At 41.9% G+C, this 573,041-nt stretch overlaps 25 protein-coding genes and 1 long non-coding RNA gene across 53 annotated transcripts; 15 read left to right on the top strand and 11 right to left on the bottom strand.

Moving 5' to 3' along the window:
* Positions 1 to 20,348: 20,348 nt before the first annotated feature.
* Positions 20,349 to 24,145, top strand: rtn4rl1b (reticulon 4 receptor-like 1b; the record flags this gene model as incomplete). Its single annotated transcript, XM_071527120.1, has 2 exons — positions 20,349 to 20,800; positions 21,268 to 24,145. Coding segments are annotated over 2 exons (1,349 nt in total), but the record flags the coding sequence as incomplete, so codon positions are not given.
* A 31,098-nt stretch (positions 24,146 to 55,243) lies between these two features.
* rpa1 (replication protein A1) lies at positions 55,244 to 91,708 on the bottom strand. Of its 4 annotated transcripts, none has more exons than XM_071527136.1 (18): positions 91,580 to 91,708; positions 91,140 to 91,187; positions 89,689 to 89,767; positions 88,159 to 88,267; positions 87,435 to 87,523; positions 87,156 to 87,227; positions 86,466 to 86,468; positions 85,715 to 85,829; positions 84,263 to 84,365; positions 84,086 to 84,154; positions 83,565 to 83,757; positions 79,258 to 79,394; positions 75,026 to 75,174; positions 66,968 to 67,103; positions 63,476 to 63,652; positions 62,366 to 62,473; positions 61,843 to 61,929; positions 55,244 to 56,039 (listed from the first exon to the last, which is right to left on the bottom strand). In XM_071527136.1, exons 1-18 carry the CDS (start codon positions 91,607 to 91,609, stop codon positions 55,935 to 55,937), a joined length of 1,809 nt encoding a protein of 602 aa, XP_071383237.1. In that variant the 5' UTR covers positions 91,610 to 91,708; the 3' UTR covers positions 55,244 to 55,934. The 4 variants fall into 4 exon arrangements, with proteins under 4 accessions (XP_071383237.1, XP_071383236.1, XP_071383234.1 ...); XM_071527135.1 differs by lacking the exon at positions 86,466 to 86,468 and adding an exon at positions 86,400 to 86,418 and having other exon boundaries at positions 85,715 to 85,810; positions 87,147 to 87,227; XM_071527133.1 differs by lacking the exon at positions 86,466 to 86,468.
* Positions 91,709 to 93,223: 1,515 nt separating this feature from the next.
* serpinf2b (serpin peptidase inhibitor, clade F (alpha-2 antiplasmin, pigment epithelium derived factor), member 2b) lies at positions 93,224 to 96,032 on the bottom strand. Its single transcript, XM_071527155.1, has 8 exons — positions 95,979 to 96,032; positions 95,800 to 95,874; positions 95,360 to 95,642; positions 95,042 to 95,185; positions 94,532 to 94,720; positions 94,154 to 94,296; positions 93,786 to 93,990; positions 93,224 to 93,576 (listed from the first exon to the last, which is right to left on the bottom strand). The coding sequence occupies exons 1-8, from the start codon at positions 96,030 to 96,032 to the stop codon at positions 93,224 to 93,226; spliced, it is 1,446 nt and encodes a 481-aa protein (XP_071383256.1).
* A 1,615-nt stretch (positions 96,033 to 97,647) lies between these two features.
* On the bottom strand, positions 97,648 to 111,538 carry wdr81 (WD repeat domain 81). Of its 2 annotated transcripts, none has more exons than XM_071527152.1 (12): positions 111,393 to 111,538; positions 110,090 to 110,594; positions 105,842 to 109,437; positions 105,646 to 105,753; positions 105,266 to 105,465; positions 104,899 to 105,080; positions 104,205 to 104,370; positions 103,666 to 103,831; positions 102,684 to 103,529; positions 102,367 to 102,512; positions 102,021 to 102,203; positions 97,648 to 99,596 (listed from the first exon to the last, which is right to left on the bottom strand). In XM_071527152.1, the coding sequence occupies exons 2-12, from the start codon at positions 110,449 to 110,451 to the stop codon at positions 99,270 to 99,272; spliced, it is 6,282 nt and encodes a 2,093-aa protein (XP_071383253.1). In that variant the 5' UTR covers positions 110,452 to 110,594; positions 111,393 to 111,538; the 3' UTR covers positions 97,648 to 99,269. The 2 variants fall into 2 exon arrangements, with proteins under 2 accessions (XP_071383253.1, XP_071383254.1); XM_071527153.1 differs by lacking the exon at positions 111,393 to 111,538 and adding an exon at positions 111,179 to 111,189 and having other exon boundaries at positions 110,090 to 110,452.
* Positions 111,539 to 120,853: 9,315 nt separating this feature from the next.
* Positions 120,854 to 127,744, top strand: slc13a5b (solute carrier family 13 member 5b). 4 transcript variants are annotated; one of them, XM_071527115.1, is made up of 12 exons: positions 120,854 to 120,981; positions 122,259 to 122,387; positions 122,495 to 122,631; positions 122,856 to 123,079; positions 123,247 to 123,421; positions 123,516 to 123,638; positions 123,773 to 123,985; positions 124,156 to 124,262; positions 124,384 to 124,505; positions 125,068 to 125,229; positions 126,310 to 126,447; positions 126,628 to 127,744. In XM_071527115.1, the coding sequence occupies exons 1-12, from the start codon at positions 120,883 to 120,885 to the stop codon at positions 126,751 to 126,753; spliced, it is 1,755 nt and encodes a 584-aa protein (XP_071383216.1). In that variant the 5' UTR covers positions 120,854 to 120,882; the 3' UTR covers positions 126,754 to 127,744. The 4 variants fall into 4 exon arrangements, with proteins under 4 accessions (XP_071383216.1, XP_071383218.1, XP_071383217.1 ...); XM_071527117.1 differs by having other exon boundaries at positions 122,856 to 123,067; positions 124,156 to 124,250; XM_071527116.1 differs by having other exon boundaries at positions 122,856 to 123,037; positions 123,193 to 123,421; positions 124,156 to 124,250.
* A 7,024-nt stretch (positions 127,745 to 134,768) lies between these two features.
* Positions 134,769 to 146,003, top strand: slc47a3 (solute carrier family 47 member 3). Its single transcript, XM_071527139.1, has 17 exons — positions 134,769 to 134,895; positions 135,155 to 135,256; positions 135,360 to 135,428; positions 135,562 to 135,710; positions 135,806 to 135,848; positions 135,989 to 136,033; positions 136,841 to 136,938; positions 137,020 to 137,117; positions 142,683 to 142,796; positions 142,881 to 142,948; positions 143,071 to 143,179; positions 143,441 to 143,516; positions 143,983 to 144,052; positions 144,178 to 144,310; positions 144,843 to 144,937; positions 145,023 to 145,065; positions 145,795 to 146,003. Exons 1-17 carry the CDS (start codon positions 134,833 to 134,835, stop codon positions 146,001 to 146,003), a joined length of 1,584 nt encoding a protein of 527 aa, XP_071383240.1. The 5' UTR covers positions 134,769 to 134,832.
* Positions 146,004 to 147,035: 1,032 nt separating this feature from the next.
* On the bottom strand, positions 147,036 to 152,117 carry slc47a4 (solute carrier family 47 member 4). The gene is made up of 17 exons (XM_071527142.1): positions 152,010 to 152,117; positions 151,621 to 151,722; positions 151,280 to 151,348; positions 151,036 to 151,184; positions 150,541 to 150,583; positions 150,283 to 150,327; positions 149,977 to 150,074; positions 149,776 to 149,873; positions 149,548 to 149,661; positions 149,313 to 149,380; positions 148,757 to 148,865; positions 148,595 to 148,670; positions 148,413 to 148,482; positions 148,110 to 148,242; positions 147,871 to 147,968; positions 147,569 to 147,676; positions 147,036 to 147,323 (listed from the first exon to the last, which is right to left on the bottom strand). The coding sequence occupies exons 1-17, from the start codon at positions 152,115 to 152,117 to the stop codon at positions 147,036 to 147,038; spliced, it is 1,776 nt and encodes a 591-aa protein (XP_071383243.1).
* A 14,489-nt stretch (positions 152,118 to 166,606) lies between these two features.
* Positions 166,607 to 236,853, bottom strand: pitpnm3 (PITPNM family member 3). The gene is made up of 22 exons (XM_071527140.1): positions 236,776 to 236,853; positions 232,333 to 232,491; positions 231,963 to 232,157; positions 231,749 to 231,860; positions 216,592 to 216,687; positions 208,053 to 208,163; positions 196,167 to 196,237; positions 195,749 to 195,969; positions 187,251 to 187,440; positions 185,009 to 185,131; positions 184,182 to 184,369; positions 181,787 to 181,944; positions 181,242 to 181,412; positions 176,553 to 176,753; positions 176,002 to 176,150; positions 173,005 to 173,121; positions 169,471 to 169,587; positions 169,211 to 169,359; positions 168,158 to 168,307; positions 167,549 to 167,732; positions 167,142 to 167,270; positions 166,607 to 166,927 (listed from the first exon to the last, which is right to left on the bottom strand). Exons 1-22 carry the CDS (start codon positions 236,851 to 236,853, stop codon positions 166,607 to 166,609), a joined length of 3,390 nt encoding a protein of 1,129 aa, XP_071383241.1.
* A 227-nt stretch (positions 236,854 to 237,080) lies between these two features.
* Positions 237,081 to 255,562, bottom strand: kiaa0753 (KIAA0753 ortholog). Its single transcript, XM_071527151.1, has 18 exons — positions 255,186 to 255,562; positions 254,597 to 254,890; positions 254,187 to 254,451; positions 253,853 to 253,962; positions 253,687 to 253,749; positions 253,362 to 253,583; positions 252,807 to 252,993; positions 251,745 to 251,926; positions 250,910 to 251,037; positions 250,008 to 250,163; positions 249,322 to 249,411; positions 248,337 to 248,424; positions 247,953 to 248,024; positions 247,611 to 247,781; positions 247,265 to 247,346; positions 246,800 to 246,920; positions 240,547 to 240,780; positions 237,081 to 238,186 (listed from the first exon to the last, which is right to left on the bottom strand). The coding sequence occupies exons 1-18, from the start codon at positions 255,321 to 255,323 to the stop codon at positions 238,033 to 238,035; spliced, it is 2,757 nt and encodes a 918-aa protein (XP_071383252.1). The 5' UTR covers positions 255,324 to 255,562; the 3' UTR covers positions 237,081 to 238,032.
* Positions 255,563 to 255,921: 359 nt separating this feature from the next.
* txndc17 (thioredoxin domain containing 17) lies at positions 255,922 to 258,583 on the top strand. The gene is made up of 4 exons (XM_071527147.1): positions 255,922 to 256,208; positions 256,401 to 256,482; positions 257,607 to 257,682; positions 258,006 to 258,583. Exons 1-4 carry the CDS (start codon positions 256,064 to 256,066, stop codon positions 258,072 to 258,074), a joined length of 372 nt encoding a protein of 123 aa, XP_071383248.1. The 5' UTR covers positions 255,922 to 256,063; the 3' UTR covers positions 258,075 to 258,583.
* A 523-nt stretch (positions 258,584 to 259,106) lies between these two features.
* Positions 259,107 to 309,872, top strand: nxn (nucleoredoxin). Of its 2 annotated transcripts, XM_071527148.1 has the most exons (8): positions 259,107 to 259,544; positions 297,488 to 297,605; positions 299,541 to 299,674; positions 301,600 to 301,700; positions 302,499 to 302,605; positions 303,522 to 303,701; positions 304,334 to 304,458; positions 308,777 to 309,872. In XM_071527148.1, exons 1-8 carry the CDS (start codon positions 259,236 to 259,238, stop codon positions 308,957 to 308,959), a joined length of 1,257 nt encoding a protein of 418 aa, XP_071383249.1. In that variant the 5' UTR covers positions 259,107 to 259,235; the 3' UTR covers positions 308,960 to 309,872. The 2 variants fall into 2 exon arrangements, with proteins under 2 accessions (XP_071383249.1, XP_071383250.1); XM_071527149.1 differs by lacking the exon at positions 303,522 to 303,701.
* Positions 309,873 to 310,042: 170 nt separating this feature from the next.
* On the bottom strand, positions 310,043 to 312,687 carry mrm3a (mitochondrial rRNA methyltransferase 3a). 2 transcript variants are annotated; one of them, XM_071527107.1, is made up of 5 exons: positions 312,421 to 312,687; positions 312,290 to 312,381; positions 311,512 to 311,756; positions 311,265 to 311,426; positions 310,043 to 311,144 (listed from the first exon to the last, which is right to left on the bottom strand). In XM_071527107.1, exons 1-5 carry the CDS (start codon positions 312,679 to 312,681, stop codon positions 310,546 to 310,548), a joined length of 1,359 nt encoding a protein of 452 aa, XP_071383208.1. In that variant the 5' UTR covers positions 312,682 to 312,687; the 3' UTR covers positions 310,043 to 310,545. The 2 variants fall into 2 exon arrangements, with proteins under 2 accessions (XP_071383208.1, XP_071383207.1); XM_071527106.1 differs by having other exon boundaries at positions 312,290 to 312,687.
* A 534-nt stretch (positions 312,688 to 313,221) lies between these two features.
* On the top strand, positions 313,222 to 316,368 carry glod4 (glyoxalase domain containing 4). Of its 7 annotated transcripts, none has more exons than XM_071527110.1 (9): positions 313,222 to 313,347; positions 313,577 to 313,626; positions 313,719 to 313,839; positions 313,952 to 314,096; positions 314,904 to 315,040; positions 315,206 to 315,292; positions 315,389 to 315,502; positions 315,626 to 315,667; positions 315,766 to 316,368. In XM_071527110.1, exons 1-9 carry the CDS (start codon positions 313,258 to 313,260, stop codon positions 315,829 to 315,831), a joined length of 852 nt encoding a protein of 283 aa, XP_071383211.1. In that variant the 5' UTR covers positions 313,222 to 313,257; the 3' UTR covers positions 315,832 to 316,368. The 7 variants fall into 7 exon arrangements, with proteins under 7 accessions (XP_071383211.1, XP_071383212.1, XP_071383210.1 ...); XM_071527111.1 differs by having other exon boundaries at positions 315,389 to 315,445; positions 315,581 to 315,667; XM_071527109.1 differs by having other exon boundaries at positions 315,428 to 315,502; positions 315,581 to 315,667.
* A 261-nt stretch (positions 316,369 to 316,629) lies between these two features.
* On the top strand, positions 316,630 to 337,006 carry LOC139650446 (bridge-like lipid transfer protein family member 2). 2 transcript variants are annotated; one of them, XM_071527103.1, is made up of 40 exons: positions 316,630 to 316,720; positions 317,353 to 317,498; positions 317,779 to 317,905; positions 318,428 to 318,477; positions 318,650 to 318,791; positions 318,874 to 318,992; positions 319,104 to 319,164; positions 319,635 to 319,818; positions 320,874 to 320,997; positions 321,130 to 321,254; positions 321,368 to 321,435; positions 321,570 to 321,706; positions 322,248 to 322,366; positions 322,813 to 323,006; positions 323,369 to 323,666; positions 324,150 to 324,355; positions 324,470 to 325,520; positions 325,709 to 325,900; positions 326,070 to 326,272; positions 326,554 to 326,672; positions 326,771 to 326,994; positions 327,557 to 327,747; positions 327,968 to 328,067; positions 328,221 to 328,420; positions 328,566 to 328,863; positions 328,970 to 329,127; positions 329,284 to 329,490; positions 330,061 to 330,160; positions 330,515 to 330,697; positions 331,064 to 331,185; positions 331,334 to 331,489; positions 331,907 to 332,028; positions 332,145 to 332,325; positions 332,820 to 332,906; positions 333,562 to 333,672; positions 333,760 to 333,895; positions 334,258 to 334,382; positions 334,476 to 334,577; positions 335,015 to 335,149; positions 335,518 to 337,006. In XM_071527103.1, exons 2-40 carry the CDS (start codon positions 317,425 to 317,427, stop codon positions 335,701 to 335,703), a joined length of 6,717 nt encoding a protein of 2,238 aa, XP_071383204.1. In that variant the 5' UTR covers positions 316,630 to 316,720; positions 317,353 to 317,424; the 3' UTR covers positions 335,704 to 337,006. The 2 variants fall into 2 exon arrangements, with proteins under 2 accessions (XP_071383204.1, XP_071383206.1); XM_071527105.1 differs by having other exon boundaries at positions 316,645 to 316,720; positions 317,356 to 317,498.
* A 1,419-nt stretch (positions 337,007 to 338,425) lies between these two features.
* On the top strand, positions 338,426 to 341,564 carry LOC139650463 (ribosomal protein S6 kinase-related protein-like). Its single transcript, XM_071527141.1, has 11 exons — positions 338,426 to 338,644; positions 338,796 to 338,879; positions 338,992 to 339,060; positions 339,268 to 339,337; positions 339,956 to 340,063; positions 340,245 to 340,285; positions 340,383 to 340,410; positions 340,537 to 340,626; positions 340,848 to 340,936; positions 341,051 to 341,161; positions 341,265 to 341,564. Exons 1-11 carry the CDS (start codon positions 338,426 to 338,428, stop codon positions 341,562 to 341,564), a joined length of 1,209 nt encoding a protein of 402 aa, XP_071383242.1.
* A 4,045-nt stretch (positions 341,565 to 345,609) lies between these two features.
* On the top strand, positions 345,610 to 347,852 carry aldoca (aldolase C, fructose-bisphosphate, a). Its single transcript, XM_071527121.1, has 8 exons — positions 345,610 to 345,721; positions 345,926 to 346,137; positions 346,408 to 346,462; positions 346,567 to 346,727; positions 346,828 to 346,911; positions 347,154 to 347,328; positions 347,432 to 347,631; positions 347,763 to 347,852. The coding sequence occupies exons 1-8, from the start codon at positions 345,610 to 345,612 to the stop codon at positions 347,850 to 347,852; spliced, it is 1,089 nt and encodes a 362-aa protein (XP_071383222.1).
* Positions 347,853 to 350,344: 2,492 nt separating this feature from the next.
* Positions 350,345 to 354,268, top strand: srsf1a (serine and arginine rich splicing factor 1a). Of its 3 annotated transcripts, XR_011695644.1 has the most exons (5): positions 350,345 to 350,781; positions 351,444 to 351,625; positions 352,377 to 352,549; positions 352,729 to 353,479; positions 353,903 to 354,268. XR_011695644.1 is itself a non-coding variant. In XM_071527128.1 (4 exons), exons 1-4 carry the CDS (start codon positions 350,591 to 350,593, stop codon positions 352,924 to 352,926), a joined length of 744 nt encoding a protein of 247 aa, XP_071383229.1. In that variant the 5' UTR covers positions 350,345 to 350,590; the 3' UTR covers positions 352,927 to 354,268. The 3 variants fall into 3 exon arrangements, 2 of the variants coding, with proteins under 2 accessions (XP_071383229.1, XP_071383230.1); XM_071527128.1 differs by having other exon boundaries at positions 352,729 to 354,268; XM_071527129.1 differs by lacking the exon at positions 352,729 to 353,479.
* A 647-nt stretch (positions 354,269 to 354,915) lies between these two features.
* Positions 354,916 to 358,308, top strand: dynll2a (dynein, light chain, LC8-type 2a). 2 transcript variants are annotated; one of them, XM_071527131.1, is made up of 3 exons: positions 354,916 to 355,061; positions 355,599 to 355,772; positions 356,227 to 358,308. In XM_071527131.1, exons 2-3 carry the CDS (start codon positions 355,641 to 355,643, stop codon positions 356,362 to 356,364), a joined length of 270 nt encoding a protein of 89 aa, XP_071383232.1. In that variant the 5' UTR covers positions 354,916 to 355,061; positions 355,599 to 355,640; the 3' UTR covers positions 356,365 to 358,308. The 2 variants fall into 2 exon arrangements, with proteins under 2 accessions (XP_071383232.1, XP_071383231.1); XM_071527130.1 differs by having other exon boundaries at positions 355,633 to 355,772.
* A 21,703-nt stretch (positions 358,309 to 380,011) lies between these two features.
* On the top strand, positions 380,012 to 392,768 carry hnf1ba (HNF1 homeobox Ba). Its single transcript, XM_071527150.1, has 10 exons — positions 380,012 to 380,388; positions 382,620 to 382,819; positions 383,231 to 383,501; positions 383,695 to 383,918; positions 388,296 to 388,450; positions 389,697 to 389,823; positions 389,965 to 390,147; positions 390,423 to 390,541; positions 391,010 to 391,054; positions 392,748 to 392,768. Exons 1-10 carry the CDS (start codon positions 380,012 to 380,014, stop codon positions 392,766 to 392,768), a joined length of 1,722 nt encoding a protein of 573 aa, XP_071383251.1.
* Positions 392,769 to 405,950: 13,182 nt separating this feature from the next.
* On the top strand, positions 405,951 to 442,561 carry synrg (synergin, gamma). 6 transcript variants are annotated; one of them, XM_071527122.1, is made up of 24 exons: positions 405,951 to 405,985; positions 410,959 to 410,999; positions 412,322 to 412,458; positions 413,122 to 413,249; positions 413,607 to 413,712; positions 413,826 to 413,937; positions 414,719 to 415,027; positions 416,044 to 416,322; positions 417,667 to 417,747; positions 417,949 to 418,145; positions 418,893 to 419,144; positions 419,231 to 419,370; positions 420,831 to 420,949; positions 422,682 to 422,744; positions 425,434 to 426,417; positions 431,099 to 431,650; positions 432,755 to 432,918; positions 433,106 to 433,159; positions 433,775 to 433,871; positions 434,529 to 434,677; positions 435,553 to 435,663; positions 435,783 to 435,821; positions 438,267 to 438,299; positions 441,241 to 442,561. In XM_071527122.1, exons 1-24 carry the CDS (start codon positions 405,951 to 405,953, stop codon positions 441,370 to 441,372), a joined length of 4,314 nt encoding a protein of 1,437 aa, XP_071383223.1. In that variant the 3' UTR covers positions 441,373 to 442,561. The 6 variants fall into 6 exon arrangements, with proteins under 6 accessions (XP_071383223.1, XP_071383224.1, XP_071383225.1 ...); XM_071527123.1 differs by having other exon boundaries at positions 417,670 to 417,747; XM_071527124.1 differs by lacking the exon at positions 438,267 to 438,299.
* Positions 442,562 to 446,769: 4,208 nt separating this feature from the next.
* On the bottom strand, positions 446,770 to 453,140 carry dusp14 (dual specificity phosphatase 14). Its single transcript, XM_071527154.1, has 2 exons — positions 453,022 to 453,140; positions 446,770 to 447,518 (listed from the first exon to the last, which is right to left on the bottom strand). Exon 2 carries the CDS (start codon positions 447,403 to 447,405, stop codon positions 446,770 to 446,772), a length of 636 nt encoding a protein of 211 aa, XP_071383255.1. The 5' UTR covers positions 447,406 to 447,518; positions 453,022 to 453,140.
* A 9,346-nt stretch (positions 453,141 to 462,486) lies between these two features.
* Positions 462,487 to 472,911, bottom strand: tada2a (transcriptional adaptor 2A). Of its 3 annotated transcripts, none has more exons than XM_071527145.1 (15): positions 472,840 to 472,911; positions 472,089 to 472,195; positions 471,936 to 471,995; positions 471,737 to 471,828; positions 470,984 to 471,141; positions 470,007 to 470,095; positions 469,548 to 469,620; positions 469,346 to 469,409; positions 467,965 to 468,008; positions 465,529 to 465,639; positions 464,977 to 465,048; positions 464,027 to 464,159; positions 463,512 to 463,555; positions 463,050 to 463,123; positions 462,487 to 462,929 (listed from the first exon to the last, which is right to left on the bottom strand). In XM_071527145.1, exons 1-15 carry the CDS (start codon positions 472,862 to 472,864, stop codon positions 462,744 to 462,746), a joined length of 1,332 nt encoding a protein of 443 aa, XP_071383246.1. In that variant the 5' UTR covers positions 472,865 to 472,911; the 3' UTR covers positions 462,487 to 462,743. The 3 variants fall into 3 exon arrangements, with proteins under 3 accessions (XP_071383246.1, XP_071383244.1, XP_071383247.1); XM_071527143.1 differs by having other exon boundaries at positions 463,050 to 463,129; XM_071527146.1 differs by lacking the exon at positions 464,977 to 465,048.
* Positions 472,912 to 509,297: 36,386 nt separating this feature from the next.
* Positions 509,298 to 543,423, bottom strand: traf4a (tnf receptor-associated factor 4a). The gene is made up of 7 exons (XM_071527137.1): positions 542,868 to 543,423; positions 519,788 to 519,839; positions 515,415 to 515,519; positions 514,953 to 515,114; positions 514,093 to 514,254; positions 512,720 to 512,875; positions 509,298 to 511,830 (listed from the first exon to the last, which is right to left on the bottom strand). Exons 1-7 carry the CDS (start codon positions 543,008 to 543,010, stop codon positions 511,198 to 511,200), a joined length of 1,413 nt encoding a protein of 470 aa, XP_071383238.1. The 5' UTR covers positions 543,011 to 543,423; the 3' UTR covers positions 509,298 to 511,197.
* A 2,597-nt stretch (positions 543,424 to 546,020) lies between these two features.
* Positions 546,021 to 557,099, bottom strand: nek8 (NIMA-related kinase 8). The gene is made up of 15 exons (XM_071527157.1): positions 557,053 to 557,099; positions 555,850 to 556,055; positions 554,870 to 555,102; positions 554,623 to 554,754; positions 553,946 to 554,154; positions 553,698 to 553,777; positions 553,422 to 553,606; positions 552,488 to 552,635; positions 551,869 to 551,945; positions 551,106 to 551,223; positions 550,803 to 550,953; positions 549,694 to 549,857; positions 548,668 to 548,820; positions 548,124 to 548,282; positions 546,021 to 546,133 (listed from the first exon to the last, which is right to left on the bottom strand). Exons 1-15 carry the CDS (start codon positions 557,097 to 557,099, stop codon positions 546,105 to 546,107), a joined length of 2,091 nt encoding a protein of 696 aa, XP_071383258.1. The 3' UTR covers positions 546,021 to 546,104.
* Positions 557,100 to 561,818: 4,719 nt separating this feature from the next.
* tlcd1 (TLC domain containing 1) lies at positions 561,819 to 568,737 on the top strand. Its single transcript, XM_071527138.1, has 4 exons — positions 561,819 to 562,428; positions 563,552 to 563,634; positions 565,525 to 565,607; positions 566,692 to 568,737. Exons 1-4 carry the CDS (start codon positions 562,223 to 562,225, stop codon positions 567,094 to 567,096), a joined length of 777 nt encoding a protein of 258 aa, XP_071383239.1. The 5' UTR covers positions 561,819 to 562,222; the 3' UTR covers positions 567,097 to 568,737.
* Positions 568,738 to 571,375: 2,638 nt separating this feature from the next.
* On the top strand, positions 571,376 to 573,041 carry LOC139650445 (uncharacterized). Of its 2 annotated transcripts, none has more exons than XR_011695642.1 (4): positions 571,376 to 571,513; positions 572,093 to 572,171; positions 572,807 to 572,888; positions 572,986 to 573,041. It is a non-coding gene; the product is annotated as an uncharacterized lncRNA (long non-coding RNA). The 2 variants fall into 2 exon arrangements; XR_011695643.1 differs by having other exon boundaries at positions 572,810 to 572,888.

Here is a 573,041-nt window from a genome sequence, read left to right on the forward strand (position 1 = left end):
CCTGAAGCTGTGGCCTGTGATCAAAGCACAGCATAAAGGAACCGAGTGGCCAATCGAGCTGAATAGAGAGAAGTCAGGAGAGTTGACCCGAGGTAATGTGTGGGGGCGGAGTGAAAGATCCCCCATATCTGCAATTAAAGAGATAAAATGACAATTGATGACAATTAATTACACATTTATTGCTATCCAAGACATTTACTTTTGAAACAGAAACATGACCTAACATACAAATAATACTGTAAACAAGAATTTGTTCTTAATAGGATAAAGGTTAGGTAAATAGAAATATGAAAGCCTCACTAGCGAAGTTTGCAACCAAGATTAAAATGACAATTGATGACAAAACTCATTTTAGCGCACATTTATTATTATTCAAGACCTTAGAGGATACTTTATGAATGTTTATGTAAAAATCTAGCCACAAACAATAAACTTCCTTTTCTTGTCGCTTTCCCTGCAACTTCAGGTGATTCTCTGCAGACTCTCTGTGTAGCTCTAGTTTGACCCTCCAAGAAGAACAAGAAGCGTTTTTTTTCCATGGAACAACCAAACGGTGCAGTGTTCAGGCACTTTAGTTCAGCTCCCATAATGGATGCGTGTATTTTCACCACTATGAACGCCTCACAGCCTCGGTTACGTGTGGAATAGAAGTAGCTGAAAACAACCCCGCTTGTGTTTTTGACATTTCATCAAATTGTGAAATCCCACAGGAGCGGCAGTAAAAATGTTGCAGGAAAATGTGAGTGGTCATCATCAATCAATCAATGCATAACGCGATTGGTTTGTTTAGCTTGCTACTGAAAGGGTTGCAGCACTGAAGTGCAATAGACTGTCAGAAGAAAAGAACGAGTGGAGTGGAGAGAGAATGAGTACAACAAAAGAAAGGCCTTTGAGCAGGAGGCGTATAAATGTTAAGAACCGCAGGCACCGCTGTTTCCAGTGTGGGTCGGTCAAAACATGATGATGCTACTGCGGGGAAGCTAGTCCCCAGCACAGACTTACAGCCACATTTTCACAGTGGGGCAAACGGGGCTACCTGCTTATTCAAGTGAAACTTTTTTTTTTTTTTTTTGCTAAACAAATTTCATGTGGTGCTTTTTATGTTCACAGAGGTGACTTACCAGCTCAGCTCTGATGTCAAGAGAACAAATGTTGATCAGTCCAAATGTGAGACTAAGCTACTAACATTGAGTGCAGCATAAACCCCACATGGCCCTACTATGAATAACAGATGAGATTGTTAGGTTAATTGCGCGACATGGGGGGAGTTATACCATATGTGATTAGAGGGGAAGCAATATGACCATAAACTATAGTTTGTGTAACTGATGTATAGAGAGAACTATAGTGTATGCTCTTTTCCCATAAGGTGGAAATAATGGCAGTGTTGCTCCCTGTGAGGCAGAGGAACAGGAACAGTCCAGCACCAGCTCAGTGGAAATGACAGGTGCAGGGCAAACAGTTTAAAATGAGCATGTTATATACATGAGGCTAGCCGCTATAGGGCCCCACTTGGCCCCAATGTGCGACAGTTATATTTATTGTATGAGTCAAATAATTTTGTGTATAAAGATAAAGTGAGTGAATCACTACTTTATAGTTTTAGGTGCTGAAAAAGAAGTTGTGCTCTTTCTTTTTCCTGTGCAACAGTCCTAGTGAGTGCATATATTTCACTGTTGCTGCATGAGTTGTGGTGACTATGCCTACATGTCTTGTAGGAATACTTATCCTATATGGAATATAATTTTTGCAGAAAGTGAAGCAACTTCTCAGCCAACATGAATGTGATTATGGTTTGCTGCACTGTCTGTGACTAAGGTTGCGAATTTTGGAGAGAAGTCAATAGCATGATTTGTGCGTGTGTGTTTTTTGAAATAAGCAAATATCAAACGATATTTGTTTGTAGACTTGAATTGAATAGTATTGATGGGTATATGAATTGATAGAATAACATCATCTTCAAATGCTCATGTAGCATATTGATCTTTTATGTACTGCATGCGCCAAGCAGCAGGCATAAACACTATGCAGGACAGTTAGTATGAACAGTGCTTGCTGTTAGTGTGTTTGTGTATGTACTTTTCAGATTTGTGCCTGTTGCCATGAATGAGAATGAGGTCGTGAGAAGCCTGACGGGTCTCTCAGGGTGCTACATATTGAATCAAGGTTGAGGTCAATTCACTTTCAATTCAACCAACTCAGGAAGTCGTTTGTTTTTTTTCAAATCCAAAGACTGGAAAACTGATGTTGTTTAAAATGGTTTGTAAATCCTATCTTTAATGAAATACTAAAATGAATAATTGATTGATAAGATAGGATAAGATAAGATAAATAAGATAAACATAAACACAAAGCACACTTCAATGTCAATATAAAAAGGATTTATGAAATGAGATGGCGCACTAACTAAACACACAGAATCAAATGGTAGTGTAATATTTAAAAGGGATAAATTAACAACACCCTAACCTGAACTCCTACCAACCACATGCATAATCTATTCTGCACAAACACCATGGGTAAACAGAAAGCCAGAATAGAGTGTTACTCTGAGACGATGCAGTTGGCAGAGAGGAAGCAAATGATGTAGCGGAGCAAACAGCTGTCGCTGAAGAGGGAGACGTGGGACGGATGGCAGCGTCGTCATCCGCTGGTTTCTCGGGCGGGAAGTCACGCGCCTTGGCAGAGAATCCGGTTCGAGCAGAGCAGGAGGCAGTCGTGAGGGTAAACAAGATGGACTCGGTTTACCCAGGCGGAGTTCGGCGGCTCGGTTACCAACGGCGGAGCGCACGGGCCACACCCACTTGGGGAGGTGGGAGCGTGACATTTTGATGGAGCTGTCTGAGCGCAGAGGGGGAAGAACTTTTACTTTTCCTTTGCAGGCTGTAGCAGTAGATATACTGGTTGGAGCTTACAAGTTTGTTTTTGAGGCTTTTGTTTGTAGCGCAGACAAGCGTGATCAGCCTTGATTGGCATTGAATTCATTTGATCAAAGATAATTCTGAAGATTATACCTTCATATAAAAGAGGAGGAGTGGTTGGTGAAGGAGTGTTATTGTACTTATCTGCTACTTACTTCTGCTGCTCTTTCTTAGGTGGGTGTTACAAAAAACAAAAAAACAGCTATTGGCAATGTACCTTGCATCTCTTGTTGTTTGGTGGTGTATTTTTCTCATTCCTGTGGATAAGTGATCAAACGTAGATGTGACATTGAGATATTTTCAGAACAGCTACAACAGGAGAAAAGTTTCAGCCATCTAGCGTCAATCAGGTCAGGACTCACTATTCTGCACCGATGTTCAACAATCATACAGGGAGAAATCCATGGTAGAACAGGCAGAGATGGCGATTTCTCCAATGACTGTAGCCTCGACAGAGCAGAATACAACACCACAAGCAATGTTGTGTTTTGAGCAAGGCACGTGACTCGCTTTTTCTCAACTGGAAAAATGTGCTCTTACTATTGCTATCGCTAGTACTATTGTTCTCTCCACCTACATGCATAACCCACAGCTGAATGGAACAAGTTATCTTGGGGTTGTCGGAAGGCATTCTTGGAAATGTAGAGTAGATGAGGAAAGTGTGTTCAACAAATGGTAAATTACAACACTTCATCACAGAGTAATGCCTGGAATGCATTGAACATCATAGATTGATAACAGCATCCTTTACAGAAAAGATTTCCAGTACAAAATGGGATAATTGGTCCACAAATCATAATGAAACACTTATTTGGACTAATCTTGAAATTACCAATCCAAAGACACCAAGCATGACCATCCTGCCCGTAAAAAAAAAAAATAGTACTAGAAAACTAGTAAAATATAGCCTACTAAAATAACATGCAAGCTGTAGCCTATAGTACATACTTAAAAATGTAACATGTTGTAACATGTGGCATCATCTGGAATAAATAACACACAAATACAATTGCATGTAATAAAATCCCTTTTTCATACATATTCAAGTTTTTTGTTTGAGAGGCAGAGAGAGAGAGATCATGAAATTGTGTTGGCATGGGGAATGGGAGAAGAGATAAGAGCCAGGCTTTTAGGCTCCTCTCGTGCAAAAGAATCTGGTTTCTTTGCTTCAATCAACATCCATTGATGGAAGTTTGGCTAATGTTACGTGGGGAAGAGTGCTTTTAGTTAGACAGTCACTCACTGGAGTGTGACGTGTTAATTTCCTGAGGGAGATGTCCATTGAGGTGTGGTCCAGGGGATCTGGTCAACTCGCTGCACAGTATTCAGATTGTGTAAACATATAAACACATGCAGCCAACAATTACAGCATATGTAAGTAGACTGCACAAGTGGGAAGTATGGAAAAGAGTATGAATTATTTACATATGCATTTATTACACTTCGTACATTTACTTGAAGCTGCTACTTACAGTTTCTTACAGTTGTTATTTATAGATTATACTAAAAGTCTTGACTGCTTACTTGATGAATTACAAATCTGAAATGTATGCTATGTACATATATGAAGAATTTAAACATAATGTCACAAAATCTAAAAAAAAAAAAAAAATCAATATGTTTATGTAAAAATATACATAGAAAAATATAAAAAATGAAAAAGTGGAGCCATTATGAAAAGTACCATTAGTATTATATGCAGTATGCAACAATATGTGAGTTTACAGTAATAAACATGATGGGCAAATGTGCATTGTATTTACATTAACAAGTCTATAGTAGGCCATGCATATGTATAGATGTGTCGTGGTGTATAGATATGTGTTGTAAAAAACATGAAATCTTATCAAATGTATTCACTGTACAGATGCTGATGGCATATATGCTAATGTGCTGTTAGCTATGCACATCACTAGCTATCCCCTTTATAAAAGCACCAGCACAGAGGTACCATATGTACAGGAAAGTGGCAGTGTGCAAAAACACATTATTGCCTGTTCACAGTATCACTATATTATCAGAAGATGGAGGGAGGGAGCATACAGTAAGTCCAGGTACAGTGTCACATGTGCCGACTCGTGCCGAGGATGAGCAGAGATACTGTATGTCTAAAGGAAACAAAAAAACACAGTGCAAAAAATGGCTTTATGTGCATAGATTAGTCCAGAGCCATGGACTGCACTGAAATTGAAAGTGTTGAATTGAAAGTGAATTGACCTCAAGGCTGCACTGCACATCTGGAAGTGTTCAAAAAAGTAGAGTTTAGTTTAGTTTGCCAACCCTACCCACAAACAGCTTGCTTGTGAGTCCACGTCTACAAAATGGTCCATAACAGATTCTATTTCAGAAGCTGCGGGGAGCTGAAAAGAGGTCCCATTGCTTTTACAGCATTTAATATGAATGTGTTCATCAGTCTTACGCTCATCATTGCTGATGTCTGTGGGGTAGGTGGACTATAAAAATCTGAAATGGCTCTAAACTCTATGCAGTGCGTCACTCTCCATCCCTCAACACATCAGCTGCATTCCTCTGACTCCACGGCGCCAGCTCAGTTATTTCTGTAAGAGAAATATGCTTCCAATTTCTGTTTTGTCATTTCTAACTGGAGCAATCCACTGAGCGAATTCCCATCAGAGTACAAAAGTACATGTCAGAGAGAGAGAGAGGGAGAGAGAAAGAGAGAGATGATACAAAAAATCTCCCACACTTAACAGGAAATTCTTCTTCTTGACTGAGAAGCATTTGCTGCACAATTTTTTCACCATCACCATTTCTCAAACTCCCCTAGTGTCATTAGTCTCTGAAAAAGAAAAAAAAGGTTCATTTTCTCTTTCCCTCTAAGTACAGGGTGCACTGCATTATCTCTCCACAGATTTACACTTTCAAACACGTAGGCTGTCATTGGTAGGCAGGAAGAGAAGTGCAGCCTGGGGATAATAATGCCAAAGTGCTGAATGTAATGAACGTACTGCCATTTGTCACTCACTCTCTCACTCAGTCATTCGGGAGCTGACTGTGTGTGCAAGCTATAATCACAGAATTAGCATGCTGATTTTAACAGTATCTGCTCCATGGCACCATGCTGCATAGATTTGATCTTTAGTGAAGCCCAAAATTGACGCATGTCTACTTTCACATTGTCATTCCTCGCCATGATTATTTTATCATCACTCACTGCCACACCTGGAGTGCTGGATAGTAATAATGGAGAAACAAGTGCTGTACTTGTGCTTTTTAGGTGCTTGGGGGTGTGTATAAGCATGATTGGAGTGAGTGAAACTAAGCTGACTTTAAAAACGCCATCTGTTAACACCAAAGTGCTGTGGTAGCTAAGAGAAACTAAGACAAAATATGGCATTTTATGTGCTGACTTACCCACTGCAGTCAGAAAATCAACAAGCTACTTCCTGGTATAGAGTGTTAAGTCCCGCCCACCGCCAAACCAGGACCTCGGAAGACAGATAGACAATGATGATTTACCATAGTAGACTGATATGTGAAAGATATTGTTTTGGGAGTGAGGTTGTGTCATTGTTTGCTCATAAGAAGACACATTTATCTTCATCATCCATGTAGAGCTGGTTGATGCTTGTTTGACTCCTACCGTACTGCCTGGTGTACAACGGCACGCTGTATTTACCTTATGCAGGGATCTTGGGGCTCTTCACCCCCTAGTCAGTGCATACCATAATTCCCCTAAGCGCTGCACATGGCAAAAAACATGACGCACGAACAAAGGAATGAACAAACAAACAAACAAATGAAGGGAACGACCGAACACACAGGGCCCGGATCCTATAGAGGTGCTCAGCAGTGCTTCAACAGCACTGAAGGGTCTGATCTCAAGATGGTGGAAGGAACAGCACAGGAATGTAAAGTACAAAGAAAATGAAATGAATACGTGTCATATCGAGATAGCTTAAAGGCGGGGGCAAAGGTAAGAGCAGAGAGGGAAGCAACATTACCCTGTTTTTAATGGATCTCATTCTCTTACAGACAGTGAGTCATCTGGCTGTGCTTCTCTATATATAAAGCAGGCGGGCAGGTATAGAGGGATTCAGGCAGAACTACCGTTTCACTGACCACTAGATCAGACCTAAGTGACTTTAAGTGTGGTGTGATTGTAGTTCCGGGCTTCAGAAACCAATACTGTCCAGGTCTTGTCATGCACAATGGGTTCTGTGGTTTGCTGTGACAAAAAGATACGGTCAGCTTGTTGATGGAAGAGGTCAATGTGGACTGGAGACAAACAAGCAAATAACTGGACAGTGTAACAGCATCTCAGCACACTGAATTCATTGGTACTTGTCACAGATGGGCTAGCAGCAGACGACCACCTAGTGCTAGATAGATGTGTCTAATAAACTGGTTACTGAGTGTCTACTGAAGCAGAGAGAGAAGGATCATATTATTTTCTCTGTGTAAGTAAGATTCATTACATTTATTGGAATGATGATAGTGTAGTATAATAGATTTCAAGGGACAAGGAATGGAGATTAATATTTAGTAGAAATCAAGTATTACATGTTAAGATTGATAGACATTAATATAATTCACATTAAGTAAATTATTATCATTTTGACTGTACAGATTATTACACACTGTAGTGGTGTTCAGAGAAGAAGCTGCTTCTGCAAAATGCAGAGGAGTATTTGCATAGACTGCTTATTTACTCACAGTTTCACTTCCTTACCTCAACCACCATTGTGAGATTGAGCACTTAGGGGGATGTAATGTGGGTGTTGGAAATCAGTTTAGAGCATTACAGCAGGTGTATTTCAGTTTTATGTTTTATGTTTATGTTTATGTTTTATGTTTAAGCCTCAATTTTTAAGACCAAAAGCAAATCCCGGCCGTATTTTTATTCAACATAGAACCCACCATTGGCATTATACTGTAAACCGTAAAACAGTGATAGTCCTGTTAGATTATCACACCATGAAATTTTCACATTCTTCCACCTCTGATTATCTCTAATATGATAATATTCACTGTTTCTCTGTATCCGCAAGATAACTTCATACTGTATATTAATCACGGACCCACCATCACTTTAGGCAAACTGCACACAGAAGAATAAAGGTGTGAACTGGAACCGAAAATGGTTCTTCGGAGTGATGCCATTGAAGAACCATTTCAGAACAAGGTTCTTTAAGGAATCATTTCTGCACTCCTTTCCTTAGACGCCTGCATAGTGTTTTTGTTTATCTGCCCTTGTATAGCTTCATTTGCAATTGCACAATATATCCTATGGAGGGGTTTGGTTATTTTCCATTTTTATGTCATCACCCACCATCCAATAACTAAGAACTATGATTCTTTGGGATAATAAAAGGTTCTTGAAAGGTTCTTTGAGGAACCAGGAATGGTTCTACTATGGCATCACTCCGAGGAACCATTTTCAGTTCCAATTTGTTCCTTTATTGTTCTGTGTGTACAGAGTCCCCAGCCCCACTGCTTATTATTTTGCTCTGATTTGCCTGTGCTCCTCATACATACTACTAATTTTTTTTTTTACAGACATTTTTTCTATCAGTTGTTTTTACTTACTTTATACCTGATGTATTTGCTTACATTTTTAACACTGTTTTTGATTCATGTCAAGGCATCCTTATTGTTCATCTGATTGATTTTTACTTTGTCTTTGTTCTTGTTGTCTGTAAAGCACATTTTACCTATCCTTTTGAAAAGTGCCGCACAAATAAAGTTTGTTATTATTACAACAGCATGAGAGCTCAACAAAAAGAATCACTTTGGCAAACCTGGTGTGTTTGAGTTTGGGCTTTGCCATCACAGCCTCCCATGGTTGACTGGGGCCCAGTTTAACCTCTAAAGTAGCCCTGCCAACAATGCTGCCTGAGGGGAGAGTAGGATAGGTGGGTGGGAGAGGGCGATAGGGTGGGGAAGTAGCATTTGTGGTGGTAAGGGCATAGAGGTGTGAAGATAATAGCCCCAATGGGGAGATATGCAAGGCAGGGGCACTTTACAAGGCTGGGTCAGTCTGGTGTGAAGGAGTCCTGCATTGCACACACAGAAACTGAAGGCATAATCTTCAACTTATTCCTTTTTCACTTCTGGTGGCTTTGGATCTCTCTCTCTCTCTTTCTCTCTCTCTCTCACTCTCTCTCTGGCTCTCTCTCGCTCTCTCTCTCTTTGAAATACCACACTCACAATTTCTTGTGTAAACAAACTCCTCACTGGCTCTCTCTGTCCTTGACTTTGCTTCTCGTTATCCGTCTTCAAGGAGAGGGGAGAGTGGCTGGAGGGAATCATGTTTCATCATCTAGCCATATGAGCTGAGATGGAGCCTAACATCTCCTTTTGCAAATGCTTAGTCTGAATATCATTGTTGTATATGAGTTGGTGCACTCTTCAGTGGATGGCTCTCTTATGGTCGTGTGTTGAAAAGTTCAAGGGACCAAGTCATTACATGCAGTGAAAATTAGTCTCAGGCCATCACTGTGGAGGAAAAAAAACATAAACCACTTATCTGTGGAACGTCTGCAGCAAGGCACTTGGATTTATAAGGAGAGAGGGGATTGGGAGCACTCACTAGTGAGTGGTAGTTGCATGCAAACAAGCAGCTGAGAGGGAGGAGAAAGCACTCACAAAGCTGAGTAGTTTGTGTGGTTCACCTCGAGAGGGTTCAGGTTTACAATGGAGGGGAGGAAAGCAAAATGGAAACTTCAAATGGCAGAGCTGAAGCAAAGCTGCACCCCTCACTCAATGACGAAACACTAGCATGTCTCAGGAAAAGATTGTCAAGTGATTTGTCATGATCCTCAGATTCTCCTTTATGGATAAAAAAAGAGGCATCTGGGCAAAGTAATAAGAATAAGAAATTCATTATTGGATAAGGCGTTTGAAGGCTTGGTGATGGAACACTTTGAAGTCAGTCTGTGGTTTGGTGTAGTGCTTTCCAGTGACTCAGTGAATCCCATAAGCTGCTATACTATCTCCAACGGCCAGACTGGGTTCTCTTTAATCACAACTAGGCAGTGACTGTGTTTTATCCAGTGAAGCCTCCTGCTTTGCAGCTTTGGAAAACAACAACAGAGTCAAGTGAACAGCGGGATGTGACATGAGGGAGGAGAGGAGTAAAAGAGGGGGAGAGAGAGACGGGTCGTGGAGGAGGGACAGGTTTATGAATGAGCAAGCGGGACGTTAACTGTATTCTCCCATACAAATGTAGGAAACAATTAGTGTGAACAATGACGAACCTTTGTTTGCAATGTAATCAGAAGTGATCTCAGGATGGAGGCTGGTAAATCTCTTGGGGGAGAGTAGAGTCAATAACCAGGCGCAGGTATAGCATGTGTGCATGTGCTATAGATGGAGACACAACAGTGACTCAAGGGCAGCTCTAATACACTGCAGAGAATTGGGTGAATGAAATGATGATAAGTTATCATCCTGAGCTGGAGCTGGACTATATGAAACCCAAGACAGACGGAATGAAGACAGAACAGTGGGGCAAAAGAGTGGAAAGACCAAGATGGAATCCAATCGGGGGCAAAACAGATATAGAATTGATTTGACGAGTATTGAAGGTACAATAGTGCATGGCCAAGAGAACAGCCTGTGTGTGTGTGTGTGTTTTTTTTTTCTCCCATCGTGGAAAAAGTGAAATGCTGAGTGTGTGAGTTGGGAGAGAGTGTTGGCGGCCTTCATGGTGATAAGCCCTGTAGAGGCCCAGTACAGTTAATGAATTGACATTACACCAGGATCAATGGTGAAGCTCTCAGGGCCTGAAAAACTACACTTAATGAAAAGGGATTACTCTCTTAAGATCAAGGTCTTTCGCCCCACTCCCTCCTCCTTTTCCTCTGTTCTCTCTATTCTGCTTCTTTCCGCACTCCCTCCACCCTGTCTGACTAACACACACACACACACACACACACACACACATATGCATACACTTTAAGAATTTCACATGCTCGACAGCAGCTGCACAGAATGTCATTTGTTGTATGGTAATTGGATCAGATCACCCTATGTAAACAACTACATTTATGTCTATGCACACTTGGCTAATTTGTGGGAATTTGAGCCTGCAGTATGATATGTTTTAGATGTGTGCTGTACATGTACATACGTGTGTGTGAGCATGAGCGGCACACATGTGTTGAAGTGTGTGTGGGTAGATGTGTGTTAAACGGTACATGCACACACTCGGTGCGCACCGATGCCTGTGTGTGCTTGTGTCATGGGCTCTTCATGTGATCCTTCCACCAGTTTGTCTGTCAGCTCTAACTAGCCCTTTCCCACCCAGTAAGTCCTCTTCTTCCCTTGGTCAGCCCGCTGTCTCTTCAGCTAATGAGCAACAATGCGTTGCTGTTCGCTCACACACTTTTCTGCTTGATTTCACATTTCTCCTTGCTTCTCTGAAGCCATTAGTTGAGACTGTTGAAACTCTGTGTATGCGTGTGCCTTTACGTACATGGAGCACCAAACTCACCTGCAATGAATAATTGATCTGTTGAATCTAGGGCGCATGAGGTTTGTATGCAAGGAGGCAGCTGCTGCAGCAGGCAGGTTCCTTACAGTTTCTTTTAGGGGAATCATGTAAAGGGTACCAGGGGGGTGGAGACAAGTGAGCTGGAAAATGCCACCTTTCAGCACAGGTATAAGGCGGCTGCACTGACCTGATGGGCCCAAAACATAGCAATGCAAGTTCTAAATCATTCATCAAAAAAGCTTTTACTGACCCGTACTTCAGTGTGTGTGTGTGTGTGTGTGTGTGCGCGCGTGTGTGTGTGTGTTTGTTCACCCAAAGCTATTGAAGGTCTTATATTCACATGTCAACATGATGTAATTTTAATTAGCAACTTCCAGAAGTTGAAAAGTCAGGATTGAGACTGAATAACAGTGATGCAGAGTTAGTCGATGGTGGGAAAAGGAAGTCTAAGATCCAACAGAGCGCTCAACAACACAATTTCCTCTTTTTACCTCGCGGTAGCCAAGCTGCAACGCAGTAAGAATTCAGGGACTAAGGTCAATTAAAAATGTGTGTGGTGTGTAACGTGAAATTATTCATGTTAACACATGGATATTGTGAAGTCATGTAGTAAACTGCTCTGAGGCCATTTGCAATAGGCTTAGTGTTCAAGCTGACTGGAAATGAAGGAAGTTGAGATAAAAATGCAGAGCACACTGGGGCAAATCGTGGGAACATCAGCATCTGATTAGACTGATTTGAATGGTTTATATATAGATTATTATATGTTTTTCTATTGATCCTGGAAGGAGAAATAAATCACTTTTGCTTGCGCCTCTGCACTGGCGCCCTCGCTCACCCTCGTCTAAATAATGTGATAATTTATTGATCCTCATGGGGGAAAGTCTGTATTTGTTTGTCCCCTTCCACAGTGAGGTCAAAGCACAGGGTCAGCACCCCTGAATCCAGTAGCTAATTAAATAGTAGCTCAATGACAATTTGGTGGTAGTTCAACTAAATTCAAATTTGGAAAGTGTTTTAAGTAGTTGATTCGTTTTTTTGGTCATTTTGAGGCATAGTTAAATAATGCAGCTACCAACTATTTTAGCTACAAAAGTAGGGAATTGTATTTTTAGTCCTTTGTTGTTGTTGTTTTTTTTTATTTTATTTCATTTTGTCCTTAAATTGTCAAGGTTTTACAAGCCAAATGTTACAAAGACATTTTTAAGTTTTTAAGTTTTAAAGCTGGAAAAGAAAGTTAACATTCCTTCCACCTTTTTGTGTGAAGAACCCAAATTGGATTGTTTGGTTTGGGTTTAGGTCCAGACTGTAATCTCTGGCAGACAGGAGACTGAGTGAATATGTATATGGAGATAGACTTTACAAAAGAAAGTTAACATTCCTCACACTTCTTCCTGCGATGGATAGGCAGATAGGCTTATCTGGTTTGAGTTTACGCCAGGACTCCAGTTTCTGGAAGGCACCTGTTGGAGTTTCGGCATTAAAAACACAGTGAACATCCTTTGCACTTCATTTCAAATTAAATGCAGTTCTTGTTAACAGCCTATTTTCTTTTTGGTTATTTTGAGTTTGTATTATAGTGTAAGCCATTGCAGATGTCAAAATGGTCATTTATACAAAGTAGTTTGAACTACTTCTTCTATGTAAATTTAGTTATGTATATTTCTCTTGACCATAGCTTCCCTCACTTTTTCCACTGTTGAGTAACAGGTTCAATTGTAAAACTCTGCTTTCAAAGTAGCTTCCCCAAAACTCTGTGCCACCCTGCTGCCTCCTGTTAATGCTATATGGAAAATACGGGCAACCATAACACATTTAATAATTCTTTGTTAAATCACCTTGAATCAAGTTACAAAAATGATTGGTTTATGCTAGACGAGGGTGACTTTCTTGATTTGAAACATGATGTAGTTGCCCTTTCATTCAGCATTAAAGCAGAATTTCACTGATGTGTATGTAGCGATTATGAGAGAGATCCACCATGCATTTCAGTTCCACCTGGATCTTAGTCTATTCTCAGGCCAAGGACCCATCTGCATATCATGTGAAAAAAGATTAGGAATTAATCTGTAAGCAGGTTAAGTAAGGTGTTGAAATCAATTTGAGGAGTTATTCATGGGCAGACGGGAGATGTGACAAAGCCTCATGTTGTCAGTGGGGAGGGCAGCTGTGCCACCAGCACAAGACTGCAACACCAGCACTCCTCTCGCACTAAAGGCTCCCGTGCTTCATCAGACCCTCTGAGAGCTGTAGACCATCAACCATGAAAGATAATTATTAGCCTCTACGCCACTGAAAGCAATGGGAATACTATTATACATGCCCTGTATCACTTTAAATGAAATATATGAACTACATATGGATGCACTTTGGATGATTTATATAGGTTTGGCGGAACCATTAGTTTAGTTTGGCCAGTGCAGCGCAATACCGCCACAGGGAATGCAATATATTTGAGTCATTTGGCTTTGTGCTGTCATGATGAATGAATGTAGTTGGTGGCTGATAGTCTTGCCCCCAACAGCGGTATCTTGGCTAGTGCGCGTGTGTACATGCACGCATGCGTTCATGTATGATAGAGTGTGTGTGTGTGTGTATGTGAGTGTGCGCGCATGCTGTATGGCATCTATCAATGTTCCTCAGCAGAACGCTATGGAGGTGTGAAGCGTAAAAGCCCAGCGGGTACAAATGGCTTTGTGAATGTAAGCAAATAGAATTAGTACCTGCTAGACATCCATTAAGGCTGTAAATTAAAATGTAGGTATTAAACATCTGTGGATAGCTCAGCCATCAGCCATCAGCCATCCGCCTCTGCTTCGCCTCGCCTCTCAGCGCCTTCAAAAAATTAGCTTTATTCACCCGCACATTCTCCACAAATCTTCCCCTTTATTCTGTACATGCTCCATATGGCGCTGCTTGTTTGGAGAAGTTATTTTTAGGCCGCTCTGATTCCTCAACCTGAAAAACACTGCTGTCACTCGCGTCGTATCTGCCTTTTCTCTCTCTAACTTCCCTCTCATTTGCTCGATTTTTGTGTGTTTGTGTATTCTCAATGAGATCCTCGTCTGGCCTCAGTTGCAGGTGTCTGAGCTCTGCAGTCCAGGTGACGGAGACCTCTGTCATAATTTGCCACACTCTGTTATCCCTCCGTCTCTCCTGGCTTTTTTCCCACCATATCCTGTTCAATTTATTATTCTTTTTTGAGCCCGTCTCTCAGTTTGTTCACTGCAAATTGGGAATCTAAAGAGATTTATTGGCACGGTCGCCTCATTGACCAGACACTGCTGCTCACAATATCAAACAGCCATAAAATAAAAAAAAGCACTTAACAGACATAAATATCAATAATGTAGGGAACATGCTGGTCCATTTGGCCCTGACTGAGCTTGGCACTCAACTCTATGCCAACCTGCTGTGTGATTGGGCTCCAATTCTCACCTCTCCTCTTTACTGTAACAGCCCTGCTGCCTTGGTAGGGATGCAACCAGAAAGATGAAGGATAGTTCAGTCCCTGGAAGTCAAGCCAAACAAAGAGAAAAATGATCAGAATCAGAATCACTTCAATAAATATGAGAATTGGTGATAACAGAACCAAAGAGTGTTAGGGAACCTTTTAACACTATCATGCACTACACTGAATGTACAAAATACTATTTTAATGAAGGGAATCCAGGTAAAAGCCATTATCCATTATTGATTCCCCTTATTAAATCTATACCAATCACAAATGAGGAGATGTAGATGAATAGCAGATGAGTTAGAGAAGGGTTTTTGAACTTTGAGACAATTGAGATGTGGATTGTGCAAAAGGGGCTGCAACTCAATATAAGGAATATATCCTTAATAATTTGTACATTCAATCTATATACTAATTACACTATGAGTTCAGTGTGACCTAATTTTCCTGCTGTGTGCTAGCATGAGATAAGAGATGAGACCAGTTATGCTACTCCCCAACACACACACACACACACACACACACACAACCTCACACTTGCTGATGCCTGTGCGCCAGGAGAATATCACAGCGACGTACTGTATTTCTGAATGTTAGACACCTTTCTCAGAGATCTCAGAGTTGTCATAGTTCTCTCCTATTTCCTTTTCATTCACTAGAGGGATAGTCAGGCAACCTTTTGAGGCAATGCAGATAGGCAATATCGCCTGCAGCAGGGATGGGGAATGGCAAATGAGACTAAATCTATACAGATAACATTCAGCAGTAGGCTGTAGAGAACAAATATGCAGTGGAGAAAAAAAATGCTGCTGGTCATAGCTGTTGGCAAGGTTGGCCATCTTTGAGTTCACAATTCAGTCAGTAAATAGTGGCTATTATTGATGCATTTGTGTGAACAAGTCAACAAAGACACATTGCCTTAAGAACAGTTCTGAGCAACTGCCGGGGTGAAAATATTGGTTTTGTTGCATAAGTGTTGGGTTTATTCCCAAGGCTTTTGTTTCAACCTTGTTATAATAAAAAAAACCAAAAATGATCCAATTATTGACCCAAACCTCAGAACCTGATGTAATTTTCATCTCAATGTTCTCATTGTTGTTTGGTATTTTGATGTGAATGTTGCAAAACCAAGTCTTATAAACCAATATAAACAGGAAATGATTTAATGAAAAACCTGTAATTTATAGTCACTTCCTATTGTTAGTTATTGAACAAGCAGTAGTAATTACATATTATTACCGTGGTCTGATGCCGCTCTTGAGTACGTCACAGTCTTTTTCATGAAGAGATGCCAGGAGAATGAACAATGTAATTTCCTGGCCAAACCTCATCGAGCTCTGCAGGGTGGTAATCATAATGCACACATTTCCTTAGCCAGTTTTCAAGGCATGCTCCCCAGAAGAATGAGCCCATTCAATCAATAGTCTAATTTATTGCTTTGTCATTATTAACCACTGTATATGAGCATGACTGTAAACACCTTTTGAGTGGGGAGTCAGCCGAGGCATTATTTACGACCAGCCAATAGCAGCAGCGAAAACACCAGGGTGCTTATCAGGGTCCTTGGAGAGACACAGGAAATTGAGTTTGTCCAGTCTAATGGTGGGCAGAGTCATGCAGCTCTACAGATGGACTGTTTCCCTCCCATTAGCAGAGATGTGTTATTCATGAGGGCAAATCTAGTGTGAACTATGTTTCATTGATATTCTACACAGTCGCCTCTCATTGTCTGTCAGGGGACCCTAAGCCATTCTATTTTATTCATTTATTTATCGATTTCCTCCTTTTTTTGCCCCAAAAGGAAGAAAGGCACTTGGTAACCGTAGGGTCACGGGGTCAAACGTCAGACCCATTGCAGGCTGTTTAATCATTCTCCATGTAAAGAGCTATCAACAGCAGCTGTCATCAGCAGCCAGGGAGGAAGAGGGGCCCTGGGAAGCCGGGGAGGCGAGGGAGACTTGGAGGTGAGAGACTTGTGATGAGGGTATTTATACTCAGCTCAGACTCGTACCAGAAATAGCTGCGCTTCTTCGTTTCCAAAAACACATTATCTCTCTTTCAGAGCCTGTCCTTTATTCTGCCAAATTCCAATAGGCACTATTGGCATATATATGCTGTGTCGTGTCCAAAGCTATTTATATAATACAATTTGAGCTGAATGGCTCATTGTGTGAGTGCACAATGCAGTTATGACACACATTAATTTTGTACATTTTCATTTAATGACAACAGTCCCACACAATACATGTTTTACACTGTGCTGTTGAAAACCAGTCTATTCAAAGCTCTGTAAGCAAGTGTCATTCAGCCTTTTATTCACTGACATGATCTGCCTCATTAATTCCTAAACATGACACATGTGTTGATGCTTGAGAATGCATGTGTTTCTGTGCAAGCCCACACAAAGCCTATACGTTATGTATTTCCTTTATTGTGTGGTGTGTGTGTGTGCGTGTGTGTGTATGTTTAGTATGTCTGTATGTTAGCAATGCGTCGCTTTGTTGGTACATGATGAGATCAGTGAGCTGGCAGGTGTGAGGTTCTCCAGTGGCAGTGCAGGTTATGCCAGCTGCATGAGAGATAGCAGCCAAGCCTCGAGTGTGGCTGCAAACAGGGAAAGGGTGGAGCTGCCTCTCTCTCGTCATCCTGACTGCATTCAGAAGAGAGCGTACGAGATATTTACAGCCCCTGAGGAGCATCCACATCAACAGTCCCCATATACTCAAACCTCATCAGGGCTAATGCTGAAAGAATTTGTCAAAAGGGAAGGAAAGGAGGGAACAATCTAATGCTACTCTGTCTTGTTCAGCCTTTTTTTTCTCTTTGTGCTTTTTCCTCAAATAGAGATAGTAGGTAAGGTAAAAGCAGCCATTTGTGGGAGACGGATTAAGCAGGGTAAAGAATCAATTACTGTGTCCTGACAAGCTGAGGAGAGAGAGGAGGGGAGGGGCATCCTTATGTGTCCAACATGATTAGCAGATCGCTGATTCAAATTGTCTCACTATCTAAGCAGCATCTACATTCTCATTCTCCCACTTTCCCCATCACACTGCGTCTCCCAGCCGCTCTGATCATTTTCCTGTTTGTAATTCTATTTAAGACATGCATGAAGTAAAGTGTTAATGGAGATAGTTCAAGGCCTCAAAAAAACATAGTTATCGAAGTGAGACAAAGATCAGGTGTACGAATAATGGAATCTCTTGGATGCATTCCCGCAATTGATTGAAAAAAGTATCAAATGGCATGCAAAAGCAGACGGCTACATATTACAGATGCCATACTGGGTGAAATGTATCTTATGTTGTGTGTTGTTGATGTTATATAAAAGATGCTTCTCCTGCGTGGGTCTATAGTGCAATGAAAATTTACGTGAACTGATATTCATTGAAAATACGTCAGTGAAATGACTACAGAGCTGTATCTCAAGTACCTGGCGGCTGCTGGCTCCTAATGTAAATGTTCCACAAACAGAGGACTGAAGATGTACTGTGTCTTTTCTTGCTTATTTGTTTGATAAATCCAGCAAACCTTTATTTCCCAAGAGCAATGCAAAACGTTTTCACTTATTTACTCAGAGAGCAAATGCCATGCTCGATATATCTCCATGAAAATGCAGACTAGAGAGAGAGATAGAGAGAGAGATGGAAACAGAGATAGAGAGAGACAGATGTAGAGTGAGAAAAGTGGAAGTTTCCTGTTTTAGCCTTGGCTGTGTGACAGTTCCAGATATAGCTGTAGTTTGCTGAGTGAGGGATGTAGGCTATGTCCTGGTACAGATGACCCACCAAATGAGTCAAGGCCAAACAAAACAAAGGCCTAGTCCTCTCATGGCTTTCCAGGGTCCCAAACACAACATGGTACATTGTCACCTACATACAAGCACGTGTACACACACACAGACACACAGAAACACAGACACACACAAATATATTATTGCTGTCATTCAACCTTTTGACAAGTGTTCAACTGTGAAGAATCATCTCATTTATGGGGCACATTTGTTCGGTGATTCGGGAGGATGCATGCATTTGCATTGTTGCCCAGTGGCAGAGCTTATCAAACAGGATTAGAGCCGCACCCGGGAGAGCACACTCCCGCTCAGGTGACACACAGCACAGTACTCCAGCACTGCAACGAGACAGAGAGAATTACTGCTAAAGGTCAGTGGAGTCAGACACTGAATGTCACAGCTTAGCCACAGTTTGGGGAGAAAATATATTCAGATAAATACGCCTGTCTTTTGGTAGAGAGTAATTCTCCCGCTCCTGAATTCCAGCGTAAAAGCCCCAGGATTACAGGGTGAGTTAAAAGGCAACAGAGGCATATCGATTAGAAGCAGTGAATCACACCACCACTATGCCTTGAATAATAAATTGAGTAGAAGACAGCCAGGGGTTGTCAGAGGGGACTTTCATGATGGGATGTGAGTTCTGCTCATTCTAGATGAGACTGTGGATAAGTCACAACTCCCCGACTCAAGGATCTGGGGAATCATGTCACCAATCACAGAGAGGCTGAGCGCCTCAGAGAAGCTTACTACAAGTTTAAATGAGCATTCCACGGCCCATTTAACATCACAAACGGGCTGATCATGGCTTCCACTTGCTGCAAAGGCAGTGCCAACGGACTCAGGGGAAGTTCGTAATAGCACATCTCACTAAGGTGGTAAAATATTGGAAAACGGTGATGTCTGAAATCGCTATATATGGGTAGAACCAGGCAAGATTGTTGCACGAGGTATCCAATCAGCCACACTGAGAAATCTTGTGACTCACTGGAGCAGGTGTTATTGTTTGCTCTCTTCAATAGACTCTTCAGCTCAGTTTTCCTAAAAGGGAAACACACTCAGCCACCAGGGGATTTAGACGCTAAACAATGATAGAGGAGTAAAGCAATGTCCATATTTGTACCACAGTGTAGCACAAGTTAAGTCCCTCAGAGGGACATAAAATGTCACTTTAATTAAAAAAAAAAAGATCTATGTCCCAGCAACAGGTGGCCCCGTTGGCACACACATGGCACAAGTCATTTATCAGAGCAGAAGTGCTTTGTGTGAAATGAATATGTCAATCTGTCTCTAATCCCTCTTATTGTAGCTCTCACTGTTTAGCCTTGTACTGTCTCAATATTTCCTATCTTCTCTGCCATTGTGTGGCCCTCCTCTTTGTCTCATTTTTGCACAAGTTGATTCTGCTTAAAATGTTTCTTCCCCCCCAACCAATTTTTCTGGACTCCCTCAAAACATATATTGTCAATTTTCATACATCTTCCTCCCTTTCAAGTTCCGAATTGCACATCAAAGTATTAAGGCTAAATTTCAATTCAAAATCAAATCCACACTGCAAATGTACCTCCACTAATTCATTTTCCTCTTTCTTTTTTCTCTTTGTGTGTCTGTGTGATTTCTTTGTCTGCATTTCTCTCTCCCTCTCTCTCTCTCTCTCTCTCTCTCTCTCTCTCTGTGTGTGTGTGTGTGTGTGTGTGTGTGTGTGTGCCTGCACTCCCGCTGCAGGCTGTGGGCTGGAGTTCCTGCTGGTTCTCTGTGGGCTCGAGCTCTCCTGGTCCTGCCCTCGTCATTGTATCTGCTATACTGCACCCAGCACCGTCTCCTGCCAAGCCCACAACTTCCTGTCGGTCCCCGAAGGCATTCCCCCTGACAGCGAGCGCATCTTTCTGCAGAACAACAAGATCCACCGCCTGCTTCGGGGCCACTTCAGCTCCACCACGGTCACTCTCTGGATCTACTCCAATAACATCACATACATTGAGCCCTCCACCTTCCACGGCTTCACCCTGCTGGAAGAGCTGGATTTGGGAGACAACCGCCACCTGCGCTCCTTGGCTGCAGACACCTTCCACGGTCTGGGGCGGCTCCATGCACTGCATCTGTACCGCTGTGGACTCAGTGCGCTGCCTAATAATATCTTCCAAGGCCTCAGAAACTTGCAGTATCTCTACTTGCAGGTACAAGGGGATTTCCTGACTGATTATATTTTGCTAAAGCGAAAAACACCACATATAGTTGTAACTGCACACTCAAGGCCCAGGACTATGGATTCAATGCAAAAAAGGATCTTTATTGAAGACGGTTTTCTACATGGAAACCATCTGTGGAACTCATGTCTTCAATAAAGATCCATTTTTGTATTGAATCCATAGTCCTGGGTCTTGAGTGTGTGGTTGCAACTGTATATATATATGGAGTTTTCCGCTTTAGCTTTGATGACCTCCTTGCGGTATCCAGCACCTCTTGACCTATAGTATACGCTGTGCACCAAGACTTATCTTTTTTATTTTGATTATATTTGCCTGTGGTTAATTATACCACCAGTAGTCTCCTCATAGAATGCTGCATCAGAAAATTTGATAAGATGTATGCATGATTGCATAAGATGTAATCCTGTGATTGATTACTCTCTGTATCTCCTCAGGATAATCATCTGAAGTTCCTGCAGGACGACACCTTTGCGGACCTCCACAACCTGAGCCACCTGTTCCTGCATGGAAACCGTCTGTGGAGCCTTCACCAGAACACCTTCCGAGGCCTGAGGGCCTTGGACCGTCTGCTTCTGCACCAAAACCAGATCCAGTGGGTTGACCGCCTGGCCTTCCATGACCTGAGACGCCTCACCACCCTCTACCTGTTCAACAACTCCCTGATAGAGCTGTCCGGACAGTGCCTGGACACGCTGCCTGCCCTGGAATACCTACGCCTCAACGACAACCCCTGGTCCTGTGACTGCAAGGCCCTGTCGCTATGGGAATGGTTGAAACGTTTCCGAGGTTCCACGTCTTCGGTGGGTTGCCAGGCACCGGCTGATTTGGTTGGGAAGGACCTCAAGCAGCTGCGCAAGGAAGACTTCCCCAACTGTTCCCCAACAGTACCCAATTCTGAGTCCAGAGCCCAGAGTAAGACCAACAACTTATCTGGCACAGTGAACCCATCTATAAATGGTGGCGTAGCGGTGGGGTCTGGGGGTCAGACCCGTATAGTGCACCCCTCGAGGCCCGGTCGCTCTCGGAACTGCACAAAGCCTCGTAATAGGGCAAGTAAGGGAAAGGTGGACAATGAGGTTCACTCAAAAGAGGTCATGGCAGACAAGGAGGATTCCTCCCCAGATTTCACAGATGGGGGCAAATATGACCACACATCCCCAGATGGCACCATCACACGGAGGAAGCACAAGTGCACTCCCCGGACCACTGTTCGCCCCCCTAGTGGGGTTCAGCAAGCCAACAATAGGGCAACCTTACCCCAGTCCTTACTATATCTCTATGCCCTCTTGGCGGCCTTGGTAACAATAAACATTGACTACATTCTCCGTTGACCTGCAGAGGGATAAATAAATGCTAATCAACAAAAATGCAGCCCTCAGACCCTCTCTTGCTCCTGCACTACAAGGCCTGTGTGTCTTTTATGTGTGTGTGTGTGAGTGTGATTATGTGTGTAAAATGTTGTGTAGGGAGCTTTACTGTTTAGACTCTGAAATAGACATCCAAGCATCAAACATCTAAAACAGAAAGACTCACAGTACTGTTGGTGGGACTAAGAGTCACGGAAAGACAAAAGGGAAATGCAGACCAAGCTTGCACTGCCACTAATGCCAGTATTATTTCATCTTCAGTTGTCTTGGTATCTCTTTTTTTTTTTTAAGTTCTGTCTATCTGTCTAAGCTTGGATAACCAAACTTTGGAGAGAGAGAAAGAGTGAGAGAAAGGCAGAGAGGAGAGAGAGAGAGGAGAGACAGAGAGAGAGGGAAAAGGTAAGTAAAACTCAAGTAATCTAGTTATTAGCTATGAGACGGATAAGCTCAAACTGTAAGTGTTCCATTCAGCTTTAATTTTCAGTTCACAGTTTGTAAATTTTCATCAAGCGGGTGGAAATGGAAAAAGATGCCCTGTTCAGCCCCCAATGTCTGCCCTATCTTACTCTCATGTTACTTTGCCAAATGTATTTTTCTATTGCGTTCTTTGCCAACAACAGGGCCAAACAATTGGGTGGAAGTATTTCTCATAAACAAGGAGATAAACTGTAAGCAGGGCAATAAATCATCATCCAATATCAGACCTAGGAATGTGCTATGCTCAGTACTAGCAGAATGGAAATCTATAGCCACAGCTCTTGTAAGGGCGTAAACAGAGCAACCAGTTAGCTCATATACTGTATGATGCAGTAACAATTGTAACAACTACTCTTTTACTACATATTTCAATGCTGGCTTTTTTCCAGCTACTGTACCAATCTTCTGCCTACTTAGTATTTTCTCATTGATATAGCATTTAACCCTGCTTCCATCTTCATCATTTCCCCCTGTGCAACTGAATATTAAGCTGCTAATTGTCTGTTTGGAAGTGACAAGGACTGACATGCGCTATTTTCATTTGCTTGGAAAACAATGTGTGTCTCTGGGAGAACAAGCTGTGAATATTGAAGAGTCTGTCTATATCTTGTGTCAAATGTTGTTCATTTGATTTTGCTAAGACACAAAAGGACCTAGAGATGGATCCCTGCTGCAGTGCAAACAGTGGGGGCCGGAGCCTTAGAAGTTAAGGGTCAAATGGGGCTTTCTCAATTTCCCAGTGAGGTTGTGCAATGCTGAACTGATGTGGGCGTCCCTCCTCATTGAGAACGTGAGGAACATATTTTTTTCTTAATCACTTAACTTCAAAGGAATACAACAGACGAACAAGACTGAAGAAAAAAATGTGTGTGTACCTTAAATGACTTATGTGATTAATAAAAGATAAAAAAAAAATAAAAAAAACAAACCAACAAACATTTTGAACTGAGCATGGCAAAACAGGGAACATGCAGAAAGAATTACGATTACGCCTCTTTATTAACTGATGTTGCTGTCAATGGATGTGGGGATCCAAGAGCAAGACAATCGCTTCTGAAGTAACAAGGGGATGCAGTACAATACAGATAGACAGACGGACTATTACGGGACATCTTGCTGTACTTCTGGAGCTTTTGTGCCTCCCTTAAATCTAATGATAAGATGGTGTTTGTATCAATGATGTGAACTGTACTATTACCAACGGAAATAAGAGGACTTACTGCAGTGCTGATATTAATCATTTACTGTATTACTATGAGAAAAACAGTATCAGTGACATCAATGATGATAACAGGGTTTTCTGCTCCTCCTACCGGGAGGAGTCTTTCAATTTTTGATTTTCTGATTGATTTGTTTGTTTACATATTTTTTCATGATATACTTTCAGAACCTTTATTTGCTAAACAATGCACAATTCCTCACCTCCCTATTTCTTGTTCTACTGTATGCCTCTTCATCTCCTTTCTTCGCCATAATTCAATTGTTCAATAAGTTATCATCAAAGAACAACAGTACAAAAATGTTTATAAAGATATTAAAATCTATATCTTCTTATGTCGACCATTGCCATTTGAGTCTGTTTATTCTTGCTTTCGGGGTTTTGCAGGAGTTTGGTGCTAGGTCTGGAGGAAGTAAAAGGTATGCTCTTTCCCCCCTCTCTCTTGTCTTTCGCTTTATAATTAATTTAAACCAGAAATTGATTCTGTCAGCAAGTTTATCTTTTTCCACCCTGTTTTCCCCTCCATCTTTGCTCTACTTTGCAATCTGTCTCCCCTGATCAGACCCTGTTGGCTAAACCAGCTGCTTTCTACAACCAGAGGTACTCTACTCTTCTCTACCGCAACTAGGATTTATATACAGCATGCAATGTAAATATCACTGAAATTTTGGTTACAGAGTGGAATACAACAAATTTTGGTTACAGAGTGGAATACAACAAGCACATTTTATTGACAAACACTGGAAATATGGGGGATAAACATGAATGAGTTACTGACCAATAGAAATGAAAAAAAATACGATAATACAATTCAAAGACTACATGCAGACTGTGGCACGATATACTGCAGTTCAATAAATCATTTAAAAGCACTAAGGGTATTAATGAAAGTGTCACACAGAATCTGTAGATATTCCAGGCTATTATTATTATTAATGGACCTTTTGAACATAAATTCTATTTCCTCTTCTCTATATTCCCCTCACCATGATGGAAATTGATCCACAAGTAAGTGTGCAATTTATTTATTTTTTCTTTCACATTCTGCTAAATGAAAAATGAACAAAGAAGAGGTGGTTATATGCATGGATGAGGATGCTCTGTAATTATATTTGAATTGATGAGCAGCTCTGGCATCTGGTATTGGACACTCATCTGCACCCCCACCCTCCACGCCTCGCCTTAACCCCCATCTCACCACCTCCTCCTCCTCTGCACTTAATTCTCTGCCTCTCTCCACATAACTCACCGAAATCCCTCTCTCAGGTTCCAGCAGTGCAAGTGCGCAAGATGAACAGCCATTCCACCTAAAATCCATCGTTCTTACAACACGGAATGGAGGGTATTTGTCAGACATACTAACAGCAAGTGTGTTTTGGTAAACACTTGAAACCTGTACAAACCTCATAGGTGTATTTCATTTTAAAACTTTCATATTTTATCTTTCATATTTCATAAGTGCCCCATTAACAAACAGTGAACTTGAAAAAAAGAGCACAATGCTACTATAAAGACAGCAAATAAAGATGGCACTGTATAAAAATGAGCTCCATGTATTTGAGTGTCCTCAGTGCACTGTCCCTTGAGTCAGACATCTCACTCTTGGAACCGTCTGTCAGAAACAGTGAAAATGCACCAATTATAATAAAGCTAGGCCCAATTTACCACAATAAATTTGTTGAAATGCTAAAATCACAGCCATTATGTTGTATTATGCTTGCATGTAATGATGCACAATGACTGCTTTGGCACACTGGCAGATTTTGGCCAGAAAGTGTATTTTGAAAGTGTTGCCAATTTTCTGGCTTTGATGATGATGTATACAATTTAATACTGTCGCCATCACGTCTTACCATTTGACAAATTTTCTTTTAGTTGTAAAGCCAATAAATGCCTCCAAATAATTTTTTTCTGGTTTCAAAGTCCATCTCATCCATAATGATCAACTTCAAAGTCGGCAAAGCTCAGGGTGATTTACTATTCTCTATTTTCATGTCTGGATGAGTTGAATGAGATGTTAAATGATAAACAGGGAAAATATGGGGCATTCCGGCATCCATTTGTAGCTAATTGCGGGAGCTGATGGGGTGTGGATACTGTATTAAGCTTGTTCACATGCAGACAAATCCATCACTGTAATTTAGAAAAAGGAAACATGCACTTACTGGTGATGTACACGGTATTTCATAAATCTGAGAGTAAATGTGCTCATGAATCTTTCTGTCTTTTTGCATATTGAGCAGTGGTAAATCTATGAGGTTTCATACTTTTATATTTTTATACTGAACTTTATATTTTATAGCCTACTGACAGTAGGCCATATGAAAGGTAATCATGAGTTGTTGTTTTTTTTAAAGATTTCAAAACTGGATTCTTGAAAGAATTTTCATTCTGAATAAATTTTATAGTGACTGTTTACATTCTGTTCAGGACAACTTCTATTGTCTTGAATTGACCATGTTTGAATAAAGTAGGTGCAGTTTAGAAACACTGGAATAACCATTACAAAGAGCTTATTTTCCATCTGCAAACACTACCCTTTGAGAATCTGTTTATGTCCCCAAAACTGACTCCCTCATACTGAGAAAACACCAGATTGGCACTTTAAATGTCATATATTGACCTCGAAGTTCTAGCGACACCCACATAATGGCCCTGTGGACTTGTTTTGAGCAAATGATGAAATGAGTCCAGTGAGCGGCTAGAGCCGATATTATTCTGTCTATTATTCTATAAGGGCATAACTTCCAATATGAAGTGCACTCTCCAGCAGCCATCCTCATATAAACCTGTACACAGTGCAAAAAGTGACTGACCTGGACTCATTTTGTCCCCCGAGGCCACCCTTTGAAAATGTGAAGGGCACTTTTAAGGGCACCCTTATTTTGAAATAAACAGTGGCCTTTAGGGTAAAATTAATGTGTAGATTTCATCTCTCACACTGATCCAGATGTGATCCTGTTGTCCTTTACTTGAAATTATCAGATGTCCCTTTGGAAATGTGTGATGGGCTGCCATTATTTATCTAAAGTAACAGCTGCATTGCAAATTTTACAGACTCATTAGGAATGAAACAGGCAATTAAAGAGTTTACTGCGATATCACTTTACATTATAGCCCACATCAGTAAGGTAATCACTGTTAACATTAAGTGTCAAGCTCAACAAGCTATTCCAGTGCCAGAGACATAACACCGATTAATTAAACAAGGTAATGACAATATATTGTTGGCCTAATGAAGCTGGACCAAATACAGGCAATAAAATGAAAAATGACGCTCAAAACTTGTGGTAACCGGGCAGCTTTGTCTTGTTGGTGGAGAGTTTTACATAGAATTGTTTGATTTTTCCCAACTTTGAGGTAAATTAGTATCTCACTCACAGATACTCTCATCTGACTTGACCCACTTGTTTGGAAAGCACTTCAAAGGCAAGAACCTAATTGTAATTGTCTCATTGCAGTGGAATCCAGGAGTGAGCAGCATACATTCTGAACCTAGTTCTGCTTGAAGAATCCTCTGTGTAAAACAGGTAGGGCACCGAACACATCGTTAGAAGCTTGAGCCAAAATACTGCTGCATTATTAAAAGATGGGATGAGGTAAAATGAGTTCTAAAATATGGGTTGTTGTATCATTAAGAAAATGAGAGAACCAAAGGGAGAGGGAGTGAGCGGCTACAGTAAGTGAGTAGTTAAAGGGAGGGGAACTGGCTTTGATTCGTGGGGGAGGGAATGACATAGAAAGGGAACACAATTATAGATATAAGATATCACAATAACACAACAAGGCGATGGGCAATGGAGAAGGACAGAAGGGAAGAGTGAGAAAAACAAGGAAATAACACCATATTGACCTATTTGTAAGAAACAGACAGAAATAATTCAACTTGTTAAGAGGTATGTGCCGGTTCACACACTCATTCCTATAAATACACGACGTAGAAACAAACATATTGCAGATACATGGCACCACAAAGCCCTTATTACACATTACCCCAACACGCTAAGGGCCTCCCAATATAGCATCAAGCATGTGAGATTTCGCATCTCTTATTCATGCAGGAGAGAGGCGGTTGGTTGATTCATCCTAAAGCATAAGAGTGCTGTGGGCAGGCTGCAGCGTTCTCTGCCAGAAACACCCAAAAATATAGCCTATGACAATCTGTGCCCGTTTCTTAGCTTTTAATTGACTCACTGTCACTGCTGTGTGGCTTTAATTAAAACCAAGCAATTAGAAAATTGAAAAAGAGATGAAGAAAGTGGGGGAGCTGGGAGTGGGGATGGGGGGGGGGCACACTGGGGGACATGATAATTAACAGAAAGAAACGCCACAAAATGCCACAACACTTACACCTAGCATGACTTCTCGTTCCCTCTCCTCCTCAAAGTCCCACTCTCCCCACTCAATCACAAAGCTAATATCACCTCTTTCTCCATAAACCCCTTTCTTATTTCAGCTCTTTTATTTTGTCTATTTATTTAGCTTAAAATCCCCTAAGAGCAGTGGTGTACTCCAATTCTCCATACCAGCCAGACTGCATACTAAACTGAGAGGACTTGAGCAGCCCAAGGCCACACCACCACCTGCATGGATTAGAGGCTCACTAATCCTCTGTTGTTTGACCTCAAGTCAGACGGAATACGCAGGAAAATTATTGAAAGTCAGCATGGCATGTTTTTCTATAACAATGCATCTAGGTTAAATGATTCTTTTTCTGTGGAGTTGGGGGAGGGAGGGCCGGCTTATAGCACAGCCCCGATAGTGAACGTCATTACTTTTCATGAATCAAATTTCCCCTTGATGTGTTTAAAGCGGCAATTGCTTACAGTAAGTGTACCTTGCTGCTCGGGGCTGCCGCCGATGGGATTCACCGGGAAACTTTATTACGGCTTTTTCAAGACAACAGCACTTCTCTTTTACTCACTTTGAGCGCACAGCCCCATTGAAGCAGTCTCTTGTCTGCTTTTGTTCTGATCAATGCCTGCAATTAACACACGCGATCAACTGGAAAGGCCTGAAAAACAGAGAAGTCGTCCTTTGAGTGGGAAGCCGCGGAGCCCATCACTCCTGGAGGGGTCCACGCTCCAGACAAGAGGCTAATGACACACACAGCACTTTCTCCCCCCCGATTAATCACTCCTTTGGTGGATCTGACAGACGGCAAACTCCTCTCCACAGCACCATTTTCTTCTATTCACTTTAGGGCCGGTGGTGGTGTGCGTGATTTGTGTGTGTGTGTGTGTGTGTGTGTATGTGTGTGTGTTCGGTAATTTTACTGAATGTGTGCAAGTGTAGATATTACAGAGTCATAGTTGCAGCGTGGAGAGGAAAAAAATTGCATGATTCACCAGCTGAAAATTTTGAAAAGGAGAAAAGGATGAAAGTCAGTGTGAAGAATGTAAAATATTTCTTGAAAATTCACAGCGTGTGTGCAAAGACTATTAATCACACCTTTGAAATGTTTATTATATCACTGAGGGTCAATTTGAAGAGTTTGGAAAACGAGATAACCAGCCTTTAAAAACGTGTTCCTATCAGAAAATGATTGATAATGCAAACGATAGTAGGATGAGTAAGGATAGTGATAACAAGGATAGTGGGCAACTGTTCGTGTTTGACAAAGTTATAACATTTCTATAGACTGGATAATAATTAAATAGATAATTATATATATTTATATAATTTAGAGCAACCCAGTCTAGATGATGAATTTAACAAAATGTTTTCTTTCAAAATGGATATATGAACAGTTGGGAAAGAACTGTTCACACATGTTGACATTGAGATAAAAAAAGAAAAAAAAAGAAATGTGATTTTGGTATCTTAACAGACACTTATTTTCTTCAAAAGCCTAAAAACCCTACTCAACCGCATAGGCTTTCACAAGCTCACAAGTTTGCATCAGCCTGTCTTTTAAATTATGTGCATAAATGTTGTAGGGCTGCGATAATCCTACAGATCACAAGAGGTCAAAAAAGAAAGGGAGATATACAGATGACACATCTTCAAACGGATCCAATGACCTCTCTACTCTTATAGAGATAAAAGAGACTCTCTCGGAAAACCAAATCTCTGCTTCTGGAAGAGTTTAAGTCATAAACTTCCATTTGTCTAAATTCTAAGGTAAAAAACATCCACTTATGCTACACAGGCAGCCATGGAGACGAATAAAAGCTGTGGTCTCTACTTTATCCTTTCGGTGAAATATTTGAGCTCTGTCACTCATAGAGGTGTCCATGAAAAAAAAAAAATGAGGCACCAGTGGCAGCTGGCAAATAGAAAGCACCATCCTGTTGGCTCATATTATTTTAGTGCATAGGCCTAGTTAGTCATACCCTAAATCAATAGAAAAGACAACTTAGGGCTTGTTGACCTACAGATGATCACAGAAGATCAGTCACTAATTGGCTCACTAGTCTGTATATAAGAAAATGGAAGTTTGGAACTTTTTGTAAAATCATTTAAACACCATTTTAGAGGCAAGCATTGGCAGAGAAGCGCTAGGACCAGTCATTCATTGAAGACAACTGAAATGAGAACTTACCAAGGAACACCATGACCCAGTTATGTGAAGGATATGGCCAGTGCATATTGAGGATATCGGTAGATTACAATGCCTCAATATGCATTGGCCATGCCCTCTATCAAGGAAAAATTGAAGGGTTTTGTTCCAAAAAGCTATATATCCATTTTGGAAAAACTTTGCCAACTGAAACTCATCAGGCAATATTTCAAAATCATGACTTATTCTGCCTGTGCTTACCTTTCATGCCAGCAGCCAAAATGGGAGAGTGGGTGTCATTGTTTTTTAAGTGGTGGATATCTCATTTTGGAACAAACCTCTTCAGTTAGAAATGACAATCCAGATATTAACAGGCACAATAAAATGCAGTTAACCTTAACCTTATTTTACCATCTGAATACTTTCATACAGCAGTAAACATAGGGATGCACAAATTAATATCATCTTAGCTTTAATTTTAGCAAAACCACATTGTTCCTGCAGTAAAGTGGAGCATGTTACAAACATTCAAATGTTTAAATCCCTCCAGAGGAATTGATGCAGCCCTCCAGATTCCAGATTATCATCCTATAAAGCCTCAAATATATACATTTGCTCTGCTTGAGCATTGCAATACAAGGAAAAGGACATTTTAATTAGCTTTTATAACCTATAGTGTATTTTCGATAGTGCTTGTACAAATTTGTTTCCCTTTTTAACGTGAGTGACACTCTGTTCAGATCTATTGACAAACTGTTATTCTGACTTTCTTCCCACTGGGTACAAAGAGAATGAAATATGCTGATGCTACCAATGATTTTCCCACTCACCTTGAGGCTAGACAGTGACAGAACCCCCCAAACCCACTTAATCCTCTCTGCCTCTCTTTAAGTAGAGAGGAATGGACTGCTCTACTTACCAAGCAGTCAGGATGCTCCGCTGTGGTTTAGCACCATAGCGTTTGAAATGCAATGAGGGGTGTCAGTTGCAGCCGATGGGCCTGATCACTGGGCCAACAGTGTCTAATTATCATGTCATACTCTCTCCACGCACTTCAATACCATGTTGGCAACACTCCCAAAATCAATACTTTGAAGCAGTATGCTGATTATCAATTACAATAACACTGTGTTTAATAATCAAAGAGGGGTTTGTTTCTTTATCTCTGTCTTTACAAACAACGTGAAAACAACATTGCTATTCACACGCTGTTGCGAAGATTACAAACGAATACAACATCAACACTAACGAATACAACATAGATAAACAAATTAAACAACCTCTTGTGTATCAGCATGCTAAGTTTCATCTTCAACATATTAATAGAGGAAGTGCAGGGAGCGTGAACCTCTCCTTCAGAAGAGGCTTTCCCGCTGCTCTTCCTAGATTGCAGTGTCACTTAAAGTTTTGCTACTCCAACAAAGAAGACACTAGAACTGTGTTCCCCCACATCCACGCTCTCCCACTCAGTGGGAAGCTGCAGGCCCTCTGAGGTTGAGTTCAAGCTTCTCTCACTCCCTCTCTCTCTGCTTCTGCCCTGCGGCGCAGGCTCCGCTCACATCAAAACACCCACATTGACACGCAGCGCAGCACATTACAATAATACTGACACAAACATGCAGTTAAATACATGTATTTTACATGTGGTGTTCCTCACCCCTTTCTCTGTGAGACACACACACTACCACACATGGGTGTATACACTGTGCCAGTATGGCATCCAAGTAGGTTTGTCTCGCCCACGCACAAGAACCAGAATCCAAAGAAACTGTTTATAGAAAACAAACGCAGCTGACAAACTCAAACAGAATCTGTTTTTAAAGGCTAATAGCAATTTGGTCACATAGATCTGCACATAAGGATACAGGGGGGGAATTGGAAACAGAAAAAAAAGCATCATTGATTTTTCTTATTGAGCTAGTTGAAGGTTATAAGCATCAAATGTCTTTAAACTGATATTTTACATTGGGAATAAAGTTTGAAGTTTTTGATATCTATATCCCAATGTGGGTTCATCTTCAGGCGGCCACTAATATTGGGTATCATGGTTACCCATACTGATGTGATGTGATGTCTCCAGGTTTTGCCTCTGCTGTTATAAAAACTCTGCTGCTGATTGATTCACAAACTAAAGCAGGTTGACCAAATTATACATATTTTTTCTCTGTTCTTTGAAGCAATTTCATTATGCTTCAGAAATCCTTTTTATTTATTTTATTACTGTATTACTTTGTTTAGTGTCATTAAAGAGATATGCTGAGAAAACAGAGGAGATGAAAACACTTTCCAGGGGCAACTAAAGTCAAAAGTTGACTGAGCATGCAGTAAAAACAAAATGTTGTATCAAAGTGAAATATTGCTTTATGATACTTTTTTTAGTTTCTTTCACTTTTTTTTTTATTTAAGCATGCCCCCATCTAAACAAAGATAACAAGGAATATGAAAAACAAAAATATCCAAAGATATTACTCTGTGATCCACTGCAGTTCCAATAACAATTTATCTGCGGAGAGTACTTTAGCACCATAAGGCTGGTGTTTCACATTTTTTGAGCAGAGGGAAGGAAAACGATGCTAAACCCAGAAAAGACGTCAGTTCGCTCCCACTATCTCAGGCATGGCTGCTTCCCGCATTAGGGGCCAGATCTGCATTGATTTTGTGACAAGTGTATCAGGCTCTGCCCTAATTGGATATGTGCATTTGCAGTCCTCCAAGCTAATTGCACGAGGCTATGGCAGCTCAAGACATACTGCTGGGACCGGCATGATACTCTTACAATTTCTCCTTGGTTTTTACGTCCACCAAAATCTGCAGCTTAACACTGAATAACAGCTCCAGGTCGGAGGCATAGAACAGGTTCTGTTTTCTCAGGATCTCCCTTGTGGTTTAACTCTGGTGTGACAACATTGTAATGTCAATATCGTCTTGGGAGGCAAGTGTTTTGGTCAATACTTGATGTGTGAAGTCAGAAAAACAACCTTGTTTGTTAGTGTATGGAGAGGTTGCAACAGGTGATAGTGAGCCAACTGATGTAACAGCATTGATCTGTAGGTAAGCTTTTCATCCCACTTTGCAGAATGTATACATGCACAGATACTGATATATAGTAGTAGAAAATACACAATATTCATATATATTCACATATTCCCCCTCCGCCTCTCTCCGTAACTCTTACTTCTAATTTAATTCCTTGGACCTCTCTGTTACATAACCATTCAACGGTGAAAGAAAGATTCTTGCAGCATTAAGGCCCTGAATCTTGCACTCATTATTGTTTGCTTGTAATGTTGGAGATCTGGGAAAATGAAGCTTATTCTACTGTTTCACTCATGTATCTCTGAGAGAGTGTCAGCCAAGAGTGTCAACTAAATGCCTCAATTGTAAATGCAAGAGGGAGAGATCCAGTGACCCCGCTTGTCTGACTTAATCTTAAAGTAATCCAAATATGAAGTCTCTTCTGTCAAGTGTGTCTCTATTTGGACTGTATCCTCTCCTTGTGCAGTCAAACCCCAACTGACCTTGCCCATCATGTTTCCCTTGACTTTTGGAGAGTACAGCTGGTCTGCACAGCTGCGGCCCAGCATGTGGGGGAGATCCTTGTGCTCCCTAATGTCCATTATCTAATGCTGTAAGTGATGTCAGTGCGGGCAATGGATATCGACAAAGCCCAGGATTCCTGACACATGGCATGTCATGGGACTCCTCCACTACCTTTTAATTATTTTACTTAACCTTTATTTAACTAGGTGAGTCCCCTTAAGATATAAAAAAAACCTGTTTTACAAGAGGCCATCTGAATGCACCATGTTTTTAGTGCTGAACTCCAGATAATGTGGCTGTCAGTTTCCTTTGCTTATTTCACTTGATTCCACCATCATGTTTTAGAGGAATACTGAAAGGCATAAGGTTTGGCCCACAAGGAAGAGTTGTTAAGAATGAGTTGTGACTCTGAGCTATGAATTGCAATAAAGAAAGGCGAGTTGGCATGGAAGATAGTGTGCAAGGCAGGCGGCATTACCTGGCTTGGAGGAAAAGGTGTAACCAGGGTCAGGGCAAGTCTGAGTGACAGATGTGATAAATGGAAATATAGATGGAAAGATTACAGACAGATAAAGAGCACAGGGAAAATGAAAAATGGTAAAGATTTTTTTTTTCATTTTAATCTAATAGCAAAGAATAGCCTGCCATCTCTTGTAATAACGTTTGCGGAGCATGCTATAAAAATGTAAAAATGTACCGACGGTGTCCTTTGCCATCTCCCCAGAGGGTTCGAGCGGGAGATGCGAGCTCCCACGTCACGTCCCCCACAGCAGTGACAGCAAACGGTGAGGCGGCGTTGCGAGTGCCACTCCGTCACGGGGGACTAGTGGTACCGCCACTCATGTCAGCGTGCCGGTTCTCTTTGCCGCTAAAAATAAGATGTTAAACTCTTCGAAAACCTGCCTCCCATCTCATTCGGTTTACAAAGTCCTCTCAACAGGGAGACTCTGAGAGATTCCGTCTAGCCCGCCAGCCTCGCTACAACACTTCTCTATCCCATAAACACTAGGGAGGGAACTGTCAGAGAAATAAAAAAATAAAAAAAACAGCTCTGTAACACATTGAAATTATTACTTCTGTAGAGCTACACATCAGTCAGTGTGGAAGGTGGTGTGCAGAATTGAATGTCTTTTCATGAAGCAAGGTTTCTGATCAAAGATGTAGCATGTTTTGGGATGGCTGTGATGCCATGAATTTCTAACCCCAAACCAAAACCCCACAGAGATTGCTGTGAATACCAGCGGTGTGTAAAAACAGCTTCAGCTCTCTTCAGTTGGTAACAGTTCAGTTACAACACTTTCAGGCCCACTTAGGGGCTTTAAGGTTAAGGGTAAACTGGGTTTCATCTGTTTACCAAACTTTTATAACTAATATAAATGCAAAAATCTGTAAAACTGCACTAAGAATGCCCCTGTGCGGTTCAAAAAAACAAATACCTCTTTTCTCCCAAAGTTTTTGCACTCCTTTCTATCAACATTATAAAGGGAGAACAGTGTAGCAAAAATGGAAACCACCTTTGCTTCCTCTCTGTCCTTCTTCTCATGTGTCCTCCGTAGCCCCATCACAGTCAATTAAATTCAAGCTTGTCAGATCAAACAGACTTACTCTGCCTCTCTCTCACACACATAACAACCCCCCACAAGGACGCGAGGAAGAGAGGCGATGCCTTTAATTCATGGTGAGGAGAAGAAAGCTGACATTTGAGGACAGGCGCTGGTTCAGCCCAGAGATCCTGTGACGCACATACACACTGTCCAGTGCACTCAGTTAGGAACATGCTCGGTGAAAGCCTTTGATCTGCCTTTATAAGCCCAGAACACAGCTCTGCATTCATTCTTCTAACTCATACATACACACACCTACATACACCAACCTAGGTGTCCACACACATCCAGGAATGGCAATACACTGATATTGCCAATGTTTAAAGTCTCACATTTTCCTGCATGCTTGCTTCACTACTGCTGTGCTGTTGCTCCACCTCTGAGAGCAATTGTTCGGAAAATTGACATTTGGTTCCCTTTTCAGCCGTCGAAAGGTGCAAAGAATTGTCCAGCAAGTACTTTAAAAGATTTGAATTTGAGTTATAATATGCCTGCTCTGCTCCACCAACAGCATGTGAGAAAGGATGGATGCTGTGGCTGTTGCAATACTACTGGAGGAGAGACAGAAGATGGGTGCCTTTTTTGATGCTGCCACTGTAAGACATGGATATTCTACTTGTTTTAATAATGCAATATGCATCTCTCAATAGAGATTGTTTGGAACAGTAGTCACAACAAACAAGACCAGCAATCATAGCTACATAGAAAAAATAGTGTTTTTCAGTGCTTCTCCAAGATTTGACAACAGCCTTCAGGTAACATTTGGAAAGAAAATGTGGAAAGATTGTATTTTATATTATTATTACTACTACTACTACTACGACTAATAATAATAATAATATATGTAATAATAATTTATCTATGAAGCACTTGTGAAGTTACATAGTACTTTACAAGGTAAATAAAAAGTTTAGCAAAAACAAAAATATGAAAAAATGTTAAAAGGTAAATACACAGTAAAATTAAACTAACAATGACAGTAAAAGCAAGCCAAGTAAAAGTGCATTTTAACAGTGTTTTAAAGTTAGCTAGCAGGTAGTTCCAATGGCTATATCCCAGTGCATTAACCAATGGAAAAGTACTGTGAGTATACAATGAATCTCCATCACATATAATTGTACTTACAAGGGATTAATCAACAATGTAAAAACAAAGTGTAAAAATAACATATCACCTCATATATTACAACCTATCAGCGTAGCATCCAATAAGTCACAACACAACATAATCTAGCTAAAAATATAATGGAAAACATTGGCACATACATCATTTTCAATTATTACTAACTGTACACTATTAAACTTAGGTTTCCTTTGGTTGATACACAAGGTAATCCACAGGAATAAGGCCATTATGAAATGCTATTGTGTCAGTTGTTCAAATTTGTTTATTAGGGAAAAAACCCCTTGAGATGTTCCATCTCGTTTTCAAGGGGGTCCCGAACACAAAAGCAAATACAAGTACACAAAAACAAACTAAAGACAAAGAATAGTGGAAGAACACAAAGATAAAACAAAGACAATAAGAAAAAAGTGTTATTGTAATGACCATAATCAACAGGAATGAGTTATGGTGAGACAGTAAAATGCCATAAAATTGCTATAACTTTCCATCTTTCCTGACCTGCTTTCTAAAGCCTCATTTTAACACGCCTCAAAATAAACCATAACTGTAATCAGATGACATGAAATTCATAAGCTATGTATCGCAGCCATGTGTGTTTTAATTTGCCTGAGAATTCTCATAGACAATATTAATAATGGAAAACCATAAAAGTAAACATGTTTAGTCTGTTATCACTGGATATTACAGAACATATGCTCCGCTTTACAATTACTAAATTATGTATGGAAAAGCTTTAGTGGTTTAAGCGTAAAAAACATGAATATTGAAATATATATAGATTATGTAAATAAATGTTTAGTTTTGTTGGAATATTATTAAAATCTGTGGACAAAATAAAACTGCTGAATACGCCACTGATTAAAATGCGGCAGCTAATGTGGATATACTGTATAATTTTGCAAAAATAAAATACTAAAAAAATCATAACCCTCCTGCTGTGGCAGCAGCATTTCCCTGTGGGGGCATGTCAGATTTGTGATTAGAAATGGCATGGCTCTATTTCCTTGTTTTTACTCATATCATATGTGTGTCGCTGTGAAAAACCAATTCAATAATGAAAACCCCATGATCAAATCCCTAAGCTGTCAGTCAAACAGAGGCACACAGACTCATTTACTCACTCACACACATACACATACACACACACACACGCACACACACACGCACACGCGCACACACACACACACATACACACACATCTGTGCTCTGGCAATAACATTCAAAAAAGAGGGAAGTTTGTTTTCTCTTTTTTGAACGTGTACTTGATGCACTTTGTTGTGCTACAGGATTCGGTTTTGAACTGTTGTATATAAATGACTCTGACTAGAAATGACCAGAGCATAGATCAGCCTGTTCATGAGCAGTAAATATCAATACTGGACTGAAGACAGTCAAGGCCATTTTTGATGAGGGTGATTTTTTAAAACTCAGAGGAATATAAATGAGGACAGAGGTGAAATGAAAAACTTCCAACTTCCTTAATTGCTGTACATAATGGTTCATCTGTTATCTTGACAAGGCTGGCATGAAAACAGTGACCAGTGAGAAGTTTAGTAAGAATATGATTGTTTATTGTAAAATGTTCCTGCCAAACAACTGCTACAGCTGAGGTCATGAAAACAAACACTTTTGGTAAGATATCATCTGTTATTTTATGTTATCAAAATTCTGTGACTAATATTCAATCAAGTGCAGCAGCACGTTTCAGTCCCTTCTCCTGGCTTTATTAAATTATCAAATTAATTAATGTTGCATCATTTTTAAGAGGTAAACAGAGAAACAATAGACAGCTTTAAGAAGCTTCATCATTGTGTTTACAAAATAATTTTCTCTAACATGAGGTGAATAAAGAATGCCTGAAGGACAAAACCAAAGGAATACACCAAAGGAATACTTTTTTGAAAGTTAAGCTTTGATTTAGCAACATTGTTCATAAGAATACGAATAAGAATAAGAATGCATAGGAATACAGAAAGATAGTTGCATAATATTACAGCGTTCTACTTTTTAAATTTACGATCAAGCCCTCTTTTTGATGAAAAAAAAATGGGGCTTATTTTTGGAAACATATGGGAATATTTTTTTATATGTAATTCAAAAAATCTTGAAAACTTCGCCTGAGAAACACAGACAATGTAGGCTACAAAAAAAATAAGTTTCTCACAGCACCTGCATACTGTATCTAAAGTGTTTGAATCATTCTGGATGTGGGATCATCTTCATTCCCTCCCCCCACCCCATACATCATGGGACATGGGGTTCCTGACACAATGACACACTAGGGGGGCGTGAGGGGACACACCTCGCTTTTAAACCATAATCACACCACTACTGACAGAGATCAGGTCAAATGTCTTTCTGCATCCTCACACAGTGCTAAGCATTTTGTCAGCACGTGTCAGCAATACTCCCATTCAACATGACAGAGGCCTCCGACCCAGAGGTGAGAGGTCCTGCTTCTGCCACTCATAATTCCAAATTATTCCTCCTCTGTCTCCTCTGTAAAGTTTATGGGTTCTGGGAAATAATATGCGTTAACCACGAGACCGATTCTAATCAGGGAGCGCTCTGACTGCCCACCACTTGAAATGATGGGACGGCGCTAAAAAAAAAGACAAGAGCTGCAGGTGTACGGAACAAACCGTCGCTGTCCGATGAAACCCTGGTATATCTTAAATGTCAGCTTTTCAGGAACTAAGAAAAACAGTTTGTAGCTTGATGACAAAGCATTTTTGAGACTATCCAATGGATTTTGAAAGGGTTTCGTGATCCTAAGATGTCTGAGAATTTTCTCAACCCATACAGGATCATGTAAAGCAGTGATGTGCCACGGAGGGCCGAGAGTCTGCAAGTTTTCCTTCCAACCAATCACTATCCCAGCTGATTTCACTGATTAACACACCTTGAAGCGGAGAAGGTGAAACTAATCAGTGAAATTACCTGGTGTGGTGATTGGCCGGAAGGAAAACCTGCAGAGCCTCCGTGGCTCATGATTGGACACCACTGATGTAAAGCTTAAGCTGAAGTGAAAACATGAAAATCACCGAAATTGGAGTTACAAGGTTTTCGCACGGAAGCGGCGATGTTAGGTTGTGTCTAATTCCCAGCAGAATTTCCTGATTATCATTTGTCTGTCAGAAGAGGAGAGGCTATGTAAACAGCGAGTGAAGAGCTCTCCTGCATTCCCACAGTGTAAAAGTGAGAGTGGCCTGTTCACCTCATGGGCCTTTCAGGAGAACGTTATCAACATGATGACAGTTTACACTTCCGAGGCCCCCACCCCCCCTTCCCCTCATCTACCTATTTCATGGACTCTTGACTTCAGAAAAACAAGGATTAACATTTTTCCTATCAAGGCGGGAATTGAAATGAAACTAAAGAAAGGAAAATAAATTCTCTGTTAAGTTTTTCTATAGAGGCAGAAAAGAAAGGAGTGATTGATGTTTTCAAATGGGAACTGTTTAAATCCTACTGTTCACCATTTCAGCCGATTTATTTGTCCATGTTTTAATATTGGGGAGTGCTTACTTCGTGGTTCCCTTTGACTGCAATGCAATTCAAAAGTGCAACTATGTGCATTGGCAAAAGTCTTCAGTTTTTGTGTACACTGTAATTCCATAAATGCAAAACGTTGGCCTCAATACTTGCAACATGGTTACTTAGGTTTGTTTACAAAGGAAGCGGCATTAGTATGTGCAGTAAAGTCTGTCTTGGGATCAGCTACTACTCGTAAACACTGGCAAGGTGGAAATGGGTCTTGAATGCGCCCAATTCGTTTTTCAGAAACAAATTGCAAAATATTTTATTTTACATTTGAATGCAGTGGTGTTTCTCATAATGATAGATAATTTACAGCATGCAGATGAGTAGACCTTGCTGCCACTGGAGATCTGCAAAATAGAGAATACTAATGCTATTGTTTAGGTAATCTGAGGTTTCAATGATTTGTTCTCTAGGCTTATGTTAAAAAATTGATTTGAAATAACATATTATTAATTATTGGCAACAGCCACCAGAAGAAAATGCTAAGTAATCTCAAGAGTTAAAAACCCCTACAGCAGTCCGGTATGACTTTGGTTGTGTTTGCTCAGTTTCTCTCACCAGAGGAACCGTGCATTAGACTAATGAGAAGGTAGCCATTTCCCCTCAGACACTCCTAAGGGCCAGACAGTCAACACACTACACATGTACATTTCATGTCTAATGTTGTTAATGCACCCTCTTCCAAAAGCACATGAACACACTCACAGTTTCACACACACACACACACACACACACACACACACACACACAATACCACAGCCACTTAAGAATGCCATCAGGAAATCAATAGTCGCAATAATTAAGGAGCCAGCTTTGGCAGGCCTTTTCTAATCCTGAATATAAAGGTCTTTGGTTAATGAGAGAGCATTTACAGCAGCAACATAGATGCAGCCAATCCAATCCAGGCGACCAGTGGCTGCCAATACACACAGTTTGGCCCCCAGTCGGCCATTGATCAGCGGGGCCGGTCAAGGTCGCTGTGTGTGCGCTCCATCATTAACTGGGGCTGCTTTCCCTATTGCCTCCTCCGCAATCACAGGCCCAGCGTAGAAGAGGAAGGCGATGAGGAATGGCACCCTGCTAATGCAACACAATTAGTATTCCTGAGCACATTGTGGGAGTGCTGAGTTCAGTGATGACAGCAACTCAAATGCCACAAGTGTTTTCACGCTTAGCTGTGAGAATGTGAAGACATCAACAAATGTGTGCGTGTGTGCAGTGGTAGGTGGGGGGCTTATGTGTTGGAGGATAAAACGCTCAAAGGGTTTTCTTTTGTGTTAATGCAGCGTTTAAAAGAAACTTTCATCACTGCCCTGTGATTATCTGTGGTGAGCAATCACTGTCAGGTCTTGTCTTGCCCTCATCATTCAACCTTGCACATCTCTCCCACTTTGTACAGTCAAAATGGCCTCCGCTCGCTTGCTGTCTTGGCCTGCACATCTCTTCATTCACAGCTAACGACCCATACTACATCTTAACCCAATTGCTCTATTTCTACTTAGTAGCCCATAGTGCATTGAAAAGCCGTTTCAAGCCATAATCAATTTTAGCCAAATCAGTAACTCCTGGTAGAAGAGAGAACATGTTGACTGTGCTCCCATTGAGTTGTCAGTCAGACAGTTTTCCCTCTCAGTCTGCTGTCTGGCTCAGCTCGATTGTCTGGTGCTTGTTGCTGCCCAGTCACCAAATACACACACACACACAAAAACACAATTATGTAAATGAAGTGTTCTGCTATACCAGTATTTCAAGGAAAATTTCTCCCTCCATGTTGATTTTAATTACATACCACCTTGAACACTGTTTGCTTTTTATTAACTGTAAACTCTCACTTTACAGCTCCGCTGCACACAAGATAAGACACTCTTTTCTAGAATCAACAATTCTTGCAAACTCATGTAAAAATGATTTAATCGTGTCTACACATGTTGACATTTGTTGTTAGGACCACATTACCATAGTGAATTCAAAATATATTTGTTTTTCGCTCTCATGGAGCAACATGGCCTTGCAGCTGGAGGTTTAGCTTCTACTTAATTCTTCATCTCATTTGTTTCTGTTACTCCAACTGGCAGACTGGGAGAAAGAACTGAAGATAATTGAAATTGTGTCATTAAACATTTTTGATATTTGCAGGAAGGGTGTTTGTTTATCGTATTTACCACTGCAGCATTCCAGTGACAGATAATGTGGGTTTTGGCCAGTGTGATTTATGAGTAGAAATGGAAGCTGGGAGTGTCTCACAGAAATAATTGCCTTTGCCTGTATATGCATAAAGCTTCTAGGAATAGAAGAACTGATCTAAAACTCCTTTTCTCAGATACTGTATGTATACAGCCTCTGATGTTTTTCAGGAAACCAGGACATATCCATAAATTTAACAACATGATGAAAGTCTAAAATATAGCAATAATAACTGAGAGGGTGTTTCTCACTGTGATAATGGGTACAATGGTGGAACAACAGTTCCGAGGTGTATTATGGCTTTTACACAACAATTACGAATGAATGTCTGTCTTATTTTTCAAAGTAGTATACCGTACATTCATGAGAATCATCGGGCACAACACATGAAAGATGGCCAGCTAGCTCCCTGGTTACCACAAGAGTTGGCATACCAACCAATATAAAGCACAACTTGCCATGTTTTATGGGAATCATCAGCACAGTTGGAACGCATCTTTGCCCAATGAAGCTAATTGAATAAGTGATAATAAATTGTTCTCAGCTCCACACTCCTCAAGCTCTTTTTAGCTGTTTTCTCTGACTCCAGAAGGAGTGGAGGTGTGGTTTAGTGAAAGAGTGAAATCCCCGAAGGCTCAGAAGACTATCATTAAGGATTAGACAGGCTGACGGATGTGTCAATATTTGTAAGGCCGTTCTCAAAGCCGTGTGGGGTTCCCCTTCATCCTGAAAGAAGCAATATCAGTCTCAACAGACAAGTCAGAATGGCAGCTGTTCACCACTGAAAGAAATTGATTTGTCAGATTTGATTTTGTGTATTTTTTTCTCCTGATGTCAGGTTCCCTTAAAGAAAGGGTTCAGGATTTTTCGAATGTAAACCCCCATGTCAGTTAAGGGGTTGTTGTCAGTAAAGGCTGTGAAAGTGGAACGCCATAAATAGTCCTTGGCCATGGCCCACTCGAGGGTCCAGTTTGAATGAACTGTAATTTTTGTCACTTTTCTCCATAGGGTAACGGCTCCAGCTTGCGTACGCAGTGACTCACCCTCTGAGGAAGGATGCAGTGTGGCTTGGGTTCAGCAGGACATCTGGTGCTTGATTTCCTCCACCAGGGAGTTTTTCTGAGGGTCAGCAGCTGTTCCCTTATTTCCTGGTGGATCTTCCATTTTCAAATTCTCCCTCCAATCCTTAAGGTTGTGTAAAGTAAGGCCAGGTTGTCACCGTACCTGTCACTGCATTTCTCTCTGAACTGCTCCAGCCTTCAGACCCACGATCAGCTGGTCTAGTGCAGTAGTTTAGTTGTGCTGATCCCTCTGGTTCCTGCTCTCACCATCTACACAAAGCTCATGCAGATGAAGAATGAAACCCCCCCACAGGAAAATAAAGGTGCCAACTGGAACTGAAAATGATTCTTCAGAGTGATGCTATAGAAGAACCATTTCTGGTTCCAGTAAGAACCTTTCAGACCAAGGTGTCTGCACTCCTTTGCTTAGACACCTCATTGTGTTTGTGTATAATTGTCCTTGAATGGGCTCATTTGCAATTGCACAATATAGATAGGCTAATAGGCAGTTAACCACCCACTGCCGGACCATGGAGGGGTGTGGTTATTTTCCAATTTATGCCATCACCCACCATGAATATAAAGAACCATCAACTAAATAGCCACTCTATTTAGTGGATGGTTCTTTATATTCCTCATATGGTTCTTTTGAGGGTTTTCTTTAGAGGGTGATGGTTCTTCGTGGAACCACACAGCCTTTTAAAGAACCAGTTAAGAACCACTGTTTTTTTTGTGTTCACTCTTCCTCCTGTTGCCTGCACTTAAAGAACTGGACACGTAGCTATACAAAGCACACAGCCTTGCCATAAAGTTTCTTCAAATGAGCCAAAAATATCCTGAATAGTATGTCTCTGTGCTAGCTCTAAAAGTAAAACTGCCTTTCATGCATCCCCCTTCAAATCTCCAACAATAAAATCCGTTCTCTGCTGCTCACCAAGCCCTGACCTCAGCATTGCCTCGATGTGCCAGTGACAATTCCCAAATTTCATAAAGTCTGAAAGGGCATAAAGTCGGACTGCTCTGCCCAGAGGCACTATAGTTTTCTTCATCATTCATGTTTGTGTTGTGTGGTTGGTGGTCTTGCCTGCATAAACCATATTGTATACGTCCCCAAACTTTCCTTAAATTCCTTATATACAATAAATGAATTCCCTATCCTTTCATCTTATATGATTATCTATTGACCTGACAGGTACAACTCCAAATCTGAAAGCTAAAGTGTTTTTCTCCTCCTCTGGGTTTTTCTATTTGTACCAGAAATCCTGATCCTTTTCTCCATTGTTCAATCTCCTGCACTTTACTGTTTATTCATAGCAGATAAAAACAACTTTATTGAATCCTCAATGGTTTATGCACTGCTCTTGGTGTCACCGCATCCTTGGCTGCTCCTCTGTCGTGTTTCTTTATCAGGCTAACTCAGGGTGTAAAACACAGCTGGGGACAATAGCAGGCCCTCTGCCTTTATACGCAGTGTAAAGCCCAGTCATAAGGGGTTGCTGTTGATGCCCGAACTCACAGGCATGAAAGGAGGGATTTAGATGTTGACCTAACCATTGCTCTGCCTGGCTTTGAAGCCTGTGAGTGAGGCCTGATATCACACCATCCCACCAGCTTGTTCTCTGTAAAGCTTCCAGCACAGCTTCAAGTACAAGACATATCTTCGGGGTCAAATGTGACATATTTGCCTCATGTTCGTCTGGTCTCGTCACATTCCCTGCACGGTTCAGCGGTGCAGCTGCTGATGGGATAAACAGTCCAAAAGCTGTCCAGACATAGACCATTAAATTCCTCCCTGCGGCACCCTCGCCACGAAAACTTCAAACACCCAGCCAGGAAACACACAGGTCACTACTCGGCCAAATCAGGACTTCAATTAGTCCAAAACAATGGGTGCGAGTGCGGGCTACTAGTGGCTTAAGGAGACAGCCCCACCCACACAGTGGTGTTATCTCTCCCACAACAGACACGCATGCACTGCCTGGAGCTCCTCAGAAGACACACATTTGGCATTGGATGCTCTTGTTTAATTATAGCTCTTCAGAGTAACGCTGCACATTACCTTAATTTTCCCTCATTAATGTTTGTCATAAAGCATCCCTCAGCTTTTCCCTCCACCCCTATCCTCGGTTTGTTGATTTTATTAGGCAAACACGAGGCACAATGGTTTGTAAGTAATGATGTGAAATGATAGCTGCAGGGTATCTGCTGAATAAAAGCCATGGAGTTGGCAGGGCAGAAGCTGAGGCACCTAGACAGCTGGGTAGCAGGTCTGGAGGAGCACAGCATCTTCTCCCTTCCAAAATGGTAATATGAGAGTAATTTAGAGAAGAGGGGAGATAATAATTTAAAGGCCCGAACCAGAAAAAGAGAACTTAGAGTTACTTGGTGTTGCCGAGATTGCCTCACTACTGGCTCTGTTTATTTATTTTGTTGGGTTGAAGACATTATTGAACTCTCAAACTGACGGGCTGACAAAAGAGCTGACAGTACAGTATATGACACAAAGATGTTTCTTGAAACTGTAAATGGTTTATTGGAGTTATAGTGGGATCTGACAGTTTCCAATAGATTTTCCATGAAGCCCTACTTTTCATGAGCCTCTTTGAACAGGCCCATAATTATTATACAATTCTGGTGTAACACTTTAATAACTACTAATACATATGCATACATATGCTGAGTAATAATCTGAAGACAAAACATTTTTTGGAAGTATTTTAAATTGGAGTGTGATGTTATGAAATGGCAGAATGCATTTGAAAAACTGGGGGGGGAAAAAAGCAATTGTGCAAATAGTTTCTGGAGGATATTTTTTACTCAACTTCATTCCTCAGCAGCTATGCTTTTCCTATCCCATTGCATTCATATGAATGACTAAAGGGTTTCTCCAGATTCAGCCTTGTCTTCAAGGGTCTGTAAAAAGATGTCAAAATATCATCTCCAGCAGGCCTTGTGCAAAGCTGCCAGTGCAGGCACTCTGTCAGCTAGTCAGACAGTGCAGTCGCTCTGCCTGACTCCTCGTTTTTTTCATCTCATTCTAGAAACAGGAGAAGGTTGCACTGACAGTGAGTAAATAAGCCAATTGCTCCTCAGTTGGGTAGGGCGGCAGCTCAGAGTGTTTGTGTAGATGGAAGGGTGTGTAGATGCAGGAAAAATTACTCTGTCACCACTGTGCATCACCCAGAGCTCCAGGAGGGCTGGACTGCTGAGAGGCCGCAAGGCCCGGGGCTTCGGCTCCCCACTATGTTAAAGTGAAACCAGGGGGGTGACTTCCCCGGGCCTGGCCTACTTGACATGAAGAGAAAATCTGCGTCCTGGGGAGAAACAGAAGAGCGAGCAAATTTTGTTTTTCCAGCAAGACCTTGGCACGTAAATCAAACAAATATGTTTGAATGCATGAGTTCCAGTTCGACACCCATTACACTGGGGAGGGAGTGCACAGGCACAGACTGAAGACATCAAATCAGTGGAAATGAAAAAACACAGGCAAAAGACAGCAAATGTTGAACAGTTGTACTGCTCTCTGTCTCCAAAGCAACATTAAACAGTTTTTCAGTACTAAGGTAACACACAGAATAACAATGTAAAAAGGAAAAAAGGGAAAATGCTAAAAGTGAATCTCCACACAAAGAGGTGCTATAAATTTAGAAACAGAGTGGAGGGAGTGAAAAGGAGACAGGGAGGAAGGGACGATGGGAGGGAGAGAGTCTGAACTGATGTGGAACAGCCTTTCTTCAGCTGTCCTACGGGCACGTGCACAAACACACACATATACACACACACAACAGATCACGCAGTCAGGCCTGAAGGGAACCCCACCAGCATCTCTAGACAATTAAAGACCCAACGCATGAAGGAGTCAAGAAGGGAGAGATGAGGGAGGGAAGGAGGGAGAGAAAGCCACAGAAGCAGAAGGAGCAGGCCCCCGTTACATAACCAAAATGCCTGTCCAAACCCCACACCACAGGGACCATTTAAAATGTCTCTGTATACAGTCAGAGGTTGGAAAGGGGAGCATAGCAGAGTGGTGTAAAATCTGAGGTGGACAGACAGGATGGGTGGGAGGCAGGCAGGAGTGATAGGGGCATGAATGGGAACTTAACTGAACTCTATAACGCCACACTTACAATATCTGTGCAATTTAATGGCAGCATCGCAATAAATTTACTCCAGGGGGCACGGCTGGCTGTTTCTGATGCTCTCTGAGTCCAATCAGAGAAATAGAAGTGTTTTCGGAGGGAGAAAAGAGGTTGTACGTTCAATATTTTGAGTGTGGCGATGGGTTTTGACAGACTCACACCATGTCTCCTTACACTGTCTAATCACTTGTTATCTTGACACTTCAATGAACTCTGAGGAGATACCACTCCTCAGTATTCATTGATGAGCGGCCCTTATTCAAAGCAATGGGTCATCCAATTAAAGAGAACCTAGACAAGGTCATCTGCACCTGTACATACAGAATGAAGACCAGCGGATCTCAAAGGATGGGGTGTCAGTTTCTTTGTCAGGTTTACAAAAGAGCAACATGAAACTTCAAAGATATTTTGAAATTGGAAACCATACTAGGAATAGTAATTTCAGTGACGTGCTGAACCTTTGATGTTCCCTTTGTTTTATTTTTTCCTCTACAATGTAATGGGCATATGAAAAAAATCACCCAGCACTATTCAAAAGGCCCCTGTGGTGCTGATTCTGGTCCTTGATAACTGACAGAGACAGGACAAGTCCCTGCCATTCTCTTTCTCAGTGCATATGGAAATGTACAGGCCAAACAAAAGAAATGTGCAAAATTGCCCACACACGCACACATGATCATGCCTGCATGCGCACACACACAAACACGGACAAAAACGGATAGCTTTAGGGTTATCTTTCAGAAATGCAGAGAGAACGGGCTACGTTGAGCCTGCAGGTAAGAAGAGCCATCCCTTGTGTTGAAGCAACCAAACCCAAAATTAATCATGTGATCACAGATTGAGGAAGAATAATTAATTTCCTTGAATCTGTGATAGAGGAGAGAACATGGAGAAAGTGGTAACAGAGCCAGGTCAAAAAATTGGATTTTTACTATGTCAGATGATTTCATCATGGTAAAGATGTTGTGATTCTTGTATCCAAATTGAAGTAGATACATTTTAGGCTTTGTTATATATTAGTTTAGGGCTTTATAAAGTGCAGTAAGAGGTCATAAACTTAGCATAACTGTGGGCCTAATTAGTTGTGTGAAGCAGTTTTGCCAAAATGGCAGTTGTGGGATAAAATGTGCCACCAGCCCTGGGGCGAGTGGAGCCAATGCTCAGCTTACCAAAATCTAATTACATCTTCATTCTATTAAAATGTTGTTGATTTAAACACATATAAGTGCTCAAGAGGTATTTTGTAATATTGCAGAGCAGATATTATTATACCACAAGACTACAAATGCAAGAGAAGCAAACTGCCGTCTCCTTGGAGGATCTTAACAGAGCAGTCAATGAAGTCAATTCAATCAGTGGGAAGGGAACAGAAGATAGACTGAATAACTACACTAAAAAGACATATTGAGAAAATCGACAAAGGAGATGTACCAAGTGCAGGCTATGACAGACAGACAGACAGACTGCACAAAAACTGTGTTGACAGTTATGTTGAGCCAAATTGTGCATTGTTGTCCTCTTGAAAATCAGAGAAAATATCACCCCGTTATGATGAATTAAACATAAGTTATGCTGGTTGAATGCAATAGAAGAAAAAAAACATCCTCAGAGGAGACAGAAAGGAGAGAGTCTGCCCCTGCATGCTGGAAAGAACCTTGTGAACCTGCACTCTTTCAAAACCAAAGACCTTCGTTTTTACTTGAGCATTTTCTTAAATGAACACATTGGTATTTGTACATTATGTTTGTTTGTTTGTATGTGTGTATGTATATGTGTTTTTATGTGTATGTATGCATGGATGCTTCTGTTTATTTGCACATTTTTGCTGTTTTATTCTGTTTTATGTAAAGAACTTTGAACTGCTTTTGTATGAGATGGTGTTATACAAATAAATTTGAATTGAATTGAATTGAATTGAAAGGACTGAAAAGGACAAAAATAAAGTAATATTTTACCCGACTTACTCCTACTTTGTGGTTAGTTGAGCCAAATGTTTAATCGTTCTTATAAAAACTGTATTAGCTACATAATTTCCATGGATGCCCAACAACCTGAAGCACACATAGCAATTACTGTTTGAAATGAATTAACATTTATTTTGTTTGTAGTAGCACAAATTGAAAAAAGTGGCTCATCTTACCCCATACTTCTCTACTATAGCAATGTCTGGGACAAACTAGACTAAGAGGCAGATTATTGCATCTTAGCTCTGAGTAAACATTTAGCCCTATTGCACAGCATCTCCAAGACTGCATTCTGCTTTGCACAGTACCACACACATACAGTAAGCCCCTCGTATACACACCCTTGAGATAAAGGTGATTGATGTTATTGAATTCTATTACAGGCAGGCAACATGAAAAAAAAAAGCACAAAGTCAGCCAAGAGAGGAGTACCTGGTTTAGCGTCTTGGTTTAGGACACTAAGAGACTGATACAGTAGGTTTGTGCCATTAAAAATGCTTCCTCCTTTCCTGCACTACCTCCTCTTTTCCTCCTCTACCTCCTGCTTTCCTTCACTACCTCCTCATTTCTGGAAACTGATGTTTGTCCCACCATCTTGACGACAAAACAAAACAAGCTGCTTCATTGTCTCCTTAGTAGCAGAAGCAGTAGAAACACAGGAATATCCTTTCAGGACGTATCTTCACAGACCACGCCCCCAACCACATACAAGCTGCTCCATCCAACTCAATTTTAAGATGACATCAGCAACAGTAACCGACAAGACAGCCAGAATTATTTGCTTGCAAGAATATCAAAGGCTAATGATGATAGGCTTGCAGATTGTGGCATAACCATTTTTGATTATTACATTTCAAGGCTTTATATTTACTTGAAAACATTTATGGAAACTATAGCCTGTACGCTTAAACTGGAAGTTTATGACAGGGCCACTTCATCTGCAATTGATGCAGACTTTTGTGATGATGAAAGGAATCAACTGTCCCAATTCTGTGCACTTATGCTCCTCCTCTCATTTAATTCCTCCCTTCCTTTCCTCACCTCCTACGAGTTGCTTCCTGGTAGGAGACGAATGGTACTGAGGGAGGAGAGGAAATAAGCCGTAGGGAAGACAAACGGGATGCAGCCGATGACAACTCCAGGGATCAAACCTGTGACATTCCCATTACAGGAGGCTTCTACAACCACTCATCCATCCTGCCAACCTAAAAATATCCAACCATTACACCTTGTCCACTTCATCTGCTGTTACCTGGGCTGTTTGGTGATTTGGGGAAAATTGCAGTGACTAAAGTGAAAGTACTAAAAGTATATATAATCTTTGGAATAGAGATTGCCACCACATATTTACCAAGAAAATTGTACAAACCAACTCCATCCTCAATGTGACATTTTGCTAAGGTAGAAACAAAAGACAGAACTGAAGAAGATTCATTGAAATTGAATCAAAGAAAAGTGTGTTTTTCAGGACCTCTAGTCTTGACAATGACAAGGAGACACAGCAGAGAAAATAACAACACAAACTCACTACATGGCCTTATAATCTGAGAAGAGCAAACAGAACTCTATCTACACCCGAATCCAATTAAAGTGGAAACAGGATAGGGCCAGAGACACATTTGTATCTACAGATTCAATCTGTACTGCTTTTCAGAAGCAACAATGGATTATTACTTTATTTGATTACAACAATTATTGCAACGATCAGCTTTCCACCTGCCAGACGTTTGATTGTCAGTGCAATTTTCTGCACCCATTTGAAGACAGAGCAGAGATCCTGCCAGAAGCCCTTTCCCTCTCTCTTGCCAGCATAGCTCTTGGGTAGCCCGGCCAGAAAAAGGCTGTGCTGCAGCCACATGACTGGTGTTTGGTCAACAGGTCCCTAGACTAGGTTTGGCTGATGTGCACGCATTCACACACACACACACACACACACACACACACACACACACACAGACATGCCTCCACTCATTCACACACATAAGCAAATACACTCCCCCTGGCCCAGGAAAGGCACGAGGCCCATGAATCTTGAGAGATACACGCACTGCTCACTCCCATCCATTACAGCAGCACCCCAGAGGTCCTTCTCTTGCCCATTTGTCTCCACGGTGTCAGAGCCGTGGGCTTTCCTAGTCGGCACAGCGCACTCCTTCAGATCAGCACAGCATACGGTCTCTACATGCTGGAGCTCTACAGGCCCACAGGAGAAACACCAGCACTACCAGCGAACAACCAGGAGGCTGAGGAAGGGCATAGCTAAGCCACGCTCGGCTGCCTATGACCACTATAACTCATAATCATCCGCAGACACACTCCCTTAAAAAGTCGCTGCAGTCTATGATTGAATTATCAACGTCCAGGGGGTTGAGTGATTGGGGGAGTCAGCGCCCCATGTTGAAGACTAGACTGATGATCAGATTATTTTGATTGAGGTCTTTGACCTCACCGATCAAATTCCACGTTCAGCTAGCAGCAAAATGGACTGCAAGAACACATATTGATTTTCTTTAATGGCGCCATTACAGTTTCCATGAATATATGTAATTGACACCACAGAGGATTAACTGCTTCATTCCCAGGATGATTGGGTGTGTGCTCACAACACCCTCAAAGAAGACCATATCAACAATGAAAACTTCCTCATGCCGTCATGCAGGTACGCACACATGCACACACACCTTTGCTTATGGGCTTTCTGGGAGACAATTAACATATTCATAGAAACAGCAGGTGCCAACCATATTTAAGATTATTTATCTGGGGAATAGCATGAAGGGGAATATTGAATATCTTTTTGAATAAGAATATTTCTAATTTTTTTCATGCTGTCCCTTTTTTCCTTTGTGTCCCCCATGCCTGCTTCCTATATGACACTCTCCCTGTATAGAAACCCTTATTCTGTCAGCTCCCTTGCTATACAGACTTCTGAGTTTCTGTAGCTTTAATGACCCTACTCCCAGCCTCTAAATGTTAAAAACATCTTTGTGTCTTTCCGAGGAATGCTATCTTTAAAACTCAGCCTGGTCACAGAAGGCACAATGGCGCTTGCCTTGCCTTGGAGATAATTTGAATGCTCTGCCATAGCAGAGGCAGTGGTGTCTGGGGTCTTAATCAGGTTGATAATCCTTTACTCTGTGCATTCCTAGTCCTGCAACTAGTGTAGAATCCATGCCGCATGGTTGCAAGCTGGTATGGCAATGGTATTTTCTAACACATCACATTTTCATGAGAATCACATTCACAAATTTCAGATCTGATTTTTAGTCTAATACAAAGGCACAGCCCCTTTCAAATGTGTAATTAACCCACCGAGCACCACAAATGCCAAAATCTGATATCAATCTGGCTGAACAAACACCATGTGATTGAATAGATTTATTTATGTGCCATGTATAAGTCAATAAAAATTAGCTGTTGTTGGTGAATGCAAGTGGAACCTGTTGTTCAATCATTTTGAAACGCAACCACATTAATACCTCTATTTGGAGAAAATACCCCAAATCATGCTCAGTGAAAAATGCAGCCAATCATGGCAGTTTGAGTGTTTGGCCCATCAGTTATACTAACACAAAGGTGGATGCATACAACATGGCTGTATAAACCCAATAGAGGGCTGCCTGAACCACTATGAAGCTTTTCATGGCTGCCAAGTAATAGTACTATACAGCTATATGACAGCTTTGAAGAATAATAACCCATGTTTTGGTTGGCCACTGTTGCACTAATACTAAATGAGTAGGAGAATGCCTATACCCCCGCCCCCCCCAAAAAAAAAGAAAAAAAAAGAAGGAGACTAAATCATGGCAGTGTGAGTGTTTGGCCGATCAATTATGCTAGCACAAAAATGGATGCTCAAACTGTACATGACTGCAGCGGCTCTATAGAGGGATGACTGCATCACTATCAAACTTGTAATGACTGTCAAAAGCTGAAATGCATGGTTGGGCTCTCTGGGCCATAGCCATACATCAGAAAACTAATAAGTGCCACGTTAAAAGTTGGGAGAAAATCTAATGGATGGCCTTGCATCTGCCAATATGAGCTATATTTGCAAAAACATGTTTGTATGTGTCACTTATCCACCCTTTACATCCTTTTTGATGTATAATTTACACTGCCCACAACTATGTATGATTAGTGTCAATCTTGCCTTACAGTATGACCAATATAACATATACAGACATTTCAAGGTTCAAATGTACTGTATTTTAATTTCTTGACTTGTAGATACTCCTTTCTAATTTTAAAACATACATTTCATGGCAGTTGCCCCTTTGATTCCCACTGATTGACAACATCTGACAGCCCTATTGAATCTTCTGCAATGTTCTTGCTCGGTCCCACAAACTAAGATAAGCCATTTGGTTGAAACTTTTATCCAAAGTGCCTTGAAATGCCATGAGTGTACACATTTTAAGCTTAGGTGGCAATGGGAGGGAAGCAAACCCGTTACCCTAGCAGAGTTAATGCCATCCCACAAATTATATTCTAATCTTGTATTCTGACAGTTTTGTTTTTGTGCAGCTGCAGATTTTTATAGACATGCTACTGCTAATAAAACAGCAAGTGCAAACTATTCCTGAGCAACATAATGTAATTCAGAGCAGTTAGTCAGCCAATCTCATTCTAACAGTGCAAAATCAATTATAAATGCATTACAATCTAATTTTCAACCTAACTAGGACCATGTAATAGGCATAATCTAAATTAGACAGAACACAGGTGTGAGAGTTAGATTATCACCAAGTGACTTCACTTTACTTGAGGCTTGAAGAACAGCATCATCTTCACCGTTTCAAATTAATGCTTACAGGATGCCAGATGTAAATAAGGGCAGAAAATAACATGCTAGACTTGACTCCCAACGGAAACATCCAGATTTACCCTGGCAGAAGTACCACCCTCTTTTTTTCCCCCTCAGCAGCTCTGTGTGCATCACTGAATAAAATGTTTCAATTCAGCCACAATTGCAGAGCCAACAGGTCGTTTCCATGGTTGCTGTGTGATTGACAGGCAGGGAGTCTGAAACAGGAATGGGCTGGGGCTTTCATAAATAGAACTGTTCACCTTTGACACTTCCTACCACAATATCTCACATTATAAAAAAAAAAGGTATAGGAACCTTTAGGAAAGTCATAGGGGGAAGTAATGGTTAAAATAAGTAGACCGTGTCAGCATTGAGATATAGTGAGGTGATCGCAGACAAACTCGATCGATATTTTCAAGCACAGATGAAAAAAAAATAAAAAGTTAGCTTTTCTTCACCATTTTAAGACAGCTTTAATCCATCTCGGCACACAACGGGCAACAGATGCAGTGTTCAGCAGAAACGAGATGGTTATCAGAAGAAAAATGGGGAGGCACAGCCTCACTGATGTTCTGCTTTAATACAACATGAAAGTCAAGTTTACAGGGGGAATCTGTGGCACATCTGAGCCAGACCTCAGGAGATGGGGAGTATTGTGGGACAGTTGCTGAATAAATCCTCTAAACATAGTGCAACTAAGAAATCCAGGGTTACTATAAGATGTAGTCTACATCCTCCACTTACCTTTAATAGGCAGATGTCAGGGTCTGGTGCTGTATGAGATAGCTGTGTCACTTAGTTAAACACACAATCACATTATTGATATATTCAGTATTAGCAACAGAACAAAGCACTCACTGTAAAACAGGCAGAAATGCTTTTGATTACAACAACTTTATTTTCAACATTAATTGTTCCACAAAAGGCAGAGCTAAAAAAAAAAAAGTTAGAGGTATAGAAAATATGGATAACACCTTGTATCTACATAAATACAGTGCAGTACATTTCCCATTAGGTCTGCCTCTGTGCATGTGTGTGTGTGTGCATGTGTTGTGAGAGAGGAGTGAAAAAAAAGTGGGAGAGTAGAATAAACGGTCTTATCAGGAATGTGCAGGTCCAGCCCAGCCATTCTGACTGTGTGTCAGAGTGAAAAGAGTGCTAGCTACGGTGCTGGTCCTCTGATTAAAGCAGACGACACCCCTGCATGACCACAATACATGCAATGACAACTGGCTGACTTAAGACAGACACAGTGATGATTTATTTTCTGGTTTAACTGACCCACTCCCTGCTTAATTCCCCAACAGCTGAAAAAAAACCTTGTCTGTTTTATCCATCAACAAAAAAGCCAGCAGTTTCCAAAGAGCTGCCCCACCAATCACAATTTCACAAAGGAAGGTCAAAACTGCTCCATTAGTGCTGTGAGGCTTCAGATTACAGGTCACTTATAAGGATGTAAAAGAAAAACACTTCATAAGCAAAAGTTGGAAACTAATTTAGAGCTATTACTTGGTTGTGCAGAAACAAAGGAAAACTTGCAAAAGCAAAACCAAAACACTTGACAGACTACTGGGCAGCCAGTTTCCTGATGTTCATCATCAACCTCTTGCTGTACTCCTTATAGTCAACGGGCTTCACATCCATCACTGTAGCCTTGATCCTGGATTCATCCTATCAAAGGAGAACAAGAAGAAAACCCAGTTATATGATGTACATTCAGTTCCATCAGTGTTCTCCTAATGTAACACAGAGTCCAAGGACGAGACACAGTAACTGCAGGTTCAAGGTCCATCAGTACTGAGGTTTACTGCCAGAGTAACAAATAACACAAGCAGAAAAGGATGCATCAATGTTCGCTTTACATTCATTTAGCTGCGGTGGGCTCCCTGAGATGGAAAATTTCCCCTACAGCTAGAAAAATGTAAACACAATGGAAATTCATCATCAGGCCTTATTGCTCAGCCTGCCACAAAAAACAATTACAGCACAAAATTCTGTCCATATATCATGATGTAAAAATCCAAACAAGAGCCATTCTTAACCTGCAACACTGTTGGACATGACCATAAAATGGGACTTAAAAATATATATATATAGACACGCGTTTCAAAAATAGGTATACAATTTTCATAAAAATAATAATAAACACAGCTGTATAATTTTTTGTAAATTTTAACTTATTTTGTTATTTTTTATTTATTTATTTTATTTAGTAATTCAAGATTGGACACTCTGGAAATAGGTGTACCTGGAAACAAATACTCACCATTTAAATACAGTGAGTATTAATAATGTGTATAAAAATGGATACCTACTTTAGAAACACTTGATTGTAGAGCTATACATGTCGTGGCTGGTATAGCTTTAAATAATAATCTACTGGAAACTGATGTATCTTCCCTTCCCCAAAGACAAGGTGGGGTTAATGCGAGTCATTTGGGCATTGCGTTGGCATTCAAATGAATGTTTCACAAAGAACAGAGGCAGCTTTTAATGCCATAACCACCTCCGCAGCTGTCTAGACAGGAGAAGGTCATTTCTACCAGGGCCATCATTCTCTGCATTTAAACAGAGGTTACACTCACTTTGTCTCCATTAATCGCTCTGCTCCTGGAGTAGGTGAAATGTAAATCATCTTCCTTTGCACTGGCGCTCGGATTCTTTACAAGACCCACACTGTCCTTAGTCCTTACTCTAAGAGAATAAAACCCCTCCAGCAGCCCGTATGCAAGGCAAAAGATGAAATTTTGAATCAACAGCCTTGTCATCAAACTCTTCAGAATCCCTCTGGCTGAGGTAATGGGGGTATGCTAAATATGCTAATGAACAAAGCGGGGAAAAAACAAATCTGTGCGAATCAATTGCCCATAGAAAGCCATATAGGCTTAGCCTACATGGCGGTGTGTGTATGCATGTGTGTCTAAAACGAAACAGTCTGATTTGCTCTACCAATGCCTCCTGGGCAGGGCATGGTGTCAGTGAGTTTGTGGTGGAAGGGAAAGAGGGATGAGGAGCTGAGGGCTCTCCTGCAGTCTAGTGCTGCCTGAGCCGAGGGCAGCTGTGAAACAAGCGCACACGTTAAAGATCTGAAGACGGTGGGGGTGGGATCCCAACACATACATAGATATGTTCATGTGCACGCACTCACACCTAGAGCGAGTCTGTCTGTGTGAGCTAGCAGTGCTTCTACAGCAGCAGTGCTGCAACTTAGTCCCGCAGCACTGATTTGCATCTGGCTGACACTGTGAGAAGGAGCTGCCGTTTGCTCCGAGCCTGGCTCCCTCAGGTTCCGGACAAGATGGAGGAGGAAAAGGAGAAAAAGGACGAGGGGGGATGCTTGTAGCTATACAGCTCCTCTCACATGGCTTGGAAAAGCAGTGAAAAGGAATCTGTGCATCTGCCCTGTGGTTACTCTTCACTCCATTAGCTTCAGCTGAAAAAACCTACTTATGCAGTATGGGATGTTAGTATGCATTCAACATATCAGGCTTCTCTAAACGTGGGCAAATAGACTGCTTGATAATATTTAAAACAGGCTCTAACAGCTTACTCGTGCATGTATGCTTAGCTTGCTATGCACATTTGCAGGCACTGGACCTCACAGCTCACTCATGAAATAGTGTGCTAACAATTTTTACTAGAACACACAAACAGAAAAACTTGGGAGCAGCATGAATCTAAATGCAAAACGCTGCTGAAAAGGTCATTTTAAGGCCTGGAACTGGAAACCGGGGTCTAGCTCTTCAAGAGTCAAACTTTCATTTAAATCTAGTGCAGAGTCTGTGCTTGATTCATGCAGAAATGGTTCCCACTTTGAAAATGAATTGAACTCTGACCAAACAAACTGACCAATTGGCACTTTGCCAAGCCTAAAGCAAATGCTAAAAATAAATACCTAATTGAATGAATTTGTCATATAATTTGACAAAGGTCCAACATGTTTAGGTCCAACATGCTAGAGTCTTGCCTTCTCCTTCCTGGACTGGACTTGGAGGCCAGTGCAACAGAAAGACAACATATTGCATTGTTCACAACTTAAACCAAAATGAGGTTTACCATTTGTCAACACAGCAAGAAGATAAACCCGCTGGTGTTAACTATAACAGTCTGTTGCAATGCAAAAGTTTGAAAAATCCAACATAATCACTCTCCAACCGTGCCGTTGTCCACTAGGTGGCATTGTGTTACCACTCCGTCAAATATGTCTCCCATAGGAATGAATGACTTTAGCAGATCCTAACCCAACGGAACAACAAATTGTGAACGAGGTATAATAAAGAGCCAAGCAAGCAGCAGCCCTGTGTGTGTGTGTGTGTGTTGCCCGAGTCTGCTATCCACACTGCCAGTGGAGTTTGAGAGCTCAGCTAACTGTGGTTGCAGCCACTGAGTGGGTGAGTAAAACAAGACTCTGTGTGATCTGCAACCAGCCAATGTTACATAGCCAAGTTGTGTGTTGTTCCAGCCTTACACAACCTGCACTAGCCCCTAGAGCCATCACTGCAGGTGAGTGTACACATAAGCACAGAGAGAAAAACACACAAATCCATTCCACTGTGACCTTTTCTCTAATAGTTTTAAACTTCCCAGCAACACTTGCATCCAGAGATAGCAGAGGAAACTAACAATTCCCTACATGAAAAGAGCAGAGCATTTTATCTTCTATGCAGCCTCTCTAAAACAGAGCAGCAGAGATGAAGGGTACAGAAAATTGTCACTCATTCACCAGCGTCTAATGAGTCCCTCACAGAAGCTCTCTTACAGCTTCACTTTAGTCTCTGAAACTCCATTTGCTGCATGCACACAAGCCTCTACAACCAGTGGTTCGCAACTCCAGTCCTTGGGACCCCGAGTACTGTTGGTTTTTATTTCATCATTAGTTTTCTGACTAATAGGGACTGATTTAGACATGGTACACCAGGTGAATGCAATTACCTACCTGCGCTTTAAACTGTGACTCATATCATCATGTTTTTCTTACATTTCCTTTTCTTTTACATTTCTTACATACATTTTTTAGAACTTTAAAAATTGTTTAGAGAATAGTGATTTTGTAAAGATATCAGTGTGCAGGATTTTCAGAGTTTTAGTATGATGAATGGTTTTATTATTGTATTTGATTCATGGACAAAAGATTACCCAGACCTCTAACGCACCTGTTTAGAAATCCATTTTGGACGCCCCTCTCTCTTAAACAATTAATTGCAGAAGTTCAAATTGCGATTTAGATGTTTTTGTCGATTAATTATTCAATTCTAACTGAAAACCAGCAGTACTCAGAGTACTAAGGACCAGTTGAGAACAGTGTGGACAGTCTCCACACTCACACCCTTGCCCTGCACTGCACTGCAGCTCCAGAACACAGTGTGACAGAGTTCATCAAGCGATTAGTGTTGGTCACAGCTTGCCAGAAAGGCAGGATTTATGTGGGCAAAATGAGAAAAATCAGCCAGTCATTTGCTATGCAAATCCACCACATTTCTTTTTGAAACTGGGCCTGCAATGGTTGGGATTGGGGCAGAGTTACAATGAAAAGCCTCACATGGCTTTATGTTCAATGTCCCCTTTTTCTCCAATGTCATCCTTTTGAGACACTTAAAATCAGTTAAAATGTCTAGACGAGGCCTACAGGGGAGAGCAAGACCTTAACAGCACAACAATAAATATTACAGCCACGAGCAGACATTCCTGATTTCAAGCCAGTTAAAAGATTCAAGGCTGTGTCACTGTATGGGAATATTTAAAAGATTTTGTTTTATAGTGATAAATACATCCATCCCAAGGTACTTGACAGATGCAACACAATGACCTGCATATATCCATCACTGTATTAATATGTGACCTGCTAAATGCTAGAACGCATCTGCCTCTGCATCGGTAAATTAGATTAAGTGAGATGAATTTTGGTTCTCATGGCAGCTCATGTTTATCTTAAAAATGGCTTTATACACATTTATTGAAGTATATTGATCTTTGGACAGAGTTTAATCATGATTGGGGAAACTTTTATGCAGTTTTGACTTATTTAGACTTTATTCTTACAAATGGTTAATAGCAGTCCTCAAGAGTATTCATTTTGCTTATTAAGAACTTGGATCTAATTTGAGGCGTTTGTGTGTTTCAGGCATGATGTGAAGTCGAATAAGAACTGCAGTATTACATGTTTATTAAAAGAAACTAATGCAAATGTTCAATAAACCTTATTCTTAATTAATAATAATTACATAACAGTAATCGTTATTCTTCCACACATCCCTTCCAGTACATGAGTGGTTGCTTTTGGTGTACACATTAATATCTAGATTAACTAGTATGCAGCCACAGGTGTGCATTTATTGTACAACAATATGAATGTCACTTAGGCACTGCAGCCTAAGACTGCAACTATTCATTTTTATAATAGTCTTTTATGGGGTGAGAAAATCTCAACCCACTCAAATCCTATATATATGTCTTTGATGGTCTACCTTCAGAACATCAGGTATAGGCAGGGTGACCTTTAAATCTGCTGACAGTGACTTAATGTCTTAATTACATTATAGGGGATAACTGCATTATACACCTCATGTGAAATGCTTGACTGAATTAAAAACGCAGGGTATAATTTCCCCAAGCGTTCTGATAAACCTTGTTAGAGAGCCCCTGTCAAAGCTTCAATCTCACTTTGATACAACAGGATTGATGGGCGTCATTAAGTTTTCCCTCTCCATATATAGGGCCTATTGTGTCCCACGTCAAGCCTCAACAACATTATCCACTTGACAGCATATCAGAGCAGCCGACAATAGTTGGCTTGTAGTGCGAGGAAGGAGGAAAAAAAACATGTTTGAACAAGGGGTTGCAGGTGCGTTTGTTGAAGGAATATGGGGTTTGGAGGCAGCAGCCAATACATCCTTGTAGCAGCGCCATAGGCACTTAGGATGCCGAGCTGAATGTGACAGACACAGTGGCCTCTACTGTGTGTTGATGGCGGATGCGGCCCCTGGCTTGGCTCCAGACTTCCTGCTCAGAGTCCCAGCCCAATCAATTCTTTTATGCTCTTCCCTCAAAACAAACCTCTATCTGTGTGGCCTGCAGGAAATAGTGACCGCGACGAATCTGTGTGCGCACCCTTCACAAAGCCACTGAAAATGAGCAGCATTCTAAGGCAAACACTCATTTTTTCGGGGTTTTTTTTTTTTTTAGATTGCTCTGTCAATCAAAATGAAAGCAAGGTAGTTTTGTTAAAAAGAATGAATGAGAAAACTATCAAACAGGAAAAGCACAAACACCTAAACATAAACACTGTTCCAATTTATCTAGTTAAATGAATGACGGTAGTTCAGGGGATTGAGGCTGCATCTTTTTTTTTTCTTTTATCTCTCACAGGCATATTTTTTCTATTTAATAGGGACACTATCTCTCTAGAACGCATGCCATAATGACCACAAACCCATAGGCATTTTACTGGAATAATTACCATTCCTGCTCTACTTACGTTGTACGTTTCTAGCTTCACTCTGTTGCGGAACACAAAAGTATTGAAGTTGGCTTGCTGAAAGACCTCGTCAAAGGCAAGTTCATTCTGAAAAGGGAGAAAAATTGGATTTGAATTAGACTCAGTTTTAACACAACAAGCTATACACATTTCCATTTAATCACATTTTAGTCTAATTAGAGTTTGAAGTGCAAAATGAAGCAGGTGTCCTCCAATTCATTTGTTTTTTGCTTTAATTAAAACACTGAATAAATGGCTCCTATGATTACTTTATATGTTCTATGTAATTGCGCCTAAAGGAAAGACAGCACAATGGGCTTATTTAACACAGGCTTTGTATGCATGTGTTTGTCTATGCGAGTGTGTGTGTGTGTGTGTGTGTGTGTGTGTGTGTGTGTGTGTGTGTGTGTGTGTGTCCAAATGTGCGTGTCTGCATGTTTGGCAGTAACAGAGCCTGAGGTTCAGCTGTTGCCCTGGTCATTTCCTGAGGCCAGACTTTAAATTCAGGCAGAGGGAATCTCACCGACTCCTTGAGCTGCCCCAGGTAAGCAGCGTTCTGGCCCAGAATGGCCTCTGCACTCTCCTGGAAGCATGTCACCCACTGGTTGTCCCCATAATCTGCAATGTTAGCCTGATAGAGACAACAGAGAGAATACAAGTGAATAGGAAGAAAAGCCAAATGCTTCCGGAAGTATAGATTACATTTTTGGATAAGGGAGTCTTGACGTGTTTGCCTGATACAGTAGTTGCTGAATGGTCAAATATGTTGTTGACTGAATGTATACTTTTGCTCATGGAAAAAAAATCATTACATCCTCCAATTAGCTTATATCCTGTTGGCAAGCACAGACATCAAACACAGAGAGGCATGGTGCACTTGTGATGCATACAGTGCAAGCAAATGCACAGCTTATGTTACAGCTTGTGAAGAATAGCAATATGCTGACTGATGAGTGATACAAAACAAAAGCAAAGCCGCTTATTTCAGATGTCTGGCTGCAATTGCTCTCTTGCTGACTAAATGAGTTTTAGTATTTAATGCTGTTATTTTTGAAATAATTTTTGGCTGCCGACAAGCTGAGAAAAAAGGGCTTGTATTTGTGTTCATCCCTGCACATTCTGTAAGATGACTAACAGCACAGTAAGGAAACACAGAGCAATTAACTCAACATAATTCTGATTTAAAACGCAAGACAAATGTGAAAACAATCTAAAATTAGCCTGGGTTACTCAGCGCTAGCAGCAAGAGCGAAATTGGCTTCAAAATAAATGTCATTAAACAGGACTATGAAGAGCAGATGGGGACACCATCGAACTACAGGGAATGGGCCATAAGGGGAGCGAATGGCTGGAGTCCTGGGAGAGAGAGAGAGAAACGAGGGAAGGAGAGAAGAATATGGACACTGAGCCAGGAGGAGAGTAGAAAGACAGGGTAATGAGAAGCACTACATAAGTCACCCGGAGGATGACACCCATAGCCTCAGCAGAGGCGTCTGCTGAGGACTGAGCAGACAGAACAGGGGTGTGTGTGTGAATCTGCATACATGCTTGTGTGTGTGTGCGCGCGTCTGTGTAGCACAGTTGAAAAAGAGCCAGACAGAAAGTTTAAGGCACCCAGTGCTGAGCCACTCACAGAAAGGATGAGCCGGTACTTGAAGTTGGGAAACTCTTTGTCGCACTTTTCACAGCGGAACATGCCATTCTGCTGGTCGACCACCTTTTTATTGCAGTCCTGGCTGGGGCAGGCCTGGTAGAGGCAGTTTTCCTTGCGCAGGTACACTATGGTAGCAATGCAGCTGAAGTAGTCGGCCTAAAAAAGGAAATAAATCACACAAACAAAAGCTCAGTAACAAATAACACAATACTATGGGAGTGTATTTCTGTTATTCTTGGGTGTACTGGTAGACGTAGTCAGCTCTTCAATGTAATGAGCTTTGTGCTTTGTGTGTTAAATGATGGGGAGGACGCAACAAGGAATAAGAATAGCATTAAATTAACATAAAGAAGACATCTGAGAGGGCATATACTGGAATATGCAAACAATCAAAAAGCAGCATTTATGCAGCAGATGCACAAGTTACAGTCCCAACCACAATCCTCATGGCTCTGTCACAAAATGCAAACTAGTGAGGTAGTCTCATCATTTTTAATGGGGAATATGCAAAGTTCAGAACCCTGATGCACATAAACAGCCTTTTGGAAATCATTCCTAGCTGGCATGAGAAACACCCAAGCAACTGACATGAATTTCACAGCGGCTGTGAAATAGATGAATACAAAAAGGGGCTTTGGATGTGCTGTGATTAAGAGATGCAAAAGTGTCAACAAGGTTGGAGATGAGTCACATCACCTCTCCTCCTCAGGCAGGGTTTCTTCCCCACCATCATCACGCTTCGCAGGCACTGATGCACACAACAGATAGATGTCACACCCTAACAGCTGATTGTTTTGGACGGTCTCACCCTCCTCCCACTAGCCTCAACATTGGCTGTGGGAACAGAGAGGAGACTAGACCCCTGCACGCTGAGAAGAGGGCTAAAGGCACCTGTTCAGGGTCAATGAGCAGGGCAATGGGCTGCCACCTTGGAGCCACAGCAAAACAGCAGAATACATCAACCAATCATCCATGCCACCATGTAAATCTAATTATGTTAACACTGCAGAATCGCTGAAGGCCAAATGCATCTGAAATTTTGAGTTTATACGGACAGAAAAAAAGAAAAAGAGAAAAAGAGATAATTTGCTGATTCATAAAGCATCCTTGCACAAATAGGACCTACAAAGGGATAAAAAAAAAAAAGTTGTAGTAGTTGTAGTAATCTGGCCATCCTGATTCATCTTCATCGACAAGAATAGCCTCATTTGAAAATCGGGGGACAATAAAGGCACATCTTGCCGGGCGGTAAATTGAGAATTCTGCAAGCCAAAGTTCCTTTTCTCTACTGTCTGATGTAACAGCCTGAGACAGTCTTACGGTCACGTCTAAGGAAACAAACAGGCAAATAATTAAATAAATCTCAAAATGGAACATTTCCCTACAGTATATTGAAAATCAATTTTCTTCTTCCCCCTCCTTCCTTCTCTCTCTCTGTCTCTACATGCTGACTGCTGACCATCGAGTTAGTATGCTAAACGCATTCGACCCCAATTAACTTCCAGAACGGGACAATTGATATTCTATGTCACTTTGGATAAATAAAAAGCCCTTAGAGTGTGGTAAATGACAGTGGCCAAATAAAAGAAAATCATCCTGTTCCAACACAAGAAGCCGCTGGCTAAGCCTTTTTTAATGACTGCTTTGATTTACCAAAACAATCCGGACATCAACCTCTGCAGCTTTTCCAAAAGAGAACTAATTAATCAAGTAAACACCTCTTCAATTAGTGTGTAACTCAGTAAGAGTGCCACAGTGGGAAGAGGACAGAAGAACTTGTTTCCCAGCCTCTGTCATAGGCCTTTACACATGCAGTGTCAAGCCAACAGGAGGAGGGTGACCACTCGCTGTCAGAGAGGGCAAGGGAACAATGTGGAAATTTGAGATTGTGACACAAAGACTTTGTGACAGGGACAATTAATTGCAGCAGACTTTGGTGGGGGGGGCCTTGAGAGGCCTGACCCCATGCCCCTGTGTGTCGGGTGTCTCTAAGGGGTTGAGGACAGCCTGAGCTCAGCTGCTTTGTCAGTCCCGGCCCTCATCACACTCCATGCTGAGGTGGAGCACGAGCCTCCATCGCCCAGGGTCAAACCTTTCCTCCTCAACAGCAGGGAGCTAATGCCAGGAGAAAGCTCTTTACCTGACAGCGGGCTAATGGTTACAGTCAGGACTTGGAAGGGGGGGGGGGGGGGAGTGAAAGGGACTGGTTAAGCTGCATTGTATGATAGAATAGCTACAGTGGCTGGACTAAGAGAGGCATTAGGAGGAGCGATGAGACAGCTAGACTATCTGTGACTGGGGATGCTGCAGCTGTGTGGCCAGAGCAGAGAATTAAGAGGGCAGCAGAGGTAGGCCAGGGTCGTTCACAGCCTGGGGCAACAGACAAATACAGTTACACCACTGATTGAAAAACCTGAAATTCCTCAATATCCTTCACACTAAGACACCGGTAGGAGTTTTGCTCCAGATTAGAGACCACTGTTGCTCTTGTTTTATCTATGTACTTTTGCACTCTCTTTTGTTTTCTAAGGGATGAGATGCCTTCACATTCCTCTTTATTGTCTGCATTTCTAAATATCCAACATGTTCCAACCCCAATCTCTGACACTTGACTTTAACTTCCATCACTGTGTAAGTATTTCCCTCATCTCTCTTGGTGCCCCATCACAATCCCTTGCGTTTCTTTCAGCCAAATCAAACAGATCTATCCATTGTCCTTGTCTTAATGCCATATTTTCATAATACTGTGATGATTATTAATGTGCACAGCATGTTAAATTATGTTAAATTACACAATTCAAAATCCCTACACAGGTCCACATTATCCTCTCTAGATAATTTATACACTTCTCAGAGCACCATTTCCTTCAAAAAATAAATAATAAAAAACGGGGGGAAATTACAACACATATTACTATACTTATCGGAGGGCAATCATTTCATTACAGAGGGCAAAGAATGGAGTCTGTGTTATGATCCTAATCAATATCGGAGATAAATGTGACTTTCACCCAAAATATATATCTAGGCTGTGAGAGGACACACACAATGCAGGTGATTAATGAGCAGCAGCAGATCACAAATGTAGTGAGGACCGCTTTTAAACACAAGTTCCAGGATCCCTGGTGGCACAGTCATTTAATATGAGTCACAATGATGATGAAGATTCATCACTGTGACTGTCAGCTAAAAGAATCTTTGGGAAGTGGAGCTACAAGTGACAAGGTTACCCCGCAGCGAGACTATATAGATCTGTAATGTGCACTGTGTGTTTGATAACAAATGCAGTTCGTCTGTAAGCACTTTCAAAGTTGTTGCTTGGGATTCAACACTGGTCTTTCAGTTTGTCCTTGAATATCTTCAAAGGATCATCCTTGAATAACAATATGTCTGTGGCTATCATATCTTGAATGTTTGATGTGTATGTCAAGGTAAAACTGTCTGTATAGGTGAATGTGCGCGTGTGTGTACCTTGTCTCCATGTCCCAGGTGCTCGGTCTTGACGTCACCCAGAGTCTTCCAGTTGGTGTTTCCTCCGACACCCCCACCGCTACCTCTCACCTCAGTCAGAGACTGTCCATCCATGGCATGACCCTCCTTGTCATACCTACATGTACACACAAAGAAACACAGAGCAGTCAGTACAGGTTTGACCTAATCAATCACCAAATGCCAATTTTTTTTTGGTCTGCAGGATTATTCATTCAAACACATTAGAACCAAAGGAGCAAACACAATGTGTTGCTGTTCACTTGGTTGTCGAGAGGCTGCAGGCTGTCAAATTAACAGTTAGCTTTAAAAAAATCTTGTTCTAGGCAGTGTAACCATTTGTGTTTGTCAAAGCAGGGATGGCTCAGCTGAGAGCAGGGCAGGCTGAGAGGCTTGTGAAATGAATCAACAGCGGAGGGACAGATGAGCTCGCCAGGGTCAGGGTTGTTACGGTGAAATCAGAAACCCATTTTCTCCCAATGCTCCCGGTAATTCACAGAAGACAATAGGAAGAAGAGGAGGGAAGGTAGGAAAGAAGAAGAAAGACGGGTGGAGGTAAAATGGAATTGGAAAAAAACCCACTCAGTTTAAAATGGTCCCAGAGATCAATAGAGCTTACTAATCTGTTGGCCACAAGGCAGAGTGGCGCGCAATGGGGAGGTCGGGTTGTAAATACAGGGAGAGCATGCCTTGCTCCTGGAGGCATGACTAATTGAAAATATCCCCATTAACGGTTCAGTCTGTGGCCTCAGCAACACGCGGGCTGCCAATTTCCCACTCCTACTGACAAATGTGAGCAATTCTTTCCGGTGGCACCTATTCCCTCACCAGTATACCTGCACTGCTTTGTTTTAATTGTGCCTGCATGCAGTCAGGAAATTGAACAAAAAATTCAAGACGAATCAAATCAGCCCAAATGGAAATACTATTTTCTGTCTCAGCTTAACATCTTTCCCAAGACAGATGTTCTACCAAGGGGAAAAAAAAGTAGGGTAGTGACAATGTAGCTGAACTGATTAAAAATCCATCACACTTCAAGATACAGACTGCACAGTGGTTCCACAGCATTACCAATGTATATGTAGCAGAACCAGGTCTCCACAACTCAAAATGGACCCTTGAGTAACATTCTTTCCCAGGAACAAAAATGACTCTTCACCTTTAAAGCTACTAAAGTGTCACCTTGACGCTGACCAAGACTAAGGGGGGATCTCCTCCACCAATCAGACAACGCTTCTGAAATTTACAAGTTTTATCTACAAGCCACATCAGACTGCAGACCAGGATCTCCCTCACACACGCACAGACTCACACAAATTAAAATAAGAAGATTTCTTTTTATCTGGACCAGAAGACTGAGTTCTACTGAATTGATGTTGGACAATTAGTCGCATTAGTTAATTAAATTTTGTATCATGTTACCAAAAGGATCAGGAATTACTTTACGAGTGTAATTTGATATCTTGATCAAAGTTTCATATTTCCATACCTTTACTAAATTTGATATTTTCGACTCTACACGCTACATATAGAACAAGACTTCTCCGGGCATCTGATTCAACAGATACCCCAAAGACACAGTAAAACGGTCACCAAGATACGACTGGGACGGCATCCAGGCTAAAAGCTGCTGCTGCGTCGTCAACACACAAAGAGTGAGGAGCACAGGAAACAGAAATGGCAGGGTAGACAGTGATCTTGATGAAGGAGACAAAAGGAGGACAAATTGGAGCTGGCAGAAAGTGTGCAACGGTGGACTGACAGGCAGGCAGGCAGATCCCAGCTTACAGCAGTATGGCTTTAGTGAGACTAACCAACTGTAGGAACACCAAAACAGACAGCAAGAGGCGGGGGGGAATATATGCATGTGCATGGCACAAACATGTCACATGTCAGTGTGTCAACCAACACGGATAGGACAGGAGCAGAGACATGACAGAGGGAGTTAAAAAGGAGCATGAAAGGATGACGGGAAACCCTCAGTAAGCAGTGTTCTCAGCCCCGAGCTAAGACTCTAATGCTGGGACTGAGAGTGGCAAACACACGACAAACACGATTACTCCATGTTGTGTGTGACATGGTGTTAGCCACTTCATCTGTCATGACCGACATGTGGTCAAGCATTGAGCTACAAGGAGTTTAAAAGAAGCCAACAAAATAGCTCATTTAAATATAAACACAGATGAGCACATTATTGTACTCCTATTCATTACTGTATTCTCATTTTGGCAGAATCACAGGAAAGGGTTTTTCACAAAAGACAGATTAAGCAGACTGAAAGAGGAAAACTACTATTGTAAGAGAAAGCCTCAGTAACATTATAGAATTAAAAAGGGAGGTAAAACTAAAATCCAACTTTGAAATGTCATTCCTATGCCCTCTGACAGTTTAATGCATCAGTAAAAACTCACCACTGTCTCACAATAGCTGATATAAGAGTTTGTCCTGTTATTTTGTATTCAGCATCACACCAATATGGGTAAAGGATGTTATAGCAGATAAGCTATTGTTCAAAACATACATCAAAGGGAGAAAGTTTTACGTCAGTCTTGGAGATAATGTGTCTGAGAAACATGACATCTGTTTTGGGGTTGCACAAGGGAGCTGCCTTGGTCCATTATTATTTTCACTATACATGCTGCCACTTGGTGACGTCATTAGAGAGCACAATGTATGTTTCCATAGTTATGCGGATGACATGCAACTGTACATCTCTGCTGAACCAAATGATGCTGCAGCTATAAACTCCATTACTACCTGTCTTTTGGCAATAAATAAATGGATGAGCAAAAATGTTTTAAAGCTAAACGAGGACAAAACTGAAATCCTACTAGTCAGCCCAAAAAACAAAAAGGGAAATGCTGTTTAATAATCTAGGAACATTGACTCCCTAGATTAAATCTGAGGTTACAAGTCTTGGTGTTATCCTAGTTTCAGATCTAAGCTTCAAGTCCCACATTAACAAGTGGACAAAAACATAATTTTTCCACCTGAGAAACATAGCTAAAGTACGACCATTTATAAATCAAAAAGATGCCGAAAAACTGATTCATGCCTTTATTTCAAGCCAACTCGATTACTGTAACGCACTTTTTTTTCCTTTTTTTTTTTACTGGTCTCCCGAAAAAAAAACACTGAGAGACTTCAGCTCATTCAAAACTCTGCAGCTCGGCTATTAAGCAGAACCAAGAGGAGAGAGCACATTAGTCCAGTTTTAGAAGCTCTACACTGGCTTCCTGTAACATTTAGCATTGATTTTAAGGTCCTCCTCCTTATATACAAAGCCCTTAATGGGCTAGGACCAAGCTACATTGCTAACTATAATATATATATATATATAATTTAACCCTAACCCTGTGTAAAATGAGTACATTAGATATTTTTTCAACCATCCAGGTAATGGGATCCTTTATTGATATTATCCTATATATTAACAATATAACAATATTAGCCTATATATTAACAATATAAGAGAATACAAGAATAAAAAGACACTCAACCAACCAACCCCCTCCCCCGTTGAAAACCTTACAGTTGTTGTATGTTTGTATATTTTTTGCTCTTTTAATGCTGTGTGGTTTACTACAGCCTCATGTAACCTTACACATAATACCAACAATGATAATAATAATAATAATAATAATAATAATAATAATATTCAAGAAAAAAGAGCTCTGGTATCGGAATCAGATATCGGCAGATATCCAAATTCAGGTATCGGAATCGGATCTGAAAAAAAGTGGATCGGTGCATCTCTAATATCTAGCACAATATGCTGTGTATAAACAGCAAAATAACCACCAATGCACATTTAAGCGTTGGATTTGTGTAGGTACAACCGAAGTTGGAAGATGGTATATTAGGTAGCCAGGTGATGGGAGAGAGCAAAACATCCAAACTCAAAAACATAAGCAAAAATACTGATATTCACATTTACCTGTGTGAGTGATATTATGGGTCAAGTTGAATACCATTTCTCTTCTAGACTTACATGCTACAATTCCTCTCATATGGAACAGCAATGGTGTTTGCACGCTGAATCTGTGGTTGTTCACAACCACAATCCATATTCAAATGATCATATACACAGTCAATTTGACTAGGACCACATTTTTATTTACATCAATGGCCTGGGATTGCAACTGTACTGGGGGTTAAGTGGGACAGAAGGGCAGTCCATACCAGTGGCAGCTGAAAGAGGGCAGGGTGCCTCCTGTTAACTTAACACAGCAAGATCTTCCCAGCCTGTTCGAGGCCTCCGATACCAAATTCAGTTTGAGATATCCCAAGTCTTCAAGATTGACCAAGCAAATAGGAAAATAGGGGGAAAACAGAAGTAATTCAGCTACTAATTATAATTATATTTGAATAATAAGGCAACATGTTCATTAGGCTACTCAGTCTAACCTTGTTTGCTTCTGCATTGACATAATTACAGCCCCCAAACTATATGCTGTGACCGCTAGTAGTGAAAATGGTTGGCCTGGAGTCATTCCAGTGAGCTAGTGTCAGCTTGGACATGTGTGACTAAATGAGTAATGGTGAAAGGCTGAGGTTGACAATGTCAAGAACAGAGAAGAAATATGACAAAGTGCAGCCAACACAGGAGTGACTGTCTAGTCTCAGAGTCTGGGCAAGTGCAGCAGGACCATCTCCAAATGTGTTGTTGCCACCTAATGGACAACTGCTAGTGTGCAGTTAGAAGGGTGAAAGAGTAGGCTAAATGTTGAGGACTGCTCATTTCACATTCATAATTTTCAAGAAGAGGAACATAGACAAAATGGCACTCTGTGCAAAGTAGTCTCAAAAAGAGGGGTAGGGAATCATACAGCTTAAAACAATAAATTAGGAATCCCAGAAACCAAGCTCAAGATAATTGGTGTGTAGTGCAGCATTCTTGTTTGAGGAAATTAAAGCCATTTCCATCTCCGCAAGATTAATTAGTGTGACATTAAAAGGATAGTACTCAGCTTTCCATACAAGCACACTGGGATCTGCTGAGTGGCACCACTGATACTCTGAGTTTGAGTCAACAGCTCACCAAGGATAGCCTATTCATTTGAGGAAGTCCCAAAGGTCTGCACCAAAACACAATCAAATTAAGACGCCCCCACAAGTGTAAAACAATGATGTTTCAGCATCCTTGAATCTATAGTAAAAGTGTGTCTTTGTTCAACGACGGAAGAAAAGCTTTGGGTTCTTCGAGCAAGATAAAACATAAACATGAAAGGCTCTATTCAGTTGAATTGATTTGCTTCCTTGTTCTGTTTTCCACAAATCTCATTTTGGCTTAGAGAGCAGTCATTAAAGGGCACACTGTTGCCATCCTGAGACCCGGGCTTATTGCCATAGGAACAAAAAACTCATTATGTATTCAACAGCCACTACTCGTAACATGAAAACATGCTAGGGATGGGACGATATGCGTATCTCAAGATACGCTTCGATACACGATATGGGGTTCATGGTGCAATACAACCACGATACAATGTAACAAAGTTAAATGACAACAAAGTTTGACTATGCAGAATTACCTTTATTTCTAAGCCAAAAATCTTTCTAGGAATGGCATTGGCTTGCTAGAATGTAAACAATTTAAAAATGTCATTACAAAGTGCAAATAATATAATTTCTATGGAGAGCTTGTGAAATAGTAATGGGCAAGCTGTCTCATTTGTGATTACCACAGCAAAATAATTTTTCTGTCCCCAATATGTATCGTCACATTTTTGTATTGCAATGAAAATTCTATATATTGTCCCATCCCTAAAACATGCACCAACAACATACTTCCCATCACCATATCATTTCTGTAATGTAGTCCGAAATAAAGACAAATAAAGGTTATTCTCTCCATCCTTGTGGTTGGATATGCTGCATAGTGATATTGTCTTCAACATGGTTCTCTCTCAGATTGAGAGATTAATGAGTCAAGTCTGGCTTCCTGCCATCTGTGACTTCCAAACTATTTATCAGTGGATGCCTGTGAACCTGCAGAAACCCATTGTCCAAGAAGGACCTGCATGGGCCAGCCCTTCTGCAGTGGATAAACCAACACAAGGCTTTAAGGATCATTATCTGTGGCTGTCCAAGTGAGAAGTGACTGGAGAAGTGGGGAACAACCTCCTGTCATAAAGTAGAGAAGCAGACAGGAAGTGGAAGAAGCCTTTGTTGAAATAGGGAGGTGGAGTGATTCAGCACTTAAAAGAATGGTATTCAGTTAAATAAGCCCACTCAAGATTGGCCTTGATAGTCAAGAACTTTCTACCACTACGCAAATACAAAATAAGAAAACACCATCTAATTTTAACAGCAAACATGCATTGTTTAAAAGTTCCCATATTTTTGGGACAATGGTCGGCACTTTAAAAGTCAAATGGCATTATGAGCAAGAAAACAAGTCCAAATGACAGCAAAGTAATTCACAGAAAAGCTATGGGCAGGAGCTAAAACTATCGTCAGGAAATCACCATGGCCAAGACATCCAGTGAAGTGGCAAATATGAGCATATTTTGTTGACTTGCCTCTCTCCCACCCGCCGAGTAGTCACATTTCACTGCTCTGATTATGCAGATCAGGTCCTCTGATCAACTCAGAATAAGCCAACTTTTTCCAAAGCAGAAGGAAAGAAGGCAACAGACATACCAGAAAATAAATTGGAATTGTTATTTGTGCTCACTTAACTGTCTGCCTTTCATCTTATTTCCCTGCACAGAGAGGACATTGGTATTAGGAGGTAAATAAATGAAACCCCTTGGATGGAATCGATTGGATCTCCACTCTGAAACACAGACATTGGCCTTCATGTCAGAGAGGAGGGCCAGTCCTGGCCTGTTGAAGTTGGATCTATAAGAAGGACAGATCAATCAGTATGCCACAGAGCTGAAGTGAAGGTTAAGTAGGAGCAATGGCAGCCCCCCTCAGACCATGTGAAGATTGCCTCATCCATCAATCATTTCTATGCCAACCTTTACTACTTTTTACAGCCATCTGACAATGTGTCCTCATTATCCAACCCTGACGTCACGCATTGACAAGTCTTTGTTGTAAAATGGAACAAAACAACTGAAAATATGCCTCGTTTCCCTACCTCTGACGCAAAGGAAAGCATACATGTTTATTTCTAGTCATGGTATGCACAGGGGTGGGGCAATGATTTAGGCAATGATGAATCGCAGAACTGGCAAGAGAGCCCAAAGAAAAGATGAAAGCTTGACTCATAACTGCTTTTCTATTCCTTTGCAAGAAAAGCCAGTAGAAAGTCTTCAAGGAATTGAGGCATATGCCTGTTTAATTGTGACAGTGTCTACCATCTTATAACTACATTTGGCTCTGGTATTAATAAATTCAACTATAGTGCAATAGCTATTCTTACATGCACACAAAATAACTACTGTATATGATTTATTCCTCCTTTTTCCAAGATAAGACAACTTGGCTAATTTCCACATATTCCTGTGTGTTTTCAAGTGAAAATAAACATGAAAGAAACTTAATGTACACACCATCCAAACACATACATACCCACCAATACATCAAATGCTACATCCACGTAATCAAAGAAAATGAGTCTGGATGTCAGTTATGTTGAGAGCACCTCTGTCATTTCATCTGGAGACGCTATTAAGGCAGTAAAAAACACATTTTCCACAGATTAAGAATGATTTCCATTCATATGTAATGCTTCACTGAAGCACCCCCCACATCGCTGCTAATAGAGGAAAACTAATCTTGATAATGAGAGCCGGAGCATGCACCCTCGCAACTTGGGAAATGGAAATTTACCATTTTAATCCTTTGACTTCTCAAGTCTTCAATCTCAATAGTAACGCATGCATGCCAGAGGTTAGCTTCCAGTCATTCAAAAAAAAAATTACAAAAAATTGCTGCTTAATAAATCATGAAAAATGCCTTCTACCTTATCATGTTGAGCATGTTGCACACCTACTGTAAAAGCACTTTGGCAAATACGTATACATTGCTAGGACAACATAAGCCATTTGCTGCATTGCATTATCTATGATCCTCAGGCTCACTTACCAGCCCCTCAGTTTATATGCCTCGGGGATGTCTGGGTTGATCATCAGAGTGCTGCTGAAGGATGCAGAGAGGGACCTGCCTCCAAAGTCTGATAGCTTGGCCGCCTTGATGGCAACAATGGGCTGTCCAGAGCCATCAAAATTTTCTGCCTACAAACAGAAAAAAGTAGAAATGGTTAAAAGGGACAAAGAAGCATTAAAATATTTTCGATTTTCATTTGTTTTGAAAACCTTTTTTTTTCTCTCAAGTCATGTTTTAGTATTCTGAAGGTTATGAAAAAAGGAAAAATGTAATTGTTAGTTGTGTATATAGAGCACCTGGATCCAACATTGAAATATTTAGGGATAGTATGGAGGGAATGTTTGCTAAGACAAATCAGAAGGTTATGTTCATTTGTGGAGATTTAAATATAGACCTGTTAGATCCTAATAAGCACAAAATGACTGATGAGTTTATTGATGCAATGTATAGTATGAGTTTATATCCAATGATCAAGACCAAGCAGAATAACATCACACTGTGCCACTCTAATAGATAATATATTTACAAATATTATGGAAGACAATATAGTGAGCGGGCTACTAATGAATGACATCAGTGACCATTTGCCAGTTTTTGTGATCTATGACTGTGATTATGGGAAGGATAAGGATGCCAATAAATTTAAATACAGGCGGAGGAATCCATGAGTGCATTTAGAGATGAATTACTAACACAAAACTGGAAAAGAGTATATGAAGAAGATGATACTGACAAAGCCTATGAAACATTTCTAAAAATATTCAAATCATTATATGACAAAAACTGTCCAATAAAACAATACAACAGAAAGCAAAATTATACAGATAGGCCGTGGATCACAAAAGGACTACAAAATGCCTGCAAAAAAAAAAAAACCCTATATAGAGAATTCATAAAATGTAGAACTATAGATGCAGAAAATAAATATAAAAAATATAAAAAATAAGTTAACTAATATTATGAGGATATGCAAGAAGGAATATTATAATAAAATATTAGAGAATAATAAAAACAACATCAAGGGGATATGGAGTGTATTAAATAGCATTATTAGAAATGGATCAACAAACACAAGTTACCCTCAGTATTTTATTGACAATGATAAGACTATAAACAATATGAATGATGTGGTTAATGGGTTTAACAATTTTTTTGCAAATGTGGGACCGAAATTGGCAGAAGAAATCAATGACCCACATCCAGAAGAGAGGGGGGCTGTTGATGTTTATGGGGATAAAAATCTAAGCTCAATTTTTCTAAGAGCAGTAGAAGAACAGGAAATTATCGATATTGTTAGTAAGTGTAAGAATAAAACGTCTACTAACTGGAATTCAATTAATATGACACTAGTCAAGAAAGTCATTGACGGCATTGTAAAACCACTAACTTACATTTGTAACTTGTCCTTCAAAACGGGTACATTTCCAGGTAAAATGAAAATTGCTAAAGTTATCCCATTATATAAAGCTGGGGATAGACATCACTTTACTAATTACAGGCCTGTGTCCTTACTTTCCCAGTTCTCTAAGGTATTGGAAAAACTCTTCATTGAAAGGTTAGACAATTTTATTGACAAGCATAAATTGTTGACTGACAGTCAATATGGATTCAGAACAAACAAACCAACATCTATGGCACTAATTGAGTTAATAGAAGAAATAACTAGTTGTATAGACAAAAAGAAGTATGCAGTGGGAGTATTTATAGATTTAAAAAAGGCGTTTGATACCATTGATCATGGTATATTACTCAATAAAATGGAAAGGTATGGGTAGGGGTTGTGCTGAACTGGATGAAAAGCTATATAGGAAACGGGCAACAATTTGTACAGATAGGTGACTACAAATCAACATGTATGGATATTACTTGTGGAATCCCACAGGGGTCAGTATTAGGCCCGAAATTGTTTATTTTGTACATAAATGACATATGCAGGGTATCAAAGATACTGAAATGTGTTTTATTTGCGGACGATACTAATATTTTTTGTTCTGGGAGAATTTGCAGCAGCTTTTGGAGGTGGTTACGACAGAAATGAGTAAATTAAAACGGTGGTTTGACACAAACAAGTTATTAAATTTGAACCAAACCAAACCAAAACCAAATGTAAAATAAACACACACGCACAAGTGATGATAGATAATGTTAATATAGAAAGAGTATATGAAAATACATTTCTGGGTGTGATATTAGACCACAAAATCTGCTGGAAACCTCATATAAAATATGTGCGAGAAAAGTTGGCCTTGTTTTTCCCACAACTGCAACGCTCCTTGCCATTCTGGATCATAAAGCGTACACTCTGTATTGTTCACTTGCATTACCGTATCTGAATTACTGTGCGGAGGTGTGGGGTAACATCTACAAAAGCACCAAAGCATGTACAAAGCAAGAAATAATTTACTTCCTGGCAACATACAAAAAATGTTCTTAGACAGAGAGGGGGGGTATAACTTAAAACTGAAAAAACGTTGTGTTCGTATCAATTAATTTGTATTTCAATTTGTGGGGTGACTTTGTGGAATGGTCTTGATGTAGAACTCAAGCAGAGTAAAAAATATCAAACAGTTTAAGAAGATGTACAAAAAAAAACAATTTTCGCGAGGTACAGGGATGAGGATGGGGCCTTGTTTGTCTCAAGAATGTGATGCTCGCTGATGATGACGTTGTTTTTTTTATTATTTTTCCTTTGTTTTCTCTCTGTGAGTGTTGGGACATGCCGGATGGGCACCTACAAGTTGATTATGTATAAATAGGATGAACATAGAGTATGTATGTATAAAGACGATGAACATAGAGGTTGATTATGTATGTATAAAGAGGAGGAACATAGAAGTAATTATTTAAGTTGTGTATGATGGACACTGGGGTGGATAGTTGGACTATAAACATTAAGTTCATTGATTAAGTTTAGAAAAGGGGTAGGACCAAATAAGTATTTTACATCTTCCTACTCCATTTATTATATTCTTGTTTTGTTTTCTTACACACACACACACACACACATATATATATATATATATATATATATACATACACACACACACATATATATACACACACATATATATATATATATATATTTAATTTTTTTTTGACATGTTTGAAATAAATCTATTCTATTCTAAGGTCAGAGCTAAAACAAAATGCATCTTAAATTACTGTACTCAAGAATTACCTAATGACATTAATAATAATTATCAGTGATTTAATTAGATGTGGGTCTCATTCATAGATGGTCTACTAGTTGGCTCTTATTTTTGCTTCTAACAAAAGGCTAAAACGGTGAAAACGATTCTTGATATTAGTTCAGTTAAGGGTAGGTTTACATTTTGCTTTTTAAAGTATTGAATGTTTTAAGTTTTATTTTTAGTTTGCCAAATGGTTTATTTTTTTTCATGTGTACATTAAGTTAACTATAATAACCTGGAGATACATAATGTGAAAAAACACAACAAAAAAAATTGACAAGGGGGAGGGGTGGGTGAGGGGGCAGTTCAGAGCCGTCAGAGAGAGGGAAAAATATTTCTAGCACTTTGCTGTTTGGCATTGCAATTGTTCTTTATAAACTATACATCTTGTGTACCTCAGCAAGTCCCTCCGGAGAAGGGGTATCTGTCGAACAAACAAAGAAGGAACACTGTGCTTCTTGTCAGGAGGAAAGAAATAGTGGCAAACTAAGCACAGCCCCTCTGAGCCATAGGTAAAATCAACTGCAGGAACACAGTTCCTTCATCACTCCATGACAGGATATTAAGTCAGTGACTTCAACCACATCAGCTTCCATTAAACACAAGGCACACAGGCCGAATAGGGATCTCAAAATGCAGGCAAATACGCTCTCACAACATTTTTTCAATTAAAGAAGGGAGGGGGAGAAGGGAGGAGCCTGCAGGAACCTATGAGGACATACAACTTGTCTCTTGGCAAATATGTTGTTGGAAATGTATGTGGACTAGCTTCAGTTTAGCTTCATCCAATCATTGTAATTGGGTATTTCTAACAAATTGCTATATCATTAAACAACATTAAACATTTCCAAGAATTCCCTCTACTCAAAGACAATTGTTTACAGTTACAGTAAGCATGACACGTATTACGATGTCGTAAGGACAGTGTTCATTCTGACCTCCCCTACAACAGCTCCAGACACAACCCTTCCGCCCCATTCCATTACATGCTTTGGCCTCCATCTAATCCCCATCACTCACCTCCTCTCCCCACAGTGTGACGGTCACCATCTTCCCAGACATGTCCATCAGATTGAGCGTCCTCTTGGACACTTCGCGGCTGGACTTGGTGGTGAGGCGGGTCACCTCATCCACACTCTTGCACACTCCAATCACATCTGCAAAGGAAAACATGAATCATCGTTACATGTTAGCACAGCTCACTAGGCCCATTTGTCTCTACGTAGCCCGACGGATTTGCCGTTTACACTCTAGAGTCATCTATCCAGTGATGTACAGTGCGTCCTTGACCAGACCTTGGCAAACTATGGTCTAAATTTCCCAGACAAACACACATTCCCACATATACATATCATAAATATTGATTGTGTGACTGACACCCACAGGTCACTCAAGGTCCCATGGTTTTCCAGCACAAATTGGCTCTGGGGAAATCAGTGACTCATTTTTCATTTCAAGTCAGGTGTGAGGTCACTGGCCTGCATCTCCCAGGCACATGCATTCGTAATGCAGGCTCTAAAAAGGGAGATAATCCATAAAAATAAATTATGTTTCTACGAATGCATTCAATCCAGCAAACCTAATTTGTTGACCAGAACCTTTTATTCGCAATGTGAGTGGTATCAGCAACATTACTGTTATATATCTACAGTATACTCTCAGCCAACCCCTCACCCCATTGAAGCTTTGTTTTTCATTCATTTAACCATGACTAGGAAAACCTCACCATAATGGCTGATGCTTGCTGGTACATGAGAGAAATTACTCAAACAGGAGTACAAGCTGCTGTCTCCATTACCAGAGTTACAGGCAGGCTCCTCATTATTACTTCTTCATTTTACCTGTGACAGCACTTTCTCTTTTGCTCATTGGCTCCAGCATAGGGCCCAAAGTCTATCTGCGCTACAGGCTATTACTGTCATCAGTATTATTAATACCACTTTTATCTCTCTGCTCTTATAATTACCTCAACCTCCCAGCGCAACCGTCTCTACACTGCTACATACTCTATCCTGCGCTTATGATAGCTTATTAGGGGCTCGGGAGCACCTCAGCAAGCGCCTGGGCTCTGTGTTGGTTGGTTGGTTCGTGCGTAACACTCTTTGCAATGCACAGTGCTAAGGGGAATTACGATATGCACTCTTTAGGACGTCCAGAGCACAAGACCTGCATAGGGGAAATACAGTGTGCGCTCGTACACCAGGCAGTACAGCAGAACTCATACAAGCATGAGCATCGAACTGCAGTGGCTATTGTCAATGCATGTGAATTAAGGTATACCATCTACTAGCCCTGCAGGTACAAAGATGAATGACAAATCTAAATCAAAACAAAGACAAAACCTGCCTCCAGCAGGGTTTTTCCTGCATTGTAAAATCTTGGGCAGGCCGCCTAAACATAATTTTGAGCCGGAAACATGTGAAAACTGAATTCAAATCAGCTTGAAAATTGCATTTGAATAAATGCCCATTTAAGAGAGACACAAAAGTGGACTGTGATGCGATAAACTTGTCCAAAACTTTAGGGCGCAATTCATTCTATCAGTAGTGACGAGAGAGTAAGCCGGTTGGAGCCACAGGTGGCTGGTGGAGTGAGCCAAAGTGAACTGTGAATAAAATGATGACTTCTTTCATTTGCAGAAAGATGCAGTGAATGACAGCAAAAAGCCAAGGTAATGTTTGACTTCTGCACTTAATGTTAGTAACACGCTCCGGTCAGAGATCTTTCTAGCCGGTAGACCCTCCAGTGTCTGACACACAACTACAGCTACACCATCAGCTTGGCTCTTCAGACTCACAAGGTCATGATCTTATTTTGTACATTCAGTGTATATAGGACAGCTGAATTTTTTATGATGCATTTGTTTCCAAAATCAAAAAGGGAAAAAAAAACATTTTGGGGAAAACAGATTTTGTACATGTCTAATTTATCATAGCATGACGACACCTGATTCAATATAAAAATTTATTAATCATAACAATAACAAATTGGGATTATCCTGTGATAATATAAGGAGTACTTGGACATTTTTAGGGTAATGGCAATCATCTTTCATGTAATAAAAGAGATCCCAGCCACATATAAACATCCCTGTTGGGAACAAATTAAGTGATGAATTAATACTGACAATTTTATGTGTCTGTTCTTGTCCTCTTAGCCATGGAAATATGAATAAAATTGGATTTAAAAAGATAAGGAGTGCCTCAACTAGGACAGTGTTATGTCAGTCTATGCCAACAACGGGTGTCTATAAAAGCATCAAATTGGAATGGAAGGAGTATGGGGGTTAAGTTGGAGGTGATGACAAAGCCAGACCAGGCGCACTGAGGCACCACCTAAGCCTCTTTTTGAGCCAGGGAAAGCCCTGCTCCAACCCCCTTTCCAAACAGCACTGCATTCACACTCTCACTGAGCATAACAAATGCAATCAATTCTCAAACGGTTGAACACGGACAACACAAGTCAGTTAGGAGTCATATATTTATGATAGGACCTGCAGAAATTACTCATGGGCATGTGGCATGACTTCTATAATAACGGAACAAGAAACATGGTGTTAAGTGCAACACAGCTAAAAGTGAAACAATAATGGCTGGGGATCAGCGTGGGTTACACTCTAGGGCTTGTGAACGCCTTGTTCACACAGGACGAGTAGCGGCCAAGTACCGCGATTTCGCGCACGAGTTGCTGTTGGGTTGTTCACACAGGAAGCGCATTTCTCCGTGTTAGGGTTTTGTTCCAATTCCAATTTTGTTCCAACATTGTGTTCCAATAGCCACCAAAGCTTCATCTGTTCACTGCTGTCCTTGTAGAAACAATGCTGACAGCTCACTGTACTTTTCCACATCAGGGATGAAATTTATATCTTCCATCTTCTTCACTTTCTCCCTTTCTTCACAAACTCCCTCATATCAAAGCTGTCACATTTATTTGTTTTCTCAGCAAGAGTCGTGACTTGTGATCAGGCAATAATTAGGAAAGCCTAGGGGACCTAGATATATCTCTCCCCCTCCCTCTCTATCTCTTTAAATAATGACATATAGGCCTAAATAAATTAAGTAGCCTATAAATAAACAAACCTAAGCATGTATCCTTGTTTACTTTTGTGGTAATTCAATAACAGACGCAATTTTCAAAAGGCAAGTGATAATTCAAAACCAGATAGATCATCATCCTACAATGTTTTGCATTTAAAACTTCCAGCAGTGCAGATGGATTCATCAACAACAGTGAAGACCCTGGTAAGTTGATCATTTGATATATTTGTGCTTCTGTGGTGATATAATGGAGATATGACCATCTATAGTGTTTTCTATGTTGTTTTCCTGTGAAATGCGCGCCGTGGCACGCAGAATAAATAGACCAGACACCGAAACTGCCGCTCCAGATCGCTTCGGGGCCGTTCCGCGTCCTGTGTGAACGCGCCATAATAATTTTGCTGTGGCAGATGAAAACAGACGACATTGGCCAATTATTCTTGTGCATTAGTAAGGCTTTTACCAAAAGACCAGACGATCATCATTAATGGAGCTGATGGCCGATAATGTTATCTCTCCCCTATGCACTGTTAGATAACTGCATTCTGTGTATATATTTAGAGAACAGAATAAAACATGAAACCACACTAAACCAAAGTCCTTGATTCATCATTTCTCAACGAATCAGTCAGCTACATTGAGCCACAATTAGCATATCAGACAAACAGCTTAACAAACCAACTGGACTTTGCCTTTATCAGGCTCTGTCCTGCACAGCTCTGCACGGCCTGGTTCTGATTAATGGAAATGGTATTAGATTTAGTTAGTAGGGCTAGACTAGTTTCCCCAATAGCAGTAGTCCAGTCGGTGCCGTTTGTTTGTTTGTTTGTCTGTTAGCAGGATTATGGAAAAACTACTGGCCTGATTTTCATGAAACTTCGTGGAAGGGTGTAGCATGAGCCAAGGAAGAACCCATAAAATTTTGGAGCGGATCTGGATCCGACTCATGAACAAGCAATAATAGCACGAACCTTGGCGGAGGTCTGCGCTCTCCGAGTGCCCTTCTAGTTTACAAATGTGTTGCAGTTTCTGTCACCCTCTAATGGTCGTAAAATCGCTCAGTGTAGCTTTAAAGTGAAAATCTAGACTGCCTCCCTCTCTTAGTGACAGGCACCTTGGCGTTAACAGGAGGAGCTTTTAAAGTTAGCGTAGATTCAATCAATCCAATCATGCATACCCCCCACCTCCACCTGAGCACCTGTAAAGCACCAGCGCACTCGTTATTATACACGTTTGTTATCAATAATTAAGATTAATGTTGGTCCCATGGCTGGCCAAACTGCTCCTCACCCACAATGGCGTCCTTGTCTCTGTTCTCCAGGTCACCAATGGAGATGAAGTCACACTGCACCATGGGAACGTCGCTGCTGTCATCGCAGGGGATAATGGAGGACTCCCCGTTGAGTGTCATCTCGTAGTCGTTCTTCACAGATGTGTACTGCTTGTTGGCGATCTTCAGGGAACCCTTGGAGATGTAGAACACCTGGGCCATGCAGACAGATGAACCACATGTTAAACAGAGATCTGGGAAGTATTTCACCTGACTGAATGGCGCAAACAAGATACGACTTCATACAGTCAGGGGGGACGGGGGGAATCAACAAAGGCTGGCGGATGATCATAAGCTGCTTATTGTGTGGGTACAGTGCAGCGGGATGACTCATTCGTAGTCTCTGCGGTTTCAATTCACAAAGTACTGGCAGCTGTTTATAGAACAGTCAGTGGCCAAATCCGTCTTAGACAGCAAAGTAAAAGACAGTACTGGCAGATAATTAGAACATTTTGAGTCATTATCAGGAGGCAGGTCTCACCTTGCCAGTCTCGATAAGGCCGTAGAACTTGTCCACCTCCTGGTTGAAACCAGTCACTCTTATCTCTCCCTGCATTAAAAACACAGCCATTAGATCAACCAAAGCACAGGCAGAAAAGATTTTGTTAAGATAGAACATTTACAATATTTGGAAAAATAACAGGACCATAAAACTCACACTCTCATCCACAATCTCCATGGAGAAGAGTTTGCCTTCACCACGAGAGTTGCTCCATGTGCGAATGCTGCTCTTGTTGGTGACACGGGCACGGACAGTCCACCTGTAGGGGGGAGATGAGTTTGATACCAGTATATTTCTGACCATGAATGAATCACCATCAAAGTGGATACTTTTGTAACATCATGATTTCTGCCATACTGATAATATTTTGGATATGGCAAATTCTTAACTTCCCCTTCCAAAAATGCCCAAAAACCCTTGTAAAACACAACTACTTAAGCAGGTATCGATTTACCTGCCAATCAAACTTTTCATCTGCAGAGAAAATCTTCAGCTCGTCTTTCTCACAATGATAATATTTTGGGCCAGTCCATTTGACTGACAGCTGTGACAGTCACACACTGCACAGATTAGAGTTTTTTTCTCTCTCCCTGTCACTCTCACCCTCCACTAAGTTCTTTGAAAATATATATATATAAAAAAAACTAACTTTCCTTTCAAAAGTGTTCTTCAGGCTATCACTGGGTATGTCAAATCACTGTTTAAATACTGATGTGCAGCATAGTAAAAACAATAATGGTGACAGTGTCGTAGTTGTATGGCTATGGCACTATTGGAACAACTCATAAAGCAACATGCAGTAGACCTGCTATCAGGTATCATCTGAAATGGTAAGGGTATTATACTAGACCAATCAACCTTCATCCGAAAGGGAAAGAAAAAGAAACAAAGTGCATGGTGCTATTGGACATTGATAAATTGCTACAGCATAATACCTCGAAGGCCTAACTGCCACTTTGGGTGGCTCAAGTTTAGACTCCTTGCCTTCCTGAGCTAACTGCATCCAATTTGCATATTAACATGCTGTAAAAGTATTATTAGGTTAAAGGGCCTAAAAACAGATTCACCTTAGGTCTGTGAGCAGCTTTTTCTGTTTTGTTTTCCTTTTCACTACCAGAGGTGAAACTCTATTTCATTGCAATGTTTACCCTGTGTAGGCTGTGTATATGACAAATAAACAGACTTGAACTTGAACTATTGTATTATTCTTTACCTCAAAGTGTGCGGTACAAACACGACATGTTAGCTGTAGCCTTCCAAGTCTGGTAAGAATTCCTGCCTCACATGGTCTGTAACTAATAGTTTTCATATGCAACACTTAACCTGGTTGTCTTGCACTGAGGCATTACAGATCTGAATAGACACAACGGTATTCATTGAGGGACTGATCTTCCTACTGTACCTTATGTTTAATTTCCATATTATAAAAACTCAATACAAATGCCTAAATTGTAGCATACGTTGTTTACATTTTGCTGGTGCTTTGGAGTTACTTTTTTTTTATTCTAAATGTATACTGTGATATGTTATTGTCCCAAATATGGAAAATATACTGTGATATGAATTGTAGACCATCTTGTCCACCTCTGTTGATCAAAAGACACTCACTTTGACTGGTAGGGGTTGAGGCTGGCAATGGGCACAACTTTAGAGGAACCCCCAGGAGTACTGGGCATAGCAGATGGAGCCTTCTTCCCAAAGTCTCTATTGAAACCTCTGTTCACTGGTAGAGGAATGAAGGGAAAAATCAATGATCCATGAAGAGCAGTGATGGAGAGGAGTCAAGTGACAGGCACATGCATTATTCATCAGAGACGAATTACAAAAATCCAATTTCTTTGGATTGCAACTGCTTGATCACTCTAATTATCTCACTTCATGAGGAAAGTTTCATCACAGAAAAACCTAATGAACCTAACTGGTATATTTACCAGTTGATTTGGAAAACTAGCAAAAGGAAAGTGAGTAGAAAGGAAACAAAAATCCTGTCAAACCAAGTTGTGGAGATGTGTGATCCGACATTTCGGTGAACGGGATGATTCACATTTCACAGAATCAGGGCAGAGTGTGAAATGCTGTAACAAACTGGAGCTGCTCTTCCCCCTGGAGAGCGGTGCTGCCTGACTTTGAGATTTTCCGTTTGAACAAGCGTTGCACATTTGATTTGTGTGCGTCTCACGCGGCGGATTAGAGTTCAAAGTGTCCACTTAAGTCCTCCCACTTTGCCAACCACTGCACTTCTGGTAATTAAGCCCCCAGATCAAGCAGCGCACACACAGAAATGAACAATGACTGTGCTGATGAGGAGGGTGCTCGCCACAACCTCAATTCCCACACGGCAGATTAGAGGGATGAATACCTGCTATGACACACGCTAGAGGACAGCAAAAGCCTTCTGACAGCCGGATTGCACATCTCTCCTGGTCCAACTTATTTGCTACGCTATGATCCATTGCTTATCTTTGTCATGAACTGCCAGTGTTTCAAAAATAAATCTGTTTGTTCATGGGATTAATATAAAAAAATCTCTCCTGGTGTCAAATGTCAATTTAAGGTAATGGCTGTTCACCACATTGTTCTTATAGGGTTTCTACCATACAAATAAAGAAATCCACAATGTTTGACATGCACATCTGTCTCTAAATGGCATAAAACAAAGTCCTATGCATGCAGCTGGCTAACCAACAAAACAGATTCATGGTTGATACAGTTTATGATATCAAATATATAAAAAAGGGAAGGCCAGCAGCATTGTGAGGGTCAACCCAGAGGAAAAAAGTTGTTGAGAAGGAGCTGAAAAGGCAAATGTTTTTCAACTGTGCCGTCAGAATTACTTGCGTCTCATATCCTGCAAATCTCTGGGTCACCAAAAAATATGTTAGCAATGGAGAAATGCTGCCATCTGGTGGTTAGCCTTGCACAAGCCTCGTGCATTGGATTTTAACACTGGCAACACCAAATACATACTCATGCACAAAAAAAGAAGAAAGAAGAAAAAGAATCCTGCCCATTTTATTTTACATTATAGTAAAAAAAAAACTGTATTTACCATCATTTCCATTTTGCGGCTGCAGGGGGCGGACTGGAGGTTTTGGGGCTGACTGAGGGCCTTTACTCTGACCTGCAGGCAAGATTTGACATTGGAATTAGCACTCTGCACCACTGTGGCACAGAAACAACAAGAAAAAAAAAGGATAATGTGGTTTTGAAGATCAGTCTCACCTTAGAAACAAACAAACTTACTGAGCACTGCTTCTAATTATGCATGCATTAAATAATTACATCTCATAGCATTGTGAGATTGGTTCACTGTGTTTTGAAGCATCACCTTCAGTGTAAGGAGTGGGTTCTCCAATCCTCCCATCGACGTCTTCAGCAGGCTTGACAACGTCCATGTCCAGAATGACAACCACCCGTCTGTAACAAGACATGGCCATGAACAGCAGGAAAAAAAAAAAGAAAGAAGAGATGTGACGGGCATGTTAATTACTTCCTCCTGTGGGCATTTATGTGTAGCTGTCCCCAAGTGTTGCCAACACAATGTGTGTGCATATCTATGATTATTTTCTGCTTTAGATCAAGAATCAAGTCCCGAAAAGTTGTTTTTTACAGTCTTCCCATGATATTTTGACAGTTTAGATTGATGATGTCATCAACAGACAAATCCTGAAGTTGTTCCACTGACAATTAATGGGAGATCAACTTGGTAGACAAGGTGATAGCACCCAGGATGCTTTTTCAAGTATACAGGCACATTTTATGGGTAGCACTACTACATGAAATAAAGCTCATAGATGTAAAGCTCAAATATATTAAATGAATCCAAAAGAGTTAGTCTCCAGTTATTTGACAGTTGAGCAACTCCAGGTCTTGACTCCGGATTAAATCAAAGATTACAACCTTGGTTCTCTGGGTTTTAGCTTTGGAAGAGTTGCTTATGTTCACATATATCATCTGAACCATCCAAGATAGTAGGAAGAATGCACATTCTTTTCTTAGGGTCAATTGATTGTGCCAGTCAGACCGATAAGAAAAACAGAAACGCTCCATACCGTCCATCCTTCAGTACATTGGTCACATTCCTCTTAAGCTGACAGATGCAGTTTGGGGCCAGTTTGTTATCCTCAGCCATGGGGTTCAGCTGGGTGGAGAGCATGAAGGCTGCAACGAGGTAGAAAGGTGACAAGGGAGTTGAGAGTCATGCAGGAGAAGCTCCAGTTCATTCAACAAGGGGGCTCTTGAGGATACCCCCTCTTATAGCCACCCATAGTCTTTATGTCCCTTCTTCACTGTCCATGCTGCTGACAATTTAACCACAAAGGCTTCTCCAAAAGCAGAGGGAAACCCTGCATATTAGTGGATACAATTAAACCACCAGCTATTTTTAGTAGTTATTTAAAAACAAACCAAAGACATTTTGTTTATGAGATAATATCTGTTAGGGAAATCCAAGATCTAACATTGCCCTAAATGATAATTTTGCTGTTTGAGTGTTGAAGCTAATCTTGGTTCATAAACAATAATAAAACAAGCAAATAGTAAACATGTTGTCCCCCACCAGTGATGTAGTTCCACCCTTGGGTCAGTCAGTGATTGCTGAGTGTACTTGAAATATGAGTGAAATTGTATAAGCATTTTCGTATGGGACAATGAAAGGACAGATTGACCATATATTTCTGTTGCCTACTCTCCTCAGAATTAGGCTTACAAGTTATATCTTGAAATGTAGTAACTGTAATTGAGTGTTATGAATAATATAAATGCTAAATGATAAGTGATATATGGTATTGCACAGTAGGTAAGAGGTAATATGATATAAGTAGTCAACACTGACGGCACAGTGGTAGTGCAGTGATGAGTGCAATAACAGTACAACAGTCCAACAACTGTACAATAACTACAGTGTCTTGTGGTTAGAGGTTTGCCCAAAAATTCTCGATTGACTCTCACTTCAACACATCAACCCAGTCTGATGTCTCCAAGTGTGTAGCGTGTGTAGACTATTATGTTACCTATGATAACTTTAACTGTATTGCTTTACCACTGAGTCCCCATTCATTGTCAATGCCGCCCCCTAGCAGCACAAAGTCAACATTACAGTGTGTCTAACTAACGAACGAACAAACTAACGGACGGAGACCGATCCATAGTCCCCCCTTTGGTGGGGACTATGCAGATGTTAACCACAGCAGAAAATTGTAATCTTGGCTTATAGTTTATCTCACTGTTGTCATGCAACAACCTGTTTTGGATATAAGGTTGTCTGCTAAGGATATAAGGTTGCTTTTCTATTCAAGTGATGGTAAGGTTAGAGATGCAAGCTTATGACTGAAGAAATCCTAGTTTGAATCCCCAGATTGCATTGGAGAATCTGGGTAAGTAAGGTGAAAGGAGCTGCTCAGTGGCTAACAGTGGCCATTAGTAGAAGAGTGGCATAGTTGTACTGGGCAACTCCCATGTGTTAATGTATGTAATTATATTAATCTGAAGAAGGGTGTTGCCGTAAAGTGTCTGTGTACTCTACAAAACTTGCCCTGGGTAAATAAAAGTTAATAAAAAAAATATATAAAATGTATACTTACAGGACATAGTGTGCAGCCCATCGCTCATCATTAGCCGAAAGCGGGTTGGACCGTTTCCCCCATCAATCTTGCGAATGTTCTGAGGTACAAAAGATACACAAGTCCAACAGCAGCTCAATAAAATCAAAGCATAAAAGTTTGTCTCACTAAAATACACTGTATGTTTACTTGATCATGCCGACATGACAGCATTCATTTTATTGAGTATATGTAACAAATCATTTAAGTAGGTTTCCTAAATAAAAAAAAAATAATGATCAGGCACATGCAAAGTCATTCCCTCCCTTGTGTCCTTGTCTACTGTCTTTTGTAAATGAATCTCTGCACAGCTCCTTTTAAAACACCACTCTATTTTATAACAAGCCCATTAATCTAACTCATACTGTAAGCTACATCATATATCAGAGTAGGACTGTCATGACTCTACAAAACTAAGGACAATTGATCAATTCATGTGCTTATCTTAGATAAAACGATAATAGTAGTTTGGCGCCTGTAAACTTTTCCTAAACATATTGCATCCCTCGATATTCACAAACCTCAAACTCCTCCGGATCAAATCAGATAAGTGAAACAAAACTATGGACAAATTGATAGTCAACCCCGAAATATTGATTAAAAGTGACTGCAGCAACATTGGGCAGATATATTGGTTTGCAGATATATCAGGCAGATCTTGGCTTGTTATTAAATATCAGATATCGGCCAGTCAGTGTTGTCCACTACGGATATGATGGAGGTTCCTCCCTGACTACAGCTAGATACAAAACATTAATTCATTGAATTGTTCAATTAGGTTTTTTGTAAATGAACTCTTCATTTAAAAAGGTCTCATGTTTCCGAGAGTTTCCCCTGCCATTGAATAGGTGTGGTGGGTCACCCTGCCTTATGGAGCTGAGAAGCTTAAGCATTTAATTGGTCTGGGTATGAATGAAGAGTTTTATGTCCCATCGTGGTCTTAATGCTGTTTCAGAGGCTTTTCCACACTGACAGCAATACAGTTCTGTGGCAATCACTAAATGCTCCTAGCGTTTTGGCATGAAAAAAGTCAAATTTGATGATTTTGAACATCGGCACAAAATACTTGCTATCAGACTCTTCAATCTAAAAATATAATAATCAATATTGGCCTTATCGGTTGAACCACACTGTTATTTCTGTTACATTTTATTATGTAAATCTGTTTTCCTTAACAATCATTGTTTGCTGAATGCAAAGCTTCCTAGAGCTAGTCACAGTAGATGTGACTGATCAAATCTGTGAGAAGACAAAGATGCAGCTCATGGAAGAGGATTTCTGTATGTGGTATGGTCTGTATGTGCTGGTGTCACTTTGTTTTACCACTTTACAAACCTGGGATATATCTTAGCATAGCCATAGGCCTACCCTGTATTACCAGCGTCGCTGTTACAGGTTATGAAAGTAAAAAAGCATTAGCACCATATACTCACCACCAACTGAAGCACTGGGTCACTGACGCTATTACCATTTGATAGAGCCTGTAAACAAAAAAGTCGAGCTATGTAATTTGTGTCAAGTACACTATTTGGCACAAGGTTAAAAAAAAAAATGGTACAGTATTGTATCTGGCAACAATGCAGTTAGCTACTCCATTTCAGAGACACAGTTTCCATTGTGCCTGACAAAGTAAAAACTATGATACGTTAGCAAGTTACGTTAGAAAGCCATTTTGCTTTATACAACAATGGAAGATGGTATTCAAAAAACAAAATAGTCGTTAGTTCGCTAGCAAACCATAACTGCTACCCCAGCTGAACAAAGACCATAGTTTGGTCTGTCACAGCACCATGTCATGGTTATCTCCTTCAATATTTTCCTGCTGTAAACTCATGTTGTAGATGATAAAATATGATGCAAAGCCGATTCTTACCTCTATCGCTCCTTCTGAAAGTGTCGTCATGTCTGCGCGGAGTTTATTCAACTGTAAAGAGAACAATTTAGTGTGATATTAGACAGCCAACTGTATGTGTGTACCGCTGACAGCAATCCCTGAATTGTCTCTGTGGCGCCAACTGCTCGCACGAACGCGCGAATGTTCATAGTTTACTACTCCAGTTTCCGTTTCCGTTCACAGATCTGACATCAGTTTGAAGCCCACCATCACATTCTAAGGAAACCACGGTTAAACTGACCCGAGACCAGCCGTATTTATCAGCGCCATACGTATACGTGACGCATCACGCTGATCCGATGTGTACGACACGTACGACGGTGCGTCCAAGACCTACTTGTGGAAACTGGGAAATTTCAGGTACCACCTTTTAGACAAAAACAAAACTTTTGCAGGCCATGTTGTTGAACAACGTGATTACTATATTATACTGAAGTTAATATTGTGTTCCTCATGCTAATTTACTTTAAAGGATCACGTTAGAAATACGTCTCTGACTTTAATGGGTCATCTTTGACAATGTGTTACAGGCATTTACATTTGACGAAGTAAACTAAACTTAACTTACTTAGTAATTGTTTACAGCTGATAATCATTGAAAACAAATCATATCTACAAAAAGAAATGTGACAGCAAACCCTATTCCCCTTTTACAATGCAGTCAAACATTATGGCAACACTAAATGAGAAGTAGGCTACTTTCATCCTATGGTCCGTGTACCCCTATGTTCTACCACCCATTTGACCAAAGCCAGATAGCCTAATTAACGGACGACTTTTGGCTCAGCCTCTCATGATTATGCCAAATACGATGGGTGCATTCAAGCACCTACCAGGATGCATCTAGGAGTAGACTAAAGGAGAAGGGTGCTGGGGTAGAAACTTTATTTTTTACAGTCTATGGGTAGGACCTCCCAATAGTGGTTAGCTACTTGCCAAAGTGATTGGTAGAGTAGACAATATTTCAGCCACAACCACAATTTGCTAGCATTTGGCTGCTGGCTAATGTAATGACTGTTAAATTTCCACCCTGACTGGGACATGCCCTATTGTCCTCACCTTGGGTTGGAAACTTCCCTGTTCCCAGTTGTCCTGAACGCATCAACATGCACAGAGCAGCCTATTTGTTTGATTCAAGATGTGATACAGGAAAACACATAAACTTGATGTCTTTCACAATTGAATTGTATCATCTGAATTTATTATCCTGTTACATAACATCATTAAAAAATGCAACAAAATACACATTGATGCTCTATAGAGTGCCATGAAATTATACCGAGCTGTTCCTTTCTTTGGTTTGGCCATACATTTTGAAAAAAGTTTGTAGTGTTATCAAATAATTCTAATTTTATTGTTGTAAAAATAAATGCTACAGTGGCTATAGACCATTTTTAATATTTAACTGCAGCAAAAACATTTTCTAAGGAATACATGAATTTTACAGGGGATTCTGGGCTCCTCATTGTGTTTACTTTATAATGAAACAGGGGGAAATTGCATCTGTTTGGACACACATTGTGATCCAGCTAACTGTATACTGTACGTTAAATCTGTACAGTCATGAAGCCATCTGAGTTCCTTGTCTGGGTTTCCTTGGGACAGCTGTGTAGATAATAGTTCCTACTTAGGTGGGCCACCAAAGGAGCCTACATAATTCTTGTCGATTGGGAATCCCACTTTATCTTTGCTTCCTGGATCTCCTCTCTGCAAGATAGGCGCTCCCGGATTAGGGTTGTTGATGACACCCATGAAGATTGGTACTTGGGTCATATCATCCATAAGGGCAAGGAGGAAGGGTTGGTTGAGATAGAAAATGGGGTTGGACGCCCGTGAGATGACCACAGTGGTCGCTGCAGCAGCCTCTGCACCCTCCTCATTTATCTCCATGCTGGACTTATGCATCACACTGGAAACCAGCAGGGGGCCGTCTGCTATCCCAGCCAGGTTGGGGTGAGTAAACATCTCTCCTAGGCCTAACATAGGAAAGGACGGGTTGAAGTCGAGGGATAAAGTTAATATTACCTTATTTCAATAGCATACATGAATAACTTCATGTAATTTGACATGTTGTAAAAATCCATTTTTGCGCCTGTCATTTTCCTCATTCCTCATATTTTCACCAGGTCTAACAGTATTTATTATTACTGTCAATTATTATTTATAGACAGTAGAGCAGTCTTACCCAATTTGGTAAAAACGTCCTGTAGCTCTTGAGAATACTCCAGTTTGAATTTGGGGACTTTAACCTGTACGGCCCTTTCTTTGGGCAGACGATCATAAAGGTCTGAGATATTCAGCTTTGCAGCAAGTGATGACACATTGACCTTTCCAGACAAGGGCATGACAACTAGCAAGCTCATGGACTTCTGGAATGGGAAGCTCGCTACCTGCACAGGCAGAACAAAAAGGAAGTAGTGTAAAGCTTTTTCATTATTATGGATAACAGAGGAGAAAAATAGGTTCCATTCAGATGAGGGAGGATGATAAGAGAGAGATATGTGTTAGGGGCAATGATGAGGTGATGAAGAAAAGACAGAGTGATGACTTTACCTGAGCTTCCAGTTCATTATCAATAAATAAACTCAAGGGATGTTTGGCATCTTCCATAATTTCAGTGTCAACCATGTGCTTGTCATCAATGTAGAACACACCTCTAGAGGTGAAGCGTGGGTCAAATCGAGCTTTCCATTCTCCTGTTGCAAACAAGGACAATGGATCTCAGTTTTATCTCAGGAGACAGAATCAGCAGCACAATACAAATATAAAGTAGGTTATCAACGCAAAAAAAAAAAACTAGCAGCAACACAGCAGGAAATAACCAGCTATCATTTTTTTCTTCTCTGTAAATTAACATTTCTTAGCAAACATAATGCTATGCACCACTTCAAAAGATGTTGTGTGTTTTGTGATATTTCAGCTCTTATTTACCTTTGAAATGGACAGCATTAATGAGCATGAGGAGCAGATTGGGTGGTAAAGAAGATAGGAAGTCAGTCATTTTTCCATTAGTTGCCTTCTCTACCCAATCATTTATCTGTTGCAGGCTTTCCAAGGCCACTGGCTCTGAGTCATACAACTGCTGGGATTCATGGACAAAGTCTTCCTTTGGCTCAAACCCTACAACACACATCAAAGACTCTCTCAGACTATATTTTTCTTAAACCTGCTCTGTAGAGCAACACTTTTCACTCACCCACTCGCTTTCTTAGCAACATTAGGTAATAGGTAATGTAATGTAACTATAAGAAACTGCAACAAGAAAAACATCAAAAGGTATAAGAAACTGCAACAAGACAATCAGAAAATGGTGCTATGTGCTATGTAGAATAATGTATAATGTAGTATCATTTTAGCATAATTCCAGACACGTTGTTTCATTAAGGCCTTGGCTTTGAATTAACTCCCCAGACATAACGCCTTGTTCATCGAGGCAGTAACCTTGGCTCAGGAAGATGCGTGTGGCAATCTGCATGTCATTGTTTCTGAGCTGCACCAAAACATTATGCAGGGACTGGTGGTAGCAAGGCAACGTGTTTGTATGGAGATGATGCATCAGAAGCTCCTCTGTCTCATTTGCTGCCCCTGAAATGAAGAGAAGTGAAACAAACAGTTGAGACGATTTACAGAGCAACATGCAAACCTTTATATATACTGCAAACTAGGACAACCAGTTGCTCGCACACATTTATCAAATGTGGTACAAAACACAAAGTACAATTTGGCATGTAAAACCAGCAAAGTGAGGTCCATACATACCCAGAGCCAGCTGGGAGAGCGCTAATGATATGCTGAGAGGAGATATGATCACATTGGGCTGCTCTGGCGTTGTCTCCAGGTTCTGCAGGAGCTGCATGCCCAGCTTCTGGATGGCAGCAGCTATGGCCTCCCTGGACTGCGGGCTTCGGCCGACGGACAGACAATCCCCGTCTTGCTCTTCCTCTGATGAGCCCCCGTTGGGCCCAATGGTCATGGTTGTTGTGATTGGGGGATCTTGTGTGGTACTTACATCTGTTGGTTCAGGTGTACTTTCGTTTATGTTCTGAGGGCAAGAATATGAGAAAATGTTGAGTAAAAGGGCTTATGAACCGCATGTGTTCCTCATTCTGTTATCTGTGAATTGGGACGGTCAGAACACTGCTGTCACAAAACAAGGACAGTGAGGAAAAACATTCAAACTCTCCTGCTTTGCCTCTAACCTCAATGGGGTGGCTGGGCATCAAAGGAATAAGAGGCACCAAGGGGATTGCCTCATCATCTGCCACCTCTGCACTCTGCTAAAAAGAAACACAGTATAAAATATTACATTTCCGTTACATAATCAGCATAAATTATAATATAATGTAATGATGGTTTATGATTAATTTCAGTGATTTACAGTGACTCCTTCTCTGCAGAGACAGATCAACAGGAGTGTCAGACGAAGGTCCATGTCTTTACAGTGTAGCTGGAACAGAGAGAAATTATGTTGGCCAAATCAATGTGTGGCACACTCACTTCTATGTAATAATAAACATAACTTGTTCAAATCTTGTTGAAACCCCTCTAGCGTTGTTAAATAAACCAATATCACTCTGTAGAGTGAATCATATTTTCAATACTCCCAGTCATGGTTACATCCCAACATAAAAAAAACATAAAATCACATCATAAAACAAAAAACATTCTCACCTTAGATTAGTATCTTTGTTTGCTGTATTGTCTGCAGGTCTCAAATACCTTCCCTCTGCTTAGTGTCTCTCTCTTTGAAAGGAACCAGAATCATCTGGCAGTACACCTGAAACATGGGAGCCACACAAAAGATGTACCTTCCTTCAGGACTACTCCAGTGAAACTGCAAAGCGTGTGCACTCATTTTGGACCACAGCCCAATATTCAGAATATATATATATTTTAAATAATTTGTATAGGCTACACAGACGTGTTTGACAAAGCATACACAAAAACGCTCTGGTCTTGGCAGTGATTCTATTTGAATATGAGTGCATATGGCAATGTGTCAAAAAATAAAATAAAAAAAAAAGTCCTATATTCACTTCCCCATAGATGTCCAAAGATGAGAAAATGCATTATCTCAAAAGTAGTAATTGATATAGCCCCCTTCATAAACCTTACATGAGCACAATGAATCACAAATAAGAATATCTGAATGTGTAAAATGTTTACTTACTTACTAGCATATCCCATCAAGACTTCAAATTAATTAAATTACAACAGTGTGCCAATAAGTTAATAAAACATATTTCATCTTACCTTGAATTTAAATTAGATAAAAGTCCTGCTATCTTGTCTAAAAAAAGAGAGACTAAGTGAACGTGAATGGCAGTATTCCCCGAGTGTAACGGATTGGCAGTTGCTCAGCAAACAGTTAAATATCAACTTCCATTGATTGGGGCCTCATTTAAGTCACTATTTGTTTGTAAATGTAGCTACTGAGACTGATCCAGGGTCAAACATTGAAGCCTGACAATTGGCTATGCAATATCTCAAGGGACAGAGGATAATATCATGACACATTAAATCTTTGTGAGGGAACATGATGACAGCTTGATTGCAAAATTGGAATGACTACACTTGGTCAATCCAATTTTGTGTGGGCAAACAAATACGGCGTGTTGACAATGGAGTTACAGATTCAATGTTGGTGAAATAATAGAAAACATTTCCCAGAAACTCTTGGCTAGGCTATGGATAAATTGCCAACTTGAAGAACTGTCAATTGATTTATCTCTTACCAGGTTACAATGTGTCAGCACTAATTGCTTAAGACGATGAAACAAGGTGGGGGGAAATCACTCAGCTGATTTGGTCATAATAATCACTACTCATCAGAAGCGTATCTTTTAGATCACATGACAGCAGCTGACAGAGACCCGTCTGCAAACACAACAGGGGACTTTGTCCAATTAGAGGTCTAATGACTCGTCCTTAGCCAACATCTGAAGGCAAGGTTGGGAGTCACAAACCTCGGTGACTCACACAACAGCTGGAACACACAAAAATAATGTGGAAGTCATTTTATTAATCCAGTTAATAAATAAGCGTTTTCATGTATTTTTCCTCATTAAAATGTTCCAAAAGATACTGGATCAATCGTAGCTGATTATCAATATGCAACAACTAATTCTGTTTTGAAAACAAAGTTGACTAATTAATGACTAAGAGCTTTCACTCCAAGTTTACAAAAAGCACATAAAATGTTAAAAAGAGCATTTTGAGCTTTGGGCGAATAATTCAAAGCCGTTATTTCTGAAAAGTAAGCAAACTGCATTTAGAACATGGCAATAATAAAATCATACATGGATAGCTTTGTTTGTTGGATGTTATCAGGCATTGAAAACTTGGCAACAGATGCCATGGTGTGGCAATATCATTTAGGAAAAATTTTATCACTAATACAAATTGGGCTGGGTTCAAGAAACAAAAATCTTTCAGTACGCATTTGCAATACACAATGAGAAGCTAGTTAAATCACAAATTCAAATCATTTTTGAGTAATTCATGACTCAAGTTGCCATTTTCTGAACATATAATTATTAATATGCAATTACATAGAAATGTCACAGTACAAAAATCTGTTGCATCTTGGCATTGACTGTTCCTATGCTAGGTTGTGTCGTCAGTAATTAGGAAGTGGTAAGTCCAATAACTGGCACACCCAGTCAAAGTGGCATCTGTTTCTCATGACTTGTGATATACTCCCAGGTTAATGTTGCTACAGGTTCGCTGACTGCCAAACCAAGAACTCCTAAACATGGTTTAGACTATTTCAAAGCAACTTCAAGTAATTTATTAGTGGTTAAAAAACATTCAGTCTTAAAATCTGCGTGAGAATCTAAATGTTAGAATTCAGGCCATATTTGTGCAGTAGATTAAAGGCTGTGCATCTGTAATTGACTTTTGTATGCGACGTCAATTGAAGCATGTCCACTCTGAGAAGATGCACCAAGACTGTCAACGAAAACAGCGACTGTAGTTTTATTTTTCATGATGTATAAACAATCTGTGAAATAATTCTCATCAAAAACAGAGTAATGCGAACAGAAATAAATGGTTTGATCTACAAATACTGCATAGTTCAATCAGTGCATTGGATGCATGTGTGTTCTAATGTCAACGGGAAATGGAAGGTGAAGTGAATGTATTTTTGGTGTTGGTATGCATCTATTTGGAAAGTGTAAACACTACATTAGAACCATGTTTGGTTCCACCTTCCTGAGCAGTTCTTCTGATTCATTCTTTTGAAAAGAATAACTGACCTCGTCAAGAAAAGAATAATTGACCTTGTCGAGATAAGAATTTTCCATTATATACTATCTATACATCTATAGGCAAAATGCTTTAAAAAAAAAAAATGTGATTTGCTGTACAATGATGAATCTCAATAGCGTGGTACAACTTTCCTGTCCACCAATTTGGTCAGTGCCTACAGCCAAAGCGGCAATAGTCGGTAGACATGAAGCTCATACAACTACTGGACTAGTGCTGCCTCGTTCAAAAAGCAGTTTAGAGGAATTGGCAGCTTGTCCCATCGGTACAATTGGCCTCAGTCCCAGAAGGAGGAGGGGCAGAGAGGGGACTCAGGCACCTGGCGTCAGCCTTCACGAAGAGGACACTTTTAAGGTCAGTGGTAAGAGTGTTTAGCGTAGCTGAGAGCCATTGCTTTAGCCTAAGCTAATAACCGGATGGCACCGTTCTCAGAGCCCAGGAGCAAAAGCCTCTTGGTGGGCAGGACTGCCAGGCTGGTGAGAGTGCCACGGAAGTTCTCCGAGCTCAGCTTGGTGCTGCTAATGGGGCTGAGGGAGATATCTGCCATGGAGTACACTCCTATCTTGTTAGCCACTGTTCCGGTCACAATCTCTGAACCATAGAGGTCAAAGGCATGGATGGGGTCAGAGTGTGATTTGTACTGGCGAAGAGGCTTATGTTCCAGATCTTTCCACACACTCAGTGTGTAGTCTGTGGAGGAGCTGATGACCATGTTTCCCTCTGCAGCCTGAAAAGAAAAACAGAAAGGAAGTCACAGAGGTCATAATGAGTCATAACGAGGCAAACATACACCTACACACTTACCTCAAGCTGGGAGTGAGCTCACTTATTTATTTGATATTCTTAAGGCCAAAATCATTTTAAAATTAGATAAGATAATGAACAGAGTTTATCAGGTTTTTCCCACCTACATATTAGAACAACCACTACTCGACAGGCATAAGAATTGAGTATAGAGGCAATGGGAACTCTGGGTCATATGTATGTGCCAATGAGAACCACTAAGGTCTTTCTAATGAGTAACTTATGTGCATATTTGCCTAAACTTGTGCCTTTAAAACCAGAGATACAATCCTTGACCCCACAATTTGGGGTTAAATAAAGTTTGCTCAGCCCTTGCGCTCTGTTGACTACAAATTTGCTGGGTACAACTTTCACCATCCTCCTGCTCTGAATACTTATATCTGCTCCACTGCCTTTTTGGAATGTCAAAATAAAACCACTTGGCTAATCTTCTTCTTCAACATTTGTGTATCACATGACTGCAGAAAGTTTGAGCCCCACCTTCCCCAAAAATGGAGGACTGGCTTGAGTATGTCTAGCAGACCAAAAATACAGTAAAGTGAAAAGGGCTCTTATGTAACAGTCTTGTTTGTGTGAGATTAGGCTGTGCTCAGAGACAAGGTAAAACTGATTTTACTAAACAGGTCAATTTTTTACATATAGATCAAAGTCTGATTTTATATGTCTATTTATAGATCCCATTGATAATCTCATCTGCATATATCTAAATTGATAAATTGAAAATAAACATATTTAAGTAAATGTTAAACGCACATTAAAGGGCAAAAGATCCTGCTTCCTGACAATGGCACGACTCATTGCATTTTCTGAATGGGCTGCCATCATTTCCATCAGGATTGGGCAACGTGGGGTTTGAACTCTATCAGTTAATCATAGCTTGCCCACCATTTGATCATGATTTTGAAAAGAGAAAAAAAGAAAAGAATTGATGAACATGTGTACTTAGATTTAGCTAATCATACAATCACACATAGTCTCCTATGGTTACAAGCTTGACTGACATAAATTTAGATAAACTCCTGTCCTAGTCTGCTAAGCAGCTCTCCCTCCCCTTTTGTGGTTGGCTGGCCTCCATAATGTCACATGGGTGAAGGCTTAAGTTTGGAACGCTGCATGAGCTAAGTAACTTCCTCATCCAAGTGAAAGACAATTTGTGAGCAAACCAGACATGGAAAGACACAATTTAAGCAGATATAAGCTAAAATGAATCCCATACTGTACATTTACCAATACACAGGATTTTATGTTGCAATTCTTTGTGGGTTAGGGTTACGGTTAGTTGAGTGTGGGAGTGCCAGGTCACCGGGGTTATCAAGTGGGCCCTTCCATCACAGATGTTTCGTTGAATTAGGCTCACGACTCATGAACAGTGTTTAAGTCGGCTACACCACTCTGTACCTACACTTAGGCATATCCCTAGTTCCCAACATTACTTTTTAACTTGTTATTGATCTCATTAATAACAGTCAAGCTGACACTGCTGATATATGGTGGTTGATTTTGGCAAGTTTGATTTGAGGGCCTTTAATTAGCACACGACCAGTGACACCAATTAGTGAATGAACATAGGTCTAGTCTTTTCTGTCAATGTGACTTCAATATTGACAAATTTGGTCGTTACAGGGTGTAGAAACAAACGTTCAGAGTCAAAAAACTTGAATTATCCTTTGTGCATCAGACCGTAACCATCAACCTACAAAATAATTCTGATTCCTACTTCCAATACCCCATTATGTGATATAATAAATGTAAGGCATATACTGAGCACTCCTTTGTATGGATGAAATTTACAGCAGACGTATGATATTTACAAAAAATTGGTGTGTGTGTATACGTGTGTGTGCAGTACTTCTATGCAGAGTCAAATTATTTTGGCAATTCACAGCTGTTTTCTTTTTTTATAAATAAACATACTGATCAGTTAGAGACTGTTGTGCAACCAACATATTGATTTTAAAACTGAATGTAACTACTATTTGATTTTTACAATATTCTGAAAGCAGTCATCTATTGATATTCTCTGCGAGTAAGCAATGGAAATTCTGCCTTCAGATTTTGTCATAAATCTCATAACTACCACAAACCCTACCCCAAAACAACCAGAATCTCTACTTCAAATTAATATTTTCATATGAAATTGACTCATTCAATATCTGCATAATTCTGGTTATCATACTATGCTTTTCATGTAATCTATTTGACTGTCACTGGTAGATCACCTCACAATAGTCAAAGAAAGAGTAGATTATCAAGCATCCCTGATTTAAAGACACTAAGATGTTAGCCAGAGGCAACCCCACTATGGCAAAATACAAACATATGAACACGAAACTGAGCTGAGGCAAACCTTCATTTGGAGGATATCTCCCTCGTGAGCAGGCCAGCCCTTCAAAACAAGGCCTGTGCGTGCGTCTAGCAGAACAATGAAGCCAGATGAGAAGCCTGCAGCCACTGTGCGCCCTCCAGGACTCACTGCCAGGTAGCGGATCAGCCCAGCACTCACATTGTTGTATGCCAGACGAAACTCATGCTGGGGACACAGGGGAAGATGTGTCACTTTGAAACCTGAAATGACTCTAGAGTGCGTGAGTGTAGAAAATGCAATCACAATTTTAACGACACATTAACAATTGATAATTGATGGATGTTTTATGGCCAAGGTCTCAAGTGAGATTCCTTAAGAGTCTCAATACCTGCAGTCCTGGTTTGCGGGGATCAATGAAGCGGAGAACAGAATCTGCGCTGCCAAAGACAACACTGCAGTGTGGAGCTGGCATGGTGGTGACAGCTGTGATGGGGTTCTTCCCATCCAGGGCTTCATACGAGCGGATCTGCTTCCCTAGGCACAACAGAAGACAGAATATAATTATACGAGAAAGTAGACTAAAGCACTTTTGTTCCACCCATTTGTAATCTAATGTACTTTTACTAATAAAATTAACAATATTATACGCTCTGGATGCATAGTCCTAATCATGAGTGGAAATGCATTGTTCTTGACATCTCTCACCTGTATACTGGTCCCATAGGTGCACAGTGCCATCACAGCTGACCACCTCCTGTGAAGCCTCTAGCTGCCCCACATAGAACACTGACTTTCGATGGTCGGTATACGTCAGCCTGGGCTCCATCTCCCGTGTTCCATCACCGTTGTTATAGAGGGGCCAAAGCCTCACGGTCTTGTCTTTACTGCCAGAAAGGAAGTAGTCCTCTCCTGCCAACGGTGCCAGACACTTGGTGGTGCCCGAGTGACCCAGGAAGCTCTGCAACCGGATCTGGTGGAAGTGGAAATGTGGATCCTGCTGGTTGAGGCCAATCTCGTATTGCCAGTAGGCCAGCCAGTTGCCCTGCAGGGAGCGGCCGCTGCGAGGGAGCTCCTGCTTCAGGGCGCTGTCCTCTGGAGTGGGGCCCGTCACCCAGGAGGAGGAAAAGGAAGAGAATGTGGCGCCGATGGATTGAGTGGTGAAGGTGGAGGCGGTGGTGATGATGGGGGCGGCATGGCTGGGGTGGGAGCGCCCCCAGGAGTCGACAGAGCCCAGGTTGGGGCTGCCACCATAATCGGTGTCCCGGGACACTTGGATACGGTTTCCTACCAAGTGGCTGCCGAAGGTGCCTGACTCAGGGAGTGAGTCGGATCCCAGAGGGGTAGAAGTAGTGGAGGGTGCAGGGAAGGGGCTGCGGCCCACACGTCTGCCTACGCCAGAAGACAAGCCCATGGAGGAGGGAGGTAGCTCCACCCTGGAGGCTGCTGTGGGGTTAGCCTCCGGACTCCCAGGGCTCACATTCTCATGGTAGGACTGGGCCAACCGCCAGACCAGCTCGTGGTTGGGCACCAGTTTACGAATTGCTGTGTCACCTACAGAAGCCACAACACAACACTGGTGTGAACCACTGGAGTGTAAAAATATATCTGACTTAAGTAGAAAATATAATGTATGTCCTCCTGCCTATTAGGGCATACTGTATTTGACACAAGATGGGGTGTTTCTTACCTATGAGGCAGTAGAAAGGGATGTAGGAGGCATAGGCCATCTCAGTGTTAAATACAGTCTGCAGCTCCTCCAAAACCCCCAACTCATATGTCACATTCGACTCGTCAGGTGTGCAAACGTCCACCACAGTGACTTCTCCCACAACCCTGCGGGGAGCGCTCTCCAGCTGCAGTTTAAGAGAACTAGTCATTGCATCTGTACATTTCAGAGTCCTGTGTAAATTAGCCAATATTCTACAACACAAAGAACCTGTCAGTGCCAATTCCAATCTTGAAGGAAAATTGGTATGTTGAAACTATATGGAGAAACATCTAGGGAAATAGACACTTGCATATCCACTCACACATACTGTATGTGTGTGGACTTCCTCAGTCAGTCTCTCTCTCTGTCTCTTTCTCGAGTTTGTGTTGTGTGTTCCGTCTCTTGTTTTTACTATCTCTAATTTTATCTGCTTTTGTGTCCCTTGTTTTCTGTAAAGCACTTTGTATGAATAAACTTGACTTGACACTCTTTATGTGTGGTGTGCAGTGAGTGAATACCTGGGGCTGCAGACAGTGCAGCAGAGAGAAGATGGTGAAGAACCGACGCAGAGTGTCAGCCATATGCTGCTGTACCATCTCCCTGCCGATGCGCAAACAGATGAGAGCCATCAGGCTGAGTGTCTTGAGACAGACAGCAGAGCGTGTCTGCACCCCGCTGGGGAACCTGAGTACAGCAGAACACGTACAATGAAGCACAGGATGAGTGACGGATTCAATATAGCACCTTTTCCCATTACGCCCCATCTATTTCAATCCAAACATAAAAAAGAAATTACATTTCACTTGAGCACAAATTATATGTACACTATGAAGAGTATGTGCAGTTTAAACAAAACAATTTGTTCCCACCCATATTGGCCAATACCTTTATGCATTTTTGTAAGAATCTTGCAAAATGGGTTCAGCTTTTCAAACATGCCTATCTTCAGATAATAAACTGTTTCTTAAACAAAATATCATGTTAGTTTTGTTCTGTTGCCAATTTGAGAGTTGTATTAAGTGACACACTCCTAGAAAAAAAGGTCACAAAAATGCCTATTCCACAAAAAGGCCAAATACTGACAGTAAAAATATCGTACCAATCCCAATATTGCTTTTTAAAACTGATACCAACAGTCTGCCAGAGCATCCCTAATCATGAATTGTGCCACCACATGTTTGTGTCATTGTGTGCTTGTGTGTGTGTATTTACCCCATACGAGGGGAGGTGAGCAGGTCCAGTAGGGGCAGGAGCACATCCTGGTTAATCTTCATCAGCATGTCCATGAGAGTGGTGTCAGAGAGAAAGACAATAATCTTTTGGGTAAGCACCACAGCCCCAAGTAGACTTGCCTCCTTACGGGTGTTAAGACGTTGCGAAGAAGGTGGAGACACCTGGAAAACATATACAATACATTTGTAGAATAGAAGAACATTTGCTAATATTCCTGAATAAATCAATAATTAATCGTAATTACTGCAAATTTAGAGATCACAGTGAACAAATAAAAAGTGAACAAAAAAAAAAATCAACATCAATAAGTCATAGGGGTTTTTATATGTTGTTGATATTTTTTTACCAGGTAGCCTATGTAGGGCAGGTACTGGTAGGTGAGTACAGGCTCCCCGTAAAGGTGAGCTATGTAGATGAGACAGTCCAACACGGGCCCTGCTGTCTGGTCTCCAACCACAGGCTTCTTCTCATACACACTGCCCATCCCCACGCTCTCCAGACTGCTCTCCTCAGGTGCAGGGGTCACAAACTGGTGCTTTTCAGGGCCTATAGGCAGAGAAAGAGAGAAGGGAAGGGGTGAAAGAAAACATAAGCAGTGATATATGAAACTATATGTAAATACACAAATCCCCAGAGCATGATTTGGTTATACATCTAACATGTCGGAATGCTATGTAAATGTATAATGGGGGTAATAATATTGTTTAATGTCATCCAACTACGCACCAACATAGCAAGTTGTAAGCAATCGTAGCAGATTTCTGGCCACATATCGAGAAGTCACCGTTGGTCCAAGCTTTGCTGATAGCCATCTAACGGTCTTGCAGACTGTGTCTGTGTGTAAAAATATCACAAACAACATTAAACGGCAGCAAATAAAACAAACAGTGCCTTACATAATCAACCTCCCTCACTCACTCACCAAGAAGAATCTTTTGCTCTTTCTCCTCAGAGTCTTCTGCTGGATCATGTTCCTCATCCTCTTCTTCTCCCACAATGCCTTTCTCAGTCTCTTCCAGTGCCATCCCATTCACAAACTCTCCCTCCAGAGTGGCCACTGTGGCCCCTGAATCCTCTGTGCAACCAGAGAGAGTGAGCTCCAGGCTTGGGACATTGGGGTCATCTGTCCCCTCTTTACCCTCATTGTTCTCAGTCATCTCCTCTTCCTCCAGCTCTCCTCCCTCCTCTCCCTCACTGGCCTGCTTCAGGTCCTGGCTGCTGTCAGCTGATTTGAGACTGGCTCGATCCCGCGTTGAATCTCCATCCCCTAGTGAGAGTTCACTCGCGCTGCTCTTGTCACTGAGTTTCCCCACACTTAGTGACTCCTGGTCTTGATCCTTGGCTGCAGAATTCTGGCTCTGCTGTTTCCCAGCTGCCACCCCTGCTCCACTGTTGACATAGAACCCATTTTGAAAGTCCTCTGCCTCAGAGAGAAACACCTGGTCACTGAGACTGATGCCAGACGAGTAGTCTACGAGCCCCGTGTCTCCCACCACCCCGACTCCTCCACTGCCTCCAGTGCTACCTCCCACTTTCCCACTAACAGACCCAGATGACGGCCGTCCATCGCTACACTGGAAGTCCTCTTCCTCTTCCTCTCCAAGGTTACATGTCCCACCCCTCAGCCCTTTACATGCTTCCCCGCCAGAGCCTGAGATGCAACTCTCAAAGCCAGTAATGACCTGCAGCACATGGGGGAGGAGGTTGGACAGAAAGGCCTGCAGGCCAAGCCTCACAATCAACTGCAGAATGAAGCAGTCAGTGTAGAGATAGAAACGTCCTCGCAGGCAGTGAGGGTTTTCATAAACGCTGACCAGGGGCTTCAATAAGTACTTGCTGGCATTCCTGGGACCCAGTACTCTGGAGATGGGTTCAAAAAGGTACCAGGCAGCATAGACAGCAGTGGACTCCTCAAGCATGAGGGCTAGAACGAAGGGCAAGAGGATCTCAAGACCCTCAGCTGTGATGTTGCCCCGCAACAGCGTCTCAAGCTGCTGCCACAGGTGAAAGACCACATCTCTTCCTTGAAGGCTACAAGTAGTCTCCATCTTGGCTTGGTAGGAGAAGATAAAATGATGAAGTGCTGGGAAATAGGTGGGAAAAGGAATGGGGGTGACGATTGGGCTCAATAATTGGCAGGGGTTTGGGGGAGGGAGACCCTCATAGATAGGGTCATATTTGAAAAGGCGTGGACGAGGGCAATCTGGTTCTTCTGCACATGTATCTGCTCTTCTGGAGTGCTTATGTATTAGCAGCAGCGTCTCAAGAGCGTGATGCAAAGACAGTGGCACATCACGGAGGTTGGCAGAGCATAGCTTTATAATAGCTTGGAAACGCTCTCTGAGAGGGGTGCCTGGTTTCCATCCTCTCAGTTTAGAGGAGTAAAATATCTCAGCGATGACAACACCAAGCGCTTGCATGTCCCTTTGGTAGAGCTCTGCAAGAGAGGTTAGAGACTCTACAATCATCCTCCCTCCTCTCCTCTCTTCACTAGACTCTGCAGGATGCCGTACTTCAGCATGCAGACTCTTCACCAGGAAGTTGTTCAGTTTCTCCAGCTCTTCCAGAGGCTGTAATGGGTTGAAGCCTTCAGGGAGGATGATCTTTATTTCCTCTGTACTGGTGGCAGTCACATGCCCCTCCCCATGTTTTTTGTTTATTGGCCCCCCTCTCTGTAACATAGCACTGCGTAAGCCAGGGCCCAGGTTGCATGTGACACTGCCAGTACCCTCACCAGGGAATGAACTTGGGGACTGGGAAACAATAAGTGCTGTATGGTCTCCTCCCATCTTCCCTCCCACTGTACTGATGGTTGGCAATGGCACAGAACAGGAGGCAGAGGTGGATGAGCCAGTGGAAGCTAATGAGTCCAGAGCTTCCATACCTTGTTCAAGCTCTTCATCTCTGTCTACCATGGTCCAGCCACTGGATTCACACCCTGTGGACTCTGGCACCATTCCATCCACAGTGTCAGCAATGGTGTCAAATGGAGGGATTTGTAGAGAAGGCACATTAAGAGCGGCAAGGCCTAGGAGAGGAGGTTCTGGTGGGGCATACTGGTAAGGAGCAAGGCGGGGCGGGTGGGGCTGGTCAAACAGCTGAACCACACCATAGCTAGTAAGATGGGTGTGGTTGTCCACAAGGTGCAGGCACACATTCTTGGCCTTGACAGCTTCTTTACCCGACAGCTTATAGCCAAATGTGAGGTCTATCCAGTGATGCAAGTGCTGGGACACCTCTCTGCTCTCCAGAAGGCGCCTATGAATCTCGACAAACTCCTCACAAGAGTTGCACCATGAAGGCACATCCAGGTCTGGCATGTCAGGGTGGATTGAGCGGAATATGGAAGGATCTGTGTAGAACTCTGGAATGCACTCATCCGGGGTCCAGCTCTGCATGCGCTCCATACTGGCTGGGTATTCATTAGGCTCCCACTGAGACCTCACGTGGCTGCATAACACTGACTTGGGCGTCTGCCGGGCTTTGTAGACATAGTAGGTAATATCTGAGAGTACATCTGAGATGTGATGAGGTACGTGGAGGTGGTCAGACTGCCCAGATCCACCAGCACCTACAGAGCCACCCAGGTCTCCGCCTACACCACCTCCCCCTCCCCCGTTAGCCCCTGCAGCTGCCAAAGCCTCTTTGGTCATCTCATAAGTGAAGTCCAGCTGCTTATCCCCTTTGTTGAGCCTGAATTTGGACCTCCTGAGGTCCCGGAATCGTCCAAATGGCACAGTGAAGTCCACCACCCAGGGCAGCACTGGGTGGTAGTTAGGGTCTCCTTCTCGCCTTCCCGCTAACCTGTTCAGTTCCATCAAGTAGCGGAAGTTGCTGACTCGACCATGGACCCAGTCCAGGACCAAGTTCTTGAGCTCATCAAAACAGTCTCTGCAAAGGTTCTTGTTGTCACTGTTCACACATGCACTGTCCCTTGGCAGGATGCTTTTTGGCACTTGTCTGCCAGTAACATAGCCTCCCGCCTCCCTTTCTGTCCCCAGTTCCTCATAATGGACTAGGTTGAGTCTGAGGCGGCTGCAGAGCTGCTCATCTACTGCTATGTCCTGCAGGGAGAGCTCTCCACAAGACAGCCCTGCTGCATGACATGCTTGCAAGGCTATTAGTAACTGGTACAGAATGAACAACACTTTGGCATGGCTGTTGGCAAGCTTGGCTGGGCTGTAGGAGACAATATCGTGGAGTGAATACTGAGTATAGGGTAGAACCACGTAGAGCATCTCAGCTGACTCCAGAAGACACTCTGCAGGGAGAACATTAGGACACACATGGTCTGACTGGGATTTGGAAAAGGAAGAGGAACTGGTTGGGAAAGAGTTTTCTTTCTCCTTTTCTCTAGCTGGAGAAAGGGATGGTGAGACTCTGTCAGATGAGATGAATGTAGAATTGAAGAGCTTCTGCAGTGCTTGACGCACAGCATCTATAGCTGCAACCTGCATCTGCTCAGTGGCCCCAGAATATGGCTGCACAAGGTTGTGATGAGCTTCATGCCATAAGTTCCTGAAAGAGAAAAACAGATAAATCACTATCTGAACTAGGTGTCTTACCCAATCATTGCATCTGATTGATTTTTTTATTCAAACGTTATGCTCACCTGCAAACAAGATATTAAAAGGGACATCTACCCATAGACTTAAGTTTTTTACAAAGCTCTTAGGCAGTTCAGTCTAGATAGGTGAATATGGAAATCTTCCCAAAAGCAACACACAAGACAGCCAAGACTCTCCTGATGATGTCTTTAAGAAACACATTATTAAGCTACCCCATCTGACAGAGAATGGGAAATCAACTTTGTGACCATAGTGATGAGGGATTTTTACAGGGATAAAAACATACATTAAAAGACTAGACAGAGGCAGGCTCCAATTCATTTTCAGTTAAGCCCCAGGTATCCTATTAACATCACAGATAAAAGCTTTCATTTTTTTTAATTTAAAAAGCTCTAGCTTTTTTATAGCTTTGGATGAGTTATTCGTGTTCACAAATAATGACTGAACAGTCAGTAGTCATAGGAATGACAGTTTCTCTTTGAAGGGAGATTTTTACTTTATGAAGCTGTTGCCCAGATACAAAGTAATTAGCAAAGCCACATTTCACAGAGAGAGCAAGTGAGAAAGAGTTCATTGATTGAACAGATAAGCATGTACAGTACCTGACATTGCGCTGCGAGACACACTGCATGGTTTTGATGAAAGAATCCTGTGACATGGCTTCCATTTCTTGATAGCATGGGTCTCTGGCCAATCTGTAGCTCAGCTTACTTTTCCTCAGACCCTGAATGCACACTCGTGTCCAGCCAGGAGGCAGCTTTGCCTGGGAACATTGAAGGTATGTGCGAATTTCTGCTTCACAGATGCTGTCGAAGCGGGCACAACGCATGACCCTCCTCTCCCTAAGGCCCATCACCCAGCGGGTAGGAACAAGGGCTACAAGCTCCTGGGAACGGGGACCTGGGCCTAGCTGCCGTCGGTCAACCCCCAAGTCCTTTTCTACTGCAAGCATCAGCCAATCCATGGTGAGTCTCCAATGCCTTCTAAGAGTCACACACTGTCCAGCTGCGTTCGACTGTCTCCCACAGAGGATGACTTTCACACCTCCATGGAGATAGAAATCGATGACACCAAGGGCAGGCTTAGTATCTTTTTCTGCCTGTACTTCTGAGGAAATAATTGAAAAATATAAATAAATAATTAGACAATAAACTCTTTGTCGATGTGTTTTAACAATGCTACAACTATGCAAAATCAAAATTGAAGGCAATTCAGAGATTCATCATTTTCCACAGTACAAAACTTAGGTTGCTGCGATGAAGGAGCAATATGGTGTTATTGAATACACATGACTACTCATCATCCCTCTCTGACTCAAATGTTGAAGGCTGTGCTCAGCTCACATGACTGAACTGCCTCTTTTCCTGTCAGGATATCTACTCTCATAATGTAGTGCCATATGCTCCTAGAAAAAAGCCATCAAGTATATATTTCATTTACTGAAGCTAACTTTTTCAGATAGTAACGTTATCCTACAAGTCATCAAAATGTCAGTCTGGCTGATCGTTTTATAATAGTTTAACATCAGAATGAATTTAGCTTGAGTCGACATGCATTCCTAGAAATAACTGCAACTTATAGTAAGCTTCAAACAAATAAGGTAGAGTTAATGTTATTCACTGTAACGTTAACAATACGGTGATAGTGAGTTGGGGGCTTTAAGAGGCTTTCAGAGGCTTTTGGCTCACTATTCGGGAAGTAGCCTAACTCACGTCAACTTAACGCTAGCTAAACCATTAAGCTAAGGTTTCCTACGCTTCAGCAAGCAAAAATACATCAGGTTACACCACTAACACAATAATCACCATGCACGGCTATACAAATCCACCTTAACCTTACTGTAATCACAGAATAATAACCGTCAACAACAGCGTTTAATATTTAACGTTACGTTGTTTAGCTCACCTCTCACCACTTGTAGCAGTTGTGACAGCTAACGTTAAGCTAACGGTGCACAGCCGATTTCATGCATCATGAGTTTGTAATATATTAACTTTCTAAAGTGAGAACCTGCTGCGGAACAACATGTACTTGCTCCATTTTGGTGGGTTACAGGCTTGTCAGCAAAGAGACGGCAGTCAGCCAGCAGATGATGTTTTGTTCTGAGCTAGTCGGAGCCATGTTGTAGAAACGGGAACTCACGTGACACACCACCAGCCCCATCTCATGTGATAACTGGCTGCTGCCCTGCTGCCGAGAGGAAAAGCAGAGCAGGGGGTCTCAAAGCCTCACAACTATTCATTTCAAGAGCCCCCAAATGAATAGGCATTAGACCACAGACCTCCATTTAATCTGATTTTGACCATTGGAACTCGATCCAAGAAGATTTTATCTGGTTACTTGTGATTTAGTACAGAACTAAACTGAATAGGCTACTGCTGTAGGTGGAGTGACAACCACAGTGAGGAGAGAGAGAGAGATATATGATCAAAATAGTCATTCTTTATACATTCTCTCATTGTGCTAATTGTCTGGTGAATTAAATAATAATACAATTAAACTTTTCCATATTTTGCTGGGGAAACACTTGATCCCCACACACTTCGCAAATTCGAGCAGTGTGGTTTTACCCAATTTTCTCCCTTACGTTATATATAAATAAAGCACACTTCTTATTATTATTATTGTTATTAGCTATTTTTAGCAGGCGTTTGCATACACTGAAACTGATATTTCCTGGTTCTTGACCCTGAATGACTGGGATGTAGTAAGAATAATCTCCACACGGTGGCATCATGTCTCTGTTAATTAGACTGCTTATTTAGCATGCTTGTGCAAGAAGCAACCTCTCTCAAGTTGCAGGCAACTAATTTATTTTTTCTCTCCCTTTGATCTGGTTTAATTTTATTGTTTCTTTTGCTTTATTTCTATAAAAAAGCTTAACCCTTAAGCCCCCTTTATCCCGCAGAAAACACAACTATTGAAGTTAATAGAAGTGCATTGACCACTGCTGCATGTGTTGTCCATGCACGAAGCAATTAAGTACCATGGCTTGATTTTGATTGAACATCTGACTATTAAACATGGCATATGTGTGCTTACTGATTCAGTTAGTAGAGGAGTTACCATTGGATTACCATGTGCAGTGACAGGGTTGACATTTTGTTAGAAAACATAGTGTAAAACTATGTATTCATTAAAATGTGTGAATACATATTGTAGATATAAGTCATATGAGTCAAACAGGGCAAAAGATATAAGCAAATATGATGTTAATCATTAATTGTACAGAATATGGCAGTCACATGACATTTTAGTCATATGCGCAGTTTGAATTGTGACAACATACTTACCTGACAATATACTTAACTGATTTACCTGTGAAAATAAAGTAACATACTTACTACTTGATTTACCTGTGGGAACAAAATGAGTAATATGCTTAGTTGATTTACCTATGAAAAGAAAATGAGTAATATACTTACCTGATTTGCCTGTGAAAAGAAAATGAGTAATATACTTACCTGATTTGCCTGTGAAAAGAAAATGAGTAATATAGGCCTACTTGCTGTTGTCAAACCTGTTACTTAGATATATTTTGATAATGTCATAACCTGACCAAATGGGATGCAAATATTAGTTTCCATGGGAAGAGGAGGCCAATTATATACTCAAAAAATGGGGGGAAGTTCTTTCAATAATGGCATTTCTTTTAAAAGGAAAGCAACACTGTATGGTGCTCAAAACAAATGTGATGACATTACATTATGTTTAAGTGTATAGGTGTATATTTTTCTGCAAGTCATACATATCCTCTTTGTGATAGAATGTTAAAAAGAATAGCAAAGTAATACTGTTCAGTAACAGGCTGTTTGTATATAAATTCACACCAAATCTGGCTATTTGCAGTGATTTCTTACACATAAATGTGAATTCCTTCTTATAATGGACTTGTAAATATGCCCTACCATAGACTCACTAAAAGAATATTCAATTGAGAAAGTTATTACCTTATTTTCAATGTCTGGTTCAGAAGTTATTGATTGAAATAGAGTACAGTGTGATATACAATATGTTAAACTATATATAAACTATATATATATATATATTGTAATATAAGAATAGGCTATATTGTATTATATAGAACAGCTACAGTATATGTTAGAGAAGTATGTCTCATAAAACTTGTCTAGAAAGCAAAGATCTCTCTGTTCACAATTAGCTGTCTACAGAAAGATTAAGGTTCAGTGGTGCACCACATGAGAGAAGCTGCCTGCTGTCTTATCTGGGAGAAACTGAATTTCATTTATATTCTATCATCTGAGTTGAGAAGCATGCTTTATAGAAAAATTATTTCTATTCTGATCATTTCTTTTGGTTAGATGATTGATGATATAAAGGACTATGACTCATGAAGATATGCTCCAGAAAAGGTGGAATCTGTGTGGCAAACTAAATCTGGAAAGCCTGTGCAAAACAGCAAAACATGTACTTTGTGTGACAAAGTCAGGTGACTTTGTTTTGTAATAGGTTTGCTATGCACGCATATTGCAACATCATGTTTGGATGTCTTGTAAGTCCATGTGGGCTGGGCACCTTGAGTGCATGGCACGGAAATCAAATCAAAACTACTGGGTCGAGTTGGTGGACAACTACTGCACAACTTATTGATATAGTGTGAGAATATGAGCAATTATTGATGAAGCACAACAAATGGGCCGTCCAGATTGTGACAAATGTTGCATGCCTTCCAAAGAGGCAAATGTGAATACAGGCATGAATGTTGAAATCCCATACTGGGTTGTAGGCTCACAATTACAGGGACACAAATTAAAAGTTGTTCTCATCTCAGCATACCACCAAAGGCAACATAATTACTGCTAGTGCATTTCACAGAACAGATACAGCCAAAGAACATGACATTCCTTGGCTCAGCATATCATGTTCTACTCTTAGTTCTACTCTTACTCTGCTTTTAGAATGCACAGGCTGGCCCTGTCTGCGCCTGGCCCAAGCACGTTTTTGGTTGGGGCCTCCCTCACTTGAAATCACAGGAAAATCTCTCAAATATGTACAGAATTCACTGTATATAGCCTAAACTTACATACACCTCTCTTGATGGGTTTTTTGCATATAAATTGCTCAGTTTGTCTAGGGCACCAGCGGCTCTCTTTCAGAGTTTTGGTCATGGTCCAGTTGTATCACAAAGTGATACTTGGTGGTGGAAAGTCAGATTCCATATTTTAAATTTTGCTGATTTTCATGTATGATGGTTACATGGATCTCTATATGCAGAGAAAATTCAAAAACGGTTGTGCTCATGAAACGCTTTTAAAACCCCACCGGATAAACTCAAAACTACATGGTGGTTGTATTGAAGAAATCACCAATTTCTTTTGTTTGACTTCCTCACTTCCTTCACTCCTGCAGCACTGCTCTCTCCCTGTCATTCCTTTTGTCATGGGCTGGCAGTCAGGTCACTACTCTGTGCATTGAGTACTGGTAAGCCAATTTCATTAAGCTCTTGATTGTTTAGTTCTGTTTCTGTTATGGCCATATCTTCCTTAGTTCAAGTTATCCAATACCACCTTAGTTAAAGTTGTCCAAAAATATTACCATATCCTTAAATATGGACATTTCAATACAAGAGTGACTTGATTTTGATTTATTGTATTCATTTACATTGTCTGTTAAATGTTTTGGTCTCTTTTCTTTGTCTGCTTTTCCAAATAACTACCACTACCAAATCATCTGCTTCATCAGCCCATATGTGTCTGTTTGGTTTTTCCTATTGCATGTTAAATTATTCACCATTTACTGGACTTATCTGAGCTTCCTCATTCATATACCAGCATTCTAACCGATGCCCCCTGATGGTCACCAGCCATGCCTAATTCCTATTTACAGTAATAGTGGCCACACTACAAACAAGGCTGTTTTCTTAGTTCCTGAACAGTTTACATTTTGGCCATTATTGCTATCATTTTGTGCAAAAAAAGTATTCATGTACATTTGTTAAATGTGTTGATCTTTTTTCTTTGTCTGCTTTTCCAGATAACTACCACTCCAAATCATCTGCTTCATCAGCCCATGTGTGTCTGTTTGGTTTTTCCTGTTGTGTGTTAAATAAATCACCATTTACTGGACTTCATCTGAGCTTCCTCATTCATGTACTGAAATTCTAACCAATGCCCCCTGATGATAGTCACCAGCTATTCCTATTTAATATGGTCCTTCGAGCCAGAACCTGACTATTTTCATGGATCCACCAACTCAATTGCAACCCCCAGATGAGACCCTTCAATGCTCTGGTCAGTACAGTTCGACCTCCTCCTCCTCATCTGGAAGATTATGAAGTGCAATATCATGGAGCTAGAGCTGCTGCATATCAAACGGTGTGCACACACATGTAACAGACACACATGAGCTTGAAGGTAATACAGTAGAGCTAGAAGAGGAACATGATGAGCATGAGAGGAAAATATAACTATTTGATGCTAAACAGCAAATTCCCATTCAAGCACCTTCTGTTCCCTCCAGTGAATCAAATCCTGAAAGAACTGCTAGTGACAATGAAAGGTTTTCAGCATTCCATGGAAAGATTCCCAACCTCAACTCCTCGCTCCTACAGCAGTAAATTATCCTCTTGTAGACATTCATCCAGATCCAGGACATCCAGCACTGAGCAAAACCCCTTCTTTGTGTAATTCACCAACAGTTTTCCAAACAGAACAGCAAGACATCAAAGTTCCTGCTGTTGGACCTCCACATCAGTTATTGTCCTATCCACCAGAGGTCAACCGCCATCCTGTGGCTGTGTCGCTATTTGATGCTGCAGTCCCTTCATCAAGCCTACCCAGGCCAATTCCTTCTCAGACAGAGGGATGCTGTCTTCCAGTCTTTGTTGTACAATTAGAGGGCCGGCCACCACAGCTTTTCTTTCAGTCACTGAATCTGAATCTTCCATTGGCCCTCAATCATTAGTTCCTCCAGTCTTTCAGCAGTTGCCTTTCCCCCCTCAAATGTCTCAGTTTTCATTACCTTCTGTTCACCAAGATTTGCATTCATCTCAGGCAATGCCTCTTCATCAGAAACCTTTGTCACCCCCAGCTGGTAGAAGGCATGTGTATAAAGTAGACGGTCCTTCTTTCCCGAACCTCACCAGGGAAGATGAAATGCAGTACAGGATGCTGTGGATAGCGCTCAATTATCTCCTCGACCCTAATGAAACAGCACTTCAAATATCATGTCCTCCTTGATCACCTTAAAGTGGACCAAGCTAGGCAATTAGCTCTGGCCTTTTCTTATGCTCCTGATCCATTCGCCCAAGCCACCAAGGCTCTTGAGGAACATTATGAACAGCCAAGACAATTGGCATTGAAGGAGCTAATAACCATTATGGATCTATCACCTATTCGGCCAGGTGATAGTCATGCTCTTGATAACTTTGCCCTTCATGTGCAAGCCCTTGTAGGACTACGTACTTAGCATCATGGAAGCTCAAGGACAGGCAGAACTTTGTTGTGGCTCTCATGTTGAGCGTCTCCTTGAAAAGCTGCCCACAGAACATTTCAGTCGCTTTAAACGTCATGTCAGCAGAAACCACCAAGGTGTCATGAACTATGATCTGCTTGTATTCTCAACTTGGCTACAAACAGAGGCTCGATGCCAACCTAGAAAGGAAACTACCATACCATCTTTCAATCGACTTCCACCAAAGTCCCTTCCTGCCATGACCACCGTTCTTCATGGAGCAAACAAACCCAACGACCCCACAGAAACTTCAAAGCTTAATCCAAGGTGTGCATACTGCAGCCCAATCAACCATCAAATTAGCAAATGCCCTGAGTTTACTGACATGACAAAGGATCAAAGAGTGACCTGGATTAAGGAGAGAAAACGTTGCTGGCGCTGTGCTCGAAATCAAGCTGCTAAGTGTGATCTAAAGAAATTCTGTGCCACCTGCAAAGGAAGACATCTACAGATATTATGAGGTGAATCAAAGGTCCAGCAACAACTACCTTGTTATCTTGACTGACCGAGTAGCTGCAATGGTGTACTCCTCGAAGTTGTAAAAGTTCTACTCCACAGGAATCGACTGCCTCAGACCATACAATGTCAAGATTGGCCGCACTTTCAATCACTTTCCATTCAATCCCCCACAAGCACCCCACTTCGGTGGAGCCGGGGAACAGGAAATACGCTCAGTGAAGAATGCTCTGAAGAGGACCACTGGTGCAAAAATGGTCACTGAGGAGGTTCTGAGAACTGTGTTAATTGAAATAGAAGGCATCCTTAATTTGAAACCACACGGTTATGTATCATCTGACGTTGCAGACATTGATCCAGTTACTGCTCCTCGTGGGACGTGATCATAATGCATCACTCCCCCTAGTGTCCTACCAGACTCTGAGCTCCTGAGCTGTCGGCACTGGCACCATACCCAAATACTAACGGATCATTTCTGGAAACTTTTCACAAAACTTACCACTACTCCAAGCGAGGAACAAGTGGCAAAGGGACAAACAGGATCTTCAGGCAAATTCTATAGTGATGATTGTAGACCCTCAGCTACCAAGATGCCTTTGGTCTGTTGGTAAAGTCCCTTGCATCCTACCAAGCAAAGATGGCCGAATCCAAACAGCTGAAGTCACCATCAAGGAGAAATCCTATATCAGGCCTGTTGCACATCAAGTTTATTTATTTATATAGCCCTTTGTCACAAGCATGTCTCAGAGGACTTTACAGAGAGTGTGTCTAGCTAGGTCTAACTAAACACAATCAATGGTGAACAAAGTTATGTAAGACAAACATAGCAAAAAAAAAGAAAAAAAAACACAGGTAGGCAAGAGCAGATTTAGCAAGACAAAACAAACTACCTATTCTACATAGCCTAACCTACCCGGCACCCCAGCCTTAGACCCTAAATGCACACAAGTAAAAACTCCCAAGAAAAACCTTAGTAGGAAAACTTGGAAGAAACCTTGGGCGGGCTGAGGCAAATAGGGATCCCCCCCCCGGGACAGCTTATCATGCAATAGGTGCTGGGCAAAACATTGACAGATCTGGTCCCACTTCAAGCCCTCCCAGATGACCAACCTGTTTGACACTTTACTTGTATTTCTCACTAGAAATCCAGGGGTGCCTGTATTGAAGACATCACCAATTTCTTTTGTTTGACTTCCTTCACTCCTCTACATACATTTAGTGCCCTTAATATTTCATCAGCACTCTGCCACCAATTGTTAGCCTGATTGTGCTTACCTGCTTTCTCCCTCTCATTCCCTTTGTCATGGGGTGGCAGTCAGTTCACTTCTCTGTGCATGAGTACTGGTAAGTCGATTCAATTTGCTCTTGATTGTTTAGTTCAGTTTCTGTTATGTCCATATCTTCCTTCCGTTCAAGTTATCCAAGTACCACCTTAGATAAAGTTATCCAAAAATATTACCTTATCCTTAAATATGTACATTTCATTTCAAGAGTGACTTGATTTTGATTTATTGTATTCATGTACATTGTTAAATGTTTTGATCTCTTTTCTTTTTCTTTGTCTGCTTTTCCAGATAACCACCACTCCAAATCATCTGCTTCATCAGCCCATGTGTGTCTGTTTTTTAATCACCATTTACTGGACTTCATCTGAGCTTCCTCATTCATATATCAGCATTCTAACCAATGCCCCCTCTCATTCCTAATAGTGGTCATGCTACACACAAGGCTGTTTTCTTAGTTCCTGAACAGTTTACATTTTGGGCAGATGAGGTACCTGACACCGATGATATGATTTGTATTGCTATCATTTTGCGCAAAAAAAGCTAAACTTATCAGAACTATTGTGTCTAAGGACTCTTGAGTGACTAAGTGGCATTAGCGTGTCAAGGTGAGGCCTTGATGGGTCCAACAAAAAAAGTGCCGGTATTATTGTCACAGTAATATTTCAATCTGAAAAGTGTATTGGATGCACTTTGGAGGTATTGGGGTTTTTGAGGTACAGTAAGTTGGTTTCAATTCAAAGTTTCTGCTGAGGAAATGTTTCCAGGGGAAAATGAAAGGTCACTGCTAGCCCCTGAAGTTTGTCAAAAAACTCAATAGTGTTATACTATACTATCCGCATAACTTTGCCTACACAAAATTAGGGAATATTATCACATTGTCAAAATACCTTAAAGTTAAGTTATGTTGTGAGTGTTGAGTTAACATCTTTATTCACTGGATTAATTTGATCATATAGTATGAAACATGTCTACAGTCACCTCATTTGGGTATGGCTAAAACTTCATGTTCAAAATATGGCCTACAGCTCTAATCAGTTTTAGGTACTGACATATAGGTGTAACTTGCGACAGTAAATGAGCTTTGGGTGATATTTTCACCTCACTGTTAACAGCGATGTGAGGTTGGGTAAATTAGTGAAGAAGCCAAGTCAAAAACAGACACCTGTAAGGATAATACTGTATTCAAAGCTAGGGCAACATAAGCCTTTCTTAAAAAAAAAAAAAACAACAACAACAACAACAAAAAACAGTTATGTGAGAATGTTGAAATGTATCCACAACATTGTCTTATCATAACATGAACATTATTTACTTGTACTATAGCAATTTTCTAAAACTAAACTCATGATTAGTTATAGGTTAGCCCACTGTCCATTTTTAGTCTCTTCAACATTAGTAGGCTATATTTCTTCCAAGCTTGTTTCTCCCAAATCTTATGCACAAATTTGTTTACATCCTTGTTGGTGAGCATTTCTCCTTTGCCAATAATTTCTGAAACTGCAATATTTTTTGAGAAAGTGGTGCCCTCTAGATTTTTGTCCATGTTCAAAAGAGTGTGTCCACGCCCCTGTCAGCCAGAGCGCTCCCATCCCCCTAATTTGCTGAGGTCAGCCCTGAATTTAATTATCTCCCAAACATAATAATCTATCCCCATTTGTAAACCTATTTAGGAAAGCGTTTCATTTTAGCCGTCTATGTCTCTCTGTCTCTCTGTGCCAACGAGTAGCCTACTGTAATACAAGATTCACAAAACATTTGTACAACTGTAAAACTATAAACTATTTTAGAGGAATATTATAGTGCTACTACCATAGGAAAAAGTAGGAGGGGTGGTGCTTCATACTTATATTTATTTGATGATCAGGTTTGTTGATAGTTGTAATCATTTGGAAGAGGTTTTTTTTTCTTTGGAAAGTATCAGTCAAAGAATTTTAATGTTGTATGCAAACTAAGTGGAAGGCTCCAATACAGAGTTTTAAGCTGAACTCACTCACTCACTCACTCACTCACTCTCTCTCTCTCTCTCTCTCTCTCTCTCTCTCTCTCTTCATTGTGATTCGCCTTTCTCTCCTCTTTTATTTCCTGTGGGACTCTCCCCTTTCTCCCCCCGCCTCACTGCACGTAAAAAGGCGATCCATGGTGCGAAAAAGTTCCTTTTCTCCGTTTCCCTTCAGTTTACGATGGCATTTATCAAACGTCTTGGCTATCTCAAGAATGAGATTATTCTCTTCTCTACTCCATTTCTACTTCTTCCACTGCCTTTGGTGATTGGGACAACGGTATGTAAATGATTTAGATGAAACTTCTGATTTAAATGAAACCTCAGATTTAGATGAAACTCAATGGAATGAATGAGGAAATTGCGTAATTTTTGCTAAATTTGGCGTGAATCAATAGAACTGATTGATAGTAATCTGTATTTTCTTTGTTTCAACAGGTTATTCATTGTAGGACTGCTTTTTCTTTAACTATGACAAAAAATAACAAAACACACGTTAGGCTACTTACGGAGAAATTACATTTCGTATGCTTGCATAAGACATGGATTAATTAAATGCATCCACAATTTCAGTGTATCATAAGAACACCGTTTTGCCAAAATGCCGTTAAAATGAGTGGGCCTGGTTTGCACCGGTTCTGTTTGGGCAGCCCTTGCACCTGTTGATGCGACTCCCCATCTCGCGCGCAGTGCACTTGAAGCAAAACGCATGGGAACTGTCCAGTGTTGCCTGAGGCTGCTGCACCCCAGTCCTGTTATTTTAACTCCTTGCTGTTAACATGAAGGGTCATGTCCAGCGTGGGAACACAGAGGCAAAAAACCTCTCCACGTTTCCACTGCTACATGTGAGATAGACACACACAGGCTGGAAGCATGTTATGATAAGCATAGCCATGCTCCCCACGTCATTGATCCACTTTCACGCACAGCAGGAGCTAGCATGTAGAAACGACTGTGCCTGGAAATGACCTGTATGAAACTTTAGGGGTGTCAGTAGAAGTCAGAAGTATGGTCTAGGTCAGTGGTTCTCAATGTGGGGTCTGGGGACCACCAGCGATCCTTGAGGAGGCTCCAGGGGGTCCCCACCAAATGTGATGTGAATTGATGGTGAAGTGTTAAACTTTACCATTATTTAATGAATGTAGAAGGATGACTATTTTGACTGTAGTTTCACTGGTATCTCTCTACCTACAATACAGATATTCATGAAATTCTGGACAAAATCATATCTAACAATACAAATATTCTCAGATTTGGTGCCAAGAGACAAAAGCTGCTTGTGCACAAAGTGCACAAACAGCTAGACCAGTGATTCTCAAGGCGACTAAAAACAACCGCACGTTGATCTTTACCCCATGAGACTTATCTTTGCCCTGTCTGCTATTACCTCTCATTAAAAATTATGTAATAGATCCCAGATGCTGGTCTGCATTTCACACATTATATGACACCTTTGCAAACAAGATCTCATTCTTGACCTCTGTGTGTGTGTGTGTGTGTGTGTGTGTGTGTGTGTTTTGCCTGTGTGTGTGCATGTTTCTGCATGCCTACACACAGGAGGCAGCATGTGCCTATGTGATAATCCTGATGGCCGTGTACTGGTGCACAGAGGCCCTGCCGCTGGCTGTGACGGCCCTGCTCCCAGCCATCCTCTTCCCCCTGTTCGGCATCATGCAGTCCAAAGATGTAAGTAAATCAATTATACTAATAAAAATGACTGCAGTGACACGTTGATTTTGCTCAGCGAGGATGGAGCAATGCATATCTTAAGTTCGGTGGCCTTGCTGTTTCAGGTGTGTATGCAGTACCTGAAGGACACCAACATGCTGTTTGTGGGGGGGCTGATGGTTGCAGTGGCTGTGGAGCACTGGAACCTGCACAAGCGCATCGCTTTGAGGGTGCTGCTCTTTGTTGGTGTGCGTCCAGCGCTGTGAGTGCAAATTCTCTGTTATGTTTGTCACTTGTAAGACCATTATACTTCAGAGTGATATCTAATCAGCCATGATACCCGCTATAGATAAGGAACATAATCAGGTTTGTTGTTGCCATCATAAAAGTGAAAGTCTCTTTCTCTTCCTGTCATTGATTAAAACATTCAAGGTCCCCTCTTCTAATCCAATGCTGCTAACAATATTTTTTTTATCTTCCTCTCAGTCTGATGCTGGGTTTCATGGGCGTGACAGCCTTCTTGTCCATGTGGATCAGCAACACAGCCACCACAGCCATGATGGTGCCTATTGTCCAAGCTGTGCTGGAGCAGCTCAACAACTACAATGAGGTGGAGATTCCTCCGATCCTCAGCTCAGAGGAGCAGGTCCAGCCGGGAGAGGCCGACAGCAAACAGCCTGGACAGACGGGCAAGCAGAGTGACGGACAAGGTGAGCAGATGGGTCAAAGATGGTGACGCTGAAGAGCGAGTACAATGAAAATGGATTGATCTCTTTGATCGAGAGAGAACCTTTAGGAAGATGTTTTATGCACAGACTACTAGACATTTTGTACAGCTTGTTTCTAATAACGCCTTTTATCCCAATCGACTGCCCAGTGGTGGTGACTTTCTTAGACGCCACAGTGGAGGCTGCCAGGCGAAAGGAAGCAGCAGAAAGGAGAAAGATGTGTAAAGGCATGACTCTGTGTGTTTGTTATGCTGCCAGCATTGGAGGCACTGCCACACTCACAGGAACAGGTCCCAATCTGGTGCTCAAGGGCCAGATGAACCAGTGAGTATTTTTTCAATGCACTTGTTGGCACCTTTTGATATTTTCAATCTTATTCATTAAAATACTTTATTCCCTATCTTGTGTTTCCCCTTAGACTCTTTCCACAAAATGGAGATGTCATTAATTTTGCCTCCTGGTTCGGCTTTGCTTTCCCTAACATGATCCTCATGCTCACGCTGGCCTGGCTCTGGCTGCAATTTGTCTTCATGGGATTCAAGTGAGTTTAGTGATGATTCAAATCTAATTACACTGACAGAGGCTTGAATCAACATCAAAAAACTTTCTACCACATCAAGTGTGCGATAGAATGTAGAGGTGACACAAAGATTTTTTCCCGTGTGATCCCTCTAGCTTTAAGAAGACGTGGGGCTGTGGGGCTGTGAAGACGGAGAAGGACATCGCTGCCTATAATGTGATCCGGGAGCAGCATCGTCAGCTGGGTCCCATGTCCTTCGGGGAGCTGAGCGTCCTGGGTCTCTTCACTCTGCTGGTGGTGCTGTGGTTCACCAGGGACCCTGGCTTTGTCGCCGGCTGGGCGACAGAAATCTTCAACTCCAAAGCAGAGTTTGTATACCTATTTCTTAATTCCTAACTGTTTTATACACCTAATTTTCACTCTCACATAAATATAGCTGATGGCACCAATAGACAGAAAACAAATCTGTGATTTATTTGCTTTGAGGAGACTTTAGAAGTAATGGGTTTGTTCATTCCTTCCTCCCTCCACCTCTCAGATACGTCACTGATGCCACAGTGGCAGTGTTCATTGCGGTCCTTCTCTTTGTTCTGCCCTCTAAAGCCCCACGCTTCTGTTCATGGAGGACTCATAGTTTTGACACAGGTGAGCCGTCTTTCTGGACAAAATACACATAGAGTGTGTGACATATAGTTATATCTGAGTTTTTTAGAGGTGCAGGCTGCACAATGATATAACACTGACATTGAATTTTTTTTAACTTTAGCGCCCCATCAAACTGCTGGCCCCACTCCAGCCCTGCTCACCTGGAAAGTGGCCCAGAAGAAGTTACCATGGAGCATAGTGCTTCTTCTCGGGGGAGGATTTGCTCTGGCCAAGGGCAGTGAAGTAAGTGGCGGTGACAGTCATAATGTTTGTTGGGATAAGTCTGGTGAAGTAGCATTTAGCGCTTACGCACACAAGCGATGGAAGAGCCCGCCTGCTGACCTGAAATGCACTGACAATATGCTCATTCAAGAATAAACTCAAGGCCTTTTTTTTAGAATTGCTTAGACATGCTATGGTAAGAATGATAATGTCTGTGTGTGTTGTACTATGGGGTGGGAGTGTGGTGGCGGCTGGTTGGGAGTGTAGCTTTTCTATATAATTTACGAGGGTTGGGGTGGTAGTAAATGAGTTGGATGGGGGATTGAAATTTTTGTGTATATTTTCACGCATATGTCTTTCGAATGTAATCTGAATTTTCTACTTTTGTTTTATTTCTTCTGCCTCTTTGTTCTGTGAAAGCACATTGAGCTGCAAATAAACTTGAATGAGTGAGAGTTAACTCCCAATGGTTGACCGAATGTTAACTCTAAGCTGTGTCAGTTATAGCTGCACGGATGAAGACTGTACACATTTCCAAAAAGAGTACAACACTTATACGTCTATGTTATACATATCTCTGCAGGAATCGGGACTCTCAAAATGGATGGGAGACCAAATGACTCCCCTGCAAACCATCCCTCCCTGGGCAATTGCTATCATTCTGTGCCTGCTGATTGCTACCTTCACAGAGTGCACCAGCAATGTGGCCACTGCTACTCTCTTCTTACCTGTCCTCGCCTCAATGGTAAGGATTCTCACAGAGAAAGTTAAAAGCGACAGTTTTAAGCCGGCTCTTAGACTGCGGGAGACCGACATTTGTATTTGGGTGAAGTGCTTCCCAGTGTTGGTCCTTTTGAATTGATTCCCCAATTGGAGTCCAGCACTGAAACTACTCCCAGTGCGAGCCGGCCTACATTCCCTTGTTTGGTTGCCCCTCTAGTTAGTCATTTGGCCTGAATGCGTTTGGTCCCTTTCCCCGGGCCCCTCCTCCCATTAGCAACCTGCCAAACGCACCAATTCAGCTCAGTGTCTTGTAATGGTGCCCACCCCACTGCAGCTGAAGAATGCTCTTACTGTGCCCAGTAGTCAGGCACTCAAGAGAACGGCAGAGCTGGACTGAGGCAGAAAGTGCCAAGCAGGGGTATTCAGAGAGATATTTATTGAGGACAAAGCAAGTGAGTGCACAAGGGTGTCTGTGTGAAAATGGGATAGAGAGAGAGGACGGGAGGAAGAAAGGAGCATTTGACCAATTACAGGCAGCTGAAAATGGGGAGATGACACTTGTGGCAGTCATGGCTTATGGCATGTCACTTCATGTTTCAGTCTGTCAAGTGAATCTTTACCATCTGATTTAAAAAAAAATATATCAGACAAGACAAAAAACTGTCTGGTGAACTGATATACAGCTCTACAGGATAAATAAGAGTAATTATAAAGTTGAAGTATTGCACTCTTCATTTATTCTGAGTGCAAGAAACGACTGTTCACTTGTCAGCTACTGTGCTGTGGGATATGTAATTCTGAAGCAAACTGCACAGTGTAATGTGTTTTGCATCGTGATAGTATGCCATTATCGCTACATATGCAGTACTTTTCCATTTTAGTTACCCATGAGTCAGCCCCGAGCATACAAGAATTACATCTTAATTACACCCACCTAATGAGCATTTTCACCCAGCACAGAATTGCACACATTTCAGTCTGAGTTATGAGTCAGTGATTACTGTGCAGAAAAACAGCCAGATGGTGGAGTGGAGAGTGTTGTCATCAAGATTGCGCTCATCCCAGTCTCAGACTGTTGACGCTTTCTGTGTGTGTATTCCAGGCCCAGTCCATTGGAATGAATCCTCTCTACGTCATGGTGCCTTGCACTCTGAGTGCCTCATTCGCCTTCATGCTGCCTGTTGCTACGCCACCAAATGCCATCGTCTTCTCCTATGGCTACCTCAAGGTTGCTGACATGGTGAGTTTGACCGTGGTTTGTTGTGTTCATTCAGTAAAGTATAGTCTGATCATGCATAGCTGTCGCTTGTAGGCCATTATTATTACACAGGTGTAAGATTGCTGCATTCATGTGTTCATATACATTTGAAAATGTGTCCTGAAACTGATAAGATCACTGTATACTTTTCCTCTCCATCAGGCCAAGACAGGAATTGTCATGAACATTATTGGTATCCTTTGCATTACACTGGCCATCAACAGCTGGGGCAAGGCCATGTTTCACCTGGACTCCTTCCCCACATGGGCTAATGTCACTGGGGTGTGAGTCTGGTCGGGGTTTGGCCATGGGAGATGTTCCAAACACACCCTGCCCTCCCCAGTCACAGGTGCCAGACAAAGAGCTCTGGTCAGAGAGACAGCACAGGATGACAAGGTGGACTGTGTCCAGGTGTCGTTGGGATACAAGCCCGTCTAGGCTTGTTTTCATTGATACTTGAGTCTTGCTTGTGAAAGTAAATGGTGATGAATGTGAGTGGGAATGAAAGAAGTGGTTGAAGAGTGGAATTAAAGTCTTGTTGAATTTACATTGCACTGTAATGGAGTTACACATTAAATAAGACACTGTGTGCCCTTAAGACAATATTCACCTCCTTTAAATGAAAATCTACTGTACCATTCTCAAGTAGCCAATGCTAGAAACACTGCTGTTCAAGTCAAGTCTTGGTTATCCATCAAAGGAAATTTGGTTTGCAGCAAAAGTGAAAACATTAATGGCATCAGTAACTTATATACTGTACATAGCGATCAACATGCAGAGCTCTTGATGAGGTAAAAGAGAATGCAGGTTTTCCACAAAGTCACATGTAACCATGTTGCCACATTCTAATAGCAATAAACCACATAGTAATATAGTAAACAAACATTGTACAAACTTGTCGCTCAAATCTCAACCCTAGATCCAAAGATGGATAACGTAGATAAAAAGGCTCAGTTGGCTTAGCCAGTTGGGGATTTATAGATCTCATGATAATTTTTTACAATATAGCAAGGAAATGAGGAAAAGTAAACATGTACTTTTGCCCTCTCACATCCTTAACCAACCATAGCCATATGTTGACTTACACATTAGGATATATGGTATTTTGTTACGTCCAACATCACTTGGACTTTGAATAGTGTATCATCACTGCAAAACCATGAAACCCTTATGTACCTTACACAAACATTGATTTATTGTATTTGTAAACACAATCTAAAAATGTAGGTCAATATGTGCTGACAGTTTGAAACTTCTAACTGCAATGTAATGAATTATAGCTGATTTTGAAATAAAGTTGTATTTAAGAATCAATGTATCATTACTTTTTTTTTTTTTTGTCAATTGTATGACTTATGCACATGTGAACTGGAACAGAAACAGGCAAAATGATGAATCAAGTCTCCTGGCTTCTTATATGTCCAATGGGTTGAAATAATAATGTTGTAAGCATTGCAATATCAATTCACCAGCTTAATAAATTGTGACAAACTAATCATGTCAAGCAAATAAGAGCCAAGAGCCAAGTAAAAGAAATGTTTTAAGACATACTGAGCATTTTTCATTCTTATTATATTGCCTCTGTATACAGTGATTTACCACCCTATAAAGATACATTTATGGCTCTGCTAACATGCATTACATAACTTTACATAAGTTTCATAATCAGTCCATAATTTCTGTTTGTTCTGGCTGAGGAATGTAAACAAATTACTAAGAATTATGTCCAACTTCTAAGGAGAATCCCACATCATACTTTTTTTTTCTTTTCCCCAGTTTCCCCATGGTGAATCCACAACACATTTCATTTTGGTGCCAGAGCAGCTGACTGTTATATGGAGCCAAGAACACAATAGTCGTTTTTGGCTAGCAAAGGCCTCCGACAAACAGTGCCACTAACCCGTTGCCTTTCCCTGCGTGACTTATGGCCTTTACTGAACATGTGTACAGTGGAGTTATTGTCTGCACGCTTTTAGAACTCTCTTTATTGGTTCAAGTCATGCACGCACTGTGTTTGAACTCCATACATTCAAACACTTGCTTTAATTGTAAGTTACCTATTTTAAGGTTTTAATAGATTCCACTGATCTGTCCAGTACAGGCTTTTAAACTGTGATGAGGCTTTAATAAAGCAGGTGGAAAAGAAACTTTAAAAACAGCATTGTCATCCCATACTGTAGTCCAAAACCAGCTGATCACACCTTCATCACCAGTCTACTCTTTCTCAACTTCATGTGACTATTATCTGCATTTGAAAGTGCAATCGTTTTGTTCGGCGTCTTGCTCAGTGACCTCCTGTCTCGTGCATAGGCTGATATAATCCTGTAAACACAGTGTGGAAAGCCGTGTAATCCTTGGGTGAATGGCCACACCTAGGCAAGGGCTCTATGTCATTGTCCTTTTGCCGAGGGATTGCATGAACCAAGGGTCAGGACAGACTTGTAATGTCTTGTGTTGTCTCACACCATAAACAATATCAGCTCTTAACACAAAGAATATATTTCACAACTCTCCATTTAGAGACTGCAGAGCACTTTATTACAACCGACACATTTGCTATCCATTCATATTTCGACCCGCTGAGAATCTACCACCATCATGAGAATTATGTCTCACAGACGAGATGTAAGATTCACAGACGCAGTAGATATTTCCACAGAGTAAACCGTAAGACACCATATGGCAGCAGACAGCACTAAACCATTCAGCAAAGTTGGTGGTGCTGTGCGAAAGAAGAGAAAGATGTTACACTCTGGCAAAGGTAGTGGAGAGAAAGAAGAGCACGAAAGGAACAGATCACATCAAAGGTCTGACCTTGACCTCAGTTCTGTTAAAATGGACAATTAAAATGTTAGACGGTTCAAGAGTGGTTAACAAGCGGTTGGGTGTATAGAGCAGTTCAGATCACTATGATCTAAGGTCCCACTGAGGGAAAAACGCTTATGTAATTACAGTGCCTTTCTCTCCCTTTGCTGCCTCTCAGCCACCCACTCATTATCCAATTGAAACACGTCCTCATGTATCATAGCCTCCATTATTGGCTATATATACATTTAAGAGTTCAGTAGGAAATGGAACCTAGAAGCTATTCTTTTTGCTTGGGCTTCATGAGACTGACGGCGCACACAAGACCTCTGGTGAACTCAGAAACACATTTCGATTCCACTCATTATAAACTAGGCCTTCTGTCTGCAGAATGAGCGAGTAAATGACTTCCAGACAAATATCCCTATCATTTGGGATTGGACAAAATCTGCTTACATGCACACAGAGGACATCACAAGGGTCTGGGTTGAAATGAAAAGCACATTTTGTGTCCAGTCCACCTGTTGCATCCGATTCAAATACAGAGAATGTTTTGTGGATGAGAATGCTTTTTAAGCTACCATAGGCCATCCACCTCCTCTGTATCAGTTACTCATGAGGACAATATATAGCCTGTTTGATACAATCAACCCTTCCTGGCACTCAAAGGATTTTGTGTAGAAATGGTTTCAGTTCGCCATTCGAGTCTCCAATTAAGTTACTGACCTGTCTCTGGCCAACAGTTAAAAGACAGAGGGCCTTTCTTTGCACCCTTTTAGGCCAAGGTACGTTGAGACTGACCAGGCCAAACTCATATTGTCCTTACAACAGTCATTTCCTTGCTAGGATGAATAGTCATAACATTTTTATCACCTAAAAGTCACCAAAAATATTTTCTCTTTTAACTCACATTACAAAATTGTATCATATATAGTACACAGATTAATATTTCATATATGTTATTGTAATGTTCTAGGACAAGCCAAGAAATATTTGTGAAAATGAACTAATACTTGACTAATATCTGAACCTGTGATTTCATCAAGATCTAAAATGTAGAGCTACTCCTACTCCTAGACAGTGACTTGGGAAAGACGGTAAAGATGACTCTTAAAGATGACAACACAAAGGATGATTTCCTGAGAATAATATAGAGTTTCTGGTTCAGATGATGACATCACATTACATTACAGGTTGAACTTTAGTCTTTTAGTTTCAGGCTTTGGGAGAAAGTTGTTTTAATTGAGTGTATTCCTTTTTAAGTTTACTAAACATATCTTTTACCGTTCATATACAGGCAGGTGATTTTCAAAATTGAACAATAAAGTTCAATTGAAAATAAAGTGTTATAATTGTGTTTTAACATGTCATTGGGTCATCGCAAGCCACCAGAGCAGCTCCAGTGGACCATGAAGTAGATTGGAATAGAGTCTATAGTATCAGGAACTCTACTGGAAGGATACAACACCATTCTTCCTCAAGAAACTCTGATGATGATGGCGGTGGAATGCCGGTCCAGAACCTCCCATAAGTGTTCAATTGGGTGGAGATTTGGTGGTTGGCACAACGATGGTACTGGTATATGATGATTGATATAATTTTCATGCTTATCATGCCATTCGGTGACTAGCCATGCCCTGCGGACAGGGACATTACCGACCTGGAACATTTCACTCCCATCAGGACACCGCAGGATGAACGTGATGAAACACTTTGTTTTTACTGATGTTTACTTCTAAAGGATTCAGTAGATCTGACCCATGCCAGCCCAGGAGACGCACCAAGCTGCCAGAACCCTTCACCTTAGGAAACAAGTACTGTAGACCTCTTTTGCATGCACCACACATGTACTGAAGAACAGGGTAAAGGATGACTCATCTGACCATATGACTTTTTTTCCACAGCTGAGTAGACCACTGCATGTGTTCTTTGCACTGCTTCACTCGCAAAGGGGCATTTTTAGGTGTAATAAGGGGTTTAAGCGCTGCAACCCAACCATTGTATCCCTCTCTGTGAAGACTGTTTTCTCGATGAAAGACTGTTTTTGAAGAAACTGCCCGGTCCCGCCTTAGATTACCGTTTTACAGTAAGCTGATTCAGAGTTGCTTGTCTGTTTTTCCCTGGATCTCGAGCCAAGGCACAGACATCAATGTCAAGCAGTATACTTCCCTCCACAGTTGTCCCTAGTTGATAAAGTCTTTCCCTCAGACTTCAATGCCACCATCACCTTAATCACTGTTCCACATGAACCATGAACAAACTCTCACTGAGGCTCTTGCCAAATGTACCCCAAGAATAAGCTCTCTCTAAAAATCAGAGATTTTTCATGTTAGTAGGGAAATAGCTCCATCTGCTGGTATAATGCAGCAAGAAGAGACAATCTCTTCAATGTATTACTGAATGAATGACCTGCTTGGACCTGCTTGGAAGGAACAACATGTGGAAAACAGCATTGTGCAGCATAAAACGAACAAACAGAATCATATTTGCAGTACTTAACATAACAGGGACCTTTCAAATAAATAAATAACTAAATAGACAGATACATAATAAATGAATGATAAATGAATAGATATGGTATAGACAGACAGACAGACAGACATAAATAAGTAAACAAGCAAGCCAGCAAGTGATTAAATAAACATTACTACTACTACTACTACAACTACTGCTACTGAAGATGGGCACTGCTGGTTATTTATTTTAGTGTCATAATTGCTTGCAGGGATCAGTTACATCAGGTGATCAGTGAATTTACAGGTGAAGTCCTTTGGGAGCCTAAGCAAATTACTGGCCATGTCCTATATACGTGTAATTGGATTAAAGAACAAATTATTTAACACCCTGAGGTTCAGTTTTCTTTGCACCTTGACCAACAACTATTCAAAGTCTATGTAGCCTACATAATCACTGAACTGGAGAGCCACCTTGTGACAGCATCACTCCCTTAGACTATTAAATACCATCATCAAAAGATAAAGGCACTCCTTTATGCAAATACATTATCAGTTGGTATGCTGTCCATTCACAACTATCAAATGATGGTTGATTCTCTCCAGAGTGAAATCAAAGCAGGAAAATGTTTATTCAAAAGGCAGTCAGCCATGTTGCTCACAGAATTCCAAGTGTAACTTAAAATTTTGACACTAAAACTGTGGGAAAATAAAGTATGACCCCATCTCTCATGAATTACTGGACTACATATATTGTATGTGACTGATCTATCATTAAGTGACACATTTTGATTTGAGCCAGCAGTGTCAACAGTGAAAATGTGCATCGAGTCACACTTTCATTGTTGAGACTTGTTTATATGAATATTCATGTCTGAATCTTTCAAACTAATGTGATGTGAATGTAGAAAATCCACAGATTAGCAAAACAAACTTAGAATACTTAAATACCTGAAACTTAAATATTGTACTAATTTAGAAAATGAGAAACTGAAAATACTGGTACAACACATCCATGTTCTTAAACTGGAAAACAAACAAACAGTCAATAGATAGATAGATAGATAGATAGATAGATAGATAGATAGATAGATAGATAGATAATTCACCGATTAACTGATTGACTGACAGATTATTATTATTCAACTGATTTAATTATTATTAAAATAGTATTAAAAATTACTATCGTCATTTTATTTTAGGGGTTATTGATTACAGATTTTGTGAATATTTCATTCAATCCACTTTGCATTGTTGTTTCTATTTTACTAAGAGATATAGGAAATTGACTTGATAAACTTTGTATTGAGCATGATACAATATTCTTTCATAAATTAGAGGCTCAAAGATCATCAGTGGCCTAATTATTTCAAATATGTTGCAATCACTTGTTTATTATGCAGCTGATGTAAGAGCCACGCAATATTTCAGGCCTTTCTGACACTGACCATTATGGACACAGAGAGAAAAAAAAAGATTATCAGATTATAAAGCAGTGGTTCCCAAACTGAGGTCTGGGGGGGTCTAATACTTTAATTTCACTATTATTTCATCAGCTATTATCCACAGAGGTTTCCCTTTCTCTACTGGTATCTCCTCACCTACAGCATACATAAAAGAAACAACTCTTCTCAAATATGTTTCCTTTCCTTGGGAGAAAACGAGGTTCTGTGATCTGAAGCCTATCTATGTGGAGAATCCTTGGCATGAAAAAGTTTGGGAGCCCCTTGTGAAGTTTGAGTCAACAAACACTACCAACGAGGAAGATCTAACACTAATTCTGGATTGAGTGGTTAATGGTTAATGGGCTTGTTGTCCTGGAAGTTAGGCTACACTATTATCGCACTTTGTTTCTGAAATAACTAAAAATCCCACTTTTCAGCAATTTGTGGCTAAAATCCGTAATCTCCCACTAAAGCTTGACCTTTGCCTTATTGCTGTAATAGCTGAGTCATAGATGAGTCATACAGCACGTAGTGATGGCAGATCAGTGAACGACTCGTTCTTGGTGAATGACTCTTGACAAGAAACTGGGTGTCAGAACTCACTCTGCCAAACGAGTTGTTCGTTCATGGCTCCGCAGCACCACAATCAAGAATTCAAGAAATGAGTCTCATTCGCGAATGAGGCAAGCTGTGAGCGGTTGAGGAAATTGAGCTGTGAGGCGCAGCAGAGGCAAACAGGCTCTTCTTCTTGACTCGCAACTAATTCACACTTTGCATTCCTCCACCTAAGTAAATAATTTTGCTCATTCTACAAATTTAAGCCATGTTAGAGAACCAGTGCAGTCATTCAACTAGTGTGTTCAACTACTCATATACTTTGTTTGCATATTTTTGAAAATAAACACCTTTTGTTTTGCTCATTATTCAACTGCTGAAATGTTTCTTTGACATCTAAATGTTGAGCTGGAGCACAAATGGAGATTCAAAAATGTAAAAGTCTCTGGCAGATGTACAGCATGGGATCTTATTCATACTCACTTTTCATTTGTCCTAGACTATTTTTTTTAGTTTAGTTATTTGTAGCATTTCCTACTTTTGTAATGTTATATAGATCAGCGATTTTACGCACGGTTCTTGTTGATTGAGTCTACATGGTTCTCATTGATTGAAAGACATTCAATTTGTTAATTTTCATGACATGGGGTAGACATTACATCGTTCACAACTCTCCTGAGTGTATACATGGAGGGTACGAGAATCATGTGGAGCCAACCCACTCTTTCGACTCGTTCGTGGTTCACCGAACATCTTCCCTCTCTCTCCTGCACATAACGGCCAACTGAAACCAAAATAATCAGCTGAGCAAATCTTCTCACTGAGTGACTCATAAAGAACCGAATCTCATAAAAGAGCCGAACTTCACATCACTAAAAAGGAAGTAACTCTGTGACGTTCAAGTGACCTCACTCTGCTCCTATGAAAACACATTTACAGTAACTTTCACCCCACATGCTGAGGGAGTTCCTCGAAAGAATAACAGGTCCAGAACAGAACCATCCAGTAGTCAATACTAAATCATGGAAACCAGGGCAAATAGCAGGAATGAAGGCTCACCTTCTTCTTCATGGAGTATTTGTAATTCTTGGGTAATAAGGCGTATTCGCATGCACATCCCCGTTGGCTTCAAGGCAGAAATAATACAGTTGGTTAAACTGGCCGGGCCAGTGGTAAGTAGCCTCTACTTTACTGTGTTGCTGTCATTCTTTTCCACCATGTGTGTTTAGGGTGGACAACAGCAGCTGAGACCAATGATCAGAATGAACTCAAATGGATTTTTTCATTATAAATTGCCATGAATGTGGACTACAATTCACAGTTAACCTAACCATTTAGTGTACAGGCTCACTGCTGTGGCAAAAATAATAACCACTCACCAATATTGGTGTCTCAAGCTGATTTTCATTCATTTTTTTCTTTTCTCATCAGTTCATGGCCCAGTTCATGGTGTTTGCAGTGAGTTTAGTCAGCACTATTTTCTGTGGCCATCTGGGGAGGACAGAGTTGGCAGGAGTGACTCTGGCCATAGCAGTAAGTATTGTTCTTACAATAACACTGACATCTTAACAATAGTTATAGTGGAGTAAACTAACAGTAGAAAATAACCCATTTCATGTTTGCTTTGTTTCCTCAGGTTATTAATGTTACAGGTATATCTATTGGATCTGGTTTATCATCAGCATGTGATACTCTAATATCTCAGGTAGGAGTATAAGCCCACTCATCTGAAATGGCATCTGATATACTGTATTTATTAATCAATTCTTATCTATCCAGCACTGATACGTTTTCAGAAAGCTCAACAAGCCTCATGTAAAAACCCTCTCTGGTTGTAGACCTTTGGGAGCCGTAACCTCCTGAGAGTTGGGGTTATTCTGCAGAGGGCGATCCTCATTCTGATGCTGGCGTGTTTCCCCTGCTGGGCCATCCTCATAAACACAGAGCCCATCCTGCTGGCTGTCAAACAGAGTCCAGAAGTGGCCAGGTCAGCCATTTCTGTTTCCTGCCCTACCACTGCTTTAGCCCACTTTGTAGAAAGAGTGTTATTCATGTTGATTCTGACGGAGAATCTCTCTTTAGGTTGTCTCAGCTGTATGTGAAGATCTTTATGCCGGCACTCCCTGTAAGTATGTCTATGACGGAAACAATAATAAAGGAAACTGGGCTGAAGGTATCACAACACTATTCTAGAGATGGATTCTTTTTGATTGACTCCTGTCTGAATGCTCCCAGGTCAAAGACTGACTGATGTTGTCTTTACAGGCTACATTCATTTATTCACTGGAAACAAGATATCTACAAAACCAGGTAAGTATAGTCAGTTGTGTCTAAAAGGGCAATTTTACTAACATTCAGCTTTCACATTTCACAATTCTTATGCCTTCTTATGCCATTAACTACGGTCTTATAGCCAAAAACAAGATCAACTCTATGTGAACTGGATGTTTTCTAAGCTGAATTTCCTTTTTCTGTTTCATTGTATGTTAGATGAGGAACTAAGACTGCTTTTATTTGAGACAATGCAAAACAAGAAGCCTGTTGTTGTTCTGGTTAGGAGATGAGGTTAAGCCCCAGTTTCATTGGGAAAACATGGAAACTGAGAATGGAGAAGCTGTTTATTTGAATGTATGACTTTGATTTGTATGTTTTGATTATTATTTGTTTATGGTTCTTGTTTGTTTGGTGGAACTCAATGCCTCTATGTCTTGTGAGCCCATACGGGCTGGGCACCATGTGGTGCACAACACATTAATACATATCTATCTATCTATCTATCTATGTATTGATTGAGTGATTTCATGCCAATATACAGCTCTGTAAAGATTACAAAAGATGGAAAAGGTGACTGTGCCATTATCTAGGTGGCAGGAAGGCCCACTTTCTGGCTCTGAATTGGTAGCATTGACACACATTTGGATAAAAAGAAGTAAAAATTCAGGAGGACTAGCCAGTCTTCTATTCATTTGACGATGATGCAGCTCCAGGTTGTACATTGGTATGACATTAGAGATTAGATGTTCCCTGATTTCTATCTTTGGGAGCGCATTGCGCACATAAAGATGCTTATTGAATTGTTCTAGGTCATAAAAATAATATGTGGTATTCTCCTTTTAGGGCATCATATGGCCGCAGGTTATCACAGGAGCTGTGGTGAATGTCCTTAACGCTCTCATCAACTACATCTTCCTCTATGCATTAAATCTGGGAGTAGCGTGAGTATCACTTACTGGACTGCACACAATTACCCCAGTTTCATTACTGCTGATAGCAAAAAAATGAAATACTCTTTACAGAGGCTCTGCTGTTGCCAACACTATCTCCCAGTTCTCCCTGGCTGCAATTCTCTATTCTTATATCATGTGGAAAGGTCTTCATAAGGCCACCTGGGGAGGTGAGTAGGACCCATTTTCAACAGAGCATGATAATTCTGCATACACTTAGAGGCTCCAATGGTTTCCCTCGGCATGACGACTCCAGTGTAGCACTATAATGGGTATTATTATTAGAGTATGAAATCATATTTGAAATCCCAAGGGCAGAAAACGACATTACGGTTCACCCTCACACCGCTTTGAAACTATACAGTCTTGAATTATAATTGAGCCTTGTCTTAGTAGAGTGGAGAGTGGACTACTGTGACACTCTGCCTTCTCTCCCACCCAAACTGACATTGAATCAACTTCAAGTTCTGTGTACAGACCTAGAAAAGCAAGTGAGCTCACCCACTGAGTGAGAACACCCATTTTTCTCTACATCTGTCTCTGTTAATTAAACTTTTAAAATTCTTGTATTAGTTCTCAAATCAACTCATGGCCTTGCACCTGAATATCTGTCTGAGCCTCTGATAATAATCTCCTTACAGTCCCCAGTCTTCCTTATTGACAGTCCTTTCATGCTTTATTTTTTTAATTTCATTTTTTTCCTCACCATTATAGATAGCTTTCTAATGCTTTTCCCATCAGTCTGAAAGCAGCTGTGGCAAGACCAGCGTTAGATAAACAGCAGAAATGTAAACAAAGCCATATGCTGTTGTCTGTTACCGTAGTTACTTCCTTCGCGTGCCTTTGTTTATTCACAAGAACCCTGAAAAGATTGTCGCATCATTAATCAAAATAATAATGATAATAATAATCATAATAATAATAATAACCTTTATTTGTATAGCACCTTTCATACACAACATGCAGCACAAAGTGCTTTACATCAATAAAAGGCAGATAAAAGACAGATAAAAAGATAAAATTCCTATAAAAGAACAAGCAAAATGTATTGCATTAAAAGAATCAAATCAAGTAAAATAGAAAGATATTTTTACCCCCTTAAAGGAAACACAGAATCAAGCGGCGTTAGTTCTTGGTATTGAGTAGTCACTCTCACATTGGTGACAATGTCAACCAGTATACAATTAAGTGTGCCTTACCTCTCCAAAGATAATCACAACTTAAAAGACTTTTTGCCGGCCTGGTGACACTGTCAACCAGTATACGATTACTGTAAGTGTGCCTTACCTCTTCAAAGATAATCACAACTTAAAAGACCTTTTGTCGGCCTCACCGAACAAAAATATGTATAGCGCTATAACTTTTCGGAGAGTCCATCCAGTCCAGAGTTTCGGAGAACTCCATCAATTCTTCCTTTCAAAAGGAAATCAATTTAGATGAGATCATGAAGGATTCTTAGAAGGAGCATAGATTCTTTCTGGTGGTCTTACCCCGCCGCATAGGCAGGCCCCACAGCCCTTATAGGACTTGTCAAATGTTCCTTTAGAACAATACACAGATCAACTAAGCAATTACAATTATAAACTTCAAGAAATCCTTCAATTCTCAATATAGGTTTGTGGATCCCATCAGAGCGGAGAAACTACTCGCAAGAGTTCCTCTCAACTCCTGTTGGGATCCTGTTCATGACGCCGTCCGTAAACAGTTAAAATGAAGGCTATTTAAAAGCTAAGCTGAAAAGATACGTTTTTAGCAGCTGTTTGAAAATGCTTACAGAGCCCGCCTCTCTAATATTCTTTGGCAGGGTGTTCCACAGTTTAGGAGCATAGTTAAAAAAGGCTGCACCCCCAATCTTCTTTTGAGTGGAGTTGTGTATGTCTAACAAACCAGCAGTAGAAGACCTGAGGGCTCTTGATGGAATGTAGAACAGCAGGGATTCTGCAATGTAAGCCATTAAGAGCTTTGTATACAAGTACAAGAATTTTAAAATCAATTCTAAAGGACACTGGGAGACGGTGCAATGTAGCTAAAACCGGAGTGATATGCTCTAGCTTCCTTGTTTTTGTTAAAAGTCTAGCTGCAGAGTTTTGGATAAGCTGAAGCCTGTCAATAGACTTTGTAGGGAGGCTGGTAAAAAGGGCGTTGCTGTAGTCCAGTCTATTTGTAACAAACACGTGAGTTAGCTTTTCAGCATCTTTCTGAGTTAGGAAGGGCTGCACCTTGGCAATATTTCTAAGATGAAAGAATGCTGTTCTGGTCACCTTGTTTATATGGGAATTAAAACTTCGATCAGAATCTAAGATAACACCCAGGCTTGTTACTTCTGATTTGATCGAGGGATTCAGGTTCCCAAGTCTTGTGGAGAGTTCTTCTCTTTTGGCTTTGGGGCTGACCAAAAGTATTTCTGTCTTATCTTCATTCAGTTTTAAGAAATTTGTGTTCATCCAATCATTGATAGCCAATAGACAAGTAGTGAGGGAGCTTAAGGCATCTGCATGATTTGGCTCTACAGAAATGTATAGTTGTGTATCATCAGCATAGCTATGGAAGTTGACATTATGTTATCTGATAATATCACCTAATGGAAGAATGTATCGTGAGAAAAGCAGGGGACCAAGACAGCTTCCTTGTGCAACACCAGAAGTTAGATCATGTTTCTCTGATACATGATCTCCAAGACAGATGAAAAATTTCCTCCCTGTAATGTAAGTTCCGAACCAGTTTAGGACACATTCAGAGAGACCAACCCAGTTCTCGAGACGATCTATGAGAATACTGTGGTCGTGTCAGATGCTGCACTCAAGTCCAAAAGAACCAGAACTGAGACCCTGTTGGCATTAGTGCTAAGTCTCAAATCATTGACTATTTTGGTGAGGGCAGTTTCTGTGCTGTGAAACCTGACCAAAAAAGCATCAACCATTTCATGGGGGCAGTTTCTGTGCTGTGAAACCTGACCAAAAAAGCATCAACCATTTCATGTACTGAGCAGTTTAGATGACATGAGTCCAGTTCTCTTACGAGCTCAGAGAACTCAAGTTCTGCTGTTGCATCTAGGAACCGCTTTTGAGCAACAATTTCTTTCATGTTCCTGGTTACAATCAAATGAGCATCAAAGAATACACAGTAGTGGTCATAAACAGAGACATTAGACACTGATACATTGTCAATCATTAACCCTTTCGTCACAACCAGGTGGAGTGTGTTACCATGTTGGTGTGTAGCCTCAGTGACATGTTGAGTTAGTTCTAAACTGTCCAGTAGGTTGATGAATTCCATAGCCTTCGAATCAGACATATTATTTATGTGAATGTTTAGATCACCATTCAAAATTATTCTATCATATCTGGTGATAATAAGTGATGCCAATTCAGAGAATTCTGGGAGAAAAAATGGTAGTTGCCTAGGTGGCCGATAGAGTGTTAAAATAAATACTGGAGCTTCAGTCTTGAGGAAAAATGCCAGATATTCAAAAGACGAAAACTCTCCTGGGTCAACCTTTGTACAGTTAAACTGATCTGAGTAGATTGCAGCTATTCCACCCCCTCGTCTGCCCTGTCTAACTGACTGATAGAAGTTGTAATTTGGAGGACATGCTTCAATAAGTGTAGCATTGCTATTTTCATCTAATCAAGTTTCCGTTAAAAAGATGAAATCAAGTTTAAAATTAACAATAAGATCATTAATTATTATTTGTTTGTTAGTGACCTAACATATAGTAAAGCTAATTTTGAAGTTTTGACAGGGCCTGAACCCGATTTTGAATTGTCAGGTTGTTTCACTCTTATCAAATTTGATAAGTTTGCAGCATGGAGAGGGTACGTCTTGCTTATTCTACCAGCTACACTGTAGCAGGGACCCCAAGGCCATCAGTTGTTTGCTTCTCCGGTGTTGATATCAGCACGCTGGTGTGACACAGTGCGCTTGGCGCCTCGAGGATGGATGAAGGGGGCAGGGAGGGGGAGGACGTCTGGGAGTTGAAGAAGGGGGGCATGGGCGAGGGGGACGAGGGGGGAGAATTGATGAACGGGACTTTGGGGGTGGTGGAGCCTGAGGGCTGGCTAGAACAGTGCGGGGAAGAGGTCGAGGCGTGAGTTTAAGTCCGGCATTCACCAGTTCTTCCATCTTATCTGTGAATCCTAACAGAGGGCAGGTGGGGGGGAGGGAGGGGGAGGGGGGAGGTTAGGGTGATCTGGAGGAACAGAGAGCTCCAAGCTGAGGCTGGGACTGGGGCTGCAGTGAGAGTGACTGGTCATCTATGGGTTGCTGTTGAAGTTGGGACTGAAGTGTGTCAGAGTTGAGTGCCTCCGTGAGGGGGGCAGACGGGTGATGAAGGGAGTAGAGGAGATTGTCCGTTAGTAGTTTCACTCCGGACCCGTTTAGATGGCGGCCATCTGCTCTGAAAAGGTCTCTACGCCCCCAGAACAGGTTAAAGTTATCAATGAAGTTCAGTCCTTTTAAATTGCAGGACAGCCATGTATTTAATCCAAGTAGCCTGCTAAACTTATTGATTCCTCTGTCAGCTGTAATGGCCCACTGATAAAGGACTGAATCTCTGGTTTGCCAAGTCTGTTAAAAAGTTCAATGAAATCCAGCTTCAGCAGTTCCGACTGCTCTTTTTTTCATTTGTCCCCACATGTACAATGATTTGATTCATTTCTGGGTGGTCAGACAATACTTGGGGGATTTTTTCACTGATGTCACATGGAAAACAACATGTTTTGATCATCTTACTGCTTATGTTTCTGATAGCGGCATCTCCAACAATGAGAATGTCCGGCAACGGTGTCTGATCCACTGGACTGGACTTTAACCCTTTATCTGTGCGCACCTTAGCCCGTCGCCGTTCTTCCTTGTGCAAATGATCAATAGTCGTCACCATTTCTGATTCACACAGATTCAATAGTGGTTCAAATCTATTTTCCAGCCATAGTGTCGGGAATGACTGCAGTCTCTTATTTGCATTAGTCTGCTGTCTATTTGTGTGTTTATTTTTGGGCTTTGCGTCGAGCGTATACCAGTGGGTAGTAGACCCAGTCTGTTCAGATAGTTTCTTTGGTACTGGTTCAGGTTTACCAAGTTTTGGGAAGGTTATGTAATCATTCAATGCTGGCACTTCATTAGCTGAGCCTGAGTTCTAGGCTGTTTTAACTCACCGACTGAAGACATTGGATGTGCGTCATGCAGTTCTCTGTCATTTTCCAGTGCAAAAATTCTGGTTTCTAGCAGAGCAATCTTCTGTAGCAGTTTATGGCAGTCCAGAGTGTGAGGAGGCATTGTGTATTCCCGAATGGTGAAAAAGTTTTAAAAATAGGTGATCACAACCTCTGATCACTTTAATCCTGTAGAATTAGTAGTTAACAGGAACTCCCACTCATATTTTTGTGCATTGCAGCCGGAAAAACAGGAAAATATTGCCGAAAAATAGATAAGCAGGCAGGAGCAAAGCAGAGAGCGTCTGTAGTGCTGGAGGGGCGGAAGCGAAAATGGGACAGATATAGGGCCTATCGCTTGACAGCTGTCAGTGTGAAACCAAACATAACAGCAGTTTCTACCCACAGTGTCGAAACAGATTTTCAAAGGAAACCAGTCAGAAATAATATAAAAAATAAAAATAATTTTGTGCCATAGATAGATAGACAGACTGACTGACTGACTGACTGATTAGTTGTTTGATTTATTTATTGATTGATTGATTAATTGATTGATTGATTGATTGATCGATCGATCCTACACAGGCTGGTCTAAAGAGTGCCTGCAAGAATGGGGCACTTTCATCCACTTGGCCATTCCCAGCATGATCATGCTGTGTGTTGAGTGGTGGACGTATGAAATTGGAGGTTTTCTGGCAGGTAAGGTAGTCACCTTGTGTTTTTTAAAGGATGTGTTTGTATGAATTAGTGCTCTGATATCTAATAGCTGTTTTTTATCGACAGGTCTAATAAGTGAGGTGGAACTTGGAGCTCAGTCAGTTGTATACGAACTGGCAAATGTGGCATACATGGTGAATTCTTTCATGTGGAAGTGGAACAATATATTTCTACAATGAATTCCTATTATATGAAATGAACCATCTGTTTATGTATGCAGTGTACTTGTAGGTTAATGTAGGGTTCTTGTTATTAGTTCCCTCTAGGTTTCAGTGTGGCAGGCAGTGTAAGAGTTGGTAACGCCTTGGGAGCTGGAGACACAGAGCAGGCCAAGCTGTCTGCTAAACTGGCAATGTTCTGCGCAGGTTGGTACAGGCATCAATAACAGCAGAAGACTGTGGTTGAACTGGGAAGCTGCCAGGTGGTAATGTATGCAACTGTGTGAAAGTGAGGCAACATTCCCGATATAAATAAAGGGAAAGCCCTGAGCTACTTTCATTTCACTCCTTTGACATTAATTAAATGTTAAAATAAAAGAAGTACAAATCCTTCAGGTGAGCACATTTTGAATTATGTGTAATATGACTAGTGAATAATTTTGCTTCTCCATTACCTCTTGTGCACAGGATCAGTCTCTGTATGCTTGGCAATTGTCATTGGGAGCCTGAAGGACCATATCTCTTACATCTTTACATATGATGAGTGAGTAACATCTTAGCTGTGTACTTTTTGAGTGCAGCACCCTTATGGAACTGGTATATTGCAATCTCCACTACCACTGATGTGAAAAACGAAGTAGTTTCCCAGGTTGTTTTGTGTTACGTACAGAGGCACTGTCATGTCTATAAAAGATAATAAAGATCACTTTAATGACCTTTCACCAATGTGTGAGTCACTGTATACTTATAAAACAGTGAACTTTGCTTACATATTCCTTGACATATTAACTTGAGGTAAATGCAGTACAGATGTAGTGTGCGCCATCTGTAATTCCAGTTGAGTTCAATGCCATATTATTCCCCCTTTAAAATAGCCAATTCCCCTGTTGAGTACTGGCTGAATTTTATTACACAAAAATCTAATATTCTTGTTGTCTTACCACCTCTATTACACAGTGTCATACTGTTTGTAAATGTTGAGCTGAATTTCTCTTCTTCCCTCCCAACAGACAAATCAGAGAAAGGGTTGCTGATGTTATGGCTTTCTATGCTCCTTTCCTCCTCCTAGATGCTTTATCAGTAAGTAGCTCTGCCATTGCATCCCAACGATGTAGCTGTAGATTACTGCATTTGAAATTCAATTCAATTTAAAGCACCTTTCAGCCCAGTCTAACCATATCTTTATTCTGTTTGTCTGATTGTAGGCTGCCTCGGGGAGCATTATAAGAGGGGCAGGGAAACAGAAAGTTGGGGCCGTCTGCAACATTGTGGGATATTATGGTATTGGCTTTCCTATTGGAGCGTCTCTGATGTTTGCAGCCAAATTAGGAATCAAGGGTAAGATCTATAGTAGAGGTGTTTTCATTTTTCTGTTTTCAGTTTTGTGCCACATTGTTGTCTCATTGTTAAACCATTTTTTTTGTGAGATCCAGCACTGCATCACCATCACTAGATAGACCCTTTTCACAAACATGGCTGATGTACTTCAGCAGGGTATAGATCGGTTCTCACCATTGGCAGCAATGTTAAGAAGCAAACTTGCTGTCACCTCTGACTCTGTCTGTGATCACTTATTTTGTCTTTCAACATAGTGTATAATACAATACAGGTGTTGTCATTGACATATATTTCTGTATATCTTGTCAGATGTCTGTATGAATATAAAAAAGTGATTTGATGGAGGATCACAAAATGCTAACAGCCCAGAAAATTAGCCTAGGTTAGCCAGTTAGCATTTTGTGCTAGCCATGTTTGTGAAAAGGCTCTATTGCTGCTCTTTTAGCAAGACATCAAATGACCCGAGTCATTTCTCTTCTCTACTTTGACATGACATTTTGAAAGAGACAGACTACACTCTTCTTTTCTCCAGGTCTGTGGACAGGATTATTTATCTGCGTGTTCCTGCAGTGCTCCTTCCTAACCTTCTACCTAGTCAGAATGAACTGGAAGCAAGCCACAATAGAGGTTAGTATTCAGAGGTAAAGCTCCCTCTCTAAATGCCTTTAGGCTACTCCTTTATAAAAAAGTTAATATGATTTTTTTCTCTCAGGCTCAGATCAGAGCTGGAGTGCATGGGAGTTCTACAAACACGAGTAAGAGAGACTCTACTACAACTAAAGCATATTCCTCATTCAAAGGTGCTATGTGTAGCATTTTAACATCAACAAATCATTACCACATTCATTTTGAGACATTAATATAATTACTGCAAACAAACAAGACCATCAATGAGAAAATTGGCAGCCTCTACTGGCCTCTACATTGTATTTTACATTGTGTGCCACCAGGTCAGAAATTGGCTGCATTGCTTTATGGCACAAAACAGGAAGAGAGCGCTGTTCTTCCAGTGTGAACGGAGCTAAAGCTTTCAGATTTTCTCACAATGGCAGATGGAGGAAGGCGTGAAAGGCAAATGGATAAAACCACTACCAATGTTTATCCTCTTCAGTAAAGTGAAGAGAAAACATTTGACCTATGAAGCAAAGATCCTCTTTGCGGCAGGAGGAAAAGGGATTTATGGTAAATGCGGTATTAATTTTGAAAAGCACTAGCACAAAACCACTGGCATGGGATGAATCAACCAGGGTCTCATTTGTTTGAGAGAATTATACCAAGATATTGCAATTCATTTGACAATTGATATATTGATATTGATAAAAAATACTACACATGACACCTTTTAAAGTCTACAAAAGCTCTGTATCATATTTTCCATAATTTAGAGTATGAAGTTAAAGTAGAAATTTTAACTTAGGGCTACTAATTTCTTCATATATTATATAATTTTAGAGTTACATTTGTCCTGATATCCTGTTGTCCAGGGGCCCAGCCAGAGGATGCAGGGCTTTCTGAGGGCGACACAGATGTGAAGGGCCTGGCTGACACTGAGGAGACACCAGTGGTGGAAACAGCGGCGTTTCTCTCCCACAGGGCGCTGGTGCTGCGGAGGGGCCTGACCTTGGCTGGCATGCTTTTCATCCTGGCTGTTGGAATCATCACCAACCTATTGATCACTAACTTGATTACATGAGAAGAGATGCGGTACATCTTAGGAAAGTCTATTGTTGTCAGTGGAGTAACTCTGTGCCAGCAGCACAGGCTGTGATGCAGAGGACTGCGGTGTAGCGAGCCACAGCAGGCGAGCAGAAACACGGCTCTGCTGCAGCTCCCTTTCATCTGAGGGAAGAGAGAACCATGCAGGCAAGAAAACCAACAACACTTGCAGTACTGAGAACAAATATTTATTAGTAAAACCAACACGTTTCGCCATGTGGCTTTCATCAGGGTTGGCAAAACAATTAATCTAAAAGCCAATATAAATACATAAGACACCATGAAATCAACCAATAGAATAAGAAACAAGAGAAATAACAACCAATAGATTACACATAAGTTCATTGAGCCATACAGAAAAATCAGAGGTCAGCTAGAAGGCACAGGGGGAAACAACATTTTATAAAATTAAAAAACATTTTTTTTTAAATGAAAAAATACTATTGGAACTCTGTAAAATCCTCATTCATACCCTCTGGAAATACATTTTACAGATAAAATATCCAGAATGCCCTCCTCCTTTTTCAATGTTGTCAATATTACCACCTCTTTGGTTGGTTTTGTTAAAATGTCTGCCAATTGGTTTAGTTTCATGATTTCTTTCTGTAATTAGTTGTTTTAGGGGGCGAGATGTTTCACCAGTGTATAAGCCTTACCACATGGACACTGAATCATGAATATTACATTTTTTGCATGTTATGAAACTCTTAATATTTATATTGTGTCCATTCACAGGGTGATTGAATGAATTTAGAGAGAAACTTGAAAGTAAAAGAGTCTGTGATAAAACATCTTCTACCCTGAATGACTCCCTCAACAAAGCAAAAGAAAAATCTTACTGTGAAACCATTCATTCACTGCAATTTTAAGCGAATCTGCCACAGTTTTCTTGCTGAGCCACATTCAAAAGAATTAGTCTTAACTAAAGAGAAAATCTGAAAATCTGACATTGAATAGAAACGTTGATTTTGTGATTATCTTGGGATCTTAATTACCCCAACTCTTCTTCTCAGACCAGCAGAGTAGACTGAATTTGATCAGGAGGGTGGGTAGTATTGATCCAGCCCATAGTCAAGTTGCCCTCTGAAGGCAGGATCTCAGGCAGGGGGACGAGGAAGTGGACACTGGTCCCCACAGCCAGAAGAGCAACTGCAGCAAATGCAGTGAGGCCTCGCCGCAGGATCAGCTGGGTGGTGGAGAGACGGCCGTGCTCCGACTGCTGCACCACATGTCCACTCTCTGCCCCAGTGTTCCCTTCTTGGCTGTCTGTACTCACAGAGATGTAGCCATCCACTGACTGGGAGGGATGACAGTAACATATTCTGTATTACTTAATTGCAAATGGTTTTATTTTGTCCAGAGAAAACGTGCTGCTCAACTTTAAAGGATGGCGATGGCATTGGACAGATACAATTTGGTATATCTGACTTTGGTGCATTATGGAAGAACTACATAGAAAAACTGTATATTGTGCCTGTGAAACAGTCTATGAAAAGCAATTTAGGTCCATTGTTGTTAGTGTAGGTATAGCAGGTGACTTACACTCCCAGTGGTTGCTCTCTGGTCAGCAGTATCATTCCCCACAGCGTCAGACAGGACAGCTGTCCTCAGTGATGCCACATCTGTGTTTTTTCGAGCTCGTTTCACAGCCTGTGAACAAGCAGATACAAAAACTCAACTGACAATTTCTGCTTTTTCAGATTCTTCCCTTACGGAATAGCTGCTGAATGCCACAGATGTGTCCCAGCAAGTGAAGTTGTAGAAATCTAAATCTGTCTAAATGCTGTCAGCATATCTCAACAGCTGAGGCATGATCGTGATTGTGAGATTAGCCAGTAGCATACCTCCTCTGTTATTGTCTCCCAGTTAAGCTTGAAGATTATGACTATGATGTAGAAGGTAGATTGTAAAGAGACACAGATGAGCAGGCCCAGCCAAAAACCTGTGGAGAAAAAGACAGATTTGTCTGTCATTCTTCAAGGGCACAGCAGGCTTCACTTGTAATAACCAGCTCTTTTTATACAGCATTTTGTCTTGAACCTCTATGACAATGACAACAAAACATTGACTTTTTGGTGTGTACCTAAAATTCTCAGTTTGGCCACAAACATGAAAGTAATGCTCAGTGTAAGTCCAATAAAATAGTAGCCAATGAAATTAGACACAGCTGCTATCTTCTGTTTGCCCGAGCCCAGGAAGATGCCTGTGCACACACACTGGGATGGAGAGAGAGAAATCTCTGATTATTATGTGCTCACAGTCAGACAATCCATTGGCTACCATTCGATAACATCTGAATAACTTAACATTTGATATTTGACATGCTTTTGGTAGCATAACGCAAACATGTATTTGCTCTGCACACAAGAAAAATTCCAAGACTCACCACAAGAGCATCGAATAACTGAACGGCAGCGTAGACACTCATCAACTGAGAGACCAGGTCTACGATCTTCCTGGAGTGATGGAGTTTTATAATTTAGATCCAATTTATGCTTTCCAGTCTTTGCATGTTGTAATTTATAATGTGTAGTAATCCAGTAATCACATGGTACTGACAAGACTCACTGTTCAGAGGTAAAGAGGAAGCCAATCACTGTTTTAGCAGAGCTGAGCACAACACCTTGAGTGATCGCCATGACACCTGAAGCAAAAAATGGTGAAGACATCAGATATTGCATGTTGATATATTGATATAAGCTACAATGACAGAGCATGGTTGTAACTGACCTGCGAGAGCGAGGGACACCTTGCTGGTAAGGATTGCCCCTGCAGTGTCTCCTGCCCCCAGAGCGTTACCCACACGCACACAGGTCGCACCTTGGATACCAAGGGGGAACTGGGGATTCATAATATCGGGAAAATATGACCAAAACAACAAGATACAGCAATCAGAAATACTCAGTGAACGTTGTCATAGCATACAAAAGAGCTTGCAACCCATCTGCTACACGCCACTATTCAGAGTCTAAACTGCAACTATGTTTTGTTAAAGTTATTCTTTTTTTGTTTTCTTTTTTTTTCTTTTTGGCATTTTATGCTTTATTGGACAGATATAGTGAGAGAGAGACAGGAAGGTATGGGAGAGAGAGCGAGGAGAGGACATGCAGCAAAGGACCGCAGGCCGGATTCGAACCCAGGTCGCTGTTAAGATATTCTTCAACTAATCTGACTTTGGTGACTTAAGGACAACAGTAGTGTATATACTGTAGTTGAGCTTAATCATGTTTGAGGGGAGTGAATCAGTTTTAAAATAAAGTTTTGACTATCCAAAAACATACAGTACCATGTAGTTTATGTATGCCAGCATTATCACAGAATGTTGGGCTGCCAGGTCATATTCACTCAGCACTCCTGATCAAGGGAGACACAGTTTAATTCATGGTCATTAAAGTGTGTATCACATGCAGTCATCTGATCTGATAGAAACAAAGAGCTTCGAGTTAGGCTTAAGATAATTTGGTATGTGCGTCATTGCCTTTCAGAATGGGCTCAGTGTAAGTCTCTAACATTTATATTACCTGCAAAGACGCTCCCAAACTCATACAACCACCACTCAAAACATATCATTAGTGTACTGGGAAGGGCCAGTTTCATGAAGGAGCCCCACTCTTGCAGTGATGCTAGAGACCAGCCTGCAGGGGGAGAAAGAATCTTATTTATTTAGTCAGAGAAAGATGGAGGATGAACAAAGTCCATGTGATCATAAGGAAAACCATAGAAATCTCTACTGAATAACTGTTCCTTACCGCCCCATGTTTTTACATGCAGCTTCTTCCACCAAATGTAAGCAAACAGAAAAGCACTGTTGTAAAACTGAGACAGGGTATTGGCTGCTGCAGATCCACTGAAAGACAGGTGCATGCACGCACGGACATTGAAATTAGTGTGAGAAATAGCACATTTTCATGCAGAATAGAAAATCTTATATCGTGTGTGAGTACACCTACTTAACTCCCAGATCCAGCCAGTGAATTAGGATGTAGTTTGTCGCCAGGTTAGCTATGTTTGCCATGGCAGTGGTGTACAACTGAGGCCGTATTATGCCCTAAGTACAGAAAAAACAGACGACATGATCACAACCACTGATACCGTCCTCCTTACAAAACCTGAGGGCAATTACAGTACATTCAGCATATTATTTTGATTCTCTGAAATGAGATATAGAATGTAGAATGTAGATGTATGGAATGTAGATATGATACAGAATGGGATGAATGAAGACAATTGGATGTGAGTACAGGATCGTAGTATACCTGGTTCTGCAGATAAGACACCTGAAGGTGATTCATGAATAATACCTGAAAGACAGAGATAGTCAACAAGACGAGGAGGGAAGGTTTAATGAGTTTGAAGTGGTGTGATCCCTCCTTTCACCAGCTGAAACTGGAACCAACTGAGTCAAGTACCAATTGAGCATTCAGGTTTGAGGGGAAGTAGTTTCTCTGCATATGCATCACTGAAAATGTAGCAAATTTGCACACAAAAAAAGTGAGAGGAAAGCAATAACTCACTGGCACTGCAGGTAGGTAGGCTGTAATATACAGTTGAGCTATTCTGAAATAAAAATAAAATCTGTATTCAAAAGGCAGACAAACACTGTTCCATTTAAGTAAGGTAATATACACTGTTCACTGTAACACCTTCAGTGCAATCTCACGTACTTCCATCACCACTCAGAAACTCAGTTGTCTGAAGAAAATGGCCTTTTCAGGAGAAATGATCTACTTAAGTGGTTATTGTATATAGACATTTACAAATAATGATATACCTCATTTGGTCAGTAAATTGGCAATAAAAATGTTTGCTCCTGCTTGTGCTGAATCTTTTCAGGGAATGTGTAGGGGCCAGATTTGATTTGAATGCAGAGGATGTTTTATTTCAGCTGACAGGATGAGGTCTGAGGTGTTCCAACTAATCAGCATGCAAACTAGCCCATTATCCTTATCCAATGGCAGAGGCACTGAGTTGTATGTCACTGGTAATTGAAGTATACTGCTGTTAGTTACCTGACCACCGCAGGATCCTGGCCCAGGCAGAGCAGGATGGCCTGGGCATTGATGAGCAGACCCCAGCAGGGCAGGCAGAACAGCAGCAGGATTAGGATGCTCCGCTGAAGGATCACTCCCACTCGCAGCAAGTTCCTACCACCAAATGTCTGAACAGCGAGTAGAGCAGAGTAATGAGCAGTTGGCATCGGGGGGTCTGTTAAAAGATTGTAATGTGTCATCGGATCAAAAGAGTTTTACAAACCTGAGACACCAAAGTATCACATGCCAGTGCCAGACCAAATCCTGTTGCCACAGTGGTGATATTTAGGGCCTGTAAGGAACGTGAAACACACTGAAAGGAGCCTGGACTGTGATGTAAGCAATATTGCTAAAATATAATGACTCATCATAACAGTAACTGTACTACATTTCCCAAGTGATTGTGATAGCATTATAAAAGCTATCCAGGGACAGTGAGTCTGCAGTTGTAATATTTCATTTTTCCTCTACCAGCTCCCTTCTCCAGTGATATCTCTACCTGTCATTTTCTTGTGTTAGCCTCCACCACTGTGAGGAGCATACAGGCAATAGAAGATCACTTACACCATTAGCTAATCCATAGCCAGCCATCACTTCATTTCCCAGACGACCACAGAACATCGTAACGACAAATGGAAGCAGGTAAGTTAGGATTCGAGTGAGCAGCTAGAAAGACAAACAGCGGTACAGTTGGTACATATAAACTTGCAGTTTTCACGGCACTCGGACTGTGACTTGTCAGATGAGCCATCACACTATCATCACTCATTGCACGCTGCCAAGTCACAGGCCACACTTTCTGCTTGCTTTCCTGACATCTTAACCTTTTCTTGCACAAAGAAACACTTTCATCTGTCTTCCATTGTATAATTCCACTTATGAGCAAGGGTAACCTGCATCCACACGACCCTAAATAAACCCAGCAGGGTAGGTAAAACAGCTCCGGTCCTTACCAGAGGTCCTGTCATGCTGAGGATGTGGTACAGCTCCTCTCTGTATGCCAGGGGAACCCTTTGGCGCACCCAGGAGCAGCAGAAGAGCTTGGCACTGGATTCCTCCATGTTTCTGGGACCAGATGCCACTGCAGGCCTTGATTTTTTCCACTGAAGTGTCTGTCCTCTCTGTAATTATTTGTAATTATTTCCGTAGCTCTCCGGGAGCGGTATTCACCTCTGCTGCGTTTCAACACCTCGAAAGGTTACTAATTAATTCCCCCCAGTTTAGCTTCACAAAATACATTTCACAAGGTTTGATACTCCAAAGTGTGAGCAAAAAGATGTTGAACATCCCCATAAAAACAAGACCATTATGTGACATGTAACATGATACAGATATTGTCTCAATACTGTGTATTTATAAATTGCTGTTTTGTCAGCTGTTGCTCGGTGGGTAGTGAGGCTGTTAATAAATTACACATGTGGAGTGGAATGTGTGTGAAGGCTTTACTTTTTCATCACTATAAGTAAAACATAGTAGGTTATTTTCTCAGTATAAACAACAGGTTGTTGAGTGAATGATTACTAGTAAGACAAATAGATACCTGTGGGAAACATACTAAATAATCATGAGCTACCCTGTTCCTACCTCTGTGTTGTCTGATATGATATGTGAACAGACAGAAGGCGGGAAGTCATGATTATTCATGAGCATTCATTGCATCTTAATGGCTGCACAGGTTTCCTTTGAAGAAATGCAATCAGTTCAATCAGTCTCCATCGATTCAAGCAGATGTGTTCATTAAAGTGCAAGGGAATATATCGGCATCAAACATTAACATGTCATATGGTCTGCTGTCCTGGTGGAGAGCAGCAAAGGTTAACCAGTCAGCGCTCTGGCATCGCTCCATATGAGATGCAGCCTGTGCTGCTATCAGGCAAAAACCCCATTCACCTGGCCATCTGTGGCAGAGTGATACATTAGCAAACATTAATGCAGGCAGACTACATGTTTCATGGATGGAAAACATATTTCACCTGTGGTGCCTCAGCGGTCAGAGTGTGAATTTGTGCAGAATTTAAATTGCACACTCAGATTACTGCTTTAAAGATTTTTGATGGGCTTTACAGTCTATCTTGTCACGAAGGATATCACAATATGCAATGGAGTTGGAGATGATTTTTGTGTTAAGGTTGTAGTTATTATGTGTTTGGGAAATTCAGCTCTCCTGTCAGACAGACAGATGTTGTTTTGGTGTGTGTGTGTGTGTGTGTGTGTGTGTGTGTGTGTGTGGTGCATCCTTGTTTTCCACTGGAGGGAGCAGGAGTACAATACACAAACATCAAAGTGCTTCCAAAAACTCGAGGTGTCCCAACCTGTGGGAATTTTCTATCTTTTTCACTGACATAGCCATGAGGAAAATGATGGGATGTTTAATTCATAGATAGATAATGTGTGCAGAGTAAGAAACTCACTTTTTTGAGGGCATTTCTTGCCACCTTAATCTGATTTTTAAGGACATTTTGGTCCTTTTCAGGGGCAATTTTATTGAATTCTACAATAATACATGTACATTGCAAACTGGAAAATAAACACTCAGATTTGTTGCAATTGCTGGAAACCGGTGACTTCCAGAAGACTCTCTGTCCTCAACCAGTCCATTTTCCACCCATCCATTGTTTTTTTTGTTTTTTTACTTTCAAGGGCGTTTTTGCCCTGAGCCCCCATTAATTTCTGAGCCTGTTGTGTATGTATTTATGTATGTTGTATAAACCCCCAACCATGACCCTATTTAACGTAGTTTGGATGTTCTCCTCCTCTGGGTGCTCCGGGTTTCCTCCCACATTCCAAAGACATGCAAGTCAGGTGGAATGACTTTAAATTGCCCAAAGATATGAATGTGAGTGTTAGTGATTGTCTGTCTATCTGTGTTATCACTGTGATGGACTGGCAACCTGTCCATGGTTTCTCCCTGCCTTTCGCCCAATGCATGCTGGGATAGGCTCCAGCCCCCCGCGACCCTGAAAAAGATAAAGGTAGAGAAAAATCTATGAATAAATGTATGAATGTATGGTTGTTTGCATGTCTCTGTAAGAAAAATGTTTGTGCCATGCTTATGTAAAGGATCAATGCTATAAAATGAGTGTGTAAGATTGTAGCAATCTCTCCTGTGGGAGAATGCAATAAAATGTTATTGTGAGTACATAAAATTGGATGAGGACATCATACACTTGTCCCTGGGGTTTTCTTTTCATACTGTATGTATAAACAACTTGGAAGGCTAATTTTGTTCAGTGGACAGCCACCAGAAGGGAATAGCAGAAGTGAAAAAGGTTTGGAAACTCCCTGTTTGAACTGAACTAGTTTTAACAGGTCAGCTGAAACAATATTGAATTTATTGATGAGAAGAATAGCCTTTATTCATATTTGATGTATTGAAAACAGAGAGGCGAGCGCAGTCAGTTTTTTCAGTTTGTGTTCAGGCTGCATGCACTCTTCTAGGCCTTCGGTCTCAGTTTGAGAGGCAGCGAGTCTTCTTCACTGTGACGACCTAAGACGCTCTAGGCTTTAGGGCGGCTAAATCAATCTGGCTGTTGGACTGGCTGCCACGGATACCATGTGCTGCATCACCAGTGATTCGTATCTGTCACTTGTTATTTTCCCCTCACACTGTTCTCGTCTTTGTGTTTGCCGACTCCATCGGACGGCACCTCATATCTCTGCTTCCCAATCTCTGCTTCTCTCCCTCTAATCTCTCTGCGGCTCCCCCTTCTTGCCCGCTCTCTCCCCCTTGTCTCTATCTCCTTGCCTCCTTTTTTCTCTCTCTCTCTCCATTGTCTCTGTCTATCACTTTTTATTGTGTATACTCTCCTCTCTCTCTTTCCTGTTTCATCTTGATATGACATTATTGTTCCCTGACGCTCTCTAGGTTGCAGGCCCTTGGGGTGAAAATGAACTCACTCTTGAGAGCCCTCTGCGCTCTTCCCTGTCTGGCCTGCGTGTGTCAGACAGCAGGTAAATTAAAGAATAGCACTCCTCCATGTATCGCTACTCCTCTACCATGAAAACGAGCCTCCTCAGCAAAAACGACCGCAGCGTAATGCCAAGTGTAATTTAAAAGCCATGCATAATTCTTGATAGGCAATTATGTCCAACCATAAAAGTATAGTATCTTGAAAGGGTTTTCTACACAAAGCAAGGCTGCGCACATGAAAAATAGAAGGAATAAGGGCCTTAATAATAATAATAATAATAACTTTATTTGTATAGCGCTTTTCTAAAAACAATGTTTACAAAGTGCTTTACATACAATAAAACCCAAAAGCAGCAATAATAGAAAATAGGAATAAAAGGTAATATATGAGGTAAACAGGTACAACTAAAAACACACAAACAAACAGAGATACAATTAAAAACAGATCGAACTTTACATAAAAGTGTGTGCCAAAACACAAGAAAGCAATAAAATGGAGATACAGATACAAGTAGGCTACACTACTGTTCAACAGTCCGGAACCACCAAGAAGTCTCCATGCCCCCGAAAGAGACCGATACTCCAATCCACCAGGGCACCACCAAACTGATCAGAAATACAGCCAAGACACTGACAATGCCACAAACCAATACCTCCACTCCAAACGACTGCTCCACTCCAAAACCCCCCGCCCATCAAAGCATACCCCATGCGCAGCAGCGACAGCCCCGCAGACCCCAGGCATGAGAGACGAGTGTGAAAGTGCGAAACCGCCAAGAAACCGAAGACCGCCACACAAAGGCGCACACCCTAGCATGAAATCCCCAGCCTCCCGGCAACCCCACGCACGGAAACAGCCCCCATCCCCCAAAACAACAACCAACTGCCGAGTCAGGAGAGACGAGCACTGCCTCCGACAGACCGACCAGCAAAACCGCCCGATCCAAACCCCATCGAGCCCCCGCGGGAAACTGCCCGAATGCAAGGCCCTCGAGAAACGCCCCACAAGCCAATCGCACCCATGGCAAGCGCCACAGGAAGCACGTGGCAAAACCCCAACCGAGAATCCCAAAAGCCCGACAGAACGCCCAAGGCCAGCAAAGACGTCACCGCCGCAAACGGAGGACTCCTGATGAACAGAAAGTCCAAAGAACAGAACAGCCACCCGAAAACAGAGGCAGCAGTCCGCAACACCATCAATGCCCCGGCTGCACTCCCCGACCGGTTCAATGCCACCACAGCGAACAAAAGCACCAGCCTCCTCCAGGAAACACAAAGACCCCTCAGCGATTCCAAACTCCCGAATGGCAGTGCATAGGGAGTGATTCACATAAAAGCCTGTTTATATAAGTGTGTTTTTAGAAGAGATTTTAAAGATGAAACTGATTTAGCTAGCCTAATTTCCTCAGGCAGGTCATTCCAAAGTCTAGGTGCCCTAATAAAGAAAACGCAGTCACCTTTAGTCTTGAGCCTAGACTGTGGAACAACCAAAAGGGCCTTGCCTGAGGATCGAAGGCTGCGTTCCGGCTCATAAAGAGTTAAAAGGTCAGCAACATAGCTAGAGGCTAGACCTTTCTGTGCTTTAAATGTAATCAGTAAAATCTTAAAATCAATTCTAAATCTTACTTACTGCCAGTGCAGATGTGCTAAGACTGGGGTAATATGGTCTCTAGTGCCAGTTAAAATTCTAGCTGCAGCATTTTCAACAAGCTGGAGACGTGAGATTGATTTTTGACTGAGGCAGGTATAGAGAGAGTTGCAATAGTCTAGACGAGATGAAATAAAAGCATGAATTACCTTCTCTAAGTCAGCATGAGATAAAAATGACTTGATTATTGATACATTTCTTAGTTGAAGGAAGCAGAACTGCACGACTCTCTTTACCTGCTCCTCGAAAGTCAGGTCACTGTCAAAAATCACTCAGAAGTTTCTGGCCACAGGCTTTATATTAGATGATAAGTCACCAAGATCATGTAAAATAAGATTTCTTGCGTTGGGCTGCCCGAATAAGACTATTTCAGTTTTGCTTTCATTTAACTGAAGAAAGTTTTGTGACATCCAACACTTAATGTCCCTGAGACAGTTTCTGAGAGTATTAAAGCAGTTGGGATCATTATGTCTTAAGGGTAGATATAACTGTGGGTCGTCAGCATAGCTGTGAAAGGCTTACGAATTATATGACCAAGTGGAAGCATGTAGAAGAGGATGGGACCAAAAACTGACGATGACTTGCCTATTGTGACAGAGAATTATTAGCTAAATAAGATTTAAGCCAACTCAGTGCTAAGTCTGAGATACCTACCCACTGTTCAAGGCGCTCAATTAAAATAGCATGATCTACGGTGTCAAAAGCTGCACTCAGGTCTAGAAGGATTAAGACTGAGCCTTCTCCTGCATCTGCTGTGAGGAGGAGGTCATTAGCTACTTTGACTAGGGGCTGTTTCTGTGTTGTGTAATGCTCTAAAACCTGACTGGAATTTTTCAAAAATATTATTATGGCTCAGATAAGATATTAATTGGGTAAAAACAATTATTTCTAAAACTTTTGATAAAAAAAAATGCAGTTTAGAGATGGATCTAAAATGAGTAAGATCAGATGCATCAAGGCTGGGCTTTTTAAAAAGAGGCTGAACTACTGCATGCTTAAAACTAGAAGGAAAAGTTCCTGTGGCCAGAGAACTGTTGACAAAAGACAGAACACTAGGACCTACTGTGTCAAAGACATCTTAAGGTGAAACCAACAAAACATATCCAAAACAATTACATGATTTATACGAACCATGTTGCTTTTCAGATCACATGGTGAAATCTGATGGAATGAATTACACGTCAGAGTCAGTACTTTACAGCGCTTCTTCTGCCAGTAGTACACCAGGACACCAGGTAATTATATAAAATTGCTGAAAAACCAAAAGATACCCCTCCTTTAAAAAATAAAATACTAATCCATCAAGACATTTGATTAAAAAAGAAGTTTACAGGATAGCTCACTGTTGCACAATAGCACAGTTTGTGGTTTCCACACATACTACTCCATACTGGAATATTTCCCTATCCATCGCTTTCAAGTTCCCTCAGATGTCTGGCATAGAAAAAGTGACGTTGTGCTGTCATGTCCTCTCTATGCTGTGACAGCAACATGGAAGGAGGACAGAAAACCATGCTCCAAGACGGCCAGCGGTAAACTGTACACTGTGGAAGGAAGGCAGGAGGACCTGAGTCAACATTGCCAGTCTTAAGGGAAGTCCATCTGGGTACAGTGATGACACAGTCACTCCAGCTTGCAGAGAAGACAAAGTCATTCCAGCACTTTGCTAAAGGTTAGAGCCTAGTATAAAGGAAAAGTGGATATCCAGATCCACTAGAAGCATTTTCATTCTTTTCCGTTTCACTTTTTTTATGCAGCATGGACTATAGCTACTTATATAGGCATCACTGAACAAAGTTATTCAAGATATTCAAAGTTATTCAGTTCAAATTAAAATGTTTTATGCATTCTAAACTCAACTCAACTCAAAGTTAAAAGTTAATTTATGGGCTCATCTGGGCTGATCATTATTTGAGCAACAATATCAAACTCCACAAGATGCAGCAGCTGTGGTTTAGGTATTGCACACAGCTGCACTGCCTGTGGCTCCCAGGTGGCCAAAGTTCAAAGAGGTAGCCACACAGACCTTTTGTTTTTTCAACAGTGTATAATGTGTATAATATATTCCAATGATGGTACATATTTGAATGAATGATACTATTTAGTAGGCAAATATTTTCAGTCTGTTCCCACTCAATAATCCACTCTCTGATTTTGTCTTTCACAGTACTGCAAGTAATTAGATACTTCTTACTTGCTTATACTTCTTGTGTTAATGGACTACTATGTTTGGCAGCAGTGGAGTCAAAGCCAAGGCTTAATAATTCTCTTTTTTTCAGACAGTTTAATCATAAGAGGCTTGTATTCAACCCTATCAGTAAAACCACATCTTCACAAAACTTGGTTTGTCATACTTTTTAAAATACCAAAGTAGGGGAAAATAACTCAAATAATCTGGTGAAAACAACCTGAAGATAGCATCTTGCAAATTACAGGATGATATCCTGAATGCAAAGAGCAGAAAAGTTAAATATTGATGACATTGGTCAACGGTGGTCATGAAAGCTGTGAGCTCTGATCAGATGCTATCAAGGGAAGCGGGCCGTCACATCTGATGCCACTGTGAGAAGCGGGGGATCATCTGATATGTAACTCATGCATCTGACCTTCTCTTCCTGGGACCTTTAAGGATTATTGCTTCTTGCTATGTAATCTACAGATTGTTCTAAGAAAGTGGGTTTCAAACTTCTTCTTGTGAGCCAAAACTGAATTTAGAGACTGTGATGCAAGCTAATGTGACAGGATTTAATCTGCATTTAAGCTACAAACCTTCCAGCGTGCGCTTTTTCCTCCAGAATAATTTTGGGTCCTATTTTTAATCTTGCCGAAGTTCACCCTTTGGTCATCCCAGACTTTGAAATTTACCTTGCACAATCAGTGGGTCAATTTTTTTTGCTGAATTTGGCATGACTGTTACCACAGGGCTAACCCCCCCTTTCCAATTTCACCTGGGCCATAGACGACTCTAACGTCAAATAGCAATCTGGACAATCTTGAAAAAGATTAGCCATATTTACACTCAAATCCAATCTCATGACAAATGTAAAGCCTCCAGCAGCTAAACCAGAGATATTGTAAAAAATAAACCTTGAAAAATCCATTGGTAAAAGGCAATCATCATGTAAATAAGGATTAATTCACAAAGTATGACTGACAGGTGCCAAGATAGTTGGACTTCTACTGCACATGAATCTAAAACTAATATATATATGAAACCAGATAGGACCTGCACAGTACTATGAGTGTTTCCCATGCTAGTCTGCCTCAGGGAAAAAAACTTTATCTCTGCGTCCTTGCTGACTCTAGGAATGTGCTTCAGCAGAGAGTGTGTGCAGCGTAATCTACTGTATCTGAAGCTCTTCCTCCCTCCCTCCCTCCCTCGTTCCCTATCTCTGTCTCTGGGCTGCTCTGGACTGTTGATCTATTCAGATTTTAATGCCTTCCTCATCCCCACAGTGGTGTCCAGAAGTCACCTGCCAGATCACAAGACAAATTAAGCCCCAGTCTGCTGTTTTGGAATAACAATTAGGCTGATTCAGGGGTGCTGCTGTCGATGAGAGCTGGAGGTCATGCTGGGTGTTAAGTTGCTGCCAGGTAATTCTGACTTGCTGGTACTGCAGAGCATACAGACTACTGCATGAACTCAAGTAGCCTACACAAGAATAACAGTATCTATCTAGCAGACAGTATCTATCTGACAGTATCAAACTATTGATATTACCTCAGTACCCCAGAATCCCTTCTGACAAAATCCCTTCTTCATAGGATTTGCACTAGAACTGGTCAGACTACTCTGTTTAATGTATTTTTTATCTCCTTGCTGTTGCTTGCTAAATTGATGTGTGATTTCGTTTTGTGAATGCGAAGCACTAAAAGCTACTACTACTACTATCTAATGCAAGTCTTCCATTACGTTTTACGCTATTGCTCAGGCCAAATGACAATAAAGCAGCATCGACTTTCAACAGTATCCTAGATTCTATATGTATTAGGTAAAATTGGTTCAACACAAAGAAGGCAATCTGGTTTGTGACAATAGAGTATTCAGTGATTCTCAGAATATCGTCAGTAGCACAGTATAGCTATGTTAGACTTGCACGCATGATCACACCTGCACCAAACTAGAAAAACCTAGTCTGTGTAAAGACATTATCTGATACCCAAGTATAAAAATGATAACATCTCCAACAGGAGCATTCGTTGACTGACAAGTGACGCCCATCCCTCTCGAACAAGGTTTAGATCTTGTGACCTGGAAAGGAGCCTCAGACATGCTTTGTTAAGAGTGTTGTCATTCCAATCCACTCTCTCCTGCTGGGGGTCGGATTTGAGAGTGATTTCATGGTTGAATAATTATTTACTGTATGTCATCAGCCATCGTGGTAAACAGCCTTGTCACCAAAGAATCAGAGTGCAGTTGATCAACAGGAATGTACTGGAGGGCATGAATCAAATCAGAGCCTAATGCATCCATCTAGCTTGGAATAGCCCCCTATAAATAACTCCACTGGTAATTCCTCCATGGAATTGGGGTTGTAACGCTGGCAACGCGAATGTAACAATATCTTGGGGAAGCCTGTTAAATGGCCCTGCAGTGATCCAAAAACCTTAGTCTGTAAACTCTAAAAACCTATTTGTTCTGGCACAAGAGACCATTTGGCGAAGTGCTCGATATTTTGTTTGCCTTTGCCATTAACATGAGTGGCAAAGAGTATATGAGTCTTAAGGGAAAATTGCCTGGATTCCAGATATTGATCGGCTGGAGTAACTTGTGAGAAAACAAATAACTGGAGAAAGAAAGAAAGAACTACAAAAAGAAAGTATTTTTTTCTCACAGCCTCACCTTGTACAAATCCCCCTTAGATTTCAATGACAAATGAGAATAATAACATGGAGGATAGGGACACACAAATTAGGAGGAGCGTGATCCAGAACTGGTTGTCAGGTTTTAATCCCTTAAACCACACAGTTTTCATGATGGCTGGCTTTAAATATCAATCAGATAGAATCATGAAGCTTGCACCAGGAGAAACCATTAGGCCCCTCCTATGGCAGGGAGGCAATTTCTTGAAATACCATGAAATACCATGCTTGAAATTGGTTAGCTAGATGGCTTACTGAATTGGGCATTTTCTACCAATTCTGCAGCCTGGGTTGTAGCACTGAGCAATGAATGGGTGATGTGTTCGATTTTCAGCAATCAGCGTTGGTGTGTTAGTCATTTAATGCTTAAGCAGTGGTTGCAGCTCTGTTCTTTGTTGTTGTGTTGGGCAGTGGATGGGGATTCCTAACAGGCCTAAAGCTGTGGCTGCTTCAATGCTGCTCTGTAACAGACAGATCTTCCAAATATTTGAATCTGTCAGTGCTAAGTCAAAACCAGGTGAATTAGGAGTCAGTAGGTTTAGTAAAGGTGTCATGGTGAATTACCCCTTGAGGGATGAATAAAGTAATTTGAATTGAACTGAACTGAATTGAACTGAAAACTGAAAATTGGGGCAAGGTTTCCAGGTTTCACTTTACAATCCAGTAAGCCTTACAAAATCTAAATAATAGGATGTAACAGTCAAGTCTGATTAGCTGTGTAAAAAGCTGAACTTGAAGGGACTAAGCTCATCACTGCTGGTTCAGCTTCTATCTTTGGAAGTGAGGAATAAGGCTGAATAAGACAATCGTGAGTCTTCTTTAACTGTGAAATCTTTTTATTTATGCAATAATGAAAGATGGACCAAGTCCAATAACACAATAACATGTCATCTTTAACATGTTCTTCACCACAAGAAATCTGTACAAAACAATATTTTTTGATATTTAATTAAAATGATATCTTTGCAGCAGTGAAACCAGGTGTTTTTCCTCAGTAGTCAAAAGGCCAGTGTCAAATGCTAATAAGAGCAAAAAATAAACTATCAACAATTCCCTAAAAACTGTCACACCATGTAAGTTAATTAACCAAAATTTACACTATAAGTCATAATATCTGTTAATAAATGGCAAATTAGAGCAATATCCAACAGTTAAGTAATGATTTGTAAATACTAATCATTTGACATTAGCTAGTGTTGAGTATTCTATGGAATGGAAGTCATAAGGGAAACCTCAACATGTTTTCAAATTTCTTAACCTTTATTTATCTAGCAAAGGTTTGCTGACCATACCTGCTCTTTATCAACAACACACTGCCTCACATACAGTTAGATACAGTCAAAGTATTCAGAATCTTAATATTGAAAACTGAGCTATTTAACATGAAAATAAGTATTGTTGTTGATTTGAAACATGTGGGGGTTGACCTTATGTTCATAAATAATTACCACTTGTTTACAAATAACTAGTCTAGCATTAGTAACATGAACATAACAATTGATAATCATTACTTAACAACAAAAATTAACTGTGTGTAACAATCTGTATTGAACCATTAGATCATGATTTGCCATTTACTAACGCTGTTATTAAAGAAATGCTGCCTTACTTAAATATTTCATCCTTATAACACCATGACAGAAATATCACTATGCATCATACAGACTGATGAAGTCACCTTGATAATCATGTGCATACATTGATGGGAATGCTCATTTCATTGCTTGGATGACAATGGCATGTTTTTGTACCAACTTTAACATATCTAAATGCAAAACAAAATCAAGTTTAGTACTTCAGTATAGTCTCTACAATATTATTCCTATACAATTACCAAGTAACGCTATTTTGTGCACTGATATTATAGGGGTGGCAATACAGGGAACCATACATTTACTTACTATTATTCAAATAGCTACTATACCTTAATGGGACCACCAACGGTGTATGGAAGGTGAAAGAAAAAGAGTGAAATATTCCTCCCTCTAGGCCTGCACACCTGCAGTGAGCGGGAGGATTCCTCTCCACTGTGCAGGTTTTCAGTTTAACCTAGAGGCCCTAACAACTCATAAGGCCTTTTTCTTTCATAGCAGTTATAAAAACCACACCAATGCAATCCTCTGACACACTGCTTCGACCCAAACCTATAAAAATACACATTCAGTTTTGAAAAACTGGCAGTACTGCGCTTCAGTGAGAACATGCAGGTATGTTAACACTGGGCTAACAATGGCCTCCACTCTGGCTTCTGATTCCTCAATACAGAGGCTTTACTTCTCATGTTCTGGGTTGTCTTGATATTTACATTAAATACAGCTCCAAAACAAATACCTAGATGCTAACACACACGCACACACGTGCGCACACACACGCACACACACACACACACACAGAAATATTGAAAATGCATGTTGAAACAAGATATCAACTAGATAAAATGCACTTTGTCATGAAGGTAAAACTCATATACTCAATACTTTGGTCGAGCAAATAAGATAATGTCTTTTTTTATATCTCTACACAACATCAAATACAGTTTAAGGCAAAATTAACCAGTCAACAGGTCTAACAACAAAGGTTCAAAAACATACATTGAAAATATTTCTATTTACAATATTTCCTCATAGAAAAATATGTTTGACTTGCACAGAGCTTTAACATAGCAACAGTAAGACTGGAATCAGTCTCGAGTACACAGGAGAGCATAAGATTTCATCACAAATCTATTGGTTCCAATACAGTTGTAGTAAATGGATGCAAGGGCATTCTGGTGGCATTTCAACTGGCATGGGGTCTATTGTACAATACCCTGCTATTACTGGAGCTATTGCAACTCTCTAGCAATTGATCACTAAACTATTGATGCCTATAACAATAAATAAACTGTCACTTTCAATGTTTTATACAGCTAAACAGCAAGTTCTGATCACTCTTTACAACCGCGTGGATCTATCTACATCACAACTCTGTAAACATTTTCTTTTTTTTGGTCAACTCAACATTGTCTTAAAACAGCTTTACAAATTAATTGTCCTTTTGTCTGATCCTCCAATAGTTACAGTATTAATTAGGCAGCAACAGTGCACGATCTGCAGCAAAAAAACACTACAAATACAATAAAATACAAATACAACTCTGGTTTTGAAAGCGAGTACCACAGCCAAATTGAGAACCGCTGCAGTGTACTTCGATAGTGCAAGAGCAACCTCAGGGGTCGAGCTGTGCACGCCACGGTGGCTCGGTGGCAGAGCACCCAGTCTGAGGCGGCTGTCGAAAGGCATGTTCTGCCTGACTGGTTGAGAGGAGGGAGGGAGCGAGGGAGCGAGCAAGCGAGCCAGCGAGCAAAGGAGAGACATAAAACAGTAAGACTGAAACAGAGGCAGGGGGCCGGGGTTCGGTCGGGTCGAGTTCACGTCTACAGCTTGAACCCAAAGGCCGCAGTGCTTCTCTCCGTCCAGGGGCCCACGCAGGGATGATGCATGTTGGGTATTTACAGCGGAGGCGGAGGGTTTGCTGAAGGAGTCGGCGTGACTGCCTGTCAGCACAGCGGTCTGCATGGGGCCGAAGTGCAGTGTAGCATCTGATGATCTATTGCTTGGGCCGGGACATTCCTACATAAGACTCAGCAGGTCTCCATCCACAGGAACCACACTGTAGCCACATGTGTCATCTTATGGAGCATATGTGTGTGTGTGTGTGTGTGTGCTTGTATATGTATATGTGTGTATATGTACCGCCATATAATTGATTGAGGTACATTCTTCAGATTATAGTACACGCAGTTGTTGTACTTGGATGGCTTCGCACTTGCCATATCAGACGGAATTTGAGCTTGACACTGACATTCGGAGAAATCGCTGCTATTTCAAGCAACAGCTTAAAATTTCAGGCACGAAGACTAAGTGACATTATCCACTGAGCAATTCACCAAAAAAAGGGACCAAACAGGTGGCAAAGTGTAGAGGGCCAAGCAGGAGGTAAAGCATTGCTGCAAGGGACACCAGCAGAGGATCCAATGTACATGTAGGTAGAAACGACACTGTCAAACGAAAGAGACAAAATTAGTTCAGTGTTTTACATTAAATTCCAAACCGAGGGAAAGTTAACACAGTGATTGGTGTTTGTGTGTTCTGGATCAGCGTATTCACTCCTACAGGATCTCAGAGCAACGCAGCTCCAATCTTCTTAATTGCACAGACAATAATTCTAAATCTAGAAATGAATGGATTTCAAGCACGGGAGGACATTGCAGTTGTAGCTCATCAGTACTTGCATAATCATAATCATGGGCAAATTTACACTCGGTCCTCCTAGGAGCTGTTCCTAATAATAGCTTCTCTTACTCAGGTTGCCACATGAATATTTATATGAGAGTATTCAGACTGATCTCAACTCCCCCTCTCTCTTTCTGTCTCTCTTTCTCTCCTTCACTCTCACTGGGCCTTTCCGTCCTCTCTCCGCCTGACCCCTCAATCCTTTCTTTCTTTCTCTTTTGTCCTCCTAGACTGTGAAGTGTCTGTAAAAATAATAATAATTCCTCTGCCGCCAAAGGTGTAAAGACCATAATGTATCAGTCACTCCAAAGAACATAATCCAATCGAGGTGAACATTTATTGACCATGCCGGAACACAACAGTAGCAACAAAAAAAATCAATCTGTGTTTGAGTCTGTGTTTTGTGAAGCCTCAAGCTCTCAAAGGATCAGCAGACAACATAGTGAAGTAAAAGCTGACAGGCTCTATTATTCAGCAACAGCGATCTATTCATGTTACATAATTATCAGTATGCTTAAGTCGCAAATTATCCTGAAGTGGGACAGAATATAACTTGAGAACTGTGGCATTTTTCAGCACTTTGAGGCACTTCTCTAATGTCTGATCATATCTTATAAGCTGTTTGAGTAAGTGGTAGAAAACCTGCACACTGTCAAATTGGGAGGTAAAGAGGTTTGCTTTGCAAGACATTGGTCCATTCTATTCCATAGTGCAAAAGGTGACAGGTGTGATGCAGCCAAAGTTTCGGCATCCTCATCTTGAGAGAGAGATCTTACCTTGGCCCTGGACACTGAGACCCCTTTTGTTCTCCTCCTCTTCTGTCCTCCCGCCATCCCTCCATCTCTTTTTTTGACGTCAGGGAGTGGTGTCTCCACGGTGCATGGAGGCCCGCCCCCATGTGCCTTGTCCGCCTCCCCCTCCTCCTCCGTGGTCCTTGTCTGACTCCGGCTGGCTCTGGGCGCGTTCAGGCTTGGGGTTGGGGGTGCAGGGCGGGTCAGGCTGCTGGACTGACATGGTCCTGCGCAGGTGGGTGCGCTTGCACAGGAAGTCAGGCTTTGCCGAGAGACCGAACGAGCCCTTCCTAAGGACCATACGCACTGAAGAGGATTTCTTAGGTCTGGCTCTGTGGCCAAACTGAAGGGAGGAGAGGTGCGATGCATAGCCCTCGCTCAGGAACTAGACAGACCACACAGAAAGGGTTAGAATCTCAGAAAGAAAAACATGTAGATTAAACTAAGTAAGAAAAGCCAAGGGGATAGAGAAGAAGAACGACAAGAGAGGACAAAAACCTCCCACTGAAATAGGCAGACAGAAACATTGTCAAGAGCTATTAAAGGGATAACTGACAGACAAAGAAAGGGATAAGACAGCCAAATAAAAGTTGAACTACCTGGCACTGGTTTTGGTACTTCTTGGAAGGCCTGCCGACAATATAAATCTGGGAAGGGCTGAGGCCCAGCATGTTGTAAACAGAGATGTCCTTCATGGAGCCATAGGCAGAGTTGATCTTAATATGACACTGGTGAGAGAGGAAATAAGCAGGTGGAGATGTGTGTGGCATTTTGATGCAGCACAACCGAAGGCTACACTGCTGTGGGCCTGCAAAGTCAAAGTCAGGGTACATTATTATGCATGTTATGTGTTTATGTGTGTTTGTGTTTGAAGGAAAGAAAGGAAATGAGTAACGAAGAGGAGAGAAAGATCACTGTGGGAGGGAGAAGCAGCTTAGTAAGACAGAGTAACTGTCCAGCTATTGTCAGAATGGACTGTCTCTCTGGTAAGCGCCCAGTAACGTACCTCCTGCACGAGGTTCCTGAGAAAGATGGTCTTTTGGCGCAGGGGATCATGCACCAGGCCTTCAGAGAAGAATATCATCCCATGGGGGAAGTTGTGTTGAGAGAGCCAGGACACCACACGCTGCTTCTGCATATCAGGGCGGCCTGTGATGTAGATGATCAGATACCCCAGGTCCTGCCAATGCCTGCATGCAAATACACAACATCTAACAGACTGCTATTCACTGACAGCTACGAAAGTGATATTTTGATCAGTACAGACAACTTGTAGAAGTGTCACTTTAAGGGAATTGGTAATTTAGTTACATTTAGCTAATCATAACACTCTGACAAGTGCCATTATCACAGACAGGGCAGGTTCAAACACCCAAACATGCACACAAGCATAAACACACAGAGAATAGTGTTGCTCCTCAGTGATGAATTTTTATCTGTCTGATCTGTCCTACTCTTTCAAGAGGTGAATTTCCTTCTGCCAGGCTGTAAATGAGAACTTATCCCAAGGTGATCTGCCTGGTTGAGTTAGATAAAGCTTAGATTAAAAAAAAAAAAATGAACACATAAAAACCCACCCACCCACCCACACACACACTAATACAGAGACAGTTACCTGACAACATCTACAGCTCCAGGACGGACCTTGGGGTCACTGCCCATGATGGACACACTGGCAGCAAAAGAGCCATCTATGCTGAAGACCACACACTCCATGCCCCGTGGCAGCACAGTCAGGTAGGCCTCTGCACTCGTCTGATCCCCCCTTAGGATACAGAGGGTGGGAGATGGACAAAAGAGAGACAGAACAAGAGCAAGTAAGAGCATAAGAAATGAGAGATTGCTATTGCTACACATTGGTTACTCCAAACAACCCAAGGCCGTCCTTTAGAGCGCACACACCAACACAGGTATGGAGAACCGAGATAGAGGGCTTAATTCAATAATTCTGTCTTTTCTCCGTATTGCCACACATCAAGTTGTTTTTCTTTACTACATTTGATAAAGCAACATTCTGTGAAGGGCATGCTCCCACTGAGCACTAGACGTCATGCTTTAGCTCTCATACAGCCCAGGATCTTTTTGGCAATGTATAACCCAGTTTTAGACCAAGCAGTAAATACATTATTACATATTTAAACAATGCATAAACAGCTGTAAATATCAAAAATATGCACCGGAGAAGTATTTTTGTCATTTACCCCATAAGACATAGTCTAAGATGCAGACGTCTACTAAACTTTCACTTTTAAACCCTATGTTCCCTCATTGTAGCCTAGATGTCTGTAACCATTTATCATTTAAAGTCCCCATGAAAGAAACTCCCATTACTTTTACTTCCTGGAAAACATTGTATCTTTAATGGTGTCCTCATGCTGCACCAGTAGGCGTAAATATAAATTTCAACCAATAAAACCATCACAGATTTTTGAACAGTCCCGTCCCTCCACCCCTCCCATCAAATCAAACTGCCTTTCTCTCCCTGACTGATATTCCATTGGTTTAGACTTTTGAATGATCCCTCACTGCATCATGTCCTGCCCCAACATCCTGTTTCAACGGGAAATACATCAAATAAAGGAAGTAAAGATGCCGTTTCATAAACCAACATACAATTGCCCAGTGGGCTACATGGATGCTGCCAGAGGAACCATGACTTGATGCTTACTTGACCATCATTTTAATGGGATAAACTCCCAGGGCGAGCTTCTTGCTCTTGGGTATGGTATAAGTGACTCTGCCGCTGCTGTTGGTCACCTCCGTGTCAAAGTGCACCCAGCGGCCAGACTGAGGCTGTGTCATCAGCAGGACGTCCACCTGAGAGGGGCAGGTCAGGAAAACAATAGTGCTTAATGTAGGTCTTTGATACACACGGTTATACTGTGATGTTTACATGGGTACAATAAGCAATCATGCTGGTGCTGAAACCTTTTCTCCAGTCAGGGTGACCATGTCCAGGGGGCCGTACATGAAGCGGCCGACCAGAGTCTGTGGTCCCTCCTCCGTGGCGATGACATCATTCACCCGGTGGTTGGCAGTGACGTTCTACGTGGCAAGAAGGAGCATAAAAAAACAATAAAATCACTGCCTGTATTTCTCCTCTCTTTAGAAGCCATAAAGACACATTATGCCACAAGAGAAATGACTGCTGACGTTTTCACTGCTTTGATGCAATTCATTTCCAATTTTCAGTGCCTAGCTTTTCATAAGCCGGTATGCACTGCAGGACCTCGCCAAAAGAGGGTGTCAACTCTCTATTAAGCTTCCTTGTTGTTTGGTTCTCCTTACCTCATCCTTCAGTGAGCAGGGTGAGTACCTCCAAGTAAGCCAGAAGAAAAAAACCTAAATCCCTAAATCTCTTTTTTGCTGAGATTGTAGCAATTTAATGGGATATTATGAGCGGCCTAATCTATGACTCTCTGACTGTGTAACAGTCGATGCAAAGTAGGACCTTATTTTGGTCATGGGCCACCATGCCAGACATTTGAAGGACTACCTACCATCTTCTGTGACATTTCTATATCCTTTATCCAGGAAGTTTTGCTCAGCACTCATGCTCTTTTTCAGCAACACCCAGCTGCTTCACATTGCACACCTTGACATCTGGGTGCTTCCCAATAGAGGGCTTTCAGGTGAAGTAACACACACTTCAGCAGCATTGTGGAGTTCCTCAGCTCTTGGGCAACAGCTGTGAACGGCACGTTGTGTTTCTAACCTTATGACTTGGCATCTCAACAGCACTGAGATGTGGGATGTGGTTAATTCCTGATTTTGACTGGGAACTGATCATTTTACCACCAATAAATCTGATCAATTTAGATAATGTTAGCTCCTTATCTAGCTAACCATAACATCTGAGGCTTGTCTCACAGAGCGGGGTTTAGTGGGTGAGCGAGCTAACTTTGGGCTTAACCCTGGCTTTCTGGTCTCACGAAGGTGGCTCACTTTATAGCGGGGTTGATTATCATGGTAACTGAGGCTGCATGGTTAACCTGCTCCAGAGCCAAAGAGGTTTTACGTTCAGGCTATCAGATCCAAACATAAAAAGCCCGCCTCCTCACCAATCAACTCTCTGGAAAAATGTAATCACTACTAACATAACATAACCTTTGTTGCAACAACTTCATCTCCAAAACCTGATATGAACCAAATGAATGTGACACATAATAAAAAGAACTGTACAGGTGGGACACAGTTGAATTAACAGATAGTAAGGATGACTGTTCACAGGGCAACAATTCTTTGTAATCCACAATGATTTATTATATCAGAGATATTATATTTATTAGATCAGAGATATGATAAATGTTTGTAGTGTTTCCAGGTCATTTGCCCACACTAGCTATAAAAGAGGGCTTCTAACAAATAGCAGGAAGCTTACATTAGCTGACAGAGACTACACAGAGCATCCTAAAAATACTCCTGGTCTTTTGCTGGTCTTAGCTAGGCAGAGATGGTCTGATGCTGGTTAAGATGTAAGTGAGAACACTGATGCTGGTAGGCCAGTGCAGACCAGCATAAAAGTGGCCAAAATATATATTAAGTTTGTCATCTGCTAAACCAGCATTTATGGTCAGAGCATAACCAGCGTAAACTGGCCACCAGCATAACCAGCTTGGCTGGACTAGGCTTTTTGGCTAATGTTAACTATGACTCTATCATGGACAAATTTGAGCGTTTAATATTAGTTAACGTTTCCTCCACATGCTTGTGCAGGTTTGATTATGGAGAGCTGACAAGATACTTTGTAATGTATGTAGCGTACATCTAATTTTACACCCTTGTTTATTGAATTGATTTCGTAAGAATAGAAGCCATGATGTCATTTTGTTTACCTGAAAATCTACACTTTATTGATAAGATTATCTGAGTGCTCACTGAAAGATAACAGAACAAATATTGCTATGTGTTAATGTGATCAGCCACTAGAGTATTTTACATTGTTTGATGACTGATTTAAAGGATTTGCCATCTAATGAAGAAGTTAAACATTTCCAGCTGCTATACTATTTACATATTGATTACATTTATCAATAATTAATCATTTGCCAGCACTAGGTCTTACCTACTTATCCAATGACAACTCAGCGTGCAGAGTAAGCTCACACACACACACACACACACACACACACACACACACACACACACACACACACACAGTACACAAACGGAGCATCACAGTCTGCTGCATTGTGAAAGGAAAGCCGCCAGACAGTGTTCAATATCTAGTTACATTTCCCTGATACAGTTCACTGGTATAATTCTCTGTGCAGTCATATGTGAAAATAGCATAACAACATACCAGTATCACCATCCACAGACACACACACACATACACACACACACACACACACATGCACACACCCACAGACAGACACAATGTGGAGAGGAGATTAGTTGGAGAGTCAGACTCCTGCCCTGGGTAAAGGAAACCCTAAAACCCTAACCCAGTGACAAAGACCCTTACTAGCAGAGGAAAATCAGAAATAGATGCCGAGCCTTTCTGAATAGTATCACTCTCCAGTGGATGAGCTGGCAGTACCCAGATTGAATCAGCATGCAGCATCGGGGGACTAGCTGTAAATCTACATATCCTATTCAGGCCAGGGCTACTCTTCACAGCTCCTCATCTTCAAGCACTCACATCAGGAACATATCACATCGTTGAGGTGAGGCATGAACATGATTACATTAAAATGAAACTCCAGGTACACTGATTCAAATATAGATATGTTCCCATGGTACACCAGATACACAGTTCTATATATAGTTCTTTGAAAAGCAAGCAGCCACTAAATTCTTGTGTTTAGAAAATGGCAGATAAAAGGCGGCCTGGGTGAATAGCATCATGACCTTGATGGATCTAGTCTGCAGAGCTCAGCAGCTGTATCAGGTAATTGTGTGGGTCTGCTTCAGTGCTCCAAGGCAAAAGTGTGGGTGTATTTTAAGAAATACTGGCCTCAGTCCACACACACACACACACCACAATGTTAAAGCATTGCAAACTCACCAGTTAATGGTAACTGTATTTTTAGTTTGAATGAGAGCCATTGTAGCAGAAGAAGCTGTGAGAAAAAGATTTTTACTGCAAGTAGAGTGTGTGTGTGTGTGTGTGTGTGTGTGTGTGTGTGTGTGTGTGTGTGTGTGTGTGTGTGTGTGTGCATGTGTGTGTGTATTTCTGAGAATAAGAGAAGCAAATATACACTATTGAATATCTAGTTCAATAGTGCTTTGTTAAAATATTTATGAATTTGTCCACATCAGTTTGAATATGAACTTATGAAATTCATTTAATAGGCCATAAATTCACTTTGCAGTTACATAGCATTAGTTACTTTGTCTATGTATAGAGCAAACTGGGATGTTAGCATATCTATACCCCATTGACCACCAGGTAACTTAGAATCCTCCAGACTGACGTGTCCTTTATCTTCCATGAATAAGAAATTATGGTTTTATTACCCTTAGTTTGACATGTGTCCTTCTGCGGAGCCATTTTTCTCGTGGGCTGGAAGGAGAGAAGGGAGCCGAGTCCAAGCTGTCGGCTTCCTGGGTCTTCACACAGTCACATCGCATAAGCTGTCATAAACACATATGTATGTGCAAGCACACACACACAAACACACAGTCAGCCTTTGAATCCAAATTCTTCCATTATCCTGACAGTTTCTTCCATCTATAGTCACTCTACTCTACACTTGAACTATTTGCTGCACATAGACGGAGTGGCGTACACTATCAGAAAAAACGATGACCTGGAAGGTTCAAAATCTCAAGCCCTGACATATTTCCAAATGAAATCAGATCTGCAATTATGTTCAGGCATTGTCAATCACACTTGTTATGGAGAGCTCATTCACCGAGAGGAATGCTGATACCGATTAAGGGCTAGGGGATGATATGGAGTGGGCTCGATGAAAATTACAGCTCACTACTTGAAAGAAGCTATGCATGTAATTTCTGACCCAATCAATGGGCAGCTTGGAACTACGGGGGCTCCATGTTTGAAAACATTGGAAGAGGAAAGGTCCGGGGAAATCAGCCTCCAACCATCATTAGTAAGATTCGCTTCAAAGCTGAACTATTCATGAAAGAACTTTAATTGATTCAACTTGATTTATAACAAAGTCATTAACAGTAAATATCTATTACAGTGGGCTTTTGCTGTGCGGCCCAAAGTCCATGGTTATCCATTTTTATGACTGGTGCCATTGACTAGAGAAACCCACTGATCCCAGATAATGATAGCCAGGTTTATTAGCTTCCTAGTGGCATTGATAACACTTCTGATTTTCTATATGCTCTCTCTATTCACCTCACGTTTCTCACACAGACGACATGCTGCAGCAGCCAGCAGCGGTGTGACAAAGGCCGTTCTCCTCACAGCTCTGGGGGCTCTGCTCTCTAATGATCAAGTTAAAAGACTGCCAGTGTTTCGAATGGCTTTTAATAGGACATGACGTGATACGCTGTTTTTTTTTTTTTTTGTGCTGCTCTTTCTTTGTGTTTGAGGATTCAATGAACAGGAGGCTGGTCCTCCTCCCCATCACAGGCACACAGACAGACAAACAGTGCATGTGAATGTAATCACTATAACAACAGACTATACTGCAGTCCTGTGTAGCTCAGTGGGAAGATAATGGTACTAACACTTCCAGGGTTGAAGGCATGACTCCCACTTGGCCCATCCGTGCTAAAAATGTATCCAATCATGGCACTTTGGATCAAAGGTGTGTACTTGACTCTCGGGAAACGAACTGAGACTTGACTTAGACCCGTATGTCATTATGAGTCAAGACTTTTGACTCGAGGTAAGATGGCTTGAGATGACTTGCAAGTCATATTTATGTTAAAAATGTGTAGGTGGATCTCTATATTTATTCTTTATAAAGCATCCAAGCATGTAGTTACTGGAGGTCTGGAGGTCTGGAGGTCTGGAGGTCAGAAACTGTAAGACCCACAGCAACCAAGCTTGGCAGATAGTTTTGAAATCTCAGCCGCTACTCAGGCAAAAAAAAAAAAAAAATACACTGATTGGCCAGATGGTGGTGCTATAACAACCAACTTTACACAATGGCTAATAACTTCTGAACCTTGGACTTAGAAGTGAAATTCTTTTTTCCAAAGAATCCTTGGATCAAGCCAAGTCAGGTGTACATGATGAAGTCAATTTGGATTTTCTGTCATTTTATGTTTTATGACTTGTTTTAAATGTTTTAAAACTTTTTCTGCTTCTTCTTTTTCAATTTTTTACTTTTTGCCTCCAAAATTTGTACATTCACTATTATGGACATAATCACTGCTTGTACCTATATTTGTTTATTATAATTAGCTCTATACACAGCTACAAGCCACTGAGGAGTGTTGATGACATTACATGCTCACTCCCTGATTCTTGGTGATAACACACTCTATTGTGTGTCCAGAAGGAGTGGAGCTACCGCTAGCCAGCATCATTTTTCTATGCTGTGTTGTGTGTGAAGCAAGAGGATGCAGCTCTTGTCACAAAGTAATGTTGTTTGGTTCAAGGAAATGTCAAGAGTGTAGCAGTATAAAAACGGTGTGCGTCATGCATCACAGATTCACATTCCACAACCTCGGGCTTTGTGTGGCACCTGAAAGGTCACTCAGGACAAAGCATCCGCTACATGGCATATGTTAAAGGAATACATCAACTTTGTGGGAAATTGGCCCATTGGTCAACTTACCCTTTATGTGACGAGGCGATTGGAAGATATAGGCTTTTTTGTAAAATATCTGCAGAATGTCCTGATTTGTTTTCTATGTCTGATGAATGTAGACTTCAGTACTTGTTTACAGACAAAGTGTTTCACCTAGCTCAGTTTGTGTTAAATGCCTACCAACAGCGTAGGGGGGTGCTTTATGTTTGATGTGTTAGAGGCACAGTCTGTGCCTCAGATGTGTCTAAGTTATGTTTTATAGCTGTAATGTTTAAGAAGCAGGACTGTGCTCATATTTGGTTTGACATTGTTTGACATGTATGGAGGTGTATTGTATTTGTTCTTTCGCGCTCACTATGTTATTGCTCTTTTTGTTATGTTTGTAGTGTCTTGTAAGCCCATGCAGGCTGGGCACCTTTTGGTGCATGACACTTTGATAAATAAATTATATACTTACTTACTTACTGGAAGAAAAAACACAAACACCAACTCTGGATTACGAAAAGCTCTATCTTCTTACATTAGACCATACTAATTGCCTATGGGCACTTAATGTTATGTGCACAGGACAGAAATATCTACCAGATGTGAGATAATTTTGGTGGTACTCCTATGGTAACATGTAGATAGTAAGTTCACCAACAAGCCAATCTCCCAAAAAGTCGGTGTAGTCCTTTAATGGTATTAATACATTTAGATGTACTTATACCACTCCTTGATAGTAGTTGGGGAAAAAGGGCAATGAGGATATAGAGGATAGATAATACGGCTTGCCTACCTGCCGGAGAATAAAAGCTGCTACATCAGTGGACTCCCAGTAGGAGGCATGGAAAAGGTGAGGAAGAGCCACTGTGGGGAAGGAGGTCAGCACATCAGGGCAGTACAGTGCAAAGTCCAGCCGTTTGGAGCCCCACCAGCTACCTGAGACTGAAACACACACAGATACACACACACACACACACACACACACACGGGGTAATCCGAGGTCAACATAGGAGCTGTGAGACCTCATGAACTTGGATCTATTTACTAGTGATAACTCAAAAAACAAGACAAGAAAATGTAGCCAGCCATATTCTCTCTCTCTCTCTCTCTCTCTCGCTCGCTCTCTCTATCGATCCATCTCATCTATCTATCTATCTATCTATCTCTCTCTCTCTCTCTCTCTCTCTGTCTCTCTCGCATGACAGGAAAGAGACCCATGTTGCCAAAGCAATACAGTGGTTCAATTGTAGTAACACTGCAAACATTAACCAATCTCTCTCTCTCTCCCTCTCCCATCACCCTCAACCCCCCCACCCCGCCCCCGCCCCCATCCCTCCCACTCACCGTTAGCAATGGTGCTGCCCAGCCGGCCCATTGAGCACAGCGATGTTTCACTTTCCACACTGGTCACACTGGCCCTGCGACCTCCTTCTTCTCCTCCTCCTCCTCCATCAGTCTCTGTCTCGGAGGAGGGTTGCGACACTGGACCCGCAGGAGTTTGCTCACTTTCCAAAAACACATCTGGTTGGTTATGAATACTGTCCGCTGGAGAGGGTGAGAGGAGGATGGGGTGGGAGAGGGATGGAGAGAAGTAGAAGAGAAGGACAAATGGAGGGGGAGGATGAAGGGAAATGCTTTGATTGCATGACAGTTGACCGGCCACATCATTTAAATCAATGCTTTTAGTTTCCCTAATAAGATAGCACCATGCTGTGTATTGACTTGCTTTGTGTTTATCAAGGAAAACCAAAGACTAGAGTACTGAGTAGGAGTACAAGGACAGACGAGAGGCTTTCAATGTTATTTGTGGCATGAATCACATTATATTGGCATTGTAAGTTCCAAAAAAAGCATCTCGCTCTTTGGCCCTGTTGACAATTTAAATCATTAATTAGGCTGGGTTCTTCTTTCCCAGGGGCACATTTGTGCACAGAAGCTCTCACGTGTTTGCTTTGCGATAATACTGCATAATAAGAAAATTAGGATTTGCCCTGGCGACTCAGTTTCACCAGACATCATGGATCTACTTGCTAGTCTCCAAGACGCAGTAGAGGCAGATTCCATCAATAATTCAATTGTTGGGGAGACAAGTGTCAATTCAATAGCACATTTATCTTAAACCCTACTTAAGATCCCGGGGACAATAAGAGCTTCAGACAGAATATAATACAACTTCCATTTAGCAGTAATATCTAACATAGCTGAACAATAGGACGCTGAACAACATAGCTATAAGGCTCGGTCTCTATCAGCTGTCTCTTCTGTCTGAGAGCACACGGTTTTCTTCCACAAACTACTATAACACTCCAGTGTTTTTTCAACCCGACCTGTGCTCATTTTCCCTCTGTTACCTGGGCTTATGTGTTGCTAGGGATGTGTTAGGACACTGGGTGAAGCTTGACTCATGTCTGAATGAGCTTGTCTTGCAGTGTTGTGCTACATGGTGTTCTAGAGATGTTGACTGTAGCGAGGTGCTAAACGAATCTAAGAACATCCACATTGTGCCGATCAATTTTCCTGCAGCAGCGATGTTATCATTAGGCTTTGAAGAAGAAGCACAAGCAACTGTCATCAACAGGAACAATTCTGTTCAGGGAGAAGGGCTGATGAGACAGAGATCAGGTTAAAGGGAAAGAAGACACAGTATTTACCTGTTCTATACCAATGTTAAATCCCTACAGTGCCATAGACCCATATGCTGCCAATGACGGACACCAAAATACTAACCAAGGATAATTTCTTCTGTCATTACATCAGCAACCATTTGACATTGCCCGTTTTTTATCCTTCTGAAAGAGGATTCTAAATTGAATCTCTCCTCATTATACTGAGCTGCTGCATTGACAATGCTCCATTAAGCACAGTGTGCGTGTGTGTGCGTGTGTGTCTGCTGAGTGCATGTCTGTTACTGCAGAAATGTAAGGTTTGCAATCCATATATTGTATGCATGTCACAAACAAGCCAAGACACGATGGGCGGATGTCCCCACGTCCATGCCATGTCCTTCACTTGCTCCCATTTAACATCAACCCAGTGGATTCATGAGTATCCACAAGGAGCTTACAAAGGACTGGCTTGTGATGTTATGGAGTGGATATACATGGTGAAATGGGGAGCTGGTACAGCGATCAGCATGGTTGAAGGGAGCTGAGATGTAATATGAGAGCAAGTGTTCCTCCCTCCGAATGTTAAACAGGATGCATCGTGTCTGGGCCAGTCGTGGGTAAGAGAGGATCCTGCTATTGCACTAGCTACATCTCCGGGAGGAAAAGCTTGTGCTGATTGTTTGCTCTGACATGATTTTCTGTGTTTACATGACTTGTGCTCAGACTAAATAGAAACATTAGCATTATAGAGCTCACTTCCACTCTGGACGATGTGTGAGCCTGCCTGCCTGCATACAGTATGTGTAAATGTATCAAATTATTCCCAAGGCCAGCCAATTTACTTCATTAAGCAATTTGTTTTTGGCAGATTAACCCATTCTCAGCTTCTGGAGTGACCTTTTTGCTGCCGATTTAAATAAAACAAACCATCATCAGACCCACCCGGGTGTTGCCTGTTTGAATCCCCAGGCCGGCGAAGGATTGGTATCCGCAACAGAATACTGATTAAAGGCCACTCACTCAGGCGTGAGGGAGAATCAGGTGTGGTTAATACAGTCACAGCTTGGACTGTTATGATGAGGATGAAATGTCACACATACGAGATGTTGCACACAATCTTAATACAAACAAAATATAACTGTTTGTAACTGAAGCCAGGAACATACAGTAATATTTCTGCAATTAGATTTCCTTCAATCTGATATCTTTAATGAGCCCTGCCCCACTCCTTTCAGAGGAGCCTTATCCTCTTTCAGTCTCTGAAACGTTAGCAGGGCTCTGTCTTTCATTCACAGCACAATGAATGGAGAGCGAGAGAGAGAGAGAGAGAGAGAGAGAGAGAGAGAGCGAGAGAGAGAGCGAGAGAGAGAGAGGAAAGAGAGAGAATGAGGGAAAGTGAGAGATAGATTTCTCTGGTAGAGAGGAGAGAAAAGAGCCACTGACTGTGACGCATTTTCTGCTCTGACACACACACACACACACACACACACACACACACACACAGAGCTTTAAATGCTGTGTGCAGAGAGAGAGGAGCATCAAAAAACTGCAAGCGTGAGCAGGGAAGGTGGGGCTAGACGGTGACAAAGAAAAATAAAAAGAGGGAAAAAAGGGAGAGGGCGTGAAGCTCTATGTGTTCGTGTGTGTTTGACTATGTGAGTGAGTGAGAGAGAAAGAAAGAGCAAGAGAAATCAAGACTATACAGCTGTAAAAATCTGAAGTTGATGCAATTAGATCGACCAGTCCCATTAGAGGTCACTCCTAGGTGGCACATATAGTATACCTGTATGGAAACAGAGGGAGAGGATTTAAGCAGGGGGTTGGGGAGAGTGAACCAACTGATAAGAATAGTAAAATAAAGGACGAGGAGGGAATTCATAAGGTGAGGGAGAATGAGCGTGCTGTGGCCTTGAAATGTCTTTTTTATAATGACACAAAAAGCGACTTTTAACTCAAGCCTGCTCCACTCTCTCCTATAGGAAAGTGGAGGCAGGCAAAATAGGCTACCATCTTCACATTAATGCCGCAGTGGCCATGTGATCGTTACTGATATAAATTACTATAATTCCACGCACAGTTGTTCTCTTGGATGATCACATTTCCCATTGGAACAGAGCTGGAATCAATAGGAAGAGGGCTCATTCCCTCTATATTAATACCATTCATCATAATAAAAGCTAGACTGTTGATGGGTATCGATGTTGAAATCATACCCATAGGAGTCTGATTTGATTGCCTCTCCATGCCTTCATAACAACTAATTACCATATTACAGAGCTGGAAATGAGCAACATGTGCGGGTGTTTCTTGTGTGTGTGTCTGTATGTCTGTCTGCCTGTGTGTTTGTGTTTACCTGTCTGTGTTTTTTTAATTTAACCCATAATTTTACAGCCTCTAAGCTTGATCAATGGAGTAGGGATTTAGACCCATAATTAAAACCCAGTAAAGCTGCAAGTGTACACTGTGTGTCTGTTTTTACACCATCACTTTTATCAGCACCACTGGCAGAACATGATTGAATTAATTAATCACAGCTTGGGTATTCAGTCTGCAGGACGAAAACATTAATTATTTATCATTATCATGTCACAGATTATTTTTTGTACATAGGTCTCATATAAGCAAAACACAAATATACACAAACACAAACAAACAAATAAGCTAACCGAGGCTGGTTTAAACAAGCCTGCTTCTGGATGTGTTATATACTTGGAATTGTACTCATTTGTAATGATTGTCTTGAGTAAGATCGTTTTCATTTCTGATGCTTTGCACAAAACCTTATCTTCTCATCTAGGTTCATGCTTGCAGGCTGTTAGCGCGAGTGATCAGTCCTTGTCCTACTTTCTCTCAGTGAGGTAGGAGGATAGAGAGGCAGAGAAACCAGGCGATGCGTCATAACTGCTGTTTAGAGTGAGTCTCTGTGTCCCAAAAGGAGGCTAAAAACATGCTTCAAATAAATCAGCAGCTCATTACGGACTCAGTCTCCACAACCAAGCCCTCCAGGGGGATTACAGCAGTGCTGTGCCATATCTAGCAGACTAATATCTCACACACTGTGCCTGATCCTCAGAGAGAGGTGACAGGCTAAAGGTACTGCACCACAAGACGATGAAGTGTAATTACTTTAAACTTAAGGCTTCGGGGGTTGGATTTAGCAGTGCATCTGCAGGGCTAGCTCAAACAGATGGGAGAGCCTCTGCTATGTGTACATGTGTGCCGCTGAAATTTAACATCACTAAATCATAGAATAGCCCTCTCGCTGTGATTCAGTCCCACTACTTAGAATTCCTCAAAGGTTTCACGCCAGCTTTGAAATGCATAATCCAAAAGATTATCAGTATAAATATTCATTAGGAACAGAAGCTGTTCTTGTATCTCCCACTACTGTTAAATTGATTTTCCAATGGCAAATGGCCCTTCTCACCTATGAGTGTAGAGCGTCCATCCCCTAGAGGGTAGCGCTGGTAGCGTGGCACGGCAAATGGGGGCAGCTTGTGGAAGAGGGGCTGCAGCAGCGGCTCCAGCCTGGAGGCAGAGGGGTCCGAGGGGTAGAACAGGTTGAAAATCTGAGAGCAGGCCGGATGAAGCTGGCTCACTGAGGGTCAGAAAGCACAATGGGTGGTAGCAGCCATTAGAAAAGACAGTGGGATTTTGGCACAGAATGTAGACTGCGTTGACCTGTACATGATTGTGGAAGCTTTCTGGGAATGTAAAAGATGAGAAATTATTTGCAGGCAGTGGGAAACACTGTAGAGCAGGCTGCTACACTGTTAAGTCAATACAACTATGTCATATTGTACTTATGAGTCAATATGGGTCACAGCTACAGGAGATCTGCACTGTCAAAATGACATTATACTCCTGTTGTGCGTGTGTGTGTGTGTGTGTGTGTGTGTATGCGTGTGCATGGCAGGGTGCATGTTCTCATATGCATCACATGTGTCTTCGAGTCCTGCTGCTGCTCCTTACCCTGGACAGCAGGCAGTACAGTGCGTCTCATGGCCAGTACGAGCCCCAGCGGACAGCCCAGCAGGAAGCAGTCTGACACCTCAAAGTCAAATCGGCCTGGGTTCAACACCAGACTGGTGCTACTGCCGCCGCGCACCTCTACACTCTCTTTCATCAAACTGGGGAATAGAAATGGAAATAGAGTGTGAGAAGTTATCACGTTGACAGGATGGATTTCTTGAAATGATGATGATGGATTTCTTGAAATGAAAAGCAAGAGTAACCTGAAATTCATAAATGTCAAAAGTGTGCAAGCTGAATTTGGGGAGGCAAATGTGTAGGCTCAATAATGTCTCTGCTTTGTCTTCAATAATTCAATCATAGGCTGGCTTGTTTTAGCATACTGGGGTCTTTTGTCGGCACCGGGCCTTTATGACTCAGCCTGAAGAGCTCTTCAGTCACCCTGTCTGAGCTTCACAGGAAGCATCAGGATTATGGCGGTCTGAACAGCCCAGCTGGCCTCAACTGTAACCCCTCCTCTACGAGATCTCTCTGCCCTCTAGCCAGCCAACGCCAACATTTCCCCATTAAGTGCTGCATGGGGAAAAAGGATTACAGTCTGCAGCCACCTTAAGAAGCCAAATCAATAGGGCTTTGATTGCCTTATACTTCCATTTCCTTTTTTTCTTGCTGCCTATCTTCTCTCTCTCTCTTCATGTGTCTACTCCTTCACTTCTTCCCTCCATCAATCCATCAGCTTCATAAGGCGCTGAGGAAAAAGAGATTTTTCTTATTAGCAGACAGTGGGGTTGCAGGATGGCCTAGTAGTTAGCGAGGTTGTCCCACATCTGAAGGACCTGGGTTTGTTCCCTCGCATGGCCATACCCATCAAAGTATCCTTGAGCATGATTTTTAACCCATACCTGCTCCAGGGGCGCTGCAACCTGACTAACACTGTGCCCCAACCAGAGGGTGAAAAAATAATGTCCCCTTTGGAGGACAAATTAAATTAATTAATAAAAACAAGGGAGAGTAATATGAGAGGAACGGGGTGGGACAAGGGAAAGAAAAAGAGAAAAACAAAAGAGACATGGCAGCAAAATAGAGGTCCACTGCTTGCTAAGTGTCTCTCCTTGTTTTTCATTGGATCAGCGCTATCACCGCTGGTCTCATGCACAATTCCCTGCCAGGGCCAAAGCAGAGCAGGGTCTAAGTGTAAACATCAGAAATGGAGTGAACATGAGGTAGACAGCTACCCCAGAGGCCATTGTGATGAGTTGAATGATGTCTGAGAAAAGGAGATTTGGTTAGACTTGGTGACTGGGGATGTCCACTGGGAAGGGCAGGGGTGAAGAGCAAATCCAGCAGCAGGAATTGTCCTTCACATAGCCAAGCTCTGATTCAATCAAGAGTGTAACTAGCAAAGGAAAAAGGTGAGAGGTGCATTGCTATGGACACAATGTGGTGTAACTGTGAATTGATGGGGTCTTATCTTCAGTAAGGGAATTACTCATGGGTGATGTAGTTGTGATGGTGTAAGCCTGGTGGACCATGTGATTTGGAATGGAAGCACTGGTTGCTTGAAGTGAGTTAACATGGCAGCCAACCCCCTCCAACCAACGCCTCCCAGCTACATTCACCTGCAGTGCTCAGTCTCCCACGCAAACTAGCTGGCACAGGCACAAACAGGCTATTTATAGTCCAGTACAGGCAGGCAGGCAGGCAGACAGGCAGGCAGGCAGGCAGGGCAGCCTAGCTGCAAATATTGATAAATAGCAGGGGGGATCAGAGTGACATATTCCAGGAAAACCTGGACAAGGGCCAGTGTGCAACATCTGGGTCGTCCTATCAAACCCTAATGCACTCATCATTGATGGACTGTAGAAACGTCATGTTTACGTCATAAGATTTATTGTATCATGGCAAGCAACTGTGGAGTTCCTTTACAATCTGGGAAATGTTGTTGAATTTTTTGTAAGCAAGACATATAACCCCCATCTGCTCCAATGTCATTTCAGAATAACCAACAGTACTAGTCTGTGGCTGTACTTGGTAGATTACATGTTTGATTGTACATATGTGAAGTATGTGTATAACCTGCCCTCCTCTTGCAACTATTCCCTAAGCCATTGCGTGTGTGCGTGTGTGTGTGTATGTGTGTGTGTATGTTCTTGTATTTCTGTGGTTTTGAGGACTAACAGATGAGGAAAACCTGAAAAGTAGTCTGTGTTTGGTTTACCTTTAAGAGTTAGAATTACGATTATGTTTAGTTTACGGTTAGGGTTAAGCCATTTAGTGGAGAGGGTTAGGGTTAGGAATTAATGTAGTCACTGAAGGGCTTCACAAGTATAGTAATACAAACATGTATGTCTATATGTGTGTGTGTGCATGGGTATGTTCATGCGTACTGTTCTACCTGGAAAAGAAGCTGTGCTGGCCTGTGGACGAAGTGTCTCCATCGTACGAGTCGCTCTGCTTGCGGCTGAGCAGCTGCCCCTCCGGGCCGGGGCCCTCGTTGGGGGCAGAGATATCGATGTTGCTCTTACTCAGCCTCTTGCTGGAACTCAGGCCTGGGCTGCCCTCCCCTAGCAGGCCTGGGTTATCCTGAGTAGGAGGATGAGAGTGTGGAACATACAGCTTCATACACTCACCCACAGCACTGGCTGTACCAGGCAATCACACACAGTCAGATAGAAGTTAATATTTTTCTCAGGCCAACAGGTGAATGTGGGAGAAATACTGTGGCTGCGCTAACAAGAGTGATTCTATTAGATATGAGCCAACTGAGCTGATTTATGTTTCAGTGAGGATGAGGCGAGGTTAGGGACGGTGGAGAGGAGGATGGCATAGGGAAGTAGGGGAGAGGGACTGATAGACAGAGAGCGGGGATCATGCGGTGCTTAATGGGGTAAACGGACACAAAATTACAAACTAGCTCACACGAGTGCAGTGCCACGTCTTGGGATGGCATGTCAATACTGTACATTGACACGCTTGTACTGAGTACTACAGCAACATAGGTCATATTTTCCTGCAAGAGGACGACTTGAACTTTCACGGCATAATTTTACATTAATTAATAATTAATTCCACTGATGAAGATGAGGTATAACACAAGCATGTAATCTTGATGCATCAGCTGTGAAATTGTGTTTAGCCATCTGTTCATCTTCCCCCAAACCTGTATAGCCTGTATATAGTATATTGCATCATTATGTTATCAGTGTGATCTTGGGCTCCTACCTTCAGGCTCTCAGTACTGTTGTTCCTGCTGCTGTTGTTGGGGCTACCAGGCCTCTGGTGGTTGCTGAAGCACAGCGCGTCGAAGCACAGCACGCCCCCCACACAGTCGCCCATCAGGCATACCTGCTCGAAAACATACGCACGCACGCACGCAAACACACACATACACACACACACACACACACACACACACACACACACATGCGCTCGATCAATGTAAGCCTCAACAGCAGGCAGATTGGAGAGGCCTATGAATGTCAATAAGAAACTGAGAAAAGCACATATTTTACTAGGATAGGAAGGCGCCACACTCTCAATGTCTAAAAATAGATCTCTATTGCTCTATTAGTTAAAATCATGACGTCCATCCATTTCTATCCATAATAGCAGAAAACAAGTCAATAACAGATATTGTCTACTTGTAATTACCTATGATTATTGTAATCACCTGTGGGGTTGTTTACTCCAATCACTTTGATTTTATAATGCTCTCTTTTTCTATCGTTGATTGTCTGATGAAGGTCATCTAGTCACTCTAGACTGAAATATCATGGTTTTAACTAATAAATTGAGATCTATTTTTGGACATCGAAAAAGTGTCGTAGGATGCATTTTCACACCTCTTGTCTTGTTCCTACAGCATGGATTTTCATTTCACTGAAAGCAACATATTTTTTCATTAATTTGTTGGACATGCTGCCATTGTACTTGTTGTCCTGGCTTTTTAATTAAGTTATGAATACTCAATGTGGAGTCAGGGCCGGTTTTAGCCTGCTACATTAGGGTGTGCTTGTAGAAATAATAGGTGGGCAACTTGGGCGTTAGGTAGCCCAGAGGTTAGAGAAGCAGACTAGTAGTCCGAAGGTTGCCGGTTCAAATCCCTGGCTAGATGGCACAAAAATCTGGCAAAATGACAGCTGGCAACCAGAGGGTTGTCAGAGTCAAGATCAGATGCAAGCTCCTGCCATTGTGCCCTCAGGCCTCTCCAGTTTATGGCTGTGTGTTTGTGTATGGGGTGTTTGGATTGGTTAAATGCAGAAGATTAATTTCCCCATGGGGATTAATAAAGTAGTATTCTATTCTAATTTATAAAGAACAATTTGAAGCAGGGAAATTGGGAGGTAGTGAAGCAGCATTTCTAAGTTTGCTGCTACCCTATGATTTGAGTCAGTGGAGGGCAGATTGATTTACCCTAAAATCCTTCATCCAGATTTTAACATAATCAACTCCATATAGTTCTTTTCATTGGATGAGCTTAGTTCTCAAATAAAATTAAAACCTAATCCAGTGAGACTTCTCACCATAGCCAATATTTACAAAAATAGAAGGTAGTCTTATTCAAACTCAAACTGAAAAGTGACAAAGAAAACAAACTATGAGCTTTCGCTAGCAGCACAGCATTCATGAATTGGGTAAACTTTCTAGAAAAGTCACCGTAATTATATCTTTAAAAGGGTAATAGTATGGTATCTGTTAGAGTGTGGAACAACGGTAATCACCGATTGGTGGGGAACTATTCTCTGCTGCTGGGGGTGGGACTTTGGGTAGGGGTCTGGCAGACATAGATCATTCTCCTCAGTTTGTCCTTCTCCCTTCATCGAATAAATTTGAGTTGATGCAAATGGCCTGCTGATGGAAATTCGCTAGTAGTTAAATCTAGTGCAAAGCATCTCCTAGAAACGGTACTGGTATTTTTTCTGTGCTATTTTTCCATTGGCTGAACAAAAAAAAGAATTCTTAACTTTTGATTGGGTGGACAAGACGCACGTTTAGGCCCTGCCCATAGCTACCGCAGGCCTTGTGTGAAGTTGTGTTTGAGAGCACAGAGTTAATGCCGTTAAGTTCTATTTAATTGTGCAGCATCTCTGTATGTGACTTTACCTAATTAGAAGACACAGGTTGTTATCAGGAACCAGTTTGTTTCCAGGTGCGATAGAGTTAAATGTGTCTGCTGACAGAGAGTTGCAGTCCTCTGGAGACCTGAGCTCCCACAGTTTCCACAGATTACGCAGCGCACTCTAACTCAATCTTTACTTCCTTTGACAATCATTGACTTCCATTAAAGTGACTGCAACCCATTACTGGATTGTGTATGTGAGATTAGAGAGTAGGAGATCTCCTCTCTCCTCCTCTCCTCTCCTCTCTTGAACTCGTTCCTTATGACTCATGCCCTGTGCGTCAGCGGGCCCTGCAGGAGCTTAGATACAGAAGGATGGGAGACACATTATGGAGTCGGACATACCTGACCCGTGAATCCTTGGCCATCCTTTGACTGCAGGAAGCTATGGTAGACCTGGTTAGCCCGGGCGATGACAGTCGCCACCGCATCCTGGTAGCGTGGTGAGACGATGGCTAGGAGGGGGAGGGCAGCCAGCGGCAGGTGGTCCACACTGCTGGACACACAGCTCTCATCATAACTGTATGGGTTCAGACTGCGCCGGGTGACAACAGGAAGGAAGGAAGGAAAAAGCATGATTAAAGGATCAAAATAGCCAGCAAATAAAATTGTGCCTAATCACTGCATGTGTGTTGTTGTTGGTATGGCCCTGTGTTAAGTATTTTCTCAGACCTTTGCACAGAGACAGTCATCAGTTTCTAATGCACAGAAATGGCAAAATAAATGGAGGTTAGAGAAAGTTCACAAAGTGGGTGCCTCCAAAAATCAAAGACTCCTCCAAGAAATGGGGTAAAGTTATATACATATATAAATATATATATATATACATACTGTATATATACATATATATGTATAAATATATGTGTGTGTGTGTGTGTGTAAATATATACTGTATATACACACATATATATATATATATATATATGTACTGTATATTCATTGATAAGCCTCCCCTTGGCTGTCCTATATTTATTAACTTGGCAATCTGTTCACAATGTACTCCATCTGATTTAAGAATGGTACAGTGTGTGTGTATGTGTATGTAGTATTTGTGTATGTATGTGTATTTATATGGCCATGTTTGTGTGCGTCATAGTAAGTGACAGTGCACACAGCAGACCAAGCGAGACCCTTTATTTGACAGCGTGGGGAAACAGTGAGGGATTGTGTTGCCCCGTACGCTCTCCTTGAGCAGCGGTGCCAACCCTGTCACCATCTATCAGATGCTCAGATTACAGGAAGTGGCCAGCTCCGCCATGCCAAGGCTGAAATATGGCACCAGCCATGGACTCCTCGCCACACTCACCACACACCACACAGAAGGACAGAACCTCTTAGCACAGTGTAACCCTGAAATCAAGCAGTGTGTTCTGGAGTGGCATGTTGGTTGGTAATATTTTCATCTCTAGTAAGTAAACATGAATAATAACAGTCAATATAAACAAACTAGCAATTACTCAAAATGACCAGCAATCCAATCAGAATGATATGAACCGAGTTTAGTTAGAGCCAAACAAGTGTCATTACAAAACTTAACCACTACACAAGTGAGGGATTTATCAGCAGATAGGAGTTTTGCTTATTGAAACATCTTCTCAGGGCAGAAACTGTTACGATTGGTTCAATCAGGCGACCAATCAAAAAAGAGAGGAGGCCAATTTGAAATGTCAAGTGGGACTGTGATGGACAGTTTTTGAGAAGATGTTTCAATAAGCAAAACTCCTATCTGCAATTTATCATGGGTTGTGAACCTTGTGGCTACATTACAAATATTATTGGTCAATGGTCAAATAAACAAATGATGTCCCTGAGTCAACATCATGCATGATGTCCCAGGGTCAACACACCTACATGATGTCCCTGGGTCAACATAAGGCACGATGTCTCTGGGTCCACATTAGGCACGATGTCTCTGGGTCAACACACTTACATGATGTCTCTGGGTCAACACAGAAGTATGAAATCCATGCTTGCTAGCAAGCTAAGTGGTAAGCAAGCTAAGATATCCAGACCAGTTCCATAACTTTGCAGCTTTGCAACATTAAAAAATATTGTGAAGCAACTGTTCCACGCAGGTTCAAAGTAAGTAACGTAGCAATGGCTATAGCCAAGTTAGGTAGCAAGCATGCTAGTAACTTTAATGTGTCATTAAAACCACCAATGCATTATACTAATCACGCCAACAAAAAGCATCTAAATCTTTACCTTACCTCTAGCACAGAGTTGAACAAGTCAAAAGTGATTTTAAAAAATGCTGAAGATGAGGGCGCAAAAAACCCCATAACAAAACGGTACACAAGTAGTGACGTCATATGATGAAGTTTGGGATTGGCTGAGCAGATTTAAGGCAAGCACCACCCTTCAGGACGTGTGGAAAAAAACATCATTAGAAGTGGAGGCTGGCATCAATCATGGCCAATCAGATCAGCTCCTCTCACTCCCTTTAAAAGCAGTGTGCTCTCTGCCATGGTGCACTGACAGTTTCGTAATGGATGAGGAGAGTCCAGACCAGCTGCGCCAAAAAAGCTCCTCGAGGAAGTCGATGTCCTTGTCCGGGACGTGCAGAGTCACAAGGAACGAATATAGGGTACCCCAAATATGCAACCAAGGGTAGATGATGTCCCTTTTTAAGCTGAATTCACATTTCTGGAGCTACTGAAATCCCTGTCATCATGCTTCCCGTGATGATAATGTGCATCAACAGTTTTATATTGGAAAACAATGATTCACACAAAAGCCACATGTGCAGATACATACATACAACGTTGTAGTAAAATCTATAAAATGCCTTTCCATTATTTTGTTGGTTGCCAGTACTTTGTTTTACTTAAGTGATTAAAAAGGTTGCATCCAGTTAGTCATCTACATTTACATGCACACAATAATGCAACTATTGCCAATACAATGAGTAACTTTCTGTTCACATTTTAGTGTAAAAAAGAATTTGCGTGTGCCTTGGCAACTGAGTGCTATGGAGACTGTGTTTTATTTTGGAGGTCAGAGAGAGTCCAATTAAACTGTTTACTTGATTGCATAAACTGACAACTCCCCACAATAATCCTGTTTACATGACTGAAGTACTTTCAATTATCCAGATAATATTTTGGAAATCGGAGGATAGAGGAAAAAAGTAACTTGTTTCCTGTTACACCATTATCAAATTTTACCAAAACAGTTACAACCATGATTCTGTACTACCGCATAATGTTTTCACAGCTGAAGGCCTATCTCTGTTGCAATTACAAAATGGCATGCTTCACATGCTAGTTTTGGGAAACCTGTTGGATAGAAGAGGTCCTTTATCCATACGCCACAAAGCCGTGAAATGCTGGAATGCGTGTTTGAGTGTTTTTTTCCCCCATTACTTTCATTGCAGCTTCAAAACCCATCAGAATCCACCTAAACAAATAAAGAAATACAAAATAGAGGAACCCTGGTAAGCAAAAATAGTCAATATTAAGATCCTGGTTTCAAGGATTGAAAACACTGTCACAGTTGAGAGGACACTTGATCTGCTCCGGCACAAAATTAGGGCCCCAGGGCAGAAGAAAAACATTTAATTATTATTATTACTTCTCATTAGAAATAAAAGCTCTATGAACATTTGTGTTCTTATTTTTATTACAATATTGTGTTACCGGCATTGCGCTTTGCATTATGCCTAACAACGCCTCTCAGCTGTTCTATAATCTCTGTAAAGCATGGTCTCTCATGGGTTATAGCCTAAACAGTTCCATCTGTAGCAGCTTCACTCACAGTAGTCTCCCCATAGGACTAGTTGCTATTAATGAGCGAGGGTGAAGGGAGGCACTCCCCAGGGCTATGGCTATGATGTCTAGCTGTCAGTAGTTGTGCGTAGCGAGCATCTAAAGCCTCTCGAGATGCTGTTTGCATCTGCAGTGTAGATTTTTGAGAGGGACTCAGATTTTTCCATGCAGATTTGCAAGAAAACAGAGAGAAGAAAACTGGAATCGTCTGGAATGTGCTGTATGTCATTAAACTGCACTGCACATAGTTATTAGCATAACAACTGTGTCACTCTTTCTACAGAAGCTGCTGAGGAATATTCAACTCTGGCAACGGTACAGCAAAGGCAACACAAAAGACTGGTATGCAACTATAATACAAAATACCACCAGGTTGTCTCACAGTTTAAACCACTGACAATGATTTGTTTACAAGGTGGGTGTTTATTGAGGATTGGAGCCGAAATGAGCAGTCCCAACATGCCAGCAGAGCATGAGTGAGGGCTCGGCCCTAGCTGTATAGCACTCGACTGGCCCCACTCTTGTTAGATTCTTGTTAACAACTGCTGCTCACACTCACCCACACACACACAGACACACAGACACACAATTACACACTCGCTCACAGAGAAGGCAAAAAATGCTCCAATTTATATTCCAAACACACAGTCCTGCTTCAGAACTGAGTTCACAAGTTACAGGACAACAAAAGAGGTTCAACACCTGCAACAGCTCAACACCTATCACCTGAATCTTAATTATTTATTTGAGTTGTGTAATTACTCACTTAATTATGCAAGCACTTGTTATTGTTATAATGGAACAGCATTGTTTCACATTCAAAAGGGCTCAGACAAATAATGTGTTTGTGTGCATGTGCACGCGTGTGTTTGTGCATGTGTGTGTGTGCGTGTGTGTGACTGTGCGTGCGTGCACATATGCAAAACTTTATTTTGCAATTAATTTGCTGAGGCAGTTTGTAGATCTAATTTCCTAGAGGAGTGCAGGTTGTTTTATGTTTAGAATCAATGGTCTTAATGAAGGTGAGACAACCATTAACATCTTTGTCTATACAAACATGTACAAAAGCTGCTAAGTCAAACCGTCTAAATCCCATCTGCATTTAATGGCTATAATTAATCTTAATAATCCAAACTAATTTCCCCTGAAGTGCTGAAGTGATCAATAAAATGGCGGGGGCCATAACAGGCATATACAGTTCTGTTTGAGCGAGACGGGAAAGTTAAGTGGTGCATTTGCCATCAGACACAGATGGTGCTCTACAACCTGGATCTTATAAGCTCAGTCTTTAGAGTCCCAGTTAAAAGCACATTTTCCAGCCAAAATATCATATAATAGACTATACTATGAGCAATAAGGTTCACATGGCAACATCAATAAATCAGCACTCACTGAGATGGGGAGAGCGGATACAGTAAATACGCTCCTTGGGAGGCTGAGGCTTTTGGCCCTCACCAGAGGCACATCAACAAAGCCCCGCATGGAAGGAGAGTGTGTTTCACATCACTATGACAAGAGTCTGCCCCTGTTATATGAGTCATTTACACACAAGCATCACACACAGCAACTTACCCCATTCACGTCCCTCTGCTCTCATTAGTTAAATGTTTGTGCAAGTTAGACTAACAGTTGAAGATATACTGAGGTATCGTTTAAGTGCAAGTCTTCAAAGACTCACTTGCGTAATGGAAAGGGCCTCACTTGCTTTGCTGTGGGCTGCAATGCACCGTAGAACTTACAGACACATTAGAGAGATACAGGAATATAATCAGGATCTCCCCCACCTCTGAACCAAGTGAGCATTACAATGTATTGCTTTGCCTCTGATCACTGTGTTACTTTTATCTAGAAACACACAAGAATCAGAGAAACAACATCGTTTGACGACGCCAAGCGGCAGGTTAATTAGCCTATACTATAGAGCGAGATGTACAGAAATCTTCTTCAAGGTTTCATGGTAATGTGATGATGATGATGATGATGATGATGAAGAGATCCATTAACAACAGCCTCTGCATTTATTATCTGTGGCAGCAGGGAGAATATAAGGCTGATTGAGCCGATTAAACCTCAAATCAGCCCCATCTAACGCAGCATAACCTTGAGATAGACTCCCTATTATTCTGCCCCACCACCCCCTTGCCTCTCACCATTAATGTCAAACAAAAAGCTAAGATTCCTCAGATTCCTGCTTAATTGCTCTCCCCATTTCTTAATGGCTGGCTTAGCACTGGGCACCGTTCGCACAGTTAATATGCACGGCACTGGCCCACCTTGCAGACTTCTTAATTAGGGAGAAGCCCCGGAAAAAAATAGCACCACGTCCCTAGCTACCGATGGCCGGCATAATGAGTCTCTATCTCCCTGAACTGAGGTCACTTGCTGCGCACACGGACAAGTAGGCTTTCTCCTCCTCCTCCTCCTTCCCCTGATAGAATACTGATTCTGTACACTGACATTGAATCCTACTGGGAGATAGAAAGACACTTTCACTTTACTTCTCTCTTTCTCTCCTGCTGTTGAGATTAAGTTTTTAATAGTTGAAATGTTTAAAATGATTTCTTATCCCTCAAACTGTGATAGAGGCAGTGTCGTGGATGCGAGAGAAAACCAATTTTCTGAGCTTTTTCGTTGTCGATTGTTAATTGGATGTGCTATGGTGAGAATCCAGACTGTGTAATTCGCATATTCTTTTCCAACTGTGTGGGGTGTGTGTGTGTGTGTGTGTGTGTGTGTGTGTGTGTGTTTGTGTTGTCTTGACACCCAGCGCCTCGCCGGCACTGCCAGGTAGCTTCATTAGCAGGCGGAGCTAATAATGAGTGCTCAGAGCCCCTCGGAGCACCGCAGGCCTTCCAGACACACTGCAACAAGGAAGACGCACGCTGAAAAACATGCTCATTCTCTATGGAGACATCCTACACCGGGAATTATCGAGCTCTGATTCCAAAGAGGCTTGTTTATGTGAAAGTTTTTCTTTGAGGCGCTAAGAGGTTCTGCCACCTTCACTCCTTGGTGCGATTTTCAACCAAGCTGTTAAATCCCGGCATGACAGCAAATTACCCACACTGCAGCAATCCCTTCCCGTGTGGCTGCCTATTCCTCTGATGTTTATGTTGGCACGCAAATAAATGAGGCTGAGTACACCCACAAGTCCAGCACTGTCATTAGAGCAAACACCATTAAATGACAAAAGTGCAATTGAGGAAGTGTTGTGTTTGTTTGGTGTGTGGGTGTATGAGTGCATACTGACTGCACATATTGTGAGAGCATGTTGAGGACTTGGAGCCATCTGGGCATAAGTAGGCTTTGACTAATTTCACAGGAGAGTCAAAATACAAATTTCCTTCTCGTTAGTAAACATTTTGGTGATTAGTTAAATTTTGGTCAAAATATCAACAACATTCTTTTGGTACTAGATAGATCTCACCCATCGATGAGGGCTGGCGCTCTTATTTTATCAAAATGCCGCCTACCTTTCTCAGGCTCTAAGCCTTCATTGCTTGTGTATGTATTTGTGTTTGTGCGTGTGTGTGTGTGTATGCCCACATGCATACAAGGATAGGCAATTGAGAAATGTGGCAATAACGCAGTCCCGCTGGATTCCCAGGGGATGATGTTCTTTTTAATATTTCATCCATGGATATGCTGAAGGCAATCGGACGTCAAGCTGCTCAGCAGCTACAGCCTTCAAATCACTTTACACTGTTCTTGCCTCCAGTCAATACCTTCCTCTTACTAGTGTCAATCACAGGACCAGACAGAAGCCTTGACTTCTGCCAAACACATTCTTTCAGCCATGCTGATTAGTGACAATTCAGACAAAAACATTCTCAGCGTATAAATGGAGAACAGCTAAAACTATGTGACACTGTCAAAAACTAACTATGGTGACAACTGGGAAATGTGACATTAAATTTGAAATGAAAATATTAGTTATGCTTGAGTGGCTCCCTGTACAGCCAGCAGCATAGCCGGAAAGAGCAAACACATGCAAAGACATGCTTTCACCTCACCTAACCTCTATCTCAAAATTTTCTTCTTGCCAAGGTCTTCATTACTTAACAGAGTACAGAAAGTAAGACCTGGGAGTTATGAGGAACGCAAAAGAGTGAAATTTAGCAAAGTGTCACTGAAGTCTCCTGGGACTTATTTGCTGTCATGGAAACTATTCTACATAATCTATCAAAACAGAAGAAACATCCACTGACAGTTACTTAGCACTCAGTTACTCCCACTGCATCCACAATTATTTTCCACTCACAGAAATTGATAAACAAATGAGACCTGAATAGTAAGTAATCGAATCGTAGCTAATTAGACAAACAGATCATACTGAGCCATCACACACAGTCCCTCAGATCAATAGAAAGAGTAATGCCATTTGCAGTCATTACTCTGTCATTCTGATCCTCTGTCCACTAAGGAGCTGCCTCCAGGACTTAAGGGGAGAATTAACAATTAAAAACAACAGCAGTCAGAAAGGTTAGGAGTTTAATATTCCACATGGCCACATGCTTGCAGGGGCTGAGAAATGTCATCAGCATACTAATTAACATTGCACTGTCTGTTTAGGGTTCCTTGGTCAATATATTTTCCTGATTAACCTTCACCACCTCTGCCAAGATGGCATCTCTGCCTCTGTGCTGACTCCTGGAGGCGCGCTTGGTGAATTAGAAATCTGCATTCATTCGGGGCAATCCGCTTCTCCATCTGACTCTTTACAATGGCAAACACATTTAAATGGTGGGCTGTAATGCATGTAGTCAGATTAAATAACCACCTAAAAATTGCTTGTTGGTGAATTCATCCTCATAAAAATGCCGCCAAATGTAGCCCGTTCACTGCAGCTTTAAAGTAATCAGGGCTCTCCACCGAACCAGTAAGAATGCAGCTCAGTAAATATGAGCTGAAAGGCCGAATAAAAGCGCAACAGCAACAGAACATCAATGTCTACAGTAACATAAAAAGTCAGCAACAACACACGCACACACGTAAAGTGAAGGGAGCACAGTGATAACAGCAGGTTCAAAGGAAAACGTGATCAGTGAGGCTCCCTGCTTTGGCGCTGCCACTCACTTGGACACCAGGGAGAAGGCTTCAGCGCACACGGCGGGGCACGGCACCAGCTTGATCATCACGTGTTCGGCGGCGGCCTGGAAATGCGCCCGCGTCACCTTCTCCAGCACGGACGCCAGGGTGGAGACGTCCCCGGCCTTTGTGCTGGGGTCTCCGCCCGCCGTGTCCAAGATGTTTCCTCCGTGCACCACGAGCAGCAACACGTGGGTCTTACATTTCTTCTGCGAAGGGTTGGAGGCAGAGAATACAGATAAGGCAAGGGGGTTCAAATAGAGGAGAAGAATAGAGAGAAGAACGGCAAGACTTTGGCAAGGAGGTGTGGAGTGGCATTGGTGCATGACAGGCTAAATAACTGGGTAATTGTACTTGTCCTTGGCAGACGGTGAATACACTGAGAGGCTGCTCATTGTGATCGTACCTCGGTGTCCTCCAGCCCTTCAATGCTGCTCTGAGGGGCACAGCGTGGGCCACCCAGGTGGTACAGACCCTCTGCATAGGGAGTGGGGAGATAAAAAGGTACAAATAGAGACAGGCAGAGAAAAGAAAGACACAGAAAGGGTTATTGCAGGAGCCACTTCACCCAGATGCGCTGATAACAGAAGCAGAAATGGATATTGATTGGAGAAGCTAGCCAATTTCAATATTACTCTAGCCTCTTCTTTACTCCTCATCCCTGCTCCATGCTGGGCGATGGGTCTGTGTGTCCTTAGGCTCAAATGTCATAACCGTAAGATTCACAAGTAAATACTGACAGTGCAGAGCAGGTAGCATGGTTGTATCTTTATCTCTGCAGCAACTACTATATCCAGCTCATATAATTAGATTTTGGCTTGTCAGATTCGGGCAAAACAATGCACTTCTTCACAGGGCGAGAAGATTAAAGGATGGAGACACATATTTTCTTCCAACTGTGCTGACTGGAAGCGTCTCTCCCTGCGTAGTGCAGCATATCACGCAGGAACCTGGCCAAACTCATTACCCTCCCCGGAAGCCTCTGCACGCTGTGTCATCTTATTCTTGAGCCTCTCTCTCTCTCTTCTCTCTCTCTCTCTTCCTATTTATCTATCTGGGCTCAAGCCTTGGCTCTGTGCTTCGCTCGCTAGTTGTTTATCCGGCCTCCTCAACTGGGACTGACTGTCATGGGAGGCTCTCACAGGCTGTCAGCTCCCTTCTCCTCTGTTCCCAGCCTGCCTGCCTGACTGCCTGCCTGTCTGCCTGTCTGTCTGCCTGTCTGTCTGCCTGCCTGTCTGCCTGCCTGCCTACAGCCCAGCCTGCCACACGCTCTCAGGCCGCCTCCTGCCTGCCGAGAACTCCAGGTCAGCACACACAAGGGACACAGCACACTGAACTATTTTGGTCACAAAGTAACAGAAAATCAATGGAGGGAGGTTTTATTTTTTCTGAAAGTGGGAGGTAGGACTGAAGAGTTCCTCTAAAAAAAAAAACCCTGTAAAGTATTTTATTGTACAAACACTGGGATGGGAAAGCATCGTGGGATTTGACAGCAGAAAAAATCGTCCTTGTATAATGAGAAGCTGACTGTATTTCATGCTAGGATTAGACCAATATGGGTTTTTCAAGGCTGACATTCTTTGATTGAAGCTGCTGATAGACAATATTTGATACTGAATATATTTAAATGTGAACATTTTCATGCCAAAATAAACAAATACAAGAATTTGAGTTTCCCACAGTATTTTATTGTTGGCAGAGTGGAAAGCCGTCTGACACATTTTAGATGGGTAAGTAGCACCTTAAGACAAGGTGAAGCCGATATTCAATATCTTTAAATCGAGAAAGAATTAGTTTCCCTGAGTATTTGTATCGTTGACAGAGTGGAAAAGCCCCTGAAACACCATATGACACTAACTCTCCACTGAAACCCAGACAAATTAAATTATTTTAGATGTGTTATAGCAGCGCCTTAAGGCAGGGTGAGGCAAGTTTCATTACAGGATTCACAGACTGCTACTCATGAGGCTGGTTGAGTAAAATATGATTCCTCTGTGCTCTAGTCTTACCCTATTTCATCCAGCCTTAACATAGAGGCATTAACTATAATTTAAATAAAATCCAACCTTGCTGAATACGTCCACAGAGATGTCGAGTTTGATGTTTAATTTGCCATCAAATGAGAAAATGAGCATTCATTTTGGTGCAAAAATAAATCCCATATAAGAACATGAAGGTAACTTGTCTTTCTTGCCCATTGCTAGATGGTACTGCATTTCTCATATGTGATTGTGTCCCATGAAGTGTCCACATAGTGCCTCTGGTGTTCTGGTGTCATTTGAACACCCACTGAACATCTTCAGAATGAGTATAAACTCTGGTGTCTCCTATAAAAGAAGCATGCAGGCTTTAAACACAGTATTTTGTAGTTTTTGCAACATTTTTACTTTACTCAAAGCAAAACACTGAACAGTATCTGACCATTTATACTTCAGCAGGTTTGATGGTTTTTCAGTAATGACATTTTTGTGCCCAGAGACAGTTAAGTAGTTCAGTCATCTGTCTCTGAAGCCACATGTGTCCCTGCTGGTCTGGGATCAGGTCCTGCTAGAGCTTCCTCTCCTGTCCATCCTGCTGCTTTGCTACTTTCTCTCTGTCTAAATAACAAATAATATGCTCGGGGTGAGTGGTCACGCTCCTTAAAAAAAATACTTTTTGTACATTTAACTGCACAAAAATACAACATGTACATTGTGTGAAATAATTTAGCAGTTTTGAAGTTTCCTCTTTATTAGCATACACCTGCCATTAAAAACACTAATAACCTGACTTGCAGAGTGCTTTAGGATAAACCCATATTTAAAAATATCCATAATGCGTATTTTATTAGAGAGAGTTTGAGGATGAACTATTACTCCATGCTTTCATCACCTCTAAGAACTGTGAGTAACTGCTGAAGTTTCTCAGTCTGATCCCACTGTTGGCAGACAGGAAATACAACAAGAACAGATTGTAATCCCATTGTGCATTTGTGGTGCTGATGTATAACCCTGATTAATTAGCAGTTTATTTGAATATGATCTCAGCTCTCTGGCTCTGTAGTTGATCAGCTGCTTTCACCTCTTCTGTAGAGAATACAGTAATGTTAGCCTACCTGGCTTGCTATAGCTTATAACTTATACTACATACATATAATGTGTTTTATTTTAAAATACCAGCGTATGTGCTGTCTTATGATCATGAAAATATTTAGCAATATGTATATCACCATATGACAAATTATGCAAATTATGGAATGTTAGAACTGTTAATGTAATAACTTCCCAATAAACCATTAACATAATAATGATTTGCAGTTGATAGTGTAATAATCCTGTCATCATAAAATGTCCCATTAATGTAAAAGTTTTCCTGTTAATGTTAGAATCATAACCATAATGATTATTGTGGGGTTCAATTTGAAAAAAAAATTTATGACTGAACTGCTAATCAAATAGTCAAACTTCAGGGGAAAACTTTGCATGTCATCCCCGTCTCTCTTTCCTGTATCTCTCTAATAATGTTATAATTAACAGGAAAAAAGTTATTAGGTCAATGGTAGGTAACCTATCACAGAAATATTACACTATTATTACACATTTTTATTGGGTTAATGGTTTATTATGGTAATGTGAAGACATTACATTAGTGGTTGTAATATGAGCTGTGTGCAAATTCACAGCAAAGATTGGAAGAGAACAAGATAGATAACTTTTCCTTCGTTCTTTTAATTAGATGCTGCTCAATAAAGAACAGACATGATTTGTTGAAAATTGAGCGCTGCACACTGTGATAGAATTTGATATTAAATGACTAATTTGAATATTAGAAAGGCATACTGCTTGAACTTTCCCTTTTCTTTTGAGTTGGGTGTTAAGATAGTGCTTAGCACGTTTCTGTCAATAAACATGTTCAAAGTTCAAGGATCATGGTTCAAGGTTGATTTTATCATCAGGGGAGTTCTGTTGATTAAGTGCCATAAAACAGGACATACAAATAAAGTAATATAATACAGTCGATAAGACCTAATACAGTATTTAGCCACCCACTCAAAAGGCACTCACACACTCGTAAAAGCACAGCTGCTTCACCCAACACAAAATGTCTGAAGACCTGCATCTCATACATGGCACCGCACTACAAAATGCATTGGCTATCATTCTTGAAGAAACAGCCGTGTTCAAGGGATTGCAGTAAAGGCAGTGGAAATAAGCGACCTGCATTCATCTCATCATTCGTGAAAGCGACTATAAGCAAGTCATTTGTCTGATACTGGAGCAACATTAGTGCCTCTCTGTTGGCGTGGCTCAGCGGTATAAAGCAGCCTCCTGTGGTTCTGAGGCCAATTTGTTCCCTGCAGAAAGACAGGTTTGTGCTGCTGCAGGAGGGATTCAGGCTCTCCTCTGCCTGTCTTCTTCTTTTCTATGTTTTCATTTCTTGTGCTTCCACTCAGGGGTGCGAGTCCCGCTGCCAGTCAATAAGTGCATTATGAAGCTCAGTGGTATTTAGTGACACTGGCTGCCTCTCTCTCTCTGTCTCTCTGTCCCTATCTCTCTCTCTCTCTCTCTCTCTCTCTCTCTCTCTCTCTCTAAACAAAAGACTTAACCTAGAAAGTACTTTGTGGAGAGCTGAGGAAGCCGGAGTTCAGCAGCACCATGACATGTTCCCAGTGGCCTCAAGCCCAGTCCGGCACCCTATCACCGCTACTACAAACAGTGCATCAGCACATCTCTTATCATACTGCAGTCTAAAGAGTATGGGTACAAGATATTTCTGAACCTATCTATGAAAGAGAGAGAACAGAGAGAGAGAGAGAAAATGGAGAAATAAGCCAGAAATAAGTTTGTGAAGATGAAAGGGATAAGAAAAACGCAGAGGGAAGAGTGCCGAATGAGGAAGGATGAACTATTGATCTATTGATCCATGTTCAGATCCCTCTGTGTCATTCTGTCCAGGCAACTACGATTTAGAATGTCATTTTTCCATAAATTCAATATAATATTTTGTTACAGGGTGCACTCTTTCTGTCTCTGTCTTTCTCTCTCTCTCTCTTCTCCTCCCTGCAGAGTTTTCTGTCTGTTTATCACCCCCTGTCTCTTTTTACTCTCTGGTCTCCGCAACTTCTATCACCGTCGCAGATTCATCAGCTCAGATCAAGCAGATGGGAGAAAAGACAAGAGCAGGAGGATGAGAGAGAGGGAGAGAGAGAGAGAGGCAAAAAGACTGCATTCATCATCGGGAAGAATGGCTTCCAGACTACAGTTTTATGTCTTCAGTGGGAGTATGGAAATGGTAAAATGCCCTCAAAGTTTCCTGCCCACTGAAGTGTGAGTCAACTCATTAGAGAGCTATCACTGTGATCTGTGTGTCTGGAAAACAGCCAACTTCTATTGCATATTACTTTCGCCTCTAAGTCTTTGCATAACAGGTTTAGCTTCATTTGGCAAGGCATGCAACAGTTTCATAACACATGAAACTCTTGGAAATTCATAATGCAGGACATTGACTTAATGAAGGTTAGCGCCTCGATATATATGTCAATGTTAATTAAGCAGATATCAAACAAATGTGGCTAATTCAAACAGACAATTAAAGGAAACTGTTAAGGATACTTAAAGTAGCAATGAAGTGGCATTTTGACAGCATCTTGCTTCCATAATCTGACATATTTCTGGTTGAAGCAAGATGTTTAGGTGGGTCATAATGTGGGAAGGGACTGTTCACCAATGGGACAGCAGTATCCGTTAGGGAGAGAGAGGCGGTGTTATATGACAGGAGAGGCAGAGGGGTTATTGTTCAAAAGTCTGTGATGGTATTATTGGTTGGAATTTTAGGCCATTTTTAGGCCATAAAGGGACGACTAAAAATGCAGTTTTCCAGGAAGGAAAAGGGGTTAATGGGGTTTTGATAGAAAAATACAGGAAAATAATTTTGTTGTACATTTTTTGGCATGTATTGTTAAGTACAGGTGTATTTACTGACATGGAAAATTAGCTAAAAAGGTGAACAAGTCATTTTTAATTTCTCGGTGACTCTGTGACTTCAAGCCTGTGCCGTTAAGTAGCAGCAGGTTAGGTCGCTCGTTTAGAGGAATGTTTCTTCTGACTGGGTGAGCAGCCCCCTCTGACCCCTGGCACGGAGGAGGCATGCTAACATGCTCAGCCATCTGTTCGCTGGTACTGGCATCATGATCGGCTGTGTAGCCCCGCTGTGAAAAGACCCCAGGAGACTCCACCAGCCCCACAGCATGCAAAACCCTCCGACCGCCTGCACACACACACACACACACACACACACACAGAGATGCAGGACATGAACCACCTCAGTCAACGACACACATACATACAGACACACACATACACCGTCTGTCCCTAACCATTCCAGCTGCTCCCTGCCTATATGTTGTGGCTGCTGTACTTACTGTGCAGAAACCTAAACCTTGCCTGGTTTCCAGCCCCCATGAATCACAGTCTTTAGCACTTTTTGAATTTGCATGGCGATTCATAAGTGTCTGGACGCAAGCCTATCCATGACCATGACTGATTCACTGACGTAATTTCTCGCCCCAACCGATTGGTAGGTGTTAGTTGTCACTGGTCAAAATCTTTGACCAATCACAGTAGCAAAGCACATAAGCACACATCTGGAAACGCCTCAGAGCGACAACAATCATGGCGACGTTCACTTCCAAGCTTTTTAACATGCTGATTGTTCCTGTTTTAATTAATTAAAGGACTGACGAAATCGCTAAATCTAGCTTGCTATCATCCAATTCCTTTGCCGGCGCTGCCATTGTGGTAGTTGTTGTCGGGCTCTGTAACGCTTGTCATAACTCGGTTTGTCCCGCCTACATCGACCATCCAATCAGGTATGTTGGACAGTATCTGTCCGAAATAACGGCTTGTAGCCAGACCCCTATGAATCACCATGCAAATTCAAAAAGTGCTAAAGACTGCGGTTCACGGGGGCTGGACACCAGGTAAGCTATACCCCCCCCCCAACACGGCAGAGGCAACGCAGCAGAGGCTCATTGCAAGTGTTGCACTGACTCGCCTCAGTAGTTACATGCCACATCTGCAGCACATAAGCACCAACAACACTTCGTCAACATTTATAACAGGTCAAAGAAGGTGTTAACCATCAGCAGAAATCTATCTGGCGTTGAAAGGCATATGGGGTTTATTTCTTTTCATTTCATATCGTCCTCCTCCTCCTCCTAGCCCCCTCCTCCTCCTCCTCCTTCCCCCCCGGAGCTGCAGGCAGCGACAGTGTTGTTTGGGTGTGATTATCTGTTCTCAATGTGCGATCACAACACATTTCTTACTTCGCATCCTGTCAGACAACCATGTGCACACACGTGTACACAAACACACACACACATACATAAACATACACATACACATTAATACGAAGACACACACATGCAGATACATGCAGACAGACGGACCGCCAGATAGACATGCAGACACACCCACACATACACACACAGAGGAGAGAGGAGCTCTATCAGCAGAGGCACCATTTCAGCTAAAGGGCTGTAAAATTAGAGATGTATGAGGCACGTTGATACCCCGACATCAAGGGCTGAGTCCTTACAGTCAGTCACTTGTTATCATTATCTCCCCTCTCCCTCTTTTTGTTTGCCATCCTTTATTATTCCAGAGAGAACCTGCTTTTGTCTCTGCTGCTTTCAAGCTTTGGGCAATTTTGTTTTAAAGAGGGAAACAGTAGTGGAAAAAATGAAGAAAAAATGTAATTTAATGGGAATTAAAGTGTGAGGGGAGATTGTGCCTACGAGCAGTGTGTGTTAAAAATGACTTGACCAGGGGGAGGTGGTGGGTAGAATATAGATGAGACTCAAATTTATGTTTTCTCTCTGCATGCATCCCTGAATAGCTCTACAGGAAGCAAGCAGCAGACAGAACTGGGGAGCTACAGACAAAATGGCAAACAACCCTTCAGTACATCTCTCTCTGGGTCACTTTGTGTGGCATTATATTTTCATCACATATTATGCTGCTGCAAATTGGCCTGTTTTCAGTCATGTGGCATAGCTTATCACTTAGTCATCTTAACCAAACTGTCTCCTGCTTCGACAAAGTCATTTTAGCTAATGGTATCAGAGCTTGGCAGCACGTACCAAGACGGCAGCCAAGACACTGTCACTAGTCACTAGTTTTTGTTTATCATGGACTCCATAATTTTCAAAAAGATCAGTTATGTAACGCGGCTATTTTCAGGTCCAACGATATTACGCAGAATCAGTCAGTGAATGAAGTGGAAAAAACATTGCGATGAAAAGAGCACAGCATAAATATACTGATAAGACTGTTTGCATAGTGAACAGATGGAGAGCCCTAAAGACATTGGACCGGTGGCTGGTGTTAGATCACAGGACTGATAGGACGTCACCGGGCAGAATGTGGTAGAGGAACTAGCAGACTAGAGTGGAAAATAAGGGGCAGTGGTGCTCCAGGCATGCCTCTCTGCCGCAGAGGTTTCCATCGCTGTTGGTCTCTTCTATTGGGAGGTGAAGTGTTTACGGTCGCCGGAGGCTTGTGGTGTTATGAATGTGGGAACAGAGAGGGAAAGAATGAGACCATGACGAGGTGATGAGATGAGGAAAGGAGTGCAGGAGAGGTGAGAGCAGGGGGAGATGGATGGTTAGAGACGCTGAGGAGAGCAAAAGAGGGAATGAAGGAATAATGGAGAGCAAAGCGACAGAGAGGCTGTAAACCCATAGAGGGTTCTGAGGAAAACACAAACAGATGGAGATCAAAGGGTAGTGGATCTCTCTCTTCTATTGCCGTACCTGATAATACTAAACAGGCTCTGACTAAGAGTGGTCAAGCGGAGCCTTTGAGGTTTCCTGATGATCACAGATCTAAACTGCAGATAGCTTGCCCAGGGAAACCACTACTCCTACCAGCACAACACCACAATCTGCTCCAGTGAACACAATCCAACAAGCCATTCTTGTCCCTGCCTTCACTGCTGGCTCATCAGCATGATAAGCCATTGACAGTAATTCAAGAGTAATGAGGTGAGTGCAAATGGGCAGCTGTAGCTAGTGTGGTTCTTAGAGATAGGCTTAACAGTTTCCAGAGATGACCCATTAAAGGCCACGCTATACTTGCTGTGGAAACACATTTCGGCAGGTTCATATAGACAAAAAGACACAGTTGCCCAGCTAACAAAGTACCGCAATGGCTTCAGATTCTGCAGTGTGTGCAGGTTTGCTCTCAGTGCGAAACTGTCTTTACATCTTTATGACCGATCAAACTTTCTAACTCCTCATATTTCCTCAGCCGCCTTTGTCGCTGGTGTTGTTGTTGTTCTCTGAGTTTTTGTCGCTGCTATTTCCCTAAGTTACAATTACCTTTTTAATCTTCATGTGCCACCGCTGGTATGGGGTGTAAATAAACCAACACTACAAAGCCGCAGCGAGTGTACACACATTTGTATGCAGCGCCATGTTTGACTGTGTTTCTTTTTCGGGCAAGTTTGACTTTGTTGTTAGTGCGCCTTAAGAATAGTGAGAGAGCGAGAGAGAGAGAGAGAGAGAGGGAGTGAGAGAGAGAGAGAGAGAGAGAGAGAGAGACAATGCTATAGAGCAATGCTATACCTTAACAAGTACCTGTGTACATACACATACATCTACACACACACACATATGCTTGCAAACACACGCACACGCCCACGCCCACTAACACACACTCACTCACTCACTCACACACACACACACACACACACAAACTCATAAAAAACAATTATCTTCAAAACAATTAGATAAATAGCAACTACTCCTCTGGAGCGACGCAGCAGTCCGGGAGGCCTTATTCTGCCTCGGAGGGTTTCTGCTGCCTCCAGTGCAACATGATATCACACAGCTGAATACATGGCCGCATAATGGATTTTGTGAAACACAATATTATGTGTTATTATTCCAGTGTGTTTGCACACATGCTTTGCTGTTTCAGTCGTGTGGTGTGATTGAAATGGAGAACACCTGCTGCATGAGATACACTTTCACACTGACTACATTACAGTAGGCAGATCTAATCTGTGCTGTCACTTCTATTTCAAAAAGGACATTGGCTAGCGGCAGCACTCACCTCTAATATTTTCATACTTTATTTAGACAGTGGGAAAATAGCAACCACTCGACTGCAGTATCTTTTGGCACCGTGCTAAGATGTCTGAGGCCAGTATCTCTACAGCTTCAGACTGCTATATTGACACCAAGTGCATCTCACACTGCCGCTTAATGCAACGTATCCCTGAGTGAGCATCTCCTTTCATCTCCACAGGAGGGGACCAGTAACCACTACGCTTCCCCAGAACCGCAGTGATTAAAGGCATCCACTTCAATTTGTCAAACTACAGAGATGACCTTTACAAGAGCCAGTCCATTCATCAGTAAACAAAGCCAAAAACAAGTGGCCCATATTTGCCTGGTAACCTACATGCAGTGAAGCTGAGCCGACTATGAAAAGATATCATTAACTTTGTATTTGGCCGATGGAAACTCTGATTGTTTCTTTATTGTTGCTTCAGTCCTGCTTAAGCCACCTGGTTTTTGTTAGAAGTAGTCTTGTCTAAGAGTGAAGCAGGATTTCCCCTTGGTTGGTGAGTTAAACAAGAAAAACTGAGATGATATCCATAACACTTAGCAAAACAACCGAGTGAGAATAAAATGGGTTGTGCTTCTCATTAAATAATAATGATGACAACAACAACAAACAGTAAGAATAGGAAGAAGAGGAATGAGAAGAATGTCAAAAACAATGTCAACAAAGTCCTATTAAAACAACCAAAAATAATATAGTATATAGCATCTTTACCATATCTTTATAGCCTATCTGGTATGTTGACAAGTATTACTGCCACTTAACTAAAAAGAAGTGTGACAAAAAAGAGGGTTGTAATAAATGAAAATAGTGGCAATTTACTACTGACAATTTGATAGCACATTCTCTTAAATGAACCCCCTGCTGTGGGATTTCTATATTCTATCAAAACCACTGATCTGCATAAATCACCAAGTTCACAGAAGCAGCAATTCTGTACCAATTTTATGATCTTCAAAGGTACAAACTGAACTTTCTGGCTTACTGTAGCTGAAAGATATAATTCATTGTGCTGTTAAATCTCAGAGGGATTTGTGATTCAGTCAGTGTGGATTTTGCTAAATGAATCTAATCAAGTAACTCACATGAAGAATTCATCAGGAGATTCATTTGATTTAAAGATTAGGTTAAGGATTTGAAAACTTTTTATACTTTGATTTTGATACTTACTTAAATGTAAATAACACTTCTACAGCCATATATCTATCTATTAAATTTCTACAGACATAAATCTATCTATTAAGTTTCAATGTGGCAAATAATGCCACCGACAATAAACAAAAGAGGAGAAGGATGGAGAAGTTCCTGCATTCATTGGATTATGTGAGAAGCTTATTCTCGAGGCAAGGATCAAGAAAAATTCTTTCAATCTGGGGCAGAGGCTGAGTTGCCGCCTTAATCCTCAGGGCCTTCAAATCAGAGCAATGAGGCAGAGTAGACATAAAATGAAACATAAATAAAAGAAAGAGTGGAAATCTCCAAAATCAAAGGTAACTTCATTGAGGAACAAAGAGAATGCATCCATATTCACTTCTTCTTCTTCATGACTCATTGCCTTGCTTCCCTTACAGGAATGGATCAGATAAGAACAAAGTGCCAAGAAATCAATAAAGGAAGCTAAGCATCCACACATATCTGTGCTCAGCCAATCTGTAGCCTTGTTCAAATGGTCATGCTTCGTTTGAAGTTAGCCTTAAATAGGAACACATAGCTGTATGAAGTTCTAGCTACAGTCTATCTACTATTATATTCATTTTGTGAAAACCACTGGCATAATGTGGCTCTATCTATCTATCTATCTATCTATCTATCTATCTATCTATCTATCTATCTATCTATCTATCTATCTATCTATCTATCTATCTATCTATCTATCTATCTATCTATCTATCTATCTATCTATCTATCTATCTATCTATCTATCTATCCATCCATCCATCCATCCATCCATCCATCCATCCATCCATCCATCCATCCATCCATCCATCTATCTATCTATCTATCTATCTATCTATCTATCTATCTATCCATGCTGCATGAATCCTTCATTAGTATTGCGGTGGTAACTCCACCTGTTCTTGGGCTTGAGGCTGTGGAGTACAGTGTGTGTGTGTGTGTGTGTGTGTGTGTGTGTGTGTGTGTGTGTGTGTGTGTGCGCGTGAGTGTGTGTGTAGAAAACGCACCATGTGATTGGTCCTCCATGTGTCCCAGGGTTTCAATCTGCTCCACCAGGTCATTTGAGTTCCACTGACTCATGCCCAGCAGAATGGCACTCTTCCCCTCCATAACATCTGCTGGGACACACATACATACACACACGCACATGCACACGCACACGCACACGCACACGCACACGCACACACACACGCACACACAGACACACACACACACACACACACACACAGAGGGGTAAGACAAGATGAGAGCAACAAAGAAGAATCTGCACATCAAAAATACAGCAGCTCATCGTTGTGGAATTTCCACCAACTGATCAAAGCAAAGAAACGTTAAAACCGCCGCAGATTGTCAGGATGAATCCCGAGCTCCATGGAGCCAACCGACATGACAAGCATGGTGCGCTGGGGTTGAGCGTGACCAAAATGGTTGTCCACTTTTGATGCTGCAACAGCGTCATCCAAGACAGGCTGAGACAGGCTGGCTCATGCAGAATGACAACCTCCACCTGACAGAGTCTCCTCTCACACTGTCAGACTCTGACGTGGTTCTGCACGGTCCGTCCATTTGATTCACACAGCGGCGTACCGGGTCTACCGGTCACTGTTTGTCTTTCACTATCTGCTCTGACTCCCTTCCCCCCTTTACACCCCTCTCTTCCCTCTGGTCAAAAGTACCAAGGTGAATGTAGTGATGCAGAGACATAACATACACACTTGCAGATTCACACATACACAGACACAAGAGAGGTGAGAAAGAGAGGGGAGAGTAGACAGAGAGAGATTGAATCTGAACAAAGCTGTACAGGATGTAAGAAGGGCAGTGTTTAGACAGGGGCAGAATGCAAAGCAGGCTTACACCAAACCCTGAAAAGACAGGGAGGAGAGCTGATCGGCGCTGCCTACAGTCACGACAGAAGAGCACAGCTCCCCTGAGAAGAAGTGAAATGTGTTTGAGCAGGAGAAAGCAGAGGACACAGTGTAGAAAAAACAAATCATCCCATGGAAATCAGATGCAGCAGTACAAACAAATAAAATACACAAACAATCTAGAGCATAAAGCCAACTCACTAAAGCCCCCATGTCTCCAACTTCAGGAAGATCTGAGAGAACGGCAGCAAAATCAAATTTGATCAACAGGAGTAGAGTGAAATAGACGGGTGAGATTCGCCTACAGCAGTCAGCCCCGAAGGAGAGGAAGGAGATTTAGAAACATCCTTCAACCTGTCAGCGCAGAGTGAGTAAGTGTGAGTGAGGAAGAGAGAGGAATAGACAGCGTAATTGTTAAGCTATGAGGAAATGACCACAGGTGACCTTTCTACTCCGATTTATCAGTATTTCTCGATTTCTTGATATCATCGTGCAATACATTTTTTTGACGCAATATAAAAACGAGATTGCTTAGGGGATTATCCTGTAAAAAGGCGAGAAGAGGATGAGTCTGTCAGGTAAATAGGCTACCGAAGATGGATGGCATGGAAGAAACATGAATGTAGCTCACAGGTATAAATAGGTAATCAGATGGCTAAAAGTGAGGGGAAAATTGAAAAAATAATTATATGTTGGCACTTTTCTGCATATACTGTATCTGCACTTTTCCTGTTTGATGTTCTAATAATATAGTGATAGTGTAAACAGATGATAATGCACATGCGTTTTGCACACATTTTTCTGTACATATCGTACCTCTGTCCTGGAGTTTTGATACTTGGGGCAGCTGGTAAGGCACATTCTGTAATATAGGCCAACACTGTATTTGATAAGGACATAGTTGGGTTTTATATAGCACTGGTCTGCAAGCCACAACAGTTTATGTACATACAGTATATGACCTTCTGCAGACTTGTTAATGTGAATAAAATGCATATTTGCACATCATGTACATTGCTTACAATGTATTTTATTTCTTTATTGTATTGTTATATTTTACCGTTTTATTGCCTATTTTTAATATTGCATTTTTTAGATTGCCTTTGCTGTATTCGTCTTTTCCCTGTTGAGTCCTGTTACTTTTGTTGCTGCAGCGATGTAATTTCCCCAAAGTTTCATCTTATCTTATCTTTTGTTCCTAAACATCAGCTTATACGATTTGTTTGTGCAATGTGAAGTGTGTCAATTCAATTCTGTGCAGCAGATAACACAAAAGAGGTGCTACACAGGATGGGTTCTAGCCGGGAGTAATTTTCTGTACTACCTGACTAGTAAGGCAGGTCATGGCAGTATCTGTAGATGTACACACTGAGGAGTAAAGACAGGAACACAGAAAGAAACTAGAAGACACTTGGCAGAGTGCAAACCTCTATCAACACTGAACAGTTCTCCAAATTGAAAAAGCTGCAGCCTTTGTAATGGTTTATGTTTGTTTATTGTTTGTCTTCCGGGTTTGTTTTTTACGACAACTTTGCACGAGATTGCAGAAGTCTGCTGTTTAGCAGCCGACTTGGAAGTCCCGGCTGTCCGACGTTTCCACCAGCACTTGAACGCAGCATAATAATTGTGGCTGAGAAATGATAATCATCTATTGGCAGAAACCCCAGATCCAGATCACCACCAAAATCTAATTAACTGATCCTTGGGCCAAGGGCGATCTGTCTGTCCACCAACTTTCAGCCAAATTTGTTCCTGACTTTTTGAGAACTTGAGCTAAAAACAGACAAGCAGACAAGGGTGAAAACACAACCTCCTTCTAACTTTGTTGGGTGTATTGGAATTAAATTAGAAAAGAAAATCGGAATGGCTTTCATGGTTGATGAATGAATCCATGAGGACTACAACAAAAAAATCATATTTCATCTAGCCTTTCTCAAACCGAGATAAGATTAAAGCGAGGCGAGGGGTTGGAGTGAATTATTTTATAGACATTGATAAACACATTCCTGCACAAACAACACAGACAGACAAAATCAAGGGGAATGAGGTGTGTGTGCATGTGTGTGTGTGTGTGTGAGAGAGAGAGAGAGAGAGAGAGAGAGAGAGAGAGAGAGAGAGAGAGAGTGAGTGGGAGGATAGAGTGTATAGTAACCTTCACTATTTACTACCTGCAGCACCATCCCCTTTGACTATGTTTCTTTTGTCTCTGAGAGAAATACGCTGTAATCAGCTAGCAAAATATTAACTGTTCACAATTAAAACAAACCAGAAAGAAAAAAAATTAGAATGAGGAAGCAAAATCATAATAAAGAGTGAGAATCCTCTCTCCTCTCAGTTAAAATGCATGAAATCTTACGGATACATCCTGGTCTGGTTGTAGCCATGTTAGTTTAGATGATCTAAAATACTGATGTCATTACTGAACTGGTAAGACCTGATAACTAGCACAAAAGAGACTTTGTACTTCATCTGGCAAAGCATAGTCACACCTGTGCAAAGAGTGCAGAGTGGAATGCAGCATTGTGATAATAAGGTATAGACCTATAATAAATAGATGTGTTAGTCGCCTCCCAACACGGTTTACCTGCCGGAGCAATTGAATGCAGCGTTGAATTGTGGGAGCAGCCGAAACCATGAACTTCTCCCTTTTAGGCACAGTGTGTCAATTCTGCTCATTATTTAAATTCATGTCATCAGATAACAAATCTTGATTAACATACACCAAATTTGTCAACAGCTCACATCAATAAACAATGTGGCAACTGAGTTGGCACACGCTTGAGCAGCCAGAAGGCACAGTCATTCATAATAAAAAATGAGATTTTTTCACCCTGGTGAGCAAACTGATATAGTTTGACACGTTTGCGTGAAAAGCTGTAAAAGCTAAAAGGATTTGGGGGGGGGGGGGTTACCGGCGGTATGCAGGGTGGAAAAGGCAGGTGGTTTCTCATCTCTACTATTATATGTAAGACATCTCTATAAAGCAGCAAGCTGAGTGAAGAGCCACTCGGCTTTCATTGAGTCTTTCAGATGCAGTAAAGAGAGGAAGTGTAAGCAATTCAGCATAAACACCCCGGGTCCTTAGTGCTCACCAGTGGCAGGGGGAGCTGTGCCAGAGCCAAAACACTGTGCTGGAAAATCCATAACACATCTACAGATATATGAGATGACACAGCGTGATATATATATATTTCTGGCTTACAAGACAAATCTCATGCATTCTGTGAGCCTGATTTGACAAATAATCTCTGATCAAAATGTATGCTGTTATCAGGGATCAATTTGCTAGCAATTTTATTTAATAAAGCTTTGCTGTGTTAAAAATAACAAGCAAGCCAACAGAAATCTCAATATTGCGTTCATATCTCATGAATAACAAAACTGACATTGTTGTAATCAGCTCAAAACTAAGCCAGATTTTTCTGGATGAAGCACAATGTTGCGTCTTCTTCAATCAATATTTTAAATCTTCAGAGCAGGTTTGAGCCAACAGCCAAGGACAAGATGGTGCTATTGGCTCAGTAGAGTTATTAAATGTGAACAAAAAAAACAAAAAACAGAGTAGAGCATGCCGCATTAGGGTGCATAAAGTCAATCTTCAGTTGAAGGTGATCTTTGGTGTAGAGTAACTGCATCAAAGAAGAAGAAAAAAATCCAAAGCACTCTTCATATTAAAAGGTTAAAAAGCCTTTATTCATTGGCTTGCTCATAGAACAGGTGAAAAGCTTGCAGTGCTCCAACACATTTTGACATTGGCCTTCCTTAGGGAGCTCAAAGGCTTTTTAACCTTTTTCAATGAAGAGTGCCTTGGATTTTGTTTTTCTTCATTAAATGTGAACTTGACATGTCCTCCCATCTCCTCTCTCATTTGAGCAGCCACATGTGAGAGGTCTTGGGGGTGGATAGGAGATGGACTGGAGCCTCACCAACTAACACTTTATATTAGGCAGCGGAGGTGACTCTGGAGGTGGACGGGTCATCCAGCCACTCGCTAACCTCACTTCACTCTGTCTGTATGTCTCCATGTCTGCGTGTCAACCTCAGACTCAACAATCTTTGTTACACTTTTGTTTTCATCATCACTGCAGGCCAGCTCAAGGGCCTGTGACAAGGTGACAAAGTGATGGTGCGTGTGTCTCTCTCTTTCGCTCTTTGTGTGTGTGTGTGTGCGCGTGGGTTCGTTCAGGTGCATGTGTGCGTGTGTGTGTAATTTTGCTAGAGGCAACTGTGGGGATGTCAGAGGAGATGATCCAGTGGAGGCGACAGCATCCAGCCATCCAGCCAACAGCTGTGATGCCTCCGCACCACATCACACAAACACAGTCTGACACACAGTACCACAATCTAACAAACACTGACCCTTAGTCTCTGCCTCGGCTCTCACGGAAAACAACACATATGGATGTTGATGGATGCAAAATCCATCCGTTGTCTCCCAATCACATCTCTTGTAAGATTTCCATTATTGAATAGTATTTGTGAATTCCTCTGGAGTGTTTTACTGGAGCATTGACCAACACTGTGGAGTGTTGGTCAAAGGAGTGACAACTCCTTCAACCTGATGTTTTCAAAGACAAATAAAACAAACAGAGAATTTGTGACCCTCATTAACAATTTTGGCAACTATCATCCTGACTGTCCCATGCAAATATACATTTTTTACTGCCATTTCCATCTGGGAATCACAGAGCATTGTTCTTCGATAAAAATGGAGGAAGTAGCCGGCCGTGTTCCACCATTGGCCAAGGGGGAAGACAGAGATATCGAAGAAGGATTTTTTTTTAAAAAGAGCCTCAACAACTAACATAAACAGCTTCAGAATATAGCCACTTCAAGGCAGGGTTCATCTCTTTAGCGGAGCACTAAGCAAAACCCTGACAGTTTTCATACATTTTCATGGTTTTACTGGGCCCAGGGTTATACAGTGTGGGTGAAGGCATTAATCATCACACATAAATAAAACTCCCCAAAGCCTGCTGTGATGGTTTGAGGAGTATAACATGGTAAACTCCCCCTCAATCATTCTTTCACTCTTCGCTCTTCAATCTAATTCTTTTTGTTTCCCTCTCTGCTTTCCTATATGAAACTGAAAAACAACATATCCTCTCTGCCCTGTGGCAATAAGAAGTACCTGAGTGATTACATGCAGCTAAGATTGAGAGCCACTGTCTTGCAGTTAGCAAACCACTGCAGCGGGCCATAATTTCAACAACCTTTTATGACCTTGTTCTGGTTTCCTTTTAAGGAAGAGCATCCTTCATACCGAGCATAATGTTTATGTTGGGTATGCTTTGCTCTGCTGCCTCCTCTGCAGGACATGGACCTACTTTCCCCTCTAGTTCACTGGAGTTACTTAGCAATAACAAAAGGAAAATGCATCTCCTCCTCTCTCTTTCTTGATATTTTCAGAAAACGAAACATACTTTAATGTTGTGTTTTATCTTTCTATAGTGCGTCCTCTCAAGAGGCTTCATGTTTTGTTGACTGGTTTAGGTGTGCTTTCATCTGACTTGAAAGGATCATCCAAGCTTTTTCATAGCATAATACTTCAAAAACACTGGGCCAATTAGATAAGATAGAAATAACAGCTAGACATAAAAGCTGAGGACAGAAACTGCCTGGTACCTTCACCAATTCATTTACCATGAGCATCTGGACATTAATTTGAGCCCCCTGTTGCGTGGCATCGTTCATTACATGAATCCTCATGAAAGATGGATGTAGAAACAGGGAAAATTACTAGTTCCACTTAACAGTCTTGCCAATTCACTCCAAAAACACAATAAAATCACACTCATTCTGGTTGCAGCGTGACAAAAAGTGCAACGTACATTTGAATAATTCATTCATTGTTTATTGTGGGGCTTAGTCCAAAACCTTTAACACGTCCCGCGGATACAATAACAGCAGTGTTGCTGAGGAAAAAAAATAATTACATGAAATACAATAGGAAAGAAAATCACAACAAACTAGAAATTGGTTCATTTCCTTGCTTTCATTTGGAACACAACTCCCAATTGTGGAGTTTCTCCCCATGGTATGTAATTAAAAAAAGATAAAGGACATCTCTCCTCTCTCTCTCTCTCTCTCTCTCTCACTCCTTCCCTCTCACACTCAGTAAAGAAATTTCATAGCTGAGTGTGGACTCCTGTGTTGGAGAGAGTGTGAGGGTGATGAGGTACATCTAATACACACAACACATGCCACATGTTATCTTTTCCCCCAGTGATGCTTGGTTACTGATAGCTGCAATGACACCAGTCTCACAGAATGCATTTCAAGCAATACATGGCTCAGCTGTGATCAGGATAAATATTTCATGTTCTCTAGGACTGTGTGTGGTAAACAAGGCCTATTGGCAAACAGGATTTGCAAGAAGGGGGTGACGGGGTAACTAAAAAGGGAAGGGGGCCGGAAGGAGGGATGAAGAGAGAGCAAGGATTGAGAGAGGGAGAGGCAAGAGAGAGAGATGAAAGAAGAGAGAGAGAAAAAATAAACAAACTATTAATCACAATTCCTCATACAAATATGTGACGTAAATTCCAAGGACTTTATACTGCACCACTCCAAATTTCCTCCAAGGACAAAACTCAAAAGTGGAACACAATGGAACAAGAGCAAATTCCAGATGGTCTCTAATCTGCTAGCCTCATTTTCAGCACAGTTTTATATTATATGATGGAATGTTGTGCATTTTCATCAGAATTTCAAAGCACGCCATTGGCTGTTGACTCTCTTAATATATTTAAAGTAAGAGCATGTTATAATGCATAATTAACTAGAATCTCGATCATCAATCTCACAGGGAATAAGCACTCGGAGCAGATAATTGGTGGGATAAGTATTGCAGTTATCGCCTGATGAACTCCCTCTGGGACGAGGAGAAGACAAGCAGTCTAACATGTTCTCAAACTCTGAGATCTTGACTCAATTTAACATGAGAGGAAACAGCTATAAACTGGGCAGGGAAATTGGCTAAAAACAATCTAGAAGGAGGATAATAAAAGTTCATACATGAAGCATTTGTTCCCACAGAGAGGCTAGTATTGCACAAGAGATTTTCCCCATGGTCCTGCTGTGTATGATCCTTCTGTTAAAAGGCAGTAACACACATTTTTCTATGCACCCACTGGGTTCTCCCTAGCCTGTTCTGCAATCATAAATGTGCCATACTGTTACACCACTGCAAACACCTTTTTTAGTTTAGCTTCTGTGTATGTGTGTGTGTGTGTGTGTGTGTGTGTGTGTGTGTGTGTGTGTGCGCGCAGCAGAACAATCAGACCCTCTCTTCTAGGGACAGATTTCTCACAACTCAGTCAAAACAGCAATCACAGAAACACATCAAATGCACAATTGCCAGAAAAATTCCCCCTGGATCTTGTGATTCATTCATTAAATGTGTCCTTGATTTCCCATTCACAGCTTTAAGAAACAAGAAACATAATGTTCTGAGTCTGAGAGTCCACTAGTGCACACAAGTATGCACACCTGATAAGGGAATATGTTTCTTTTCAGGATGCTCATAAAGGAGTACAGTTAATTTATGCCATTGCAGTGTTAGCACCATGCTCTACACACTCTACACAGAGAGACAGAAAAGGATATAGCCTAAGGGGAGAACAGCAGGAAAAGGGAAAGGATGACTTGGTGTACTAGGAAATAAAAATATGATACTAACCTCTTGCATCAAAAAACTCCTCATCGGAGCTGTCAACCGATTCTTGTGCAATATTCTGTATGCACCAGTGAGAGGCACTGTGCTTTCGTGACGAGCCTGAGGAAAAGAAAAAGAGAAAGAAAAGAAAATCAGTTTCTTAGACAGGAGGAACGATAATGACAGTCTGAGTCGCGCCATTAATCACAGAACTCAAGGACAGACAAATCAAGTGTCTTCAGGTTTTGTTTTGTTTTTCTTTTTGCCTGTCAGTTGACAGCTGTAGAAAGTCAGAATGTTATGGTGGCCGAGAGAGCTCAACGCACTGCAACTTAAGAAAACACATGCAAATAGACAAAACACAAGCAAATTAAGAAAACATCTTCATTAATTTGACAACACATGCACTGTAATTACACACAACCCAACCAAATAGACAAATGCGCTGCAAATACACACAACACAACCAAATAGACAAACGTGCTGCAAATACAACAATGTATGTTTTTTGGGTTTATTTTAACATCGTGATCGCATGATTCAGATATTATTGCATATATCTGCTGTTAACCTAGCCTTAGCCTCACTTTTTTGTGTCCCCTGGCAACAGATCCGTTGTCGTCTGTGCTACTTGCAGCGCGTTTGTCTATTTGGTTGTGTTGTGTGTATTTGCAGCGTGTTTCTGTGTTTGGTTGTGTTGTGTGTATTTGCAGCGTGTTTCTGTGTTTGGTTGTGTTGTGTGTATTTGCAGCGCATGTGTTGTCAAATTGATGAAGATGTTTTCTTAATTTGCTTGTGTTTTGTCTATTTGTTTTCTTAAGTTGCAGTGCGTTGAGCTCTCTCGGCCACCGTAGAATGTAGAGAGGAGCGCCAACACCCCCAGCAGAGAGAGGCGGCCTTTCCATTGTCAGAGCAGGTGAAAAAACCCAAATGGACTTTGCTTTAAGCAGAGTCACAGCACACACATCAGCCAAGCAGCAAAACAAATCTATTCTATGACCTTCTTATACAAAGCCATGGATAAAAAGGGTTTTGGAGCACTTTTCATTTGTTGACAATAGTCATTGTTAAGTACCCTTATGTAAAAACAATTGCAAACAATGCATCTTGAAGAGTGTGGCCGGGGATTTCCCAAAAATCACATAATTAGAGAACACAAAGCCTGACAAAACTGACAAAACACAAACCTCTATTCTGCTAAGCTTGCCATTAATAGCCTCAACAAAGTAATGAAAGATAAAAACAACAAGGTTAATTATAAAATGACTTTCAGGCCCTTGTTTCAAGTGTCCTTCTGCCGAACTGAGCCAGAGCTCAAAAATAATTTATCTCAGACTGTTTTCCTGGGCAGGTCCCTCTCCGTCTTTAGGGACAGTAACTTTGACGAGCCTCTGGAAACTCCTCCTCCTCTTAATGGTTACGACCACCATGCACCCCTGATGGGCTAGGGTCAAATCTTGAAAGAAGCTCCTTTTTTCCCGTAGTCTTCAACAAACACATAATTTGGGCATGAGCAGCTCCGCTTACATCAAACACTTCACTATTTTAAAAACTTTTTATTCATTAGCATTTTCTTTTATTTCATCACTAACAGAGTATTTTCATTACACTACATTAACTTGACCTCTGCACGGGATAGAATCTGAATCCCTGCAGCAAAGCTCAACACCAGCTCACATTGCTTCTATTCTCACCAATATTCTTTAAACTTCTGTTTCCTAGATTGTAAACACTGAACATGTGTTTTGTCACTGTGTTTGAGAAGTGTTGATCAGACTGATGTTTGGAGAATCTCACATAAATAGACATCGTAGTCTGTACTCGAATGTGCTCTTGCTAGCAGACTTCTTGTGTGAAAATGGTGAGTGGAAACAGCTACGGTGGGGTTCTTGTACAAGAAGTCCAATGTGCTCCTCCATATGTTATGTCCTGTGCACACACTTTTCAGCTCCTGTAAGGTTTAGGGAATTTGATCAGCTATTTATTGAGCCTCACATCGACATGCCTATCACTAAGCAGTGCCTCTCCCATTGGATAGCGGAGGTGATTGCTTTAGCCTACACTAGTGGAGGCTAAAGCTCCCTGCAGGCCTGCCCTCCACCCTGCTCATTCCACTAGGAGCATGACAACATCTTAGGCCTTTATAAGGGTATTTATATCCTCATAGTTAGATACTGAGGGAATGCTTGAGAACCTTAGGTTATGACTATATGACCTCTACGAGTGAGGAATCCCACCAGACCTCCCTCCTTGTGTGAGCCAGGGAGAGGTGTGTTTATTTTGACCCGCTGACACTATGCCAATTTTATAGTGAGAGGCTATCTGCCAGCCAATCACTGCAAGCTGGCATAGTGATATTATAGAGGCTTCTGAGGACCACATGAAGGGACATATTCCATATTGAAATACCTCATACTATCACAGAACCAGGATTATGGTTGTAACCTAAATTTTACTGTATATATAGTACTTGTTGTTATTGACCACCATTAGTGTAATTGGAGTGTACTGCCAAACATACTGGCTGTGATTAGCCTCGTAATTTGGTGTGTAGAGTGATGCACAGCTCATAATGTTTAATGGGTCACAGTACCATTTACAAAATGAACGTTCATGATTTCTTTTGTGTGTATGAGTTAGACTCTATGGGAAGAATTAAGTGCTTGGTTTAAATAGAATGAAACAAATTGAGAGAAATTACACGTGTGAATAAGCATTTAAAATAGTCGTAGTTGAAACATTAAGTCCATGTCGAAACAGTATTATGTTTTGTGTTGTATTGTAGAGTATTTACTATTAGTTTTTGTACAAATACAGTGGGGGAAAAAATTCAGAACTTGACAAATAGGATAAATGTGTTTTTTGTATGAAGTAAATAAATATGTGTATCCTCTGAAGATACTGGAACGAGGATGCTGAGAATGTGTTTATAACATAACTAGTCTATCTGGGTTATGTTAAGTGATGTGAACAGGCATCATGCATAAGAGTTTTATGTTTTCTAAGTAAAGTGTGCTCTGCCATGCATTCACAAGTAAAAGGAATAGATCTTGCAGGAACTCTCAAAATCAGCTCACGTTGTGTGCATCTTCTATTCTAACCACGTTATAAATTATGTTTTTTTTTATCAGTAAGTTTTAAGAAAAAAACATGAGACATCACTTTTTAGATATATTGATGAGTCATGGAAATGTAGTGCTTCCACATGTAGGTTAAATTTAGTTTAACCAAGTATTAGTTCTGTTCAACAAGTACAACACCCTGCAATTTACCAACCAGTTAAGACTTTCCCTTCCCTATAATTTAGCTAACTAAATAAACTATAGCTTGCATTCTGTTTCATAGGGTTCAAACAACGTCAAGCGAAAGCGGCAAACTGCATTGGTGATTCATCAACATTTTACTCAGACTAAATTGCTCATGGCAGCAACATTAAAGCATGCAAATCCTCTCAAAACTTTGACTCTTTTGAAGCTATCTATGCAACCTACGGCAACTAACAAAGAAAAAGACAGATGGAGAGAGGGAGACACAGAAGGACGCATGAAGAGATGAGAAGAGTCAAAGAGGAAGCCGGGCGCTTTGCAGGCCAGGGCTCTCTGTGCTCTCTGTGTGCAGGGACAACCTGTGTGTGAGCATGTAAAAACCTTTACTTGAAAGCAAGACAACACAAGGTTGCCCATGATTGATCTCATCCCTTCTCGTTTATTTCATCTCTCCTTCTTTCCATTATCCATTTCCAGAGGCATTTGCACAGAGGCCTGCAGCCTGTTGAAACGATGGGGTGACAGCATCCATTACTGGAGCACCTCCATTGCGCTCAGTTTTTACTCCCTCGATTTGTCACACACACACACACACACACACACACACACACACACACACATACAGGTGCGGCTCTCTTGTCTCTGTCACACACACATGGCTCCGGCGTTCCACATGTGTGTGCAGGAATTAATGAGATTTTTGTTTCTCACAGGGCACGACTGGGTCAAATGTTTTGACTTTTAATCTAAGAGGGGGATGGAGGCTAAATCTTTCAGGTTTCCTAATGAAATGGTGGCGAGTCCATGAACAAAGTTGGATTTGTTACAAAGATTATTTCAGTCAAAGAGTGGGTTTTCCCAGACACATCTCTCATTACTGTAACATAGTAAAAACAAAGATGGTAAATCTTTGGCAAGACAGTCAAATGAGTAGGGCCAAAGATACTGAAAACAAGATGATTCAAACTTTTTTTCCAGGCTATAGAGACATGTCTGCTAGATTGAATGACCTGGTATATGAACACATCTAAACAATAAGATAAATGAATGAATGAATGAATGAATGAATGGATGTATAGCTACTCACCAAAACAATTTTAAATTAGACCTATGTTCATTTTAGCTAGTTAGCCATGGGGGCAACAAAACAAAGTTGTCCTTTACTGAGTTAAAGATACTCAAAATTGTAGCTGTATGCTATAAGTAGCTTACCAACAAAGTAAATATTGCACTACAGCAATGAAACCAGCTAAGCCTATCGCAAAAGGAAAGATGAATGTCTGAATATTTCACACTCCAATTGACTATCAGCCAACAGAAGACAGCTGGTCTGCTTTAAGGGTATTTAAGCAAAGACAGACGTGAGTGCAGGATTTTCTGTCTTGCCTCTCTGGCGGGGCGAATGACTGATAGTTGCTTTAGGCCATAGTTATGTCCAACAGAAGGAGGGACGCAGGTGTTGCACACTTGTTGTTGGGGTATTAACACCAAATTCCAGTTCTGAATCAATAGGAAAGGGGTGGAAGCGGAATTGATAACAGTTTATCAGAATCAATAGGGATCAACAAGCAATGGAATTACCTGTTTCAGTACTGTGCTGCTGTACATACATCTATTATTTATTGCATTGTATTTGCTATTGCTATTTGCTATTTGGATTAATAAGAATCAGTAAGAGCTAAGACTGATAAGCAGGATTGGAATTCAAATGGATAAAAGCCAAACAATATCCAACTTAAATCTGTGGTGATCTGAGAAATACATTCATTCATTCATTCATTCATTCATTCAGCTGCTAGTTTGCCTATAGGCAAACTTACAGCCAATAAGCTGCAGATCTGCTCAGTCTGTTTTTACAGATCAAAAAGCAAAATCAAGTTACCAATCTTTCTTCTCCAATTTCATGTAACAATATAATAAGTGATTAAACTAAGAGCATGGTTCATCCTGATTGACTCTATGCTGTATGATATTCACAATGGGAAACGAATTATATAAATCATCATATGACTAATTTATTATGATCCTCCTCCTGGAACACGGCCAATCATTTATCAATCTACACAATATTATGCCACTAATTGTCAGAGATTCATATACAGCCTTTGTCTAATTCACCCAGTGGATGTATAAGATCGAAGTGAAATTCAATAGGGACACATTAAACAGGCCTGTAGTGTCTAGGGAACATTTTCCTGAAGACAGACTTAGAGAGCAGCTGTTGAAGATGCTTGAAATTACGAATTCAGGATGGTATGTCTGGGCTGGAAAAAAGAAATAGCCCAAGTGCTGCTCCTGAAAGATTTATAATTGAACACATTCATCTTTCTACCTTCCCTATCATATATATCCCTCCACTACTCTGCCAAGAAAACATGCTAAAAAGGACAACATCTAACCTTGGACTGTAAACCATCTGCTTTTAGTAAAAGCAGAAATATCTCCAAAATATTACCAGCATGGTGAAGTTCCTGTATTCGAAATTAAAGAAGTTAAAGTGAAGTATTTAGTAATTTATTAAATGTGTTGAAATATCAAAAGTTAAAGTAATAAGCTTGATTTATATAGCACTATTGACAAATGATCAAAGAAAAACACATGAAAGCCATCATTAAATAACAATAAAGTGCTAGACATGAATTAAAACGAGGCCACCAAAGAATAAAACAAGAATAATATAGGTAAAGACAAATTATATAAAATCCTACAATGTCTACAAAAAATCTGTTTTAAGACAATTTTACCAGTCTCAGCTCCTCAGGCAGGGAGGTCCACAGCCCAGTGGGCACAAAGTAGACATTAAATATGACAATCTCACATTTTAAGCCTTGAAGCATTAGCCTCTAAAGGTTCTAATAAAGAGGCTGGTGGTCCACTTATACCGACTCTGATCATCTTGCGGTTCATCATGCAGCTGGCTGTAATTTGCAGCTGACTTCATCTTGCAGCTGGCTTTAACAGAAGGGCTTCATTTTCATGAATATCGCAGTTTGTATGCAAGACCATTTCCTTCAAAATAAATTGTATCTTAAAGTGGCAGATAACTAGGGTAAAAAGTAGGGTAATTCCTGAAATGTAATGAAGTCCCCTGGAGTGGAAATATCCAAGTAAAATACAACTACCTAAAAAATTTACTGAAGCACAGTAGTGTTATAAAAAGTACCTGATTGGTCTCAACTGAAGAAATGATTACAGCAACTTGAGACACATCACTGAGCTCCATAATGACTTTTTTATAGTCATGAATCCTGCCCAAAACCTCCATACTCTCCATGGTTTCATCATTTGAAAAGGCAAGGCAATCTCATTCCAGATTCGTAGATCCATTTCTCGCCACAGAAGTTCAGCCAGCAATAGGCCTCACTATGTAGTCTCCTGTTGTTGACCTTGCCAGTCCTACACCCATGAGGTTAATATAAAGGTAAAAATCCAAGATGAAAATGTTACAATTTCCCATAATCCTGAATGTTACATTGCTTAGATGCCACCTGAGCTTTAAGAAGGCACTCCTAAGGCGCTGTGGGTCTTGAGGATAATGAACAGACCCTCAGCGTCTAGAACAGCCCCATGGGGGGGGAAACCTTCTTCATTAGAGACTTTCTCCTCCTGCTTCTGATCAATTGCTACCATCCTTAAGAAATCTGTTCTCGCTGGCGCTCTATCTCTCACTGCCCTTTCCAACCCAGCTGGTCAGAAAGCTATGTAAGCAATCAATCTCCCCTTTTTTCCAATTAGCAGCATTAAAAACCCGAACAATTGTAAGGGACTAACAGCACCCGAAAGAGCTACCAGGTCGTAGATGATGGCACCGCTTCCCTGCACGCGGAGAGGAAGGGCAGCAGAATGATGCGTGCCACTTCCGAGAGGAGATTGGACGAGCCGCAACAGCTGAGTGTGACATCCACCACGCCAAGACAGGAAATCCAATAATGTTTTTCTTCTGTGCATAGAGAAAGGACAGGAAATGAGAAGTGCTCTGCCTCTCATCGCAACATGCAACATGTCCTAGTAAAGATGAAAATCACACAGCGCTGACTAGACATAATGCAGACACCCACAAAGGAAAATAAGAGTGTGTGTGTGTGTGTCTGTATTTGTGTCTGGGTCTGTGTTGGTTTACGTTCTGCTTCACTGCACACCCCATGGGTTGCAAAAGGTAAATGATAGAGAAGAAGTGTGTTTGGTCGTCTGTGAATTGGAAATAGCTATTAATCCTCTGTCCTCTAATTTAATCAAACTTCATTTTAGCGCACAATCAAAATCAATTGCCACAGCCAATAAGAGAGACAGGGGAGATTGATCTCTCCTTAAAAATGCTCAATGGCTCACTTGTCAACTTTCACATGGAGTAGTTTCACCCTGCAGACTTCATCCATATGGATGCTTTTTATCTGCATTGCAGCTAAACACTTACTTCTACTGTTACTGTACCGCTACACTATGACAAGCTGATCATCTTCGTTACCAAGCCTGACCTGCCTCCACTCCTATCTACACCACAGTGTGAAGGGGCGGAGCTTCTGGTGGCACTGGCTATGTGGAACACAGGCTTGGGAAAAGAGGGCGATGAGATCCAGTTCTACCTCCGAATGCTTATGAAAGGGCCATGTACTGCAGGGTGGGGCCATTCATGAATTGAATTGAGAGTGCATGGCAAATGGAGGCAATCTGGCCTCCTTGCTCAGCTTTAACATGATGACTACAGCTTCCTGGTAAAGGTGGGAAGAGGAAGAAGTAATTTCACTTCTCATGGCAGGGCCCAGTGTTATGATTTTAACCAAAATGTGCTTGCTAATAGTCTAGCATTAGAGGACTGGGTAATTGTGCCTTCAAAAAGCCTATTTTAAGAGTCTGAGAGCTTCTTCACTTGTACATCCATAAATTTCCCAAAGGCAAAATAGTCTGTTTCTGTAGTCTTATGCCAGTGCAACGTCAAGAGTGTTTGCTATGACGCATAACAATTTTCACATCTGAAAACACTGTAAGCGACTGGTGGCCAGCCCCAGGTGAGCCGATGCCCTGCCTGCGTTAGACCTATGATGCGGCCTCACATAGCATCGGGCCAGCTGCCGTGTGCGTGGTGAGTAGCCGCTCTCCACACAGGCCCAGTGTGCTTCCCCATGACAAACAGCCATTAAATTTAAATTAACACTGTTTTGTATGCTCAAATAAAATGACAGAGGTCAGGGGCTGAATGCATTAGCACACGCCTCTGTAGATTTCAGGGAACATTGTGGTGCTGCTTGTTGAGCAGGCTGTCTGGGGAGCATTTGGCAGCACAACTACACTACACAACAATCTGCTGCAGTATAATGCAGTGTATAAAGTATTTGCTGTGTCTTAAACAGAGTAACAAGAATTGGGTTTGGAGAATAACATCGTCAAACACAAGTCCATTGGTAGAGAACGTATTCTGCTCGCTACTAAAGGCTTTATCAACAAACAACATGACACAAAACTGTATTAAACACAAAAACACTGGGATGGTGACAGCAAATGGCAAGCATTCTCTGCAGACCCCTTTACAGAGAGAGAGAGAGAGAGAGGGAGAGAGAGAGCAGAGAGAGAAAGACAGAGACAGAGAGAAACAGACAGAGACAGAGAGAGAGATAGAGAGACAGAGAGCCAGACAGACAGAGAGAGAGAGAGAGAGAGAGACAGACAGACAGACAGAGACACACAGAGAGAGAGAGAGAGAGAGAGAGAGAGAGAGACAGAGAGAGAGAGAGGGATAGAGAGAGGGAGAGAGAAAGACAGACACAGAGAGAGGGATAGAGAGAGGGAGAGAGAGAGAGAGACAGACAGAGAGAGAGAGAGAGAGAGAGAGAGACAGACAGAGAGCAGAGAGAGACAGAGAGAGAGAGAGAGAGAGAGAGAGAGAGAGAGAGAGAGAGAGAGAGAAATTGCTGCTGTCCATCACTGCATCCTCTAGTTCTATTTTTAGCTTGACGCTGAATTTCAGCAAAACAGTAGGTGCCCATTTATTTTATTTGGACAGCAAATGAAAAACCTTTCGGATTGGTCCAATTTCATCAAATGTGAGGAATACAGAATGCTCAGTGGTGCTGTAACTCACACTGCGCCCTGGCATCGTCAGTGAAGTCTTAGGGGGAGGAATAGTAAGGATCAGTTAGAGAAGATCCAGACTCTGGGAGGGATGACCGAGATGATCAAGGGCGATTAGAAAAGCAAGCATTCTTAAAGAGGCTTGGCAGCATAACACCTATCTGGCTTTGAGCCGCAGCTCAAACGTGGGGGTGATGGTAGAGTTGTGCAGGTGTGTGACTAGAAATTTGATGGTTTGAATCAGTGAGAATGAATGTGTGAGAAAACATAAATGTTGAAAATGTACAGTATTGTCTGTTGCAGATTTACCCTCCTTTCCTTTTCACTGTATATTTACTCTTTCAAAAGAGTTCTTCTCTTTCCAGTATTGCTATGAACTGAATTTAATAGAAAAATTGAACTGAACTAGTAATTTTACTGAACTGCTTTTGAATATATTGTTGTTGATATGATTGTTAGATTACTGTTTATTCATTATTAATTATTAGTCAATGTTGCAATCTAACCCCATTTGAAATACTGTACTGCTTTGGCAACATAGGTTTTTTCCTGCCATGCCAAAAAAGCATATCTTTGAATTTGAATTTGAATACCTGGACAAGCTAGGAACATGTAGGTGGAGAGGGTGAATGAGTAAAACTCTCCCCTCCCTTCACAACTACAGTTGAGGTGCTCTTGAGCAAGGCACGTTACCCCCTACTGCTCCAGTAAGCTGCTAAGTGGCCAACAGAAGTCGGTACTAGGCAGCTCTCAGGTGTGAATGTGTGAAACTGGCTGAATGTGAAGCAGAGCATTGCTGGAATGGAGCATTTTTCCCCCTCATTTTCCCTGAATATATGAAGGTTTAAAAAAACAACAGCTTGTACAACGGTTGAATGCCGTTTATTCAAAAGTGGCTCCCAAAAGTCCATTATCAACACTCAATATATAAGTCAATATAAGTGGCAATTGTAAAATCGCACGCCGTAAGACTTCCTTTGGGCAGTCAGCTTTTTCCATAAAGGGCACTCAAATGTGGAACACACTATCAGCTGAAATAAAATTAACTCAAGATATTAAGGTTTTTAATAAAAATGTTAAAGGCTGGCTGAAGCAAAATCAGAGCTGTATGCCATTATTTCATGATTTGACTTTTCTTTTCTTTTTTCTTTAAATAATGTTCTATAATTGTATGTAACCTTGATACTTTCCTTTTTTTTTCTCTTCCTAACTAGGGACAGGAGCTGGAAACTAGCAATAGCTATAATCTCTGTATGCAAATAAACAATATAAAAATATATATATATATATATATATATATATATATATATTCTTCTCCATTTGAGTCACACCTGCTTGATTCTGAGGACCAACGCTTTTTTTTCAGCCCGACCTTTGAAATTTTTATATCCATATTACTCCTCTCAAATGATCTTTCAATATTTGGTTTCTAAAGAGGATATTAAAACAGGGGCTTTCTTCTGTTTTGATAGACCATCAGTGTATCTGGGTACAAGGGCACGGTTCTGGAATAACTCAAAGGCGGCACTTCAAACAGTAAAGCTTCTGATCTGACTCAAAAACAGTGGTGGTTACACTGTGATGACAAAAGATGACAAAATATACGGTCCACCTTTGATAAATACTTGGCTTATATTTGGCTCACCCCCATCCTGGAAAACAATACAAATATTACAATTGCTGTCAATTGAGAGAGTGGGAGAGAGAGATAAAGAGAAAGAGAATTTAAATTAGAATTAAAAAAAAGAATGGGATTCCCTGCAGCCCTCTTCGTAATTGAAAATGACAAAGATAAGATCTGCGTACAAGAGCGAAAGAGTGAAATTAAAGAGTGTCTTGGGATGTTGGTGGGACTTTGAAGAACACTTTCCTATAAAAAACAGCTCTACTATAAAGACTATACTGCAACGAGAGGTCAAGCAATATTGAATGAAAATATATGCACCGTGTGCTTGACATAAAAAATGTACGAACAGTAACCACGCATATTGCAGATTGTCATTAATCTGCCACCAGCCTGCTCAAGCATTGCAAGGTTCACATGATTCTATTGAGCATGGATGAAATAATGGCCGTGGCCTCACTGTATTTTCCATTAGCGAGGGAGTTTTATGGTCAGGCTCGTTGCGTTGTAATTAAGATTAACTGGAGAAGACGACCACTTGCAGCTGTTGCGATAAAAAATTGGTTTTCCATGCATTCAAATAAACTAGGGAGTGCCGAGTCTCTTATACAGTGACATATTTGTCTTGTGAGAAAAATAATGCTTTATAGAGAGGGCTGCAGCTCCTAGTTTCGAGAGTATAACTAAGTCTTGGTAACCTTATACATTATTTCTCTGAATTTCCCTTCTGTTAATCATTTAATCAACCACTAACTGAGCTCCAATATCATATTTATTTTAACACTAATAGTGTTTAACTATTCTCTAACTCAAATTAGAAGGGTAAGTACATATACTAACCAAACAATGCAGATGCAAGCAACTTCACAACTTCATAATACATTTAAGTCTCGTGACATAAAGACATTTGTCCATCAGTTTCAGAATGACAAAGATATTCAGCTTCCTGTATTTCTATAACAGCGCCTCCCTTATAAACATCGAACAAAAAGTTCGGAAATTTGTGTTTGGTAGATTATTTCTGTTGTAACAATGCTTCTTGGCAATACATTTTATACCGTTGGAAAGCCTGTTTATTTCCCTTTTAAATGGTGCCTCATTTGTAAGGAACATGCATTTGTGGGATGAGCAGCACAGCTGAGTATGTGGGTTGCGCGTTGTCATCTTGGAGGATGGAGTTCGGTCCCAGACTGTGGAGATATGGGATTGCCACTGGTTGCAGAAACTCATCTCGATATCTCTCTGCATTGAGATTGCCTCCAATGATGACAAGCCTCGTTTTTCCAGTGATGGAGATGCCGCCCCACACCATCACACTGCCTCCACCAAAAGGTGTTACTCTATCGGTGCAGCAATCAGCATAGCGTTCTCCCCGTCTTCTCCACACTTTGACCCTACGATCCAACTTCCGTAGGCAGAATCTGGACTCATCGCTGAACATAACGTTCCTCCACATGTTCAGGTTCCAGTGCAGGTGTTGCCGACACCAGCGCAAACGGGCCTGCCGGTGAAGGGCAGTCATGGCAGGCCTCCTGGCAGCCCCATGAGCCCGGAGATTGGCTGCGTGCAGTCTGTTCCGGATTGTCTGGGCCGAGAGCCGTGAGCCATATCGTCCTGCAAACCTTGACTGCAAATCTGTAGAAGACAGCCTACGGTTCCTAAGTGCTGAAAGGGTGAGGAACCGGTCTTCTTGGGGTGTCGTCTTCTTGGGACGCCCACTTCGCGGTCTGTCTCTGACATCCCCCGTTTCATGGAACTTGGCCTTCAGTTTGGAGATGGTACTATGGCTCACTCCAAATAATGCCGCAACTTGCTTTTGTGGAACACCAGCTTGAAGTTGCCCTATCGCACAGGCCTTATCGAGATCAGACAAACGTGGCATGCAGATTCTTGGAGCAGACACCAATTGACCACTGTAGCAGGGCCCATGCTCACAGGTGCTGCCAATCAGGTGCCAATCAGGTACCTGACTGTCAGCACCTGGGGGTACCGGAAGCTCAAAACAAGAGTCAATAGCAACAGCAGAATAAGCTGTTTGGCATTGGCAGAGAAGATTTGGCAAATTTTTCATGAGCGCAACCCACATACTCAGCTGTGCTGCTCATCCCACAAATGCATGTTCCTTACAAATGGGGCACCATTTAAAAGGGAAATAAACAGGCTTTCCAACGGTATAAAATGTATTGCCAAGAAGCATTGTTACAACAGAGAAATAATCTACCAAACACAAATTTCCGAACTTTTTGTTCGATGTTTATATCTGGATCATGGACAGGACCTTTAATCAGTGGTTGTTGGGACTTGCCTGGGTTCATATTGAATCCAGGCATGTTCCCTCCAGTGCAACATGTGATCTGAGTCTGTCACTTTGTTTCAGTCAGGCTGTAGGTGAGAGAAAAAATATTTTATTGATGTTATCTTAGACACTGTCCGCTTTGTGTGTCATGTAATCCTTGTCTCTAGGGCGGCTGTTGGACAGATTAAGATGCTTGTACTTCATAAGCAAGTACAAGCAGCAATAATTTAAAGCCCAAACCACAACTGGAATAGAAAGCCCTCCCTGTGGTGCCACTTTCTGTCACTACTAAGAATAATAATGATCTGATATTTTATTGATCCACCCCCAGGGAAATTCTCTTTCCACTTCCCCCCTCCAGGAAGTTCACAGCACAGCAGCCGATACAGATACAGAGCTGGGAGGGCGTCGGTGTCTTGCTCAAGGACTCAGCAGGGTGGATGCTCGCTGTCACAGGGGCTTGAACCCTTGTCCTCCAGCTAAAGGAGGGTCTCCCTACTCACCATGCCGCATCACGCCTCCCCTAGCATGGTTTAGGTTGCTTTCGCCCGATTAAAGAAATGTTTTCCACACCCAAACTGATTAGCTTCACTCTTGGTACAGACTGGCAGTGTGTGACACATAGATATGAGTTTTAAATGTATTTTCAAGCTGTGTGGTTTGGTAAAAATGTGTATGGTTGGTACACGTGGGGGCAAAGTAATGAAGGGATTATTTCTATCAGCAAGTTATACTCTTCAAAAATCTGTCTGTATGGCCAATATGTATAAACTCAAATAAAAGATGAAGAAGAAAGAAAGAAAGCTGAATTGTTTTAGCCATGGACTCTTAGAGATATTGAACTAGATGCAAGCAAGTGGCATGGATGGGCAGCACCACCCTCATACATCTACTTTTAAAACGTTTTGGACACAAAACAAGGAATAAAGACCTGCTATCAAAACTGAGTCCAGCCAGGTCTGCTGGAGAGGAGGCTTACTCATGTAATGTCGCTCATGTAATTTGGCTTGGCTATAGAAATTTCATGACTTCAGATGCCTTCCAAATACTGTCATATCAACTCTCTTTTAACATAGGCTATTATATGTGCAATTTAACAGTGAAATGAGCTACAAGAAAAAGAACTGTGTGTGACAGTTTAAATGATCTGTTACAGTTATTAAGTAAGGTTAATGCATTTTATTCCTCAGTAGTATTCATTTTTCACTGAACACTTGAGATGTGTCCTTCTACGGCCTGGACAGTTTCTCTAATGCTCTGCTGGAATAGAATAGAATAGAATAGAATAGAATAGAATAGAATAGAATAGACAATAACAGAACAACATAGAATAGAGCAGACCAGAACATTCAGGGACTAGACAGCACAGTATAACAGAACAAAACAGAACAAAACACAAAAGAATAGAGCAGACAAGAACAGAACAGATATAATAGAACAGAATACATAGAATAGAATAGAGCAGACAAGAACAATCAGGCACAGGACAGCACAGAATAGAATATAATATAATAGACAAGAACAGAACAGAATAGAGTAGAGCAGATAGGAATAGAACAGATAGAATAGAACATAATAAACAGAATAGAGTAGAGAAGACAAGAACAAACAGGCACAGGAAAGCACAGAATAGAATAGAATAGAATAGAAGAGAACAGAGCAGAACGGAACACAATAGAATAGAGCAGACAAGAACAGAACAGAGTAGAGTAGAATTGAGCAGACAAATACAGTCAGGCACAGGACAGCACAGAATAGAATAGAACAGAATAGACAAGAACAGAACAGAATAGAACAGAATAGAGCCGATAGGAATAGAATAGACAAGAACAGAATAGAATAGAATAGAATAGAATAGAATAGAATAGAATAGAACTGGTATCTTTCTTATGTCCATTCCAACTAACCCAAAGCAACACTGTGCCGTGCCGGTCCGGACCGGCCCGGACTCAGCACAGCAGACGTGCAGCGGGATTCCTGCAGGTCCGTTCATCCGTCGCGCATTCCTACAGATTGGCTCCGTCCAGGAGAGCACGCGGCTCTGCGCGCCAACATCCAACACCAGAGGCAGGTTGACTCATTCTACCTGTTAGCACGCGCACACCGAGCCGCAGCCTGCACATATGAACCCAGGATGCCTTACCTTTTCCTCTGGTCTCCTTTGACATGGTGTCCTCTCTGTGTTGTCTGTCGTCACGGGGGGGATTCTGTGCGGTAACGCTGTCGGATAGTTGATACAGAGGTGCTTCTTCCGTCCCTCTCGTGCCTGCACCTTGACGCCTGCCAGGCTGAGGGGTAAAGCGGGCACCGGGGCTGCTGCTGCCGCCGTGTCAGTCTCCTTCAGCGTGGACAGATAAATTAAGAGAAAATAAAATAAACAAGAAATCTGCAGCTATGTCCTCATTCACCTGTGTCAAGTCCTTCGGAGCACCGAGCCGCCCCTGCCGCAGACATAGTTTCGCTATTTGTTGTGTAGGCTATCTGTGCAGACTTGGTTCACATGTCAAGCCCACCCAGCTCCTCTCCTCTCCGCTCCGCTGTAACATCAGGCAGAGTTCCTCCAAACCAAACAAGCCCCAGACAGTCACGCAGTCAGAGCTCGACTGCCTCCAGCGGTGCGCACGTCCGCGGCTGAAGGGCGTCCGTCCTCCTCGTCTCCCCGCGGTCTGACTCTGCGAAACGGGCAAGGAGTAGAAAGAAAAAAAAAAAACAGGAGGGCTACTTACTGCTCCAATGACTCCATCAATCAAAATAAAAAAATAAAAAACTATGCAAGGCTGTGATGTGAAAGTCGTTAAGCAGAAATATATTGTCACTGCCACGCCTTATTCAAGTAGTTAGTCAGTTCCCTCATGGAAGAACTGGCCTTTAATAATCCTATAACAAGAAGGATACTATAAATTTTTTACAACAAAGCTGTAAGTCCCTGTAGGAATTATTACAGAAATATTACAGTGATACCATACAGGAGATTAAAAACCATAAACTCACTACTGAGTGCCACAGACACACTAGTGGAGTCCCTAGAGGAACATTGTAGGAATATTATAATGATTCCCCTTATGTGTGTGGGGGGTGTGGTTGTATGTACTATATGTGATGGGGAGGGGAGGAGGTATGAAGAGGAAGAGTAGAACGATACTAAATCACTAAAACTCACAGGATGGAGGGGTGACGACCATCATCCCTGTCATCCATCACCGGCTGTAGTGGGTGCCTTCAGTGTCAGGTCAGTGCAGTCACCCTGATACAACACAGAAGCCTTCAAGCTTCTACAAGAAGTGCCCCAAAATAAAGCCACCCTATCAAAATGAGGTCCCTTTCTCAAGTATACAGGCTTAATTGTTTTGTCCTGTAGGGATAAGAGAGAAAACAAGCACATGGATCATGTTCCAGTGCCTTAAATCCGTTAAATTCAATCATATGATCTAGTCGAAGGATGCTTCACCTGGAGGGAGCCTCAAATTTCATTTTTGAAAATGAATATCGTGACCTGCGATAATGTGAGAACTGCTAAGAATTAGATTTTCTCACTGTGTGCTGTCAGTGTCTGCCATGGGCTGGCAGACATTGTGCGCCAGTGTGAATGAAGAGGTGATGATATAACACTTATGTTTTATCCCCCTGCTCACGGCCACACATGAGGCCACAGTCCCACAGTAGCGGTCTGGTCAAAGCGTCACTTGGCAGCCTGGTGCAAAGAAATGAATATTGATAGAGGAAAATGCCTGTGGCCGAACCATCGCCCTGGAATCTAAGCTGGCCACGCCACATTACCAAACTCCACTAGGAAGACAGCCTATTTGTATTGGTCATGAAGGCAAATGACAATACACTGTTGGCCCAGAAAACTGAACTGAGATCCTAGTACTAGGAAAAACTAAAAGGAAAAAGCCTCAAGGCCAGGACGCCAACAAGACAGATAGCACTGATTACGCCAAATGGCTTCACTGACTGGATCCAAGTGAAAAAAACTCTAATTGAATTAAGTGAATTTCTTTCGTAAGAGGCATTCTCTCCATGCCACTGAGGACATAGCTCATGCTATAGCACATTCTTCCCTTTCAGAAGAGACCTGGCAACACACAAACATCCAGAATTCAATATTTATTGAAAAATAAATCGCAAAACATTATTTTGATGCTTTAGAATATAAACATTTAGACAGCTCAGATTCACAGTAACCTGAGACTTGGCAAAACAAACATACTGCACACAGGCATATAGAAAGTCTGTCTTGTGGAAGGATGTTTATGATGGTAGATTTCCACTGCGGGGCTTTAGAAAATGATGACAAGCCTTGTTTCAGCAAAATAAGGCATTCTGGGAGTCATTAAAAAGTCACAAAATACAAGACTTGGCAGTCAGTAAACTTGATTTAGCACGTACAGTTCTGTTGCTGTTTCTTGGCTTAAAACCCATTCAGCGACCTTATTGGTGGAAAAGTACAACCAATAACTTAGCTGGGTTGATGATACCCACCAAAAACCACTATAATTCATGCACTCTAAAAATAGAAACATTTATACTAAAGCTAAAATATTCTGTATATTTTTTTTCTTAAACTCTTGCCCTAGGTGAGATTTTGGACTGCCACCACTCCCTCCCATTCAAGTATTACTCTTTGAGTGATAATTGCTTAACTGTGTCACAGAGACACATCACACATCACATCTTCTACTGCAGTACACATTTAACTTTGTTGCTGTAACTGTATTAGTCATTGGCTATCAATATTTCAGCCTTTATGTTGAGGAATAATGAGAAAAAATTCCATTCTTAAATATACCATGGCATAATGTTGACTATATGGAAATGCACATTAAATAAATGTTTTGTTGTTAGCAATGGCAATCATGGCATCAGACACAATTTTTTCTGATGTGGTGATTGAGAAGTCCACTGCTCATATCATTATGCTTTTCTAACTTTTTAATGAACAACTGAGGCTTCTGGGATGGGGCAATTCTAAATCTGTAAGACATTTTAAAACCCTGCCAGGAAATCCCACCCCCATACAACCAGCCCAACCAGGACAGTTGACAGGCTTATGTTAGTGTTTCCTTTCTTTTGACCATGGAAGACAGTTGGCATTGCAATGTGAGCAGACCTCCCCCATGTAATGCTGGAAGTTATGGTACATTGCAAACACACCAGTGAAATGTATACAGTTTGGAGTATGTATGATTCATTTGAGCATTTTCCAAGTTAGTATGAATTGAAACAGAGTAAGGCAGCTGCACTAAGTGCAGTAGTATTGTTGATAAGCTGTGGTAACTACTCATTGTAATGATGGTTGAAAAGCAGAAAGTTGCACAAGTCGATGAGTGATGTACTAGTGAGGAAAAAAGGTCATGCTGCTTCTACTGTTGAAGCAAGCCATTTCATATGTCAGAGCCTATTCTAGACTCCATCTTACACTGGGATAAGAAATGATGGAAACATTGGTGATGTTGCATTTTTCACACAACTCTCTACTTCAGACCCACCTATGCTTTGGGTTTGACGGATAACCTTGTCAATCTCTCATAATCCATCAATGTGAATTTAGTTGGCTCTCTGCGGGGAGCCAACTAAATACCTTGCTCGTTTCAGACAAGAAATTCATAACTAGCAGCTAGCTCTGAGACCAGTAGCATTTGTCACAAAGCAAAGCTGTAACTGACTGACATAAATATTAATTTCACAAATATTACAACCAAAAACTGCTCAGCAAGCCTGCAGTCACAGGTGTTTCATGACCTCTGACAGGATATGATGGCTCAAAATATTTGAATTAATAGAAACATAATACAACAAAGCAGTGCAATGGGAACTGGTCTATGTATAATGTAAACGATGCTAGTATTTTCCTGTAAGATTGCTCAGTGACGACCAGTTTCTCAGCTGCAATCGTCTACAATTCTCCCTCCGACAGTTCAGCTCCAACAGCAGTCTTAGAGGACAAGAGCTTCCCTCGACAATAGGCAACACAAGTAATAGCCTCTTGCAAAGCCGTTAAGAGTTCATATCCATCTGGTATAACTACTGGGCATCAACAGAAAATGTGCCGAATGCAACCCAAATGTCCCATGCCAGCCTTGATATATGGCAAAGTGCCGACTAAATGCACCACTGAGTATATTGCAGTCATCTGTGTCCATACCAATTCTGAAATTAGCAATGATAATGGACCAGGCAGGCTGGCAGCAAGGTCAAGCCTCTCTGACCATTAGAAAATAGAATAATGTGCAAAACAGTGCTAATTTTGATCCATTCACAGTAATGTCTGTTTCTGCATGGACAGAGAGAAAATCAGAAATTGAACATAATCATAAGTTGTCGAGAGAGGGAGCAGAGTGAAAAACTAAACTTCTACAAAATCAAATTTTGGCATCACCAAAATGATTGCTGTCCACAAAGGCATACATATTCAAAAGTGAAAAGACCAAATCACCTGCGATATAAAAGGTAACAAAGCAAGGAATTGATTTCCCTCTGTTGTTTGGTTTGCAGATCATACAGTCTCATCGTCATTGTAAATTAGTGCCAGTTGAGGTGACAAAAATGAAAACAACAAAAAAAAATCTGCCTTGCTTGTCTGTGGGTTGGCAGAGACATTTACAAACTGGCTAGTAATGAGACAACCATAACAATGAAAAATAACTAGAAATTAGCTCATGGATACAAACTAAAGAACCAATTCAAGTGTTTCATTTTGTTCCCCATTTCCAAGTGTCAGAGAAATCTCTGTACTACAGTGTAAGGAGTGCAACGTTCCCCTTGTTTTTGAGCCTCCTGATTTGTGTTTGTCCTGGATCCAGAGAAGAAATTTGCAACGTGCTTGAGCCTGTGAAAGCCTGCACGTATTCAGACGCCCACACACAAAACAGCCTGGGAGAAAATAGGGGCAGCTGATTCAAAGTGAGCTAATTCATTCAGTCACTGTATGTCCCCTGTCAGAGGCTGGTCCCCACAGGCCAGTGCAACATCTGGATGTGTCCCCTCTGCTCCGTCAGCGTGGCTTTCATGTTGCTCTCAAGGGCTTCAGACATTTTCTAGGTCTGCCAAGCCCCCCCCCCCCACACACACACACACACACTCCCTCCCTCTTTGTTTTGAATTCAGCATGGACATTTATTTTACCATTATTATGTAGGATTCATTTGGTCAATACCAACAGTATCTCAACTAATGTGCACATATTGCAGGGCTCTATGGTAAAGTAAAACAGACATAAAGAGAAGTGTACATGCATGTCCCAAAAATCCTTCCAAAAGTGCTTCAGAACCAAAGTGTCCACACACAGTATACTGCTTGTCCCATGCTTTTCTTCCTCACCAGTTATAACCAACTGGGATAAAACATTAATCGGTAAGGGGAAATAAAGCAGTTTGCTGTGTTTAGGCCCTTTATTTCATCATTAAAGCAAAAGAGAAAACCACATTACAATAGATTAAAAGGACAAACACCCACATCAGTAAATGCACGGTGCCCTCGGCTTCCTACGTCATATTGTTAGGTCCGCTATGCAATTAATTTAGTTCCATATCCCAACATGAAAATGGAAAGTGTGAGTAATCCTCTGGGAGATTTTTACCAAGTGCAAGGGGAGGGGGGTAATCTTATAATCCTCTGTAATGTCGTAATGTTCTCTCAAAGCTTATCTAAACTAAACTAACTTTCCCATTGGAATTCAATCACAGATACAGATGGGCCATAGAGACAAATCTGCCAAATGGGAACGGCTTGCTACCCGTGCGAAACAACCATCTTGTATGCTGCAGCTTCATTCTAAAATTCTGCAAACCAAAGTTAAATCAAGCCATATATTGTCACATCATAGTAGCAATCAATAAACCAAACATTCTTTCACACCTCCTCTATATAAACAAAATAAATACACACACATATGAAGAGTTTCATTCTGAAATGAGATATCCACCATTTGGAAAAAGTGACTCCTCCTCTTACAAAATGATTGACAGCAAAATAATTGAATATGGTACTTCAAGGATAGCAGGCTATTTAAGTCTGTGGTTGACAAAATGATAACACTTTTACAGACTGGATCCTCTGTATTTTATAACCTCTGTAATGAGATACTGAATAATAAACTTAACGTAAAGATTTTCTTCCAAAATGAATCTATAGCGTTTTGGAAGACAACTCTCCATGTTAAAACTGCCACATGATGACTAAGCTTAACGGTGGGCTCATGATATCGTAACATCCTATTGGCTGACCAATGGCAGAGCTGAAGCAGGAGGCGACTGGATAGGCTGAAGGAACTCTGAGGTGAAGACGGCCTCCGCGTATTCCTCCACCACATCCTGGAACTCCGCTGCCACGTCAGCCAGAGCCTCCGACAGCAGCTCCTCCGCCAGACTGAGGGAAATCAGAAATAAAGACAGTTTGCTCAAAACCACGCTGCAAGGATTGCTCCTGATATCGGTCTCAATAAACATATACAACCCTTAATTTGAAAGGAAAGTCAGAGTCTTTCATCTGAAAAACACACATTTTGCATCACAACAGATGAAAACAAAATGATAATGACTGATAATGTGAAACAGCGTGACATGTAGGAGCATTAATGTGACAGCTTTTGTTCAGTAATTAATAGAACTTAATCTGCTGCCATCTTTAGATTGATCCTGGAGGATTTTATTCTCATTTTCCTTCATAATTTGTTTTAATTATTATTCTTGCTAATAAATCTGAGACCAAATCCCTTCATGGGATTTTAGGGTACTGGACTCTTTGTCAGGATGGGGTATGTGGCTCACTTATAAAATGGGTCCAGTCCCTGTGGTTTCAAAGAAAATATAGCCTTGTGTCACTATGATATGCAAAAATACAGAGGGTGCAATTTCAGCAAGTTTTTGCCATCTGAGTTCTCCACTGACTTTCATAGTAAAATTGGACATGAAAAACTCGCTGAAATGAAATTGCACCCTGCCTTGAGAGCCGTAAAATGAAAGAAAATAATTCAAGAGACCAGTGAGGTGGATGCTTCACCAAGCTAAATCTCTGGTTTGATCATGATTTGGTCAACAGATTGCAGCAGAGAAATAGAGGATAAGTGAAAATGGGGTACACCCTTTTATCCCGCTCATAGAACTCCAGAACAAACATCAGATCTTTTGGTTGTTGGTGCAACTAAACAAACACAGTGATTGTGCTTCGTTGGACTACCAGTACTTTGAAGAGTCAATGAAAGTATACTTTGCTCTTAACACTGTATACTGAGTGGATCATATGAAAAATGATAATATATTGGTAACAGGCATTAAGAAATATGAATAGCATTAACATGCTAACTGTACTGAATAACTCTTCATAGTCTGCATGTTTGATGTTCCAAATATACTGAAAAGCCAGCACAAAAACAAAGTCAGCTTTCAGTTATCATGCACCAGTAATTGGATAGCATTACATTGATGTTAATCTAATGGAAATTTTTGAGTAAAAGACAAGTGCATCCAACTGCTGAATTATCAGCCGAGCCCTGCTTTGCCGTGCGTTTGCATAAATCTGTCTGCCAAGCTTTGTCAGTATGAAAAATGCATCAAAGAAATTCAAAAGGAGCCTAAAATAGCCTGAAGTGTGTATGCCTTTCTGTTTTTTGACTAAGATGAAGTTTTGCTTTTCTGAGATGGATTTGTTGTCAGGCAGTTGCAGCAGTGAGTGAGGGATCCTCTGGGTGGTAGGTGGGCTACACAGCAACACTGGGCTGCTTATTACCACCTCATCACACAGACACGTTTCTGCACTGAGTCAGAACAGCAGGGGGTGTATATGTATGTACAGTATGTATGTGCGAGTGTGTGTGTGTATGCTCTTTTCCCCCCAAAACACTGAAATAATTGGATGGCTTCTCCTGATACAATCTCCCCTTCTAAATCCAACAACTACAGTTCTACCTCTTGAAAAACTTCAGTGATGCATGATGTAGGACTGATAATGAGGCAGTGACACAAGAAGTCAGATCCCATGGGTGGGACTGGGCAACAGTTTCCGGCTCTCAATTTAAGCAAAACAATTTCTCGAGCAATTCGCACTCCCACACACCTTTGTGGCAAGGAAAGAGAAACATCTCAAAAAGACAGACTTGAAAATCTATCTTTTGGAACTTGCTAAAAAAAAATAGGCTATTTTCTATTTTTTTGTCTTCTCTTCGAATGTCTGACAGTGTGAACAGTTTAATCTATCAAACAAATGCATTCAGTATGTTCACAAGGATGAGAGGGAATCTTCTGCATTGCACCAACTTAAGAATTCTGTTAAGTATGCAAATTTGTGGGTGGGCGAGAAGAACAACAGTGAACACCAGAGACATGCATACTATGCAAACCATAAGCTCTGCAAGATCCTCTCAGAGCCAGCACTTCAGTATGCACATTATGTCTGTAAAAGTGCTGTGTAGCCCTGGGCCAAGTGAATAATACAAACTCCTACTCAAAGTCTCATCTGGGCCCTAACCAGATAGCAGATATGACAAATCTGTCTCAAGGTGGCTCTGGGCACAAAAACCAAACAGTATGTAATTGTGAAAATGTGCAGGGAAAATATTTTCTAAAGACAGTGACAAACTCAAAGGCACAAAGAGCTTGTTATAGAGGAAATCCAAAAATGTATGCAATTTATTATGAGCGTTGTTTTACCACAGCTATCAAACAGAGTGAATATCAGCTCTTAGGAAACCGTCAATGGCCTTATAGTTGCCTTCACTGTCAGTCTTTTACCTGTCTGCAACGGCCCAGGGGTTGAAGTTGCCGACAGCCTCATGAGCCACGAGGCGGAGGTAGGTCTCGTGGTTTTCTCTGTACTGCCGAATGCTCCTCAGCATGCTGCCTGGCACGGAAATAAGCGTCCCCCTGCTCCTCTCCACCGGGCCTGGGAATACGGTGCCGTCTCTGGGCAGCTGCTCATCTTGGGATGCCTCCTCTGTCAGGCTGTTCTCAGAGAGAATACTGTGTCTGAGGAAACAGAGAAAAGCATGCTCATGCAGGGAGGGAGACACAACACCTTTTCATTACCTTGACCCACCCCATTCACATTGTATCAATTGGGTAAAGGGTTGTTGAATGCTGTGGGGTAGGAGCAAACTGTTATGTATTGAGGACGGAGCCAGACTGGAGTGCAGCACAGTGGCCCGGTTAACCAAACACACTTGCTGTGCCCAATATAAGGCTCAGAGTGATGAATTTAGGAGGGTGTGAGCGCTCTCTCGCCTGCCCCTTGCACAGAGTGAGTAGGGGCTCAGCTGGGCATTGCCATGGTCTGGGTTTATAATCCGCTCTGCGTGGACAAATCAGCCTGGCTCTTGCAACAGCACTCTTGTTGCTATATTTAGTGTTGCAGCAGTTTCCAAAGCAAAGTGCCTCTCTATTGTGCTCCCCAGCCTCAGCTGAACTTGTTTCTGTTCTGACTGTGGGGCTGCACACCATGGGGGGAGCCGCAGATATGGACATGCTAGTGTAGTCAATATTACTGCCAATACAAACGGCTCGATTCACTGTGTGATGGGCATTTAGGGACCAATGTGGCAATAGCACCTACCCCTCCACCCCCAACCAACCCCCCCACCCCACCCCCACCTTCTCTCCCACCCACCCACACACACTGCGCATTCCCTTCCTCTCTATAAAGTGGAGCGATCAGAAGGCACCCAAGCTTTCTGTACCAATTTCAAGTGCATGCATGAACCAGCCTGTCATCCCTGTCAAGGAACACCTTTCAGAAATTCAATTGGCACAAAATATTCTCGAAGGGCAGGATTAATCTAGTATATTTATCTGTGAGTTATTTTCACGTTTTGGGGGTTTGAGCAAGGGCAAGGTGATGTGAATGATAATAGGTCCCCCTAACAGAAGTGAAGTATTAGTGGTAGTCTCTCTCTCTCACTCTTCTGCCCCATAAAGCGCACTGAGGGGGCTGAAAGACAATGAGGACACCCTCAGGAATAGCTGTACATAACATTAGTGGTGAATATTTTACTGAAGCTGTGTGTTCACTGTGTGTCTGTGCCCCCACACAGACACACAGTGTGTGTGTGTGTGTGTGTGCGTCTGTGTGCAGGCGATGATTGACAGGGGAGCACAAGTTAGACTGTAGACTTTTAAATCTCTGATACAGCCCAATGAGCTACCGATTCAGTCAAAAACAAACCCCCTCCCCATCTCCCACACCCGCCTACAAATTGGCCTGTTCAAGGAAAATAGAAACCAAAACAGATGAGCAGCATCAGCTGTATATCCCCATGGTGAGGTGCGTGAAATTACTTCAAATGACTTTCAAGTTTGTTTTCTGACTCCTATCCAAAAGCTCCAGCAGTGTATTGCCTGGGAAACAGAGGACCTGGCAAAGCGTGACGCCATATGCGATATATCAAACGGGACGCAGGCTGCGCAGAAGCTGAGTCAGAGAAAGCCAAATGTGGTTCAGAGATAGTAGGGTGTGATTGAAGCTACAGAGGTACAGAAACCCTAGTGAGCTTTCGAGAACAGGGGGAAAATCAATGTGATAGGAAACAGGTGGTGGCGGAAAAGTGGAGAGGGAAGGGTATGGATCATTGCAATATTGTTCTTTCCTCAGTAATGGACTACACAGCAGTCTTCGTATTCCAAAGAAAATCACATGGGCTTGAATCACCGAGGCGACAGTGCTTGTGAATGCTAGGTCACGACTGGATGTGAGGGCAGAAGCCATCACAGCTGCAATTCTAGCAAGAAGCCATTTACTGTGTAACACAAGTTGCAGCTTGTTTGAAAGATTTGGCCTGCACAACTGTAGATGAGAACAAGGGAGGACACACACACCCTGAAGAGGGAAAATGACAGAGGAGAAAAATAAATACATTAAAGGCTCAGAATATTGTTGAGTGGCTGAGTGAGGCTTTCATCTTCTCATTGATTTGTTTGACCTGCTGGATGGATGGAGCAGCAGTGGGTCAGTCAGTATTAGCCAAGGGGGAGACAATCAGGGTTCTGTGTCTGAGCTCCTCACCATGGATACATAAATCTTATCTACCGCTCCACTGATTTTTTTCAAAGATAAAACCTCACCTCCATTGTCTCAGTGGTTGTTTGACCACACACACACATACACAGTACAGTACAAAACAGCCTAGGTAAAGAGAGGAATATTGGATTCCATTATGGAAATATTGCCCACATATCTGGTGATATAAGATATGAGTGTTACAATGTGGGCATAATGTAATTAAACAAATGCCTACCCATTTAACTGCACATAACGACTGAGAAATACATGTAGCCTAAGATTAACATCTGCTGTTATGATACACTCTGCTGTTATAATACAATAACAAATAACCAGGTTTTTACACAACTCAAAATTAAGTGAAACTAGCCTTAGCAGAGACAAGAAGAATAGGCTGTGCACCTGCAAACAATAAAGTAAGATTAAGGGAAGCAACCTGCTCCACTCAATTTTTTTAACAAATCAGCTGAGAGCAATTCTTTTGCAAATTGCATTTCCTCAGCACTGTCTTCTCCTCCCTCTTCCCCATCCCTATATAATAGCATTCTAAATCAAACAACCAAGAAAGCAATAACAAATAAAAGTCTGCCATTGTGCTTCTCAATCAGCAAACAATGCCATCAGAGAAGTGATGGGCATACTGAGAGATGCCTGCTTCCATAAGCTGCAAGATGCCAATGTCACATACTTTCTTCAATGGTGTGTATGAGTGTGTGATCTCATGCATGACTCTGTTGTCTGCTGTAAGCAGGGCCTGCTGTGTCTCTCTACACTGAGCGGTGCGGGTTGTAAACACAGGTAATCAGGGCTGAGACAACACACATAATGAGCTCTTCACAATCATCAGCGGCTGCGCTGACTTTCTTCCTTTTCAAACACACAGCCTCAATCACCATTCTGCTACATTCAACACTAGAGAAGTCAACACTGACAGGGGATTAACACAATACCACCCAAATACAAACACCAGCTCCATCTATAGTATTTTTCCTCTCTAAAGAACTGATACAGCCGCTCTATTAATCGTCTACTGGATTGCCCTAAAAGCAATGTGAGAGCAGAATTTTATTAACATAATATCAATAAATCATTTCTGATTTATCTAAGTTTGCCTCTTTCCTCCACCAGTAATACATTATGCAAATATCTGGCATCATTCCTGCTTTATCACTCAGGTTGAAAATGAGCAGTTATTGAGTATAGTTTAATAGAGCCATTTAGCAACCCCTATAACCACTGGTGTCTGCACCTTGCTACAGCCCAGTATGGGCTGGTCACTGCACTAAGGATTCATTATCTGAATTCATGGCAGGTACACAAGAATATAGACTGGGCTGAAGCTGCATGCAATCATGAATAACTGAGGTGGAACGATTTATCAAAATGACATATTCCCTCATCTGCAGCATTATGTCCCTTGATGAAGTTGAATTTTTTGATTGGTTACTCTATGGAATCAAAGAGGGGGATTATCATTAAATCTAGATGGTATCAAAGTGGAGCATTATCATTAAATCTAGATGGTTTGGTTTTCCATAGCAAGATTTGTTCATTTTAAGCATAAGAGCATTTTTGGCATGGCTGTACGGCACTCCACCTCATTTCCTCTAAAAGGTAGCTTGCAGATAGAAACCAATGTGAGAAGTGTCATCCATCAACTATCTGAAGGACTACTTTTGAAACTTGAAACTCAATATTATCTGAATGAGGGGATACACCATCTCTGATGAAAAGGGCCGCAGACTGTCTGTATGAGGGTTGACCAAAGACAAATCATTATGTGGTGTATTGGCACTGCAGTTTAAGAAATAGACAAATAGATTGCACATTGGCTAAATGCTCACATCAAGCTGTAAGGATAGAAGAATAAAAGCTCTATCTAGTGTAGCACAACATACAGTATCTCCCAGGAGACCATCTGCTTGTACTAGGAGCCACTGACCATAGTGTAACCTTTATTGGCATCAACTTTCTCTGTCAGCCCCTTTGAAACAGGTGCTCAGAACATGTGTTAAATAAATGGGAGGAAAAACTCCCATAGCCACTTGGCACATTCCACATTAAGTACTCAGCCATTTATTCTCTCAAAGGGGTGGAGAGTAACCCTTGAACACGTTGGGTCTTCATTCAGAGTGGGGATGAGGTGACTAATGTCGACAATGTATTGGAATCGATGGTAATTGTTTTTCAAAAGAGACTGAGTACAATTACTGCATGGCAAGCAATCTCAGACACACAAAATATTATGCAGGCACTTTGCACACACATAGCGCTTGTCAATACAAAGCTGTTTCAGCACACACTGTACACACACTTATTCACACTCACACACTCTTTCCTGCAACTTCAATATACTTATCCATCTGTTGTTCTTGTTAATATTTGTATAATGTCACCATTGTTATTATTGTTATATCCCAATCCAAATATCCAACTCACATAACTAAACCTGAAGATGCGGTAGCACCCTCCTAGGTACCTGGGCAAGAACCACCAGACAACAAAAACAAAAAACTCAAATCAAGGTAACATTACATCAGCAACCTTGGATAAGATGTCTTCTCTAACAGTCTTCTCTAATCATCACTGCACCCGCTTGACTGCGTCCTGCACCTCCATGGCCTTCTGGTAGAGTTTTATAATCAGATTTTATAATGTATAGCATTATCAATACCCAAATTCAATTTATCTTATATTTAGTGTTTGTCTAGTCTATGTTCCAGTGTAATTCACTTGCTTTCTCTTTCGTCCCTGTATACTGTCACCTATTTTTTTTAGTTCTTGTTGTTCTTTGTAGTCTTGTGCTGTTTTGTATGTCTGATTTGCAATTAAAAAAAGACACAATATAGCTGGGATCAGGCCACTATCTTGTTGTTTTAAGTCAGAAAAAAAACAATGAAATGGCCGGCCATTTCACTGCAGTATAAAATCTGCACTGGACCGTGTAATTCGGTAGACTGGGGATAAAAGACAGACAGACGTTTGGCCTGGGTCTACTGGCACAGTCTTAGACAAGGGAGCTTCAGAGCAAGCCGGCAGGCAGAGCTCAAATGACATCGTCCCAATTAAGAAGAGACAAGGCTGGATACCTCTGGAAAAAAAAATCTCTTCAGACTAGACAGTAAATAGTTGATTTCAACTGCCTGTGTTATGTTTGTCAACAAAAATAGAGCCATTAGTTGATAGCGTAAAGAAGACAAACAGAGTATGAAATGAGTCACAGGCAGAGGATCCCAGGGCAAAGTTTCTACTGAGGGAGCTGGACCTGGGGCACTGCATGACTGACTGGCTTTAATTTGCTAATGGCACTGCTTGAATTTGTTAGAAGCTATATCATGCTGGCATTTCTCTGTCAACAACTTGCAGTCCTTCCACCATCAGTGTTGGCTCCCTATCTTTCCGTCCCTCTTTCTTCTTCCTTCCATGTTCCTCATTAATTTAAGCAGTACGGCAGCTGCAGCCAAAGCCCTGGGCAGAAGAGGCTCTCTCTGCGGAGTGTGCTGCCAGAGTCAGGAATAGACTCTGCCCTGGGTAGGGAAGCCACCAAGCAGGTTTTGTGGGAGGGAGCAAGGTCTCCTGGTGGGAGAGGCGATGAAGTGTATAACTTCAGCCATCCTCAAACTTTTGAGAACCCTGTGACCTGGAATTTTCCAAGTCATCAAAATCCACCCTTTATCATATTTATGTTTTTTAAAAAGAAGGTTATATATTGCGTCAGTATGTCTTGAAGTTTAAGCAAGTTTATGCACTTGTCTGACAACATTGTCTAACAGTATTGTGCTTGGCCAGTGGTAGCGTGATTTGGAAGCAAGTTAAATGGCGTCATACACTGGTACTAGACACCATGTATTATCACTTAGCATTTGGACCACACTCGAAAATCTGAGTGTCTCTTTAAAGTAAATTAAAATAGCAGGAAAGGAAGCAATCAGCAAACGATGAGAAATAAAAATGAATTGAGTGAAAAAAGGGGGAAAGGACATAGTAACCCACCCAATCTCCACAGGTTTCTCTAGGACAATATCAGCAGCAGTGCTGTGCCTCAGCACTGGCCTTGTGAGCCTAATTGGCTGAGGAGAGACTGGCCTGGAGCCCAGAGCATGACGCTGGGGTCCTGGGAAGAACAGAAAGAAGAGAAGAAAGGGGGGGAGGAGGTGGTGGCAGCAGCAGTAGTGTGTGTGTGTGTGTGAGAGAGAGAGAGGGGTTGGGGTGGGTTGGGGCAGAATAACAGAAAAAAGAAGAAGAGCATAGTCAGAATGACAAGAATTCACTTCCCCCAATCAACTGTCACACTATCTCCACCTGCAGGACACATGAAGGAAATTCAGGTCAAAATCAATAGTCCAATATAAATAGAGAGGACATTTCTTATTGACTGTGCTGTTACAGAAGATAAACAGTGTTGTTTTTATTTCAACAGGGAAGATCATATGATTCACATATGATTCATGTTCTCACCTGTTGCTTCAACTCGGTCCCAGTAAAGAGGGTCTGAATAGGTGATAGTGGAAAACCGCCTCCTCACTTCTTCCTGATCCTTCTGCTCAGACGCACAGGGGAAGAGAGACAAACATTTTATCAGCGTATTGTCCAGCTGCCAATAGTGAGACAAGACAAACTGTGAAGGCAACCAGACAGAGCCTCATCATCAAGGCGAGATGCTGTATCCGGCTGTATCTCTCCCAGCACCGCCCAACCACAGCTGTCATAACAGCTCACTGCAAATAGCAAACCGACCAAGGGTGACCTTTTGGGTTCCACCATGACCTTTCAGTGATATGGCTTTCTGTAGAGCAGCGCTCACCTGCATCTCTTCCATGCGCAGCAGCATACTCTCCAGGGTGGGGGTCTGGAGCCCACAGTGGGCCATGCCCTCCAACTGTTTGTCTGTCTGAGCCGCCCACGCCGCCCGTGCAGCGTCCTCCAACAAATCTTCCAGAAGGGCCTCGCTCAGCTGCTCAGCACTCTCTGCTGCCTGCAAATATACATATCATATACATACATATCATAATTTTGTGCATAATATTACAATTGTTCTATTATGGTTGTTTCAGTATAGCCACGATACCCAATTCATGGTTTATTCAGTAGCAGAGCCAACACTGCTCTGTCCAGTGACTTTTTTGGCAACAGCAGTGAAGCTCACCCTCTCTGCAGCCTGCTCAGACAGCCTGTTCCTTAGTGAGGAGCTGCTCCTGTTCCTGGACTCGCCAATCTGCTGAGGTAAACAGACAAAAACAAGCTCACTCCCATCAGTCCACGGTACACATCCATTACTCCCTTTTAGCCCATAAACAATAAGGCTGGTAGTCAGAAAATCACTATTTATTTCACTGTGGCGAAAAATCTGACGGTAAATACCTGCTGTATGGATTTTTCAATGACAAATAAGATGTATTGATTCCCCCCCCCCCCCCCCCCCGTTTCGGGTGACATATTAGAGAAGGAAAATCTGGTGCTATGCAAGAAGTGACACGCATAAAAATAGCTGGTGTGTGAAAAGGAGGCAGAGCTGAGCTATTCTACCTACCTGCGCCTCATCCAAAAGAGGCTGAATTCTCTCTCTGGCCTTCTGCTCAGCTTTCTCAGCCCACTGAGTTGGCGAGCCCACGTCAAACCTGTAACCCAAAAACACAACCAGGATGCAGGCTGTCACAAGAGAGGTTCTGCAGCAGACAGCTGTAATCTTCAGAGACAGAATGAGATGTTTATCACAAAGACCTAGTCAGCATTACTGAAATCACTTGAACTTTTTGTGATGAACCCAAGCTTCAAATTTGTTTTGTTTTTTTAGTTTTTTAACCCAACTTGATGACCCCTGATTTTCAGTGGTAGATGGTAAATCAATGTAAATCAACATACTAACTTAACATCCCTGTTAATGCTGATCAGCCATTCACATGGCTGAAAAAAAGTTCTGGACGACTCCTTTCATGCATGATAATCGAACACATGTAAATTGGTTTTCTATCCTGAGGAGATTCTAAATAAAACAGTCTAGTCTAGCCTGGTATATTTGTCTGGCTCTCTGTTTGCCTCAATTGCAACACTTTCTGCTATCCAACAAGGCCAAAACTGTCACTCTCCACCACCACTGTGAATAGGGACAGACATGGTGGACGTTTTAGTGAATTCATCCTGGCTTGTTTCACTGTAGAAGTGAATGAGCGAATCTGCCAGGCCTGACACACTACTCACAGCTACTCTGGCTGAGATCTGCTCAGGGCATAATAACTCATGAGAGATTCATTTGATGAACTTGACATGAGCAGTGCCTACATACTGTCTATAGCAGTTGCTGTTTGAGAACCCAATTTCCTTTTGGGATCAATACAGTAGCTGTTTTATTCTACTCGACTGCATTGCTTTTAAGGTATATTTTAGGTTGTGCATGCCAATAATCCTGTTTGTTTTTGTTTTTTTCTTTAAATTAAGTGCTGAATTATAAAGTATGCACAGTAGCTGTGCTGCAGTAAAGATGAAGGAGTCTCCCAAACCTGTAATAATGTTACTACCTTAATCTCTGGATGCGTTCTGACTCTTCTTTACTCAGCTGGTTGAGCTCTTTCAGCCTCTGCATGGTCACCTTATCCAACCAGGCTTGCCTGTATCAAACCATTAATAATCATACAACGCAAAATTCAAGTTCAATTAGTATTTCCCATAAATAACTTATAATCCTCATCTCTAAAATCAGGCTGCTGGCCTGATTAATTAGAAAGCACAATTGTAGTAATTAAGATTTGATTAAACAGAAAAATACGTGGAACACTCAATCAGCAGGGTCTTTAAGAGCACTAAAACAGGCCAACTATTAATCACGGAAAAAGAAAAATGGCCTCAATCTACCAGGCACCTAGATTTAATTTATTGGAAAGAATTAACTCTGAATTGGAATCAGAGTATTGCCTGTGGCTTCCAGCAAGTGCGGTCTGACATGGGGGTTTTAAATGACTCAGTGACTACAGTAAGAGGACAAATTAATCCCTTTTCTTAAGGCACTGTCTAGATTCAGTCCTCTTTACTATCTGGCAAAACAGACACAGGCTATAATCTGACGCACAGAAAACTATTACTCATTTTGAGAAAAAAAAACAAAAAAACAAAAACAAAACAAAAAAAACACATTGGCTCATCCTGAAATACGTGATTAGCAGAAGTGATTGAAATCAAGTTGAGTGCTGTAGGAGGGGTGCTTGACCTTAGAGCTTCATTTTGGGCTTGTTTCTTCTTGCCCGAGCTCAAGACCTGTTCTGCTCCCAACCCCCTGGCCACACTCTGCTTCAGGGGGCTTGGTGATGGCTTCAGGGGTGAGAAGAGACATCGAGGTTCAGGTCTACTCCTTTGAGGGGATCTGCTGAGATTCATATCAGAGGAATGAGAGAATGAGAATGAGATTTTCTGGTAGTGTGAGGGGTTTACAGAGTGTTCGCCTGTCTGTGTGACTGGATCTGATCTGAACTGAAGCAGAGGAGGGGTTTCTGGCACAACTTCACCTACTTGCAAAAAGGGAAAATGGTCTAAAAAGGTAAAAACTCCAACAACACTTGTAGTATATAGAACAACTTTATTGTTAGACCAACGCGTTTTGGCGTGTGGCCTTCATCAGGGTCAGTTGTTCTATATACTACAAGTGTTGCTGGAGTTTTGACCTTTTTGGACTGGTGATCTGTCCATGGTGCAGGGAGTAAAGTGGAAGAAATTCTCAAAACAGAAACTCTGTCAAGTCAAACTTATTTTGAATGTAATATCCTGTTAATCCAGGAGTGGGCGATATGGCAAAAATATCATATCCTATCATATGATCTTTCAGGCAGTATCACGATCCGTGATATGGATCATGATTTCTAGGTATTGTTCATATCTACTGTTTTTTCTGGCAATGTCATTTGAAAAATATTAACTACAAGAAAGCCCAAGAAAGCCCTGTTTTTTGGCTGACGTTTCAAGAGGTTTTAACATTTTGTTAATTTAACGGCAGGTATCACACATCAGCATTTTTGACACTCTTTAATTTGGAACAACCCGCGTTTTCAAATTTGGTTAGGATTGTAAAAGTCCTCTAGTGTGTCATCAGCCTGGGAAGATTGAGAAAAGGCTCACCGTTGTGGAGGAGAGTGAGGGGATGTAGGTATCCAGGGCACAGACTGCTCTTTTTGAGGTAGTTGGTTCACTCTAAGCCGAGAGGAGACTGTAGGCTGCTGGAAACCTGCATCTCGCATCTGGATATGCTTTATATGAAAAAAACAACAACCCAGAATGTACTAGATACTATACATAATCGTATAAAGAAAAAAGCTTAATATGGAATATTATTAATGTTATTAGCTGTCGAAAGAACTTTGCTCAAAAAGCAGCAAAATTCTTGAGGTTGCAGTCATCTTGTTTTTCTTTTTTGTACAAATGAGTAAAGAATATGCCGGAACAACTTCTCTTTCATAATGGACGTACAATGTTTGAAATTAAAATCTGCAAAGAATGGGTTAAGATAAAAGGGAGTTTGAACTGAAAAGACATTAAAATGCTGGTCAAGTTAATTCAATGAAATGCAATTCATTAAATGTATCCTAAACCTAATTTAATTTAAATTTTTGCATGATAACCCTTTGCATATTTGGTTCTACCTGTTTGGCTACCTGATCAGCTCAGATGCATGAGGTTCAGATAAACAAGATTCCATTGTATTGTAGCTGGGTCACCACCAGATATGAGCAAAATTATAATTGAAAATTAATTAATTTCATTCATTTGTTGTCTTTAGCACCCTGGGTAGGTATAGGTGAGCTTGTTTTTTTGCTACACATTTTAACAGAATCAAAAAATGGAACACATTGCTTCTAATTTAACATAAAGCACTCCTTGTGTGTTTTAATGTATTTAAAAATATTCAACTACTATTTTGTAAAAGCCTGGCAAACACCTTAATGATCATGCCAACCTTGCTCCTTTCAGAGTGTAGAGCCCGTCCTCTTCTGCAGGTGGTGTTTGGCTCAGATCCTTCGTGTGTCTCCCTCAGCTCCCTCTGCTGGACGAGGCTCTCCAGGCCGGCTCTGAGCACCTCTCTGCGATCAGTGGGCTGGATGGAGATGCCTCTGGGCTTCTGTGAGGTCATTCTCCTACCTGCTGACAAATGTGGAATGAAACCATTGATTTGATGCTGTGTAAATGGAAAATATTGAATAGCTGTTGTGACTACAACGTATATTCTTCTTGGTCATCTCTAAACATTAGTAAATCACGTTGGAACCTATGGGATAATGCCTGCTGTGCTAACTAGACAAACAGCCAATAAGACAATTACCTAGCACTCTTGACAATCAGTTGGACCCCTACTGACTGCTAGATAAGTGGAAAAGGCTTTAGTTAATGGTACAAAGGCATTTGTTGCCAGGGAGATTTAAAGTGCAGTTGAAGCTCAATGTGGGTGTTGGTTGTGACATCTCTCCCCCAGGATGTCTCTCATCCCAATAGGAACCAGCAGGGGCTAACCACCTATAAAACTAAGCTGTAGGGGACCAAACGCCGAGTACTGGGCTTCAGACCCTATTTTTCTATGACTACTTCATGGCTGCTTATCAATTTTCCGCCTGGGTGCAACGATTTAAGCACAGTCGGAGGCACCAAACACAACCGTGCAAAAGCCCTCAAGTGATTTCCAGATACATGGGAGACTGATTGGTTTGTCCTTCACCCAAAGGCATATGTATAATTCACTCTCAGTAAAAGTGCTGTTTTTAAACACTTTAGCAGCAAGTACGACAGTGCCTTTAGTAGGATATCTTTGAAGGAAAATATTGTTCAAAAGTGCTACAAATGTATGTTCATTTCAGTTTTATGAGGTTTGAAACTGGGTGCTATGAGGACAAAAAGTTCAAATAAACAGAGCAGAAAATGCTTAACAAAAGTAAATAAAATGTCCTTGCACAGCTCATTATGCAGTAGTGAATGCTTTTAAATTGCCAAGTCACGCAGGCAAAGGAAACACCTGCTCATTGCTCACCGCGGATGCTCTTTTTAGGACCTGCAGCTTTACGAGGTCCTCGGAGACTCGAGGTGGTAGGACCCCCAGGTGCACAAGGAGGTGACATACGGCGATGAGGAGACTTCCTGTGTGGAGGACAGGAGCTGCATGCTTGGGCTTGCCTCTGCTGAGGTCTCTCCTGTTTGCTGAGGGCAGAATCCAGAGTCTAAGAGGAATAGAGTGGCAAGAAATTAAAAACTTGGCTTTCACACAAAACAACACAAAACTAAACAATCCCTAAGCAAAATAAGTTGCATTTTGAGAAACATGATTGTCTTATTAAAATGGGGGTTTTATTAACTGAATTCATATTTGTTTTTATAGTTTTCTCAGTTTATTGTACTAAAACAATCCTTAGGCAAAATTTGTTCCATTTTCAGAAACATGATTGTCTTATTAAAATTGAGATTTATTAACAGAATTCATATTTGTTGCTATATTTTTCTCAGTTTATCATACTAAAAAAATGAATAAATCATGTAAAGCTGAGCACTCATAAAAGTTAAGCTCTGTACTGTGGGCTGAGCTCCTCACCTCTAGTTTCTGCAGGATGTCCAGTGCCGTCTCAGGCACAGCTGAACCTTGGTCCACTTCTACCTTAGCTGAGCACAAAGAAAGCTGGCGAATCAGCTGGCCCAGCTCTTTGTAATGAGGAGGCACCTTGCCCTCAGGTGGATCAGAAAGCTGATGGATGAAGGACTGCATTGCCCTAAGTGCCCCACGATGAGCAGCTGCAAGCCTGTCCATCGCCCTGGACTAAGAGAAAAGCATAAAGTAAACCTCTCTGCGATTGCATAAAACAGAAATAATCAATGACATCTACTCATCAGTGAAGCTGGTAAAGATGCTGAAGACATACCTTTTTGGTGTCCCAATTCTTTTGGCATCGTAGCTTCTCTATATCTTCTTGTATTTCTTTCACCTATTCAACAACAATTGAGCTGAATACTGCATGTAGTTATAGTGCAAACTAACAAGTGAGTGAAGGCTTACTTTTCAATTGCATTTGGCACAGATTTAAATACCTGTTGTTGGAGAACATAGATGATGCGTGCTGAGCGGGCTTGCTGCTTCTGCCTGCGAACCTCCAACCTGTGTTGCTCATCAGGCTCCAAAGGCTCCTCCATTTTCTGCCCTGTTGTTCAAATTTCATCTCTTTATAATCCATGCAATGTATAAAGGACAGTAAAACCACAATTTGGCATTTGCGGTGGTGGTGGTGTGTGCGTCAGTGTTGTGATAACTTTGTAAAATTTAGTAGTACCTTGTTGACATATAGCCTAATTACAATATCTCACAAGTAGGGGACATCCACAGCATCACACAGGCTTACTCTAACAAGCTACTTTTGTGGGTTACCTCTGTTAGCCAGTTTTTCTATTTTCTGGATGTAGACTCCCAGCTCATTTTGCAGTTTGCGGATCTCCTGGCTTAACTGAGGCTGCTGGCCTCCGGCCAATGGTCTTGGGCCAGGGTCTCTGGTTGGGGGTGATTGGCCGTGCCCAGGGCTGAGGGAAATGGTCTGCTTCTGGGGAGTGTGCACTAATAGTTTGGCTCCAGGCCGGGCAGCCTTCTCTTTCGGACTGGAGGCCTTTGATTTAACCTTGGTAGTGGCTGCCAGCTGCTTTAGAAAGAAGATACTTGGATCATTGATGGAACAAAATAAGAATCAATTTGCTGGGTTAGGGATCAATGTCATAGGACAGCTGATGCAGCTTTTATACTTCCAACAATAAACAAACAATAAACTATTAATTAAGATAGATTACCTGCAGCAGGTCCACATTGCTTGTATCAAGGAGGGAGTCTTCTTGTGGGGGTTTGAGGAGTGATTTGTTCAGTGACTCATGGCGCCTCCTTCTCAGATCTCGCTTGGCCAGCTTAACTGCTGCCAGCAGCCTCTCCTCAGAAAGAGCAGAAAAACTTAAGGAGCTCCTGGTGCTGTCCACATTCTCCTGCTCCTCTAACCTTGGTAGGAGCTTCTCAATCACAATGGGGGCTGGTGGGCCGACACGGGTGGCACGATTGCGGGCACTTGCAGGCATGGCTTCATTGAACGATAACTGTGGTTTGTAAGATGCCACTGTTATAATCAGTCTTGTAAGCCGTATAAGCTGTCAGTGTGATAGCCTATCTTAGTACTCATTAGTTTCTTAACAACTATTTTCTGTCACCCATGTCATTTGAAATTAGACAAGTCTAAGCAGTACCCACAAATGAACTAACAAAGTTAGTCTGTACTAGTGGCTGCCATGTAAATACTTACTCTATTGGATAGGGGGTTAGCAACAATTATTTGGACTAAAGGTATCGCTGGATATACCAGCGTTAATTGGCTTGATTTATTTCTTCGTTTACCTTGGTTTGAGACAGTCCAGTAGCCACGTCGCCACGGTTGTGTACGTTACGGTTTGAACCTAAAACGACCCAGTCTTTCCCTTGACTTTGCTGTCCCAGTGCACTTGTGGGACCCCTCTGCGGGAGCTGTGCGGTCATCTTTGCAAACACAACAAACGAAACCGGTTCTTTCAAACTAACACCATTTATATTGAAAATTTACTTTTGCTATCGGCAACAAATGCTAGTTAACGTTAAGTTAACGGTAGCTAACAACGCTGGTGAGATGAAGTTAATCCAAAACATTGCCCACTTGACCTTCACGACTTCGCCTACACCGTGCTTTCGGTTTATGTTGAGTTTAGACATTAGTTATGCATGCATCCTTGCTGATTTAAGGTAAATTAAAGTGTAGTGAAGGGTTAACTTTGTACTTTTGTGGTCAAGCTAGTCAACTGTTTGAAACGCCGCCATGACAACAACAGAACGCCGCCTTCAGAATTCAACAGGAAGTCGTGATTAATCAACTACGGATCGTCAAAGAAGCCAAATTTCGCAATTTTCCCATCCTTTTGATTTTAGTAAAGGCACATTTCACTTTCTATTGTGAATTGGGTTATTATATAATATAATTTCTTCACCTCATTATGCCTTTCCGCTGCTGACATTGTGTCTTTGTGGTTATTAACTCCAGGCAGCTGCACTGTCCCTTTAAGAACCTTTACCCAGACAGGAAGTAGTATCCTGTCAAGTTTGCTCCTTTGCTCCCGTCACGAGTATTTTTTACCAGACTTCAGTGTTCAGAGACACCAGACAATAATTGCGCTTGCATTGACCAGTGCCTTTCAAAAATCAACGTTTTGACGTCTGTGCTTTTTTGTATTAACTCGGTCTAGATAATGGCCAATTACGAAGAAGTGAATGTGCGTGGCTATGATCAATTCTGTCAAGCTGTGTCTGACAGAAAAGGAAAGGATATTTTTGCATATTTCTCTGGTGATAAAGATGCTCAAGGAAAGAGCTGGTGTCCAGACTGTGTAAAAGGCAAGTTATTATTTTATAACTATAAATGCATAGTCATGTATCCTAGAGAAATTTGCTGTTTCTGGCAGTGAGCTGCGTGCGCTGTTTAGTGTTTTTAAGAAAAATGATAACTACAATCGGACTGTAAGCTAGTTAATACGTGCACTATATCTTTCAGTCAGTCTTTTAACAGATTTTCTCTTTCCATTTCAGCCGAACCAGTTGTAAGAGGAGAGATGTCGCACCTTCCTGAGGGCTCTGTATTCATCTACTGTCAGGTTGGAGAGAGGGCCTAGTAAGTCTGCTACTCTCGTTTATTCCCACATTTATGACAAAACGTTAATCACATCAAAACCTTGGGAATCACTCAGATGACAGGTGCTGTCACCAAACACTATAGCACACTATATAGGTGGATCTCACTTTACATTTTAGGCATGTAGCTGACTCACTTACCCAGAGCCACTTGTGCAATAGTAGAATAGTCTTAAATTCTTGTGTCAGTACAATGATCATGTTTGGTTTAGATTTTTACATTTTCAGAGCAAGTAAAGGAGGAAATATTATTTAGGGGGAGAGGAGGGAAAGGAAATGGGGTGACGTGTTTCTTGAACAGATGAGTTCAGGTTTTGTCTGCTGTCCTGACTGTGAAGGGAAATAATTCTACCATTGCTTCTTTGCTTCTTCACAATCTTAATGAAATTTAATTATCTTTGAAAGACTCTGGTATTATGTTATTCACAGAAAATATACAATAACAAAACTGTATCATATGTGGACTCTCTGCAAACAACTGATCTGAGAAATTGAGAATATTACTGGCTAGGGATGCAATACAAAAATGTGACAATACGAGTTGTGGAGCAGAAAAATGAATTGCGATATTGGCTACATTTTCTGCTGTAGTAATCACAAATGAGATGCCTTGCCCATCACAATTTCACAAGCTCTCCATCCAAATTATATTAGTCACACTTTGTAATGACATTTTTAAATTGTTGTCCACATCATTCTAGCAAGCCAATGCCATTGCTAGAAAGATTTGTGGCTCAGAAATAAACATAATTCTGCACAGTCAGACTTTGTTGTCATTGAACTTTTGTTTGTTGCATCATATCATGGTTGTATTGAATCGTGAACCCCATATCGTGTATTGTATCGTGAGAAAGCATATCATCCTATCCCTATTACTGGATATATACTGTGTGATAGACTACTGTGAAAGAGTCCAACAATCACAACTAACTGACAACTGTATATAGTGAATTCTGTATTATTTAGACTTTACAACTTGAGTCCTTGCTCATACACAATTTTAAGAAGCTGAAGATCCTCTGTAGCCTTTTCGAACCCACTCTTTCAAATGTAGTATAATTGTACTGTATATATCAGCTGCCTAATGCCTTTTTCACTCTTCAGTTGGAAGAATCCAAGTAATGACTTCAAGAAGACACTGAAGCTAAGTGGAGTTCCCACTCTGCTGCGATACGGCACAGTAAGATTAACCTCCAGCTGTTTTAATTTGCTTATTTTACTGACATGGATTAGCCTAAGACCAGTCTTATGTTCAATGTCTTACAGAGAAGTCCTTTGAAAATCTGATTTAGTTTAGGACAAGGCTGTATCTACACCAGTAAGAGCATATCAAATGCTTCCTACAAGACCTCACATGAACTTCAGCTTCAACATTCACAGTTTCTTAGAAATTGATGCATACAAAAATGTCTCATGTTTTAATAGCCTTAGGCTGATCCAGGCAGGAAAGGTTCCTGTGTTGAACCAATGTTGAAAAGCCCTATATGTGTTTCTTTGTTTCAGCCTCAGAAGCTGGTGGAAGAGGAATGCTTCAAAGCCGAGCTGGTGAGGATGATGTTCACCGAGGACTGAGGGACTGAAGGATCGTGCATTTCCATCATAAAGGCTTCAAGATTTATTCACTGTTGTCTTACTACAAGTCTCATTTACCACTATTCAAATTCAGCACTACTGCATTATTGATATTATTGATAACCATACATACCATATTATAACTCTCAATGCAATGTGATGTCAATCAGCAACTGTTTTACAGTTTACGACCAATATAATGAGTCCTTATAATGCACAACTATTTGACTCATTTTATACTGGAATATCTGCAAGAGAAATATGTAGGAGAAATAGAAAGCATACAAATTGGGTTGTTATGGTTTGAAATGTACTGAATCTTGAATTGTACTTGTGCTTGAATTGTACTTGGACAAAAAATAATTGTTTATTGACCAGTTTCCTCAAATGTACTGTCTAACACACTAGTTCAGAATGGGAATATCTATCTATGTTTTTTTTGTTTTCCTATGTGATTATGGTTGCCTTGCAGTAGGACTTAAATAAAATTTCACTTGATGTTGAACATATTTATATCAGCCGAGGTATTTCTCTACAATGAACACTAGGTGGCAGTCTGTCCATGGGAATATAGGCTGTGCGTTTAGGTTTAGCCCATGTAGCTCTAGCTTAATATTGTGATAATTTGCAGAATTTCATTTAGCATTTGTCTTATTGTTGATACTCAGTCACATTAGGTTAATGTTTTCCTGCAATTTAATAGTGTTTTGTAATTGAGGTAAACCCCCGAATCCATGCTGTTTATGATAAAAAAAAATAAATGGATATACCACAAATAAAATCTGACATTAAAATATTTGATCTGCATTTGCTACGGTTAAGACGCCCCAAATCTACAAAGTATACTGAAACAATATCGCCGTTGTAGTATAAGTAGGTGTCATGCTGAAAAGTGTGTGCTTTGGGATAAAGAGCGCAACCGCTGTTGCAGTCTGGGCGATATAACCGGAGCGCATTCCTGCACAGCGCTCACACCGGAGGGACGAGCAGCGGCGGATTACCGGGATCCAGCCGTCCACAGCGCTTCAAAGGGCTGGGAGCTCACCGAAAACCTTTACATTGGAGGCAGAGAGGGAGTCCGGGTTGTCGCCGAGCCTTGCGGTTTCATGCACAGCAGTCTTGGCTGAAGGAAATATTGTGTTTTCAAGGACTGTAGCTGCGATGTCGGAGTTTCTGGTGAATCTACTCGGGGAGCGGCTTGTCAACAGTGAGAAAGCCGAGGTAGACGTGCAGTCGCTGGGCGCCAAGCTGTCCCTGGTCGGGCTCTTCTTCGGATGTAGTCTGAACGCCCCGTGTAAGCAGTTCAACGCCAGCCTGTGTGAGTTCTACAGCAAATTCAAAAAGACGTCTGAACATAAAGACAAATTGGAAATCGTCTTCATCTCGTCTGATCAGGACCAGAAACACTGGCAAGACTTTTTACAGGAGATGCAATGGCCTGCGTTACCTTTCAAAGACAGACACAAAAAGGTAAGATGGGCTGTGTGATGATGGTGAAGAGGCATAGTGCCAAATAAGTGGATCATCTGAAGATAGGTTTTCTGTGTCTAGTGGTCTGAAAACCCTTTTAAGAGCCTTTAGGCCAAGCCTGCTTCGCCCTGCAGTACACAGGTGTATACGGATTAATTTGGGTCATGAAATATAACTAACTAGCCTGGTTTAGGCTGGTTCCCTCACATCTGCCTTTCATCAGTAAAAAGTGATTATTAAAATTGTTAGTTTTCAGGAATCGTTTGTAGAAGACCTTTGTATTCCGTGAAACACAATTAGTTAGGCTATTGATCACACACACACACACACACACACAGACATACACACACACACACACACACACACACACCTACACCTGTATGTATTATAGTAGGCCTTCACACAAATTCTAATATTCTGGAGTCAATAACCTTGGAAAAAAAATAGAGGCAAGTGATTCAAATTGCATTTAACCTATGGAAAATATAAGAAGGGATCTGTGAAATGTCAGTAGTGTCCTGAAAATGATTATAGCGTTAAGCATGTCGTGATAAATAGGGTTTTGTCATGTCTATACTTTGTAAAAAAAAAAAAAACTTTTTTAGGATAACACATGCAGTCAGTAGGGAATGATTTATCTTTGCTTTAATTGTTTTCAGATGAGCTAAATGTAACAGGCCGGACATTCCCAAATTATGAAGTATTTGCCTAGTAAGAAAGGAAACTGAAGGCGAAACTTAATTTCCCTTTGTCATTGCTCTTTCCATTACCTAATATTAGTTTTGTTGAAGGAATGTTTATAGGCATCTGAAATTTCAGCTCACGTTGTGTCTTCTAATACACAATATCAAGAAACAGTGTTATTATATTGCATCATCCCAACTATCCTATTATTCAGGTTGCTGCATGCAGCCTGCACAGCAAAGGCCTGTTATTTTGGCATCATCTCTTTTACAGCTGTCCCTGATTTTCTAATTGTGTCAACATTATTGTGCTATCATCTTGTCATGAGTAAAAGGTTTGGGGCATTTTAAATTGTCTATACCAGTACCAAGAGTTTTTTCACCTATTAAGTATTTAAATGTTTGCTTCATTTTGTAAAACATGACTGAACTTGGATTATATTTTTCAAATTGTTTTTATAGCTTACTTTCCTCTTCATTATGTTTTTTTAATAGTTAAAGTTTAAGACTTAAAGACTTTCCTTTTCATTAAATAGCCACAGAAAACATTGAGATTTAAAAATATATATATATAACATCTGTTATTGTGTTAAATGATATGAATCTGGCCATATATGTCTTATTACATATTTGATTGTACGCTAGTATTGTGAGCAATAGATTTGTAAAGAAATTTTAGTATTTATATTCAATCTTGCCCAGTTCCTTTGTTCAGAATTGAAACTGCCCTTCTAAAACCTACACAAGCACTAGCAAACATCTGGTGGATAAATAATGATCCCTTATAACAAATTAAAATTATATCTTGCAAAGGCTGCTTACACCAGTTATCAAGTGATGTGTTTCTAATTGCATGTACATTAAGCTAAAGCTTTTAAAACGATTGGTGTGTGGTATGCTGTGTACATTGTGTGTGTTGCAGTTGTGTTGGTAGGAGGGACACGGAGAGCCGAGGTGATTTACTGAGCAGGATCTGGGTGGGCCATCCCACTGTCCTGCTGGCAGCGTACGTCCTTTTCTCAAACCAAAATCTAAACCTTACTGCTGGGAAGGCACAAACAAAGCCATTCTGCTCAGCTGTAGTTGCATAGGATCAATTTCAATTGAGTAAATGCTCATTTTGTGTGCAAAGTTAAATGCAGCTGTGGCTTTAAAGTTGGCCAAATGGTGGTAATGAGGTTGGCTTTGAGCTGGATTTTGATCCTTTGCTTTTGAGGATTAGGCCTGTAGTTTTTTTTGTTTGTTTGTTTGTTTTTTTGTGGGGGGTTTTGTAAAGGGGGGGGGGGGAAAGATTTCTTAGAAAATAATAAAAAATAAGAATAGAGATGGTAAAAGAATAGAGATGGTAAAAGATTCTCTTTTGACATTTTAATTGGACAAATGGAAACATTTTGCATGTCATATATTTTTTTTATATATATAAAACCATAATGTCCTTACATATCTAGCTTTAAAACTGGCTGTATTTCATCAAGTCTGTGTATTTCCTTATTCAGTCTCTGTCTATAGAAACCTACCCACTCTTATATAGGTAAGGCATGCTTTAGATTGAATCATTGTCCTTGTAATGTGTTTCCGATTGCTAGTGATGGTTTCTGTTTCACTTCATTATGAGGTCCAGGCATGAATAAGGGCTGACTGAGATGACAGAGGAGTGGGGGGTTGTCTCTGTGTCGTCTGGGGCGGAGCACAGCCATCGCCACACTGCAGCTTTATTGTGCTTTTAAATGCTTGTGGAAAATATCTGTGGCATCAACATAGCCATTGTTCATATTCTTGTGCAGCCATTGACTGTCCTGGCCATGTGAGAATAGGGTAGTGCAATAATGAATCTCATTTTTTGCATAGGCCTGCAGTTTTGCCACTGTTTGGGGTTCATCCAACCTTTGGCCAATTCTCTCATTATAATACAGCAGTGAAAATTCATGTTCCAATCAGCAACTTCAGCAAGGTAACAGTATCGAACATATTTACCATTTATTCAAGGCCATGTGTAGAATAATGTTGTTCCTCCTCTACATCCATTGTTTAATTCATGATGCATGCATGTCAGCACTCAAATATTACAATAAGTTTATAGCTGGGTTCTCTGCAGTTATTTACATCGCTGCCTTTCTCCTTTCCACATGTTTTTGGTGTTTATCTCATGAGCGCCAGTGCAACCCTCCTGATAGGAAATGCTCCAACTGCAAGAATAATTGATTTTATTCGCAGTTTAGGTAGTTAATGTTTTTCTCAGGATATTGTTAGCCCTTTAATTAGTTGCCTATTGTGTGGGGATTTGTGCATTTTTTGGGAAACACAGCATGGTCAACTCACAAAAAGGCACAAATTGTGAATGTATTAATTCCTTGAATATGCTAAAAAAAATATTTATCTTTTGAAAAGTACTGGGCCAGAGGGGAGAATTTGTGGTTTAATTAGGCTTGTCTAATTCAAGATGTTTGGACTGTAGAATCATATCTGGCAAGTCCTGCTTGAAGCATTTGAGGAAGTGTGAAGTCAGCTGTTGAACAGTTTGATACCAAAGTGTCTCTCGAGGAAGAGAGACGGCTCAAGATGTGCCCAGATCTGTGTGTGTGAACATTGCAGTCATTGAAGAGTATCTATGTGTGCCACGGCGAGACCTAATTGGTGAGTGATGTTGACCTAGTGGAGGGCCGTGTTGATGTTGTGGGTCTGCGGAGACTAAGTGGCCCGCTCACCCCTCCTCTCAGGTCTGGCTGGGCTCTTTCTGACTTGCTGCAAGCGGAGCTCATCTCCTGGCAAAGGATGCAATTTTTCCTCAATCGCCTCTTTCAGAGCCTCATCACTCGCCCAAGAGTCCCTTCATCCTCTCCTACTGTACCTCCCGTCTATCTGTACCCCCCCCCCCCCACACACACACACACACACACACACACACACACTTCCCTGCACTGACTTTGCTTTCTCCCACTCGAGGCTTTCCTCTTTTTATGTTAAGGTCTCTCCAGGCCTTCCCATCGCTGGAAATGTTTGTTATTTAATCAGGAAGGGATAATCTGGCGGTACGGGAATGAAAGGGAAAGACTGGTGTTATTAACTGTTAGACCTCTACTCAGCTAATCTCATTTAATCTGTCCTTGAAGTTGAAAACAATGAATGCTGTCATGCACATCTTTGGTGGTTTTGTTACTAGTGTAAGGAGACTGAAAAGTTGAATTGGTCTATTACAGTGTCAATGAATTTCATCTAATTATTTCCATATGTGAATGCCTCAATTTGAAAACGAGAGGATAGCTTGTTACCAGACACTTTTGTATTCTAAGTTTTTGGCTGCTCAGTGGGTCCCTGTTAATTTTTATTTCATGCATGAAGCACTTCACAGGCTATTCCTTTTATTTTTTTTATATTTTCCATCCTTACACTGGCGTCACACAAAGCCCATTGAAGCTAAGGGATCAGAGCATTGCTTCTTAATGCCATATCCTCAGTGTGTCTAAGGGGACATTCGGACAGCAGGTTTCAGTGAGTGGACGTCTGCCTGTTGTTGAGGGAGGCACAGCTGTCTGTGAGAAGAGTGTCCTGGCTTGCTGGCACTGCCTTACATGGACTTGTACAGCAGGAGCGGGAAAGTTCCGTGTAAATCAATTAAAGCCTTGCTTGGCCAAGTCTATGTGAAAGCCCGGCTCTACTAATGGGGGAGAGCAAACTGTGACGCTGCCAGTGCTGCTCCTGCAGGACTTGGAGGGGGGAGGATCACATCTCAGCGAGAGAAAAGGCCTCTTGTTCGATCCTCCTGGTTGGCGGCTCTGGGCTTCATGCAGCCCCCCAAGAGACGGGGCGCCCGTTCACTGGGCTCACTGCCACATCTGCGAGGGGCTTCGGAGAGGGGCTAAGGGTGCCTGTCATCAATATGTCGCTGATCTGATGAAAACTGCACCGCACCCTGCCCGTCATGCACCTCAGCGCCTTTGATTTCAGTAGAAGTGGCTGGGGAAAAAAGCCTGAGCTGCCGTATCTGCAGGTGATAATTCCCAGTTCTTGATCGTTTAATGTCACATTTGGCTGGTGTTGACCTGTGTGGTTAGATGTTCTCTTCTTTGTTGTTTTCACTCTGACAGATTGGACGAATAATGTTGACAGAATGTGAAATTAGTGAAGCTATTGTCATGGAGAGCGTGAGAACTGAGAACTGAGCTGGACACCAGCTCAGTTCTTGAAGATATGGACTTCACATATGATCTAACACTCCTGAAGTCACCAGGACATGCAAGCAAAAACTGATATCTGACAGACAGCTCTAAAATACCAGCTCTAAACATCAAAATCCAAAAGACAAAAAATCATGGGAACTCCCATCACAACCGACAATATGAACCTAAGATGTAAATCACTGTATATGTATCCAGCATGTGTGGGATCCAAAGACAGCGACTCCATGCATGGTGGAACCACAAGGCTCAGTAAAGGAAACCAAGCCACCAATATGAAACAGAATAGAAAAACCTCAACCTCAATATTTGCATCTTAAACAACAATGTTCTTGGTTGGTCCTGCATGAGTTGGTATGCTGGCTGGAAAATCATTGCTGGAAGAACATGAGAAACATGAAACACTTAATGACAAAGCACTGTGCAGAATACTTGGACTATACAGGGTGATTACAATGTCCGCACCTCAGCTCAGGCCATGAAAGGACAAATGTGACACCCCTCCCCCAGATGGTTAATTAAAGGTGGTGGTGATGGCTGGGTTATGTATGCAGACTTCAAACTAATGCACTCATATAGCAGTAGCCTTACAATAGACACTGACTTAGAAGAGGAAACCAGACTCATGAAGAAGAACATCAAGAAGTGCGGCCTAACATGGGCAACTCTGCCAAAGGAGGCTGCAAACCATAAACAGTGGCTCTCTCTTGTGAATTCTCTATGTCCCTCAAAGCACAAAGAGGATTAAGTAAGTAGCGCAAAGTTAGCACTGAAACCAAAAGCAAAGTGAGCTAATCCTTATGTCAAAGCCTTTGACCCTGGCAGATTAGATGACTAGTGAAACTGTGACCACAGTCAAACCAAAGTTTCATTTTGTTTGAATATTTGAGGAGTTCCGCATCAGAATGAGTGACCCAACATTTGTGATCTGTAATTTGAAATTTTGAGTAACGTCAAGTGTGAAAAATTGGATATGTAGTAGCTGCCGCAGAGATTTGTAGTCACCACCAGTGTTTGTGCTTTTTCCTGCGTTTTCCATTCACATGCGTACATTTGGAGAACCAAAAAATTATTCTTCTAATGCAAACACACTTCAGTGACGTGGACTTGGATAATTGAAATGTTTCTGTTTTCAAGGTTGTAATTGTGAAACTAAATTGTGTCGGCACAATACCTTTAGCTAGATAGTAATTGTGTTTAAATTACATGGCATGCACAACTGAGTTATTCCAATAGTGAAGCACAAACCATATGAAGTGCTCCAGACCTAAAATATTCATTTTTTTAATTAGATTTCACAATGTATGTGATTGGAGTCAGTCAAAAAGCCTTAACACTGGTGGTGAAAACTGGTTGTTTTCTGATCAGCTAGTCTAATCCTAACTCATTGGGAGGGATTCATGCTAAAACATAACCAAATATTTCTGTGAGACTACAATATGTGATATAATTTTTTAAAATATCCTATATGTTACTACTGTAATTGCACCTTTGCTATTGTAATTACTACTTAGATATGTATGTGTATGTCACTTATTTAGTTGATGCATTCCATTTCATGCCAGGAAGTTTCATGTTAAACAAGCTCTTATTCTCGTGGTAAATTGACCTTCTAGAAACTGTTACCTTGAGTCTGGGTTCGAGTGTCTATGCCTGGCTGCAGTCCTGTAGTTTTAATGTGACTCTATTGTCCTGCAGCTGCGAGTCCTTGTTGCAGTGCACCATGTTTGACAAGAGCTTATGTGAGGAATGTGGGCAGACACCTGCTCCGCTGAAGCAGTGAGGGCCAGAGGGCAAGGAAACAGTGTGTGTTAGTGAAGGCTGCGGACGCTTGGCAATGCCAACTGTTACCTCTCACACCGAGCTAGTGTTACTGTCTCCTTTCGCTGCTCATTGTGTCCTCTTTACTGAAGGATCTGTAATATTATGAGAGGCGACAATAGAGATCTCATTGGAGGTGAAGTTCAGGGGCTTAAGTTACCCAGCTGAGAGTGGGCGAAACAGTCGAGCTGTGTGTCTCGTAAACCCCTTCCCCGCTTTGCAACCCGATCTGTTTTTACTTCCGTTATCTGCCTGTAAACGACATTGCACAATAGCTGTAAGGCTGTGACCTCGGTATGTGGTCCGTGAACCGCTGAAATGATACTCTGGGATTGGCTTTTTCTCTTTGTCCCCATATTCTCCACTCCAGCCATTCCTGGACTCTGTGCGGTTTCCAGCCAGGACTTTCCAAAGCAGAGTGACGTTAAAGATAACAGACGCGGCCCGCATCGTCACCACAGTGTCTGCAGCAACACTCCGATGAGAACAGCAGATGATTCATCCGCTTACGTATATTATCCCAAACCGGCCTAATTGGCACATACCTACCAGTCAAATCATCCAAACACATGCAGCAGAAAGTTCAGCATCCAATTGCTTGATATTAATTTTGGATTCCTCTGATGACAGGAAAGCAGCTTAGACCAAGCTTCTTTCCATGGAAATAAACAGATGGTTATTATTTAATTTCATAAAACCATCCTCATTTGCTGTTTTTTTTTTTTTTTTTTTTCCTTTTTTTTCATAGCGTTGCTGCCACATCCGGGTTAGTGTGGAAACATGGAGGTTGGTTTCTCCTTTTTTCTGTGCTGAGAACACTTCATGGAAGGCTTGTTGTGCTGGACCCTCCCCCAGTCAGTCCTCTGGTCTCTAATTGCCCCACACCGCGGCTCAGCAGCCCTTTCCAACATAATAACAGCAGAGCCGCCCCAGGGGCATCCTGCCATCCGGAGCTGTCTTTCGTTTTCCTTTTGTTATCTCTCCTAGATTGAATGTTGGCTCTTTGTGATTACCCAGTTTCCCCCTCCTCATCACCGCTGATCATGTGTCTTCCGATAAACGAAAGGCGCAGTATGATGCGTACATGCTAGGGACTGGTTTAAGAAATCTACAGTTATAGTGAATTTTCATCTTGATTACTGACATACAATGAAACAAACCCTAGCTCCTTTTAGGATATCTGCTCCACCAGTGAGTGGCAGTGTTTATTTTATGTAAATTTATTCATAGTGTGAGAATTTCTATCTTGACAAGTTTCCCCTTGGATGATAACCCTTTCGCTTCCGTGTGACCGCCTCCCTCCCGTGATGAAGCACCGTTGTGTATGCAAGGTGTAAATCCTCTCTCTGTGGCGTTTCCATCGAAGTGTAACTACTCCTGCAGCTCCTGCTCCTGTCTGAAAAGAGGCTTGCTATACAAACAGACCCACTGTCTCAGCTTGTAGCCTGGCACACTGGCACACTGGCACACTGGCACCAGCCCCGCTGTCTTGCCTACAATTGAGCTGTTGCATGTGGCTGGGGGGGATTTTTCCCCCAACAACTGACAGGCATTCAATGCTGCTGTCTGTAGCATAACCTAAATAATTTGGTCATTGATTTTGAACATAGCACGGATCTAACCGTCTTTCATTATTGAGAACAGCGCTATCTTTCATTTTTGATTACAATTGAGATGTGTGTGTACAGTGGGCTGTGGTGTGAGGGTGGGACTGGTATTGAAGGGATGGGAGTTCAGTTGCTCCCTCAGGCAAAGTGTGTGTGTGTGTGTGTGTGTGTGTGTGTGGGGACGGAGAAAATGCTCCGCTCTGCTCTGCTGGGCTTTGTGGGACTTCTAAAGCTGCGTGACAGAAAGAGGACAGAACAGCATCCAATCCACATCTTCCTGGAAAAGACGATGAATGCAAGAAGCGAGTAGGGGGGGGAAAGAAAGAGTGTAAAGAGAGTCAATGGAGAGAGAGATGGAGTGTGTATGAGTTCAGGAGCTCAAAACAAGCAAAAATGTTGAGGGGAAAATGGTAGATTTGGACAAAGTTATCCCTTTTTTTTTAGCTGAGAGACTATTTTTTTTTTGTTTCTTTATGAAATGCCTTGGACAATATTTTCAGTATGCTACATCTCAACAGTCGTTCTGTGACAACCCATCAGCATACTCACACACACACACACACTCACACACTAGACACACACCCGCCAACCCCATTCACTCATGACAGTGAGACTGAAGATGTTAAAGGCTCCTTACCTATGTCACTATGAGCACCAGAGGAAGCTGAACAATCTTAAAATCCAGAAATAGCACTTTGTCACAGTCTTTTATGACAGTTGAAAGAAACTTGCACTCCAGCACTCCATCTCCACTGGGAGAATAGCGAGGCTGCGATCAGGCCAAGTCACCTAATCGTCTTCATCTCTGGAGGCTCACAACCAATTAGCACTTCCAGTCCCCCCACCCCAAAAAAAAGCCCACTCCCCACTTATTTCTCACTTGCTGGTTCAGAAGTGTTTGTGTTTTGGGTGTTTCAAGGAATTCATACATGTGATTTTTATTTTTTTATTATCATTATTACTTTTTTTTTTTTTTTAACATTACTGACCTCACATAACTTGGATTAGTTGGTTCTTACTGATGGCTGATCCTTGCTTTCCTCCAAGACAGAAGTGAAATTTACAGTGAGCTGTTAATCTCCAACGGGATAATGAGGCGGTTGAGGAAATATCATGTGTCTAATAAGGTTAGATGGCAACGCAGACAGCTTCCGGAAAGAATCTTTTCCATAATATCGAATCAGCTCTTTCAGCCAGTCTTCATGGCATAGCGTGGCAGCAAGTCAAGAGTTTAACAGTTGCAGGAGGAACTAAGTATTTGCATCTTCAAACATATTTTATGTTTGTGCTCAGCAACTCAACGAGACTCAAGAATTTTGTTGCTAATTTATGTGCTGTCCTTGCATTACTTGGTGTGTTGCACTAAGAGAGAGTGGAAGATTGTGAAAAGAATTGAGGGGAGTCTGAGATATTCTCAGCAGATCTCTGGCCTGTAGTTCGCTCATTATTTTAATAATAGCCAGAGGGAAGTCACTTGGATTCAATTCTTGGTCCCACCAGCTCCTGCTCTTTCAGAAAATTGCTCACAAACTCGGATATTTGCATTTGGATTGACATAATGTGTTTCTGATTTCTTGATCATTAATCTAAATACCCAAAATAGTCTGCTGCCAGGTTTAGTCAATTTGCTGTGCCTGTGCTATTTGACACAACCACAGCAACATGCTCCCCACATAATTGCACATTATATCTACTTGGACAAATATGGTAATATCCCCCATTGGCATCTCTCATGGCGTGTGTGTGTGTGTGTGTGCTCACGTCACATGATCCGTTGGACACAGTACACATTCATAAGCCATGATTCAAGGCCACTAGTGGGCAAGCCAATCCGGAAAACAAATAATATGAATGCACCGTTTCCCCGTAAACTGAACATGCGTTTATATTATCAAATATATTCTATGAGCAAGCTTTGACAGGCTGTGCTTATTTTTTTTTCAGTTTGCTGATTAATATTTATGCTGCCACTCAAAGACTGTGGCAGAGGAAACAATATGGCCACTTTCATGGAGTACAACAGGTGTGGAATATCTTGTCTGCCTGTGCCATTGATGTAACATTGGTGATGTATAATTTTTAGATATAACAAATCAGTCATCAATGGCAATGGTGCACCGCAAATCAAATCACTCTGACATCTTGAAGTGAACACTCCCTGCAAGACTCTTGAGTGAAGGAAATGCAAATATTGTCAAGAATATGTTAAGATATTCTTAAAAAATCAAAACACATTATTGAGCATTTTCAGAAGAACAAAGCCATCTTAATTTTATTTCTTTGAGGCGGTGTAATAAAATATACTATCGACAAAAGCTGCTCATTCAATGAAAAATTGGTGCTACAGACGCACAGTGAATGGTGAGGCTCAGCTTGTTCGATCACTCATCGGTGAGAAATGACATGGATTCTGTATACTGTACAGCAGCAACAGATGATGCATTGATGGCAGCCCATATGGAGGTATTGGCAATGCTGGTGTAACAGAGGGAAAATGAGAAGGAAGACAGAGTGATGCCAGCCATGACAGGATGAAAGTATGACATGGGAGGTGCTGATTATCTAAGCGAGAGAGACAGAGGGATTCCCACTGATCACAGCGTCAGAGATGCAGCCTTGGATCGATGTTGGCAGTGACGCAGCAGTGTTATTGTGGGCATGGAGGCTCTTCCATGTTTCTGAGGCTAGCTTGTGATAATGGCAACGTACATAGCTGTCACATCCCATTGTGAAATCCATTATTGTACATCTCTGTTATTCAGTGAAAACATTGCCGCATGCATTCCAGCCAATAGCTGCACTAAGGCATGTGTTCAAGTCTAGAAAACGCATGCACAAATCACGAACACACACAAATCATCAGACACTAGTGGTGGTTTGAGCGAGCGGACCCCCTGCTGTGGCCTTGCTGTGGCTTAGCTATGCCTCTGTGTTGGGGGCTAATCGCTGTTTTGATTAGTCTTTTTTTATCCAATCTGTTTGGACTGAGCACCGATCCCACGGCCATGTTGAATGAAAGGGTTTATCAGCTTAAGCCTGTTGTAAGGAGCACGAGAGGTCTCATCTTTTCACTGAGGAAAGAGAGCAGCCCTCGGACACAAGTGTCCAGGCAATTAGAGACGCTGGGGCCTCAAAGAGAGATTACTGGCACAGAGAGTTGTGGCCAGCTTCTTTCTTCTTCTGCACATTGTTAACTCGGTGTTGAGCCACATGATGATTGGCTCTGTTCTCAGAGGGCATTGCCGGAGGAGATAACCCGACGCAGTCATGGGGCTCCTATCAGGGGAAGATTCTTTGGATGCAGCATCAAATTATGGACTTCAAACTGTTGCTGACTGAATTATTGTTTTTCTACAGAGTAACACGGCACTGACTGTTAGGCATTGATCAGTTTGACAGCCTGATGCAGAGGGGCTAGGGCACATTTTCCCTCTGTTTTTATGGACTCTGAACACATAATGTGCGTAACACTTAGCATTTTGCTATACTAACGTGAACATTTTGAAGTTGAACTCAGTCCAACTTCCAACATGCTTTGGCTGGGTTCACTATGGAAACATAACATCAAGGTAGCATTGGAAGGCAGTCTGCATGCCAAGTAGCGGTCTGGAAGAGTGCGTCTGACATTTTCAGTACTTCCAATCTTACGGCTACCTTTTTAAAACGACATGCCAAAACAGCACCAAGACAAAAAATACATGCTATTAGGACATAGCACCTATTTTGGTCCCTAAACAATTAAAGGCAAAACCCCCTTTAGGCTCTTGTCTTCAATGTTTGCTTTGTTTGAAGGAAATTAACTCACAGAAAGCATGTGAGCTTTAAAGTGAGACAGTTTCTGTTGTGATGTGACTTCCAGCCTCTAAAGTGTTATATTGAGTCAGGAGATTGTGGAAGGACTGGGAGTCACAGACAAAATACTTAAGCCTCCCGCAGCTCCACAGCTCACCAGTATGTCACTCGCCACCTGCTCATTTGACAGTCCTGCTGGTTTTGGAACCAGCAGGTGTGCTCTTTAAGTCCAAAGGTAGCTGGTTCAGCTCTGACAGCCCAGGCTCTGTTGTAGTCTGAGCCTGGTTTTCTCAGGGCAGAATATAGACTCTTCTAAAATCATTAAGTATCATCCATGTAGCCCCATCAATAGCCAACTGTGTGTGTGCATACAATCCCCCACAGAAACTTGCAAAGCTGATGAACTGGAGCAGAATAAAGGCCAACTGTGGAGATGAAGGTTTCGTGTCAGGAATGTTAGTGTTTCTGCCAAGTACCTATTCCCCTTCTCTCTTTTCATCTATCATATAATTATGGCGCACAGCAAGAGCCAGAGGTATGTACTATGTTTTTAATGACTGAAAGGGGAATAAAACAGAAGAATGATTGCTGCAAATGAAAATGGGATTGTAGGTTTTTATAGTATGAATGATAGCAGGTTCAGCGAGGAAAGGTGAGAAGACCGACCCGAACCAAAAGGCAAATCTTTGATCTATGCTTCGCCGTCAAGGAGTAGTCCGACGAAGTTGAAAAGGGAATCGGACCCTACATGTGGAATCATTCCCCCTGCCGTCCATGTGTGCCCTAACCCCTTGAGAAGAAAAGCCATCGCCTATTCTCCATCACTTCCCCCCCTCGCCGCTTTGTTGCTCCAGGTGTTCACGTCTCAGCAGACTGATAGAAGCCTTGTCCAAAAATACAGTTGAAGAAGAGAGAGAGGGAGTCTGCAGAAAAAAAATATTTGCCAGAACTTTCTATAAGGCTGTCAGAATTCCCACAGGTGCTTGATGAAACTCTCAGCTATGTTTCCTCATTCAGTCCATTTATAATATACGGAAAGACTTGAGAGGCTGTGGGAGCGTAAGGGATCCTTGTACACTTTGTTGTGGTGATAGGGGAAATCTGGGTTGGGATCTGCCAGTGGGGTGGAGATAGGTTCATAATGTATACTGTAATTACCCTCTCTAATTACTGGCATCAGAGTAGAACGATGAAATATCAAAGCGGCATTTGCCATTACTCATGCTAAAAGGCTATTATTGGTGGTCTTAGACTTTTTTTTTTTTCAAGGTACATCCTCTCCCACAAGGCAATACTGGAGGATTTGACAGTTTAAAGTATAGAACAGTGTAATGTTGTTCGGAATAAAGATCTAGACCTTTTTTGAAGAAGGGTAATATAAGTAAGGCTGTCGATTTTCAGGTTTACAGGCTTCCCCTAGCTTGTTCTCCCCTGAGTTTTTTTTCTTAGCAACTGTAAGCAAAGCCAAGTTTAATATCTGGCATGACCTCAAAGCTGGGAATATTTCAGAGGAAAGCAAAGCAGTTTATGTAAGTTCATGGATAGAGATAACAGATTGCATGTCTTTTGTGGCCAGTTAGTTGCCAGTTTTGAGAAATGGGTGCACCACACATTGCAGTGGAATAATATAGTAATAATATAGTGGGGGTTTCATATGTGTGACTATTTTGAACTGGGTCTACTGTGAAGTGTCTTTGCCAAGTGTGGTACATCAGAGTATAGTGCCTTGAATCTGATGTAATGCGTTCATAATGCTTTGACAAAATGGCAGAAGAGCATGTGCTGCTGAAGGTTATTGTAAATATTTTAAGTCCTTTGTCTGAAATGGGAAAATGAATTTGCAAGTTTCTCTCTAACACGCAAACACGCTTGGCCTTGCAAGTGTGGGCTACTGTTTGGTCTTATTTTATTCTGTCTCTGTCTCTTCTCTCTTTGGTCTCATTTTCTCATTTTTTTTCATGTTGAGCTGTAGTTGAGCAGGTAAAGCGTTCAGCTCCGTTATGTCTTGCTTCCTGTTGAGGGCCGTCTTTTCTTTGCTCTTCCCTCGCCCGTCCGCTTCCTTTCCGTTGTGATACCCTTGAGTTATTTTGGCCTTGAAAGCCAAACCTGCTGTCCTAGAATTCTCTTTTAATTAGGCTGCCTTCTCTTCCTTGATGATTCCAGTTTATGGCGTTGCCCACAGGATGTCAGAATCAGCAAGAGGAGTCCGAGGCAATCCCGTACCCTTCCTTTCTTCTTCGCTGAAAGACTGCGATGAAACGAGGGAAGGAAATGGAGCATTCTCAAAGATCTGTACCACCTTTGATCTTCAAATTGCAGCCATTACATGTCATAATACACCATGTAAAATTCCTCAGATTACCATGCTTTTGATTTTCATTACCAATGTGACAAAGTGAAATGCATCTGTCAGACTTCGCTTTGATGTCACCATGCTATGATTATAAATATAACTTCTGATTTGGTACAGTATTTATGCCACACAATAACACTTTAATTGCTGCTCCTGCATAGTCTCATTATGCAAACATATACACTACTTCTACTGAATGATGGAAATCCGTCCCACTCGCAGCCAGTTATATAGATGCCGCAGGGAAATAAGCTGATTATGCCTGGTTTTGGGGTTTAAACTTAGTGGTACAGCCGAAAGTTACTATGGTTTGGGTTGGCACTATGTTAACATTGGGATTTGGAGTCAAGCCTCCTCAACAGAAACAACGAGGCTGGCCCTGCTGTTGTGTTTGCCATTGCTGAAGTGTGAGCAGCTGAAGAAGGATGCCAGCATGAGGACTGAAATAATTACTGCAGTATGCAAGCTTTGTCAACATAGTACAACTGCAGCTGTTTCCTTTGCTGTTGAAAGTATTTCAAAGGATGTAATGTAGGTCCAAGTATTTATTTACTTATTTTTTAAGCATACAGGTCAGGCTGTAACTAGCTAGAAGGGATTTGCTGGACTGTGGTGCCATTTTGGAAAAGTAAATACAGTTAAAGTTTAATGGTCAGAGGCTGCGACACTGAGAGTGGGAACAGACACTTAAGTGCGGACAGGTCCACTTAAAGATTTATTATCAACCCGAGGGGATAGGACACACACTCGTGTGCACAGACACCATTTTGCTCTTTTTTTTTTCTTTTTTTTTGATAGACTCCACCCCCACAGCAGTGTCCTCTTCCCACCAACACAAAAGAGCACTGGAGAGCAAACTGGGTCAGGTTTCCTTTCGCTTATGCCATGTATTCCTTTCTCTCCCTCTTCATGTCACTCTTTCTCTCCCTCTCTCTGCAGTGCTTTTTACACATTTGATGTTTTGTCTCCTCTCCTATGAGGAGCAGGTATGCATAAAACTCCTAAACCATCCCTTTGAACTATTTAGTGACTAATTATTCTATCCTTAATGTGGAATAACGAAAGAAGTGGCTCTGTTTTGTCACAAATTTGTAGTGCTTTAGCAGCAACATTGTTCATGGCCCCAACTCAAGGTCTCTGATAATTGCATTTACAGGCTTGGTGGGTTTTGCCTCTCAGCAACATCCTCCTGCCCAGCCATTTCCCAAATGAGCAGCACTCTGTCATCCCAGCCTGCCAAACTCAGCCGCTCAAAAATGGAAACACTCCAATGTGCAATTGCTTTGGTCAAAATTGTGCTAAACAGGCAGTTCACCCAAATATGACTCCCCTCATATTTTTTTTTTGTTGTCCAGTAAATTTTGTGGATTGCCCATCTTCATAAATTCTTCTGTATACAGATGGAGACTTATAGTGGTGAACAGTACAGCAATTTCACAGTCTTTATGAGCTAGGAGTGTATATTATTGTAGACCTGTATCTTGGTGCTTCCTGTTATTCATCAGGCCAGAGTCTCTGGCTGTGTTTCCCGAGTGTGTGCCACTCTTCCTGCACACTTTCTCAGGCTCTAACAATAGCCCCCTCGTTGCTGGCCCCCCATAATCCTCTTTCCACTCCCCCCCACCCCCCCACCCCCCCACCCCTTCCCAAACCCCTTCCTCCCTCCAACTTCTCTCCAGTAAGCCCCCTCTATAGGCCAGGCACCCCGCTGTGTTGTCAACATCAACCAATAACTCTGAGAGCTGCTGCAAATACGAATGTTTGGCAATACTGCAAAGCTGCTTATATGGAAGTTAAATACCGTAACTTTGACTTTGAAATCTTGCGAATCACTTCAAATATTTAGCTGAGGCTTGTTTAGGAACATAGGATGGTGAATTATACATGTGAGTCTCTTGATCCCCCGGTTTTCTCCACATTATTATTTTATCAGTGCACATTGATGGCAACCGGTGTGAGGAGTGTATGACTGCCCCTTTATAGACTCGGCCTTCAGGTTGACACAGCTGATCCGGGCCAAAGCTAGCTCCGCTCCCTTTCAGTTTGTTTTCCCCGGGGCCTCCAGGCTGCAAGCCGGCCCATCACTATAGGTTCCACCTCCTGATGCAGCGTGTTTGTCATGCAGTTGTTTATAGTCTGCTTTGATATCGCTCTATGTTCAACATGGAATCCCGACACGGAGACCGCAGGGACCCGAGCATGCTGAGAGGAAGAAAGGAAGCGCTGAGAGATGAAAACAATGACTTGAGATGCTTTGTTGTTGCCTTCATCAAGATTTATTTTCTCGCATTGTGTTGCGTTTCTTTGTTGTGATCCTGGAGACCTGAGATTTGAGTCATGTGAAATATTCAGTTTTTGTCAGAATCAACACAGTTTTAATTTTTTACTGTATTTTTTCCATCTGTTAATGTGCTGTATATATTTGTTCTGTAGCCTATTTGCATGTACAAATGTGTGTATGTGTCACTGAACAGAGATCCTTTAGTGTGGACATTGTGGTTCTCATACGTTAAACATCTTGGTTTAGCTGTAGCCTCTTATCATCCAGGGGGGTCTGTCTGTCTTTTTTTTTTCTTTCCAAATAAGCAGATCTCTCTTCCACTTGCCATTGTAACTCTCCCCTGTTTTATTGCTGAAGAGATTCTTTCAGCTCGATTAAAAATGTAATTATTCACCCATTTATCCCTTTATGCATTAAACGTCCTTTTTTCTTCAATGGAATGGCAAGTGACGGGTGGTAATTGTAGATCAAGGCTGGGCGCTGGGGACAGGGGGTGGGGGCTGGCGCTGGGTTTCAGGCTTTGGCGGCCGGCTGGTCGGATCGTTGATGTGCTGTTAATGGTGGGAACTAAAATGGTCCTGCTTATGAAGTCAACCCTGCCTGCAGTGAGTCTGGCACTTTGCCCTGTGCCAACCGTACAAGGGCTGCTCTTTTCATTACAACCCTCACTGAGTGATTTCTGCCCTCCGCCCCACGCCGCAACAAGCGTCGGTGTCACTCAAGTTGAGTGAGAGGGAGCGCTGGAGGAGGGCCTGAAAGGCAGTGATACTCCAGAAATCCACTTCAAACAAACAATTGCAGCATGCTGACACATTGGGCTAATGGGTCTCTATGAGTACACAGAACCGGCCTTGTTATTGACATGCTATTAATTATTAGCTAGGTATAGGATTTGAAGGTGTGAGCTATTCTGTCTTTTCAGGTAATGCATAAGAAAGAGCCAGTTGCTTCTAACTGTGTCTGTGAAGTGTCTGGATATAGTCGAGGAATGCAAACCCTGTTCTTCCTGAGTACTGGAGCGCTGCCGCGTCAGCTCCCACAATGCTCCTCAATATATGCAAAGCCGTCTCTCGACAGGGCTTGTTAAGCATCAATGCTACACTGCTGCTCCAGAGATTTATTTCAATATGGGCCATTACCGTTAATAAAGTCCCCTCTCACCCAATAGCTTACTCCCTTTGTGACTTTAATATCCTTAAAGGAGCCACATATTACAGATATAAAAGTGGAGAACTCCCTTTTGCGTGACATCTAAACAATTTGGCATTGTCACAATCACTATCAATCCTCAAATTGGTGTGGAATTGTGAAAATAGCTACTGTTGCAACATTAATCACAGCGTTGCACAAACAGTGGCTGTCATGTCTCACTTCCTCTCATCATTCAGCAGATGAAAACATAAGCCTCTATATTATTTTAATCCCTATGTTTATGAAGTAATTGAAATGCGCATTATTTCATGATAACCATAATTCTCTTTTCTGTCATGACATTTCTCTTTTCTTTTTTCTTAAATCTCACTGGCTGCCTGGTGTGTTTAAGGGTGTCTTTGTTAATTGAAGCAGAGGTCTGAATTACAAAAGGATTGTCTTTGCAAAATATGTGCCGAGTTATGAGGGATAGCTTTACATAGTGTCCATATTTGGGAGCAGGGGTTATATTAGTCTCTGGAATTAGCTGCAGTTAGTCACTGGAGGAGAGCCAGACTGCAAATATGTTAACTGTTGGGCCACAAAGTCCATGTAAAGCACATTTTCAGTGAGGTTAATGGAGACATTATCTCAACTGATTTACATTTAATAATCTAGATGTTGTGCTTGTGAACCTACTTATTTTCCAGATGATTAGTATTTGTATTGGTAGTATAAGCATTGTCTCATATTGAAACGCACAAGGTAGCACCGTTTTATCCTGTATTTCCACTAATCTCTTTAAAGTATACATATGTCTTCTCCATATGCCTTTAGACTGAGATACCATTGTACATTGGAAGGGAACTTTGACCAGGATATCCTGCTTTATTTTTCACTCCTCTAAAGCTTGGCTCTGTGCTGGCACCAAGGCCTAATGCAACACTGCAGCAATTAAGCAGCTCTTTGGAATTAATCAAATAAACCTCCCGATGGCTGTTCTAGATGCTAGTTTTTCCCACACATAGCATGGCTGGATGTGTGGCTGTATTGGCAGAGAGTTCTTTTAGGCTCTCCCAATTAGGAAATAGGCCATAGCTTTAAGCTGAGCTGGCCCTGCAAAGCATTTATCTTGTCTGCTGTCCAATGGCTGTGCAGAGAGGTTTATATTGTGCGGAGTCATACTGATGATGAACACTCAAGGAACCAACCGGCAGAATATGTTTTAGATTAAGAGATGTTTAGAGACGACTAGGTGAAGAATTAAACATGTTGTCATGAGCGTTTTATCTATAAGGAGTCGTGTTACATGCTCCTGTTTCATTTTGACCTGACTGCAGAGTGAGTCTATGGAAAAAGCAGAACACTGCTGCACAAAGATGGCATGTTGAGTAAAGCTTGAGGAGGTCTGATCAAAACAGCTGTAGAGGATGGCTGTTCTCATTACAGATAAAATTCTTTGATTGCAATTGACTGTCGGAGGAAATCATCTTCGGACTTACACTTCTCTGTTGCTATGGGACCTGACTGGTGGGCCGGTATTGTACACAAGGCTTCTAATGGCCCAGCCGACCCTGGGCAATCTTGGGCAATTACTTCACTTAGTCATTAAGATCTAAAGCAGGGAGGGGTGGAGCGCTGTGAATTCATTACAGGGTTGAAGAGAGAGATGAGCCATGGCCGTGGAGACGTCGGAAAAAACTGACAGAGTGTGAAAGACATGGGAGTCATTACTAGCCAAGTGCATATGTGTGGAAGAGCAATTAGCAGTGATTGGATTTCTGTGGACCATCATGGAATGGACTTTGGAAGAAAATCAATTAAATAAAACGGCATTGCATCGTGTCCCTTTTGTCTTCATATTCCATGATAATTCCATATAGGCCTGAGTTTGGTTCTTTTTTTTTTGTTTTGTTTTTGTTGTATGATGTATGAAATTTGCTGACTGAATCTCCTCGTGAAACAGTAAGGCAATTCAGGATGTTTGTGAGCTCATTAAAAAAAAAATAATGGTGGCATTGACGAGTCTGTTTTGTGAAGGGGATGTCGTTGTTTCAGAGCAGAGAAATGTAGCTGTGTTGGACTGAAAAAGAAAGTGTCCCATACAAAAGTCCAATCTGGGCTGAACCAGTCCAGGCTGGTCCATTTGCTGCTCACTTGGCTGGACCACCCAGATTGATTTGAAGGGTAGCACAAGTGAACATTGTATTCCTCTGGGAAAAAAGATCATGTTGCAAAAGTGCTTTCCAGATTCATTTCTTGCCAGAGACAAAGGGACAAGTCAACAGATGGCTGAATACAATGCTAAGATACCTAATTGCCTTTCATCTCGTGATCATGACTGCTGCTTATTAAGTAAGGCAAGCTTGAGTAACGTTATGTGGGTTTTATTAGGTCTTAGTCTGTCTAGTTTCTAGATGATCAAAGATAATCTAAGATTTGTTGGGCCAGCAGCAACCTAATAGAGAAGCTATCTTATAACTGGACTGTCCATACATGATGTTGTTGGGAAAGTCTGGACAGGGGAGGAGCGAGAAGCACATTCCCCTCTCTCTCTCAGCAACATCTGTCAATTAGATCTACTGCTGCCAGAGTGCTGTTGAGCAAGGAATTGAACTCACAGCCACCCAGTGAAGCTACACATTCCCCCCAGGTGTGAGTGTGCAACCATTCCTCTAGATGTTCTCAATAAGAAACTGGTAATCTGTGAGATCCTTGTTTTTATTTTGTTGACGTTTTGTCGTTGGCACATCCCAAAGATCACTTGGCAATAAAACAGTAACGCCGGTGCTGTGACATCTTTATCCTTGGATTTTCTGTTGATGAAGTTCAATTTTCTTTGTTTGTTCAGCCATCGTGGCTATCGCTGCTCACGCTAACTACCCAGTACTTTTTCTATTTATCCAAAACACACCAGTGTTGATGCGTTTTACAGTTCCAGCAGCAGCATCTCCTGTGCGTGAGAGGATTTCTCTTGGGAAAGACCTAGGAACAGCAAATGTAAAAGCTTTTATGAACTGGGTAGAGGTTGAATCACTATTGTGTTATATCAATAGACAGAAAGTAGCAAAACGGGCATTTAGAGAAGTATTCGTTTACCTCTATTGACAACAGATCATCATTTTTGATAACTTGACTACTTCCCAGTAGGATGTAAACACCAATAAATAAACATTTATATGAACATTTGAACATTTGTTTCATGATAACTTTGTGAATGTTTTTTTTTTTTTTTACAATAGAAATGTTCACATGGTGGTGTGTTCACTATTCAGGCATTTATGACATTATCGAGTTATTACGCTGATAAAGAAAAACTTAATATGAAGTAATGCCCAGAGTTTTGCAGGCATTTCCTATCCATAACTTCTTCTAGTCGCCCCAGGAGAGGCAGAGTGATTGTGTGCTGTTTTAAAGGGGGTTGTTGTGGTGGAGGAGTGACTGAAGCTGCTTAGAATGGCAGGAAATGTTTGAGGGCCATAAAGCCGAGGGTGAGCTGGAGTGACATGCAGGAGCAAAGACCAGGCTGTGCGGTCTGCTTGTGGTAGGTTATCTGTCAGAAATTATAAATATTATTTGAGCAAACCCATTTCTACCCGGTTATTGCAGTCACTCATGCAAAGGAGCGACCACCGAGATCTTGACCAGTTGTTCTGTTGTCTCAACAAATGTGAGTGAGCACATAAACGGAGAGGAAAGAGGGCCAGTCCCGTGGACTCCCATATGGTCTCCCCATTTGGAAGAACACTGGCCTGCTGTTTATATCACAAAGCCCTTAGCTCAGATATCCTCATGGTTTTTGTTTTGTCCATTTAGACGGTTTAGTTCTCCAGCTGGATCCAAACAGGAGACTTGAAGGAGGAGACAGTGTGGTATGTGGTTCAGAGTTTCTTGTCTCTCATCAGCCAAGAGTGAAGCAGAATTGATTTCATACCCCCTCTCCCTCCTCCCCGTCTCTTGACAGGCATGGTGCCTATTAATTAGCTATGCATGTAGCTCATTCTCTGCTCTCATCATCACCGAGACAGATTTCATGAGCAAACCTACATTCAGCACCCGGGATTCAGCTGGTAGTTTATGGTAGGAAATGCAACCGCCAGTTACAAACACAGTGTGCTCTGCAGACTACCACATATACTATTTGTTTGACAGACCACAGTTTCCTGGTTGGTATTGGCAGTGTGCTGAGTAAGGCCTGAGGTGCATGGGTTTTGATCTGAAGCCCTAAAGCCCAATGACAACAAAATGACTGGAGGCAAAGAAGGAATGTATTAAGTGCAAGCCAGATGAGAGAGGTAGAGCTAAACCTATAATTACGGTGAGATTGAAAATGACATTACAGGTTACACCTCTAGATATCGCCCAGGGCTACATAAAGACCTTAAGCCTCGGAAACCAGCTTCGCCGCGGTGATCTCTCGGCTCGCCCATTGTGCGGCTGTAACACCGCTGCCACGCCGCCATGTTCCACCACCCTAAGGCACAATGCGTACCGGTCAGCTGTGTGTATGGATGTCGGTTTCGCTTGTGTCTGGCAGGATGTGTGTATTCTAGGAAACATTTCATCCGGTGCCTGCTCATATGCATTACACCGAATGCCACTCACAGGCCGCAGGGAGCAGGCAGGAAACTGTAGGTTCGCTCAATCCTGTTAATGTGGAACAGCATTTAATTAGATCCGCTCTACACCGACCGGCTGCGTTTGTGTCTGCAAAGTAACATCACACTGCATGTCACTGGGCGCCGAGGTTAAAGCACCGATCGTACTGAATGGACCTGAAAAGCAAGAGGTGGGCTACAGCTACGACACAATGGGTGTGAGTGTGAATGGACGTTTGCAAACAGCTTTGTTTGCAGTGCGAACATCAGGACACCGTCATCTTCACAAAACGCCTTAAAGGATAATAGTTTGTGCCAATCGTCTAGGTTGCTCCTCTCCTTTACATTAGTCCTGCTGGTGTCTGCACACAGTCAGTGTAGTTAGAGGTATCAGGGCCATTTGCTGCCATTCATTATCGTACAGTATGAAAAACTCTTTCCACAGAATTGCCCGAGGTAGATAATTCTTCACAGTAAACATGAAGACTTAATTTGGGTTAGTCAGAGTCTCTGAGTATTTCATTGTGGCTGAGTTGAGCGTTTTTATATCACTCAAGAGTTGGATTTGAGTGTTAATCAGACACTATGAATGTGACTCAGACATATTAATTTATTGTCTCTCTTGTTGTTTACCTCCTGGGCCATTGTTGTCTCTCTGCATTAGCCCCAGAAAGAGAGAAACCTCGCTTCCCGGTCAGAGAAAACAGCTGGTTAGGATGGGGCATTTTCTCTGTAGTGAGAGAAAACTGTGTCACTGACAAATCACATTGGACTGCAGAATTGGCATCACAATCCAATTTTCCACAGCGTGAAGAACAGGACATACGTAAATACATATTGTCCAGCCCTCCTCACTTTCCACTTTTACTGTGTGTTGGAGAAAAGCATTTAAATGTGGTGTGACTGGCTATTGTGGAAGCTTTTTCAGCCCATCACCTTTTCACCCCCTCCTCCGGCGCCCCCTCCTTCCTTCCCTGCCTCTCTCACTCACTCAATGCATGCCATTACACAGAATTACAGTCCTTCATTAGAAAAGGGAGAGGAGGGAGGAGTGGCGGACTGGGAAGGTGGCGAGAGGACTGAAAGATAAAAACCAGACTGATTTCTATCTTGGTTAAGCTCCAGGCGCAGGCGGCAGGCTTCTGCTCCCCGGCAACTAGGAGAAAGGGATGAAGGCTGTAATGTGGCAAAACAGATTGATTCTCGTCATAATCTGTTCCTGTCGGCTCTGGTGCGGTGCATAGTTTTGCATGGAAGCACTCGCTGCTTTTCAAAAGGCTGCCTGCCACTCTTCATGCTGTTCTGCTATGCTGCTTGGTTCCCAACAGTCGCTTCGTCTCATTATTTCTGAAACTGCCATAGTTCTGGTTAAGCTAATATGCCACCTATAGCAATTAGGTGATAATCAGATGGATTAGGCTACATCTACCCGCAACATCAATGACTTGAGTAATAAGTGTTGGATGTTAAATCCCCCTCCACCCTTAGTTACTAGTCTTTTTGTCTCCCTCCCACACACCCACATACACACACACGCACACACACACCCACACACACACACACACACACACACACACACACACACACAACCACAGTAGCACCTTGTAATCTCTTCAAGGTTGCCTTGACTCTTACAATTATTTTCATTATTGACTAATCTATGGATTTTTTCAATTAATTGATTAATCATTTATCCGATCGAATGTCAAACATAATGACAGAAGCCCATCACAAGTTACCAGAGCCCAAAGTGATGTCTTAAAATTGCCTACTTTAGTCTGACCAGCAGCCAAAAAATACAATATGAAGAAATGCAGCAAATCTGAAGTTGTCACCATCAAATGTTTGCTATTTTTCAACTATACTACTATCTATTTTGGTGCTTTTCTACTATATTGCTATCTATTTTGGCACTTTTCTGTTGCTTGAATAATCGATTAATCGACCAATCGTTTCAGCACTAATTCAGCCAGCACCTAGCCAGGCTGGTGATGCTCGTGCTGGAGGCAGGCAGGCAGGCAGGCAGGCAGGCAGGCAGGCAGGGTGGGGCTCTGGTGCTAGCGGCTCCTGCGAGACAGTGGTGGTAAGTTGCAGGGCGGAGAGGGTGCTCGCTCGGTGAGAGTGGCCCTGCTTAGAACAGCGCTGCCTTTTGTGTCTGCCTGTTTCTGACGGTTATTTATAAACCCAGTAAACCCACAGCACATTCCAGGCTGCCACAGACGCAGTGAGAGCTGCACCTCACCCATGTGTGTCCTCTTTGTCTCCCTGTGCAGCTCCGGGGAGCTCGGCTCCAACCGTTGGATTAGGAATGACATTGCTCTGTGCCATTTCACATCTGGTCTAATGCGGAAGGTTATTGAGACAAAACGCTGGCAATGTTTTACACATTGTCCATTTGCCCGGTTCTGGAGGAACATGGAAAACTGTTTGCTTTTAACTGCATTTAGTTCTGCCATTTGATGCATTGTTTTTTTTTTGCTTGTTTTGGTGTTTAATTTGGTCTCAACTGTTGTATTTTTATGACCTCTGCTTGTGGTCTGCCCATGACTCATATTAATGGGAGGGCCTCCTTCCTTGGCAATAGATTCCTTAGTTTAATGTTAGCCTATTACTGAACTCCAAGTAGACGACTCTGAAAAGTGTGACTCTCTCTCCCTCTTTCTCTCTCTCTCTCTCTCTCCCCCCCTCTCTCTCTCTGGGGACTTCTTCATCTGAGCTCGTGGAAAACATTAATCACATTTCCCTGGCCAGCTTTTCAAACCAGAATGGGACAATAATGCATTCAGGGTTTTCTCATTAGCTGGATACCATATTTGCATTATCTTTTGAATGTGGATCATTCTCAGGAAATTGGTGTATAAAGCCCTTTGGCTTACTCATGTTTCCTTATGTAAGATGCTCACTAAATTGTTTAAACATGCTGATGTTTAAGATATAGAATATACAATATGCCCTTTTTTCTTGTGCTGTATCGGACTGGCAGCTCAGGATAGTCATTGCGGTCGCTGTCGGCTATCTATGGGTTCATCCTCCTCTTCTTCCTCCTCTTCCATTTCTTTCTCCTGTTTCTGCTGGCTGCAGTTATGTGCTAGTTTCCTGTAGCTGAGTAGAGGGAACTGTTGGAGGAAGTCCAGGCGCTAAAGGACACCCCTTCCCCACCCTTTGAGACAGGCTTGCTTTTCTACAGATTACAGAAATCACAATCAGGCTAATGGTCTCAAATGTATCGTATGGAAGCAACAGAGGCGTCGTTAAATTCGGTTTCGGTGGATTTGTTTGTTTGCTTAGTATTGTGTTTGTTCTCATCAGATGAATGTTCCGAGTAACAAGGGTAGACTGGCCAAAATGCAAACTCTTGGCTTCTTGATTATGATTGCAAACATGCTGATAAAGATAAGCCCCCTCCTCCCATATCCGTCGCTCCTGTACTCATGTTGGTCGTCCTCGCCTCTTTTTGTGTCGGGGAAAAAAGGAATGAGCAGATCTTTGGAACACGAAGCCACAGTACGTTTTTTTTTTTCCTCTACCTTCCCGATTATTGGCAGGCTTTAAAAGAGTTTTCCTCTCCTTTAAATGTTAAGCCTGATTACAAATCACTGTGAAGCACTTTGAGATCAACCTTTCCCTGTGCTCCGCTGTGCAGCTTGAAATGTTTAAAAACAGCGGAGATGGAGGAGACACACTGTCTATCTGAACTGTGATTAAAAAAGGAAAATCTCGCCATCTCGGCCAAGGCAATCACATGTCTTTGCAAACATTTTAGCTGCAGTTGTTGAATCGCTTGTTTATGACGCACCCAAAAGTCTGTGTTTCAGTAGAGCTATATACTGTTTCTCTATGGGTTAACACTGAAATACTCTGCCGGTGTGGATTGAGACTGAAGCTTGATTTGTGGGGAAATGAGGCCAAGAATTTAAATGGGGATTCAGCAGACAGCTTAGAAACTCAAACTGCTGGGTGTCCTGGTAGCTTATTGGTCTAAGACACATGCCAAGTATTTGCAGCCTCATGGCATCAAATCCATGTCAAGCATGTCATTTCCTCTCGTTCCTTTCTTCCCTGTCTCCTCTAAATACTCTCTAACGCAGCAAGGCCACTGCTTTCAACAAAAGTCATCAGGTTGATACTTGATTGCCAGTGGCTCCAATAACTTAGCATTTCCAGTAGGCTTTATACGCTAAAAGACTCAATGAATAGTGGAGATGTGGTGGATTGAGTGGAGGATTTGGGCAGGAGGATTACATCATCTTGTCTAGAAAGCCCCTGAACTGCTGAAATAAGATATCAGAGGAGTCTGTAGGAAGCCAAGGCTTAGTGAGGGCTGGTGACCCCGGCCTGCATCTGCGGGAGGCCTCAGATCTGTGTTGTCAGGATTGTGGAGCTGAATTACAAACAGACAGCCAAGCGCACACTTTCTCTGTTGATGCCATTCATTCTTTGATGCAGCGGAGGCTTCGAGTGCAGACGCCGGACTGCTCGCTTTACCTCAATGAATGGAGATCACTCAGCAAAAAGAGCTACAGGTTGTTTTTTTTCCCTTTTTCTCAGCTGTGTTTCATCCTAAGAGTCTTTACATGTGTGCATCATATCTCTTTGCAGAAGAGGCCCTCAGGTCTACAAGATGGGAAGGTGTTGAGTAGAGAGATTGCTGAGTGTTTATTTAAAGGGTTTTCCTTTGTATGAATTTAATTTAAACTCTGGGACTATTGGGTTGGGGGGGGGGGGGGCGGAGAATCAGGGGTTGCGTGGAGGTTAGAAGTGAACGGGTGTCGTCAAGGCCATGCCGTTTCTGCTTGGATATTAAAGGCATGAACTTTGAACCCTGCCTCTCCCACAAGTGGGCCGTGGCCTTCCTGTCAATCAGGCCTCCACCAGGGTGAGGTGACCCTGAAAATTGACTCCGCTGTCTCTTGCACCCACACCCTCACCCCCCACCCCCGCCATATCTGTCTGTCGTGTGTCGCTGTGACTTCCCCTTCTTCTCTCTGTTCCTCTATTGCTGTTGCTTGCTCACTCTCACTTTCAGGTTGTGCCGTCCTAGAAAATCAAATCTCTTCCTCGAAAGCATATGTCACCTTTTGTGTTACCTTTCAGCAAAACATTTTAATAACACGAATTGACACACTATATGTTGTTATTAACAAATCGTGTGTGAAAAGTAACACACATTTGCGTTGTCCCAAATTAGCCCCTTAGAAGTGTTTGAAAACACCAACAGTGTGCTCTCATAGGTCTTATCAACTCTTCAAAGTGAAATATGGCACTGGCCAGGCTGATAAGATTGTGGATATAAGTGGACGAAATGAGATTTCTCTGCAGGGTGGTTGGTCTCACTCTTCATGACAGGGTTGACGCTGCTCCTCGGCTTTGAGAGGAACCAGTTGGAGGTGTGCCGGACAGGCTGGAGGGACTACATCTCCCAGCATGCCTTAGAGTGCTTAGGGATCCCCCAGGAGGAGCTGGAGGAAGTTGCTGGGGAAAAAATACTTTTGGGCTGCTCTGTTCTCCCTGTTATCACCATGACCCTGACCCGGATAAGTGGCTAGAAAATGGATGGATGGATATTATTTTTTGGTGTGTGTGTGTGTGTGTGTGTGTGTGTGTGTGTGTGTGTGTGTGTGTGTGTGTAAGGATAATACAATGTCTCACTTAAATTGTATGAGAGATCAAATTTAAGGACCTTCAAACTTTAAAGCAGGGTTTCAAGGACCATTTTTCATTTTCAACTGCATCATATGATAAACCATAATTAAATGGTTGTTAATTTCTGTCCTTGAAATGTAAATCAATATATTTTAGGTTATTGATACTGTGTGTGAGTGTGTGTGTGTTGAGAGGTGATATACTATATATGTATATATATATATATTTTTTTACCCCCACTGCACCCCTAGAAATGTGGTCCAGACTTGATGGATATTTGATTTGTATGACGGTTTGTGGAATACTTAATCTGGAGCGCAAATGAAAATCCGTGCCCCTGTGCCTCTGTAACTGGCTGGCCAATCTGGGCTGATTTGAGAGCACATTGTCAGAGCCAAGCAGATCTGGGAGGAGGCGAGAGGGGCAAGATGGGAGGAGGGTGGCAGTGGTCTTGAGGGAGCTTATGTGATTCTGAATTTGCTGGGGCTGCTGTGAAAAGAAGGGGGATAAGCCGTGAACGAGGCGTGTGTGGAGTGGAGCGGCGGGGGGGCATGTGAGGGATAGGAGGGGGGTCCAGATGTACAGCTCAGCCGTAAACCCACGAGGCCGGCCTGCAGCGGCAGCAAAACAGATGTGCTTTTTAATGAGCGTAAGACTAGAGGAGGAAACGGGTTAATGGATGGATATAAAGTGTCACCATGTAACCAAATGTCGCTGAGGGACTTAATCTGGCTCAGGTAATAGGCAGAAGGAGCAACAACATGCCTTCCCTCAGGAAAAGGGAACCGATGTTGAGGTGCCAGCCTATCATTGCACATCATAGCCCAAAGCAATAGAGGCTAGATACTGTACTGAGATGTTCCTGTATCAAAGTATAAGTGAGAAATTGGGCTCCTGTGATGCCTGGGACAGAAGGCAGTTGTCAGGCTCATATGGCTATATATAGTATAGCGTGTGTGTGTGTGTGTGTGTGTTTAGTGTGCTGCCTCTGCCACAAGTCCGTGTTGTTTTATGAGGCAGTGCAGACACAGAGTGTCATTGTGATTTACGAGGCCCCTTGCTGGCTGTGGAGGGTACAATCGCACCAAAAATATCCCTTCCCAAGTACACAGAAAGTATGTGACTCAACATATGTCACTTATTGTGTATATTGTGCCTTATTGGATGTGTTCATAACATTGTTAAATATCTAAGCAGTCTGTCCTTCTTATCGAGGGCAACAGTAAATGCGTCAGTGGTATTATTTTGTCATGAAGTCTGTGTTTTGCTCCATGTGAATTTACTGCAGAAATGTCCAATTTGCAAAATGACTAACATGTGCAGAGAACATACTATAGGAGCCGTTTACTACACACCAGTATGCAATAACCAATTAGCTGTAAAAATGTAAGCGCAGTAGAAAACCACAATACTGAGTGCTAACCAGTCACCTAAACATATAGATGTGCAGGATTGAATAGAATAGATAGAATCCAGGGTTGCCTTGGTTATTCACCTAGAAAAAAACATTGATAATGTGTCTGTGAAATTTTCTCTCTCCTTTCTATAAATATTAATGTGTGGTGTTGGGGGGGGATCAGGGAGTCGAGCAGCGGCTACAGCAGACTTCCCAGGGTTCCACTGCGAAGGAGGAGTGGGAGTTAAACGCAGGGTCAAACAGGGGTCACGACAGGGAAGCTAAAAGTCTAAACCCGACACCCAGCCCCCTCCCATGGTACTCCAGGAAACTGGGGTACCAGGGAAGCATTATTGTTATAATTTATGCAATGCTGCTGCGGACCGATTTACTCAGTTTAGCTAATTGAGCAATATCTGTAAAAAGCACATGCATACAAATCAAGTTGCACTGAAAGGCTTATTTTAATGTGCGTTTTTGTAATAGGAATATGCCTGACTATTAATAAGTAATCGCTTAAGATTCCTGAATACAGAGGCGCTGAAGGCAGGGCGGTAGCAAAGAATTAATGGAGCTGCACAAGGTGTTTGGGGGGGGCATGAGTTTCGGAGCATTTCAAATATGTGTGTTTGTGCCTTTGTGAATGTGTTTGCCTGCTGCCAGGGTCCATTCCATACTGTATTGGATTACAGTTAATGCATGAGAGAGTGTGTGTTGAATTACCTCTGGCGGACAGCATGTAAAAACTCCAAAAATGCACTGGGCTTTCCAAGTCATGAGGTGGACCATCATTGTGAGTATAATGGTGATCTCAAAAGGTCACGCTGTGGCTACTGATAGTCCAGGTCCAGCTGGTCCAGAGCCAGACCAGCTTTGTATCACCTGGATCTCTGTTAGATCCTGCAGGCCTCAACTTGATGAGATGCAGGCTGATGGCGCCGGGCGCAGCTACCTAAGAAATCATGATGCAAATTTCAGACAACATGCTTACTGTCATAAAAATGTTGCAGTTGATCATTATAACTCACTTTTTTTGGAGTTGTACTTTCAACAGCATGTAATGATTGACCTGTGGTATGTTTGTCTGTGGTTAGGAATATATCAGCATGACTTCACATTACTGCCTGCTTCACATACTGTATGTACTCTGCGTGTGTAGTTAATTACTTTGCTACTATGCTTTTAGCCATTTATCGGAGAGAGAGAGAGAGAGAAAGAGCAGACAGTCTGTGGGGGCAGGGAGGCAGGCAGGATTGGTCTAAACACCACTGGGAGTGAAGAATGCCCCCCTGCCGTACTGACCTTTGACCTTGCAGAATGTAGGCCTCAGGGGCAGCCCACGCCTGTGGAGAGACAATGCTGCAGATACCTATTGAGCCCTGGCTTTTTACTCCTTTACAATTCCCCTGCTTTTACGCCGCATTCTTCACTACATAAAAACTTCTCGCCATACAGAGCCCCAAGTTTGGATTTAGAGCCTGTATTCAGAGGGTAGCTTTTGTGCCTCCACACAAGGCTGGAGGGGAAACACCCCCTCCCTGTCTCTTTCTGGTTCTCTTACTCCATTTCTCACTCCCTCATTCTTTCTTCTCTCTCTTTTTTCTACTCGGTTATTTCCCCTAAGCCCTCTGACATTCTGGCACCTGTTTTCCTCACAAAACCGTTAATTTATCACTGAATTATTAACTAAGAGCCCACAATGTGTCTGGCACTCGGTGACATGTCCTGACTTGGGGGGTTGCCATGGCAACGGGGGCCTTCATCGAAAAAGCAATTTAGCCAGCATATCAGTCTGCACGGAGGATCCAGCGCCAAAATGGCTGGGCCAATGAATGTTATAGGATAAAAAAATACGATATAGCAGCGACATTATGCATTTAAGAGGCAGGGGATTGATGTGAAACCGGTGTGCTTTCAACTCACAAAAATCTGGGAAGTGCATTTGCCCATCATAATGGCGGTTATATACTGCAGGATGAGCTTCTGTAATGAGCTCAGTGGAGTGGAGTGAGTGGCCTGTAATGTTTACACTTCCATTTCAGGCATTTAGCTGATGGCTCACAAAAATACAAAAACGCAAATGGTGGAAAAATGAGAATAGCAGAATTGGTTAACATTTCCGTTCCACTGTAATTGCAGGTACCCAAGTAAAAACGAACTACAAGTGATAATAAAACAGAACATAAAATATGTAAAAGGATAGTTTTTCTAGTACTGGATGTAATGGGAAAAGTATACGCACATTTGAAGTGCTGGTGGGGTAACAAGAGATGGTTCATCATCGGTGTAAGACATAAAACGGGGAGCGACTGTGCAGTTGTCTTGACCGGGTAAAGCGCCGGTCGGGTCACAGCACAGATGGAAGCGCTAAGTAACCCACTAGCTGGGGTAGAGGGCTGAAGTACGGCTAAGAGGTGGGAGGGGACGGTTCCCTTTGTAGCCGTGAAGAGCAGCAACAGGGTTTTGAAGTGGATACAGGCAGTTACTGAGAGCCACAGGAGCAGATTGGGTAGAGGCGGGGTGCAGCATGGAAGAATGTAAGTCAAGTCAGGCAGCAGGGGCCCAGCCAAGTACAGTGGTGTAGTGAGCAGATGCACGGAGCAAATTATGAGGACGTAGGCCGTGATCAGACAGGATGAGTTTGTTTCTCGTCTTTTTCCTACTTACGAACAAAACGCAGAATGTCTGATTTTTACCAGGGTTTGAAAACTGCCTTGTACTACTCTACTAGTCAAAAGTTTGGACACACCTGATTTAATTTACTATGTTTTTCATTCTCTTAAAGCCATTTTGATCTAAAGGCTTATGCTTAAATGTAAAAAATGTGTTTCTTAGACAAATACAAATAGTGAAGTTGATGCCTATGTGTGAATTTCTTTCCAAAGAAGTCAAAGGGTGGCTACTTTACTTTACTTTACTTTACTTACTTTTGGTCACTGCATAATTACATTTGTGTTATTTCATAGTTTTGATGTCTTTACTATTATTCTAAAATGTGGTAATAGTAAAATAAGGAAAAATGTGGTGTGTCCAAACTCTTGACCGGTAGTGTACATGACCAATGAACTTATATGTACTATATGTAAAATATGGTTTGATTCCATTTGTAGAGGAGTAAATCCTCCTTGTCAGAATGCAGTGTGGAGGAGATAGCTTGATTTATTTTATTTTTTTTAAAGGTTGTGTTAGCGCCTGCCTTTTTTTCACCCAAAACAACAGTCCAGCCCTGCCCCCCCACCCCCTGTCCTTCCACAGTAAATCTTTATGGTCAGAGATCACACCACCTGTAGGCCGGCTCTATAAAAAGACCCAGTAAAAGACAAATGCTTTTGTTGAACATGTCTTGAGGGGGCCGGTCAGTCCGTCAGACAGAGAATAGTGGTGTGTCTTCCATCAAATATAGGAAGAAGCCCAGCCATTGATCACCTGACCGTCGTTTCCTCTGTAGGTCTCCATCACCCATCAACTGTAAGAATCGAATCATGTTCTTGCCCCATTTTTAAAAAAAATCGTCTCTTTTGAACTATAAAATCAAATCAAAGTGAGACAGGACTTTAGTTTCCTCTGCCTCCTCACTCCTCTCTGAATAATGTGGAACGCATTACAGGTTTTATAGAAGTCGGAGCTGTGTACCAGCCTAACAGAAAGCACCATGCCAGTAAATTCCCCTTGACTTGAATGAAAAGATTATATGGGGAACATTTTTGCTCTACAACGAAAGCCATTGAGAATTCACCAGCAGGTTAAATTAAATTTCATGGATCTACTATGTACAATTATGGAATAGGAATACTGTAGGTTGTTTATGAGGAAAGGACAATTTTCAAAATACGCCCAAGAGAGCCATAGTCCCAGGAATGTACAACAGACCAAAATGCTACACACAAAATTAAATACAGGAGTGCTTTCGTTTTGTTTAGCTATGAGAAGAAGTGCATAATACTTCTGCCTTATCACTGTTTGACCTACATATTATACTCTAAAAGATAAAGAACTATACCCCTGTCAGCAGCACAGCAGGGTGGTGCACATGCGCTCCATTGTGTGGGGCTGAATTTCCTTTGTAGCTGCACTGTTGTAATGGAGTAGCAGTGTGAGCGTCTGGCAGATGCCTCAGGCCTGACTGGCCCAGTGAAAGCAGATCTGTGAGAAGATAGGGCCGGGACAATGATAGGTGAATTGGGCATGATGACTGGAGAAATTTCTTCCACTCTACTTCTCTCAACAGGGTGACACTCAACCAGCGAGCCACCGCACAGATCCACTGGTTACTGACAAGAGGCCAAATTTCACTGTAGGATGGGGCCTGGGCTGCAGGGGGTTTCAAATGGGACTGGGCCAAAACTGAAGCAGATGTGTGTGTGTGTGTGTGTGTGTGTGTGTGTGTGTGTGCAGTGGAGGACTGAGAAGCACTGCAGGGAGTGGGGGGCTCTCTGCAGAACCTAACCCCCTTTTAAACAAGAGAATGTTTCTAGTAAAGTGCAACAGTGCAAAGAAGCATGAAAGCGGCCGCCACGCATGACACTCAACGTGGAGATGTGGACATCTTGGGAGTGATTTTGCTTCCCTACTTTTTTTTTTTTTTTCTTTTCTTGCTCACTCACAGCATAGAGTGAAACGGTACATGCAGTAAATTAATGCAGTCATTGATTCCATTAAAAAGGTTTAGCTACAGAGAGACAAAATCAGCATTTTCTTCAGACTCCACTTTGATCCGTGGGGCGATAACCTTTTCAACCCTCTTCTGAGAGCCTTTAATGTGAGATGCATACAGATAGCTCCATTCAGTGGAGTTTAGCCTGTTAGGCCTGGTATGTCCACACATGCTGATCTGCTGGCCCCACAGTGGGCTGCTTTGCTCCCACTCTGCTTCTGGAAATGGATCCGCAACCATGCGTGATCCAATTAGCATGATGAGCACCGGGCATAGCGCGAGCCTAATGCCTGCGTGTCCAGGAGAGTAAATGGATTGTTAGTATGGATTCACATCTCTCCCTGGAGTCTTAACAGTTGGTGGGCTCTCTACAGGGGTTATTGGCATAGTTAATCCAGTGTGTAACCATATAGTCAAGCCTCCTGTCTGTTGATGTTGATAATGAATAGAAGTGCCCTTCGAGAATGCCGAGAGTGGCAGTATGCAATCCTGCAACAGTGAATACAATCTTTAACAATCTACACGTGTACGAGTAACGCTGAAACCATTTCAGACTCTGCTGGACTCATAAATTTCTTATCTCTGCACCAGACATCTGTCATAGATGAGTAAAGCGTACAGAGCAGAACATAGCTTATGCTTTAATTAAGTCAGTCCTACAACAGACTAATAAAATCTAACAAGACTACAAAAATATCAATGACACCATGTCAACTAGGTTAAAGATGATTTTCAGCCAAGGAATAAGAACAGATTTGACAGGATGATTTATGTGTGTTGTTTAGCGTAGCATATCATGTCGCTGCCTGTATTTATTGTCTCAGCTACAATACACAGCCTGTGGCTATCCACAATGAGACAGCGTTTTGGGGAAACAGTCATTGTGATCACTGTGGCATGTGATCCTCATGTTTTCTATTCACAGTTAGGACAGAGGAGGGAAGAGCACGATGTTACTGTGAGAATGACAAGTTCTGGAGAAAAGAACGACTCCATCTATTGTCTTCAGCGTTTTTACCAGCCGCAACTCTATACCTTTCGCAAAGTCCTCGTGTTTAAAAAAGGCGAGGAGTCTCCCTACATGCACAGATTAGCAAATTCAGCCGAGCCAGTAGCAGGAATGACAATGGATGAAAACTCACCATGCCGTGAATGACTCCAGGTCATGTAATTATAATCATGTTGTAATCATAAGGTCAGTCATGTGCCCTGAAAACATAATCTGCCTTATAGCTGTCTCACACACTCTGAATGCAGATCGAAACCCAAAGGGATTTAGCATACAGACAGAATTCAGGGATGCAGTAAATTAGTGGCACAAGGAGGTGGAATTGGTTCTGCCTCTGAGTTTGCCACACCAATCTCTCTCCCTGTTGATGCTGCAGGATGAGAGCCTGATAGGACTGAAAAAGCCTTAGATTGGGTACAAACACCCATCTTCCTCTACACTTGCAATAAACATACTGTAAAAGTATGTCTGTGCTATAATTATCTAAAAATTATCATGGGGGGGGGGCGATAACTGGATATCAACCTATGATAGGGTTTTGGCTTAAAGCAATGCCTTTTAATATTAATCTAATTAAAGAATAGATGTCTGTTTCTTAGTTTTGCAGTGCATGTTATTGAAGCCTTGTCATTGTTTGAACACCTGTCTGTTTTCACCATCATATTAGCTGTCTAATATGCTGCTACGAAAAATATAGCATAACAGTGTGGAAACCTCTGGGCCTTGACATGGGAGCTATTTCTTGACATTTTCCTGCTAGCGGAGAACTGATCCCCCATCATTCTACCTTTTCTTGCTTTAACATGTCCCCCTCACTCTGCTTCGGCTAAGCCAACACTCCGACTCACATCATCAGCACCCTAGCTGTTCATGTTGGATGACAGCAGGCAGCCAAGTGAAATGGCTGCACTGCTGAGTTCCACAGATGCAGCGCTGGGCACATTAGTTATTGGAGACAGTCACAGTTAATGCCCCTAACCCCATCAATTTGCGAGCTGAGATTGAGTTTCCAGAGGCCGGGGAGAGCATGAAGCGTGTGGTAAAACTGTTGACTGTGGCAGGCACTGAAGTTTGCTTTTGAGGGACTTCCAGACCAACATAGTCGAGAGGCTCCGGGTCGTCTTCTCCATGGGACAGACCGTCTGACCCCTACAGTCACAAAGGGCCTGTGGTCGACCCCGCACAAGTTCCACATGTCATCATACACTCGCCGCACAGGGGGACGCACACTTTACACATGCTCTGTGCAAGCTTTCCCCTCTGTCATTCAGGCTGCACATCAGTATCTTCAAGCCTGGCTCCTGCAGTGAAGTCACTGTTTTCATAAAAAGAGCAACAAAAGGTTTTCATCAGCCTGGAGCTGAATGGTAACCGAACTCCTGGCTTACTTCACTGAGCCCCAAGGAAAGCAGCCCTCACTTCATTTGGCTCACAAGCTCTTAGAATAACTACTGCAGGATCCAGACGACTCAAATCATTATGACACTGCTACCAAAATGTTGGGAGTGGTGCAGTATAGTAACGCATAATATACTGTGTGGCACAGTTTAATATGTGTTTATTTGGCAAAGCTGAGATCACTGGTCCTTTTTTCCTATTTTGACTTGAATTTTGGCATTTGTCTCACTCTAGATGGCTCTCAGCAAAGTGACTTACGGCATTTTGAACCCTTATTTAACCAGCTAAATTGACTAAGAACGCAATCTTATTGACCGCAACTCCCTAGAGGATCTAGTTTCAGGGAGAGAGGGTCAAACACACACACACATACACACACATACACTCACACCTGCCAAGTACAATCACAGTCTTATCCTTGACCACTGAACTGCTCCACCTTAGGAGTTGTGGGGCCACTTCCTTTCTTTCGGACACTTTGACAGTAGTTTTTTCAGGGTGGAGACGGTGTTTCTGACTCCATTCACCCTGCCTGAATTTTAACAGCTGGTACGGGAGTTCAAACCCGGGACTTTCTGGTTCTTCAATAGTTGCTGAAGCAGCAACTTTGCATAGTACTGATTGATGCTCTTCAGGAGAAATGGCTATTCGCAGTGTAGAACTCTTCCCTCTGATATGGAAAGTGAGTTTCAGATATGTGAAGCGCTGGATCTGATCTCTTTGATGCTGAGGACTACACTGATCGCTGAACCCTATAAATAGTATCAGTCCGTGCACAGATTTCCGGTTGTAAAGAGTCTGTTCCACATTTTATGTGGTTGTATTAATATCAACCGGTCGTACAGGAGGCACTATAATTACATTTAGGGCCACCGGTCCCTCATAAATGCCTGTCAACGTATGCATCGTATATTCAACAAGCTTCAATAATTTACAGTTTTGTACACTTGGGACGGATAAAGGAAATGCCTCATACAGTAGCAGGGCAGCAGAAGCAGTACTGCAGAGGGATTTGTCAAGTGTAGATTTTTTGAGCTGCATACCCCCGTTTGCTCTTATTCCTGACACAGCAGGGACAAAATGCCCCCGCTTGAATTTGCTCCAGTACAGCCTCTTTAAAGTTAGATCACCCCTGCAGCAGTGTGATTCTCGCCCTCAGCTAATTCACCGCAGGGGCTGACTGCACTCCTGTTTTTATTCAACCTGCCACTTTCCTTACTCCCTTTTGCACAATAAAGAGGGGGCTTGTCTTATAAATACATACAGTACTTGGTTGACATTTGTTAGTTTTGTTTATAGCAGTTCAGGTGAAAAGGGCTGCATTGAAGACCGGATTTTAGACCGCATATCAAAATCTTTTGTAAATTTTTTGTACTTCTCCTGTCGTCCTTTCTCTCTCTAGATGAAGCTGTGGAATAAGTACAAAGTGACCAGTATCCCTTCTCTGGTGTTTGTGGATGCAACTACAGGGAAGGTGGTGTGTCGGAACGGTTTACTGGTGGTCAGAGATGACCCTAAAGGTGAGGTCAGCAGCATCCTCAGCCACATACACACACACACACTTTTGGTATAGTACTTGTAAGGACATTCTGCTGATTTATAACCACTCCTTAACCCCTAACTCTAAACGTAATCCTCATTACTAAATGGTTAACTAACCCTCAACCCCAAAAATATCCCTTTTTGTAAAGAGGCCTTGAAAACATTAATGATAAATTATTACTTTTCTGGGTTTTCTATTCTTGTGGAGACATTTGAAGTCTACATATAAATTTCTCACACACTTTCTCTCTCGTGCTCACATACACACACACACACACACAGAGACACAGAGACACCACACATAATACACACTTGCCTACTCTCTCACAGTAATGATGTGTGCCAAATGCCTGGTCAGAATTCCCTGTGGAGATATTGCAGTGCCACATCATTCAACATTTGGATAGAACATATTTTACAATAAGTTTCTCTCTTATTTGTGTTGACGCTACTGTAATTGTGGCGTTGCATGAATATTACAGAGTGGCCGTGTCTCACTCCCACATCTGCAAACCTATAATTTATGCGCTTTAAAGTGGAGACGGAGAATTAGCAAGAGTGGGCTTGCATTCCATTCTGGTAGAGAGGATGTGATCTGTGGCTGCAAAGATCTCAATATTTTTGTAAAATTCTGCTCTTCAGACCCTGTTAGGTCAGCCTGAGAAAGTCCCATTATTAGTCATGTGAGAAGGGAGAATAGCGGCACTATGGCAGCACAGCGGCACAGCGGAATGGATTTCACATGAGCACTGTGACAGATCCGCTGTCTGCCTAATGAAACCCAGTCCAAGCCTGCCGTATTATTTCCATGATTCATTAACTGTACATCCAAACTAGATGTGGGTAGAGAAGAGATTAATCTCCTCCTTCAGTAGCAAAAAAGGAAGCCATGGGCACTTGATTATGTTGCAAAGTAGAGGAACGGTGTAGGTGGGTGGGGGTTGGTTGTCCTTCCCCAGGAAAAATGTTGTGCATGTAAAGCCTGCACTTTCTAGCAATGCTACACCACTTTCAATAAGGAAGCGGGGGCTATATTTTTGTTTTGTTTTGTTGTAGCCAGTCTCTCTGTTTTTTTGGAAGACCAACAGAGCCTTAAACTCAGTTTGGTAATGGCAGTGCCTGGTGTGACCATTACAAATCAAATCAGCTGAGGCATCTACGGTTAGGAGAAAAGAAGGGCAGTAAAAGTTTGCAGTGCATTGAGGTTGGGAGGGGCGGGTGAGGATTCGGGACCCTCTCTCTTTCAGTGTTGATGAAAGGCCTGACTTGAGTGGCAGCAGACTTGCCTGCAGCGTAAAAGATGGAGTGCACTTTTACAATCAGGACAACAATAAAAGGCCGAGCCAGCGCAGCGCAGACGTGTCATTCCTGCCTAATGAAGCCCTAGACAACCGGGCTCGCATAAAGAAGCCTTTATGAACCAGCCATACAAGGTTTTGTTTATGATTACCCCCTTTTTTATTTGGTCGTACCAAATGCATCTCTAGAGCTTGACACTGACAATGAAGACACCTTGAAAAGGAAACGAGAGTGAAAGAAAGCGAGAGGGGGGTATTGCTGGCAGCAGCCCTCATTCGCTCGGGAGGCATGGCTTTCAGTCATCATTAAAACCACATTTTGCATCTGCTGCGGTCGCATTTCCAAAGGCAGATGACACCAGTCACAAAAGAGCCTGCGAGTAGTGTATGCACGACAAATGCACATGATTTTATTTAACATCTAATAGCCATGACAGAGAGACGGACAAAGTGCTCTGGTCCTGAATGAGGGATTGTGAGGCAGAAAAGCTTTCCTCTCCTCTCTGTCCACTTACCTGACACATGGCTCTTTCTATTCTTTCTTCACCTATTTTTTTCCCCCTACTCCTTCCTTCCCCTTCCCCTTCTCATCGCTCCCTCCATTCTCTTCTTCAGGCCTGGAGTTCCCCTGGGGGCCGAAGCCGTTTGCGGAGGTGGTGGCAGGGCCTCTGCTCAGGAACAACAGGCAGACGACAGACAGCAGCTCTCTGGAGGGACACTACGTGGGAGTGTACTTCTCAGCACACTGGGTGAGTGTGGAGAGCAGGGACGGAGGACAAAGAGAGAGCAGAGAAGGGCCAGGGAACGGACCCTGGTTTTACCTTTCGGGCCCCTAACTATGCTGTGACTTAAGCGCTATCTCTATCAAAACATTGAGGCATCAGGAAGAAGCAGAGAAGTCGTCATGACGGATAAAGGCCAGGGCTGGGACAGTGGAGGGTGGAGGCGACTCCATTGTGTTAGCATGTGTACATTAACAGCGGTTAGCTATCCTTGTCTTTGCTTTTCACCACCTCCTCTGGGCCTTTTAAAGTAGGCATCAGTCACCACACCCTACTGACATCAGGCTATTGTCTCTGTCTGTGCTGGGCCTGCTGATAGCTTGTGAAGGTCATGACTCAGTGATGCATGAGAGGCTTTATATCATTGGTGAGCTGTTCCTGATGAGATACAGTGCAGGCTCCTGCTGATGAAGCCAGTCTCCACAGCAGCTGCCAGAGCCGCAGCCTCAGAGACCGGCCCTTCAGAACCGTGACGCCTGAAGGCTGGCTCAACCCCCAAACACATACAAATTGAAAAGGACAAGTCACAAAAGCCATTACATGAGACCATTTGTGGTATTTTAACACCACAGTCCCCCTGGTTACTCGTGTAAATCTAGCTGCCATTAAAATAATATTACAAGCACGACATGCCAGTACCTAGCCTTGGCGTCTTTTACACATACAAGTATGTTAAGTTTTTCCCCTATGTTCTCGGGACCTGAAATGGCCCGTGGCAGGGAACAGTGACCCATATTTCACGGCCCATTTGTCATTGTCACTTGCAGTTTTGGGTAATGTTACTTTTAGAAGTGACTCATTATAATACAACTTCATTTTAAAAAGTAAGTTGATAAGTCACAGCATTACAGCACTGTTGCAGGTGTTGTAATTCTTTTAAATAAAAAATTGCAACAGGGTGCAAAGAATCAACAAATTAGATAGATGTCATACTTATTTACATACTGGAGATAATAGCAATATGATTTGAACTAATGTGCAAGAGACTACAACTTACTTATTTGAAAACAAAAACTTATAATATGTATCAAAAAACTAGCATGTTAAGTTACTAGTTGCCATTAAAAAGTAATGCAATTTCACAATGCATTGCTTAGTATTTATCAATACACATGTAACTATCCATAATCCAAGGTGAGCATTCATATAGAGGCACGATTCAGAGTTTAACAGAATGATATACTACCATGCAAATCAGTAGCATAGCAAACATCCATCATAAATCTACAGGAGCATAAGACAGACAGCAACATTCACCAGCTACCTACTCTAGTTTACTCTTGTTTACATCTTACCCCAAACATGGATCTTTTACTCTTTACTATGTATGATATAAATAATCAGCATTTTGTATTTTACTATATTCACCAGTGTGATGGAGACAGCGAGGGAGGGAGTTTGAAATGCTGAGAGAGAATCCAGTGTGTAGGAGAGGGACATCGATTGGAAGCTAGACTAGTCTGGTTGTTTTCCTTCCTGCGCTGCTTTTCCTTCCTGCGCTGCTGCCATGGCATACTGATGTCATCTTAATGCCAGCCATACCGCCACTCCCCCTGCTTGGCTGGAGTGTGCACTCTCAAAACACACCCACACACACACACACACACGCACACACACACTGAACAACCGCAAATGCCTCCGAGCTAAGGCATTACAGCAGGATTAGTGTTTTAAGAGAGTGTATCTGAAAGGAGGTGGATACAAAAGGAGAGAGTATTCGTAGTTTCTGGAAAGATGTTTGGTAACATGGAGGGGGGGAGTCAGGAAACACCCAGGGCAATGGAGACCTCAGCAGCAATCCTAAATATTTGTCACCATCTGTATATTCGCACCATTATCATACCCTGTACACACTCTCTCCCTCTCTCTCTCTCTCTCTCTCTGTCTGTTAGTGCCCACCATGCCGCAGTTTGACCCGGGTGTTGGTGGAATCATATCGAACTGTCAAGGAATCGGGTCAGAAGTTTGAGATCGTGTTTGTCAGCGCTGACAGGTGAGATTCACTGTGCAGTATATAGGCTGTCATACTTTTTCTCACACACAGACACACACACACACACACACACAGATCTCTGTCTCTGTCTGTCATGGAGACACACACAGACTGCTAATTTCTACCTGCCAGTCCCTCATGCAGGACCATCATTATAAACGCATGTTTCACAGCCAGGCTTTGTTCAAACCCACATAACTTTATTTTAAATTCTAGTCAAGCTGTATATAATAGGAGTGTGTATATAATAGTGCACAAACATCTAACAAACATCTAGATTTTTTCCATTTGATGTAACTAGTGCAGTGCCCGTTCAAAACATGCCTGTTCGGAATGGGCCGATTGCTTGGCCTCCGGTATTGCTGCTTGCAGCTTTCTTGAGAACCGCTCATCCAAACAACTTCACACTCGACACTGCACATCCTTGGATCCCCAGCAATACACCCGCCAAGTGTGAAGTAGATCAGACGAATGGTTCTCGAGATATGCGAAGGACACACATACAGACAGAGATTCCTTGCTTTATAGTATGATGGTGCAGCCATAAAAAAATGGCACCTTGGGTTTGAATATTTCACTCAATATAAGCATGATATAGCTTCAATGAAGCGTTGGAAGGAGCAGATACAGAATATGTATTTTACATTGTTGTACAGTATGAAAAAAATGTTTTTTCTAACTTTGAAATAACTTAAGAGGATAATTTAAGGGGAAACTCAGGGTGCAAGGGGCTAATGGAGATTGCAAGGTCAACATCTGATTTGTTGCTGCTTGTTTGGTGTTTTCCAACCCCTCCAGGTCAGAGGAGTCCTTCAAGCAGTACTTCAGTGAGATGCCGTGGTTGGCAGTGCCATATTCAGACGAGGCTCGACGATCACGACTCAATAGACTCTATGGAATACAAGGTACAGCCTCTTCCTGTGCGTTGCTTCAGATGTTCAAGCTGAGAGAGAGAGAGAGAATGAAAGACTAGACGTTTCTCTGCCTGGTTTAATAATGTCATGTACTGAAACGGCACAATGGCTGCCAGTTCTGGGAACAGCGATGCAGATAGGCCCTGCAGCCTGAGGAATGTGGGCCGGTAATCAAGTTTACTGTTTCCCTCTCTGCGGAAGGGCTGTTTCTTTTCCTCTGTGCCTCTCTTTTCTCTTTCTCTGATTCCCTCTTCTGTCCGGACAGAGGAGTGTGGACGCAGTTAGTGAGCTCTTTGGCTCTTTGCCTCTCCTGAATGGAATGTGAGGAATGCACAGAGGACGAGTTGATACTGCCCCCCCCCCCCCCCACCCACCCATCCCCCCCACCCTCCCTGGACTCAAACCCCTGCAATTCATGCAAGCCCCCACCTCTCTTCTGTAGCCTTCACTCCACATGTGCACACACACACACACACACACACACTGAACCACACGCTCTCTTCCCTCCCGGATGGTGTCTGTTTCTGATAAGGCTGTTAATATGGCGGTGTGATTCTAATCAGAAAGATGGTGGGAGTGAGATGGGTTGGTTATGAAAAAAAAGAAAAAAAAAATCCCTCTTCCTGAATAGTGGGCAGAACACAGAGAGAGCTGGAGAGAGAGTTGAACAACGCCACAGGAGCAAGAGCTGGTCAGAGAATGGGGGCGGACTAAAAACTCCTTCTCACATCCACACAACAACAAAAAAATCTCAGCGGGAGAGGGAACAGTCTGCATCATGAAGCAATAATTGAGGGAAATAAGGGGAGGGTGACTTCCACCATGACTCCCACTCTCTTGCCCAATCATGCACTCCTCTTTTTTTCTTTTTCGTCTTCATCCCTTCTTATCCTTTCTCCCTCCTCAGGTATTCCCACCCTGATTCTGTTGGACACAGAAGGTCATATGATCACACGACAGGGCCGTGTGGAGGTGCTGAACGACCCGGAGTGCCGGCTCTTCCCCTGGCACCCCCGGCCCGTACTGGAGCTCAGCGAGTCCAACGCCGTGCAGCTCCACGAGGGGCCCTGCCTCGTACTCTTTGTGGGTGAGTCGACCGGGCATTTAATGCAGCGCAGCTCCGCATGGGGCCCCGCCTGGCGCTCCTCGTGGGTGAATGAATTGGCATTTATGTGCAGCAGATTGAATGTCAGAGTCTATGGAAAATTCTTCCGGAGTCAAAGGTCCATGTGAAATGTTTCTTCTATTTGCCGCTGCAAAGACACATAATGTAATAGATTTGTGAATAGTATCACAAACTATTTAGACAGTTTGCTGTTGTGAGGACTGAGAGGGAATAGTTCACTCTGGATGTTGGCTGTGACACTGCAAGTGGCTTAGGTCAGAGTTGGACGAGGGAACGATCAAACAAGACAAGACAATAACACACCAAAGTCAGAACAAAGTGGTTGGGGCGCACAGTGATGACCTCAAACTTTTAGGTCACCCTGCTGTCCCCTGGGCTCAGACTGGATGGGGCAATGAGACAGAGACCATCTGTACAGATCCTTTTATCTCTTCACTCCCCTCACCTCTTCCTCCCTCCCCGCTTTCTCCTTTCACTCATCTGTGCATTTTTCTCTCCCAGGTGGCCTCTTTTTGTTTTTTTGTTTTTTTCCCCCTATCTGTCTGCTTCTCATACTTTAACGTCTTTATTTCCCTCCTCCCCGGTTTGTTCAGACGCAGAGGAGGAAGGAGAGTTGGAGCCAGCCAAGGAGTTGATTCAGCCAATCGCAGAGAAGCTCATGGCCAAGTATAAAGCCAAGGAGGAGGAGACGCCGCTGCTGTTCTTTGTGGCTGGGGAGGTGAGATACAGGCCACTCAAGACAGTACAACACAAATCCACATAGACTTACTTAGCTCAGTTTGCATTCTTGTGTAACATACCTCATCCGTGAGCGTTGTGCTGTAAAGGGCCATCTGCTTCAGTTATTACAAATCATAATGCTCTGGTTGGACGTATCTGCACTCACCACCTCTGCAATTGTTGAAATAGTAACATTAGAGAGGCCCCCTTTTGAGCCTCTTAAACTTGCAAGTGAGACACTCAATCCCATCCGTGACCCAGAATTCAACTGGGTGCCTCACTCACAGTAGGTAGGTCCACAGGGTGCCAGTAGACTTGCTCTGACTCCTTTGCGCTGCTTCCAAATCAGCCTTCCATCTCCTCCTTTATCTTCTGCCCCCGTCTTCCGTGTGTGGGAGGGAACATGGAGTTTTCATAACTCTTGTTATCTCATGTTGTTCCACCTCGACCTTTCCAGAACTTGTGGAGTTAGCAGCAACAGCAGCCATAATTGCCAGATTAGCTCCCCCTCCTCCTCCCCGGAGCTCCCCTTCTTCCCATTCTGTCTGCCCAGCGCTCTGGGAGGACAGTACTGGTTTCTCATGTCACACAGCAAGGCCGGGGGCTTAGGTTTCAGCCATGGGGCTTGCACATGTGCTAACTGTCTGACCCTCTGCATGTCTGTCCAAGGCTGCTGCACTCTGATGTCAGCCTTGAAATGTCACAGACGCACACAGACCAAGGACAAGCTCCTTTTTTATTTGGCAGGGGGACAAACAAGAGTTGAGACAAAATGGTTCCATTCATTGTCTATTATATTTGATCGGATATGTATTTGCAAATATGTATTTGTGCTAACACAAAGACAAACATTTTTGCACTTAGCTTGTAGTGACTCTGAGACTTGTTAAGTTGAAAGGTCAGTGTTGCGGTCAAGGTTTGCTTTGTTTCTCGTTGTAGCACATGTGGGGGGCAGGTATAGTCTTTCACAGCAGCAGCGCAGGTATCATTTCCTAACGTCTGGGTCAACCGGCTATGAAATCACCAGGTTTCTTTTCCAGATTGGGCTTGCTGTCAGATATCGCTTCCTACCACAGGGGTTGTGTTCTGTCCTTCAAAGACTGAGCTTACAGGCTCTTGGCCTGGGTGAGGCCTGCTACTCGCATGCTGCCTGCCAGGCCAGCTGCTGGGTTTACTGTGTCCATGAGACAGCAGTATGCTGGCAGTCCCTCTGGGGGAGCCCAGCCTGAGCAGAATGACAGAGGATCTCGTTACGCGACTCAAAATGTTGCACAGTCTGGCTCTGCAAAAACCGGTGTAGTATACTGATTTATAATTGCAAAATAACAGCAGAAAAGATAATTTGTCTTTTTTCTCATTTCTGCTGTATACTGGCTGTTGCATGCAAAATGAGCTCCCGCAGTATTATCCATTCACATGAGAATTGAATTGATTTTGTCGCAGGCAGCAATGTCTGTTGCCTGTGATTCTGCTCCTCAAAGCTTAGTTTTGCCATCTTTCATTTTTTTGTTCCACACTGAAATAGAACAATCTCTTTGACCTTGGGGTGTAATGGATTGCATATACACACAAGTCTTTCTGCATTATGAACCAGACCGGCCTCGCCAATAGTTATTTAATTCTAAACACATTGTGGCTTTCAAAATCTGTGGACTCTTGTTTCTTTTATTTGTTAAAAACAAAAAACACTCAAAAACGCAATGCCAGCTTTAGCATTAAAGCTCTGGTTTGAGCTTGATACAATAAATCTTCTAATATTTTCTAATTAATTTTTAACATTAATCATTTCACAGTAATTATATGTAAGGAGGATAATTATTTTTCATGGAGGGTCACATAAAGAATTTATCATGGCTTTGTCGCCTTTTTTTTTAATAACTATGACTAAGCTGAAAGTTGATGCCCTGTCTAATTCAATAGATGGTCTTTAGTCACTCTAATTTGCTGGCTGTTATATCCCTCATTTATGCACATCAGGCAGTGATTTTATATTTTTTTGTCAAGTCCCCTAGTAATACGGATTGATAGGCTATTGCTTAACCAATCATATCACTGTTGATAATGTTGCGAATTTCACAATGATGACAACTCCTCAGATATCAGAGTTGACCAATCGGATGGATGCAACTCTGACCCGCTGGCCAATGGGAGGTTTATTATCATTATCATTTCAGGCCTTATCAGATGGCCGTCGTCTGCGAAATGCCACAGTGCTTCAATGGGCAGAATAAGCCTGACACGGCACAGCAGGTTCCACACGGTAAACACACGCTGAGCCTTATCACAGCTGCGGCTGCAGGCTACAGCAGAGAGGCCCTTTGTCTTTTTGTTCTGAGCCGAGCTGCAGAGGGCGGGGGCCGCTGGAATGGCTGCAGCCGTTGCACCTCACGAGAAGCAGTTTACACAAGCAGAGCAGCCGTACAAAAGAAGATGCATGACTTCCTACCCAAGCGAAGACTGACGCAGAGATTACATCTCCTCGTATCGGAGAGGCTGGAAAGGCCACGGTGACAGATTGTGGGATTTCTCTCTTTGTGGTTCCTTTCCACAGTGTGCCCAGATGATCTATAATCTACGCACAGTATGGCTGCAAGAGAGCATGCAAGAGAAACATTGTTTTTGTAGTATGAGAATCTAGTAACGTTTCACCCGTAAAAATATTCTCCTTAGTGACAGCTCACATCTGCGAGTACAAAGTGGTCAATGTGTAATGATTTGCAGCATAATAAAACGGGAAAGATTTAGAGGAAGTGAGCTCCCTACAACAAAATACCACAGTGCAACTCCTCTGTTCCATCTGTTAGCAGTTTTGCAAAGTAGAGGTCACAAACTTCATGTTGGCATCCTTATCCTTTTTAGGTAGCAGTGCAGCCAAGCTATTCAATGAGAAGTCTGAGAGCTGATTGTGTGGTTTGATCCATTTAGGAAGAATAGCTGCAGATTTTGAGATAACCAGGAGAGACACAACAGCAAGACCTGAAAGAAAGGATCGCTTCAGATTTAGAATATGCACCAGGAAATCTATCCAAACTGGATATGACTTTAACTTTGTTATGACAATACACACATTGGCGCATAAATCAGCCAGCCACAATAACTAACAGTATAAACATCACAGGCCCGGCTTCTCTGAGAAGTCCAACTCTTTGTTGCAGTGCCACCCCCTGGCCTTTTCCTGTTAGTTCTGCATTTTCAATGTAATCTTTTCCATATGAAATTGATCTTCAGTCTTTCCAAGTCTCTCTCTGAGCCAAAAGGCTTAGCTGAGGGGAAATCAGGTCATCCTGTCATGAGGAAGTGACAGACTGTCTCAAACGATAGTAGATACAAGTCTAGCATATAAAAGGGTGAAATGTGTGACCTCACAAAACTCAACACATGAAACCCCTTCTACTTAGAGAACAGATTGGACTGTAATAATGCATCTGCATCTGTTGAGGCGGTAATGCCACTTCCAAAAGCACTTCAGGAACTATAGCTGAATTACGAAACATTGTTTTTTTCCTCCTTCAGTCTGGATAATTAATGGCTCTTCCAAGCGTGTTTGAAAGTTGCTGCCTGTCTGCTGTAGTGTTGGAGTGATTCATTTTTGTTACCTATGGTTACTGGGGTTGTAATCCTATCTTGTTAAAGAGTGAATGGTGAGATCAAGCCTCAGGCAGACCAAGAATGAAGACCTTTTAAAAAAAGCCATAAAAGACAGTAAAAGGATAAAAAAGGGTGTCCTCCACCAAACGTTCATCCCACGGCACTCTATTTTTAACATATTCCTTCAGAAAACACACACACTGCTCTCTCTCTCCTGCCCACATGTGCTGTTCAAATAGACTGTGATGTGCCTCTGATTTCCCAGCCTGATGTGAGTGAACCTTTTAAAGAGTGGGATGTTGTTGGACCCCCACCTGGTTCCCTCCCGTCTCCACAGCGCTCGCACACAGCGGGGTGTATGACTAAGCGGAGGCTCTCTGGTTTCTCTGGGCAGGCTGCCTGCAGGAAGAGGGCGAGAACAGAGTTTCTCCTTCACAACTGACTATTAATGACATTGTGCTTTTTTTCAGTTCTGAATTTATGGGGTAAACTTAACGTGCCATAGTTCACATAATGGGTGCTGTCAGTTTTCTTTGCCAAAAGCAAGTCACAACTGATTAGCAGCAGAGAAGTGCGCAGTCTAGAGTGTCTTCTCTTCTGGAGCTTATCCAGTGTTTGCCTTGCATGTTTGTCAAAGTAGTTCACATCCCCAGTGAGGAATGCACCGTTATAACATGGTGTGACATTGCACTAATCTCTGAATCTTGTTTTTTTTTCTGTCACCGCAGGATGACATGAGCGACTCTCTGCGGGACTACACTAACCTCCCAGAAGCAGCACCTCTGCTCACTATCCTGGACATGTCTGCCCGAGCCAAGTACGTTCGGGACGTAGAGGAGATCACGCCGGCTGTAGTGGAGCAATTTGTCGGCGACTTCCTAGCCGAGAAGCTCAAACCAGAGCCCATCTAAAGAGGAAGTCCGAACATAGATGGGATATATATGGGACTCAATACTCACTCCATCATCAAACCCTGACCCGTTGCTACGCCCCTCACCCTTCCCAGCCTCGCATCTCTCCCACCCCCCCTCCCCACTTTGTCAGACTGTTAGAGACGTCTCACTTTTTACTGACATTTTAACATTTTTTAGACATGTCCCTCTTTCATGGAGTCCTCTCCTTCTCCTGTGGTGCCTTGCATTGACTATAGCCCCTACAGTAATATATATGGAGATTATGTTGCTTTTTTGGCCTCAAGTCAAGCATTTGTATTTTTTTTTTTCACTCAATAGCATTTCTGAATTCCATAAGAAACCAGAGAGTTACCCAATGGACCTACATATTCAAATGACTCTTTGCTTTCTGTTTTATCCACAAGATCCTTGTTACTTTTGGTTTCTGAAGTATGTTGAAAGAATAAAATGATTGCAACATTTTTTTCAGTTGTAATTCACATGTACACACGGTGCAAATGTGCTGAACCTCAGTTGGATGTAGCCGTCAGCCTTTATGGTCCTATTTGTTAAAAAAGAAAAGGAAAAAAAAAAGAAGTATGACAGGTGCACATACAGTAAAGAACACATGATATTTGCTTGTGATAGACCAATGACTGATGTTTAAAACCCTGTCTCTTGTTGTGTGTCATATGATGTGAGTGAAAGTCATCTCTAGCCAGTTGTTAACGGTGGTTCTCATCTCAAAAGTCATTATGAGGATTTTCTGTGAAGGTCCCCTTATGAAAAAGGCCAGATATTTTTGAAGGCACAAAAGTGGCATTTGAAATTTGAAAAAAAAAAAAAGTGTTGAATGTATAAATCCCTATATTCTGTTACTCCCAGGTTGTATCTCAAGTCATGACTTCTCACAACCATTAAAAATTCACTGTCAAGCACAACGTTCTGTTCCTGTATCATAAGCTCCATCAGTAAGGTTAGTTCTTGTGAAATACACGCAGTGCAATGACTCACCAATTCCTTGGTTAGAAGTATTTAAACAGAAAGCATCAGACTCTTGGGCTTAAAGAAACAAAGCCAATTTTGCATTTATTATGTTAATATGCAAACCGCAGCTAGGATGGAAACTTATTTTGACCATACACTTTTCTCCATTAATTTCAGTGGCTTCTGCATACTTGCACATACATATTGAAGACAATGCAGATTATACAGAGCAAAGGATAGACATAAGACACAGTATATCAGGTCCAAATATGTACTTATTGTAAATATGTACAATGCATTCATTAGTTGAAGTCCCAAAACATTACTCTCACCAAATTCAAAGCGTTCTTCCCGGCCGCACTGGCAGGAATAAAACACGTGGCAAATACGCAGACAGGGCAAATTATGAATTTCACTTGACAGTAATTTTGCCAGTCATTTAACAAACCGCTGATTTAAATTCACTCAATGTTTTATTGTTAGCAGAACAGGGTAGCGAATGGAAACTGAATCAATCAGTTTAATTCAGCCTGAGGTCATACGGGGGTTTTCTTAATGTGCGCACATGGAAAAACTGAACACCAGAAGTCACCCACACTGGCGTTTCCAGGGAAAAATCATAACTTTTGCTGGACTTTGTATTTCCCTTTCCTTCCAGATGTCTCCATTAGTTTTAACAGTTGTTTCCTGCCCTCAAACAAAAGGATACTGGCTGCCATGGCCGAATTCAAACTGTCCACCTCAGGAACCACAGGGATAAAGAGTCTTTGACCCGCAGTTTTCCCAGCCAGCTGGACTGCTTCTAGACTCAGACCGTGCGTCTCGCCTCCGATCACAAGAGCAGTGGGACTCTGAGCCCAGCTGTCATGGTACAGCTTGGTGTCCACTCTGGGAAGTGAGAGTCCAACGTCTTCACAATCTGAATCTGAATCTGAATCAGAGTCGTATTCCTCGTAGCGCATGTTTTTGCGATTAGGCCTTGCGCTGACCCACCCATAGTCTCCGGCCTTGGAGGGTTTGGAGGAAACGTCAACTTGTGCTTCTGCTGCTCCTCCAGTTCTCTCAGAGCCGCAGCAGTTATCAGCCACATGGACAGTCACAGGTTTAGGGAGGTGACTTTCAATGTCATTCCAGTCCAAGCTAGGATAGATGGGCAGGCGGAAATGGGCTCCCATTGCTGCACGCAACACTTTAGGCTCCCAAGTGTCCACACAACCTGTTAGGGGAAAAAAAATAAGATTTGGCAAATCACTAACAAAGCAGCAGAGCAATTTTCTATGAGCTGAGTAAACTGCTCTTCACTCCTTGTAGTTGATTACAAGAGCCAGCAGCCTACCCTTGGTGAGCAGGACATCATGGCAGCCCGCAGCAGCAGCACATCGCAGAATCGTCCCAAGGTTGCCCGGGTCTCGGATGTTGTCGCATATCAGGGACAATGGCACCGACTGACCCGTCTGTGGGAACTTCAGCCGTGACGGGTCTGGGAGAGAAAATATGGCTGCAGAAGAAGAGGGGAAAATCAGAACCAATACAGTGCGTCTCTGCTTCAGAATGAACTGCAAAATTAAAAGTGTGAATGTTACCTATTACTCCTTGTGGCGCCACAACGTCAGACCAGAGCTTAATGTCTTCAAACTTGACTTTGACTAGAGTGGCCCTCCTCAGCCTGTCAAGGGGAAGCTCGCGCAGCCGATCCACTGTACTGAAGAAAACCATCTGTGGGTTGGCACCGGCCTCCAGGGCGTCACAGATCAAACGCCTGCCCTCCAGTAGGATTTTACCCTGGTGCTCCCGAAACGTCCTGGAACGGGCAACACTCACCAGCCTCCTGAAGGAGAGGAAATGGAGGGAGCAACAGATGTTTTAGAGCTACTGTAAGCATCCGGTGTGAACACATAATTATCTTTGAAGCATTGTGAATGTTAGGCCACCCTGTCTTAGGAAAAATGCAGCAACTGCCAACTGACTGAGTGAAACAGAGAAAAAATGGCTTTAACGTTTTCATTACTGCCCAAACAAATGACTTGTATGATCTTTGAAAATAAGGTAACTTGCTGCCAAGAAAGTTATTATTCTTTATCCTCCTCATATCTAATGCTGACAATGTGTATGTAGCCTATATGATGATGAACATAATGTAGTATGATATATAGTGATGTATGTATATGACGGTGGTATGAAAAACCCTATGAGACATGCTTGTAATAAAGGGATATATAAATAAACATGACTTGACAGAAAAATTACAAAATCTAATTTTCAAGATGGAAGTTACTGCCTTTTTTCTTTGTAGGACAGCACTGTGGCCTGCGACAATCATGAAGATTATTCAATGTTGCTTTCATATTATAACACACTTACGACAGTCTTTTATCCCCGGGGAAAGCCCTCTCGACGCGAAGTCCTTCAACTTGATCCTTTGAAACAGTAAAGTTAGCAAGCCCCAGAGCAGACTGCATGCTGCTGCCACTGCTCCTCGACTTGGTGAAGACATTTCCATCAGGAGCCTCAGCTTTAGAGGTGAGTTTTGCCTCCTTGTCCCTCTTGATGTTGTGTCCAGTCGTCTGAGATTGAGGCCGAGGCGGCTGGAGGCTTTCACCCGTCTCGCTGTCAGGAAACAACACTTTGACAGGTTTCCTTCTCAATCCGCGTACATACCTTTTTGATTCCACGGTGCAGCTGCTGCCCCTCGTTAACAAAACATTTCGCTCTACGGAAAGGAGACATATCATGCTTCTCATGTACGCTGCCATGTTTGACGTTTCTTCTTCTATCTTGTGCTAGCTTGACGACCCAAGACTACATACCGCCACCTACTGCTCTGTGTGTGTAATGTTAAAACTTTACGTATCTAATGGTGTCATGGTCCTGGTTAAATATCTTTAGTCCTTCAAATTCTGGCGGTGGGTTTAGTGTCGTAAGTGTCCTAATTTTCGTTTTTATAAATGTATGAAGTTTGGTGAAAAACAGAGAAATCTCTGATTTAACGCTTCACATTTAGTGCGCACGCGTAAACTCGCGAGAGGACGCGATAAATTGGTTGATACCAAATACCCTAACTAGGGGGACCTTTGATTAAAACAATTTGTGTTTTTATGCGTTATCCTGGTTTAATGGCGTTGCAGTTGTACACAATGCCATAGAAAATGGCGTTAATAACAATAATTGAAATAGAATCAAACTTTTTAATCGTAAGCCCCTGTTATTGTGTGTTGTGTTTCAACAAATCAACGACAGAAAAATCGATCATCCAGGACGCTCAATCGTGCATTGCACACCGATCGGTGGTACAGAGTACAGAAATACTAATATCTGTCATCTTGTGAAACATGGCTTTGAGGCGAGCGTTGCATTTCGTTTTTAAAGTTGGTGACAGGGGCAAAACAGCAACCTTTTACCGAGATGTACTGGGCATGAAGGTACTTTTTTCTGAGATTCATCTTATGGTCAGATATGACTAACTCATTGATCAACTTTTGTCGTTGTTGATGTTGATCAGCTACACTGTTGCACAACCTTACTTTGTTATGGCTGTTTGCTGTTATGGTTGAGATCAGATGTGTGTGATATCGTGGCATGAAACTGATTAAGATGTTGATAAATGGTTTATGTTGATTATGTTCTTGTTGGCTTCGTTATCCGTTTCAGATTTTACGTCATGAGGAGTTTGAAGAAGGCTGCAAAGCAACGTGTAATGGGTACATTGATCTTTGACCTGAGTGTAGCACAGAGTTATACCTGCGTTGTTATGTCCTTATGCTAACTGTGCCTTCATCGTGTATCCATACAGTCCTTATGATGGAAAATGGAGTAAGACAATGGTTGGCTTTGGTCCAGAGGATGACCATTTTGTTGCTGAACTGACATACAATTATGGAGTGGGAGAGTATCATCTTGGTAATGATTTCTTGGTGAGTGAGCATTCATTTGGAAACTGTACATAGGACAATGGAAACATATTGGATGTCATGCAAGTGCAGTAGCCCTACAAAAGGGATATTGCCAACCGTGTGTTGATTTTAGGGGCTCACACTGCAGTCAAGCCAAGCTGTGAGCAATGCTAAGCGTGTGGGGTGGCCCCTCACTGAAGTAGGAGAAGGGCTCTACCTGGCCGAGGCCCCAGGAGGGTATCGCTTCTACCTGCTGGACAAGGAACAGCCTGCTAATGGTGAGTCTCACAGGCCTCGGGTTTGTCCCTTCACTTTCTGCACTGAGGGGAGATATCATTGTATTTTATCAGGATTTTTAAAGTACTGCACTACTATGTTTTATCACTTTTAACTAGTAGATCAAGAGCCTGACTGGTTTAGGGCTGCAACTAACGATTATTTTCATTGTCGATTAATCTGTCGATTATTTTCTCGATTAATCGATTAGTTGTTTGGTCTATAAAATGTCAGAAAATGGTAAAAAATGTCGATCAGTGTTTCCCAAAGCCCAAGATGACGTCCTTGAATGTCTTGTTTTGTCCACAACCCAAAGATATTCAGTTTACTGTCATATAGGAGTAAAGAAACCAGAAAATATTCACATTTAAGAAGCTGGAATCAGAGAATTTTGACTTATTTTTCTTAAAAAATTACTCAAACCAATTAATTGATTATCAAAATAGTTGGCGATTTAGTAGTTGACAACTAATCGATTAATTGTTGCAGCTCTAGACTGGATCATACTGAAATGATTGCAAACTACCCAGATGTCATGGTTACTATTCTGGAAGTAACGCTCATAATCATTATTGAATGGGAATTTCAGATGGACAAGTGACGACATTTTCACACAGTACAAAGAATTGTGTATGATGATATCTTCCATGCATAAAGCATTTTGTACTGTGCAGAAAGTACAGAAATAAGCGCAGTACGGTAGGTAGGTTAGCATGCAGTACAAACTCTGTCGGGATACTGCATACTGTTCTCGCCTCCATTCTTGTTGGCAAACCATGTAGCATTTTGCTCTGTTCGCTTGTCCCAAGACCCTGTGCAGAAGGTTTGCCTGGCAGTGTCAGACCTCCAGAGATCAACCCACTACTGGACTGCACTCCTGGGGATGAAGCTCATGGAGAAGAATGAGGAGAAGAAAACAGTGCTGATGGGATTCAAAGACACTCAAGTGAGTCAAAGGAAACAAAATATCAAAGGAATATCTCAATCCTAACTCTGTTTTTAGAATATTATGAGTTAGAATAAGAGTAGGTGAGAATGATTGCACTGTAAATGGTTGTATTAACAGTGTGTTTTATTTTGTGTGTGTGTTGTTTTTTGTCTCTTTATGCAGTGTAAGCTGGAACTTCACGATGTTGGTGGGACAGTAGATCATGGAACGGCCTTTGGAAGAATAGCATTTTCATGCCCACGAGAACAAGTAAAATATTATCTTGCAAATAAATCCTTTTTTTTGTTAACTTTGGAAAAATAATAATTGTCATCGTCATCATCAATATTGCACTACATTCCTCAGTTGCCTGACCTTGAGGGCTTGATGAAAAAGGAAAATCAGAAAATCCTCACGCCATTAGTCAGCTTGGATACTCCTGGAAAAGCCACAGTGGAAGTGGTCATTTTGGCTGACCCAGTAAGTGCATTACCAAATGTTTCAATCATGTAAAATGAGTCTGAGTGTAAACTGTCAACTGTATAATGTTTGGTTTAGGACGGCCATGAGATTTGCTTTGTGGGAGATGAGGCTTTCAGGCAGCTCTCCATGGTGGACCCCAAAGGAAATGCATTGCTTGATAAGGTTGGTACTGCTCCAACATTTCGTTCTACATTAAATATTCAGCATGATTTGGCTTTTCACTGTGCCTGTTCTCTTTATGCTTTTAAATTTGTTTTTAGGCTATGGCTGAAGATAAAAGCGATGAGTGGTTTGCCAAGCACAACAGGCAGAAAGCTGCTGCGTGAGCTGAAGTGGCTTGCCTGGAAATCTGTCCCCCACTAGGATGTGTTTCCTCACCAGTTCATAAGAGATGCAAGGCACCTGTAGTATTAATTCCTCTTGAATTGTTTACACATTTATTTTCCCGTGGAGGCACGCCTTGAGGCGCAGTTGCACTTGACAGTACTTGGTAAATAGACCACTTGTTCAGTTTGATGGATTTTTTTTTCCAATGTACAATACTGTTCACAATAAGAGAGAAAGATGGACAAAACACTCCACTGAATATGACTTCATTATAAAAAAGTATGACAAGTGTCAAACCATTGTACGTTGTGAAATTTGAATGCATTCCTGCATCATAATAATGTTGACATAAAGAGTGTGCTGTTGACAGTTGAATTCATACAGTATCATGCAGTGTTAGGAAATAGTTCAACTATATAGTTGAGCTATTAGTTTAAGTTACATGGTTGGACGCTGAATATATCAGTTGGAAAAATCAACTTATATGATTCCTCTAGTAGAAATGCTGTCTTTTGTCTAACTTTTTCCTCTGTGAAATAAATTGTCAAAATATGACATAAGCTTTACTGATCAGACACTGTGTGATTTTTCTATGCTGTTTGTGTGGACTGGAGGTGAACTGTTGAATAAACCTGTATGTTTGAATTCATAGTTAAAAATTAATAGCGGCTTGGACAATATTTTTGGCAGTGTTCCACATTAGTCACTGCCAGCAGCACTTCTCGTCTGCAAGTCAAATGTGATGCCAGCTGAGCAGGGCGGACTGGAAACTGATCTGACTTCAATTCCCCCTCTCTGTGTTTACTGAGGGAAGAGGACAACTGTCTGAAGACACTGCTCTGCAGCTTTATAGGTGCCATAAACATCTAATGCGCTGAATATGTCAAGGTAAATCAGTTTTACTGTTTTGTTGATGGAAGCTAAAGTAGGCTAGCCAGATAAATGTCCAAGTAATGTTCACACTAGTTCGCTACCAAAAAGAATGCTGAGCTATCTGCCACTTTCTTAGCTATGCTAACTTAGCTAACGTTAGCTTTCGTTAGCCAGTGTTAACGTTAGCTTGCTACTATGCTAAAACATGTTTACCATTGATTTTGGATGACGCGGCGGCAAATATTTTAACGTTAACTATTTAATGTGTGGATATGTGGGGCTAACGTTACTAGCAGCAGAGCGAGGAGTGGTTGTTTTGCCACTAGGAGCTAGTTATCCAAGGGGATGTTAAACCGAAGATTTTACTTCCATTCAGCGAAGAAGTTTATGTGGCATTTCATGTCCGGTTTGTAACTACACTGTAGTTAGTTAGCTGTTAGCTAGCGTTAAGCTAGCTTAAAAACACTCCACTAACGTTTGTCATTTTGCATAACGGTAACTCAGCCAGTTACAGTAATATACATAGCACTAGTAATATTGTCTGGCAGTTATTGCTTATTCTAGCAACCAGCCACACCAAGCTAGAAGCACCTGAAAGGAAGGTGTTTTCGTGCTCAACTGAAGCAAATCTTTTCCTTCCTTGACAGCAGCTGACACCAAAGAGCAGAGCAGCAGCCAGCCCCATGTCCACGAATTGGGTGTGAACAACTTGGGACAAAATGTCTCTCTTGCTGATATCCTTCCTTCTAATTCTCCTGCTTGGAGTAACTCTAGCAGCTGTCCTCATTTTCAGGTAAGTGATTTGTGGCTTAGCTATATAGCGGCACAGCATGTCCAGGACTGCCTATAATACTCGATATGACAAGGAAACAAGCTCATCATAGTTGTGTGTAGGCAAGATTGGAAACTGTGAGGTTAAATAGGATAATTCTCAAAGATATAGTAAAGACTGCATTACAATGAGATGTAACCAATATATTCATGTTCATTATTGTAGGAATAACTGGATGAAGTACAGGATTTAACAAAATATTATATAAAGTATATAAGGTATTGTTTTATCTTTTCCATAGGTGGCTCATATGCACTCTGGCTGTGCGATTCTTCCAGAATGCACTAAATGCTGAGCTAAAGATCAAGTCAGTAGGGCTGTTTTCAGTCCGAGGAATTAGTATCCAGTTTCATCCCCAGCACACTCTGGTAGGTCACAGCTCACACTTTGTTTACGTGACATTTATGTATTGAGCTTATGCGGTGCAACTACTTCTCTGTCTGAGGTAAATGTTTGGCTTAGTAATGGCTAGAACATATAGTGCAGGGATGCTTATTTTACAGTACGATTCAATACACGATATGGGTTCACTATTCGATACAGTCACAATACAACATAATAAATATAACTGTGCAGAATTATGTTCTGTTTCTGAGCCACAAATCTTTCTAGAAATGGCATTGGCTTGCTAGAATGTGAACAACAATTTAAGAATGTCATTACAAAGTGCAAATAATGTAATTTCACTGGAGAGCTTGTGAAATTGTGATGGGCAAGCCGTCTCATTTGTGATCACTACAGCAGAGTAAAATGTAGCGATACGTATTGTCACTTTTTTTGCATTGTGATATATTGAATTTCGATATATCGTCCCATCCCTAATATAGTGTCCATTGTCCATTGTTGTCAGTTTCTGAACTGTAACAACAATTCCTTTTTCTTTATCACAGGAAATTGACAGAATATGGATTTCAAGTAAACTTTTAAACCAGGACTTGCCGTAAGTTGTCAAATTCGTTGTCAGTTGGATGTTTTGTGATTATCCAACAAGAACACCTACCCATACAAAATCCTTGTACAAGGAATTTTGATTGACATAGATGCATTGCCTTGCTGTACGTAAAACAGCAAATAAGTCCTTCAGTTATGTTAACTGCATGTTTGTATTTCAGGAGGTACCTGGCATTGTGTGTCGGTGAAACCAGAGTTCGGTTTGACTTGCAAGCACCACTGAGGCCTCTGGTGAAGAAGAGCCATGGAAAAAATTCAGGGAAGATGTCAATCAGCCCCACAACTCTACGGTTTCTGTCACAGGTGTGAAGCCTCACACAGAGGTCAGCGCTGCTTGTCAAACTGATTTGTAGGCAACATCTCACTCCCTGTCTTGTGTTCTCAGCTGCTGTCATTCCACATCAACTCAATCAATGTGATGGTGCTGAACCTAACCCTGTCGGAGTCTCTGTGGCACATGACTGTCACAGGCATCACCTTGTTACTTGACCACCAGAGTAAAAGGTGACTATACAGGCCACACCACTGCTTTTCTATCTGCCACTATTAATCTGATTATAATTGTTATTATGATGAGCACCCTGCAAAGATATCTTTTTAAATTATTCATTACAGGTTGGCTTGGGATTTTTCAGTCGGGCAGCTAAGCAGTAAAGTGCTTAAAAGCAGTCGATTGGTGAGTTTCATCAGAATGTGAAATCAATTTCACTGAAATGGCAACTTTGTGAACCCCATATCACAATATGTGATATGGGGTTCACAATTCGATACAACTACGATACAATTTAATAAATATAAGCTCAATGACAACAAGTGTGACTGTGCAGAATTATGTTTATTTTTGAGTCACAAATCTTTCTAGCGATGGCGTTGGCTTGCTAGAATGCAAACAACAATTTAAAAATGTAATTACAAAGTGCAAACTGCAAATAATATGATTTTGTTGGAGAAATTATGACAGGCAAGCCATCTCATTTGTGATAGCGGAATAAAATGTAGCTAATATTGCGATTCATTTTTCTGCCCCACAATATACAAAATACGTATTGTCACATTTTTGTATTGCGATATGTTGAATCTCGATATATCGTCCCATGCCTACAACTCATGGTTGAATGTGTCTGCCTTACATGCCCTTCTGTGTAGGACATATGTCTGGCTGAGGTGTCTCTGAGCCTGTTGCTGTCTGGGGATGTGAGCCTACCAGAGTTGAAGCCAGGTTGTCTCTCCCTGTGTGTGAGGACACTCATGGCAGAACTGCATGAGGGCCTGTTCCTAAGCCAACTCCTGCTGCCTCCCTCTCCTTCAAAGAGCATTCACGATGGATCTGGTGAGCAAATGCAATATCAAAACGATTCTCATTTAAGTTAATGAAGTTGTGACCAATTGTATTAAATATCACAACATATATTTAATGTGAGGCTATATGGTCCTGTTATGCTTGTTCTGAAATGTTTTGGTCCTGGAGGTATACTGTTATCTGTGACATTTTTAGCTTGTACTCTAACCTCAGAAAGAACATAAACCAGCAAGGGAGTGAGGACAAGGTCATATCCAAGAGCAGTAGTGACCTCTGTGTTTAGGTGCTGGAAATGTTCCTGAGCTCAATGACAGATAAAAACTTTTATCTTCCCAACAATACCAAATACAAACAAGTTAGAGGTTTACAATGGTCCTAAAACAGCAGCTAAATTGGGTTAAGTGGTGTTACCAATTTAAAAAAAAAATGTAAATACATGTTTTTGTTGTTATTTCTTTTCCTATAATTCTTTTTACTGGTATATTTCTATCTGCATGTCTTTTAGGTCATGACCTAAAAGCAGAATAGAGGTTATTAAGGTTGGCAGTTACACCAGAATAGATAAACATGGAGAACTGAAAGGGGAAAAATAGGGAAGTAGGGAAGTGACACAATAGCAGCGTGCACATTCATGTACTCCCATTCAAAACATATTTTCAGATCATCAGTAAACCAAAGCCTTTGAGAGGATTGTAGCTTTGCTAGTAGTTGAGCTGTTCCCCGCAATTACCCAGATGCCCAACTATTGTGGGCACAGTTGCACCATTCAAATCCTGCCTCCTTCCTGTCCTCTCCCTCATATACACACTTCAAGTTACACAGTGAAATACAGTTTCTAGACAATAATCCTAGAGGATGCACATATTGCCAAATTTCCTGGATAGTCATGGTTGATGAATTAAGTCTAAATCTCATAGTGTTGATCGTAGGCTTATAACAAATGTAATTTTTTGTCTTCATTCATTTTAAAGATTTTTTATCTGGTATTCCTATATTGAATTTAGGGCACCATGTACATTTTTTTGAAAATGCTGTACATAAAGTTGAAGTTAATGACATTTCTAAATATATTCCTATCCTTTCAGAATGTGAAAACAGTGAGTTCATCCAAACCGAGACTGTGGAACAGCTTCATCAGCTGATACCCCAGAAGGTCAATGTGGAATTTGAGAATACGAATGTAACTCTGTCCATGCACAGCCAGAAAAGGTGATTCAACATTTTGCATACAGCTGCTTGTATTCCACATGTAGTTTTCGTTTTGCATGACATGATTCCTTATTAGAATGACTTACTGATTCCTCAAATTATTTTTTATGATATTTTCTCCAAACCTTACAGACACTTGAATTGGACTCTGAAGTCTCTTAAGGTCTGCTATGGACGTGAGAGCGAGCAGCTTCCCCTCAGGAGCTTCACTCCTGAGCTGAGCTTCCCCCAGAGCAGCCTGGAGCTCCTTCTAGAGGGTGAGAGGACAGCTGGCCACCAGACGCAGTGCAGAGGGAGAGGGATGCATCAGTGTGTGTGTGTGGGGGGGCAAATCTATGAATAATATGTTCCTTTTTTTTTTTATTCACAGATGGACTTCTCCTCTCTCAAAGTAGGCAAAGAATCCTCTGCCTGAACTCCCTCAAGACTGCCCTGCAGGTAAGATAGAGTGGTGATTATTAAGCGTTACGGTTATGGTGATGGTTACGCTGCATGAGCTAAGCCTCTTAAATCTATGACTCATATTTGACATCTTTTGAGTTTGGTCTCTCTTGTCATTTTTCCGCCTCTAGGTTACATCAATAGACATCTCAGGGTCATTCACAGTCAACACTTGCATCATCCACTACCGTCACCAGGAGTTCTCCCATTGGTTGGACCTATTTCCATGGGAACAGCTAATTCACAGGAAAGCAGCACATAGAAAAAGGCAAGTCACAGTAGGGAAAGTCGAACAAACGAGTGTCTTGATAAACTATAATTTGCTGCAAACAGAAGGTTCCGCTTACTGTTTTTTGGGAGCATATTAAGCTTTAATATTTAATTTATTTGCACATTAAAAACCTCCTTTGTCAAAAATAATCCAGTACAACCAGATATTTCCTGTGACATCTGGAATGATTTGTCTTCTAAATGTATGTAAAATGAGTATTTTAATTTAATCACATTTGGGCATTCATTCAAATTTATAGCAAAGTGGAGCAAAGGAATGTACTCTGTGTGATGAATTGGGTCCTGTGTCATTTGATAGTAATTCTATTTAACAGACCATTACTCACTTTTACATATTAGTGTGAGTGGGGATGTTATAAAAATCCCCCACTGTGGTGTGTTTAATATTTTAATACCTTTTATTATTTTCTCTTCTTCATCCATGTGTTTGTGCATCATTCATCCTGTATCGTGTTTGCATATAATAATGTGGTGTTGTGTAGTCCATTAGAGTATTTGCACACCTTCCTGTTCCTTAGGCGCTTCCCCCACCTGGACGCTCCTGTGATGATCAGCTCCTCTGTGTCCAACGTCAACGTCTCTGTTCAGCTGGGAGACACAACGCCTTTTGCTCTGGGCTTCATCTCTGCCCGTGCAGGTACTGTAGGCCGTTCACATACGCATGCACATACACACAGAGAGGAAAGCAGGTGAAAGTCATGTGATGTTTTTGCAACATTGCGAAATGAGGGCATAGTTGCAGTAGGCTATAATGGGAAAAGCTTATGGTCAGCACTCTGGAGTGGATTTGTGACATCAAGTGCATTTGGTTTTCAATGTTTTTGTCATAGATTAAAAGAATCTTGCTTCAGTGAATCATTATGGTTGGTATGTTATAGCCAACTGCATTGGCGCAACCCTTTCCAAACATGCCTAGCCAGATTAGATAAAGTCTTTTCTTAGATGAGTGCCCTTTAAATGTTACACATTAACTACTACTCCTTTTATCCCTGTTTTGCTTTTAATGCAAAACCACTCAAACCACTATACTGGAACAAATTAAAACTTTATTTCCCCTAATGTGTGTCTTGTCCATGTCTCCAGAACTGCAGCATCTTCTTGACATTAAAGTTGACGAAGACAGCCTGAAGTCCCAGAATGTGCACCAGCGTGCCTCCCTGTCCCTGGACCACTTCTGGTGGAGGGTGGGTCAGGGGTCCCATATCCAACAAGCCCCCCACCCACCTGGTAAACATGTGTGGGGAGAAGCGCTAATCCTAGACTCCCTCAGTCTTCAGGTATTAAGAATACAAATTATTATGGGGCCTTTTTGAAATTAATTCAATCGTATCTATATTTTTGGATTGTTCAGTTTCACTTTTACATTTTTCTTAAATACATAGGCATCAACTTCTACGTTTCAACAAATTTCTCTTAAGTACCAAATGTTGTTTTTACCCAGAATTATGTCTTTGCATGAATTCTATTTTTAAAACCAGAATCTGTGAATCCCTCTGTTTTCCCTAACTACAAATGAGATCAAAGATGTTAAATCAGAACATATTATTTTAAGAAATAATATTTAAAGTTTACATGAGGGTCAAAGTTTGTTGGCATTATAGATAATAATGGTAGGGTTCTTTTAATCTCATCTCTTCAGGGGAGCTTCAGCCGACCCCATGTGGAGTCTAGTATCCAGTCTCCGAATCTGAGCGTGGAGTCCAGTCTGAAAGGGCTTCAGGTGGAGCTCTCGGAGACCTGTGCCCTGTGTCTGTCTCGCCTGCTGTCCCTCATCAGCGTGCCCCGCGACAGGAGGCCACAGCTGTCAGATATGGCCTCTGTGTCTCCCCCTAGTGACGATGCCGTCCACCCTGACCCCTCCTCACACCTACCGCTGCTTTTCAAACTGGAGTGTTGTCTGGAGGATGTCAATGTGTTCACACTCTCTAATCTGGCAGGTAAATTAATTGAGAATATTGAATGGTGAGAAATGTTGTCTGCTCCTCTGCTGGCTCCGTTCACTCATTCACCATTTTGGATATAAACAATACTATTTTTATTAGGATATTACACTCTACCACAGTCATTTAACAAATAATAAAGAACACAATCTACCTTTTCAACATACATTTAGCTGAACAGAATGATTGGGTGGGCAGAAAAGATGTGACTGGTATGTACTCAGACTCCAATAATCACAAACAACAGCCATTGCATTTGTCAGAGGAAGGAAACCAAATTACCAAAAATATTGTCTGAACCACAACATGAAAATGACTTTTAGAACTGGCCCAAAAATAAGCCTTGAACAGGCCTTTCTCCCTATGAATGCTCTTTACCATTTTCCATTCTCATCTTTTAGGGCCATAAGACACACAAAATCCTCTGCCCCTTTAGTCGATCAATAATCATCATGTTTTACTTTTTCCTGTTCCCCTTAGGTGCTCTGTCTTCACGGATGGACACCGTCAGGGTGTTCAGCTCTGGGGAGAGCTCCAGCATATCTCTACAGGGCGTTAGCCTGTCTGTGGTCAAGACACTCACAGAGAACATGGAGCCATGTTGCCCCGCCTCCCAAACCCCAAACCCTGTCCTCAAACTCACCACTATAGCCTTCTGTCACCACATCACCACCCAGACCTTAGAGGTTGGTCAGATCTTAATCCACTTCATCCCACTGGACTGACATGACTATGCTGATATTGTATTTGTATTGGTGTATTTCAATGTTCATATGTTTTTCTTGTCATGCCTTAATCAGGTTCAGTGTGAAGAGGAGCTCACTGTGGAGTGGACGCCATCAGACCACATGTTCCTGTATCAGCACATGACCGAAGCCCATGCTTGTTGGGTAATGCTATGTGGAGAGCAAGGAGAGGAGAGTCCAGTCAAATCTGTAGACGGTGAAGTTGTTTCAGGCCAGAGTAAGGGGCTGCGTGTGCGCGTTGAGCTGGGCCGTGCACACTTGACAGCCCATGTTAGCGAACAGAACTATATCCTCCTGCACACAGAAGCCCTCTCACTCTCCACGCATGCCGGTTCCATGCACATGCGCTCCCCTTGCCTGATCCTCAACTTTGATGGCAACAACATCTTCTCCTTCAAAGAGCTAGACGTCGAGACACACCCAGAGCTGACCGAAATGCAGCTGCATAGAGACGCCTTCCCCTTCCTCACCACCCCTCAGAACCGTGTCTGGGTCCTCACTTGCCCTACCCTCGCTGTGGAGTTCCCCTACCAGTACAACTTCTCAAACACCTTTGACATGGCCATTAGCGTGCAGAAGTGGCTGAAGACTCTGCATCGCTCCCCAAGCCAGTCCACTGCTGCCCAACGTCTGCCCCCTGACCTCGTCTTCAAAATCAGCCAGTTCTCGTTTGTCTTCCTGGATGACGTCTTTGAAATCAAGCTGCGTGACAACTATGAGTTGATGAAGGATGAGAACAAGGAAAGTGCCAAGCGTCTGCAGCTTCTGGATAAGAAGGTGGCAGATCTGCGCAAGCAGCACGGAGAACTTCTGCCTGCCAGAAAGATAGAAGAGCTGTATAGCTCTCTGGAGAAAAAGCACATTGAGATCTACATCCAGCGCTCACGCCGCCTCTACGCCAACACGCCCATGAGGAAGTCTCTGCTGACCTGGACTGTGTCAGACTTGGAACTAGTGGTCTTGGCTGACCACTCCCTTCATGGGCCAGAGAGGGTGAGAGAGCAGCTGAGGGACATTGATGGAATCAGTCCCTTCCCCAGAGATGGACTTCCTTTGGTGGTCCAGTGGTGCCGCGCTGTGAAGTTCAAACTCACCGCCTTCTTGGGTTAGTCACACAAAAAACTACAGCATTTATTGCAGATATCAGTAAGGAGTCACTGCAGACAGGATGTATGTAGATGAAGCTAAATTGGAAATAAAATGTAATTAAGGACATCAGTGTTTTAGTTAGACTTCTGCTATTTTCTTCATACAAAAAGAATTGACCTCTTTCCTCTCTTTCTTCTGTGCCAGTGAGAATTCGCGACTACCCCCGCTACCTGTTTGAGATCCGGGACTGGGAGTTGTCAGGTCGTCTGATTGGGACGGAGCAGGATGGACAAGCACGGGCTCATCGCAGACAGATTGTCCCACTTGGCCCACCATGGGGAGATGTGACAGTCCATAGGAATATGCCACCACTCAAGTTCTACTATGATTTCAAATGTGAGTCATGGTAGTCATTAAATGCTGCTCCCAGTGCTATCCCTCCAGCACAACCCTGATAGCTGATGTTGAAATGTTATGTTTCCCTGAAAATCCCATGTGATCTATCAATTGCTTCTCACACTAAAAACTCTCTAACACTAAAAACTTTTATTTCCTCTTTATACAGCTAACATATCTCTCTACACTATTGTGTGGGGGCCGTGTTGGGACCCTGCCTGGACTTTGATTGGTCAGGTAGTTGACCTGCTGACCAAACCCACGGTTGACCCCTCGCCCCCCCTGGCCTGGTGGGACAAAAGTCGTCTCCTGCTGCACGGACACTGGGTTATGGACATTGAGCAGGCCAACCTTCATCAGCTGGCTACAGAGGTAAAACATTGTACAATGCTTTCATTCATGTTTTGTGCATTCGCATTAGAACTGTGGTTATGTGGCATAATATGTGGCATTTTAATGTTCCAGTTATGTAGATTTGTGACAGAATATTTGTTTTGTCAATTCAAATTTTTAATCAATTGACTTAAATGTTTTTATTTTTTTATTTTTTTGTTTTTGTTTTTGAGTTTCTTTGTTAACTGAGCTTTATGATTCAAAAGAAAATAAAAAATTTTACTGATTGCATGATAAAGATGAATCTTTAATCTTTACAGGACCCATATAACACTACAGAAAACTTGCACTGGGAATGGAATAAGCTGAACTTTGATTGGAAACCAGGGCAGTTTGTTTTTAAAGGTGACATGGATGTCAATGTCAGGACAGCCTCCAAGTAAGTGAAGGGTCGGATTTCAGATATCAAAGATTTAAAGGTTAACTATATTTGTGGAGAATTGTTCAGTAATGCAAGTTTCTTTTTCCCCATCTTAGGTACGATGATATCTGTTTTCTACACCTGCCCAACCTGTGCATGACCCTTGACCTCCAGTGGCTTTGCCATGGCAACCCCCATGACCATCATGCCGTAATGCTCTGCTGTGCAGAGAATGTTGCCGACGTGACCTCAGGACAACCTCATGACTCCTACAGAGCCTTTCGCTCCGAGAACCTCAACCTCTCCATCACCATGGACCTTAACCAACACTGTGGCACAGGTGTGTGGAGTTCTGATAGATATTTATGTTTTTCCCTCATTCATTTATGTAAAAAATCACAATTCTAATTGCTTGAGACTTAACTTTGGTTCTGGTGACTTGGGACTTGACTTGTACTTTGATGACATGAAAAGATTTCTAAAGTCTTGAGAAAAGATCTTGTGTATTATGTGTAAATGACTTGGATTGAAAGTTCTGAGATCTGTTCCACCAGACAACTGAATTTAAATTGTTTTCTGAATTTGTATGGAATGATTGAATTTGTTGAAGTTGAAACTGATAATAGAAATATTAAACAATACCGCATTGAAAAGTCCTAGAGATTTTATTTTCTTTAAGATTAAATTGATACTGGACTCTCAATTTGTTCTAACTTGACTTGGTATGCTACATTTAGACATTAATGACTTGGACTTGACTTGGCAATCCTGACTTGAGATTTGTGCCTCAAGACTTGAGACTGACTTGGGACTCGAGAAAAGTTGACTTGGTCACACCTCTGCTTTGAAACCAGTATTATATTTGTGTTTTTACTGGAGAGAATTATACTTCTTCCTTTCAGAACCGTGCCAACCCAGAATCCTCCTGTACAGCAGCACACTACGCTGGATGCAGAACTTCTGGGCCACCTGGACCAGCGTGTCCCGACCAATCTGCAGAGGCAAGCTCTTCCACAGCCTCAAGCCCGTCCGCAAGAAGCTGGGTCAGCACTATAAACAGATGTCCTACACAGCTGCCTTCCCACAACTACAAGTGAGTGTTGTTTTTTTAGGCTGACTTACAGCCACAGTCCACTTCAGATTAAAAACGTATTTTATAGAAAATCTTGAAATCTGCATTTGGCATCACTTAAGATAATGATTAAAGATAATAATCTGGTTATTCCCCTTTATTGCTTTGGACCCAATATCATCCATTTGAATGTGTATTTCTAAAGCATTGCTAATGTAACCATGTTTTGTGTGTCCTTCAGGTGCATTACTGGGCCTCCTTTGCCCAGCAGAGAGGCATCCAGGTGGAGTGCAATAAAGGACACGTCTTCACTAGAGGGGCACAGAGACTTATCCCACAGGGTAAGCGGCTTGGCATGATACTGAAGAAATAGCAAATTATCCATACATACAGTACAGATGACTGAATTAGAGTCCCACCATAAAATTGAGTAGTTTGTACATTTGTGTAATGTCTATGGATGCATGTTTATGTGTTTTCTTACGGTCTCTCAGCTGGCACTGTGATGAGGAGACTGATCTCTGAATGGAACGTGACTCAGATGGTTAGTGAGCTGTCACAGGTGACGGTTCACCTGATGGCCTCCACCTGGGACGAGACGGCTGACCACCAGATCAACGCCCAGGTGAAGAAGACTCACCTGCTCAGCCTGTCCTCTCTGAGCTACCAGCGACAGAGCAACCGCATGGAAGAGGTAGGAGCCCAGATTTGGTTCTTTTGACAGACTGGATAGTGTCGAGTACAAGCTTGCGGTTGCATTTTTCACATGCATGTTAAATTTTACATGTAAGACATTTTGTTATCTTTAATCAGAGGCTTCTTTTGAATCCTTCTGACAGGAGGTGAGCCCCAAGGATGAGAGCAATGCCTCCTACACTCACAAACTGCGCTTGGTGGACTTGCGTGCCTCCTGGACCACCACTAACAGGAACATAGCCTTTGGGCTGTATGACGGTTATAAAAAGGCAGCTGTATTGAAGAGGAACCTCTCCACTGAAGCTTTGAAGGGTCTGAGGATCGACACGCAGCTCCAGGCCAAGAAGCTCAAACGCTCTCCCTCCAACTATTCTCCTACCACAGCTCCTACTACACCCGTTATGCCCAGCACCAACCGAGCGGAAAAAAGTCAAAATGAAGGTGAGGAATTTGCTCGATTAGTGGACTCTCTGTAGAAGACCACAGTCAATTATTTTAAGACACAGTTTTACCCCTTCCCTTATTCCCCTCCTCCCTGATTCTATAGGAACATCTATGCTCCAGAAGCTCATCGAAGAGACGGATAAGTTTGTGGTGTTCTCAGAGGAGGACTCCGGTGTCAGTGACCAGCTCTGTGGCATCGCAGCCTGTCAGACTGATGATGTCTATAACCGCAACTGGTTTATCGAGTTGGTCAACTGTCAGGTAATTCCCTTGATGATAGTATTTGGGGTTTTTTATCCAAGTTTTTCCAGTTTTCCTTAGGGCAGCATCATGTAAACTCATGTAAATTCCTACTGATGCAGGATGGTAGTGTAGGTGGTCCATCATTTTAATCCTGCTCTGCTCTGCTTTGCCTAGATGATGCTACGTGGCACAGAGACAGCAGGCTGTGTGCTGGTGTCTGCAGCCAAGGCCCAGCTGCTGCAGTGTGAGCACCACCCAGCCTGGTATAATGACACCCTGAAGCAGAAAACCACCTGGACCTGCCTGCTGGATGGCATGCAGTACTTTGCCACCATGGAGCCGAACCCCTCTGAACAGGAGGACAGGCAGCTGTGGCTGGAGGTAGGCACGGCTCACACCTGCCAGTTATTTCATGGTGTCATAAAGGCTTGGATAAGTCTTAAAATGTCTTCAAGTATATCAACTACATTCATGGTCTCAAAAATGTTATGTATTCTCAGTACACAGTTACACAGAGCTAGTGAGAAATCATCCCAGTCATATAGATTTTTTTATGTTTTTTTTTATTTTAACCTTTATTTTAGTGGTGAAAATTGGTTTTACATTTAATTTTAACTGGCATTAAATAGGCCTTAACAAATCTTTAACTTGATGAAATTTGCAGACAGCCTCTATTAATAATACATTATCAAAGGAAGGGAAATAGTGACTGTCAATGAGCTAGAGCACATTTTCTCATTATTCCATGGTTTCAGAGTGTAAACAGTGTATCTCCCAAGTTATGTTAGTGTTGTAGTGTGCAACACAGTGTTTGAAGTTGAAGAAAACTCTGCCTCTAGTCTGATTGTCACGTTACTCAACTATAACATCACATTTCATGGACGACGACTGTGGTCCCTTCCCCCATAGTTTGCTGTTGCTGCTCTGACTTTCTGGTGGGGTTGTGTTTAGGTGAAAAACATAGAGGAGCACAGGCAGCGTAACCTAGACTCAGTGCTGGAGCTGATGGAGAGTGGCCAGGCTGTGGGAGGAATGGTTAGCACCACTACAGGTATGGCACACAAGATCACCACATGGTAGCCACCTCCTAATCCCTGAGAATTCCTGGTTTTGTGAAATATTAGGCATTACTGAACACTGACCATACCTCCTCTACACCTGCCAACATACTGTATCCCATGCACAGTGATTCATGGCATATGCATGTTTGGTGTGCAATATATATAGTGTAATGTCTTTTGTATGTCTTGCACTGTCCCGCTCTGTTGTGCCTGTGCCTTGTGTGTCAGTATGTCCTGTGTTGCTATGTTGTTGTTATCTATACATTTATTTTTCTTGGTGTCTAAACTGATTCTGATTCTCTGCAGTATTTTAACTATAATGTTCCTTGTCTATGTCTATGCAGACTGGAACCAGCCAGCCCAGGTGAATGAGACCCAGCAGGTGCAACGTATCATCTCCCGCTGTAGCTGCCGCATGTACTACATCGGCTACAGCCACGACATCGACCCAGAGCTGGCCACGCAGATTAAACCACCAGAGCTACGGAATAACCATGAGAAAGAGGACCTGCTGAAAAAACAGGCTGGTATGTTCTGTCACCTACATAAAGCTTAAATTTGTATTTGTGGCAGGAACAATGCATTTGGTTTCATATAAAAGGAGAGGATGCCTACATCTGTCATTGATTGTCATAACACTGAATTCACCACAAAGAATCAGACTGCAGAAACTTAGTGACAAGGCAAGCACACACAGCTTAAGTAGGTGAATCATTCATTCTCAAATAAGAAAAATGGAGGAAAAAAAAGAACCTCACCCTACCGAGAATTTGGCCAAAGAAAGTCTGTGCCCGAGTGAAGGGGGTAAAAATTATGAATATTTAGCTTTTATTCTAATTTTTTTTTAGCTGCAAGGTATGAACTCTAAGAATGTTACTGTGTTACTTCTCCAGGGGCTGTGGACACGTTTACCCTCATTCACCATGACCTGGAGATCTCCACCAACCCTGTCCAGTACGCCATGATCCTGGACATAGTCAACAACCTGCTGTTGCACGTGGAGCCCAAACGCAAGGTAGGAGAGAGCTCAAGCTTTTCAGTCAGCTAATGGTCCTGTGTGGTGGAGTTTCAGTATAGTGCTATCAATGATTTGCATTTCCTCACCACTCTTTAATCTTCTCTCATTCCTCTCTTTGTTGCCTCTGACTGTCTGGTGTGTCCAGGAGCACAGTGAGAAAAAGCAACGTGTGCGTTTCCAGCTGGAAATATCCAGTAATCCTGAGGAGCAGCGCAGCAGCATCCTGCACCTCCAGGAGGCCGTCAGGCAACACGTTGCCCAGATTAGACGCCTGGAGAAACAGATTTACTCCAACATCAGGGTGAGACACACAGAATTCACATTTGTTACGCCTATGATCATGATATGTGTACATGAACAAGTTTCTCCTAAAGCTAAAAACAAGTGAGAGAAAAGCCTGATCTGTGATGTCTTCAAGTGACATCTTCCAGAGCTGCTGCTTTGACAGTGAATAGGTGAACGAGCTTGTGGAAATTGTGACAATATCCTGGGTCATTTTCTTGGGATCTGGGTCCATTTTACAGTTCACCATTACTGTAAAACCGAGGTCATTTGGTTGTAAAAGCTCAAACAAACATGCCACATCTGCAAAGTCTGCCGTCATTGTCCTTTTTATAAAATTCCAAGCAGAATTGAATCTCTAATCTACTCATTATGTTACAAATTGCATTCCATGCGTTGAAATCATTAAACATGCGCCTCCTTCATCACCTTGCAGGCACAACCTGAGGAGCTGAGTGGCGATGAACTGACAGAGATCAACGTGAGACTGCAGAACCAGCTAAACCAGGAGAAGACTGACATGCAGATGAAGAGTGAAGAGCTCAACATTCTCATCAGGTCTCACTTCAGCTCTCATTCACCCAACACTACTCATACACACATACATACAGCAAATTTCCCAGGTTAAAACTAATACGGTCTCCTTACTGTCTTCCACCTATCCTCTCTCCCAGGTGTTTTAAGGACTTCCAGCTGCAACGGGCAAACAAGCTGGAGCTGCGTAAGCCCCCGGAGGATGTGAGTGTGGTGAGGAGAACAGAGATCTACTTTGCCCAGGCTCGCTGGTGTTTGACTGAAGAGGATGGCCAGCTCGGCATCGCAGAACTGGAGCTGCAGAGATTCATGTACAGCAAGGTGGGCGTGGAAAAGACCCACAACTGTCTGGAGTTATGGTGGGATGACTTTCCTACTCTAGGCAGGACAGCAGAGTCAGTCCCATCTTCCATCCTCAGCTGAAAACTCATCTCTTTATGAAGTACCTGTTCACACTGAATCATTTCCCCTCTCACATAACCTCCTCTGCTGTTTGCTCTAATTTGCTCTTGTCTTGGAAAAAACATTCCCTCTACATCTCTCCCTACCTCTTATTTTTTTAGCTGTTTCTCTATTTCTCTATTACCTGACCATCCTAGGGTCACAGGTATATGGTCTGCAATATATTCTACTGTTGTTGTATATTTCTATGGATAACAGCATTAGCTAAATGCATAAAATGGAATTGCAAATAGAACATTGGCACTTGGAGGCACTATCACAGGGTATCTCATGGCTGAAACATTTGACATTGCACTTTGTCACAGCTAGAGTGTATATGCTGACCGCATTTTGGGAATACTTTCTCCCTACAGCTGAACAAATCTGACGACACAGCAGAGCATCTCCTGGAACTGGGCTGGTTCACAATGAACAACCTGCTACCCAACGCAGCATACAAGGTAAATCAACTTCTCAGACAGCTTCTCTGATTTGGCTATGTATTTTTCTTTTATTTTCTATTTTTTATCTATCTATCTATTAATATTTTAGCCTTATTTATGCAGCAAACTTGACAACATGTTAGTGTGGTTTTCTCTGTTAAATCATGGATATTTGACACTGCCTCCTGATAAACCTGTGAAAAGACAACCATGACAATCATCCTTTTGAGAAATCTGATGACGGATTCTGTCAACATGTATTCACAAAGCCTACTAGGCCGTGTTTACCTAAATTTATGACTCTACTTGGTTCCTCTGTGCAGCGTGTGAGGGTATGTACAGTACAGTGACGGGACGTTGATGTCTGTGTTGACTCCATCTTGTTTGTCCAGATGGGATCACTCAGTGGCTCTTCAGATAGTTTGATATTCAGTGTTGCATGTGCACCCACGGATTCATTGCTGCATGTGCAACCAAGGACTCATTACAAGTGCACTTCCAACCTAATGGTGCTTTGCATGTTGTGTTCATAACATCATGATTTGAGCACTGTGTGCTGTTTCACATCAAAGTGTGTCATATTTTTCCAAAATGATGACAAATGTGCATACGGGACTGACTGCAGAGCTTTAATGTGTGATGTAGCTGAAATTAGTTTCCATTTTTCTCACAGGTGGTACTCCGTCCTCAGAGTGCCTGCCAGTCGGTCCGCCAGTTTGCTTTGCGCATTTTCAGTAAAGTGCGCCCTCCTGTGGGAGGGATATCTGTCAAAGAACACTTTGAGGTGAGGAGAATCACATGCGACCACTTCCACTGAAACATTTGGATTGTGTTTTAAGATTTTTGCAATAACAAATGTTTCCATCATTAGGTGAATGTGGTGCCTCTCACCATCCAGCTAATGTACCAGTTCTTCAAAAGAATGATGGGATTTTTCTTCCCCGGAAGAAATGTAGAGGAGGAGGAAGTTACTGATGAGGAAGACAAGTTCCGATTGGTTACTACTGGTATGTTTTGGTCAACTGTGGCAAGCTGACGGCTGTATGCTGAGTAGCCCCTAGTCTCCCTCCTCTGCATGTGCTCACCAGCCTGAAATCCATACTGGGCAAATAACCAATCAATAGTAGTTTTCCATTTTCTCTGCCAGGCCTTTGTGTGTGGTATTGAATAGCCCGTCGCTATTTTATGTCATCCCTCCAAGCTATTAAAAGGCTCTGTCAGCTCGGGTATGACCTTGAGGGGTGTGTGTGTGTGCGTGTGCATGTGCGTGTGTGTGTGTGTCTGCTTTTCAGTATGACTCACTGGGAGTATAGGATGTTGGGTGAAGAGTCACCCAGAGGCCACAGTGCTGATGTTCTCTGTATCACAGGTATCCCAGTCAAGCCGCGGCAGCTGTCAGAAGACACCATGGGCGCTATGGGCCCGAGCAAAGGTGTCGCCCAGGGATTGAACCGCACCGCCGGGGTCAGGAGGTCATTCAGAAAACCTCCTGAGGTATTAATGCTTTTTGGTTCTGTTTTTGCCCAGATGTTCAGAATAACAACAGGAATAAATGTAATAACGGTTTACTCCAATCTCCTCCATCAGCATCCGGTTGATGACATTGATAAGATGAAGGAAAGAGCTGCTATGAACAACTCCTTCATCTACATTAAGATTCCCCAAGTGCCCCTCTGTGTCAGCTATAAGGTGGGTTCCTGTACAGCCAAGCACTGTTACTGAGCTCAACATCCATTGTTATTTTGGATTCAGTTCCTATTATATTATTATAATAGGAATTAATGATGGATAGTAAGCTTGAATAGGATACATAAATACACAAAGAATACACAGACATTGACAAGAATTATTGTTCTTTGTTGGCCTCAGACCGGGTGAGGTCATTCACTTAGGACTATCACAGTTTGTTGTGAAATATATTTTCTAGGCTTTATTCACTTTAAAATGTTTGTTTTTTTTGGCCCTCTGGGATTTGTGTTGGAAGTGTTACAACTCTGCATTGGCAGCATTAACTTACTACACATCTAAATACACAGTTTTAATCAAGCAATGCTGTTTTATGTTGCTGGTCTGATATTTCTAAGATCTTGAACTAATGATTTACTGTATAAAATCTCCATCCCCAGGGAGAAAAAAGCAGTGTGGACTGGAAGGACCTGAACCTGGTTCTGCCTTGTTTGGAGTACCATAACAATACCTGGACATGGCTAGACTTTGCCATGGCTGTGAAGAGGGACAGTCGGAAAGCGCTTGTAGCACAGGTACAGAACATGAAGGGAAATACTCATGCCAAGTTTTTGACTCACCCCTTCATCAATTTCCCACTACTTCAAACCCTTGTAGGCTATCATTCAATGTTTGTTATGATATGTCATTTAAGATCACACTACCAACATCTGCTCATATGATCTCATTTAGTTTGAAACAGTCCCAAAATCTGTTGTTGACAGACATTGTCAGTAATCTGAAGCCATTATCAAAACTGAGCAGTCTCTATTTTTTTTTTTATATAAAAATCAAGAATAAGTAGTGTTGGAATCAATACAAGCAGCAGAAACAATATAAATTTACACTACAGTTGCCAAGTTGTGTATTTATGAACTTGCCCTTTTTCCTCCTTGCTGTACAGATGATAAAGGAGAAGCTGCGTCTGAAGCCCGCTTCAGGCTCAGACTTGCGGGGGAAGGCATCTGAAGGGAAGTCAGACAACAGCCTGCAGCAGCAGGAGGAAGATGAGAAGGCAAGGCTTCTCATTGGGCTCAGCACTGCAGACAAGAGCTCCAGCAAGAAGAGCATCTTCAGCCGACGCAAGTGACACACACCCACAAACACACACCTACACACACACACACCCACACACGCCAGAACCTGACTGGATGATCCACTACAGCAGCTACCACACTCCCACAGTTAAGGGATCAGGGAAAGAGCAGACTGTTAAGGGTAAGAATATCAGTCTGGCCTTCCTGGATCTGGTCTGATGTGGACCAGAATGGAAAAGGAGGTGGTAGAGCCTGTTGGGGAACAGGAACGGTTCAAACAATGTCAGGAGTTACCTTCTCACGCCCTGTGAACCTGCTGAACCTAAAATATGTTCTCTTAAAGAGTTTTCTAGAAGATACTCCCATTTCTCAGAATTGAAATCATGGCCCAAATCCCCTGCAGGGAACCCAAACAGCTCCAGGATTACCAGGGTGTCACTTTGACCAAACATATATTATCTCATTTATTTATGTGCCATTTAAATTTTCACTCTGCACCACTCTGCAGCTTTCAAAATAATGACCAATTAGGTTGCACTGCAGTGTAACCAGGACGATCGATTTATGTAGCTGGCACCTCACTGTGTTACTGTTTTCTCTGCTTCTATAAATACAAGATGGAGAGCACCTTTTCCTGCTGGCTCAGGAACACTGTATGTCAAACTTGTTAAAGTCTGGTAGAATAAATAGGACTAAATGGAAAGCACCTTGAGAACCACTTAAATGCTGTCAGTTGTGAAAATTAAGTTTAGAAATACCCTAAAGATATAGATATATATATATCAGTTTATGTTTTTTATGAATTAAAAATGAGAAAAAAAACATTGTATATGCCTGTATGATTGTCACTTTGACAGGAAGGCCCATTCCTATAAATGACCACAAAATATGCTAGCTTATTTTTTACTTGTATATGCCTGCATCTTTCAGCCGGCTGACATTTTATTGTACCTCACACCAGTGCAATACACCAAGAAGAGAGCAGCAAAAATATATTACTGTGTTATATTTTACGGCACTTGTTTTGAGGACACTGACAGTCGTGGCAAAAAATATGTTGCAGCTAATCGCTGTGTGATGTTTTGTAATTTTAACACTAAAGCACTTTTTATGCAAAGTATTTTGATATTTTTGTAACCACGGTTGTTTCTGTTGCATTAACGTTACTTGTATAACTGTGCTGCTAAGCCTGTTATTTCAGTCACATCTCTACTGAAACGTTTTTTTTTGCCCTAAACATTTCAATTAAGCGGATCATAGCGCAACGAATCGACTCATTTCACTGTTTTATCACATTTATTCTGATTTCTGTCAGTTCCGTTTTCTGTCGCAACTGTCGCTGCGCTTATTGTTTATCTGTCAATAAAAGTGTTAAATCATGAGTTGATTTGCGTCTGAATTATTGTGTTGAACAAGGGGGCAGGTCTCTGAGTCACAGCAGCATGGGGAACGGAGGGGATGATTGATCATTAATCTGACAGCCTTAACTGGAGCGGAATCGAGCCCGTCCCGCTCTGGATGAGAACCGAACAAGAGGCTGCGATTTCTCTCTCTCCAGCCGATCAAACTGCAGATTTCTGTGGATCAAACACCGTGATGTCCGGGACGGGACCGCGCGGTTCTGAAACAATGGAGCACGCGAGAGGAAGAATTTCCCTGTTGATTTTCTTGTGAAATACTTTAGTTGATTTCTCCCTAAAGGATGTGATGGGCAGCGACATCAGTAAAAACACTAAGGTGAGTGAATCATCTTTGGTTAGATAAGCCACAGCCTGCAGTTGTTTACATGTTGTGTAAATATTTTAATTTTAATTTAACGCTGCACAGATATGAACCAGATGGTCAAATCCAGATGCCCTATAGTATATCTGAAGTTTTATTTGCAACAATGCCAGAACATTGATCATGTTTGCATTGGATGTGTTGGCTTTGCAGAGCAATTTATAGTTTAGTTACATAAGTATGAAAGGTTCTTTAGCTGTCTAAATTAATTGCAATTAAATATAGATAAATATGTAATAAATATGGTGAGGCTTTTAGTGGGATCAGCGTGTTTTGAATGCACTGAGATGTGTATAATCCATGATGCAAGGCGCCTTGGGGTATAGAAATGTCTGGGTATAGGTCCACTGGTCCAGGGTCAGTGCTCTGGAGGAGATTTCACCACTTTAGATGAAACATAAGCCATGCCAAAAATAGATTTATTGATTAGGTGCACTTATGTGGACAGCGGCTTCTCACCACTGGCATGAGGGTCAATTGCTGTTTGATTCTGTGGAGCAGAACTGAAAGACACTGAAAGAAATGCCTATAGCTGATTGAGCCAACTATGTCTTTTAGATATCACAAGCACTGAAAAATGTTTTGATTGGTCTGTTTTTAATGTACTATTCTAAAAAATACAGGTATGCCTTTAAGTAGATTTGGTAAGCTCATGCACATTTTTTGAAGACTTACAGCCTATGGAGCCTCTCTAGACCTTTATTGTCAGTGTGACAGGGTTGAAATTTCCAATCCTCATTTAAGGTCACTAGGGAGGTGGAAAATTCTACTGAAATTTCTACTAGTCTACTGAAAATATTTCCCAACTCTGATTTGGAATCAATGTTTAATTAAATTATTTTTCAGTTAGATTTTAAAATTTAGCAGATAAGTAGTCTGAATGACAGGGATGCATTTTATGGACTCATCCTTATTATAAGTCATTTTTTCCCCTAAATGTAGAGAGAGGTACCGACTGATGAGGGTCGACGCTGGCATGGATTCCTCTCCAACATGGGGATCTCCATTGCTCACAGACTTGGGCATCTGGGACACCCAGGTCTGATGACTAGTCCCATGGGACTGGAGGGTCGACTGCCCGTTCCGAAGCACCTGGTCCCTCCAGAAGACAGTGTTGAGAAGTCAGCCGTGGAAAAGCCTCTTCCAGGTTTCATCTCTGTCTTTCTGCCTGAGTTCCCACACCGTAAATTTCCTGGGAAAGATCATTTCCAGGTACTGTGGACCACAACTTCAGATTGACCAGTGAAATCTTACAAGCAGATGTTGCAATTCACACTTCATCATGAGTTAAACTAGAGACAAAACTGTTGACATCTTATATTAATGTAAACATTGACAGATAAATATACTTCTGTGCTCACAGATCCTAGGATTTATAGCCAAAGGGTCGTATGGACCCATCTTGAAAGTGAGGGACAAGTTGAAAGAGAAGACTTATGCTGTTAAGGTGAATCTCTGAAGTCTCTCTTACAAATCAGTTCAGCAGTAATAACCAGTATTACAACAGCATTACATTTGAACATAAAAATGTATAATACAGTTTTCCGATTGTCACATAGGTCTTACCAAAGTCTGAGATCTTGAAGCATGGAGGGCTGGCGCAGTCAAAGGAGGAAGTCATCATTCAGGTATATCACAGTGTAATATCACTCTGATTTGTAAATCTAGTTTATAGGGTTATCAACAAATTTTCAACGACTACAGCAAGACTCTTTCCCTAACCAAGTCCTCAAACTGTTGTATGTGGTGGCATTTACAGTATAGGAAGCTCCCTGTCCATCTCTCACTGATATATTCACTCTCACTCTGTGTGTGTGTTGACTGTTGCATTGCAGTGGCAGCTCAAACACCCATTTATCCACAATCTGCAGGACTGCTGGCAGACACAGCGCCATCTCTTCATTAGTGAGTTTATGAATGAAGGCACAATTAGACCCTTTCCCCTTCTACTATCCTTCCCTTTTTTGTGTTTTGTAGTAGTTTTTCCCCTCCTGGTCCCATAAGAACATACATCGGATGGTAATTTCCCTACAGTCTAGCTGCTGTATCCCTGAGTTTGACTACCCTTCTCACTGCTGGATATTGAAGACGTATACTGCCATCTAGTGAGATTGCAGGGTAAAGCTCACATCCTCAGTGTAGCGTGGCTGTGGCTACTGTTTTCCCTGCTCCTATGTTTTGATTTTTTCAGTTTAAAGCAACCCTGAAATGTATTTTAAAGAGCTATGATCATGAGTTTGTGTGTATCTGTTGTTAATAAGACAATAACAGGACAAGCATGTGTGTCTTTGCCTTAACCTCATTCCTTAGACTGACACAACTTACCACCTCCTCTTCCCACACAGCCGACAGTGTGATGAATTGATTTTTATCTTTTGTCCTTTTCTTTGCTCCCTCATTTCTGATGTTTTATTTCAGAAAATGCTGCAAAAGGCCAGCATTAACCCAGTGTGTGTTATAATACAGTATGTAGCCCAGTTTGAAAGGCATGATCACAGTGCCTCCATATCTCTTCCTCCATAGTGTGTGACTACTGCGGCACTGGAGACTTGTACACTTACTGGTTACTGAAAGGCCAGTTTGGGGAAGATGAAGTTCGGCTGTTTGCTGCAGAACTAGGCAGCGCACTGGGTCAGTTTTCCTCAGGTGTTCACTACATTGACTTGTATGGATGCAGAAGTCATGCTATAGTTTTAGAGAATCTTAACATTGGATTTTAATATTGTCCTCTTTAATTTGACATTGTGAAATAGTTTTTGGTCAAACTTTAATACATTATACCTCTTGTTTGGTTTTCTGTATATTATTCTAGGATTCCTGCATGACTTGGGGATCATGCATAGGGATATAAAGGTATGAAGATCGTTCATATTATGTAATGAACTGATTTCCCAATATAACAACGTCTTTGTATTTATGACTTAGGAAATGTGTTTTGGTGATTTTTCAGATGGAGAACATCCTTCTGAGTGACCAGGGTAATGCTTGTCTATATTTTCTACTGCTCTCCGTCAGACATACTCATACACCGTATTTTGGAAATAGTATTTTAAAGTACATGAATTTAAACTTGTGCAGCAATATCATGTTGTGCTCTGATGCAGGTCACCTTCGTCTGGCTGATTTTGGACTGTCTCGTCGCCTGAGAAGGGGAGGAAGATCCTTTACAATATGTGGGACTATCCAATACATGGGTGAGATGTTTCAGATTCTGGTAAATGAAATGTGAAATGAAAAGTGTGTATGAAACTTTGCAGAAAATGAATCAAAATTGTTGATTGCTGTTTGCAAGCTGGTTGGCTGTTATTTGCTTTGCATTTAGAGTGATATATGTTATATCAGTGAAGTCATGTGCCTCAGGAAAATGTTCTGATTTGAGGGAAGTTATCGTTTTGTGCCCGTTTTGTCTGGACAGCTCCTGAGGTCCTAAATGGGGGGCCATACAACCATGCGGCTGATTGGTGGTCACTTGGCATCATGTTGTTTTCATTGGTGACTGGAGAGGTGAGGTCCCCTAATGTTACTTTACATATTAATTAGCTATAGATGCGGTACTATGTCACTTGTTGGTTATTGCCGTTTGTGTACACCTGCCTGAATATTTCATTGTGCCCTCAGTTCCCGGTACCTCCAGAGCCGGACCACTGTGCCATGTTGAGGAAAGTCAGACAGTTCCCTTATGTCATGCCCAACACCTTCAGCCCTGCACTGGCCTTACTGCTCACTGAGGTCAGTATCTGTAATTCTCTCTAATATCGACACCGGGATTCCTCGTGAATGAACGATTCTCATCCTGCTTTTGTTTCTTTCTCTCTCTCTCGCCTGACTTAAGCTCCTGTGCAAGAATCCAGCAAACCGCCTTCGTAACCTGGAGTGTTTCAAACGGCAGACTTTCTTTCGCGGTACTTCATTTGACTCTCAGATTCTCCAAAAGACACCTGTTGAATTCATTCTCGAACTCAAGAAACATCCAGACTGGGCAGCCAAAGCAATGAGGGGCCTTTCGCTGGACTACTTCCACAACTTTGACTGTGATAAAGTCCTTCATTCCCCCACAACCCCCACCGAATTGTCTCCTACCTTGGCCAACATTGACCTGAACCAAGCTGCAGCCCAGGCTTGCAAAGCATGAGACGGGATTGTGTTTCTGTGACTAAATACAGAAAAACAGACTGTAGAAATATAAATATGTCACCCCTTGGATCGTCTTTGTTTACTGTTAATGTTTCTATATGAAAGATGCTTGTTCCTCTGTATATTTTAGGACATAGATTTATTGTTACCCCCCACTGTACTCCTGCAGCCAGCTGGATGTCAAACATGTTCAGATACACTTTTGGTGCTGTCTGTATGCAATGAAACATAATGTTGGGGAATGGCTTTAATTTTTTTAATCATTATTTATTTATGGAGTATTCAAATTAAATTAATATTTTTGATAACCTTGATTTTGTAAGGAAATTAAGTTTTAATCTTTAAGATTACATGCACACAGTAATATAACAGTATACCCGCATATATCCCACTCACAAATGTTCCTGTATTAGTTGTGTGGATATTACCATGGTTAACCACAGTAATTGGGATATGGTGTATATACAGTATACCTCAATATCCTGGCTAAAATGTATATATCCCAGGTAACTCATTCTGGTTTGTCAGTAGGTTATTATAAACAGTATTTGATGTTTATGTGCACCAGACTGTCCCAGACAATAATCCATAATAACAGTAATTGAAGTCATTGCGTCCTAGCATGCATAAGCATGAATGTTGTGTCATATTACGCGGTCAAAATACATCTGACCTGACTGTTATATGCTTTACAGTATTAGAAAATTTTATTATTTATCATTTTATGCTACTACAGCAAAATAAATATGTATTTATTTCAAACAATAATTGTTATGTATACTTAAAGTTAAGTATATACAGTATATAATCTTAGTAAATATATAATCTTTACCATGATGAAATCACCTGATACCTCACCTAAGGAGTGATAATCCACTTTTTCCATGTGTTCCTCCATTACAGATTCAGCAAAATTAATTATTCTTCCCAAATCTGTGATCAGGATTCATTCGGTGTTTGGGTGCCTTGACACAAGGCATAGCTAATCTTACCCGGAGGCTCAACCTACCCCGTTCTCCCCTACTGAAAAAATATTACAAATATGGACTATATAAATATACTTTTAAATAATATACAGTTAGCATAATATAGAAAAACTCTTAAATGCAAAGTCTATATATAAGTTGTAATTATGTTGACAACTTTTCAATTCCTACAAGTTCGAGAAAGCTTCACACATTATGGATTTACCTATTATAATAAGGTGGAGAAAAATAAAGTAAAAAATAATTGCATTACAGCCCACTGTTTCTTCAAGTTAAAAGAACAATCCTGCTCTTGATTGTTCTTGTTTTATCCATCATGACCACAGGCAATAGTCATAAATTGAACTTGCGTAGGATGCACATGTGGAACACCATATTGTTCAGTATTATTCATTGACTTTGCAATCAATTTGAAGTGGCCCTGTGCAGCGTGAAGGTTACAGTATCAGACAAATAATATCAGTGTTTGGGGTTTGATTCTTGCTGGGCAACACATGGTGAATTATGTCCAATATTTTGCTCTAAGACACTTGTAAAACATCTACCAAGCAGCGTATGTTAAATCAGTTAGCATATGAGTGCTATACCTGGATACATTATGGCCAACTTTCAGCCTTGGTTGACCTATTTGGAGGAGCGCTCACAAACCCATTGAGGACAGCCTTAATAGGACAGAAAATTGAGGACCAGATCATTAAATGTTTTTAATTAGGTAACAGAAAAAAGCGACTGGCCCAGGGGAGTCGGCCACGTATAATTGCTGTACTTCCTCAAGTCATCTCCCATATTCAGACTGCATCTCCTGAATGGAGTGCACAGACTCCTCCTCCTCCTCCCACTGCCTCCTGACATTGAATTCCCTTTCAGGCCCTTGTCTTAGACAGGTCCACCATGTCTCTGATGTGGCTCCAGTGGCAGGCAGTCCAGTGACCCATATTTAGTTTCTGAGGCACACTGACCCACAATAGTGAAGAGAGGAGTCCCCTGAAATCACAGTGAGCTATCCCATTGAGTCTTACCAAATAATAACATTACATAACACAGCACATGCAACTTCTTGGACATGGCTTACTGTAGAGGTGCAGAAGATCAAAAATGATCTCATTTGGCTCAAAGAAAAGCAACATTTAATTTCTGTGCATGAGTCTTATACAAATAAATACTAAATTTTTCATTAAATTATATATAGATTTGTATAACTAGAATGTTTTGGTTATGTACTTATGTTTGTATGCTTTTTTTAACCAGGGCCTAATGGTATGCATGGCATGGTGCATGGTACATAAAGTTAACTCTTAAAAAATTTCTTGTTCAAATTGGAAAAGACTTAGCTGACCTCATTATAGTCTAATTTGGGCCATATTCCCAAGTTCATTTACATTGACTGAAACCTGGAAATTATTTCTATTTCTGACACCTTCCATCATGTTCTTTACAGTTAAAAGCACACAAAAAGCCACTGAGTACACGAATTGCTCTGAGACTAAAATACCCCTGTGGATTTCAGGGTGAAGACCAAATTATCAGGAGAATTAAAACTTTGCCCAGGGCGCATTCCAACTAATTAAAATAAAAATAGCATGCTAGGGGGTATGGTTTAAAGCTTAAATGAGGTTGCTTTAGGGGTATGGGGTTATAATAGAATACATAATTCATTATTAATTTACAAAAAGCCTGAATATGGAGTGGGACCCAAAATAGGCCACCAAACATTGTGAAAACACTGTATATGTAAAACTTATGACAGTTGCAAAATGTTAGTGGATATGGCCATCCAATCGGACTCATTTTCATCCACTGTAAGTTTAAAGGCACACGTTTGTTCTGGAGTTTGTAATTGTAAAATGACTGAGGAAGTGGCAATATCACCATGAAAAACAAGCAGCTGAATCACAAAACTTTTCTTTACCTATATATGTCTGAATGATTCATCATAATTTTCCTAATTTATATAGGACAAAGGTGACAAATGATTTAATCACCTACATAAATGTGGGCGTATAAGCCCCGCCTAGGGGTGTTGCTTATGAGGTGTGACATATTTGGGCTGGATACAAACTAGGACTGACACAGAGCCTCCGTCAGTGTTCATCACATCAGTGGACAAGACACATTTGATTTCACTTTCTGTCTGGTAAGATTTTTGCTGCTCATTTCTTTGTGTAGGCTCGCTGGAACCGTTTTTAACAATGTAAGACTGTATCTCTGGCATAGGTGGGTAAATCTATATCATTGTATCAAGCTGTTAACTGCAGTTTGTCATCAATATCTGAAATGTATTCCCTGAAGTGACTTAAGATTTTAGCAAGTTGCTGTGAACAGAATTGCAGCGGGAACGATTAGGACAATTAGGAGGATTTTGCACAAATATTAGGAAAATAAATCACCTGAAGTGACTTTTGAAACTTTATATTTTATCTAATGTAACTGTTACAGCAAATACCTTATATCCAAGCTTATATAATGTAAAAAGAAAAGCCTGCATTAAGTTTACTCTTTATCATTTACATAAAGTCACCATTAAAAAAAAAAGTTTGTTTAATTTATGGGAAATTTTGGTCGGGACTTTTAGTTGTGCTAGTGTTGCACTATTAGAACTTTTAGTATTTGGTTAATTATGAATGGTTTCATCTGTATGACCTGCAGTCTCACAGTAAAAGTAATCAGTCTTTCCTAGTTCATTTTCAAAGCTTTACGATTGCTTTGCATACCCAAAGACCTGCATGGGGCCAATATAACTGGCTGGCCCCATGTTTTTTGGGACTGCACCTATAGAAGCAGATAGTTCAGCAGTGTCAGCACTCAGCGTAATCCCAGTTGACAATATAGCGATAAGGACCACTCCATTGTCACTATCACCATTACACCCTGAACTAACTCTACTCGCTTTGAGAGAGAGTGGGAGAGACATGCTTTTAATATGGATAAAACTGATCACATTTTGTATTAGAACTGACTTGATGAGGGGTAAATAGCTTTGTTTGGAGTTGTAAATGAGCAAATAATGCAGTCATCAAATCACATCCTCTACCAAAGGTTGTAAGACAGTCTCTCAGGATGACGCACCAGTTCCCAACGCTGTCAGCGGTGCAGAAGAAGGACCTGCACGACACCGCTCTACGCATTGTTTCCCCAGGGAAGGGCATCCTGGCTGCGGACGAGTCTGTGGGTCTGTAAAGGGCTCTGCACATTCTTTATACTAAATAATGACATATTTTCATGGGGGGACCATATATGATGTAACTTCTGCACTGAAACAATAATAGTCAATGTGCATGAAAATAAAAACGTGCTTTGTGGCACTGACAAAGAGCAGTCTAGACAGTTCAAAGTACTGATATTAACATCTTGGATCTGTGTTGCACTGTAACAGGCAGCATGGCTAAGCGGCTGGCCCAGGTGGGAGTGGAGAACACCGAGGAGAACCGCAGACAGTATCGGCAGATTCTCTTCAGCGCAGACGATCGCATCAACAGCTGTATTGGAGGGGTCATCTTCTTCCATGAGACGCTGTACCAGCACTCTGATAACGGCGTACCCTTTGTCAAAATGATCAAGGACAGGGGCATCCTGGTTGGCATCAAGGTGTGACAGTTTAGTGCCAGTTTACACATGTGGAATACTGCATTGTGTTAACCCTTATAATAAAAGAGCAATGACTCCTCAATTAGAGTGCTGGGCAAGAAAAACGTTGTTAGGGGATATATTAACTTTTTTCCTGATCAATATATAATTGATATATAATATATAATATTATCAGTATTACATACCTGGCAACCCACTTTGAACCGATTATTAGTAGTTGTATGTGAGAACTTAACCGTGGTTGTTATTACTCTATCCCTTATTCCTCAGGTCGACAAGGGTGTTGTCCCCCTGGCAGGGACTTGTGGAGAAACCACCACACAGGGTGGGGCAAAAAACACTTTGGTTTTCCTCAGTTATCTGATGATATCTCCCATAGGAAAACACACTGCAAGATGCTTCATCGATCTTTTTTATCCTGCTCCATAGGTCTGGATGGCCTGTCGGAGCGCTGTGCGCAGTATAAAAAGGACGGAGCCATCTTTGCAAAGTGGCGCTGTGTGCTCAAGATCAGTGACAACAACCCATCTAAACTGGCCATTACAGAAAATGCAAATGTTCTGGCACGTTACTCCAGTATCTGCCAGCAGGTTAAGACTCACTATAATATTACATAATAACACGTGTAAAATCTGTGTGATGTGACACATTAGCTTCATTCTGTTGATGTTTCCTTCCTCTGCCGTGCAGCATGGCATAGTGCCCATCATAGAGCCAGAGATTCTGCCTGATGGAGATCATGATCTGAAACGTTGCCAGTACGTCACTGAGAAGGTGGGTGGCTTTTTCCTTCAATGTGTCCATGGGTGTGTGACGCATTACTGCCCACGTCTCATGTAGATAAGTTAATCACTACACTGTCATTTTTCAAAGAATCCCAAAGACAGAGATAAAGAGAATGAGAAAGAGAGAGACAGGCAGACAAAAAAAGATGGCCAGAGGGAGAGAGAGAGAATTTGCCAGAAGGAACATTCTGCTGCCATGTCTTAATGGAAAAAAAAATATGTGGATTGCAGGTCCTTGCTGCAGTGTACAAGGCCATGTCGGACCACCATGTGTACCTGGAAGGCACTCTGCTCAAGCCCAACATGGTCACTCCTGGACACAGCTGCCCCAACAAGTTCAGCCCAGAGGAGGTTGCCATGGCAACTGTCACTGCCTTGCGCCGCACTGTTCCCCCAGCGGTTACAGGTAAATTGCAAGGCTCTCGGGGTCTAAGGGAAAATTGAACACAGAAATCCACGAGATAACCATAATCAGAAGGAGAGGAAATTATGTTCTCTGTTTCCCGCAGGAGTGGCGTTTCTCTCGGGTGGGCAGACCGAAGAGGAGGCCTCTGTCCACCTGAATGCCATCAATAACTGCCCTCTGGTCAAACCCTGGGTCCTGACGTTCTCCTACGGCCGAGCCCTGCAGGCCTCCGCTCTCAGGACCTGGCGAGGACACAAAGAGAACGAGAACGGCGCCACTGAGCAGTTTATCAAGAGAGCAGAGGCACGTTCTGTGGATGAATCACATAATGGGATCTTTTACTTAACAAGCATGAATTGAATCAGCGCCTAACACTGTTTGTTTACTGTTTTGCATTTGTTTGTTTGCTTACTCATTCTCTATTCTGCCCATAGGTGAATAGCCTGGCCTGTCTGGGGAAGTATACCGGCGGTGATAATGGCGAGGGTGGCCAGCGCCTCTATGGTTCCAGTCACGCATACTGAACAGTATGTGACGCCCACGTTTCAGCTAAACAACATAGCATCGTCTTCTGCCTTTACCATAACACGACACATTACAGAAGAATTGTAGCATAGATACTTAGGTTATTTCAAAATATTTAGCTGACAGTGGCAAACACTCTCCATCGTGTTACATGAAAACAGTTGACAGCGTGTTTTCTTGCCTTGACATATAAGGACAATCAGAATATGGCCTTGGGTATTTTTAATGCATGTATTGAATGGAAGATGTTGTTATGGATGCATGCTCTTGTGACACTGTCATCACTAAAGCTCTATACAATCTGGCATTTATTCTTTAATTTCAAGAAACATTACCCTGCCATGTGCTGTAAAGAAATGAGACTTTGGCTGCAAAACAGCAACAATATTAGTTTGGATCACAGTACAGTTAATTAATTAAATAGTGAAAACTGCTAAATATCTAAGTGATGCAATTCCCCGCCTATTATGTGGAAGTATCTTCAAGTTGTGTAAAGATTCTGTGTGTGTGTATGCATGTGTGTGTGTTTGTGTGTTTAGCTTGCATTCTATTATAACTTAGATGATTCTCCATGCTGGCTGAATTTATCAGTTCTACCTGATTGGCTGTGCATCTGATGAAAGTAGTTCCTATATAAATATTCAAACAATAAAGAGTGTTCAGTTACAATCTAATGTGGTCGTTTTGCATTATGTTACAATATTGTCAAATATAAGGTTACATTATTGTACAGTCCTAATATTGTAGGTCTATATTTTATCTTGTAGTATACCCTATCCAAGAGATAAGATAAGGGGGCAAAATTTAGATTTTTTTTTTTTTGTTGGCCTCCCAAAGAATTCAGAGAGTGATACAGTACACTAGTCTGTATTTGGCTTGTTTTAATGCAATTTAATTATATTTGATGATTATATCAGTCACTTACAAGAGCATATTAGACATCTTGATGACAAAAGACTTGGAAGCTGTTTGGGAGCTTTACATTTTACAATTCTAAATTATCAACATCCATTACAATTTTTGGCCCATTGCCCACCAATGGTTGAACTTTCCTTCCTTAGCCCTCTATATAAAAAACACTATGCACTTGTGTCTTATAGTCATCTAACAGGCTACATGAAGTTAACAGGGATCAAATCTCTACAGCAATCAATTCTCAGATTATTATTTTAAATATCCGAGGACACCTTTGGGATGATGTTTGTTGTGTTTCATCCTTGTGAATTTTGTTAGACTCAATAGCAAAATCCAGTATTGCTTCTATATTGACATCATGTACAAAGACTGCACTGTAATAAAATAGGTGGTAGTTCTCTCAGTTGAAGTCCAAGACTGTAGATAGATCTTCATACAGACTTTTACATTGATAATTATAATTCCTATATCAAAGAGTTTCAGAGGTGAACACGATGTATCCAAAACACTTTCACATCCAGGACCCATACTTTTATACAGACACCCATTTGTGAAAGTTCCCTTCTCCCTGCTTTATACACTCTTACACAGGCTGATGAGAATATCATTTACTTTCATAGTCTGTAGTTAAAGGGGCATTTTACGCACAGCAAACTGGACTTTTCTTTGTCCCTACCTTTTGGTTTCTCTTCTTTACCTCCCCCAGATTAAATAACTCAATGGTCTGTCGTTTGTTAGAGGTGATTACTTGTTATCTAGATTCTAAAATATAATCTAACACCATCACTCCTGAGTATTTGCCCAAATAAGACATTAGTGAAATCCTCAAGATGTTATCAAACCAAATTAGAAGCAAGAATATTGATAATATCAAATATTAGATGACATTTTATATACAATGATCCAAAACCAGTTTGAACCCCTTTAACTGGAGAGACATGACAAGTTATTTATTTTATTTGTTGGTTTGTTTGTTTAGCAGGGTTGTAGTGGAGGGTTACAACCCTGCTAAACCCTAACTAAACTCAGTAATCCCACTTTTTTTAAATCTGTGGAATAAAGTTTCTCCATTTTTAGCCTGACATAAATGTTTATGATATAAATTCAGAGTATACAACATATAAGAAGTATCAAAGTGATTAAAGTCACATGATCATAAGGTGTTAAAGAGAGAGAGAGAGAGAGAGAGAGAGAGAGAGAGAGAGAGAGAGAGAGAGAGAGAGAGAGAGAGAGAGAGAGAGAGAGAGAGAGAGAGAGAGAGAGAGAGAGAGAGAGAGAGAGAGAGAGAGAGAGAGAGAGAGAGAGAAATTAATCCTTTTCTGGAAATATTTTGTATATATTGGTGGTTTTATCCTTATGATGATCACTGACTGGAGGTCATAGTTTGCCCACTTATTTTGTAATTTACCATTGCATCATCCCTTACATATTACATTGTAACTGTGGGACGAATGCTTGATTGTTGGAGTATCAATTCACCTGTTCAATTAGCGGACTACTTTGTTTGGCGGATGCGGCGAATATTTCAGCTGCAACTGTGCACGTTTCCGGGATTCATGAATGCCTTGGTAAAGAAGCGCGGTTCCTGAAGAAAACGGGAGTACAGAGCAGCGTCGCGGATACTGTCTACCCAGTGGTTAACCTGCATGCTAGGAGTAAAAAACGTTGTATTTCTGTGTTATTATTTTCGCGTTTCCGTTCCCATATTGCGAGCTGTTTGGTAAACGTCTTGGCTTAACGGTCTAGAATCTTGCTAACTCGCCTAGCCAAACAACAAACGTTAGCTTAAGTTAGCTTGTAGCCAGCTAGCCGTCTAGCTAGGATGTCGGGGGGTGTTGTGCGTGGCCCTGCAGGGAACAACGATTGCCGAATTTATGTGGGAAATCTTCCTCCCGATATTCGCACCAAAGACGTTGAAGATGTATTCTACAAATATGGAGCAATTCGAGATATCGATCTGAAAAACCGGAGAGGGGGACCTCCTTTCGCCTTTATTGAATTTGAAGACCCAAGGTAATGAGCTATCGCTAGCTAGCTAGACTTGTACTTAGGCCAGAGAAAGCCATATTGTGTGGCTAACTAACTCGTGTGCTAACATTACTGGCGGGCCCAGACTATTCCCTGGACCCCGCAGACCTCGTTCTCATCTCTAACAAAAACGTGGTGTGTTGTTTCGGTGTTGACTGTATTTTACGCTATGCTAATATAGCGCTATCGTTACAGTTGTGCTTTTTAAAAATGCATGCTGTTTAGGCTTTCGTTTGCGTCTTTATATCCATGCAACGCGGAAAGCCACTTTGCTTTGTTATTGACTTGCAGATATATCAGGATGTGCATACGCTAGATGGAGGGACAATGCAACATTTGGCCTCAGTATGTGCTTTTGCAACAATTTCAAAGCATTTGCACAGTAAATAATATTGATATGTTACCATATTAAAACTGCAGGCCAAAATACTCTTCAGTTGTGTTTATGCGTGCATGTGTGCAAGACGGATTAGCACACGTTAACCAGATAACGCTAGCTGCTAACATGGCTGACGCTGTCCACAAAGTGTGCAGCCGATTTCAAGTGTTTTGTTCATGTGGGAATCTCTTCTGAAGATGTATTTTAAGCCTCGCTAGCCATTTAGTATGTCCATGTGTTAACGGTGAAATTTGATCTGTATCACCAGGGACGCAGATGATGCAGTTTACGGACGTGATGGATATGACTACGACGGCTACAGACTGCGTGTGGAGTTTCCCCGGAGCGGCAGGGGTTCAGGCAGAGGCGGTTTCGGCGGGGGGATTGGAGCTCCAAGGGGCAGATATGGGCCTCCATCCAGACGCTCCGAGTACAGGGTCATTGTCTCGGGTAAGCAGGCTCCCATACAACAAGACCCCTATCTGAAAAGTTGTTTTACTGATATGATGAGAATGTCTTTACTATTGGCAGGGAAACGAAAATGGAAGCATAGTTTGAAGATATTTTCTCACTGAAATTACAGATTTTACACATGCTCGCTCCTGGAAGAACTCCACTTTGAGATTCATTCATTTATTTATGCTTTCCATTTAAGGCAATGAAATGGGTCAAATAGGTGACTTAAGCCTCATTGTGCATCCTGAGAAGCTGTAGTATTGGGCTATTATTAGTATCAAGCATCACATTTACTTTGGGCAAATGTGTGGGCTGCACATTTATGGCTAAAATGAAAATACCAGGTTTTCTAGACGCAGTGATTATTAAATTAGTCCCTTAACTTTAACCATTAACTAAATCATCTCCCTGATTGATTATTTTCAACTACAGCAGGCTTTCCCACTAAGATGAGATGAAATAAAATGTTGTTATTGCTAAATTCTGCAGTCGGTGGCAATAAATCTAAATTAATTGGAGTGCTGTCCTGGATTCTTATTTGTTACACATTTTTTGAGGATTCCTCGCCCACATAAATAATTGAAAGATTCAAGTGAGGGTTGAGCGTGTTTTTTGGTAAATTGTTTTAATTTCTGTAGTTATGGAAACTGTTAAATTGTGCAGCCCTAGCAGCTGTTGAAAAGGTTTGCCTGTGAGTTAAGTGAACCATGCATCAGTTGATTTAGTTTTTGTTTTGTTTTTAAAGGGCTCCCCCAAAGTGGCAGCTGGCAGGACCTGAAGGACCATATGCGTGAAGCCGGCGATGTGTGTTACGCTGACGTTTTCAGAGATGGAACCGGAGTTGTAGAATTTGTGCGCAAAGAAGACATGACCTATGCCGTTCGAAAGCTGGACAACACCAAATTCCGCTCACATGAGGTATGTTTACTGATTTGATTCATTGACATGGATAGTGTTTCTCTTTCCTGTTTCAAGGTGAGTACTTGACTGTTTGCAGCATTCCTGGCCCTCACCTTCCAACTCTGGTGTTTTCACTTTCACTAATCCAGGGAAAGGGGTGTTGTCTTTTCAATGTCAAGTTCTCTTGTGTCTGCCAGGGAGAGACTGCATACATTCGTGTGAAAGTAGATGGTCCCCGCAGCCCGAGTTATGGAAGATCACGCTCCCGTAGCCGTGGCAGCCGGAGCAGGAGCCGAAGTCGCAGCGCCAGCCGCAGCCGCAGCAATTCCCGCGCCCGTGGCAGAGGATCGCCCCGCTACTCGCCTCGTCATAGCCGCTCTCGCTCCCGTTCCTAAATCTTTCTACCACCGATGTTTTGCCCTTTTGATGAATCCCCTGTATACCCTCCTGTTTTTACCCCTTATGAGTTTTCCCAGATGTCAACTCTTGATTTTAATTTTTGCATTTCATGTCCCGATGTCCTTGTGGATGATCTTGGTATGTAGGTGTATCCCTTTCACCTTTCCTACCCTTTCCAGCTGCTTTGTCCTTTGTTTTGGTCCCCCCCCCCTTTTTTTTTGACTGTCTTCTCAATTTTTGCAACGTTAGAAATTGTGCTGTGCTGAACTTCAAAAAGGTTGAGTTGTAATACGTTACACTCAATGTTTTTGCAAGTGATGAAAATTGAGTTTTTTTTGTTTGTTTTTTTTCTCTCTCATGGGATGGCTGGGGTGGGCGGTTGGGATGGGGGGCCCAATGCTTAACTGTATTTTACCCTTGTGTCTTCCTTTAGACATCTGAAGATAAGGATTAAAGAATGATTTGGAATAAAACCATTGTGGAGCACATTTCATTTGTATGGTCAGGATAGGACATCTAATTGAGGAGGAGTCAGGTCGAGAGGCTATGGTACGCTTCATATTCCATAAATTGACGTTTTGATTGGTTGCCATTCGATTGCATGTCATGATTTAACAAAGCCCTATGTGCTGTACTTCATGTATTTTTTGTTTTTTTACATGCTACTCTGGTCTTGTGCCAGAATGAGCAGTCCTAAATCAATATTGTGACATCAGTGTAGTTGTGTAACATCTTAACTGTCACGTGCAAAATCTGCATTACTATTTGGGTGGGAAGGCGTCCCAGTTTAAAAAAAAAAACAATTTAACTGGTTAAATGTTTGACTTCAGGGAATGATAAGTTTTTGGTGCTCATTGGCATTTTTCTTGACCAGTATCTTTGTCATGAGTGCTCAACATGAAAAATTGGATTAGGCCCAAATCTGACATTATTCTAACGGTTTGCCTCTGATTTTCTTCCTGGTATTTCAAGGTTTTGATTGGAGGAGTGGCTCAGTGGATCCCAATCCTTGGAGCTGGATGAGTGGATCGATTAGGGAAGGGATAGGCAAGGATGGATGCTTGGAACGGGATCCGTTTTCCAGGAATCAAATGAGTTGATTCAGAACTAATTATGGAGTCCCAGAGCAACTTTTTCAATAGCCTATCTATCTTAATTTTTTGAATGATATGGCTTTATTTACAAGAAAACGAAACTGAGGACCAGGAAGTTGGATCAAAGGATGGAATCGTAGATGCCTGGTATGAGGGAATTAAATTGGGGAGGTTGGGGGTTTCATTTGGGAGTAGTTTGTATCTTTTTTGCTTAATCTTACTTTTCTCTTAGCATTTTCAATAAAAACACTTTTGAAAAGTACATTTTAGTTTGTTTTGTTTATTTGAAATATAGTAACCAAAACTTAAGATTTGTTTATGTGCCTCTGAAGAACCATTTTAAGTTATTTTGAAAAGCCACCAGATATTTCCCCATTGTACCATCCACTACCTAATCAAGTCTTGTAGACCAATATGTTGCCTAAAACAATACAGGAATGATTGTCAAGGTATGCATTTTTTAGGGTAATGTGTGGAAATCATGCATATAAGAAATTGGATCAAATGACAAATGCACTATGAATCAATGCTAATTTGCTGTGTAAGATAAAAAGCCATACTGCAGGTTGAGAAGTGATGGACAACCACTGCAACACAACACTGGTGTTTATATTGTCCCACTGACTTGGAGATGTTTCTAGTTCTTTATTTTTCCCTGAGCTGTGACGGTAACTGATGATACCCCAGTGAAGCCAAGTGATACCTACAGCCAAGGTCTCATTGCTTGCTTTTAGCCCACAGTCAGTGTGGTGTACTGTCAATGATGCATTGTGGGATGAAATAAGATGCTGGCAGAGAGGAGCTGGAGAAAAACGCTTACAACACACCGAGAGGCTGCGGCTCAGCCAATGGACGGGTGCAGCACGCAGCAGAGGGCGGGGGAGCTGGTGGAGCAGAGCAGATAGCCTACCTACATACTTATTGTCTAAATCTTTAAAAAAAAAAATTAGTCGCAGCAACATCAAAACCTACACAACCCACTGGCAAGGTGAAAACACCAATTTTTGAGAGAAGTGTTGAGGCAGCTCAGTAAAAAGGTGAGTCAGATTTCCTGTACTGATAAAGGCGACACATTGACTCGCATGTCTCCACAATTTGATTCCAGCTTCCCTGATGGTGAGCTATTAATGAATGTGGCTTAATTTATTTAGGCTACGACTGAACAGGCATGTGGGTTGTGGGGGCATGGAGTTGGACGGCAATAACAAGGCTAATTTCGGCGAATAGGCCATTAACGGTAAAAATTGATGAGACTTTGGTGTAGAAACAGTGCTTATGTAGAGGAACCTGCCTATATCGGAAAGTGATTTTGCCAAGTAATCTAACTCCACCTGTATCAAGTTTCACAGCCAATCTATGCAACGCTCAAGTCATCGTCGTCGTCTAGTGGGAGAAGTTGAGGCGAATAAATAAGGTTTATGATTTAATGGGGAAAAATTGGCTCGCCACCAGTTTTACCAAATGCCAAATTTTCTGCGTATGATTAATGTCCCCTGATGTTGGCCTACCGCGATGGTCTGCGTGAAAGTGTCATTGTTTGCACGTTAAATCACCACGTGTGGTGTTGATTTCAGTGCAGTACGTCTGAGTGAACGCTGTCTTTTCCAGCGGACATCATGACTGACAGGAAAGCTGTGATCAAAAACGCGGACATGTCTGAGGACATGCAGCAGGATGCCGTGGACTGTGCCACCCAGGCCATGGAGAAGTACAACATAGAGAAGGACATTGCAGCTTACATCAAGAAGGTGAGAGGGAGAAAGAGAAAGGACGGGCATGGACGAAGTTAGCCTTTTCGCCCGAAGCTGTAGGCTTACATCAGTGACACAGGCTCTAAATTGGCTCATCATGTGGCTTTCTTGGTGTGTGTATGTGGCCAAGGCCTTTACTGTTGAAATTACAAATGACTGATACCCCTCCCCCCTATTCAAAATGTATGTATTGCCTGTACTTGTCTTAATATTATGAAATCCTAAAACTAGAGGCAAACTAGTTTGGCTGAAGCAGGATCCAAAGCCACATGGTTCCAGATTTGGGGTTCATCTCAATTAAATGATCTCCTTTGACCTTTTCAGGAGTTTGACAAGAAGTATAACCCTAAAACTAGAGACAAACTAGTTTGGCTGAAGCAGGATCCAAAGCCACATGGTTCTAGATTTTGGGTTAATCTCAACTAACCTGATCTCCTTTTGACCTTTTCAGGAGTTTGACAAGAAGTACAACCCTACATGGCACTGCATTGTCGGGAGGAACTTCGGCAGCTACGTTACCCACGAGACAAAGCATTTCATTTACTTCTACTTGGGCCAAGTGGCCATCTTGCTCTTCAAGTCCGGCTGAGAAGTTTCTGTGAGGTGTGGAGTTTCTCCCTGAACCGTATCGGGAATGCACTGGTGGCTGATGTCTCCCATACACAAATAACGACATACCATAATGATGCAAACCGGCCGTGCGCAATTGCATGGACTATACACTATTTAATATGTATGTTACAGTAAGTTTACTTTTCAATAGTTGCCATTTGAATGCAACTGAAGTAGTTTTTGTTAATGCTGTTTAAACCTAGGTTGTAAAAGATTTAAACGTGGCCCTTGATTGTATAATAAAGGAAAGCTAGAGAATGTAGTGGTGCATCTGCTTTCCTTCAGAAGACCCTGTTAAATGAGACTCCAGCTGTCAGTTTAGATGGTTAAATCAAATTGCGTGCACCAGTTGAAACCAACACATGATTACCTGTCCAACATTACCCAGATTTATTATGTGATGATGAACAGAAGTTGGTTAAAAAGGGGAAATTAAAGCCCTTCTCTTCACATCTTGCCTGTTTTCACCTGACAAGTTCCTTCAAGGCCTCAGTTGGCCTGCAGGATGATTACAGCTACACCATACTAAGGTTCACTACTTCAAATATACTATAACCTGACAGTATGAGTTCAGTTCCTTAGCACAAATCTACCAATTCACAAAACCTTTAATATATTTTCTTTACAAATTTAGGTTTAAAGACATTTCCCCAGGTCGTTTTTAGCACACTGACTGAATAGTGTGACGTGATTTGAATTTTGACCCTTCATCACGGCCACTTTTAGGAAAGCCAAGATATTGTCATTACATCACACACAAACCTCACAGTTACCAACCAACACAAGTAAGCCAGTGCAAGCTTTTCCAGGAATATGACACTTAAGTGAAATAACCCACCCCTCCTTAATTTTCACTGTGAATAGGTGGAGCAAATAAAGCTTGGATACAAACACCTTAGCCTGTAATGCCCAAATATTAACACTACAGACTCATTACCAAAATATCACAACTCACCTACCTAGATTTCAGTTCTCACAAGCCTGTTTGCGCATGTTTGGAAGCTAATACCACAGTTTCATTTGAACGGATGTCATCAGACATTAAACGGGCAAAGCTTGTCTTGGAGCTAAATGATTTGCATAAGTTTAACCTTTATCAAGTATGTCATACAAATGTAGATTGGACTGAGCCAGTGTGTGTTCGTTGTCCCAGATATTGCTATGAACAAGCATTTAGGAGGGTGATTTGGCGAATTCATCTGCCCCCCACAGGCCTCCTACAGCTTAAACTCTCTGAAGGCCCCTGTGTTTCAGATGGTTGTATTGTCTTACGTGGCTTGTGATACTAGATGCATTACCCTGAACCTTTATTTTTGCATTGCCAGTATACTGCCAGACATGCAGGAAAGACAAACCCATTGCATTTGGAGTTCAGACTTGCTACTTAAAGCAATGTGCAACTCTGAGCAGGTGTAGACCTTGTCTAGCACACAGATTTTGGATTTTCATTTGATTTCATGTCAACATTAATATAAGTTTGGAATAGCAATGCACAATGTCTGAGTGCCGATGAAATATGTTCTTTGGAATGGCAGATGGGAGGGATTTAGATGGAGTTGGATAACACCACACATTTCTTGCTGTGCATAAAGGACTGAATGTTTACTCAGTTGTCCTTTGCTGTATTCCAGCAGTGGATGAAATGTGTATTTCTCAAGTGTTTGCTTGGATTGACATTGTTTTCAAGGAAAGTCTTCCTAACTATTGTCAATGTAAACTGATTTAGTATTGTTTTCCTCTGGCATGTATTTTTGCTGTGTATATGTAGGAGCCGTTCCGATGCTGTTAAATTTGCACAAAACGTGTGCCTGTCATTGCTCTCAACTGTAACTGGCTTGAGTACAATTGCACTTCATTAGAATTATCCAGTAGGTTACTACAGAACCAAAATCTTATAAACTCAATAAAATAAAACTTCATTGTTGACTTATTACATTGTGGTCTTTTATTTTCTCATTGTTTGTCCCTTATGGATAAGAGTCCAGTAACCTACCTAATGTACTCATAATCACTTTATTTGCAAAGTACAATAAATTTACAGGAATTTCTCTTTGTGGCTTAGATACTGACATGGATGGTACAGGAACAACAGAAACTAATTCAGTGCAAATGGACATTGCAAGATGTAGACTGCAGAATATAAATATCCCTCTACAAATAAACATACAGCATTCAGTCACTATGACACACAGTATGGTTGTAGCTGTGGAGGGGGATGGTGAGAGTCCAGCAGTGCATCCTGAATAGGAAATGTGAGAAATAAGAGCATTGTGGAGTGTGGACATCATGACTGAGGCTGAAGTGGCACAGTGAACAAAACACCACAGCAACAAGTGCGACAACTTCAACCAGAGAGGAGTAACTACTACTGCTGTAGTGTTTGGTTGCACTGAAAACCTGCATACCCATTGTCCGCAGTGGCACATGGCTGCCCACCTTTGATCTATGCTGCATTCATATCATGTCGGATTTATCATAAATACGAGCTGCCAACTGGGAAAAAAAAACGTTCACAGCGGCCTCCTAGTGGTAATTACAAGTAAGACGTGGGAATTTTTTGTGGGCTCCGATATCTCCCAAATGTTGTTAGTGCAGTGGTTCTCAATCCTGGTCCTTGAGTACGATAGTCCTGCTGGTTTTCTATTTTACCTGGTAGTTGATTACATTCGCCTGGTGTCCCAGGTCTCATTCAGCCCTTGATTACACCAGGTGAATGTAATTAACTAGCTGGTAGGATAATACTCAACATCCAGGATTGAGAACCACTGTGTTATTGTGTCAACCCAGGTGGCAAACTGCAGCAAATCCACCAATGTTGACAGCCCAAGATAATAAAAATCAAAATGATCAGTTACAGACACAGTAATACAATCAACTCTACTTATGAAAAGCGAGTAATGTCTGCTGTTGTTTGTTTATGGTTGACTTTCAGTTCATGAATATAAATTATTTGGGATGTAGGCATTCCAACAAGTTAAACACATCTCCAAGTCTCCAGCGAGACGTCATCCCATTCTTTTGCTTCTTCTGATCTGACGGGAATGCGGCATAAACCAGTCCAACCGTATGCCATCTAGAGCCATGTATTGTGTATGCGGGTTTTCATTCCAACCAAAGGCTACATCAGCTGATTTCACTGATTAGCACACCTTCAGTTAGAGAGGAGGAACTAATCAGTGAAATCAGCAAGTGCTGTGTTTGGTTGGAATGAAAACCTGCATACACTTGGCTCTAGATGTCACATGACTGCAGACCACTGGAATAAAAAAATAACAGCAGTTGGAGTCCAGTTTCATAGAGATTGCATGAGTGTATTGCATGTCAGGGTTGATGAAATGGAGTCCACTGCACATGTTGGATAAAGGCCAATTAGGGTTTCAGCATCTCCGGATAGGATTTGATGGAACAGCATTTCATTGCTTTCCACATGACCAAATCTCAAGATATACTGTGCTATAGCCAGGCAGTGGCAGGCGTCTTTTTCATATAGAGCTGAAAAGCAGCAAGAATATGCAATGTACTTTGTGTAATGAGTTAATTTGTTAACACAAGGCAGTACAACAGTTTGCACAGAAATTGTGTGATGCCTCTACATGGAAATCTGTAGAAGCAAGAAGAACAAATGGAGCCAGTCGTGCTGAGAAAGCAGACAAATTAAAGGACAAGTGACTAATGAATTATTTCTAGAGACAGACTGGGGTCAATGTGGCTGCTATATGATACTCTGCGGAGTTAATAGGAACACTTTGCCTAAGTATTAGAAAACTCACGCTCTTTTTTTGCAAATCCCATGACTCTATTGTCTCAGGGCTCAAAAATTCTTTGTTGGCCTGTTAATCTCTTCTCAATCATCTACTTCTCCTAAATGAGGAGGATTTAATAAGTGAAATAAATAAGGGATCAAAGCTTTCTCCTGGCCTGTCTATTTCATGGAAATTAAGAGCAGATTTTCCCCAATATGTTGTACAGTTAATATACACTGAATGTACAAAACATTAGGGACACTTACTCTTTTCATGAGGTACACTGATGAGGTAAATGCAGGTAAAAGCCAATACCTGAGTCTTTGGAAGTTAACATTCGACTTTTGTATTTCAGTACAGGCCAGGCTGCATGGACACAATGATTTTCTGTTAACACTGTGAACACCTAACCTGCAGACAGGGACACATCATTCAGTAAGGATTTATCCATCCCTCTCCCAGGTTTGAATGACGAAAGAATAATCCAACATCAGATAAATGTTTCAGGGGAAAAGCACATTCAGCAGATTACCTCCCCGCACCGTTTGCTGCGAGGAGACAATTGTCTTGGTTGATGCCCTACATTTTAAATTAAATTTCATCAGATAATTTAAACTTTTATCTTGAAGAAATTAGGGGGGTCAGGAAGTTTCTGGCTTGTGACACTTGCTTTTGGGCCATATCTCTGACTGAAAGCAAAGCCAGGCCCTAAAGTGTTAGAAAAAGAGTGGTAATTTATGGGCTAAATGGTTCTTTACTTCTGCTTAAAGAAGCATTGGTGGGTTCATATAGCATCTCATGGTTTCTTATTGGAACACCATGTTCCTCAGTGCAGTGTGATAGTTTTTAAAGTTCCAGTATGGATCTTTTGTCGATCTTGATCTCTTTTTTTCTTATGTTCAAATTTAACTAGAAATCCTATAAATTAATCATGGCAACTAACAGCACTATCAAATGACCAAGCGCATTTATTTGGCATTTCAGCTGTAATAGTCATAGTTATCTTTACTTTGGAGAAACCTGGCAACTTTGTTTACATTCTCCTCACATGTGTTACTCACATTAAAAACAGAAGCACATCATACACTTGTCTATGTTTTCTCAAAAGCTTTACTGGTGTTTAGACTCTTCTTTTCCTCGCCTCGCCCATCAGTCTCCTCCACATTGTCCCTGTCTGCTTCCCCTTTATTGCCTCTGGCTTCATCCATCTTCCACTGACACTGTAATGATCAGTACCAAATTAAAATGTAGACCCAGCAGATAATTGAGTGGACTGAGAGACAAGCCTTTGCTGGACATTATAGATATATTTCATGAAATGTCCTGAGGCAAATTGACACATAACACAGAAAAATCTCTTGCACTAATTTGAATAACTGAATTTCAGTTTATATCTTAACTGTGGCGTTGCAAGTTACAACCGACAAATGGACAGGTGACTCAGTCAAAACATATGTGCTCACAAGTTTGAATGCGCATAACTGTAGCCAATCAGGAATGAGGCCAGGAAGGTGTTTGGCACAAAATGGTTGTATGTGCTAATGCTTATTCACTGTATTTGATATGTTTTGTTTCTTTCATTGTGTGCCCACTGTCTGCCATCTTTGCACTGTACAGCACTTTGGTCAACTACAGTTGTTTTTAAATGTGCTCTACAAATAAACTAAACTGAAACTGAAACTGAAACTTATGTTGTAGTGCAGATCTTTTGCTCTGTGTTGCTGAGTTTCAGCTAGTTGTGGAAGTTATAGAAAAGTCATCAACCAGATCTCTAATTCCAACAGAGTAAGATAACTGTCCTATGGTGTTAAAGCAGTCTATGTATCCGCCTTTTTGAGTGAGTTAAAATCCTGCAACTCACAGTGTTAAGTATCTACCATACTGTCTGTTATGAGTACAAAGTAAAAACAGGTAATAAGCATTTGAATGCAGATCCCTGACTGACTTCTAAAAAGTTAATTTTATTACAGCAGATTTTGAACATGTCATATATTCTCAAAAGGTTATTTTTTAGCACCTTACAGGTTATCTTTGAAACCATTTGAATATGATCCGCTGAAGAAACTTTATGAAGGGGTTCTTAATTAATTGCACCAAACAGATTACTGCTGTGGCACAAGCTAAAAATATCCTTCCTGGTAGAAAATAGAAACATTTTTGTTTAGAGTGTAGATCTCCTTGATGTAATGAATGTCCATGGTCTGCAGATGCCTCACTGACAGACTCACACATCATGAATGTCTATAAAAAATATGGCAGATTTATATCTTAATACCAGCAACTGGAACACAAAAAGCAAAATCAAGCATTTCATGTTTGCAATAATCAAATAAACTTCTGTACAGAGTGCAGTGTTCTACTATGAAGCATTTTTGAATCACTGTACAAGTACATGGTGTCAGTGTCTGAAGAATCAACTCTGAATATTTAATTCAATGAACATCCTGTTTGTACAAAAGATATTCACGCCTGTGACTGCTATGTATCTGGCGTTAGTGGGTCAAGTGAAAAAATGGGCATCGAAGGTTGCGTATCATGTCCTTTTCCAGGACAAGCCTGAGGATGAATCAGCCTGCCGTGAACGCTGGGGAACATTAATACAGTTTTAGGGTATTTTCAGGACGACTGAGAATGAACATGCTCTTTTCCCATCAGGCTGCACTGTCCTCTCTTTGTATGCTATTTTTCCTGTTGATCTCCACTGTAGGCTGTAGAATTAGGGTACAAATTGGTATCATCCCACTGAAAAAGATACAAAAATACACACAGGCAGGTGCACACAAATCACAGACACATAAAAACAGGTTAAAGATGCATATATTGTACATTTGTTACCTGGTCCTACATACAGTAAGGTTTTGCTTCAGCTCCATGCTCCTTTTTTGGAGAACAATGAGGTTAAAATGCAGGTTGTAAACTTTAATTTGAGGATATTTCCACACATAACTACAGAGCTAACCCCAATTTAAAGCATTTGGACAGACTGATATTATATTCAGTAAAATCCTAATATTTAATATGCTGTCAATACTTCATGCTGTGTAAGAGCATCTAAATGTCTGAAACCATAAACACAGCCAGACTCTTCATTAATTATTGGCTAGTCCTCTATCTGTCCTTTTGAATTTAAATCTGTCAAAATTCAGCTGTAATTCCCCTTGGCTCTAAATCACACTGAGGCAGTACACAGTACTGTTTGGACGAATGAGAAAAAAGTAAAAAAGGATCTGAGGTATCAAGCCAATTGCTGGTTGATCATGCTACTACAGAGTACCCTGTGCAAAAGGGTTGATTTTTAATTTTCCCACGTTTTAAGTAAACAGAGAGGGTGAACTTTTATTTTTTCCCATTCAACTTTTTCATTGACTTCCATAATAAGGTTACAGGAGAGAAAGTATACTGTAAGTGCACTGTACGTGTTTTCAGATAGGATGATAATTTATTTTTTCTTTGAAACTCTTCTTTGAAATTGTTATTCTTATTAATTTGTATTTTGTATGTATGATTCTTATTAATTTCTATTGTTTATTAATGGACTAGTATAAGACTTCCTGGCAAAATGTAAAATTGGAACAATTTTTTAAAAGAAAATATATTCAAAATATTTAAAATTGTACTCTGTGAGAGTCTTGTTTTTTTTAATTTATTTTTTTTATTTTGGCGATTTCTTTGGTGATAAGCAGTCATTGCTGTGGTGTTTTTGCACAAGACTTCCCAGAGTTCACTTCACAGTCAAATAGTGTGGCAAGTGTTGTGCCAAAATTTGTATTCCAGAAAAAAAGTGTTTCCCTGGCAGTGTGACCTCCATCTGTCCCTGGTGTGTGTTGCTGTTTTGTCACTGCACAAGGAAATTATGTTGAGGAGGAAATGTGCTTAATATAACAAGTACACTGTTATTTAGCTTGACAACTTCCCTGTAAAACCAATGGACACTTGTGGTTTGAGATCCAAACAAGTGTGATCTCCATTCATTATAAGGCAACTAGGTATGTTTCTTTGGGAAGGAATTTAGGCCTACTTTCATTCTTTGCAATCCAGTGAAATGTTTTTAGAATGTCCTCAAAAATAAAATGAAAAATGAAATTGAAGCAAACGTAAACACGTTTATTAGGAGAAAAAAAACGTTTCTTTTTTTAGCTGTTTTCTCTGAGCTGATGTTTACAACATATTCTGAGGTCTGTTATTTTAAAATAACAGAAACCAATCAGAATCAGAGTATTCTGATTGGCCAATCAGAATTGAGTATTCAACAAAGCGGCGCAATAAGTTATTTTAACAACCCTGATGAAATGGCTTATATGCAATTCTGCTGTTTGACCACAAGAGGGAAACCTTCTCCTACTAAATGTGATAGAGCTCTTTCTTTCTTTCTTTCTTTCTTTCTTTCTTTCCTTCATAATTCAAGCTAACAACAGTTTGAAAATGCCTGACACTGTGGGACTACTGGTATTTTTTATGTGAACATATGGAACTACTTGGATCACTCTTTATGTAATCTCTGTGCTAAAACTCAATGGTAAAACAATTAAACGCCTAAACCCAAAAACAAAACCAGAGAGCAGAGAGCAGACTCTTCTATCTTCTATCACAATTTATCAAATAATTAGCCTACTATAAAAATATTTTGGAGCACAATCAAAAATATGATCAAATGCTTTGTAAAATCATTGAATGCTTGATTAATTGAACATTAAGTGAGGAGTTCATGTAGATCTAATTTTGGCTTAGTTTGACGAAATAAATGTTGACAGAGTGAAAAGATAAGTAATGGATGGAATTATTTGTTATATATATTTATGTATTTTTAACTATTTGTTGTATACTTGATGAACACCTTCTGTGTGATAATATAGTATAGTGTCCGAGAGAATAAGCTTCACAGGTTTCATTATTCTGTGTGAGATGTGCTCATAACAAACTCAAGTTTGTCTTTATGGTCCGTCCTCAGACTACTACCACTAACCTGAGTCTGTAATCACGTCAGTTGTAATCAAGCCAGGAAACTGGAATTACCTGGAAAGTTTGATAAGATGTGCTGTGCGTGTTTTGCCTCTCCCATCTTAATACCTCTTGGAGATACATGTTTATTTTATGAGCTGGGCAAAAGAGTGGGAGAAATTCAGGAGGCATACAATGGAAAATAACAATGTATTTTTGTGGCATATTTTATCTACAGTGGCCTATGCAACTATTGAAAACAAATGTTTTCCCTTTGCAGGGATTATTCGATTTTTTCAGTGAAATGTATGACACTTTTGCAAGCATACTGTATGTACTACATCACACATCATACTAACTGTGACTGTACACCTCATATTTTATGAAATTTTAGAGATGTTGCCATGCAAATAGAGCCTGCCTTCTTACTACTTTGAGTGGGGATCAGACAAAATCACTGTAGTAGACAGTAATTCACATAAAAAAACTATTAATGTAATACAACAGGAAGTTTTTCTGGAATTTCCCTTGACTAAAGGCAAGCTAAGGATTATCCTGTTGCGTCCCATTAATATTAGAATGGTTGATGATACCAACTAGAATATGAGACAAGAGATGATGGATATGTAGCAGAAGTAAATTAGTCTTTGTCTCTCTTTGTTTTCTTCTAAACTGTGGGTGAAATGACCATGGGTGTAAGAGTGTGTATGCAGACGGTCTGTGGTTTGTCCTTGCACAGGGCGCTGGAAGGTGATTTGGTTTATAAATGATCATGCCCGGTCTGCTTTGCTGCTCCCGAAAGCAGTTTGTTCTAATGGTTTCCTCTGAATGGACTGCAGCCATGAAGCTTTGCATCGCAATGCAGGAAGTTGCTGAGGCAGTCATGCTGTGCAGTTTCACTCAGCTCCGGTATCGCTCATATGCCATTAGGCTCATTAATAGACCCATTTCGAATAATCACAAAGGTGGACCTCTCAGCGGGGGCATTTCATTATGATTGCTGGCACAGTAAAATAGACGATATAGACGGAACCACTGATTAAAATGTTTATGGAGAATGGTGAGTATTACTGAGAAATAGTCTTTTTTGCGAGGAGAGCAGCTTCAGTATTGTTGACCCTTGGGCGTCCAAAAACCCGTTCTCATTTTTTTTAGAATAAGAACACAAACATAACATTAACACAATTATGCAAACAACTTCATAACACTCAGTTTTAATGTCTTTCCGGATCTTAGCAAACATCCAGCATGACTAAGTGAGGAGCAGGTTAAAGGTTGAAATGCCTGCCTTTCATGGGCCGCGATGCTTTTATGACTTTGTCTACACAGACTTCTGTGTAGCTCATACATAAACCTTTACTCCTGATGGAATTTAAATTATTGATTAATTACCAAATTGCAAGTGTGTTGATTTATTCAGGTGATTCACAGTAACATGAGGCTGAGTTTGCCTGATCATCACCAAGAATGCCTGGTTTCTGTTGACCTAAAGCCACCGGTCCTCTCTCTCACTCCCACAAACCACCTTATCTGAGCCAAACCCTTTATGGACCATCATCTTGTAATCCTGCCCCTTTACTGCTCTCGCTGTGTGCTGCTGTCAAGGATAAGGCAATTAGCTTATCATAAAGACATGATTTATAAAACCTGGATGCAACAAGGGCATCTCAGTGATTCAGACACTCTTTGATATCTTCCAAAGCGGCGGCGGTTGCTTCAGCGCAGGTTGCTCTCTTCAAAACACTTCTCACAAGCCCCTCACATACAAAGATGTAATGTGATACAAGCTTCTGCAAGACTTTCCTTCAGCAGATTTTTTTATTGATCGTCTTGTCACCAACAAGTCAAACACCAACCTAGCACGTTCATTCCCCCATCCTCTCTGTCCACCTGAGAGAGCTGTGTAAAGAGAGAGGAGAGAGAGAGCTTGGTACTTGTCTCAGCTCTCCTTCGTCTTATCTCAGATCATATCCCAGCAGTGAATGCATGTGATGTTGGGCAATAGGGCCATAAAGCAGGGCAACTCTTTATGAGAGGCACTGTGAAACTCCAGTTTCACTGAGCGGCTCTGTGGCTGCAAGGCGGCTTCTGCACTGCCAGACATATCCATTTCCATATTGTTTAGCCTCATATTCTGTTTTAAAATCCATTTTAAAAAGCCTGAAAAATTCTGCCAGTGGGGAGTGATAATTCTACTTTTTCCAATGTAGTGTTGCTTGTTTCAGCTACTGTCAGTATCTTGAAACAAGGCAGAATGAGGAAGTGTCATCAAGAAAATGTCAGTTGATTCAAGAAAATTATTGTTGATTTGCATTGGAAACAAGTGAAATTATTTCACTCGACTGGCAGTTTTTCCCCCATTTGTTTTAAGAGGAAAAAAATAGGTTTAAGATATTTTTTTGCAGTGTGGAGGTGCTGTGAGCTGCAGCTCAGCTACTGATGTATGTTTGATTTTATTAAAAAATGTTTCAGGACTAAAGTAGAAACAGAGGGGCTAAATTCTTGCTCACAAGGCAACAGAGGTGTAGGTAAGAGGTATTGATTGGTGGGGTATAGATTGCCCTTAAAGCATTTTAAAGCTGTTATAAAACTGGCTTTTTATTTGATTGCTTACCTTAGTTGGCCCTGACTCTCCTCAAGGTCTGTTTGAGTACCTAGCAAAAAGCAAGAAGACGTGGAAGGGTGTTGGGGGGGTCAGGGGTGGGGTGAAGGGGGTAGGGTGGGGGTGGTGGTGGGTGGGAGAGCTGGGACAGAGGGGGTCATGCAGGGGGTTGGGGGGAGGTGTGTGTGTGTTTGGGGGGGTGTCACACAGGTAGGGGATACTGATACAGGCGGTGGGACTGTGCAGTCACCATGTCTCAATCTACAAACCGACCCTGCATGACTAGTCTTGGGCATCAGCTAATGGCCCCCAATTACAGTTTCTCTGTCCTCCAGAAAGCAGCCAGTGTGGCGTGACTCAGTCAAATGACTCTCCCTCACAACTGCAACACGAAGAATGAGGATGTTTAGAAAGAAAGAACGCTCAATTTCAGGTTATTTTTATGTTACAGTTGCCGTGCTAAAGTGTGTTTGACGCACTGATCCTTACCTGAGTCTTTTCTGCTCACTTAAACCTCACTGACTTGTGTTTGGTCCTATAGAGAGCAGTGAGAAATATCAGTATGCATTTAGCCTGTGTTGAAATGTAGATGGAGCAAGACTAAAACAATGAGGAGTTGGATCTGAGGGTGGGAAAAGAGTAGGGAGAGGGGCCGAGGTGGAAAGGTCAAACTGATGTTTCACCGTGAAGCCAGAGAGGGACATTTTTTCCGACAGGATGCCTCCTGTGGTCGGGGTTAATGTGGTGTTAGAGGGACAGAGATGTGCGGATGAATTAATTTAAGGGATGAGCAGAGGAGCGTGGAGACAGAGGGCCAGAGTCCACTCCGGAGCAGAGGGGGTGGGTTTGGAAAATGGGTTTCTGGACATTGGTTCTTGGCAGATCGGCTGGTACCATGTCCGTCCTCTTTATTGTCAGTTCAGTCTGCCTGAACCCTGACTACACAGTGATCGTCACTGGATTGAATGCTTCACAAGGTTCATTGCCAATTTTTAAAAAAAAAGGGACATTGTAAGAATATGTAACTAACAGAGAGGCGACAGGCATAGGTACTCATTGCCTTGGAATAAAAACATTTGCTACTTGCAGACCTATTTGACACCGCATTTTTCATTTCCTAGTGGCCTAATGACATTATGAGCAAGACCCTCAAATCTTAACTTGCCGAGTGCCTTTGGTATTATGGAGACATGATGTGATATGGCAATTGAGATTGTTCAAGCATCGATTCTCTAGTCTAGGTTTTCAAAATTAACCACCTCTGAATGGTTTGTATGTGTTTATGCAAAGTAAATGATGTGTCTATTGCAGACTGCTTAGTCAATTTAGATCAGAAATAATTTTACTCAACTTATATTTGAATAATCCTGTTTTGTGTCATAAGAGAGCAAGATACTAAAGGGTGATTTAAGTCAACTTTTCAGAGGTTTATCGGAATGAAGAGTCATGTCCGGTGACCACAGAGAAGGCAACTGTAGGTGCTTTAAGCAATCAAATGGGGACAAGACAGACGCCATGGTTGATTGAGTGTGAAGCTTTTCTCTTTACTCATGAAATAATAGATAACTTGGGTTCCACATTAGGTGGCACAGGGCCAGATTCTTAATTGTACAAGTCAGAAACTAAGCAAAGTAGATTCAGAGGAGCTCTTGTGAGACCTTTCTTATCAAAGTCCATGTTTACAGTAAAAATATGCCATTAACTTACAGGAAGAACAGGAGCGTATTGTGACAAGTTAGCAGTTGTCATCAAAATGTTGTGTTGGGCTATTTGTGTCATGAGTAGATGAGCCACTGGTCATTCTTGATAAACTTTATGTCTGCATTATGTGTCAGTATTTTCTGCTTCTTGAACAAACACATTTATTTGTAGTTAAGAGTTTTCCTTTTTAGAAACACATTTATTTGTAGTTAAGAGTTTTCCTTTTCCGAAACACACTCATTTGTAGGCTAGTTAGGAGTTTTCTTTTTCAGTTTACTGTTAAATGTATCCAGTCTAGTTGGATCCATATATAATTTTATCTCTTTGTCCCATATCAGACTTCCAAACACAGGATGAGTTGGGCTACTGTAGAGCTCTTGACAATGATCCCATTTAGTTCCCTCACAGAGGAGCCACACCAACATCGATTGGTGTATGAGGTAAAAGGAAATGTGCTGATTCCTTGCACACTTGGTTACACATTAACTGTTAACAAAAAAAAAAGAAATAAAAAGAGCTTATAGACCTGGATAGATAACCTGCTACTGCGTCTGACAGACCAGGCAAATAAATTGCTGACAGAAAAAATAATCTTGACACTAAAGGTCATTGTAGCTACTGTCACATTTTCGAGTTATTGGTATGTTTATGGCCAAAATAAAAGTCTTCTGGATGGTTTTAAGGGTGCAGAGATTTTGCTCATGAGATTAAGTTTCTTTAAATCTCCTGGAAATTGTTCAAAGGGAAAAAAAATATTTAAAATAGCAATGTAAAATTCCACCTTTAATTGATGTGTTTGTGAATTTAGATTCCTTCCTTAACAGGTCAGAAGTTCTGTTCATACTTACCATGACTATCTTATGCATAATACAGAAATGGATGTATTGCTATTGTCTTTTTTTGCTGCATTATTATAATAATATTATGCATCTGTAGTTTTCATTTAAATGTGTAGAACAGTATAACCAATTATGGTAAAAAAAAAAAAAAGGCCTACAATATATGAACATATGATCATAAATGTGACACATTGTTTTGATAGAGTAAATGGCATAATAAAAATGAATACAGATCTGTGTGTGTGTGCGCACACATGCATGCATGAGTGTGCATGTGTATGCTTGTTGTGTGTTTGTGTTAGCACTGTGTGTTTCTGTTTGTGTGTGTGTGTGTATGTGTGTGTGTGTGTGCCTGTACACGCACTTCTACACCAGTGTTTGTTCTGCAGGGTTTCAGTCAGAACATTCCACCTCTCATGGCTGCTAATGGCGGGTGTGCATGCTTCTGCATTAATAAGGGTGCTGTGAACCCAGCTTTAATCGCAGAGGAAGCCGAGCAGGTAATTACTTTTGAATCTGTAATTGCGGAGACAAGGAGAAAGAAAAACACCAGGCAGGGAGGCAGGCAGCTTGTGGCAGCCATGGAGGCAGATCAAAATCACATGAACCGCTGAGTCCTGGGTACACCTTGCCCCAAGATGTCCTACTGAGCCAGTGAAGAGCATCATGCATGATGATACTCAGAGGTTCATGTGACTCTCATGGGCCAGTCTGATCACTGCCTGATCAATACAAGAGTGAGATCTGCAGTACAAAATACATTTAAGCTGGTGTTTGTGGTAAATGACAGTGGTTTGTTTTTTGAAGAGAGAAGAGATTTTGTTGGAATTTTTATTATAGTCAATTCTGGTAGAGTATACACTGTATTTCTTTCTTCCAACAGTTAGTTGGTTTATGCAAACTGGAAAACACAGAAAACTAATCCCATGCAATATTCTGACCAAACATTCTTTTTTTCAAATGTAAAATGTATCTTTGAGTGTGTTTCAGTGTTTGTTGTTGCCTTATTGCATAAATCCAAAATCTGCATGACTCCAGATTACAAAGATTTTTTTCCCACAAAGCATTACAAGGAATTTTCAAAGCATATGGATGTTAACTAGGACAGAGTAAATAGCTGATAACCACACTCACATTTCCAAATGCATTGCAAAATAAAGAGATTTGTTATCACGCCATAATTTATTACAAACTCTTCCTTGTAGACGTGTGTTTGACTACCCATTGAGTCCAGGAGCTAATGGCTCGGCTCTGATTTGCCCTCCTTTCATAAAACATGTTTATGTTCAGTTTTTTTTTTCTCTCAGTAGATTTATCACTAACGGACACACCTTGCATCGTCCTGGTGCACAGTTTGTCCGATCAAAATGAGGTCAAGGGTGATATTCTGTATGTGTTTGTATGTGTGTGTGCATGTGTGTGCAGGCGTGTTTGTGAGCATGGGTATGTATGTGTTTTTGCATGTGTGTGCATGAGTTTGAATGTGCTAACTTGAAAGCTCATCTCCTGTTCAGTGGCCTCACCTGCATGCTGTAACTGCAGCTGTTCATCCCATCGTTCACTAGGTGGCAGCAGTGAGTTCAACAAGCAGCTAAGTGGAAAGCTAGCATCAGCCTCACAGACTGTAGCCTACCTTCTGGCACTTGACATTAAACAAAAGCAGCCCTATGTGTGTATGGTTACACCATAGGACTATGCATATTGAACCACCGGTATGGAACCGGCAAACAGCATCATGGAGCTCAAGAGCCAGTGTCCGAGTCATGCAAATCTCTTCAGAGTCCACCAGTTTATCGTCATTAATAGATAACTAGGGAATAAGTGTGGTTTCTCTGTCCAGGCAGATGGAACATCTTCATACTTTGCACAATGTTGGAAACAGTTGTATATTCAGGAAGAACTGCAGGTTGCTGGAAGTAACTGTTCAAATGTTTTCATCTTTATATTATGCCTCTCCTAAAGAAAACCCCCAAAAAACAATAATTTCAGATAACTAAACAACACAATCCCAAAGCTCTGATGCACCAGTTCCTTCTTTCCACTGGGAGAACAGGATCTAAAAATGGTTTGGTTGAGACAGTAAGCCTTAAACAGCTTTGCTCTACTTTAATGAAAACATGGAAAGCACACATTTTGAGTGGGAGTTGGCTCCACCAAATGTGTGAAATCAACTAAAGGAGTTTCCTCCATGTCTTTCTGTTCAAGTCATCCATGGTAAACAGCAGACCGGAGCAAATCTGATACATTTATCTAATCTGGCTTTTCACTAGCATTGGTGACAGCACCTCTTGTTTAACCTTAAAAAAGATGTGTGGTCGTCCTGCTGGTGGACTGCACACTTACCTTGAAGTTTTCTTTTCATGCCTCAATGTGCCCATGTGTGCTTTTTGGCTCATTTATTTCCACTGAGTCAGTCTGTTTGACTGCTACGCCGCTATTAACCTCTATGCTGATCCTGATTAATTGGCCAGTGTTAGTGGCCAAGAAATTGTTTCTAAAAGCTTGTTGAAAGTGTTACTCCAAATCCAAATAAATGTGATAAATAAAGAATTAGAGTCAATATTAGTGGGGACCAGACATTTAAGCACTGGCATACATTTCAGTACGAGGCATCTTGGCTTGAACAAGGCTAACATAAATTTCAGTGAAAGGTGATTATATCTACATGGTTTTAATATTGGCATTTAGCAATCAATATGGAAAAAGTGAGATGCAAAACCTGCCAAGGAACTTTGCATTCTTATCTAGAATTTCTTTCCCTATTTTTTGCACAAACCCCTTTGTTGTTTATTATTATTCCTGTAATATTCCTACATAGACTTATTGTATATTTGTGGTAGCCTTCTCAGTATGGCGTTAATAGGAACCTTATCTTGCTTTACGCTATTTTAAAAAAAAAAATCTCCCATGGTATTATGTTAACAGGATTTTCTATGGTATAATTTTTGACCTATAGAAGCTGCATTTAGCTGATATTTTTAAATTTTGCTGTGATAATGTCCATTGAATCATTCTAAAACAGTATTATAGGATTTCTGTAGTTCTTTTTGATAACGGTCCTGTTGTAATTGTGACATGAGATGACCAGCCGTGTTGTGTTTTTACCTGATGCCATAGAGATAGTGCCTTGCCCCCCTTATACCCTGACAAAGTGGCTGTTGCTTCAATCCCTGAGTCAATATTGACCAGCAGCCAGCAGGCCGGAGCAACAGCAGCAGCAGCAGCAGCAGCAGCAGCAGCAGCAGCTTGGTCGCAGCTGGGGACGATGAAGACAACTACAGCGAGGGCACAGCCAGCAGGTTCACTGGCTGCTCATGAGATCACCAATCAGACACACACACACATATACACACCACATGCATACACACACTTCTGAAAACATGACATCAGTACACTTATCACCTATTCATCCTCACCTGTGGGATCATGAGGCCTCGATGTGCTGTAAAATACATGTTTATGTATCAGTAATCAAAATGGAACTGTGATATTAATTACACATATTCAGTTCAAGGTGCATAAGAACAAGGATAAAAACATGAATACACCAAAATAGGTAAAACATAGCACAAGATGCAAGAGTCAGTAACTAAAACCATCTTTGTTCATCCACAGAAGAGCAATGGACTTCTGTCTATCCAGTTAAATACATTAACCAGAGTTAAACACTTTAGTGGCACGGGAAATATGAAAGTGTTCCTCACAATGTTAGATTTGCCAGGTTTGGGAAGTCCAGAAGCTTCTATAGGAGGCTCAACAGGGTGATGGTGGCGGCAACGACCCTGATGGTTCTGTAAGCCAGTGTTTCTCAACCTCAGGGGGTCGTGAGCTAAATTGGGGGGGGGGGTGTCACAGGAAAAAGGCATATTTCTGATATATAACTTTATCATCATGTCAATTTCTCTTATTTTTATCAAATTTGTGCTTTTTTCTTGTGAAGTACTGCATAGTTTTCAGCCTCTAGGCCTCTACTGATAATGAATCAAATAAAACGACCTGACAAGGGAAAATCATTCCTTGGTTGAGCTCTGCACGCTTTTGTGATTGAGAACCACTGCTGTAAGCGAACTACAGAGGGTCCAGTAAGTCCTCCACAGTTTCTCAAAACCTTCATAACAAGAAAGGTAAAGGGAGACCTTGGGAGTGTTTTTTTGCCACCGGTACAATAGTGGACTGTTTCCATGCCCTAATGATGCTGGGAAGCCCCTGTCTTGTCTCTGCTGTTTGAAAAGACTAGGCTCAGTCTGACAGGATGCATCAGCGGTACTGGGATGTAGCTGTGGGCGGCCTGACTCAGCCAGCGCCGGGAGTAGCCGACCCTTGACTGTTGGGGAGAGGGGGCGGATGATGCAAGGGGTCGCCCTGCCCTGCCGAGCCGAGTAGCCTAACACTGCTGCACAGTATTGCCTCTCATGTCTAAGTCTTTGTAGGCTTCACAGGAGAGAAGATCACTTTATCTAGTAGTGTGTCTCTGTTGGTGTTTCATACCAGCTGCTTTGTCCTTGGTGTGAAAATAAAAAATATATTATGCAAGAGAGACTTTAAGGAGAAATCAAACAATACAGGGAAGGAGATCAGTTCGCCATGCAGCTAAAACAAGCTGTGCAACCTCAAAGCTGCTATGATCTGACGTGATTTAACAAAGGAAAAGAGGAGGAAAAGCTCAGTCCCTGACTGCACACACACCTTGTGCAGTCATGAGAGCAAACACGGCCCGGAGACTTTCAAGTCTTGGGCCCGGCTCAAGAAAAGTCCACGGAAACACAGACACACACACACACACACACACCCTCGCTCCAGTGCATGTTGACAGAGCCAACACTGTCCCAGTGAGACAGGCCCCCGAGGGCCACAGACTGGCAGCCCGGCCTCCCTCACTCTCCCAGGACAGGATCATCCACAGGTCATGTTTATGAATTGGGAGGAGTGTATGGATGCCAGCGTTTTTCATCACTTTCCTCTTCCTTATCCTTGTATGTATCAGTTGTGTTGCAAGCAAAATGTTCTCTCTCTCTCTCTCTCTCTCTCTCTCTCACTTTCTCTCTCTGTCTGTATTTTATGTATTCTTGTACAGCCATCTTCCTGTGATTCATGGGAACGGCGATGAACTTTCATTGCTTTGATAGAGATCAAAGCTTCTATTCCATCCAATGAAGAGAAACTGTGATGCAATCAAAGCACTTTTGGAATTAGTCTGACCACTGATGGATTTATGGCGGACAACCTTACAGGCCGACCTGAAAACAACGACTGATTATCATCAAATTGACTGGGGATTTGCATGATTAATGACAGCTTTATCTGAGCTTCAGGTAGTTGACAAGAATAGATGGAAATGGGGATCTTTACACTACTGCTCTTATCTTTTATTTTTATAATCTACTGTAGGTTCTCCATGGCGGATTGATTTTTTTTTTCTTACTGACACTTCCTGGTTTGACAAACAAAACAATATGACTTGCCAAGTCAACAGTGACATTTTTCTTCACAGATCACAGACATTACAAACTGTGCCAAAGCAGACAAAACACACCTTTGTGTCCCTCCTTAGTTTAGATATGAGAGATTGTTCTCTTTGATTTGTCCTACTAGGAACTTTAGTGACGCAAGATATGTCCAAGTCAGTCAAAACTTACAGAAAGTAGACTAAATTCATTCAGGATTCTGCCATGTCATTGCATTTACAGTATGGGGCCAGTGCAGAGGGTCTGATAGCACAGCAAAAGGCACGATTTGACGATAAACAGCCGCATCGAGTCCCTTGGAAGGAGAGATGAGCGGTCGGAGAGTTCAAGTTGAGGGTAAGGTCCGGCTCAGTCGGTGGAACGGGACATGGCCGCTGGTTCCTGAATCTCACGCACATGCCATGCAGCCCTTGCCCTTTCCAGTCGGTTTCAAAATGTTCCGCTCTGTGCGCCGACAGGGGTGTGGGGTGAGGAGCGAAAAGGTTGTGAGAGGTCAGTGAAGACACCAATGGCAGCCGATCACCCTTGGGTCACCACCTGTACTCACAGTACCTCCCAGGAACTCTTGACTCATAGCTTTAAGATGACAGAAAACAGGCCTAGACCGGCTGGATCCAACTTCTCAGTGTGATCCTCCTATCCTTTGATGAAAAAGGATAAGTACATGTTCATCCACTCCATTATAGATATATATATACATATATATATATACAGTATATGTACAAAATTGGTGGTATAATGTATTCAGTATTGAACTAATAACTTAGCTTTAACAAATGGGTAGTCACTCAGTCATTACCTTTTTCCTCACTTTGCTGTTTCAGTGTGAGGATTTTCTATATTCCACACATTCCACTTTGTCATGATCTGATTTTATCCAGGAGGTTTTCTTATCAGGCGATACTGAGTGATTCACTCTTATGACTTCCAGTCTCCAAGTGAAGAAACAATGGGGACATGACATGTTTATCAAAGTACAGCACACTATCTCATAGCTGTAATTTACATCTGAATGGCAGAAAGGCTGCACCAAGTGCATAAAAAGGCAGGAGGGTAAACAAGGCAAAGGACTGTTGTGTTTTCCTGTTGTGTAAAACAATTCAAAGTTGGTGTTGTAAGATAAACTCCAACTATATTCTATGCTGTCTTTGCACCAATTTAATGTGTCTCCTATCTGCTCCGCATTTTCAACTGTGGATAGAGACCAAAAGAAAAACTGGACACCTGGGCTCTGCCATGAGATTTGCATAAATTTCGGTGGTCCTAATTTGCTTCATCTGAACTTAATTTCAATATTCTACTGGTCAGTCTAACAGTCAGTGACTAAGGACAGTCGGTCCATGTATCTTCCAGACCTCACAGTTTATGAATCATATAGCTGTTGCGCTGCTGCGGTGCCTGAGGTGGCAGCAGGCGGATGCTCCCTGTCCTTGTTGCTCAACCGTTCCTGTGTGTCACTAACTTGTGTGAGAATGCAGTGGGCCGTCCATGTTCCTCGCCACGCTCCAGCACACAGGCCGCTTTCACAACAGGCATGATGGTCTGTGTACTGGATAAACTGTTTTTGACATTTGTTATTATTTGTTGTTAATGGATGACAGATTTAAATGGAGCCATGTGAAAGCGCCCGGATATATACATCCAAGCTTTTTTCATCCGGTGTAGAGTTCATCCTCTTTACTGTTATCCAAACTTCAAAGTTTTGTGTGGTTTTTTTTTTTTTTAACTGTATGTCTGTTAATACAAACGTTACTTGTTTTATGTGTTATTATCTCTCAGAGAAATGGTTAAAATGGCTTTCCTGAAACATAATCTCTAATATTTCTGGGTTTATGCTCATGAGTTTTCAGTTGAATTTTGACAACAGTGTAACTAACACCAGTATCTTAGTTTGCATTGTTACAATTTATTAACACATCAATTACAGCAAACCCATTAAAAACTTAATTTGTTGCTTTTAAATTAGGCTTCATTACAGGTACATGAAAGCATGTTTTCACTCATTTACTACCTAACTTAATATGTCTTGAGTTTCAAACCCATCTAACATTTACATTAATCCTCCTTTTGCTGTTGTCTGGAAAGGTTTACTGGCAGACAACAAATGGCCTATTTATTCTGTTATTAAGAAAATCAATCAGTTTCTTTTGGGCCCTAAAAACTAACAATTGAGTCATTAACTTGTCACTGGAGAAGACGGAACTGCAGACAGACTGTAATTTATCTGTTTCCACTGGGTTATTAACGTTACCCACATCACACACAGGCTGGCACTTTACACCAGTGCGAAGGGCAGGTAAGGTGTGCATCTCAGGGAAACTTTATACACATACAACAATAGCAGAGATAAGACAGCGGATCGATTGAGTTGCACTAATGACACCCAAAGCGCCACACTTGTATAGATGAGAGGCCGCAGACTGTGAAAGGTACAATAATAAAAAAAAAAGAAGATATTTCTCAACAGAAGAAAAAGGCTCTAAACAGTACTGTAATGAAAAATCACTGTAATCAAATCATTAGAATAATCCTATAATATTCCTATCGGGACTTCGTGCGTATCTGACACTCAACTTTATGGTGTTTTAGATCTCCTATGATACCACTATAATATTCCAATTAGGACTTTTTTTTAGTTCGTATGGGTGGTATTTGTATAATATCCTTATAGATGTTATATTACTATGTTATTATTGTTCTATTTCACAAGGATCAGGGTTATAAATCCAATATAGACCTATAAGCCTACTGACAACATCAGTTATGAAAGTTTTACTGCATCGCTCATGAATACGGGCCGTAGTACCAATAAGTTTAGGGCTGCCTATTACTAATGATCAACCACATTGATACTACACTGGAAGTTTACACAGCTGACCAATAATTGGCCAAACATTTTGTTGTAGGCGACCATACATGTGCACAGAAGGGACCTTATTTGTAAGTTTACTAGCCTATACTTATACGACTGGGCTTGTTTCGCTTTTTAAAGTCAGAGGACGACGAATGAGCAGCTAAAACATGTTGCTGCACCTGCTGGTTTGACTCTTGTGCATCCAGGGATGTTCCGTATAGTGGAGGGTAAACCCACCTAAACTCACCTTTACTCAGCTTTTTATGTGCGGAATATTGACCTAAATAAATCTTGAGGGTGTAGCTGTATTATAATAAGTTAGTTTTGTAAGCTGTAGCCTACTATGTAAGTAAGTATGCACATTTTGAAGATAGATTATTTCACGCTATTTAACGCTTTTCTGAAAATGTAGACCTAATTTATTTTTGTCTATATTGGTGGTTGTATCTGCCTTATAATGACCAGCGACAGGAGATTGTAGTTTTCCCACCTGTTATGTACTGTTACTTCACTCATCTAGATTATCTTGATATTTTCATTATTTCCTAGATGCTAGATACTTGTCATTCAGCGAAAAAAATAAAAATAGGCATACATGAAAATAGATGCCTGATATAGGTTAGGTTACATTTATCCCAATTAGCGTGTAAAAAAAAAAAAGTTAAAATAGACACAGTTCTATCTGGTTTCATAACATGAGTTTCATAACACATATTTGGTTAGCCTAACCCTAACCCTTAGATTAGGCGACAGAAAAGGAAACAAGGAGCTGAATTGATGATGGTAGCAACAACAATAATAATAATAATAATAATTGAATTATTATTATTATTATTATTACTATTATTATTATTATTGTTGTTATTATTATTATTATAACAAGCACACAAATAAAGAAAGGAACAAACAAACAAACAAAAAAATAAAAATAAAGAAATAATGCTACTATTAATACTAGACCTACTAATAGACTAATAATAATAAATTTCATAATCAAAAACTATTAGAATAAAGCCATTATCGTGGCAATTTGATAGCCATGGAAATATGCGGAGCTGCTCTGTCTTGAAAGTCTTTATGGCATACAACAGGGTCCAAAGTCCATGAAAGTTTTGCTGATAAGAGGAGCCAATAAAAGCAACAGTGCTGCAGTGTAAACACATGTCTCCCTCAGCCAGAGCGGGCCTTATTCTCAGAGATTTGCATAAAGGCCCCCATCAGCCGGCCCACTAATTACCATGTTTTATATTCCCCTGCGCTGGGAAAGCATCATGGCAAATTAGCTCCATCCTCCCCTCAACAGGGAAGTGAAGCAGCCTCTCCGAACAGGTGTCAGGAGCCACAAACTCTCCTCAACACCGGACCAGAGAGCAAGAAAGGAACTTTTTTATTTCCCTTTTTTTTATCATCCTCCCCCTTCCCTTTATTCCAGCACACACACACACACGCACAGACTCACAGACAGGCCTATATGTTTTTTTAATGTTCTCTAAAATGGTATCCAAGCTGACCTCCCTGCAGCAGGAACTTCTCAGCGCCTTGTTGGACTCAGGAGTTACCAAAGATGTTTTGATCCAAGCCCTGGATGATATGGACCCCAGCCCGGCCGGCTTTGGAGTAAAACTGGAGAACCTGCAGATGTCTCCGCCGCCCCCGGGCGCTAAAATGAACGGGAGCGATTCGGATTCAAAGCCCGTCTTTCACACGCTCACCAACGGGCACAGCAAGGGCAAGCTGTCCGGGGACGAGGGCTCCGAGGACGGGGACGACTTTGACACCCCGCCGATACTGAAGGAGCTGCAGTCGCTGAACACGGAGGAGGCCGCCGAGCAGAGAGCCGAGGTGGACCGCATGTTGGCGTAAGTTTCAGCCGCCATCCCGTCATTATGTCTGACTTTTATGAAGCCAAAAACTGAGGTAAAACAGGCTAAAATCGCAGTAGACTGAACATGAAATAGTAAAATAAGGAGAAGTGTCCATATGGTCTAATTTATTGCAGCGCGCTTTACATGCTCTTGACTAAAAGTTCTGGCCTATTCAAAGTTAGCCTATAATTATAAAAAAAAAAAATCGAAATACTATATATATAGCCTACACCTCATGTCTTTATTTCACTTTGTTTACAATTTTGAAATAACCCGCCACTGCTTCGTTTTCACATTCTGGTTACTAATTATCCACATGGATTATTATTTCTTTGCCTTAGCAAAATATCAGCTGAACCTAGATCTATTTATTATTAACTATACTCCACCTCTCGCAACGATAAAAATCCAGCAGTGGGCTATACATGAGGAGAAAGTCAATCAAAGTAGGCCTAACTTTTTGTTGAGGCTTTAGGATAAAAAATAAATTATTTATTTTTAAGTTTCACCACCTATGAAAATAATAGGCTAATGATGATAATAATAATAATAATAGGCTAATGATAATAAGAGGCCAATAATAATAATAATAGATAATAATAATGATACGTATTTATATTATTAAATCCTAACAATTTGTTGATTGATGATAGGTTTAAAGAAGCCGTTTAATTTAGTTTTCCCTTGATTATCAGTGAGCCTATCAACAGAAAGAAACCATAGCTGGGCATTAGGTCTAATCCATTTAATTTTAAATGTATCCTCTAAAACCATTTAGTCCAGTGTGAAACTAAAAATATAGGCTGTAGCAACAAGACCGGAAGAATATCAAAACTAACCCACGTGTAGTTAAGTTATTATTAATTTTATTCTATAAATCATCAACTGAAAGATACACAGTGGCGTGTGATTAGAGTGAATGGAGATCTGGTTATTCATTGTCAAAAGTTATAAACTAACATCTCCCACTTAACCCACAGACTTAGATGTAGGCCTCCACATTCTCCAAAACAAACAGACGTGTGTAGATTTGCCATAATTACCGATGTCAGTGGGGCTGCTAATCTCTGATTATAGGGTAAGTGTCAATTTTACCTCCGTCTTTTTTCATCCCACTGGTAAAATTAGGCCTAGTAAATAATGTTAAGGAGGCTAATGCTTAGAGCTAAACAGAGTTTTTTTAATACTTCAAATGGACTCAATATCTTTGTATTTAGGGCGCCATCCCTATATGCAATTAAATGAAGAAAATCAAAATTATTTTTCATTGGATTTTGCTTTTCATCGAGGTAAATTATCATTAGTTCAGAGGCGAATGTTTTTCAAGGCGTTTCGAATGACATGTAGTCGTGGTTCATTAATTAGGCCTTAAATTGTATTTTTTGATGAACAATCAAAGAGCATGAATCATAAAATTCTTAGCACGGGAAAAAGCTTTTATTTAATTTTAATTGCATCTTAAATATAACACAGGCTATTTTATGGCACAGACGTTTTTGCTCAAATTACCAATTCTCGGTTTACCAAATGCCGCATCAGAAAACCTGTCATGTTTTTCAGTTTTGTAATTATTATCGGGTGTTCTCAACTAGGTTTAAACTTTTGGCGACTTATTAGATAAAGCAGGCTATTAGCTAACACACAGTATCATAAACGGCGGGGTAGTAGCTGAATTCAGAAGTTTAGGCGACAAATACTAAGTCAAAGTTTCTCAACTTCAATGAAGTCACTTGAACTAACCTTTGAAAGTATTTACAGCCTATTGAATGGGCTACAATGATAAACGGGTTGTCTGTGAGGGTCCTTATTATCCTTACAGCCCCTTTAAACTTGAGGCCTTGCAAAACAGGGAAGCCAAAGGGAGCAAGTCCATGAGTGGCTGGGTGTATGATCATTATACCACTATTCAGGGGTGTAGTGGTAAATTAAAAGATGGGTAAACTATGACTTCCAGTTTGTCATAAGGGAACAACCACAAATATAAACAAAAATCAAATATATTTTCAGAAAAACATGAATTCATGCAATTCCCCCCCCCCCCTCAAAACACCCTTTCTTCATATAACTCACATCAGTTTCTATGATGTAAACTTTGAATTTGTCAAAAAAAAGATTTACGTCAGCCTAAAAAAGTTGAGTTTACTCTGCAGTACTTCCCCTCTGTAGCACACAGCACAGTTGTGAAATGACCCCTGTTTTCTGCTGTGTTTTTTATCTGAACCCAGTGAGGATCCGTGGCGCGCTGCCCGCATGATCAAAGGTTACATGCAGCAGCACAACATTCCCCAACGGGAGGTGGTGGACATAACGGGGCTGAACCAGTCTCACCTCTCCCAGCACCTCAACAAAGGCACGCCCATGAAAACGCAGAAACGAGCAGCCCTCTACACCTGGTATGTCAGGAAACAGCGGGAAATTCTCAGACGTAAGTTAATATTTGAGTTTCTCACAGCTTGGCATTGGCCTGTAATGTGTTTTGGCAGCGGCATGGCCCTCTGCCTGGGCGTCCAGCCTGTGGGGATATCGATTTGGATGTGACACTTCCTTGTCATTTACCTCCACAACTTGAACATTTGTCATCCTATTTGCTTATTTTTAAAGTCCCTCATGCAACAAAAATGCAGGCTACAATCCCTTTCCTGTTTTGTGATTGCATGTCATCTTATTCCATTAAAGGTCTCATTTTGAATAAAAACCTGCTACCATTTATTGATTAAAGCACCACTTCTATCTTTCGTAGTAACTTCTCTTTTTATAAATCTGTCTTTTCCTTCTGTGTTTTTTCAGTAAAAGTGATTTGACTTTTATCAAAATGTACCTCTTCTTATTTTTTCAGAGTTCAACCAGGCAGTGCAAGGTTCTGGCAGCAATATGACAGACAAAGGCAATCAGGATCCGGTGTTTTTTTTCCCAGAGTTCAACCCGTCTGGTCAGGGCATGGGGCAGCCCGGCGAGGAGGTTGGCACTGAACCCTCCTCCTGCAAGAAAATGAGACGTAACCGTTTCAAATGGGGGCCCGCGTCCCAACAAATCCTCTACCAGGCCTACGAAAGGCAGAAGAACCCCAGCAAAGAGGAGAGGGAAGCTTTGGTGGAGGAGTGCAACAGGTAGGTGTGGAAAAAAAACAGGAATTTACTCCTCAGAAATGAAGAACCTGGCCACATCTTAAACTCACTTGCTATACCTTCTTAGAGAAATTCTACAGGCTAAACGATATCATTCACCTAAACAATATTAACCCTATTTGTTGCCTTATTCATCTCTTGTATTGCTGACACTATTTCCTTCTGTGTGCTGCAGAGCCGAGTGTCTTCAGAGAGGCGTGTCCCCCTCTAAAGCCCACGGCCTCGGCTCCAACCTGGTCACCGAGGTTCGCGTCTACAACTGGTTTGCCAACCGGCGCAAGGAGGAGGCCTTCAGGCAGAAGTTGGCGATGGACGCCTACGTCACGCCGACCCACAGCATCAACCCTCTGCTGTCACACAGCTCCCCGCACCACCCACAGACCAGCGCATCACCTCCTAGTAAGATGCCAGGTAGTGTCACTTCACATGCGGTGCAGCGTCACATGCCATACATGATGATGACTGGTTGATTTTAATTTGTTTTTTTGATAAAATATTGCATTAGTCAAAGGATAATCATAAAAAGAGATACCAAGATGAATTTTAAGGATGCTGACACAGCCAATAACAATATAAAGGAACACAGCTAAGCCACATGGATGCACAGTTACAGAGAAAATTCAAACCATACATTGCAACTGGCATTCATTGGAATTCAGCTCTGTGCTCTAGTTTTTACTCCTAAATATTTTTTTGTTTTATACATATCCTATAAATTCTATGGCAGCAATAGTTAGAAGAAGTATATGATTCTTTTTTTCTTCACCGAGAAATACTTGAAAACAAGGAGAGAAACCCAGTTGACGAGATCAGAGAGGCAGAGAGAGAAGGGACAAGTGATCAATGAGCGTGAGTGAGTGAGCTGAGCAAATGCCATTGTTATTCTGATCTTTGAAAACACACTGAGAACAATCCGCATTGTACCTGCAATCTCCACTCCAAAGTCAGCATGGAGAAGCGTGGCACAAAGGGCAGCAATCCTGTGACAGGCCAGGGTCAGGCCAGGGTCAGGGAGGGGGACAGACACATCCACACCGCCTCGACGTAACACCGCAATCTCCACATTTCCTCCTCCCACACAGGTTGCTAATGACTCCGTTCAGAGAGTTGCCAAAACAAGGAAATGCGAAGTATTATTGCTTTGACCATTTCACCCCTACATGTTGTTTGCATTCAGTGTAATTGAGTATTGACCTGAGTCTACCTGGTGTATATGACATAAAAACAAAGCTGATAGGCTTGACAGAGCATTATCCTCCGTGCCATCACTCACCCTCTATAAAACTGTGATTTGAGAGACTCAATCAAAGCCTATTGTTGTCCTCTTGTGTTAGAACATGAGGTGAGCTTTGAAGGGAAAACAAACTGTTTGCCTTGACTTGCTCTTTTACCTTTGGATAAACTGGTCTCACTTGTGGATTGTCTGTTTGCTTGAGGTTTTTTACCCAGAACACCTGACCAGGCGTTGACCTCAGGTTACAGAGGCGGAGGGGTCAGCGATAGGCTCGTTGAGGAGGGGAGGAGGGCCGGAGAGGCAGAAGGGAAGGGTCAGCGGCGGAAGGCACTTTGCTCCCCCAAGCCCTTCGTTGGCTGCTTACAAGGCGTCCTGCTGGCGTCCTGCCGACAGCATCAGCTGTTTTTCAGTGTCAGCCCCTGGCCTGACAATAATATCCCAGCAGGACATCTCATTGCGTTGCTAGGGCACGGCCTGTATTATGCATGCTTAATGGACAATTAAAATCCTTTGCTACTACATCTCCCAGGCCTTTGATAAGGGGCTCCTGTGACTTCTACTCTCTATACCCCGCCTTGGCAGGGGGTCCCATTGTCTGCGGTGTATTAGAAGACTGCAGTGACTGTAACCTAGGTTCATTTATCTCTGCTGGGCCTTAAGGAGGAGCCTCCCCCTCACCTTTATGGGCATTAGTATAGTTGCTGAGGCTGAGCGCAGACCTGGAGCAGCAGGAGCTGTCCACTGGGGTATTGGCTCTTTTCTGGCCAGACAGGACTGATGACCCCTTCCTCGCCTACAGAGAAAGCTAGTAACCCCCTCCTTAAACCATCGCCACACCTTCCGTTATATGAGAGAGGTCACTGCTGGGTCAGATCAAAGAAAAACCCTTAATTTGGGAGTTTTTATTGATTCTGTTTTGGTCCATTGGTTGGTTGGTCACAGCTGGATAGACAGTCAAACAGTATGACTTGTGATTTTGGTTATGTCAATTCTTAACTTTCAGAAATGAAAGTGATCTAACAGATTCCATCTTTTTTTGTTATCACGCATATGTGAACATGCACCTGTGCTTTCCAATGTAATATTTACTCACTGTTAATATTGTGTTTACTGAGGTAATTAAGTAATTTGTCTTATTTAGGGCATTTTTACGCTGGCGTGTGAATCTCAATTAAGGTAGTTAAAAAAAATCAGAAATATGTTGAGTAAAGTATAGGATTTGACGGTATGTTTACAAACATTAGCTGAGATAAAATACCATTACTTCTTATCCAAAAATAATTCAAAGCAAAGATCATTTGACAGCTGTTGAATGTTTTTAACAAAAGCACCAAAAAATGAAGTCAGCGCTGTATAAGCTGAGCTGTTATATTCTCGGCAGTAGAAAACTAGCAGACTCAGAAGTTCCAGATCAGACACAGTGGCAGGGGGGATCGTCCGTGGGCTGAGTTGCTCTCTGTCACCCCAGGCTAGCTGGGAGCAGGGGAACATACAGAAACGATGGCCTAGGTCTGCACTTTCCACTGGTCTGTGTGCCCCAGAGAGCCACAAAGACCGGCTACGTCCTGCAGAGACCCAGGAGGTCTGTCATATGCACCGGCACTACAATGAGCACTGCCTGGGGTTGGGGAGGCAGGCTTTGATATTACATGGGTCACACAGGGAGCTTGAGCCTTTTAAACCTGCTGCAGCTCCTTGCTACCACTCCCCTTCTGAAGTTCTCGCCCTCCCCCTGCTCTCGAAGAAAAAATCTCACCAGACTTGAGTGCATTTCATCATAGGCACTCGCCCTGTTTTTAGTTTGCCAGGATCTTCCCCACTTTAAGGAATAATTGATGCAAATAAATATAATAGTCCAGATATAATAGTCAGTAGAGTGTGTCTAGTAATGGAAGAAGTTAGGCTCAACTTGGGGATCCTTCAGATGGATCTCTAGAAAACCAGTGGGAACAGCAGCCACTGGTTTTCTAGATACCCAGACTCTGTAGTAGCTGGCGGAAACCCTTCTTGCTTAACATGCTGGTTCCCCGCTGCTAGAATTACAGCTGGACACAAAGAAACAAACCTGGCCTGAATAGCATCCTTCTCCCCCTGACACTTTAAGAGGTTGCCCAGCTCCGAGATAACTGCCTGTTTATGAGTCCTCTGCCATTGTGTGGCAATGGGGGTCATGAGTCCAATGGAGTGCTTTATTGTTCTGCAGCGGTGTTTACAAGGCATGGTGGAGTGTTGTGGGGTTGCTAGTATGTTGCTGAAGACAATATGAAGTCTATGGTTGTCTTGTAGGCCGGACAAAATTGAGGGCAAGTACTTAGGGGATGAAATACGGCCCGGTGTCTTGGCTTCAGACATCTCTGTGACGGTAATTACATGTCCTGTGTCTGCCGCAAGATGATTGCTTCCTTGTGACTTGTAAAAGCAGTGCACAGTAAAAAGAACAAAGGTTTGAGCAATACATGATATATGATTTGAAATATGTAGATCCGTTTTTGTCCAATAAATCTCCAGTGGCGTTTAAGCAAGAGCAACATGGAGGATTTTCCCCATTTGACGTGAATTTTTTTTTCCTGACACACCTGAACCACAATTTTAGATTTTCAGCAGCAACAAAAAACACTGTTTCCTGTTTAAACATTACCCTGTCATTGGTTACATTCGGTGTCAGTTTTGTGGCGGATGAAGCATTGCCTCTCCCTCTTTTATCTTGAATGGTTGTTTGTATCAGTGTGTCCTGTCTTGTCTGTGAGCGACTTTGACGGGGCGTTCGGTCTGTCACACCTGGGTCAGGGACAGAGGGCTTTGGGAAGATCGGAGATCTGAGTGCAAACAGAGTCTGTCTCTACACTGTCACATAAGGCCTCTCAGAGCACCCGCTGTGGGAGGGACGCTCTCCCTGTGTGGGGCTGAGACCACAGGATAAGAATGTGTTTGACATTGCTTGTAATTGTGTAATGTTTACTCTGTTGGTATCAGAGGGGGCCAGCATCGGCAAACAGGCATTTGATTTGGGGAGGGGCGCAAGCATTCCTTTGGCCCCCAATGAGAGACAACAAGTAGTCTAGACATGGGATATGTGATGGCACTAAAACAACACAACAACTTCATTTTCAGTGAGTCCGGTGAAAATATGACAATTCATACTGACATGATTACAGACATAACGTAACGATACCTCTTCAGTATTGTTGATTGGACATTGGGTATGCATGAGTTCAGAAAGTCAGATGGGAGTTTTGAGGGGCTGCTGTTGTGGGTGCGTGTACACAGTGAGCGGCCTTGGCTGAGCTACGCAGATAGCGGCAGCAGAGGGGTCAGTGTGTTTGTTTGCTCTGTTCTCCCCAGTCTGAGTCAAAGAGCAGGTGAGTGTGGTTGGCTGGAGCGATGGTGGCACCGCTAGCCGCAGAGCGAGGCCCAGGCTGCTATCTCTCTGCCCTATATAACTATGACTTGTATGACTCTGATGTTGTAAACCAAGGAGAAAGACTGAAACTAACATGCTCGCTCTTTCTCTCTCTCTTTCTCTCTCTCTCTCTCCTCCTCAGTGCGGTACAGCCAGGGACCCGGTGAGGTCAGCTCCTCCACGACCATCAGTCACCACGGTAGCAACGCTATGGCGACCAGCCAGTCGGTGCTACAGCAGGTGTCTCCGGGCGGATTGGACCCCAGCCACAGTCTGCTGTCACCTGACGCCAAGATGGTGAGTGAACACACCTGGGCCCTCTTGGCCTCAGATTAGATAAGACCCGGCCAGCGTTTAGCATAAACGTACAAAGCAGGTTCCTGAACCTCCTCTCCTAGAGACCCACTGGCAAGAGCCAACAATTAGCACATTGTGCTGCTCTGTTTGGAAGGTGGAGACGGGGTGGTAGGCCATGGCTGGACTACCACACAGCCTTCACCAGAGTGAACCAGACATGTTCATTGTTCAGCCAATAAACCTGACAAAGAAACATTCTGCTCTTATTGATTAAATGCCCTGCAAAGAGAAGCCACAGGTGGAGTGCTGCTTGTTCTGCCAGAGGAATGACGCCAGCATTTGATTATGCCCAATATTTTTTTTTCTACTTCAGAGAAGGGAATGAGTTTCTCCCCTCTGCCCTGGTCCAATATTTGATCAGCGAAAACGAAACCTGTACGTGGACTCATAGCTTTTGAGTACTGGTGCAACAGCATTTTTGATATACAATGTGTGTCAAACTGCAGTCAAACTACAATACTGTTCATCAGATGCAAATGAAATTGCCATACAATGCAAAATCATGCAACTCAGATATCATGTTTAGTATTGTGCGCTACTTTCCCTGGAAATTCATAACACTCCCCTTTCGGCCAGTGTGAGGTCAAATGACCACAGAGCAGCAGGCAGTGTAGTGTGTAGCAGGTCAGAGCCGACAGTTTCTTATCTGCAGATGAGTGTCTGCCTGGTCCCTCCCCTCAGTGCAGCTGGCAGCCTAGTCAAATAGACGCAGCCCTGCTGGAGTGGGAGGATCCTGCTCTAAACAGCCATTATACTCCATGTTGGGCCATGTTGTTTTGTGCAAGTTATTATTCTTCCAAATGCACACACATAGGCACATGTACAAAGATGCAAGTATACTGTACTGCAAGTGCATTATCTTTTCACAGCAACATGCCCATATGCACACACACACACACACACCCACGCACACACTTCCATGCTGACATTTTTTCGTATGTTTTTTTCTTCACCTTTTGTTCCTTATCAGTATTTGCTTGTGTGCTGTATATAAGTAGAGTTACACAAGCACAGCGTCACACAAAAGCAACAGAACTTAAGTCAACATTTATCTCTCTTGCCTGTTGACAACATCTGTTTCACTTTGAAAATGAATTATGTGAATTTACATAACAGACACTCAAGCTCTCACAACTGAGATATTACAGGCACAAAACGGTATTGCAATTTTCTGTATTTTCTCCAGATTTCAGGTTCGGGTGGAGGGCTTCCTCCTGTGAGCACGCTGACCAACATCCACAGCTCCCATCACACACATCAGCAGACACAGAACCTCATCATGCCTCTTTCTGGAGTCATGGCTATAGCACAGAGTGAGTCTCCCATCCCTCGTTATCGCCAAACACAGAAAGGGGGACAGTCATTAAATCTATACTGCTCACGCTTTCTCTTACTATCACAATTTAGTCTTTTCTTTGCTCCAAAGTCACTGAAGTCCCATTGTGCCTCACTAGGTCTGAACACGTCGCAGTCCCAATCGGTGCCAGTGATCAACAGTGTGGCCGGCAGCCTGGCAGCGCTGCAGCCGGTGCAGTTCTCCCAGCAGCTCCACAGCCCGCACCAGCAGAGCCTGATGCAGCAGTCGCCCAGCCACATGAGCCAGCAGCCCTTCATGGCTACTGTCACACACTCACACAGTCAGTAACATACTATTCCTCCTGTCTTCTCGTTTGCACACTAGTCTTTATAAATTAATGAGACCAGTTGTGCATTGTGTATATTAGTGGAAGCTTCACCAGGCAAGATTTTTATGTAAAAATTCAAATTTTTCAAACAGTTATGTCTCACTGGCCTCCAAAGTAAACAGTTTCCTTGTACAGCTTTAAAACTGATATCAACCTTGAAATGAGGTCAGTTTTTTTAAAGTTTACAATTGTGGAATTCTAATCCTCTATTTTGCTTTCCTTTGCAGTGTATCCTCACAAGCAGGAGCCCCCGCAATATTCCCACCCGTCACGTTTCCCCTCAGCCATGGTGGTCACAGACGCCAACAGCATCAGCACCCTCAGCTCCATGTCCTCCAGCAAGCCGGTCAGTCTTCAGCCCACACAGCACAACACAACATCACACCACACAGGCCACAGTTAGACCCCCCTCTTGTCCCCTGTGTCTCTCTGCATGCCACACTGGGTTTTTAGTCCAAATTGATGTCATTATGGAGGTTTTTGCATGAGATTTAGAACTTAGCATGCACCACATTTGAGATATTTCTTCAACATGCTTACGGTTTTATTTGTAATGCTGAGTTTACTGTGTACTGGCTCTTTAGCAAATATCACATGAGAAGTAACATGAGAAGTAACATTTTATATATTGATCAGTTCACTCATTGTCTACTAATGTACAAAAATCACCCTCACATCCTCAGCCCCATTCTATTCTGATCAAGAGAAACAACAACAATCTGAGCACACACTAACAGCAGGAGCTAGACTAGGCAGGCAGGAGTGTGTGTGTGTTATGATTGTGTGTTGACTTGTTTAATCCCTGTCACATTAGGACGCTCCTGTAAACAAGATGGTACAACTCGGGGGTCTCTCCTGGGTAAATACTATTTTCTTAGTTCAGTCACAGTTAATAGTTCAAATGCACTGTGTAAAATCATCAATATTGCACACAGTCAAATTGTTTCAAGACAAGTCATAGCCACAAAGTCATTAATGTGCATCTCACTTTTCAAAGCTTGTGTTGCTGATACTGGGTTTGACCTTATGCAGTTCAAATGCTTTCATTGGTGGAGGAATCCAAACTAACAGGCCAGACGGATATATGGATAGTACACTCCTCAGAATTCCTATTTCCTCTGAAAGGGCCGTCCAATCAATCACTTGTGCCCTCAGCCTGAACGGCCCCTGATTAATGTTCCTCCTTTCACTTTCCTCTCCCTGGTGAGAGTTACCTCTGCCTGGCTAAGCCTGCCTCTGCCATCAGGAAATGAGCCCCACTGTTAATCAAAGTTCTCCAGGCTCGTGTCCTGCTACTTTCCTCCATGTTACGGTGAGGGTAGAGATAGGGTGGGGGGGGTGGAGTTTTTCAGTAATTACATCTCTTCCTCTTTCCTACTTCTCCCTGCTCTCGGTGATCGCTCTAGCCTGAAATGTTGTCCACGGTGCTTTCACACGCTCAATTTCCCACGCTGGGGCCGGGCACTCGTACTGCTGCGCCGCTGCTGACAGACTGATGGGTTGATGGGACGATAGCTCCGAGTGTGGAGTATCGTCACTGTCGGCTGAAAACCTTGTATCTCTACAATGTCAATTTTTCAGGAACTAAGAAAAACAGTCTCTTTAGATCAGGTCAGATTGACTGCCATGCATTTTAGAGTTTATCCAATGGGGTTTTGAAAGCATTTCATCAGCCCAAAGGAGTCGTCAAATTTGTTCATCCCCATAGAAGACCATGTAATCCTTCAATTTAAAACATGAAAATCACCAAAACTGGAGTTACAAGGTTTTCACACGACAACAGCGATATACTCTGTTTAGTAACATCTCTGTGTGCAGTTTTAACCTCTCGGAGGCTTTGAAATAGGCATAACTTGCACACTTCACCGTCCCCGTGGGTATTGCCACCACTTTATCCTGTGGCATTTCACAAACCCACTATTTAGAGAGCAATTAGCCAGCAGGCTCTCCCAGGTAGTTCCTTATCAGGACTTTATTTGGACGGGGCAGTGCAGAGAGAGGGCTGTGGGTTCTTCTCATGACACGACCGACACGCTCAGGCTTTATAACGCCCTTTGTTTACCGAGAACCCCCCACCCGCCCCCCCCCGCCCCCATTACACCCGAGACTGTTTAAAACCCACCTCTACTTAGAGCCCAGTGTCTAATGACTGAGCTCTTAGCCGCAGGTCACCTTTATCAGGTAAGGCTGTTTGCTGGCCGTAGGGTCACGGCAGGGTCAACTGCCTCCACCCCCGCAGAGAAAGGACAAAAAAAATAAATTCCACAAACAATCTCACAAAATACCATTTCAATGGAGACAAGGCTTTTCAGAGTCAGCAGAAGAGGGATGAGGAATTTATTTGGTCAGGTGTGGCACATGAAGGTGCAGGGGCGACGTATTTGCAAAGCACTGTAGGGGTTTCATTTGTCAATTCACTCTGAGGAAACCTAGGAAATGATGCACATTATATACCTGGGTTACCGGGCAGATTTTCTGTATTGTTTTGTGTAACATGGGCCTACTTTATCTGACATTTGGTCCTCTCTCTCTCTCTCCCTCTCTCTTTACAGTGTCCTCTTCAAGCTTGGTGAGAGCGTACACCTGACTTCCTCGGTGCCCAGCAACCGGAGCACATTTTTCCACCCTCTCACCGTGGTAACCGTGACAACTCTTAATAACTGGCAACGGCGCACTGGACGATGAGTCAGTCAACAAATGAAGAGTGGCGGCGGAGGGCAGCAGCAGCAAGCGAAATGAGAGAGGGGGAACGAAGCAGGCAAACTCACTGCAGATTTTCATGACTACACACCTGAAAGTGAAGCGACTGGGTTTTCCTCTGTCACACACCAATGATCAACAAGGATGTATGATTTTTTTTTTTGTCTTTTTCAAACCACAATCTTTGAAAACAGTATTCAATTTTTCCTGTCCCTTTCAAAAATGTACATACGTTAAGAGACAGTCATCCCATTTGTGACATTAACTAAGGAACAAAAACAAATGGAGCGGCGAATGTGGCTTATGGGATTGGAATGAAGGTCCTGGGACAATTTATATTATACTGTGATTTGAAGTGGGAATATGAAGGTACAGTGAAACCAGCAGAGACAATGATCAGCCTCTGTGAAGGCTGACGGACTCTATGAAGGACTCTATGAAGGCGATTCCCTCGTACCAAGTTCCTGGATGCCATTCAGCAGAATAATCTCTGCTTTCCGCGGCCACACAAATAATGACCCTCACCACCAGGCTGCAGTGTATTATCAATAGCTTTGCACATATGCAGAACGGTGTGACAATCATAATAACCCTGTCCTGAAAAACCTGTATTGATTTTGTAGATGCATTAGCTATTTCACATTCTGTTTAAAAGGAGTCTTCCATGTTATTCTTTCACATTCGGTTTACTGTGCTGGTATCAGCGCAGATGGATGATGAACGCCTTTTTAGAGTCTGAAGGATTTCATCGCTTTGAGCTGTTCAATGTGTACACTGTGATCGAAAGATTTTGACAATCTTGAAAAACTTTGAAGGACTATGCAATGTGTCTATAGAGTGTACAATGCTTTGTATAACTGGATTATGAAACGTACTCCACACACGTGAGACTGGAAATTAATATGCACTATCAGTGAAGTCACCAACGATTATATATAGTTGCTATTGATAAAGCTGCCTGAGACATAACACAAAAGCTATGGGTGACCGACAAATATGCCAAAGGATAGGAGTTTAAGTGTAGTGAGTGTAGGTACAGCTTTTATTTGTCGCCATGTCCAAAGCTTCACCTCTGAAAAGCGAGGCCTGCCATATCTATAAATCTATAAAGTCTGCCTTGAGGGAAGACTGACTCACACACTATAAATGTGTGTGCCTTAAAATCCAGCCACAGTTTCATGTCCCAGCCTTGGAGTGGCCCTTCCCCTTCTTTGGAAACCTCTGACTGTTGTTTGCACATGGGCTCAGGTGAATTTCAGGAATGGGACTCACCCTCCCTTCCCTCTCCCATTTCCTGTCACAATGTGAAGACATACCAAATAGGACAAATGTTGATAATACTCCTCATCATAAATCACCCCCCCCCCCCCAGGATATAATGAAAACATTGGCAAGTATTCAGAAACAAAACAGTGATTGTTTAGTCCAGTAATTTGTGAAGGAGAGAGAGATGAAAGAGCAGTGTGTTGTGACAGCAGCCATGCTAATCATACAGGAATCCACGGAGATTGAGAAATGTTGGGGAGAGGAGCGGTGGCGGTGGGTCAGACACCCACGCAAACAGTATTAGACACTTGCAATTCCAGTTTACCTGGACATTGATGGGAAGGTTTGAGATGGGGACCAAACTTTTTGCTGTTTTCTTTTCACTTTAACTGTCAGTGCTTTTACGAGACAACTAGTCACGCTCGGTTGTCCTAGCTTGCAAACGGAAGCGAAACCCCTGCATATCATAGGTGTGGCAGATCCAGTCTCCTGTTCAATATTAGGTCATTACATTGTTATTATTATGTTGGCTGGTTTGTGACTGTTATAGACACATCTACTGCCATCTGATCAGAGGGCACTCATACTTGTGTGACAGGACATGATTTTTTTTTTTCCTCCTAATGTATTATTTTTGTATAAAATTGAAATCAATCCTAAAATCATTATTTATACTTTCTGAGAAAATATTGATATTTCAAGTAAAAGTTTTTTTTTTCCAAAATGAATTTGTGGTTGTGGTTATTTTGTATGCCGGGATGAACTGTTGCTTTTAGCTCAAGGAGTTTTTTCATAATTTAAATCTTGAGACTTATTTTGTATTAAGAGGATGCTTGGCAGACTGGGGACAGCATAAATCCGTCCATGTCAAGTGTCACACTAATAATAATTGTTTTCTTAATGCTTGTGTTTGTGTGTGTATGTGTGACAGATAAAGAGAGTGAAACAGAGGTGAAAGACATATAGACAGAGATACAGAGAGAGATACAGAGAGATACAGAGAGAGAGAGAGAGAGAGAGAGTTTCTTGCCAGTAGAAACAATGAGCGACACAATGCACATAACCTTTGAGGCGGGCGGTGAGCTGTGTTGGTAAATCTCTGTTTATAGCCCTCTACAAAGATTTGTGGTATTGCTGTGTGATAAGAGGATAGCTTCTTTGAAGTTTTTGGATCTAAAGTGCATGGTGCCTTTCCAACATCAGGCACTATGCTAAGCAATCACTCATGCTCTGTAGCAACTACTATAGGTCTGAAACTAAGTTCATTGAACCTAACATGTTGATAGTAGAATTCATTTCAGTCTTTATGTGGTGATGATTTTTTGCTCACTGTAAAAAAAATTGTTTCAACTTAGAATCACAAGTAACCCAGCTGCGCTTGAGATTTTAAGTCAAGGTAAAAGGTAGCCTATATTTAAGTGAAATTAAAGTTGTACCAGTTTCAGTTCTAGCATATAGCCATCCACACATTTAATTGCTTATTTCATTACAATTTCTAAAACCTTATTCAGTAGTTCAGTAGGCTGTGTGTGTGGTGGTGGTGGTGGTTGTGTTGTTGTTGTAGGGGGCGGTGTGTGTGTGTGTGTGTGTGTGGTGGTGGTGTGTGTATGAGTGTGTGTTGGGGGGGCTCCATCCAGAAGAATTTCTCTTGTAGCTTATATTTCTGTAAATATTTGAACATGTTTTGAAGAAAAAAAAAATGTTTTTTTTTTTCAAGAATATAGGAGAGTGGCAGTTCAGTTGTAGCGTTGAATCTCTTGGTACCTGTGTGACACTCAAAGATGCCTTTTTTTTTCTCTACACATAGCCTAATATGCAATCAAGATTCTTTAAATATCTAGATCTACTATAATAAAAAATAAATAATAAAAACATCTGCCAAGGTAAAAATATCTAAAATATCTGATAGGCTACTATGTTATTAAAGTATTAACTTCCAAACCATATGAATAATTTACTTGTAAAAAAAAAAAAAAAAAGTCCTTGAGAAAAAGACTTGAGAACATTACTCAGCTTTGTGGCTCTTACAGGTTCAGTTTCAGTTTCAGTTTCAAAATAACAACCTATATTTCTCAGCATTAGTTCCCTGATAAAGCATGAAGTTGCTATAAATAGCCTAAAAAAATTTGGCTAGATAGATGGAAGTTTAATTTAATAGATGGAAATTTATCAGCAGTGTCCGTAGATTTCAATGGCCAAAATCCACATCTGAAAACAATAGTTCATAAACTTCAGCGCTCCAGGGGGACAAGCATGATGTTGCTCTGACACTCCTGAAAGTCGGCACAGTTTCAACCAGGAACACATGCTAGGCAAACATAACCAAAAGAGAGCGGGGAATCAAATTCAGACTGACTTTATACCAACTTTCACTAAACAAATCTTGGTATCTCTGGCTAGATAATGGCTTTTAGTTCAATTTGGTTGGTTTCAGTTGGCGTATTTCCTGCATGAGAAAAGGTGGACTGATGTTGAAAGTTAATGAAGGCAGTACCGCTAGGGATGTTTTAGGGCAGGCTAATGGAAATTAAGGGACGGTGAGAGCCCCCTCAACTAGGATCCAGCTGGAATCAGAAGCGCTTGAATTTGACAACACATGTAAAAGAAATTTAATCTGGTTAATTTGTCCTCATACATTCCAACAGAGTTACACAATACAGGATTGACACACTAGGTGCAGCACATAAGAGGACTTCACATATATGTATGACAGTATATACACAAACGCACTACAAGTATACTTCAAATATTTAAAGCCAAAGGAGTAACACACCAATAGTAACACAGTAGACATAGTGTGCCTCCACCCCCCCACCATTGCCTCAATATGTCACTGCTGAACGGAGGCAGCACCCTCAGCACCACAGACAGTGCCGTTTTCCCAGTGTAAAGCAGATAATTGACTGGGGAAGACAATTGCTGGTGGTTATCACGCCAGTTATATATTCAGCATATAGGGATCGAGCCACGGATCTGCTGCGGTCCTCTGACAGAAGAACCTGTGGCTCAACTGCTTTTTTTAGAGCCCATCTTGGAAGGTTGAAGTTATTTCAACTCAATCTGTGACTTGCTTAGTTTATGATTACTTCAGATGACTGAGCTGCAGTAGATCAGTTGTTTTGATGCCATCTTCTACAGTCTACATTGTGCAGCAGATATAGGAACAAGTCTAGAGAGTGGAGGACCTTGTTCATACTGGGTTTAGCTGGAGGCCAGCCGAGTCAGTCACGTCCCCCCGATGGTTGGATCTGGACTGGCTGTGGGCAGACCCCAGAGGAGGTCCAACGAGAAAGGTGAACATTAACCCAGGTCCCATTCTGGGCATCCCACTACTGTCTGCCACAACATGGGACGTACCCTCCTTCAAGAAAGATAGAATGACTAGAAATATGTGGCTTACGTTGCCTCGGATCTTACTTTGGTAGAATAGCAAGTTGTAATCTATCCATGCTTTCCATGTGTTTTTTCAGACTTCTAGCTGCTTTACAAAACAACAAGGATGGCATAATTGCTACTTTGTGACTCAAAGGAGAACAAACAGATGGTCAGAGTGAGGATGAGGAAATTAAGGAATCACAGTTAAATATAGTATTTTTCTCCAAACCACCACATAATTTTAGTCAGAAATGAGGACTTTCTCTGTAATGTAAATGTTTATAAAAGGTCTGATATTGTTTGATAGCATTCTTTGGCCTGTTCCGCTCCATATAAGATCATCCTAAAACTTTACTTTTTGCTTCTTCTGATGACAGCACAGCCACAAATAAAAAGTGCAGAAGGGCAAAATGATTGACAACCCAAACAATACAGTGGCCAGTAAGGTCATGGGACAATAAAGTCATATAATTACACATTGTAAGCTGCCCTATAATAGACAAAAGGGTAGATAGGGCCTGATAAACAATAGTGATGGCCACTGATAAGGAAGGACATCCACTCTGAACTTAAAGTTTGCACCATGTGAAACAAATATCATGAACTACAAACCTCACTGTTGGGGTTATCTTGTGTGAACAGTTTTTGTAAGCAGTAACAGGATTGTGCTTTACATCACTTGGTAATGTCCTAACTGAGCCTTTCTGTGCCTGGTTTGACAGCCTCCAATAGAGAAGCCCTGCTGAGGAAACCCTTGTAATCCAATGATGTTGCTCTATTTGGTTATCAATGAGGCCTTTGATTTTAGACCCAGGAAGCCTCTAAAGATCTGACCACTTCTCTTTTACTACTTTTCTCTAAAAGAAACCAAAAGACTGGGAGACTCATTTGCATCTGTTTTGGAGCACAGAGTTCACAATACAACACAACACTCTCTAAACATCAAGTTTAATTTAAGTGTGAAATAGACTATGTATAACAATTTGATGCATTAGCAGATTCTTGGATGGCTCTCAAGAACGCACTGAAGAATTTTTCGGTGGCAAACACAGTTTATGTTTGCTGATCAATAACTGATGATAGTGTTAGAATATATTGGTTGTGCCATGTGCCATTCTCCATGTGCTTTACTGTGAGCTGTGTCATTTGACTTTCTTTTATTCTGGTTTTGAGAGATAATTTGTTTGTTTAAAAAAATGTTTGTTTTATGTATCAAAAGCTCAGACAATGAATTTGAGAGTGAAAATAATGTTTTCAATCTAATAAATCATTCTGTAAACAAAGAAAGTGATGGGACAAATGTGTTTCAACAGGGGGCACCATAATGCAATCACAGATGGAGATTTCATCGTATTTCCCCTATACTATGTCTAGTACAACTCATTTGTAATTACAAGTTATAGCAGTAACATATAACAATATAAGTATTATTCTTTCTGTTATGTTAAGAATTATATTTCCACTGGTATGTTATTGGCTATGCAGAGATTTTACTTTTAAATCAAACTGGTGCAACTAATTTCTTATTGTTTTGAACTTAAAAACCAGCTTGGATTTACCCTTTATATCCTCTTTTCATAGAAACACACATGTGAATCAATTAAGGGAGAAAGGAGAAAACATTTTATTCAAATATTTCCTTCTCATGTTAATAAATTGATAGTTGACCAACATGCCGGATTACCAAGAGTCATTTTAGTGTTCGTGAACGCAACTCAAACATAACACTTCAGTCAACAACCACTTCCTCCCTTTCACACAGACGACTCAACCATCAGAATTAAGTTGTTGAAATTCCTGGCAGCCATCGTCTCCCAGGACCTCATGTTGCACAACCAAGGAGGCCCAGCAATGGATTCGCTTCCTGCAGTGACTGAAGAACTTCAGCCGGTCTGCAGGACAGTATTGGTTCAATTCTACTCTGCTACAAGAGAATCAATCATCACCTCCTCCATAACTGTCTGGTTCAGCACTCCATCTGTCCCATCAAAGAGCAAACTATCTGGGGAACAGAGAGGATCATTGACTGTCACCTCACCTCTCCTGAGGATGAGCGTGGCTCCAGGGCAAAGGAGCATACAGGGAAGGTCATGGCTGATCCCGCCCACCACCAACAGGACATGCTCCAAAAACTAACGCTGGGCAAACGGTGTCAGTCAAACCACAATGCCATCAGAAAAGTTTCACTGCGCTGTGCTGCGGCCCTCACCCAGCCACCAGCTTGACCCCCCTGATACTATGAGGCACACAAGTCGACCCAACAGTCACTTCTGAACTAGTCTGTCACTTTAGAAGTTCAGATTTTAAGTTATTTTTATTATATTTTAAGTCTACTGAACTTTTACATGTGAAAAGTCTCTGAAAACGCTCCATGGAACGACTACTACTACAACTACTGCTCCTAATAATAATAATAATAATAATAATAATAATAATAATAATAATAATAATAATAATAATAATATATTCATTCACATTTGTGTGCAATCTGATCAAAATATCGGTAACACTTTATAATAACCATCATTAATAAATGGTAAATTGATAGTTAATTAAACTTTAGTTAATAGTTATTTTACTGTTAACAAACAATGAAATGATCATTAATAATGTTTACTAATTATTAGTAATGCTATAATTTATGTTATTTTATCATTCGTTTGTGTAATATAAAATCATTTGTTTATAAATTATATATTGTATCATAGCTTTTTACCCTTTTTACCGTCTCTTATCAGCTATGATACAATATATAATTTATAAACAAATGATTTTATATTACACAAACTAATGATAAAATAACATAAATTATAGCATTACTAATAATTAGTAAACATTATTAATGATCATTTCATTGTAACTGTTAACTAAAGTTTAATTAACTATCAATTTAACATTTATTAATGATGGTTATTATAAAGTGTTACCAAAATATCACATTAGAATCACTTAAAATAAAGGGGTTGCCATAGATAACTACTGTAGTATTAATCAATAATAAAATAAACAAACATCATATGCATCATATCAGAGGTAGACAATATTGGCTGGCTGATATCCGATTTTTAATACAAAGCAATTATCGTCGCAATAAATCTGCAAACCGATATATCAGTCTAATTTTAATGTCTATTGCATGTATTGTGTGATGTAGTGGATTGTGTTTACTGTGGGAAATCTAATGTCCCTTACTATGTACATTGTGTCTGTTAATGTTTGATTACTTTGCTCTGTTTATGTTGTGTACACCAATTCACCAAGGCAAATTAAGTACATGTAGTTGTGCCTGGTGATTACACTGTTTACAATTCTGATTGTAATTACTTTTCACAACAAGCAGTATTTATTATAACTAGTAAAAACAATGTTTTATTATAACTAATTACTTGTATTGATTGGTAGGTATGTGATAAATTACTTTTTGGATGTAACGTCCCAGTTTGTTACCACCAACCATGCTGCATCTTTCTTTCCAAGTGAATACAGGTTATCATAGCAATGTAAAAGTGGTAAAAATATGATTAGAGCAGTGGTTTGAAAGATTGTGCTCTTGTTAGATGTAGGAATAAGGTGACAGAGAAAGAAATTGAAATGTAAGAACTCCAAAAAGAGGTACAGCATAGCAGATGCTCTATTAGAGAGTATAACTATTCGTCTGCTGCTGCAGTGTGGGGATGATGGAAGCGGATCTACAGATGCGGTGCAGTTGAGGACAGAAGAGGTCAACATGAGGAGCGAGCTGACACACAGGGAATAGAGGGAAGGGACAAAGAGACAGAAAGTGGAAGCTGCAGGGTGAATGTGGCCGTGTGTTTAGCAGTCCTAGAAGAATGGATACTACATCAACTCCAGCTGGGGCCCAAGGGGTTAATGGATAAGACTACCCAGCAGGGGTCAAGGGTCAGGAGGCCACTCTCTGCCAGGGCTAATTGGTCACTGCGAACAGAGTTTACGCCAACCTTCTATGGAGAAATACATACACATGTATGGAGCTGCTTTGACAGAGGAGTCTTCCATCAAAACCCTTGATCAAGGGATCCTCTGTTGTGCTCTTGCACAGTCATGGAGATCAGTCAGGCCTCGGCCGCAACAATCAGGACCCTTCACCGTACATCGCCACCAGTACCACCTACAGTGACAGCTAGGCCGGACAGTTGAAAAGATAGGTGGCCTTTGATCTTAACTTATTTTATTCAATGCCCTTCAATTCATTAGCATTCACATTTTTGGGGTTTGAAATTGAAAGTCATAGAAAAAAAAGGTGTCTGTAGTTTACATAGGTCAACAAATCTCTTGTTAATTCATTATAATGAGATTACTTAATTTGCATCAAACAAGTATCAGAATAATGTTACTTCTGTATGATACATATTTCTTGAGTATTCATGAGTATTCAAGTATTTCTTGAGTTTGTGACAGAAGAACCTTTAAATGATTAAAGGTTTAACATCATTATTATTATTATTATTATTATTATTATTATTATTATTATTATTATTATTATTAGTAGTAGTAGTAGTAGTAGTAGTAGTAGTAGTAGTAGTGGTAGTAATAGTAGGCTAGTAGTAGTAGTAGTTGTTGTAGTAGTAGCATTATTAGTATTATTAGTTTTGTATAGCACTTTTAACACACTTACAAGGTGCATTACATAGGATTAAATAAAACAAAAAAGATAAACATGCTTTGCTTACATTGGTGACAGTAATGTAAGCAAAGCAATGAATGAAAATTAAGTAAAATTACATAAAGGCAAGTCTGTAAAGATGAGTTGATCCTGTGATATAGCTTGGTGCCTGACCCATCCTTGTCTTAGACCAGTGGTTCTCAAACTGTTTCACGTCAAGGACCCCTAAACTGACACAAATTAGACCACGGACCCCCATTTAATAAGATTTTGTCCCAGGGTCCCCTATCTGATAAGATTTTTGCTTTTAGATGTTTTATTACAGAAAGTATATGAAACCCATGACCAAAATAGTGATACATTCTGTCATTGTGTTACTTATGGATGGAATTATAGTGAAAATAAATTATTCCCCTTTTTGCTGGGGACCCCCTGGAGCCCCCTCAAGGACCCCACTTTGAGAACCATTGTCTTAGACGTCGTCTTTAAAGGTTATATGGAAGAAATTCACTTTTTACTGCCCAAGGAAATCAATCTCACAAGATGGACTAAAACACAAGAAGCATGAGGCTTGTTTTTGTTTCTCTAAGTGGGAGTTTGCTTTTCTTTTTATTCATAGTATTGCCATGATGTCACATGTGGCATTTCCTACCAACATGGTGCTTTACCATATACACAGCTCACTGGGTGTGGCTGTCATTGGATTATAATCACCTGTTAATTTATTACAGTCACCTGTTATTTTCCTACCAAGATGGCCGTTTGTTGATGTAACAGAATGCTATAAATACCAGAGAGGAATCATTCAGTAGATATACGAGCATCAAACTATTATGGTAAACTAAGGATTAGGCCAAGTGTTTCAACTGAAACCCAACAAGACAAAAGTGCAAGTCTGTTTTAATTTGCCTGGGTCTCAGGATGAGTCTTAATTTGCTCTATTTGCATACCAGGCTGAAAAAGTTTAAGAAGCCCTGGTATAGAGGAATCCTGACAGATTGATGTTGTCATGCTGATGCTGTCACAGGCTCGGTGCTGGAGGGGTTAATGATTTATGGAGAATAGTGGGATGCCCAGAATGGGACCTGGGTTAATGTTCACCTTTCTTGCTGGACCTCCTCTGGGGTCTGCCCACAGCCAGTCCAGATCCAACCATCGGGGGGACGTGACTGACTCGGCTGGCCTCCAGCTAAACCCAGTACGCACAGCAGGGTGGGGACCCACACTCCGCTCTTAAAGGCCTGTGAATGGATTCAAAGGGCTGCGGAGAAGAGGAGGGAAAAGGAGAGTGACGAGACCTAATCATCTTTCACGAGTCTCAATAGAAGCAATCAACAGCAGCAAAAATAATCCAAACAGTTTTCATGTGCTCACAAACCTTAGACACAAGTGATAATTAGATGACATTATATAGAACTTATACACAACCTACTCACACCGCTCCACTGCGACTCCGATTGTAATTATATGTAGTTATGGAAGTGAATTAGGAATAGCTGCCCAGTAGCCGATGTAGGATGGTGGAAGTATACATGCAAAATTAAAAAATAGGTTGGTGGTAGTTTGTCAGTCTGCATTGCTCCCTCTGTCATGGATATGGACTCTGAATCATTATACTGAATAGACCTACAGTATAGAAAGGGTTGAGGGCAAACCAGGTGATGGATAGCAGTGTGGCTTGTCATCTACTCTCATTAAGCTGTAAATCTTTCACAACAACACCCAGTCAGACAATGGGAGAAGGGCTCATCCTTGTAACTCCACCTTGTCATTGGTGTAACAATGAAATTGCCAGCTGAATCGGTTTATGTGCCAGGCCACACAATGGCCTCAATACCTCAAGCAGCCAGTAAAAATGTTGGACAAATCATTAGGGGATTAATGCAGGTGCCATGAAATACAACAAGCAATTACAATATCAATTTATATAACATACTGCTAATGATTGCAATTCAGAGAGACACATCTAATGACAAAGCTGAAATAAATTGACTCAGCAAGAAGAGGAATAAAACAGCCTGTGCAGCAATACACAGACAGTGGGCCAGGTGCATAAAGATGGCTCCCTGTTTGACAGGAGAAGGAGGCACAGCAAATGCTGCATTACATGGTTGTTATGACCTAAAAATCCCATATACATAAATCTCTAAGTGCAGCGTTTTTATTTTTGCCATGGACAGTCAATTTAGCATTTTCTTGGCTAGGAAGTATTCTGCAACATAGATATAAACAGATGATTAGGGCTGCAACTAACGATTATTTTCATTGTCGATTAATCTGTCGATTATTTCCTCGATTAATCGATTAGTTGTTTGGTCTATAAAATGTCAGAAAATGGTGAAAAATGTGGATCAGTGTTTCCCAAAGCCCAAGATGACGTCCTCAAATGTCTTGTTTTGTCCACAACCCAAAGATATTCAGTTTACTGTCATAGAGGAGTAAAGAAACCAGAAAATATTCACATTTAAGAAGCTGGAATCTTGGAATTTTGACGTATTTTTCTTAAAAATGTACTCAAACCGATTAATCGATTATCAAAATAGTTGGCGATTAATTTAATAGTTGACAACTAATCGATTAATCGATTAATCGTTGCAGCTCTACAGATGATACACACACAGAGGACCCCCTGCCAAAAAAAACAACAACAAAACAAAACAAAACAAAAAACACTGGTACATTCCCATATCATTGCAAAATCTAAAGATATATGGTACAGAAAATCAAGATAAAGATACAGTATACGTATATTCGTTGTGCCCTATAAAGTGGATGTCCTATGTGTATCTATAGGCCTAGTGTACGGGGCCTGCAAGAAATTCAAAGTCTAATTGAAGCTGACATATCATTATTGTTTTTTGTGTTTTATATTACTATCACTTATGTTGCACAGCCTTGCATTGTTTTTTACTTGTCTCATCCCCATTAGACTTTTATCCCATGTCTCTGCAATTAAACATTGTGACATTTTCAGTTTGTTGCTGTTGAAAAATGGCTACAAAACCATTTTAAATGTAGTTTACTGACACCCTCTGCTGGGACATGCAGAATACAATCTTCCATCTTCATGCTTGTGATGGAGTTCCCTCACTTCCCTCACATCATGTTGTGTGGTGTGTGTTTTATTAATGTCTGTGCTTGTGTAACTTAGGAGGATTCACTGGTCTGCTGTTCTTGGCAGCCATGGAAGTCAGTCCGACACAAGGCAGGAGACATGGAGAAGCAGTTGGGGCAATACCACAAACAGGCATGCCGGCTGTCTATTGTTTGATGGTATTTAGTTTAGTTTTTTTATTTGACAATTCACTTTAAAAGTACAATTCCATGGTTGCAACACCAATGTACATGCACAATTAAAAGAACATCAAGGATAACACAAAAAAGTCACAGGACTAAATACTGCTAACATAACTGTTTCTCTGGATGTACTTACCAGTGTGTTGTAGTTCCTGATGTTTGGGTAAAAGAGTCCTACAGCAACTGAAGTTGAATTTATAGTTCTGGGTGCTCCCATTGGTAATTGAGTGGGGGACATATAGTAAGGTTTATTGTAGTTAGTAGGTCCTAAATTATTGTAATATATATGTATATACATGTCCCTGAGAAGAGTCTACCTATTACTAGTGTGTGGATCAAGGAGGTTCTATGTGGATAATGAGTGAGCCTAATGGCCTGTAGCTACAACAACACTGACATCTGCTGGCCGAGGACGCGCATTGCAGCAAACCGGAAGAGTCGGGTAACCGTCACTGCTGACGACATCTTCCTACTAGTGACTGCTGTTATCAAGATGGCGCTACGGCCAGGATCTGGGGGAGGCAGCAGGTATTTTAGCCTTTTAACATGAAATGTGTCCGAAAATTGTGTTTATTCATGAAATAGCTGCTTATGACACCCGCGTAGCGACACAGTGAGTGCCCAGAACGATGTAAAAGACAGTAGTAAGGGCTGTTTTGTTGTCGAGGCAGGGTGATGAGATGGCTGGTTGTCAGGTGTCAGAGCTGGTTGTGAAGCTAGCTAGCTGGTTCTGCTGCTAGTTTGTGTGTGTCAAAGCAAAGGAGGCTTCAGCTCTTACTGACTCCCAGCAAGCTTACCTGTCCATGTTGTGTCCACTTACCCACGTTGAAACGATCCAGATGTTGATAAATTAGACCAGTATGACAGTGATTGTCATTGCAGCTAACGGTAGCCAGTGTATGACATGATATTTGCAGAATAGAAATGCACTTCATAGTCAGGCTTCAGCCATATTAGTCAACAACTAGCAAGTACCAATACAGGCCTGTGGACGCCTGGTGGTGTCAGGCTATGTGTTATTCACAATGGCCTTATCAACCTTGAGTTTCTTACTAAGAGGATTTGTTTTGAGGATATTTAATAGCGTGTTAGTGCTATCAGCATTTCAGAAGGTGGCGATGATGGGACTTGAATCTGCTCTCATCTAAAATTGTCTCTCATACTCCAGCTGATTCTTCCATTGCCCAAAGCAAGGTAACTTGTGTTTCAGGCCTTTTCTGTTTTCAGTCTGCACAACTCTTTCTAGACTGCTTTTAGTGAATCTGTTTAATCACATAATCAAGTCATCCCTACCAGACATACTCTACATCTCAGGCCAGCAGATTTAGAGGTATCCCACATCATGTTGCTGTTATTGAAACAGTCATGAACTGCAGAGTAGATGAAAAGGCCAGCCTCATGATTCTTTCATAAGCTGAGCTTTAGCTTGGCCTGAGAGTTTGAATAATAAATATGTTCTGGCTCGACTGGCCAGGTGATACTGATACTACAGATGAAACTAAAGAAGCTAAGACTGTAGATTAGAATAACCTGAGTGTGTGGCGTTGGCAAAACTGCCTGGAAGACAAAGAGTGTGATATAAAGACTCTATGATAATTGTAGTTCTTATTTTTTGTATGCTGAGCATACTGTTGATGTCTGATCGGCAGTTGTTGACTTGTGCTATGGGTCTGGCAAGTCAGGTGTGTTGACCTGTGTTATGTGGACCGAATGCCTATAGAGTGTTTATCCACTGATCTTAAAAAACTTGAAAACTGATACAGAATGCCGATCGAATCCATTGCCTTTACAGGACAGAATAGATTTTAGACCAATAAATTAGGGTCTTTGACAAATGTGATTGAAATATTTTATATACAGTATTAGATATCTAACATCCTTTAATGTTTAAAAAGGCATAAACTGAAAATATTTGTGGCAGAGCACCTGCCACCCAGCCAAAGTGTTTTGGATAAGCACGCATGTTTTTCCCTCCTGATAAAAATTATTATGCTTTGCTTTGTTTGACTTTTGATATGTGAAACATAGCTTTGTATGAGATTGGTAGCCTCTTGTCTGATAGAAATACCATATTTTAGCCCGGTGCATCTGTTCTCTCCAACAAATTAAAATCTGTTTTCATCTTTCCTAAATATTACGTAGTATATCTTTGATATACAGATGAACAATCCCATGAGAAAAAGGTTCAGATACAATATTGGTAAAACTAAACTGTGTCTGCAGGCCAGAGTGGAAAGCCAGGAGATGGAGCAGTAGTGCAGCGTACAAAAGCCTAGCTTGTAGACTTAACAGCTGTAGTAAACCTTGCAGCTGTTTGGACACTTAAGATAAATTTTGTGGTAAATTGACCTAATAAATCCTGGTAAAGTAACATATTGAAGCGAAAGCTGTTAAATCACAGTTGCGGTGGCTGTATTTTCCCTCTGGAGTCTATGACAGAGATGTATGGTATCAGTCCTGTTTGGCCAACTGGTGGCTCCAGACGTCTCACTCTTCTGCAGACCGGGCGACAATATCTGAACTTGATGTCAGATGAGGTTCTGAAAAACATCCTTCTTGTCAACAGTGTCTCAATATTGCAGTGTGTGTTGCACAACTGGTGGTGTTTCTGAGCAGGAAATGTAACATTTCTAAATATCTACATCAATTGTGCAGTTGGCCTAAATTTAGTCACATGACATATAAATTTAATGTAACCTAAGACAGTCTGAGCTGTGGTTTATGTTGGGTCACAGGACTAGTTAGTCTTTGCCATGTTGTTATTTGGTAGCAGGGCAGAAACCTTTGTAATCCCCAAATTAATGAAGGAGCTCTCACCATTCTCTGTTGGTGTGGGTTCGAATGTGCTTCACTGGATCCCTGGATTAATATTGGCCACTTGATTGATTAACAGGAACCAAATCAGACGTTGTGTGGTGTAGTTACAGAATCTCATATGAGAATTTTCAAAGGGCGGGCTATATGTCATTTTAAAGGGGTGCTTTTCATATCTCCTTCAACTATAGAAACAGTTTCAGAACAAATTAAATGATTTTAGTTTATTTTAGTTTCTGACATTGACTGAAGCACCTGCCATCGCTGTTTCCCTGTCTTTCAAAATGGTTTGATGATGGCTGTTGGATGAGTACAGACCTTTTGCAAGGAAATGGCCTGCCTGGCTTCTGCAGCTGCTATCACTGCTGATCTCTTTCTGTGTTAATCTGCTAAGCCATGACCTGTTATTTGCTGCAGTACGGTGGGCAGTAGTGCTAGTGTTCCTATAAAAGCTTTTTTAAGCTGCAAATCTTAGGGTGAGCAGATGTGGGAATCTGAATCTGAATCCCTCCAAGTCAAACGTCATCGCTCAAGATAAAACCCATCATGTTATGTTAGCATTTTGTGTAAGTCAACCTCCTTGCTTAGGTTGAATATCACTGTAAGATGACTTTGTTTGATAGAGCGTAAACAATATGATCTATATTGCCTGGATAGCTTATTTAGTCATACAGCTTTATTTCACAAAGACTGTAGCCTAAACATTGGAGATGCCATTAAAAGTGTGACATATAAATACAGCTTCTTATTCTAGTTGCCCCATTTCTGACTTTATTTACAGTGTGATTTACTGGCTTAATGACATTTGACATTTGACATTGACATTGTCATTGTCACTCTGAAATATAACTTCTTACACCAGAACATATGTAGATATAACTAAAATTGAAATGGTCAAATAAATTGCTTATCATTTCTCTTAAAGCATCTCTCTTTGGCCATGGAGAGTTGCATAGTTCCATGTAGCCAATAGGGAATGTTTGAAATGTCTTGTAATGGGATCCCTGCCTCCCTGAATTTCCAATCCTATTTTGTAAAAAAAAAAAAAAAAAAGTAATATGATTACTATTATGATTATGCTGTAAACTTACAATAATCACTGAATTAATGCAGTGTTCTTGTCAGTAAAGAATCACCACTCCTTCATTTCTCAAACCCCCATTTGTCTGTGTTTGGCTATATGTAGAGTTTGTTGCCTCTTTCCCTCGAATAACTGACAACAGTGGGAGAGAAAGAATATGTGCGAGGGCTAGTGATTTATGCCTTGATGTTTTACATTTACAGCTACTAAAGTCAATATCGAAGTTGCCAATATTAAAATATTCACTCACTCACTTTGATTAGTGATGCTCAAATTCAGGAGTCAGATTTCTGGCCTGCATTGTGACTGATCTTTCTCTGGCCTGGACCTCTCTTCTGTTTGCCTCTGCAGCATCAGTTTCAGTCTGGAGGACTGAGTTGTTATAAATTATTAGACTATAGCCAAAGGCCTAGGTTAGCTCTGGTGAGGCAGACTTGGCCGAGTTATGGAGTCTTCTTATGATTATCTCCTGAAGGCTTGTTACTCAGCCTAGACCCAGCTACTGAATCTGAAGCTACAGAATCTGAGGTGCCTCTGCCTGTGGAAACTGTCTTTGATGTTCCCTCACCTGCCTGTTTAGTAGCTGGTGCTGTTTCTGCTGCTGTTCAGCTAACATGTTAAAATCTCAATTGATTAGAATCTGAAAAATCACTTAATGTGCTTGGGTCTTCCCGATATAAATGAGGCTATTACTAAACCGCTTTTAATCTGCAGAGCAAAGGCTCACTGAGAGGCACATTCTGTAACTGCTGCTTTTGAAGCAGCTTGTTTGCTGATCTATAAATGCCATCTGAGCAACAGCAAAGTTATATTGGATCAATTTTTCTTCTTACCTGTCAGATTTAGTGCTTGCGGTCAATGCAGTATTTATTCATGCGGTCTCTAAAATGCACTGAGCTGGAACAACAAGATACACATTGCATTCAGATGTCTAGTCTAACTCAACAAAACAGCAAAAGACCAAAAAGACACGTCAAAACTGAACAGAAAAAAGCATCCTCCAGTGAGTGTGTGCACAATTTCAATAATGTAATAGCACAATATTGAATAACAAACAAGACATGTATTTCTTATTCAATATTGTGTTGCTTCAAATTAAGATACTCTTAATTAGAATTACAGCACAGGCAGTTACAATGAGCCATACATACAAAATGAAACCAAAACCCACAGAAAAACCATGAGAGGCACCAAGTTTCAGATCTCATTCAGATTTGTGCCATTGCAGTGTGCCTGTTATAGGCCTTGAATGATGTTTTATTTGATAGAGTGCCGAAATAATCATAAGAAACAATCACTGGTTACAAATTCAGTGATTATTATTTATTTTTATTATGGCTAAAGACAATTGCGATTCTCATTTTACATGTACTTCTGAAATGAATTCCCTCCCACTTTTTCACATGCAGTATATGTGTGGAAAAAGCACAGTTGAAATTAAGTCATGGCTTTCAGGCTGCATTGTTGTAGGCTGCATAGGACATGCTGTTTCTGTAGCTCACATCATGAGTTCAAAATATAGAAAACTCACAGCCTACAGCGTTGTCTGCATGCCGCATACATGAGACTAGTTTGAAGCTCATACCCTGTGTTTTTCCTTTTCCAGTTTTATGTATCCTGTTGGAGGGGGCATGGGACCTCCACAAGGTGAGTCATTCTTCAGTCAACATTAGTTTTCTATATTCCTCCAGGCTCGCCTTTTGATATCTGCTTCATTTTCCTCAGAGGCTGGACCATGGGGTGAGATGTGTGCAGCCAGACAACTGCATTTGAATTATGCGTTCTGACTTTTTATTTGAATGTTGGCATTTGAATCTGAATTTATACAAACTGAACTTGAGCCTGGATGTATTGCTTGATTTAGCAGCTAGTGGGCCCTTTCAGTATTGTACAGTCAGATCCTGACCAAAAAAAAATGTTTTCCACCTGTTCAGATAAACATGGGAGAGGAAAATAGCCTCAATACCTTTTCTAGATATTTGGATCGACCAAGAGAAGCCAGATTTTTTTCTCTTGCCTTTCAGGGCTTCCATAGACAGTTTGATTATATCTGCAAGCTATTGCTTTTCCTAATTCAAATTCAGTTGTCTGGTGGCCCAAATCTCACCCTATACTGCACTCACTCACTAATTGACTAGACTACAAGTAGATGGTAGTTGAGTGGCCTAGACTGTAAAGGCCACTGCCGAAGCAGCCGCAACATGTTTTTGTTTTGCTTGGACATTGCAGTGTAAGATCAGCGTAACTTATGTCATTAGGCATAAGTAGTCGTTAGCAAGGAATTAACACATTTGAGCGTATGCCATTGTTGTCCATGCCTGTACATTGCTTGGCTCAGACGTATTATCATTTAGCCATGCACGCTCTTCATATTTAGGTTGTTTGTTGACTTTGCAGTAACACTCCTCATAAACCATACACACACTATTGTGACAAGCGTCTCTCAGGGGTCATTACATGCTCCCGTTGGCAATGTCATTTTAGTGAGACAAATTAGAATGCATGCAGCCTCCTAAACAAGCCATTTATTCAGCCTGGTTGAGCCCTAACATGGTGAATCATCTGGAGGCTCATCTGGAGGCTCCAGTAGGACTGGCTGCTCAGCTCTGGCTGTCTGCTATAGCATCTGTGAAAACAAACACAAACTTTTCCATTTTTTCTTTCCTTCACTCTTCCTGTTTTGCTCTGAGCTGTCACAGTAGTCACCAGAAAAACAGATTTGGTTGTTGCTGAGCCCATGTCTTTTTCCAACTGTCCAGGAAATTGATTTGCAATCCTGAATCTATTCTGAGGGCTTTCATCCTAACTCCAGACTTGTATTAACTTTTTTCTTCTCTGAATGTTCTTTTGATGGGGCTTACTGTCATGCTTCAAGTAATTGAGTATTATCCCAATAGTTTTTGGTGCCAGTTGTTATATGCAAATGTCCACCTGATATATGCTAATGTATGATGTGTGTGTTTCTGCAGGCATGGTACCCATGCAACAGCAGCAGCAGCAGCAACAGCAGGGCTTCCCAATGGTCCAGGTCATGCAGCCTAACATGCAGGGCATGATGGGAATGAACTTTGGGGGACAGATGCCTCCTGGTGCCATGCCTATGCAGGTGAGATTGTGTGTCTGTGTTTGGGTTTAATGTTGATCATGTATTGCTGCAGTGTTATATAATGCCACTTTAGATATGTAATAGTCAGATTTATCTCACTGGTACTGTGAACGCTTGAAGATTGAAACAGAAGAATTCAATGTTCAAGCATTAGTTATATTATTTGGTAAGAGTCAATGCACAACAACCATTGTGTGTAAAGTGTATCACAAATCCCTGCCGATTTGTGCTTAAAGCTGATGCTTGATGCAGTCTTTGAAATAATATTACCTGTATTTGCTAATGTAGTTTAGATGCATTTTACTGAGGACTATTTTTATAGAACAAATGCTTGCATTTGGAAATTTGAATTTTTTTGTTGCAGTGAATAAGAGACTTGCTAAGGTGGGCTGCCATTGATTAATACATATAACTGAAACACTGTTGTATTGATTTCCACTGAGTTTATTAGACTTAAGTGCTGGGTTTTAGGGTTCCTCCCACCCTGTTAGCTTCCAAATTCATCTGATTACAAATTGCCTTAAAGATCAACGCATAAATGGGAATGCGTCGCAGACTGGTAACCTTTAATAAGACTTTTGTCCATTAACGTCGCTTTGAAGTGCATTGATTGCACCATAAGAATGCTAATGACTTTTCTGAGCTGTTTGTTGTTTCAACCAGGGCGGGATGGCTATTGGGATGCAGACCCCTGGGATGCAGTTCATGGGCCAGCCACAGTTTATGGGCATGAGGGCTCCAGGGCCCCAGTATACTGCGGACATGCAGAAACAAATGGCTGAGGAGCACCAGTAAGGCCTCTTTACTCTTTACACTAATAACATGGTTCTGTATGTCTGTCATGTGGAATATGTGTTTTCATTCATGCTCACATCTGCGTCTGTACAATATACTAAGGCTTGTAACCAGTTCAAAGAATGGAAACGAGAACTGAACAGAATTTCATAACAGGAATGAAAAAGAGACCATCATTTTTAATAATGTTCCAGAACAAAAACTTTATTTTGAAATAGTATAACACCTATTGCTGGGCAGCAGGGTGGAATGTGTGTGTGTGTGTGTATATGTGTGTGTATGTGTAGGCTATGTGTATGTTACCCCTTTGCTTACATAGTATCACCTATTCTCTGTCACTCTGTGCTCTGTAGAAAGCGTCTGGAGCAGCAGCAGAGGATGCTGGAGGAGGACAGGAAAAGGAGGCAGTTTGAGGAGCAGAAACAGAAGCTGAGGCTGCTCAGCAGTGTCAAACCCAAGGTGAGCCTCTCCCCACCAGCCCTCCCTGCTCAGCTGACTACTGTGCCGGCATACCCAGTGGGATCGCACTAGTCTGTGTAACCTCTAACTGCTCTCTATTGTATTGTACTCAGACAGGGGAGAAGAGCCGTGATGATGCCTTGGAGGCAATCAAAGGCAACCTGGATGGTTTCAGCAGAGACGCTAAGATGCATCCCACTCCGTCGTCGCAGACCAAAAAGCCAGGTACCTTCACCCGAACCCTTTTAGTTGTGGTCCCTGGGCTTTTTCCTTTTGTGCCTCTCCATCAGGAGTCCATATCCAGATCTGCTCCCTGTAGCCCAGCTGAAAAGCGTCCCTCAGAGAATAATAATTGGATTAGAGGCAGGTCAGCATGATGACTGGTCGGCTGGCAGCCAGACAGGCCAAACTAGGGCGTCTCTGTTTCTGAGTTTAACATATAGAGTGCAGATTCCTGATCACATTCTTTTATCACATAATTTTTTCAGTTTCTCACCTCATCTGTACACCTGTCATTATTGTCATTATGCTCACTATTATGCAGTGTCTTTAATTTTACATCTACATCTTTGTTTACAGCATCTGTTTGTGAGACCTCAACTGTCACTTTTTCCTGAATTCGTTACTCTTAGAGTCTTAAAACTGTAGATTTCCCTCACTTACTTATTCTTGTGCATTTCAGAAAATTGTAGTTGTGCATTTAATAAAGTTAGCCCAAAGTAACCAAATACTTATGGGTTATTATTCCAGTGTTGATGTTTTTAGATAAATATGTTTCAAATTTTAAATATTGATGATCAGTATTTCACAGTGAAATCATATTTTTTTCACCTAAATATGAATTAAATATGTCAACATTTTGATTAAATTTGCAGTACTACAATTTCTGGTCTTGCACGAAATAGTCTCAATCTCACTCCTGCGATGTGCAGCCTTTAATTCATTCTCCATTGTAGTATGTGTCATGTGCTGTGCCATCATCATCATTATTTCTTCATTTTTGCAGAGTCATCGCCATCACACTCGTCTGTCACCCCTCACTCCCTCCCCCCTGCTTTCCCCGAGGATGATGACGAGTTTAGTGACTTTATTCAGGGGCCTGTAGATGCCTCTGTCTCCTTCCCCTCCTCCTCCTCTTCCTCCAACTTACACCTCTCCTCTCAGGCCCAAGTCCAGCCTTCATCCCCTTCCCTCAAGGCAGGTCTGTCTTCTTCCTCCTCCTCCTCCATCTCTCAGTCCCTCCCTTCCTCTGTGCCCATTCCCACTGCCACCCAACACTCTGCTGTCAACACCAGCTCCCAATCTACATTTCAAGGTAACTGTTCTTTTGCTTTGTCGACCCGCCCTGCCCTCATCTCCATAATTTATAGTCATTTACACTGTAAATGAGTCTGGAGGATTTGTTGATTAATAGTGCTGCTGCTGCTGCTGATGCAGAATGTTTATACTGGTACCTCAGAATTTTGGTTTGGTCTTGGCCTGCTTTGCTGTGTGAGAGCATGCAGACGGCTCAGCAGATGGCCCCATTACCTAAGCCTTAAAAGCAACCAAATATTACAGACTAAGCAAACAACAAAGGTGTATGATCCAGGATAAACCGAACTTGCTTCATCATTAGAAAACAGAAAATGGAGAAATCTGTGTGTGTTAGAGTATCTCTCAATCAGTGTGAACCATTGCAGCTGAATCATCCATTGATTCTGAGTAGGCAGTTAGTTTAAGGACAGGAGGCTTGTTCATGGTGGGCACACTGGTAGGAGACTGTGGGTCTGCATGTCATCTGACGTCTAATCTCTCGGATGAGCAGCTGTGTTCCCTGCTCTGTGACAGACCCATGGCCTATAGACTATGACTGACAGGACAGACAGATCAACTCCCCCCCCCTCCCTCCAGAGAAATCCAGCAGCTAGGCAGCCTCAGAGCGCAGCATCAAATGTCATCCCCAGTCCTTTGAGGAGTTTGTGACCTAGTTGTTTAACATCTGGAATAAGCAGATTAGTTGGCCTGCTCTTTGACGTCTCGCCACTGACCTGAGAAGCGACACCTGAGGAATGTTGTTGTGCAGCTTCCTGTGCGAAATAAACCAGGTTTTGCTTACTCAAATACTGTAGTATCAGAATTGCTTCTATTCACCAAGTATAGGGTACGTAAGAAATTTGACCTGGTTAATTTGTACTGACACATTATAAGACAGTTACTTAATACAGGATTGAGACAAGATGTACTGTATGACCGTAGACAGTATTAAAACAAAAGAAAGAAGAAACTTGCCCTGCTATGGATAGCTGGAGTATGATATCAAGAAGCTGTGTTCCTCGTCCACCCCTCTAGGCCCGTCCCTGGAAGAGAAGCTATTCTCCTCGTGTGATCTTACAGCTGATAAGAAGGCCCAGGTTAGCTTTAAATCCCAGCAGTGTTTGGCCGAAATGGGTCCTAGAGCTCAAGTTGCAGCCCAGTTTCTATCCAGCACCAAAGCACGGAACTGGGCTCACGCCTCTGAGGACTTGAGTTCTGTCTTCGCCAAAGAAATGCTACCCGAGGCCCCAGTGCCGGCGCCCGCTGTCCCCTCATCCGCTGCTGACTCATCCCCTCAAACCAGTAGTGACAGTGGTGAGAGAAGTGCCTGTTTATTAGCCTTTCACTGCCTCTCCCGCTCTCTCTCTCTTGCTTTGCTGCAGTATTAACACACCATCAAGGTAGGGCATGTGTTTATAGCGTTCTTTCTATCCTGGGTAAATATTTCCACTCTTTCTAAACCTGACATCATAATTCTGTGCCCTTTACGCCAACCTAATCTCTCAGATTTCTTTGAGGAATAATTGGATTGTACCAGATTCAGAACTGGATGTGATTTGAGACTTCTTGTGAGTAATAGCGTATCACGCTATTGTAGCTGATGTGATGCTGAATGAGATCACGCTGACATTTTCTTCACCTCCCAGATCAGTGTGGATGGGTTTGATTGTGAGGTACCCCGCCTGGTGTCTTTACATCTTGTCCTAAGCCTCGCCTCTACTCTCCACTGTGCCAACTTCATACCTCTGTCACTTCAGGCCAAATCTCATTAGAGGGCTTTCTCATGTTGGCCCTCTTCTGCACACAGTGTGGAAATGGACTGTGTCTGTAGAGGTCCTGGGGTAATACCTGCTGACTCAATAAGCTGCCGTCTGTTCCCTTGCTGTGTAACACCCTCCCAGAGAATGACCTCTGGCGCATGCTGACTGCTTTGGTTTAACAGGGATGCGCATGGATTGGCCGGTGCCACTGGGGGCCCAAATGTACTCCAAGCCTGATTTTGCATGCCACTCTGCTACTCCTCTGTGCTCTCATTTGTTTTTCTGTGTCTATGTCCTCGGTGTCATCAAGGGAAATATAGTGGCTCATCATGGAGACCAGGGAGATTTGTAATAAGATTCATTTAACTGCCCAAGACAGTGGAGCCTGTCTGATGGGAGGATTATGTGCAAAGTAGCTGCTAAAGTAAACATCTGTCTTGCAGATATAGTGTTAGGGGCTCAAGGCAAGCCATAGCTTTTTCAAAATCCTTGTTAGTTTATTTTTTTTTTTTGCAAGTGCTTGCATGTGCATATAAAGAACTAAGTAAGCCTTAGTCTGTTGCAAAGAGGATTTGGGTCAGTGTCAGTAGTTAAGTGAGTCTTGTTTATTTTTATTACAAGGCAAAGTCAAACACTTCTCCCTGAGGAACCGTCACAACAGTCGGTAATGGCTCAAGGACTGATTTATAGGTGTCTGAGGTAGCAGGACGCTTAGTGAGTCAGTGCAGAGAAGCATTACATCTGCACCGAGTCATCCAGACATCAGGTGCATGATGCTATTCTAGTTTTTCAGTTTGATACAAGGAGGGTTTGGCTGCCAAGAGACTTGGCAAATAGTATGCCAGGACGGAGATTGTGCTGTAACAACTAACTCTGTGTGTCTCTTTGTTTGTGACAGCAGGTGTTGGTGTGTACCCCCAACAAGAGCACATCCAGCCCATGCTGCCAGGCTGGCTTTACAATGACAGCCTCATCCCAGGTAAACATTTGCACTGGAATAGATCTGTGTTCATATTTGACATTGTGCTGTATTTTGTGAAAATACATGAAGCAACGCTGTCTTTTTGCTTTCAAAGTTGCGTCATTGCTATCCAATTTAATATAGTATTTTGTTGGTATTATTTTGTCTGTATGTCTTTAGCATACGTGAATATTTTCCTTTTTGTTTCTACATCCTCAGAAATGTTCAAAAAGGTCTTTGAATTCACCATGACTCCGGCAGGGATCGACACAGCCAAGCTCTACCCCATACTCATGTCATCAGGCCTTCCCAGGGAGGCGCTGGGGCAAATCTGGGCATCGGCCAACCGCACAACACCCGGCATGCTGACCAAGGAGGAGCTGTACACTGTACTTGCTCTAATTGGTGTAGCACAGGTAGACGCTGGCATCAAAGCAAATGATCCACTTAGAACGACTTCACTAATCATCCCCCATGGTTTCCGCAAAGCCTTGCCATGAACTCCACATTAAAATTAGATGGACTTTTTTGGAAATAGGGCGAAAGGGACAGCGCTGTTCCTCAGCCTAGAGCTTGTGTGGTATTGAAAGCTGAATATGCCTAAGTCCCTCTCAGTCGAGTTTGGCGGCAGGCCTCTTATCATCCTCAGCCTGGTCCTGTCACCACCACCACCCCTGGGAGAATGCAAATCTGTAGGCAGCTCACGACACACTGCATGCCACAGCTTCCATGCGAGGAATAATAAGACACCTTTTGTGATGTAAATGTTCAAGGGTCTTAAAACACCAGCGCAACAAGGTGCTTTCTTTTGTGTGGTGGAAAAAATTCTGAATCTGCCAGTGACATCTGTTAAAATGAAACTTGACTTCATTGAATAATTTATATAAAAACATCACAGTCTTTTTCCTAGTGGACCGAATAGATGATTACATTGGATAAAATAGGGTCAGAATAGCCATGATGTCCTGATACCCTTGAATTATGATTAAATTGCTTTTGGCAGAAGAGCGTGTTCACTAAGGCTGCCTAATGAACCATTAAAATTTGACAAGTCAGTTGCATCAGAACCTGTGTTTTTATGTGCAGCTTTTTAACAAATGATACCTGAGAGTCGATGACAGTATACTAAAAGTCAATGTTACATCCTTTTTCCTCTGTTTCAGAGTGGGCTCCCAGCAATGAATGTGGAAATCCTGAGTCAGTTCCCTTCTCCGCCAGTGCCCAACCTACCTGCCCTGGCCATAGCCATGGCCCCCGTCATGCCCCAACACCAGCAGGCCATGATGACCCAGCCCCCGGTCCCCGTCTCCATGGCCATGCCCACACCAGCACCACCAGTCATGGGCATGACACCTGCAGCTCCGGCTCAAGCACTCCCGAACACCAATTTCATCACCAATTTCCCCCCAGTACAGGTAACATAACAAAGCTTTCACTTTTACCATTTGCTATACATCGTAAGTCTCATCTTTGGACATTCACTAAGACATTCTTGACTTAGGGAACCAAAGCCGATGACGACGATTTCCAGGACTTCCAGGAGGCTCCCAAGCCAGGAGCGGAAGACCAGGCCTTCACAGACTTCCAGGGGGAGTCAGGTGGAAGCTTCCCCACCACCATCGCACCTCAGCACCAGAACAGGTACAGACTGACACCGAGAGACTTGGAGCACAGTGAAGATGTTGAGTTTATAATGAAAGAAATATGCAGTTTCAGGATCCTGAATTGTCTTTCTATCTTTATTATTCTTCTACATTTGGAGAGAATAATATGTAAAGAGTATTGCGGTGATGAGGTTCTGACATTCAGCACTCGGTGGTTATTTATAGTTTAGTCATTCTGCATAATATTAGTGTCTCCTGCGTTGTCTTGGGAACCCTACAATCATACACAGTCTCTTAATAGCTTGTAATAGCCTCCCCTGCATAACAATGACTCTGGGTCATCTCTTAATGAATTCATTTCAGTGGACAGTAGATAAGCTCATTTCTTTATATTACTTTTTGAAGCCCATGTGGAGAGTCTGTCGTGTCTCAGTGAGAGGGAGCTGAAAGGCAATTATCTTCTGAAAGAGAATGCAGAACTAAAGTATCTCACATCTGAGTGGCGTAGTCTTTACAATTCCTTCCCCTGTCTCCCCCACAAAAAAAATACAAGACTGTTTCAGCAATGTAACGAGAATCCCCCACAGTCTAAGATCGCTGTCTAATTAAAAGTAAGACTGAAAAGTCCATGTTGGGTAGTCAGCCAGAATTGGCAGGCATAACTTATTGTCAGTTGTCTGGCAGAGAAAAGGCTTTGAGGAATATGATATTAGCTGGGTCTCTTGTTCCTTCTTCTTGGTTTATGATTCCTTTATGTTATGATTCCTTTATCAGCCCCGGCTGTTTGCAATGTAAAGCTCTGCAGGATCTTTATACAAGCATACATTCTTGCATTCTTGGATGTCAAAAGCATACAGAAAGAAGAGACAGAATGAGAATATTTTCTGTCTATATCAGATGCATAGGTAACATTTTTCATACACAGTGAGCTCCATAAGAATGTGGACAGTAACGCATTTAGGGAGGTTTGAGGTTTTGGATGGGATATGGCACAATGACCATATAAAGGTGCAGAGGGTCCGCTATTATTTGAGCATTTTTTCAGCAATATTTCAGAAGAACTGTCAAGGAACTACAGGCCTTTTAGTAAATGGTCCTTCCATTTAATCTCACAGGAGCATTAAACATATCGCGCTAATGGTCATTACAACATTTAATTTGCCTGTGATACGTTTATTGAAAAATTATCCACTTACATTTTCTCTAATTCAGCCCAAATTCTTTTGGCATGCCAAAATGGTGAGACAAGGTATATAAGCAGTGATGGATAAAAGGACCCTCAACTGTCTGGGCTTCAGTCTCATAGTCACCATAATGGTCGGGCCTCCAAATTGGCAGAAGAGGGAGGCAAAAGCTTTAACAACGAAATCTGTCACTGTCCAAACTTTTGGAGCTCAGTGTAAGTGTTCAATCAGCTCAGGCAGCTTATGGGGATTAAACTCTAGTATTGGACCCCACTCTCCCTGCTGACTGACTATAGCTATTGTGTCCCTGCAGTGCACCTGCCATGCTGACTCCAGTGTCTGGTTCCTCCTCCTCCTCGTCCTCGGATAAGTACGCCGTCTTCAAGCAGCTCTCTGTGGATCAGCCTGCAGAGCCCGCACCCCCCGCATCAGGTACCTCCTATACCTCACATACATGGGATGTATGAAATATTAGGAACGATGGGCCTCATGCAAGAACCACTTGTACGAACAGATTCGTTCTTAAATCACTCGTACGAGCGATTTAAGAGAACTTGCCGCATTCACCAATTTTCCCGTATTTACAATTTTCTCTTAGGTATGAAGAAAATGTCCAGAGTGGTCCAGACCTGTCGTACGAGTCACGTACAATCAACCTGCCGTTATCCAAAGCAAAAAAAAAAACTTTGTTGACTAATGGATTGTATCTCTGTCACTTTGAAGAAATGTTGAGTTTGAATAGCCTATATAAATGACACTGTAAAGTAATGTATAACCATGTTGAGATTAACCAGTACAGTGGTTACAGCAACAGGAAAAATAGCAAGGGAGCACTGTTGGCTTTTTCAAAAGAAGGTAGTGCGTAATTTATTTTACCAGAGCCGCATAAAATCTCATAAGTATCCATGTGGTTTAGTGGCCTATAAGTGCGCTCAATACAAAGACAAAAAACACTAATAATTGCCAGGTTATTTGACAAACATTCAGATGAGACAAAGGCAAGGTTAGATTGTACTGGGGGAAATACATTATAGAGGGAGATAAATCTGATTTATAGGCTATTTTACTCCAGTTGATAACTTTAATGTGGGTAAGTGCAAGTGAATCTAAATTTAGGTCTTACCAGGTTGAGGTGCAAGTCGCTGTCCAGGGCGACATCGCTGAACACCTGACACTGCCATATCGACAATTATGGCAGGTATAGGCCTATTCTTTCATCTGTCTCTGTAATGGAGAATTCCTCCTGGCCCTCCTGTTGCAGTCATGGATCGCCTTGCTTTTTGGACAAATCACTATAGTCCTATAATATTCCTATAATACTCCGATAGGGACTTAGAGTGTCTGTGGTACTCAATAATGAGTTTATAGTGACCTTATCATGGTATTTTTGTCTTCTGTAATAGTGTCACTATAATATTCCTATAGGGAATTATAGCTTTGTTGTGATATTTATATAGTGTTCATCTAAAATGTATAGGAATACTATAGTTGTTTACAGCACAGAGTTATTTTTCCCCATTCCTTGGCTTTAGCAGGGCCTTTGATTCCACTATTGAATTATATTAAATATTATATGCTTTCGTTGACTTATTTCTAATAGTAGGACTCAGAGCTGGTAGACTTCTCCTTAGTCTTCCTGTCAGTTTTATGAATGAAGCTTCCCGAGATATGGGCCAGATGCCTAACCTTATATGGCATTATTGGGGTTAGTTATGCAAATTCACAATTCTCATGAACGCGCGTTCATTTAGAACAGGTGGAATTCATCATGTTTACGCAGGTAATTTACGACTGTTTTCTGAAGATACGAGCGATTGGTGAATCTGACGTGGCACACTCGTACGAGTCCACCTCACGAAAAAAGTACGAGAAATTTAAGATAAGAATACGAAAATGTTCTTGCATGAGGCCCAATGTCTGCTCTTTGCTTGAAATGCTCCAGCCAGACAAATCCTAGTGAAAACAATACTCCCATATTGATTTCACACATTAAATCCATTTCAGTCTTGAATGGGAGGACACTAGTTAAGGAACGATTTCCAAGAGAATTTAGATGCAGAAAATCTTGATCAGTAGGAAAATACTTGCCTGCCTGTCAGATGTGTTGTACTTTACCGTCCATACTTAGCCCACTGGGTTTGTTTGTTTCTTTGTTCCAATCCAGATTTTGGAGACAAATACAGCGTGTTCAGACAGCTTGAGCAACCAGCTGACAAGAAACCAGTCGGTAAGAAACTCGCCCTCCCCCCTGGTGCTTTGGATGAGGTCACACATGCTCTCTCTCTCTCTCTTTTTCTCCCTCTCTGTCACTCTCTCTCTCTCTCTCTCTACCTCTCTATCTCTCTCTCTCACAGAAAAATGCATGCACATGCTTGCTTTCTCTCTCTCTCTCTCTCTCTCTCTCTCTTACACACAAACACATGCACACGCTTGCTTTCTACCTCTCTCTCACTCTCTCTCTCTCTCTCCAGCTCTCTCTCACACACACACACACACACATACATACACTTAGCAAATACACTGTCCTTTTTTTACTTCTCTGTTCCCTAGCCAAATCCCCTTGGCCTCTCCGTCAAATGACAAAGAGGACATAGTGGGCTATGAGATGGTCCCTGTAAGCAACAGATGGCTAGAGGACGGGAAAGACCTTCACAAACAATATCGCAGCCACCTCTGTTGTCATTTTGGTTTTAATTGGTAGAGAAGAGAGTGAAATTAGCGTTACATTCCCTCGAATTAAACATTGTATTATGGATATGGCTATCGATTAGAGGTCAATACAATGCAGTGTGACTATCTTGCCATGTTTACACTGTATCTGCAAAAGCTTTTTTTTGGTTTTGTTTTGCAAGCGTTCAGTATTGATGTAGGTATGTTTCCTGCCCCTGTTTCACTAGAACAGTTTCCGATGGGGACAGCTCTTACAACTCCAGTAAGTCTTGGTTTTGCGGTGACCTTTCCTTGGCACTGTCAGGCTCCATCTCCTTAATGAGCCCATTAGTTTTCTCTTTTCTACCGTACAGCAGCAGTGTGAACAGATTCTTGATTTTAGCCCATGCATATATTATACCATAGTGGTTTAGCAGCCACCGGGCCCCAAGAAAACAAACTCACCTTCTTCCAGTGTGATTTTCCATAGCTATGTCATGTTTCAAAAATTGTGTGGTTTGAGATGACTTTTTACCACTGCTAAGAGCTGAAAGTCTTACACGAAATATCCATCTTAACTAGTAACTTAATTTACTATTGAGTCTGAAAATCTAATTTCTCTTAAAACAAATTAAAGAGATTGAGAATTTTTAAAATTTTTACAAATCCTCTGTTTTCAAGAATTTCTTAAATCAGGCATCTTTTGCAAACAAGACAAGCATCGACATCTAGATCCCTCTAGATCTGCTGAAATTACTAAGGCTATGTTCAGATGTTCAGACAGGCAGCTCATATCCGATTTTTTGGCATATCTGATACGAGTCAGATAAGTTTTCTCATGTGTGAACAGAAAAAAAACACATGGGATCTGATCCTTTAAAATCTGATACAAGCCACTTTCATATGTGGTTTGAATTGTGATTCAAATCACATTTGTGGATATGCGAGTTAGTTTGAGTGCTATGATCGGATTCAAAGTGTTTTGAATGTTTTGAAAACATGATTACATGATTACGGCTTAAAATTGGTGTCCTCTTCTTACATGACAAGGGAAAAATAACTCATAACATGATAAAAGCATTGGAAAACGATCTAACCCAACACTAATCTGCTCTATTAGTGAACTTCAACACAACAACTCAGAATCAACAATTATCATGCTCCTTGCTCACTGCTATTATCTAGCGGTGAGTGAAAAAACTGTGCCTTTTAAATATCATTAATGAAATGAATATTATTAATTAACATTCATTAATAAAAATTAATATAACCTCTCTTCACAGCTTAATGTAGGCCTACCTCATCAAACATAACACCATGAAATGAGCTGGCCCACAAAAACTCAATTGACTACCACTGCAGTTACAATTAATGCATACAATAAATAACTCCTCACCTAGACCTGTGTCAGCAAGTTCATTTTGTGTGTGTGTGTGTGTGTGTGAAAGAGAGAGAATGGGAGAGAGACACGTGATTATTTGAGTGTTTACAAATGTGTACAAGTTGTGCAAGATTGTCAGTTACCAAAATACAACCTCTTGTCAATCAGTAGTCACGATGTTATCCAAGACTTTAAACAAATGTCTTGTAATATCTTTCTGCTCCAAAATCTTTGTTGTCTCAATAAGTGGTATTGCTAAAAGATTACAGGTGTTTTCTGTATCCAGGACTGTCACAGAAAAATGCTTACGCTTGTTGTTACTTTATTTGCCAAGACATCCACAGCTGGCAAGGTGTTACTAGCGCTAAGCTAGGTTTCACTTCTTGTTGAGATTAGTGGAGTGATCTGCCTTATTCTGCCTTGTTTCAAGATATTGACACGAAACAAAGGTATATACTGTATATATATACACATTTTCACTTAAAGAAGAATACAATTTTAAGATGGAATATGAGACTAAATTACTTGTTAAGATGGACATTTTTTGCAGAATGCCTTACTCATGTTGTATCCCAGTTTTGTCAGCTGCATGGTAGTGGGGATGTGTGTCTCTTTAGACAGCGTTGCTTTGTTTGTGCAGTGATGTGTGCAAATCTTTGGACACTCTGCGGCCCATGCAGCACATTTCACCCGAAGACTGGAAATTTACCATGAGCATTCACAATGTGTCAGAGGCATAACTAATCCACCCCTCGCTTTTTTGTAGGATTGTGAAATGAGAAAATCCTGGCTGAGGCAACTGAGGCTATTTTGCCAATGTCTATTCTGTCTATCTGCCATGTTAAATGTTTTTTAATGGGCTTAAATTGTTCTGTTTGGTTCACAGGGGAAGGATTCGCCGATTTCAAGTCTGTCAGCGCTGATGATGGCTTCACAGACTTTAAAACCGCCGACAGCATCTCTCCACTAGACCCTCCAGACCAGGCCAAAATCTTTCAGCCTCCTTTCCCTTCTGCTTTCCCTAACTCTCAGTCTCTACAGCAACTACCACAACAGCAGCAACAGCCAGCAGTCTCTCTTTCTCAGCCTAAAAACCCTCTTAACATGGCCGACCTGGACCTTTTCTCTTCTATGGCTCCCTCTGCCCCTGCCCCTGCCCCTGCCGAGACAAAACCCAGCACGTTCCCCTCTGTGTCTGTGCCCCCCTCTCTCGTGCTCCTGCCAGGCGGAGCCAAGCCCCCAGGGGGAGGGACAGACGACTTTGGGGACTTTGCCCTGTTTGGCTCCTCCTCTGATGCCGCCCAAGGTCCAGCAGTGGGAGGGGCCACGGCAGCACCTCAGGACGACTTTGCAGACTTCATGGCGTTTGGCAGCTCCGGAGGGGAGCCCAAAGGCGAGGGCAGTGTAGGGGGGCGAGAGGGCACTGTGGCGGGGCGGGGGGAAACCTCCGCTCAGCAGCGACCTCAGCAGGGCTCGGACAAGTACGACGTATTCAAACAGCTGGAGGGAGGCCTGGCCTACGACGACGCCAAGGAGAGCGGCGGCGGCTCCTTCTCCTCCCTCAAGAGCGACACGGACGACTTTGCCGACTTCCAGTCCTCAAAGTTCTGCACGGCGCTCGGGGCCTCGGAAAAGAGCCTGGTGGACAAGGTGGCTGCCTTCAAACAGGCCAAGGAGGACTCCGCCTCTGTCAAGTCCCTAGACCTCCCATCCATCGGGGGGAGCAGTGTGGGGAAAGAGGACTCTGAGGACGCTCTCTCGGTGCAGCTGGACATGAAGCTGTCGGACATGGGCGGAGACCTGAAGCACGTGATGTCGGACAGCTCTCTGGATTTGCCGGGTCTCTCGGCCCACCAGCCCCCCGCTACAGGTGAGGAATTAGTGCGTTTGCTCTGGTGAGGCCCCATCCAGTCACACACACAACCAATCCCAAGGCCAACAGTGGCCTCTCCTCCTCAGTGCCCAGGTATGCCCACTAAACCAGGGGTCAAAGGGCAAGTAATGAGGTCCAAATTGAATTGAATTATGCTCAAACACTCAAGACAAACATAGCACTACATGAATAACATATTAGATACATCATAACTTTCATTCCACATTTCATCATTCATCTCAATATATTCATTTATTTATTTATTTATTTGTTTATTTATTTATCTATTTATTTATTTGATTGCTTCGTTCCTTTCTCCCTCCCTTCGTTCCTTTCCATACTTCCCTCACTCCCTCCCTGCACATATTCGTTTAATTGTTATTATGAGTGACATATGTATTTGTGTATTTTATCACGGACCGAAAGGACAGGTCCTGGCCCATGCCTCTATTTATTCAGAAATGATGAGTGCCTCACGTGGCTATGATGGCAGTCATAGTTCATTTACGAGGTCCCGGCTACTGTCTGTGTGGCTCGGATAAGCTTCCCGTTTGTCGTGTCTGTGCTGCCATAGCAGACATCGCTCTTCCCCTCAGTGTACCTTTTGTCTCCACAGGGCCGATTGTGCGTGTTGTTGACATATCGAGCGATGCGAATAAAAAGGTTGAATACAGATGAATGCTGGAGCTTGTTATGGTGATGAACCTCTACAGGAAGAAATCTTTGTTTATTCTGATCACAGGTTTCGCACAATAGGCTGCAGTTTACCAAAGGCATTATCTGAAAGCCATCATTCACCCTTTAAACTGTTGAAATTTGGTTTGTGCTAAATGTATTACAAATCAAATCATTTTGATGAGCTGAAAATGAAATGCTGTTACCGTAATAGGAAACTTTCCATGCAACACAGAGAACAAGCTATTTCAAACTGGGGCAACATGAATGTTTGTGACAAAAGTTGAGATGTCAGGTACACTAAACAGTGTAGTTGGGTACAATACAAGTGTTAGGCTAGAGTGTCTGGGTGTGAGTGTGTGCTTTTCTGTTTGTCTGTCAGCTGTCACCAGCTATATTTCCCTGCAGTATTTTCAGAGTAGCCATGCAGTATTATTTGGATCAAATGGCCCACTAATTATGAGATGTTTAATTTCCATAATTATGTGTTGGCATTTTGTCCCTTACCTCACTTCCATGAAAGAGGAGCTAAAGTTTACCTTTAATATACTAAAGACGTACCTATTTTTGGGTCATTTATTAAAGGGGAATCTACCCAATTTCCGTAATATTCAGACACTGTCCATATCAGCACTCCTTCTCACTCTCCTCTCCAGTGGTCATCATTTATTCATCAAGCATCTCACCTTCCATGTCATGTCTCACGTTCCACAGCACACATTCGAGGCCGTTCCTTGTCGTAACGCAAGACAGCATTATGCTTTTTGTTAATACTCGTGCACCTAACTGTCTGCATGGGTAGCAGTTGTTTCTAAGCTTTAAGTATTTCAACATATCAGTTAATTATCAGTCGAACAAAATGGGCACATGTATGTCATATCATTTCATCCAAGGAATTGATGATTACTTTTTCTTGTTCAGAAGAAATTATACATGTAAACATCCCCATTGCCTTATTTCAGTTTCTGTGCAATGGTAGAATTTTGTTTAAACAGAAATGGGCTCCACTGTACCGAGACGACGTGTTTAAACAACAGGAGCTGCAGCAAAACGGTTAGGCTACTGTTGATAGGACGGCGGCGGCGGCGCCCGGTCTAGCATTGATACATTCCGAAGAAGCTTTTACGCTACAGTAATCGCTGCTCCACCTTTTTTTCCTCTCACCCTTGTTTATCCAGTGTTCTTGTTCTTGGAGAGCTCTAGGTTCAACCTGTTGAGAAAGTGTAGCAGGCCGAGCAGTTTGAGCACCTCACCATGCTTGCACTATGTTCCTGGACATGTACGTAGGCTAATCTTAAAGAGACAGTATTTCTTTTATGAGGTTACTTTTGAGTCAGGAGCACAAAAGGAATCCAATTTTTTATTTATATTTTTATTTTTTACCATTATATGTGGTATTCCAGCATGATTTATCATGTGTGGGTCTACGGCCTGGCTCTCTGAGAACATATTGAATTTAGTATTACCCTTCCTGCCTTGCTTTTTGCTGCAGTGTGCCTGCCTTTTCAATTTGTGAAATTGACAAGAACATATTATAGGATGCCATTTTATGCATAACAGTATTGCAAGTTGTTTTTATCCAAGAAAAAAAAATGTATACATACAGATTTAATAGTGTATTTTTATTACAGGAATATGAGCTCTTATTTTGAGACTAGACAGACTCCTTGATCTTGTTGTGATTTGTCAACTATGTAAATTAAATGTAGCCTATTTAGTAAGATTAAAATGTTCATTAAAATATTTTAGGTTAAGATTCAGAAGTAAACATTGTTGTCTTGAGTAATACTGATGTGCTATTATTTAGGGGATCATAAGAGTTTGTGCGCATTAGCCTGCTATGACAAACAATCACTGTAGCAAGAGAAAAAGGATACTGTCTCTTTAAATCTGTTTAGCATCTGTGATTGGACATAATCAAGGCCCTATCTATGTCAGGTGTAAGGATAGTCCTCTTTGTTTTCTGTAACCCTTTGAGTGCTTGAGCAAGATCACTAAATATGTTTACATTCAGATTAATGGATCTCTGTGATCTCCTGTCCATATTTCGGCAATAGAATGTATGCTATAATGAGTATGGGTCCAAATAAATATCATGGCTTAGTTGTATGGTATAACACTGGACTGAAAATACTTTATTTCTTAATAGACTAATTGCAAAAGATGGCAGATCTTGAATTGTGACTCTTCAGTCGTTGCTGCCCCTCCCACAGTGCAGTGTGCACACAGCATCTCCAAACAAGCATTGATTTTTGGATGCTTTACTGACTTTACCCTGTGGGGCGGGTAATGATGTCACTCCTGGTTGCCACCATCTTCATGCACCCTGTCCAATCAGTCATATTGCAGAGAATCCCTCAGGTCCTCAAAGGGTTAATGCATCCTGCCTTGAGCTTGTTCTTTGAAATTATCTTTTCAACCTGGCTTTTCAACTGTTCTGTATTCAATTCTCTTCCAAAAACCTGTTGCTTTACGTCCTAATAGTAAAACATAAAGTGTGTCATCTCCCCAGAATTACTGATTTTAGTCTGTGAATGTGCCTTCTCATTCTGGTTTCTGCTTCTATATTCTCGGATTATCTTTGTTTTACCTTTTCGCTGTTTGTTTTCTTCCTTTTTTTCTGACTCTGCATGCCCTTGTATTCTAAATGATTGAAATCTAATTTTACAAGTGTTAGTTTGACAAACCTCTTGTAATGATAGACCTCTTTCACAGTATTTTGTGACCTTTCTCTCTTTCTCTCTCTACTCATGTTGTCGTAATAAATATTACTATTGGTATTGCTGAAATGCGTACCGTCTTATTTTCTCCTTTCCTTACCCTGAGAGGCCATATAATGATCTAGTAACACAAGGCTTACAGCACTAGGTCCTTGTCAATTTCACAAATTGCTTTTTGTATCTGAGGATTCTGTCAAGCAATATGATAAGTGGGGTTCACCTGTGTCAGCAAGTTCATTTTGTGTGTGTGTGTGTGTGTGTGTGTGTGTGTGTGTGAAAGAGAGAGAGAATGGGAGAGAGACACGTGATTATTTGAGTGTTTACAAATGTGTACAAGTTGTGCAAGATTGTCAGTTACCATTAGTCATAAAGTAACGTAGAAATCCATCCCAAACTGCGTTCTGTATACACAACACAGTTCAAGAAACACAGAATTGATGTAGAAACAGAAATGATCTTTTATTGATGTTGTTAGTGCAGTATGTCACGAAACAAAGCCTTCAAGTTGCGTTTGGGTCCAGAGACCCTACTGCCATTATTGTTATCAAAGCTGTTTGCCACTAATGAGTGCACTACATGTTGTCACACAGCCACAGTAGAGGAAAAGTCCACAACAAAATTTTGTTAGTGCTTGATGTGTCTCAGTAAGCTGGCAGTAATTTCCTTCTCACAAACAACAGACCGCACAGACATCATTGTTTTCCCTTTCGGGGGATAATGTACTGAACTGAGTTCTCAAAGAAATAGGTTGGAAGAAGCAGTACATGTCCGATATGTATTACTGTTACAACAATAAGAATTACTCAGTTGCTAGAATGAATATGCACCATCATAAAGTGCTGGGTATCTTAACAGTGGAAGCAACAAAAATGTCTGTGATTGACAGTTTATTGTAGATTTGATGTAGATTTGTTATGAGTTCAAGTCAGTCCTCACAGCTTAAAGTGCAGAATATGGGAGGAGGGGGGGGGTCCTTTAAAATACTGATCATTTTGTTCGTTGTTTACCACCATTGACTACACGCCACAGCATGGATAATGCTGTGATGCTGCAGCTGCCCTGCATTCAGCTCAACTCAGGATTATAGAATCCCTGAGTTTTACATAGGCCAAATTGCCATTGCAGGAAACCTGATTTCACTTGCACTGTAGATATGTCACATAGCAATACTGTAGTTTGACAGAAACTTTGCTGCTTTGTCAAGGCTCATTAGTCTAGCACCTGTCATGTCAGCATCTATGCTATTCCTAGGAACCACTGGTATGTTTGTGTTGTCATTACAGAAGGAGACGACATGAAATTTGACCCCTTTGGAACATCAGCCCTCAGCAGCCTGGCCAGCTATGACTGGTCAGACAGGGAAGAATGTCTGCCTGGTGAGGCCAGGAAGCCGCAGGGCCTGGAAGCGGCTGCTCTTCCCTCTTTAGCCCCCACCCACAGGAAGGAGCTGTCCTTTGGTAGCACCGAAAATATCACCAACACCTCCGTAGCCAAGATCACCACCTCCTTCCCTACTGAGGACAGCTCATCGGCAGATGACAAGTTTGAAGCCTTCGCTGACTTTGGCTCCAGTGAGCAGGGCGGTGGTGACGACGACGACGACTTCGGGGACTTTGCGAGTACTGTTTCTGAGAAGTCCGACTCACCAGCCGCCACCGCTGAGGCGGGCTCCGAGGGCAACCAGAGCGAGGCCTCTGATGAGTTTGGGGCCTTCCAGGCCGATAAGCCCAAGTTTGGCAAGTCTGACTTCCTCAAGGCCAGCTCTCAGGCCAAAGTCAAGTCCAGTGAGGAGATGATCAAGAACGAACTGGCAACCTTTGATTTGTCCGTTCAAGGTGAGTCAAAATCTTCCAGCTCATGTTGAATGTTTTTTTTGTCCAGCATCAATCACTTGGGATGTTTTTCTTCTATTCTCTTACTAAATGTGATGTTAAAATCTCAAATGCATCCGGTCACCACGTTTTTAATTATAATTTTGATGCAGCTGAGCAATTCTAAGCCACTGGCCCTAATGTGGCATTGCAACACTCTCCTTATCACTCGCCTCAGACTGTAGAGCATCTGCGCCCACCCCGCCCCCACATGGTAGCTCCATCAGATCTGCAGTAAAGCTGTCAGACATTAGATGGCAGTGTTGTGATTACGGCCCTGTTCCAATGGCTGGCTGGTGAGATGGATTAGCACAGGCCAGCAAATCCATGAGCAGAAATTAACCGTATCCACTTAAAGGCTGTTCATTTTTTAACTGCTGTTTGCTGGTTTTATGTTCCACAAATAATTTATTAGCATTTCCTCCAGTGTGATAAAAGCTCATTTGCCTCATAGATTTTTCTCCCTGTGCTGGATGTAATTTGTGTGAATAAGAGGGCTTTACTTATTCCTCTCTACCCATTGGGATGGTAACCTGATCATAGTGGGGCTTTGGGGTTATGTGGGGGGTCGGGGTGGATTAGAGCCGTCGTGGTGTGGATGATGCATGTCTGCGTGGGGGGTGGAGGAGTAGGGGGTAGATTACCTGTCTCTGTCCAACACACACACACACATGCACACACTTACTCACTGTTCCCCCACTGGAATAGTCTGGGTTTAGCATGTGTATGTGCCCGTGTTTGTTGTGGTACCCTGCCAGGATTTGTTCGCGTCTGTGAGTCCCTATGAATTATTCATACCTGCATTGCTGTGCCACTGTTTTGTACATAATTATTGTTTGCCGCAAATTAAGTATTTGTTTATGCCGTCCTTGTCCGGGAGGAATTAGCCACAACAGAATGGAAGTATAAAAGCCCTTAGTTACATGATGGCAAATAAACAGGTGCATGTCTCAAAATGAGTCACCACCATGGGTTGTTGAATTAATATATAACAAAAATTTTGTCTTCAATTTTGTGTTTGTGGTTCTCTCTAACATTATTACTTTCTCTCTCCTGTCCTTGCCTCAGGCTCCCACAAGCGCAGCCACAGTTTGGGTGAGAAGGAGATCGGGCGTTCACCCCCGTCCCCGGCTCCAGAGCAGCCCTTCAGAGACCGGTCCAACACCCTGAGTGAGAAGCCCGCCTTGCCCGTCATCAGAGACAAATACAAGGACCTGACTGGGGAGGTGGAGGTGAGGCTGCCCAGCACTGCTTGTCACAGCTATGCTAACTGCACCACCTGTTAGCGCTGTCATTAAGCACCAGATGTTCTGTACAGGGATTTTAGCACAATGTTGAGGACTCTTAAAGCTGTGGATTACAGCTCCTCCAGTTTTCCTTTGTATTCCTTTGAGTGACTCTCTGGTTTGTTGTTTTCAGGAGAGCGAACGCTACGCGTATGAGTGGCAGAGGTGTCTGGAAAGTGCTCTGGAGGTGCGTTTCTGTTTCCTAACGGTGTCTTACACTGCTCCATGGTGTGATTGTTAATTGAGACAGTGACCTGTGCTAATGAAGTGTGTAAACAATGCTAGGAAAAGCGCTATACATAATATTTAATACTAGTTAGAATAATAAAGACAACCTAAAGGCACACTTGGAGAGCAGAAACTTTCACCAACGCTGAACTATTCTCCAACTTTCTGTTAACACCCAAAGACCTATCATATACATTTTCAGATTACTTTCAGATTTAATTTCAGATTAATTTCTTGACCCTGCAAACATATCCTTAGGATTTGGAATCAAGTCTCTATCTCTGTTAGTTTCATAGTTATGGCAAAATGGATAATGGGCTAATGGTAGAAATCCCAGATCCAGATCACTACCAAAAACCTTTGCCCAAAGGCTGTCTGTCCACCAGATTTCATAGGAATCCATTCATAGGTTTTTGAAATATCCTGCTAACAGACAGAGAGACAAACAAATTAACATAGATGACAACATAACCTTTCTGGCAGAGGTAATAATGATGAAAATGTTAGCAGCAATGATAATGATGATTATGATTAGGATAACATAATATGTATGACTTATGCTGTCCATGTTAAGGTCATCACCAAAGCTAACAACACCCTGAATGGCATCAGCAGCTCCTCCGTCTGCACTGAGGTCATCCAGTCTGCTCAGGGCATGGAGTACCTGCTGGGTGAGGAATCACACACTATCATGCATAAATCACCCCCCGCACACACACACAGACACACTCACCACTAGTATAGTGAGGTTGAGAGCCCGTAAACAAGACACCACTCACTGTATAGTGGGATCAAGAGCCTGTTAAACTAGGCACACTGTCTTCTCCCAGAACCCCATATGTAGTCTTATACCCTCTGAAGGACAAAGGGAGTGAGAGGGAAAGATTAAATCGGCTCTGGGGTTGGTTGTGGATGCCAGCCCACATGTGATGGCTTATCTCTGCCTGGCCTGACAAGGTCCTGCTCCCTCCTTGTTTTTTTCTGCTTTTAATGAGCTGTGAGTGGCAAACATGTCATAGCGAGGGACCGAAAACACAGTGTGCCTCTGCGACTCCCTTGAAAATAAAGCATAAAACGTCATAAAAAATATGTGTGTGCCGTGTTTTGTAGAAAAAATATTGTTTGCACTCAAAAAGATGGAGGTTTTCCAAAACTAGAAACCTTTTACTGTTTTTTTTATAAATGCAGAAGAAACATCATGCACAAACGTTTCAGCTAGTGCCTTCTTCAGTGTGCATGCTCTGACTGTGATGTGTTTTATGATTCTTATGTTTGTTTGTTTGTGGGCGTATGTGTGCACGCATGTGTGCGCGTGTTTCCTCTGGCAGGTGTGGTGGAAGTGTATCGCGTGACCAGGCGCGTGGAGCTGGGCATCAAGGCAACGGCTGTGTGCTCAGAGAAGCTCCAGCAGCTGCTGAAGGACATCAGCCGCGTGTGGAACAACCTCATGGGCTTCATGTCCTTGGCCAACCTGGCGGTGAGACGCACACACACACACACACACACACACACACACACACACACACACAAACGTGCCAGTGCACAGGACTATATACAGCTCAGAAACACAGGAGGAAACACACGTACGCACACAAAAAAACACAGATTTACGTAAGCAGCTGTTCATTCAGCCTTCTATTATCATCCAAACATGTTTACACTCTGAATATACAGGTATACAAATACACACAATGACAAGGCATTGTAAGTAAATACACATAACTGGGCTACCAATAACAGTGAAAATGTTAGTGAATCCAGTATTGTCAGTCCATTAAGTTAAATCAATGATCCATTGATTTGGTTTTAGTGTTGTTGCTGTTGCCTTTTCATAGGGTAGCGTCTGGATCAACAGGGATGACAAGCACTGTATAGATTTATTTTTCCAGCTGTCTGCTAGTGCATGTAAAACAGAAGCTGAGAGGAGAAGGACGGTCCTTATCCCCAGAGCCAGCCAAAGGAAGAATATTGCTTCTCAAATGCCAGAAGATAATACTGACAGGGTATCAAGACGAGGGAGTGAGGGGGAAGGAGGGAGGGAGGGAGGAAGGGAGAGAGAGAGAGAATGATATGGACATTATTTTTAATTGAAACATTGCAGATAGCGTTTTTTTTTCTTCAGTCACTGCTGAAGAACAATTGCAAAGTTTTTATGAGTTTTTACCCCACATGGTTGATGTAGAGCAGAGTTGTTTGGGAAAAGTTGATGATGCATGGAGATGTTTATTGTAAGCAACGCTGTTCTCACTGCTCTTTATTATAAGAATAGTAATGACTACATTTTGCCCTGCAGCGGGAAGTAACATGTGTGTGTGTATTTGTGCATTTGTGTCTGTGTGTCGGTCTGTGTAGCCTGATGAAAGCTCCCTCGACTTCTCCTCCTGTATTCTGAGGCACGGCATCAAGAATGCCAAGGAGTTGGCTTGTGGCGTGTGCCTGCTCAATGTCGACTCCCGCAGCAAGGTTTGTGCACGTACACACACACGTAGAATGCCTCTTAGTGGATACATTTTTACATAAATGTTATGTTCATCCACAGCGGATAACAACTGACATTTCTTTGACTTTGAAACGCTTTGCAGAACAAAGAAGAAAGCGCTATTGGACGTCTGTTTAAACGAGTATGAGACAGTGAACTGTCAACCAAATCTCATTCCACTCTCTCCTACTGGGGGCCTCAGGGGGCCTTTTCTCCACTTATAGACAGGCCCAGCAGGGGGCCAAAGTGACAGGATTCACTTCTCTCCGCTGCTCCTCTTTCACTGCCAACAACAGTTCTCTCTCTAGACGCATCAGAGATAGAAAGCATGAGCAAAACTTACGCTTCCAAATTTACAGGTGGATCATTTTCGGTCATCCTTGTTTGTAGGTTATTCATGGAAGCGTGATGAAATAGCGATATACCGTTACGATACCATGGGCTCTGAAGAATAGGAGCAAGAGGAGAGGAGTGGAGTCGTCACTTTGGCAGCTCATGTTGGGCTTTCGCACTCTGGGAACGGTTCTTCAGGGTCAAAGAGGTCTATACTTTGTCTTATTGAAAAGGTTTCTTTTTCTATTCCTCCACCTGATGGTTACCGCTCGCCTCACCACTTTGTGCTAACAACAATCCATGCCTTTACCTTTCCCTTCTATTTCTGATAACTATTCACCCCATTATTAGCTCTGACTGGGGCGCGATGTGCAGAATTGCTGTATGTCACCCGTTTGCCTGTGGTGGCTGTGATTTTTATTGGAGGGAGCCATTAATAGTATTCCTGGACCCTGCGGTTGAGAGGCCAAGATCGTGGCTTTGATTGTTTCCTATGTTCCCTATGTTGTTCAGCCAGAGCCAGATGGATGGTCCAGGCAAGATATGGCTGACTGAGAGGACTCTAGGCTCAGAGCAGATGTGGCTTACACATTAGTCATAAGAAGGGAGTACAGCTGATAATAGAGCTGCTCTCTCTCTCTCTCTCTCTCCCTCTCTCATCCCTCCCCCCCCTCCCTCCCTCCCTCACCTCTCACTCTTATGTGCGTAGAGCCAGGCTGAAATTAATGCAGTTTTATTTTGTCAGTGTGCCACTAGCATGAGATTAATAACCCGTCTTTTAATTACATTTTTGGCAGAGCCACATTGGCAAGAAAGCATAAAAGCCAAATGGAGAATAGCATCCCCTCGGAGTATAACGAAATGAAAGAAAGCCTTTAGCTTTAGCAGACAGCACTGGTAGTGGTATTGTCCTTTAGTGAAGAGGCGGTGTTTTGTTTTCCAACCAGAGGTAACAGTTGGGTGGAGTTTGCGTGTGTGCCATCCAGCGGCATCAAAGGCATAATGAAATGTGCAAAATACTTGATAGCTGACAACATTACCGTCTGTTGTCTCAGTTTAATTCAGGCTATGAATTTTGACCTTTCCATTGGTTCTCTGATGACCTGTCTTTAAAGTCTGTACATGTTTTTGTTGAGTAAAGAGGACAGAGAGAGAACAGAAAACAGTGTTGCCACATCCAGTCCGAACTGGAATTATTATCTTTCCCACAAAAGTTCTCAGTCTCACCATGTTGATGTTACACCAATATTCCTAGGAGGCTGTGGCTGTTTCGTCTTCTCTTGCATTCTCCTCTGTAGGTTACAAGGCAGGGATGGGCAACGGGCAGCAGCAAGATCTAATCTCAGTTCATCACTCGAAGACAGCAGCCGTTATAAGCCCCGTCACGAGTGATACTTTTCGGCTAATGATGCTCCAGTATCTCTGCTAAATGATAAATGCTAATTTGGGCAATTACAGGGAGAAGCACCGGAAAGAATTTTCAGTCGAATAATTTAGCAATTCTGGCTATTTATATTAATGCTGGTTTCTGAAGTACCTCGAGGATTTGGATTGATTATTAAGTCTGTATAATTTTGGCTTTTACTTGTTGTGGAAATAAGCCAGTGGTGCTAACAGTTTAACAAGTTTGTTAGACAGCTGGAGTCAAACTTTATGGGTTTAGTCTCGGAATATCTCCTCTAAATCTATCGCAGTTTGGAAATCTGCTGTAAAGTTGCCCATCTCTGTCACAGGCACGCTTTAACATGACTTAGCAGGGTTCCTACACAAGTATGGAAAGTCTGGAAACATATTGGAAATAAATTTGACAATTTCAAGTCTTGAAAAGTTTGGGAATTGCACAAAATGTCTGGAAAAATGGATCTTTCCCATCCATCCCGAAGAACATTGATTTTTTTCACTTTTTTATGTAGATGTAGACCCATTTCACATATTGTGACATTTGTTGCTGTAATGAATACTTCTCAGCTATAGACCGTGATGGTCTAGTTGACTGCCATATTGATCTGGTACATCATAGAGAACACTGACCGGAATCTTCAATTCCAATCAAGAAATTAAGGTCAATTCAAGAAAAAGTTTTGAAATTTGAAATGGAAAATGTGTAGGAGCCCTGGAGAGGTGGGGTGATATCTTGGTTTCTTCCATGTTTCAAAGGTGAGCTCTTTCCTGGTGCAACAACTGAACTGTATGTTGGCATGGTGTGCTTGGTATGTTGTATGTTAGAATATGCTGACACCTCTTGTGCTTACAGGCACTGGCTAAAGACAATGACAGGAAGTTAAGGGTAATTATGCATCATTTATTTTTTAAATTTCAAAATATTAGAAAATGTAGAACGGTAGACTTTAGCTTCAATGTAGTTTTGAATCTTGTTTAATTAAGTAGTGCTTCAATAGGAATCCCTTTGTTTCCTAATAAAGGGCCCTAACCTTTAGATACAGCTGCAAAGGTCACAGTGAATTAGTAGTACTGACCTTTGTATTATGTGACCAGCTGGCATTAAAACAGGAATACTCAAATTCTTGTTTCACAGTAGTTGCGTGTGGCTACCTGTCCAAAAAAGCCTTGTAATGTACAGCACCTGTCTTTGCTGGGGCTGTTTTAACAGTTAGACTAAATTATCCTACATGCACTCTAATGAAGGAAAGAAGAAGGGGTGTGAGGGAAAAGAGTAGGTAGAGGTTTAAGAAGGAAAGGGAAAGAGGACTGCAGTGCAAGGAGGAGGTATTACAGTATGTCTTTGTGTAACTGCCCTTTCATTTTGCATCCCCTCTCTCCAGCATTGCCAGCTTTGGCAGTCTTAAGTGCAGGCTTGAGGAAACAAGTGGGATGAGGCACAAAAGAGCTACGAAACAATTCACTATGCTTGTGAAATCTGAGTGTGTGAGAAAAACAGAGTGAAAATGTGTCGTTCAGTTTTGCGTGAGAAAGCCCTTCACCCAGTGTGCATCTGTGGTGCAGACTGCATATGGGCAGGTGGAGATGTGTTTGACTTAATGGTGTGTTCTGGGTTTTTGTTTGCAGTTGCTTCATGCATGCGTCTCCCTCTCCTTCTGTGTGGGAGGCTATGATTCACCGCACATGACTCATTTCTCTTTCTAGCTTCATCTCCAGTATTTCACCAGGGATGCAAACTCTTAAAACTGCATAACACGCATTAGCATCCCCTTATCGCAAACGCAGAGCCACAGCTGGGCCCATTGAAAATGCAAGCTCACATCACAGCACTCCACTGGGGGTCAGATCGCCAAGTTCATTCTCTCAACAGCTATTTTCAGATCTTGTATGTGGGAGAGCCATTCAACTTACCACAATAAGCTCGACAAAATGTGTCAAGAGAACATGCTATAAGCATAGTCCAGTTGATCTAAATAGAGCATTGACGCCAAAAGCAAATCCTATTTTTGAAGCAGCAGGTTTGACTGATCTCATTGTTTACTGTAGTGGAGTTCTACTGTATGTCACGCTTCTAACCCTGTCTTTTATTTTTCTAATTGTAGTTTAATAAATTAATTGTTATGCAGTTGATCGACATTTGCTCATACAGGGCATGGACATAATGATGGAAAGGCTAACTTGTCCCACAACTCCTCCCTTAATGAAACTAGTGGCTCTGTACTCATGTGGTTTGAATTTCCTGGCAGGATACTGATCAACACATATTTGAAAGCAGAGGTTCTTCTGGCTAGGACCCAGTTTTGAGCAATTTTGGTCTCTTCCCTGTGACTTTGGCTTATCAAAACATCTTGCCATAAGGGGACCCATGAGAAACAGGCCTGTGATAAATTTTGGTCCCCAAATTCATAGTTTTACAAATACTGCCTCAGTTCAGTGCTATTGATGACTTGCATAAGAAGATTGTCGTCATGCCTTGATGTGCGTCTTTCCTGACTGATTGGCGTCATCAAGGAGGACAAAGCACTAAAGCGCCAAGGTGTCTTTTAATGGTTTGAACGACCTTGATAATGATTTGAGATTAAAACATGGGCATCTTTCTATACGAGTCCAATTAAGTATCTGTTTTTGAGATTATGTAATGCATTTCATTCTGTTCAGGATAATTTTCTAATGCAACACTCGACCAATGCACTACTGGTCAATCACCACACTTCTGCATCTTGAATGTATGGACGTAGAGAGAAATGTTTATAGTCTAATTTTCATAGTTTGCCTCGCACTTTCTCTTTGCAATGTCTGTTTAAGGTGGGTAGGTCATTCCCCCAATGTCATGTTCAGTACATTTATTGTACTTTGCCATTAAAGTGATTTGGATTCTGTCTCTCAGATGTGTCCTCTACCAATGTCATAAAAAATATGGAGCAGAGTGTCTTGCCACCACAAGTCTCCAGAACATCTTAAAAGTGTCACAGCATGCAGTGCACTTGTGCCTTGAATTCAGAGAGACAGCAGCATTCTTCCATGAGCATCCTGATCAAGTAATGCTTTGTTGGTCTTTGGAGCCTTGTCAGAATCTCCCATAAACACTCATTTAGATTTAGATCTGGAACGAGAAGTTCATGGCATGTGGCTGGCATAATTGTCATGCTTTTCAAAGCTTGAAATGCGCAATTCAGATCTTGTGCATCTCTTGGATGGATTGAGATTTGCACTTTTGGGTTGTACCTATTTAAATTTGGTATATTTTCTGTGTATACTGAGTTTGTATTTGCTCGCTTGAGTATTCAGTCTTGTTTTTTTGCAGAGCATGTAATACAAATGAGAAAGGAAAGTCTTTCCCAGTAGGTATTGCATGCGTGCAAACCCATATGCATTTGTATCTCAAATTGTATTTTGCTAGAGGCTGCTTTTCTCATGTGCAGTTTCAAGTTTTCAGTGTACATCAATGGGCACATACATAAAAGCTGAATTGCGTACCAGTACGGTTGCTATTCATCTGAATCACACTGTAATGAACTTATGCACCTTGTAGGCAGGTTACCCCTACACTGGAGGACACTGCACACAAAGTAAATGCATTAATGGAAGGGATGGAGCTGATTACTCACAGTTGTGTTTTTTTTTAGCAAATTTTACAGTTCAGCAGCAGCCAGGAGAAGCACACATTACCATTACCGTCCCACCAGAACCCTTGAGTGTGGAGGGATAATATAATGGTCCCATTTGTTGTCCATGCCCTGTATATCTTTGCTTTTGTTTGCCCAAATGGGCTTTTTGACTGTGTGATACGGATCTAATATTTCACCCTTTTGCTATCGCTTTGACAGGCATTCAACTCGGAGACAGACAACTTCAAGCTGCTGTACGGGGGCCACCAGTATCACGCCAGCTGTGCCAATTTCTGGATTAACTGTGTGGAGCCCAAACCCCCGGGCCTCATACTGCCTGACCTGCTCTGAGCTTTGGCTGTAGCTGCCATGGCAACAGGCACAGGGTAATCAACATTGGATAGGTGGAGTGGCCAGGGCTAGGCGTCTCACGCTGCATGGGCTCTCACCTTGGGCTGAGAGTCAGCACACTGAAGGACTTTTAAAGTCACTGGATCCCTCTGTATTTATTTGTCTTTTATATTCTGCCCTCTCCCTCTGTCACACGGGCTTGGTGGCTGTCGAAAAACCAAGGCTGTGTTCAAATTCAAGGCTTTTCTGTAAAATTATGAAGTACACCGTCTATGGTGTCATTATTATCCTTTGTTCTTTGTTTTTCCATATCAAATACCTAAGACGTACAGGTCAGCCTTTTTAATGTTGAAATATAATACAAATGATGCTTTTAGGGAAATGATTTCCACTGAACAGCAGTAAATGTTGTCAGTGTTATTAAATGGGTCTCATGTCTCTGACTTTGCACTCATCAGTGACTCAGCCATTCAAACTATTAGAGCTGTGCAATATCATAAAAACACTGGCAGAGGAAGGCATTTTGAGGCTTAATGTTCCAATGTAAACTTATCTTCAGTTTTCTTTTTCATCACTTGTTGCTTTACTTCTCTGTTTGATGAGGCTGGCAAAGAGGAATTTTATTCATGACTCTCGACTCTACTTCTTTATTCCTGTTGAGTCAGAGCTGTCGAATCATAGGCCTATTATATTACAATTGAATTACATTTGTTGGTTGGGTCTCTTAAATGAAACTCCCTGGTTGTTAATATTTTAATATCATTTCAAACTGTTACTGCTGTGCTCAAAGGCAGATATATACCATGTTATGTATTGCATTGATTTAACTGCTTTGAATGTGTTTTGCACTGTTGGAAGGAGATTTCAACACTGAAATTCTTGGGCTATTTAAATGGGGTATTTTCTAGGTATTTGGGGAAAAATTGTGATATTGCAACTTGAAGGGAATCATTTATCTATTTGCAGGTTTTGTGTTTTTCTGTGTTGCTGGTGTGTGTGTGTACTAGCGCTGAACGTCTGGAATGAAGTCAACTGTGATTCTGTACTAAAATTGCAGCAGCACTTTGTGTGTATTACAGTATCATGCTGTAGCATTGTAATTATAATGACTAACTGTAATGTGAAAGTGATGTAAATAAATGAGTATGCATTCAATTTATTTATACTGTCTATGTAAGTTGCATGCCGTGATATAACAAGGCATTATATGGGTTAGATTGATTGTCGTTCTTATTTATTTGAACACGCTTTAAAATCAGCATCATTCTTTTTGTGTTATGAAAAGTAAAGGTGTCAATGTTATGGATTCATTTGTTCTGAATTTCCATACAAGTCTGAGTATTATAGCTTTCAAATAGACGCGGTCATGTAATTCAGGGGGCCTTTGATCTTATTCTGCCTGTTCTCACTCACAACTCCCAGTTCCAAATGCATGAAGATTGTTGCACATTTTCCCTCAGTCATTTTACTCAATAATGTACTTTCTCTCGGGCCAGAGAGGCCTCATCTCCATCACTTTGTGACAAAATGGAATAAATTCTCCTTCGACAAGCCTGCTGGGCCAGCGCTGGTGGTTGGGCTCGGCCAATCAAATAAGACGTCTAGGGGCCCTGTGAAACCAGTCTCATTATCATTCTCACATTTGTGTTCAGGTGTGTTCTCCAACATTCATTTTATCTCTCGCTGTTCTCTAATTCATTTCCTGCAGAAAATGAATTCCTCTCCCCTCACGGTGAGCTCCAGGATTACAGAAAATTACAAACGCTGAAATCAATTACTGAATAAGGCTGTGTAATTCGAAATGCAGACCGGCTCCCTCCTTCCCTCTGCCTGTCATCTTCATGCCTATTGTCTGCGGTGCTATACTCAAATGATCACTCTGGGAGAGAGGCGAGATTGGAGTGATAGTGCCTTGTATTGACCGCTACTCTTTGGTATCTCATGGCCATATCACACCATTGATTAAAAACAGCTCTTTCTTCACAAAGTTCAACTGATTGCCTGCACCCGTATTGTCAATAGAGTTGTTTCCTGCTTTAATAATAATAATAATATTTTGAAAAGGAAGGTTTGTAAGGAAGTCCATGAGATCATAAAAGCAGTTGTTCAAAGATTTATACCTGAGGATTAAATGATTAAATACCTACAGGATCCAGTGTGTTTAAAGGAATAACTAAACACCCACTCCTCTACTCTTCTCCACTATTACTGTTAAAAGAAGGTATTGAGAAGATTTATGACGTCTACGCTTAAAATTTCACCATTACTGACCTATAGGCGAAACTATTAGACATTCTTACTGTTGAAACGTTCATTACAAACTGAACACAGCTCCATGGCTAGCAGTCGTCGGCCTCAGTGTCCCTTCTATCCATCAGTTCAGACAGCTCCGGCTTTAAAGGCAGCGGACAGATGAGTCACTGTTACACCAGAGAGAAGACACAATCACACTCATTCAGCTGCTCACCGAGAAAGAATGACTTATTTCACCACTGACCAAATCGTATTACCCAAGGCCTCCGCTTCCCCCCTGGATGAACCTCTGTCTGACTGTGAGAAGGATCAAATTGAGATAAATATATATGTGTAGTTGGGGAGAATGTTTTTTTTCTTTCCAACTATATACAGTATATACTTTTTGTATATTACTCTCTCAATGCTACATTTTCACTACCTTTACATGAAGTGGGTACAGCATTTATTACAGCATTTGAAAATCTATTATCAAGGTTATAGTTTCCATTTGCTGTTAAGAACATATAAACAGCCTGTTTATATAAACGGTCATGTTTGCAACTGTTATGCAACTTATTTTAGGACAATTAGGGCAATCTTGTGCACAGTCTAAAGTGAGAAAAAAATGGATTTATGTAGGTTTTAAATTGCATCCAGCCGTTTCAGCATGTATTGCTGTTTAGTGGTATCAGGTTGTCAAATGTTTCCATAATGGTGCTGGTTAACGTGGGTTTGAAGCAGCAGCAAAAGCAGCCCGTTTATATTAATAACTAGCCTTGAGCATATGGCCTTGTTAAAATGGAAATGCTAGATCCAAACCTTCAGACAACTTCTGATTATAGTGAATTATAAAAGACGGTGTGCTCTGAAGAGCAGTGTAGGTGTTATTCAGTAATTCAGCGCAACTGCAGCACCTGTTCGTGTTTCTGTTGTGTTCTGCGGTTGAAATAAAGTTGTATCCGAAGGACAGCTTTAAAGTCTGCAATACTTGGTATACACACACACACACACACACACACACACACACACACGCTCTTCCCGTTGAGTGGATGCTGTCTAATGGCATCTCCTCCAAGTTCATCAGAGCCGTTGGTTCTGCATGGCCTACACATGGCGAGTGGCCTGCCTCTGATGTTCAGGACGATGTAAATGGCTCTGCTTACTGGTTTAATGATATATGATAATATCCTGCTGCTGGTGAAGGATGTGTTTACTCTTAGTGCTTCACTATGCCCTAGGAACCGTGTGCATGTACTCGCATTAAAAGAGAGAGAAGGGGGTGGGAGGGGCAGAAAAGAGAGAAAGATTCATTTTCCTGGGAGAAAATGGTGTACAACCTATAATTTGGGCCCATCACTTGCGCGTCTCTCTCATGCTTGGCCTGTCATCAGACGGGCCCGTCTCTGCGGGTAATGGCGTTTATTGTGCGGACCGTTGTGGAGGTCCCTCAGAAGTGTGGGCAAAAGACAAATAGCACTCATCAATGTCTGCCTGCTGCTCTGTAGCCACACCAAATGAAAATGAATGACAGAACGTTTCTATGACATCTGAAGACATCTCTTGGGAAAATGACTGCGTGGAACATCAATAGTCCTTTGTTGAGGGGAAACGGCGCGGCCTACTCATGTGAGAACTCTCTCTGAAAGATGTCTCCAGTTGTAGTTGCACAAAAGACATTAAAAAGTTTGGCTGCCTTCATGTCAACAGTCACGAATATATATTGCTCTCATAGAAACACTTTAATTTTTTTTTACAATAGTACGGTGACTTATGTAACTGTATCTTTAGTGTCACTCATTAATAATGTAAAAACACATTTTCAGTTGCACTTGTGTTTCAAGTAGAAGACTGAGATATTGTATGTTAGTGATTTATTTTTTCTATCAAATTTGAACACAAACAGCGGCATGAGCTCTTTTAGTACATTTTAATATCATTGTCTTGGGGCATAAAACAATGTGTAAGATCAGATTACTGTTTCTGCTTACGACAAGAACATGACTCTCCTGCTACAGTCATTTACCCCTAAAAATGTTTTTTTTTTTTTTTTTGTTTGTTTGTAAAGAGTGCCGAACCACAAGAGTAGGCTGGTTTACCAATAGAAATACACTGGATATTGGGTTTTATGCTGTACTGCACTGCACTATTCTTTCTGGGACCTCACATTAATTGAATATGGACACAAGGCAAAAACAGCGGGATAGAAAAATTATGTTTCTTCCAAGCATCTATCGCAGATCGACTCCCTGGAGGCTACGGACATCTTTTTAAAACAGCATCAAATAGCACTATATCCATTATAGCATAGTATAGTCACAGGACGGCACATCTGCCCTGTGGTAAATAGGGACTTTCCTTGAACCTTGAGCTTAGATCTTCAGCTTAAAAAAGGCAGATATGATAACATCATTAAATGTTAATTTAAAGTGCACCATAACCGTTTTTTTTCTCACCGTCAATACATTCCAATAAAATAATTTGTCTACATTTTTTTTTTCTGTACAGTTATAATTTTCTTTAAATGCTACCATAAATTCAGAGCATACTGCTGCCCCTCACACTAAAGATAACCGCAAAACTGGCACAATACCATCACATGACATTACGTCGGGAAAAGGACTTCAGTCACACTGCTGTCAGAACGGCTGCGTCTCTCTCGAGCGCAGCGAACACCTTCACCGGAGCGCTCCTCTTTCATCGTAATTGGAAAGACAAACCAGGAGATACACAGCAGCTACTACCGCACTCTCTCCGCTCTGAGCATTTTATCTTGTTTTGGTGTCTGACATCAATGTGGTCCCGTCACTCCTTTGGTCCTAAGGATTCTGGGCTTGAAGTGGCCTTGCTCCCACTCAGAGAAAACAGGAAGGGGGTTGGGGGGAGGGGGGGTGGACACGGAGCAGCACCAATTAACAACCAGTCAGCAATATCTTCATTGGTTAGACTGCTTCTGTCCAAATGCACCAGTATTCGTTAATTAAGCTTCACATAGATAGACACTCACACGCATCTCACTTTGCTTGTGTGGCTGTTGGAACATGCATGAACCTGCAGCCCAGAGGGGGAAAAGGACCGGAAAGCGGCAGAGGCGACCGCCATCTCCGCTCACTTTCCTGCTCCGTCCCTCCCATCCCCCCGTGGAAGAGCGGCCGCGCCTCTCTCTCACAGGCCCCAGTAGGGCGCCAGGTTCCTGCGGTCCCTCTCGTACACGTCGGGTATGACCCCGTAGGGCGTCTGCACCATCTTAACAGAGTTTCTGCCGAACAGCTTCCTCTCGTACTCGATGAGCTGGCGCCAGAAGCCGCCGTTGGGCCTGATGACGGGGCGGCGGGCCTTGACCCAGGCGTGGGCCTCGGCCAGAGACACGCGGTGGTACTTCATGAGGTACGCCAGGCACAGGGAGGCCGAGCGGCTCACGCCCGCCGCGCAGTGCACCAGCACCGCCCCCCGCTTCCGGCTCACGCTGTGGATCTTGTCGGCCACGCTGTCGAAGTACAGGGAGATGGGGGAGTGGGGCATGTCCGCCAGCGGGACCTTGACGTACTCCACGTGCGGCCAGTTGAAGTTGGGCAGCTCGATGGTGGCGTTGACCACGCAGGTGATGCCCTTGGACAGGAGCAAGCTGCGGTTGGACGCCACGTTGCCTCTGCTGAGGAAGAGGTTGGGGGTGATTTGCGCGATGCCCCCCAGCAGAGTGCCGCTCTCTGGCAGCAGCCTCGGCACGGCCGCCGGCACCATGGAGCTGCGGTGGTGGTGATGGTGATGGTGGTGGAAGAAGCCATGGCTGCGGGAACCCATTGAGGAATCAAGCGGGCTTGAGAGTGATTGAGAATTTAAAAAAAATGAAAAAGCAAATCTTCAAGAGCTTGGAGTCATAGTAGTGCAGTGGGACCAGACAGCTCCTGATACGCCTGAAACACAAAGACAGATTTCAAATTTCAATCTAAATGAATGTTTTTCTGTTTCAATGAAGGCTGACAGACACAAATACTTAACATGGAAGAATGCCATCACTGCTATTTGCAAAGGATTAAATTCCTTTTTTTGGATGGCATTGTGCTGAGACTGTTATGTCCCTATGTAAGTCCCTAGCTATCAAAACTGAGTCTGTCTTTAAACTGTAAGACCCAAAAGACCCAGTTAGGCCAATCAGTCAAAACTATTCATTAAGATCAGTTACAATAGGTGACTAATTCATCAACATACTGCTGTGAAGCTGTGACCTAATGATCCATTTTCTTCACATTACAATTACACCAATGAGTTTTCCTTGCTTATACACAGGGAGTGTGTCTGTGAGTGAGTCAGTGAGTGAGACAGAGAGAGAGAAAGAGAGAGAGAGAGACTGAGACAGAGTGAGAAAGAGAGAGAGAGACTCCATACGACAGTCTGGACAGCTATAGGGACGAATGTATCTCTCTATTCACAGGTGGAATTGCATCAGCGCTGCAGCCTCCCTCTTTGACCCGCTGCATACTGAGCTGTGCCTCCCCCTGCTATATGAGCGCAGACCCCCTGGAGGCACACACACACCTCATCTCATGTTCATCCATCCACAGCCGCTGCATACCGATCACATCTCTCATCTCTCTGGCTATTGCCACACTGTTAATGTCATTTTGAATGGTACCAAACAGGAGGGTGGAAGGTAATCACATATGATCAGGTCAAAGTGTGGAGATAAAACACCTAATTTAAGTTCAAAATTTGCTATGCTACAATGTTCATATTCATACAAAAAGGAAATCAGTTTTTCAAAACAATCAGTACTATCAGCACTACCTTCACTTTTAGAACTATAATATGAGTGTGAGGATGCATGACGCAGATTAAAGGACAAAAAAAACACAAGATATTATTTGAACCCCAATGTGACATTTATGGGTATTCACAGTGGAAATAGCCAGCTGCGTTAATACTTAAGTTATCAGCAGAGGGCCCACAGCTCCAGGCACTACTTCACACACTGTTGCACTCGTCGTGCGTCATCCACACCTTGTGCACCAGTCTGGCCGGCAGCGCTTTCTCTCTCCTCCTCTGCCACAGTCTGGTTAACAAGCCACACCGATCATCCGCATTAAATATGAATTAAACCGGCAATCTGTACAGAAAACACCTGAACATCTACTGTCACCTGCTACCTCAAAGTGGCTGTTGCCTAAGGCCGCCTGACACACACACACACACATACAGTGGTCACAATCAGTGAGGGTCAAAAGTGCATCCAAATGTAGCTACAAATTACAAATATTTCAACAACATCAAACAAAATTTAAAAACTCTGGTGGGAAGAAATGTATTTAAATACAATACATGTGCATAACTGAAAATACAGTTAAACAGTGATGTCAGGCCTTCGATCAAACAACAAATTTACACCAACTCTCATCATGTAAATGTTACATCTCAGTGGGCAAAAATGAAAACGTCAGCTGTCAAATACTCCCTACACAGAAAGTCTCTACCCACATGGAACATGTTGTTTCATGGTTCAAACCCCCATTTTCCTGGGTTTGATTTGCCAAAGCCTGCGTGGAAATGGGAAAGTCATGGGATTGCCTGTGCAGAATGGGTATCCCTTGCACTGGTAGTAGTTTTGGCTCAGGGTGTCTTGCACCATGCGCCAGTTAAATCTCATTGGTTTATAACTATGCTTGTACCCTAGCCTGGGAGAATATTCACTTCTGACTCAGCATGCACTGCAGTGAGCAGCTGATTTTTTAAAAGATATAATGGACTCATAAGGCTAATACTGGGCTGTTTAAGTACTTTAGTTCTACAGTGGGAAATAGGTATTAAATGCAAAATTTGTCCTTCTTTTCAGATTTTTTTTCCAGAATTGCCAAATCTAAATTGCAAAATAAAAGCACTTAAAATTGTAATTGAAACAGTAGTTTAAATAGCACCCATTAGCGGTCATACTCATGAATACTCATGAATATCACAGTTCTACTGGCTGGTACAGATATAATGCAGCCTGCTGTCTACTGGAGAGATGAGATAGATTGTGAGAAACAGATATACCCATATTTTTACAGCGTATAGCAATCCCTATCTCCCCAAGGGTCGAAGCTGCCTTCCCTCATCATCACCTTCACATCAGTAAAAAGATCTGTCCCTTTTTGAGGAAGTTTCCTATCTCCTTATGCCCCCTCCTGCTATCCGGCACAGCTCTGCCGTCTTGGTACGGCCTGTTTCTCCTTCCAAAGAATGATCACAGGATAAAAAAAAAAAAAAAACTGTCCTCCCTGCTCAGGCACAGTATCTCTTGCTTGTTCCCAGCTGCCAATCACTCTGCACCTTGCCTCTGAAATGGTTGCCATGGATCACATATGGTGCAGCTGACTTTCCTCCTCACAGTTGCCATTGGTGATAAGACAATGAATACAGTGACACTGGCACCGGGGCGCTCGGTAAACATGGACACCCACTGTTACCCCAAACCACTTCAGGAGGTGGTCAGAGACACAATGAAGCCCAGCGTGAACAGCTTTTCTGCAATAGCGTTTCTGATTCTATCTACATATAATAGCTATGTGAGGAAAAAAATGCTCACAAAGCACCTTCTGTTATTTTGTGCTGTAGTGTGTGGAAAATGTTAACAATTTTTAACCTGAGGAGGTGATTAAGAACACATTATTTACAGCAAAAGCTGGAGCAGTTGTGCAACACATGGTTTTTAGGAAACGTACTAGTAACGGCGCTATGGAGCAGTATGTATGGAGAAACAGATGTTACTTGTGAGACGGTGATTACCAAAGTTTTGAAGTAAAAGTAAACACATATGAAACATTGCAACTTTGAAAGCAAAAGTGATATATTACCATAATGACAAATGATTTAACCCCTGCATTAACTACAAGGGAAAGTTGTCACGCTGGTAACATTTGCATTTTACAAGCTAAAGTGCAATTCATTTTCAATGTGGTCACTGAAATACATTTTTAATGCATTCATTCATGGTAGAATAGATACCATTAGCTGAGACGAGAACAAGCTGTGTTTGCTGCAGCAACCTACTGACCAGAGCAAGACGGTGCTAGCTGTAACAACAGAGAGATGGGGAAGATAAGAGAACAAAATAATCCCTGGCCCTTTCCGAACTGTTGATGTACCACGGCACTGGCTTTGCTGAGATTTGCTCCATCCACATGGTTATTTATACCCCGGGCTGGGCAGAAGGCGTGAGGTTGCAGAGAGTGGAGGAGGGAGAATTATGCAGAGGCTGTTGCCACTGAAAAATCTACTGTATGTTGGCAAAGGGATACTGCAGCTCACTGTCAATCAAATTTGCTTTGAGGATTAATTCTCCAAAATAAACAGTGAGGAGGTTCAGTAGTATTCATGGCACAGTGACCAGCACCTTTCACTGTGTTAGTGCATATCTCTACTGTAGATTCCTGTTGGCATAACAAACCAATTGCTACCAGTTGCTTTCCTCATATATCATATCTGCAAAGTTTTATCATCTCTGCTTTACAAAAAAACAGCCCCATCATTCAGAGTGGATCTGTCAACAGGTGGTCCCACCTCCCAAATCCTCTAATGCACATCTCTGTTCCTCTCTTTCTATGGGCAGATTCCACAGGAGTCCGGTTCCACCTCTGCTAACACAAATTGGAAACGTGAGCCACCTGCAGGGAAACCAGAGCGTCTGGACGGTGGCCTCACTCTCCAACACAGAAGGTGGAACCTCGACACCCGATCTGAGCTCAACTTATCCGACTGGGTTAGCAGCTCATTCCTCATTGACATTCACACCACAGAATAAGATGTGTTTGAAAACATTGAAAGCACCTGGATCAGCACGATGCTGTCTGACTCCAATAGGAAAAGGTGCAAAGCAGGCATGGAGCTCTCAGCACTGTCCCCCAGCCAAATGCAATCCATTTATTCAGTCTAACCATTCTCTGAGAGTGACTCTGCAGTCTACACACTAGATAATAATCAAGGGAAAATGAGGAGTAATGACAAGACTGTTCTTTTCATGGTAGGAAGGGGCTGCTGGTATTGCTCCAAACCGCTGTGGTTAGAAAGATTCATGACATGAATGGTTTGATGGGAATTGTCGTGGACATAAAAGAGTTTAATAACGATTCTACATGAGGACAGGGTGAGGCTGTGGCACCTTCCTGCTACAGCAGCGACTGGGTGCTGCTCACTCACACTACAATGTTGCACCTAACTGTGGAAGCTGTCACACACTGGCCCACTTTAACTGTGTCTGTACAAGGAGGACAGACAAAAACTAAGGGCCGGAGATGAAGCTGCACACCTTGTCGTGAGAGATGGGGAGTGAACATATGTAGGCCTACTGCACAACATAATATCATTCATTAGATAGAATTTTTTGTTGACTTTATGTCTGCCAATGTTTGTGTTTGAGGATTTATGAAAGATACAGTTGCTGTGCGGCAGCAAAGAGGCTCCAGTTTATCTCGTTACACAGATTCAATACATTGCTTTTAGTATTCCAAGTTTCTCAGAATTCAAAATGCACTACTATTAAATTACTACAGTTGGCAGTTATCAAAAAGATAAATAGAGCATAGAATATATGCGTCTGTGTATCATTCTATTCAATAAAAAATTACACACTGTTCAAGATATTCCTTCCTGGAGTCAATGATAATAGGATAGGCTTATCATTATCCATACTCGTGGCTACAAGCAGTGCATATTAAATGTAGGCCTATGTCTATTTTAATGGAGCAGCATGACCAGGGCATATCTTTATATGCAGTAGCCTACATAGACGCCATAACATGTACTGATGTCTATTTAAGACAATCATATCTCAAGAAATAAAAGGAATTGTTTCAGAAACTTTAAACAAGAAGATGAAGGCTATTTTGGATAAAGTGTAAAATCCCTGTGTCTTTCACCGACACAGCGTGAGCATGGGGAGCTATAGTGAATGACTCCACAAGTTTAATAATTTATGATATAGCTGTGAATGAGCACTGTTCCTCTGCGCACGCGTTGCTCGTGCTTGTGCGCGTGACGCGTGAGTGTGCGCGTGTGCAAGTTATCTATGGGAAATAGCTCATATGGCATAACTATAAAATGTATATATATTGCTAATAATCTGTCTACTATTCACACTGACAAATTACACGACGGAATTACTGTTCAGCTGAATTGGTTATTACAAATCACAGCAAACAGAAGTGTGGCAGGTGCGCCCATTTACTCCCTTCCACTCAGCCTACATCCTATTAATTAGCAATACAAAATTGATGATAATATAAACTATACACTATAATATAAAACTGCCTAAGCTGCATATTTGGTCAAATTAATGTTTCATGACGTTTTTAATCCAGAAATCCAAAAACATTTTATATCTAGTCAAAACCATACCTGCTGATAAACTAGTCTCCATCAGATACAGAGGAGCAGAACTCAACTTACCAAACCTCACTTGGGCTCAGATGGTGATTTTCAAAGCGCGTTCAACGCACGCACCGATCCGGCGGGCATGGGTTTGCTGTTTCACACTCCGGACATTTGGCAACAGCCTATCCGATGATACACACAGTCAAAACGAGAATAAGAGACCGGCTTGGGGAAGATAACGCGACACACAACAACACAACGTTAAAGTCAGCAGGGATGTAATGCACGCGCCATCAGTATCTGCCTGGTCTACGATGGCAGAAGCGGCGTGCACAGGGCAGCGTCCCCTACTGGTATGAGGGGTGATTCGTGCCACAGAGACGCAGCAGCAGGGGCAGCTTTGTAGTAGTGATGGAAGCTAAGAGAATGTTTCTTTTTTTCCTGGTTTCTTTTTAGGTAGCAAAGGCAAAAGCTCATGACTGAGACGTTTTGTAGGTTCAAGCTAACCTCCTTTTATGTAAAACAGCCATGACCATTAGGGTTTTATGGGAAGAGGATTCTTGTAGCCTACATGTATTCCATTCCATTGCATTGTCTGTTGTCACCTTAAAAAACAAAACAAAACAAAAACAAACAAAAAAGAAATAACTTAAAAAAAAAACAAACAGATAATCTATTATTGTTTTACAGCAGGACTCAGCTTTACTGGCCATATGGTGCAGCCAGCACCTCAATGATATTTACTGGCCAAGAGGAAAAAAATACAAAATTACACAAAGCAATGCTGACTAGTCCATCATTTGTTGATAATTAATTAGATATATCACCATTGTTCTCCACAAGTACAGTGATTAGCCACCAAAAGAGAAAAGTAGCCAACTATAGGGGTCTGGAGAATACTCCCTTGGAGATATTTAATTCTTGTATTTTTTTTTTTTTTTGGAAGAGCTACTCCTATTTGATATATTTTCATACATTCTAACATATCAATTCCATTCAAAATATACATCCTAATTATTGAGCATTTTAATGTGCACCTCAGTATGGTTTTTCCAGTTTAATTTGGAGTGATAGTGTTGAGCAACCAGAATGTGTGAACGATGCCGTAACATTAACGGCATAAGCACACACATCATTAGGGAAATACAAACTACAAGCAGTGCATATTAAATGTAGGCCTATGTCTATTTTAATGGAGCAGCATGACCAGGGCATATCTTTATATGCAGTAGCCTACATAGACGCCATAACATGTAGCCTACTGGTGTCTATTTAAGACAATTATATCTCAAGAAATAAAAGGAATTGTTTCAGAAACTTTAAACAAGAAGATGAAGGCTATTTTGGAGAAAGTGTAAAATCCCTGTGCCTTTCACCGACACAGCGTGAGCATGGGGAGCTATAGTGAATGACTCCACAAGTTTAATAATTTATGATATACATACAACGGGCTATACAACGGGTGGAAAATGTGGAATTGGAGAGACGTGGAAATGAGAGAGATCCTGGGAGTCCGGGCGGATGGAGAGATTAACCTGCTGTGTTTTCAAACTGCTGTGACGCTGGCGTTTAAATGTAATTTCAGGGAAATGACAATGGTGGAATTTAACGGTACTGCAAGTATTGTGTGATTGGTAGCATTACAAAAAGCGGAAAGGCTTGTCTTGTGTGAACAACAGAAACTGCTACGTTTATCAGAAAAATTAAAACGGCAATTTTACAGGTTTCATGTGTGAAAGGGGCTACGATGTTCTGTGCCGCAATATAATCTCAGATGTAAAGAAAATCCTCGACAGTGCCTCAGTGCAGCATGTCAAAATCAGTGTATGTAATTCAAAGGAGTAGCAATGTAACTGATAACACTTCTCCTGTTTCTCTTTCTCCTTTTTCTCATCCCTCTTCTTCTCTGCGGCATTAATCATCCCTCACACAGAATCTGCAGAGACTCCTGCTTCTCCTCCTCTGTGGCATTAATCCTCCCCCATACCGAGCGGTGGGAAGACTACAAGCGCCTCCCCAACGCACAACGCAAGAGAGTAGGATACCCAGCCAAGGAGAGATACAACTACAGTACACAAATCCCTTATCCACTCCTAGGATTAATAAAGTCTGACTGAAATGCGACTTTGATGTTGATTATTCCTAGTCTAGAATATGGACGCCCTCACGAAAAAAAATGATAGTACTCCTATAAGTCCCTAAATATCACTGTAATATCATATGGATATTACAGTGATATTCAATGAGATAAAAAACGATAAGAACGATAAGGTCACTATTCTATTACTTTACTACTGAGTACTACAGTCCCTATAGGAATATAAGGATGTGTTACTAATAAACTAATAGTCCTATTCTACAAAAACAAGAGTCAAAAGTGATGTGATTTGCACTGTCACTGCATTGTATTTGATTGGCTGAATTAAATTGATGGTACATAATGTTGCACAGACAGGCCACACCTACAGTACCCAACAAGAGACTGTTTTCCCCATGATGATGATTGAGGTGACTTGAGCCTGAAACTTTTCCTGACTGATGAATAAATAAAACTTGTGATGGTTTAATAATGACTAAACAAAGCTTTAAAGTTCACACCTTAACTGCATTAGTTCAGAGTCTTACAAGGGTCACAGAGGACCGTCTTGCAGTGCAGATCTCTATGGAAACATTAACTGCTGCTAACGCACAAAATACCACTGCAACGGGTCAAAGTAGAGCCATACATTACAGGCAGCTATAAAATGTTCCGGTATGCTCTTTAGTGCAGGGTCACTAAGCCTCACTGTCACTGGTGTGTTATATTTGCTAATAGAAACTGAAGGTCTTCTTGAACTTGACACCTTAAAGTATACTGACAGCTACGCATGTAACTGGCTTTTCTGTACAGGTGCTGTGCGGCTCACAGTCTCCGCGAATCAAAGAAAACAAAGAGGGAAAAGGTCAGAGGAACACCTGATACAGTAGCATCAGCAGGCCTCACATACGATGTGGGCTGTTTATGAATGTTGTTTGAATGCTACCAGCCCTTCGCCTGGGGAGACCTGTGTGATCATGTTGCAGGTCTTGAACTTGAACAAACCCAGAGACCAAACGAGGAGTCAGAGAGAGTTTAAACAATGCTGTATGGTAGTCCATAGGCTATATATATCCATCTCACCATGCTGAATTGAATTCCAATTATATGTGGTATGTTTAACAGAAATTCACACATTTACAAGGGTTTAGCTATTATCTTTTTATTTGTTTTTATTTATCGTATTCTGTATTTCTTATCTAATATCTTATATAGGTGTAAAGCACTTTGAATTGCCTTCGTGTATGAAATGTGCTATATAAATAAACTTGCCTTGCCCTTCCCTAACTAGATTTATATGTTAGGCTACGCCTGAATGGTTGGCAACAAGTTTATATAGAAAACAAACAAAGAGATGGATTTCAAAGACTGGAAAAAAAAAAAAAGAGAAGTCATTTTCTGTACTTTAGGTCTATTGACTCAAACCTTGTTGTACCTCGTCTGTAAGTAACAGCTTGATTGCCTTGCTGAGCTCAAGCTGTGCCCAGGCAGTGGTCAGGGTGTGCTGACCATGCATGACCCACAGTATCTATCCTTCAAGAGCAGCTGCGTCTGCGGGGCTTCCACGAGGCCACGGTGATATAAGCTGTATCCATGTACAAAACCATAATTAGACATGCCTTCCAAAGTCAATCCTATTTCAAAGGGATCCTGAGGGAGATATTATACTATCCATAAACCCGTGGCCCCTGCCTCAGAGTCACTCCTAATTACATTCCAAATTCAATCAACTGGAAACAAACAGCAGCAGTACCAGGCGGTGCAACCAAAAAACTGATGCAAGGCCGGCTGCTCTCTGGGCAGGAAAGCAAAAACAGGGAAGGAAGAGACAGACTGCCAGTCAGATATGCTGATCTTTGTCCCGGTACTTGCAATGCTGTGCATCATTTTATAAGGTAAGTACAGGAGACAGATAACAACCCATGCTGTGTGTCAGCATTGACTAGAAATCACCTGATGAATGTATAAGGAGAGGAGGAAATGGTGAGGCAAATAGTTATGGCTATAAATGGAATGAGCAAGTTGTGAAGGGATAAAAGATGTAATATAAGAAGTGGTAATCTAAGAGTGTAATGTTGAAAAGAGATAGGTAGAAAGAAGAGAGAGAGGGAGGGAAGGGGGAGAGAGAGAGCGAGAGACAGAGAGAGAGAGAGAGAGAGAGAGAGAGAGAGAGAGCTGCAGGCTGCAGAGACAGGGACTGGGGTGAGACTGAAATGTCAGATGAGTCAGAAGCGTTCTGGTAAGATGCTGCTGTGTAATACGGCTCCACAGTCTGCCGTGGAGGCTGAAAATTTACAATGACACCATCACCCTAACAACAAGCACCTGCAGCCACGTTTTAACGGAGCTGTCTGCTCTGAGTGAGCCGGTAGTGACATTGATTAACCCTGACCGCCTCTCACACTGGGTAACTGATGGGCTCGGCGGAGCACAGGGGCCCGCAATGATATGACAGTAAAATCTTCTTTGCACATCCTTGAAATATGTGGACACTGAATAACCTGTGCTGTTCAGTTATGGTTACTCATTTTCACTCTCTGTGACCTGGGACAGATCTGTCAATCCAGCTAATAAATTAAGACCACACTCATCACGTTCAGGCCAGGTTCCATCCAACGTAATCACTCAGGGAGAATGCTGAAGATGACAGCTAACACATTTCAGCGTCCCGGTGTGAGAGCTGAAGCAGAAAAAAAAAGAAAGATGCGTGGTATAGGCAGCTAGAAATATTGGCACAAGCTGAGAGAGAGAGCGGGCCGTCCCCAGGCGTTTGTGCTGCTCCGTCTCTTTCATGCAGACCTCACAGGATCCTGCTTTCTCCGGTCCGTGCCAGGAGGAAAGCTGCGCGAGCGGAGTCAGAGGCTTCTGCGGCGAGTTAGGAGGACTGAGTATAAGACTGTGTGATCTAAGCTTCAGCAGGTTATCACAGTATCCATGTCTTCTGCTAATAAGTTAATGGTTATACCTGAGAAAATAAACCAAACTGGTGTAAAGATGCGCTGTAAATCTCCTAGCTGACACAGGCTTGTAACACTAGAGATGTTTATTTTGGGCTGTGTTAATGCGTTTGACCAAAGGCAGAGGGCTGGTAAGATGAGGCGGATGCAAAGTGTTTTGTGGTCAGTGGTGGAGATGCTGGACCTGGCTTAGGGGGGGATGAGGGGGAGGGTGGGGGGTCTAAATAAAGCTGCCACAGATCCCACAGGCGCCTCCATCGCTCCAGCTGTGTCGGCGGTAAATAGACATGGGATCTAAGTGTTTGCTGTGGCAACATGCGAGAGCGGCGGGGTGGCTGAGCGCAGCGTGGAGCCTCCCTGTCACTCTGATCAGCACTGCTCTCACATCAAACAAACACATTTGCTGCTGCACAAAGGAACGAGACCTGAGATGCCACGGCAGCATCAAACGGCTCCGGAGGAGATGACACAGATTCTCCCGACATCCTTTTTTTTTGTGCTCGGTACGCTGTGGGAAAACTGAGTGGGAAAGAAAAGAAAAAAAAAAGAAGGTAAAATACAGTGTGAGTATTGCGCAATTCTGCAATAAATATGCCTTATTGAGTGCTGAGTGGCTTGCATCTGCTTGCTTCCTTTCTTCCATGAGAGTGACTCAATGAGGAAAAGCACGTATACACATAGATGGGGGGGGGGGGTGCAGCAGACTTCAATTCTGTGCACTGCTGTGGTTAGTCACGACTCCTCTGCCCAGCAGATGAGCATGAGCAACAGGGCGAGAGTGTGTGTGTGTGTGTCTCTCCCCGCCCCTCCTCTCCACAGCCGATCCTTCTTTCAGACCTCAGAATGCCACAGACCTGGTTGCCAAGGGAACCTGGTGTGTTGACAATGGAAGGCGGGTTCACCTCTCTGTTAATCGCTGCCTGGCAGTAATGGCGGGGGGAGGGTGAATGCCAGCGGTCGGGGGTTCGTCCCTTTAAACAGGGGTACCACAACACAGAGCAAAGATGTACGTAGGAGAAATGCCAAAAAAAAATCTAGGCCTACTGCTTCGTATTCAACCAAGTGGAAGGAAACATCTTTTTACCTTTTCCCCTGAATAGCAGCAAAGTTAAAAATCAATAAGACACAGACGGAAGAGATGCTCTAAAACCAATGGATCAATTTTCCTCAGGAGGATTGTAGTTCTTCCTTATTTCTAACCAAAATATAGTACTTATGCAGGTGAAATAAAAACCTGTTCTGGGAAATTATAGCATTGACCTAGTAGTTTTCTCTCTATAAACCACTTAACTACTCTTGTATGATCGCAGACCTTTCAGTCTGTCTAAATACTGTAATCCTTCACTGTCGAAGCATTTGTGCAATAAACAATTAGAAATATGACTGACGAATTAACATCCTTGTACAGAGGAGCTTCCTGGTGGATTAGCACATGTCATGTACTTATGATGTTGTGGGTTTGTCATCCAGATCACAACCTTTGCCATATCATCTCCTCTGCATCTCTAATTTCCTATTCCTCCTCTCTGTATTCTGTGGAATAAAGGAACATGTCTAATAATCTGCAAACTATAAGAATATGCCTATTTCAGTCTTTCTCTCAACCCAATGATCTTTATTAGATTGACACACATACACTGCTTTCCTCTGAGGCATTGATGTAGCTTTGTGGCACGTCAGAGGAAAGGCAAGAGAGGGAGTGCAAATGGTGTGTCTGAAGAGATAGTGTGTGGGTGAGTTGAGAAACGGTGCATCTCTGCCCACATGCAGAGCGTTGACACTAACATCTGCTCCGTCTGCTGGCCCTGCCACCGCAGCCAAGACTTACAGTGACAAACAGAGGGCCCTGCCACAACATGTGCTGGGAGTGCAGGTGAGGAGCCGAGCTGAGGAGTCTGCTCAGCCACGGTGTGATACATTTAGAGCGGTGGGATGCACACGGCAATATGCAGGGGTGGAAAGAGTACTAAAATATCCTGCTCAAGTACAAGTATTGCTGCTGATATTTTACTTAGGTAGAAGTACTGGTGTAAAAATCTACTTAAGTAAAATTAAAAAGTAGCTAATTTAAAATACTCAAGTACTCAAAGTTACTGACTTACTTTTTTAGAAAAGAGAACATTGTTAGATGTGTGATATGATAGATATGTGAGCTTGTCCACGCAATTCTAAAAGGATGAGAGGACAGAGTTCAAATTTGATTATTTTAATTGGAAAATTTGGAAATTACAAAATAAAAACTGCAGAAAGTAAAGCCAGACTCTTCTCTGCAAATGGCTCCACACTTGGCCAATTTACAACTGTCCAGTTGCTTATGGAGAAACTGCAAAATTTGTACTCTAATGGATGTGATCTGAAATGTAGTACACAGTTAAAATGTACTTTGGTGAAAAATTACAAGTATGCAAAAAAATTACAAGTATGCAAAAAAAGCTACTCAATTGCAGTAACTGGAGTAAATGTCATTAGTTACTTCCACCCTTGGTAATATGAATAGAAAACATACGTATATATTCTGTATGAAGAAAAAAATAGGTACACAAACACTGACAGTACAAAAGGCTCATGAATTTGTTTCTTGCTCAGACCATCTTTTATTTCACTTCACTTGATGAATATCTTCCCAGACTTATTGCACCAGATTCTGAATTCCCTCTGCTGACATCTGACAGAGTTTCTTCTTTCACACTCCTTCTCTTTCTTGTCAAAGGAAGTACAAGGCAGGTGGCAGACTGAGACACAGATGTCCTTAGAGGAACACATAGATCATACAAGGTGTGGGAAGAAACTAATAGACTCGTGTACTCAACCAACTCAACTTGATCCAGCTTCTGAGCTGACGAAGCTGAGCTAAATGCTAATACCTCCACACCAAGAGATTGTAAAAATACATTGAGCCTCGCAAGTTACTTTATGCAGCATTGGGGTTTTAATATACACTGAATGTACAACATATTAGGGACACTTGGTCTTTTCATGATGCACACTGATGAGGTGAATCCAGGTAAAGGCCATTATCGATTTCCCTTATTACATCCAATAACAAAGGAGGAGATGGAGATAAAGAGAAGCACTCAAGTTAGAGAAGAATTTTTAAGCTTTTAGACAATTGAGATGTGGATTGTGCAAATGGAGCTGCAACTCAAAATATCAAGAAGATGTCCCTAATATTTTGTGCTTTCAGTGTTTATTCCAATGATCTTGAAAACTCCTGTGTGGTGGCTTCACCTTGTGTGATACTGTCAACTACTCAGTCTGTAATGAAGGGTTTGGTGTTGTGATTGCAGTGGCTCACTTCTGAATCAAGAAAATGCAGGTCATATTTGTTCATCTAGTCTAACTACATCACTCCAGACCCCGTTTGCAGCCATAAAGCTCAGGCACTGAACTGAAGATGATTGGGAGAAATGATTGATAAAACAAAAACACCTCAACACAAGGGAAGTCTAGCTTGAGGCAGGGGTAAGCATGCCAAGTGTGACACGAGGGAAAACTGCATCCTATAAAACGAGTGAAAGCAAGTGAAAATAGCAGTGTCACTCGACTACTTCTCATTTATTTTAGAGCCATGATTTAATAAGACACGCAGAAGCGAAAACATCACTGAATCTCTATCTCCCTCGTCCTCTCATATCCAGATCCAATCCACGCATTTCAGTTCAGATGCTCCTCCGCTGCCATCTTGCCCTTATCATCAAAGGTTGAATCTGGCGTCCTAATCAGCTGAGGTTGATGCGGCTGCTCCACTCTGCTCCGATAAGCCCGTCAGAGGCTGCTAGCCTGCCTGTGCATTGCATTAGTCACAGTTCTCCCACATCACACCAGGCCCACATTTCCACAGATGGAGAGGGAAAGGAGTGACTGATGCCAGTGACTCTGTGTCTAGGTGAAGCATAGCTATTCACAAAATGCTCACAAGACAGTCAACTCAGCAATGTCGCGGTAAAATTATACAACTGTGCCATGAGACGAGATTCATAATGAGCTTCTACAGCATCAGTCATCTGGAAACATGTAATCAGTAGAGGGGTATCCATGGTTAATGTTCTTGATTTCGACTGCAAACATTTAAAAGGAGTAATTGTGCTCCAGCTGCCCTATTTTTCACTGTACACAATTAAATTTAATTATAAACAAATCTCATTAAAGAGAACATTCACTCTGTATAATAGCTTGCAGATTTGGAAGGTGGAACTTATTCCTATTGCAGAGTTCAAAGCTGCTGTTTGAGCTACGGAGGATGAATACGCTGGGAGTTTACAAAGTTGTTTTCTGGCCTCACAACTGATCTACTTTTTCTGCTCTTCTTCTCTCCTTCTTGCACCCACTGTGTCTCCCGCTTGCTCTTATCACAGGTGCATTGAGGTCATTTGTATTGTTTTGGATTATCTGCATCTTGTCCAAGCCAGGTCTGCCTTAACAATATTTTAAATCCCAGTAGGACAAATCTGGTTAAAGATAAAATAACACAAATATTTTTACAGAAAACATTTTATTACAGGAGAAATAAATACATCCTCATTTTTATATGGGCTCCTGCTTTGCTGACAAAGTACTGTACAAAGAGATTAGTCATTTTTTAATACATTTAAGACACAAAAAGACCTTACAAATGTTAAAATATTTCAAAGAGGGGAGCAACAATGACTCATTTTACGAGACACAGGCGCACAATTTTACTGTGACAACATGAGTATAAAATGACGTGTAGCACTAACTAGAATCCAATCATCCCTGCAGTCAAAGCAGAGGCTCAGGCTGTCCTAGGCCTTATTAATGTAGCCCTCCTTGATGAGAAAATCATAGATCTTGCGTGTCTTGTTGACGTCGATCTTGATCAGTGCCCGGGCCTGAGCCAGCCGCAAGCCGCCCTGCCGCCTGCACTCATTAAGCAGGGCCTGCTTATACTCCAGGTAGGCTCCTGGTACCAGTCGCACCACCTGGCACAGCTACAGGCACAAAGCGAATATGAGGGTTACACAGACGCACTGGCGTTTAGAAAAGATATACAATGTCCTACTTTGGTCTTTCTGTGTGACCCCTTGGGGACAGAGGAGAGACAGCTGTACCTCTTTCTCCCGCTCGTCGAGCTTCTCTGTTCCTGGCAGTCCGGTCAGGTTGAGGGGAGGAGCGCTCCGCCTACCTGTTGCTGTAAAACAAGAATTCAGTAACAGTCATACAACACTCCTCTGTTGGTCTACACCTCTGATAACATAATGGCAGCTTGACAAAATCCAGTTAATCCCTTTGCTGGAAGGGACGTGGGAACAAATATTTACGCTGTGCAAATTGTGTAAATATAGCTGTGTGGGAGTATGCGTCCCATTTGTGCACTTGAGGTTAAGAAAAAGGCAGCAAATTTGAAAGGGAAAAAAGCAAGAGATAAATATGCATGTTCAGGTCCTATTTTTCGAGTGTATTTACGGAGGAGCGTCTCTGAGAATACATTAACGGGCCTGTGCCTGGGGCCATGCCAAGAAAACAGAGGAGAAGGAGCGGGAGGGAAGGGGGGTTAGACAGAGGCTTCGTACCTGACATGGTGATCGTTGTGACAACAGGAGTGATGCCAGCATCTCTGTAATCAGAGGGAAGAGAGTCATCGTCACTACAGGCTTACGTGCACGCACACACACACACACACACACACGCACACCCCAAATACACACAGCGTGCCTGGGCTTTATTCACTACTCTCACTCTCCAGGATCCTCATCCAATGAGAGGATGAATCATCGCGCCGACTACATTTTCTAAAGGTAGGATAATTAGTAGAACTTGGATAAAACCCAAGGACAAAGCCTTGGATGAAAAGCGTAATAACAACAGCAGCGGCACACTAAAAAAAGACTAAAATTATTGTTCAGGCACAAATCCCACGTAAGGAAGAGACTGTGGTGGAAGTGCGATGCACAGTAATACATATGTCCGCTCTATTCATCTCAGCATGTCCGGTGTTGAGTGTGATGACAGAGGTCAGGCTGTCTGGGGCGGCAGGGCATCACCGGCCCCTCCATTACACAGAGGGTAAAAAGGAGCGCGCTCTCACATGGCAGCCTGTTTACTGAGCCACTGCTGGCAGGCCCGGCCGTCCTGGATGTACTGCAGCACGTCACACAGCATGGTCCTCTTCCTCCGCTCATCTTCCCGCACGCGCTTCACCCGCTCATACACCTTGGCACCTGACAGTAGATACATAGGGAGGTCAATAGATATCACAGGGGAGTTTTCAAAACACTGCATTAAAAAAAAAAAAAAAAAAAAAAAAAAAAAAAGGTACAATTGTTCCAATGCAGCTCTTTAAAACCTAGTACTTTACCCTTTCAATTTGTGAGGGCTGGGTAGGTAGAAGCAATATGCCCATTCAGGGTTGTGACTAATTATCTGGAGGTCCTTGTGGGCGAGTTTAGGTGAGAAAACATCCTTTTGAATAATGGGTGTGTGATGGGGCGGTTAGACAAAAGGAGAGAAACTGTTTTGGAAAATTTACCAAAATAAAAGGGCAAAGTGTATCCTCAGTCTTTTATTCATTACCCCAGTTGTTATCTGACATTATTCCAAGAGTAGCCTAGAGTAGAGCCAGTTTTACAATACAGCAACTCAGACTATTCAGTTGTCTCTTATGCGTCAACAAACTGTAGCCAAATGTTTTAAGCATCTGAATTTACAAGGCTATTTGTTTGTTCCACTGTGACTCATGGACTGTCACCAAGACCTGAATGCCAATTTTGTTTCAGCGCAGGAAAGTGCTCTTTTAAAAGGGAGCATGCCAGAAGCTTTGAAAACCCCACATCCCAAAAACTATTCACCGACAAAAAAAACTTGGCAGACCAGAGTGCTGGTGCCGCAAATGGCTGATTTCAATAATTTGGATGCCGAATCAAAAACAAGATTTGAGCATATGCACAGCGCCAGTCTGAATATGACTGTGATGTGATTTAAGTTGGTCAACTTTGAACTGGAGCCTTAGTGCGGTGAGAAAGATCAGGTGGGACTCACTGCAGAAAGACTTGATCCCTGCTTTCCTGTACTCCTGCAGCCTGCGGATCTCTCTCCTCAGCTCAAACTCCACTGCAAGGAAAGGAAATGGTTGCAGTTAAACAGAGACACACCCATACATCCCATTATAGACAGACAGAAAGACACTTGAACTTTTCCACCCTTTAGATCTGAGCTCAGCACATCCCAAGCCCTGGTCCCACCACTGGGTCTAATTCAATAAAACAGTGTTTGCGTCACTCGGACTGTTTTCGACTCTTTCATGATAACAAAATGAAGTCGTGCTCCAAACATAAACAACCTCATGTCCGTGTGACACACATACACACATATTGAGAGTCGACTACAATGAGGGCAAGGGCTAATCCGACAGGCTTGTTATCATAGTGATGAAAATACCTTTCCCAAGAAATTAAAAACGTGTTGTCTTGTGTGACTGTCATCTGCAATGTGCAGGCGGATCAGAAGAAAGCTGTAAAAACAATTTACTCTGCTTGTGACTGTACAGCCTGTGCATGTATTAATGCTGTGTGCATACAGCCAAATACTCACGCGCGTGACTTTCAATGAATTTGTCATGTTCAATGGGTCCAGCCACTCTGGCAAATCGTCTCATGACATCATACAGCTCCTGCACCTCCTTTGGGTAGCATCGCTCCAGTACTGAGAGAGAGAGAAAGAGAAAAGGAGGAAGGGAGAGAGAGAAAATTGAGTAGGCAGTGGATATGAACACAGGCCTAGTGAGTAAAGGAAGAATCCACCCACAGATACTCTGACACTGTTAGATATCATAAATGTGTGATGTTCAATGCTTTCCAGGAGTTATTTTGTGATGATGTGTTGTAATTTAGTTGTTTGCTGTACCCACTTTCCCTCAGCCTGCCTCGTCTACTTCTACTCTAGTTAGTGATTTGCTACATTTCCCAGAATTCCTTTCAACAACCCCCAGAGAACAGCCATTAACTTGTTGCTTTCAGTCAAAGGTGGGCTTATAGGCTAGCAATATTATAAATATTGCTAGCTAGTCAATTAGTTTGTGAATAGTGGGACGTGTCAATGATCACAGCCGCGCCCCTTACTCAAAATGCATCATGTCTTGTGGCTGCATTGCATTATGGTCTATTGAGGCTACTGTCGGTGGAGAAATTGGTATCTCTGCCTCTTCTACAATAGATTTCTCCCTGAATTATTGTTGAACGTTGGTGCAAAATGGTCTAGAAAGAAGCCCTCGCTCTTTGATTCTGAGGAACTGACACCACAACCTGATGTTTACTGTTGATGTTTTACATTGTTGAAAATTGTTCAGTGGTCAAACCCCATTGAATCTGCATTGGAAATATCTTAATGTGATGTTATGTTGTCTACGTTTGGCCAGTTATTGACAACAGTAAGAAAAATACAACAACAAAATCGGCCCAGAAATGCATCACCAAAAGCTGTTTTTTAAGTGTTTGTGTTAAACAGTGCTATAGTGTTTTAGAGTCGATTTTTCCTTTAACTGTACCGCATTGGTGCATTGTATTATATTGATTCTTCTAAGTGTAGATAAGAGCGTTTCTGAGGAACACAACAGGGAAAATGTAAAATATCACATCCAGTAACCTCTCTGCATCAAAGAGCCACCCCAATGAGGCTGGTAACAGTCTAAACGCTCCCCCGATGAGTTTTCACCACCACTTAACTCACTCTACCCCCCCTCCTCCCCCCCCCCAACAAGCACACGCTCTGAAGGGCTTGTTGTGCTCGTCTCAAAGCATCACCAGTGTTGCTGAGTAACAGACAAGTGTCAAAGCCAAAGAGGAAAGCTGTCGTGGGGTTGTGAGGGGAGCGGCTCTGTGTTTCGGTCAAGTTCCTTCATCAGGCTTCTGTATCCATACACTAATTAGCATCTACCATCTCAGTCTGGCCACTCAGAAAACATTAAGTCATGCTCTTTGCAATATAGCGAACACACTGAATACAGGATACAGAACAACATTAAGCCCGCATCTCTAAGGGCGTAACCACTGTGTAACGGTGCATCAACACACAACAACTGATTGCAAAAAAGGCAACAGCAGTGGAGTTCAACCTTCTGCTGGACAAAAATACAGACTTGAATCATTTAATGTGACAAGCCCCCAAGGGACTTCAGAAAGACTACTGCCCTGCAACTACAATAATGCTGTTGGTCAAACTGCCTCCGGCAATTGAGGCATGACACTGTGAGCCTCCCAGGCTTGGATACTGCTTCCATTATTGTGTGTGACACACACATGAACACACACACACACAATCTTTGACAGTCTCCATGACAACCAGTCTGCAGCTCCACAGCTACTCTGGGTTCCCTTTTGTCTTGAAAGACTGGAGAGATAAGCGAAAGGAGGGAAAAAGGGAGGAGGGCTAACTGGAGGCTGGAGGATAAATAAATAAAACATGAGGAGCGCTCTTCGACTCCCAAACCACAGCCAGTTTCACAGGGCAACACCTGGTGATAACAATGGGCTGTGTGGTCAGAGGTACAAAAAAAAAACAGGTTTGATTGGACAAATAAATTCATGGAGGCTCTTGCTGTCTGACCTCCGACGCATAAACCCAAGAGATGGAACGGATTACATTACTGGGTTTGGCGAAATCCAACCTGTGAGGGGTGGATCAATAAAACCTTACGAAGCCCCCACCTATCCAGTCATTAGACCAGCACCGTTCACTGCATAGGGATCTATTCATAGTCAAGCAATTATGCTGTGGCACACTTTGGCACGCAGCCCCCATTGGACTATTCACAGCCTTGATCGTAAATACGAGCTCCGTCAGTCCCCACACTTCAGCTACCCAAGGGGCCACAAAGGTTAACGGTGGTTATTACACCGGAGCTGTTTGCACGCATGCAGCCATAGAAACGCAAACCCATAGCCGATCTGGCTGTTAGATATCAGATGCCTCTCCTAGTTGTTATGAATTCTGTAGCGGCCAAGCCCATGTGCATTTCAGAACAGGACTCACTCTGGAATTTCCGCAAGTTGATCAGTCCATGGTCTCGGATAATCCTGAAAAAAAACAAGAAATTTAGATGCCAGACTCACATTAATAGCCACTATATTTCTACAAAGGTAAACTTGGCATTTACTGATACAGAATTAACCTCGCTGTTACAGTTCATTAAATGATTAAGGTGTTGGAAAACCCATAATATACATGTACGCCTCTGTACAGCAGCTAGGTAATATTTGTTGAATGGTTGTGATGGTCTGAGACTCAAGTCAAATCGCCTGAGAAGCTCTTAGTGGGCTCCCCCATGAGTGCGCTCTGTGGTTCAGGGGTCACTGCTCAGGGTCTCTGCCCGTGACACCAGCTTGGAAGCACTTTGACAGGCTACAAGCTAGCAGAGATAAAAGAGGGGGCATCGAAAAAGGGGGGAGCTACACAACACACATGCCTCCCCAGCCATACATGCCATTCCACGGTGTTCGGGGTACATGACCTCGTTAAGGCTGATTTACTGATGGATGCATTACAGTAGGAAGCGGCTGTGTATGCCCAAGAATGACAGGCTGAGGGTAGAAGGGGTTCTCTAGACAGCTAACTGACTGCCATCTCTAGAAAGCAGAGGAAAAAAAGGTTGCCAATTCAAAGGTCACTGGTTGTTAAAATGCTTCATCATATGGGGAGTTCAAATGTATACTGGCACACAGAAGACATCCTGCAGATTCAGAAATTATGCAATTTGTTAGTGGAGCGTTAAATTAAATATGTTTTTAATTAGGTACCCTGAAGCCACAGAGATAATTCACTGTCAAATCAATGCATTTTATTTGATTTTTAAAAATGTGCTACATACATATTCTATAGGCCTATTTCTGACAAAACTTTTGACAAGGTGAACACTTTCTAAAGCCGAACTTGCAGTCAACTGCAGTGAAGATGCCGTCTTTCCGGCCAGCCTAAAACCGGGCAAAATGTCAAACCCATAGCTGGGCAAGAACAATGTTCACCTGGGGACAGACAGATTTTCACATTTTCAAAAATATTCAAGGTGTGAATAGAGGCTCCTGCAGCTTGTTTGTTGCACCTGAATGGACTCCTGTAGCTTGTATTGAGAGCTTTAAATAGACCTAAATAGCCATACTACTGACTCTGTAACAGTCTCAGTTTCTCTAGTCTTCTTTGTCTGGTAATACTATTTATACATAATACTGATGGTTTAGAAGTTATTAATATGTTAGTAATACTACCTTAATCTTAATTTAGTAAGAATTGTATTTAGGCAATCAGAGACTGCAAAATATGATAAATGAAGCTCTATAAGAACAACACAGAAGCTTATAATGCCATCTACTGATAGATTGGGGTCATTACATGATAAAACAAAACAAAAAAGACTTACTTCTTCCTGCGTTGTCTCTCCTTTAATCTTGAATGATATATGTCAACAACCGAAACCTTGAGCGCTGAAGGAAAAGAGCATATACAGTATAAGACACAAGGCAGGGTGTGTTGTGTAGAGCAGTAAATGCCCTAATGTACATCATTATCTTCCATTTCCTTTAAAAAGAAAAAGAAGGAGAATCTAATAAGATTCTACCCACCATGTAAGATGTCTGAATCATCGTCCACAAAGTCAATGTCTTTCAAGTCCCATTCGGCGTAGTTGTCAAACTCCTAGATGGGACAATAAAGGATACTTTTCATAAACCGTCAGTTAGATCTAAGTCAAAGTGAAGTCTATATGGTCTGGTACTCTGATCAATGATCCCAGATAAATGCTCATATTCTAAGACACTTTATGAGTAAAGGGTAAGGATGGGATGACTCACTCACTGAGAGACAGCAACAAGGACATGAGTCAGAATTTCAATAACAGTAGACGAGCCATCTAGTGGCCATCTCATGGCTTTATTCATGGGATAAAATAAAGCACAAACCAGTATGACTGAAAACAAAGAAAACATCTCAAAATTGTTTTTTTTTTACCATTAAGATAACATAAAAAGTTGAAATGCTATGGTAGCACAGAAATGTTGAAAAAAAGACAGCCATTCCCTCACCTCCATGAAGTCGGCCCTGGCAGGCATGTATCCAGCCATATCTCGAGAAAGCACGGAGTCAAATGTGGGCCTCGGGGGATCGTCGGTGGCTGTGATGACAGAAATATGTGCACACTAAAATGTGAGTATGCATACAGCATCCGTTTTCTGCACTTTGCAAGCAAAACAAGAAATGTAATTTAAGCCTTAAGTGCACAAAGCAATGCATAAAGCAAATAATTAGCTAGTTTAAATTCAGGAAAAGCAAAAAGAGAATCTTGGAAACCTACAACTGTAGGTTTCTGAAGATTGTCTCTGCCTTGAATTTGCCAACTGCCTATTCTGAATGAACACGCAGAAATGTTTGTCAAGCACTTAAACACTCTGACAGATGGAGAACTGAGGCAAGCTAGCACAAACTCCTGACTCACCAACTGCTTCATCCCAACTGTTGGGCCAATGTCTTTCAAGAAGTGATATTTCACTTAGACTTTTTGTATGCACACCTTTCTATTGGCTGCTGTGGGGGCCATAGTCAGTACAACATTATTACTGTAATTTCAAAAGCCTCATCTAAATATTGCAATTCCAATAAATATTGTGTGTTATTGTGCTTAAAGGACATGTTTTAATCGCTTTTTGGACTGTTGGAGATTACCTCTATGGCCCTGTGTGTGTGTGTGTTGGGCGACCTGGAGGTATGAACGCTCTACAGTGAAGTAGTGATGACATTTTCAACACAATCAATCGTCATGGTGGCAGAGACTAGGAAAATAAGGCCCAGGTTGAAAATAACCGGTATTATCCTTTAATAGCGGGGGGAAATGGGGGTTGCTGACTGGCAACACATTTCCAAGGCAACTACTGCTAAAGATTGTCCCCTGCTGAACTTGTGAAGAATCACTTTAAGGATTCTGTCGCTTCTTAATCCTCCCATAACCTTTGTAATGGTTAAAAAACACATGAACATGAAGGAGGTGGATGATGTGTGTACTAACGTTTGAAAGGAATCGCGCTGTCTGCAGTGCGAGACTCTTCCGCCTGTCGGAGGCTGAGCAAGGTGGAGGAGAAGAGCGGGTTATTGATGTAGTTCTTCATGTAGTGGCTCTCACACTCCTCCTTGCTTTTGGTGCGCATCTGATATGCCACATCTTGCCTGTAGGAGAGAAATTGAGTTATTAGATATTTACTGTACAGCATTAGTTGAAAGACAGATATATAGTTTGTTAAAATAATTAAAATTGCCAAGGTCTATGAATAAATCCATTGGTTTTAAATTTAGTGAATATATACACACAGTAAGAATATTGTGAATGTTTGTCTATCTTTTATTAAATAACTCAACATGGATATATCACTGGAGGATTCTAATAATGAAATTCAACACACTACCCACCGAGCAAAAGATGTGATTTCAACATTGCGTCTATGCTTTAGCTCTCATATAGCCCAGGATCATTACGGCTATGTATAGACCTATTTTAGACCAAGCAGTAAATACATTATTACAATGAATAAACATCTGTAAATCCGAGCTAAGACGTAGACATCTAATAAACTTTCACTTTTCAACCCCATTTAGCCTGGACGGCTATGGGCCATTTAGACGTGTTTTAAACGTCTAATCAACGTAAAATTGCTCAGTGGGTAGATCTTCTTTACCATCAAGAACATGTTGTGCAGTACTTACACAGCTTAGATGGTTCAATGACCACTTTCATTGAGTAAAAACAGACTGATAAAGGACTAACCAGTTCCCAAAGCCACAGTCCATAACTGCTTCCAATAGGGCCATCTCCTCCTGGGCTGTCCATCCAGGCTCCAGTACAGGGAAGTCTGATGTCTGCATGAGGAAGAGGAGAAAGTAAGGAGAAATGCTGAAAGTGAGTAAGTGAGTGTGATCATTTCTAGGAGGACAAGAATCATGCAAATTGCTTTGATTTTACTTACCATGATTTCATATCTGTGATCACTCTGATGCTTCTTGTATTCAAATCCTCTGGTGAAACACTGAAACAAAGCCATTTGGATGATTTGCTCAGATTAAGTGGTCAGGGAATCAACAGGGGCTGTTATAATATTTGTACATTGTCATCGACTAACCTGAAGGCATAGTAAGAAAGGTGAGGGTCCACACTCTGCACACTTGATGTAGGGCTCCGCAAGATAAGATGAGCAGCCTCTGCATGGTGGCTTATCGAAGGGATCATCTGGAACAAGATTTATGTTAGCTCATGACACACAGGCTTTACTCAGTAACCACTTATACAGGACGAACTTCTCATTTCCCCATGTATGACAACATTAGCTCACTCAGAAAATTAAAGGCTAGTCACATAATCAATTAAACGCGATTATTACAGCGGTGCTCTCATCTGATACGGCCTAGCGAATGGTAAAGCAGCGCATATTGTAACATTATCAAGGCTAGCTAAGCTAACGTTCGCTATGAAAGCTAACGTAAACATTAACAGGTGCTAATGCACTTCCTCAGGTTGAAATCAGACTCTGCCCCAACTTGACTGACATGAATATTAATCCAGCAGGATAAAAAACATACTAGACCAAAAGCCTTGAATAACAGCGTATACTGAAAGGCTGATTAATAGTTATGTTTGATAGTAAACAGAGGCTAGCGTTAGCCAAGTTAATGTAACTACCCTAAGCAACGTTAACACTAACAGTTTGCTAACGTTAGCTAGTTAGCATAGCTTCATTTTGCGTGTAGTTAGGCTACAACGTCGAGCTAACTATCTTGAGTGTAGCTAATGTAGCTACCCACAGATAATCTATGAACGGATCGGGATGTGAAGATTAACATTGCATTTAACTCGATGATATTATTATTACTTACTTCCAAAAGATGCCAAACGGTCCATAAGATGGTGCTAGATCAACAAAGCTGGTTGCAATCTACTTTTCAAATTTGACAAGTAAACCTGCGCATCAAGACAGAGCTAGCCAAGTCGAGAGTAATCGATAGTTTACTCTTTGGCCCCAGTCGGCCAAAAATATTTGCGCCTCAGCCAAAGATCATTAATAATACTGTCAGGTATTATTAACGCTCTTTAGTCTCAGGCTGACATTATGCTGGCATGGCTAGTAGTAGACCCATATGTTTGGGTTGCTATGCTGGTTATAGCCCAATATGAGAGGCACTGCATAGAAAAAAACTGCCATTATGTTGCTCGGGTTGTAGCTGATAGCTCTGTAGTTGAGTTGTAGAGTTTCTAACTAACTCAAAATTGGCTATTTTGACCAGAGAAGGCTACCACGTTTCCAAATTACAAGAAATTACATTGAAGTACAACACAGCTCTTATCTGTTTCTATTTTGTATGCTTCTTCTTCTGCTTTGATTTTGGCACAATCTCTCAAATTTCACTGAGTTATCTAATGTTTTGTGTCAGCGAGTGTAAAATTGCACTATGAAGTTTAAGTGAATTATTCAAAGCCCTTCCCATCATGTACTGCAGAGAAACAGTGACTGTAGTCATTCCTCATCCTGCCACAGGGTGTTGATCTTGCACCAGTTACTCAGGGAAAACAATGGATGCAAACATCTCTCTCTCTCTCTCTCTCTCTCTCTCTCTCTCTCTCTCTCTCTCTCTCTCTCTCTCTCTCTCTCTCTCTCTCTCTCTCTCTCTCTCCACCAGCTGGGGCATGTATAGGCTACATAGTATTAATGGAGAGATGATAGATATGGGACCTTGAAGAGAGATATAGATATCTCTACAATAACAAAAAACGCTCTCTCTCGATGGCTTGACGTCCAATGATAGTAATTTTTTTTCCTCCCTAAAATCTATCCCATCCAGAACTGAACGTCAGCTACCCTGGCAAACAATAGCTGAGATTACTTTGGCTGCTGTTTTTCCCAAAACCCAAGTGCCGCCTACTCTGATTTTATTTCAGTCCAGAGCTGAGTACCATCTGAATAATTTGAGTCAATGAATAGTGGAGATGTAGAATTGAAGAAGTTGGTATCTTCCTTACTCAGACGGCTTTTCTAGACCAGTTTTCTGGTTTCTTAAATATTATCTCAACTGTTTGTGTTTAGATTTGATTACCAGTGATTATTTGATACCAGGCTTATCATTTTACACACAACTCTAGGTGAAACTTATGATGTTTTGAGAGGATTTTTATCTCTGCCATTTGCATTTCATTCTTTTTGATGCAGTTAAAAACCTAAACCTCACAGCAAAAAGCATTTATACTGAAAAACTACTTGTACCCCCCCCTACTACAGTAAGAGCTGTAATCCCATCAAGGAGGCTACAGTGAGGCTGCCAAACTGCAGAGAGGCCTAAACCTGGAGTGAAATCCTGTCCTTGCCTCTGTGAGGAGGATCCACAGTGACAAGTGCGTTCAGGAGTTCCTCCCCTGCAACCTCTGCCTGCCCCTTTGGGGTTTCCACAGACCTTTGGGGAGAGACAGTCACCATCTTACCAGCTGCTGTAGGACATGAGAGCCCAGAGCAGCTCAGATCTGCGAGTAATGAAACAGCGGCCTCCCAACAGATTGTGCACAATAAAAGGACAGTCGTACTTTCGCTCTCAGTGGAATTTCCAGCTCACTGCCAGAACACAGTTTGTTTAACAATCCTGTGAGAGCATTATGATTAATTTATCTTTAAGAGAGGAATTTCTCGATTCTGTGTGACAGTTTGCAGTACAGTATGGATGGCGTGTGGTGAAAGATATTTTCTTTAACCCATCTTTCACCCTTAGCTAAGCTCACTGAGACTCTCAACCGCTGCATTTCAAATGAGAACTTATGTTTCTGAAAGATTTATTTTTATTGATGTTGCTACAGTAGACAGAGCAGCAAAAATTGCCAGGAAGCTGATGTTTGCTGCACCCCAATTTGTGTGCAGAGAGTACAGAAGCCTGCACATGCCTTTAATAAAATCAAATTTTCAGTGCAAGCCTATTTGAAATGCCGGAGTCGGCATATGTGCAAGCGTACTGTATAAAATCACATTTTGCCAGTGAATGCAGGCAGAATCCATTATCCACACGGAGACTAACAAAGGAAATAATGTCAGCCTCAGAGACTGACATGTGTGCTCCCTTACCATGGCCCCTACTGCAGCATCGCTGCCTGTGGGCAGACAACCTGCTGTCTCTGTGCCACCCCCGCCTACCCAGAGTGCCTCTCTCCACCTCCACCACTCTGCCTTCATGTCCGAAGGAAAGGCCTGAAAGAGCCGGCACACCCCCGGCCTGCAGGCCTCCAACTGCTTGTGTGGATGAAAGACTCAGAGCCTTGGGGTTTCTCTGTATAGACGTGTGCCAGATTATGCACCAGCCAAACAAATGCCCACCCCCACCCCATTCTATCTTTAAAAACTCCCCCTATCCTGCCCACTTATACTCCCGTTACCAAAGCACTTCCCAGCTGCTGTGATTTGAATATGAGGGCCCCTCCGAAGAAAAGAGGGCATCTGCCACACGCCTTAGAGGCTGGAAAAAAAAAGCTGTTAAACTGCTCCTCTCAGGGAAATGTTCCGAAACAAGATTAAGTCCTTTTAGCCCAGTTTAGTGACAAAAGACAAACATTAAGAGACACCTGGGTAACGTCAATATCCTCAGCTTTCATCAGTGAAACCGTGCTTGGATTAGACATGCATGTTGAGAGCTTTGATTTACAAACTGAATAGATGGGTAAAGGTCACCACAAAAAAAATCATATTTCTTTAGTTTGAGATTAAGGACATGTCAGCAGTAATTGCGTAATCACTCTCTAAAGGATGCTTTCAGCTCGGATTAATTAAACTACCTGCCCCCATCTGGCCACTAGCTCTAATTAACATACAGTTGCTGTGTGCAAAGAAGAGGGTCCAGCATTTCTCTTTTCATATTGAATGGAATAAATTCATTACATATTGCAAAAAAAACTATTATGTTGTGTTTGTTTGTTTCTAGGCATTCAGGGAGGTTAGAAAACTTGTTCCAGAAATTTCTACAGGCTTATTGTGATGTTTATTTTGTAATGTATTATAACTTTGGCTTTAATATGCCCACTCACCCCAATTTAGGAGATAACAGTCAAAGGGTTTAAAATCAAGAAAAATTACAGTAAAGACTATCACCAGTGAAAATGCATGAAACATCACATGAAAAGTTTGCCTCAACAAACAGCATAAATTAATATTTTATTAAGAAAGGATGATGGCTGGAGAGTATTGGAGACAAATAAGAGCATATGCATTAGATTCAGTCCTAAGATTTGCTTGACTTGGGGCTTGAGACGTGGCGGCTGGAATTGGTGGTTGGCTGAACAGTGAGGTTGCAGGGGCCAGTTTGGTTGACAGGGTGAAGAAAATTGAAGGCCTGTAATGAGACTTCATTCATAGATGCAATGCTAACTTTGCATGTGTACAAGTCTCTGGAAAGTGAGAAGAACTTCATTAGCTATGTTACATAAATTGAAATTTGTCTTTTAGCATATCCCTCCAGTGGGCCAACCACTGTGCAGTTTCCTAGGAGAAGTTAGGGATCCAGTGCCTTGCTTAAGGGCACTTTGGCAATTTGGTGGGGCATGTGCAGCAGATGTAGACACCCTCCATTTTCTAGTTTGTGGCATGTACCCTGCATGGTGTCGGAGCAGGAAATCGAACCTGTGACTTCTCAGTTCTTGGTAAGCTTCCATCCCTGAAACTGTGAGAACTGACATTTTTCAAAAGATAAAAGGGCACGGCTCTAACATTTTAACTTTCAACCTATGGAGATTACCTGGGAGAGACAGCCTGTTCTGGTGCTGCTGTTAATCATAAACTAATCTCAGCTGTGTGAGAGGATCTTTATGACACTGAACCAAATGCGTCCAAAGAGCCGCAGAGAGAGGTCCACATTCCATCAGTGACCCTAAGCTTTGTAGGGAGCTGACCGCTGCATGTAGGAGCTTCTCACATGGCACAAAACGTCTCAGGGCAGGACTGTGTGTCTTTGAACAGAGACGTCATGTGTTTGTAAAGCACTAGATAGGCAACGCTTACATTTTTGCCAAGTGAGAGTCTTTCCAGCTGCTAAACTTCATCTTCCTGCTGTACTTGTTTGCTTTCATCCATCAATGCTTAAGTGGAGAATCTGAGGTTTGAGTAGGATTTATGCGGACATTGTTTAACAAGCCCTTGACATAATGACATGTGTCACTTGACAATGCTAATTAATGTGTGAACAAAGGCTGTGAGGTGTTTGAAGCCCCTGTGATGTTACATCCTTCTATATTTTAATGAAAATAAAATGACTCTGAGGGTCCTTGAGGCGTTGCTACATCAATGCCACATTAAGGTCAATAGGGATCTGCCTTCTCCCAACCTCCTTCAGTATCTACAAAGTGCTCAAGCATTATTAGATGAAGATATAACAAGGAGCTAATTAAATGGACGTGGCTCCCACACAAATGTGTCATCAGTTTATTTTCGCTGAGCCAGAGGGCCCCGCTGCACATATTTATCCTTGTGAGCTTGGTGGACATCCTCTCCCCACGGCCAAGGTGGCCCTGAGGAGTCAGCGCAGCAAGAGTTCAGGGAGGTCAACAAGTGGGTGTGGAATGCAAGTGTTTCCCACGCGGCGCACCTCGACACACAAGCTCTGAGAAAACATGTGTTAGGCCTCAGCACGGCAAACCGGAATACCGCGAGGTCTGCTCCGGAGGTTTAGCCAGTGGGCCGCAGTGTTTTGAGGCGACATCGGGTTAATTCAAACACTCTGGAGAGCAGGACAAATCATCTTGAGGCCACAGTGAGAGTGGGAAAATTTGGGGGGAGAGCTGAGAAAAGACTAGCAGATTTCTGTGTCTGAAATGAGGAAATCCGGCCACACACACACACACACACACACATAAATGGTGTACCCCACTGAGGCGAAGCTGTGGATGGAAAAAGAGCTCCCCATGTGAACCACCCTGTGTTTCCTATGTACCTCTTACGGCAGAGCGGATCTACCACAACACTGTCAGAATGCATCAGCAGTCGGGGCCCTGATGGCTTCCACACTCCGGCTCTCCCAGTGTCGCCCTGGAGAGACACCGCAGACAGCCCGGCCTGTTGCTATAGCCCTGCTCCCAGCAGCCCATTCAGGCTCCCTGGGTCTCAGCACGCAGGGAGGGGGGGCTCCCTAACACAATATCCCCCCCAGCTTAATCTGGGGGAAGAATGACGACGTGCATTAGGCATTATCTACGGTGGAGTTGGGCAGAATGCACAGAAATAACAGCGAGGGGTCAGCCAGGACAATGTAAAAAGTTTTGAAAAAAGGCTGAACTATTGTAGCTGGACCATAGCTGGCTTTGTGCCCCCAAGCTAGAGCTTCTGCCGGGCTGTGAGAATTACAATATCCTCAGAGCATGACTAGGTGACCTCATTCGACATCATGAAGGGCCTTACAAATAAATCTACAATGTCTTCTTTCCACTAGTTGGCAAAAAACGAGTCATGTCATCGCTGTATTCTCTCCTCTCGCAGTGGTATGCAGCCTGTCAACAGAGTGAAAGTATTCTCGGTTGTCACCTGCTCTTTAGGAGTGAATGTAGAGAGTGTTGAAGAGCAAGAGTGAGCAGAGTGAATGCCTTTCGGGGTCAGACCTGGAATGCAATGGCATCGGCGTGAGAGAGAGAGGGAGAGAGAGAGAGAGAGAGAGAGGGAGAGAGAGATAAAGACACATGCACCCAGCGCTCAGCTCTCACCCGTCTTCCCGCATGCCCACCAGTCGAGGGTTATGACCTGCCCACCCTGTCACTGTCTGCTGCACAGCAGAAATGTACAATACCAGCCATTGGAGACCCAGTCTGGGTGTCCGCTGTGGGCTTTGTGTAGGTCCAGGGTGTATCCTAGTTCAGTGGCGGGAATTAGGCAGCTGTTAGGGTGGGGAATTGGAAGTTCTTACCCCGGTTGACAGTTCACTAGAGTACAAAGTGTGCTATTAACAGACTGCTAGTGGTCAGTGAACCTAGTGTACACACTTAATGACATCAAACAACAAAGATGACACGCTGTCGCCAACTCACAGACGTCTCAGGCCAGACGGGGGCAAATGGGGCAACTTTACAAGCAGAGAGGGGCAGTCAGGGAGGCGTGATGAGCCAGGCGAGACCAGGGGGATGAGTGACTGAAGCCCATTGTGTATCTTTTGGAAAGAAAGTGCCAACTCAAAAAAAACTGTCAGAAAATTTGATGATTATTATATAGTCAGCAGAGTTTTTTGTTGTTTTTGTTCTCCAGGCTAAGCACCATCACACGGCAAATACAGCGTTTTATTATTTCTGATCAGATTAAAACAAAAAAACATTTTGGGTCTCCGTGTTGTTGAAATGACGACTAAAGTTGATGCGGAAAATGCAAATGAGTAGTGAATTTGTCGTGCTTGTTGCATGAGGAGGGGCAGGTTGCAGAGCCTGTCAGATTTGAATTCAACATGTCCAGTCTTGCAGTAGTTCAGCGTAAAATACTGGCACAGGCAAACATAATAAACCCATTTGTTTTTCTCCAACTGTAGAGTGAATAATTACCCGCCAAAAGATAGCAAATGTTTGCACACACACACATGCAAAAATTATCTCCATGTCCATCTCTGGCTGTGCAGATGCAGCTTTCAGCATCATGCAAATCATTCAGTATCATTTGTATATCTTAATGAGTTTTAGGTGTGGAAATGTTCAACACTGCGAGCTGTACCTGCCAGACACTCTGGAGTCAGACTACAGCAAAGTAGAAAAAAAGAGAATTCCTTTTCACCACAACTATTTACACATTAGCCAGTATAATTCAATATCACAATAAAACATGTTTGGGAGGGGCCATGTAGTCTCACAACTGCTTGAAATGTTGAATGAATACAGAGCCATTGTTTGTGAGCTTGGGAACAGGGTTCCCATGGGACAGGACATGCCTGCAAACAGGGACTGGGATCGGGGCATTTGGCTTCAGAACGGCATGTGGTTCTGATTGCTGTGGCACAGTTGAGTGAATAATCATTGTGTATTGGTGCTTTAACTGGCCTCGGCCTTGCACGTGAGCAGATCAAAACCACATGTTCCAGTGTGATTTTGTCTGTGGGCTCGTAAAGATGGAGCTCTGGCTGAAGAGCGGGCCTGAGTCACACAGAGCCTTCTTTGCATGTTTAAAACATTTTTTCTCTGTCTCTCTTTTACTCTCTCTCTCTCTCTCTCTCTCTCTCTCTCTCTTGGCTGATGCAATATAGTACAACTTGCACATGGGATTTATTTCCCTGACTAAGCGGTTTGGGATCTGATTTATTGTACAGTACTGTTGTTGAAATGAATCTAGAGGAGAAGGGCTTTGTATCTCTGAAAGAACATATGCCCTCTGTGGGTCAATACCAATCATAGAAGAATGGAAGTTATTTAAAGTAAATCACGATCTACACTATAAGATGGTCCTTTAGAGGGCTAAATGATGCTTTGTGGAGCCATTATTAGTTTAAGATGATTTGAACCTCCTCACCCTTCTTCACAGCTACTTGATGGTTCCACGTAGCTCCTGTTTAAAGGAGAATACCAGTGTCATTTAGAGTTATAGCTCATTTGCTACTGTCTACATCTGGTTTACATTTCCTCAATCATTTTGCATTGCATGCTGTATGTAATTCGATTTTTGTAACATTTACTTGTTTTTAGAATGCAAACTTTACAGCGTCAAACCTGGCTTGAAATTAATCGCTGACGCCCCACATAAAAACACATGGATGTGACAATAAAGTTTGTAAGGCGACATGTTTTTGAGGGATTATTTCCTGGCAGAGATATATTTCCCCCCTGTGGGTGTCACGTGATTGACAGTAAGCAGAGCGTAACGTAATGCGCACACTGATATGAAAACACTCAACTCAGGTGCAGTGAAATAACAATAAAACAGAAACTCTGACAAAACCAAATTAAACCTTCATGTTGACTGTGATGGATTGTCTAGGTCAGGCAACTTTCAAGTGTGTGGAAGTTGTTTTTCATATTGTACAGGAATGAATGGCAGCCAATGGCTTCTTCTGAAGGGAGGAAAACGAGAGATGATACCTCCAACTTCGCTGACTGTGTGCAGACAAACCAGGATTCATGTAAAGGAGAGGGGCAACCTAGATGATGGCACAAACATAAAAAACTTTATTCTTTCAATTTGATCCAGAACCAAGGAGTTATTCAGTAGTGTTGTGATTGGACTTCTCAATAGAAACTATATATAGGAAAGGTGTTAGGGTGGTATAACGGGTGGAATAATGATGGTGCAGCGGTATAATAAGGGGCAGTTGTCTCCACCAGCACTGGCAGAACTGTCCAGTGCAGCGGTGGAGTTTGTGTTGATGCTTTATCCGGCCAGAGCCTCGCACCGTGCCAGGCTTTATCTCAAGCAGCCAGGATGCTGATTACAGGGAGACTGTAGAGGCATGCAGATACATCCTGCTCTGTGTCAGAGACAGCATGGCCGTGCATCTGTGCCCACAGGACAGAGATATGTCAAAGTCTTATTATGTCACTCACTGTAATAGGATTGTGGCCAGCATATGAAACAACTGTCAGGATCTCGCTGCAGTATTGTTCATCGTGTATCGCTGCTTTGGAGTCCGATGGCAACGGGTCATGTGAACAGAAAGAGATTGAACACTGTAAAAAGCTGTCATAACTGGTACTGGCTCGTTCCCTTTACCCATAGTTTATATGACCAGCATGTATTGGTGCTTTAAACTTTAATTGCAAAAGGAATAAGTAGGCAGATGTTAAGCAGAAACAGGGTGGTTCACACTCAAAAAGATTTTACAAGCCTTTTTTATTTTTCTTATGAATGCAGAAGAAACATCATGCACAAACGTTTTGGCTAGTGCCTTCTTCAGTGAGCCTGCACCCTGAAGAAGACACTAGCCGAAACGTACCGAAGATATTCTACTGGTTTTTATGCACCAAATAAAGCCAGGGTGAGCACGGCGATTCCTTCTACAGACAGACTGGTAAACATTTACGCAGGAATATGTCGGGAGTATTTTGTTGTATCAAGTGAATGGAATTTGAAAAGGTTAGAGGTGTCAGTGAGTCGCAGTTTTCACTTTGGCATCGACGCGTCAGTTGTGAGTGCGACTGCTATTTTGGAGCCGCTGCAGCTGTGGCAAAAAAGTCCAGAGAGAGGCAAGAAAGTAAGTCCAGCTTTTGTGCCTGGCTGTATCTGTTTCCTATTCCTGGGTTTCAAGGGGGAATTTGATACCAGAACCAGACAAGCAAAAAAAAGGTATGGATTTGACCTTATGAACTCGATTGCTGCGGGAGGAACTCTGCCCAAGGAGTCCATCAACTAAACTCTATGGACAGCTCCCACAAAAAGCTCACGCACAGCTGTCTGCCTGTAGGCTTGTGAAACAGTGTCAGACTTGGCTGTGCATTATGCATCTATAGTTAATCCTTTAACCGCGTTTCTTTGGCAATGTCTTCATTGCAATGGTTGGAAGACTGTTATTATACACAGTAATCACCGGGGCAGCGCTATGAAACCGATTTTTCACTCTCACTTTCACACAGATTACCAGTGAAATAGGATAAACATAACACTTTTTCACTGTATAACATTCCCTTGAGGAATATAATGAAATTTAGAAAAACTAGAAAAAAGAGATTGTAAACTGTAAAAATACTGTACGTCAAGTCATACATAACTGTATTGATTACATTATAAGAAATGTATAAGAATACACTAAATAAACTTTACATTAAACACGATGAAAGCAAAAGAAATGTATACGAATACTCTAAATGCACTGAACATTAGACCTGATGAAAGCACCGCTGTTGTCATGATTGCCAACCTATACCCAGCTCCTGGCTTTTTGTTTGTCTCCTCAGCAGGTTTGGATGGGTGGATTGTTGATCCTCTGAAACAGAGCTCATTAAACTCTCACAGCATTTTATACCACACAGTAAAAAGACTGCATTCGCCTTCTATCCAGCATCCTGCTCCGTTTCCCGAATTTAATTAACTCCTAAATTAATCATGAACAATCAACTCACTGAAATTGAAAGGTTGCTGCTTGGCACACAAATCGCACCATTTGGCATTCATCTACCAAAGATGCAGGTTTTGCTTGTTTAACCAAAAAATAGCAGGGGGGCGGGAAGGAAACGGAGGGGAGACAACAGTTCATTTGTAGCTCATTTCAACCAGCTGATGTCACCAGTTAAACTAGCAGAAGCTTTTCTTCATTTGTCGCAATTTAGATTAGATTTCTCCCTGAGGGTTTCAGTATGCAGTAAGGAACAAAAGCCACCGGCTAGTTAGCTTGTAACATTCTCTGGGTTATACAGTGTGAACAGGTTCTGCATTTTCACAAAGAAATAAAATCAATTGTTACAATCTGTGCTTGTGCATGTGCCAATATTGTGAGCCTATAATACTATAAGATCTTATAAGACCTGTGTTTGTGATTTGCCATTCTTGCATGACAGGAGTTAATACCTCAGCTATTGTTCGATGTCTTTTTTCTGTTATTAAGATATTTGGTCGTCATGCTCATTCTTCACTGCAATAGCCTTTCAATGTGTTAAAATCTAAAATGCCTGGGAAATCTACCAGAAAATGATTGTTGATGAAATTTCCATGTTAAGGCAGCTTTTTTCCTTGAATAAAGAAAACGAAAACAAAAGACAATTGCTGTTTTGAAACATTGTTCACCTTGTTCCTGCTCTTTGAATTTTGTATTAAGACAGAAAAGATTAACATTGGGGGGGGGGGGGGGGGGGGAGAGTGACTCCACAGAGGTTAGCACAACAATTTTGTAATTTTTGTGGGTTTTTAAGGCATTAAATGTATACTTTAAGGTTCTGAGAAATACATTGTGGGACAATATGCAGAAAATCATACTGTTTATACTTCTATAGGGGCTAATCCTTTGGTAAATCAATATATATATAAATACCGTAAGTAGCATAATAGATACATGAACTAATTATAGTATTTGAAAAATGTCATACAACCTTTTCTACGGTGGACACAGCTGATGTGTCTGTTCACACCTTTTGACACTAACAAATGAAACGTCCACTGAGAAAGTTTTAACTCTGAAGTGAGAATGTGTGGAATCTGTCAGTCAAGGATCAAGGAACCTGAATCTGCCTACGAGGAAAACTGTCAGCAGCAGATGCAGCAGTCTGAGAGAAATGTGGCAGCACCTGTCTGTCTCTGCTGGACAGTACAAGTGGCCGGACCTGCGGACCACCAAGGGCTGCTCAACACTGCACTCTCACGCTGATTCACTGGAAAAGAGTACATCGGCTGATTTTTGGGGCAGTGGTTCTCAACCTGGGGGTCGGGACCCCCCAGGGGGTCGCAAGATAATTTTTGGGGTATTGCGCGATGTTTATGGGATTGAAAAAATGCTATAAACATTTATTATCATGTCTATTTTTTCTCTGTGTTTTGCTTTTTTTGTGAAACACTGAATAGTTTTAAGCCTCTAAGCCTCCTCTGACTCTGATAATTAATTAATGAAACAACCTGATGAGGGAAAATCATTCTTTGGTTCAGCTGTGTATATGCATGGGTTCATGAGCCAAAAAGGTAGAGAACCACTGTTTTGGGGGGTTAACTCCATCATACCTGGCTTAGAAACAGCAGCACTTCCCAGATACAAACATGCTATTTTCTGAAATTATTTTAATCTCAGTCTACATGACACAAAGCTTTCTGAGAGAGCCTCTCTGATAATCCTTGACTAATTCCTTTTATTTTCATCGTTCAAAATAGTTATTGGTAACCATCAAACAGAAAGCATTGGATTTCATGATGAAAACGTTTTAATAAAAACACGATTCTGCTGATGATTCATTCTGAAAAACTCCAAAGTCAAATTAGTTGGAAAAGCTGTGTGATCTGACCCAGTGACCCACTGAAGGAGCCGCAGTAACTCCTTTTTCCTGCATTGCAACAACTTAACAGTTTGTCGGCCGTGTGCTGGAGTGATTGAGGAACTCACCGACCGTTCCTCTCTCTGTTGCCGATAACCTGCAATCCATCATGCACTTCCTGTTCCCCTTGTACTGGATCAGTTTACAAACTTCCTGCATAGGCCAGAGGATGTCCTGCATGGCCCCCTGGATGCACCGAGGCTTTCAACAACTATAGCTTATCTGCTCAGCACACAGTTTCATCACAGCTTCAGCTCGGGTTTCATTTGTCTACTTGCACGTGCACACACACACACAGACACACACACACACAAACACAAATGTGCACAAAGGGCCTCTGACTGTTGACAGTGCAGTAGGGATGGAGGCCTTTTAATTGAGCCCTCTCATTTGGGATTTAATATTTACAGAAGACACAATGGAGTGAAGCCAAAGGTACTGGAATGGACTACTGCATTTAATATGGGCTCCTTGGTCTTGCTGTTCTCTCACAACAAGAACCATCTTCTCGACACACCTAATGCTCCTTCAGCACAGACAATGACACCGGCACCATGTGTGACCCTGAAACACACTGCACATACACAGGGCAGACAGGAGGAGAGATCAAGGCCTGGTGGCTCTCTTACAGCTACCTGCACTAATTAGCTTTTATTGCCCACGAGAGTAACACAAATTATTCTAATGATTCCATTCCCACCATTCTCTAATGATCAATGCATGAAATGATATATGATACAAAACAAGACTAGGTCAAAACCTAGTATATGGCTGGACCGTGTATGAGTGTGCCACGTGCCACAGCCGACCAATGGTGTAACTAACTCCGCTGTAGACTGTTAATATACAGAATAATAGCCCATACATCCATACTGATCTCCGTTCCAGCGCATCCCGTCTCCTCTCTCCGCCATTGTCCTCTCCACCGCGCCCACGGCCCGCATTGATCCTCCCGATCCAAGCCCCGGTCGCAGCGGAGGAATGCCTCCGCGGGGTGAACGAGGAGCTCCGCAAAGACATGAAGGAACAGGCCATGAAGCTCTGGGCCTGCGAGAAGGAGAATATGGCCCTCCAGAAGGAACGTGAGCAGGCCACTAACCCTCAGAGAGAGAAGGAGGAGTTCCTCTGCAGAAAAAACGAGGACCTGCGCAAAGAAATAGAGGAACTCACAGAAAGGCTCCATAACACCGACGAGCTGGCCGGAAACTCGAGACATTTCAGTTGAAGACGATTGACCAACACCAGGTGATACTGGAAAAGAGACGTCTCCTGAGAAAGATGGGCCACTGCAGAAAGCAGCTTTCCACCAAGCTGATGGCAGAGAAGGAGGAGAAGCAGTTCCTGAGCCAACAGAACAAGGACCTCCGCAAAGAACTGAAATGCCAAGAAAATCTCCAGAGTGCCTACGAGCTGGCAATGAAAAACAGGATCTGTGAGATGAAGCATGCACACTGGCAAGAAATCGAAAATCTCAAGAAAGAGATTGCCACACAGAAGGAGGAGAAGGACGCCATCCACCTGGAGAAGGACGCCCTCAAACGAAAAATGGAGGAAATGGTCAAGAAAGACCATGAGCAGACCATGAGGCTCAAGGCAGTGGAGGAGCTGGTGATCAGGCTGAAGCAACAGAATGAGGAGAAGGAGAAGGCAGAGGAGGCCTTGACCAGCCACAATCTTTCTGGAGAGAAAGATGGAAAAGAGGTGGGAGAAGAACTCCACAAAAAGTCCAGGAAGCCTTCCATGATGAGGAGATTTATCAAACTCATTACCCCAAAGAGGAAGGAGAAGAAAAAGAACAAAAAGGACAAGATGGAGTCTGCTTGAGTTGCTTCAAGCCAAGAACCTTAGCACCCTGACACCTATGCTCACTCCCTCTCCTCACCCCATCACCCATTTGCAACGCACCACCTGACACCCCCTCCCCCCTTTACCTTGTATTTCCCCTTAATAAACGATATCACCAATGATATCTTTAAAATAATGCACCGCCTGTATTGTTTTAATTCTGTAAGTGGCTCTACAGCCAACATTGTATTTAAGACAGCTGGACATACAATGTTGTAGAGAAAATATCAAAGCTGTGTTGGATATATAGTTGTATTTATGTTTTTATTGTATCAATTGTTTGTGTGGTTTTGCAATTTAAATGCTGTTGTTGTTGTCAAACTCAGAAATGAAAGTGGAACTGCTGTGGCGCATTTACCTCATCCTGATGTCACATCATGACCTTGGAATAATAAGGTCCCATCTGACATTTTAGTCAAAAATAAGTTATTTATATAATGCAGCTCTAAAACATGTCTTAACATATTGCTGAATATAGATAGGATAAGTATGTGATTGAGACAGATTGAGACTTGATTTATACAGAGGATGGTATCGTTCCTACACTACTGTTACTCTTGCTACCCAGGTAAATACAGTGAAATGAGCAATTTATTTCACATCAGCTAAATACTTGGGTAGTGGTATTACTGGGTGTTGTTACAGTCCGTGGCCACTAGATGGCAGCCCTGTTCCAGAGATCCAAGCCCCGGTCGCTCGCCGTTCGCCGGACACCCGATGACGCATCGGCGTCGGGACCTCCGCTGAAATCTCGGCCGGATCACCAGGAACAAATCAGCTATCGGTACTGGCCGGCACCGTGCCCCCGGGAAACTCCGGGAAGCGTCGGCAGTAAGCCCTTGGCGCGCCGAAACCTCCATGCTTGTCTGTGTCTCTCTCTCCGCCGACAGAACAGAGGGCTGTCAGGTGGACTGAGCTCGCGCATATGCATCGTAATAAACGGCGATATGATATAATTGTATAGATTCTACTTTAGCTTCAGTTAGCTTCAGTTAGCTTCAGCTGACATGCATGATGTTGGTCAGCCTGCTTACTGTGTGGGAGAAACAGGCTCCCGATCTCAGCAGAGAAACAAGATAGCGGAGAAAACAAAACTTACATTTCTGGCTCTGTGATCCTTTGATGTGCCACGTGCCACGGCCGACCAATGGTGTAACTTCATCACTCAGTCACTCAGTCAGTGAGTGACAAACATTTGCGTTTATAGGGCTGGCCCCGCTGTTGCGGTCATCTAAAACATCTTTGTATAGGGTTTAAATAGTGCTGTCATTACAGGTTCATGGTAATATTTGATGGCACATTTATGAATGTTTATAAGAATTTATTACACATTTATGTAGTGTAATCTGATTGCACGGTTGCATGGTTTCAGTTTTAAAAATGTGTCTGTAGCTTCCACCCACACAGTAGGTTGTAGAGCAATGTCTGTCCTCTCATTCATTCTTATGTCATTCAGTTTGAATAATAAAAAATGATTCCATATATCCGAAAAGAAAAGCATCTTGTGAAGGACAATTAACACACAATACCAAATAACAATAATGTCAACTAACGCTGGGCAATACTGTCCATTAAAGAATTTTTTTCTGTAAGGAATTTAGATTTCATTATTGATTCATTTTCTACATTTTTATTCCTCAAATAGATGAAGGGACAGCTACTGCGAATAATCTCTTGTGTCAATCAATATAGGCAGATTCATTTAAAATATTCCCTCTCTTAGTGCAAATGCAAAAAGCCAAGGACCACAGGACTTAATGACTACAGACCCGTCGCCCTGACCTCTGTGGTGATGAAGTCTTTTGAACGCCTTGTGCTGTCACACCTCAAAAACTTCACTGACCCCATCCTGGACCCCCTGCAGTTCGCCTACAGAGCCAACAGGTCTGTAGACGACGCAATAAACATGGCCCTCCACTTCATCCTCCAGCACCTGGACTCCTCAGGAACCTACGCCAGGATCCTGTTTGTGGACTTCAGCTCTGCCTTTAACACTATCATCCCGGCTCTGCTACAGGACAAGCTCTCCCAGCTGAGTGTGCCTGACTCCACCTGCAGGTGGATCACAGACTTTCTGTCGGACAGAAAGCAGCACGTGAAGCTGGGAAAACATGTCTCTGACTCCCGGACCATCAGCACCGGTTCCCCCCAAGGCTGCGTTCTTTCCCCTCTACTCTTCTCCCTGTACACCAACAGCTGCACCTCTAGTCACCAGTCTGTCAAGCTCCTGAAGTTCGCGGACGACACCACCCTCATTGGGCTCATCTCCGGTGGGGATGAGTCAGCCTACAGGCAGGAGATCGACCGCCTGGTGTCCTGGTGCGGACTGAACAACCTGGAGCTCAACGCTGTGAAGACAGTGGAGATGGTTGTGGACTACAGGAAGAACCCAGCCCCACTCACCCCCATCACCCTGAGAGACTCCCCAGTCGACACTGTGGAGTCCTTCCGCTTCCTGGGCTCCATCATCACCCAGGACCTCAAGTGGGAGCTGAACATCAGCTCCCTCACCAAAAAAGCGCAGCAGAGGATGTACTTTCTGCGGCAGCTGAGGAAGTTCAACCTGCCGAAGACGATGATGGTGCACTTCTACACCTCCATCATTGAGTCCATCCTCTCCTCCTCCATCACCATCTGGTACGCTGCTGCCACTGCCAAGGACAAGGGCAGACTGCAGCGTATCATTCGCTCTGCTGAGAAGGTGATTGGCTGCAATCTGCCTTCCCTCCAGGACCTGTACGCCTCCAGGACCCTGAGGCGAGCAAGAAAGATTGTGGCCGACCCCTCCCACCCTGGACACAAACTTTTTGAAACGCTCCCCTCTGGCAGGAGGCTGCGGTCCATCAGGACCAAAACCTCACGCCACAAGAACAGTTTCTTCCCGTCTGCAGCTGGCCTCATCAACAAGGCCCGGGACCCCCACTGACACAGTCCCTTATCCCCCCCCCCCATACCTTTGCACATTCTTTGAAAAATTTTTGCACATACCTGTACAAACTGTACATTTCATTCACTATTGCACATATATATTTGTACATATTTTTATTTCTTATTTCTTATTATATTTTTTATTATATTTTTAATTGTATTATTATTATTTTTATTTTATTTTATTATTTTTATGTTTATTGTATGCACCTCCATGCCAAAGCAAATTCCTTGTACTGTGAAAACTTACTTGGCAATAAACGTTATTCTGATTCTGATTCTGATTCTGATTCTGATGTTGATAGTTAATTCATGTGTGTCACGAAACAAGTCATGAGAATTTCATGGAGGCATTAACCAACCCTTGTGAAGATGTCAATGCCAGATGCCAATGAAGAACCTTGTGGCATAACAAGGATTTAGTATTACCATTAAGTAATCATGGTAGGTTTAAATTCTGCTTGCTTACAATGATTGTTTTTTGGTTTGTGCTATTCTCCACTCCAGACAACCCAGCTACATAGACGCCATTTCTTTTAAAATTTTCATTGAATCTTGCACTTTTCTTTAATACACTTCTTTTCTTTTCAGAGGCTGCTTGCCTGTACTCATCCCCCACCAGCTGATCTGATCAGCAGCGTTTTAAAGAGAACTAGCTCCTGTATCTGGTGACAGTGACATATTACCACAGTGATGAAAGAACTCTCCAGGTTTTGGCTGCTGGTTTGCCTTTTTGTTTATTTCTCCTCCTCAGTGATCATTTGAGCGTCATGTGAAATGGCTCTGCTCAGCTCCAGCCTACCAGGACCAGCAGCGCCGCGGCAAACTTCATATGGCAGACAAACACTCTCAGAGAAGGAAGAACAAGTGTGCCAAAACTTAGTGTGTGGTAGGAAAGTGCTGATCTTGTAGGTTAACCATGGGAAGAAGTGCTGAGACTGCTCCAAAGTGTTTCAAATGAGCCCTAGGATGCATCGCCACTACAGGGGGTTATAAATACCAGAGTTGGTGAGATGATGCAAGGGAAGAGCTATCCCTAATGCTATGCTAAATGAGCAGAGGCCACAGACAGACTCAGCTGGTTCTCCATTGCTGGGAATAAAAAGTAACACTCCCTCTGGCTTTGATGGCACAGTGTTTTATTCATGAGGAGGTGACAACTCCCACCAATGCTTTAATGCTTATGTCTACGTATCAGTTAAAAAAAAAAAAGCTACTCTCTTCCCTTCCCCTGGCACGCACCAAAATATGTCCACCTCAATTATTCAACACTGGTAGCTGATGACATAAGTGCAGAGCAAAAAAGCATTTTTGAGAAAAAAAGATGCTGACAGCTTCAAACGCGAAGGCTCACAAGCTAGTTTTTATGTGTGAAAGCTTGTCTCCAACACTTATCTACACTTGCTGTCGTCTATGACTGGTGATGTTATTCAGTGAGCGCTGCCGCACTTGGCCTGAGTGCATGTGAAGTGGTGCTTCAAACAGAGAGGTAATCAGGCAGCTCCAGGTCCTTATAAAACTCACAGAGAGATTACCAAAGTACACATTCTGAGGGCATAGCCGGTCTATGAATCATTGGCCGTCCATTGAGTTTTATATGCAGCTTTCCATGCATGAGGAATTAGCTCAGAGGTGGTGATGCATCATTGATCAATTAATGCTCAAGAGATTTGGGAAACTGGTTAAATAATGAGTCTGTGTCTCATCGCTGACGGGGGAAAACATTGTAACGCCAATTTTGTTGATTTTCATGTTATAACTTCAGCTGAAGGATCACATGGTCCTTCACTGGGTGGGAAACTACTGCAACCCTTGGGCTGTTGAAATCCATTCAAAACCGATTGGATAAACTCGAACATGCATGGTGGTTACGCTAAAAACAAGGCAGTTCTTCTTCGATCCAAGGTTTATATTTTGTAGATTTTCAAGGTTTTCACCTGACAGCAGCATTATACTATACAGTGTGAATTTCTGTATGGTGTCACATGGTGTTACAGTGATAAACCTTATTGCAAATACTGGCATTTTATACGTGCTTACATGAAACTGCAGCTCCACATTTTAACTAGGATTACTGGGATTCAAGGGGATTTCAGAACATAAATTGCAGGTAGGGATTATAACCGAGGCCGAAGCATTATCTCCTCAATCCCAACAATGTTGTTCAATATTCCACCTGCAGATTACAGGGACACGCGAGGCCCATCGAACCATTCTGTGGAATTTATTCATCGGCAGAGGTCAGAGGCAATGGCCACCAGACTGTCATTACATAAATCTTATTCACATCTGACACATGTTGTAAATCTCTCAGGAGAATCAATACTGTGCCCGGTGTTTTCTGTTTGGGCCTGTCTGATGAAAGCAGATGAAGACGTGAGGTATTTCCCCTGTTGGGGGTGTTTGGAAGACATATGGCTGTTTTCCCTGACCGCAGCCTTTTTTCTCCCCTCATGTTGTCCAAACAGCAGCACCGCAGCAGAAGGGAGAGCCCCCCCAAGAATAGGCATCCAGCTGGGGTCAAAGGTTAGGGCCCTCCCTGCCAGTCAGAAGAGGAGGAGTGTTAGCAGAGCGCTCTGTCCATCTGCAAGCTGAAATCAGACCGACAGCTTAGGTTACGGCTCTTCGGTTTCCCTCCCTGGTTTCTATTGTTCAAACATGGCTGCTTGTTTACTGTGGAAGCGGGTGGGTGGGTGGTGGGAGAGGCCCTGTTTTTATAATGTTTCCGCTCTGTCCCTGATTGCTGTTTCTGTCCAGCTGAGATGATTTTTGGTATAACAGTGTGCACGCATGGCAACTGAAGACCTATGTCCGATTTCCATACATTACCTGTGCCATTGTATCTGTTTGGATGGCTGTGACAGAGGATAGATTGAAGGAGGGGCGCAGGACCGAGTCACCTCCTCTACCTATAATCTATCTTTATTTCCTCTGTCACCACAAGGCTCATAATGACAGTTCACGACCTTCCAACCTCAGCTCCTTCATCCTGAGCTGTCTTCAAAAGGCTCCGCGGACTGAGATTTATACCCACCCAAGGCCATTACACTGTTATCGCCCTATTTCTCACTACCTTGTGACGTATTACTTACTGACTTGAGCAGTGAGAAACTGAGCATGTGAGGGCGGCCTCCTCTCACCCATCTTCCATAACCTAGTTTAGAGAGACTAGCATTCCTTGTTTGAGTTCTGTTGCTTTAAGCCATGTTGTCTATCTGTAAGTGGAGCTCTTTGTTTCTCTCGCAGAACTGTGAACGCACCATGAAACTGTTTTAATCTGCGGTGGCTTTGAGAGATTGGGAAAGATAGACAGCCAGGAGGAAGTTCGGGAGAGATGCACAGAGTGAAGTTGAGTTGAAGCTTCCTTTAATAACCATATCTTTGTAAGTTTATCATATATAAATCAATTATGATTCTAAAAATTACAATTATGCAATTGTTATGGCAGGAAAGCACATGGAGGATGGTTTGGAGTCTGTTTATATATATATTTGTATATTATATACAATCCTTATCTATTTTTCATTACCATTTAATTTAATTTAATTTGTACACATGCTCATATTGTTGAGGAAACTGACCTTATTCTGTCTATGGCTTTTATGTTGTTGAATCTTGAATTTGAATTGTTATTCAAATAAAAATGCACATCCTTGTATTTAAATGGGATTGAAATAATCTGCTTTGTCCAAATCCTTGTCTATCTGCTGTGAATTGATAAAAGATTTAAATTATGCCATATTTTATTCTTAGCTTATCTTCAAAACGATATATAGTCCAAGAGAGTACCACTGCTACTACTACTACTACTGCAGAAATGGTTGATGAAAGTGAGCCAGAACAGTCTGTAGAAAATTAATGACACAAGTAATGAGCTATATTTTCAGCTCGGAAAGTTAGGAACATTATGTTCTCTTGTTCAGAAACAATTTCACGGTAAATTTGTTTTTAATGTGTGATGTTTACTCTAAAATACAGTTATTATTATGGCCGCTCTTTTTGACCCGTCTTATGTTATAGGTTTCAATAGCAGGTTGGTTGCCCCCAAAAGAGACAAACCCTCATGTTTCCACAATGGAGTGGTGCACATTAAAATAATTTTTAAGTAATTCTATCCTGATTTGTTTTTAAATCCGTAAGATCAAATGAATCATAGTTCAGAGTGGTATGACTGAATTGGATTAATTGTGACTTGTGATCAGTACTTTAGCAACTGGCCTAGAATCATTAATTTCTAAACAATGTAATTTTGTTGTTGGAAGATTATTCATGCACCGCTTAAATTCTCCAAAAAACATCTAACTTCACATATTTCTGATTAACCAATCTCACACAAGATTCACTGTTGCAGAAGGAAGAGTTGGAGCATGGATGACCTCATCTCCATCTCCACCTTCAGGACTAAAGATAACTTTGTCTGAGTCACTCATGAACGTGTTTCAAAGAGCCCACGCCAACCTTTATTCACTGTGCCCTCCCTCACATGTACACCTCGCCTCTGTGACACTGTAATAGACGGGTACGACTTGATAAGACAGCACTAATACAAGCAGACAAGAGAACGGCTGCATCTGAAGCAGTCACGGACGAAACATGACGGAAACATGAGCCATCCCCACTGACGTTTCTTCAGGGGACTGGCATCGTTACATACTGTACTGCCTCACTGACTGAGGTAACACATCATTATCTATTTTGAGTTTGGCCTTTTTTTTCCGTCTAGGCTGTGATTATGCATTCAGTGTGGAGACGTGGAGGAGAGGGGTGATAGACGGAGATGTTTGTAGGCGGGGGAAATATGACAGAGACACAATCGTCATCATTTCGGGGGGCTGCTGAATGTGAAAACTCTGCTGTGTCTCAGGTGAAATCACCTCATTTCCATCTTCTCTGCTGATTATTACAGCTATCCTGGACTTGAGCTGACAGGAGCAAACTGCTCATTTACTGTAGCAACTTTTGTCACATTGGCAAAGTCTGTGTCTTCTACTTATGGATTCAGCCCTGCTCTCTCCTATTTACTGCAAATGACAGCAGCCCAGGCTTTATTGTGTATTTTAGCATATTATCAGCTAAAGCAGTCTTTGCTTATGTTCATATCATGATTTCTATACTGCCTAAAAAGCCAAAGAGCAGGGACTGCGAAGCTTAGAAAACTCAACCATGAGTATAATTTGTTGGATAGGAATTCTAATGTTAGTAGCTGTGACCTTTGACCTTTAAAACACTCACAAAGTAGTGCTGTTTCCCTTTGTAGGGCAGTACACTGACTTGAACTCAAGTAAGGCAAAGAGCTTAGTTGTGTTCAGCGGCACACTGAGTGCAGCATGAAATCGGACACCAAGCGTTACACCACAGGCAGAGTTGGAGCACAATGTCTCCTTACACACACACACACACACACACCCGAACCTCAGTGTTACACACCAACAGAACAGGTGACACCCCCCCACACACACACACTCCCCACTCCCATCCCCAGGGTGAGCTTCACAGCACCCTTGTTTTATCCACTTGTCATTTGACTTCATAATGCTGTGATAAAGAGTGGGAGGTGCCACTGTACTCCGGCTCTGGGACTCCAGCCAGGCATCCTCTTAAAGGGAGAAGTTTCCTGACGTAGTCCTAATAAAACATCGGTACCATGGTGTATCATTGGCGGCACAAGCTGAAAGTCCCCAAGTTGTCCGGCTGTTGAACATGGTTTAATGTTTTACTTTCCCCCTGCCTGTAAAGTCTGCGTCTATATAAATGGAATGTGTGAATCAAGCTGACAAGCTTTGACAATGACATAAAGGACGCTGAGGTCATTAAAAAAAAAAAAAAAAAAAAAAAAAAAACCAAGAATGTTGAGTCCAGCCTGGACAATGAAAGCCACTTACCACCTTGAAGGCAGTATGCCATATACTGTACATACTAGAGCAATGAAGTTTGACAGCAGGGCGATGTAGCGACCAGGGAGACCAGAAGGCCCAGGTTCAAGCCCCCGTGACATCAAACATCCGCCCTGCTGAAGTGTCCTTGAGCAAAACACACACACACTCCACCCTGAGCTTTGATCTCCATGTGGACGGGGCAAGAGAAAAGATGTATTTCTCCTTGGAAGGATCAATAGAGTATCGTATGCGCTTATCTTAGTCTGCGGACCTTACTATTTACAATGCACCAATGGCAGCAAATTCAAGAAGAGGAGACGGACACTAGAGTGCTATTCAATTACAGTGAGAGAAGGAGATTAGCATTGATACAAGGAGGCTAGTGTGGCTGTTAAGGGAGTACAAAAAGATTGGATTTCCTAGTTAAAACACTCAATTATCAAGAAAACAATGAGGAAGGCTTTAAGCTGCCTATGTCCCTGTCATCCTGTAAGGTTTTACTGACTTAATGTATTAAATAGAAATGGAAAAATAAAACCTCAATCAGTTAGTCGTGCTTTACTCCTGATGAACCATCACCCCTGTCATGAGTGCCAAATTCCAACAACATTCCTCAAACTGCTTTACAACAGTGGCCTCGCTGTAGTAAATGGGCACTGTCCTGCAACAACAAGTCTTAAATGTACACTGTGTTTATAGAGAAAACAAAGCGGGACCTCCTCCTAACACACTGGGGCTGATCAGTCACTGCTCAGTGAGGGAGGGAGTGGCAGACTCCCTGGTATAGCTCCACATACAGCTAATCCGCTCCATGTGCCTGAAACCTGACACACTGACTGAGTACGGAGGCGCAACAGGATGGAGGGCCTTGTCGGTGATGGAGGGCTCCCCGGTGTCCCATCAACGCAACACCATATTCTCCCTCGTCCATCACCCCTCCCCCAGACCTGCAGCCCGGCTGGCTCCAGCACCCAGGCTCCACCCAGGACCCATAAACCGAGGGACCACAGGAGACCGCTTCGCTTTCCAGGCCTCTGATTTTTAGCCATCTGTGTCGGACACTTTTACACTGTTATATACCACCAAACTGTGATGTTCAATGCGTTCCAGGAGTTATTCTGCGGTGAAGTGTAATTTACTTTTTTGGTTAACCAACTTTCCCTCAACCTGCCTCATCTATTTCTACTTCAGCCAGTGATTTCCTACATTTCCCAGAATGCCTTTCGCCAACCCCCAGAGAACATGCCTGAACTTGTTGCAGTCGTTACACTACCAGGACAGGAGAGATGATAGATAAAAGTAATAGGATTTGGTGTTGTGTGTTGGTTTGGTGAACTGCTGCACATCATGGTGGCAAACGTCTTTACCAGTATACCAGACAACATTCTCTCCCCTTATAATTCAGACAAAAATTTGACAAAAATAAGTTGGACTTGCATTGTCCCTGAAGGCCGCATTCTCATTTAAGTGCACCACTAAGGATTAAGGACGGTGTTAGATCAAAGTATTTTGTAAGTCCCCAAAAAGGAGGCATCAACCAATCCCAATCTGCACGCTCTTTGGTCTTCTTTTCCGCAGATGTAATTATCCAGCCCTCTTTGCCATGTATTATTTTTGTACATTTGGGTAAATTAGCAATAATCACAACTCTGAGGATGACAAGGTGGTTTCAGTCAGCCAATCAAGACAATAGTTTTGGATCCCGCAACCCCAAAAACTTCACCACAGATCCCTTTCTCAACATCTATCGTCCCACGTGGCTGAGACTTAATCAGAAACAGGCAGACTGGATCAGGTCCCACATGTGGAAGACTGGATTATAAAAGCTGTGAACAATTAACATGCATGAGGGTCTGCCTTGCCTCAATGAGAAAGGAATGGTATCTGCTTATGTTAATTTCTCAGGATTAATTTACGAAGCTTTTAAGGGCACTTCAGTGGGAGGGATTTTTTTTTAAGTAGAGTGACTCTTTTCTTACTTTGTTGAGCCAAGTGAAAATTGTTCCTCGAATTACTGAAAATATACATGTGCCAAAAAAGTGTTTCAGGACTCCTATATTCTTGAATAATGAATAAAGTGTGAGAAACTTTACTCATTGTTGCCACCCTGCAACAGCGTCTTGCGGGACACGTGTGTGCATTTGTGTGTGTGTGTGTTTGTGTGTGTGTGTGTGTGTGTGTGTGTGTGTGTGTGTGTGTGTTCCTGTGGTGTTGGCTCGGAGCTGGGCTGGCGCCGTGCTTGGCCCCATGGCCACAGCTCCAGATGTGCTCTGTCTCCCTGTGAAGTACGGCTCCACGCACCCCAAGGAGGACGAAGAAAACCTTGCAGCAGGATTGAGGGAGAGGAGGAGAACGCTGTGGGGAATTGAAACGTGACCTCGCCGACCCCGGCGGCCTCAACCCTCCCTCCACCCTGCGTGACACATTACTCGGCCATTTGAGTCCGAAAAGTCACAGAAGTCTGGGTTAAGTTTTACACGCCTTTCAAAATGGAGCCAATGAAATCATCATTTTTTTATGCACCATCTCTTTTTTATTGATACAGTGATGTATGAGGCAATCAAACCAAGTTGGCCTGTGCGGATGGGTGTCTTATATCGGCTTTGGGCTCCACCAGTGGACGGCTGCCAATCCTGCTGTAAATCAAACGCAGTGGAAGGCTTCCTTTATCACATTAACTCTCCCCTCTTGTTAGGGCCAAATATTGCTGATTTACATATGCAATTAGCAGTGCTGAAGGGGCAAATTTCAGCCTGACAATTGTTGTCATGGTCCAAAAGAGTAATGCAATTAGAGCCAATTGTTTAAGCACGCCCGCCCAATTCAATTACTCATGTGCAACTGACAATTACTGTCTGGCTGTTTGAGATGCACGACTAATGAATGACATCAGGACATGCTGCCACGTTGCATCAGTGCGTGCCCGACTTTCTACAGACACGGCCATCAAAATAAAACTACGTGTTCACTGGATTCTATTTTACATATGGAGAAATCTTTCATTTTCATAACAAGGTTGTTCATGTTAACATGGGTAGAAACAGTGGGGTATTTTCAGTAGTCACTGTCCAGTTACAAGCTAAATGAAAAGATTCATGTTTGCTTTGATGTTTCCAGTGTTAGGTTTGTAATTTTCCCCAAAACAGAAGCAAAAGCAAGAGAAACCGATGTTCACATCCAGCGCTGTAGACTTACATTATTAACTTTCTTTACAGTTTTACACTGTGAGAAGGATATAAAAGTCGTGCCTCAATAAATATTCTTGCTCACGCCCAAGTTATAAGGGAGCTAATAAAAAGTAAGAAAAGTAAGAACCCACCATGGCGTGTGCTGAGCTCATTGTTTTTCAACTTTTGTACTAGTTGCTGCCATTTCACAGAGTAGTTCCACTGCTTTAACTGATGAGTTCAGAAAAGTCCTCTAGCTTCAGAAAGCATGGAATCAAAGACGGACATTATTCTCTTTTTATTTGAAAATGGTAAGGATCTGTTTGTATGAAGTGCTCTGATTCAATAAATATGTAAAAAAAAACATATTACAAACCTGAAACTTATATATATAAAGTATCGTTTTGTTGACATATTCTACAGAATTTGATGGTAATATATCCTTTTCATAAACAATGGATGAGATCAGCATCTTGCTAAACCTGCAATAGTATATACTTTCTAATAATATTTAGACTTCATATCAACATTAGCTGCCTCTCAAGGTTTCTGTGCTCAGTGTTTTAGTGATAGCAAATCCCTACATACCACAGGAGCTCCATACATGCAGAAGTAAGATTACTTGAGCAGTAATCAATACTCAGGTTTCTGTATATTTACTGACATGAACAGTGATGCTCATGTCAAATCTATTAGTTTTTTTCTACTTTACTGAGGAACTGGTTCAGCTAGAAAGGCAATTTTTGCTAACTTAACAATTCCAACAATTTCAGCAACTTCTTATCAATTCCTATCAATTCCTTCCTATCAATTACTTTGCCACTCTCTAACATATAGGCTTCAGGATATTGATATTGGAGCTGAGGCCTGTGCTATGGTACAGGGAGTATTTATAGTTTTTTATAGGTGACACCAAGTATTTTATGGAAATGAGAGCTATTTTTTTCTTAGTTAGTTAGACATCAAAAGGCAAAAACGCCAAATGTACCATGTTTTACAAACAAATGAACAAACATAGAAACAGTATTGAGAGCAACAAATGTTGATACCCAGTTTCTTCATAAAAAACAAACCCCTGTTCTACTTAAAGAGCCATACAAATGAGCATATTTCTTTGCCTTTTTTTTAAGTGCCACTTTTTCAAACCTGAGGACCAATCTTCTTGCCAGTAAATGTCAGCTTTGTGTCAGGACAGCTTGGCCCGGCAACAAAACATCAATTGTTTCCAATTGGCAGAATTTCCTTCCCTCAGTCGTGGCTCTGGCCTATCAGAGGCCAGCTTAGTGGAACAGAAAACGTTCACCCTGGCAACCGCTCTACCTCTCTTCACTGACAGTTCTTACACCGGCCTCTGTCTCCGTCAGATGGTCAAAATAACACCCGCCGGTGAACTGAAACTGGCCATTCCTGCAACACGGGATGAGGTAAACCCTAACCCCCCGCCTGAGGACACGGCTGGCTGTGTGTGTGTGTGTGTGTGTGTGGTGGGAGTTACCAGATTAGTATCTCAGTTCCTCATTCTGGAAGGCAGATTACTAATAAACTTGGGCTGAATACTCAATATTTCACGCATGAGGTTATCCACCCATAAGGTTATCTTGGAGGTCGAGGGTGTTGTCTCTAAATGAGTAAGATATTAATCTGAAAGCAAAGGATTGTGCAAGGCTGCATCCAGTTGCCTATAGCAGATGCTTGTGGGGGAAGCAGTGATATCTGAGCCACAGCACAGATGTGGGAATACGGCTCGAGACAAGTGTGGGTGGTGCCGGGTGTTTCAATGCAGCTGGGTCAAAATACAAACCACACTTATTTGAGTAACCCTTCCCTGACCACACTTTAGCAAACACACATCTGTGCGCAGACACAAATAGACACACTCACACACACACACACACACACACAGACCCCCAGTGGAGCGAGCTGCTCCACACAGACCAGAAGTTGTTTATTCCCCTACTTCTGTGAAATGACAGTGTTGCCATTAGGGGCTCAGAGAGACTGGGAAGCCATGTTTAGAGGATAATCTTGCCCCGACCATCTGGTCAAGATTTTCTCTCTTCTCTGTATTTCTGATTTCCTCTTTTTTTCCCATGAAAGAAAAAAAAAACAAATGTCTTTTTGTAATCTTGAAATGCAATTCAGAAGTCACATGGATTTGATTTACTTTTTCATCTTAGCGAAGGAGAATAACAAAACGTTTTATAGAAATGGAAAATTGAATTGCATTCACCGCAGGGAGAGCAGATTGTGTAGCCCTCTAAGCCAGCGGTGAACTGCACAACCTATACATCACTGATCACTTCCAGTTGCTCCTCTCCAACTGGATACATCAGCAATCCCATATCCCTCCCACTGTAATGGGTGTTGACACAGGAAATTTAATCTAGATATCTTGGTGATGATGAAAGTGGTTGTAATAGGATTAAACTGAGCTTGACAGGAGTGTGACACAGCTATACAGGGCATTACTCCATGAGTATAACAATCTGATTTATAGGTAGGACAAAACTGGCCTACATGTCCAGATCAGAACTAAAATTATTTGTCTGTTGGGTTAATTTTTTCCCCTAATTGAGTAATTGAGTAAATGTGTGAAATTGCTTTTCCCCATATTTTTGTATATCAAAAAAGCAATCACATAAAACAGATCTGTAGTTTTTAACAAATATAAATATTGATATTTGTCTTTTACAGACCAAACTTACCAAACTTAACTAAAATACCAGCATGAGATCAATTACTAAAATCTACCAATTGACTAGAAAAGTTGGCCCATTAAATTTCCAATCCAAACTCATACTGTACAACACATTGCCTTCCCAGCACACATCACTATTCACATTGAAAATCAACATGTTCAAGTATTTAAACAGAGTTATTAAGAGAACACCGACAGTAGTCTGTATTGGCATTACTCTTGTTGGTGGACATGACTTTAATTGTCTAATTGGACTAATGCCATTATCTCTGGGATAAGAGGTTTAGGATGATGAAAGGATGCGTAAGAAAACTGCTTCAACGCACCCAAAAATAACTGTTACACATTCACCTGCCAGCAATCTCACAAAAATGTTAAGTTCCAGAAAAAGAGACTGGGAGCAAAAATATAGACCATAATAACAGAAAAGTCCTATTTTAGTCTGGACTGAAAGACAGAAATCTATCTTAAACGTCTCTCTCTCTCTCATTCTCTGCTCCTGTATCTGCCATGTGGCCTTTTACCATAAAGCCAGATTATGGGTTGCATGGTTGGAGCCACAGAAAGCCATCACTTAGGGGCTAAAGACTGGAGTTAAGATTAACTGCAGGACTTCAGGCCAAAGAGATTTGTATCCACTGCCACAGCACATGTGTGTTAAGCACTGGGGGGATTCTGGTGTGGCAACAGTTAAATCCAAACACAAAGATTAACACACATGAGCTAATTCTGGTTGATGAGCATTTTAACATCATAGTGAACCATGTAACAGTAACGATAGTGAACCAGACTCATGTCACTTATACTACTGACCTTGTTCTCATTTTCTCATTCTCAACTAGATAGCTATAAAACTAGCATTTCTTCATGGGACAATTACCATGACTCTTGAATAGGAGGGAAATTAGGAAGCTAGTTAGCTGCTAGCTAGCTACCTTGGCTAGATCTGGTAGCTAGCTACATTTGGACCAAATATATTACCTTGAAATGTGAACCTATGATTCTTGATATCCATTAATTTATAGGTTTTTCAGTGGGGAAATCTGTGAAATGATAAATGTTTGATTCCCAACACAAGGATAATGTAAATTCAAAATGAAAGAATAAGGTGAATAAGCTAAGAGTAAACTAAAAGACTAGTAGCCTCATGAGCTGGTTTAGGTTTAGCCGTTCTTCAATGAATTCTTACTTCTATTATGGAAATCACTAATGAATGTAAGATGTAACTGGGTGGCATGGGAATTTGGAAAATAGCCTACTGTTCTTAGAGGAATACAAAGCCATGAGGGAGGTACAGTCACTCACATCCTTCAGCTGTGGTTTTAATGTTGATGACCGGGAAGCCTCCAGAGCTTCACACACTGCTGGGGTGATTTGTCATCGTGAATGCTCGCTCATGTAAGCAATGGTCACTGGCAAGCCCTTTCAGGTTCACCACTTGGCTTTAGCCGGACTCAAACCACAAACCTTCTGCTGCCCACTCCACATGACCATGAAAGTTAAACATGCACCGTTTTATCCAGTCCACCATCTGAAAAGGTTTTCATTAAAATGCCAAAGCGTAGGAATGAGTGCACCAAGGGGCAAATATCATGCTTGCTTGAATCGACCCACCTACTTGAGGTTTCATCCACAATAATACAAACTGGTGTCATCATGCACAAGTAGTCTTCAATCTTCATAAAGTGGAAGATCTGGCTCAGCTAGGGAAGAAATCCATTAGACTGCATTACTGAGGTTATCTAATCCAATGAATGATATTACTAATTGCATCGTTTGGCAAAGCAGTGAGTAAATGTTCTACCTCTGTCTTGCATTTCCCAGAAAATACCAATTTGTTGCCATGCTTGCGTCAAGCTCACTATTTCAAGTTTTGAGCCAGTTTAGGGATCTTGCTTTGCTTTCCTCTGAAGAGCCTAAGTATCAAGTAGTGAATGTCCATCAAACATCCTTTCAATTACAGAATACAGTCAGGAAAACCATATGAGTAAAGCAGGACATCAGATGACTCAGTTGCTAATATTCACTGATTGGTGATGGAGTGTTTGATCTCTCATTCACTGTGAACATTACCCTCTGTTTTGGCATCAATGAAAACTACTGCATTGAAATTTCAGGCTGATTAAGTGAAGCAAAAATGCTAATTCAGGATGAGTGTCAGACAAATTTCTCCGTGGTAGAAAAACAAATCTGCTTAAATTTCTAGAATTTCTGCATTTACATCAGGTTGCAGAAAACTGGCAATTCATCCTCCTTATGTATCACTTTTATAAAATGTTTGTTGTCACATGAAAAATAGACATTTTCCATTAAGCTTCACGTATTTATTAGTTTCTGGACCTACTTCTAAACAGCAACCATTAAGTCTGAGCCACGTTTTGTCTCTTCCTATTCAACTACTGCTTGTCAAAAGAATAATAGAGTGAAGGTCTAAAACATACTAACTCTCACAAGTCTCACAGCACTGTGTAATTTCTGCTAAATTTAAGTCCTTTGTAACCACAAACACCCACACATGCGTTTGTGCTTACAGTTTATAAGGATCATAATTACTCAAAATCATATATATCAAGCGGTACTGTTTGGGAAGCAACTGACATCAAGAAACCACTATCCCTAAATCCTCTCTTCTCTTCCACAGCACGCTCTGATCTCAAACGGCAGTTGACAGCTTCTCACACCTCCGTGGTTGTTTGCATCAGAACTGTCGGCGAATCCACACAGATGTGTCAAATACTGGCGTTCCCGACTGTTCCCGAGCCCTGCGTCCTACTAGCGACGAGCCGGAGCCCTGAGTGGGAAAAGGGCTTGTAGGCCCTGTGTCCACATGCTGTACATCTTTGGTTTCCTAGAGAACAAGTGAGAGGAGAGGAACAGTGAAGCCTGGGTTTCCAAAGGAGGCAAGAACAACAATAAGCTCAAATATAACAGTTATTTTTGGGAGGTCAAGCAGACAAATATGAAAGGCACGCTCATGGACCGCTTTTCCCTCAGATATTTTCATACAGGATACATTAACGCATGAGAGAATACAGTGCAGTACATAGTGTGAGTTAAAACAAACCCTTACAATTTGCAAAACAAGCAAATCAATGTCAGTGAATGATGAAAGAACAACCACAGCACATATAATTTTCTAATAAGGTAGAATTTTGTTAATCAAAACCCTTTGAGAATGACCGCTGTTCAAACTAGTGAAATGTTGGATGACTGAAATACATTGAAATGCTGGAATAAATAAATCATATACTATATTAAAAAAAAATTAAATATTCATTCACACATATTCCCAAAGACCTTATAATTTAATTTGCTGCTGGAATTCTTCCGTTTGCATGTAACAACAAGAGAACAACAGCAAGTGTGTGCAGTGAATAGAAAATACTTTTGCATAGCTGCATAATTCAAGTATTCTGCTTGTGGTTTTGACTTCTGAGGTTTAGGTGCTTGAGCTTCTCCTGTGTCCGTGTTACCCAGTCACATAGAATCAAACACAACTTGTAGCATATATTTATTACGATCAATAGGAGGTCTCATTGACATGTGTGGGGGAACATATGGCCTGTGAGCGCTCCCAGTCCCTTCCCCCCCAGGCTAGTGCGCTACACCAATAATCCAGGCCAGTAATTGATCCAGCCTAGGCAGCATTGTGCAGAGAGGTAGCCACGGTGGGTCTGGCCTTTGGCCCTGGGTCACTGCTTCTGGTCTTGCTCGACTGGCTTTTGAAAGAGATGAAAACTATCAATCACTCGCTGGATGTATGTATGTATGTCACGTGGAATACGTCAGTGCACAGGAGAGGATATCTGTCTCTAAATGATATAGCATCCAGATCTCATTCCCAGGTTCCATAAACTCAGCGCGTTTCTGCTGCTATGTCATAGAATAAGCATCGTAAGCATAAGGTCATGGTCGTGATCAATGAGGAGAGTGTGGCCAGACAGCCTTATCATGTCCATTATAGTCCCTGTTGACAACATTGTGTTGTGCGGTGTATGATCAAAGAACAATCTGATGTGAAAGGGGACACCTTGATGGGAATGTATGGAAAGTAAAGGGAAAGGTGGTTAAAAACAGAGAAATGAATCAAACGGAAATGTGTAGTCAAGTTCACACAGCGACAGAGTCATGGGAAGTTAAACAGGGCTGTCAGTGAATTAAATGACTCATCTGTGGTTAGGATCTCAGTTGACTATTTCAGACATTTTTTAATGATTTTTGTATCACAATATTCACAAATGTGTCAACATTCAGGAGGACAATGATATACACTTTTTTTTTTTAAACATTTGCAGCTACCCCAGTTTGTTGCAGATAAATGGAATATTCTCAGTCAAAAAAGCCTATTAGACTATTAGTCATATAAGATTTTTCTTTAGTTGGTAATAGTCTTAGATAGCCATTAACCTCAACCTGTGCTGATTATTCTGGTCCTTTGATGTACTAATCTGCAAGAGCCGCTAGTGCTGAAGAACATTCAAAATCACATCTTTTGCGTTTTGGCTGGGAGGGTGGAAGTAACTAATTACATTTACTCACCTTACTGTAATTGAGTGGCTTTTCTGTGTACTTGTACTTTTTGGGTATTTTTTCAAATCAACAATTTTACTTTTACTTAAATTACTGGAGTATTGTACTTCACTACATCTTAAATCACTTCCATTAGCGATTAAACATTTTGTAGGCTCTTCATGAGCAACAGAAACTGGACATTCATAAATTGACAAATTGTGGACCTTTGCAGTGAACGGTCAGTCAGTAAGGAAGAGAAGAGTAATCTGGCTTTACTTTGTTTGTCTTTGTTTGGAAAAGATCACAATAACAATGTTCTCTTTTCTAAAAAGTAACTCAGTAACTTTTACTCTGAGGACATTTTAAAGGAGCTACTTTTGACTTTTACTTAAGTAGATATTTACGCCAGTTTAATTCTACTTAAGTAAAATATCAGCAAAGTATCATTACATCTACTTGAGTAGGACATTCTAGTGCTCTTTGCCCAGGAGTAATGGAAATTAGATATATGGATATTCCAAGACAGATAACTCGATTATAAACAATTATAAAGAATGTGTCAACATCAATTAACCAGGTCAACTTCCTTGTAGTTCCTTGATACTTGACAAGGAGATTCTGAATCATTGTTGAAAATTGCACCTAGAAATCCTTCAGTCCGTGTTTCACCCTGTTGAGTCAGCTGGCCTTTGAGCTCCTTGTCACTATCAGAGGATCAGGGCATCTGTCAGACTCCTGAGGAGACTACTGCTGTGCTGGGATCTCAGCTCAGATGTTTATCACTCTTGGGACGTGTTTTCTCACTGCTGAAGGACAACAGCACGCCAACTCACACACACACACACACACACACACACACACACACACACACACACACACACACACACCGCCCCGCTTCAGCTCCAGCTCCTGAGCAGACATTGTTTAACTTCAGCATGAGGGACGACAGCATGGCACCGCTACATAAACCACAGCTTCTCTTTGATGTGTTATTTTTTATGGGTGAGGAAAGCCTTATGGGCTGGGTCCTCCTCGCCTCCTCCTCCTCCTCCTCCAACCCAGCTGGCATCTGACTTTGAACACACGTTGACCAAAGGTTGGGTGAGCTCACCAATCAGGAACGGCATCGCTGTGTGCAGTGTGTGTGTGAGAACGTGGGTGTACCTGCAATTCATTTACCAAGCGGAGGGTCATTTGAAAGAGAGCAAAGCCAAAGGGCAGTTACTGTACGCTGAGCCGCACGTGACTCATCTGCTCTGCATGGGAAACATGGAGCTCGCTAACATGTAATTAGCTGTTACTATTTTCATTCCGCATGGCCCTAAAGCAGCACAAGGCTGTCGGTTGTACACCCAGTGCCAGGAAACTCTGAGGCTGTCATGGCTTTTGGGTATTACTCTTCAACTTTAGCTAAGTTTCTCTATAGAGAAGCATTAGTCTGGGGACACAGAGGGGACTGTCCTGACCAGAGGACCCCTCCCTGAAATGAATGAGCCCTCTTATTACCCGCAGTGGGGAAAACTACACTTTGCCAAGTAAACAGCTATCCAGAAGTTCATAATAAGTTCATTTACAAAGCATTTTTTCAAGGATATTGGTAAAATCCTAAAGAAACAAGTAGTTGTAGTTAGCTTGTAGTTGTAGTGAAGGAAAGTAGAGTTATGCTTATAGAGTAGATTTTGTGTTCATTAAAAAAAGAAAAAAAACAAGAAAAAAAGCGGATTAAGAGGTTTGAGATTATACGTTTTAGGAAGGCCTCAGCCAACTATTGTAAGTGGAAAACAGGACTGTCCTCCTGAGGGACTTCTCAGTGACTTTGAGGTAAAAAGCTCATTTTCCCCTTCCCTAAATCCTGCACTGAACATCGTCCAAACTGCAAGCTAATGCAAACTACTGGCGCGACATCAAAGCAGGGGCTGGTGTCTGCCTCTCTTCCTCTGCCCCCTTCCCTCTGTTCCTCCGGTTTGCTCCATCTCTAGAGGTGTCAGAGCAAAGAAACAGGCTACAAGAAAGACAGGACATTTTAAGTAGAACCTCCTTGTCTTACAGTTTGGCCGGGAAAAGTCAATCCTACCCTAGATCGCCGAGTAGGCAGTCAGCATGGAATGGAAATAAAACGAACTGACTACTGAGGAAAGGCATATCAATGAGAATTTCATCAAAGAAATTCATCAGATAGAATAAAATGACTGCCTTCTTTGACCTGAACTGTTTCTGGACTGCAGTATGGTAATGTTTGCTAAAATTAAACTGTTCTGCTACATGATAACCTTGATATGATCCACAAAAGGAATGACATATGAGCTGAGGTGAAACTTACATAAATCACTGGAACTGAGAGTGACAGACCAACACCGCTCACTCACTTCTAATAATGCCAAAAAAACATAGAAAAAGGAATTCAGCACATCCAACAGAAAAGATGAACGGATTACTGAGGAGGATTATGATGTACTGATGGGCAATGAACAAAAACCTAGACAACGGGCTAGTTTTGAATTTAATGGATCCCATCGACAATTAATGAGCGGAGAAGAGTCCTCGCTCGTTGCTTTGGCAGAACAGGCTGCAGGGGAAGTGTATCACTCTCAAAGTAGACAGATTCTATATAGAAGGTTAACTGTATGAAGGTTTATTAAAGGAACAACTTGGCTCTTCTTAAAGCAACCAAGAGATGTGAATAAACTGAGCTGCCCCATCACTGCTCCCTCACATTTGAAACGGTCCAAACAAAGCTTATTGCTAATAGCTTGATCAATCATCAATCATATCAATGGTGTCTTTTAAATGTTTAAGTGCATGTCCATGTTGAGAGAGAGTTAATGTCATGGTGTTTGTTTTTTTCCGATGTCTGTCTGCATTTGATGCAGTAAAAAAAAAGCAAGAGGGAAACAAGATGCACTTGAGCTGGCTAATGTGCCTCCGTAATCACCATAACATATTTAACATAACCAGTTATGTTAATTAAGTATTTAATTAAGTTAGTTACGGCATTAATCAGTAAATATTTCAATGCAAAAATACATGTCTTCATAACACATGGTTGGTATCAATATAAACTCTGTATCTTAACGTATTAAGGAGTTATAGTAGTTTCAAATATGCAAATTTAAGCAGCAAGGTGCTCCAAAAGTTGATCAGAAGTTGATCTAATCTATAGGGGGAACCTGTGGTGTCAGTATAAAAGTTTCTATCTTGTATTGTTTTTGAATTATTGTGTTTACGAATTGAAGAATATGTCTACACACAAGACACACAGGCAGACAGGTGTCACTATGACGACATAATGTCCCGCATTCAAGAACGTTCCAGAAATCAGAGTGATTTTACATCGTAGAATCTGTACTTAGTAGTACAAAATGTTAGGACATGTGAAGCAGCTATAATAGATGGTATTTTATTTCAATTTAAGAAATTGACAAGCACTCATCAATCAACATATTAAAACATTTGCGCCATCTGTTCAATCAAACGCACATGATGGCTCCTTAAAATAAATACTTTTAAGAGGAAATAATACAGACAGAATATGTGAGATTCAAACCACACGGACAAACAAAGTATCCAGATGTCCGAGAGACGAAAGGGTCTGAAAATTCCCAAAGTCAACCCCGACTCTCCAACGAAAAGTGTTGTATAAAACAGTTAAGCATTTTTAAAAATACAGAATCTTACAAAAAGTTTTATTTTTCGTACTTCTTTAAATCACTGTAAAATATCAGCTGGTATTATAACAAGAAATCAGGAGTTTCCATGTATGATAAAAAGACAGAATGTGCTTCTGCATTTTTACATTAGTATTCACATACGTCATGAATGTACTGTATGATCAAAGTCCTCCACCTCTCTGATGGTGCGGCGATGGAGTCTGAGACAGGTGGATCGCACGAGGCTGCTTTTCTTCGACCAGTCCCTGTAGCCGGACTGTGTGCCGAGCTGAAGATGCACACCGGTGACCATGGTAACAAGAAAGGTGCAGTCCGTCCCGAGACTCCCACATATTTGCAGAGACCCCGTCATTAACTGTCTCTCAAACAGCCTCCGCACACCATCCATGCCCAGGCTATGTAAAACAACGTACTTCACAGCCAAATGTTCTGATGATTCAAACCATTGTCTTTATAGGATATATTATCAACAGTGTTCACATTTTCTGTATATAAAAAAACAAAACAACAACTTTGTTCCACTTGACAGTTCTTCCACTCTCAAACTGTCACTGTCCAAAAAAAGACAAAATAGCCATCAAGGGGGAGAGGATTTCAAGAATACAGGTTACAGTACAAAAACGTGGTCCAGGTGGTAGCACATGAAGCATGCATGTGTTTATGTTGCCCCCCCCCAAAACCCCTCATGCCAAGACATATAAAAAGGCCACATGGCTTTTCCTTCACTCTTAAATGCACATGTACTCCGACAAGTCTGACTGGCCTCTTTGTCTGCTCTGCCCATCTGAAGACCAACACAAGGTGCTTTTCTATTGGCGGCCTCAACAATTGATACGGTGCCTCCTCATAGGATCACTATGAAGTGTGTGTTTGGTACATCGAGGTGTTCCTGAAACTATTTACGATTGGGGTTGAACTACCGAACACAAGTCACACACTGTTGTTGTGAAGGAGCGGTAACTATAAAAGACGGATCTATAATTTGTTAGTTTGTGTACTCAAACCGCACTAGTAATCTCATACCAGGGGCTTTGTATTTGTTAAGGGATCAGTGGGAGTATACTGTAAGAGCATGTAAACAAAAGGCAGTTGGGCTTGAGCTGAGTCTGCTGAGCTCCCTCCTCTTTAGATCGCCCCGACAAAAAAAACACAACAGGGTGTCTCCAACCAGATTCCAACTTTCTTTCTACTCTAAGTGCAAAGGCTTAGCGAAGCCCTTCGCCCCTATTTATATTTTTTTTCCCATAATCTTAACATCTGTACTGCTGAAATAACACAACAAAAATATAACTTAAGATAAAACTCTCTAGGCACTGTTTGATTTCCAAGGCTTTTCATTGTAGATTGTGATAAAAGGTAAGCAAACAAATTGTTAAAAAAAGGAAACATCAGAGAGTGATGGTTCTGCGGACCAAACACTTTTTCCTCTGCAGTATATCAAGGTCCTCCAGTCAGCTAACCCAGCCAAACAGACTAGCTTCAAGCTCTGCGGTGGAGAGGCCGTAAGGAAAGAAAGTGTCTAAAGGGTAAGTGTGTAGAAGTTTTCAAGGTTAAGTGTCAATTCCAGTCTTGAACCTATCCTCCTCCTTCATAATAAGAAAAAAAAGAGGAGATCTTAAGCCATTATCTTCTGGGGTATCTCTATAGAAGCCTTGAGGAAGATGCAGTTGTCTCGGATGTAGTTTCTCTTCTTGATCTCTTCGTGAGAGATGAACTTGGGGTAGCCGAAGCCCAGGGTGCTCTCGTCCAGCGAGTTGCGGCTGCTGCAGGGTTTCTGGAAATTCTTCCAGTTGGGGTCGGGATTGAACGTCTCGGTGATGTGCTGGGGCTTGGAGAGCGACGGGTCGCTCTGGTCCAGGATGGAGAAAGTCACCTTGTAGGAGAAGGGCCACTCCAGCAGGTTGTCGTACTCCCCGGGCAGCACGCGGATGTAGATGGACAGGTGGGAGCCCTCGCCGCTGCCGTTGCCGTTCAGGAAGGCCGAAACCTGCAGCTTGTAGCCATAGCGGTGGGTGTAGAAGGGCGGGCTGAAGAACTCGTGGTTGTTTCGGAGCTTGGCCTCCTGCAGTTTGCGGGAGTAGTCGTTTAGCTTCCAGATGAGCACGCCATCGTGGCTGACGGACAGCTCCTCCATCTCCCTCCGCAGCTCCAGGATCTCCTGCCGCTGGCGCCCCACCAGGTTACACATCATAGTCAGGTGAGACTTGGTGGTGTCTTCCAGGTGACGACCGATAGCCAACTTGGGGCACTGCCGAAAAGAGAGCAAAGAGATTGTAAAAATAAAACAATAATAAAAAAATAAAACAAATAAAAAATGGAGAGGTTTCATTCACATCCAAAATACACAGGAGCGGGACAAAAGCAGAAGTCACATGAAGACAAGTGGAACTGTTTCAATGCTCCCAAAAAGTGAAATTTACTTAAGTCAAACTGAGACAATTACATTTCAACCATACATGGTCTTCAATATTTACAAATATTGATAAATATATATATATAAACTGCATACTGAGCATGTGGGGAAATGTATAGTACATACACAACTACTCTATACAGCAAAAACTAAATATTGCCTCCACACATCTTCTGCCATAGATGACGAAGATGAGGAGGATGTGGACATTTGCATTATTCTATTTGCTGGTTTCTCTTCTGTTGGGGAGAGACTTTCATACATTTTGTCAGGCTGTCTGTAAATGCTATACACCAAGCATTCCAGATGCCTTGTAATTTTACACACAGAGCTGACACCCCCCCCCTCCCTCCCACCCCCAAGCTTGTCCACATTTTCTCAAATTGACGTAAGATTCAAAAATAGACAGAAATGCGCTGTCAGAATATAGAAGTGTTGCTCTCATTAAAATAGACCTTACAGGCACAGCACTGTATGTTTGAAAAAAACATAACTGCTTTGGAATTTGCGGAGCAGGAATACGAGGGAAAATATAATGAGGAAAAAAAAAAATCAAAAAACATACACATGTAAACAACATAAATAAACAAAAATGGCACTTGATGATGATATACCAACAACGGTATTACCAAGAAACCTATAAAGCTCTACCTAAGGCCAAAGCAATATTTTAATCCGAAAAGCAAGGCTTCTTTGGAGGCTGTTTGGTGTGTGTGAGTCTTACCCGGTGTTTGCAGCCGGCGTCTTTGAAAGGACACAGAACGAGCGCGCTGCCACAGTTGTCCTTCACATGGTTGGCCAGATCCTCTCGGGCGATGTTGGGTGTGCCGCACTGGTTTGGGCACTGGACAGGAAAGCGAGGGCAGTGGTACTGGTGGTTCTGTTGGGAACGCAGGGACACTGTCAACATGTGCAGTGATGATGACTGACTGCATGAGTGATAAGAAATGAACAGGCCTCAGGGAAAAAACGCTCTCGAAAGTTCATAAAATGTCCGTGATATTAAAAATGAGGGGGGAAAAATTGCCCTGCCATTTCACCCTGGTAACATTTTTTCATTGAGTTGTCATATACTGACGTGTGAATGTGACCACTGTTCCCCCAGCGCCACTATGACTGGGGAGATTCTTTCCAGTGTGTTCTGGGAAAGAAAAATCAAGCTGTTTTTGATCAGAAAACAACCAATCACACAGCTTGAAGCAGAAGAAAATGTTCGCTCCACGCAGCCAGCAGCAGAAAAAAATGCCGCACACAAACCGCCATGTCAACAAAAATTAAACAACCAATATCATAAAAAACTCAACAACTGAGGGGTGGAAGATGGCCTGGTTGGGGACAAGAAAATGGCACCATTCTCTAAAACAAAACAAATCTTAGTGGTACAAATTGAATGTTTATTTGCCCATATGAAAATAAATTGCCCCTGAAAAAGACCAAAATGCCCCTAAACATCAGATAAGGGGGCAACAAATGCTCTCTGAAAAAGAAAAGTTACTTTCTTACATTGGGGTGTAGTAAATAAGAAATGTGATCACTAAAATTTAATGATTGGAACAAACAAACTGTTTTTTTAATTGATCTTGATGCATCATAAACCATTGTGTGCTAGATTGAGGTCTTTATTATGTCTGTCATAATGGAGAGAGGAGAGTTTGAGTGACTTCTGTGCCCCTGGTCAGGATGTGTGTGTGAAGGCAGGTGCTTCCAGATGAAGGCGCAGCCAGCAAAACAGCAGCATGCACTTACAAGGCGCTGCCACAGGGCAGAGACACCATGAGTGCCAGCCGTCCTGCTACCACGGGCCCCATGCCATCCTGCTCCGCTGAGCCCGAAAACCCTTTATCAGCCACATGTGAGATGACACAGCTATAATGACATTGGCGGGAGAAGCACTCCTTCTAACAAAGCATTGACACACTGATACCTTACGCGCCTCAAAGCTCAGAGTCTGGGCACGGAGCCGGCTCAATCTTGCCAAATGTAATAACGTTATTTTCACTAATAAGAGAGAATTTGCCCAGTCGTTTCAGGAAGGACTGGGGAACCCGATTGTCTGGCAAGACAATCTGTACACGTGCGAGCCTGTGCAGGACTGACCTGGATTGTGTCGAAGACAAACTCCTTGCCACAGTACTTGCAGGGCTGTGTGCGTTTGGGACACTCTGCCATGCTGTGTTGGGACAGGAGGCGACGCATCATCCTTGCCCCACACTTATTCTCACAGTACACACTCTCCTGGGGACAGATGCCCTGGTGGTTCTGGAGAGAAGGAAGGAGAGAAACACAATCAGAACAGGGTCAGACAATCAAGCGTTGCCGCAAATAGACTGTTGTTACACTGTTGAGAGTTAATATCCATGTTTTCCTAGCTCTGAATTGCACAAACAAAAATTATAATCTTTCTGGAAGCTATGGGGGTGCACATTAGTTGAGCTGTTTGAGATGAATATGGTTACTTATAGTAAAAACACATTTGCAAATGTGGCCCAGTGACTTCACATTTAGTAAAGTAACCAGTCAAACTATGTGCCTCATGATTAGATGTTTAATGATGTGAAAAATGTGTATGTAATTTCCATATGAAAGCTGAAGATGGATTCCTGCCCCTGTTGTTGTGTGCAGAGGAGAGGCCAGTGTAAACAGAGGAGGGGCAGCCTGGTAGAAATGGCAGAGGTGTTAGTGAGACGAACCCTGGGGTCCTTCACATACAGTATGAAAGGGCCAGTCAATGCTTCTTTCCTTTTTTGCCAACACACGTGTTATTTCAAAATACACCGATACCCTCTGCAGGGAGTCACGCGAGCACATTGGGCTTCCTGCTGCCTTTCACAAAGCCCGTCTTTCATATAGGCACGGAAAGTTGTGGCGTCATTCGGGTTGTTTACTTCAAACTCCTGCTGTGTCATAATATAAAAAAAAGAAAAAAAAAAAGAAACAGGTTCGGTCTCAGTGTTTACCTCGTAGGCCTCACCGGTGAACTCACTCCCACAAAACTCGCACTTGACCTTGCGCTTGGGGCAGTCGTGCTGCAGGTGGTCGGGCAAGTCGCGGCGCGTCAGCTTGATGGAGCAACGGTTGGGGCAGGGTATCACATTGAAGGCGCAGGTGGAGAAGTGGCCCTGAGGGAGATGGAACGAGAGAAAGGAATGTGTCATCAGGCAGACACAAACACACACACACACACACACACCCTCAGCCTGGCATTCAGCCGGGCCTCAACAAACACAAGAGGAGGGAGGGGGGAGGGGGGAGGGGGGGGTAAACAGGTACCAGACGGAGATACACAAGTCGCAGTGTGAGATAAGGTGATACAGATAGAAGAGGGGGGAAGAGCAGACAGACAGAGAAACTGACGGGGGAAACAGATGAAGGGAAGGTGAGAGAGAGAGAGGCAGGAAGATGCTGTCAAAGCCTCTCACCTGCAGCTGCTTCATCTGGCCGGTCCAGCGGCAGCCCTCCTCACTGTGGATGCAGCGGATGGGCAGAGCCAGGATCTGCTGCTCCAGCTCTGGGTCCGGGTAGATCTGAGGAGCAAACACCGGGACGAGGTCAGCGCTCCGAATGACACAGTGTGTTCTGGGTACGGCCGGGGCGATAACACAGGCACATCTACAGTGTCAGCCTGGCAAGAGGTGTGAGAGGAGCTCAGAGGGTCATGATGGATTCAGTGCTCGGACAAATAGCCTCTTTGTTAAACCTGCAGACAGCAACTTTGCACGTTGGTGGCTCCAAATGCAGGCGAGACTTCAATAATTTTTTTCAGAACTTCAAAACCCAGAAATATGTAACATGCCGTCACAGAACATGAGCATGCTCATGTTCTGCTCATGTTCTGTGCTTAAGAGAGAGGTATCACATGTTCTGTGATACCAAAGGGACGAGAGAGGCAAATGATCCAACGTTGGCGAGTCCAGGAGCGCTCGCCCACTGCTGTTAAGTGGATAGTTTTTATTTTGCTCTTAAAAGTTTTGATTCGTGACTTCCTGTGGGTGGAGAAGTATGCATAACCGAAACCAGAATTTCATTTGGGCAAACAAAGGCGAATCTACAGGGTCTCAATTAGCGGGGGATGGGACACTCTTCTCTTTAGCAGCCCCACTTTATGATTTAGACTGTATTTTTGGACTGTAGGTGCAACACCATACACTGCTCTGGGGGTTTATCATATTGCTAGTTTAACATTTTGAAGCGTGTATGACTGGAGGTGTGGCCAGGACGGCCCGGCCATCACTAGTCTCGTTACATAAAGATCTTGTAGCTCTTGTGTAGCTCTAACTGGGTAGTTGAAACATCAGCATTTTTACAGCTGCAGTGGGAAGTTAATTCCTACATTATATCGCAAAATGAATGCTCAGCTCAAAAGAAGAATCCTTCATCAGAACACAAAAAGAGGAAGGTCAGAATATTGGTCAGAGTCATGAGATTTAGTTGGAAAATTAATCAGCTCAACATGCCCGTGGTGAGGAGCCCTACTCCAGCACAGTGACAGAGTCAAACCAACCCCTGCACTGATAATGAGTTAGTTTATGGGTTTATGGGACCTTTGAGAGGGAGAGTGAGACAGAGAGAGAATGGGGGAGAGAGAGAGAGAGAGAGAGAGAGAGAGAGAGAGAGAGAGAGAGAGACAGAGACAGAGACAGAGACAGAAGAGAAAGAGAATTTTCTTCGGTCACTGAGCGAAGGGGATGAGTCAGTTTTCTACCCAGTCGCACCAAATCCTCTCCCCACAGCACACTGACTGTCCTGAGGATTTACGGCCCTGCGTGCATCTCCATCCCCCATGCTGGCGCAGGAGGAGTGCACTGGTCAAACAAGAAAAGCCACTTCCTCAAAATGTCACAACGGCCCTCTAAACAAACAGCTCACCAACAGCTCGGCTGTGGTCACGTGCCTCGCGCTGTCAGTATCTAAACCTGCAAAAACGTTCAGCTGGGAAACATTGCCGTCAAATTAAAAGTCAATTTGGAAATCATCGAAAGTAAAAAACACCCACTTATCTAACTCATTATGTCTAGCTGGTGTGTTACACTTAATGTATGCCTGCGTCAGTTTGAGTAAATTCATTACAGTATAATCGTAACTTGTTAAGATTAATTATAAATGATTTTAAACATGCTCTCGTGAGCGGTGCTTACAGCAGTCAGAGGTAAAGCAGAGATATATCTTGACTTGAACATTAAAACAGATGCTGAGCTACTGTACTTGAGGTTGCAGCCTACAAATACTGTAAAGCGTGATGCATAGAAGTAGAAGCAGATACTATTTCGCTGGCATAATCACATTCTTTGAGGAGAGCCGAAGAGGGGGAAAAATCCTCCAAAGTAAACCGAAACACTCTCTCATTGTTCCAGTCTTGGGATCTGCAGGGGACGGCAGTAATGACCTTTTAATAACCTAGTCCCAGGCGGATCAGGGGGAGTAAGCTCTTTGGAGCTCCGACTTGGGGTTTATTCTGTCTGCTTTTGCCATTGCTGGCTGCAGTCCCGCACTACATCCCTAACACTACAATGGCAGCACACCTCTTTCACCACCGCAACCTTCCTGTTGTTCTTTCTTATCGGACTGAACAAACCCCCCAAAAATCTAATTGTGAATATTGCAATTGCGATTTAAACTGCGATTCATATCATCACAAGTTTTTCTTGTCATAAATTCTTTAGAACTTTAAAACTGTTTAAAGAAAAGAGATTTTGTTAAAAAAAAAAAAAAAGATGTCAGTGTGGAGGATTTACTGAGTTTGAGTATGATGAAAGGTTTTGATTCAAAGATTACCTGAAGCTAAAACACCTTGTTCAGAAATCCATTTTGGATGCAATTCTCTCTTATGCAATTAATTGCAGCCTCTCTGATTTAGAAATCGCAGAACTTCATATTGCGATTTTGTTTGTTTTTCTATTAATCGTTCAGCTCTACTCTCTTGTCAAGGTTGTGCTTGCGCCAGGAAGAGCTTTATCTGAGTGAGCCTGTTGTTGGAAGGCTGAGGACAGTGTGCACTGAGCGTTACAATAACCTGAGAGCAGACCACCAGCATGGGGTAATTTACAGGCGACCGGGAGCCTGTGAAGGCCTTGGTAAATAACAATGTCTGACAGGTGTGCCATGAGCACATCCTTCCCGTGGGGAGTCCTGCTATTACAGGCCCCTTCATCGCTCCCAGCGCAGTACAGCAGCAGAGCATGCAGAACAACGCTGCTGCCCCACTCATCTTGCTGCTGCACTGGGTTAATGGCTCTATAGGCCGTTCAGGCTGAAGCTAACCGCATAGAAGAATTACATCCAGCGGTCTTCCCTCCAGCGGCTCCATAATCACACGAAGCCAAAAGCTGCTGAGAAACAGAGATGATCGTTTACTGTCCATTGGTTCTTTGATAGCTTTCATTAAGCTTGAAATTCTCTCATGCACAGTTCAGAATTAAGCCCTTATCCTTGTGTTGCACTCCCTCACTTTACAATGGGGAAATCACGTGTGAGAGAGACATTCTCTGACTCTGAATAAAGTCAGTCACTATCTTTCTCCCCCCAAGCACAATCTGATTAACTGCTTTAAAAAGAAAAGAAAAAAAAAAGCCAGAGTTCAATAATAGAGATTTGGATATGGTATTCTTTCTCTGGAGTGGCAGAGAGATTAAGGGAAAAAAAACAGAGGGGTTTTAATAAATTATCTTTCCTATTTCTATCAGATCAACCCAACGGTCTGCTTTCCCACTGTAATGAAATGAAATGCAACCTTTGACTTTGGGATTATTGCTTCTATATTACACTCAAAATCCATCCGCTGACGTTCTTTGGTACAATGCTTACTTTTTTTTTTATTATGCTGGGTACCAAACAGCAACATTTTAAGTCAAGTTTTCAATTTCTGGTATTCCAACTGAAGTGAGTGGTTGGTTCTTTGGTAATGTAAGTAGCAGCCCTGCACTATAGGATGGCTAGCTCTCCCTCTGTACACCTGGCATTAAAAGGCATCTACCTCATACACAGACTAAAATCCGATTTCTCTTTCCCTCGCCAAATCGCAGATTGTCACGCACGCGTAACATTTTCGTCCGTTAAAATTGACAGTACGCACACACTCCTCATTTCACTTGTTTCCCCATCGATGAGTATCCTAACAATCCGCTTTTGACAAGGATGCTACTATCTGAGCTGCCTGCCTACTGTTTGATTTGTGTGTTTGCTAGTTGTATGGGTGTATGAAAGTTTATTTCAGTTCACATAGCCTCTATATGTGAAGATGCATTGGATTTACATTTTATTGTTAATGTGGACAAATGTGTGACCACCTCCGGAGGTGGCTTGGATGATCGGATCTTCAATGCATCTTGGGTGCATTTACACCTGGACTTCATGCGTTTGTGCATTATCCATTTAAAGTCACCCAGAACACGTTAATGCCAGGTGTAAAAGGGGGGTTCTGTGTGTGTGTGTGTGTGTGTGTGTGTTTGTGTGTGTTGTTCTCTGGGCCCGGGGCAAGAGACAAGATGACTCATGTGTCCTTCAGACCCACAGTTATATTTTGCCTTATCTTAGTATACTGGCCAGGATATGCATAACATAGATCATACATCGTAATGTGCAGATTAATCAGACAGTGCAGCCGTGATGTAAACCCAGGATTGTCTGACCACCAAAGCCATGCAAGGAGAACTACATTTCAGGTAGACATGCAAACTCCATTATTTAATAATATTATACTCATTCTCAAGTTACAGTCATACTTGAGTTCAGCTGTCAGTGTGGGATTAGGAGTGAATGACAGTGTGTTAAGAGAGTTGTGAGAGTGTAACTGTACCTTGGCATAGTCCAAGGGCAGCTGGTCCTCTGGACACTTGAAGACGCCCTCACTGTAACACAAAAGAAGAAAAAAGATTTGTTATTAGCATCATTCACTACACAAGAGATGCAAGACATGATTGCAGACAATAATTATTTGCAAGCATCTCAATACGAGAGATGATAATCCATTTTTAAATAGTGTGGAAACTCATTCAGCATTTATTTTGATTACTAACCTCCATGACTGAGAGAAACGAAAGCTAAAGGGCAATTCTATAAGAGGAGGCCTGCATTGCCTTTGGTTTTATTCTGTCTGTCTTCAAAAGCATTCTTAATCTAAAAAGTTCTTTGACTCATCACACTGTATGATGGACACACACACACACACACACACACACACACAGCACAATAAAGTCAGATCTCTGAGCCACTGGCTTTTATGTCATTGCTCTTTCATCTTCTCTCCCTCAGAGGATACATTTTCACAAATTCAGAGTTTTACTACCAGAGAGGAAAAGAGCACAAGTTGGAGCCTGATCTGTGTATCTATAATACATTAAGGGCTCATGCGCCCCCTTCCCAGCTATTTTTTACTGTTTCCTGCACAGCTTACAGGGAGCTTTTAATTTTCGCTCTTGTTTTTAATAGGTGGATGACACTGCGTGAGTTGAAACAGCCTTCCAGCTTCTGTTTTTTGAGAGTAAAGCAGTATAAACCTTGTCTTCACACACAGGGCGCTCCCTCAGGAAAATTGATTGCCGATTTGCCTGTGAGAGACTGAGACTAGTGGGTCTGAGCAGCAGCCTCTTTGTTCCTCCCTCCCTTTTCTCTTACGGCAGCACAAACCCAAATTAAGATCTGAGCTCTCGTTTCACTACAGACCCCACACAGTTACTGTAGCGCCACAAAAGAGCCCTCGCTAGTCTGTTTTAGGGCCAGATGAGCTGGGTGGCATGGCTCATTAGGGCAAGCCCCTTGGCAACGCAGCACGTCCCAACCCTGATGTCATCATGAAATATTCACCGTTGTAAATAATGGAGGTGAGACAGCAGCCACTGGGGTGAGCTGCTAAATAGAATCTAGGCTCGCAACTGCACAGCAAACCCATCTAGCCACATAAAGATTACTTAAAAAAAAAGAAAAGGCCATCAGTGGCTGATCTGCTGTAATGAGATGTTGGGGGTGTTGTGATCATCTCCTGCTGTCCTGGATCAGAGATCAGGAGGATCTGAAGGAAGGGTTAAAAAACAGATATATTCTATATGCTGTTTCTGGGTTTCACAAAGTATAGGATCAAAATGTTGCCATAGCAGACTGTTTTCATTTTCAGTTTTTTTAAGGGAAGCCACTGATGCTAGAGACTACAATAACAGAACTGTACAGAAACACGTTTTGTTTAAAAGTCACAAGCCCTGAAGCTCTAACTGACCTACCATGTGAAGGAGATAAACAGGCAACTTTTAATGAAGAGATTTCTCATAACCCTAACTCATCCCTACATTACGTTTAAACTAATTAAGGGACAGTGACGTGCACACAGTAGGGCAACTGTTTGTCCCTTGCTGCTTTAATTTGGTTGGCTGCTGTGTCACCTGACCACGGCCCCTCAGAGGCACTGGGACATGTGACAGGACACGAGTGTGAGTGCACTTCGCCCCGTCTACACAGCTGCTATTACACCAGGGAATGTGCAGATGGGGGGATGGGAGAAGGAGTTGATGAAGGGGGGGGCAGCGTATGGCGGGGGGGAGGTTAATGCATGACGAGACAGCAGTAATTCTCCTCCATTAGGGTCACTGTGTCAGCAGGGAGCTGGAGACCAATTAACAAGCCACAGCGGACTATAAAAGAGGGTCAATCGATTAGAGGCTAGGAAAGCCCAGTCAGCAGAGCATCTCATATGTAGTGTGAAATCATTTACTCATCGCCATCATCGAGGAATCATCTCACTCTATGGAGATACAAGTCAGGACGGGTTTCACAGCTATGGGCGGTATGTAGGTGTGGAGAACACTGCCTGTCCCGCGGCCGCACAGCGAGAGGAAATGGGAAGCGACAGGCTCTCAGTTGTGGACAGGGGCGATGCAGGCGCAGGCAGGGTGCAGCCAGCGGCCCCGTCCAGCTCTGGCCCCTTATCTGACGCACAGAGAGGCAGACAGGCGAAAAGAGCCTAGTCACAGACTGTCAGGATGATTCCCTCCCCGGTTGTAGAGAAAGTCCTGCAGCCACACATTCATGTGTTCGGCCCACTGCTGATAATGCCACTCGACTCTCTCGCCCGCTTGTTAGTGGAGCTCATTGCCTCTTTGTGACAGCACATTAGCAGTGAAAGGTAGGGCCAATGCCGTAACAAAAGTTCCTATTCAATTCCATCCGTCTTCCCTCCCTGACTAACAATTTCTATGACTATTTGAAGGCTGCCTTATAGAGGAGACGAGCGAGTAGCGTGACACAAAATGATCACACATCACAACCTTGACTCAAGGCCTGTCTTACTTGAATCACTTCAGTCAGAGTGAGTAAAAGAGGATAAACAGTATTGTTACACTGACAAAGGGAAAACTCCTTTCTGTACAGCTTTGCAGGTGGAAACTTGCACCTTTTCTAGCCACCTCACAAACACACAGCCTCTTTTGAAACAACAGTTCCACACAAATGTTTGTCTACATTACTCAGCGCTGAGATAGTGCTTTGACCACAGTTCTCAGCCTAGTCAATGAATATCCAGGGTGAGAAACTGATAAACAGGTGTTTCAGTGTCACGTTGGGACGCAGCAGGGGAACGGCTAAGGACTGGATAGCGTATACAATACAACCACCGCATTAAAATTTCATCGCTCTCCTCTGCCCCCCCCATACCGTGAGAGCAGCGCAGGCTCTACAGCTGTTCTGCTGAGATCCAGGCCTGCGGTGGCCCCAAAGCTAAATGTTCAAATCACCTCACATTCCCTGGCAGACAAGGGCAACCATCATAATGTCTAACTTAGCATGTGGCAAAAGCATTCTCCAGCGCACTAATTAGGAGCATTTCCCCTCTGTGAGTGACATGCATCCACTGGTAGAGCCCGTCACTCCCTGGGACCCTGCAGCTCCTCTCCACCTCCCCCTGTAATTGCCCCTTCTCTTCCCCCGGCCTTCGAATCTTCTTTCGGGCGCAGATTAAACAGCCATCCATTCATCCAGTGATACCGGCGAGGACAGCCGTCACAACATGCTTCGTCACTCTGCATACGGCTCCTGACAGGCAGACGGTGAGAAGGACAAATCCCCCAGGTTTAATCTCGCTGGTGCAGAGCAGAGCGGAGCCTTTTTCTAGCTACGGCAAACCGGCCTGCGGGCCACACAGAGAGGGAAACCTGCCTCTCACAAACTGAGGCCGCTGATCAGAGAGCACCCTTGAAACCTGCTCTATATTGACTAACAGAGAGAGTCCTAAACAAACTCCCCTATGTTTGCCATTGTAGCGGGCAGGGCTGTGGAGACACACTAAACAAACTAAATCAAAAGCATGAGGGCTTTGGAGAGTAGAAGTCTGTGGCACATTAACACTCTAAACAGACCTCTGCCGCCCCTGTCAGAAGAAGTATTTTCTCATAGACCCAGATAGCATCGGGGGCCTTGACCGGGCCCGCCTGCTAGGCTTGCTTATATCCCTCTGGAGCTTATCACAAGGTTTTAGGTTCATCCTCATGCCAAACCCCCTTTTTCTTTTCATGTAAAAAGCTGGATTAACTTTTATACACAAACAAAACCTTAAATGTCACCAGCGCCCTCCGTTCAGGCTTCCTGGCTTTCGGTTCGCCAGCTGATCCCAATTCCCTGCTTCTGCTCTCAGGAAGTTGGGAGAAAACAGGAATTTCGTTTCATCTCGGATGGAGTTCCTGTAATCCCCCAAATCCGTCAGTTTTTGTCTAAATGCGTGTGTGAGACTGCATGTAGCCATGAGGTTCTTCTTCCAAGCCTTCCATTTTGAACAGTAAGGAGTGCAGTTAGACATTATTTTGCATTACATGACTACTACATTGAGAAATTGGTCTTTCTCTTCTAAGCTGGATTTCTCCCTGTATGATTGTTGAATGTTGGTGCATTTGTCTGCTATTAAACTCCATTGTAGCTACACTGGAAATATTTAATTTAGCCACTTATCCATGGAAATACACCACTGATCAACAAAATGGACCCAGAAATGCAAGGTACATCACCAAAAGCTGTTTTTTAAAAGTGTTTTAAAGTGGATTTTTTACTGTAATACCAAAAAGTGTTTAAGATGATATCATTCACATCATATATTACCAAAGTGTCATTATATTTTAAACAGTACATAAGTGAAAGCACAGTGCAGTAAAGGAAAAAAAACTGTCTGCCACTTGAATTGAGTGGTCTGCCCCCACGTAAATTTCAAGCTGTTGTTACAGCTTTATCAATACACAGATGTCTATTAGTAACCCACAAGAGAGCGCTTAATGATGAGCTGCTGTTGGTGCTTGAAACTATACAGCACTAAATTAGCACTCTCCTGCAAAGAGGAGATGAATTACATTACATTTGCTAAATGATTTTTGATTCAGAGGCGAAGTTGATTAGCAAAATCAACCTGAGTACAACCTAAGTGTGTTAAGGAAAAAGCTGCAGAAGGTGGCAGGCATGCAGCAGCTCTGCCCCTCATCCTCATGACTAGTTGGAGTAACGCCTTCATGTATGCAGCCAGTGCTGACTGAGGTATCCCCGAAATGAGGTCGACTGACGGGGCTGAAGCTGGGTGGCGTTCCCACCTGTGGAACCCGATACACCATGAGGGCAGAGCGCCCTTCCCCCCTCAGCTGACTTGGCTTTCAGCCGGGACAGAGACGAGCTCACCGCAGCCCTCTCATTTGTCTCAGAAGGGAGGAGCAGCTTCTACTTTCTCAGAGTGCGATGACACAGTCGCACACAGGTGGAGTGACTCCTCCCTGTGTGGGATATTCACAGCAGATGATGCTCTGACAGCTCCTTGTGTGAGGTTTAATACGTACAAGATTAGCTGTCCATAGTTGTGGTTTGCTCAGGATTATGTTGTGCATAAGCCTTCTGACCTTTGTGATGACATTCTCCTCGGCCGCACTAATATGAAGGAAACAGTCATGTCTGGGAACAGGCCAAGTCACCTTATGCACTGAAGCAAGGTGTTGTATGATCAGGCTAAGAGTTTATTTATGTTAAAGGACAACTGACTTTTTGGGAGCTTGGCCCATTGGTCACCTTATCTGAAGAGAAGATTGGCACCAAAATCACCTCCTGTAGAAAGCTCTGTCTGGTGCGCATGCTAACACTTTAGCATACAGTATGTTAAGTAATTGCAGGCGATTAGCATTATCCAAAGTTTGAAGGTAAACCTTTTAGTAATACAAACTTGGCAGCTTTTATTCTGGGGCCTGTAGATTTAACAAAATCTCAATCGTCATCATTAGTGAAGTACATTATGGATCAACAGTGCAAAATCTATCACAGTCTGGCTAACTTAGCTCACATTCTGTGTAAACAAAACAAGTTACATTAGAGTCTGACGGGAGGAGAGATCTTCTTCCATGGAAAATAGTTCCAGAGCATCTCGTTCTTTCTCGTCTGTTTTACAAATCTCCTAAACAAGCCTGGCAGGTTTAGAAACATGTCATTTAAATTATCTAACCATCCAGCCTTAGAGCTGCTACAAGTTCTCGTTTTCTCACTTTTAGGATAATGCTAATCGCCTACATAACATACTGTATGCTAAAGTGTTAGCATGTGCAGCTATCTGCTCACAGAGATGATTTTGGTGCCAGTCCTTTTGTCATATTGGCTAAGGTAACCAATGGGTCATACTCCAAAAAGTCAGTGCAGTCCTTCAGCTTCATTTACACGGTTTGGTTTTTGATGGATCTCAGGGATGGGCCGTTCAGTTTGGTAGAAACAGGCCTGGGGTGCATGCTTGTCCAGAATATGCCACCTGTAAAATCCCATCTGACTTACACTGCTGGTCACTGAGGGCCACTGGCAGCTGTTTCATATGAAGTAACAATGATTGACAGTCTGTAGGTCATGGTCATCAACAAGAGGGAAATAAACTACATTTGACTAAATGTCAGACAACCGTAAGAAGAAAACAGGTGAAGAATGAAAAAGCGTTCCACGGTTATTCCACATATCCAAATAAATCTAGCGCATCTAAACTCTAAAGTATAATTTAACACCTCTGTTTAATGCTTCCTCATCCAGAAAAAAATACTGTTGCTTCGCCAAAACAGGCAAAAATGATGCAAGTGGAAGAAAGAGACTACTACGAGGACAAGCATGTGGGTGGATGTCTGGCACCGTTTCCCTGGCTTCATCTCCTGCACCCCATGTAACACTCACTGGGAAAAAACTGTGGACCAAGATAGAAAAATGTATCACACCATTAGGGGATGGTTTACTATGAGCTACACCGAGCTGTCTACAAAACGTGAACAAAGGAAAATGGATTTTTGGTACTATCGAGATATCTTTTTCACTCTTCTTTATTGTACACCTACACAGTCTTTCATTTTGTGACCAGAAAAACACGGCGCATCATGACTATCTGGACACCTGAGGCCATCCGTGCTCATGCAGCCATAGCTTACGTAATGATATTCATTTTTCCTTGCAGTTCTCCTAGGCCTCACTGTGCTGACATTTGTGAGCACAAGCCATCTGTGAGCTAATTCACACAGTCCTAAAACATTCAAAAGGTTAACAAAATATCAATTTGTTTATTTTTCAAATGTCAGCTTTGTTTCAAAGCAGTAGCACCGGCAGCAGATAAAGACTAATAATGGTAAGGTATATTATATCTTAGTCTTATTGAGCTTATTTATGTTTCAGCCCAACCAACCGCATGCAGAGCAGCTCTTTTCTGTGAGTGTAAACGAGAGAGACACGCTACTAAACCAAAATATGACAACAAAAAACGTGCATGTTACTGTTAATGTAATAACATTACCATAAACATAATAACCCATTAATGTAATAACAATTAGCAATTTGTAATAATCCTGATAATATAGTAACTATTACATTATGACATCTTCAGTTTTCAAAAATACTATATCTGAACTGATAATATAATAGTGAAAATTCAATACACAACTGTCACCCATTCACAAATTTGGTTATTAACTAGGGTGCTACATCTAAAAAAGGATAAATATGTATGGGAGTCTTTCGTGATGATAGTACACAGCTTATATTTCAAAAGTTTCAACCTTCCTGTTAAAGTAATAAAACCTAAGAATGCAATATTTATTACATTAACAGGAAAAATAATTGATTACATTAATGTTAGGTAACTTTTATTACATTAGTAGGCAATTTATTACATTAACAGGATCATTACACTATTTACTGCAAATTGTTATTATGTTAATGATTAATATGTTAATGGGAAGTTATTACATTAACAGTCATAACAAGGCAAAGGTATGTTTATTGCCCAAATAAAAACTCAGTTAGTGCATCTACTCTCCTGAATGCAGACCTAGATTTCCGGGCCACAGGAGCTTTGCCTGCATGATTATAAAACGTCTCTGGGTGGCTCATGAGGTGAAATCAGGCAATCAATCTGTTTGAATTTGCCAGCAATTAGACGATGACTCATCAAAATGCCAGAGGTAGAGCTTTAGATGCGCTGCCATGATAGCAAACCGTGTGCGACTCCCCAAAGGAAGGAGCCACCTGCCAGAAGACAAGTGAGCCACACACAAACAGAGAGGAAGGAGGAGAGGAAGGATGGGTGAATAGACGGAGGGAGGGTCAGAGGGAGGGGTGCAGCCATCTGCAGACGGAGCGCAAGCCTCTGAGATGCCATAATCCATCCTTAAGTGTGCGAGGAGGGGAGACGGCGCTTACAAGTATTCATAATCCCTCGCACTGTCTCCTTCCATCAGTGTGATTGGGCTATGACACGGACTCTTTATCAGGAAAGGGAGGGTTATGGAGTCTTTACAACATGAACTGCTAATCCAGCGCTTCTTAGCACACCTCATTTACTGACTCACTCTCTGTACGTTGACTTTATACTTTGGCATCCTCGCACTTTTATAACCATCACATACTCAAATTTTATAGCTTCTTTGGACTTGCTCCCCCTGAGTGATATACAGCTCCCGCCGGCAAGATTATGAGCTTCCCATCCTATAGAGAGGATTGCAGTTATACAGTTACATACTTGCACAGATTGTTTTCAGCTGCTGGCCGATACACATGCGCTTGGCCGACACTCAAATAAATAAAAGAGAAAATGTAATGCAATGTTGTCGGATCTTTTTTTTTTTTTTTTTCTTTCCCTGGTCGATTTCATCCCCAGATTATATGCTGTATGCAGGAGGAATGGGAAAATCAATCCACTTTCATTAACTGCTGCTGATCTGGGCGCAGGGTGGAGGGGGTTTGAGAGAGAAGTCCCATCAATCCTAGCAGGAGCTGAGCTCTGCATGCATGAGTGCAGTCACCCTCACCCACGCAGCAGAAACACAGTGCAGACAGCAAAAGGAGGCGCACACACACATGCACACGTACACATGCACTGGGGGCCTGCACTGCTTACATGAAAGGAGGGCTTGAAAGGAGATGCTTATGTTTGATCTGGTTGAAGGGTGGGGAGGTTGGAGGACTACCCACCAGGACCAATGAAACTCCTGAGCTTCAACATGGCGCACATGTGACAAGGACCTACCGGTCTCTGAAGAAGTGCTAAAAGCTGCTGTCAAGGTAGCGGAGGTGTGAAACAGCCCACTCTCCATTTTACTACCCATTGTCACAAAGTACTCACACATTTGCAAAGATTCAAATGCCAGTGATAACGAACAAGAGCGTAATCATCTGTTGTTCGGAGCCCAAATGGGAGTAGCTATATACACACAATACATTTCCCAGACACGAGTGAATTTTGGCTGTTTTAATTACAGGCGGCTGGTCTAATTTTAGCCTGGCTTCAGAGGGCAGATGTCTGCTCAAAAGGGTGATCTGCAGCGACGACGCCTGGCTTTGAGGGGCTGCGGTGCTGCCACACTAATCCTGTGGAATGCCTACAGTGGACCGAGGGGCTTTGAGACTGCCAAGGCATCGCCCGGCCTATTAAAAAGGAGAACTCTCGCTTGCCGCCCGCCCCGCTGTATGCACACGGCATGTGAAACACAGTACTATCTCATTTCCCTTCAAGTGGTGTTAATGAATCAGCGGCTGGAGTCACAATCGTCAAGGAGCGCAGCATGAAATCGCAGTACTAATACAGATTAAGTGTGGAAGCAGTATCGCGCTTCAGGCCGCTGTACAAACTGTCCATCAGAATAAAAGTAGATTGATGCCATGCATTTTCAGTCACTATCAAGTAGTGACTGAAAATGCATGGCATGCTGGGATAATAAGGTGCGCCATTTAGAAAACAGAAACAGTATTTGCTGGCTTGAGGGCTTTTGCTGTTATCTTCAACTCTGAATTTACACAATTCCTTGCCATTGATTTTCAGCATTATATACTGTATGTGCAAAAGCTATTTCCCAGGAACAGGTTAATATAAAGCATATCGGTGGCTATTTCATCCACAGATAAAGGGTTTCATTCTTAACACACTTTCTATGATCAGTTAGGATTCTAGCTGATGAATCAGTTCCTTACATACAGGACCTCACCTCACCTTTTTAGAAAATAAAGCTCTTGAGTTTCTGCTCTAATATCTGAAGCAGTGGTGCAAGCTTCAGATTAAAGAAATCCACCAGTCAAGACTGCAAAAATCTTTTTTTTACGGGAAACAAAAAAAATATTAGCCTTTTTTTTTTTTTAAGAATTTCAGCTTTAATGGGGTGTTGCTCCTATCCTCCCATACAAAAATCAGTCCTGACACTAAATCCCAGCAGAATTTAGTGTTAAAAAGTCATTAAGATTTAAAAAACGATTTTACATCTAGAGGTTTCACGTTCCTTTAACCAATTAAGATGCCATGTATGAGGCCACGATGAAGTAGAATAATTCACAAACTATCTCCTAAATTAAGCAGTGTGGATTTCAGCGTGTGGATTGAGTGTTGACTTAAACCGAGCAAATGCCTTTTGTCAAGACAGTCACAGTTCCTGGGGAAGAGAGAAGATGAATATGCCGACGGCTAGTTAGCTGGTTCTAACAGCGCATTATTCCAGCGTAATGATCTCCTTTTGCTCTCCGTAGGGTTTGTTTTATGAGTTTTAAAACCGCCGAGATCTGTTTCTCCCAGAAGCCAGGAGGGACAGTTTCTTTTTAAAGTGGATTTACTCCACACTCGGCCACCAGAGGCAACACATCAATCAGAAGCCACTTAGAGGTAAAGTTTCAGCATCTATGGAAACATGAGAAGGGTGAGTCCGTTAGCTCCATCCTGATTTACCTGCTCACATCATAAATCCACAGCATAAATCTCATTTTATAGTCATTGTTTTTTCTGCTCTGGTTCGATATGGCCCTTTGTGGAGTCTATCATTTGTGCTGCTCTCAATGCCAAAGCCCGTGGCAGACAAGACAGAATACTCTCTCTTTAATGCATGGAAATCAGCGCCCGTTGGGACAGAGCCTGACAGAAACATTACTCTCATTACCCATCAATTAAAATAATGCCTTCATAGTAGACTGACTGTCATTCCTTGGAAAACTAGTAGAGCAACAATGAGCCGCAAAATCAAATGCGTCTTATCAAAGAGAAAAGCAACACAGTATCTGAAGTGTCCTGCAGCCTTAGCCTCATGAAGTGAAAAGATTAACACACAGATTGACATTTAAGCAAAATAATGCCAACCACAATAACACCACATAGCAGGTTCACATTTGCATTGTAGAGAACCAGGAAGCAACTGACCAAAGGCAGATTATTTCACCGTTTCTACACTGCCTCTCACCTCCATCCTGACCAACAGCAGCAGGTGGGCTGTCCAGATAATCCCTCCAGCCAATAATATATCTTATGCACAACAGAGCTTTTAATTAGCCTGCATCTGCTCACCCTGTACACGGAAATAGGAAAGAAAACACCAAAATCTGCAAACACATGACATGTCGAAGGCTATGTTCATCAATCAATCACATCTAAAATTGAATTGTTTTATGTCTGTGTTGCAAGGTTGTGAACAACAGCGTGCTCATTAGGAGCTAAATGATTAGATCATAATATAAGTGATCTTGTCTTAATGTTTTCTGCTATTCCACAGGCAATAATACACGCTTTCCTATCTGTGCAAAGGCTGGAGTGCTTCACGGTGTGTTGTATTTGTGTCTGCTCTGTGTGTTACATTGGAGAAAAGGAGGATCCCCCATTGTTCCTCTTTAGCAGGTCAGTGCCGATGCATCACCCCGGTTCGCCGCTTTGAACGGGAACTCAATCAAAATGCTGGTAGCACCAAAAAGAACAGCTCCACGGTCATTATCCAGATGTCTTTTCTTTCCTGTCCTTCTTGATAAGTGCACCATGCCTCACTGCTCCACATGCCTCTTGAGCTGACCTCCTATGTGTGTGTGTGTGTGTGTGTGTGTGTGCGCGCGTGAGATAGCAGGTGTGGGTAAACCATTATCAGCTTTGCCGTGTGAGGGAGTTATTTTAGTCCAATCCCACAAGAACACCTTTGGAAAAATGTGTGATGCCCTCAGTGACATGCCCATTAATTAGCGAGAGGCGGAGGAGAGTTGCTTCAATCCTACAGAATTTAAGGAATAAAAACAGCAAGTGGTTTTATATATGCTGCCTACACTATGACTCAACCTGATTGTTTTCAAATGCCCTGAAACTGATTAGCAGATAAGCAGGAAGTTCTGCATCACTTGAACTTTGCCAGAGAGTGTCTGAGGTCGTGGTAAAGTGAAGACGGTGTGAAGTGGAGGGAGGCTAATGATTCGACTTTGGGTTTTGCCTTGTCAAAGTCTGTGACCTGCCTCCGCATGAATCACCGTTATCACAGCGGAGTGCAGGAAACACAGCCATGAGTCTGAGGTGCTGTGAGTCACAGGCTTCCTCTCCGGCAGAAAAACTGAAAACTTTCCTCACAGCCTCTTCAAAACTCTCTCCCTAAATGCTGCTTACCTTCAAAAAGTATTCAAATAGATGCCTTACTCTGACACTTTCCTCTGAGACATCTAAAAGAAAACGCCGTTATATAATGTGAATTTCTGTTTCCGTCTCATTTGCATTTCCATTGAACTGCCAGTGGAAAAGCTCCTTTTCCTGATTTGTCAGTAAGCTGATTCAGGTCTATGAGGTGTGCACATCACTGGCAGTGACAATTTTAGGTCCTGTGCTTTTGTGTCCATGGTAACTGTGAGGGAAGGTGAGGCTTTTTTGTGTGTGTGTGTGTGTCAGAGAGAGAGTGCAGTTGCAGAGCTGGGGTCTAGCTGCTGGAACACACAAACACACACACTCATAAAAACAACCGACGCTACTCTCATAATCAGGAGCTATGATCATGTCTCTGATACGCTGTGGCTCCTGTTTTCTTTATCAGTCTGAATCTGCACAATACATGTAGACAGAGGCAAAAAATACAATTGGGAAAACACAGTCCTTGGCCTGGACATGCGCTCCTCTGCCCGAGAAACACTATTGTGATGCAGCTTCAAGCTGCGGCTCATGCAGTTGTCCACTTCTCCTTCTGAGGATGCAATTTCTTTGTTTAGCGAGGCGAGGTGGTGACGTCAAATCGCCTCCTTTGTTTCAAAACGCCTCAGCTGCATTGCTCCTCTAGCATGAATTCCTCAAACTGCCCCTGTTGCTGGGAGCAACAATGAGGTGAATGACAAGATTTTTCAATGAGCGCGTGAAAGAGCAGAGGGAGAGTAAAAAAGAGGAATTAGCGATAAATAGAGATGCTACCCGTCTCTTATAATAATAAATTGTTTCTGAGTGAAGAGTTTATTCCCCCGCGACAATAAGAAATGCCATTTCTCATTCCTTGTCAGCTAAATCACATGCATTGTTATTGTTGCAGTGAGAGAACTAAACTAATATTTTTTATACCTTAATTTCTGCAATAATCTGATGAAATAAGCAGAAGTGTTTATCTTACTGGCTCTCATTGGCAAGATGTTTTATGTGTTTTTTCTGTCAAGCTTCTGTCTGTCAGACATATATTAGTATGGAACTGTTCAGAAAACAATAGTCACGTTGTTTATAGTGTATCCGTTAGCCATGCTTTGTTGTTGCCTGACATCCAAGTGAGGTGTGATCAATGCACCACCACAATCAGCCAATCACATGCCACTTCCAGGGTTGATGAGCTGAGAAAGGCTGCAAGACAAGCGCTCCCTCATCCTGAACGAGCTGACTGAATGATGCATCTGGACAGGCACATGACAGAGTGACTTCCTCTGCATGCTTCTTTCATGGGATCAATAGCTTGTCTGTGCAGGGGAAGGAAGAAGAGGGTCCTGAGCATTACGCTGTGTTGACATATCTGAAAATGAGCTGCGGGAGCGATCCTGAGACACCACACAAGGGAGTTAGTGTACTTGAGAGAGTCACTGTTTGGTTAGAGGACCGCCACAGTAAACAGACCAGATCTGATGAGAGGAAGATAGAAGAGTCGAAGGCTTGGCAGGAAGGAAGCCCTCATCACAGACCTTTCACTGGCAAGAGGAGCTGGGGGGAGCGGAAAGGCCGAGGGCAAATGGGCATTGACCTTAACATTGACGGGGCCCCATGGATAAATGACTATAATTCAGAGTGTGTGTGTTTAAAGTGAAGAGCTTAACTGCTCTGCCGACACCTGTTCCGCTCTATAGAGGAGCCTTTCACTGAGACAGGTGCCTCGGCACCGAGCCGCCGACTTCCCCGCGCTCGCTCTCTCCTTCACTCCCAGCTGCTCTCCTTTCAGTCCTCAGACACAGATTCCTCACATGCCTGGCTGTCAGCTCAGCAACCACAGCAATAGTCACTCAGCTGCCGCACGACAACTCCCGAATACAAACAAGCCCTCTGCCGGCATGTCGCTAAAGCATTTTACATTAAGATGACATGGGTGATAAAGTGAAAATACTACTGTATCAGTGTGCTTACATTGTTGAATGCTAAACTGGTAATTACTGGGTACTTGTGCCCATAGAATACAAAAAGCTGACAATCTTAATTGTGCAACAGCAGTTTCCTTATTCTATGCAGGAGTTCCCCAGTAGAACAAATACAGGTTAGGTTCCCTTCCTGTATGAATACAAAACATTACTTCAGATATAATCATCAGTTTGACTAAAATTAAAATGAAATTATCATAACAAGTTGCTGCATCATCAGAGTCATTTCATGGCACATTTTCTATTTCTATATTCATTTCCTAATTTGGAAAATGCAAGCGGGCGTAATAAATGTGGGCCTGATGGTGCCAGACTCTGCATTCTTCTAATGCAGATTTGATTTAACACCCTGTTTTGAAAATGAAATTATGCGCAAAAATGTGAAAAAATGCATTCTGCCAGAATAATATCTGTGGGACTTTGAACATATGTCTGTTGCTACATGCATGTGCATGTGTACAGTGCGGCTGTCGGCTTTCTCGCCGGTGCAGTGACCTGTATACAACAGATTGGGGGGGAAGTCAATTAGTACAATAGGGAGCAGAGCGCAGATGTAGCCAGACTGAACACAGGAATGGTTTTAAACTAAAGCACAAGCTGTGCCACTGAGACTTAGGCCTTTCCATGTGTGATGCTCAACCTTAAAATGGTCATTAGCGGTAATCTGCCTATGTGTCCACACACTAAAAGGCTTCATTACAAACTTCTTCCCAAACACTGATTGTACAGTAATTGTACAGTCGTATGTGCAGCATGAGGGTGAAACACTCTCTGGATTGGCTGCTGTGGTAATAAACCCCTGGTCTCTTCTAGAGGGGATCCAGTAGATCACACATGTTGTGGTGCAGCAGTGTGGGCAGAGCACATATGTGTGTTAAGATAAACACGCCTTTATCTTAAGTTGTTCCACATAGCATGCATACCCATGCACGTGTGAGCGCTGGCCATGCTTTCGGATGTGGGCCAGTTGGCTGAGCTCCAGCAGCAGGGCTGGGGCTTGGCGGCTCGGTCCCAGCATGCTCACAGTGTGAGGGGTAAGGTGCTCTGCTGCATAGCTGGAATGTTTTCCTTCTTTGTTTGGCCCAAAGGGCTGGGAGATCCGTTTAAAAAGGGACCTCTTATAGTGGCAGACAAGTTGAGGCAAGTCTATAACCAGCTCTCAGGCTGCTGCCACTAGCTGTGCTATTAAAATCTAGTGATGGGAGGTCTGATTCTTTTAACCAACTTAAATCATTTGGGCTGTCATTTAGTAGTCATTTGTTTAATTCATATAAAACAAATAAAACAAATTCATACCAACAGCAGTATAAGTCAGCTCCCCATCCCCTCCCATACCCCACATGATAAAGAAGAACTCCATAAGACTATGCCACAACCATCTAAATACAGGCCAAACAGGCTAAAGTCAAATAAAAGGGGTGGTTGAACTTTACCTTCCATTGCCATTTCAAATTGATAAATTCAAGTCTCAAATCCTAATGCTGAGACTAAGGACCTGCAGTAGATCTGCTTTGCAAATTGTCATGATTTGTGTCTTCATATTTACAAGCGACAAAACCCAATAATGAGATCGTTATTCATTGATTATTTAATTCACGCCAAGCAACCTGTGAGGTAGCTCGTGTAACGTCCATTTAAGCAATAATTGGACGTTGTTCAGTGCAAGTGATTTAGGTTTGTTGAAGTTGAGTCCCGGGTTAAAATGTATTTCATTTGACCCAAGGAGAGAGCAGTTTTACAGCAGCTTTGCAGTCATTAGCAAAGCAGGTAGGCTGTAAACTGGCTTTATCTAAACTTTCACGTCATTCCCAACCAGTGCTCAGTAGAGAAAGGACACTGTGGTCACTGACTGATTTGGGCAGACAGTCATGATTCATGCGGAAGTCAGCCAGAGGGTTCGAGTGCTTTTTTGAGTATTCAAAAATGAACAAGTCTGAGAATTTGGGACATATTCTAGTCTAATTCTGCAGTTGATTGAACTTGTTTGTGAATGAAATAAATCACATCAGTCACTTTAAAGAGTCATTCAAAAACATATTTGTGAATTGGTTGTGTCTAATAAACTCCTTTTCGCAGGAAACAGACGATGTGACCCCTGAACTGACACACAGAGAACTGACAGTCACAAAGTGAGCTAGGAGAGGCTAGACATTTCAATGGAGAAAATCCACCAAGAATTTTAAGTGGCCTCTATCTTTTGAGGAGTGCGAATTTCATCCCATCACAAGTGCCTATGCTCATTCTCTACATTCACACAGCTGTCACAATATGAGCCTCATAATAACATCTCACTTGTCCTGTAGGGGAACCTCTGCAGCTGTGTGTGAAATGGTCAGAGCACTTTCTCTCAGCAATGTCATCATCACAGCTGGATCTCTATTGCCTCTCGGCTTCCTCTCCGGAGACTCTCCACAATTATATTATCCTGAAAAGAGCCAACTAACATCTATGTTTCTGTCTCTGGGATGGGTGTGTTCTCTGGAAGTGCTTAGAGAACAAGGGTTTCATACCAAATTCCCAAATAGCTCCCCACCCCCCGAGTGACTTCATCGGTTTCGGCGGCTCTTATCGTATTGTCATATCGTGCCATGTAAGATATACCCAAAAGATATAACAAATGTTTTTTTCTCCCTGACTATGCTGTCAAAGTAACAACTATTTGACCAGTTCTTTGACAAACAAGCAGTCTTACGGTGCGGTCACACCTATAGTTTGTTTTCATTAGTCCAAACCATAGCGGGAAAGTTTACTCTGCTGCATTTTTGTATTTGGTTCATCTAGGTTCACTCTGCCGAATTACAAGTGAGCCAGGGTTTGTAAACAAAAGTCACATGGACTAACAAGTAGCTTGTTTATAGGACAGAGTTTTGGTAACTTGTCATTCCACAAGGTTTTTGGCGGCAAGGGAGGGAGTCAAAACAAATCTGACTCCGGTAACTTTAGCTAAGCATGATGGACTTGTCTGTGCTTTTTGCTGTAAATTACAGCAAAAAGCGCAGACTTCTCTCGTGTTCATAGCCACCAAGAACACAAAGAAATAGCTGAATATGAGCAGTCCAGACTTCACTTTGCCCTCAGTTCATTTTGTTATGCTAGGCTTTCCAAACATGAGTAACTTCTGGCTATCAGATGTCAACATCTATCTCCTTATACCCATAAAACCTTGCATTTTGGGGTTGTTTCCTGTAGTTGATTTAGATTGAGTCCTGCATTTTGAGGCGGTCTCAGTGAGGTCTCAGTGCGGTGATTTGGTGCGCACACAAGTTTGAATGGCATTGTTCTCACCTGCCCAAACAAACCGAACTAAAGGAGTAAACACTCCAGAGTTTGATAAACCACTCCAAACATGCCTGGTGTGAACGTACTGAAGGACAGGGTTGTGATTCTAATGTTCGCTGAGCTCAGTTTCTAATTCTTTCTAATGTTTGAAGCACAGTGAAGTAAACAACCATGTTAAACTTTAAAGATCAATGACGTTTCGCACAATCATTCGTTTCAAAGTCCAAGTGTGATGACATGCCAGGTAACATTCAGCATTCAACACCGTCTCCCTTACCAGTCACTGCTCTAGAAATAAGATAGAGTGGGCATTTACAAGCACCACATCAAAGAACCCTGGTCAGTGTGTTTCTTGACTTAACAGGTACTGTGCAACATAAGCATATAGACACTATTAGGCAAGCCTACATAGCTAGGGTATTGATTGTTCTTTTCCCAGACATAGGCTGCTGTATCTTAGGGCATTTTTCTACGTACGTGTCCCGCTTTTCCGAGTCAGTGCCTGCTTCTATGCATTGATGTGTCAAAGTTTATTGGGCTGTTTCCGGCTCTGTCACCCCTAGCACATCGGCTGACAGCAGTCTCAGCGCACAGCTCTAAGAGGCCTTCACACACCCTGAGCACAGAGCGGAGGCCTGAGGGCTTTCACTCGGCTAAACAGAATCCCTGTCTGTGCAGCTCACTGACCACCGTTGTAGTCAGAAATGGATGGACAGCAAAGTCCCCTTCCTCCCCGGATCTCGACCCAGGATGCCTGCGCAGCCTTTGGACACCTGCGGGGGACTGTGAATGTCTCAGTGATGGGACCGAGGGATGGGGATGGTAATGAACACACAGTCATTCATCAGCCATCCATGGCAGCAGTCCCATTCAGATACAGATACACCCTCACATTGAGACACAAGCACAAAGCCCCAGCTGCCTAAAGTGCCAGGCTTATACACAACATTGGGCACCAATGCTGTCCAGCTCCATTTACCCCTTTAAGAGACACCCTATCTCTGCAGCCAAAGTGCCTCTATATACATTCCTCCAATCAGCTGCACACACAATGGACAGAGGTCAATTTATTTTGCTCTTAATGGAGAGAAAAGCTGTTGCTAACCTAGACTAGCCCTTGCTGACAGACGTATCTCTGCTGTCTCAGATCACATCCTTCATCTCCGTTTCCTTACACTAAACTCTGTTCCCATACACAAATAAGATCTTTATCCACTTTCTGTGTTTTTTTCCCAGACAGCATAGGAGACAGGGCTGGTGGAAGATGAGAAAAAGAGGGAAGAGGCGGCAGAGGTTCTGATGATGCTGGTGAGGATGCGTCAGGCCATTCAGATTACACAAGCATAGGAGACTATAACAGAGAAAAATGAGTACTACCTACATCAGAGAAAAACTGAACTACTCATAGAGGATGCGTGAAAAGTTGACATGAATCATCGTCCTTTCCAAAAACACTCAGACACATTTCCCGGCCTATGTAAATGAATAATCGACCCATGAAAAATTCTCATATTAGCCTACTTTGGAGTTCCTCGTGACTCTGGGTAAGTCAGCAGTTGCTCTGCTACTGTATTGAGGCCTATAGGAAGGCGTTATGGAGCAGAACAAACCAATTACACCCCTGTCAAGGCCAAGCCACAGCACTGTATCATTCCCACAGAGATACCACAGTAGCATTGTATGACATTGCTCTGGCTCAATAAACTCAAGATTGATGAGCCATGAGCCATGGCATGTGTGGCATGGCCATAAGCCCTAAAACAGGGTGGAAATTGTATTAAATACCATGAAGTGTTTCTTCTCCCTTGTTAATGAGGCACTGTACTTACTGTTGCAAAAACAAAGGTTTGCCCCAACTAACATGCACTGAAATGCTGAAGCATGTGACTCATATTTGATTGCATTGAGTGTTAAGCCTTTAGGGCTGGGCTGCTTTCACCCCATGACTCTCCCTCAGTGCTGGGGCAGCCTCCAGGGCTGCTGCTGTATAGTATTTACACATTCCTCCCAGGGCGGAAACACAGCCCATTAGCATCACATGCTAACATGCCTGTGGACAGAGAGGCATACACCAGCTCGTTTCAGCATTAAGGCATGGTAATGCAAAAACAATTCACTTGTGTTTCTCCCCCCCCCCCCCCCGAGTGCCTTTCAGTGAAGCTCTACTTTTGATATCCTTTGAAGAGAGCTAAAACGTGATGAGGGAAAATACGGGATTAACCCTTTTAAAATGATTTTGTGTTGGAAAATGGAATATTTAATTCAGTGAAGATCTATTTCCTGGAGAATGATGATATCTTCTTCAATTCATACTTGATAATGTATAAGAGGTTTCAATGAAGTGATTAACAGTGAAGTGCTGTCATGCAGCAGCATTCTTAGACTTTGGGAGGCTTGTTGCAACAGAGAGCGAGTGAGTTCTGGAGATGGTGACAGGACTGTCAGTGTGCAGGTGGGCAGACTGGGCTGGCAAGCCTCGACTGGATCTTATACAGCCTTCAATAATTACAGGAAAGGATCAACCTTGTTGCACAATGGGCACAGCATTAGCTAACTACTCTCTGTCAGCTCCAATAAACTTGAACTCTCCTCACAATGATCCACGCTAGCCTTTGTGCTGTCCCTGAGTGCTGAACTGTCTGCGGCCTCAACTGGCACACTTTGCTAATTAAACCGGTGACAATGCAGCCAGTCAACTTAGCTGTAGCTCTCTCTCTACGTGAGAGTAACCGTGGGTTGAAGTGTTGCTGAAATATCATCTGCTGTTGATATTAATATTTATTCAATGTTTATTTAACCTGGCAAGTTGACAAAGAACACATGTACTCACAGCAATGGCTGAAGTGAGTCAACTACTCTCTGGGAGACAAAGTGTTCTTTTAATATTTTAGTTTATCTGAAAAATCTATATGACTAAAACCACTCTGCAGTTACACCGTTTCATCAGAGCTATCAGATATAAAATCAGACATAAGATACTTAGATGAGCGCTGTTCACCTCTGTAGTTGACCTATATGGGAAATCCATATAGAAAGGAAAAACGTCTCATATTCTGAAATTATCACCCCATTAACTTTTAATATAACTGAGCACAGCATTAGCCACTATGAAGCTGATGATTGATCTCACAGACACGGTTTCATTTACATCTTCAGCTGACTGATGAATCATTCTCTTATTTGTCCATTGAGCTCCCTGGATACCAAAACCAAAAAGAAGCACCCAGTTACTCTTTGCATGTTCAACAAAAAAAACTTTTAAAAGTAGGGTAACTTTGTATTTGTTAAATTCAGTCAGTCTGTGTCGTGGGAGTAACAGAGCCTAAACTGGAGAAAGAACACAGAGGCGGGCAGGCCTCTGATGAGGCAGACAAAGCTGCAGGCAAAACTCATTGATCAGCAGCGATCGCTCTTCCTCCCCCTCCTCTCACTGTGTGTATCTGTATTTCAGCTTTTCAACCACATACAATTTACTGCAAAGCCAGAGGAGGCTTTCTGGTGACTCAACGGGCTAAAGTGAACACTAGGCACTCACGACAATGTAGGCATGAATTTGGTTCAACTTTAATCTCCATCTCTCTCCTGTCAGTCTCCACTGTAGCCTATTTCATATAGAATGCCACAAAAATAATCTTTAAAAGTGCAAAAGTAGGCTTTGAGTTTTACTTAACACCAAATATAGTTTAAGAAGTGTTTGCTGGCGTGTTTTCTTTCCCTAATAGCAAATATAGCACAGTGCTAAAGAATTTATAACTGCTTGTAAGTTTCCCTCAGGGTGTCTTTAAGTTTCAAGTAAAAATTTTAAGACTTGTTAAGATCTTATTCAGTGCTAGTTAGGATGAAATATAACTGAAATACACATGCAAATGAAAACAAACAGCAGACCTTTCACAATAGATGTCTGCATGACTGAGCTGATGTCTCACTGGGAAAAGAGCACACCAAGAAACCGCAACATTTTTACGACCTCTGAAACTGAAGTTAAAACTTAAAAAGCTATATTTAACTATATTCAAGACCTTTTAAGGCCTTGAGGTTAGGTAATATGATTTTTTAAGACTTTTTCAGGATCTGCAGACACCCTGCTCCCTTTCCCCACAGAACGTGTTTTAAATGAAAATGAGCCAACAGCAAATCTATTTTAGTCAGGGTGTCAGACTAGCTTTCCATACATCCCTGAAGCTCCTATTTGACTGACACCACATGTCAACATCTGTGATGTTTACAGCAGTGCAGCTACTAGGAAGGGACATAAATTATCCCTAGATCATATAAATATGAATAAATGGCCACAATAAACAATGTCAATATAAACTATTATAATATAAACTTCCATTCACAGCATGAGGAGATAAACTGAAGTTAAATCAACACACTGACATAAAGTTGGCCGTCAACTCAAACTAATAGAAATTTACTTGCTGTCAAGGAGTATATTGGTCTAACAAGGAACTGTTTGTGATTATATCATGCTGATAATTTTCTGTGCAAGTTGGATGTTGTTGTGACAGCATTATCATCTTGTCTCATACTTAGTCATCTTTGGTATTAAAATTATGTTTCTGTTCAGCAACATAAAATTTGTAGTGTCAAGCGCTATGACAGTAACTCAATCATCATATTCATGTGTGCGTGTATGTGTGTGTATGCCACTTTGTGATTGTTTTTTCACAGTATAATCTACCAAAAAATACACAAATGACTATATTTCTATAAATTACCCATCTTGACAAAGACTTCCATGTTTAGCAGATTAAAGGAGGGGGGTGTCTGTCTCAGACTCATGACCTTGCAGTGAAAGGTCCCTCGGTGCCCCTGGTGCCCCGACACCAATGAGGGAATCTGTCTAATCCTCCGACTCAGGCAGACCCCACTGCCCCAGGCCAGGCTGACCTCCTCCCCCCTCCTCCTCCTCCTCCCCTCCCCATCCCGACCCAAAACCCATGCACCCATGCACAGCCCCAGGGCAAAAACACAGACAGGATGGGAAAGCATGGGCCCTCTGCAGGACAGACACACACAACAAAATGCACACCACCCAAACAAATATACGATTATTTGACCCTGACAAGAGATTAAAGTTTAAATCATTCAGTGCAAAGGCAAGGTCTGCAGAACTATTAACCAATTGATAATTTGCATGATTACAAGCCTATTTATTTGACTCACTCACAACATGGCCTGAACAATAACAACCCTCTCCTTTGACTTTCTGATCTTCGTCTATTGGGCCAGTTTGAATCCTATGGAGCATAAAACAAAGACAAGATGGGATCTGTGCAGGCTGCCATCCTCTTTGGCATTTACAGCATATCACAAATGTGGTTTTCTAATAGAACAAATGGTTCCTCAATCATGTTTTCATGTTGACAGTGTGAGTCATGAAGTCGGGAATGCAATGCACTGAACCATTTCATATGTCAAGAGGACATGAAAGGGCGATGCGAAGAATGGCAGTATAAAAAGACACCAGCTAGAAACTAAAGTGGGAGTTAAATGAAGGCACTGGGCAACACATCCACACACACACACACACAAGGCCTCACACACTGTTATAGTCACTGTAGTATTGGATAGTAGAATGAAATCGCACCATTGTAAAAACCTGCGAAGGTAAGGTGAGGAGGGCACACCTACACATCCTTTATTTACTGTTGCTCTACCGAAACTAGCCTTCAGTATCGCCTGCAGAGCTGTCTCTCTCTCTCTCTCCCTTTCTTAAACACACACACATGCATAAACAGACAAGACACACACACACACCATACCTTAGAAATTCTTGCAGACAGGTGTCACAGAACCGGTGTCCACAGGTAGACACTTGGACGGGCTCCCGCATCGCCTTGCTGCATAGCGGACACTGGAACCGTCTCTTTGGCTTCTCCAGAAACTTGTAATCAAACCCGGGCATTGCTGCAGGATTTCTCGCCAAACCGGGCCTTCTCTTCGCTGCAGGTTTACAGGTAGAAAAATAATAATAATAATAATAATGCTTCTTTGTGTCCCGTCCCCCCCCTCTTCCCTTCCCTTCCCCCGGTGCTATTTGGTATTCTGCACGGCCCGTCTACGCCGATGCGAGGTTCATGTCCCTTTCGCCACCGACCGATCCGACGGATATTGACCGATTCCAGTTGTCTTCCAGTCTTTTCCTGCAACCGGGCGACTGATATGGCAACCAAAAAGACAAAGCCGCGACAGTCCTCAAACGTTGCCGCCGCAATTTCAGATTTCGCCTGACAGCCCCGCTACAGGTCTACAATACAGGGTTATTTCTCCTCGCAGTGTGTATGTCTCAGTGTGTGTGTGTGTGTGTGTGTGCCTTCCCTCTGTAGATGCAGTACTGACAGATTGAACACAATACACATCCCTCTATCTGTTTAGGTGGACGGAGTCCCGCCCACTGCTCCTCGCAGGAGGAGTCAAGAAGCTACAGTCTGTGTTCACACCATTTTATCCCCCTGATCTCCTTTATGGATCTATAATGGGGCATTTGTCCGGCTGTGATAGTCCTATAATGAGATGTAAATTAGATAAATTGTTTGTTATTCATGTACAGAGCAAATACACAATGTCAGGTAACCGTGAACCATAGTAAACACACCCAACCTGTTATTACCTTAGAATTAGGCTACTATATATACGTATATGTGTCTAATGCTTAGTAAAAGACACATTAGTAGCCAAGGTTTTGTTTTTAAGGTTTAGGTCAATAATTGCAGAATATAAAACACTGACTAGTTGACGTAATACAGTATATGGATCTATAAGTGATGATAGATGCCCTCTGGTGGTAAAGCAGACACAGGGACTCGAGGAATATTTTGTATTTTACTGTATTTCATGTTTTATATACACTATACAATATAAAACCTGGCTACCATTGTGAATAATGCTGATAAAAAAAAAACAACGAAATAAAAACAAAACAAAACTGGAGATCCCTTATTTGAAAATTTCAATAATGTGCACAGCCACATATTTGGATCAGTTTCCACATACTATATTGCCACTGAATTACATCATCATTACATCATCATAGAGGAAAGCAATGATAATAGATCCATGTCTTCAGAATAGGTGTACCTGTAGCACATCTTAACTCACATTTTCTTACAATGTTATGTAAAACATTAAAGATGTTTGCGTTTTATGTTGTGTTAACATAATCAAACATAATTATAATGTAGTGTACGTATATGCCTATTTGCAGATAAAATCCTAATTTTCATAACCAGGAATGAGTATTATGGATCATATTGCAATAATCAGATTACAAAGAACTGGAACCTCTCATCTGTTATAGTTACTGAAAAAAAAAGTAATCACACTACAAATACTTTGGAAAAATAACCAATTACTTATTGGATTAATGGTGAACAAATTTAAAGGAAAAGGCATTTTGAAAGGTAATGAACACAAATATCATTTTCCATAGATTGAATGATAATGGCTGTAAATGTAATTTAATAATAGCTGTAAATGTAATAATCACAGCAATTAAACTAACTGACAATTACTCTAATGAAATTATACAGTACACAACATAAATACATCTGTTTAAATTCAGAATCTAGGGATTTTGGAGGCTGTGTAATGCAAAAATAATCAGATTATGTCACTAAGTAATCCAGCGCTATAGGTTACTTATTAATTTTAAGAAGGTAATTGGTAATCTGCAACTGATTTCATTTTAAAATCAGGCATGATAATGATGTAGCATTTTCCGTCTTTTGTACATTGGTCATCCAACATTATACATTATATTATATTATTATATTCAACATTATAATTCATTCATTCATACATTCAATTCAACAGCACTTAGAATTCATTAATCGAGAGAAAGATGCAAGAAGAAAGTGGCTTTTAAAACTGGTTTTCTCTGTCTAAACACCTTAACTTCACTTCTTCCTTGGGTGCTATGATGTCAGTCTTCTCTTCTATATCACATCACACTGCATCGACTCATTAAACCAACTTGCTGGTCAAAAATTCATTTCAAGTGTCCAGCAACCAGATGTGAAGATCAATTGTAAAAGCTTTAAGACTCATTAATCCAGAAAAGATCATGGGCATTGATAATGGCAATGATACAATGTCGATGGAAATATAAAAACACATTATGTAGCTAAAACAAAATGAAAATGGATTTCAGGATCCTGTTTTTGGCAGCTTCTTTTTTCCCCAACAGCCTAAGGTCACCTAGTTTATACAATACATATACAATCTCACTGAAAACATGTCACAAATTTCAGTGAGTTGCATGACATTACTGAATCCTCCAAAGATATACAAAGTCAGTTTAGCAGCAGCAACTGCTCATCATGCTTAGTTCAGTTTACTGACACTTAACAATGCCTCGTTATCTGGCTTGAATACTACTGTTTAGTTACAAATGTATTGGTGGACTAATCCAATAAAACACAACATGACCACCGACAATGTGCTCAAGATTAATCTGTTTGGTGTATTTGACTGATGAGTAACTAAACACTAAAGTGGCATTCAATCTTTTCTTCCGCGTGCATTGTATCATCTCATTCACCACTGGCTTAAGAGAGATCAAACCAGTTTGACTTTCTGCTGGCATTATGTGTTTTATCATGCTAACCCTGTTTGTGAGAGAGGACAAAAGCTCACCACATGAAAGCTCCCAAATGACTTCCTGCAATCCAGTTGCAGTAATATTACTAGAACATTCCACTAGCTAACCTGCTTGTGAAATACGCTGGCTTTGACAGTGAAATGTCTGACCTTTTTATACTTTATCCATCATATTATGGCACTATTATTTGAATGAAAGAAATCCAGGTTACATTCCTAGAAAACTGACTACACAGAGAGGCAGAACAAGTGAAATGCTGCGGCCGCAGCTGCAGTCTGAAAGGGAATCTTTCAGCTGCGGCGCGGCTGGGCCTCTGGGAGGAGTTATTCAGAGGAAGCTGTCCTTCACCTTACGCCACCGACAACCGCTGAGTGGGTGTGGATCGCTTTTCAAGAGGAAATCATCTCGGGACGGGTTCCTCGAGCAAAGCTGAAAAAGAAGGGGGGGGGAGGAGGAGAGCAAAGCATCAGCACTTCTTCTCTAGCTGTACAAATTATGGTTGAGGGATAAATCAGTTTGCCAAAAAAATAAATCTGGCCTATATTGATCTTAAAAAGCAGATATCGGCCAATCATGTCATCCATTGCCCATATGAAGGAGGTTCCTCCCTGACTACACCTACATGAAAAACAGTCTGAAAAACCTGCAAAGAAATGTTATTGCACATTTTATCTATTCATTTAAGTGTTCAGTTATATATTTTTTAGGCCTAATGTATAATACCCTGCCAAGAAGACAACTCTGGATGAAACACTGAATACTTGTATATTTTTGGCATGAAAATGGTCAAATTTAAAGATTTTGAATATCAAGACAAAATATTGGCTATTGGCAGCTGCCTAAAATACTTGTATCTGCCTTCATAAACCTACACAAATGAAAACAGAAAAACATAATTGGTGTTGTAAGGGGCTGAGAGGAGACACCTGACACTCACCAGAGACAAAAGGCTGCAGCAGGAGAAAGACCAAACACCTAACTATGATTTTGTTGGTTGACCAGTAAGCTGGATAGCAGCCCAGCACAGAGAGACGCACGAAACAAGCAAAAAGGTGGAAGCTCCAAAGGGAACCAAGCTTTTTAATTTCCTTTTTGCTAGATTTCTATTGTGAGTTTTTTCTTACCCCACAGTAAAAACCCCTGGTTATGGTCAGCAGAGAACTGCATCTCTTGCTTTCACATGTTTTATTATTGTACAACCATACAACGACACTGCTCTTACTCCCTGTCCGCTCCTGTTACTGTATATAATCACTTCTGTAAGTCAAAGCCAAAGTGTTTTGCGGGTTTAAGTGTAGCTATACAGTATATCTTGATCCTGTAATCCTACACATATACATAAAGACAATACAATCAGCTATCATCTGGACTATTTCAATAAGGTATATTGTGCTTGTCAGTTTTTTGTCTGCATTATACTGTAGGTCCGAAAATCCCTAGTATTGATATTAACCTAAACCTGTAATGGAGGCATTTATGATGTATGCTAATGACCTCTATGAGTGCGGCCACAGTGGCAGTCATGCTGGTTTTCAAGCCCATGGTCACATGGTGCGGGTCATGGGAACATTGGAACAGCAGCCCTGTAGTCTCTATTAAGGATTACCTACATCTCTGTTACTTATTAGATTGTGATGCAATTTAATCTTTTCTAAATCTGCATCTATTTTCAATTTGGAGTGTAGCGGTACGATTTAATCCCACTTTCATTGTTTTTTTGTTCCATCCAGAATCTCTGGCTTTTGCACTGCGGCTGTTGGGAGGGAGAGGTAAAAATTATTGCTGCCTAAATGTCTTCTGTTATTCTCAGTTAGGGATCTATGCCCACGGCATTCGGATCTGTGCGCAGAATACAAACAGACTGAAATCAATATCAGCAATGCACAGAGTAAGATGATATCAAAATTGGGTTACTTGGGCACTCTGATAGAAACGCTCTCACCAAGTAAAGAAGATGACTGAGAGGAACTGGTTTGTTAATGTCAGTGTGAGTGCGCCCCCAAAAAACGAATATCCAAAGAGGGAAACCAGATGGGAGCCACAGTTTTTTAGTGTTATTGCTTGTAAAGAGTAAGGAACAGCAGATTGCCTCAAGTTAAATAGGTGCTGTGACTAGAAACCCTCAGGCTATGGGAGTACAAAGAGGTAAAGATGGGGCATGGCTGCTTTTCAATAGACTGTGTGAAACAAGGCTTTAGTAATATCTTCATTGTGGGGGTTAGCTTTCAAACTTACAAATGAGCCCTTTCAGGTCCCCAATTCTACAAGGAAAAACGTGCATCTCTGTCGACATCATGGAGGCAAGCTTGTCTCAAGTTTAGCCTTTCTTTCATCTGGGGATTAGTGAATGCCGTTAGATTTCACCACATCCTAACATTTCACAGTGTTTGTTAACAAAAGGTAATAAGTGAAATATTACGTTTCACCGCCAGCAGAGTGTTGCCATGACAACAAGCCACTGATGTCACTGTGAACGGGTGACTCTCATCGAGCTGCACTGCCTTCGGTATCCCAGAATCCTCCTCTTTTCTTCCGAGGCGGCCACGGGCCCCCTTTCCCCAGGTATACACCTCCCCTTCTGTGGCAAGAGAGAGGAAGGCGCTGGTCACCGCTTCTTCAAATTCACATCGCACCCCCAGGATTCATTAATCCACACAAATCTTTAACTGACAGCTCTCTCTCCAGGATAATAGCTCTATCTCTAGGAGGCCAAAGCCGAACAAAGCCTTCCCTTAACAAAGAACACCTGCAGGCACGGCTGGCACTGCCTGCTTTCTCCCCATGGGAGGCAATCATTGACACAATCTGACATTTTACTGCTTTACTCTCAGCTATATGACAGAAACACACACATACACACACAAACACACACACACACACACATCTATCTATCACCTATGTGTTTACCCATGAGGTTAAAAGATTATCTAAAAAAAATGATCTAATTGCCCCCTACTACTCACCAGATCCAATAGCTAAGGAGAAGGCATCTCCACAGGCAGCCATGGCGATGCTCTGCAGGCCGGGCACCAGGTACGGGACACGGCTGCTCCGACGGGAGCTGCAGCCCATCTGCCCGTGCTGGTTGCTGCCAAAGGTGAAACACTGACCCCTCTCTGGACAGGCACAACATGGGTGACACAAATCAAGAAAATCTGTGAGCATTTAACAAGCTTCACTTTACAAGGTGCCGCGTGTTGCATTTTTAAACATCAAGATATCATTGTCAAATTAATTGTGAGACTCTTGTCTGTGACTATGTCCAGTGTGGCTCCAAATTTCTGGTAGCTGTTAGGGAACCACTCCAGCATAATTACTATAATTACAGCAAACAAATGAGACCATGGTTGAGATGACTGGTAGCCCCAATCTCATGCCAGTGGTATTGTTAGTGGTAGTGTTTCTCAAAATTAAGACCACATTTCCTGTTGCTTCCAGTCCCAAAGATGATGTTGCTACTTTTCCCCCTTTCCGCTCCCTGCACAGGTGTTTGTTTTCTCTTTAGCTTTACTGAAGAGAATAAACATGTTGGAAGTGATTTTTTCATTGGTCTTTCACTCATTGCGCAATCTGCCACTGCAAGAAACTATAAAAGTTTTAGCTCCAAAAGAGGCTGAACAACGGCCTCATTCTGTTTTGTGGTGTTAAGTCTCCCTTTGTACCGTAAAGCAATCCAGCCGATTTTCTGTGAAATCCACCCCAGTGGTACACAATGTAAAATGCAAGGTAGCAGCTGCCAGTGTTCTTGTTGATGATCTTGTTTGTTTATGGTTTGTTTATGTCTCAAAATTAATGTAGTCATTTATTGATGTTAAAATGCTACACTTTGTTCAATGCTCCTTTAATGAAAGAAAGGCAATATGGCAGACAAACAAGCTTAGAGAAAATAAGTGTTTAGTGCGGGATTTAATGAGGATGCACTCATGCAGCATGGTGTGGGTGTTTTGAAAGGTGCTATGTTCATCCTTTAAGTAAGTGGAATATCTCACCTGTAACAGCGACAGAATGGGCCGTTCCAATGTCAATGTAAACAATCTTCTCCATGTTCAGCGGGGCCGACTGGACCGGGGTAAAAGAATGGACCTCTTCCACCTGATGTGAGGGATTTGGCTCCTCTCCAGCAGTTATTTTATCCAGCCCAAGCTTGTTGAACCTGACGACAACAAATAACAACAAAATCAAGGTACTCAAGGTACTAGAGACTGTTTTTGTTGAAAGAGAATAACAGCATTTATTCCATTCTTTTAAATCACTCCTTAGAATTAAACTTAATCGTAAGGCTTTTTTATAATCTTTGGCTTTTATTTTTTATTCTTGTTGCCTTGTCTGTTATTTTACTACATTTGCTGTATCGTTGCGGCTGGAACTATTTATTATTTTCTTTTCTTAGTTTTTTTTAAATATTTTTTATCACTGCTCTAACTCACTCCTTCTGTTTTATTGATCTATGTCATTTGTTCAGTCTGTTATTTCTTTTGATTGTGAAGCACTCTGTAACTTTGAAAAGTTATTATTATTATTATTATTATGTATATTGAGGAACAATTTATACTAGCAGATTTTCTTAAATCTATCATAATATTAAAACTCTGAGCTGCAACCTTTTTCTCAATACACGTGGGTGACTGTCATGAGTTAGCAGGAAGTAGCTAAACCACAGGTATCTGAGCAATGCTGCTCCACTCCACTCAGAGCTCCAATGAACCCTGTTGTGTTTACTTGTGCTACTCCTACACAACTCTACATCCTGTCCAGGGCCTTTCTGACTGAACAATTAACAATGAGGGAAAAAGTGCTTGTGTCATTTTAAGAGAATGCCGTCTCACAGGATGGGGGCACCTGGAGAGTGAAGCCGGCGCATCTCCTTTAATCTGCCTCCACCCATGTCAATGAAAGGTCAGGACTATGATGTATGTTTCACCATAATGTGATTTGAATAGAAGATCACTATCACAAAATGTATCTTTTTTGGAACACAGACAGTGTCGACGCCATCTGATTGAATGTTTCACTGGTAATCATTTCCTCACGTCAGCCAGCGACAATTTCACCAACATTATTGAGCGTGGTTTTAGATGGAAAAATCTAGGATATGTACCTGTTGCTTCCACATGCCAGAATGTTACACTGGGTGCTGATAATCATAGAGCAGTCAACTCCACACAGCACCCTCTGGGCCTCAAAGTCCACAGGTACACACACCTGCTGAGGAGAGTTGTGGGAGTCCTGGGTGCCCAGCCCAAGGCGACCTGCCAGACAGAGGAACAGAAAGGACAGAGACCTGACGATCAAGTTGTATGGCAGGATATCTTCCAGGCGCTGCTGTCATAGAGACATAAAAACTAACGCCAAAAACAGAATACCGAGGTAGATTGAGATAGAAGATAACTAGCTCATTTACCATTGTCTCCTCTTCCCCAGGAAAATACTTCCCTTTCATTGGTCACAGCAAGTACATGAGAGGCGCCACAGGACACCTGAACCAACTCATAGCCGAGCAGCGCCTCCACTATCTTGGGCTAGGTGCAAAAACATAGAGAGGGATATCAAGCTTTCATGATCATCCACAACAACATATTTATCACTGTAATGCTAAAAATAGATAATAATTTATCTAAAATGTATCTAAATTTATCTAAAAATGGGTCATTTTCTTTAATGAACCTCTATTTTACAATATCTGTAAGTCATTTCCCATTTCTTGGTTTTGTTGTTTTGATTTAGGTAAAAGTGTATTTAATTCACATGAATGTATATTGTTTTGTATTAACAAGGCTGTCTGCCAGCAGTAGGTTTGGTGGACTTTTAAATTGAATGGGATCCAGAAGGTAGTATGACTTTGAAAAACGGAAAGATAGATTCCGCACACTAGATAATGCTCCCATGAACATTTATTGGTATACCACCATGTGACGTTTCGGGCGCACGGCTTGCGCATGTAGGCTACTTCTGTCCAGCACCTAGTATTCATCGCGTTTGGATGTGCGTGCTTTTGTAACCTTTTAGTATGACTTTGAATCACATACGATAAATCACAAAGCATTATAAGCAGTGAACAATGGTCTAGATCTTATATAGCGGAGAAATCACAGAAATGAACAGGAATTCTAATACATAATATTTCTACAACATTCTAACATTTCCTTTAAATGGTAAACATTTACCTGTGTTACGTCGTTGAAATTACCATGTCCCAGACAGCCATTGCTTCCACTTCCAAACGTCATGATAATGCCTCTGTCTGCAAATTGAAAATAAAAAGAAGGGATTAGAGGGACTATTAGTTGATGAGTGTAGGTGTATCCTTATGTGGACCAACAGAATGCTTATAATCCCTAACTTGGGAACACTAATCTGCTTCACCACAGTGACAAGTGATGAAAGAGAAGCAACTGAGCTGAGAGAAAGGTTCTTTAATCCCGTGTTGCCTGGACTGATGACAGCCTCCCGACTTTGACTAACGGTGTACCACAGTTTGAGCTCAAGAAAACTTCCATAGTGCCAGGCAGGCAAGCACAGAGGAGAGGATTACTTTACAAGTGGATACTGATTCATGGTATCTGATCAAAACTCCAGTAAAAGAGGTGATTGCATCCACACTTTCATATTGCAGGTTCAATTCGCATGCTGTCTCAGTGTTTTATGATAGCGATGCGCCGCAGTGTGTGAGGGCAGAAAAGCAGAGAATAAACATTGATTTCCTATAGTGGAACTCCCTGCTAGGCTGACTGGACAAGGATGCCGCCTCTCCGATGGCTATCCAAAGAGAGATGGCCCACCAACCTGTCATGCAGGTGGTAAAGAGATCTCCACAGGACACAGACTTGATCGTAACTCCGGACTGGCCCTCTAGGAAGCGTGAAATGAACTGAGGCTGCATCTGCTCCACCACACCAGGCAGACAGGGCTCACCCGATCCTACTGATGGAGCCTGTGACAGTAAATGATTATGAAGGAAAGGAAGGATTATGAAGGAAATGATTAGGCGGTGGTGAGAGGAGAGATAATTAGTCTTTATGATGCTAACAAAGTAAGAATGCAACACTCTCTCTGGGAAACGTGTTGATAAAACTAACTGCAACTGTTAAAGGAATAAAATAAATGACCCTTGGATACTCTTAACACTGTTAAATATCATCAATTTGTGATGTTAAGTGCATTTCAGGAGTTATTTTGTCATGAACTATATTTACTTTTTTCCCCTTTCCCTCAACCTGCCTCATCTACTTCTACTTCGGTAAGTGATTTCCTACATTTCCCAGAATGACTTTCGACAACCCCCAGAGAACCGGCCTGAAATTGTTGCTTTCTATCAAATCTGCTTTCAATCTTTAATATTGGGGCTGACACAATAACCTGACGTTTACTGTTGATGTTTTAGATGGCTGAATGTTGTGCTATAAAACTCCATTGTAGCTGCACTGGAAATATCTTGATGTGATGTCACATCATCTACGTTTGACCAGCTTTCCAAGGACATAAGAAAAATACACCACGAAACAACAAAATGGGCCCAGAAATGCAAGGTACATGGCTAATAGCTGTTTTTAACAGTGTTTTAGGGTGGACTTTTCCTTTAAAATGCAATACTCAAGGAAATTATGAGATATTATAAGCATATATTATATATTATAAGCAGCGATGCAAGTAAGTCACTCACAACATCATCAAACTCTTAAGGGCTTCCGCAGAAAAACAAGTACAGGAGCACACCAACCTCCCACGTAATAAGACGGCCTGACTTGGTAACCCCCATCTTCTGAGTGCGGCCCAGGGAAACCTGCAGCACCTCGGTGTTGAGCATGGGCAGACGGAGAGGCATGGAGATGCCACTGCCCCATGTATAGACAGAGGACAGGGGGAGGGTGTGCAGCTTTCCTGTTCCCAAACCTATCGATCCATCTGGTTCAGCACAGGACAAAAAAATGTATTTATTGTGATATGGTAAATTACAGTCAACCTGGTACAGCTGGTTCTTTTATCAAATAATGACCTCTGGATCTGTTGCCAGGTACTCTCCCTCCTGGTCTACCATGAGGACCAGATGGTACAGTGGACAATGGTTTCTCAATTCTGGAAAAACACAGTGGTAAATGGTCAATGTCAGTGATTTATTATGGGATGTAGATAAAGAAATAACTTATTGCACATAATACAGAAAATCTCAAAATCAATGTCCATATCTTTTAATACGTCGTTATCCATAGTTGTTTGACACTAGTCCATGCTTTGAGGCACTACCTGCGCATTTTGACATTGCCTATATCTGTGTAGAGATTAAGCAGGGGCCTGATGCAAATAGGAAGAGCCATTATTTCATTGAGTTGAGGCCGTTTGGACGGGTCCAGGTTGAGCATGTTGAGGATGAGCTGTCGGAGCTCTGGGCTGTATCGGTCTGAAATCGGAGCAAAGGTACCGCTCATAATCTTCAGAACTAGGGCGGGTAAATTCTGAAAGATAAAGAGGAAAGGGAGCAAAATTATTAGCAATTCTAAGTACATGCATTTCTCTGTCTTTAGTAATCAGTAGTGAAGGAACATTTGAGTGCTAGCAAAAAGACTTGAATATCTGTATTAAAATCAACAGCCCCAGCAATTTGCTTCATACTTTAACATGGTTTATTGGGACAATTTGGGATCTTCAAATTCAATATTCTGAGAAATCTTAAGAATTCAGCTCCCATGGGGTTTACAACATAGCACTGATGGTTGTTAGGATGGTTCATTTGACTGCGTACCCTTTGGTAAAAATCCTCACAGCAATCTTTAATCTATTATGCATTGAGTTAAAACGATAACACTTCAAAGGCTAACATGAAAGGAGGATGAACTGAATCACTATTTCCAGATCAGCGAGGGACCATCAGTGAAATGCGAATGATCATTTGAGAGTATTAGCAAAGAAAATGTGTTTCGTACAGCAGCCTCAAAGGCTCTCTTGAGGCTCGCGAGCTCATAGAGCACACAGCCCAGAGCCCAGATGTCACTCTTCTGGTTGTAAGGCTTTCCTTCACACAGCTCTGGGGAGATATAGCATGGGGTCCCAACCACCTGTGGAGAGAGAGCAAGGAGGCATTCATTTGTGCTAGCACTGTCCATGGAGTATTGTTAAGCTTCACGATATCAGGATGTGGCCTGAGTGAAATGAAGAGGCAAGTCAGCTCACTGTGTAAGCTTTGCTCTTGCTGACGAGGATTTTGGAGATGCCAAAGTCACCAATTTTGACTATCATCTGGTGCTTGTCAAGAAGAATATTCTGTGTCTTGAGGTCCCTGTGTAAGATGAGTTTGTTGTGCACATGGTAAAGGGCCAGCAAGATCTGTACAAAGAAGTGAAGGATGGTGTCCTCGTCCAGCAGGGAGTTACAGCGCTTCTGTATGTAATCAGCCAAGGTCCCACCTGCATGAAGCAACCAAGAGAAAAAACGATGAGGTTCATCCCCTTGCAGTATAACATAGAAGCTGCTTTTTCACGGTGCAGCCAGTTGCCTAATCACCAGGGTGTGAATTATGGGAGGGCCTGAGGGCCTGAGCACCCCTGAATGACCTTTGAGCCCCCCTAAAGAAGCAAAAATTGATCTTTAGGGGGGTCTCTTAAATGAAACAAAGGAAACACAGAAAATTATTTTCAATATTTAGGTAAAATAATCAAGATAAAAGAAACTAACTTCATATTGTATAAGCCAAGCCCGCCCCCACCACCCCTCCGATAGGTTACACAATTTTTCTAAACTCTTGCTGTGTCTGTTTTGACATGTGTGTGCACGTCGCATGGTTTAAGTTTGCTGTCTTTCTGTATCCGTTGTTTACGCATCTATCTCGGCAACTGTAAGACTTCCGTTTATCGAACTTGAGCATGTATTGGCATTACAGTTTTTGGCATTTTTGAGTCTTCTTATAGCAAAAAGAGCACCCCTGAATGACTTGGTGTAATTTGCACACTGCTAATCACACCTTCCCTCAAACATCACCACAGGGACACATAAGGTGTCGCATTAGAGCGATCTGGGCTTGACACAATAACAACAAAAAAAGGTATGCAGCCCTGTAGCACAAAACCCTGGGAAAAGTGATAGCTGTGCACTGCATTAACCATTACATGACGAACAAAAGGGGGCAATGTAATGAGATATTACAGTAAGCTTACCTGGTGCGTACTCCATGGCTATCATGAGGGCCTTGTCTTCCAGGAAGTTCTCATAGTATTCGATGATATTGGGGTGGTTGAGCAGTTTGAGGACCTGACACTCGTTCTGAGCTGCCAGGCGCTCGTCACGTGACATCTGCTCCACCGGGATCTCCTTCAGGATGACAAAGGCCCCGTCGCTCCGCCGCCGGCACAGGTGAACAATCCTATCAGAGGGTGAGAACATGAAGAAAAAACTAGACCAAGTGTATTTTCTTGCGTAAGCGGTATAGCAGAACCCCTTTGTAGTAGTTTATATTTAGTGAGTCAAGCTTAGTGAGGATTTGTACTGGTTTTGGTATTAGTTGACAAGTATTTAGTATGATTTGAGGAAAAAAATCAACTTGAACAACTAGAAAGGTGAGGTGAAGTAATGAAATAAATAAATAAATAAAACTTTATATAGTTTGAAATATAAGATAAGTATATGGGCAGAGGACTAAAAGCTCTATAATACATTAAGTGTAACGTTAAGTCCCATTGTATGCTCTATGTAACCACTGATATGATATTTCTACAGATTATCTAGCATCTTATTATTTCTCAATAAGATAAAATAAGATTAGCCTTGTCTCCCTTATAATTACCATCTTTGAAATGGAATCGATAGTAGACCATGAAAAAGTTGTAAACAAAGTATGACAGTGCAGGTGAATGAGCACTGGCTTCGATAAAATAAAGACTTTTTTTAGCGGAATATACCTTTGGACAATATCAAAACAATACTCAAAACCAACGCATCAACCCCCTTCCCTCTCTGTAAATCCAGTACCTGTACATCCCGCAATAATTAGCAATAACAGTCCAATGTCTATTTTAAAAAAAATTCTATTTAAACAATGTATTGAAGAGAATGGCTCTCATATCTCAAAAAACCTGCAATGGCTGTTTCATTATGAGGACCCTGGTTAGTAGCTTTGGCAGTGAAACTAGAATAACATTATGTGCTTCTTATAAATAAAGTTTGTTCGACGCAGTCACTTTTTTAAGCTAGCTTACGTTTGAGGGGCGGTGCATCCAACTTTGGCTACATTTTGGAAAGAAGAGCCTTGCGAGCTTTTTACTTTCTAACTTCATCTTGGCAGCACAGCATTTCGTAAGTACACTGTGATGAATAATGTGCAGATCACAAAACAACTACGAAGTAAATAACTCTGGGTTTACCCAAAGGCTCCTCTTCCAACAACTTTGATTTTCTCATACTTCTCCATCGATGCGCCCCAAACGTTTCCGTCGTCTCCAGGCAACCCTTCCCTCCTCCTACGGGAAGCAACTAGGGACAAAAGAGTGGGCTGCAAAACGATCTTGCCCGAACGCAAGGCAATGTGTAAGCAAAGAGGGAGAAGATAGCATGTGTCGCAGACTTTTACTAGTGTTACTATCCACGCACAAGGTTGATTTTCAGATTCAGTTAATAATATAGCTTTCAGTCATAGAAGAGAGAGATGCACTGAAAGTTGGAAAAATAAAACGAATATCATAAAGGTCTACGTCTACTCACTAAATGTAAAATGATTATATCTTCAGATAGAAAGAGGGAGGCATCACAAATCCTGATTGCCACAAGATCAGAGGTAGTGTGATCTAAACAAGACAGAAACAGAGTTGTGTTTCTTGTTTGAATGTCCAAAAATAACAAGAAAAAAATGATTTCAATAATTTTTAAATTGTGATACCAGCTGTCTCTGCCCTCTCTCATGAACAAAAACTACCCTAGAGGAGGATAAATCTGCTACGCTTGCTGCTAAAGTTGTATCTGCTCGCCAGATGGTTAGAGAGATGGTTTGAATTGGCAGAGATATTACACTGTGGCATGCTACAGTATATTCACTGCTATGTTGAGTGTTTGCACTATTGAATAGGCTACATAATTTCATGCTTGTAACTAACTGTACGTTTGTACTCTGCATATATACTGAAATATTACAATGATAATAGGATTGTTTGGCTTACGGTTGTATCAATACAATGCTACTAAAAACACTGTATTTACTCTATGAGTTAACACTGAATGCTGTGACAACATCTAACTTTCTCTGGTCATACAGCCAACTTGAACTAAAATGAATTGAGAGAGAGAGAGAGAGAGAAGTACTTATTTTAATTATTTTTATTCAACTGTACAATGCTGTACTGTCTAGCATTCATGCCAATAAAACAGATTAATTGAAAATGAATTGGAAAAACAGAGATAGAGCGAGACAGAGAGAGAGAGAGATGGGACAGCAGGTAGACTTGTGTCTAGACGCCTGGCGATTATGAAGCGCCTTCCTCTGGTCTGAGATAAGCAGGAAGGGGACTGCGTGAGTACTGTTTCCCCTCTCTGCCACGATGGGGATAATAAATGCTTTGTGCTCTGACAAAGCCCGGTCTGTGTTGTGCTGAAGCAGCTACACTATTATCCTCAATCTGAAATAATGATATATCACCACAAACAGTTAACGCCATGTAATTGAACTAATACCCTTTCTCTACAATTTGCAGTATCTCGATGAAGATAGGTGGGGAGGAATATAAGATAGTGATACAGGCAGAGAGATGGTATGCTTTTTTCTCAGGGGTATACTGTCTCAAAAGAGGAGGACCTTAATCAAACTCACGTGTGTGCTATATGTCGCACTCCTCAGACCAGCTTGGTGACATATTTGGCCTCCGTTCAGTTGTCTTTTCGATCTGTCTGTGGATGCAACAGTCAGTGTCCAGGAATGCAGGTCGCATAGTGAAACTGTTGATAAACCCTCGGTATGCACCTGTCAGCGAGAAGTGCCCAAGCAGCACTATTGGCAATAAAGACATTTCACATCTAAAAGGAAGCTGTGGGTGGACAGCTCCTGTCACAATGTTGTTTTCACCTCTCTCTCTATCTCTCGTCTTTCCACCTGATTGTCAGAAAATAAGATAAATCTGATTAGTAAATACCTTCTTCACAATGAGGTTGGGTCAGTGACAGAGTGTAGTTTATCTGCAGCGTTGTTGATACAGTCTCTTTGTTGTATGGTGGTGTGAGCAGTGGTGGAAAGAATAGTATAAGTACAAGTAGAAGTATTGTTACTCTGGTGATATTTTACATAAGTAGAGGTAAAAGTAGGCTACTGGTGTAAACATCTACTTAAGTAAAAGTCAAAAGTAGCTAATTTTTCAGAGTGAAAGTTACAGAGTTACGCTTTAGCAAAGAGAACGATGTTAGATGTGATGTGTTATCATGCAACTCCAAAAATAGTTCAAACTAAGCTCTTTTAATTGGAAAATTTGGAAATTACAAAAAAAGTGCACAAGCAAAGCCAGATTACTCTTCTCTTCTTTGCTGACTGACTTTTCAGTTTCTGTTGCTTACAGTAACGATTGCAGTAACTGGAGTAAGTGTAATTAGCTACTTTCACCCTTACACCCTTATAGGTGTGAGCCTGTTGACAAAGACAATACATGGCACATACAGTGTGTTTAAGTTTAGCAACATGCAGAAACCTGTTTCTGTCGGTGGTGTCACTGGTGTGAGCATACAGCTATTGTGTGAATGTGAGGTGAGTTTCTGTTGATTTCTGACAGACTGCTAGACTGCTTCTTTTTACCAATTTCTATCTATCTATCTATCTATCTATCTATCTATCTATCTATCTATCTATCTATCTATCTGTCTATCTGTCTATCCACAAAGCAATACTGCCTTGTTACTGCCAGGGAATGAAATTAAATCTTCCCCTTCCCCTTCCCCCGACAAAGACAGACCTATTTCTGTTCAGCTATTTACAATGCACTGGCTGGAAATCAATTAACCCCTAGATTTTCCCTCTATTGCCTGTCCAAAGTCTCCACAGTAGCCTTTTCTCAACAGCCCTCAGGGGAAAAGGGAAAATCACCCTGTGATCAATACGGTTCCCGAGTGTTGAGCCAGGCACAAAGATTCCTGTGTCACACACATCACATGCTATTGGGACACCTAGTTGTGGGCACAATAGAGTGTCTTTCCTATAATGCAGAGCCACAGCAACTATAAAGCCCTTCTTATGGCCCTGTGCCCCTCCTCTCAAATGCCGAAAACATCTTAACTGTTAGGAATTCAAGATTGCAAATGTTCTGATAACCATGTCACTTCCCGTCCCACAGCTTTGGGGGTGGATGTTGTGCTGGAGGTGGACAGACCGCTCCGGTAGGTTTCGATGATGAAACCGATGAGAGATCTTTAGGTTCTCAGCCTCTCACTCACTATGACAAAAGAACCTCGGTCAGGCAGCCGGGAAACACAAGCCCTGGCATTAAGTTACATTTCCCTCGGTAATTGTAAGGTGTTTTGTTACGGAGAGCTCCCTGTACTCATTGGATATATGCTCATTATAAGTTTCATCTTTCATCTTATGAGTTTCATCCTCAGTAGCAACAGGAAAATGGAGCATTAGGTCTATTGACTGGGCCTGAAACGGTGCACTGCGATCTGTATATTATATAGCAAAGGTCTAAACTACTTCAAATAGCACATTATTGATACCACACAGTCTCTCTCTCTCTCTCTCTCTCTCTCTCTCTCTCTCTCTCTCTCCCGCCCTCTCTCTCTCTCTCATTCTCTCTCTCTCTCTCACACACACACACACAAACACACACACAACAAAATTAAAATGAACAGAGAGTTTCATAACTGGATTGTTATTGTTTTGGAGTCATGTTACAGAAGGCATTGCAACTTTATCCATCACAGGGAATTTTCCAGCACATGTCAATAATCACTGTCTCACAGAGAGGGGCCTTCCTTGAGGTGTTTGCATTAAGTGCCCCCAAGTGGTTTAATGAGGAACTGTGAGCTACTGAGCTGAAAAACAAAACCTCTATCTGATGAGAGCTGCTTGCTCTTCACATAAGGTTTTGCTGTCATCTGGTGGTGTGTTTTTATATTGTAAGCTGTGTCTTATGTGTGTATTTCTGAGACTACTGTAGGGGGCAGATTTATGTCTTTATGTATTCATGTCTAACATTTAAGCCAGGATTCACTTTCACAAGCCATGACAGCAAAATATAAAAGCATATATGTTTTTAACTATGATGAGCATTCCCAGTCAGACATGGTGAGTGAAGAAGTATTACAAACGTAATTAACAAAATTAATAAAGTAATTGAAGTAGAGTGAAACTACATTGCGGCAAGCCAAATAAGTATAACATAGCAAAGGCATTATCAGCATCACAATGTTTGTAATGTTTATGTAAGAAAATGTCATGTAAGCATTTGCTTTTGAATGAGAACACCCACATCTTTTGATCTGTAGTCAGTTTGTGTGTGTGTTTACATTTCACACACACACACACACACACACACACACACAACTGTGCTTGGCAATAGTTAGCAATGAAGGCCATGCAGGTGGTAATGTGTGCATGTGTGCAGGGTCTTAGCTGTTGCCAAGATGATTTCACTCCCTTCTCACTTCCCTTTCCCCCTTCCCCCCTGGGCCAGAGGGGCCAGCTGTGGGGAATGAGAGCTGCGCTGTGTTTATGGAAAGAGTTATGGATTGGCAGTTTCTTCTCTCCAAGGAAGAGGGCGTCGGTGGCAGAGTTTCTGTTTAACATTAGTTTTGATCTCTGTTTAGCAGGACTTGCTGCTGTCACCACCAGCATATTTCACAAAGAAATACAGCATTGCAAAAGTCTGAATGTTTTGAACACAGCAGCTACATACTATTCATCATGACTAATAGGGCGTCACTCCAGAAATTAACACTAACTTGTTTGATATATCTGTACTCTGACTCTGACCCTACTCACCCTGATATGAGATTTTAGCAGCTCTGTTTGTGATTTGTTTTCTTGAGTAAGATGAGACTGTCGTTGCCCCTCCTTGTTTTTTTGTGGATTTCTTAAGGCAGGCCACCACCCACACCGCTCCCTCTCCACCACTCCCCCTTCACTCTGCTGCTCACACACACACACACACACACACACAGTCAGGCAGGCTGAGCAGCAACACTGCAAGCAAGGGGGCAGGGGGAAGACAAACACAGTCACACTGGAATGAGCTGTTACAGGGATCAACCACGAGCCTTCCTATTCAGGCTCAGGAAGTTGAAAACGTGAGGAAAAGCTGCATCTGTTGGACAGCAGTTGAGAGGAAGGAGCTGTAAAACCGCAGGGGAACAGACCTTCTCCTGCATACCTCTCTTCACACACATCCCTGGATCTGCCTGGAGGAGAACACTCCCATCACACATCGCACGCCAGCAGGCCGTGGAAAAAACAAGAAGAAGAGACGTGGATAGAGAAAAACTCAAACAGGGGAAAAGAAGAAGGAGGGAAAGAGGGACAGAAAACAAGGGCGAGCGCAGAAGAGAAAAAAGAGGGGGGAGGAGAGGATGGAGGCCCTGCTTCCTGTACTGCGGAGTCACCCGGGACTTTCAGTTCTGGTGTGCTCTCTGCTTTTCAGGGTGGCCCACCGGCTGCTGCAAAACCTGCCCGTGCCCAAGGTGGTGCAGCAGGATGACTTCCGCGCCTGGAAGTGGAGGAACCTCTCCGTCTCCCTGGTTCACTCCCTGCTCACTGGGACGTGGGCCTTGACCTGGTAAGTCTTCACACTGGGACACCATTGTTCATTCACTGTGGATCCACATGATGTGTTGTGCAGGGGCGTGTGGAGCAGTGACAGTCTGTGGCAGCAAGAGAAGAAGAGCGTGTTCGGGCAGGGCGAGGGATGGGGGGAGACAATGGCATTTTTTTAAGTGTGGAGGGGAAATACCACTGTATGGCCCATACAAAGCTCTTCTCAGAATTTACTTGTTGATCGCTTTGCAATGTTGTTTTGTGATTTATTGTTGTTATGGTAAAACCCCACTTTCAAACGACAATCTCTGTTAGTCAAACAAGAATCTGGAAAGATTAACAGGAAAAACCTGCTGGCTAGACGACTGTTGTGAAAGTATCATGAGAAACAATTTTTACAGGGCGGAGACAACGCTGCTGACTCATCTTTCAAGTTTAAGGACAGAGAAATAAAGTTAAACTTGACCTGGCAGTGAAACAATATTTTTGTAGCCTTAGTTTTAGTTTAGTAGTTTAGTTACCACACTTACTTAACTATGTTAGGCTGTACTATGTGATAACATGTATGATCAATGATTGAAAACTGGTGGTGAGGGTTAGGGTTAGGGTTAGTTACTTGATTCAAAAACAGGTTGTTTTGCTTCCATGCTTCCATAATCACTAAGATGTAGTAACAAGGCAACATGTGAAATAGTTAGTATGCTTCTTTCCATGTCATAAAAGCACTAGGTTATTTATTAACATTCATTCATTCATGGCATATTTATACAGGGAGGGGACACACAGATTAAGGCGTGTCCTTTTTACCAGACAACAATAAAAAGTGTAATTAATCAATAGTATAGCAATAGTATATGCTAGTAATATAAGTAGTAGATATACCACAGTATATAAACTAGATATAGTTAGCAGATCAATATTGAAATGAATAAAATACAAAAATAGTAATAAAACAAACTAGTAAAAGATGAATGACACTAGTCCTACTACAAGGATAGACATCTATTGGTAAAGGGTTTAAAAATCCATAATACCTGATATTAATGTCTCTGCTTAGTCAGGCTTTTCTCTCCAGGAGTGAGCCCATGTATGTCTGAGTGAGGGGAATACAGACTCCTCTATCGATAACATGTGTCCCTCTTCAGTGTGTTGGTTTGGCCGGAGACGCTGCGCAACATCCACTCTTACTACACCCCTCTGTCCTACCTGCTCGTCTGCGTCTCATCAGGTCAGTGAACGCACTGTGACAAAGAATGACACTCCAGGGAAACAACTGAAACAACTGCATTGTAGTATGATATGTTTTAGATGCTAACGTGAATTTGTGTGGAAGAAAATTTAACATACATGTACTAACAGCTGAACTAGCCCCCCCCCCCCTCTCTGGAAATGTATGTTTCATGATGAATGGTCAACAATTTGTAAATGCAACATTTTGTTTTGGCACATACAGAAGTCTTCTTGCATTGTTGAACATTGCTATTAAAGACACCAAGCTTGTTGAAGGTACTGAAGTACAATCATCTGCCTTATGAGTTGATAGTGTGCTTGCACAGTTGATGTTGGCCAGTCTGCAATCTGATGGGGGAAAAAAAAGCCTTGATCCGAGAGTTTCGTGCACAATAGGGAAATGCGGATGACGACATTGTTATCCATCCTTTAATAGAGCAGAAAATCTCTATAGAGAAACACTGCCACCTTCCAGTCACTGCTTTCCAGAGACAACAGACCCGCCCATCTCACCTGATCCACAGAATAGGGGAATGGGCGGCACTTCCAAATCACCATGGGCACCACAGCTAATCCTCTAAAGACTCGGTGGTCTGGTCTGGCTCCTGGGCTAGCTGTAGGTGTCAGGTGTTACCGAGTCTTGCATGCATCTGTGTGTAACCATGAAGACACAAATCTGTGGAGATCTACCCTAACAACCACAAACAACTGTTAGTTCCACTGAGGCAAACCACACCAGATACTGGAGGTCATGCTGTTTAACATAGTGACTGGTTATCTGTCTAGCTATTCACAGCATGCCAGCCATTCAGAGGCACAAAAGGACTCTTAGTCACTTGAATACCTCCAGCTTAATGAGGCCTACGCAGTATGCTAACCATGGTTATATTGTGAACTGTTTGGTTGGCATCTTCTAAAAATAATATGAGGAGAGGCATTTAACCCCACTCTCACTGGCTGGTGAGATCAGTGCCATAACTGCTGTCTGCTGATGGCTCTTGTTAAAAGTGTTACAAGTGAGACAGGGCAAAGGTTTAGATTCATTGCAACCTTATACTCTGCTTTTGAAGAGTGAGCTCAGTGAAGCATCATTGATGCCTCAGCAAAGTTGATGCCAACAGTTCAAGGTCTCCAGCTACATGCTGTGAGTTGTCAGTGGTCGTGTGATTCAGTAAGTAGCATAAACAAAAGAAGCGGTAACACTTTATTTGGATAGTCCAATGTTGATACTCAACTATCAGGTGACAAAAAGCAGATGTTCAACAAAGCCTTGATTCGTGTACTCTTTTGACACGGTAGTTTTCATGTGAACAAGCAACGTTTCGCATGTGAAAATGTGAATGTTATGTTTTCACAAGTGAAACAATATTGTCATATGTAATAGCAGGTGAAAACGAGAAAAAATGTCAACATGTGGAACAAACATTTTCTGAAGTAAAAAGTGTGACGTGATGTCAGTGTGACTAAAATAAAATTCACATATGAGAACCAACATGTGAGTGTGAATTCACATGTGAGTTTTCACATCCTCATCATATTTTTTTGTAATGGACATGTCATTTGTCAGTTTGTTGCATCTCTACAGACAATGTAACCATAACTCCAACCTTAACCTAACATTAACAAGATTAAATAAGACTAAACAAGATTAACCCAGACATTGAATATCTATAGACTGCTTTTCACACTGTTGTATCATCTGAAACTCAGTAGACTTTTTAGTGACACGTTATAGTCACTTGATAGTGTCTTGTGTATCAGCATTGGACTAAGCAAATAACTTGTGACCAAAGAAGCTCATAAAATTTGACTACTAGTCTGACCTGATCAACTGTCACCCTACAGCACGCATGCCAGTATGTTAATTTCTTTTTATCTTTCCTCACAGGATACTTTGTGCAAGATGCAGGTGACATTATCCTGACTGGACATGCAAAAGGATCATGGGAATTCTTGCTCCATCACGCACTGGTATGACAGCCTGCCTGTGGCCATGTTTTCATCTCAGTTGTATCATGGTTGCATTCCTGGTTCGGATAACCTATCACAGCGAGTATGTTAAGCTCAGCCACTTAACACTTGAACTACATAAAGCCTGTGGAGGAAAGTTACTGTCAAGGTGATCTGCGCTAGTAGACTGCTTCATGGGCTTGAATGAAATGTGTGTGTGTGTGTGTGTGTGTGTGTGTGTGTGTGTGTGTGTGTGTGTGTATGTGTGTGTGTAAAAGACAGCGAGAAAAAGAGATAAGGAGAGAGAGAGAGACTGAGAGAAAGAGAGGTTTTATCTGGGGAAGAAGAAAATACTATAAAGCTCGCCTCAAAGTTTGTTTCTAAATGTCACCAAATAACAGGACAAAATGTAAATATTGAGAAAAAAATATGTACATTTTGTCTTGTTTTAGAAATGTTGCCCCACCCCCATCCCTCCCCATGTCCTGTATTGTTATAGAGACTTGAATTGTTTAATTGTTTTTATATGCTACTATGCTCTTATACGCTGTTGTTGATATTTGTAGAATACTGTTTAATTGTTGATCTAGTATCCATTATCTGTGAATGGCTTACATTACTTACATTATTTGACTTTATCCTTTATCCTAAATAATTGCTGACAACTTAGATCCTTTCCCTGTCATACCAATAAAGCAGAAAGTGAGAGAGAGAGAGAGAGAGAGAGAGAGAGAGAGAGAGAGAGAGAGAGAGAGACTAATTAAGGAAATAACACAGACTGTTTGTACAGCCTAAACTGAACTGACTCCAGTGCATGGTGCCACTGAGCAGAGAATCACTGTCTGCTGTAGGCAACTCATAAGATCGACTGACATACTTGCATCATCTATTTGTATCTTCTATCTATATGAATGTGTCTTTATTCTGAGATTTACTGAAGTAAATCTTTGAGAATGCATGGCAAGATCTACAGTATAATGATTAATGCCGCCAATATATCATTTTTAAAGCTTTGTTCACCTGCATAATCACCTGTCTGACAGCTCTGTTAACCCACTCATCTCTCTTCTCTCTCTCTCTCTCTCTCTCTGTATCTCCTCCTCAGGTGATCTGGTGTTTCCTGTATGCCCTCTACACCCAGCTGTATGTAGCCGGCGCTGTAATAGCTCTCTTTGTGGAGGTGAACAGTGTCACCCTGCACCTGAGGCTGATGCTGAAGCTGGCAGGCGCTCAGTCTTCTCCGATGTACCAGATCAACAAGCTGCTCAACCTCTTCACCTACATCGCGTTCCGCCTGAGCGCCCAGTTCTACCTCACCTGGTACATCTTTAGCAATTACTCCTGGCTGGACCACGCCGTTTACTTTCTTACCACCATGATGGTGATGAATATTATGATCCTGATTTATTTCTACCGCCTGCTGCGCGCTGACTTCCTCCCCCGGAAAAAGAGCTACGTGGGCCAGAATGGGACGCACAATAACAACTCCAAAAAGTTTCTCACTGATTAATTGTGACTGGACAATGAACCACTGTACATATATTCTTTGGGAGTTTTTACCTTATGTTCTTTCAAACCATTACTGACACCATTCCTCGTGCCAACAAGTTCCCTTGTTGCACTGTGCCACACTGCCAAAGATCAAAACCCCCTGGTTCACCATAACTGATGATGGAACAAGGTGCAGCCTTGTTCAGATGCTGCGTTTCAGAGATGTCGGAAAGTCGGAAATTCCAACTTCATACAAGGAAAAATGCAATGGAACGGCCCTTCAAATCGGACTTCCAAGTAGGAAATTCAGGCAAGATTTCTCAACGCTGAGTTTTCCCAAGATGCAGTTATCTGACGTCACATCGACATCCATCGAATCCTCAAAATACACTTAAGATTTTCAGTATCACATGACTTTAAATCCATCAAAACCTGATAAATACTTAAACTTTGACTTAAAATTTGAAATGTAACGTTGCATTTACAGTTGCTAACATTCTTTGCTAACAACATATATAATTGGCATAACATTAGCTTTTGCAGTATTTTATATAGGGAAAATTGAATCCATTGTTCTCTCCTGGTCGTAAGTACAACCTAACAGCTGTGAATTTCCGACTTCCGACGTTAAAGTGAACGCAGCAAGAGACGGAGACATGTCCTCTCTCTGTATGATGCCCACTGTGGCTGAAGAGAAACTGGACTGAGACTTTACTGGTACTTACGACGCACGTGTTGGGGAACATTCAGCTAACACACCACAACGCAGGACAGTTTCACACTTGAGGTTCTCATATTACATTTTGCATTGGAATCTGTTCTTATTTGTCACAACCATAACTGAAGCTGAGCTGGATCATGTGGCTCCACTTGGCATCTAACTCTCTCATAGCTTAGGTGGTCAGGACAGGGAGTGGAGTATGAGAATCCCTTCATAACTAGCAGGCAACAGCACAATCAAACAATATATTTGATATTGTAGCAACAGTCAGACTTGATATGGAGTAATTGTTCCAAACTGAGATCCACTTTTTGAAATGATGGTGCTTTTTAAAAGACACTATGGTACCTTAATTGTTTGGTTCATTTCTACAGAATGAATCCCCTATATTTTCAAGATATTAAATGATGAACTCCAGGTGAATATATGTTTTTTTTTCTTTGGATACATAGCATTTTGGAAATAATTGAATTGTACATTCCTTTCTGATACATTTCAAATGACAATACAAGTGCAAAGCTGACCGTACATTCCAACCTTCATCTAATCGCTCCATAAATCATAGGTACTGACAGTGTCATTTAAAAAATAACAATCAGTACATTTCATTTAAGCTATTATATTATTTCTATTTCAACAAAGGCCAGGAAAATCTAAACAGACATGGACAGAGCGTAAATGTGTCTGGTGACCTGTGCCTTTACCACAGTGCCTTTCGAAATAAGAAAGTACTAGATCAGTGATATATGTATGGCCTTGTAAGATGTGGGCAAACATTTTTTTTCTTTTTGAGAGAGAAATTGAAATTCATTTGATCATGAACACAATAATGTTTGAGATATCTTGTATTGAAGTTTGAAGTTGCGGTTTGAAGTTCAGTTTTGTTTTGTTTTTCAGGAGCCTTGTATTTTGGATTGTTGAGTGACACACCATGAATAAAGAAATATTAAAAATCAATGGGCTGTTTATGTGTGAATTTGAAGATTTTTTTTACAATGTATAGGCTGTAAATGTACTGTGATTTATTTTGGTTAAGTATTATATAGTATAGTATTTTATTTAGATTATAAAATATATATTTATCCAGGGAAGGTTTGCTGAGTGTTTATGCTGCTTTTTTTGCTCTGTTTTACATTCATACAGTTACTCACATTCACACCTGGGATTTCCCAGTGAAACTACAGTCTTTTACTTTCACCAGCTGAGCAGCTCCAGCGTTGAAGTTTGGGTTGTGCGGGTTGTGAAGTGCCTTGCTCGAGGGTAACAGGAACAAGAGTAGTTAATGAGCAAGAGGAGAGTAAATTCAAAGCCTATATCTGTAAGATCAGCTTCAAAACCTGTTCTTTTCATTTTGTTCTCTCTCAATCTCTCTCTCTCTCTCTCTCTCACACACACACACACACACACACACACACACAGATTGTGGTTGCACCTTTGGGTTTCATAGCAAGCATAGTTCAGGCAAATTAAGAGTCTTATGGCGCCCTCTCTGGTCCACACATTTAATAGAAATTTAATAGAAGAACAGAACAAACGAGCCTCCTGACAGTGTCCTGTAATAAAAACAATCAAAGTAGAAGTAAAAAGAAAGAAGGAAAAATAATGAACAACCCGCTAATTGTGTAACTATGTAATTATGGGGTGCTAATAAAATAACAATGCTGTAGTTACAGGGTAACAAAACAAGAAGTCCGGCAATTAAGAGGTAACAATTTTGTAATTATGAGAGATTTATAAGGTAGTTATGGTGTAACTGTTTTTGTAATTACTGCATACTTAAAAAAATAATTACAGGTACAGTAACGGGGGGACTAAACAAATGTTATCGGAGCTTAAAGGTTTATGCACTGGAAAAAGGCCATTGTAAAGTGCTACCCATGTTTTCATTAACTACATGGGTTGATGCACAGGTCTGAAAAGATGAATTGATGATGAATAACTTTTTTTTATTTTCCTAAGATATGATAGTAGGTAGCAGTAACAGGTAATAGTAATATATAGTAGTAACAGTAGTAGGTAGTAGTAAGATTAGAGTGAGCTAACTTGTGGCTTAAAACAGTGAAAGTGCAATAGGAATTAGCAATTAAATGGATGTTTTCCGCATTAAAAATACAATATGGTATAAAATACCATGCCCCTACACAAGATCATCTTGATGAATGGGAGCCAATCATCAAAGCTGATTCTAAACTGATGCTGTTCCTCCAGGACTTGGAGAAGGAGGAAGAACAATGTCCTGTTATCATCAAGAGGGAAACGGTCAACTGTTGTGCACAGACTGAGGCCGCTGCTGAAAGCTTGGTCACCGTCCTGCATCAACCTGAATGTTGTGAGGGAACAAAAGTCACTGTCCTCTCTGCTGGACCTGACAGTAACTCCACCTCAGAGGAGGTTCTCCCCGTCTCTCTTTCTGAATACACCCTGATTCACCTGCTTAAGGAAGGATCAACCAATCTGCTTCAGGAGTCCCAGGCTTCAGCCATCCAGGTTGAGGTCAAAGCGCCACCAAGCCTTGTGGTTGAAACTGTAAAGGACACCAAGGATCTGTCCGGCCTGACCCTGGAAAAGACACTTTCACCCGTCCAACTGGTCAAACCTACAGCACCTCAGAGTTCCAGTGCCAAAGACAGCCTGTTGACAAAACCAAAGAAGAAGAAGAAGCGTGGCTTCTTTTCTTGGCTATCCCGCATATTCCGGAGGAAGAACATGAAATCTGCTGACAACATGGCTGCAACAGCAGAGACACCGCTCAAACAGACCTGCCAAACAGAAGGAGATGAGCCAAAGCCCACCTTGAACACCCTCTCACCTGCAGTCCACTTCTGAACTCCTGTCATCTTCCTATCCATCCTATCCATCCATCCATCCAAATAATTACAGGTAGTGTGAAAGCATGGAAACTGAGAATGGAGAAGCTGTTTATTTGAATGTATAACTTTGATTTGTATGTTTTGATTATTATTTATTTCTGGTTCTTGTTTGTTTGGTGGAATTCAATGCCTCGGTGTCTTGTAAGCCCATACGGGCACCATGTGGTGCGACACATTAATAAAATATATCTATCTACAATAACGTAATTAGAGGGGACAAACAAACTTGTTCCCTGGAGTTCCTGAATCAAAGTCAGCAACTTTTTTTTCCCCCAAAAAAAGTATTGGTAGGCTACATTTAGATGACATCCACCAGAAATATATTTTGAGTGTCCAAAACACAGTTTGGATAGCTACATTTGCAGGAAAAAAATAGATGTATTTCAAAATGTTCGAACTATATTTCAAAATTACATTTTTGATAACTTTTTTTTAAAGATTTTGATTTTTTTTTTTAAGATTCACATCTCTAAACATATTCTGGAATATGTGTGAAATGTTTTACTCCTACTTATCACATTCAACCAGTATATAAAGCTATCTAAAGATTGTTTTGTCTTTTCCATCATTTACCAATCAGTTTCAGATGCTTCCTCATTTTCTCCACCAGGGGAACAAGGAGAGAAAATCTGCAAGGAAAACTCTGGGAACTGAGTCAGCGGTCCGGTCGACGTTATTTCCCCTCAACTTCCGTGGATCGGGTTTCAGGTTTCAGCTCAGCCGCCTGTAAAGTTCATACTTTATCAACTTGAATGGGTTTATACTGCAAAAAGACGCATCTGTGGGAGGAAAAAGCCGAAACATAGAGGAGAGGAGCTGAGTTGACTATCCTGTCCCTTGCCAAGGTATCTAACATCTTTACAGACTCTTACATGACTCGTAGTCTGTTAATTTAGCGCAACACCCTTTTTAAAGTGTGGGTTTATCATTTTTAACTTCTTGTAGTCTTAACGTGTAACTTTTAACAAATGCTTTACCGAGTATCCACATGAAAACTCGCGTGATTTGCGCTCTTGTAGCCTAAATCTCTGTTGTTCAATTATTCCAGTTTTATATCGCCGTCCCGGACCAAACCTCTATCTAGTAATTAGACTTCTCTCTTCAGAGCTTTGTTGAACAATAGGATTAAAAGACTGGATCATCTCTCCGGCCAACTGGTTACAGTGTTGTCTTGTCTGTCTCTGCATGTGGCCGTGCTGGCTGCTACACATAAGATAATACATGGATTCTTACAATAGTGTTTGACTTGCTTCTCCCTCCGCCTGTCTCTCTCTCTCTCTCTCTCTCTCTCTCTCTCTCGCTCTCTCTCTCTCTCGCTCTCTCTCTCTCTCGCTCTCTCTCTCTCTCTCTCTCTCTCTCTCTCTCTCTCTCTCTCTCTCTCTCTCTCTCTCTCTCTCTCTCTCTCTCTCTCTCTCTCTCTCTAGGGATTTGTACATAGGAGTCCCTGTAGGTACACAGTGACAGACAGGAGGAAGGTGTGCGCCTGCTGATTTTCATTTTTGGGTAAGCTGGTTACTTGGAAAAGCAGAATAAATAGGAAGCTTGGGACAGTTAGGTAGTAGGTATCATGTTGGGGCTGGCGACATATGTATTTCATATGTAAAACCTGTGCAAAATGTGCCGCAGTTTGTTTCAATTGTGTAATGTTTGCTGTTGATGAGAAGCGGTGGCTGCAACTAAAATGTTACGTGTATTATATTAATCTGGTTTTTGTTTGTTTTGTTTAGATATTATGATTGGGACATAGTTTCTTCACCTGGGTATAGGTTGTCTTGTTGCTGGAATGTGGCAATACATTTGTTTTAGAATGAATTCTCTCTCTCTCTCTCTCTCTCTCTCTCTCTCTCTCTCTCTCTCTCTCTCTCTCTCTCTCTCTCAGCATGTTATGTTGGATATAGATTCATTATAAATTTCAAATAAATTTAATTTTATAAGTTTAATCCTCAGCAGCAACAGGAAAAAGCAGCATTCGACCTACTGATTGGGCCTGACACACTGCAGTCTGTATATTATCTACTAATGGCACATTGTTGATACCTCTCTCTCTGTCCCTCTCTCTCTTTCCCTCCCTCTCTCTCTCTCTCTCTCTCTCTCTCTCTCTCTCTCTCTCTCTCTCTCTCTGATAAATATTTACCCAGCAGCCTCATGTCAGTCCGTGTTCCAGCCATGAGTGTTTTCCCTCCTGTTCGAAGGGACCGCATCATTGCCCAGCTCCCCCAGGTAAGACATTAATAACTCTTCACTATAGAGGCATACGGTAAACCAACGCTGTAAAACGCTGCACAGCCTCACTCACGTCGTCCTGCTCTTCTTCTAGTGTTTCAGTAAAGAGGCTGCTCTTCACACCAAGGATGAGTTCAACAACAAAGTGAA

This window comes from Centroberyx affinis, unplaced genomic scaffold (assembly GCF_046629955.1).
Source record: "Centroberyx affinis isolate AG114_WGS23_722 - 3 ecotype Tasmania unplaced genomic scaffold, CSIRO-AGI_Caff_v1 ptg001494l_1, whole genome shotgun sequence".
Lineage (NCBI taxonomy): Eukaryota > Metazoa > Chordata > Actinopteri > Beryciformes > Berycidae > Centroberyx > Centroberyx affinis.

What these genes read in the sequence shown, in the direction of transcription:
- rpa1 (XM_071527134.1), bottom strand. Translation starts at nt 91,609, where the DNA reads ATGACGACACTTTCAGAAGGAGCGATAGAG. An exon ending in TTTCAGAAGGAGCGATAGAG is followed by an intron (nt 91,188 to 91,579) that starts GTAAGAATCGGC and finishes TTTTGTTTACAG; the next exon opens with GCTCTATCAAATGGTAATAG. An exon ending in TGGGCTGCACACTATGTCCT is followed by an intron (nt 88,268 to 89,688) that starts GTAAGTATACAT and finishes ACCTCGTTGCAG; the next exon opens with CCTTCATGCTCTCCACCCAG.
- serpinf2b (XM_071527155.1), bottom strand. Translation starts at nt 96,032, where the DNA reads ATGGACCTTCGTCTGACACTCCTGTTGATCTGTCTCTGCAGAGAAGGA. An exon ending in GCTCTCCCAGCTGGCTCTGG is followed by an intron (nt 95,186 to 95,359) that starts GTATGTATGGAC and finishes TCTTCATTTCAG; the next exon opens with GGGCAGCAAATGAGACAGAG. An exon ending in GGACGTTTTTACCAAATTGG is followed by an intron (nt 93,577 to 93,785) that starts GTAAGACTGCTC and finishes TTCCTATGTTAG; the next exon opens with GCCTAGGAGAGATGTTTACT.
- wdr81 (XM_071527152.1), bottom strand. Translation starts at nt 110,451, where the DNA reads ATGGATTGGCTGATGCTTGCAGTAGAAAAGGACTTGGGGGTTGACCGA. An exon ending in GCTTACAACTTGCTATGTTG is followed by an intron (nt 105,466 to 105,645) that starts GTGCGTAGTTGG and finishes CTCTGCCTATAG; the next exon opens with GCCCTGAAAAGCACCAGTTT. An exon ending in TGCCCTACATAGGCTACCTG is followed by an intron (nt 105,081 to 105,265) that starts GTAAAAAAATAT and finishes TATGTTTTCCAG; the next exon opens with GTGTCTCCACCTTCTTCGCA.
- slc13a5b (XM_071527115.1), top strand. Translation starts at nt 120,883, where the DNA reads ATGGCATTTATCAAACGTCTTGGCTATCTCAAGAATGAGATTATTCTC. An exon ending in CAAGCAGAGTGACGGACAAG is followed by an intron (nt 123,080 to 123,246) that starts GTGAGCAGATGG and finishes TCGACTGCCCAG; the next exon opens with TGGTGGTGACTTTCTTAGAC. An exon ending in GACTCATAGTTTTGACACAG is followed by an intron (nt 124,263 to 124,383) that starts GTGAGCCGTCTT and finishes TTTTAACTTTAG; the next exon opens with CGCCCCATCAAACTGCTGGC.
- slc47a3 (XM_071527139.1), top strand. Translation starts at nt 134,833, where the DNA reads ATGCACATCCCCGTTGGCTTCAAGGCAGAAATAATACAGTTGGTTAAA. An exon ending in TTAAACTGGCCGGGCCAGTG is followed by an intron (nt 134,896 to 135,154) that starts GTAAGTAGCCTC and finishes TTTTCTCATCAG; the next exon opens with TTCATGGCCCAGTTCATGGT. An exon ending in GAGTGACTCTGGCCATAGCA is followed by an intron (nt 135,257 to 135,359) that starts GTAAGTATTGTT and finishes TTGTTTCCTCAG; the next exon opens with GTTATTAATGTTACAGGTAT.
- slc47a4 (XM_071527142.1), bottom strand. Translation starts at nt 152,117, where the DNA reads ATGGAGGAATCCAGTGCCAAGCTCTTCTGCTGCTCCTGGGTGCGCCAA. An exon ending in TGGCATACATAAACTACATG is followed by an intron (nt 148,866 to 149,312) that starts GTACTGTATGTT and finishes ATGAATCCCCAG; the next exon opens with TTCCCCCTTGGTATCCAAGG. An exon ending in GGTGTCCCTCGCTCTCGCAG is followed by an intron (nt 148,671 to 148,756) that starts GTCAGTTACAAC and finishes TTTTTGCTTCAG; the next exon opens with GTGTCATGGCGATCACTCAA.
- pitpnm3 (XM_071527140.1), bottom strand. Translation starts at nt 236,853, where the DNA reads ATGTCTGAAGCCCTTGAGAGCAACATGAAAGCCACGCTGACGGAGCAG. An exon ending in ACAGTACTGAGAGCCTGAAG is followed by an intron (nt 184,370 to 185,008) that starts GTAGGAGCCCAA and finishes CCTCCTACTCAG; the next exon opens with GATAACCCAGGCCTGCTAGG. An exon ending in GGAGCTGTAGATGTTGTCAG is followed by an intron (nt 167,733 to 168,157) that starts GTAACTGTCTCT and finishes ATTTGCATGCAG; the next exon opens with GCATTGGCAGGACCTGGGGT.
- kiaa0753 (XM_071527151.1), bottom strand. Translation starts at nt 255,323, where the DNA reads ATGACCGCACAGCTCCCGCAGAGGGGTCCCACAAGTGCACTGGGACAG. An exon ending in CTGGACTGTCTCAAACCAAG is followed by an intron (nt 254,891 to 255,185) that starts GTAAACGAAGAA and finishes TACAAACCACAG; the next exon opens with TTATCGTTCAATGAAGCCAT. An exon ending in CTCTTTTGGATGAGGCGCAG is followed by an intron (nt 248,025 to 248,336) that starts GTAGGTAGAATA and finishes TGTTTACCTCAG; the next exon opens with CAGATTGGCGAGTCCAGGAA.
- txndc17 (XM_071527147.1), top strand. Translation starts at nt 256,064, where the DNA reads ATGGCCAATTACGAAGAAGTGAATGTGCGTGGCTATGATCAATTCTGT. An exon ending in GTGTCCAGACTGTGTAAAAG is followed by an intron (nt 256,209 to 256,400) that starts GCAAGTTATTAT and finishes TTTCCATTTCAG; the next exon opens with CCGAACCAGTTGTAAGAGGA. An exon ending in CAGGTTGGAGAGAGGGCCTA is followed by an intron (nt 256,483 to 257,606) that starts GTAAGTCTGCTA and finishes TTCACTCTTCAG; the next exon opens with TTGGAAGAATCCAAGTAATG.
- nxn (XM_071527148.1), top strand. Translation starts at nt 259,236, where the DNA reads ATGTCGGAGTTTCTGGTGAATCTACTCGGGGAGCGGCTTGTCAACAGT. An exon ending in TGTACTTCTCAGCACACTGG is followed by an intron (nt 299,675 to 301,599) that starts GTGAGTGTGGAG and finishes TCTGTCTGTTAG; the next exon opens with TGCCCACCATGCCGCAGTTT. An exon ending in GTGTTTGTCAGCGCTGACAG is followed by an intron (nt 301,701 to 302,498) that starts GTGAGATTCACT and finishes CAACCCCTCCAG; the next exon opens with GTCAGAGGAGTCCTTCAAGC.
- mrm3a (XM_071527106.1), bottom strand. Translation starts at nt 312,681, where the DNA reads ATGGCAGCGTACATGAGAAGCATGATATGTCTCCTTTCCGTAGAGCGA. An exon ending in CCCGGGGATAAAAGACTGTC is followed by an intron (nt 311,757 to 312,289) that starts GTAAGTGTGTTA and finishes CCTCTCCTTCAG; the next exon opens with GAGGCTGGTGAGTGTTGCCC. An exon ending in GGCGCCACAAGGAGTAATAG is followed by an intron (nt 311,427 to 311,511) that starts GTAACATTCACA and finishes CTTCTTCTGCAG; the next exon opens with CCATATTTTCTCTCCCAGAC.
- glod4 (XM_071527108.1), top strand. Translation starts at nt 313,258, where the DNA reads ATGGCTTTGAGGCGAGCGTTGCATTTCGTTTTTAAAGTTGGTGACAGG. An exon ending in TGCAAAGCAACGTGTAATGG is followed by an intron (nt 313,627 to 313,718) that starts GTACATTGATCT and finishes GTATCCATACAG; the next exon opens with TCCTTATGATGGAAAATGGA. An exon ending in CAAGGAACAGCCTGCTAATG is followed by an intron (nt 314,097 to 314,903) that starts GTGAGTCTCACA and finishes GCTTGTCCCAAG; the next exon opens with ACCCTGTGCAGAAGGTTTGC.
- LOC139650446 (XM_071527103.1), top strand. Translation starts at nt 317,425, where the DNA reads ATGTCTCTCTTGCTGATATCCTTCCTTCTAATTCTCCTGCTTGGAGTA. An exon ending in AAAGCAGCACATAGAAAAAG is followed by an intron (nt 321,707 to 322,247) that starts GCAAGTCACAGT and finishes CCTGTTCCTTAG; the next exon opens with GCGCTTCCCCCACCTGGACG. An exon ending in ACAGGCAGCTGTGGCTGGAG is followed by an intron (nt 329,491 to 330,060) that starts GTAGGCACGGCT and finishes GGTTGTGTTTAG; the next exon opens with GTGAAAAACATAGAGGAGCA.
- LOC139650463 (XM_071527141.1), top strand. Translation starts at nt 338,426, where the DNA reads ATGGGGATCTCCATTGCTCACAGACTTGGGCATCTGGGACACCCAGGT. An exon ending in AGGAGGAAGTCATCATTCAG is followed by an intron (nt 339,061 to 339,267) that starts GTATATCACAGT and finishes GTTGCATTGCAG; the next exon opens with TGGCAGCTCAAACACCCATT. An exon ending in CATCCTTCTGAGTGACCAGG is followed by an intron (nt 340,411 to 340,536) that starts GTAATGCTTGTC and finishes GCTCTGATGCAG; the next exon opens with GTCACCTTCGTCTGGCTGAT.
- aldoca (XM_071527121.1), top strand. Translation starts at nt 345,610, where the DNA reads ATGACGCACCAGTTCCCAACGCTGTCAGCGGTGCAGAAGAAGGACCTG. An exon ending in ACTCCAGTATCTGCCAGCAG is followed by an intron (nt 346,728 to 346,827) that starts GTTAAGACTCAC and finishes TCTGCCGTGCAG; the next exon opens with CATGGCATAGTGCCCATCAT. An exon ending in GCCAGTACGTCACTGAGAAG is followed by an intron (nt 346,912 to 347,153) that starts GTGGGTGGCTTT and finishes TGTGGATTGCAG; the next exon opens with GTCCTTGCTGCAGTGTACAA.
- srsf1a (XM_071527128.1), top strand. Translation starts at nt 350,591, where the DNA reads ATGTCGGGGGGTGTTGTGCGTGGCCCTGCAGGGAACAACGATTGCCGA. An exon ending in GTACAGGGTCATTGTCTCGG is followed by an intron (nt 351,626 to 352,376) that starts GTAAGCAGGCTC and finishes TTGTTTTTAAAG; the next exon opens with GGCTCCCCCAAAGTGGCAGC. An exon ending in CCAAATTCCGCTCACATGAG is followed by an intron (nt 352,550 to 352,728) that starts GTATGTTTACTG and finishes TGTGTCTGCCAG; the next exon opens with GGAGAGACTGCATACATTCG.
- dynll2a (XM_071527131.1), top strand. Translation starts at nt 355,641, where the DNA reads ATGACTGACAGGAAAGCTGTGATCAAAAACGCGGACATGTCTGAGGAC. An exon ending in TTGCAGCTTACATCAAGAAG is followed by an intron (nt 355,773 to 356,226) that starts GTGAGAGGGAGA and finishes TGACCTTTTCAG; the next exon opens with GAGTTTGACAAGAAGTACAA.
- hnf1ba (XM_071527150.1), top strand. Translation starts at nt 380,012, where the DNA reads ATGTTCTCTAAAATGGTATCCAAGCTGACCTCCCTGCAGCAGGAACTT. An exon ending in GACCAGCGCATCACCTCCTA is followed by an intron (nt 383,919 to 388,295) that starts GTAAGATGCCAG and finishes TCTCCTCCTCAG; the next exon opens with TGCGGTACAGCCAGGGACCC. An exon ending in TGTCACCTGACGCCAAGATG is followed by an intron (nt 388,451 to 389,696) that starts GTGAGTGAACAC and finishes TATTTTCTCCAG; the next exon opens with ATTTCAGGTTCGGGTGGAGG.
- synrg (XM_071527122.1), top strand. Translation starts at nt 405,951, where the DNA reads ATGGCGCTACGGCCAGGATCTGGGGGAGGCAGCAG. An exon ending in GTCGCAGACCAAAAAGCCAG is followed by an intron (nt 413,938 to 414,718) that starts GTACCTTCACCC and finishes TCATTTTTGCAG; the next exon opens with AGTCATCGCCATCACACTCG. An exon ending in GTCTGGAAAGTGCTCTGGAG is followed by an intron (nt 433,160 to 433,774) that starts GTGCGTTTCTGT and finishes GTCCATGTTAAG; the next exon opens with GTCATCACCAAAGCTAACAA.
- dusp14 (XM_071527154.1), bottom strand. Translation starts at nt 447,405, where the DNA reads ATGGGTTCCCGCAGCCATGGCTTCTTCCACCACCATCACCATCACCAC.
- tada2a (XM_071527143.1), bottom strand. Translation starts at nt 472,864, where the DNA reads ATGGACCGTTTGGCATCTTTTGGAA. An exon ending in CTTTCTTACTATGCCTTCAG is followed by an intron (nt 471,996 to 472,088) that starts GTTAGTCGATGA and finishes GCTTTGTTTCAG; the next exon opens with TGTTTCACCAGAGGATTTGA. An exon ending in ATTCATTGAAAGTCACGCGC is followed by an intron (nt 465,049 to 465,528) that starts GTGAGTATTTGG and finishes CTTTCCTTGCAG; the next exon opens with TGGAGTTTGAGCTGAGGAGA.
- traf4a (XM_071527137.1), bottom strand. Translation starts at nt 543,010, where the DNA reads ATGCCCGGGTTTGATTACAAGTTTCTGGAGAAGCCAAAGAGACGGTTC. An exon ending in TGTCTGCAAGAATTTCTAAG is followed by an intron (nt 519,840 to 542,867) that starts GTATGGTGTGTG and finishes TTTGTGTTACAG; the next exon opens with TGAGGGCGTCTTCAAGTGTC. An exon ending in TGCCCTTGGACTATGCCAAG is followed by an intron (nt 515,520 to 519,787) that starts GTACAGTTACAC and finishes TTTGCTCCTCAG; the next exon opens with ATCTACCCGGACCCAGAGCT.
- nek8 (XM_071527157.1), bottom strand. Translation starts at nt 557,099, where the DNA reads ATGGAGAAGTATGAGAAAATCAAAGTTGTTGGAAGAGGAGCCTTTGG. An exon ending in ATTTCAACGACGTAACACAG is followed by an intron (nt 551,224 to 551,868) that starts GTAAATGTTTAC and finishes TTTTGCACCTAG; the next exon opens with CCCAAGATAGTGGAGGCGCT. An exon ending in CTCCTTAGCTATTGGATCTG is followed by an intron (nt 548,283 to 548,667) that starts GTGAGTAGTAGG and finishes CTCTTGCCACAG; the next exon opens with AAGGGGAGGTGTATACCTGG.
- tlcd1 (XM_071527138.1), top strand. Translation starts at nt 562,223, where the DNA reads ATGGAGGCCCTGCTTCCTGTACTGCGGAGTCACCCGGGACTTTCAGTT. An exon ending in GGGACGTGGGCCTTGACCTG is followed by an intron (nt 562,429 to 563,551) that starts GTAAGTCTTCAC and finishes GTCCCTCTTCAG; the next exon opens with TGTGTTGGTTTGGCCGGAGA. An exon ending in GCTCGTCTGCGTCTCATCAG is followed by an intron (nt 563,635 to 565,524) that starts GTCAGTGAACGC and finishes CTTTCCTCACAG; the next exon opens with GATACTTTGTGCAAGATGCA.